The 576,716-nt window shown below is 42.3% G+C and overlaps 1 protein-coding gene and 3 long non-coding RNA genes across 13 annotated transcripts; 1 reads left to right on the top strand and 3 right to left on the bottom strand.

Moving 5' to 3' along the window:
- Window positions 1-201,861: 201,861 nt before the first annotated feature.
- On the bottom strand, window positions 201,862-430,654 carry LOC308475860 (uncharacterized protein). Of its 10 annotated transcripts, none has more exons than XR_013985408.1 (9): window positions 430,548-430,652; window positions 428,603-428,667; window positions 427,408-427,551; window positions 420,118-420,178; window positions 419,049-419,195; window positions 415,209-415,875; window positions 413,824-413,926; window positions 413,425-413,528; window positions 408,330-410,677 (listed from the first exon to the last, which is right to left on the bottom strand). XR_013985408.1 is itself a non-coding variant. In XM_081003340.1 (5 exons), exons 1-5 carry the CDS (start codon window positions 415,698-415,700, stop codon window positions 410,586-410,588), a joined length of 369 nt encoding a protein of 122 aa, XP_080859466.1. In that variant the 5' UTR covers window positions 415,701-415,828; the 3' UTR covers window positions 408,330-410,585. The 10 variants fall into 10 exon arrangements, 1 of the variants encoding a protein (XP_080859466.1); XR_013985409.1 differs by having other exon boundaries at window positions 415,209-415,871; XR_013985410.1 differs by having other exon boundaries at window positions 419,108-419,195.
- Window positions 410,686-415,203, top strand: LOC308475979. Its single transcript, XR_013985605.1, has 3 exons — window positions 410,686-410,810; window positions 413,756-413,960; window positions 414,909-415,203. It is a non-coding gene; the product is annotated as an uncharacterized lncRNA (long non-coding RNA).
- Window positions 430,655-531,067: 100,413 nt separating the features above from the next.
- On the bottom strand, window positions 531,068-534,159 carry LOC308476266. Its single transcript, XR_013985821.1, has 3 exons — window positions 533,844-534,159; window positions 532,092-532,132; window positions 531,068-531,370 (listed from the first exon to the last, which is right to left on the bottom strand). It is a non-coding gene; the product is annotated as an uncharacterized lncRNA (long non-coding RNA).
- A 20,408-nt stretch (window positions 534,160-554,567) lies between these two features.
- On the bottom strand, window positions 554,568-562,796 carry LOC308475675. The gene is made up of 3 exons (XR_013985364.1): window positions 562,731-562,796; window positions 556,688-556,838; window positions 554,568-554,670 (listed from the first exon to the last, which is right to left on the bottom strand). It is a non-coding gene; the product is annotated as an uncharacterized lncRNA (long non-coding RNA).
- Window positions 562,797-576,716: the final 13,920 nt, after the last annotated feature.

Below are 576,716 nucleotides of genomic sequence, written 5' to 3'. Positions count from 1 at the left end.
TGCCCACGGGTGGGGAAAACAAAACAAAGTTTCAAAAACACAGTGAAAAGATATTTAGAGTTAGGCAGTTGGAAACAGTTTATAGAAGGGGGTGTTATCTCCAACCCTATTTTGTGAGGTTCACTAAAAAGGGGGGCAGTGAGGTGATAGATTGCTCTCTTAAGCACCATTAGCAAATTACAATTCCTAGGACTGTTGTTAAGTACCCTTAACAAATTACATTTCCCAGAAGTGCACCAATTTCTGATTTGCCTTCAGGTGCCAAAGTGTCTGGGGCTGGCCGTGATGCTCAGCATAGATATATTACAATTAATGGACCTAAATTGAGTTACATTCATTAATTTCAGTGGGTCTACTCTGAGTAGGACTGTCATCAGCTCCAAGCCTATATTTGTACTATTTCAACTTTACAAGCCACCCCAGGTTTACAAGGAAATATTTTGGAAAGTTAGGCCATTTTTTTATTTTCTTCAAATAAAGTCTTACTGTTTTCCCAAATACCTTTGCCTGGGTCTCTTTTAATCTGGAATTTTCTCTGTGGAGGAGAGACTGCCTGCTAGATGTGTGTACTGAAGTGCAGCCTATTTTTTATTGGTCAGTATTTCTACTTTAATATGTGCAATAAATCTGAGGTAGCCTAAGTATAAAGTCCCAGTACACAGCAGTCTTTTTCTACTGGGGTAGATGCTGGAGTCAGAAGCAGCACAGCCCATCTTCGTAAGGTGGCATCTTCTATTGAATGTATCAAAGAAAAGACAGCCATGGGTTGTGTTTACTGTAACAGAAGCCCCTAAAAGGGCTGAGTCAACATCTGTCTTTCAAAAAGCACCCCATTCAATGGTGGAATTGTCAGAAGCTGAAGAAGCACATCACAAAATACAAAACATAAAGAGAGGAGAGCAGCTGTCTTTAGGAGGACAGTTGCTACATGAGATTAACCATGATTGGAAATCCCCAGAACAATGAGTTTGAAAGACCAGCTAAGAGGTGCTTTAGTTTAGTAATGGTTCTGCAATTCATAAGTATCTCCACCAGTCTTCTTTTTTCTTCTTTGGTGATCACTCATAGCAGAGTATGATCGTCTTCCATAAACACGGTTTTAATAGTGTGTCCGTAAGTGACTGTGGAGGCCAGTTGTCAGTGTTTATACTACTTTTTAAAAATATATAGTAATTTGGGCATCCTGTAATGATTACCTTTATTATGAATAGCAAATTATTTCCCTTAGAGGGGACAAGTTTACATGCATGTGCCATCAGCCACCCAGCAATGGCACTTGCTCTGTAGACATAAGCAATGCTCTCAGAAACGTGTGTGAAATCAATCAAGCAGGCCTTCAATTTAGGAAACAAGCGCATCCTGCAGGGTTGAGCACTTCCCTTAATGGTGGCAGCATGGGGAAGAAGAGTCTGCTTGCTCATGAGTAGCTCAACCAGCAATCAGCCAGCATGTGTTGCTGCTGAATAAGAGTGGGTCTGATGAGAGGCTGCGAGTCTCAAGTCTAGGCACGATGGCTTATAAGCCTCAGACAGAGCCCGAGAAAGAAGCTTGAGTGGGGAAAAAGAGTACATCTAGAATGTGGATATTGTAATGCCTATGGGTTGGTTTATTCCCCCATTCAGTGAGCAAAATCAGTATGTTCACCCCTTCCACACTGCCAAGAAGCACATTTTCTTGTTGCCTCTTATAATATCTAAGAAATAGGTGGGATATTTGAAACTATTTGTTACAGGTGTGTTTGTAAATCATAATGGTGCTAAGAAACAGGGCTACACACACCACACTCAAAGTCATTGAGCCTACCATAGTGCATCAGTAAAGGTAAAGGTAAAGGGACCTCTGACTGTTAGGTCCAATCGCGGATGACTCTGGGGTTGCGGCACTCATCTCGCTTTATTGGCCAAGGGAGCCGGCATACAGCTTCCGGGTCATGTGGCCAGCATGACTAAGCCGCTTCTGGCGAACCAGAGCAGTGCACGGAAACGCCGTTTACCTTCACGCCGGAGTGGTGCCTATTTATCTACTTGCACTTTGACGTGCTTTCGAACTGCTAGGTTGGCAGGAGCAGGGACCGAGCAACGGGAGCTCACCCCGTCGCGGGGATTCGAACTGTCCACCTTCTGATTAGCAAGCCCAAGAGGCTCAGTGGTTTAACCCACAGCGCCACCTGCGTCCCTAGTGCATTGACTCATCAAAGAACTATTATGGTGTCTTTGGTCATTAAGCAGACTAGTGCATCAGAGGAGTCTACTTAATGACCGAATACACCATAATAGTTCTTTGATGAGTCCATTGTTTGCTTGGTACGTCTCCAGTTAAACCTTGGTTATCACACCATCTCCATTTCTTTTTTTAATTTGGAACCACCTCTGCTTCACCATTTTCAATCAGCAAGATGGCAGGGCTAAATTTCACGGTTTGATTTGAAATAAGCCGGCCAAATTTCTGGCTTCAAACAGTTGACAGTAAAAGGAGAAATTGTTTAGAGGGAAGCATCTTTACTCATTGAACACATATTGTACTTGGCATTTTCTTGCCTTTGGCAACATATAAATTCATGATTAAACTAGAAATACTTACTACCAAACATCCCGTTATGGTTTATATTTTTCAAGATGTTTAAATAATAGTATTCATAGAATGCTTTACAGCAATATGAGGAATTCAAACAGCATTATCCCCTCAGTAGCCCTGTTCACTTCAGTGGGGTTTGTCCAGGAGTATTGCTCTGTGGATTGAGCGCATCTATTATACATGCTCAGCATATTATATATTCAAAGGATCTGGAAAAACATGTGATTTAGTGCCAACCTGATCAGCTGCAGAATTAACCCACATATTATAAGCAGATACATAGACCTGGTTTTTACACAGAAACTGCTATGGTCACCCTGTATGATGACCTGTGTCAGGAGAGTGACAGAGGAAATGTGTCCCTGTTCATTCTCCTTGACCTCTCAGCAGCTTTGAATACCATTGACCATGGTATCCTTCTGGGTGCTTTGCTGTGGTTCCAGTCCTACTTGGATGGTGATGCTTGGGGAATGCTCTGGTTCCATGGAGCCTTCAAGGTGGTCTTCTTCAAGGTTTGATTTTATCCCTCCTGCTGCATGAAAGAACTGAGTGGGGTCATCTAGAGCTTTGAAGTATACAAGGAGAAGTTGGAGAAACAGAAAAGGCGCTGTCTTCAGTGTTGTGATAGAAAAGGACAAGCCTGAAAGAGGAGGTGTGAAAAGAGAACATAAAATGAACTATGTAGCTTCAGTTCAGATGAAAGCCCTCTTCATGTATTTGAGTCCATGTGTATGGACTTAAAATGGGAAGGGACATGGCCCCAGTGTCACCATAAGGTCACCTCCTCTTCAGATCTGCCTGTGTTCCATTTTAAAGTCTGAAGAAGGATTCTAAATGCCTTCAGGTGAACATACATGGACCCACCCCTCCAAATGTGTGGTCTTTTTCTATGGTAGGAGAAGTGGGGAACTTTGGAAGCAACTTGGAAGGACATGTTTTAAAGGTCTAACAGCCTTTAACAGTGATGTTAAATCACTGCTGGGGTTCTCATCCAAAGGAGCTGCAGTATGGGTTACTGCTGTGTGAGCCTCATCTCACATGACTTTTGCAGCATAAGAGTGGAGCAACTCCTATTCCAGAATTGGGGGGAGAGGGAGAGAAGGATGCTTCACAAAATGAGTCTCTGGTTTGATCCAGCAGGCTTCTTCTGGAAACCAGTCCTCCTCTCATATCAGACAATGATCTTCCTAACTACAAAGGTATTGGAGAAGCCATTCCAAACTTCAACAAACTTGTGTCCCATTATCAAAGCATTGTCAGACCACCTACTGCCTTGCCTTGAAAGCCAGATGGGGAGCATGTGTATGGGGTAATTTCATCCTGCTCTTCATGCAGAACTCTCTCCTGGCTTTGTGCCCTCTACCAAGCACGCTTCATTGTTCTACCTAGAAAGCACTGGGTCTATTTTACTATTAGAATTTCAACCTTCCAGCTTTTTCTTTTCCCCCACCGGAGATTTTGCTGGTTAACTAATTCAAATGAGATCCTGCCTCTATTATGTAGCCCTGTTCCCAACTGACTAATTAGGCCCAGCAATTTCTCTTCAAACTCCCAACTTGGGTCCTCCCCCTCGCCCACTCACTCTTACACATGCAATAGGCCTCATCCCACCTAGAGGTACTCATCTCCAGTAGAGTGAGTTATTTGACTCAATTGGATAATGCAATGTGCTATAAATGACCTGGCTTGATCTATTATTACAGGCAGTTAACTTTCACTAAAATGTCAAAGGTATTGTTCCTCATGCAATTCTAGGTGAATGCATTCTACTAAGTGAAATACATCTTCTTTCTCACAGAACTAGCTAAGAGCTGGCGGATGCCCTTGGACATTTGCATTCACACGACCGTGAAGAGAACAGCAGTACAAAGGCGAAGCCGGGATGGAAATGTTTTCCACTTCCAGGGCAAATTCATACTCCTTCGTAAATACAGATGGGAAAAGCTCAAACGCAAAGTGTATCTGTACTGCAGTCCCATCGCAGTCAGCTCAGAAAGATGATGGGCATCAGTGTCACTTCACACATTGGATTTTTTTTTTTTTTAATTTATTACATTTATCTACCACCCATATAACTGAGTTCTCTGGGTGGTTCACAGACTACTAAAAATGCAAACTACAGTACAATATTTGATATAAGACCCCTTAAACCTATTACAAATAAATAAAAGACAGGTAAAACCAACACAACAACTTAAAATCAACATAAAACCAGCTAGGGGAATCATTTAGATATATATAAACACTGACACGTATCATTATAATTAAATTTAAAAGGCACATGAGAACAAAAATGTACAGTGGTACCTCGGGTTAAGAACTTAATTCGTTCTGGAAGTCCGTTCCTAACCTGAAACTGTTCTTAACCTGAAGCACCACTTTAGCTAATGGGGCCTCCTGCTGCCACCGCGCTGCCAGAGCACAATTTCTGTTCTCATCCTGAAGCAAAGTTCTTAACCCGGGGTATTATTTCTGGGTTAGCGGAGTCTGTAACCTGAAGCGTCTGTAACCCGAGGTACCACTGTATTTGCCTGGCACCTAAAAGACCATAGTGTGAGGTGCCAGGTGACCCTCTCTGGGAGGGAATTGCATAAAGCAGGACACAACCACTGACAGGTGAACTCATTACATATACTGAGAAAACTGATGCAACAGCATGCAAAATTAGAGTTATACTTTCATCATGGAAGATACTCCTGCTAGATGACGCACATGTGAAGCTTTGTAGCTCAGCCAGGATTTTGAAGGCGAGGAGAGTGGAGTATCTCCATGGGAATATACAACTTCATCCTGGTATCCAGTTATGTTGTCAAATGCAACTGTTGCACTGCTAGCAACAGGGGAAATGGAGAAAGCACGAGAATCTGATGCTGGTGAGGAGGCTTTTGTAGGAATGTTAAGGAGCATAGGACAGGATATGTTGAATAAGTATTATCTTTCCTTCGCTCACGCTAATGAGTGATGCAGCAGAGCAAATTCTTCTCAATATAGCTGGAAGTTAGTTTGCACATTCGTTTGAATCTCTTAGTTAAGATTATTTCCTGGTGTCGCCTTTAATCCCTCTTAAAAGAAGAAAAACCCGAGAGTCTTTCTGAGTAAAGTAACAAAAAGTTTACTCACATTTCAGTTCACAATTTGATCCCTGAAAGGCAAGCTTTACTTGGTTACATAAACCAAGTACATACTTTGTTACATAAACAAAGTGTGAGTTCATCTCATATGGAGACTGAACTCATGTGCTGCTGGCTGAGAGCCAGCAGACAGCAAAATTACATTAAGACAAAATGGCTGCTGAAGAGCAGCATGGAAGCAAGACAACAGCAGTATCAAGATGAACTGAGAAAATGCCTGCATGACTCAGCTCTTTTATGGAGTCATCCAGGGCCATGCCCATCTCCCTGGTCAAATGCAGGGGGAGGAAGCTCCAGACCAGTGAAACAGGAAGTTACACTGACTGGATGTCCCCCTGCATGTGCCCACTCTAGGGAAATAAGGAATGTTGCATTTGACTGCACCAGTGGATTGCATCCCACAGTTTTCATACACATAGACAGAGGTGATTTAGTAATGTGCATGGGACTACCATAACTGCACGAAGGCTGTTGATATAAGATATTGTAAAGCAGATTATTTTTGGGTTTATTCCTAAAAGGGGTGTGCTTGCAAACATATGCATGCAAATATGTGTGCTACCTGTGATTCAGCTCTGAGGCTGGAGCTAATTTGTGCCTGAGATCAGTTTTCTGTGGCAAGTAACAACCTTGGAATAGATCAAGTATCAAGAATAAATGGAGGAACTCCTGAGTAACTGTAGGGGACATTTATTGAGTAACTCCAGAAAGTCCACACATTATCATGTTTTAGGGCATTCAGATCAATGAGTGTTGCTTGTGGGAGTAATTGAGCCTTAGCATTTCTTTGTCTGGAATTTAAGTGGTTGCAGCTTGTTGTTGACTTGTAGAAGTCAGTTGGTAGTTCACCACGCCTCAACCAGTGTGTGTTAAGTATACTTGTTTAACTGTATTGTTAACATTGGGTATTTTCTATGGCTGAGAGCTCTCTGAACTTTACCTGGTTGATACTTAACTGTGATGTTCTCTGCTCTAATACGTGTTTTTAACCTTCAATCATATGAGTAAGGTATTCAGTTGCAAATCACCATCTTGAAGGGAGTTGCCTGCTAGTCTTTCTCTGGACACCACAGAGACAACAAAGAATGTGATAATAGCTGTCCAAGAGCTGCATGGCCCTAGGCAAGATGCGGGCTATTACAGGCTGGAATGGGAAAGACACACAGTTTGGATTACATAGTTTGTAAAAGTAATTTTTTTCTGAGATGCTGAGCCTGTGCTGGACATGCACAATATATTGTATGCAACTATTTTCTATGTATCACTATGGTTTTTGTTCTGTTTTGAAGAAAGTTCTGCAAGCAAAGTTTGGAACAATACTTATGGGTCTAGACAAAGCGTGTTCTCCTTCATGGAGAGCACGTGTTGCGGTGGGGGCCGCCAGGACACTCCAAAGTTGGGGGCGGGCTAATTGTTCGTTGGCCACTGATGCGATTGGGGCTTCCCTTGTTGTTGGGAAGAAGTTAATGTTGCCATTTGTTGATTGACAGCCAGAAATGCTAAAACTCCTTGCATGAGGCTAGGGCTTCCTCTTTTCGACCGTGCATCGGATTGCTCGTCCCCCCCTCCCTAGAATTAGGGTTGTTCGCTTTGACCTTGCTATGCCTGTCATGGGGTCGTCTGCTCTTGGGGCAGGGGCCCGGTAGGAATTTTGTCCATCTGGCTGATTGGCTGGGGCCATTTGGTTTTTGCCTACTGCGTAGCAAATCGTCACAACTTGTAAGGTTGCGGTTAGGCATTGGTTTATGGTTTGGTTGGTTGAGGGGAAGTGGTTGAGTGCCTGCCCTTGGTAGGTTGAGTGCCTGCCCCTCTAATGCTGCTGCTGCAAGGGATTCCGTTAAAGGAATTGGGGGCTAACTATTGCTTGTCCACTCTGTCAAGGGGGCTCGGGCCATAGCAATGAGCTCCTGGTTGCATTTGGGGTGAGGGCAGGTTCCCTGCTCCGCGTAACCCCCAAGTGTATTCCCCTATTCTGACTTTCGCATCGTGCGGAATGTCAGTCTGTCCCCCATGGTGGGGGCAGATAGTCGCAACCAATGCCTAAGCAACCACTCACAAATTTGTATTTCAATAAAGTTGTGGCCAAAATTACGCCAAAAATCTTAAACAAAAAATTCTGTGTGATGTGTGAGTTATTGGGGTGGCCCTGGGGACCTCGACATGCAATGTTTTTTTCCAAAAGGGGTCAGTTTTTAATGCATCCAGTTGCTTCAATATCTGCAATAGTGCGATGCATCTGCAGAGTATCAGGAACCCCAGCAGAGTCTTCAGAGATTTCCTGCTCCCAGCAGAACAGCTTATTCCAGAGTCCTCAGTTAGGGGGGAAATTCTTCTTCTGTACAGTTCAAAGTAACAAAGTGTTTATTGTCTCCAGGCATGAGACAAAGCTAAACACTACTATCTACTATATATACTTCTTTTGGTCTTTGAAATAAAGATTCATATGTATGGAGAGATTCACTAACACTATCTTTCATAATTTATTATGGTCAAAGACCAGCTATCACCATGCTAGCTAATGCTGCTGTGTAAAGCCCACAGCCTCTTCCCTGGTCCTTACAGATTCAGAGTCATTCCCTGACAACAAACGGAACTGGACACAAGACATGTCATAATGAAAGCAATGACCTAGAGACTATTACACACATCTCTACAGGTAGGCATATTTTGTGAACCAATGGGAGGGTGAATAATAATAATAATAATAATAATAATAATAATAATAATAATTTATTATTTGTACCCCGCCCATCTGGCTGGGTTTCCCCAGCCACTCTGGGCGGCTTCCATAGAAACCAAAAATACACTAAAATATCACAGATTAAAAACTTCCCTGAACAGGGCTGCCTTAAGATGTCTTCTGAATGTCAGGTAGTAATTTATCGCTTTGACATCTGATGGGAGGGTGTTCCACAGGGCGGGCGCCACTACCGAGAAGGTCCCTCTGCCTGGTTCCCTGTAGCTTTGCTTCTCACAATAAGGGAACCGCCAGAAGGCCCTCGGCGCTGGACCTCAGCGTCCGGGCAGAACGATGGGGGTGGAGACGCTCCTTCAGGTATACTCAGCAGGTTATACACTCAACCTTGCTGGTGTTGCTACAGTAACCCAGTGCACCTGGTACCCTGATCTCAGATTTTCTAGATGTGGAGGATGTGCTCCTCAGTACATGAGCCCAAGCACTGTGTAATTTAACCCATTATTCACATTGTACTCACACAGCTTTCTCCTGAGCATACTCCATTTTCCTTTGTGCAATGTGTCAAATTGACCTCTGAGCTTTCATTGTCAATTTTGCATTTTGATTCAAAGGTGTGGCATTTCAGAGGCAAATCCCATTGGTGTTTATTACGGTCGTAGACCAGCATAAGAGAACTGGGAGCCAAGTCAGGCTTTGCATTCACAGAGTTTTCTTCTCACGGTATAGGTCAGTAAAGCCCTTTCATGCACTGAGCCATTGGATCATGGCTGTGTTTTGGGAAATGTTGTGTCTGGAGGATAGAGTCTCCTTCTCATGTCAACAGGACTGTAGAGCTTGAGTCTTGTAAAATGCTTTCCAGTTTAACAGGAACTAGATGCAATGGGGGGTGGGGGGCAGCCAACAGAGAAAACGACAGACATCATCTGCTAAGCATCTTATCTTAGTAACACAATCTGACATACTCTCTACAAGCACATGGTGGGATTTTCTATGAGCCCACCCAAATATAAACAGTTTCTGAAATGAGAGCACAACTGGGAAGTTTCCCAAATCAAACTATTTAAATTAATAGGCTATTTGGAGGATTCTTTAAAAAGATTTTAAGAGGGAAGAGGAAAGATAAAATAAATAGTTTACTTTTTCACCCGTCTTTTCCCAGCCTGGTTCTACTTAGGCCTTGGCAAAAAGAAGCTCTTGTCAGATTTATGTCATATAATGCAAAATAAACCCGTTGATGCTTCTGTGTTTGATTTTGTCCTAAGTGGAAATCTTTGTACAAGAAAGGGCAGAATAAAACAGAATAATAATATGATTTAATTTTGTTCTTTTCCTCAAAAGAAGCCAATGCTAGCTCTAGGGAAACCTGCTTTAACAGTTTAAGAGACACAAATTAAAAGGGATAAGTATCAACGGGTGTGTGATGGGGGTGGAGTAGCTTCCAACTTTTCCTGATTCTTGGGGAATTGCTTTGCCAGCTCAACGTATACACAGGGCACTGACACTATGTAAAGATCTATGTTAATGACTGGTGTTCCCATAGCCTTTGACACCAAAAGCAGCAATGATTTGCCCTAAGTGAAATGGAGTATTGCTATAGACGACAAATTTAACTTTCTTTGGAATAAACTTTCAAAAGCAGCAACCCATCATTTGGTTCAGCAATATCCTTATTTTTTTTATAAAAAAATGAATGGGAGGAAGCTTTTAAGGCAATTGACTTTACTGGAATAAAGCACTGAGCACTGCTTCAACAAGGTCAAAGGTAATTTCTTTGTATGGAAGCCAGATGGAGTCCTATTTATTGGCTATGTTTGTAATCCCACCTTCACCCAAGGGACTTGGGGTGGCACGCAAGGTTGGAGAGCACCATATTCTTCTCACAACAATCGAGTGAGGCAGTTTACAGTGAGAGATGAACCCCGCATCTGCAAATAAATAAGGCATCAAGCACGAAAAGTCTTTACCATGCTCATTTCAATGCAGCCAAGGTCATCCAGCCAGCTTTGTACTGGAGTGGGGCTTTTAGCCCTTCCTGTTCTTCATCGTATTGATTCTCCCTCTTAAGCCCTGGTTATTGGGAGCAAAATGATTGTCAGCAAAAAAAAAATTCAGCTGGAACTCACCAGAACTCAGTTTCGGCACCTCTCGGGTGGCCGCCATTGCCATTCTAACAGAATTAAGGAGGCGTTCATGGTGAGTTCTGGCACCTCTTTTTCTAGAAAAAGAGTACTGGATTGCCACTGTCCTGTTTTGGTCCCCACACTGTTCTCAGTGAGGTATGCAGACTGCATGTTAAATTGAAATAATTCTTAAAGCAAAAAACATGTGATAAGAGCAATGCAATGTAAATAAATAAAATAATGTTAAGTCCTGGGACTATAGTTTAGTGTGCCCACAGGGAAATTACACATCTTTTTCAAAGAAAGGATCCTCGCACATCTTATCAAACTGCTTTGAAACATTGTTCAATGGAATGTAGGTATCACCCGTTTAAAGCATTCTTACTGAACACATGAAATGTTGGCAGCTGGGTTGAAGTATTTGGAAGGAACATTTGATAGCAGTTGCCGTCATATGTCAACAACAACAACAACACTTTATTACGGTCATAGACCAGCATAAGGAGGGAGGGGCACAATCTTTTTAAATGATTTAAAATATTTTAAAAAACACACTAAAAAGAGTTAAAGCAGAATATATATATCTATATACCGTATTTTTTGCACCATAACACTCACTTTTTTCCTCCTAGAAAGTAAGGGGAAATGTCTGTGCGTGTTATGGAGGGAATGCCTACGGGTGGCATGCCTACAGATTTTCCTCCTCTAAAAACTACGTGCGTGTTATGGTCGGGTGCGTGTTATAGAGCGAAAAATACGGTAAGTCCATAAGAATCCAAAAGAAGCTAAGAAAGTTTAAAAGAAGGGTTAGGAACATCAAACAAGAGTGAAAGAGTGCAAAAGGCTAGTATATATAAGACCACAGAAATCAGTTTACAGAGCACTCCAATACGAGTGCCCGTTGTACAGTAGTACCTCTAGTTGCGGACACAATCCGTTCCAGGGTGCCATTTGCACCCCGAAAAGTCTGCAACTAGAGCAGCACTTCTGCACAAGCGCGGAGGGCGATAGAGTGCTTCTGTGGATGTGCAAAGCACGCAGAACCCTTCTACACATGCATGTGTGGCGAAACCCGGAAGTATACGCGTTCGCAAGCCGAAAAGACGCAACATGAACCTAACGCAACACGAGGTACAGTGGCGTAGCGTGGGGGTGCAGGGGGGCCCGGCCGCACCGGGCACAACATCTGGGGGTTAGGGTTAGGGGGCGCAAATCCACGGGTTAGGGGGCGTAAATTACTTGCCTTGCCCCGGGTGCTGACAACCCACGCTACGCCACTGACGAGGTATGACTGTATCTGGTTTGTGGCACAGGTTATCGTCCATCGAATCTTGAGCGCTGCTCTGCAGAATCTGGCAACATTGTATGTTATAGCAGGATTGGCATCTGAAAGCAGCAGGGAGGTATAGATTTGTCCTGTGCACCCTGGGTACTTATGCAGTGATGATAAGATGAGGCTAGCATGAATGTCTCTATAATAAAGACACTGGAAAGGCATATGCTCTGATGTTTCTATTTGCCGTCATATGTCTGTTACCACGTCCCTCTCTGCCAAGGGGGTGGGGGGAGTCACCTTGGGGAGCGGAGAACAGGATGGGGTGTTGGAGGGCTCTGACAAAGACTGGAGTGACCTGGTGGGCATCTTGCTTGAGATGTGACATCTGCAGCATATTTTGACAGAAGAGGTAATTGGGTGAACTGTATGCACCATGATCCCTGGGAGGAAATGACAAGTGACCATTAATTATATGGCATGAGAAGGCAGTTAAGTCTCTCTCCAGCTAGGAACATGCTTTCAATTGGTGCTGTGCTGAAATGTCTCCTTCATCCCCCCCCCCCCCCGGAAATGCTCCTCCAATTAGCAAGAAAATAAAGTGCCTCCAGATATTATCAAAGCATGAGGACATTTACGTGAAATCCTCTTGAGCGAGGCAAAGCGTTTTTTCTTTTTGCATTTGTCTTATTTTTTAAGGGGCCGGGGGCTGTTTGTGATGCAATGGCTTATCTCTGATGTTAGCATTGTGGTCCCCCAGCACTAAGATCAGAGATAACCGTCTGCTGCTGCCTTCTCTCCCTCCATCCCGCATTCTGCCTTTTTAAGAGCATGCAGATGCTGAGCTCTTATCTTAGCATCATGATTCCACAGTGCTAAGATCAGAGATAAGAGAAATTCTGCTCTTTGGTAGTCTATCATCAGAGAGCAGGCAAGGCTGATCTTAGTGCTGTGGGACCACAATGCAAAGATCAGAGAGAAGTCATTGCCTGCTCTTTGACATTACCATATTGGCCCATATATAAGCCACTTTTTTTCCCCAAATTCCGATCGTGAAAAGTTAAAGTGCAGCTTAAATTCGTAGCCTTACAAAAATGGGCTTTTATGATATCTGTCACGGGACTGCCAGAGAACACCCTTGAGGAACAGGAACAGTCAGAGGGAAACAGAGAGGAAGTGATGGATGGGGAAGAGGGAGAGAGCCAGGAGGCAGGAAGGCTCTCCAATGCTGAAGCGGAGACCCAGCACCACACAGGAAGTTCAGGAACAGATGGAGAACCTGTGGAGAGGGTTAAAGCGCAGGGATCAGAGACATCCCATGAAACTTCCCCACCTTTTCTGTTCGAGGAGAAGCCGGAGAAGACCACTCTCCGAATCTGAACTGGATGATTCGGATGCATGATTGTAATGTCCTGCTTGTACATATGTAAAATAAAGAACTGTAAATATCTCTCTGAGTGAGCAGAGGGTGTTTATTGCGAAGAGCATACACAAGCCTTCACAATATCGCTGCTGAAACAGATATACGGTAAAACGGAACAGGTGTGAGTCCCTCTCTCTCCCTCTCCCTCTCCCTCTCCCTCTCTCTCTCTCTCTCCCTCCCCCTCCCCCCCCGAATTTTAAAGATGCTGCTTATATTCAGGTGCACCTTACATTTGGGCCAATACGGTACATGGCATAATATGGGGTCAGGGGATTGCCAGGTGGGTGGCCCCAACCAACAGGAAAAATGGTCCATGAAGGTCTTTCCACCTTAAAAGCACTCTACTTCATTAAGAGTACATGGAATGACAACCATTTCTTCAAATTCTCTCATCATAATGTTTGTTGTCTAGTGTTCGCACTCAGAATGTTATAACTTTTATATACAATGTTGTGACGTTGTGTTTTTCTGTGCTTCTACGTATTTATCTCCTGCTGGTAAAGGAAGACCCTAAACGTTGTTCCAGATATTATATCGTGGGAGGGGTGAGTTAAACACCCATCTTTGGTGGCAAGCATGCTTTTAACATACCATTTAGTTTGACCTCAATCCTTTAAACCCAGATATAACTCCATCCATTGACATTGTCCTGATGAACACCCTTCATTATGCTATTAACTTTCCATTTATGTTCCAGAGAACCACAGAGAAGAACTCCTGTTTAATTAAGAAGCTAGCAGTGCAAAAAAATGTACAGCAAGTGTATAAAACAGACACCTCTGATCCGTTTGCCAAGTTATTAATCCTTCAATTAAAAAGAGGGCAAGGTAAGTCTTCATTAGGACTTAAAAGCTAGGAATCTCCTTGAATACCAAAGACACACAATTTTTTAAATGTTATTTTACTAAACTGCTTTTATGTTAAAATATGCTTAAAGTGAAAATTGCTTTGGGGTTCTGGGAAATGAATACAGAACTCTGGTCCATTTGCAAAACTCAGAGTAGTGAATAAAAAAAGACCCAGCAGGACAAGAACGTTGTTAATATGAACTCTCTTGTACAATTTGGGTAGAGAGAAAAGGGAAAAAGTAATAAATCATTTGATGACTAAGGATCTGAACCACAGGGGGTGGCTCCCCTCAGAGCTCTACTAAAAGGAAGGTGGGATTGTATAGCTTTAATGCTGGTAGAGAGCACCAGATTTTTAATATACACTTCTAATCTCTTCTGAATAGCATATTATTTCAGAATATAATGTTCTTATTAATTGCAATGATCTTAAACTACATTTTTTGGTGCTAATGTAATTTTGGAATATAAAGGTTAATTTAAAGAAAAACATTTTTTGGGAAAAACATTTTATTAAGTGGGACAGGACGCGGGTGGCACTGTGGTCTAAACCACAGAGCCTAGGGCTTGCCGATCAGAAGGTCGGTGGTTCGAATCCCCGCGACAGGGTGAGCTCCCGTTGCTCTGTCCCAGCTCCTGCCAACCTAGCAGTTCAAAAGCACGTCAAAATGCAAGTAGATAAATAGGTACCACTTGGCGGGAAGGTAAACGGTGTTTCCGTGCACTGCTCTGGTTTCGCCAGAAGCGGCTTAGTCATGCTGGCCACATAACCCGCAAAACCTGTCTGCAGACAAATGCCAGTTCCCTCGGCCTGTAAAGCGAGATGAGCGCCGCAACCCCAGAGTTGTCTGTGACTGGACCTAACGGCCAGGGGTCCTTTTACCTTTACCACATGGTTGCTTGCAGTGTTCTTCAGCAGCATGAGAAAGAAACAATTGATGTAAACAATAGATTATTGGCAACCTCATAGTTGCCTTTGACTGGACATGACCATCCAGGGGTTCTTTACCTTTACCTTTAAAGCAAATACGTAAGACAGACAGAGAGAAAAGCAATGCAGTATTGCCTGTTTTTTTTAAAAAAGAAAAAGGTAAAGGTAAAGGACACCTGGATGCTTATGTTCAGTCAAAGGCAACTATGAGCTTGCGGTGCTCATCTTACTTTCAGGCCAAGGGAGCCAGCATTTGTCCACAGACAGCTTTCCGGGTCATGTGGCCAGCATGACGAAACCACTTCTGGCGCAACGGAACACCGTGACAAAAGCCAGAGCTCATGGAAATGCCATTTACCTTCCCACCTATTTATCTACTTGCACTCGCGTGCTTTTGACCACAGTACATTGTACCATAGGATCACGGACCGCCAATGTTGTCTCAATGTTGTTGGACAAAAATTCCCACCAGCCTCAGCCAAAATAGAGTTTTGTCAGGGATGATGGGAGTTGTAGACCAACACCTGCACTGGATAGTAATGAATGTTCAAGAGTTTCCTTGTGTGTTTCCTCATCTTCATCATCCCAATACTGCCAATTGATTTATAATAATCTGTACAGAGAATTCCTAGGACCCATTCAGTATCGTAGCAACATCCTTGTTGAAAATGCATTAATCACTTTTTAAAATCAAATTCAAAGTGATGAACAACTTCTTGCAGCATAATCCTATACATGTCTACTTAGTCCCAGGGAAGTGTGTATATGATTGAAGCTGCAGTTCTCAGATTTTAGATTGTTGTTTACTCATTTCCTTGAGCAGAGAGAAATTCCACAGGTAGTTTTTTAACATGGGTTTGGCTTCATTTTAGAGGAAAGATCACTGGAGATTTACATGTTTTCTGTAATATGTGGTTTATTGACAAATCTATCAATAGGGCATAGGTGGAGAGAAACATCATAGCATTCCTAGTAAGGCAGCAGCTCACAATTAGAGATGGGGGAATTCAATTCAGTTCACTTTAAAAGGTAAATATACTGAATTCGTACTTCCCAAAACTGTATGAGAAACAAAACACTGCCAGCCTTCAAAATTTGCAGTTCTCTTAATTTTGCAATGCAGACAATTAATGCATATAAATATGCACAAAATGCATTTTTTTGGTGGGAACGACTTTACAAAAAGTGTATATGAGGCAACTTTTTGTAAAAAAAAAAAAAAGGTCTATTAAGCGTCATTTGTACTAAAATGCTGATTATTTTTAAGAGGATTTTTTAAAATCACACACTGATGTGCACGATTGAACACTAGATGAGGAACTGAAAGGATTAAAAAATGAGGAACTGAGAGGATTGGCAGATTTGCCTATCCCGATCCACAACCCATATCAGATTCGCATTGAGGCTTCCCCAAACATCAATATGGTTCTGTTGCTTGCAGATATCTCACTCTCTCTTTCTATCTCTGTCTAAAAATATATTTCCTCCATAGACCTTATATCTACCATCTGCCCATAGCAGCAAGGTGGAGGTGTGTCAACTTTTTCCGGAATCTGATTTATTGGTTGAATAATAATAATAATAATAATAATAGTTATTTATTTATAACCCACCCATCTGGGGGTTTCCTCAGCCATTCTGGGCAGGTCCAAATAGAATATTAAAAACACGATAACACATCAAACATTAAAAACTTCCCTAAACAAGGCTGCTTTCAAATGTTTTCTAAAAGTCAGGTAGTTGTTTATTTCCTTGTCATCTGACGGGAGGGCGTTCCACAGGGTGGCGCCACTACCAAGAAGGCCCTGTGCCTGGTTCCTTGTAACCTCACAGTGAGGGAACCGCCAGAAGGCCATCAGAGCTGGACCTCATGGGGGTGGAGACTCTCCTTCAGGTATACTGGGCCGAGGCCATTTACCAGACCAGCATTTACCAGACTACCCTTCTTCCAAACAGCTCTCAATGTGCTGTATAATGGACACAAATGCCAGCTACACATACAACAAAACAAAAAAATACCAACTCTCATAATAAAAGAATGTAAGAAATTGGTGAGCTATGTGATAATAGCCCCCAGATTAACTTTAATTAAATCCTGGAAATTATCTAAAATACCCAAGATAGGAGTCAATAGCTAAATGTAGGATATGTAGCTATGGCTAAATAAGGAAAATAATCAGAAATTGGATGCATTTCTGGAAAATCGGGAACCATATGCTATTTTTTGTAGAATTAACTCTTTAGTAACAAGTCCACTTTTATGTTATATAAAATTAATTTGCTCAGCTGGAGCATCCCCCCCCAAAGGAAAGTGTTATATAATTCATATAAGTAAATACAATACACAAATGCAGCAATCTTAATTCCAGTCTAAGGCCAGTTGGCTAGCTGGGTAGAATGGGTGTGGGAATATGGACCCACTGGCAGAACAGTCTACGTTTCCCAGAAGTCTTTTGTGCTGTCTGCAGAAAGTACCATGGACATAGATGTACTGCTAGAGGTATATCTGCAGGCAGTAAAAACCTGATCCGAGGCATTGCAGAAGTGTATCACACTTGAAGCTGACATTGTTAATTTCATTCCCTTTTAAAATAAAATAAAAAATGCTGTTTTGTGGGGGATGGAGAGGACCTCTGCTCTGACCAGAGAGTGGCTTTGTAACTGGTGAATTGTCCATCATTTAACCTCTTCCGCACCTACGGTTGTTCCTAATTATAGGGATAGAACTACCGAAACTGTGTAGAAACTTACTCATGTATGCTACTACAGCGGCAAGAATGTTAGTCGCCCAGAAATGGAAGAAACAGAAGATCCAGCAAAGGAAGAATGGATACAAAAACTTATGGAAAATGCAGAAATGGCGAAACTTACCGGGAGAATAAGAAATCAAGATAACAGACTTTTTTATATAAAAGAATGGAAATGGTATATTGAATATTTACACATAATTTGTAAACAGATTGGCAGGATTATTGTAATAACCTGAGCTTGATAAGAATATATATTTAAAGTAGATGAATAAAAGAGCAAATTAAGTTCATTTAGACATGCAGAAGATATATATAAAAAAAAACTTTAAGGAACCACAGAAAGAGGGGAAAAGAAGTCAAGTTTTGAAATGTTAAAATGATCGTAAAATTAGTGAAATGTATAAACCTGAAAAGCAATATAAGGATTGATTCAAAAGGTATGACAATGAACTATTTTCTCTATAATAGTTTGTGATCCTCGCAAAGGCAGGTGTTAAGAAAGATAAGGATGAAGGTGCTCTCATATGTTCCAAAATGTTAGAAAGTAAAGATAAATGTGACTGAAAGTTATATCAGATCTTACTTGAGTCTGAGGTGGCCATAGAGAACACAGAACAATTCCCTAACTCAAACTGCTTTGTGGATTTTGAAGGCTCTTTTCTCACATTCATTATTGATATGATCAAAGCATCCGGAAGCTGATTCTTCCTAGCTATTTTTTGTACGACGAACGTTTATTTTGAATGCAACCTCAGATACCAAGATCTAGTCACTTTGTGAGGATCTAAAGAACCATGGTTTACACATACAGCCGAATGAGGTGGTAGAATGAAGTGAGTATATCATTTCGGTTTGGAAAACCCTTTTTTGAAATGGCCCTGTATGGGAAGAAAAAAAAATACCCCCAAACACTCCATGTAGCAGAATACTTGCACAGTTGGGGTTCAGCTAAGCTATAATATTTCCTTCTGGATTTGGAAGTGATGAAATCTATCTGAAGACCTGGCATACACCAGATTTTTTTAAAAGTCTTTTCAAAATGTGGGGAAGCATTCAAAATGGCACCCCTGCCGTCCATATCAATTGATACTATTTGTGTTTTCAGGATTCTTCTACCTCATCCTGCTTCAGGCCTGCTTTAATGAACCTAAGACCTATTTACATAATGGAGTTTGACTTGTCTCAAACTACAGCCCTCCTGCCACTACAATATGGTGGTAGTTAGAGTGTTGGACTAGGACTTGGGAGACCAGGGTTCAAATAGCCACTCATCCATGAATCTCACTGGGTGATTTCAAGCCAGTCACTATCACACGTCCATAGGATTGTTGTGAGGGAAAAATTGGGAGAGGAGACCTTGTACACCACTTTGGAGGGAAGGTGGGATATAAATGTAATACAGTCAAAAGAGCTTAAAAAAAAAAATTGGTTGTGTTATCATGGGAGGGGAAAGGGATGAGTGAGGTTGATCGCTCTTGAAAAGTCAAATATTTCACCAGGGTATTGCAGACACCTTACATTAGCACATGTTGTTTTAAAAAAATCTAACTCCCAACTAGATCTCTGCTAGTAGTGAATTTTTGCCACATGATGACATTATGTGGGAATTAGAGAAGATGGGATTAGCATACATCCAGATTGGGCAACAGAGCGGATTTCATGAAACGTGAAGTCCGTTAAAACAGTGATTTTGAGATACCAACCAGGAGGGGGAGGGAAAACCTACCCCAAAAACATACTGTGAGGTGTATTGAAAATGAATCAATTTTTAACACATACTGGGGCTATATCATGGTTCTATTGATTTCTAGACCTCTGATTGGCTGAAGGGAATTGAAGTGGGAAGATCTAAGGCTTTAGTTTCTTGGTTCAATAACTCATCTGTAGTGAGCAATTAATCTTGTTCACTGTGTCTTTTTAGATTGGGAAAACCTCCCTCCACCAACCAAAGGAGCTTCCTGAGGAGAAGAAGTGAGTATAGATTTTTTGTTTTGTTTACCTTTAACTGGGGCATTTGCCTAAATCTAGCTTTTAAAACAGTGGTTATTTTAACAGAAAATAGACTTAGTGAGAATGGAAAATGCAGACCTCAGTTGTGTGCGGTTTACCCAGGAGAGATTTTGTGGGGAGCAAAGCAAGTCATAATAGAGAGAAAGGAGAGAAAGAGCTCCACTGCAGAAGCAGATGAAATCCTCTGTCTAGCTCTACAACAAAATTTGCAAGTTTGGCCCCATTTGCATTATACCTTTAAAAGGTAAAAGGGATGTGGGTAGTGCTGTGATCTAAACCACTGAGCCTCTTTGGCTTGCCGATCAGAGGTTCAAATCCCTGCGATGGAGTGAGCTCCTGTTGCTCTGTCCCAGCTCCTGCCAACCTAGCAGTTCGAAAGCATGCCAGTGCAAATAGATAAATAGGTGCCGCTGTGGCGGGAAGATAAACAGTGTTTCCATGTGCTCTGGTTTCCATCATGGTGTCCCTTTGCACCAGAAGCAGTTTAGTCATGCTGGTCACATGATCCGAAAAGCTACCAGTGGACAAACGCCAGCTCCCTCAGCCTGAAAGCGAGATGAGCACTGCAACCCCATAGTCGCCTTTGACTGGACTTAACCGTTCAGGGGTCTTTTACCTTTAAAGCAGTAAAATGTCACTGTTGTTAGGAGACTCCCATCTCCCACACAAAACTAGAGTTCTCAGAATGGATTCACAGTCACTCTCTCTTTGTGGGGAACTTGTGCAATTGTAGCTGTTTCAAGGAATAGGAATCTCCTAATAACGCTCAGCACCGATGATGATGATTATTATTATTATTATTTTATTATTTATATGCCACCCACCTGACTGGGTTGCCTGAGCCACTCTGGGCGGCTCCCAACAGAAAATTGAATACGCAACTAAACATCAAACATTAAAAACTTCCCTATTCAAGGCTGACTTCAGATGTCTTCTAAAACTCAAATAGTTGTTTATCTGTTTGACATCAGATGGGAGGGCATTCCACAGGGTGGGCGCCCCTACCAAGAAGGCCCTCTGCCTGATTCCCTGTAACCTCACTTCTCCCAGGGAGGAAACCATCAGAAGGCCCTTGGCACTGGACCTCAGTGTACGGGCTGAACAATGGGTGTGGAGACTCTCCTTCAGATATACAGGGGCAAGGCCATAAGGGGTTTAAAATTCAGCATCAACACTTTGAATTGTGCCCAGAAACATTCTGGGAGCCAATGTAGGTCTTTCAAGACCAGCGTTATGTGGTCTTGGCGGCAGCTGCCAGTCACCAATCCAGCTGTCGCATTCTGGATTAGTTGCAGTTTCTGGGTCACCTTCAAAGGTAGCCCCATGTAGAGCCCATTGCAGCAGTCCAAGTGGGAGATAACCAGAGCAAGCACCACTCTAGCAAGACAGTCCGCAGGGAGGTGAGGGAACCACCAGAAGGCCCTCGGAGCTGGACCTCAATGTCCTAGCTGAACAGTGGGGATGGAGACTCTACCTCAGATATATAGGGGCAAGGCTGTTTAGGGGTTTAAAGTTCAGCATCAACACTTTGAATTGTTCCTGGAAATGTATTGGGAACCTTAACTAACTACAGTTCCTAGGATTCTTTGGGGGGAAAGCATGGCTGTTTGAAATGGCATGGTACTGCTTTAAATAATATTGTGCAGATGTGGGCTTTGTCACCTCAAAGCTTGAGCCACAAGGATGGGGCTCAAGGAAATAGTTTTTTTCCTAAGATATTTTAAGCAGTAGATTGTATTTTTTTCCTAGTAGAAACCTGACAATATTGTCTTAGATCTCCAACAATTACCATGGAGTGCCCATCTTAAAATTAAAGGAGTTGTTATAGTGATATGTACTACTTTTAATCACATCCCCCCCTTTTTTCAATACCAGTGAAAACTGCACCATTACAGAAATGTGAAAAGATAAGAATGAGTGTTTTTGTTTGAAGTAAATAAGTACACAAAGGCAGATTTATTGCCTTCATTTTGTTGACCGAAATGGATGTTAAAATACACTGTAGTACTACCACGTGCAAATATTTAAATTCAGTTATTTTGAGTAGAGATGAGAGAAACATGATTCAGCTCACATTTAAAGTCAAATTCACCTAATTTGTACTTTCTGAAACCATCTGCAAATCAAAACACAACTATCTTCTGAAATTTGTAGATCTCCAGATTTTGCAATGCAGTTCTCCTGCTAAGTCATACGTACAAAAAGGTATATGTGTGGTAAAGTAAACTGCTTTGCATTCCCCACCCCCTGCAGTCAATCAGTGTACAGTGGTACCTCCAGTTACAAATTTAATTCATTCCAGAGGTCCGCTCTTAACCCGAAACCATTCTTAACCTGAGGTGCACTTTCACTAATGGGGCCTCCTCCTGCCGCTACACCTCCTCCTGCCGCTACACCATTGGCATGCAACCTCTGCTCGCATCCCCAGGCAAAGTTCGCTACCAGGAGCAACTACTTCCGGGTTAGTGGAGCTTGTTACCCGAAGTGTTCGTAAGGAGGATGGTACGTAACCCGAGGTTGCACCCTATACATTTTATGAAATGAATAAAATAAAATAATGGGGCATATAAATGCATTTATTAGTAAAAATAATATATAAAATATGTTATATTAAGGGAAATGGCTTTGCAAAAATGGGTGTTAGATAAAATTGCAATTAAATAGGTGTACATTAGCATCAAATCCTTTTTTAAAAAAATAAGCCAATCAAATACAGGTTGTGGCTAAATGAAAATACAGTACACGGGAATAAATTATACATAATTATCTGACTAGATAATAGGAAAATTTTACTCTAAAATGCTGGTGAATTTTCATTTGGACTTAAAAAAAACAACAACCCACAAACTGGTGTGGAAATTTGGAGAGCTGGATTTAAAATTGGAAAAATGAGAAACAGAGAAACTGAAATTGGTAGATTCTCCCATCCCTATTTGCAATGCATCAAACAGCTCTTTTAACTGAAGAAGAAAAATGAAGTATTGCAGAAAATCAGATGCTGCTTACTGAGCCATTCATTGACCTATTCCTTTCTCTCGTCTTAAATAAGACTGAGCGCTAGTTATGGATTGTATTGATTGCTCTTTGAAAATGACAGATGACCTAAACATTTAACTTGCAGATGACTGTTTTTTAACAACCCATGTGGTTACTTGTCAATGACAGCTAAAACACTGAATGAGCTATTGATGGGTAAGACCTTCAACTTACCATTGAAAGTGTGAAGATCTCCCTGATTACGCTGGTTTTTTGTGCAGATTGAGGTTTTGAACTGCAATTTGCTTTTACAAGAGATTTTAACACAGAATTCAAAATGCCAAGGAAGTCTAAACCGTTCTTATAAACTGGAACCATTTGCATTCGCTACAATACAACAGTTATAACAGAAAGTCTAACCTAGGAGATAATTCTAGCTATTAAAATAACAATTACATTTAATTATAGTACAACCAATAGGAGCATAGTATTATTTCATTCATCAAAGTAAACATGACCTTCCCCACCTCCATGTTTCTATGGGTGATTTGGGGTAGCTTTTAATGACTGGTATTTTAATGTATTTTTAATCTCTGTTGGAAGCCTCCCAGAGTGGTTGGGGAAACCCAGCCAGAAGGGTGGAGTACAAGTAATAAATCATCATCATCATCATCATCATGTCTGGGTGTAGCTCCTTCCGACCTTGAATGAATTCAATAAGCCTTACTTAAGAGTAGAAATTGTTAAGATTGCACTGTTTATATGTGAAGCTACCTTAGAAAAAACAAAAAGCACCTCTTCTACTGAAGAATAGAAACCAAAGAATGTTAATTCACTAGAAGTCCTGGAAACTGAAATTCAGAGACAAAGAAGATGTATTCATGTTGAAACTTTAGGACTTCGGTATTGAGCATGTTCCAGAATTCAGATCAAACACTATCTAGATTTCTATTGAATATAGCCACGTATTGTTTCTGCATATACCTCAGATCTGGGGTTCATGAGGAATGAGAAGTGAAAAGAGTGCTGTAGTGTTAATGTACCTGTGACAAATGGTTGGCCGCAGTAGGAACACAGACCCTCCAAGTCTTCCTATTTTCCAGTGACAGTCTTGGATTTACAGAAGATGTCCCAGTTTCTAATGTGATCATGGAATGGCCTGTTTTTCCTTAGGACCTCCTTATTTTCATCAGATAAATTTTGGAGGGTGTGGTAGGACATCCTTATTTTCATCAGAGAAATGTTGAATGGTATACGTAAAAAGGTAATGGTAAAGGACCCCTGGATGGTTAAGTCCAGTCAAAGGCGACTATGGGGTTGCGGCACTCATCTTGCTTTCAGACCGAGGGAGCCAGCGTTTGTCCACAGATAGCTTTCCGGGTCATGTGGCCAGCATAACAAAACTGCTTCTGGCACAACAGAACCCCATGATGGAAACCAGAGCACACGGAAACACCGTTAACCTTCCTGCCACAGCGGTACCTATTTATCTACTTGCACTGGTGTGCTTTTGAACTGCTAGGTTGGCAGGAGCTGGGACAGAGCAACGGGAGCTCACTCCATCGAGGGGATTTGAACCACTAACCTTCTGATCAGCAAGTCCAAGAGGCTCAGTGGTTTAGACCACAGCGCCACCCGCATCCCATGTGTCCCATGCGTTATGGGTATGGAGTTATCTGGAACCGCCCGCCCCCCCGCAAGCCATCTAAAGGCAGCTCCTTGTAGGGAAGTTTTTAAATTTGTAATGTTCTGTAATCTTCTGATAAATGCCAGCTCCCTCAGCCTGAAAGCAAGATGAGCGCCGCATCCCCATAGTCGCCTTTGACTGGACTTAACCATCCAAGGTTCCTTTACCTTATCATTTTTACTGCTAGTAAGTATAGACAGTACTGAACTCAATAAACCAATGCTTTGACTTAGTATAAGGGAGCTTCCTGTGGTGTTTTTATGTTCCTTTTTTACCTGTATTGTTTACGTTAAGTTTTCTTAAAACAGTACAATTATGTTTTCCTTATGGAAAACCTATTCAGAACTTGGCAGTTGTTTCAACTTACTTGTGGGATTTTGCTTTAAAATTATGGAAGACAAAATATTTGTAGGGTTGCTGTTTTCTTCCTTATCATCAGTCAGGTGTTGGCCTCAAATGTGATTATTGTATGTTTCTGTTTTATTCTTAAGATAGTTAATGAAAATATTGAACAGTGTTTTACAAAGAAACAACACTGGTGGGCCTTTGTCGAGTACCATGTTCCAAATTGTTCATGGATCAGTAGTAATTATAGCATAATCCATTTTGTTTTTACAGCGATTATTTATATCAATATTATTATTTTTTTCGTGATTTTAAAAAACCCAGAACAACCTCAAACCGGATTTGGAGGTGAGCACACTGTTCAACATCTAAATTTACTTTGATGATTTTGGTTGGTATTGAATTTGTGATGATGTCTGAGGCACAATAAAATTTATCTTGCTTTTCTATATAGTAGCCTAAATCATCTTGGGATATTTAAATTTCTTTAGCTAGTCTGAGTACAAAGCTGTTTCATCTACTAAAGGTAGACTAAGCTGTTTAGCTGTTCCAAAATATGAACTCTTATTTATCAACTTACTCAGTTTGTAAAATCAAAATGATCTTCCTTCACAATGAGGCTACTTGCAGTTATCTCTTGGAAGCCTTTTGATTTAAGATATTGCTCTAGCTGCACATAAAATATGTGGCATGGAATGAAAAGCCAAGCCAGATATCTTTGTGCATTTATGTTCCTTTACTTGCAGATGGTTCTGTTTGGAAAGCTCGTTTCTTGACAATTCCTATTCTTTTGGGTCCCATCTTGCATCTGGAGTTAAATGCCTCATATAGCAAGGGTTGTCAACCTTTTTGGGCCAGTGGAATTTTGAGAAAGTGCTATGGTCACATGACACAGATTGGTTGTCACATCAAACAAGAAGAAAGATACAGGACCACAATATAGTGTATGCATGAACTCCATCAATGGGGAAAATAATGCTATATAATCCATCACCATTCTTGCTCACAGAGATAAGTTCTTTGCCACTCTCTCTGTTCAGAATAGAAAGGAGGATGAATGTGCAGTCCTGGCATCCAATCAAATTTGGCACATTTAAGGGAGTATGCTTAATGTAGAAGACACTGAATCAGTGCAAATAGGAATTGTGCAGGAAGAGCGAAGAGTCTCTTCTGCATTGTGGATTTCTATTGGGATCTTTACCATGACATTTTGCAGGCTCCATCAGAGGTACCAGGAAGCAAACTGGTATGCTCAGGTGCCAAGTTGGTGATTCATGTAGTATGGGAAGGCAGAGCAATATAACACTGGCCTTGAACAGAGGAAACTTGACTTTGAACCCATGCTCAGCCATGAATCTCACTGAGTCACCTTGGGCTAATCACACTGTCAAGCTCATCACTTGCTTCTGCTTAAAGCCTTTTCCCGGAAGAACTATGATAGAGTGCAATGAATGTGCCATTTGGATACATCTCACCTGCACATAAATCCAATGCGCTTGACATCTTCATCTGCCAACGATGCTGTGATACAAAGCAGGAGGTTTGCCGTTCTGGACTGGGTTGTAAGATTCTTGATTATAAGCTAGACCTGTCAGTCCCGAAGAAGCTATCCTGGATCTGCCTTGATCTCGGAGACATAAGCTTTGCTCTAGCACATCTGAACTCTCCCGCAAATCACTGAGATTGGAAAGTGCTGGTAAATAATTCCATCTGATTATAAGCTATGCATGTCAGTCACAAGAGCATTCTTCCCTTCTCCCATCATCTCACCTGGCATTATAGTATTACACTAAGCTCAGATACATCATTTTTGTTTTCAACAGCCACTTGTCCTCAGCATTTTTTTGATAGCTGGACAGTGTAAACCAAAATGTGTACATAATTGCAACTTTAAGCTGTTTTGATCTGATATAATTTAATGCTGTTGAGATCCAAAAATCTATTTTAGATGTACCCAATCGCTTGGGCATGCCTTGTGGGATAGCTGACATTTTTCCTTTCGGTAATCATAGATACTCTTTCTTTATCACAAACTGCTCCTCAAACTTTCCCTCTTTGAGAAACATACACCATGTGTGTATGTTTCATGTTTCTGCATCAGCACTGAATGAAGTTTGTTTAGTTTTCTTTGGGGGGAAAATGAAAATAAAATGTTACTTTCTAAAAAGATCTCTCGCCACAGTCAGGGGTGGGGAACGCAAAACATTTCTATAAAAAAAATACCGTGTCTAATTACCAGCCTTTTGAATAAAATCAAAGAAACATCCTTTGAGGAGCTCTTTTTTGAAATATCGCTCTTCAAAGCAGTGAAATCGTTTTTACTACTTATGTCGCACTTGACATATTGGAAGCATTGAACAAAATTAAGACATTACCAAGCTTCTTGCCATAATGCCTATAATATAATCATATTTTTATATTTTCATTTTAAAATTGTATTTTAATGAACACACACCATTCAGTTGCAAAAAAAGGAGAGGGGTTGGTACATCTTATGTTCAGGGCTGTGGCTAGACTACAAAGCAACTGTGAAATTTCTTTAAAGTGGTTATTCCTTTGCATTTCTGTGTATGGAGATCAATAAGAAGCAAAAAATCCTCCCTCTGCATGGTTGCTTTATAAAAGCATAGTTAAGAGAGTGGCCCAAATTCAGAGTGTCATAATCTCTCTATCTCTCTCTCTTTGCCATATGTGCCAGTCTTAAATGGGATCCTTCTTACCATTATGGTTCCACAACCGGATAATGGATGTGTCTAATTTAAGAGAAACCTACTGAACTGCTTAGGGACGCAGGTGGCGCTGTGGGTTAAAGCCTCAGTGCCTAGGACCTGCCAATCGAAAGGTCGGCGGTTCGAATCCCCGCGGCGGGGTGCGCTCCCGTCATTTGGTCCCAGCGCCTGCCAACCTAGCAGTTCGAAAGCACCTTTGGGTGCAAGTAGATAAATAGGACCGCTTACCAGCAGGAAGGTAAACAGCGTTCCGTGTGCTGCGCTGGCTCGCCAGATGCAGCTTGTCACGCTGGCCATGTGACCTGGAAGTGTCTGCGGACAGCGCTGGCTCCCGGCCTATAGAGTGAGATGAGCGCACAACCCTAGAGTCTGGCAAGACTGGCCCGTACGGGCAGGGGTACCTTTACCTTTACTGAACTGCTTAGAAATAATATCAGAGGGAAATTATATGGGAGAGGGGGAATGTCTGCAAATGGGTGTCCATTGTACATAATGCACATTCCTTGTACATTTTTGAGCATAATCCGGACCAAGTAATATTGTTGTTGACAAGGCAGGCACACTGGCAGGGGCTGTAGGGCAGCAGAAGAGGACAATGTGCTTTGCTTGCAGAATGCCCCAGATTTAAACCTCGGCATATCACTTTAAACTAGGGATGGGGAATTTATTTGTTTGTTTGTTTGTTTGTTTGTTTGTTTGTTTAATACCACCCTTAATCTGTAGATCTCAGGGTGGTTCACAACATAAAAAAAATACAATATAGCAACACAAAATCTGTGGCCTTCCAGATGTTTTTTTTAAATTTATTTAACAGCTTTATATCGCGCTTTTCAATAGACACTCATCAGAAAATGTGTATAAAAATACAACCGATGTAGCATAATTTAAAGCCAAGTTTCTGAGCTCTCCAGTTTCCACCAACTCCCAGCCGAGTGATGGGAGCTGTAGCCAAAGAACATTAGAAGGATCATAAGTTCTCCACACATGAGAGGACAAGATCTAGGCTAAGGAACGCTTCCTGACTGAGACAGGGATGGAAGAATCTGTCCATTTTGATTTTCTCAATTTTCCATTTTTCCAACATATATATATATATATATATATATATAGAAAATGAAAATTCTTCAGCAATACAAATTTCTCCTAAAAACACATTTTTACATACAGTTTTAACAAATGAACACATTTTTGCAAGGCATTTCCCCAGATTTAATGCATTATTGTATTATATTTTTTGTACAAATAAATTAATGTTCACGTCTGCGAACACTGTGTAGTTGGAGAACTGCACTGCAAAATTCGGGGAGGTGTGAATTTCTTGGGTGGCTATGTTTCGGTTTCCATATTGTTTCAGGAAGCGTCAATTTGATAAATAGTCTGAGACTTTGAACAGCATCTTCCAGCAGAAGTAGGCATTGTTTTGTGAGGTGAATGTCTGATTTGATGCAGGATAATGATGCCCATGAAAAGCAAGCAGCACTTGTTGGGTTGAAATCACGACAGACGAGTGGCAGGTGTCATATGAGAGGCGTCTGCCGGGGCGAGCCCCGGGAACTCTCTTTTATTGAATATTACAAACATTGCCACAGGTGTGCTTGTGGCTGATTGGTTGATACAAACACAAAGCAACTTGTTGGTGATTGGTTAACATAAGTACAAGGCGGGAATTACATATGAGCATTTATCACTGATAGATTAAAGGCTGAGAAACGGAGCTGGAACTAGACAGGCATGAAACCTCCTAATTAAATTATAACTAAAGATTAATATTGAGAGAACATAACATGAAGGAATACAACAATCACGTTCCGTAGATGTGGTCAGCAATGCATTAAGAACAGGTCAGGATACACTGTTTCATGAACTCAATGGGAACTGTTCAGAACATTCTCAGACTCATGTGCAGAAGCAGAGAAAAGATTATGAGCGAGACTTCCCAGAATGCAAGAGAAAAGAAGCAATAGTTCTCATAGTAAGACTTCCCACAATGCCACAGTTATGTGCAGTAAGAGAACTGCAGAAAGAGAACTTCCCTTCATCTCATAAACAGATGGAGCCTATATATAGAAAATCACACTCAGGTCAATATAAAATGTCAAAGAGAGTTGATTTTCCATCAACAGAATTTGGGGAGAAATCTACTCACACACTAAATACTAGCTTCCAGGTGTTTTCAAACATTGGAACTTCTAAAAAATGACCTAGGGAACACACTATCCCAAGTTAAGGTCCTGGTAAATGGAATTTAAAACCAGTTATCTTTTGATTGAAGCAAACATATAATGGGGGGGGGGGATCTTGTATTTTATTCTGTGAGCCACCCTGAGATCTTTTGATAAATTTTAACAACAACAACAACTCCATTGACTTCTGGAAGGAGCAGGAAAATTTGTATGTTATTAGGGGGTAACTGAGTTGGATCCACAACTTAATTGAGCAGCCTTTGTGTTGAAATAAAGGAGATTTAATCAGGACCAACTTCTCTCATTGATTTAAATGTGCCTAAATTAAGCTAGGTCACAGTGGAATCCCATACATGCTGACTCAGAAATAAGCCACAGTTATATCAATGTGACTTACTTCCAGGGAAGTTCATATAGTATTGCAGTCTATACCTGAATCTTGTCCATTATGACTATAGAACTGAACTGAACTGAGTTTTTCTGAATATATAATCACCGATGAAATGATCCCACCAAAGTTAAGTATTTTAAGTCTCCCTGCTGCCGTGTAAATGTTGTTGTTTAGTCGTTTAGTCGTGTCCGACTCTTCGTGATCCCATTGACCAGAGCACGCCAGGCACTCCTGTCTTCCACTGCCTCCCGCAGTTTAGTCAAACTCATGCTGGTAGCCTCGAGAACACTATCCAACCATCTCGTCCTCTGTCATCCCCTTCTCCTTGTGCCCTCCATCTTTCCCAACATCAGGGTCTTTTCCAGGGAGTCTTCTCTTCTCATGAGGTGGCCAAAGTATTGGAGCCTCAGCTTCACGATCTGTCCTTCCAGTGAGCACTCAGGGCTGATTTCCTTCAGAATGGAGAGGTTTGATCTTCTTGCAGTCCATGGGACTCTCAAGAGTCTCCTCCAGCACCATAATTCAAAAGCATCAATTCTTCGGCGATCAGCCTTCTTTATGGTCCAGCTCTCACTTCCATACATTACTACTGGGAAAACCATAGCTTTTACTATACGGACCTTTGTTGGCAAGGTGATGTCTCTACTTTTTTGTGTAAATATGTAAATGTATGTAAATATTATAAGCAGTTAAATCTTCCCCAGTTAAATCAATGAGACTCAATGCATGTGGTGGTAGGGTGTGCACATATACCTGTGTGGTTGCCGGCTGTTGACATGCACATGTGAGAGAGGTTGTTAAGTTGGAATCGCCTTTCTTGAAGCCATTGGTTCAAGTCCTACCATCCAGAAGACAGGTGAACTAATATCAGTGTACTGGAAGAAGCAAAGATCACCAGTGCTGAAGCAATGATTCTTCAACAACAACTTCGTTGGACTGGTCATGTCATGCGGATGCCTGATGATTGTCTTCCAAAGCAACTACTGTATTCCGAACTTTAAAATGGAAAGCGTAATGCTGGTGGTCAACAAAAGAGGTTTAAAGACTGTCTCAAGGCAAATCTTTAAAAATGTAGTATAAACACTGACAACTGGGAAACACTGGCCTGCCAGTGCTCCAGTTGGAGAACAGCCTTTACCAAAGGTGTCATGGGCTTTGAAGATACTCAAACTCAAGACACAAGGGAGAAATGTGCTAAGAGGAAGGCACGCTTGGCAAATCCACACCATGATAAACTGTGAGGAGAACCTGAGCTTACAGGGTTAAACAGCTCAGAGTGGACTTCCGGGTTAGCGCCATCGGCGAATGGCGGAGTTCCTCCGACCGGAGGAACTGGCTCCGTGGAAACTGGGTCTTCCCGCCGCGGTGTTTTTTTTTAATTATTTTTTCCCCTGTAATTCTGAAACTATTAATAAATAATATATATTTTTAAAAAATAAACAGCTCAGAGTGTACGCCCTGCCTACTTTGGGGAGGGGGGAGATTCTGCGTCATATCCGAGAGTCTCAACCCTTTGTCTCTCTCTACTTTCGTTTTTGAAGAGAGTGGACGTGTTTTTCACGGTGTCCGCTGTGATAGATAATGGATAGTTTTCTGCTGTAAATAAACTGCTTTTAGCTGCGAAGATCCTGAGTGGACTTTATTTAAGCACACTGAAGAAAGCACTGGAGTTTTCAGCTTTCTCTTACCGCTGCTGAACTCTGCTTTTGCTCAGAGCATTGGAATGCGAGCTTGGAGAATGCCGAGGCCTGGGAGCAGAGCTGCGCAGAGGGAGCGCGCCAGGCTCCAGGATTTATCTGAGCAATAAATCAATCTAAGATAAACTCCCACCTGGAAACCAATGTCCCCACTGTAGAAGGACATGTAGATCCAGAACTAGCCTCCACAGTCACTTACGGACTCATTGTTAAAACCATGTACATGGAAGACAATCTTACTCGTCTACGAGTGATCGCCAAAGAAGAAGAAGACCATCCAGAGCAGGAGAAAACAAGCTTGTTCCTTCTTCTGTTCTTCTTTTCTTTTCTTTTCTTTTCTTTTCTTGAAATATTTTTATTTTATTTTACAAGTATAAAATTATAACAATACAACCATATACATCCACATTTAAAGATTCCTCCGAATCTCTGGAATTCCTACCTTCTGCTCTGTGGGTCCTATTATTAACCTTTCCTATGGAATCTTTTTCAATGATCCATATTTTATATATTTCCATGATCCCTATAGTACTTATTACATTACAAGTGTTATTGCAATCCTGCTAATGTTTTCATCTGCTTACAGTAGTCTCCAAGACAAGTTATAACTTTTAGCCATTCTTTGTTAAATTTTTGGTCGTCTTGGTTCCTGAGGTTTCCTTTCAGTTTTGTCATTTCGGCATAGTCCAACAGTTTAATTTGCCATTCTTCTCTGGTAGGGACTTTATCCTCTTTCCATTTCTGGGCTAATAACATCTGGGCGACTGTCACTGCATACATGAGAAATCTTTTCTGCTCCCTTGGAATATCTGCACCTATAATTCCTAATAAAAATGCCTGTTTTTTTTGGGGGGGGGGCAAAAGTTCATTTAAACATTTTAAAAATCTCATTATATATCCTTTCCCAGAATGCTTTTATTACCTTACAAGACCACCACATATGATAAAAGGTGCCTTCCTTTTCTTTACATTTCCAACAGATATTTGTACCTGTCTTATGCATTTTGGCTAACTTACTGGGAGTCAGAAACCATCAGTAATTGTTCCTTCTTCTGTTCTGAAATGTCAAGCAGTGGCTTGCATATGTGAACAGCCCATCAAAGATTTAAGAAACCAAATTACATCAAGCTTACCAAAATATCTTTTGACTTCCCAAGTCATGTTGCAACTTTTTAGCATCCTTCATTTTCGGAATTTGATAGCTGAAAAATCCAACATGCCCTACTGCCGTAAACCAGAGACCCAGATTTGGGGTCCCTGCCCAATGGATGGTGTTTGCCAAAGCCAGGCTAAATAAAAACTTTTTTTACCATGAGTATGGGCAAGCTCTCAAGGTGAAGCTAAGTTTGCGACTGAAAGATGGGCCAGTAAGCAATTCTATTTCACCTGTTCATTAGCTGCCAGCCTCTCTTCTTCACAATTTAAGCCTTAGTGGCTGAACAGCATTTGAGACTGTTTTTAATAATGGTGGGCCTTTATGTAACTTTGAAGCACACAGAGGTCACAAATCCAATAAGCTATGTTATTCCATCCATGGTAATTAGGAGCACTCAGTGTTTTTTCTTAGATCTGAGAAATTGTGTGGCGCGCTTTAAAATGGCCCAGATAATTGAGTGATTCATAATGAAATAAAATAACAAAGTGGGAAAATAAAAGAGCCTTTGTAACCCACTGAACCATTCATTTGTTGCTAGATCAACAGCAAACTGCTAATGTGGAGCCTTACATTAGGCACAACAGGCTTGATAATAAATAGGGATGCTGTTTTGTTTTTGCAATTCTGAAACTTACAGTGGATTTTTGACCTAAACAGTGCAGCAGCTTGACTTACTTTTCTGGCCTCAGTCATATTGGCTGCAGAAATGGGTGGATGCCTCCAGGAACAATGACATGGCTCTGTGCCATGTGCTTATTATCCATGCAGGACTGGAGGCAAAAATTTGATATGACACACCTACATGACCCCTGTGTCTCCTATAAGCAACTGATGTTCTTTTCTAAAGATGGCAACAACAAATAACAAATTCCTGAGCAAACAAATGTCAAATCTCAGAAAGAAGGGCATTCTACAACAAGGGTGTCACTGATAATTTTCAACTGTGGTACAGCTAAGAGGGCCTCCTTCCAAGCACGGTCTTATCTCATGGGCAGGTAGGTATGAAGCTAACTTCATTATAACTAGGTCCTTCATGTAACTAGGTCCCAAGTTGTTTAGGGCTTAATAAATCAGTACAACCACTTTGAATTTGGCCTGGTGGCATATTGGTCTGTGTAGTGAAAATTTTTGATTGATGCCCACCCAAAGATTGATGAGATCCTTTCACTGAAAAGGTGCAACTATGCAAATTTAGTCACAAGTAATTCTTGTCAGTCCGACCTGTGTCACAAAGAAAGTGTCTCTTGCAAACTTCCATGTGCGTACAATTCCCACCAGTCTCCTGTTTGATCATTTGACAAGGTCAACCAAATAAAACAGACCAAAGCAGAAATGTTCAAATGAATTCTTATCATGGAAGCTTCTGTTCTCAATATGTCAATTAGTGTGGTTTAGGGATTGCACTTTGTCCGGTGTCGAACCTCACATAATGAAAGCATCGGACTCAGGATCAGAGGAAACTGACTTATTCTGAGTCACGTCATTGGTCCAGCTAGCTCTGCTGGGCTTCAGACAGGGGTCTCTACTACCCCTACCTAACGATGCTAGAGATTGAACCTGCATGTAAAGCAGATGTTCTTGGGAATTATAGGGATAGGACTACAGTGGTACCTCGGGTTACATACGCTTCAGATTACATACGCTTCAGGTTACAGACTCCGTTAACCCAGAAATATTGCTTCAGGTTAATAACTTTGCTTCAGAATGAGAACAGAAATTGTGCTCCAGCGGCGCAGCAGCAGCAGGAGGCCCCATTAGCTAAAGTGGTGCTTCAGGTTAAGAACAGTTTCAGGTTAAGTACGGACCTCCAGAACGAATTAAGTACTTAACCTGAGGTACCACTGTACCTAAATGGTATAGAAATTTATTCATGTATGCGACTACAACAGCAATAATGTTACTTGCCCAAAAATGAAAAGCAGAAGTAGTCCCAGCAAAGGAAGAATGGATACAAAAACTTATGGAATATGCAGAAATGGTGAAACTTACCACAAGAATAAGAAATCACGATAACAAACTTTTATAAAAGAATGGAAATGGTTTATTGAATATTTACAGATAAATTGTAAACAGATAAAAACACTGGCAGGATTATTGTAATAACCTGCAGCTACATCAGAGTATATATTTAAAGAAGATAAATAAATGAGTAAGTTTAGTTAATTTGGACATGCAGAAGATATTGAAAATAAATTTAAGGAACCGCAGAAAGATGGGGAAGGAAGTCGAGTTTTAAAATGTCAAAAATGATTGTAAAATCAGTGAAATGTATATATCTGAAAAGTATAAATAAAATTTAAAAAGAGAGAAATGAACGAAGCAGAAAAAATGTGGCAGTGGTGTAATTAATTGCATAAGTTACATGATTTGCCACCGTGTGGGCAGCAAGATGAAAAAAATAGCTATTAACAGAGGGTGAACGGCAAGGAAATGGAAACTGCCACATGTGGCAAATACAAGACACAATGGAAAATGCTGCTGCTTTGCATCTCTACTCAAGGCAGAGTTTTGGAAATCTCTGATCTCATCTCTGCTGCTCTGCTCGGTGGCTGAGCTCACTGTTAATGGAAGTGACATTAGTACACTTATATCTGGGGAAGTTTTCTTCATCCCCATCATTTGTATGGGCAAGGAGAGTTCCACAGGTTGCTAAGCCATCTCCAAACAGTAGTCTAAAGTAATCTTCCATTGCTTCTCCTTGTTGAAAACAATACAGCCTTGCCCCCACCCCCTTTCTCAGGCTATTGGCAGAACCAACACACAAGGACGTGTTTGGCAAATGAAAGAGTCGGTGCTTTTCATTCCACGGCTGAAGCTGCCCGTAGCCAGTGACCTGTTTGAGAGGCTGTGCTGACAAGCTCCACAGGTGTCTGAGCTTAATGTTACTCTGGAGTGCTTTTAATAGATAAGCATACTCTATCTGCTGTGGCGAAGAAAAATAGGACAGGCAATCAGACAACCATCTTCCCTCACCTGAGAAGAATACTTAACATAAGCCAAGGGTAAAGAAAACAACCTTCCTTGCACAATGGCCTGAAATGTCCACTGGAACATTACCTTTTATCTGCCTTCTTCGTGTGTTTTGTTAACTGGACAAAGCAAAATAACCGAGCCAATGCAGAATATAAGATTCTTACCAGGAAAAAGAAGAGAGAGGGGGAGATGTCTTGAAGAGGAATATAGACACACACACACAAAATTGATTGTGGTGCTGTGGTCTAAACCACTGAGCTTTTGGGGCTTGTTCTGTCCCAGCTCCTGCCAATCTAGGAGTTCAAAAGCATCCTGCCCATCTGGCTGGTTTTCCCCAGACACTCTGGGCGGCTCCCAACAGAATATTAAAAACACAATAAAACATCAAACATTAAAAACTTCCCTAAGCTGGCAGCAAGAATATTATTGGCACAAAAATGAAAGCAAGAAGAATTACCAACGAAAAAAATAATGGTGGATGAAATTGATGGGCTATGCAGAACTTGATAAATTAACAGGAAGGATTTGAACCCTGTGGGATCAGAGATTCTTGAAAGAATATTTACTCTTGGAGTAAATATACTATTTGAAAAGTAATTGTAATGAACAGATTACGCTAGTAGGACTGCAAGAAGTTTTGTAAGGAGGATTACTTGAAATATTGCAAGAAAGACTATGAGGAGAATTATTAATTAATGACAATTAAGAAGAAGAGTAGTTTGGATTTGATATCCCGTTTTATCACTACCCGAAGGAGTCTCAAAGCAGCTAACATTCTCCTTTTCCCTTCCTCCCCCACAACAAACACTCTGTGAGGTGAGTGGGGCTGGGAGACTTCAGAGAAGTGTGACTAGCCCAAGGTCATCCAGCAGCTGCATGTGGAGGAGCGGAGACGCGAACCCGGTTCCCCAGATTACGAATCTACTGCTCTTAACCACTACACCACACTGGCTCTCAATTAAGAGTAATAGTGAAATTAAGAAATGCAGAATAAGTGATAAAGAACAAAAAATCATCAGAGGTGTTGATGGACGTCTAAAACATTGTATAAGATAAAAAGTTTTGTTATATGACTGTTGGAAATGAGATGTTAAAAGAAAACTAATAAAAATGTGTGTATGTATGTATATATATGTGTGTGTGTGTATATATATAAACTTCCCTAAGCAGGGTTGCCTTCAGATGTCTTCTAAAAGTCAGATAGTTCTTTATCTCCTTGACATCTGATGGGAGGCCGTTCCACAGGGTGGGTTGAACTACCGAGAAGGCCCTCTCTAGAACTTATCCAGAACCCTCTGGAAAAGCACAGCGGTTCTTCAGTAGTGAGGTTGCTGTGGATAATGTCCCTTGAGGAAAGACGTTTGAAAACCAATTAATCAGGGCTTCTTCTTTTTTCAGCCAGAACTCACGGGAACTCAGTTCCCGCACCTCTCAGGTGGGCACCATTGCCATTATAAGAGAACAAGGGAGGTGTTCATGGTGAGTTCAGGCACCTCTTTTTCTAGGAAAAATAGCACTGCAATTAATTGTCTTGGATAGCACAGTGTGTGTGGATGGAAGTGAAAGGTAGAGCAGGGTAGAATTTCTCCACCATTGCTGACTGGAGTGCTTGTTAATACTCTAAGCAAGCAGGACAAAGGATGTGTGAGCACATTAATTTGGAAAGCTTTATTACAAAGCTCACAGTTGGTAAGAGTGGTAAGTTCATTATACGGAAGGAATCCTACAACTATATTCCAAATAGCCTTAAAACTTAATGAGTAGGTATGTGCTACAAAAGGCTATGCCATTGTTTGTGTGACCTTATTAACAGGGTGTATTTTCTCATGTACTCCTTTTATTTCTTAGAATAATATCCTCTGGATTTTATTTCTATTTTTTTAATGCGGATCTCAATTTAGCAAATGTCAGGTCATAATTTCTTGTGTTCTGTTGTCAGGAAAATGATCCCCTTCTGTGATCACGTTCAAAGGTGCCTAATAATCAAATGGAGCCGTGTTCCTACTAAATTGGATGTGATGAATAATTCATGCAGCCCAATTTATTATTATTATTTCCTCGGGCATTTTGAATGGGGGGGGGCACAATTAGCGTTTTTAAAGATACGGCTTTTAAAAAGTAGTTCCAGGGCAGCCATTGTGAAAGAAGACCACGGGGAGAGAAGCGGAGAGGAAACTTTCACAAATTAATTCCATGCTGTGATGAGCCTCTGATAATCATAGGAATGCCAACTTTTCTTCTTGAAGGAACTTAACAGATGCAGAAATCCAGTGGCCCCAAAGTTGTCCCTCATTGGTGCCCAAAAGGATAAGGCATACCAGTTGAACTGTTAAAGAAATAGAGCCTTTCTGGAAAAGCAATGTATTCATTTGGCAATACGCCATGGAAGAAGACTTGAGAGATTTGATGAATGGTGGAAAGGTCATGTTTGTTCAGAGCTAACAACAGAACTACAAAAAAACAACCCAATTATGCAACTATGGGTTAGGTGGGTTTAAATTGATGGGTATGAGAGAAGCATCCCTCCATTCCTCTGGGCATTTAAACAGCCACATTCCCTGGCTCCCTCAGCCAAGGACTGGGAGAAAATTCTCCTCCCGTGTATTAGAAAATGGAGGCTCTCTGGCTCACAAAATTAGTCTGTTTCTGGGAAATGCAGTGTGACCAACAGTTGCATCTCTCAACACCTTGTTCTAGGCAACAACAGGAAGCTCTCTTAGTCACAGGATGAAGTTGGTGGCTAAGTTAGGTGGGGATGCTTGCAATTGGATGGCACAGGGGCTGTTAGAATCAATGGTGCATGTATTGGGCTGCTTGTGAAGAAATATAAAAGTACGTGTGTAACTTGGAGGTGAGGTGCCCCTTGAAACCATTTACACATATATTTCAATTTCCAAATGTAAGTGTGTGAGTTCATGTCAATACTTTCAAGGTGATCACAGCTTAAAATAATGTCCTGCAATAGTTAACCTGTGGCCCTCTAGGCATTGTTCGATTCCAAGTCCCTTCCAAGGCTGTCTTACGCATATCTGGCGCCGTGGTGCAAATATCTCTCCTGTGCCCCCGCCCCATTTCCCAGAGTTGTCAACCTTTCTTAAGGGGGGGGGGGGGACTTCAGTCCGGCTCATTTACATTGCATGGTCCAACGCACGCTCAGCACTGCATTTAAGTAAGAGGTGCCCAGACGGCCTCCCACGCCCTCCCTGAAGCCTCCCTCTAAGCACCCGGTGCCCCTTACATGCCCCCGTCTGGGGAAGTCCATGTGACAGGAGGGCCAGCAAGCAGATCAGGTGGCTCGCCAGCTGTCCTATCCTCGCTCAGCACCGGGATTGCACAGGACGCTTCCCTGCTCCGTTCGCAGACCCCGCAGGGAAGTGTGCAGGCAGTGACTCAGACAGAAAGGGACGGGAGAGACACCCCTGCCCCGCCCTGTGCCCCCCCAATTGCACCCGCCAGGCACCCAGGCAGCCCTGGTGGGAGGGGACACAAAGGAGCTTCCCTGAGCTGGATGCAGCATGCTCCGATGGGCAGCTGCCCCGAGCAGGGAAGGGAATGCGCCCTGACTCTCCTTCCCGGACACTCAGCTTGTGGCACCCTCCAAAATCTGGCGCCCTGGCGCCCCGCGCCACTAATGTCTATGGGCAAGGTGCCCCTCGTCCCTTCGGCCCCATTTAAGGATGGGTGGAGAAATTAAATTCAAAATTTGCACTTCTCTGAATTTTGCAATTCCGAAATCAGGTCAAGTCATTCGTACATGAGTGCATACAAACAGGGTGAAGTGCGCACTCTGAGGTTTTATTATGATAAAGCATTGCCTGTCTATTGGTCACTGCTAGACAACAAACCTTAACATGGAGAGTTCTACAACATAAGTGAATGTCAGGGAGCCGACAAGGAGAGCAGGTCATTTACAGATCAGAGAAAGAGAGTGAAACACTCGGCTAACTTACAGTTAGTTTCTTTATTATTGAAAGCAGGACAAAGAACACACGGAGACTTCTAAGGGTTGTTCCTGTCCAAATGAAGCACTTGTCCAGACTAGCCTGTTGCTCCCTCTTCACTCCCTAGCTCTCTGTGTCAGGCCCACCCCTCTGTCTACAGTGAGCTCCAAAGGACCCTCTCTATGTCTCTAATTTTGTATGTGTGGCAGCAGGAACTTAAGTTGCATTTCTTCTTCTCATGAAAGGGGTATCATGGACCAGGAGTCGGCTTCACCTGCTGAGCAGCAACCTGAAGGAGCAGAAGGCGAAGTGACTCCGCCTGCTGCTGATCAGCCTTCTTGCTCCTGATGAGAACCAGCTGGCTCCAGCTTTCTTAAGCAGGGTTTCCAGCCTCAGTCGGTTGCTGGAAGCAACATTTGTCGTTTCTGGCCAGGCCTTGCTGCTTCTTGCTTCTTGTGACCCTGGACACTTGGCTTTCTAGACTTTGTTTTTTTTCCATTGAATCCAGGGACCCCCCCCCTTTTTTTAAGCTGAGTAGCAACAGGGAGTCAGTAGTGGAGATAGTGAGGCGAAAGACCCTGGGCCCAAGCACACATGCATATTGTATAAAGGTGCAAAGCCCTTCTTTTGTACCCTGTGAAACATAAATGGAACAGTGGAACAGAGTTTTTTTAAAAACTGGGCAATGGCTGCCCGCCCACAACTCCTGAGCCTCCCCCGATCAGTCAAAACAAAGGAGGAAGGGGGCAGGAGATCTGTACTGCCAGATGTCCCTGGTTCCCCTTCTGCAGTGGTGGCGGCAGTGGCAGTCAGCAGCCGGGAGCCAGCCTGGTAGCGCAGTTGGCTCTGGCTGGCTTCAGGAGCTGCTTGCTGCCATGGTGCCTGCCAGTTTGCCTCCCGGAAGTCCCCATATGATGTGTCTTGTGCGCAACACATCATATGGGTACTTCCGGTGAGGAAAAATGGTGAGCACCACGCAGCGGCGTAGCGTGGGTTATCAGCACCCGGGGCAAGGCAAGTAATTTGCGCCCCCTAACCCGGGGCAAGGCAAATAATTTGCGCCCCCTAACCCGGGGCAAGGCAAGTACAGTAATTTACTCTCCCAAGCAGCAGCAGCAGCGAGGCTTCTCTTTCCCCCGCGCTCTCCTGGAGCTGCCTCTTTTCTTTCCTTTTTTCCCTTTCTCCAAGGCTTTTCGCTTTCTCTCCTTAATTGATTCCTCCTCCACACCGCAGCGTTTCCTAGCTGCTTCCCCCCCCTTCCCCTCTCTCTCCTCCTCGCTCTGCTTGCCTTGCCCTGCACCGGCAGCAGCAGGCGCAGCCAGACCCCCGCCAGCCAGCCCGCCCGCCCGCCCACCCGGCTTCCTCTCCTTTTTTTGCCCGCGGCAGAAGGCTTCGCTCTCCCCCTTCCGCGACCTCCTCGCCAAGCCGAGCGAGCGCGGGCTCCCTAACCCGTGGATTTTAGTAGGGGCAGAGAGCTGCTAGTGCGAGCGCGCCCCCCGCCCATGTTGCGCCCGGTGCGGCCGGCCCCCCTGGCACCCCCCACGCTACGCCACTGGCACCACGGCAGCAAGCAGTTCCTGAAGCCAGCCAGGGCCAACTGCGCTACTAGACTGGCTCCGGGCTGCTGAGGCTGCCACTGCCACATTTCCTGGGGACAGATTTGCAAATCTGGGGACTGGCCCCAGGAAACGGGGACATCTGGTAACCCTATTCTAGACTCCTGGATCATCTGACTACATGAACTGAAATACTCCTGACCTTAGGACTGGACTGAACCTTGCATACGAACTCTGCCTCCAGGCAAGTACCCCCCTGAGACTTGGCTGGTTGGCTGGCTTCTCTCTCCACTGAGCTCTGTCATGGCTGGCAGCACAGGACGATGACAAGGGGAGACACACCCTTGTATGAGCAATAGCTCCCATGTTTCATTGTTCACATAGATTGCTCACACACCAAATCCTATAACCTCTCAGCCACCATATCTTACGCATAGGATCACACTCTGTTGTGTTCGCACAGTAATTGGTTGATACAACTTATGCTGCTTATATCTAAAGAACAGGTTACAGGCATGCTTCTTCTTTAAATCCTATTCTTTCTCCTCATGGAGTAATTCATCACAGTTCATGTGACTAAGTGACGTATTCATTAAATTAATTGAATTTCATTTTATAAGCTTATGTAGTCTGGTGTTTTAAAAGGGTGAAATGACCAAGCGTGTGATCTCACACAGAAACATTCCACAGAGTATCATTTAATGGGTGGCTGCTCAGTTAGGTTGAGCACCACCAACAAATCAAGTCACACCCAAACACATTAAGTTCATCTGGCAACTTCGGAGAGCCAAGTTTGACAATAATCATTGCCTGTTTCCAGATGAGGAATCAGGGTGGAACTAAATGTTCAGGAGGGACCAGTATCTGGGAACCCAAGTCTCTCCCAAGAACTGAAAACTGGATGCAATTTGCCTTAAACTGGAAATAAATTTGAGAATTCAACCTTGGAAGATACATTTTGAGGGAACATAAAATTATTTCTATAAGTCTAACAGGATTTCTCGGGCGATGCCCTACACATCCTGAAAATACATTAATATTAATATTAATAGTAATAATAATGCCATGGCAATAGTTTGTTTTATATAAAAAGAACAATTTCAGTTTGGCTGGATTTCTAGGTGGGGTTCAAAAACATGAACACCTTGATTTTTTTAAAAGCACCCTTTACCATATTTATAATGTATTTCAAAACATGCTTCTTTTTTTGTTATGGGAAAAATGGGTAAAAAAAAGTGAGGGATGATGCCCTCCAAATGATGTGGGACTATAACTCCAAGCATAGCCACTGGTCATGGATAATGTGAGCTGGTCCAACAGCATCTGAAGGGTGACTCGCCCTGGTTTAAGAACTTCTGGTGATGGTCCAAGAAGGTAGAACTTGGACTAAAATGGCTCCATCTTCTGTGGATACTTGAAGCAAGTCATTTGCAGAAAACTATACCCTACTATGAAACATGCCTATTATATCTGCATTCGGTAAATGTTCATGTTATCATCAATAAATATGAGGTCAGTTGCCATCTTAGCAAATGTCCTGGGCAAATTAATTGGGCTGTCTTACAAAGACTTTCCTTTAGCAAGAGGCCAAAATGATGGCCTACTGCTTCCTTAGTTTTCTCCTCTATAAAACATATATTACACATAAACAAAGAGAGCTTAGGAAATACATATGCCACATAAATGAGAAGATCCTGTTCAAGCTCTAGATTTTGGATGACATCCTATTTTGATTTGGCTAGGAAAGCTAGTGTGGTCTCTGGTGCTCATGCTGCTAGAAGAAATTAGGAAATTACAGAGGACTTATATCTGGGCCAGGCATTAAACATATGTTAGAAAGTCTGATTAGCAATCTTTGTCCATTTCATTGTCAATGTAAGGACAGTGGAAAATAGATTCTTATATTCAGTCCTAGCCCAACAGGTTATTTTTCTAAAATTCTTGAATGAAAAATAATGAAAGAAAAAATTACGTGTGCAGTTATATAATTCCCTTAGGTGGAAATACATAGAATTCCATGACTCTGTGTCACATCCAACAACCATGGGTGGAATTCCAGGGTCATCACCATTGTCCTGAAAGCACAGTCCTTTCCCCAAGTCTTGATTAACTGGACAAAAAATAAGAGAAGGATGATGTTGAAGAATATAAATGTCCTTGTATCATAAGGGTGTGGAACTTCAGGCTTACCAACCCACCAGTGGGTCCAAATTAGTTTGTGAGGCTGTTCTCACATCACCATACCTACCTGACAATCAGCTGAAATCACTGAAGGGTGTGTGACTCCATACCCTCCAACATTTCTCTGATGAAAAACAGGACATCCTACCACACCCTTTAATATTTCTCTGATGAAAATAGGGACGCCTTATGGAAAAGCAGCCCATTCTGAGATCAAATCAGAAACCAGGGTGGCTTCTGTAAATCCAGGACAGTCCCACTTGTCAATGTTGATCTGTGGGGTCAAAAATGTTTCCCATCTCTGGTGTAGACAATGGTCAGATTCAGCATGAGATAGTTTATTGTGTTCTTATGTTCCTTGGCACTGATGCATGGCCAACCTAGACAATATGCTGCTTCAGTAGTTGTGCCCTCAAGCACTGTTTGTTTGTTTTAAAAAAACATTAACAGTCAACATAGGGCCCTGATCTAGGTCAGGACCCCAGTATGGACAACGGGCTTTTTAAGCCTTTGCCACCCACCTCACCAGGATTTCAACGTTGCTCTTCCCACACAGCAATGAGGGGAAAGCTCTTATTTAAATGAGTGCAATTGCTGGCACAGGCCCCCAATCTGAATTGGGGCTGGTGTGTGTGTGTGTTGGGAGTTAAAGCCCCAATGCCCTCTGATCCAGATCAGCACTACCACACTGGCAATTTATGCTTACTCTACTCTGAAACACAGACTGTTACTGCCTATTTAGCTCTCTAGGCTTTCTGACTTGTTATCACCCAAGAATGCTCTATATCCAATGCTGGTCTTAAATTTGCCATTGTGTCTTTAGCTCCTTTCCCTGATCTCGATGCAGTTTTCTGACCTAGATTCAGAACCACCATACAGAGATTTGCTAGAATCGTCAACTCTTTCTCAAATACTAACGGAAAGGCTAGACTGTTTGAATACTACAAAGTAAAGAAAGGGAATAAAAGCATTTCAAATTTGCCACGCCTGCACAGTAGATGTGCGTAGCTTTCATTTCCTCCTCTTGTGGAATTAATTAATATTCTTCACAGTAAGTTCCAGCTTGCTGATTGCTTTTCTCCTATGTTCTACGAAGCATTACGGAAGTGATGACTCTGGACTACTTTTAACTCCCGTGCTTGATTATTCCCTTTGCAACCGCAGAAGAAAATCAATCGCATTGTATTGCAAAGTATCCTCCATGATGTCCCCCCGAATGCTCTAAAATGACACATTTCATGTGCAAGGTTTTTTTTTGTATTTTTTTTTAAAAAAAATATGAAAGAAAAACATGTAAAAGCAAAACCAGATACATGAGTTGCTAACTCTGATTTCTTCAAAGCTTGTGAACTGGTAGATGAGATACAGTCATCAGATCCATACATTCAGTGCTTTTTTCTTTTAAAATATGTTTAGAGGTACTCTCATTTTGACTCAATAAAATCACCATTTTATAGTTCAAATTGGGGAAAACACATACAGTAAATGGACATCGGGGGTAGCAACGGAACTGACAATTCACTGTGCTATTCAACGGAACTGAAGATTTACTGTGCTAGAGAAGAAACTAAAAAAATTAACATTTTTAGTTTCTTCTCTTATTAGATTCACAAAATGTTTAGGGTATGCGTAGCCCTGCGTCATCCCAGGAAAAAAATGCACTGCATATATTAATTTCTGGTCCCATTTTGGGATTCTAAAGCAAAGGCCAAAGACATTGCCAGTTGACTGAGCCTTTCAGATGTTGCACAGTATTGGAGAGCCAGCATGGTGTAGTGGTTAAGAGCGTTGGACTCATAATCTGGTGAACGGGGTTCGCTTCCCCGCATGCAGCTGTTGGGTGACCTTGGGCTAGTCACACATCTCTGAAGTCACTCACCTCACAGAGTGTTTGTCGTGGGGGAGGAAGGGAAAGGAAATTGTTAGCCGCTTTGAGACTCCTTAAGGGGAGTGAAAGGCAGGATATCAAGTCCAAACTCCTCCCTCTTTCCTTCCTTCCTTCCTTCCTTCCTTCCTTCCTTCCTTCCTTCCTTCCTTCCTTCCTTTCCACCTACCTGCTCTGCTTTAACAGCAGCTGTACACCAAGAACTGCTGAAATGAAGATTTCCCCCAGCATTTGTGTCAGTGGTAGGGATGTCATCTGCTAGCGTAGGGTTGCAGGCGCATTGTTCGTTTTTAAAAATGCTTATTTGTTACATTACTTAGGTGTACACTGCTCACATGCAACTCCTTACATAGTGGCATTCCATGCAACTAGAACGCCTACACAAGGGCTCCTCCTTTGCAGACTCTAAATACATTAATGCAGAGGGAGGGGGAACAGCTGGACGGTGTTGGGAGCAGGGCTGGGGTTGTGGCACCACAATTCCTGTTCTCCTCCATCCTTTGTGTGCAGAACACACAAAGGCTATATTTTCCCCTCCCCCGCAATTTCTTTTTTTTAAATATTAAGACACAACCATTACAGAATTCTTCTAATGTAAACATGAGATTGGTAGGAGGTCACCTGCTCTTGATGGGGTTACGTTTCCTCTGAAGGAGCAGGTTCGTAGCTTGGGGGTCCTCCTGGACCATTTGCTGTTGTTCGAGGCTCAGGTGGCCTCAGTGGCCTGGAGTGCCCAGGCCCAGCCTAGTGGTGGCCCAGCTATGCCCCTTTCTGGACAGGGATAGCCTAACTACAGTTGTCTATGCTCTGCTAACCTCAAGGTTCGATTACTGCAATGTGTTATATGTAGGGCTGCCTCTGAAGACGGTTTGGAAACTTCAGCTGGTGCAGAACTCAGGCCCAATTTAAAGTGCTGGTTTTGAGGTAGAAAGCCTTAAACGGTTCAGGACCACAATACCTCAAGGACCGCCTCTTTGCATTTGAAACTACCTGGCCCCTGAGATCATTTTCTGAGGCCCTTATTTGTGTTCCTTCTCCTCAAGAGGTCCGGAGGGTGGAAAAACAAGTATGGGCCTTGTCTGCGGTGGCTCCCCATTTGTGGAATGCTCTCCCCAGGGAAGTTCACCTGGTGCCTTCATTATACAGTGGTACCTCGAGTAACAAACGCCTCAGGCTACAAACGCTTCAGGTTACAAACTGGTTCTTTTGGGGGGGGGTTATTATTGGGTTATTGTTTTTATTTTGATTTTATTTATTGTGATCTTTTTTGTGAACTGCCCTGAGACCTCTGGGTATAGGGCGGTATATAAATTCAATAAATAGTAGCAATAATAATAATTTCTGGCAGAAAGTTCATGGTCAGAAAGATGCCACAAACATGTCACAGTGAGATCGTGTCAATCTTTCTGCCTCTTGGCCTCCCTCACCCCACTGTCCTGCTTCACCTTCTGCCTCTGATTCTGAACTTCTCTCTGCCATAGACTCTCCCATCTCACTAAGCCCTGTTACCTTTGTGCTAACTTTCCCAACATTTCCAGCTCATCATATTCTCTTCCTACTGAAATTTGGTCAATTTGCTTTCTGCTTTTTTGTAGCCAAGGATGCTTTTCCTTCTTAGGATTTTTAGACTCGGAAAGACTGCTAACTTCAAACTAAGCCTTTTGCACAGAAGTGTCACTGGAATGAATGGGGCTTACCTCCAGGTAATGTTGCTTACAATTAAGATGGGACACCGGGGGAATCAGAGGTGCTGCTTGCATTTTTCTCAGCACACTGATATCGCAAGAAAAGGCTTGGAAAATCTGAGCAATATAAGAGAAATGTGCAATAAGGTAGGCTTTGGGTATGAAGATCATTAATACACCTGCTTTCCACTATACATAATCTGTGTTTCATAAAAAAGAAAGAAACCACTATTTACAGTTATCCGGTATTTTAAGTCCTTGTATATTTAAATTTTTCCACATGAAATCCTGCACTCAAGTTAGGCTGCTTAAATCCTACTGAAGTAAATGGGATATAGGTAGCTTAATTGTGCACTGGATTCTACCCCCTTTTCTAGTATTCTGCTCAATTTCTGTATATGCAGTATTCCCCTCCCCCATTGTCTACTAAATATGGTTGGTTGCAAGTATTTATTTTCATACTATAAAACATTATTCTCTTAGATAACAGGTTTTATCTCCTTTTTTTCCTGAGGAGTAAAACTCCAAAGAAACGTATATATTAAGCATGCACAGACTGATACTGCTCAAAGCTTTTTCCATTAGTAATTCACAGACTAGTAGTCTTCTCATATACTTCTTGTCAAAAGCAATTAATATCCAGCTATAATGAGTCTGTAGAAGATGGGGGTGGGGGAGAACCTCAAGTGATTCAAAAGAATTAACTAATTTTTGGAATGTGTTCAATTAAACTGTCTAGCTCTGATTTTTGGCCAAGATTATTATCAAGGGGAGGGGGTTAATGCTCACCCAAATTGATGATGGAGGAAACTCCCCACTAGGCTCTGTCAAACTAGTCAGGTTGTTCCCCACTTGATGCATCCCTCCATCTCCCTTCAACATCTAAACCAGAAGAATAGTTTGGCTGTATTCCAGCACCCTTGTTCCACAAAAAAACCCTTGCACTTGCAACTCTCCAGTAGAGTCCTCTTCTCTCCAGTCTATACACTTCCATGCCCAATGCAAACTGAAGCTCAATCCAGATAAGACTGAGGCACTGTTAGTGGGTGGTTCCCTAGACCAGATGGGTGGGAGATCACCTGCTCTGGATGGGGTTACACTTCCTCTGAAGGAGCAGGTTCATAGCTTGGGGGTACTCCTAGATACTTTGCTGTCGTTTGAGGCTCAGGTGGCCTCAGTGGCCTGGAGTGCCTTCCATCAGCTTTGGCTGGTGGCCCAGCTATGACCCTAACTGGACAGGGGTAGCCTAACTACTGTTGTCTATGCTCTGGTAACCTCAAGGTTAGATTACTGCAATGCGTTATACATACGGCTGCCTCTGAAGATGGTTTGGAAACTTCAGCTGATGCAGAATTCAGCAGGCGGGTTGCTCATCAGAGCAAGACGGTTTGAGCATATTACACAGATCCTGGTCTGATTGCTACCAGTTAGTTTCCACGCTCAATTCAAAGTGCTGGTTTTGACCTATAAAGCCTTAAATGGCTCAGGTCCGCCATACCTCAAGGACCGCCTCTTTCCATATGGACCTTCCCGGACCCTGAGATCACCTTCTGAGGCCCTCCTTCATGTGTCTCCTCTGGTCCGGAGGGTGGCGAGACAATAACGGGCCTTCTCTGCAGTGGCTCCCCGTCTGTGGAATGCTCTCCTCAGGAACGTTCAACTGGCACCTTCATTATACACCTTTAGGTGCCAGGCAAAAATGTTCCTTTTAAACCAGGCCTTTGGTTGATTTGATGTGCATCCTATACCCTTTAAAAATGTTTGGGGGAAGGGGTGGGAAGGCTATTGGGTTGTCTTTGTTTTTATTACGTATTTTGTGGTTGATTTTATTCTGTGAACCACCCTGAGACCCCCGGGTATAGGGTGGTATACAAATTCTAATAATAAATAAATTAATAAATAAATCATCATTGTGATGTGCAGAAGGTACAAGCTGGGAGGTGCTAGAAGCAGGAGGTTTGAGTGAACACAGGGGGACAGAAGAAGGAAGCCAGTTTGGACATGTCAGAGTATTCCATAGGAAATGCAAAAGGGAGTAAAAACTGCTGGTGTCTGCTCCTTAATCCTGTGTCTGGAACGGAAATCAGTCCAGTGAATACACCTAATGTTTGCTGTTGTTCTTTTCAGTCTGCAAATGATATGTAATCCCCTCCCCACCTCTGCCCCACTTTGCATTGTTTCCTTTGCACTACAATCAATGATGTGGAATAATGTAATTATAGAATAATTAATTATGCACTTAATTACATAAACTTTTGCCGCAGCAGAGAGTGAGATGAATAATGCTGTTTTTGTCAGAAGCTGAACTGCAGCAGAATGGAAACAGCATGCTGCAATTAAGGGCCCTTCCAGACTTCACACACACACACACACACACACACACACACACGTGTACATAAACACATCCTTGTCTCTTTTTTCAAGTTGTGTTTTCTACAATTCAGTTTCATTTGTTGTGAGACATTAGTGTTACATACAATGTTAGGTTAGGAAGAAAAGAGGGGGAGGGCTAATGTTGAGTGGGGTGGAGTCAGGTGGTTATATTTCTATTCTTCTACTTAGTTCCAGTTACAGATAGGTAGCCGTGTTGGTCTGCCATAGTCAAAACAAAAAAATTCCTTCCAGTAGCACCTTAAAGACCAACTAAGTTAGTTCTTGGTATGAGCTTTCGTGTGCAAGCACGTGTGTATCTGAAGAAGTGTGCTTGCACACGAAAGCTCATACCAAGAACTAACTTAGTTGGTCTTTAAGGTGCTACTGGAAGGAATTTTTTTGTTTCTTCTACTTAGTGTATGTGTGGGATTTTGTGTCAGCGCTACTTGTATGGGTTTTCTTACTATTCACTTGTGTTTTCTTGGTGGTGGCCTAGGGTGTGGTTGGTTGTCTTTGGCTGGCTGTAGTGAGATTTGTTTTTGTGTGTGAGTGGGGTGTGTGTGTATTTTGGAATCAGGTTAGCCAGATTGATTCGTATGCAGTTGGTGGATTCTTGTTGTTGTCTTGTTGGGCTGTGTATGTGATAAAGGGGAACCATACTGGGGTGAAGGCGTCTTCTTCTATTTGTCCCCGTGTCAGTTTCAGTATATTGTTTCCCATACTATTTGATACCATTGGTCTATGCTTACTGCTGACAGCTCTCTCCAGTGTCTGGCTATGATGCATATTTCTTGTATGATTGCTGTCCAGAAAAAAATGGATTTTTGGAACATTCCCACCACATGTGGAGGTGCATCCTCTCCAGCATTTTGGTGAGGTTCCTGGGCGTATTAGCCATTTATACTGCAATACTTCGTTTGTTCCAGTGTCTTCTGAAATAAAATTGTAGCTGACTGTCCACACGGCAGTCACTATCTTTGGAGGCAGTGGTGCAAAGGGAAGGCATGGAAGTGCCAACCCTCAGGAACAGCATTTGGTGGTGAGAGACTTAACTAGGTGGGTGATTGGCAGAAACCATTTGCTTCAGCATGTGCAAGTTGATATGTCTGTGAATGCAAAGTCACCACAGGATACAGCTCCTTGTCTTTAATGCACAAATATCTAATGTTTTGCCTGACCATTTGGTCACAATGCAGTACTGTGACCAATCTATTATTTCACATCACTGCAGCTGCTAAGGTATATTTTGAACTCCAGATAATATAATGTAAGACTGTTTTTCTAGCAAATCTTTTCTCTTAAGAACAAACACCCTATTGGCTTTTGAATCAGCAGACAGCAGGCTATTGCAGGGGAAATGATACAGCAAACAACTGAACACAGTCATCACATGTGTGAAATGGTGAAATATGGGGTGGGGTGTGAGAACAGGCCATGGACTGCAAAGTTTGATATGAGAATATGTGTACTAGAAGTGTGGCCTTATTTTCCCTTGTGAAATGTTGATGGCTATGATAGTCTCACTTTGGAATTACAGACTGTACAATTTTCATTTATGGATCACATATTACAGTATTTATATTTTAATATTTTTTTGAAATAATTTTTATTTGGTTTTACAAGTATAAAATTATAACAATACAAGCTACATATCCATATTGAAAGATTCCTCCGAATCTCTGGACTTCCCACCTTCCCTTCCATGGGTCCTATTGTCAACCTTTTCAGCTGCACATTATTCAGTAATCCATATTTTATGTCACTCCATTTTGTCCATAATATTTGCTACATTACAAGTGTTCTTGCAATCCTGCTAATGTTTTCATCTGCTTACAGTGGTCTCCCAGATAAGTTCTCAATTTTTCCCATTCTTTATTGAAGTTTTGGTCTTCTTGGTTCCTGAGCTTTCCGGTCACTTTTGCTATTCTGGCATAGTCCAACAGCTTAGTTTGTCACTCTTTTCTGGTAGGGACGTAGTCTTCTTTCCATCTCTGGGCTAGTAACATCCTTGTGGCTGTCGTCACGTACATAAAAAGTCTTTTCTGCTCCCTTGGAATATTGGCACCTTTTATCATATGTGGTGGATGTATAAGGTAATAAAATCATTCTGGGAAATGGTATATAATGAACTAATAGATCGCTCACCTCTTCTTTCCTTTGGCAAATGACTTTACTGTTGAAATGGTGACGAGATCGCACTGGCTTATTTATTCTGAATGTTTGTAAGTGATGCCAATAAAGGTTTGATGATGATGGTGGTGATAATGAACTGAAAAAATGTTTAAAATAACTTTTATTTAAAAAAGCACCAAAAGCTTTTTTATTAGGAATTGTAGGTGCCGATATGGATCACATATTAAATTTGGCCAAAGGTTGCTATTCCAATTGTACCCCAAAGCATTTCTTACTAGAAGAAAAGAAGATATCATGTATTCTCCTCCACATTTGCCACATGTTAAACATCAGCAGAATAGTCCTAATGCAATATTTGAAATTGTTGCAACCTGCATTATTTTTGATGCAATAATCAGACTAGCGTAGTAAACAACATATTAGAAATTGGCAATGTCAAACTTGATGTAAAATGGTCTCCCGGCTTCGCCAGAGCAGATGGGTTGACCATTAGGGGCTACTGATCCTCATATGGCCCCGTGTGGTTTCTGAGGCCTCTATACAGGTTATGAAAATTGTAGGGGCCATACTGCAATAAAACAGGAAGTGACCCGCTTTCACTTCCTGTTGAATAAAAGCATAGTGCTTCCCAGAGCTTTTGCAGAGGCTTCCACTGCTACCATTGAGTTTCTGAAAGCCTTACAGTTAGCTGAAGGGCATTGTGTAAGACAGGGAAGCAGTCCAGATAAGTGAATGGTTGGGTAGAAGCAGGAGGGAGAGATAAGGTATGTGTGGGGGTGGGGGAGATTGAGTGATTGGGATAAGAAATTGACTAGATTGTAAGAAAATAAACATTTTAAATCTCAACCTTGTTTTTACTGTGCTAAAAGAGAATTAAGTTTTAGCACTTGTCTAGTTTTCTCTCTTAACTGAAATTGTAAGAGACTTGAGAGCAGCGGGAACAAGAAGGAAGGAATCTGATTGCTTGCAGGCTGATTTGTATCATCTCAAAAGTTCATGGTTATATCTGTGCTAGTAAGAAGTTCAATAGTGACAATAATCAGGCTTCAAAGCGAGCAGAATTTCCCAAGTGGCACTTCAGTGCTTTTCTCTTTTTTTCCAGCAGGAGAAGAAAGTATCATCAGATTATATATAATATTAGAGAAAAGTTTATTACTCTTTCAAGCTAAGTTGTTCAAAGACCAAACGGAAAAGTTTAAAGGCTGGTAATTTCAAACATTTGTTCATTCCTACGCAAATTATTCCTGGGCAGGGAAGTGGAGAAGCTACATTTGGAATCCCATTTTTCCCTGCACTCTCTCAAAAGTCTGGTGTGAAATTCTGTGAAATTAATGGGAAAGTTGCGGCAGTTTATAACTACCCTTGCAATTTCCCACTTTTAGTTGGCCTTGCTCCTGCAGACTCATCTGACAACCTGAAACACAGAAGTGAAGCAGGTGAGGCATTTCCTTTCACATTCACTCCCCCAGAGTTAAAGCATTACTGAGTAACACCTAGAACGTGGTACCTTGGTTCTCAAACACCTTGGTACTCAAACAACTTGGAACCAAAACACTGCAAACCCAGAAGTAAGTGTTCGGGTTTGCGAACTTTTTTCAGAAGCTGAATGTGCTCTGTTTTGAGTGTCACACTTTTGTTTTGAGTGTTACGCTTCCAATTTGAGTGCCACACTTCCATTTTGAGTGTTACGCTGTGGTCTGTCTGTTTTTGCGATATATTTTGTGTTTTTGTGGCTCTTTTTGTTTTGTTTTTGTGACTGTGTGGAACCCAGTTCAGCTACTGATTGATTGATTGTGTGACCGCAGTACATTGTTTATTGCTTTAATTGATTGGATCAGTGGTCTCGTTAGATAGTAAAATTCATGTTAAATTGCTGCTTTAGGGGTTGTTTTTTAAAGTCTGGAATGGATTAATCCATTTTGGTTTTGGAACGCTTTGGTTTTGGAACAGACTTCTGTAACAGATTAAGCGTTTGGATTTGATATCCCGCCTTTCACTCCCTTTAAGGAGTCTCAAAGCGGCTAACATTCTCCTTTCCCTTCCTCCCCCACAACAAACACTCTGTGAGGTGAGTGGGGCTGAGAGACTTCAGAGAAGTGTGACTGGCCCAAGGTCACCCAGCAGCTGCATGTGGAGGAGTGGAGACACGAACCCGGTTCCCCAGCTTACAAGACTACCGCTCTTAACCACTACACCACACTGGCTCCTTAAGATTAAGTTTGAGAATCAAGGTACCACTGTATCTGTGCTGGACCCGGGGGAGGTTAACGAGAGGCGTGGTCAGAGTCCGGTCCTGGGCGAGGGTCTGGAGACTGTCCACCAAGGGCGAAGCGGGGTCCAAAGCAGAAAGCCGGGCGTGGTCAGGAACTCCGGAAGAACAGGTCTGGGTGCTGGCAGAAACAGGTTTCCAACGATGTTGCTCCCACAACCTGGGACCAGGCTGACTGGCCTTTATCTTCTCTGAGGCCAGGGGCAGTCCCGGCCCACAGGTGACCTGCCTCTCCTGGCCTTAAGGCGAGCATTCCTCCTGAGAGAACTTAATTCCCTCCGCCTCTCTGCCCTGAGCCTCCGCAGCTCAGGAGAGTCTGGAGGGTTACTGGACCCAGGGGAAGGCTCACCTTCCCCTGACAGGGCTGGGAGAGGCGCACCTGTAGGCAATGGGTCCTCAATCACCTCCGGAGCCAGAGTGGATTCATCTGGTGTCTGCTCCTGAGGATCCGGCACAGGTTCAGGCGCTTCAGATTCAAGGCCCTGCCCTGGCTCAGCCGGCCCTGGAGGCGGGGACTCCTGTGCAGGCTGGGATTCCTCTGGTTCAGCCTCTGAATCAGACTCCCAGGCCATCACAGTATCCTTTTGCTCCTGGTGACTTGTTTCCAATCATTTTGATGATAAAATCACTTGCATTCACTGAGCTCTTAACTTTGCTGTAACAGCAGATGAATTTCATGGAGTAGGTCCAGAGCGCTGTCCAGTCGTATTGTGTTGGATGAGTTTCAATTGGTAAAGCTTGAGGATGTGGCCAATGAGTTTGGATCATTCAGGGCATAGGAGCCAACTTCTAGGGGCCAAGAGATCTTCAGCCCCCCCAATAAAATATTTCAGGGATCCAGGCCCCCCCCCCAAGTTCATGGGCATTGTCAATAAAATGGTGTTTGTGCACCATGTCATGTGATTGATTATGTAGGACCAGTATTCCTGAAGGAGCGTCTCCACCCCCATCATTCAGCCCAGACACTGAGGTCCAGCTCTGAGGGCCTTCTAGCGGTTTCCTCCCTGCGAGAAGTGAGGTTACAAGGAACCAGGCAGAGGGCCTTCTCGATAGTGGCGCCCTCCCTGTGGAACGCCCTCCCATCAGATGTCAAAGAAATAAATAGCCATCTGATTTTTAGAAGACATCTGAAGGAAATTCTGTTTAGGGAATTTTTTAATGTTTGATGTTTTATCATGTTTTTAATATTCTGTTAGGAGCTGTCCAGAGTAGCTGGGGAAACCCAACCAGATGCGTGGGATATAAATAATAAATTATTATTATACATGCCCCCCCCCCCAATATTTTATTCAAGTTGACATCCCTAGGTCAGGGCAAGCACTTGTGTTATTTGGTAAGGTTCTTGAGCGGGTTGTCACAAAACAGGCCCAGGCACTCTTGGAAAAAACTGATTTTCTAGATCCATTTCATTTAGGGTTCATTTCTCCACCTATCCTATGCACAGTTAACCAGAGGTAATCTTCCTTGGGACTTACTTCTGAGTAAACCTGCATAGGATTGCACAGCTATCCGTGACCTTGGAAAATATATTGATTTAAAATATGAAGATGACAGTACTGCCTACCTTATGAGATAGCTACAAAGATTACTGAAGTAACATATATGAAGGATGTTTATGATGGAAAAGTTTTTAGGAAATTACTATTCATACTAATTTATGAATTAGGATTAGCTTGGTACAATTCTTTCAGTGGTGTTTCCTTGAGCTGTAGCACAGGAAAAAGTGCATTTTCTGCATTCTCATTTTTCAAAATTAAGTTTAAAATGGCTCACTGGAGCACAGCATAATCTATTTTGTGCTGCATCAGCATGTGGGTTAAACTTTTCTTCTTCCGTTAGAGAATGATATTCTGTTAGGTTAAGCATAACTTTTACCAGGAGTTGAAAAATGTGGAAGATTCCAATAGCCTTCAGAATGATATAAACTGCAAAGCTTTTGCTTTTTGGCTTTATTAATCATTAAAAAAAGAGATCACTTATCTGAAAAACTGTAATTAGATATTTTGAAAGAGCATCTTATAAACCATGAATCCCATATTCAAGTTTCAGATATTTGCCTCTCTTTTGCGTGTGCTAGTTTCTTTTCTTTTATTATCTGGAGGCAGGCCATTTTAAAAAAAAAATTCTAAAAGGTAGTAATTATATATCCATCATAAGACTCTTCAATTAAAATAAAGAATTAATATGAGAAGCTTTCAAAAACTGCATATAAAGGCCCTTTTCTCTATGAGTCACGATTGTCAAAGCATTCTGAAGCTTAATTGAATAGACATCTGCATTTTATATGGGGCCTTTGAAATGAATGAAATCTTTATTCTTTGGTTATTTCTCAGCCATCCAGTAAAAGACTCTTTAACACAAGGACATCAAAAATAAAGATCACAGTAACCCCACATCCTTAAAGAAATTTAAGATTGGATACAGATTGGGGCTCAAATCACTCAGACCTATTTCACCCAAACAACAGGTGAGGTGGTGAAACTGTTCCAGAACTGTATCTGTTTAAACTGTGAGTTCACATCATCAAATACCCTTCCATTTAAAAGACCATTTACGGGCCAAACAAGACCATGACATTAATTGCATGGATGCTTTGAACTTAAATTATTTTTTGTTATGTAAGCAATTGCTGCGGGGAAGTCTGAACTTTCTCCCAGCTCTGAGTAATGGAAAGGGGAAGTTAACTTTCTCTCTCCCTGCTATAGCCCTGATAAAATGCATTCCTCATAAGCAACTAACCTGGGTGTCAGGGAATGGTCTGAAACAGAGGAGAAGAGAATGCATTCCCAGGTAGAGCAGTTTCTCTCCGAAGGGGAGCTGGAGGGGGAAGATTCACCCCCTTGCCTGCAGCTGTTTCAGAACCTGAGACAGACACAGAGCAGTTTAGGCAGGAGTTAACTAGCTATGAGATAATGGCAAAGGGAACAGAAGGGAGGGCACAGATAGCAGAGACTCCATTAGAGAGTGTGGGGGACCCTACCTCTCCACGAACTAGACGGTCCGACTGTATTAGAGAGCAAAGGATGCAGAGAGAAGGAGAAACTTCCCGTTGGTGTCTATTATGTTGCAGAAGACGAAAGAGGGAAGCTTTAGAGCAGCCAACTGCTCATCTTGGGGAGGGATGTGGATTTTTGCTTGCAACCTTATGCCTAAATAAAAGAACAAAAGGGCCTTCTGGTGGTCCCCTCACTGTGAGAAGTGAGGTTACAGGGAACCAGGCAGAGGGCCTTCTCGGTAGTGGCGCCTGCCCTGTGGAATGCCCTCCCATCAGATGTCAAGGAAATAAACAACTCTCTGACTTTTAGAAGACATCTGAAGGAAACTCTGTTTAGGGAAGTTTTTTATGTTTAATGCTGTGTTGTGTTTTTAATATTGGATTGGGAGCTGCCCAGAGTGGCTTGGGAAACCCAGCCAGATGGGCGGGGTATAAATAATAAATTATATTATTATATAAGCTGCTAGTTAATTCTTATCTGTGAAGTTACCAGAGGGGGAGGTGGGCTCTCTGTGCATGACATTGTGCTTGGGCAGGGGGGAGGGAAAGAGAGGGGCAGGAAGGTCAACCTGCCTAGCCGAGGCATCCCCTGGTCCATCACACTGCCCCTGCCCCCCGCCACTGCCTCTCCGGGTCACCAAATTTCAAGCATCACCAGCTTTCAAGCCTCCCTACTCTACAGTCACTTAATGTGCTTTCTCTTTCTCCCCCCCCCCACATCTGCCCTGTTAAAATGGGGTACTCCCCACTTTACGCTATTTCTGTTACGTGCGTGGGGGTCCGGGCCGTAACCCCCGTGTCAGTGGGGGGAGCCTATGATAGCTTTGTTGTGGTGGTTTTATTTTCAGGACTGTAGTAAGAAGAGAAAGGGTTAAACAGGTTTACCACCCCATTTGCAATTTGGGTGAATTAAGTAATTCAAATTGCAACATTTAAATTAAATAAGTCTTTTTTCCCAAGGGACAGCAAACAGCTGAATGTATCTCTGGGCACACACAAATATTCTTCCCCTGGGTGTGTGCAATCACCTCTTTGAATAGAAAATTGACTTTTTTAAAAAACAGCACTAAATAACGATTACTGATTCTATAAAATATATATGTATGTTGTTGTTTTTTAGTCGTTTAGTCATGTCTGACTCTTCGTGACCCCATGGACCAGAGCACGCCAGGCACTCATGCTGGTAGCTTCGAGAACACTATCCAGCCATCTCATCCTCTGTCGTCCCCTTCTCCTTGTGCCCTCCATCTTTCCCAACATCAGGGTCTTTTCCAGGGAGTCTTCTCTTCTCATGAGGTGGCCAAAGTATTGGAGCCTCAGCTTCACGAACTGTCCTTCCAAGTGAGCACCCAGGGCTGATTTCCTTCAGAATGGATAGGTTTGATCTTCTTGCAGTCCATGGGACTCGCAAGAGTCTCCTCCAGCACCATAATTCAAAAGCATCAATTTTTCGGCGATCAGCCTTTTTTATGGTCCAGCTCTCACTTCCATACATCACTACTGGGGAAACCATAGCTTTAACTATGTGGACCTTTGTTGGCAAGGTGATGTCTCTGCTTTTTAAGATGCTGTCTAGGTTTGTCATTGCTTTTCTCCCAAGGAGCAGGCGTCTTTTAATTTCATGGCTGCTGTCACCATCTGCAGTGATCATGGAGCCCAAGAAAGTAAAATCTCTCACTGCTTCCATTTCTTCCCCTTCTATTTGCCAGGAGGTGATGGGACCAGTGGCCATGATCTTTGTTTTTTTCATGTTGAGTTTCAGACCATATATATGTATATACAAACAAAAAAATGGCGTAAGTTGCAAAATGGCAATGAATTGTACAGAAACATACTTCACAGAGCTATTAAAAGAAATTTACAGCAGGTTGGTGAAAGATGGCAGACTGGTATGGTCTCTAAAGAGTGCCTGAATTTCTGAAGCAGTTACAGAACAGAATAGGGTCAATCCAATTATCCCTATCTAGCATATGCAATTGCCATTTGAGCAACTGAAAATAATTAAAAAATAATTGAAATTAGGAACACGTTCCTGTAAACATTTGCATATTTATTTAAACTCCTTTTAGTCTCTTCAGGAATATTCGTTTTAAACCCTCCCATTTCAAATTAATTTCTTATTAATTTCTTACCAAGGCTGCAATATTATAACCCGGAGAGGGAGACCCTGGGGTTCTCCAGATGTTTCTGGCCAGAGCTTGTTGGGATTTAAGAGTCCAACAACATCTGGAAGGCCATGGTTTCCTTATCCTTTCCCAAACTGAACTAAATGGGACTTACTTCTGAGTAGACATGTATAGGATTGCGCGGTAAGTAGCTATATATCGGAAGCTATTGTGACTTTTTATTAAAACCAAATGTTGCATAGTTTAGGAAATGAAGTTGCTCCAAGGTTTCAGCCCAAACCTCTGTGTATCCAGATGTTTCTCAGAGATGAGAGTCCTGCTGACTGTAGCATCGTAAGCATATGGCCAGCTGTCAGGATGCATCTGTCTCAACAGAAACTGAATGGCAAAGGATGGTGAGCAGCTGCAATTACAATATCCAGTAATCCAGGTAGAATGCTAACCTAATTCACCTGACACCTTAACAAGTGCTGATGCAGTGCTTGGCTTCTGAATGAGTGGAAAAATAATGAAAAGGGAAACTTGAGAAGGAGGGGAGAAATGAACGTAATTTTTGGATTATGGTTGCTCTACTGTTCTTCACGGTCTCAATGAATCCTTAGTTTCTACATCAACAATCAAACTGGCCACTAGATTGCTCATAGCTGAACACCTGGTGAGGGGGCCTGTAGCAATTAATTCCCCACACTTTAGCCTCTCCTCTTTATATTCTCACCTGTATAGCTCAGTCTATTCCCTTCTGGATCTCCCAGTCTTCTGGTTATTAACTGAGGAGTTGGGGGAACCAGTTAAATGTTATGGAATCCCACCCCTCCTTACCAGATGGTTGACATTTTACACAACTTTACAGGTTTTGAATTACAGGAAGGAGAAAGTATGGTCAATTACAGCAGCTATATTATCCACAATATTATGTTTGGGGTGGGTTCATGCAAGTGGATTTTAAGCAACCACTTGTAATTCCCCCCAAATACATCAAATCTTCTCATTTCACACGCTAATAGATTTGATTAGGAAGCCTTGGGTTCCAAAATGGCTAGTAGGTTAGTTCAATATCCTTCTCAGGATAGATGAAGCCTGAAAGGAATCTTTTAACTCAAGAGGTAAGTTTCATTGCTTGTAATCTTTTGACACTGCAGTTGCAAACATACCTACTTAGAAGTAAGTGTGTGCTTTGCCAGCATGTGAAAATAATTGTTCACCTTTCTCCACTAGGTTAGGTTTTTTTGGCCAAAGTTGTTGGGGCTGGTTTTCCCCCCCAAAATCTCAAAAAATGGAGTTTTTGAGCTTTTTTTAAAGGAAATTTGCCAAAGTCTAGACTTCTGACATGAGTTGCCATACATCCAGATTTCCCCACACATTTCAGCAATTTCCGTCCAGACACTGTTTCTGACTGCCATATTCTGGCTATGTCCAGGAAATTCTGGGCGTGTGACAGCCCTACACTAGGTACTTAGTCTGGTGTAGGGGTGGGGGGGAAATCCAATTCAGTTTGCTTTGCAATACAAATATACCTAATTCACACTTTCTGAGACACTATGCAAACTGAAACATAGCCATGCTTCGAAATCCACACTTCAAAATTTACATTCATGGTTATATAGACACTAAATATTTATTCAGGTGCATTTAGCCTTGAAGGATAGATGGTGTGTTGAAATCTTGGTGACATAGATAGTGGCCAATTCATTTAAACAAAAAAACTAAACATAAAACACCCCACACCATCAATTTCCTCCCTTCATTTCTATATCTGCTGACAATACACTTGGGAGACCTCTTATCTATATCGGCTTCATCATTTAGCTGTTCATCTACCATTAACATATGTATCAAGATTACATTTCCTCAGGTCTTTTGCTAATAACACCATACATCCATATGCTGTAATGGCTGTAGATACCATGCATTCACCTCCTCCATGGGGACGGACTATATCATATACATCTCCCTCAATCTCGGTCTGACAATAATAAGTTCCGCTGATGTGACCTAGGAAAAAGTGGTTGCAGGCTGTTAAATGCGGCAAGCTGGCAAGCGGAGGCCAAAGCAAAATGTGGCCTGCCTGTTTTGAATTAGAGGCTGCAGCAATGGGAGAGATGTGGTCCTCTTGGAATGTAATGCTTTGAACTTCTCTGCCATAGACACAGGTTGTATATACCATATGTGAAAGTAAACCATATATCATAAAGACACCAGAGTCTCTGCTATTCCTGGGTAATTGCACCTGGACCCTTGGAAAGTGGCACAGCTGTGGAGATTGGGGTGGAATGTAGCAATATATATGCTATCAGGGATCCTTGGGTAACTAATCAATACAATATAAGGCAGAATTGGTCCAAGCTATGCTGTGGGTTAAACCACAGAGCCTAGGGCTTGCCGATCAGAAGGTCAGCGGTTCGAATCCCCATGATGGGGTGAGCTCCCGTTGCTCGGTCCCTGCTCCTGCCAACCTAGCAGTTCGAAAGCATGTCAAAGTACAAGTAGATAAATAGGTACCGCTCTGGCTGGAAGGTAAATGGCGTTTCCGTGCACTGCTCTGGTTCAGAAGAAGTGGCTTAGTCATGATCCAGAAGCTGTACGCCGGCTCCCTCGGCCAGTAAAGCGAGATGAGCGCCGCAACCCCAGAGTTGTCCATGACTGGACCTAACGGTCAGGAGTCCCTTTACCTTTACCACATGGTTGCTTGCAGTGTTCTTCAGTGGCATGAGAAAGAAACAATTGATGTAAACAATAGATTATTGGCATATATTAGGCTTCATTGTATGTTAGCTAAAATTAAGATTGGCTAAGATGGTTTGAGAAAACAATGGATAAAATTATTTCAATCATAATTTTGTTTAGCAGCTTAGTGAAAATGCTCCGTGGCTATATCTACTAACCACAACAATTTTTGTGAGTTATGTCAGAATCCTGTATTATTTCCAGTGCTGCCAATAGCTAATTGAAAGATCTAGAAATATAGGATTATTCTGGCTAATAGATTTTTTTTTTTAATCTGGCATAGGTAATACCAGAAAGAATATAGGGATCTGAGGTAAATCATGGCAAGAAAAGAAATTGTTTATACCAGGATAGTCACCCCCACTTTAACTAAGAATGAAATTCCTCTTTATTCTTAATGGGATCAATACCAAAGGACAAAACTAAACTACTTAAAAAGGCTTGCAGAGATGGTGCTTTGAGCCCGAAAAGTGGGATAAACAGAACAAAGTCTCAGGGGTGATTAAGAGAGCATCAGGTTACATTTAAAGGCTTAGAGAAAGACAAATTAGTCTTTACTGCACATGTAGATTAGTCAAAGGTTTGGAAGCTTGAGTGACACATAACAAGCTTTGAATGTGGAGATGCAAAGGATTTTAGAAGAGCTAGGAGGTATCACAAGACGAAATATCTCGAGGCTGTTTTTATAGCTAATAAAAAGTCTGTAAATTGCTGTGTTGAAGCTACCCTCAGGGCTGTTTGTTGAGTTTATTTATTGTAGCCAAAATTACATTTGATTCATAACTGCTCTTGTATTCATCCTTCAGAATGCCCACAGGGATATGTGAGTAAAGCTGTGAAGATTCAATATGGTTTTATTGCATTTTAATAATAAAATGTCATTGTTGTAATACTTCTACAAGCTTGTTAGTCTATAAATATCATCCTCCCTTTTGTGAGCCCAGTGGTGACTGAAGTCCTTACTCATGTCCCATGTGTTTCAAATTCCTTCTCAGGTTCACAGTATCTGACAGGTGGCCACGTTGGTATAAAATGGTGAGGGAAATTGTTCTTTGCCTTTCTAAGACTTAAAAATAAATGAAAATGCACATACCTGTGTCAGTGGCCCATTTGTAGGGATGGTGAATTACCAAGAAAAAGTGATGCAGGCACAGTTGAACTAAATTTAATCACAACTAAGGTCCTCTGAAAGCAACAGACTAACTGAGACCCTTCTGACTTCAATATGATCTAGTCATGAAAAGGAAGGGAGGAGAATCTCACATTTTAAGGTGAACTGACCTGATTTACAGTTGTAATTTGGACTGATATATTAACCATCGCATTGCAGCCTTCTCTGAATTTTGCAATGCAGTTCAAAAATGCCACAATATGCATATTTTAGGGGGAAGCCCTATTAAAATGCATATCATAGGTGAAATAGTGTACAAAAAGAGATAATGTAGTTTTAAAATGCATTTTAATGTGGTTTTAAAAATCTGCAGAAAACACAATGGAATGGATTTAACACATTTGAAACTGACATATAATAGAAATAGGGAGATCTGTCAATCCATGGTTTTGACTAACTTTTGCTAGATTCTGTTCATTATAGCATAATAAGGAATTAAAGCAAACTTCATAGTCCAAGACAGATATGAACATACTATTCTACTGCTCCTCACAAAGTTGCAAATTGTATTTGCATCAAAAGAAGACTTTTGAGACGGGATTACAGGTTATATTGATTAAATATAACAAAATTAGAGCATCTAAAACCAGATTAACCAAATCAAATTCATCTGGGCAGGTGAGCTAAAATAAAACGAGCAGGACTCCATCTCCTGGACTTGTTTACAATGGCACACTGTGGTCACAAAGCAAGGTTTGGAAAGAATTCTCTCTTCCTACTGCATGTACCATGGATGTGGGAGCCTGACATGCACACTGTGGCTCCACCAGCCAGCATTTACCCCAAGTGTGCTTATGAAGTCTAAGGGGCCCCTGGCCCCGCCAAGACATAGCTCATGGAAGGTGACTAAAGTGTGCCCTCAACCCAATAACACCTTGGGTATTTAAGCAACAAATTCTTTTCTTTTCTTTTCTTGTAAATTTATTTATTTGGGTTTTTCAAATTAAAATTTTACAATAACATACAATATAGCAACAATATTCTACAGAATCTCCTGGTCTTCCCTCCTCCCCTTTGTGGGTCCTATTGTTAGTCCTTTCCTCCTGCATCTCTTATAATAATCGAAATCTTTTCCATCTCCATTATGTCCACAGTTCATCATTAAATTACAGCCATACCTCGGGTTAAAGTTGCTTCAGGTTGAGAGTTTTTGGGTTGCGCTCCACGGCGACCCGGAAGTAACAGAAAGCATTACTTCCAGGTTTCGCCCCTCACACATGCACAGATGCTCAAAATGACGTCGTGTGCATGCGCAGAAGCGGCGAATCGTGACCCGCGCATGCGCAGACGCGGGTTGCGTTTTCTTCACGATGCAAACGGGGCTCTGGAATGGATCCCGTTCACATCCAGAGGTACCACTGTACAAGTGTTATTCCAATCCCACTAACGATTTTAACTGTTTACAATGGTTTTTAAGACAGATTATAAATTTTCCCCATCCCTTATTAAAATTTTGGTCTTCCTGATTTCTGATTCTTACGGTCATTTTTGCCATTTTGGCATAGTCCATCAACTTAAGCAACAATTTCTAATTCCCATCACTTACCCAAACTAGATGTCAGTTGAGGCCTGTTGTACAGAACTTGCCCTGATGGGACTCAGTAGGTAAATCCTACCCAAGGAGTCTTGAGAACTGCAAATCCTTGATGAGAACAAGGATTTCTACCCATGTACTCTCTAACCATGTTCGCACATAATGCTAAGCCATGGTTAAAGCCGAGGTGTCTGGCAGATGATCGCTTAAGCCTTGATTGATTATGTCCTTACCCCTTCCTCCATTAACAGAGACAAAAACCAGTATGAGCCACACTTTTGCTCACAGCTCTGTAGCTTTTTGCATGCCCCAAAGAGCTAAAAATGTGCTTCAGAATACAAAAGGGGAAATATTGGCATGTGAACATTTGGCAACGGCACTACCTCGCAGTTCCCATGCGTACAGAGACAAGAAAAGCCAAGAATGCCTCAGACACCATTCACCGATTCACATGGTGAATTGGTGGCACAGAAAATCATTTGTCTTTTCACTCTTGGGCTTAGAGAACTAGATATACTGACAGTGGGAATATGTTTCCCAAGCCTTAAGAAGGCAAAATGAAAGGAGACATTGTGGCTGCTTCTCAGCCTGTGATTTAGGTCACCCAGAGGCAAAGAACCTGTCTGGTGTGAGGCAGCTCTCTGTGACCCAGCAACCATCAGCGTTATTTTAGTCTGTGGCACAAACAGCTCAATCAGGAAAGTAATAGGAAGAAAGGAAACTCCAGGGATACTTCTGCAGCTAGCTATAATAATAATAATAATAATAATAATAATAATAATTTATTATTTGTACCCCGCCCATCTGGCTGGGTTTCCCCAGCCACTCTGGGCGGCTTCCATAGAAACAAAAAATACAGTAAAATATCACAGATTAAAAGCTTCCCTGAACAGGGCTGCCTTAAGATGCCTTCTAAATGTCAGGTAGTTATTTATCGCTTTGACATCTGATGGGAGGGCGTTCCACAGGGCGGGCGCCACTACCGAGAAGGCCCTCTGCCTGGTTCCCTGTAGCTTTGCTTCTCGCAATGAGGGAACCGCCAGAAGGCCCTCGGTGCTGGACCTCAGCGTCCGGGCAGAACGATGGGGGTGGAGACGCTCCTTCAGGTATACTGGGCCGAGGCCGTTTAGGGCTTTAAAGGTCAACACCAACACTTTGAATTGTGCTCGGAAACGTACTGGGAGCCAATCTAGGTCTTTCAAGACCGGTATTATGTGGTCTCGGCGGCCGCTCCCAGTCACCAGTCTAGCTGCCGCATTCTGGATTAATTGTAGTTTCCGGGTCACCTTCAAAGGTAGCCCCACGTAGCTACACCTGAATATGGTCAGTTGAGCACTTTTTGCTCTTACCCACTCAGCATAGGTGTACAGTGGTACATCTGGTTACGAACGCTTCTGGTTACGCACACTTCGGGTTACGAGCTCTGCTAACCCAGAAGTAGTTGCTCCTGGTTGCGAACTTTGCCCCAGGATGCAAGCGGAAGGACAAAGAAAAACATGACCTCTCTCCTTGTTGTTCTTCTCCGAGAGAGAGAGAGAAAACAAAAGCAATACAGAGCGGATGTTCCGCTCACGGGACTCCAGCAATCTGTGCTGGAATGTAAACAGACATGTGACAAGTAACAATCCCACCTATCTGTAAACGACATTTCCATGCGCTCTGGTTTCCATCACGGTGTTCCGTTGCTCCAGAAGTGGTTTAGTCCTGCTGGCCACATGACCCGGAAAACTGTCTGTGGACAAACGCCTGCTCCCTCGGCCTGAAAGCGAGATGAGCTCCGCAACCCCATAGTCACTTTTGACTGGACTTAACTGTCCAGGGGTCCTTTAACTTTGACCTAGCATTGGGTAGCCCATGCTACAGCATCTTGATTAACACCCTTATTGCGTCAGACCAAAGGTCTATATAGCCCAGCATTCTGTTCCCAGCAGTGGCTGTCAAGACGCCTCTGGAAATTTCAAAAACAGGGCCTTATGTTGATGGCCTTTTGTGAATACGAAATGGGCAAAGTGTTGCCTCCACCCTTTTTTATCTTTCCTGCCATCTCTATAGCTCTGTGTGATAAAGATACAGCCTAAAACTTGCTATCTGCTTTATCTGTCACAATCTAATTCCAGATATGACACCTAACTTACCAGTAAAGGTAATACATTATTCAAGTGCTCCATTACAGAACAGTTTCCCCTCGTTGCTGATAATAGTAATCAGAAATTTCTGTCTAGCAATTTGCAACTTATTTTGAGATTATCACAGGAGATAGACATTTCCTGATTGGTTCCTTCTGGAAACTTGCATTGTGAAAGAACAGGGATGCTTGGTGAGCATTGTGTGATAGATACAGGCTTCAAGTTACCATAAAAATCTTTTTGTTTCCACGAAAATTTGCAGAGACACTGCTTAGCCATGGCTCTCTCTTCCAGAGCAAGGAGAGGTCAATTTTGGTGTCATGACAATGGCAATACCCAAAGGGTGCTCATCAATGGTTCCTCTTCATCCTGGAGAAGAGTGACTAGTGGGGTGCCACAGGGTTCTGTCTTGGGCCCGGTCTTATTCAACATCTTTATCAACGACTTGGATGATGGACTCAAGGGCATCCTGATCAAATTTGCAGATGACACCAAACTGGGAGGGGTGGCTAACACCCCAGAGGACAGGATCACACTTCAAAACGACCTTGACAGATTAGAGAACTGGGCCAAAACAAACAAGATGAATTTTAACAGGGAGAAATGTAAAGTATTGCACTTGGGCAAAAAAAATGAGAGGCACAAATACAAGATGGGTGACACCTGGCTTGAGAGCAGTACATGTGAAAAGGATCTAGGAGTCTTGGTTGACCACAAACTTGACATGAGCCAACAGTGTGACGCGGCAGCTAAAAAAGCCAATGCAATTCTGGGCTACATCAATAGGAGTATAGCATCTAGATCAAGGGAAGTAATAGTGCCACTGTATTCTGCCCTGGTCAGACCTCACCTGGAGTACTGTGTCCAGTTCTGGGCACCACAGTTCAAGAAGGACACTGACAAACTGGAACGTGTCCAGAGGAGGGCAACCAAAATGGTCAAAGGCCTGGAAACGATGCCTTATGAGGAACGGCTAAGGGAGCTGGGCATGTTTAGCCTGGAGAAGAGGAGGTTAAGGGGTGATATGGTAGCCATGTTCAAATATATAAAAGGATGTCACATAGAGGAGGGACAAAGGTTGTTTTCTGCTGCTCCAGAGAAGCGGACACGGAGCAATGGATCCAAACTACAAGAAAGAAGATTCCACCTAAACATTAGGAAGAACTTCCTGACAGTAAGAGCTGTTCGACAGTGGAATTTGCTGCCAAGGAGTGTGGTGGAGTCTCCTTCTTTGGAGGTCTTTAAGCAGAGGCTTGACAACCATATGTCAGGAGTGCTCTGATGGTGTTTCCTGCTTGGCAGGGGGTTGGACTCGATGGCCCTTGTGGTCTCTTCCAGCTCTATGATTCTATGATTCTATGAATTAAGCAACAACAATGACAACACTTGGACTCAACACAAATGTCTCATAACAAATGAAACTGATGGGTAGAAAAGACTTTGCAACCTGAAAAAAGAGACAATGCACAAACTTTAGTAAACCAAGAACATATTTAATAAGAATTATATTAAAAATAAATAAATGAAGACTAGATAAAATCCTGCAGATTATTAAATCTAGCCTCCCATTGGATCTAACCCAGGAAACTGTGATTTAATCTTCGACCACAAAACAAAATATTTCACAATATTTCATATATTGAGACAATTATTTCCTTCCCTTCTCAGTACACCAGACTGCCACTGACTTTCCAGACCTACCATAGCCTTTTGCAACTTGGTTCTCTTTAGTTTTCAAACTTTTAATACCCTTCCTCTTAATTGGAAATTCCGGAAGCAGAGAGATAGATACCAGTATATAAAAAATGTTCTGAAAATGCTCCGTTAAAAGCACTTTTAAAAATACAGTCATACCTCATGTTACATTTGCTTCATGTTACGTTCTTTCAGGTTACTTCCCATGGCGACCCAGAAGTACCAGAAAGGGTTACTTCCGGGTTTCGCCACTTGCACATGCACAGAAGCGCTAAATCGCACCGCGCACCTGTGCAGATATGACGCTTTAGGTTGCGCTCTTTTCATGTTGCGATTGGGCCTCCGGAACGGATCCCATTCGCAACCAGAGGTATCACTGTACATTGAATATTCCATAAGTGTCACACTGTATATTGCACTTAAAACACACTTAAAATATTTTATTTTCAGCTGTATTGCTGAGTCTGAGAGATAGAGAGAGAGAGAGAACAATTGGATTAATAATAATAATAATAATTCCCCAGCCACTCTGGGTGGCTCACAGCATATATCAGAACATAAAGGTAAAGGTAAAGAGACCCCTGACCATTAAGTCCAGTCGCGAATGAATCTGGGGTTGCGGCGCTCATCTCGCTTTATTGGCCAGGGAAACCAGCATACAGCTTCCAGGTCATGTGGCCAGCATGACTAAGCCACTTCTGGCGAACCAGAGCAGTGCACGGAAACGCCGTTTACCTTCCCGCCGGAGCAGTACCTATTTATCTACTTGCACTTTGACGTGCTTTCGAACTGCTAGGTTGGCAGGAGCAGGGACCGAGCAACGGGAGCTCACCCCATTGCGGGAATTCGAACTGCCCACCTTCTGATCGGCAAGTCCTAGGCTCTGTGGTTTGACCCACAGCGCCTCCCACGTCCCTACATATCAGAACATACTAAAGCATAAAACATTAAAAACTTCCTGATACAGGGCTGCCTTCAGATGTCTTCTAAAAGTCAGATAGTTGTTTATTTCTTTGACATCTGAAGGGAGGGTGTTCCACAAGGAGTTCATCTGAGGATCAACGAACTGCTCAGCTCTTGCTGCAATGACAGAGAGTGTCTAGATCTACATCAGACAACCAAGTATCTTAGGCCTTTAGAAGCTTTTAGAATCCTCTACCTGTGTTTGTTTTGCTTTCTAAAAACACTCATTCTGACCATTGGTTCGTTTCTTCCCTTCCCTTTATCTAGGCTGCATCTAAAATATTGTATGCATGGAGACAAACCGATCTTGCAACTATAAATAGCAACGAGAGCCTTCCGGGGTCTTGTTTCACTTCTGCTCCAATTGCTTCCACAATACAGGCCAACCCTATGTTTGAAACCTCTCTGTAGGATCCTCTGATATTTCCTGTAAATTTAAGCCCTGCAGGGTGGAGAAGTTAGTCCATTTTCCACTTGGTTGCACACTGTTCACTCCTGCAAGTTGATGGTGACTGGAGATCTTGGCCATTATAATAACATTTATGTGCAACAATGCTGCTAACAAGATATACTTTGGCGGCTCAGTATTAACATACTAGTCATGATGAATTTCTCACAAAGAAAGGTGGGAGTGACACGTCTGGTGGCAAAAACCTTCATTACCAGCCTAACAGTCGCCTTTTTATGGGCAAAATACCAACAGGGTGTAGGGATGAGTGACTGTCAGTTTTGGTTGTTCTTGATTTTTTTCTCTCCCTCCTCACCAGCATATTAAGTTTAGATCTCTGCTTAAGCCCCCATGAAAATGTATTTGGATCTTAGCACAGATTTTTAATATCACATTTTTACTGCAACTGTGTCTAAAATACGCTATCCCCCAATAGAATGTTTCAAATTGTTTTCACTAATATATGCATCTTTTCTGAACACTTTACTGTAGCATATGCATTTTTGTACATGACTTGTTGGTATCTATCATCTATCTATCTATCTATCATCTATCTATCTATCATCTATATCTATCATCTGTCTATCTATCTAATCATCTCTCTCTCTCTCTCTCTCTCTCTCTCTCTCTCTCTCTCTCGTGTTTTCCCTAGAAGAAACGTGCGAGTACTCACCATAATCCTCTCCCCCCTCCTCTGTCCCTCCTCAATTAATTAAAGCCCGACTTTGCACCTCCTCCCCCCTTTTCAACCTCTCCCCTACACCTTCATCCATCTGCTCTTCCCATCTGCCCCCCTCCACCATCTCCTTCTCCTCCCTCCCCCTCCTACCAGCTGCACTCGCCTCTATGGCAAGCTCATTCTGCTCATTATGATTCTCCCATAGCCAGCCATAGTTTCCAGGCTCAATTCAAAGTGCTTGTTTTGACCCAGGTAAAGGTCAAAAGGGACCCCTGATCGTTAGGTTCAGTCACCGATGACTCTGGGGTTGTGGCACTCACCTCGCTTTACTGGCTGAGGGAGCCGGTATACAGCTTCCGGGTCATGTGGCCAGCACGACTAAGCTGCTTCTGGTGAACGGAAATGCCGTTTACTTTCCTGCCGGAGCGGTACCTATTTATCTACTTGCACTTTGACATGCTTTCAAACTGCTAGGTTGGTAGGAGCAGGGACCGCCTCTTTCCATATTAACCTACCTGGACCCTGAGATCATCTTCTGAGGCCCTTCTTTGTTTGCCTCTTCCTCGAGAGGTCCGGAGGGTGGCAACACAAGAACGGGCCTTCTCTGCAGTGGCTCCCCGTCTGTGGAATGCTCTCCCCAGGGAAGTTCGCCTGGCGCCTTCATTATACACCTTTAGGCACCAGGCAAAAATGTACCTTTTTAACCAGGCCTTTGGTTGACCTGATCAACATCCTATACCCTTTTAAAATATGGCTCTTTTTTAGGGGGGAGGTGTTTTGGGGTTATTATTTTTATTTTATATACTGTGATCTTTTTTGTGAACCTCTGGGTATAGGGCGGTATATAAATTCAAACAACAACACCACACATCCACACAGAGTCCAAAAATGCAACCAGATCACACATACCCTCAAAGTGGCAGTACATAGCATAATAAACAATGGATTTGGATCAGCTTAGGATAAGTGAGCTTTCAAGGGGGGGGGGATGTAATAATAGAATCATAGAGTTGGAAGGGACCCCAGCTCTCGTCAAGGCAGGATCCCTGCATACAGCCATCCCTGGGTCGGCTCGAACCAGCAACCTTCTGGTTAACATCCCGTCCCATGGACCCACTGTGCTACCTATAATGTTAGCATACTGGAACTATGCTGGGCACATCTTCCTGGGTTCCTATTCCTGAGCAGCCATGAGGCATGACTGCAGACCTTAGCATAGTTATCTGCTGTTAGGACACTGCCAGCGGCTCCTGGCTGGTTGCTCATGACAGTATAAAGACAAGGAAAAGTTTGTTACTATCCTTTTTTATTTCAATCTTTACAGAGAGAGGCTACAGAACCCAGCTTCTTGGATAATGGTATTGTCCTGCGTGAATCTCCATACCTTCCCATCTCTCCCACCTCCTCATTCGTCATTCTCATCGGCTCGTCTACGGGTGCTGCTACCTGTCCTCTGTCTTTGAGCTCTTTGCTCTCCTACTTTTAAGGCTCGCCAGATTCTGGGAGATGGAGGGTGTGGAATGCTTTCTAATGACAACATGTCAGCTGGGTGTTGCTTCAGCTCTCCCATGATTCCTCAGCTTTTCCCCTCATCTGCCTCTGAGCTGCTTCCTCCCTCAAACCACTGTTGGAAATCTATACTGTCTTCCTCCTCCCTGGAAGGGTCAGGATGGGGAGGCGGTCTCCACCATTCCTCCTCTGCCCAGTCCCTGACACCTACTTGGGTGTAAACTCCATCCAACTCATTGGCGCTTGCTTACTTCTGATTAAAGTAAAGGTAAAAGGACCCCTGACCATTAGGTCCAGTTGTGGCTGGCTCTGGGGTTGCGGCGCTCATCTCGCTTTATTGGCCACGGGAGCCGGCGTACAGCTTCCGGGTCATGTAGCCAGCATGACTAAGCCGCTTCTGGTGAAGCAGAGCAGCGCACAGAAACGCCGTTTACCTTCCCGCCGGAGCGGTACCTATTTATCTACTTGCACTTTGTGCTTTCGAACTGCTAGGTTGGCAGGAGCAGGGACTCAGCAACGGGAGCTCACCCCGTTGCGGGGATTCGAACCGCTGAGCTTCTGATCAGCAAGTCCTAGGCTCTGTGGTTTAACACACAGCGCCACCCGCGTCCCGTACTTCTGATTACATAGCTTTAATTTGTAAAAACCCATTGTGCTTTCGCCAAAGCTCTTCAGGCAGCTGAAATGTAACCTTTAGATTTGCTTTCTTGCAAATAAGCATTAGCACTTAATCTCCTGGAATGAAACGGGAACCCCATCAAAGAAAAGTTATAGGTACTTTCTGCTTTATTATTTCCAGCCCTTATTTTCTACTGGCAGGGACTTATGCAGGTGAGTATTCAAAAATATTATCTCTGTTCTGCAGATTGAAGTGGAACAGTCTGTTCTGTTATCTTGAATCACAGAGTCGTGGAGTTGGATAGGATCCTGGGGATCATTAGTCCAACCCCCTGCAATGCGGGAATTTGCAACTGTCCCGTATGGGGATCGAACCTGCAACCTTGGCGTTATCAGCACCACACTTTAACCAACTAAGCTATCCAACTGATGCCTCAGAAGGTCTCTACCACCTCCTAGTGCTGCATATGTATGTCCTGTCTCTAAAACCATAACAACTACCTTGTAAAACAAAGCAGTGTTATAATTCTCATGATGTTGATGGGAAGTTCATCTAATTAGTGCATAGCTAAGGTGTCATTTGAATGAAGGGCTTCTCGGTTCACAGCCTTTGGCTGCACACGATACTGCCTTTTCGTCGTCCTTATTCACTCAAGTGCTGAGGGGCAGGGAGCAGATAAGAAAACAGCGCTAGTGGAAATGACTAATATTTATAGAACTTGCCAGTGGTACGGATAATTAGAGAATTCAAAACATTCTCTAACGATGATAAAGTACTTTATTTTTGTAAATATTGAAATAAAGTAATTAACACTTGACCAGTATTTATCTGCTTTTCAAATCACAGCAAACACTATGGCATTGGAATTTATTCATTCATTCACATATGCGGGGAGAAGAAAATGCCCCACAGTAATCTCTGTGTACATTCTTAAAGGAGAAATATGAAAAGCATTTTCTAGTATAGCGTTGGGAAGCTTGTTTATTATAAACGATGCTTTTAAAAAGTGCAAGTTAGGGCTGTTTCCACACTAATGGCAAGATCCACTGGAATGAATAGCTTGGGATGCAGTGGATCTCCTGAATAGCTTGGGATCTAGTAGATCTCTTGCTGAACAGGGATGTTCCAGCTCAGCTGGTGTTAACTTGCTCATCCTGGTTCAGTAAGGGATTAACTGGCATACAACACTATTTTAGAGCTTTGTTTCCCTCTGACAGACTTAGGCCGTCCTACGGCTAAATGGGGATTAGATCGGGGGACAGGGGAGTGACCAAAAAAATTGGAGGATTGAGGAAGGTCAGTCGTAGGGATGGTGGCAGAAACACAGACGCCGAAGGGGCAGCTGCGGGGCAGAAGATAGGCAGACATAGAGAGACACAGATACCCATCTGCTCATCACCCGATTCCATCTTGAGAGGGGGCAAGTTTGTGTGGCCAGAAGACGTTCCACTCCCAGAAGTACCTGCTCAGGTAGTGAATGGGATGCATCCCATTGGTGTATTGCTGACACTTGCCCTTCCTCTGGTAGGAAATGCCCTGTGTGGAAGCTAGGGGGGACTGAAAAAGGGAAGCTCCATGTGGGTCAGTTGGAGGGGAATGAGAACTCCTGGGGAGCAGTAGAAACACAGACACCAAAAGAACATGTCAGGGACTGTGCTGAGGAGGACTGCATTGAGGAGGATTGCAGGGAGCCTTCCCCTCCTCCTGATCCGGATCCGCATCCTGAATCTTTCTAGGAGCAGGAGGACAATATAGATTTGGAACAGTGGTTTGCAGAGGGACATTGTTCAGAAGGTAGCAGCTGGGAAATACTGGATGGGGAACAGCTAGTAGAAGAAGCACTGGAAAAGAGAGGGGTAATAGATTCACAGTCTCTGGACAGCATTCCTCTGCTCTCCCCAAGGTCAAGAAGAGCTCAGAAAGTCTCAGAACAGAAACACAGAAGATGCAAGCTCAGATTACAAGAGTGACATAGATTAATAGAGACAGAAGGGGGTGATATCCTTAATTGGGAGCGCTGCCATTTCTAGGAGATGTATTCTTTGTGATTATTAAAGGTTCTAACTGGTAAGAAGACTCCTTTTCCTTTGTTCTCCTTATCTGCTTCCACTGGGGAGGAAGTTGATTCCCTGAAGTCTGGCAGGACAGCATACCCTCCAACATTCCTCAGATAAAAATGTCCCTATTTTCATCTGAGGAATGTTGCAGAGTATATCCTTAGTTCCCCATGTGTCAATTAAAGCCCAAAGGAAGACACCCTCCCTTTTTTTTCAGACCAGAAAGTGCACAGAGGCTGCAGAGCACTGGGTAAATTTTAAAGGAAAGGAAAATATACTCATCACTTAGGACAATGATATGATATGATATGGTAAGCTCAACCTCACACTCGCCAAATTATACAGAAAACGCTTGGCAAATAAGACATAAAAACTGAAGCTTCTTTCTCAGAGGAAGAACACTTTTGAGAAATTGGAGGGTAGGTTCTGGCACAACGTGACTCCTCAGTCCCTCTGTTCTTCAAATACAAATCTTCCTATTAAAACTTCTGTCCCTTGTGCTATTTCTTATCGCTCTGTGCTGTCTCTTCTGGTTCCTTTTTTGTAGTGTCCTGTCTCTTTCCGTCTCTCAATATTCACCTAGCCTCTCCACTTTAAGAACTTACTAGCAGCCTGGTAGCTGGTGTTTTGCTCAGAATTCTAGGAAACTGAAAAGTCAGCCCAGTTACAATTGGTGGTTAAAATCAGTGCAGTTTTGAAAGGTTCCGTCTACCATCTTGATTAAAAATGGCAAAACAAAGAAAAAAGCAGCTCTTTTATGTCAGGAACCATCATGCAAAGCTTAGTTGCAATATTTTAAGAGGTGTCCAAATGCATCCCAAAACAAATAACTTTCCAAAATATATACTAGATTAAATTTAAAGACTTCTGTCTTCCTTGCATTTATCTTTTTTCATTTTGGTTCTTTACTTCACTTAGTTTAATTACTCTATCCAACCACTCTTGTTCTTTTTTACATTTCTCTTTGGGTTAGCAGTTTTCACATTTCCTTCTTTCCATTCTCTAATTGTGTTTTATTTTCTGTATTTTTTGTAATACTTTTATAAGTCACTTGGAGAACTCTGTAACTCTGCAGTCACCAGTAGTGGTTAAAACCAGTCCCCAAGAGGAACTCTCCATTTGCTCATTTTCAATCTATCCTCCAGTCAATTTTTCTAGTTCTGATCCAGATAAAATTATGCACAATGAGCCATTCATGGATTAGGGGAATCTACCCTTGAACTGGGGACGCGGGTGGCGCTGTGGGTTAAACTACAGAGCCTAGGACTTGCCTATCAGAAGGTTGGCGGTTAGAATCCCCACGACGGGGTAAGCTCCCATTGCTCAGTTCCTGCTCCTGCCAACCTAGCAGTTTGAAAGCATGTCAAAGTGCAAGTAGATAAATAGGTACCACTCCGGCGGGAAGGTAAACGGCATTTCCGTGCGCTGCTCTGGTTTGCCAGAAGCGGCTTAGTCATGCTGGCCACATGACCGGGAAGCTGTACGCCGGCTCCCTCGGCCAATAAAGCGAGATGAGCGCCGCAACCCCAAAGTCGGCCATGATTGGACCTAATGGTCAGAGGTCCCCTTTACCTTTACCCTTGAACTGGCTTAGTTCCAGTGATTTCTCTCTCTGAGACCATCCTGCTCTAAATCCAGTTAAACTTGCTATTAAGTCCAGCGGTTTCTGCCCTGAAAACAGGACAGAAACAGTTTGACATTATTTGTGGTTTCCCAACCAAACATTTTAGTGTTGTTCAAAGTATCCAGAGTTTTGCTGTGTTACTTTTACTCTCTCTGTGTTCTTTCTTTTTCACAGGGTGGTCAAGAAAAAGATGTATTGCAGTAAAGGAAAATGATCCCACTAACGGAAAATACATTGAATTCTCACTGGCTGTAGTGGAAGAAATTTAAGTATGTGCATAAACCTTCTACAGAAATCAACAGGACTCTAAAGGGCTTAAGAAGGCTGGATTTTGCCCAATGTTTGATAACAGCAAGACCCATACCGTGCATGACTTTTGGACCATTCTGTATATCAAGAGCATCTTGGTAAGTGTATAAGCAGATGATATTTGCCCTGTGGTTTAGTGCCTAAAAATGCTCTGTCTGTTTCTTTGGCTTATCTTTGCACTGCTGTTATTTTTGACAGCCTCTTTAAACACCAATTCTTTCTGCAGGTGTACTGTATTTATTTGCACTAGACATCCCTTTGAAAGTCTGTTGTCACCTGCTTGCTAGACTTCTAATGAAAGAACGAATAAATATTCTCTCTCTGAAGGAGACAAGCTGATCACTGTAACCTTTCCAAAACACAAGGGTTTCGTTCATTTCCTTTCAAACTACCTTCTCTGCTGCTGCAGCACATCAGAGAATTATCTCATTATATAGAATGCCACTGACTGAATGTTATCCTTGCAGTAGAATTCATTTGGCTGCACAGCCCTCTATGGATATTTGTCAAACTGGATTTCTCGGAAACTCAGTTTGAATTTGCTGTTGTTTCTCCATTGCTACTGCTAGCCCCTTATGTCCAGAAAGAAGGGGGCACACCTGTCTTTGGGCTTCAAGGACCAAGTTGACTCTTGTTAGACATATTCCTCAGTATATCACTCCCCACTGTCTGGCACCAAATGGGCCGATAAAGTGGCCCTAGCTTTACCTAATAATAATAATAATAATAATAATAATAATAATAATGCTTCTTGGGAGAAAAGCAATGACAAACCTAGACAGCATCTTAAACAACAGAGACATCACCTTGCCAACAAAGGTCCGTATAGTTCAAGCTATGGTTTTCCCAGTAGTGATGTATGGAAGTGAGAGCTGGACCATAAAGAAGGCTGATCGCCGAAGAATTGATGCTTTTGAATTATGGTGCTGGAGGAGACTCTTGAGAGTCCCATGGACTGCAAGAAGAACAAACCTCTCCATTCTTAAGGAAATCAGCCTTGAGTGCTCCCTGGAAGGACAGATCCTGAAGCTGAGGCTCCAATACTTTGGCCACCTCAAGAGAAGAGAAGACTCCCTGGAAAAGACCCTGATGTTGGGAAAGATGGAGGGCACAAGGAGAAGGGGACAACAGAGGACGAGATGGTTGGACAGTGTTCTCGAAGCTACCAGCATGAGTTTGACCAAACTGCGGGAGGCAGTGGAAGACAGGAGTGCCTGGCATTCTCTGGTCCATGGGGTCACGAAGAGTCGGACACGACTAAACGACTAAACAAGAACAAAATGTCACCCATCTGCCTGGGTTACCCTAGTTACTCTGGACAGCTTCCAACAAATAAAAACACAGTAAGAAATAAAATAATTAAAACTTCCTTCTAAAATTTAGATAGTAGTTTATTTTCTTGACATCTGCTGAGAGGCCGTTCCACAGGGAGGGCGCTACCTTCAAGAAGGCCCTCTGCCTGGCTTCCTGTAACTTCACGTCTTGCAGTGAGGGAACTTCCAGAAGATCCTCAGAGGTGGACCTCAATGTCTGGGCTGAATGATGGGGGTGGAGACTCCTTCAGGTATACTGGGCCAAGGCTGTTTAAGGCTTTAAAGGTCAGCACTAACACTTTGAATTGTGCTTGGAAATGTACTGGGAAGGTCCTTTAGGACTGGTGTTATATGGTCCTGGGTCCCATTCTTGATTAGCTGTAATTTCTGAATCACCTTCAAAGGTGTCCCCACGTAGAACGTGTTGCAATAGTCCGAGCAGGAAATAACCAGAGTGTGTACCACTCTGGCAAGACAGTGCACAGGCAGGTAAGGTCTCAGCTGGTGTACCCGATAGAGCTGGAAGACAGCCGCCATGGACACAGACTTCACCCACTCCTCCATGGACAGCTGTGAATCCAAAATGACCCCTAGACTGCACACTTTGCCCTTTAGGGGCTCAGCTACCCCATTCAGGACCAGGGAATCCTCCACACCTGCTTGCCCCCTGTCCCCCAGAAACAGTACTTCTGTCTTTTCAGAATTCAATCTCAGTCCTAAACCACCATCCACCACCATCCACCACCATCCATATCTTGAATCATGCCTTTTAATTTCCAATCCCCCAATACAGTATATATTAGTATGTGAGAGTGCACACTAACTGTCCTTAAACATGACATACTCTATCTAACAAAGGGGCAGTCATCCATATAGAAACACAGTCTGTTTCCTTTGGGCCCAGTATACCTGAAGGAGGGTCTCCACCCCCATCGTTCAGCCCAGACACTGAGGTCCAGCGTCGAGGGTCTTCTGGTGGTTCCCTCACTGCAAGAAGTGAGGTTACAGGGAACCAAGCAGAGGGCCTTCTCAGTAGTGGTGACCGCCCTGTGGAACGCCCTCCCATCAGATGTCAAGGAAATAAACAACTATCTGAGTTTTAGAAAACACCTGAAAGCAACCCTGTTTAGGGAAGTTTTTAATGTTTGATGTTTTATCGTGTTTTTAATATTCTGTTGGGAGCTGCCCACAGTGGCTGGGGAAACCCAGCCAGATGGGAGGGGTATGAATAAATAAATAAATTATTATTATTATTATTATTATTATTAGCCAAAATCCTTGCCCTGGCAGATCTGTTTACTTAGATACCGCCCCCATTTTTAAAATTGAACTAGATTCATGCTTTACAAAAATTGCCATTCATGGAAATATGAGCACTTAAACATTATGTAACAAGTTGGGTCATTTCCCCCATCTATGGAATAATGCAATTGCAGTGCTTAGTTACAAAAAATAAATAAATAGGGAACACATACTAGCCTAGTAATCATTACCCAAATAGGCAGTAATCCTAATGGGTGGATGGAAAAGAATGCTATTTTCATTCTATATCAATTTGCACTCAATCATGGGTTCTTTCCATTCTGTTTTTGTGATGTTCTTTTAAACACACACACATATCTCATGTTTAAATTGTATGCATTTTTAATACAATCTTCCTTAAAATACACATTTATTCATATATTTCCCCCTAAATATATTTCCCCCTAAAACAGGCATTCTTCTGCACTTCTTTGAACCACAATTGAATAGTAAAATTCAGAGAAGTGCATGATCAGATTGATAGCTGCATTCTGATGGACAAGTTCAGGACCAGCGATTTAGGTTTGTTCGCTTAAAATTGTGGCTTGAATGAGTTTTTCTTCCACCCTTAAACCTTGCATACACTTACACTGAGCACAATGGGGCTTAATTCTCAGTAGACAAGCATATGATTGCACAATTGGTTCTCTTTCTGCAAAGGGAGAACATATGCTAGGCTCTTTTGTAATTACCTTTTAGGATACAAGGAGGAGGTTTATGGGCTGGGAAATGAACAATTTGTCTTCAGATCAGGGCATTTAATTGTTTAGCACCGCTTCCTTCTTTCTCTTCTTCAAGAACTGAAATCTATTTTTTTAAAAAAATAATATTTATTGAATTTTAAAGAGTTACAAAAATAAAAAAAATAAAAAACAGCATATTTAAGAAATACAAAACATCACATCATAATAATAAGAAAAGAAAGAAAAAAAGAAAAAATACAATGAATCTTCCCATAACTTATCTTTCATTTGCTTATTTCCTTGACCTCCTCACACCTCCCTTTTTTGTATTCTAGTTCAATTAGCTATTTCAGCAAATCCTTTCCATCTTTTCCAGTTTTTGTCCTCTATTTTATCTTAATATAATGTAACTTTACTTTCCCTCCTTCACCATTTAGCAATCTATTTTTTCTTAATCCTTTATAGCATTTCTGCTAAAACCGCATTATTTCATTCCAACATCCTTCTAACATTCCTTAATTTTACAATGTTTCTGTAAATAAACTTTAAATTTCTTCCAATCTTCTTCCACCAACTCTTCTCCCTGGTCTCGGATTCTGCCAGTCATTTCCGCCAGTTCCATGTAGTCCATCACCTTCATCTGCCATTCTTCTCGGGTGGGTAGATCTTGTGTCTTCCAATACTTCGCGATGAGTATTCTTGCTGCTGTTGTGGCATACATAAAAAAAGTTCTATCCTTTTTTGACACCAATTGGCCAACCATGCCCAGGAGAAAGGCCTCTGGTTTCTTCAGAAAGGTATATTTAAATACCCTTTTCATTTCATTGTAAATCATCTCCCAGAATATCTTAATCCTTGGGCACGTCCACCAAAGGTGAAAAAATGTGCCTTCAGTCTCTTTACATTTCCAACATTTATTATCGGGCAAATGATATATTTTTGCAAGCTTGACTGGTGTCATGTACCACCTGTAGATCATTTTCATTATATTCTCTCTTAGGGCATTACATGCTGTAAACTTCATACCTGTGGTCCATAACTGTTCCCAGTCAGCCATCATAATATTATGTCCTACATCTTGTGCCCATTTAATCATAGTTGATTTCACCGTTTCATCCTGAGTATTCCATTTCAACAGCAAGTTATACATTCTTGACAAGTTCTTAGTTTTGGGATCTAACAGTTCTGTTTCCAATTTTGATTTTTCCACCTGGAAGCCAATTTTTTTATCCAAATTGTACGCCTCCATTATTTGGTAATAATGGAGCCAATCTCGCACTCTATTTTTTAGTTTTTCAAAACTCTGCAATTTTAATCTGTCTCCCTCTTGTTCCAAAATTTCCCAATATTTCGGCCAATTGGCCTCCATATTGAGCTTTTTCTGAGCCTTCGCTTCCATTGGTGACAGCCACCTTGGGGTTTTATTTTCAAGCAAATCCTTATATCTTATCCAGACATTAAACAGTGCTTTTCTAACAATATGGTTTTTAAATGCTTTATGTGCTTTAATCTTATCATACCACAAATATGCATGCCACCCAAATACGTTGTTAAAGCCTTCTAGGTCCAACACGTCAGTATTTTCAAGAAGCAACCATTCTCTCAGCCAGCAAAACGCGGCCGATTCATAATAAAGTTTAAGGTCTGGCAGGGCAAATCCACCTCTTTTTTAGTATAGATTAATATCTTAAATTTTATTCGAGGCTTCTTGCCCTGCCAGACAAATCTAGAAATATCTCTCTGCCACTTCTTGAAACAATCCATTTTATCCGAAATTTGCAATGTTTGGAACAGAAACAGCAACCTTGGCAATACAGTGGTGCCTCGCAAGACGAAATTAATTCGTTCCGCGAGTTTTTTCGTCTAGCGAATTTTTCGTCTTGCGAAGCACAAAATCCCATAGGAATGCATTGAAATTCAATTAATGCATTCCTATGGTCAAAAAAAGTCCAAACAAAGCCAAATTTGGTACAACAAGAGTTTCTTAAGTGCTCTTTAAAGTCACACCCACCACACAGAAATTCAAATCCAGAATTTTTTTAAAAAAACAGCAGAGTGGCCCAATGGTCACAGAAAATCATAATAATTAAGGAAAAAACCACACAAGCTTCCAGATTCTTGCAAACCCCTCCTCAACTGTTCCCCCAGCCACCCACCACACAGAAATCAAATCCAGATTTTTTAAAAAACAACAACAGCAGAGTGGCCCAATGGTCACAGAAAATCATAAAAATTCAGAAAAAAACCACACAAGCTTCTAGATTCTTGCAAACCCCTCCTCAACTGTTCCCCCAGCCACCCACCACACAGAAATTCAAATCCAGATTTTTTTAAAAAAAAAACAGCAGAGTGGCCCAATGGTCACAGAAAATCATAAAAATTCAGAAAAAAACCACACAAGCTTCCAGATTCTTGCAAACCCCTCCTCAACTGTTCCCCCAGCCACCCACCACACAGAAATTCAAATCCAGATTTTTTTTTTAAAAAAAACAGCAGAGTGGCCCAATGGTCACAAAAAATCATAAAAATGCAGAAAAAAAACACACAAGCTTCCAGATTCTTGCAAACCCCTCTCCAACACCAAGTCCTTGAATTCCAAACACCCCAACCCAAAATCCAAAAACCCCCAAAAAAGTTTTAAAAGTTTAACTTACCAAATGGCTGCAAAAGAAGTTTTGGAAAAGCTTCAAAAATCACCAAAGTCTTCAAAAACCTCAAAAAAGGCTACCACACCGCGTGCTATGAGTTGCTCCTCGAAGTCAAGTCGCAACTGCACCTCTTCAAGCAATGCACCCTGGGTATTAACGGTTTTACGAAAAAGGAAACAAACTTGCAAGATGTTTTCGTCTTGCGAAGCAAGCCCATAGGGAAATTCGTCTTGCGAAGCAGCTCAAAAAACGGAAAACCCTTTCATCTAGCGAGTTTTTCGTCTTGCGAGGCATTCGTCTTGCGGGGCACCACTGTACATTCATTTTTATTACAGCAATTCGGCCTAGCAATGATAACTTCAGATTTGACCATATTTCTAAATCCTTTTTCACTTCCAACCAGCATTTTTCATAGTTATCCTTAAATTCACATTTTTAGCAGTCATATTGACCCCTAGGTATTTCACTTTCTTGACCAATGTTAATCCTGTCTCCTTCTGAAACCTCTCTCTTTCAATCCCTGTTAGATTTTTCTCTAAAACCTTAGTTTTCATCTTATTCAGCTTAAAACCCGCAACCTGACCAAATTCTTGAATCAATTCCAATACTCTTTTGGTACTAGATTCTGGCTCCTGTAATGTCAGTACCAAATCATCGGCAAATGCTTTCAATTTGTATTGTTTAGCTCCGACTTGTATACCTTTAACCATTTGGTCCCTTCTAATCATTTTTAAGAGAACCTCCAAGACGGATATAAAAAGCAATGGGGAGATTGGGCAACCTTGTCATGTTCCTTTCTCTATCTTAAATTCTTCCATCGCTACATTATTTACAATTAATTTAGCCTTTTGTTCTGAGTAAATTGCACCTATACCATTTCCAAAACCTTGGCCAACCCCCATCCCCTGTAAATTCTTCATCATAAAACTCCAGGAAATATTATCAAAGGCTTTCTCCACGTCCACAAATATCAAAACTGCTTTAGTGTTAATATTCACTTGTAGATTTTCTAAAATATTAATTATATTCCTCGTATTGTCAGACAAGTGTCTGCCCGGGAGAAAGCCCGCTTGATATTTATGAATTTCTTCTACTAGTACCTTTTTTAATCTTTTAGCCAAAATGTCTGCAAAAATTTTATAATCCACATTAAGCAAAGATATAGGGCGGTAATTCTTGAGCTGTGTCTTCTCGGACTCTGTTTTCGGTATAAGTGTGATGTATGCTTCCTTCCACGATTCTGGTGCCCTTTTCCCTTCCAATATTTCATTACAAACTTCTTTTAATGGCTGTACTAACCATTGTTTCAGAGATCTATAATATCTTGAAGTCAAACCGTCCGGTCCTGGAGATTTACCCAATTGCATATTCTGTTTTTTTTTTCTTTCTTTTTCTTTCTTTTTTTTTTAAAGAATATTTATTCCAATTTTAAAGTTACAAAAAAGAAAAAGAAGAAATAACAAACCATACACATGTTACAAAAAAAAACAGACAGTAAGGAAGAAAAAAAAACCTCAACAAAGAATAAACATACATCACAATAAAGAATAACAAAAATCAAATTAGACCTTTACAACCTTTTTCCCTTTTACTTATTTCCATGACTTCCTCTCACCTCCCTGCTTTGTATTCTAATTTAGATCGTATCTCCAGCAAATCCTTCTAACCTTCTTTTCTTTTACTTATTTTAACATTCGATGGTATTTAATCCTCCTCTATCCTCATTTTACACTTCATTTTTACTTATTCCATTATACCATATCTGCCAATACGGCCTAATATTCTTTTCCAACCTTTTTCTAACATTCTTTTATATTACAGTATTTCTGAAGATATATTTTGAATTTTTTCCAGTCTTCTTCCATCAACCCTTCTTCCTGGTCTCGAATTCTGCCGGTCATCTCAGCCAGTTCCATATAGTCCATCACTTTCATCTGCCATTCTTCTCGGGTAGGCAATTCTTGTGTCTTCCAATATTTCCCAATGAGTATTCTTGCTGCTGCTGTCGCATACATAAAAAAATTTCTGTCTTCCCTTCGCACCAATTGGCCGACCATGCCCAAGAGGAAGGCCTCTGGTTTCTTCACAAAAGTGTATTTCAATACCTTTTTTAGTTCATTATATATCATTTCCCAGAAGGCCTTGATCTTTGGGCACGTCCACCAAAGGTGGAAAAAGGTACCTTCATTTTCTTTACATTTCCAACATTTATTATCGGGCAAATGATAGATTTTTGCTAGCTTGACTGGGGTTAAGTACCACCTATAAATCATTTTCATTATATTTTCTCTTAAGGCATTACAAGCCGTAAATTTCATACCTGTAGTCCATAACCATTCCCAGTCAGCAAACATAATGTTATACCCAACAACTTGTGCCCATTTAATCATAGCAGACTTAACCATTTCTTCCTGTGTATTCCATTTCAGCAGCAGGTTATACATTCTTGACAAATTTTTAGTTTTAGGCTCTAACAATTCCGTTTCCAATTTGGATTTTTCCTCCTGGAAACCAATCTTTTTATCTAGGTTAAAAACCTCCCTTATTTGATAATAATGAAGCCAATCTCGAACTTTAGTTTTTAATTTGTCAAAACTCTGCAATTTTAGTTTATCTCCAACTTGTTCTAAAATTTCACAGTATTTTGGCCAATTTGTCTCCATATTAGTTTTTTTCAATGCCTTTGCCTCCATTGGTGACAGCCACCTTGGTGTTTTACTTTCCAACAAATCCTTATATCTCACCCAAACATTAAACAATGCTTTCCTGACAATATGATTCTTAAAGGCCTTATGCGCTTTAACCTTGTCATACCATAAATATGCATGCCATCCAAACACATTATCAAAGCCTTCTAAATCCAAAATGTCCACGTTTTCAAGAAGTAGCCAGTCTTTCAGCCAGCAAAATGCGGCTGATTCATAGTAAAGTTTAAGATCCAATTGCATATTCTGGATGGCCCCTTCTACCTCCTGCACCGTTATTTTGTTGTTCAACATTAGTTTGTTTTCTTGAGAGATTTTTTGTAGTCCCTTTGTTTTCAAAAATCGGTCAATGTCCATTTCTTTCTGTGTCTCCTGTGTATATAATTGTTTAAAGTACCTCTGAAAGCACTTTCTGATCTCCACTGGATTCTGTGTATTTTTCCTTTCCACTTCCAAATTTGTAATAGTATTAAGTTTTTGTCTTTTTTTCATTTGCCAAGCCACCAGTTTCCCACATTTGTTTGCCAATTCAAATGTCTTTTGTCTCATCTGTTTAATTTTCCATTCTATTTCCTGACTCATCATTTTCATATATTGTACTTGATATAACTTTATCTCTTTCAAGATCTCCTGCGACTTTGGTTTCACTCTCAATTTTTTCTCTCCTTCCTTTATTTTCTCCAAAATCTTGTCTTTTTTCTCATTTTGAACTCTCTTCTTAATTGCATTCTGTTGTATCAAAAATCCTCTCATAACTGCTTTACTTGCGTCCCAGATTACTCTTTTTTCGGTAGTGGTATTCATATTAATCTCAAAATAATCTCTCAAAGTTTTTTGGGCCTTCTTAGTCACTTCTTCGTTCCTAAACAAAGTGTCATTCATCCTCCATCTAAAGGAACCAGTTGGTGTTAGTTTCATTTCCATCTTCACAGCATTGTGATCGGAGTAAGTTTTAGGGCAAATTTCCACTTTTCTAATCTTCGGAGCCAACCCTCTAGTTACCCAAATTTGGTCAATTCCTGTCCATGTCATTTTGGCCTCAGAGAAGAAAGTTCCCTCTCTTCCCAAAGGGTTCTTCATTCTCCAGATGTTAACTAAATCCATATTGTTGGTCATATCAAAAAAAGTTTTTGGTAGTCTACCATCCTTGGTAACTACCTGTCTCAATGCCTTGTCCATATTTGTAGACACCACTCCATTCATGTCCCCCATCAAAATCATATTGTAATCCATATAGTCCATCAGAGTCTCATGTAACTTCTTATAGAATTCCGATTTTCCCTCATTTGGTGCGTAAATACCTACTATCAAAAATTTCTCTCCTTGTGATTGAATTTCAATTGCAACAAATCTTCCTTGGTCATCTTTAAATATAAATTTCGGTGATAGGCTCTCCTTTACATAAAGGACTACTCCTCTTTTTTTGACTTTGTCTGATGAAATAAATTCTTGGCCCAATCTTTTGTTACTCAATATCTTCCTGTGTAGCCTTGTCACATGTGTTTCTTGCAAACAAATCAAGTCCAATTGTTCTTTTTTCAATAAATGAAAGACTCTCCGCCTTTTTTCCGGGGAGTTGAGTCCATTCACATTCCAGCTTAATACTTGCAGTGCCATGATGTAATTAGTCTGATTTTCCTCCAACTGCACCTAATGCCTGCTCTTCTTCTGTTGGTAGTGTCGGTGTCGCTAGACGGTCCAGTCCAAAAGGTAGTGTTGCAATGTCCACTATTCCTCTTTTTGGTGGTCTTCTGTCCAATGCTCTTTGCTCTAGTCTTCTGTCTGGTGATCTTCTGTCCTATGCTCTTGACTCTTTTCCAAGTTCCTTCTGCAGATCTTCCTCGTAATTATTCAAAAACTTTGCTTTATCTTCTACTGGTCTTATTTTTATTTTCCTTCCTTTAAAGCTGAAGGATAGGCCTTGGGGAAATTCTCACCTAAAGATAATTTGGTTCCTTCTCAGCAGGGCAGCCAAATCTCCGTAACTGGACCTGAGGTCCAAAAGATGTTTCGGGATATCTTTGAATATTTCCACTCTTGACTGTTGTATTACCAATGTCTTCTGGTAATGCCAACCCAAAATTCAAGAACTGAAATCTAAAGCAGGGCAGAACATTTTTTCCATAATTGATTGATTTAAAATCTGCTTTTGATTTAACTTCCAAGGAATGCAGAGCTGGAATGGCTGGCTGTTGATAGCAGACCTTTGCTTTTAATTTGGGGGTTTCTTTAGCCAAGCTGAAATGGAGGGGTGTTGTGGACATGCAAGACAAGTTTCTGAGTCAGTATCAACTAGGAGAGGAGTACGCCATATACATGGCAGCTCCATTTTTGTTTAAGTTTTTATTAAGTGAGGCATACAATGGGCCAGTGCGAGAAGGAATGAATGGAAAAGGACACCAAGAAAAGGGATGGGGTGGGGTGGACCTGTGACTAACCGCCAGCGAGACTGAAATGAGATGAAATTACATACCCAGTTGCAGGAGGAACGCAACCCAGCCGGGCTGAAGAAGAGGTGAAATAAGACGTGGGGTATGCATATTTGGGTTGCAATAAGCCTTTATTGATTTACAGATGTACCCCATAATCATCACAATTATAACATATAAAGGCATGACATATCTCGCTTTGTATGTCATGAGTCTATTTCATATATTAGTTTCACCTTTTAAGTTGAATTACTGAAATAAATGAACTTTTCCACGATATTCTAATTTTCCGAGTTTCACCTGTACTTAAGTAAGTTTTGGCGAAGGCACTGGGTATGGATCCGGCATCAGCCAACCCACCTGCTGGCGGATTGGAGGGTTGAGTCGATCCTGGATTGAGGGTTGCCCCATAACGTGGGTCAAACCTATAAGGACTGCCATTTGGATGGGTGTTATGGTGCATCAGCCCCTATATGGGCTCCTGGACAGAGGCCTCAGTCCAGGCCATGGCAATGTTGGGACACAGGTCTCCAGGCCATGGCAATGTTGGGACACAGGTCTCCAGGATAGTCCATGTGGTGCTTGCTCATCCTTAGAAAAACACACACACTGGTCAATAGCAAGAATTTCTTCATTAGGATTTTAGCTTATCGAACTCAACAGTTGCTGTCCCCTTTTTTATTCCATTTGCTCTGTGATAGCAAAATGTTACTATTTGCGAAGATCTGCTGTCTCGCCACAACAGACTGAACTTCAAAGCCTAACTAACAGGCATCATATGGAGTATATTTTGAAGGTACAAAAATATGTGCCACTGCTGTGGCTGAAACGGCAGGGGTACTTTGAATAAACACTAGTGACAGCCAAGAATTTGTCAAGGGAGGAATATACTTTTCTCATCCCAAACTATTTCTGGTTTTGCTAAATCTAGTAACAGATAGCTATGTTGAAAGTTGGACACAGCCAAGGCTGTCATTCCAGATCTAGGCAAAGATGCGTAAGCAGATTTTTAGGCACTGCGTTGTAGGCGAGAATCTAACTACAGTACTAAAAGTTCCTGTCAGTTAAGAGTCCTCACTCTCCTAATTCTCTATTGATAAGAGATGCCAGCAGCATCTTTGATCTCTGCCCATATACAGTTAATCCTTAATAATAATAAGAGAGAGAAAGCCACTAATTCAAATTAGCTCATTTGCCTACCTTGGGTTGGAAAAACTTGATTTTAAGAAATGTTTCCCTCCCACCAGTTCCACCTCCATTCTTTTTAACGATTCCTTGGTTTTGCCTTCAAAAGTTGCTAGCAGGTCACTTTTAAGAAATGTATTTTAATTTACTTGCAAATGAACTGAAAACCTGCAGAGGAACTGGGTTGTTTCAAAGCACAGTTCTGTGATCAAAAAGACTCTATTCAACTCCTGGGCAATTTCCATTAAACAACAATGTCATTTCATTCTCATTGTTTCCTGGGCAAATGGAACAGGAGATGCCTCATTTCAAATTTGTAGAATTTACAGGAGAATAGTTAAAAATCAGCCTGCTCCCAGCTTGGTGGCTTTCACATTTTGGGGCTACAATTTCCATCAGTCCCATCCAGCAGGGACAAAGGAAGAGGTGATGCAAATTGAAGCTCCAGATTGGAAAGGCTAGCTTAAGTAAAAGAAATCTGAATTAAAATTTCAATTGTGCATTACTTTAGAACAAGCACATTGCAATTCTATAAAATAGATGTCTTGGTTGACTTCTGTTGGCTGCCTTCCTTCAGGGCATCTGACTCTTGTCAGCAAGTTCATATGTCAACTGCGGTCTTCAAGTGGTGTGCTTCCTTTCCCTCACCATGTGGAAGTGGAGCCTCCATGGAAACTCTGGATCTTGTATAGATCTCCCTGTCCTCCATATATTTTTTTTGAGCAAGAGTGGAGACAAAATCTCCATGAAATCAGAAGCTTGGTTGCTGCAGTCCTGGTTCATGTGCCACAATACATGTGTGGTAGAGGGGTGGAGGCATAATAATAATAGTAATTTATTATTTATACCACACCCATTGGACTGGGTTTCCCCAGCCACTCTGAGTGGCTCCCAACAGAATATTAAAAACATGACAAAACATCAAATATTAAAAACTTCCCCAAACAGGGTTGCCTTCAGATGTCTTCTAAAAGTGAGATAGTTGTTTATTTCCTTGACATCTGATGGGAGGGTGTTCCACAGGGCATATGCCACTACTGAGAAGGCTCTCTGCCTGGTTCCTTATAACCTCACTTCTCACAGTGAGGGAACTGCCAGAAGGCCCTCAGCGCTGGAACTCAGTGTCCGGGCTGAATGATGGGAGTAGAGACGCTCCTTCAGGTATACTGGACCGAGGCCATTTAAGGCTTTAAAGGTCAGCACCAACACTTTGAATTGTGCTCGGAAACGTACTGGGAGCCAATGTAGGTCTTTCAGGACTGGTGTTATATGGTCCCGGCGACCATCCCAGTCACCAGTTTAGCTGCCACATTCTGGAATAATTGTTTCTGGGTCACCTTCAAATGTGTCCCCACGTAGAGCACATTGCAGTAGTCCAAGGGGAGATAACTAGAGCATGCACCACTGGTGAGACAGTCTGTGGGCAGGTAGGTTCTCAACCTGTGTACCAGATGGAGCTGGTAGACAGCTGCCCTGGACACAGAATTGACCTGCGCCTCCATGGACAGTTGTGAGTCCAAAATGACTCTCAGGCTTACATTACATGTACGCCCTGTGAGAAGCATATGAACAAAGCCAATGAGGTCAGACTCTCCAAACCCTCTCAAACCCTTCATTGGTACCGGTCCTCACCAACCTCACATCACCAAAGCCATCTACTCCTTTCTTTATTTGTCACCAAACTCACCCACTCCCCTTGAACTTGCCAAGAACCCTCCCGTTGGATTTCACCAAACCTTCCCTGCTTGCTTTGGCTGCCTGCCCGCTTGCCTGCTTGACTGGGCTGCCCACCTGCCTGCTGCTATCTTTGGTTCCTCCCTCCTCACCCTCCAATGCTGCTTCCTTCACCTTGTGTTAGCTTGAGTGCATACACACATTCCATCACCAGCGTGGACAAGTACAAATAGAGAGAAAAATCCTCTCTGTTTTCAGGAAGATTAAATCATCGCCCTGTGTGGACTGTTCTTTAGTTCCAGCCATTTCACAGTAATGCCCACATTTTATTAACACCCAGTAGTCTTCGGAGGATGCCTCCTATTTGCTGTTGGGATGAAATTGACCGTGGACGATAATACGGCTGCATGTTACATTTCGAAGAAGTGTTGGGTGTTTATGACTGCTAGACAAATTTGTCAAAAGCTATATGCAGACAGGAGGGGAAGCTTGTCAGTGCTCAGATTGCTTTTTCTCTTCACGTTCTTCACATCCGATGTTTCCAAAAGATTCACAGATGGTAGAGTTATATGCCTTGGAAAAATTCTCCACCATTTTTCTGTGCAGAGAAATGGGAGGGGGATTGCTCAGCAGTTTCTCAGGGGTGGGAATCACCATTCACAATGGCAGTAGAATGGCTACCTCTGCCCCCCACAACAGACAAAGTGTGTGTGTGCGCGCCTGCCTGCCTACCTGTCTGCTCACATGCGCGCGCACAATGCTAAAGCAGCTCAGATAATACTGAGAAGTGAGATTCATTTCAATAATAGGCTATCGGAATTCTCATTATCAATAGCTTGTGATGTTTCACAGACTTCAGACTTTCATTTAAGTCAGGTTACCTCTTTTTATCAAGTTTCTATGTTTTGGGGACATTTCCCCCCTCCTTTTGCACTATTCCCCCCCCTCCTTAAGCCCACACTTTTTAAAACAACAATTCGGAAGAAAAGCAATATGACCCCTGTTAGGGCAGCAGCAATTATGTGTCATTCGTCTCTTCGTTCACAGTTCTGCAACTCATGTATGTGCTCTACAAGCTTGTCTGATGACTGATTTTGACTCTTCTACTATAGTATGGATTTTAAAAAAATATTTAGTTGCAAGAGTGTATCTGCAAAATATGTGCATCCCTTTGCACTTTAATGAGTTTTCTCCCAGATGCTTCCAACAGCTTCTGTATTAGCAAGTTGAAGTATACAGAACAATCGGGATGGGAATTGTAGCAGCAGAATGTATGAAATGATGAACAAGTATTGGTATGTCCTATCTAAACAGAGGTGAAGCCTGGAGGCAATTTTTAAATGGAACAGGTCAATAAACCAACTACTGCTACTGAAGTTTTCCAGCCTGAGTGCCATCTTCTGAGTACTATTCCTTCTAGATTACAGAAGGGTTATTCAAACTCACTATGTTAACATACTTGCCCTTTCTTTCAAATTATCACCAACAGAGTATTAGGCTAATACAGGATGCAGGCATGACATCAATTCTGCCTATTTGTGTCATCATACACAAACAGATTACTTATGGAATTTAATGCAGTAAATTGAAATGTGCAGACTTTCCAGAAATGCAAAGGAATTGGCAAATCCACACAGTGAGAAGTTTCACCAGGTATCTCAAGGGCTGGTGGTGATTAGTAACTACAACACTCCCCCCAATTGGCCACATATAGTAAAACTAGGGAAGTGAGAGCTGGACCATAAAGAAGGCTGATCGCCGAAGAATTGATGCTTTTGAATTATGGTGCTGGAGGAGACTCTTGAGAGTCCCATGGACTGCAAGAAGATCAAACCTCTCCATTCTGAAGGAAATCAGCCCTGAGTGCTCACTGGAAGGACAGATCCTGAAGCTGAGGCTCCAATACTTTGGCCAACTCATGAGAAGAGAAGACTCCCCGGAAAAGACCCTGATGTTGGGAAAGATGGAGGGCCCAAGGAGAAGGGGACGACAGAGGGCGAGATGGTTGGATGGTGTTCTCGAAGCTACCAGCATGAGTTTGATCAAACTGCGAGAGGCAGTGGAAGACAGGAGTGCCTGGCGTGCTCTGGTCCATGGGGTCACGAAGAGTCGGACACGACTAAACGACTAAATAACAACAAAGTAAAACTAGACCATAAAATGAGCTAAAGGCCATTAGTCCTCTGGCTATTTTCAAGACACGTCGTCTTTTCTGCCAAAACCACTGTCCACACCCACTCATACCACGTTTCTCGCCACAATCCTCCTGAAACCCCCAGCGCCTAACAATGACAAGTCTCACTGCCACCAAGCGAAACACCAGGAAGACTTTATATGGTTCTCGTTTCAACCCTCAAATACACCCAATAAATCTATTAGAGGTTAAGCTATCACTGCCTACTTCAGTACAGTTGACGTCTCTGACAGGGCTGCCAACCTGAATGAAATATTGTGGGGGCCCAGGTAATTCTCGCCCCATGTGATCAATCACATGATGCAGTGCACTCACACCATTTGAATGGGGATGCCCATAAACTTTGTGGGGGCCCAGCCCCCTCAAATATTTTATTGTGGGGGCTGAAGCCCCCACAGCCCTTAGGAGTTTGCTCCTATGATCTCTGACATTTTGCAGTGTAAGCAACAACCACTCCATGTGAAAATATGACAACTGCACTGTGCACCCACCCCGCTGCAATGGTGACACCCACAATATAAGAAAACCAAAGGGATTTGAGGTGCATATACATAGGGATGTAAGAATATGCCCCAATCCATTCTAACATTCATTCACACTTTCATCCAGTATTTTCCATTACTCTGCACTTGGTTTATTTTGTACCACTCCCCCCCCCCCCAATTTTTCCACTTGCTAATGCAGAAAATACATAGGGTTTTTTGAAAAAAGTACATTGGACTGCACAACAGACATGCATACCGCAGTCATAAATATATGCTTGCAATGTATTCCCTGTGTGCGCTCTTACAAAACTGAAAGCAATCCACGTATCTATTGACATATAATTGTGCACATGTTAAAACAAAAACACAGAGTTTGTTTTGTGATGCCGGCCAAACAGACAAACAGAAGGAAAGCCATTTGATGATGATGATGATGATGATGATGATGATGATAATTATTTTATTATTTATACACCGCCCATCTGTCTGGGTTTCCCCAGCCACTCTGGACGGCTTACAGCACATTAAAAACTGTAAAACATTAGACATTAAAAGTTTCCCGATACAGGGTTGCCTTCAGATGTTTTCAGATAGTCCATTTTCAACAGATTCATCCAACATTCCCACCAACTAATGGAATTTTCCCTTTCTAGGGAGTATGTATTTATCCGTAGCAAGTCTCACGATGTATCAGAGGTCTAGAGACAAGCTTAGCTGAATATTTTAAGGTTTAAAATAGTCTGCCTATTTGAGCTATATTCATGAAGATACAAAAGTTACTCACCCTGGCTTAGTGCCACTTCTTACTGAATTATTCATTTAACAATTAATGATACATATTGCTAGGTGGCTAACCTTTATCACTCACCATATGGAATGTAACCTTTGTGTTTGCGGTACGTTTCACTAAAGGAAAAGATTGGCAACCAATGGCCAGGGGGGCAGGGAATTCATTTTTGACAAGATGGTGTTGGAAGTCAAATAAATTGCCAATTCAAATGGGGAAGGATTAATGAGGGAGTATCAAAGGAGGGCTTAACTATAGGCATAAAAATATTCACTGGTATAATGTGAGATATATCGAACCCAAATTAAGGGGGAGAGCCTAATCCAGAGGAACACAATAACATGGATATGGATGAACAGCCACTGCAGTCCTGTGCATGCCTACTCAAAAGTAATCCCCACTGAGTTCAATGGAATTTACTCCCAGGGAAGAGTGCTGCTGCCTGCATCTACTAAATACCGTATTTTTTGCTCTCTAAGACTCACTTTTTCCCTCATAAAAAGTAAGGGGAAATGTGTGTGCGTCTTATGGAGCGAATGCAGGCTGCACAGCTATCCCAGAAGCCAGAACAGCAAGAGGGATCACTGCTTTTGCTGCGCAGCGATCCCTCTTGCTCTTCTGGCTTCTGGGATTCAGAATTTTTTTCCCTTGTTTTCCTCCTCCAAAAACTAGGTGTGTCTTATGGTCTGGTGTGTCTTACAGAGTGAAAAATACGGTACCATATATGAAAAATATGACATCCAAGTCAGTAAGAGTAAGAAAATATGCAAACAGCACAAATAAGGGGATTGTAAAAGTTGTCAAACTCCTCAGTTGCCAAAAAATAAAAATTCTATTCTATTCTCTGAAAATGCCGTGGGAAAATTCCACAATTTCTAAATTCATTGTCATTATTTCTGCACTACTCCACAACAAGCTACTCCATCAGGTTGTTTCAATATTTCTCCAGATTTTAGCATAGCAGGGAGCCACTGAAGCTTGTTACATCTACCTTATTCTACAGCTATAGCCAAAGTTCTTCTTAATGATGCATGAGATCCTATATACACATTTTACAGCTGCAGCAATAAAGGAGACATTCACAGTCCTCAGAAGCGAAATTCAAACTGTTCACTGAAACATAACAACTAGTGGATTAACATTTCAAAAATAAAGCAATGCAATGGGTTTTACTGCTACGTTTTACTGTTCCAACAACAGAGAGAGATGAAGAGGACCTTTGCGGTCCTCTAATACAGAACTGAAACTGGGGGAAATTCATAAAATCATAGAATTGTGGAGTTGGAAGGGACCCTGAGGATCATCTTGTCCAATCTCCTGCAATGCAAGAATTATGCAGCAGTCCCATATGGGAATCGAACCTGCAGCCTTGGCAATATCAGCACCATGCTTTTACCAGCTGAAGAAAGATGCCACATGTGATCGTCAGTCTTACCGAGAGTAACAATCCTGCAGCTACTTGAATCATTCATCATGGGAAGTCAGAGGGAAAGTTAAACACTGATAAAAAAAAAGAACATTTAAATCAAAGATTCCCAAACTGTTGTCCAGGTACCCATCAGCTCAATTCATGTGTTCCATGGAGTGTCCATAGAAATTCTTCATAGTGTTTTTAAATTGTAGCTTTATTTTTATTTATTTATTATATTGCATTGTGTTCCAATTTGAATTCTATGGAACTGGAATTGTAATACAGTAAATACAACATAGGGACGCGGGTGGCGCTGTGGGTTAAAGCACAGAGCCTAGGACTTGCCGATCAAAAGGTCGGCGGTTCGAATCCCCGGACGGGGTGAGCTCCCGTTGCTCAGTCCCTGCTCCTGCCAACCTAGCAGTTCGAAAGCACGTCAAAGTGCAAGTAGATAAATAGGTACCGCTCCAGCGGGAAGTTAAACGGCATTTCCGTGCGCTGCTCTGGTTTGCCAGAAGCAGCTTAGTCAAGCTGGCCACATGACCCAGAAGCTGTACACCGGCTCCCTCGGCCAATAAAGCGAGATGAGCGCCGCAACCCCAGAGGCGGTCACGACTGGACCTAATGGTCAGGGATCCCTTTACCTTTACCATTAAATACAACATAAGAAATAAAAGAAACAATAACAACCATACGGTGTCTAGCACAGCACATTACAATTACTTTCAACAAGCAGAATAATGATTAAATGGCCTAGCAAGACCAATTTTCAAGTGGTTGGGGGGGGGGTTAGGAACTGCTGATTTAGACCATTGGGGTGAGCTGTTTTAGGGACAATTGAAATGAATGCTATCCTGTCTCCTTTGCCAGCTGATAAGTTGGGGGCTTTTTGGTGATTTTGGAATGGAGGGGTGTGAAGTGGAATGAGTAATCATGGCTTGCTTCTCCTTGCTGCTCCTGACCATGTGTTTATTTTTAAAGATTCATCCATTCTTCTTCCTCCAGCAGACAGAAAGCATTAATTCTACTTCAGTTCTCACTCTAAAGGCATCCATCTTGAAGCCCAGTCATAAGAAGGGCAATGATTCCTGCCTTCTCTCTGATGTCTTCTGTGGAGCAGAAGAAATGTGGCTATGTTCTTTCTCCTCAACATCACCAAATTTTGAGCAAAAAAAAGTTTCCACACACAACAATTAGCAAAAGTGTACAGTTTAAACTGTAAGGCTGAATGCTATGAAAGCTAAATGTCCACATTTATCCTGTCAAACTTGCAGGGACTGGTGTTAAGAGTAGAAGAAGAATCTGAGGTTTGGGACAAAAGGTAAAGGACTCCTAGAGAGTTAAGTCCACTCAAAGGCAACTATGGGGTTGCGACGCTCATCTAGTTTTTCAGGCCGAGGAAGCCGGCGTTTGTCCACAGGCAGCTTTCTGGGCCATGTGGCCAGCATGACTCAATCGCTTCTGGAGCAACAGAACACCGTGATGGAAATCCGAGCACACAGAAACGCCATTTACCTTCCCTCTGCAGTGGTACCTATTTATCTACTTGCACTGGGGTGCTTTTGAACTGCTAGGTTGGCAGGAGCTGAGACAGAGTAACGGGAGCTCACCCTGTTGCGGGGGTTCAAACCGCCAATCTTCTGATCGGCAAGCCCAAGAGGCTCAGCAGTTTAGACCACAGCGCCACCCGCGTCCCAGTTCTCTCCAAGTAACCAACTGGGGCCCACCTGCTGGCCGTTCTGTCCCACCTGACCAACAGCTTCTGGGTTGTGAGTTGCTCTGTTACATGATATTTAAGATTGTGCCTATCAAGGTGAGCTTTCTGTTAGCTATTGCAGAAGATCAACTGAGGGTGCGCATCTGCACACTCTGGCTCAACAGCACACATAAACTGTTTTATGTGCTTCGAGAAACTTTCTAAAGTTAACCATCAACAATGATAATGCCTCCAGGACGTGTGAATAGCTGTTAGTTTCAAATAATAAGGTTAGCAGGTATAGATTGACAGGGAGTATTTAGCCAAATAAATATATTGAATGTACTCATTTCCACTTGGAAGTATTGTAAGTATAACTCTCATTCTAAAAGCTTTCCCTTTTCTCCCTTTCTTTGTTGCTTGTATGAAAGGAAAGCTTTTATGAAGAAGGTTATACTTTCAATATATCCACATTTAAATCCATTGATTTCTCATTAGCAGCGACACATGACTTTTTGGTTTTAAAGCATTTGCTGTTGCTTGGCAGGGAGAGAAAAGGTTCGCTCCCTTAAAATAAAATATAAAAAAAATGCAATAGCACTGCTGAAAGAAAAGAATGAAAGACATACATTTATCCATTCCAGAAGCATCAGTTTCTCTTTATTACTCTTTTATGCAGAATGTGAATGAGTTTCCACTAGAAACATGTTTTAAGTAAGCATCAGTAACCTTGGCCGTCTCAATCTGTTGCTAAATACAGCAGGGGAAAATTCTCACATCTTAAAATTACATTTTCAGGAGATATTTATCAAATTAAATTAGCCCTCTAAAATGTCACATCTGCTGGAGAATTCTGTTGTTAGATTAGTTCTACAATTACATTTCCAGTGCACTGGAAATGTGTGACACTTCACTTCTCCAAATAACAGTTTTGTTCTATAGCCAAGCTGTTAAATTATTCTTTTTGAAAACAAGATTTCTGGTTTTTTTAAAGCACTTCTTTATTAGGATTGAGTGAGTGAATTAATATATACATATATGTATTTGGCCAAATGCCCTCTGTAAATCTGTTTCTTTGCCTTGGTTATGTTTCCAAGAGTTAGGCTAACAAGTTCCTCACACTTTCTGGTGACCCCTAGAGACATCTCAGTTACCTACAAAAAGCAGCTAGTACAGTGGTACCTCGGGTTAAGTACTTAATTCGTTCCAGAGGTCCGTTCTTAACCTGAGGTACTGTTCTTAACCTGAAGCACCACTTTAGCTAATGGGGCCTCCTGTTGCTGCCGTGCCGCCGGAGCATGATTTCTGTTCACATCCTGAAGCAAAGTTCTTAACCCGAGGTACTATTTCTGGGTTAGTGGAGTCTGTAACCTGAAGCATATGTAACCTGAAGCGTATGTAACCCGAGGTACCACTGTACGGTGATCCTTATCTTCCCACTGTAAGAAATATAAAGCCCTGTGCATTCAAATGATTCCTCCTCCTCCTCCGTCTTCTTCTTCTTCTTCTTCTTCTTCTTCTTCTTCCTCTTAACAAAGGTTTAGCCCTATCTGGTGTTCCATTTCCTTACAGCTAAATTCGTATCTGAGGGAGAGCTACCACTTCCACATTCAGATACCTTCAAAGAGCCAAGCCCAGTCCTTTCATCAGCTGATTGATTGCAGCCTATTATCACATGTCGCTCCAGGAGCGCCTCTTGATTTAATGCCAATATTTCAGGTAAAGGAGGGACCAAGCAGGGACACACTCCCAGGTCACACCCATTCTGCCTTTCAAGTTGGCAGTCACGGGCTTGAGCAGCACAACGGATGCAGCAAACACCCCAGACCCCACTGGGGAACATTGCCAGGATTTTTGCCCATTAATCCTGGCTTTCCCTTGCCTGAACCTCTCCCTTCTGCCTGTGGAGGGCAGAGGGGAGTGATTGCCATTCATTTGTGACATGACCAGAAACCTTGACACTTCAGTTTTGACCCATCTACACTAGTCTATAGGTGAAGGTCTGACGCAGGGAGGTTCTGCTAATAGTAGAGTCTCTCTACTCAGTTTAGAACTCTCATTGTCTAAGTTCTAAATCATGGAATGGGTTCTAAATCATGAGAAGGGACCCTCCACCAGAGTGGGGCTCTACACTTCAGACCTTTGCCTTTAACTCATGGAACCAACAGGCCAAAGGTGATGTGTTGAGGATGGGATGGGACTGAGCTTGGCAACACTCTTCTCTTCATGAGAGTTTGCATGAGCAAATGGAACAGCCAAAGATATCTTCTATCATGTTGCTGTTGTTGTTGTTGATGATGATGATGATTTCATAAATCAATCGCTTCTCATTAGGCATCCCAAAGCAATTTACATCATAATTAAAGTCATATACCACACACACACCCCAAGGAATTACATGGTTGCTTCTCATGTAAATGTTGCCAAATACATAGGGAGGGTGAATAATGTAATGTAAAGCAACCATATATTACAATATATGTAGTCTTGGGTTGCTTCCACACAATTACCAATTTTGTGCCTGCATGTCTCCATTTACCCTGACAAAGTACTATTAAGGCTTTGAGATGCTATTGTTTCTTTAATTTAAAGCTTCCTGTTTCAAAGTTCCACACATTTTACACATTCCTGTTCAATGTGGCTATGTAAATATAGAGGGAACCTGGTTGGTTTCATAAAATTTCCCTCCTGCACAAAGTCAGCAAGACCCTGAGGAAATGGAGTCTCTGTTGGGCCTTCCTAACCACCTGGGTTGTATTGATTTTCCAAGTGAGGTCTTCACTAAGGTAAACTCCCAGGAATTTAAAGGAAGAGACTCTCTGCACACAGCCCCCCCCCCGATATACAACGGGGCCAGTTCCCCTCTCTTCCTCCAAAAGTCCAACACCATCTCCTTTGTCTTGCTGATATTTAGGTGCAAGTTGTTCTCTAGGCACAATGTGGAGACTTTTTGAACCTCCTCCCTATACGCTGATTCATCTCCACCTGTAATTAGACCCATTATGGTGGTATCATCTGCAAACTTAATAATTGCAGTGGATGGATCAGATGAAATACAGTCATATGTATACAACGAGTACAAGTAGGGACTCAGCACGCATCCCTGTGGGGTGCCAGTGCTGAGCTTCAGAGAGGTAGATGTAACAAGCCCAATCCTCACTATTTGTGTGTGATCCCTCAGTATACTCTCCCCCCCCCCCCTTCTAGTGCTTGTCTTTGCCTTTGGCACATATCTTATGTAGAGACAATGGGTTCTGAAGGAAAATAGAACACAATAAAATGGAAGGCATTGCTGTTTTATCATATTTGCCCCGTCTTGTCCTTGCCCCTTTCAGATCTGTTTGTCAAGACAAAAACCCCTCTAGAGAGCAGGAATACAGAACAGTTTTTATGGTAGCTTATAAATTATGTAATGTGGGGAGTTAGACTGTGAGAATGAGGTTGGGTAGTTTCAAATTATTGAAACTAGAAATAAATTTTATGTTTCATTTAGACATTTATAATGTTTAATTTGTTGGCTCTGCTATCAAGCAATATATCTATCTATCTGCATATCTATATATAAAATGGCTATGCTATAGCCTTTTGTATTCTCCTGCCTTGGTAGTCTTGAAGCTGACATACATTGTCTCATTTGTAAAACTGTCAACATTTTACCAGGTCACTTATGGGTCTCCCAGGATGTAACCAAAAACATAATTCCATTTAAATAAGACTCTTGCGGAAAACAAAGCTTTAAAATATCTTAATGAGACCTAGGCTCTTGTCTCAATATGTCTTGTGCTTTCAAATGTAACATCTCAATTTACAGTTCTGATCTCTAACTAGTAAAAAAAAACCCTGACAACTAATAAATATGCCTTTTGTTTAAGGGCAGTATGAATTAATTTTTAAAATTCAGAGCAGGCTTTTTTATTATTTATTTTTCAGCATGATGGTTCAGCAGTCCCTCTCTGCTTAGTCCACCTGTAGGTCTGCACCATCTTGGACTTACGGAATTCAGTGAAATGAAGTTGACTCTAGAAGCTGCAGGGCGAGTCAGTGTGATGATCTAATATTTTATTTTTTTATAATTACGTTTATACCCCAGCTTTCCTCCAAGTAGTTCAGGCCAGTTTACACAGTTCTCCCTTCCCCATTTTGCACTCGCACCAACCCTGTGAGGTAGCCTAGGGTGGGAGACTGTGATTGGCCCAAGGTCACTCAGTGAGCTCCATGACTGAGTGGGGATTTGAACCCCGGTCTCCTAGCCCCTACCCCAACACCCTAACCAGTACATCACATTGTCTCTCATGGCCCCATGGTGAGACAGTGAGACACACACATCCCATGCTGGTTTATTGTTTTCTTTTTTAAATAATTGTATGTTGAGTGCCCTAGACATCAGAGGTGGAGTTAAAAGCATGACCTCTCTACAGTCTATACTTGTGTTAGACCTACATCTGAGTATTGCATGCAAAGGTATAATATGTAACTTTCACACATTACACAATTGACTTCAGTTGGTGAGGCAAATTTTGGTCAGTTTTCCTTTCCCTCCACATGTGACAACCTGTTTATGATTTAAGACGTGGTCAATTTAAACCTGACAGAAAAATATATTCCTCTTTTTATCCTTGTTTTTAATAAGCTGCTCGGCAGCCTCAATAGAGAAATATATTCATAATCATTATCATTCCTGACACGAATCTTTTTTGAAACATTTTTTTTATTCAAATGGCTACATGGTAGCACATAAGCCATGAATAATCTCTGCTGAGCAGCAATGTGCTTTACAGTCTTTGGAATTTTTGCAAAAGTGGACTTAAATCTCTCTGGAAATGATAGGAACTGTATGCTATAAATTCCTCTAATGCCGGAGCTATAATTTTTACTTTATGAAGCCTGCTCCTACCTTTGCTTTACAGCTGACTCCAGCTGCACTCATTCTTTACCGTTTTCACATATTACTTGCATTCAGAAGGTGAAAGACTTTGATGCTTTCTTAATATGCACAGCAACTGAAAATCCCTACAAACAGAGGGTTATTAGAAAGGGTTTGAGGAGTCACAGTTCACCTGAAGCTGAAACACTGTCCATTCTAACCATGTGCATGATGAGCAAACATAAGAGAGAATTTGTGAGAAACAATCTTGAACTATGGTACAGTGGTACCTTGGTTCTCAAACATAATCCGTTCTGAAAGTCCATTCCAAAACCAAAGCTTTCCAAAACCACGGTGCGCATTCCCATAGAAAGAAATGCAAAACAGATTAATCCATTCCAGACTTTTTTAAAACAACCCCTAAAGCAGCAATTTAATGTGAATTTTACTATCTAATGAGACCATTGATCCAGAAAATGAAAGCAATAATTAATGTACTGTACTATAAAATGAATTAGACAGTATTGTAAATGATAAAAAATAAAATAATTTTTTTCCTTACCTGCACTGATGATAGTCATTGTTTGGATGGGGGGCTTTTATCCATTTCCACAGTCACACAATCAGTCAATCCATCAGTAGCTGAACTGGTTTCCACACAGTCACAAAAATAAATTAACTGAAAAAGCCTCAAGAACAAAAGCGCAAAATATATAGCAGAAACAAAAGCACCAAACTTAATCTGTTCCGCAAGTCCCTTTGACTTTCAAAATGCTTGAAAACCAAGGCACAGCTTCTGATTGGTCCAGGCACCCCTGAAAAAATAGCCAACAGCTGCATCACGTGTTCAGCTTTCGAAAAACTTTTGAAAACTGGAACACATCCTTCCGGGTTCTCGATGTTTGGGAACCAAGGTGTTTGAGAACCAAGGTGTTTGAGAACCAAGGTGTTTGAGAACCAAGGTACCACTGTATATTAATCTTTCCAAGATTCTGGCAGATTTCCCCCATATTCGGTCATACTCTCACATAACCGCGACACGGTTACAGAGCTGAACAGGAAGGAGCTCACAATGGCTACCCCTACGTTATCTACTAGAGTGGGTGATTCTGTCAGTTTCGGTTTTTCTCAGTTCCTCATTTTCCCAATCTTTCATTTTCCACATTTCCGCATTAGTGTCCATTTTCTTTTAAAGTCCTCCTGAAAATTCATTAGCATTTTAGTGCAAAGTTCTAATACACATTTTGTATGCAAATTTGCCTGATATGCATGTTTAAAAAACAATATCCTCCTATATAATGCATTTTGAATAGTGTTTTCACTAATACATGTATTTTTATGCACACTTGCCCTAGCATACAATTTTTTTGTACATATTAGGTTGGAGAACGGCATTGCAAAATTCAGAGAAGTGTGAATATTGAAGGAGTTCATGCATTGTTTCAGAAAGTGAAAATTAAGGAGGAAACCAAGAAACAGGTCTGCTTAAGATGTAGCAGGTAACAGTAAAGGGCTGCAATAAAATATTTAGAAGTTGCTTATGAAAATTATTTTGAAGGACGATGCATCTAAAATTAAATGGGCATCAGAGCTTGGTATTCTAGTAATGGAGGAAGGTTGGGAAGTGGTTTGTGATTCTGAGAGATAATTTCCCCTGACACTGAACAAGGGAAAAATACAATATAAAATTGTGTATAGATGATTGGTGTCTTACACTGCCAAGATGGAATAGGGTTTATAAAATGACTGAGTTAAAGTACTGAAAATGTCAGCTAATGCATACCGGTTTTATGCATGTGTGTGGCTATTTCCCCTTTGTTGTGAGCAAAAAATAAGTTTGGAGGTTTTATTTTTCTAGTAATTCAAATCAAGCTGAAAAATGAACTTTTGATGATTATCGTTCATTGGGAAAAAAAGTGAGCAAAATGCTCCTGCTGCAGATGTTAAGACTGTGATTACAGTGGTTCTCAAACGTCTCCATTGACAAATGCTTAGGAACCCAAACACTGAAAACCCAGAAGTAAATGCTTCTATTTTCGAACACGCTTCGGAAGTCGAATGGCTGCGTGTTTTTCAATTTTCTCAATTGAATTTGCAGACAGCCCTTTGCGCCTCGGTTTTCAAACATTTTGGAACTCAAACAGTCTTCCGGAATGGATTACGTTCAAGAACCAAGGTACCATTGTAACTAATTCTAACGTCGTATCATTACATTGCTGCACTCTGCCCTTGGGATCTTAGGATGAAGTGCAGGTAAGAAAACTAATAAATGATCGTGTCCCCATTTCTGCTTGCCATGTTCCCTGAAAAACTTGAGCTAAGTCCACTTCCTTATATTTTCTGTAGATTTTATATTTGGGGATCAGAGAGCCCCACAGATTATCTCACTATTGTGTACTGAGTCATTTCTTTCTCTTTTTTAAATTTGGTAAAAAAAGAGGAGGTGCCAGTACTTGTTGTTGTTGTTGTTGTTGTTGTTGTTGTTTAGTCGTTTAGTCGTGTCCGACTCTTTGTGACCTCTTCCACTGCCTCCCGCAGTTTGGTCAAATTCATGCTGGTAGCTTCGAGAACACTGTCCAACCATATCGTCCTCTGTCGTCCCCTTCTCCTTGTGCCCTCCATCTTTCCCAACATCAGGGTCTTTTCCAGGGAGTCTTCTCTTCTCATGAGGTGGCCAAAGTACTGGAGCCTCAGCTTCACGATCTGTCCTTCCAGTGAGCACTCAGGGCTGATTTCCTTCAGAATGGAGAGGTTTATTCTTCTTGCAGTCCATGGGACTCTCAAGAGTCTCCTCCAGCACCAGAATTCAAAAGCATCAATTCTTCGGCGATCAGCCTTCTTTATGGTCCAGCTCTCACTTCCATACATCGCTACTGGGAAAACCATAGCTTTAACTATACGGACCTTTGTTGGCAGGGTGATGTCTCTGCTTTTTAAGATGCTGTCTTACATATTGATAAAATACGCAGTGGGTGCCAACCATGCTTTGGCAAAACAATTTTACTTCGTGTGAAATGTCATGTTAGTGTTTGGGAGAGGGGTGCTACACATGGCACAGAAAAGCAGATAGCAGCAACAAGAAAGAACATTTTCACGGTGTTGTTTGGTATGAGGTGTTCAGTGCAATGCATGCCAGAGACACACAGTGCTTAACTGGAAATGTATTTATCAATTGAATACGGACAGTAATATGAAGGAGGCTTTTACAAAGTAAAAGTATTACACTCACTTAAAAAAGAAATGACTATGTTTAGCTGAAGGTGGAACAAAGCAGGCAAAAATATATATCATTCAATCAACCTTCCATGAACCGGAATTGAATGAAGATGAAATGAACCAAAAAAAGGAACTATAGGTAAAGGAGCCTATAGTTATCACATCCTCCTAGCAGCATATAAAACATATTTGCTTCCCCTAATTGTTTGTTTGTTTTTACATGTTAATGCCATTTATTTCTTTGAGGTCCTTTGCAATAAGCAACATATAAATTTTATGAAATAGAATAAATAAGTACTTTATTTCTTGCTCACTAAGGTTTTATTAAATCTTTCCTCTCTAGTTGTTTGTGTGCATGTGTGACATGGTGGCCCATTCCATTCAACCTGGTTGTCAGACTCGAGGGATTCCTTCCTCCCCCGGCAGCCTCCAGGATGAAAGAAGAAACAAGGAAGTTCATTTTTATGGTTTTATCCAGCAGTTTTGGAGCAGAACAACAAATCTAGTTCTGGGTGCCATTATGACGTTGCTAATTCTGAGCCCCTCCTTTTCCTTCCCCAACAACATCCTGTGTCCTTACGGAAAGTCTCAGGGATCATACGTCTCTGCATTCTTTGCTCTTGAATTCTAATTGACCTACGTGTCCTTGGAGAAGGGGAGGAGGGTTCCCAGGCTCTCTAAGGATGTCTGCTATCTGTTCTCCAACCCCCCTCCTTCTCTCAGTACCTCAAAACTCTGTCCTGTGGTAAATCAGTCCTGTCTCTGTCTCTTCTTGCAGCTACTGAAGAATGGGGGGGGGGAGGGATTTTTCCCGCACCCTCTCCTCCTTTGAAAGAGGCAGGGGAAAAGGAGAGGGCATTTCACAGCCCCCCTCTTCAGACCAGTCCCTGACACTGGTCTGCTAAAACTGCTGATTCTGGCAAGTTGATGTGATCCTCAGTCACATCAACTTGTTACCCAGGTATAGTTCCTGAGCTGGTCTAGGACTTCCCACTTCACTGCCTCAGCTGTCAGTCTCCAGACCACCAGCCCTGACAGTAAGTCATCCTGGACTTTTGGAATTATAATTGGTGCTTTTTAAATGATACGATGATTTGTACCAAATGCCAAACCAAAGCCTCTTTCTTCATAAGAAAGAGCTTCTATAGGTGTCATTATTATTGCTGGCTTTGCGAGGATGTTTGCTCTTTAAAAAATATATATCCTCCTTTGAAGACTAGTGACTTTCCTGAACAATAAAGGATTTGAAAAGAAGATTCTGATATTTTGCAGTACACTAGAAAGTCCAGTGTATTTGGGGAATTCATAGCAACATAGATCCACTTAATTAATACTGAATTACAGTGAAAATCCTATTAAAGTACATATGACATTCACATTAATACCAAATGAGATCATCAAGAATAATGTTATCACAAGAAACACTGGGGGAATTAATAATGGCTACACAATTAAACTGAGCTGTTCAAGCCACCATAGCAGAATTCAGTTCAACTGAACCAGGAAAGTGAACCACAGCAAGTGTTTTGACTTCATTTGAAGGAGGAACAGCATGGATGAATCAAATTTTCATGCATGTCCATGTGAGCTGGGATGCAAACAAATCCTAACATGTGTCTCAACCATCCTTCTGTGGCCGAGTGTGAGAAATGGTCTGTTCTGTCTATAGTTAAGAATGAAGCTTCCGGGATCAAAAGCAGTATGTTTTTCGTTACCAGATAGATCATGGGGGCACATATCAGGGGACAGTGAACAAATTCAGTTTCCTTTTGCCAGGAAGAGTCCCTCACGGAGCATCTAATCCCCAGCCCTGCCTACCTTCTACCCCCCATTTTAAAATGCACACTGATTTCTGGCGATGGCGACAATGGAAGAAAAAGAGAAGAAACATCTTTCCATCTCTCGGATAGAAGAATCCATGCAGCTGTCATCACATACATAAAAAGATGACCAAGTCCCAGTGGAATGGCAGATGAAGACCAAAGGCCTATCTAGTCCAGGATCCTGTTTGCTTTTATATATATTTCATTGTTATTAAATCTCCACAATTTATTACCATATACATTTTTTTAGCACACAAAGTTTGTTCTTGACTTCCCACCCCTCCTTTCCTGATGTTTGCCTTTTACTCCTTTTTATTAGCGGTTTTATCACACACATATTTTTATTATCTAAATCTCACTACCATTAAATCTTTGAGTAATCTGCTGCTTATATTTTAAACCCTGCCCACGACTTCATATATTGGTGATATTTTGATAGGTAATCCATCAGTGGTCTGCATTTCTCCTCAGCATCCTGTTTTCTACAGTGGATGATTAGATGCTTATTAGCTCCCCCTCCCCCCATGTTGGGTTTACAAGAAGTTGAACTGAAGTCTCCTTAATACAAACCCAAGACTACGAAGCAGAGGACCTTCTCAGTAGCCATGCTCACCCTGTGGAACGCCCTCCAATCAGATGTCAAGGAGATAAACAACTGTCTGACTTTTAGAAGACATCTGAAGGCAGCCCTGAATAGGGAAGCTTTTAATGTTTGATGTTTTACTGTGTTCAGTGTTTTAATTTACTGGAAGCCACCCAGGGTGGTTGGGGCAACCTAGTCATTTGTACGGCATATAAATAATAATTTGTTGTTGATGATGTTGCTACTGCCGTGGTGCCCTCTCTCTCAAAAGGAAACTTTGCTCCAGCCCTATATAGTCTACTTGAAATTCATGCATATTAGGGAAGCTGGTGGTGCAGAGTGGGCTAAAAACTGAGAAAGAATTTGCTTTCTTTTTCAAGTACAGAATTGTTTTAAGCACAGCCCTGAAAGTATGACAGCTAGCTGTCTCTGTGGGTAAAGAACATGGATCCTGAAAAGATAGCCAGCAAACGTACACAGATTTAACCTTCAGGAAATTTGTTGTTGTGCAGATAGTGGTTGTCCTTTTCTGCCCTCTCTTTGGTTGCTGCATTTGCTTTATTATTATTATTGGCAATGTGTGAGTGGCCATTCTACCCTTTTGGGCGATTTTTATATGTCCAAATACTGGATATTTGTATAACCAACGGGGATTCGAATGTTCTATTGCTGCACCAAATTGAATGGGCTTTCTCTCAAAATGGCAGTCTCAGAAAAGAGTCAACAACCCTTTTAGCACCTGGAGCAAAAAAAAAAATACAAATAGCATCCAAATGGTCCTTTAAAATATAGTAACATTAAATAATTGACAGTCTGCTCCTTTTTTATGCTACCCCACTATTTGTCACTTGGAGCAAACCTAATGGTAGAAGTGGCTAGTTAAACAGTTCTCTAGTAGGAACCACCCCCTGTGGGGTAATCAGAGAGAGATGGAGGAATATGTCATTACAGTAACTGGTCAGGAAACAGCTGTACAAGTAGGAGTATCTTTACCTTCCCCCTTGATTAGAGATGTGGGAAAAATTCAGTTCTATGCTGTGTTGAGTGTGGATAGTAATGCAGGTCTTTGTGAAAACAGCATACAAACAAAAGGCATTATATTATGGGAAATTGTCTTCCAGAAATTGCATTTGGAGATATTTGATTTAAAACGTTGAATTTTCATGAGGACTTTAAAAACAAAACAAATTGAAAATTGATATACCCTTTATAAGTGGCAGCAATGGTTGGAGGCGGTGACACAGACAGGATGGTCCTCTTCTTTGGTGATCACTCGTAGCCGAGTAAGATTGTCTTCCATAAACATGGTTTTAATAGTGAGTCCATAAGTGACCATGGAGGCCAATTCTGAATCCACACGTTCTTCCACAGTGGGGAAATAGGTTTCTGGCCAGGAGCTGATCACAGTGAGGGTTTGCCAAATGTGCCTTCCTCTTAGCGCATTTCTCCCTTTCATCCTGAGTTCGAGTTTCTTCAAAGCCCATGACACCTTTGGTAAAGGCTGTTCTCCAATTGGAGCGCTCGCAGGCCAGTGTTTCTCAGTTGTCAGTGTTTATACTACTTTTTTTTAGATTTGCCTTGAGAGAGTCTTTAAACCTCTTTTGTTGACCACCTGCATTACACTTTCCATTTTTAAGTTCAGAATAGAGTAGTTGCTTTGGAAGATGATAATCAGGCATCTGAACAACATGACCAGTTTTCAACCAGTTGATGTTGGAGAATCATTGCTTCAACACTGGTGATCTTTGCTTTTTCCAGTACACTGACATTCATTCGCCTGTCTTCCCAAGTGATGTGTAAAATTTTTCAGAGACACCGTTGATGGAATCTTTCCAGTAGTTGGAGATGGCATTTATAAGTGGAGGTGGGTGGGGAACCCGTGCCCCTCAGATAATGTTGGGTTACAGCTCCCATTACTTCACTTCATTATTTTATTTTCCACAACATATTCTAATTAATCCCTATATTTTCAATTTCTCATTTTTTATATCTCCATAGTTATTACTGCTGAATTTACTCTATTACTGTCAACTTTTTAATGCACTTACATATTTCTTAAATATTTTTTCACCTTGCCATTTCTACATATGCAGTTTCATGTGCAATTCTTCCTTTGTTGGTATTATACCCTCTTTCCATCTCTGGGCAATATACCATTCGAGCTGCTGTAGTTGCATACATAAAAAGAGACAGCTCTTTTCCAATACACTTTCATCTATTACCTCAGAGAAAGGCTTCTTGGCTTTTAACAAATGGTTTTTTAAACTTTCCCCCACCATTTCATTATATATCATCTCCCAGTAAGTCTTAACCTTTTTGCATTCCCACCACATATGATAAAATGTACATTCTTTTTCTTTACATTTCCAGCAGATATCTGATTCAGATTTATACATCTTTGCTAATTTACTCTCATGCTTTGACCCTCCCCTTCTCCTTTTGGGTAGCAGCAGCAAAGCTCACTATTTGAAAGCCTGGCACAAAACACTGCCCCGACTGAGCCACCCCCACCTGCATGTCAGGCTTCACGGAATTGGCTTCCTCCCCGCTGGACAGTAGATAAGAGATCAAATGAAAGGAACACCTTACCAGTTAGAATCTTTAATAATCAAAGCGAAAGAACAAGGAACATATCTCCTAGAAATGGTGCTGTTCCCAATTAAGGATCACATTCCTATTAATTCCATCCCTATTAATTTATGTCACTCCTATGTCTTGTAATCTGAGCTTGTACCACCTGTGCTTTCTGTTCTGACATTTTCTGAGCTCTTTGTAACTTTGGAGAAGGGGGGGGTGTTACCCAGAGATTGTGAATCTGTTAAAGCGTGTTCTCCGTAGCAGAGAGCACGTGTTGCGGTTGGGGGATACAAGCCACCCCGTTTGTTGCTGGGCAGATTTTGGATAAACCCAGGCTGGTTAAATTCGGTCGCTGGGGAGTTTTGAATGTTGCCAATTTGGAGGTGGGGTCAGAGTCTTTAAATACGGGACGCCCAACGCTGAGCGTCCTCTTGGCTGTTTTGCACTGGATCACCCGCCCACCCTCCCTTTATGGGGTTTTTTTTTGTCCACTTGACCTTGCTATGCCTGTCATGGGGTCGTCTGCCTTGGTGCAGGGGCCTGGTAGGAATTTTGCCATCTGGCTGATTGGCTGGTGCCATTTGGTTTTGCCTACTGCGTAGGAAATCGTCACAACTTGTAAGGTTGGCGGTTAGGCATTGGTTAAAATTGGTTGGTGGAGGGGTAAGTGCCTACCCCTCCAATGGTGGTGCAGAAAGGGAATTCCGTTAAAGGAATCCAGGGGCTTGCCATTCTTTTCGTCCTTGTCCCTGGCATCGGACTTGGGCCGTGCAACACCCACAGGAACATGAGGGTGAGAAGTGAGGGACTGATGCCCAGCTTCATTTCTCACCCAATACTTGTTTCCCACGCTGGCTTCCACTGGAATCCGGAAGTCAGTTCTGTCCCTGGGGCAAGGACAGATAGTCATAACCAATGCCTAAGCAACCACTCACATTTTTTGTATTTGAATAAAGTTGTGGCCAAAATTATGCCAAAAACCTTAAACAAAAATTGATGTGTGATGTGTGAAATTTTTTTTTTGGGGGGGGGGTGGCATTGGGAGCCTCAACACACAACTCTCTCTCTTCTAGTGTTTTCTTCTCCTAGCTGTTACCCATCCATTATTTCCCAGCTTCTGCCTTCTGAACTATGCCCCTCTGCAAACCACTGTTCCAAATCTATACTGTTCTCCTGCTCCTGGGAAGATTCAGGAGCAGGAGGATGGGGTGGCTCCCACCATTCTTCCTCAGTGCAGCCCTCCTTAGCACCCTGCTAACTGCTTCTGGGCAGCCTACAGCTTCTGCCAGTGCTCTTCAGATTGTTGAGTTTTTGAAAACTCTCATTATATAACGCCTACTTCCCTACATTATTGCACCTGGAGTAAAAGGCATGTGCATGAAACAGGAGATGCCAAGTTAAGGCCTTGGGTCTCCCCAGCTAATGAGGCACTGAAGGTACATGTGAGGTTGCTTTCAGCACAAAATATCTTTTCTTATCTAACAAAGGAGAGGTGCCTTCCATTTCAATCACGCTGACTGACACTCCTCAAAGGCAAGAGATATTGACTTTTTATTAGTCTTTTCTTGCTTTTAGATTTTCCCATCTCAACCTCCTCAAATAAATTGCTTCTATGAAGAAAGGGGGGGGGAGGAAGAGGAGGAGAAAGAACAGGGAGAAAGTGCCAAAGTGTTTTGTCTTAAGGCCTTTATGACAAGAAGCTGCATTGACTGTAGTCATAAAGTGGATTTTTCAGCCGAGGAAGAGTTCACAGCACAGGCCTAATTCCAAAGTGCTCGGAAGAATGAAAACACTCACATGGCAAATAGAGGAGGCAACTAAATGAAAATTGCAGGAGCGGTCAGGCAGCTACCAACAGAAAGGGGGTACATTTTATTAGCAGATCTGTTTTCCCCTAGACATAAAAGGTTTCTGGGAAAGCACAGGTAAGCGGGAAAGCACAGGTAAGCGGCAATTCTAATGTTGTTTTTAGTGACACGTTGGAGCGTTTAACAACACAGGGTTGAATGGGATGGTCGCTTTGTGCTAGCAAGACAAGGCACCCAGGCTTCACTGAATGGATCTCAACCCCTGACATCTGAAGGCAGCCCTGAATAGGGAAGTTTTTAATGTTTGATGTTTTATTGTGTTTTCAATAGTCTGTTGGGAGCCGCCCAGAGTGGCTGGGGAAACCTAGCCAGATGGATGGGGTATAAATAATAAAATTATTATTATTATTATTATTATTATTATTAGGGATGGAACAAACTCCTCTGAGAAATGTTGCTGGTTTTCGTCCTATGTCTTTGGGCTTTTCTCAGATTCCTCACCTGAGGAAGGAACTCCTGAGTTTGAGCATATTACATTTTAATTTAATCTAATTTTTTCCCCCACAATGGTATGGAATAAGGGAGGGGAGCAGGGCCCCATCAATTGCACCTAGACAGTGAACTGAGCTGGCACACACCTTACCTGGTCACAGGTGGAACTATAGTTCTCTTTTAAAATTATAGCAATTGTTTCTAAATTTGTCTCTATATGCATCACTTAGCTCCGTGAAAAGTCATGCAAATCTCTGTCTTCTTATGTCTTCTCTTTAGATGCTGTGATTTCCTTTTGGGTGGGGGAAGTAATGCATACGTGGGCTACCCTACTGCCAGTGGTGGGTGCAAAGAGCTGGTCTCAGAGCAGAGGCATGTGTTGCCCTCACTACAAAAGCATCTCCAAGTGCAATCCTTAATGGCAACTATCTGCGTGGTCTCATCTTGAATATAATGTGATTAGGAAACCAGACAGGTTGTTCTGTTTAAATCAGCATACTTAATAAAACTGTCATTTAACTATACGAAGTACAATTTGGAATCAAATTTTCTTTCCCTCCCATTCCTTCCTCCTGCTGTTCTACACTTTTTAACCTGGAGATGTTTATATTTGCTATCTATCCTCCTTCACGGGAGAGCAATTTTTATGTTTTATTACTAATTTATCTTATAGCATTTCACTCTGCACAACAGGGTTTTAAGTGCTTACCAGATGCTGGTACACATGAATTACAATACACTCTACTTTTAAAATGATTTTGTACTTTAGCAGCAGTGAAACTCTGTAGTTCCTCTGCAATCTCTCTGAAGACTAAGACTTCCAGAATATAGGAGCTACAAAGTATTTCTCCTTGTCTTGCTCTGTGATAAAAAAAGATGTCCCTTATAGAGAAAAGAATGCACTGGGTCTCTATGACACTAAATCCATTTAAGTGCTTTGGGGGATGGAAGCCATAGATATATGATGCAATCCTATGTATATCTACTTGGAAGTAACTAAGTGGGATGTTCTGCTGAGTAAGTGTGAGATGGAATGAACTGTTAGTGGAATTTTCTCCCAATTTGCTGCGAATGATGACATGTCCACTGTATTATCATTGTCATCATCCCCATTAATGACTAATACTATTATAATTGAATAACTTTGGGGTGGATCAAAGCCAACTTGTTCATTTGCAATTTTATTTTTATGTAGAGCAAATGTAAGCCTGGACAGTGGTGGCTGGTTTCATTTGGGACTGATCAGGAGGAAGGCTGTGGCGCCAATATTTGGTGGAACCAATATTGGGCAGATCCAACTAATTCTACGTTTGCTCCCATCGCTCCGCTCCCTGCTGAGTTCTACAAAGACAGTGCTGGAGGTCAAGGAGAAGGAAGCTGATACCATCGATATACAGTGGGACCTCAGGTTACATATGCTTCAGGTTACAGACTCCGCTAACCCAGAAATAGTGCTTCAGGTTAAGAAATTTGCTTCAGGATAAGAACAGAAATTGTGCTCCTGTGGCGCGGTGGCAGCAGGAGGCCCCATTAGCTAAAGTGTGCTTCAGGTTAAGAACAGTTTCGGGTTAAGAACAGACCTGTATAATTTTAATATAATTTTCTCTTAAACTATAACATACTGTAAATTTTATATCCATAACACCGAGTATCTAACACCGAGTAAACTGGCAAAAAATGTTTAAATGTAAATCAAATAAGTGTTCGAAATGTAAAGAGAAAGAAGGTTCTTTTTATCATATATGGTTGTCTTGTAGTAAGGTTAAAGCTTACTGGGAAATGATATAAAATGAAATGAAAAGGATGTTTAAAATAACCTCTGTAAAAAAAACAAAGCCAGAAGCTTTTCTTTTGGGAATTATAGGGACAGAACTACCTAAACTGTATAGAAACTTATTCATGTATACTACTACAGCAACAAGAATGTTACTCGCCCAAAAATGGAAAGCAGAAATCCCAGCAGAGGAAGAATGGATAAAAAACATTAGAGAATACGCAGAAATGGCAAAACTTACCGGAAGAATAAGAAGTCAAGATAACAAACTTTTTATAAAAGAATGGAAATGGTTTATTAAATATTTACGGATAAATTGTAAACAGATAAGATCATTGGCAGGATTATTGCAATAACCTGCAGTTTTATAAGAGTGTATATTTAAAGTAGATGAATAAAGGAGCAAATTAAGTTAATTAGGATATGCAGAGGATATTAAAAATAAATTCAAGGAACTGCGGAAAGAGGGGGAAGGAAGTCAAGTTTTGAAATGTTAAAATGACTGTAAAATTGGTGAAATGTATGAAGCTAGTGAAATGCATAAACTTGAAAAGTATAAATAAAATTTGAAAAACTGAAAAGGAAACAAAAAGGAGGAGGAAGCTGATGACCAGTGGCCTCTAGACTTGATGTAAGTAAGAAGGCAGGCAGGTGGCCGCTGGAGGAGGACAAGCTCATGTTGGTGGGGCAGTGCCCCATTTTCCCTAATGGACCAGGTTCAGCCCCACTGAATTCTGTGGGGCTTAATCCCACAGGAGCATGTGCTGTATGTGCTGTAGAAAAGGCAATTGCTCGGGGCACTTTGCATGTTTAAGTGAGTGCCTGGATTCACGCTTCACAAGACAGTCAAGAGATTCTGCCAGGAAACAAACAGTACTGTGCTAGCTTTGCCAAGGATTTAACTCACTCTGCCCTACAGGTATAAAGCAGCCCCTTATTCAGCATATAAGTAGCAAAGTTCAACTTGGGACGATGCAGTAGCAAAGAAAGCCACTGAAGTTACCGTATTTTTTGCACCATAACACTCACTTTTTTCCTCCTAAAAAGTAAGGGGAAATGTCTGTGCGTGTTATGGAGGGAATGCTTGCGGGTGGCATGCCTACGGATTTTCCTCCTCTAAAAACTACGTGCGTGTTATGGTCGAGTGCGTGTTATAGAGCGAAAAATACGGTATTTGATCTGAGAAGGAATAGTAGCGTGGGTGCCGCTGTGGTCTAAACCACTAAGCCTCTTCGGCTTGCCAATCAGAAGGTTGGCTGTTCGAATCCCTGTGATGGGGTGAGCTCCCATTGCTGTGTCCCAGCTCCTGCCAACCTAGCAGTTTGAAAGCATGCCAGTGCAAGTAGATAAATAGGTACCACTGCAGCAGGAAAGTAAACAGCATTTCTGTGTGCTCTGGTTTCCGCCACGGTGTCCTGTTGCAGTAGAAGTGTTTTAGTCATGCTGGCCACATGACCTAGAAAACTGTGTGTTTACAAATGCTGGCTCCTTCGGCTTGAAAGCGAGATGAGCACCACAACCCCGTAGTTGCCTTTAACTAGACTTAACCATCCAGGGGTCCTTTACCTAGTAGTACCTATTGAGATTTTGGGGGCCAGTGTATGTGCAGCTGTAAAGCAATAATGAAAACCAATAGCGTCATGGCAATCAACCTGCTAACAGGGAAAAAAGATGGACAGTAAGCATCTCCCTGAGCCAAAAGCAGAAATGAAGGACATTTTGTTTTATTTTAAGCAATACTTCATTAAGTAAAATACTCATAAGAGTGGGGGTGGCTTCTTAGTGGCTTGGAGCACTGCCTCACCGACTGCCTGCCCCCATCTGCAGTTTCCTGCTTTGTTTGTAACCAGTCTAGTGTTTCCCTTGTAGAACTCAGCAGGGACGAGGATGGAGGCAAAACCAGAATTAGGTGGCTCTGCCTCTCATTAGCTCTGGCGCCCCCTACTGTTGGCCTCCCGGCCTTCTAACCTACCATTCCCAATGGGTACCAGCCACCACCACTCACAAGAGAAAACAATCAGTGGCTTGTATCTCATGCAGCGTTAAGTAACCATCTCTTCCCCCTTCTCCTCCCCCAATGCACCCCTCAATCTGTTCCGGAATTTCCTCAATACTCCAGAGAAGATGTGGGGAGGGCGTGAGGTGCCAAATCCTCTCTGCATCATGTCTTTGGTATCTCTCCCAAGAAATGATATTCCCCCCCCCCAAAAAAAAACATTTCTCATATGTTTTGGTTGATATTCTTAAAGCTTAAAAGCAGTAGAATCATTCTTCTAACAAATAGAGCACTTCTGGGATCCAAAAGCAACTTATGGTTTGCTGAAGGATGCCTAGTGGCTTTTTTTTTTTACAGTTGAGTCAAATTGTCTCTGAAAAGAATTTCCAGACATTTTATTATTATTATTTTACTTTTTCAAGCTGCTCCTGAACTGTTGGAGAATTCTAGTCCATCCCTGGGGAATATTTAGTGAAATGGCCTCCATGCAATTTCACCACCCATGGATTTTGAGTGCAGCTGTGCATCCAGTATTACTATTCTGTAATATTTTGATATTGGGAATGGGACTTCAAAAAAGTGACATGAAGGCTTAAGACAGATGCCTTTCTAAGAAAGTTGAAAGGGGTTTGGGAAGGGCACACAGACTTTCCTTTTGTCCCACTGTCAAATCTGAGCAAACAAGTCCTTGCAACAATGTGAAACCTACAAAGCCTTTTTACTAGAGATGAATGTAGAATAAGTGTGAATAGCAGCAATTCACCTTTCAAACTTATTTTAGCTTTCTGAAGAAACTGTCAGCTGCTTTTGTGATGATCTTGCCGTAGGGCATGAAGTGTGGGACCAAATAATGACACTGTGGCCATAGTAGTTTATTAGGGGGTGCAGGGGGTGCTGTGGTCTAAACCTCTGAACCTCTTGGGCTTGATGATCAGAAGGTCAGCAGTTCGAATCCACACAACAGGGTGAGCCCCTGTTGCTCTGTCCCGGCTCCTGCCAACCTAGCAGTTTGAAAGCATGCCAGTGCAAGTAGATAAATAGGCACCACTATAGCGGGAAAGTATTGCTGTGGCAGGAAGGTAAATGGCCTTTCTGTGTGCTCTGGTTTCCATCACAGTGTCTTGTTGCGCCAGAAGTGGTTTAGTCATGTTGGCCACATGACCCAGAAAGCTGTCTGTGGACAAACACCGGCTCCCTCGGCCTAAGAGTAAGATGAGCGCCACAACCCCATAGTCTCCTTTGACTGGACTTAAGCATCCAGGGGTCCTTTACCTTTACCTTGTAGTTTGTTAAGGATGCTGGGAATTGTAGATCTGGGGGGGGCGGTATTTCCTAACAATCATCAGCACCCTTAACAATCTACAATTCTCATAATTCTTTTGTGGAAGCCATGACTCATGACTGTTAGAGTGGTATAAGATTGTTTTAAATGTATGGTATGGGTTCAAAATGTTACTAAGCTTCTCATTAAAGAAGAAAGGAGAGATAAGAGGCTACCATCACTGAAGGTTGTTCCCACCTCACCTGAAATTAGAATTTCTCCTACTTTCTCTATCCCAGAAATAGGAGAAAATGTCAGTCCACTTTGAAAGCCCGCAAATGAAACTGAAGTGGGCTGGCATTTTGGTTGTGCTATCTCAAACAGTGTGCCGTTTCCCATAATAGCCACAGTAATCACCGCGACAGAGACAGTAAGGTCACCTTTTTGATTTCACTGACCTTTATATTTTCTTGTTGTTTCTAAATTAATTAGCTCCTGGCTCCTCAAGTACATTCCTGAGAGCTGATTTGAAAAAAAGGGGTTGGCATTATAATAAACTGTGTATTTTACTTTGCTCTTGGGTTGATTTTTGAAGGGAAACAAGGGAATCTCGTGGACATGTACCACAGTTGACATGGCTGACCTCTTTGAGAGTTGTCACAATGACACGTCATCTAAATTTGTCTGTGAGGCACATTTTCCAATTTATAAAAAAGAGGGGTAAAGGGGGATAATGGAAAAAAAATAATTAACATGAGTCCCAAAAACCAAGGTGCTGAAAGAATATACAGTACAAGCAGGATTGCCACAGAATACAAGTAGGAATGTAAAACCAGGAAGAACCACCTTGAACTAGAAAAGCCTCCCACGATATTTTAAGACATCCAAAACACTATTTCAGTTATTCAGAATATAGTACTGAACACAGACCATAATGCTGCACAATCTTCACCACCACTGGGGTGGGCAAAACCAGTTGATAACAATCTCACAACTCGTTGCATTATCAACACAACCATCAGCTGAGATATGAAGAATTAAAAGCTGCCAACAGTAATGGGTGTGGGAACTTCCATTTTGTCCTCTCTACTGCTCATCAGACATATGAAACCTGTCATGAGCCCAGAGTCGGCTTCACCTGCTGAGCAGCAGCCTGAAGGAGCAGAAGGCAAAGTGACTCCACCTGCTGCTGATCAACCTTCTTGCTCCTGATGAGAACTAGCTTTTCTCCAGCTTTCTTGAGCAAGGTTTCCAGCCTCAATCGGTTGCTGGAAACAACATACATCTTTCCTGGCCAGACCTTGCTTCTCCTTGCTTCTTGTGACCTTGGACCCTCGGCTTTTTTGACCCCTGGATCGTCTGACTACGTCAATTGAGATACTTCTGATCTTAGGACAGGACTGGACCTTGTATATGGACTTTGCCTCCAGGCAAGTACCTCCCCTGAGACTTGGCTGGTTGGCTGGCTTCTGCCTCCACTGAGATCTTCCATGACTGGCAGCACAGAACTACATCAAAACCCTTGGGTAAGAATAAATGGAAATACGAGTCCTATTCTAGCGACCCCAAATAGTCATGTGAGGGGAACAGCAGGGCCGTGCTCCTTGCCCCCACCCCCAGTCTCATTATCGCTGTTGGACTCCTTGTCTTCACTTCTGCATGCGTGAGCCTTCTCATGTAGGTTCAGCCAATGATTTGAAACTCTGATCTTGCATGGTTCTAAATCATTCAAGGAGTCTCCACCAACAGACTAGGCTTCCCATTCAGTCTCCAATGTGTGGACGGGGGTGATGCTGTGGAGGGGGAGGAAGCTGGTGTCAGTGATGCAATGGAAAGGGTGGGATTGGGTGCATTTTTCTGCCCTCACACTTCACATGGTGGGGGTCGAATACCTTAAATAGGACTGTCTTGTAGTATTGAGGACATACAGCTGTGCCTTCCAGTAGCATTTGATTTTCCTCCAACAGTCAGGGCAAGTCTGCTTCTGAAAATGTGTCTTCATCACAGGTGGGCAAACTGTGCCCCCTAACCTCATTTTATAAAGCCTCCAATGCCTCTGGATGCTGCCCCATTATTCCACCCCATCAGAGTTCCTTCTTTCCCGTGTGTTTCCTGGCCTTTAAAAGAGCCGCTGGCCTCTTTCTAAGTCACTTCAGAAGAAATGGGAGGAAAAGCATTTTATTTGATAAGAAAATGGTGGGTGGCTGGTGGTGGGGTTTTTACTATTCCCCTTCTTGTATGGCTTAGGGAAAATAAGTTTCCCCTCCAGATGTTTGAGAACAAATTGCTAGGCTTGTACCGCATATGTATGATTGAGAGAAACCATAATCAGCAATTTTGTCTTGGAATGAAAGCTATTTTTACTAGTTGTGAAATTACCAATGTGATTGTGTGTTTCTTCTTTTAATATTGTAGCCGGGGCCTTTCATAAAATCAGGGACTAGGGCTTACATTCCATTAAAATGACAAAGCACATCTACACCTGGATGAATTATAGTACTTATAAATTGTGCAGGTCCAGTATTAAAATACTAAAGGTATGCCCCTTCCCTTTACACAGGCAGCATGGGGGAATCTGCACAGAATTTACCAAAATCCTATTACTACTATGTCCCCTGCAGAAAGCATATCCGATTGCATGAAAAGTACTAGAGAACTCTCTAGAATTCAGTTACCAACCAAATTTAAACACATAGTAATGCATACAAGCATTTACAATTTCAATGAATTCAATGAATACAGTAGTACCTTGGTTCTCAAATGTAATCCGTCCTGGAAGTCCGTTCCAAAACCAAAGCAATCCAAAGCCAAGGCGCATTTTCCCATAGAAAGTAATGCAAAATGGATTAATCCATTCCAGACTCTAAACAACCTCTAAAACAGCCATTTAACATGAATTTTAACATTGATCCATAAAATAAAAGCAATAATTAAGGTACTGTACTATGAAATAAATAAGACAGTATTGTAGATGCTAAAAATTAAAATTACATTTTTTTCTTACCTGCACTGATGATAGTCATTGTTTAGATGGGGGGCTTTTCTCCATTTCCACAGTCACTCAATCAATCAATCAATCAATCAGTAGCTGAACTGGGTTCCACAGTCACAAAAACAAATTAAACGAAAAAGCCTCAAAAACAAAAACACAAAATAAATAGCAAAAACAAAAGCGCCAAACTTAATCCATTCCGGAAGTCTGTTTGATGTCCAAAATGTTCAAAAACCAAGGTGCAGCTTCTGATTGGTGCAGGTGCCCTGGAAACAATAGCCAACAGCCACATTGGACATTAGGCTTCCAAAAGGCTTTCAAAAACCGTAACACTTACTTCCAGGTTTTAGGTGTTTGGGAACCAAGGAGTACCATGGCATTTGAGAACCAAGGTACATAGCAAGGAGGAGCGAAAAGAGGCAAACGTCAGTGGCAAATGTACCATGCTCAGTGACTGTCAGCCACCATTTTATTTTTCCTCCAAGGAGGCAGAACAAGCGCAGGAAGACATCTCTTCAGGAGCAAAGCTCAAAAGAGGATTTGTGAAGCTTCTGCTTTTGGCCAAAAATATTCAACTCAGCTCTAGACAAATCCCCTTCGTATGATAAATCAAGGAACCCATTCTTTCTTCCCACAGCATTGGCCACTGTTTCTCTACTCCTATCGACTGTCCATAAAACATTAGGAGCCCATAAAACATCACAAAACCCTTTCAGTTAGGGCTAGCACTGCAAACTTGGCTAGTTTCATACATGGCTATGCCGTTACAATGTTTTATTCCACTCATACTGTCTGTCCATAAAACACCATAAAACCCTTTGAGTTAGGGCTAATAGTGTGAACTTGGCTATTCCCGTACATGCAACAATGAAGTCCCCCCCCCCCCGAATCATTACATATTTCAGTACTGTTATATGTCATTGTGAATTTGCATTTACCACCCCTCATTCACTTTTACTAAGCAGTAGCATTCATATATTAATCCTGCTAGGATTCAGCCAATGGGAATGCATTCTGAAAAAGCAAAGCGTTTGACATTAAAATTCTGTGTGATGGGATTTGAGGTTCCTTTCATCTCAACAAAGGAGGTCAAGATTTTGTCAGGATATTCTGTCTTAGATAACTTAATTTTGACAAGCTTCAAACTTCTGAAAGCTTCCTAGCCACACTTCTTTAAAAAATTATGTTGGTAAGATAAAAATAAATAAATGCTGAAGATCTTAGACTTTTTAAAAATGATTGCTTTCATCCCTGCATTCCCCGGCTCCAAATTGTTGGCCATTAAATTAAGTATGTGAGTCAAGATTTGCAAGATCTACTTTACTGTATTTGTTACGTAATTCAATTTGCCCACTATTTACATGTTGGTAGCATTCATTCTCCTTCTGCCATATTTTCTAAATGAGAAAAGACCATTAACATATCTTTAGGTGTACAAAGCCAGAGGAGAAGAGGAATGGATCATGAGAGCTCTGAAGCTCATCCAAATTACACTAAGCTATACAAATCAAGTAATTTCCTCTATTCAGACTCAAATGAATAGACACACATTTCAATATGCGGGTTAAAATTCAGCTTTTTTGTGCTGGATTCTTTCAAATTCCTCTGCAGGAGGAAAGTATCACAATTACTAAGATACTGCTGGTGGTATGATAGTGAAGTGTTTTCCTACTGGTTTCTGAACATTGCCCTTATTTTGTCCTGTATGGAAAGCTGAGGGGATTAATTAAAATGCCAGCAGAAACTCTTCTTTATTAATATATATATTATTTCAAAATTTCTTATTCAATCATCCAATATGCCAGATCCACCGTAGCAGCTTTAACAAAAAAAGAAAAGGCATGGGTCATCATAGGGATGACCAAACTGACCAAACAATGGCTATGCTGTAGCTCCATTGCCAGAAGAAGTAATAGTAATAATAATTTATTATTTATACCCTGCCCATCTGGCTGGGTTTCCCCACCCAGTCTGGGTGGCTCCCAACAGAACACTAAAAACAGAATAAAACTTCAAACGTTAAAAGCTTCCCTAAACAGGGCTGCCTTCAGATGTCTTCTAAAAGTCAGGTAGTTGTTTATATCCTTGACATCTAATGGGAGGGCAGTCCACAGGGCAGGCGCCACTACCGAGAAGGCCCTCTGCCTGGTTCCCTGTAACCTCACATCTCACAGTGAGGGAACCATCAGAAGGCCTTCGGAGGTGGACCTCAGTGTCCGGGCTGAACGATGGGGGTGGAGACGCTTCATCAGGTATACTGAGACCAGGCTGTTTAGGGCTTTAAAGGTCAGCACCAACAACTCAATCTCGACTCAAGCATCCATGATGGATGGCCATCCAACCTCTGCTTTAAAACCTCCAAGGAAGGAGAGTCCACAACTTCCCGAGGGAGACCATTCCACTGTTGAACAGCTCTTGCTGTCAGAAAATGTTTCCTAATGTATAGTCATAATTTCCTTTCTTCTAACTTGAAGCTATTGGTCTGACTCTGGTCAGGGTAGGCCCTCTGGAACAGGAGAAAACAAGCTTGCTCCACCTTCCATGTGAAAACCCTTGAGATATTTGAAGGTGGCTATCTTATCTCCTATATGTCTCCTCTTATCCAAGCTAAACATACTCAGCTCCTTTAACTGCTCCTCGTATGGCTTGGTTTCCAGACCTTTAGTTATCTTGCTTGCCCTTCTCTTCACACCTTCCAACAGCCATCTTGGTGTAATGGTTAAGAGTGGTTCACTCGTAATCTGGTGAACCGGGTTCGCTTCCCCACTCCTCCACATGCAGCTGCTGGGTGACCTTGGGCTAGTCACACTTCTCTGAAGTCTCTCAGCCTCACTCACCTCACAGAGTGTTTGTTGTGGGGGAGGAAGGGAAAGGAGATTCTTAGCCACTTTGAGGGGAGTGAATGGCAGGATGTCAAGTCCAAACTCCTCCTCTTCTTCTTCCACACATTATGTTTGCCCTGACTCTGGTATGACTGTTGCTTCCATAACACCTGCAGACTCATAAGATTCCTACTCTGGGAAAATATTTTGAGAAGTATAGGGAGTGGTGAAAAAGAGAAATGTTGGTTGCTTGTGTTGGGATACTGCCAGGGAGACAAAGGCCATCATGCCCCCAAGCCATCTCCGTTGCGATCCATTGACCTCCCGTAGATAACACAGTATCAGTCAATTAGCGACACAAAGCTTAGGAAATAGCTTTCCACATTCCAGAGCTCGTGCACGCTCTATCAGCAGACTTTTGCACAGCAAAAGATGCACTCAGGAGAGCATATTTACAAGTTTATTCAGCGTTGGTCAGAACAAAGAAAAAAACATGACTGCCTGCTTCAGTGTCTCAGACACAGAGAGAAAACAAAAGCATAGACAAAACAGAAACATCCTGTGAACAGGAAATACGCAGGCTGTGACACAAACATCCTGCTCCCTTTTAAGGTGGAACGGAAATATCCTAACATCTTGAGCTTCCTCCTCATGCAACCTAGGATTGCCATACTTCAGGAAAATTCCTGACATGTCCTGGTTTTGGGGTGTAAAAATGTCATCGGGGGGAATGTTGCCTAATCTGCAAAATGTCGGGAACAACCTGGATGAATGGCAACGTGATGGAAAAAGCAGCGGAAACGGCTCCAGACGCTCAACAATTTGGGTGTGTTTTGGGTGTCCCCCAAAAAGCTCAACAATTTTGCAGGTTTCAGGAATTTTACTTTTTGGAATATGGCAACCCTGATGCAACCATTGCTGCAACTCCAAAATTCTAGCATAGTTTTCAAAACACAGAGAGGAAAAAGCAGCGCTATAATGAGGGAGGCACAGGAACAGAGTTCCAACCAACTTTTTTTTCTTGGGGGGGGGAGGGATGCATGCGTGTGACATCATGTGGTGGAAGGAGGCCCAATGGGGCCTGCTGCAGCCCTGGGAAGCCCCAATCGGGCCCACCACACCTGTGGGTCCAGTGGGGCCCATCGTAGCCACAGGGAGGCTCAATGGGCCTGTTGTGGTTATGGGCAGGCCCAGCGGGGCCTGCCACAAGCCACAGAATATTGAGGGGGCCCAGCCCCGTCCATGCAATTTTATGGGGGCCCTCAGACCCTCGGGGTCCCCTAGATGGCACTGCTGGAGGGAGGGCATAGAGCAGTGGTAGAAAATCTGCTTTGCATGAACATTCTCTGGTACAAACAGGTAGTACTGAGAATGACTCCTGCCTAATACTCTTGAAATCTACTGTCAATCAGTGTTGACAATTTGACAATGTTGAGTCTAATGAGCTACTAATACATTTCCTATGTCCCTGTAAATAATGATGCACCTTGCACAGCAACAGCAGATGGTAGCTTTCTTATCAGGACAACCCACAAGTCTTTATAAAACAGAGCATATCCTACACTGGCAATTCCCTAACAATCATGTGATTTTCCTATGCAGAATCTGAAAGGATAACCCAGCAGGGTTTTAACACGCTGATCCTTCCGGCAGCCTTCACATTTCCACTTGCTGCCATCCTTTGGCTCTGGTCTGCCCTCTTATATATTCAGCCAGCAGTCGGGTGATGGATTTAAACATCAGTCTGGATTGCTGCTTGTCTAAATACTACACACTGCCCACTCTGTCTCATAATCTGTTTATCGGCAGACTGTGTGTGTTGGCATTTTGTGGCTTTTGGATAGGGCTAGTGGAAATATTTGCAAATATTAATATATCAATCATACTTGCTTATCCAGCATGAGGGTGAAGTATTTGCATTTATAGGCAAACAGTGGTTTTAACATATAACCTTTCCAGCTTTCCTGTTCTACATATTTATTAAGATCATTAATCATTTGCCAGCATTTTTTTAAAAGGTCACATCCAGTCTTATACTTAAAAGGACATTGGATATATATATATATATATATATATATATATATATATATATATATATATTATATATATATATATTATATATATATATATATATATATATATCACCCCATTCTGTCAAAATCTGAAAGCAACACATCCGATATCTAGAAATCATTGATTGATATTATCTCCACTGAAAAATGCCAAGCAAAGTTTGCTATATGGAGGAATAGTTAGCTTGGCATAGACCTGGGAGCTAGCTATGACTCCGGGACAACAAATTCTTTGGAGGTCTTTAAGCAGAGGCTTGACAACCATATGTCAGGAGTGCTCTGATGGTGTTTCCTGCTTGGCAGGGGGTTGGACTCGATGGCCCTTGTGGTCTCTTCCAACTCTATGATTCTATGAAATTAGTTAATTTAAACATTTATGTCCTCAAAAGTCTCAAAGCAATAACCTTGTGAACAGGATTAAAAGTGGAATCTAAACCGAAAAAGCATTTGAGTAAAACACAAATACCAACACGGAGAGCATACAAAGACATTCACATACAGGTAAAACACCATCATTAAAATGACCACATATCAGAATAAAAGATTATTATCCAACTTAACACTTTTAGCTGGCCTCTGATTGCCCTATCAAATTTCAAGAAACTTGGGGTAAAATGTTTGCATCATAAAGTAAATAAAATTATGATTTAAGTAAGCTAAAGGACTGCCTGATTGCAACCATTATCTTCAGAGATCCCTGGACTTTAGGTGTGTTGATTAGAAGGGAATCTTTTTAGCAGCAATGAAAATTGCTTCTTTGAGCTGCCATTTGTACTGGAAGGAAAACTCTCATTGGCAACAGCAGCTTTGGAGGATTGATTTTTCATCAGGACCACATGATGGGTGGGAAAGGGTTAAGCTCCCCCTCCCTGGCATGTTCATTCTCAATAATGACCAGCCTCCTGGCTGCTATTTGCAATTTTTAAAGAGCATGTTAAAAGCACAGCAGAATTAATGAAGCTTTGTGTGCAAGTGTTTTGATAGAGAGCACAACAGAAGTCCAATGAAAACTGAATGCAAAAATTGACTGTGTTCCAACTGAAATAAAGAGAAATAAATTGCTCTTTTCAATTGGGCCTGCTGATTGAAGAGAATGCTTACCAAGCTAGCAATTTCTCTCAGAAAACAGACACTGCTAGGTTGGGTCAATAGTTTCTGAACTTGCCTAGCAAATCTGATCATTTAAATGCTCCAAATGAACTGTTTATTTTGTGGCAATTGCAAAATGTGCAATATGAATTTAGGCATCTTGCCATACCTAGTGAATCCAAGTTGCTTTGGAAATTCTCAGACTTCTGATATCCTTATAATCTTCTTGAGTGGGTCTCTCATGTATCTTCTCAAATCCTTGCACAATCTTTCTGTGAATCATGCACCACAGAAGACACCAAGAGAAGAGCAAAAAAGTTGCTTTATTAAACAGATGATGACAGGGACAAGGGGTGCGTTCAGACCTGGAGATTACTGCCATCATATTCCTGGTAGGGCTACAAGAGACTCTAGTGTGAAACCCCCGGGAGCTGCTGCCAGTCATTGTACATTGACTGGGCCAATGGTCTACCCTGGTAAATGGCAGGGTTGCATGGCAGAACAGAATTCCAAACAAAGATGTGCTCTCCCAATTCCACATTCCCAGCATGTTCACACTCCTGTCTCAGTGACATCTATTGCGTGGACAAGCGGAGTTCCCCAAACCCTGGGCGCTCCCCCCCATGTGGAATAACGACTCAAGACAACGTGCTATGGGATTAAATTGGCCACAACTTTATTATATTTCAGATGTGGGTAAGCCTTGGCTCAGGCATTGGGCGTTCTCCCTCCCCAGTCCCCAGCCGGGGACCTAGGGAACATCAGGGTTATCCAGTGTGTGGGGGGGGGGGATGGGCTGGCTCTGGAGAACTTATGTTCAAGCAGAGATAGCTGCCCCCGTTATGCCGCCATCGCAGGGGAGAGCAATGACGACCTCTCGGCGTACGGTCAAAGCCTCCCCTCAGAAACCCCTTTAACGGGGAACCCTGGTATCACCGCTGCAAAGAGGAAGGGGTTGTGGGTCACCGCTGCACGCCCCTCCCATTCAGGAAGATAGACTAAAGGATTCCGCCCAAGGCCTGATACCGCCGATTTCCAGGTAAGATCCTCCCTCTATTGTGTGGGCAGGTAGTCCCTCCCCTACCTGGCCTGATCTCCTTGGCAACGCTTCCCCCAGGCAGGATTGGACAACTGACTGAGGTAGGCGGAGACCTCCAGGTATCCCACCTGGGGGAAGGCGAAGCCAAGCCTATGCTGATGGAGCCACACTGGGTCCAGGGGCTGCGCGCGTCCACGCAAAGGGCGCCCCCCATTTAATGTGGGGAGCGGTCATTCTGGTTTGGTCATATCCACAGAATAGAAGATAGCAGGATCGCCAAGGTCATATTCTATGGGGAGCTGGCTTCAAGCACTAGGCCTGCTGGCAGAGCAACTCTGTGTTACAAAGATGTCTGTAAATATGACATGAAGGCTGGCAACATTAACCCTGCTATGTGGGAATTGCTTGTAGATGACTGCAGTGCCTGGAGACAGGTAGTCGAGTCATGTATCCATCTGTGATGCCCCAGGACTCAGGCTCGGACTTGGAACCAGAGGAGACTCAGTCAACACTGGATCCTTTGCCTCAGGCATCTGAACCAAGTCTGGGGCCTGATCCTGAACAGTCCCAGTCTTCACAGGTTCCCCTGCCAGAAACACCAGCTGGGCCAAGTCAGGGGCCTGAGCCTGCCCTGGCTCCCGAAGCGGGGATTACCTTGTTGCCTTCAGCTGGGCCATCACTTACAGCTGCTCCACTACCGGTTGGGTCAGGGGAGGCTGAGGCTGGGTTTAGTAACCCACCAACGTCCCAAGCTGCAAAGACTAATGTCTGAGAGAAGGAGAGACCTGAGTACTCGCAGGAGTGCTCACCTTTGGGTGAAACAGGGAGGTGAGTCACCGGGGGATCAGGACAGGCCGCTACCCCGACAAAGATAAAAGGTCCCTGCCCCAGGTTGTGGGAGTAACATTGCTGTATGCTAGATCCTGCCTGAGATCCTGTACTGTCTTTGCCTGGTTTCCTGCCTTGTGTCCTGCCTTGGCCCTGTCAGACTAATTCCTAGCGGAACCTTCAGATTCTGGACCAGTCCTGGACCACGTTTCACGGGTTACCCCCAGGCCCAGCACACCATCGTAGGGACACGGGTGACACTGTGGTCTAAACCACAGAGTTTCTTGGGCTTGCCGATCAGAAGGTTGGCGGTTTGATTCCCTAAAGCGGGGTGAGCTCCCAATGCTTTGTCCCACCTCCTGCCAACCTAGCCGTTTGAAAGCACACCAGTACAAGTAGATAAATAGGTACAACTGCCGTGGGAAGGTAAACAGCGTTTCCATGCACTCTGGTTTCCGTCACGGTGTTCCATTGCACCAGAAGTGGTTTAGTCTTGCTGGCCACATGACCCGGAAAGCTGTCTGTGGACAAACACTGGCTCCCTCGACCTGAAACCCCATAGTTGCCTTTGACTGGACTTAAGCTTTACCTAGTAGGGATTAGAGGAGACATGACCAGTGGGAGGAGCACAGAGAGAAGATAAACCATGGTGCATCTGCAGCAGCACAACTAGACGCCTTCATCTACCCCAGCTGCAACAAAACATGTCTCTCCTGCATCGGTTTCTACAGCCACAGCAGGCGCTGCGACCTTCCAATAGTTTGACCTCACCCTCAAGGGCACACTCCTTCATTGTTTCCTGAGACAGACAGGTGTCAATCTATCCTTCATGCAGTTCTATGTGTTAGGAACCAATATTGTAATGATAAACAGCACATTTCATTGGGCATGAAGGATTAGGGAAAAGACAACTTGATGAATTAAAATATCTAGAGACCATAACGTATCACAAGAGTAACTCTGGTCTATTTGGCCGATTGGCAAAATCACACACACAGTTGATCCAGATACTGCTCGTTATTATGTAATTGACAATTTCTCTTTAAACTACTTGGCACTCCAAAGGCAATTTATTATGAAAACCTGGCAGACATTACAATCCTAATACCCAGCACTGGAACAGAGTTTGCTTGCACAAGCCAGCCTTGCAGATCCTATTCAATCTTTTCAATGAATGTCTCATCTTTTTTTGTCACTGGTCCTAGCATGCCATATTTCCTTTATTGAACTCCAATTAGTGGATTTTGCCAGCCTGTTGCTTGTTTAAACATTTACACAGCAACAATGAGGTTCATTTGATATCTATAAACTTTATCAATCATAATTTTTGTGCAAAGTTTGTGTGCGTGCACACACACACACACACACACACACAAAATTTAGCCTTTTAAAATGGTAAAACTCCAAAGACATAAGTTGCCTTTGATCTTTAAGGCTTCTTAATAAAAGCAATATATTTAGAGAGATGCTTATATATTCAAAGTTTCTGACTATCTGAATTGAGTCTCAAGGCATTGAGAATTTGCATAAATGGTCTGAATTTCCAAAATCTCTAAGTAAACACCAGCCTCTTGAAGATTAATTAGAACCTGAGTGACACCGGGGAGAAGAAACTCAAAATTTTAATAATTTAAGCATGACTTCTTTTTTTAGCCAATGAGATGACTCATATATAAGAGAAAGTCTTAGAGTAATATGTGGATTTAGAGAGCTGACTCAAGGAATTAAAATAGCTTAAAAGATAGCATTTGCTCTTCAAGAAGAAGCAGAAACTCAGTAATACACCATGACTGACTTACTGGGTCACAAGTCACAAATATTTCTTTTCCTCCACATTCTGAAAAAAAGCAAACATGAAATGCAAAGGGAATGAACCTAAATATGTTATGTGGATTTAGATAAACATGTTTTCTATTTTTATGTTTGTATGGCAAATAATATATTTTGGTGCTTTAGAAATAGCTATCCCAGTCAGCAAGAGATGTCTGAATACAAACCCATGTGTGCATTAGCATCTAAAGCCAGCTTTCCATCTTCTTAAATGTGATGCTTATCTGAGCCTTCCTGGACTGGCTGGATGCATCTTTTGATGTAAACAGGTGATGTGCCCAGGCATTTGTGGCAGCTAGTTGTTAGGCAAGCCCTCTTGATTGCAGCTGGATTAGAACCAGCAGTGACAATGCTGCACGAGAGCATTATCTGGCACATGTAAAGTAACAGAAGTTGCAGCAAGATGGATAGAGAGGCCATCTCCTGTGGTGGTTATTGTGCCTCCTCCTGCCATACATATAAGGCCACCTTAGTATTCATGCTGTCTTGTATGTCACAGTCAGTGACGCTTTCAATTCTCCTTTGAAAACTCCTTCCTCTGTTTGCTATATACTGTATTTTTTGCTCTATAAGACTCACTTTTTTCCTCCTAAAAAGTAAGGGGAAATGTGTGTGCGTCTTATGGAGCGAATGCAGGCTGCGCAGCTATCCCAGAAGCCAGAATAGCAAGAGGGATTGCTGCTTTCACTGCACAGCGATCCCTCTTGCTGTTCTGGCTTCTGAGATTCAGATTTTTTTTTTCTTGTTTCCTCCTCCAAAAGCTAAGTGCGTCTTGTGGTCTGGTGCGTCTTATAGAGCGAAAAATACGGTACGTTCAAAATCTCCTCCAGCATTCTCTTGTTCTATATCTTTGAAAAGATGAAACCGTAAACAGTAATGGACACAACACGGCAATATAAAATACAATATACTGGGGCAGCAATGCTCAGGCCATTTATTCCAGAATAGTCCCATTGACGTTAGTGGGACGGCTGGAGAAACTCTCGTGCATGGATTGCTGGTTCTGCACACCACAAATCAGTCTGGGATTGGATAAATCTATTTACCATTCAGTTGACTCCCTCTTCCGAATGAATGCCCCAGCCCAGAACAAGCTATATATTCCACTATATATTCCTTTATATTCCACTCTGCTTCCAGAGAATGAAAAGTAGTTAGAGTCCAGTTGTCAGGGGAAATGAACTCAGCAATGCTAACAATGAAAGTAGCAAGTGTTTGAGTTTTGTTTTTCCGACATGCTGGCAGCTTAGCAAGGTAATGATTACCAGAACATGTTAATTAACCACAGCGTGTAAAAATGGCTATGTTGATTTTGCCTATGAAAAGGCAAATAGAAAACTCTATAGAAAGAGGGAAGGAAACAGCCCACAGCTTAATAAGCGGTGATCCGGGGAGAATTTGTTTATCGTTTATTTCCAAACTTTCCAGTAACTCACAAAGTGACTTATTTTACAAATATGTAAAATAATCTAATACAATATAGCACCATTAAAAGAGACCAGACCAGACCAAACACCTATCTGACATACTCTTTCCCACCTTCAGAGAGCCCATAAGCAGGGCATAGAATCAAAGAATTGCAGAGTTGGAAAGGTCATTTAAGTCCAACAATGCAATGCAGGAGCCACAATTAAAGAATCCCTGACAGATGGCCATCCAAACTTTGTTTGAAAGGTAAAGGTAAAGGACCCCTGAAAGTTAAGTCCAGTCGCGAACGACTCTGGGGTTGCGGCGCTCATCTCGCTTTACTGGCCAAGGGACCCGACGTTTGTCCACAGACAGTTTTTCCGAGTCATGTGGCTAGCATGACTAAGCTGCTTCTGGTGAAACCAGAGCAGTGCACGGAAATGCTGTTTACCTTCCTGCCAGAGCGGTACCTATTTATCTACTTGCACTTTGACGTGCTTTTGAACTGCTAGGTTGGCGGGAGCAGGGACAGAGCAACGGGAGCTTACCCCGTCGCAGGGATTCAAACCGCCAACCTTCTGATTGGCAAGCCCAAGGCTCAGTGGTTTACACCACAGCGCCACCCGCATCCTTAATTTCATTTGAGATTTAGAAACCTCAAATGAAGGAGCATCGACTACCTTCTAATGTCATCTGCTTCACTGCTGAACAGCTCATACTGTCAGAAAGTTCCTCCTAATGTTTAGTCTAAATCTCCTTTCTAGGAGAAACATGCCTGCTCCACTTTCACATAACAGCCTGTGATAGATCTGAACATGGTTATAAAAATCACGTCTCTATCTTCTCTTCTGCAGTACCCAACTCCCTCAACTGTTTGTCATAAGGTTTGTTGACAGTGCCAAGACTTTATGTGGCTCAGAAATGGAGAAATGTTTCTCCACTGACGCTTAAAGACCGGCTAACTTTGTTTTTGAAAACAGCAGAAATGGCTAAACTTAGGGAATGTGCAAATTTGAGATAGACCCACCATTGTAGCTGTGAGCCCTGGAAGACCTGCTCCCTGCCTTGCTGGCCTTTTCCCACCAGGCCTGGGAGGGCAGGGCTTTGACGGACTCCAGCTACAAAAGCTGAGATTGATGAAGACGCTGGAGACCACCTTGGTTGTGAGTCCTAGAGAACCTCCCCCCCTGCCTTGCTGGCTTTTTCCACCTGGCATGGGAGGGTGGAACCCTGACTGACCGCCCAACCAACTGATTGACTCCAGCTACAAAAGCTGCTGAACAGACTCATGGGCTGTGATGTTGTTTATGGAGTTTCATTGGCATTTTATGTTGCTGTTGATATTAATTTGTATATCTTTATTTTTATATATTATGATTTATGTGGCAATTGTTTCAGTTTGGTTGTGAACTTGTTGATGTATTTTATTTCTTGTGTATAACTTTTGTAATGTTTGCAGGATGTGGGTGACACTGTGGTCTAAACCACCAAACCTCTTGGGCTTGACGATTGTAAGGTTGACAGTTCGAATCCCCGCGACGGGGTGAGCTCCCGTTGCTCTGTCTCAGCTTCTGCCAACCTAGCAGTTTGAAAGCATACCAGCATGAGTAGATAAATAGGTATCGCTGTGGCATGAATGTAAACTGCATTTCTGTGTGCTTTGGCATTCATCACAGTGTCCCGTTGTGCCAGAAGTGGTTTAGTCCTGCTGGCCACATGACCCAGAAAGCTGTCTGTGGACAAACTCCAGAGATGAGGACCACACCCCAGTCAATTTTGACTGGACTTAACCATCCAGGGGTCCTTTACCTTTTACCTGTAATGTTTGCAATTATGTAAATTGTGTTATGTTGTAAGCCACGTTTAGCATTATGGAAAGGTGGGACACAAATAAAAGGATGATGATGAAATAAAAAGTAGAAATTTTTACCAATGACTGGCTTTCATTTATTTCACACACAAAAAAGCAGGTAGAATCTAGACAGTGATAAATAGAAAAGTTTCTCCCTTGCTGTGAGTTACAATTTTATAAAATGGTGAATATAATCTTATTAGGTGATGCATATACACTATGTTACTTTATCTAAATGACAAACCTTTGCTGTTAGTTATGATAGTACAGTTTTAATTATTTTTTGATTCTCCTCCCTCATATGCTAAACTTATAATAAAATCAGAGGCATTTTTTAAAAAGCGGACTTATCAAATAAAGGCTACCATAGGAGAGAGAATTTGCTTGGATGGTTTGAGATAGAAAAGCTCTTCTAGGCCAAGAAAAAAAAAATGTTTTCGAAGACAGGCTGCATTAAAGAGCTATAATTTGCTTGGATGATTTGGGATGAGGAAAGTATTCTAGGCCAAAAGGAGAAATGTGGTCGAGGTCTTGGAAGGTGGAATATGCCCTTCCATATGCAATATGCATGAAAAATGCAATTGATTATTGTCAGTTTACGTATAATCTGAGGAGGCAGGTTTAATTCATATGCTCCTTTAATTTTTAAAATAATTATAAAAGAAATCCACGGATCACAGTAGGATAATCTCAAAAAAAACCCTCTATGAACTTAAAGCTTAATCATTCTGTAGGGGGAAAATGCTAAATATTTGAACCAGTCCAGAGTTTGACATGCATTCAGATGTTCTCATAGGCTCTGTGGGTTTTCCTATTCATGTGGCTAGAAGATGTGTTCTTTGGAGTTCCCACACATTAGAAATTGTTGGGTTGGGTCAAGTGCCAACAAACGTTTGCCAGCCGCACTATTTGCCAACAAGCTAAGTATTTTCCTTGAAACTTACTACACTGGTGGAGGTAAGAACTCCTATGATTCCTCTTTATGTATAAATTATAGGAATCCCGATGTACCTCTGAACATTATAGCCAAATGTGGCCAGATGGATGGTCCTATTACATTGTTTCTAAATAGGAAGGAGTGGTCACTTATTAAATTGCAGTCAATAAAAATGGCACAAGGCAGTTTTTGTCCCAAGCACTGAAAGCTGGCTAAGTTGAAAAGAGGATGGCGATGCATTATGAACTGGCTCCGGATCAATGGCTATTAATTTAAGAGCGGAACACGAAACAGTTTATGTTGTTACGTGGGATAATTACCATTTTCAATTAACTGACATTTCACACAGCTTGGGGACTATAGTGAGACAATAACCCTCAGCACCTAATCTCAAGTCTGCTGTTAGCCGAGCCTTTTGTCAATAGTCCTGTGGTCTTATTTCAATGCCAAACCCAATATCCTGTGAGCAATTACTTCCATTGTCATAAAATACCGAGAGCTATACAGGAACGCGGTTCAAATTAAGTTCACACAAGGATCACTTTGACAAATAGAACTACTCACACTAACTTTTCTTTAAAAGTGAATATCTAGGACCCTGGATGAGGAGCAATGCAATAGCTAATGTGTAGGAGGAGATAATTGAGGCTGAAAGTGGAAAGACCAAGCTCCAAAGTTTGAGCTTCTAGTTTATTGTGTAATATTTATGAACTATGCTTTTCAGTGAAAGTTGGGGTCTCTTTTGGACTACATTTTTAATTTAATACTGAATGGCCTACAGCACCCACACATTTCTGGGGTATACACTTAATATGTTACATGTTGTCCTGCTCTGGGTTAATTTACTGACATTTTACTGGCCAAATATAATTACACATAACAATAAAGAGACCAGATATATATCAGGTCAGATATGGAGAATGTTCGTTTTTCCAAGTAGACTTCAGTGCTTGTCTTTTTAGAAGACATCTGAAGGCAACCTTGTATTGGGAGGTTTTTAATGTTTTATGTTTTATTATGTGTTGGAAGCTGCCTAGAGTGGAGGGAGCAACCCAGCCAGATGGATGGGGTATAAAAAGATATTATTATTATGGTCCCAAACTCCTAAGGTCTCTCTCTCTCTCTCTCTCTCTCTCTCTCTCTCTCTCTCTCACACACACACACACACACACACACACAGTCACGATGCTTCAAAATCATTATCATATTGAAAATATAAAGCTGTACAGCCAAACAATGTTAAACTTAAACTTATGATTTCAATTGGCATGCTTACATTCCTCCTACTGAAACCAGTGAAGGTTTAAGACAGGAATGCTATGCTCACTTACCTGGGACTAAGATCCATAATGAACATAATGGGGATTACTTCTGAGTACATACATATGCTTGTGCTGTAAAATAAGTTAACTTGGATTGGATTCTGCCTGGGTTTTGAAAGCAGGTGTTGTGGCAAATATAAAGGGCTCATCCAGACTTCATTTTGTGTTGCATTTCAAGACACAGTTTTGTGTTTTAAAGCTTTTCCCCTCCCCCAGCAATTTCCCTACAAAAACCCACTCTTTGCGATTTGCTCCAATTCAGTGGTAATCTGCAGAAAACACAAATTTCCATTTGTTTTGATTCAGTGTTTTCACAGGGAAAGCACCAGGAGAGGGAGAGAGAGAGAGAGAGAGAACGAGAGAACTCGGAGATGGTGCTTTAAAGCACAGACCTGTGTCTAAAAAACACCGGGCAAAAGTATGGATGAGCCCTAAGCTACTACTGTGGCAGATCAAATAGCAATGGCATGGAATACAGCAGAGATTGCAAAGTGATGGATGTAGAATCATTTCCATGAAAGATGAGGAAATCCATCTCTTTTCCTAAAGGTTGGTATCTCTCTCTCTCCCTCTCTCTCTCTCTCTCTCTCACACACACACACACAGTAAAACTGTTGTATTTGAAAGTGTCATCTCTGGGGCAGTTCAAATTTGCATTACGCACTTCCGGGGGCGGCGCGAACGGCAATGGCGGTCCTCTTCTGAACGGGAGAGGAGGCTCCGCAGGCAACGGGTCGTCCGCTACGGCGAAGCGGAGACCCACTCTGGAAAACCCCAGGCGGCAAGAGCCTGGGGTCTTGAGGCTCGGTGGGCGCCTAGAGCGACCCTCCAAGTGCAGAAGGAACCCCGTAAGGGGCTCCGGAGCACGGAGGGGGGTTGCGGCGCTGTGAGCTGTTTCACAGCCTGAGGAGCGAAGCCGCGCTGCTACTGTCGGTGAGCGCTGATCCCTTTTCCTGCTAAATTACGGATCCGGACGAAAAAGCAACTAACTCGTGAGTAAAAGACTGAATCACTTGAATTTGAGACTTTAAAAGGGAAACTTAAATTGGCTTGAACTTGGCTGAGAGCGGAGAGACGTGGAAGCAGGAAGTCCGTCTTCCGCAGCCATTGAACTTGAAAAAAAAGCAATCAGCTGGAGGAGTGGAGGCTGAAAGAAAGAGACTCTAAGTTTTACAGATCTAAGCATCTATTTGAACTTGCATCTTAAAGTAAAGACTTTAAGCTAAAGATTTGGGATTTCTATTTGCACTTGACTTTCCTCCTCTTATTGGATTACAAACTAGAAGGTGAAACCCAGAATCAGGAGCTGCCTGAGTACTAAGGGAGCTGTCAGTACTGCAGATTTGGATACTGTATATTGGAACTTGAAACAATCTGAGGGTATTGAGACCTTTTAAATTTGAAACATTCTTTTTGGAGATAAATAAGCACTGTCTGCAACAAAGTGACCATTTATAAACTCTGCTAAACATTTGTATTTGAAGGTTCTTGGACATTAAATTAGACTCTGAAAGACAGATTAAGCTCCCTCTAGAGGATTGGATTATAACAGTGATTTTACATACACTTTTTACTTTCGATTCCCTTGCTGTTTGCTTGCTCTGGACCTTTCCATTCCCATGGGAACAACTCAGTGTGACCTTGACTGACAGATAACGTTGGAATGAGTGGCACAAGAAAAAGAGGGAGAGCTAAACAAACAACTCTAACAACTCTAACCTCAGCCTCACAGACACGCAGATCATCTGTGCCTACTTTGCCCTCAGAAGTGGAGGGAGAGGGCGAAGCAGAGCAGTTACAACTGGAAGATATGGCCTCAGGAGCATCTGTTTCTGTACTAGACAAAATTTTTGAAAAATTGGAAGCTTTGGACAAGAAAGCAGATGCGCAATCAGCAAAGATTGATAAAAACACAGAATGTCTAAATAAATTAACCACACAAGTGGTACAGAATGCACAAGCAATTGGACAGTTAACGGAGGCCTCAGCAGAAAATCGGAAATTGACTGAGGACACCAGACAAAGATTTGAAAATTTAGAGCAAGAGGTAAGACCACTCACTAAACAAGTCGGGGAACACCAGATTTATCTCTCGATGATAGAACTGCGAAACCGTGAGAACAACTTAAGGATTAGATCACTACAAGAGGCAGAAGAAGGACATCTAACTGAGTTTTTGACCAAAGAATTCTCCAAGTTCTGGAACTTGGAAGAAAAGGACTTTAAAATTGTGTCAGCTTTCAGACTTGGAAGATTTATAAAGAAGGAGAGGCCCAGAGACTGTTTGATAACATTGAGATCAAAGGAGGAAAGGGATAAGATTTTGGGACTACACTTTGTAAAATCACTGGAGGTGTTGGATAGAAGAATTGAAATTTATAAAGATATCCCAAGACTACTGCTTGATCTTAGAGCCGCCTATTCTGAACTTGTTAAACTACTAAGGAGCAACGCAATTCCATTCAGGTGGGAATTTCCCCAAGGATTATCTTTTACCTTTAGAGGGAGAAAGGTCAAAGTGAGAACACTTGAAGAGAGAGACAAATTCCTGTCTACATACGGAGAGGACCTTCAAAAAAGAATTGAACTACCTTCTGGGCCTGAGGCAACGCCAGTACCAACATCAGCATCTGCGGAACCTGAAGACCCTGAGAAGATACCACCCCTTGAAAAATAACCAGATAGTTCAGGATGTCTCTGCAACTGTTGAGCTGGAATATTAATGGTTGTAACATTCCGGAAAAAAGGAAGAAAATATTTCATATATTAAAAAAAGAACAATTGGACATTATTTGTTTACAAGAAACACATGTGACGAGGCTCCACAGAAAAGTGTTAATAAATAAAAGATTGGGCCAGGAATTTGTATCTTCGGACAAAGTTAAGAAGAGAGGCGTGGTGATATATGCAAAAGAGAGCCTGTCACCTAAATTCCTGTTTAAAGATGAACATGGAAGAATTTTGGCTATTGAGATACAATATCAAGGAGAGAAACTGCTGATATTAGGAATTTATGCACCTAATGAAGGGAAATCGGAATTTTACAAGAAGCTGCAGGAGACAATGCTGGACTATCTAGACTACAACAACATCATAATGATGGGAGATATGAATGGGGTCGTATCAACTAACATGGACAAGTCACAAAGTCAAAATGTTACAAAAGACGGCAGACTACCTAAAACCTTTTTCGAAATGATTGACAATATGGATTTGATTGACATTTGGAGGACAAAGAACCCACTAGGAAGAGAGGGAACATTCTTTTCTGAAGCCCAACTGACCTGGACAAGAATCGACCAAATATGGATTTCTAGAGGCCTGGCACCTAAGGTCAGAAAAGTGGAAATCTGCCCAAAGACCTGCTCCGACCATAATGCAGTAAAGATGGATATGACACTATTACCAACTGGATCCTTTAGATGGAAGATGAATGACAATTTGTTTAGAGATCAGGAAATTACCAAGAAGGCCCAAAAAGTTTTGAAGGACTATTTTGAGATAAACATGAATAATATGGTGGAAAAAAGAATAATCTGGGACGCAAGCAAAGCTGTAATGAGGGGATTCTTGATACAACAGAATGCAGTGAAGAAAAGAACACAAAATGAGAAAAAAGATAAGATCTTGGATAAAATAAAAGAATTAGAGAAGAAATTAAGAGTGAATCCGAAGTCACAGCCAACTCTGAGAGAAATTAAACTTTATCAAACACAATATTCTAAATTGATAAATCAGGAAATTGAATGGAAGGTTAAATTAATGAAACAAAAAACGTTTGAGTCGGCGAATAAATGTGGAAAACTGCTAGCTTGGCAGTTGAAGAGAAGACAAAGATTAAATACTGTTACAAACTTAGAGGTTGATGGAAAAAACATCCAGAATCCAGTGGACATTAGAAAGTGTTTCCAGAGATACTTCAAAAAACTATACACCCAAGGGCCGCAAGATGAGGTTGAGATTAAACAATTTTTGGCAAAAAACGGACTATCTAAATTGTCACAAGAAAATAGGACAACCCTGAATTCTAAAATAACACGACAGGAGATCGAACAAGCTATCCAGAACATGCAACTTGGCAAATCTCCAGGACCAGATGGGCTGACCTCCAAGTACTATAAGACATTGAAAGACTATTTGATACAACCTTTGATGGAGGTCAGCAATGAAATTATGGAGGGGAGGAGGGCACCGGAGTCGTGGAAGGAAGCGTTTATCACATTAATACCAAAGTCGGAAGCTGAAAAGACACAACTTAAGAACTACCGTCCCATCTCTCTTTTAAATGTGGATTACAAAATATTTGCAGACATTTTGGCAAATAGATTTAAAAAAGTTTTAAATGAAGTAATTCATAAGGACCAGGCTGGCTTTCTCCCAGGAAGACATCTGTTTGCCAATACAAGGAACATTATTGACATTTTGGAACTTTTGCAAACAGACATAAATACAAAAGCAGTTTTAATTTTTATAGATGCGGAGAAGGCCTTTGACAATATCTCCTGGAAATTTATGATGGGAAATTTGAAAGAGATGGGAGTGGGACGGGGTTTTGAGAATGGGATTGAGGCGATATATTCAGAACAGAAAGCAAAACTGATAGTTAATAATGTGGTTACAGAAGAGTTTAAAATTGAAAAAGGGACACGACAAGGTTGCCCTATCTCCCCTTTGTTATTTATTTCGGTTCTGGAAGTGCTATTGAACATGATTAGAAGGGATCGGTTGGTGGAAGGAATTCAGGTCGGTCAGAAACAATATAAATTAAAAGCTTTCGCAGATGACCTGGTTTTGACCTTGCAGAAGCCAGAGCCCAGTACGAAAAGAGTATTACAATTGATTAATGACTTTGGTCGGGTGGCTGGATTTAAATTAAATAAACAGAAAACTAAGGTTTTGGGGAAAAACTTGACTAATACAGAGTCAGAACGGTTTCAGAATGAGACGGAACTTAATGTGGTTAAAAAAGTAAAATACCTAGGGGTAAACATAACAGCAAAAAATCTAAGTCTATTTAAGGACAATTATGAAAAATGTTGGACAGAAATTAAGAGAGACTTAGATAGTTGGTCAAAATTGAAACTTTCTTTGTTAGGCCGAATTGCTGCTATCAAGATGAATGTATTGCCAAGGATGTTGTTCTTATTTCAAACACTTCAGGTTTTGGACAAAACGGAGTGCTTTCAGAAGTGGCAGAGAGACATTTCTAAGTTTGTCTGGCAGGGCAAAAAGCCCAGAATTAAGTTCAAGATATTAACCGATGCAAAACAAAGAGGGGGCTTTGCCCTGCCAGACTTAAAGTTGTATTATGAAGCCGCAGCGTTCTGCTGGCTAAAAGACTGGCTACTTCTTGAAGACACTGATGTGTTAGATTTGGAAGGGTTCAACAATACCTTTGGATGGCATGCATATTTATGGTATGACAAGGTTAAAGCAAATAAGGCCTTTAAGAACCATATTGTCAGAAAATCATTGTTTAATGTCTGGACAAAATATAAAGACTTGCTGGAAAATAAAACACCAAGGTGGCTTTCACCTTTGGAAGCCAAGGCCCGAAAAAGACCCAATATGGAGGCTAAATGGCCAAAATATTGGGAAATACTAGAAAAGGATGGAGACAATTGGAAATTGCAGAGTCTGGAGAAAATGAAAGACAAAGTGCGAGATTGGTTACATTACGCTCAGATTAAAGAAGTTTTTAAAAATGATAAGAAACTAGGGTTCCAGGTGGAGAAATCGAAATTAGAAACAGAATTGTTAGAACCAAAGATTAAGGTACTTTCAAGGATGTATAACTTGCTGTTGAAATGGAATACACAAGACGAAACGGTTAAATCGGCTATGATAAGGTGGGCACAGGATATTGGGCATAATATCATGTTTGAGGACTGGGAGAGGTTGTGGAGTAATGGATTGAAATTTACTGCATGTAACGCCCTGAAAGAAAATGTAATGAAAATGATTTATAGATGGTATATGACCCCAGTCAAACTTGCTAAAATTTACCACCTGTTTGATAATAAGTGTTGGAAATGCAAAGAGTGTGACGGAACGTTCTTCCACCTCTGGTGGACTTGCCCTAAAGTGAAGGCGTTCTGGGAAATGATTTATAATGAACTGAAAAAGGTATTTAAATATACCTTCACTAAGAAACCAGAGGCTTTCCTTTTGGGTATTGTCGGCCAAGGGGTGGCAAAGAAGGACCAGACATTTTTTATGTATGCAACAACAGCAGCAAGGATACTTCTCGCAAAACACTGGAAAACTCAAGATCTACCCACACTGGAAGAATGGCAGATACAACTGATAGACTACATGGAACTGGCTGAAATGACCGGCAGAATCCGTGACCTGGGAGAAGAGAGGATTGAGGAGGACTGGAAGAAATTTAAGAACTATTTACAAAAGTATTGCAATTTGAGTGAATGTTAAATAAGATGCTAGATCAAAATAACTGAGCACCACTAAATTTAGAAGTTTTTAAGAAAATAAGTAAGACTGTGAAATTTAGCTTCTTCTGAGAATTATAAGATTAGGAAATATAGAAGGGATATAAGAATTTAAATAAGAGGATAAATTGCTGACAAAATGTTTTAACGATGAAAATGGGAGCGGGAGATGTGAGGAAGTCCAAAGAAAATGTGAAAATATGTTAAGATCAATGTTACATTGTTTATCATGTTTATTTTTATTGTAAAATTTAATAAATTGCTTTAAAAAAAAAACAAATTTGCATTACGTTTGAACTTGATTTTAGCCTTCATCTTGTTTTTATTGGCTTTTGGGGTTTGTGCAAGCAGAAGCTGCTCATGCAATGAGCTTTCCCCATCCTTCCTCCCCACTGCGGCCTCTTTTGCTTTCTGAAAGCTTTGCTGCTTGAATGGGGGACCTTCCTGAAAGCTTTGGGATGCTGCAGTGGCAGGCTGGAATTAGAAGGGGTGTGTTGAGAAAATTAGCTGGGGCCATTTGCTCAAGATTAATGCTGAACACATACACACACCTATGCCACTGTGCAGAGATCTGTGTTTAGCTCCTTGTGACCCAAGTTGAATTGAGCAATGTTCTTTTCCTTGTCAATGCTTTGCTAGATTGTGCTCCCACCTTTTGAGTTCGTGAAGGCCCTTTCTACACTTTCTGAACTCCTCCTGTTTTCTACCAATTTATGCAGTTCTGGCTCTCTCTGAGGTTAATTGCTGCCTGTTAATTTTCCGGTGTATTTGCAGTGTTCTCGACGGTAGCTTTTCCTCAAAGGATTTCTATGTTTGCATTTGTATTCAAGCATTTCATTTTCTCCTATCTGAGTTCCTATAATTTATTTGCTGCCTATTATTAATTGCTACTCCCCAGACCTGAACACATTATGGCTTTCTATCTGCTACTGTTTTGCTTGTTTTCTTTTTCCACCCCTAGGTATATAAAACTTCAATCTTTCTTCCTTTTACAGTTTTGCCCTCTCTTTCTCCAATAGCAATATTATTATTCTTCCTCATGGACTATTGCATATCTTACATTCTTTTGGGGATTTTTTTACATTACTCATAGAAATTTGTCTGTTTTGGTGTATCTTCTCTCGCAAAGTCTATACATTTTTATTTCCCTATACCTGTCAAACAAACTCTCATTTCCCCAGTGTTCGAATAGTTGCCCTACGTTTTGCCTTTAGCTACAAATGGTAACAAAATTTGGTTGAACAGAACTTGTTAAGTATCTTTTTATTATAATAGATACAAATGGACTGCATAAGAGATCTAAAAAGTATGGCTGTGCACACACACATACATGTCCTGATCCAGTTGTCTAATTAATTAATTAACCCTAATTAAACATGCAGTTAGGAAGGTGAAGGAGAAGGAGATGCTGCCTGAGCAAAGAGGTAAATTCTGCTCAATACTGCTTCACCAGCATCTTCCCTGGTGAAACAGCCCCCACCCTCCCTCACGGCAACTGCCATATGACGGTCCTGCTTTTTAGGAGCCTTGAATTGCTCCAGGTGGGCTGGCTTAATGTGGGACAATTCAGAGCTATCTCATTGCAATCTGGTTCAGTATCTGACCTTTGGCCAGATTGGTTGCAAAGGTGAAAGGCAGTTAAAGGACCGCTGGACGGTTAAGTCCAGTCAAAGGCGACTATGGGGTTGCGGCGCTCATCTCACTTTTTAGGCTGAGGGAGCTGGTGTTTGTCCACAGCTTTCCGGGTCATATGGCCAGCAGGACTAAACCACTACTGGCGTACGGAGGACCATGATGAGTGCTAAAGCACACGGAAATGCCATTTACCTTCCCACTGCAGCGGTACCTATATATCTACTTGCAACGGTGTGCTTTTGAACTACTAGGCTGGCAGAAGCTGGGACAGAGCAACTGGAGCTCACCCTGTCACGGGGATTCGAACTGCCGATCTTCTGATTGGCAAGCCCAAGAGGCTCAGTGGTTTAGACCACTGTGCCACCCGCATTCCTAGATTGGTTGCACTACGCCAATAAATAGACTGCTCTCTTACAAATGCTTTAAGAGAAGTAACATTTCCTTATTTTTTCTTCACCACATTTTTAGTTGGTTTGTTATGGATCACAAATTCCGAATGCACCACGCAACTTTTTAGTGATGATCTGTCATTGATTAGATCCTTTCAAAGTTAACATTTATTTTGTTTCTGTTCAGCAACTCCCATCTGATCATGAGATGAATGTTTGAACGAATAAGTTGATAAGATATCGTCATGCATACACCTTGAGCCAGAATAATGGGTAATTAGTGTTCTTTAATATGCAGCAAAGAACACTAATTACCTATTATTTATCTAGCATTAGAACAAGTCAATATGGATCTGATGCTTTAGGAAGTGTTTGTAGAGGAAGTGCAGTAAACAATGACACTGATATTGTGAAGTGATTCATCACGTTCATAAAATTAATTCTAATTTCCTTTTGATGATGCAAAACAGTCATGTGATTCTTTTTAATAGACAACATATTATGATTCCTACAAATTATTATTAGCTAAATAGCTTTTTCCTTTAATGAAGGGATACCACACTTATAGGTTAAAGGGATGTTTAGGGATGCGGGTGGCGCTGTGGGTTAAACCACAGAGCCTAGGACTTGCCGATCAAAAGGTTGGCGGTTCAATTCCCCGCGCCGGGGGGAGCTCCCGTTGCTCTGTCCCTCCTCCTGCCAACCTAGCAGTTCGAAAGCACATCAAAGTACAAGTAGATAAATAGGTTCCACTCCGGTGGGAAGGTAAATGGCATTTCCGTGCACTGCTCTGGTTCCCCAGAAGTGTTTTAGTCATGCTAGCCACATGACCCGGAAGCTGTACGCCGGCTCCCTCGGCCAATAAAGCGAGATGAGCGCCGCAACTCCAGAGTCAGTCACGACTGGACCTGATGGTCAGGGGTCCCTTTACCTATACTATATTCAGTTTGGACAGCAGTTTGCTGACTACAGATAGCTGATACAACGTAAACTACAAACAGAATCAATGGATTTGCACAGCTTCCTGTGTGGAGGTTTGCAACCTTCTTTAACTAGGACTTCCCCTATTTCCTCATAGTCCTCCACACATCTCCAATCTTAGTGATCTGTATTTCTGTGTTGTATTATAAACCTGCATTATTAACCCCCTAATACAGGTCTCAGCAACCTAAAGCCCATGGGCCAGAAGTGACCCATGGAGGTCGTTTGACCAGCCAGACCTGCCCCCAAACCAAGCTGCCTGCTCACATGCTGCGCTAAACCAGAGCAGCGCGGCGCGGGGACTCACCTCCCATGGTGCCGGAAATCGCAGGTGCAATCCGGCCCACGGAGGGATCTCCACAGGACTGATCCGGCCCAGGCAAGATAAACCTTGCTGACCCCTGCCCTAATACCTCAGTTGGTTAGAGTGTGGTGCTGATAAGGGCAAGGTTGCAAGTTCAATCCCCGTATGAGACAGCTCCATATTCCTGCATTGCAGGGGGTTGGATTAGATGATCCTGGTGGTTCTTTCCAGTGCTACAGTTCTATGATTCAAAAACAGATTGAGTGCTCAGGCTGATAGAATTTTGGCTTGTCTAATGCTGTCTTCTGAAATCTCAGTTTAGCTATGAATTCACCCAGCTGATAGCTCAGTCTTGCAATCATTACAATATATTACACTTCATTATAAGATTGCCGGAAGAAATATCAACAACCTCAGATATGCAGATGACACAACCTTGATGGCAGAAAGTGAAGAGGAATTAAAGAACCTTTTAATGAGGGTGAAAAAGGAGAGTGCAAAAAATGGTCTGAAGCTCAACATCAAAAAAACGAAGATCATGGCAACTGGTCCCATCACCTCCTGGCAAATAGAAGGGGAAGAAATTGAGGCAGTGAGAGATTTTACTTTCTTGGGCTCCATGATCACTGCAGATGGTGACAGCAGCCACGAAATTCTTGGGAGAAAAGCAATGACAAAGGTCCGTATAGTAAAAGCTATGGTTTTCCCAGTAGTGATGTACGGAAGTGAAAGCTGGACCATCAAGAAGGCTGATCGCTGAAGAATTGATGCTTTTGAATTATGGTGCTGTAGGAGACTCTTGAGAGTCCCATGGACTGCAAGAAGATCAAACGTCTCCATTCTGAAGGAAATCAGCCCTGAGTGCTCACTGGAAGGACAGATCGTGAAGCTGAGGCTCCAATACTTTGGCCACCTCATGAGAAGAGAAGACTCCCTGGAAAAGACCCTGATGTTGGGAAAGATTGAGGGCACAAGGAGAAGGGGATGACAGAGGACGAGATGGTTGGACAGTGTTCTCGAAGCTAGCAGCATGAGTTTGGCCAAACTGCGGGAGGCAGTGGAAGACAGGAGTGCCTGGCGTGCTCTGGTCCATGGGGTCACGAAGAGTCGGACATGACTAAACGACTAAACAACAACAATATGCAAACTGGGGAGGAGGAGTTTTCTGAAAATGCTAAGGCATGTTCAATACAATATAATATATGGCATTTGCAAGTGGGGTCTCCCATGTTGGCAACGAGACATGAAGCAAAACATATTCTAAGCCGGGAAGTAGGAGTAGCTGTGCAAATGCAAGGTTCTCAGAATTGGGATCACAATGTTTGCTTTACACCTTATTAAAGCACATCTGATCCAAAGAAGGTCTTGATACAAAATGTTCTGTTGAAATCTCTGCCTGAGGGAGCTGCAGTCTAACAAGCAAAATGCTATGAATTGTTTCCCCACCCTCCCCGCTTGACAATGGGCAGAACTCCCGCTTGCAACAAACAGCCTTTTTATGTTGTTTGATATGTAGCTTAATTGGTAATCATTGCTTTACAGGACAAAGGCATTTTTTATAATGATGTTGATAAATGTTAACACTTCTCTGGTGGCTCGACATACTCGCTTTTTAAAAATGAACAATTAGGAACAGAGGAAACTGCCTTCTACAAGCTGCCCATCTTGCCCTGTGTTGTCTTCTACTCTGCATGGCAGAAGTTCTCCAGGGTCTTTCTCATCATGTGATACACCTGATCCTTTTAAGTGGAGATGTAAGGGATTGAACTTGGAAGCATATGCTTCATTGGAGATGAAAAGGTATAGGAGGCAGCATCACACCCTTCCAGCAGAAGGAAACAGAGGAACAATGTGTGAAAGCTGATAGCAGCATGTAACAGACCTGGCTGCCAGTCCATATCTGGTCCTCTTCTCCTACTTCTTTAAAGTTAGAGTGAACCAAATACAGCACAGCCTCGGTTTTCAAATGTCTCCATTGACAAACATTTCAGTTTTCAAACACCATAAACCCAGAAGTAAATGCTTTGGTTTTCGAACACACCTCAGAAGTCGAACATGCCATGCAGCTTCCACTGAGTGCGAGATCCTGAGGCCTAGCTGTTGGCTATTGAGTTTTTGGTTTTCAAATGTTTCAGAACTTGAATGGTCTTCCAGAACAGATTACGTTTGAAAACTGAGGTACCACTATACGCATCCAGCCCAAAGGTCAACAAGAGCAAGATATTATATATATATATATATGGAATCAAAGTTTAACCTTGGAATTTATGATAGCTTGAGTATCCAAGCAAGGTCTAGAATAAGGTTGGGGAACAGTGGCGCCAAGTATGGGGGGCTCTGGGTGTCTGAACACCCACCAAAATTTTGTTGTGGGTGCTCAGCACCCACACCACAGGGCCCCCACACAACTTCTGAGGTGTCACAAGGCCTCAGACAGCATCTCTGAGGCCTTGGAGACGCTTTCTGAGGCCTTCTGAGATCTAGGAACCTGTGTGCCACCAGAAGTCAGGTTTGGAAGTCCCGGAAGGTCTCGGACACTATCTCTAAGGTCTGAGAACCTGACTTCTGGTACCAGTGGAAGTCAGGTTCCAAGGCTGAGGGGTGTGCGTGATGTCATGGCATCACGCACGCTGGGCACCCATAACCTGGGGTCCAAATTGGCTCTCCTGTTGGGGAATAAGGTTGGGGAATAGCTAGTTAGGCACCAATTTCCATCAGCCTCAGCCGGATTAATCAAGGATGATGGGAGCTGTAGCCCAACATTTCGAAGGACATAGTTCACCACCCTAGGCCTAGAAAACATTTCTTATCCAAAATCAATTGCATTGCCTGAACTGCTTTTTATTTTGGAGCTTCTTCAGTTAATCCAAACACTTAAAAAAATGTACCAAGCAAAATATACGATTGGCACATTATGTTAGTTTTCCTGGTTGTAATGCTTCTGTCCTGTTTTTTTTTTTTTTAACATTCCTTTGGCACTGCATTAACTGTTGCATTATGGGACTGTAGCTTTTTTAATTGCTAAAACTGTTTTGATGTGCTAGATTTTATTCTCACCAGTGGCCATGGTGTAACCCAAAAATGGATGTCATCGGACACCAAGCGTGCCGCCTTGGCCCTGTGACTGAGGGGGTTGGGGCTGTGTGACATGTACACACCATGCACACATGCCACAGGGCATGCTGACATCACACACTGTGGGTTGTGCTGATGTGTCATGCGCATGGTGTGCAGCTTGCGTGCATGATGCGAGCATGCCCCGCAGCTTTGTGCATGGCCGCCATGGAATTTTGAGGGGATCCTGCCCCCCTGGAAAATTTGAGGGGCCCTCAGCCCCCTGCCCCCCCTAGATTAACCCCTTGTTGTACACACTTTATATGCATGCATACTTCTTCCTGTTTCCACATGATTCACCCTGCCCCAAACACTGATCTATCAAAGCAGCAGAAAGTGACTTTTACGATATGTAACATATTCATAAAATGTGAGTTATCAGGTAGGGAAACGTCAGGGAAATGGAACAAAGTGCTGTCTGAATGCAGCCGATCAGCCAATCACAATAAACAACAGCAATATGCCATATACAGAGGTAGTACTTGCTCACCTTTTGTTCTAGGGCACCTCTTCGTTTAGCATTTGAAATGTCTAGCACACCATAGTTTCTGGATCTGGTATTTATGTAGAAAATATTAATTCCTAACTGAACTGATATGATGGCATAACATCTGAGCTTTGGCATTAATGAATGTCAACCCGATAATGTGCTAATTTCAACTCTGGCATCATGAGGTTGGCAAGTCAAAGGGTTAATAGCTGAAATATAAAAAAGAAGCTATTGCAGCGTTAATAGGTAGTATTTAAATAGATGTTTAATCGGGGCAGTTATGTGGTAATGGCACCAATTAATCAAGAAGCGAAAACACATTCACCTTAAAACAAACCCAAACCATTAAGTTCTGAAGAAGATTAATTGTGTTCATCAGAAACAACAGCGGAATCAAATTATTAGCAGGACAATGTCAAACTGTCTCTCTTCATAGATGAGGTCTATCTCCAATTGCATTAAGATTTTCCCTTCACTCAATAACATGGGCTGTGGGCTGGGTGGCACTGTGGTCTAAACCTCTGAGCCTCTTGGGCTTGCTGCTCAGAAGGTCAGCAGTTTGAATCCCCACGGCAGGGTGAGCTCCCGTTGTTCTGTCCCAGCTCCTGCCAACCTAGCAGTTCGAAAGCATGCCAGTGCAAGTAGATAAATAGGTACCGCTGCTGCAGGAAGGTAAACGGCATTTCTGTGTGCTCTGGTTTCCATCTCAGTGTCCTGTTGCGCCAGAAGCAGTTTAGCCATGCTGGCCACATGACCCGGAAAGCTGCCTGTGGACAAACGCCGGCTCCCTCGGCCTGAAAGTGAGATGAGCGCCGCAACCCCATAGTCATCTTTGACTGGACTTAACTGTCCAGGGGTCCTCTACCTCCCCCCACCCCTTTTAAACATATCTTAGCTGTAAGTTGTGACTTACATGCCTCATGTCTTCATTCTGGGGCAAGGTGAGCCCTCAGCTGGTAGTGTCCTTTGGGGACTGTACCATTTAACAATGCTGTGTGTGGTGGAAACTTAACAATACTTCCCCCATTTTGTTTGTCTTTGTTTTAAATCTACCTGTAGGAAACCAGTATATCCCTGAAGTGCTAGTGTTCTGTGTGCCAGAAATTTCTCTCTTTTTGCATTGAGAAGAAGGAATGTCTTCACCTTCACCTGAAACCAGAAAGCCTGTGTGCACATTGGAGCACAGCTGCTGAATGAGACCCAATGTTTCATCCATAAAAAAATAATATTGCAGAACTGGAGCAATGTAAAGACCAGGGCTTTTTCCCCCCAGACAGAACTCACAGGAACTCAGTTCCAGCACCTCTCAGTTGGGCGCCATTGCCATTATAAGAGAATAAGGGAGGCATTCATGTTGAGTTCTGGCACCTCTTTTTCAGAAAAATAGCACTACTAAAGACTCTTGGGACCAATGTTTTGATGTGTGAAAGTATAAAAGCATATTTGGAAGTACATTTTGTGTCAAAGAAATCCTTGTGCATCATTCAGCACAGACTGAAATTAAGCTTTATAATGTGCAACGTGATGGGCACAGATGGAACTTGGGCAAAAATAAGGAGCACAATAGACCTTGCTTAAGACTGGAGAAATTGGTGCCTATATAATTGCAATGGCATTTAGGTTTTGCTGTGAAAATTCTTCTTTAAAAGCACTAGTACAAATTATGCCTCACCAACTGAGGTTTATTGTTTGCGCTGATTCTCTGGAGAACTCACGTTTAACGCTTCCCCCTTCTGCACACATTAAAGAAACATTTTAATATAAGGATATATTGGTTTTGCAATAGTCTTTCATTGCCATGCTAATTTCTATCTGGAGCAATTTAGAATTGTGTTTGGGAACACTAACAACTAGCAGAAATGGGAGCAGAGACAATAGTAATTTTGTAAAGACAATATGAAACGCTGCCTGGTCAGCTGAGTACATATTGTTGCAGACCTGGGGTAACAGATTTTGGGGGTGCAAGGGCACCCCAAACTGCTAGAATTAGTGAATGTTAGAAATTTATAAAGGGGTAAAATTTACCTGATTTTTGGAGTATGAAGGGAAGATGCCAGGCGGTGGATTTAAAATACAGGCTAAACCAGTTCTCCTGTTCAGGAGATTGCTGATAGCAATACCATTATTATTATTATTATTAATTTATTATTTGTACCCTGCCCATCTGGCTGGGTTTCCCCAGCCACTCTGGGCGGCTTCCACAGAGACCAAAAATACACTAAAATGTCACACATTAAAAACTTCCCTGAACAGGGCTGCCTTAAGATGTCTTCTGAATGTCAGGTAGTTGTTTATCGCTTTGACATCTGATGGGAGGGCGTTCCACAGGGCGGGCGCCACTACCGAGAAGGCCCTCTGCCTGGTTCCCTGTAGCTTTGCTTCTCGCAATGAGGGAACTGCCAGAAGGCCCTCGGCGCTGGACCTCAGCATCCGGGCAGAACAAACACAAGATAAAACAAGATAAAAAAAGGTAAAGGCAAAAGACCCCTGGACAGTGAAGTCCAGTCAAAGGCGACTATGGGGTTGTGGCGCTAGGTTGGCAGGAGCTGGGACAGAGCAAAAGGAGCTCACCCCGTCGTGGGGATTCAAAGCGTGACCTTCTGATTGGCAAGCCCAAGAGGCTCAGAGGCCCCGATTTCCCAATGGAAGCACAACCCTGGGTGGACACCTGGAATTTTGCTGCTGCTTGGCAGATATTAGGGGTGGCGTTCAACCTTGGTAGTACTAGTGCATTTTAAGTTAAAGAAATCCTTGTGCAGCATTCAACACAGACTGAAATTAAGCTTTATAAGGTACAATGTGATGGAACTTAGAAGGAACACAATAGACTTTCCTTAAGACTAGAGAAATTAGTGCCCATATTATTGCCATGATGTTTAGGTTTTACTGTGAAAATTCTTCTTTAAAAGCACTACTACAAATTATACCTTCCCAACTGAGGTTTATTTTTGAGTTGATTCTCTAGAGAATTCACATTTAATGCTTTCCCCTTCTGCACAGAATAGAAAAACATTTTAATATTAGAGTATATTGACTTTGCAATAGTCCTTCATTGCCATGCTGAGTTCTATTTGGAACAATTTAGAATTGTGTTTGGGAATGCTAACTAGCAGAAATGGGAGCAGAGACAATTTTGTAAAGACAATATGAAACGCTGGCTAGCCAGCACAGCTTCTGAGCATACAAAGCAAGACATAAGTCACCAGGAATAAACCATATAAACATTTCAATGAGAGAGAGAAATTAACCAATTGATATTAGCCAGGAGATAATGTGAACAAGTGATCATGTGTGGCATAAGCAGTTCATAGTATGCATAGTTCACCCATACCAAAATCTCATGATGTGTAACGAAAGTATCAGAGGGAGGCATTATGCCTCTGAATTCCAGTTGCTGGGAATTGCACGTGGGAAAACTGGTGTAGTGCTCATCTCAAGCTTGTGGTCTTCCCACAGGTCAGCCACTGTGAGAACAGGATGCTAGACTAGATGGGCTATTGGCCTGATCTACCGGGCTCATCTTATGAGAGCCAGCATGGTGTGGTGGTTAAGAGCGGTAGTCTCGTAATCTGGTGAACCGGGTTCGCGTCCCCGCTCCTCCACATGCGGCTGCTGGGTGACCTTGGGCTAGTCACACACTAGTCTCTCAGCCTCACTCACCTCACAGAGTGTTTCTTGTGGGGGAGGAAGGGAAAGGAGAATGTTAGCCGCTTTGAGACTCCTTCGGGTAGTGATAAAGCGGGATATCAAATCCAAACTCTTCTTCTTCTCTTCTAGGAAGAGAGATGGAATGAAAATGCAAAACAGAGTAACATTCCATCAAATTAAATTCCATAGAAATATCACTACCCTTTGCCCAACTGTACCCTGAGTCTCAAAGACCAGCAGAAATAATTGTGAAAGGCACAGCATCCTGCAAACCTGCAGCAGAAGGAGGTTCCATAACTTGAGGGAGGTGGTGGGGAAAGGTCATCTGGAGATATGGTTCATTTGGGCAATGCCCTACAAGCCACAGTTTGCCCTCAGCCAGTCCACACCTACTTACCTATTTACCTCCTTACAATCAGTCCAGTGGGTAAAGGTAAAGGTAAAAGACCCCTGGATGGTTAAGTCCAGTCAAAGCCTGGGGCGCAGCACTCATCTCGCTTTCAGGCCAAGGGAGCCGGCGTTTGTCCACAGACAGCTTTCTGGGTCATGTGGCCAGCATGACTAAACTGCTTCTGGCACAACACTGTGATGGAAACCAGAGTTCATGGAAACACTGTTTACCTTCCTGCTGCAGTGGTACCTATTATCTACTTGCATTGGTATGCTTTCAAACTGCTAGGTTGGCAGGAGCTGAGACGGAGCAACAGGAGCTCACCCCATTGCGGGGATTCAAACCACCGACCTTCCAATCGGCTAGCCCAAGAGTTTCAGTGGTTTAGACCACAGCACCACCTGCATCCAAAAGTCCAGTGGGTAACACTGGCCTTCAGCTCTCTCCTCCTTTGTCTCTGGGTTGCCATTGCAGAGTTCAGCAGGGAGAAGGATGGGGACAAGATTAGAATTAGTTGGGTTTGTCTGTCCTTGCCTCTGGCTGCATTTCTTTTTGGTATAGCTTATTTATGAGTAAATGGGCGTAGGGTTCTACTGTTAATTTGACAAGCTGGATATATATTAATACTGGGAAAGCCCTGGAACAGATAATTAAACTGTTGGTCTGTGAGCACTTAGAAAATGACGCTACGATTACTAAGACCCAGCATGTGTTTTGTAAAAGCTAGTCATGCCAGACGAATCTCATTTCTTTCTTTGATAGAGCTTGGTGGATCGGGGGACTGCTGTGGATATAGTGTATCTTGATTTTGATAAGGCTTTTGGCAAAGTCCCCCATGATATTCTTGAGGAGAAACTGGTAAAATGTGGGCTGGACAAGGTTACTGTTAGGTGGATTTGTAGCTGGTTGACTGACCAAACTCAAATAATGCTAATTAATGATTCCTCGTTATCCTGGGGAAAGTGACAAGTGGGTTGCCGCAGGGTTCTGTCCTGAGCCCATTGTTGAACAAAACATCTTTACAAATGATTTGGATGAAGGAATTGAAGGGATGATCATCAAATTTGCAGATGTCATGAAACTTGGAATGGTAGCTAATTGCACAGTAGACAAAATTGGGATTCAAGATAACCTTAACTGATTGGAGAACTGAGCTAAAACCAGTAAAATGAATTTCAGAAGGGACAAATGTCAGGTTCTGAAAGGCAAGAAGAACCAGCTGCACACAAATAAGATGGGGGACACCTAACTTGCCAGCAGTCCATGTGAAAAGGATATGGGTTCTTAGTAGACCAGAAGCTTAACATGAGTCAACAGTGTGATGCAGCAGCAAAAAAAAAAAAAGCTATCATGATTCGGGGAAGTCAAAGGACCACTATATTCTGCTTTTGTCAGACCATACTTGGAGTACTGTGTCCAGTTCGGGGCACCACAATTTAAAAATGATATTGATAACCTTAAATGTATGCAGAGGAGGCTGGCCAAGATTATCAAGGGTCTGGAAACCAAGCCTTATGAGGAATGGCTAAGGGAGCTGGGTATGTTTAGCCTGAATAAGAGGACAGTGGGAGGAGATATGACAACCATCTTCAAATAGCTCAAGGTCTGTCACATGGAAGATGTTTTCTCCAGCTCTGGAGAGTAGGACCCAAGCCCATGGATTCAAGTTACAAGGAAGGAGATGCTGACTAAATATCAGGAATAACTTTCTGATGTAAGAGCTTTTCAACAGTGGAATGGACTCCCTTGGAAGGTGGTGGACTCTCCTCCATTGGAGGTTTTAAGCAGAAGTTGGATGCCCATCTGTCACAGATGCTTTAGTTGAATTTCCTGCATTGCAGGCAGTTTGACTAGATGATCCTCAGAGTCCCTTCCGATTCTACAATTCTATGATTTTATGAATCATATCTGAGGTCTTCTAGGCAAACACTGCATGGATTTAGTCTAGAGGGGTACCCTTCAGATGTCATTGGGCTCCAACTCCCATCATCCCTGACCATTGGCTATGCTGCCTGGGTTGATGGGAGTTGGATTTCAACATCATCTGGAGGACAAATTTCCTATCCTTCTCCTTCATCTAGCTCAGCCTTTCTCAACCTGTGGGTCCCCAGATGTTGCTGAACTACAACTCCCATCACCCCTAGCTAGCAAGGCCAGAGTTCAGGGATGATGGGAGTTGTAGTCCAACAACATCTGGGGACCCAAATTTTGAGAACCGCTGATCTAGCTGGTCAGGTTTAGCATCCCTTAATCATCTGCTTTGCCAGGAAGCTAAGAAGAAGCTGCCCACAAGAGAGTGACAAACCATTTTTAATCTACTTTTCAGAATGGCAATAAGTATATTTAATTTTTCTTCATGTGCACATTTGGGAACATGATCTGAATGCATACAGGTCTAAAAAAAATCTATCCAGGTGTGGTTGTCCTTAATAACAAAATGGTCACAAGTGAATGTGGAGATATGTGCACCTGTTGAAATATGTGCTAGATTGTGTTTGTTATGTTTTCTAAAATGTCCTTGCAAGTGAACAGATATATCCAATTTACACAGGGCTCCTAACAAAATGAGATGCATATTTCACAATATTATTGGCCAAAAGCCTGCTGAATGTTCCTTGTTTGGTGGGACTGCCACACTTCCAACTTGGTCATCAAAGGCTTTAACAGAACATTATTAGGCATGTTTAGTAATTCACCTTGAAAGGCTTGTATCACTTAACTTTGGTAATCTACATTGTGCTTTGTATGTTCAGAAGCAGTGCTGGCAATCCAACATTTTTGTATTGTCGTGCTCATTAATTTCAATGGGTCTGCTCTGAGCAGGAGTTAGTTGAAGATACCCCTATATGTTAATTCTGGTGCCTAATCAATGAAATGGTACATCACAAATGTGTATGTTAAACAGACATATATATTTTTAAGTGGAATCATTATCTGCTTATAATGATCACGTTCCTTAAACAAGTAATAACTTTCTTAAATTACCCCTAATCCCATTTAAGTATCTTCTCATACGCCAACCATAGTAGCAAAGGGTGTAAAATGTCACGGTGAATGGTCAATGAAAATTGCTTTTTTTATTTATTCTGGAAGATATTTTAGAATTGGCTTGTGTTACTCTAAATTGTTTTTCTCTGCTCAGTATTATCCTTGTTTTTTCAGCTGCTAAATGTTATACTAGGGGTGTGCACTGGCCACAAGATGTCTCTATATATATCATCTGTAAGCAGCCCAATCTGTTTTGCCAATTTGATTTGTTGTTTTGATCCAAATCACATCTGTGAAATCCAAAACTTTGTCCTTTCCCCATACCTACTGCAGTGGAGAGCCAGGCAATGGCTACAACATCCCCCCCCCCCTTTTCACAGAAGTAAATGAAATTTGCAGGTAAAGGAGCCTCTCTAGAGTAAAATAAGCTTGCTAAATTTCAGGCAGATTCATCTAGACAGTTTTATGGAGGAAACTGTTGAAATAAGTTGCTAAGATGAGTCTCTCTCTCTCTCTCTCTTGTCAGAATTGGATTAAATGTTCAGGTCTGAGGGGATGAGACCTGTTGACTTTCAGAAAGGTAGCTGCAGCAGTCCTAACACAAGGGCAGGCATTAACGTTTGGGGGAGGATACAACAGAAATCACTTGAACGTCCCTAGTGTTTTGTGGACAGTCTGAAAACTGGTGACATGAGAGAGACATGCTCCTGGCTACATGGGTAGTAATAGGCTGTCAATGAGAAACACAATTGGGAACTAAGTTTAAGGGACATGCAGTCGTAGATTATTATTATTTTCCTCTTCTCTACTCATGCTTTATTGTCTACATGATTTTCTCCTACTCCTTCCTATTTCTTTTTCTTTTTGCATATCAATGGAGAAGCTAACGATTGCAATCAATGTAGCTTGCCTACCCATGTAACAAAGGAAAACTGACCTGTATAGTACCCCTCTGTGCTTTGATTAAAGGGACAGTTTAAAAAAGTGTGTGTTTGTATATATTCCTTTGGGACTTAGAAGACAGATGTATAAGAAATCTAGTACATCAGAGACAAAGGAAGGGGAAAAAGTACAAACCAAGTCAATAGTGCATGAGCCAGCAAAGTTCTGATATGTTACCTAACAAGGATGAAAGAAATCTTTTATACCTTCTGAGGACTATCCAATTTCTTCCCTCAAGCAGCAAAACACACATATACACTTTTAACCTAAATGACCTGCTTGTCCTCTAATAACTGTATCATTTTACTGTGGAATAATATGGTCCAAATTGTTTCTGAGAAGCTGAACTATAATATTAATGCTGAAAGTATATTGAGAACCCTTCTTATTCCTAAATGGGACTGTTAACGGTGGGGGGGGGGATTAAGTTAGATTTTTGCACTTGTTAGATTTTTGTCCTGCAAACAGTTAATGTTAGAACTTGGTGTCACTAGAACAGTTCAATGTTTCATTTATAACACGGTTTTAACAACTGGTTCATTGCCTCTTTGATGTTGATATTAGAATAGCATGTACTGGAGAGTTGATAGCTGTGAGTCATTTGTATAATTTTTCTAGCTGTAGGTGGCAATGGAATTGTTGAAGTCAACTTGAACTTCCATAGTGTGTTAAAGCACAAAAATAACCCTGTGTTTCCCTGGGCAGCACAATCATTTAGAGGAAGTGAAATACCTAATTGGTTAGCTGTATACAAAGAAACAACCATGAAAAGTTGAGAAGGATGTGGAGAGTTCTGTCAGTTTGCATTTCTTAGTGCAGAAAGTATTGATCTGATCTTTCCTATTCTACTTAATTCAAGAGGGTTCTGGAAGCTTCTGGAAGCTTCTCTGTATGAAAGAAAACAAGCAGAAGGTTCATGATGTTTGGGTTATTCTTCAGAGAAGCTGAGTACAGCTGCCTTAAACTGGTTCTCTTATCTCTTTCTGTCAAGGTCATGCTGACGATAATAAGAGGCCAGAAGGAGCCCGGGTTTCACTTTCTCTTTCTATCTCCCTTCTGGTGTAGGGTTCTGTATATAGTGTTAAGGTTTAGACTTCTTATAAGTTATTGCAAGTTTAAGTTAAGTCTGCTGCAACTGGATTTCTTATGGACAGTGCCAATCCTGAATGTATTGGATTTGTGACTATAATGCTCATTTGCCTTCAGTAGCAGTAAATCTCTGCTGGATGAAATACAATTGCCTCTGTTCAATTTGGGGGTGGGGGGAATCCTGCAACGTGTTTAAGTTGTTACTCTGCTAACTATACATTGGAATCTATTCTGGATCAATATTGAGTAGAATTCCATGACAAGTTCTGCCATTCTTCAACTTATAACACTGCACATTACTTTTCCTCGTGTCAGTTCAAATTCTCCAACTGCAGAACAGCAATGAGACAATACATTAAACAGCTGCCATGATGTAGTTAAGGAACCTAATCAACTGGAGTCATAAGTCAGTTTGGTAGGGATCCCACAAACGAAAGCTAGAACTGCATATTATAATGGCAGCTATGCTTTTAATCCTTCTGTCCACAACTTCAGAGATAACTTACCTGTTTCATGATTTGGCGTTCCATCCCTGCCAGCAAGAATGGGGCAAAGGTAAGGAATTGCTTAACACTATGATATCAGGACTCTGGATACTCAATCCTATGCCATATGAATAAAGAAAAACAGAGGCTGTCACAAAAAGTTAAGGGTCAATGCCCTTGCACCAGCACTTTGTAATCTGAGTTCTCCAGAGACCTTTATGTTATCACAAAAGCTTCTGGAACATCTTGGCACTTTCTGCTGTGTGGTGCTCTTTCTGCCAGGTGTGAAACAAGGTGGAGTCTCTTACAGCAGGGATGTCCAAGAGGTCAATCGCAATCTACTGGTAGATCCCCGCGATATTTTGGTAGCTCATGGTCAATCACTGACTCCCTTTCCTCTGTATCGGTAAATCTGACTCCTGCCCCGCCCACTCATCCCGCCCTCTATTGTTGTTTGAACTTAGGAAGGGAAGACGGAGCACCCTCTGTGTGGCTGTTTCCATCCATAGTGATGTTTTTGTGAGTGACTTAACCCCAACTTCACATGCCTTCCTCCCCCCCCCAAGAACGGAACTCCTCCCCCCCAAAGAAGCCTGCACCTTAACCCCCCCAAAAATGGGGCTCTCCTCTTCCTCAAAAAAGCTCAAGAACTTTGAGCTGAACCCCTTAAAAAGAGGGGTAGATCACTGTCAGATTTTAATTCTGAAAGTAGATCGCAGTCTCTTGGGAGTTGGCCACTTCTGTCTTACAGGATACATTTGGTTTAGAAAGTCCCAATCCTGACCAAGTTAACACTACAGAGGCTAAAATCATCACATTGGTGGAGAACATAAAAAATTAAGGTGTAGAATAGGTTCATTCCATGGACCACAAGCTGACCACTACTAGAGAAGAACGCCCTTCCCAATTTAGCGTCTTCCAGATGTTTTGGATTACAGCTCTCATAATCTATTGGCCATTCAGGCAGGGACTGATGGTGACTCCTAGAGTCCAACAACACCCACAATGCACCAGGTTGGAGAAGTTGATGTAGCAGAGCTTTGGTTTCCAACCAGTGTGCCGTGGCACCCTGGGGTGACTTGAGGAACATTCAGGGGAGCCCCAGGGAGCCGTCCTTTCATAAACCTGCAGTCCATAGCTTTCTGCAGAATGGGAAAATCCCCATATTTGCAGTCTTGTAACAGAACCCCATGTAAGTGGCTTCCACAGGGGAGCAGCAGAAAGAATGTGGTTGGTCAAGGGAGCGATGAACTCAAAGAGGTTGAAGTAGAGAATTCCACTCATAAAAACTGCTTCTTCACTTCACAAGCCTTGAATACTGTAAATGTAATAGGAAAAGTTGTCATAGTGCACAGCTGAGAGTTTTGTTCCTTATCACCTACCACAATTTAACATTTAGACATTCTCTCTCTTTTTATAATATTTTTCTTACCTTTTATAATCTTGAAAACTGCAGTTATGGAACAGATGGTTAAGACATACTTTACCAGTTGATTGTGATAGCTATTCATTCACTGAGGTAGAAAATTATTGTACATCATTCATTTTCATTGCGAGAAGTCATTTTAAGCGCATGGACATAATACATTACTGCAAGAACAGCTGGAGGTTCTGTCAACTAATACCCCATACTATTTCTACACAAGACTTCCATTAAATGGCTTTTGCATAGAAAAATAGCTGGTTTTTAATACTTCCTCTGGGAATGGGAATGGTATGCTTTGGCAGAATAGAATCTAAAACAATGGTAGCTTTATAAATGTTAATATGATATTGTCATTTTTTATGATTGGTGAACTGAATTCTTTTATCTAATATCTTGCACTTCAGAAATATCCTTCTGGCATCTTAAGTGATCTTATTACCAAACTGACACCCAGTGTAGGAGGAAGTAAAGACAGAAGCAGCCTACTGTTTGCAAATGAACAAGACAGCAGTCTCTAAATTTTCCATGCATGTTCCTCACATATGACTGCTACATATAAGGAGGAATTGCTTCTTACCCCGCTGATAAAATTCCCAAGAGAAAGACTGCCCAATGGATGTGCTATTATAGTTGTGGGCAACTACTGGTTAGCATCTGTGAAGATGAAGATATATGTACATGGAAAAAAAAACACGAGGCTTTTTAAAGAGAAGGAGAAACATATATTTCTATTGACACTTTAAGATCGTTGCCCCCTGATTCAAAGCTAGAGGAAACATCTTCTTGGTGTTAAATGCCCCCCCCCCCAACACTATCTCCCATGAAACAAACATAGGTTTCCTTCTCTTTTATGACAGTTGCTTCAATCATCATATGAGCAGTGCTGTTTTTCTAGAAAATAAGGTGCCAGAGCTCACCATGAACTTCTCCCTTGATCTCTTAGAATGGCAATGCTGCCCACCTGAGAGGTGCCAGAGCTCAGCTCCTGCTGAAAAAAAAAGCCTTGCATATGAGAGAAATCACTCTGAAAATGTTGCATATTATGGGACAAGGACCACAGGTCAAGGGGAAGGGCTTTAGGTTGGTGGTACAGCATCGACTTTGCCTGCAGAAGGTCCCAGGTTCATAGCTGTCAACTTACAGATTTGAAAATAAGGGATCAGCAGCCAAAATAAGGGATTTTCCAAGCAAAGGTATGTTCAACTTCTGAGCCCCTCCAAGCCAAAGGCAGAAAGCCCAGCCAGCAGCCAAACGAAGCCTCAAGCGGTGGTTCCCACAGCGCAGCAACCCAGCAAAGGGGATGCAGCAAGGAAAACCACCGTCACCTCTCCGCTGGGAAGCGCTGAGCAAAGGCGAGTCCCCAGGCAATGCAGCCGATTTGATTGGCACAAGGCATGCAAGCTCCACCCCCCCAGTCGTTCTTAGACTCCTTATTGGGTGAGCAACGCAGCCAAGCAACACAGTTGGAGCCTCCCTCCTCCCTGGCCGGCAGGAAGGGAGAGAGAGGAGCTGCTTCCTTTGAAACCTGGGAAATTTAAGGGACATCATCAGTAAGGGACAGCAGCAGGACACAGCATTGGGATAAGGGAATTTCCCGCCAAATAAGGGACGTTTGACAGCTATGCCCAGGTTCAATCCCTAGCATCCTCAGGAAATGCTGGAACAGAACATTTTCTGAAATCTTGGGCAGCTGAGCCACTGTCAATCAGTGTAGAAAATCTTCTTCTTCTTCTGTGATCACTTGTAGCTGAGTAAGATTGTCTTCCATATACATGGTTTTAACAGTGAGGCCATAAGTTACTGTGGAGGCCAATTCTGCATCCACACATCCTTCCACAGTGGGGACATAGGTTTCTGGATGGGAGTTGATCACAGTGAAAGTTTGCCAAGCATGCCTTCCTCTTAGCACTTTTCTCCCTCTCATCCTGAGTTTGAGCATCTTCAAAGCCCATGACACCTTTGGTAAAGACTGTTCTCCAATTGGTGCTCTCGCAGGCCAGTGCTTCCCAGCTGTCAGTGTTTATATTACTTTTAAAAAAAAAGATTTGCCTTGAGGGAGTCTTTAAACCTCTTTTGTTGACCACCAGCATTACTCTTGCCATTTTTAAGTTCGGAATAATGTTGTTGTTTGGAAGACGATAATCAGGCATACACACAACATGACCAGTCTTCAACCAGTTGATGTTGAAGAATCATTGCTTCGACACTGGTGATCTTTGCTTCTTCCAGCACACTGACACATTAGTGATGTGTACATTTTTTCAGAAACACCGTTGTTGAAGAATCATTGCTTTGACACTGGTGATCTTTGCTTCTTCCAGCACACTGACACATTAGTGATGTGTACATTTTTTCAGAAACACCGCTGCTGAAGAATCATTGCTTTGACACTGGTGACCGTTGCTTCTTTCAGTACAGTGGCATTAGATCGCCTGACTTCCCAAGTGATGTGTTAAAATTTTTCAGAGATACCATTGATAAAATCTTTCGACAATATTGTGCTGGATGGACCAATGGTCTAACTCAATACAAGGCAACTTCCTGTGTTCTTGAGCAGTTTCCAACTATACCTTGCTATAGTAATCGTTTTCTGAAAGTTCACTGCTGGCCCCAGTTTAAGAATCACTGAGATTCAGAGAAAGGGTAATTCACGTAGGATGAAAAGAGCATATTGAATGCCAAACGAAAAGAAAAAAAATAGATTGCTAGAGAAGAGCAGGTAGTCTTGTACAAGAGTCAATGTGGCAGCTGATGGGCCTACTGGGATAGTATGGAGGTCCCAACTGTATGAACAATAGACTTCACTTGGTGATGGTGGTGTTCAGACACAATGCTGTCAGCATTTACATATCGCATCCGGCCTTAGTCCCATAGTGGAAGGGCCAATAGGGGAAAGAAAGTAGCCCTGTTGTCTTAAACTGGCAAGACGATGGGCAGGAGGAAGAGGTCGAAGACGATCCTTGTGAGGGGTATAGCTGGTACTGGGACATACTGGGGCAAGCAAGGGGATGGGGAAGGAAGTAATCACAGGGTGATGGAGAATGGCAAGAGGATGGAGGTCAATGCACAGGAACCAGAGCAGCAGTACCCATCACCAGAGCCAGAAGGGTTCCTGTCCCCACAACCATGGCAGGCTTTGAGGCATAGATAGCAGTGGGAATGGTACTCTAGGAGGCTGAGGCAGGCAAGGGCCCAGCTCCCTAGCTGAGCAGGTGGGGCTCGCTAGCTCTAGGAGGAGGTTTGTGATTCCTCAGCTGGAGTAGGCTGGGAACAGGTGAGGTTCACCTGCCTCCTCAAGGCAGGTGCAAAGTACAAAAGGGAAAGCAGAACTGAGGTGCTGGGTCTGCCCACGTTGATGGACATTGGCTTGGATGCTCCTGGACCATTGTGGGACTGTGCTTGGGTTTGACTCTGGACTGTATTCTTATTGCTGGACTTCAGACTTGGCTTCTTAGATTGACCTTGAACTGTGTTTCCTGACCTCGGGACTTTGCTTGTGTGACTTGACCCTCTGGACTTTAGCCTTGACATACTGACTTACTGCCAGGTAATCCAAAGTTTCAGGGCATCAGTGGAAGAGTATCTGCATGCACAGTTTCCAAGTTTCAATCATTGAATCATAGAATTGTAGAGTTGGGACTCTGAGCATCATCTAGTCCAACCACCTGCATCCATCTGTCTGCTCCCTACACGCCCATTCATAAATCAATGTTTCCATATGACCACAGCCAGGTCACGAGCCCATCAACAGCCTGCTAGATGGTCTGCCAGCTGTTAGGAGTCATCTATTGCTTTCGTGCAGATGCCACTATTAATTCAATGAAAAGACTGTGATTTCCATTCCTACTCCCCCGGAAAAAAAAAAAAAAGCTTCTGTGCCATTGCTTTCAGAACACTGGAGATCTTTATGGAAGAAAAACAATCTCGGCTACTGTTCCCTAGTGCTTAAGCAGCAGTTAGAAATTACAATAATAAAGTGCTTGGTAAATATTTGTGCTCACTCCAGTGTGAAACACCCAAGCTGTATGATTTAAGATGAAATGCATTACATATTTTAGAAAAGCTTAACTTGTCAGTGCAGCTGGTTCCCCCTTCCCCCCTACATAGCAAACTGTTAGGCCTTCAGTCTGTGGAACTGCACATCATCCTTCTCTTAAAGGTTTGACATCCCTATCGTTTCTTGTCCACAGACTGAGGCATTTCTACAATACCAGTAGCACTGAAAAGAAATCAAATATCAGACTAAAACTCAATATTACAAGAGACATGAAACTGCTACTGGGATTGCCCCTCCACCCACCCTTCTCACTTCTTTGTTACAGCAATTGCCGGGACAAGTGTATGATGGCCGCGGCCAGTGCACCCCTCCTAGACCACTCTAACAGGGTACCACTGTGACTTAATGAACCAGCTGTGACTTATAAAATAGTTGCAAATGCCTTTTTTAAAAAAATGAAATTGTGGTATACAAGTATTTTAATAAGTAAACAAATGTGCCCACAAGCTCTGGTGGTCAACAACCTATGGGTACAAACTTCAGAGCAAGTCCTACCATTAGGCAAAGTTAGGTGATGGCTTCAGGTGGTAGATCCTTGGGGGAGTGGTGGCAGCTCCTGCCCATTATTTTCTTTGGAAGACATAGCCTGTTCTATACCTCCTAAACTCACCTGCTGCCCTCAGGAGCAAGGGAAGTTGCTATCCCATCACCAGCTTTGCAGGAGTGGTCCATCTATCTAATACAGGCTTCCTCAAACTCGGCCCTCCAGATGTTTTTTGCCTACAGTTCCCATGATCCCTAGCTAGCAGGACCAGTGGTCAGGGATGATGGGAATTGTAGTCTCAAAACATCTGGAGGGCCAAGTTTGAGGAAGCCTGATCTAATACTTAATTTCCTACTACTTTTGAGTGTTCCAAAACATTTCAATTGCAATATTCCCCACAACAAGAGATGGGCCAGTGTTGTGTTCTGGGTTAAGGCCTACTGAGTGTCATGGAAGCTCAATACTGATCCAGAGCAGATTCCAATGTATAGTTAGAAGAGTAAAAACTTAAACACGTTGCGGATTCCCAAAAAATAGACCAGAGGCAATTGTATTTCATTCAGCAGAGCTTTACTGCTACTGAAGGCAAATGAGCATATTGGTCACAGATCCAATACATTCAGGATTGGCACTGTTCATAAGAAATTCTGTTGCAGCAGACTTAACTTGAACTTACAATAACTTATAATAAGTCTAAACCTTAACAGTACACAGTGGTACCTTGGTTCTCAAATGCCAAAACCCCAGAAGTAAGTTTTCCAGTTTTCGAACGTTTTTCAGAAACCGAATATCCAATGTGGTTGTCAGCTATTTTTCTGGGGTGCCTGCACCAATCAGAAGCTGCACCTTGGTTTTCAAACATTTTGGAATGGATTAAGTTGGAGAACCAAGATACCACTGTATACAGAACACCACACCAGAAGGAAGAGAGAGAGAGAGAGAAACTCAGGCTCCTTCTGGCCTCTTATTATAGTCAGCATGATCTTGACAGAAGAGATAACAGAACCGGTTTAAGCCATCTGTACTCAACTTCTCTGAAGGAATAACCGAAACGTCATGAACCTTCACACATAGAAGCTTCCAGAACCCTCTTGAATTAATTAGAATAGGAAAGATCTCTACACATCAGATCAATACTTTCTGCACTAAGAAATGCAAACTGACACTGAGTTCAAGGCTGAGGTGAGACTTAGACCAGAGAGTTCCTGACTCACTGAGCACAATCTGAACAGCGATGCTACCCCAGACTTTGAAAAGCAGATTATGAAAAGTAGCATTTGCCAACAGAAGCAAGGGAAAGGCATCTTGTTGGAAACGTCTGAATATATGTTGCAAGAAGTCACACATTCAAGAGTAAACAAATATTTACGAGGCAAGTGTGACTGTCAAGCAGTACAATTCAGGAGCCTGACTGTGCAGCAAACAGGCTTATGGGCTTTCAGTTTTAGCTGGGAGTGTGTGTTCGTTTTCCTGCTGCATTATTAAAAAAAGAAATGTTTGACATATTTGAGAACAGAGATTTATATGTGTTCCGGGCAATAGAAAGATATATCACTGGAATCAATCTACAGAGTTCTCTCCTGTCAGAATATGGGGACAAGGTGGTTAGAAAATGCAACTTTGAGGCTAGAACGAGACTTTATCGAGTGTGGGGGATGCGCAGGCTGGCACTGAAAATAACGGATGATATTGCTTATGTTTGGAATTGAAAAGTGCATGGTAGAAACATCCCTGTATTGGAACTTACAAGCTGAGCTGACATCTCTCCGAAACTAAGGCTCATCGCGAAATCAGGTTGGCAAGATCATGGCCCATCATTTTCCTGCTGAATGAACCTGGAAGGATACCCACCTGCAGCCTTCAATAGAAAGTCACTTTGTTAGTCCCATATTGCCTCGAATATAAGCTGCACCCAAATATAGTAAAGGTAAAGGGACTCCTGACCATTAGGTCCAGTCGTGGCCGACTCTGGGGGTGCAGCGCTCATCTCACTTTATTGGCCGAGGGAGCCGGCGTACAGCTTCCGGGTCATGTGGCCAGCATGACTAAGCCGCTTCTGGCGAACCAGAGCAGCGCATGGAAACGCCCTTTACCTTCCCGCCGGAGCGGTACCTATTTATCTACTTGCACTGGCATGCTTTCAAACTGCTAGGTTGGCAGGAGCTGGGACCGAGCAACGGGAGCGCACCCCGTCAAGGGGATTCGAACCGCCGACCTTCTGATCGGCAAGTCCTAGGCTCTGTGGTTTAACCCACAGCGCCACCCGCATCCCTTACCCAAATATAAGCCACATCTTTAAAACTGGAGGGGGGAGAAAAAAATATCCGAATATAAGCCGCTCCCTTCCTCGCTGCTCCTGGCTGCATACTGGGGGGGCGGGAGGAGCTGTTCTGCATTGCCGACAGCCTTCCCCCTTCCCCGCTCTCTCCATTCCTGGCTTTGGGGGAGGGGACAGGGGACTATGCACAGGGTGGGCACTGCTTTGCTGCGTTCCTGGCACTGTTTGCCCCCCGCTCCTGGCTGCATATCGTAAGGTCACAAATATAAGCCGCACTTTAACTTTTTATGGTCGGAATTTGGGGAGGGAGGAAATGTGGCTTATATTCGGCCCAATATGGTACATACATTTTCCAGGACTCACGCCCCCATGCATTTGTCATCTTATCATGTTCCTGTTGGAAATGGGGGGGGGTTGAAAGGCCAGCTGGCTCAGCCCCAGTTGGAGCATCTCCCCTCAGCCTTGCCGCTGCGGAGATTCATCGACCTCTGCTCCGACGTACATCAGTGACTCAAGCTTGCCGACTTGAGCACACTTTACTCAGCAGTGAGAACTGTGCAACAGAAGAGGCTTGAGGCTGTAGACACATACTAAACTACGCATTTATTATGCATAAATCAGGACAAAGAAAACATGGCATCTCTCCTTGCCGTCTTCTCAGAGAGAGACTAAAAAGCAAAAGCAATACAGAGTGGAAGTTCCACTCACACCAGCAATCAGTGCTGGAATGTAAACAGACATGTGACACGCAACAATCCCATGTCTGCAGCAAAGGGTGGAATGGGATTCCCAGCAGTTCCTACACAGACTTCCTAACCTATCCTTCAGTCACAACCTGGTTCAAACTTTTTGGTTCACTGCCTCAGCGTTATTTTTCCACCCTTTTTCATCCCTTTGATTTGTCTATCTTGTCTACTGCTGCTCACATATTCATTCCCACTCGTAGGCTAAGCTTAACGCCATCTCTTTTTAAATATTCTCCAAAACAGTCCCACTCGCTTCTTAGCTTCTTTCCATCCCATTTTCTTATTTTGGCCTCCACGCTCGCTAATTCTACAAATTCTATTAATTTATGCAACCACTGATCTTTTGTCAGAGTAATTTTTTTCTTTCCAGCTCCTTGCATAGACTATTCTTGCAGCCAACAGTCACATCATTATAGGCTTTTACAGAAATGTACTTTTCTGGGTCATAAGAGATCTTAGAAGGAGACTGAAGAAATTAAAGCTCCCTTCAGCTGTTATACTCCTAAATGGTGCTTATGCTATCTTCTCCATCTTCTGGTGTAACTTCCCTCACTGCAAGAAGTGAGGTTACAGGGAACCAGGCAGAGGGCCTTCTTGGTAGTGGCCCCACCCAGTGGAATCTCTTCTCATCTGATATCAAGGAAATAAACAACTATCTGACTTTTCGAAGACATGTGAAGGCAGCCCTGTTTAGGGAAGTTTTCAATGTTTGAAGTTTTATTCTGATTTAGTCCTCTGTTGGGAGCCACCCAGAGTGGCTGGGGAAACCCAGCCAGATGGGCGGGGTAATAATAATAATAATAATAATAATAATAATAATAATTAATTCTGTGCTGGGGAGCCTTTTCTACCCCTGAAGGATCCTCTCATGATTAAGAACCTTGATCTTCCAGGTTCTAAACCATACATCATGTCTAGCTGAACCATCATTGGGTCTAAAAAAATTAAAAAGTCAATTTTATAGACATTTATTATTGGCTGTAATAAAGATATATTCAAAGTCAAAAGAAATCCAGCAAGAACATTTTCAATGGCACTGTTAAAAGTCACTGTTTAATTTGTTTCCACAATTTTTGCAAAACTTCAGTTTATTTAAAATAAGTGATAGAACATCACATCTTGGCTGATTTCAGTTTTTCATCTAATCTGCTTCTGATATAGACGGAAGGAGTGGTAGTCCAGGCATGCAAGATGATCCTCCATTTCCCATTTCTCATCCAAAACCTTGTTTCTCATTAAAGAGGTAAACACATTTGAGCATTTGATCTGCACTGACGTCTCATGCTGTGTAATTGCATTTTCTAGCATACAAACAGACTTTTAAAGGATTTGTAAAACAACCACTTACAAAGGCTTCCAAAAATTAATGAAAGGATGGCACAACACGAGCATTCTCTGGATAGATTATTGTATATCACAAAATTAGCTCAGATGATCCCTATGCAGAGCCGATTTTTAGAGTGTATAACTAAATACAAAGAGAGATGGAAGAGACATGGAATGCCATTCCCAGTGGCCAGCAGAAATGCAAACCCTGTAGATGAAGATCAGAAGGAGCAGGTGAAATTTTGGGTGGGGTCGATTATCTAAAAGGAACATTTTGCTCTGTTTTTAAATGCAAGAACATACCCTCCAATATTTCTCCAATGAAAATAGGGATGTCCTATTCCATGACGACGACGACGACGACGATGATGATAGATTTACTATTTACAGTGGTACCTCGGTTACATACGCTTCAGGTTACATATGCTTCAGGTTACAGACTCCTCTAACCCAGAAATGGTGCTTCAGGTTAAGACCTTTGCTTCAGGATGAGAACAGAAATCGTGCACCGGTGGTGCGGCGGCAGCAGGAGGCCCCATTAGCTAAAGTGGTGCTTCAGGTTAAAAACACTTTCAGGTTAAGTACGGACTTCCGGAACAAATTAAGTACTTAACCCGAGGTACCACTGTATATCCCTCCCATCTGAATGGGTTGTCCCAGCCACTCTGGTTAGCTTCCAACATATATAATGTATAGAGCTATGTAGGGCTGCCTTCAAATGTCTTCTAAAGGTTGCATAGGTACTTAGTTATCCAGTGCTTTTTTTTAATCAAAAAATGTTTAGGGGTACTCTCATTTTCCTACTCATATTGAAATACGGCCCCTCAATGAGGCCAAATTCAGATTCGCAAAATGTTTAGGGGTATGTGTACCCCCAGAAAAAAGCACTGTTTATCTCCAACATTTCTCTGATGAAAATAGGGACGTCCTAAGGAAAAGTGGCACATTCTGGGATCATATCAGAAACTGGAATGGCTTCTGTAAATCTGGGACTGTCCCTGGAAAATAAGGGACACTTTGAGGGTCTGCAAGAATACATGTCATCTCTCAGTTCAAAGTAAAAACAGGTGTCTCAGACAATGACAATTTCACATGTGCTCATTTACAAATTCATTAAATACTTTTTCTGCATGGATGAACTTTTTTTTTAAAAAAAAGAAATTTGTATTTTTGATAAAATATGATAGAATACTTCTTGAAATATACATTTTATCTCAAAATACACATTTCTAAACATATTTTATCCTAAAATATCCCTTTCTATATGCTTCAGTGCATTTTTTTGTTCCCATAACTCCACTGTAAGATTTGGAGAAATGAAAATCTGAAAGATTGCATCCTTATTTATGTACTGTATTAGTCAAAGTGGTGCAAATTAGGATGTCTCACTTAAAAGTGCAGACTGAATGAAATTCACCTCCATCCCCAGTTTAAGTCTGTTTCATATTTATACCTTCCCACCTAAGATGGGGGACCTAGCTACCTGCACTTTTATCAAATTAAAAGCATTATGTGTTCCATTATAATTCCTGAAAAGGCCAATATGTTTATTCAAGATAGGATTTCACTTATCTAGCAAAGATAGATTGTGCTCATTTTATCGTGGATACAGATCAGCACGTACAAAGCCAGGGGGCGGTGGGAGAGACAGAGAGAAAAGGCAATTCTTAGTCCCTTTCACTGACAAATATCTAATAGAACAGCAGTAGCTGTAAGTGCCAGTGGCCTTGCCTCTGAATTGAAATGTCAGAAGAAGTCCTGTAATGTAGCGTTTATCTGTTCAGACACTTCAGAGTATGAAACCTTAGTGCTGTCATTATAACATGATGCCTTAACATTTGTCAGCATAGAGAGGGGGAGGGAGCCGAGAAAATGGAATGGCACAAAAATATTAAGAATCATTCCATCGAAGCAGAATGTTTAAGGACTTTTTGTGAGCCAAAAAGTTAGCTATATCAAACGTGCAATCCCAGAGGGCAAGAGTTTAGACATGGACCAAATTTATGCAAATCGGTAAAACTTTTCTTAAGAGGATTGGGGGTTTTTTGCCCTCCCAACATGGAAGGAAGAAGGGGCTGAAAGTAATTACGAGAGGAAATGGGCACACATCTATTTATTGGCATATAAAGTGAAGCACTGCTCTAGGGAAAGCAAAAAGGGGAAGCGTTTCAGCATAATTTTTTTAGTATTGCTTCACCACATACTTGTGTCGAACAGAATCCCTGCTTAGAAAGCAGCCATATGAAAATAGCTACACACTGATGTCCCACATAAACATAGGTAACTGCCAGGCCATAATAAGACAACTTTAAAGCCATTTGTCACGCATGTGCACTTTTTCTCTCTCTGGAGGAAATAGGTACTGCATTCACAAAGGATGACCAGGACACATACACTTAACCACAACGTATTAATACTGCTACCTGTTTGCTTACATTTCACTGGTCAGTTTTTTCATGGGATATACATTTGCTGACTAATCTCACAATCCACCTGCCAGTCATTAGATAAGTGTTCAGCTGGTGCACGTGTATGGAAGAAGCAAAGACCACCAGTGTCAAAGCAATGCTTCTTCAACATCAACTTTGTTAGTCTGGTCATGTTCGGATGCCTGATTATTGTCTTCAAAGTAACTACTGCATTCCGAACTTAAAAATGGAAAGCGTAATGCTGGTGGTCAACAAAAGAGGTTTAAAGACTCCCTCAAGGCAAATCTAAAAAAAATGTAGTATAAATGCCGACAACTGGGAAGCACTGGCCTGCGAGTGCTCCAATTGGAGAACAGCTTTTACCAAAGATGTCATTTACTTTGAAGAAGCACAAACACAGGACAAAAGGGAGAAACTTGCTAAGAGGAAGACACGTTTGGCAAATCCTCACCGTGATTAACTCCTGTCCGGAAACCTATGTCCCCACTGTGGAAGGACATGTGGATCCAGAATTGGCCTCCACAGTCACTTATGGACTCACTGTTAAAACCATGTTGATGGAAGACAATCTTACTCAGCTACAAGTGATCACCAAAGAAGAAAGAAGAAGATGGAAGACATGTTTGCATTGACTCTTTTCAATTAGTTAAGAGAGGGGAGGAGAGCCTCAGATCCAGGCCTCTTCATTTGGCCTCAAGGCTCTCGCTAGGTGATGCTTTTGCTTGGTCAGAATGTGTCCTTGAACTGTAATAAGACTTTTTCATAGGATTGTAGAGTTGGAAGGAACCCCCAAGTGCCATCTAATGGATGGAGAGGTGTGTTTGTGTGACTTTTGCATGGCTGGTCATTTTCAAAGCATAGTGGGTGTCTATCACATCCATCCTCTACTGAGTCCATACAGGAACCAGTGATCATACAGATAGATTGGTATTTCCCAAACTTGGGTCTCCAGCTGCTTTTGGACTACAACTCCCATCATCCCTAGCTAGCAAGACCAGTGGTCAAGGATGTTGAGAATTGTAGTCCCAAAGCAGCTGAAGGCCCAAGTTTGGGAAACACAGATACCGGTCAAAAGCCAGTTCTGATGATACAAAAGTGCCGTGGTGGCCATCCAAAAAGACGTCACCAGTTTGGGAAACCACATCTTGTGGCCAGATCTGTACTTGGAAGACATGTCATTCAGCAGAATCACACAGCGTGTCTCTGAAACATCAGGCAGATGTGGCGGCGGCAGCAGAATTGTTCTTACTCCACTGAAACAGTTTTTTCTACAGTGACAAAAGCACACCGATAGCATGAAAACTGTTTCTGGATTAGGAAATATGCTTGTGACCCAGAAGATTTTGTCACGTATAAAGTCATCCAGGGCGGCACATAAATAAATCTAAGTAATTATCGAAATGCTTCCCTCTCCACCAGTTTCAGCTGTCTGTTAAGACACCTTCCTTTTCCTTACCTGATATAAACTGTTGTTCTCATCAAAACATGCACTTTAAGTGTTTGTTTGCCTTCAGTTTATAGAAAACAATGCCCAGCTGTAATTGAGGTCAAGATACCACTATGAACACAATCAATGCCGACAAAGAGATTTGAATAGCTCATATAAGCTGAAGAGATGTACGCAGTTATGGTAATCTATACTTCAGAGTTAAACTTGGCTACTTTGGAAGTGCCAACAGAGCGTATACCTTTTGTCTGTGCTTTATGCTGTGTACACAATGTACACTCGACAGTTTATTCTAGAATCGACGGAGACTGAGCAACTGTCTTTTCTACATAGTTCCATTGCATACTTTTTGCCCCTGAAAAGCACTTCCCTCTCCTTAATGCCTAAACTGCCTTAATGCCAAAAATAAAAACCCACTGTGGATTGATTCTGAATTACGCCACAGTGCATCCGTTCGAAAACAGATGGAAACAAATGGGAGTGGTGTTCAAACCTGCACAATGAAGTTGTGAATGGGTATAAGTGAAGATTGCAATCCTCACTTCCTTCTTCGCATAGATAGCCTAAACCAAGGGAGGGTTTTCAAATGCATATCAAATAACCACCCCTGCTCTTGTGGGTGGAGAGATATAGAATCACAAATCACACTTTTGGGGTGTGCCACCCTCGGATCCCTTTAACACTGAATCCTTGAACTGGTGTAGGGCTCCTGTCAGAGACCAGAATGAGGATTACAGCTCTGATGAGGAATGGTGGGAATCTCCCCCTCTTCCTGCTCCTGACCAGGATTCTGAAGCTGCCCGGGAACAATGGAGCAGCATGGATTTCAGAAGGCGATCACCCTGATTTGATGTACATCAGTAGGGCAAGTTATTTGCCAGATGATCAGGAAGAATACAGAACAGGGAATTGTCCCTTGATGAGCTCTATAATGGGCTAATCCAGGGCTGATTACAAAGAAAAGTAGAAAACGATTGTTTTGTAAATCTTAACTGCCAGCTCAACTCTTTGCGAGTCAATATTACAGATACAAAATTCGCGCGCGCGCAATTATCTGCATCAGTAAACATCAAGGTTGAGCAAAAGTTGCTTCTGCAGCATCTATTTCCAGCTACTGGTTATTGAATCAGAAAGGACAATTACTTTCACATCCTTGTGCTTTGTACTGATGAAATAAGTTATTACTCTTGCTTTAATCTTCAAAGTATGGCTGGTGTAGCTGCAGTGACATAATTGTTCACACTCAAACACGAACAAAAGACCTAGCAAGAATGATATAGAAAATAAACGTGTAAGAAACTCGCTGCAGCAACACACATTTGTGTGACAGAACTTCAATGTCTGCTGCATCTTTGTTGTGTGCTTGCAAATACTCCTCTCCCTTTTTCTTTTTTTTTATCCCAGGGCAAAGATTAGTATTAAATCTGAAATGTGGTACCAGACTAACCCATTTTCATGACAAAGAACATAATAAAGGACAGAGAAAAGCACAGGCCTTTTCATCCTTAGAGTGACAGGCAGATGAGAAATGCATTCAAAGGGGGAGGTCTGGACTCTGATAAAGATTATGACAAAGAAAAACATGGCAGTATTAACCCAGTTTCAGGAACATCACTGCATCGCAGTCTCACGATACTCTCCTTAGATAAAATGCCAGGCTGCTGCCATCCAAGGCACTAATAATTTATTTTGCTCTTTTATCTGCTTAATGCAGCGGAGTCTTCCCACCGTGGGCTTAGATTGCCTTGGGACATAGAGAATATCTAAGAGGAAGCAGTTTCCGGGGTGGGAGAGGATCCTGGGCAAGTGGATTTTATCTTTTCTTAGTAGTCAGTTAGAGGAGAGTTTAGTGAAAAGTCTTCCATCACATTGGATTTGTGGTGGCGATTTCTCCACTACTTGCCTCATCGGTCCAATGTGATTTCAGAAGTGCTACAGCTTCGTTCTTCTAGTATCTCCCTGGGTATCATATTTTTATAGGGGGGGTTTTGGGGGGTCCCCCTAAACCCTGGGAATGAATAAATGCTAGGGTTGTGATTGATTTGGGTAACATACTTTCAGAGTTGTGTCAGACAGGGAATTCCTGGGCTGGCTTATGCAAAGCTACAGCTATCAAGAGAACATGAGGACTGGGACATTTGCAGGGAAACCAAAATGCTTGTTTACAAAGCTATTGTACTACCAATCTTACTGTATGCTTGTGAAACATGGACCACTTATAAATGCCATCTCCAGCTCCTCGAAAGATTCCATCAATGGTGTCTCCGCAAAATTTTACACATCACTTGGGAAGCCGCCCTGATCCCATGCGGCTCCCAGCAGTATAGCCTAGATATGCCCGCCCCCAGGCTGGACACCTGGAGGTAGCCTCCTACCTCTGCCAGTTACCCAATCCCAGCTGGGGGGACGTTGCCAGGAGAGAGTTGGCTAGGTAAGGGGAGAGAATCAACCAGCCCACACAACAGTGGGTGGAACTTACCTTGGAGTTCTCAGTCAGCTCCAGAACTTCCCCAACCCTGCCCTCCCTTAGTTAAGCCTTCTTTTGCAGGTTAACCTCTTCTTCACAGGTACATGGGCGCTGCTATGTTATGGTTGCTGTTGAAGGGCTGGAAAGGAATTTTCCTGCACTGGCAGGTTTTGCCTTCCCCGTAGCAAAACGTCACAACTTTGGCAGTTTCAGGCCTTGGGCGGAATCCTTTAGTCTATCTTCTCTAAATGGGGGGGGGGGGTGAAGTGGTGACCCACGCCCTCCCTGCGGCAGCAATCCCAGAGTTCCCTGTTTTGAGGGGAGGCATTGGCCATATGCCATTAGATTGTCATTGCTCTCCCCTGCGATGGCGGCAAAATGGGGGGGGGGGGCTCTCTGCTTGAACAGACATTCTCCAGAGCCAGCCCAATCCCCACACATTCTGGATAACCCTGATGTTCCCCAGAGGGGCAACGCCCAATGCCTAAGCCTAGGTCTCCCTACATCTGAAGTTTTAATAAAGTTGTGGCCAAATTTTAATCCCATAACACATTATCTTGAGTCATTATTCCACGCGGGTGTCGCCCAGGTTTGGGGAGTCTCTGCCTGTCTGCACAATGCACCACGGTGACCAAGGGGGCGGGGCAACAGCTAGCAGAGGGGTGTGGCTCTGTGAGGACGATGGGGCCGCAAATCCTGCCCACCGCCGGACCAGGTGAGCAGGCATTTTTGATGTATATTTGATGTTTAAATTCTGCTAGGAATGCAGGTCTGCAAGTAACAGTTTGAATAATATGAGTCTGGACAATGCTTTATTTCCAAAAGGAGTCAGTTCTTATGCTTCCAGTTGCTTCAAACTGTGCCATATTAATATCCGTAATATCGTTGGGGTCGGGGTGTCAGAGACAAATCATCTGCTCTTCTTTCCAATGCCAGTGTTGGATTGCTGTTATTACTGTTGCTATTTTTAATTTATTGTGTGCAAGATACCTTTTATGGTGGACGATGGGTGTGTAGATGCACGAATCTTCAGTGACAGTTTTAGTTACTATCTTACGCTAAGTATTAGCTGATCTTCATTTTATTTGTAGAGCCTGAAGGCCTATCTTCCCAGCCATAAACAGAGTCACCTTACCTGAGCTCAGGACTTTCACAAAGCTATTAGGCATTTCTCTTTTTAACTATAGAGTACCATCATTGCAGAGATGACATGCCTTATTACCATGACATTTTAATTCAAGATCCTTAGGCCGTTGTGTTCCGATTCTTGCCTTTTCTTAAATGTTGAAAAGGAACCCCCTCTTATCTTCAGAAAATCAAGACAGCCTGTGCAAAAACCACAGGAGTACTAGATTTATTTAGGAAAAAGCAGACTATAAAAATGCTGCGAGATTGGTTCTTTCCTATAGCTTGGCTGCAATATACGTGCCTCCCTATGATTTCTGAGCTTTTCATTCTTTATGTTCTCCTATTCCACAGTAACATCAGAGTCTGCTAAGAGTGTGATGTTTTAGGACAGGGCTGAATATTATAAATGTATATTTTTTTTCCTTTACCACAAAAGCATCCTGCATGTGCCTAGATTAATGTTTGCTGTACATAATTCCTATGTAGGGAGCACCTCAGTTCCTAAGCTGAGCATCAATACCATTCTATATATATATAATTTTAAAGCACAGCTTTAGAATAAAGTCACTCAATGTAGCTTGAAATTTACCAACAAAACTCCAAATGAAAACCACCTTTCAGCTCTCCAAAGCATTTACTTCTTCATCTAAAATGGATAATGCTACATTTTAAAATTTACTTTTGGTTAAGTACATGCTTTGAATAAAGAAAGACCCAAATTGGCCATCTCCAGGTAGGAACTGGAAAAAACTCCTGTCTGAAATCCTGGACAGCTCCCGCAAGTTTGTGTATGTACTGAACCAGATGAACTAATAGCCTGAGTCAATAGAAGGCGATTTCCTGTGAACCCAGAAAGTGAAAAACTGCTGTATGTTCTTAAGTATTTCACACATTATATTCAGATGTCAGTCATTAGTAATGGTCGTTAATATAATGAAATCTCAAGCAAAAACATGTTAAAGCTGAACTCTCTTCCAATATTTGCATATTGGATGAGAGATTAATAGATAAATGTAGAGATAACTGGATTGTTTTGAGATTAGGGGCCAGATCCTTGCAACATTGGTCTAGAGACACTCTCCTTAGAGTCCTGAACATTACTGTACATGCCCAAAGAGGGTCCTGCAATCTCTCCAGTGAAATAGGCTTGCAGAAGCCCATGGTAACATTTCTTTTCCTTCCTTCCTTCCTTCCTTCCTCTTTCTGCATACATACATATATACAGTACATGTCTCTGTTTTAAGATCATAAAGACTTTTTTTTACATATCAGTAATATTTGATGTGAGACTTTAATGTATACAGTATAAGGTTGGGGGAGAAGAGAGGGGGGAAGATGAGAGTTTTTTTGTGTAAGCATCATGTGGGTAGGATCTCTTTCTTTTCATTTATTTGTTTTCATTGGCAATGAGAGAAGAATTGGGGGGGGCAGGGCATGGTTGGTTGCCTTCTGTTGACTAGTGAGTTTTGCCCCTTGTAATAAAACAGCACATTCTTACTTTTAATTCCAAAATGGCGACAGCTATTCCATCTTTAGTGATGAGCCAGTTCCACTCTAGAAAAAAGTTCCCTGGGATGCATTTATTTTCCAAATGTCCACTGACCCTTCCTACATCCCGCTTGTAGACTGCTTTGGATTTTAGAGACCGGAATTTTGCCAGCAAATGTCCTGGAAGATGATGTGTTGCAGCAGCACACAGTGCAACAGGAAGTCTTCTGCACTGATGTGGTGGATTGATACTACTATGGCCTATCATTTAAAAAAGGGGGGGGGTAAAGGTAAAGGTCCCCTGGATAGTTAAATCCAGTCATAGGCAACTGGATTGCTTTCTCATCTCGCTTTCAGGTTGAGGGAGCCAGTGGTTGTCCACAGACAGCTTTCTGGATCATGTGGCCAGCAGGAATAACTGTTTCTGGCGCAATGGATCACTGTGACAGAAACCAGAGTGCACAGAAATGCCGTTTACCTTCCCGCTGCAGTGGTTCCTATTTATCTACTTGCACTGGTGTGCCTTCGAACTGCTAGGTTGGCAGGAGCTGGGACAGAGCAACGGGAGCTCACCCCGTTGCGGGGATTTGAACTGCCAACCTTCTGATCAGCATGCCCAAGAGTCTCAGTGGTTTAGACCACAGCACCACCCGCTATCAGTGCACTAGTCTGAATGGCTAACCATTTGGGAAAGGTTGTTGAGGTTCAAGTTTCCTTTCTTTCTTCCACAATATTTTTCTTTTGTGACCCTTCTTAGAGAAGACTTATTTTTTTAAAAAAATTATATTTTATTAATTTTCCATACATTCATACAACATTACAATTTCTATTAAATTTTCCGTTTTTGACTTCCTTCGGCTTCTCTGCCAATCACCCAAATTCTAACTTCTTCAATTACACATTTCCAAATTTTGCTATTGCCTTTATACCTACCCCCCACTTCTATTTTGCCTTTTTACAATATTTCTTATGCTGTTACAGAGCTTCTCTAAATGCCACTAGCGTTATTCCATTATCACTTATACATTCCCAGTATTCAACTAATTTTCCCCAGTCCTCGATGAGAGAAGACTTATTTTTTAAAAAAGAAAAAGAGAGTTGTCCTGAACAGGTGTGAGTACTTAAGTACAATTGGACTCCCCTCCCATACCCTTGAAATTGTTACATCTGGTTACCGGTAGCTGCACTAATGGCTCTGAAGGAGAAATTGCCGTGGCTAGCTTCAGTGTTAAAAACTTTGCAGCAGAAAACATGTTTTCACTCGAACCAAAGCAGTGTGCCACTTCATAGTGAGGGACATTTGTTATGCTAAGTGCACAAATATGCGCAATAATGCCTTGTGTGTCCAAACTTCCACTGAACAATGATATCGGTTCTGACTGATCTTGGAAAAATAATATTAAGATTGGGAAATGGAAGAGCGGTAATAAGATTGATAGGTTTCAAAGAGTAATTTTTAAAAGTTTGCTATAGGCTTTTGAAGAATTAAATAGCAGAAAGTGGGAAGAAAGCTTAAACACGGTTATTTCATTGTCTGCCGCACACACAAAAACCTCTGAAACAGAATACCTTTGGAGCTAAGGGCTTCTCCTGCTGAGGGATTGTCACTCATACGATATAATGAAAAGAATAATCACATTGCATTAGTTTCCTTTCTAACAAAGATAGCAACTTTTACTTATTTTAATTCAATAGCACAAATGCAAAGATTCCAACAGCATGTCCTTGGCTTTAAACAAAGCCATTGATCATGAAAATCAGCATGAACTGGGTCCCAGTTTGAGGTTTGGCTTGATCTAAAAGCAGCTGCAGTCACCGATAGAGTATTGGAGTTGCCACAATTGTCATCCTTGGGTTTAGTATATTGGAGATAAATAAGGAATCCTATGAGAGAGAGGAAGGGGGGGGCGGAGGGGGGGTCCAGTGTTTTTTAAAAAATATGTGGGTTAGGCCTCAAGGCCCACTGCAGCCCACTGTCATCCATGTTTGCAAGTGTGTAGGATACTGAAATACAATGGTACCTTGGTTCTCAAACGCCTTGGTTGTCAAACGCCGAAAACCTGGGAGTAAGTGTATTCAAACGTTTTTCAGAAGCCAATCATCCGATACGGCTGTCAGCTATTGTTTCCACCAATCAGAAGCTGCGCCTTGGTTTTCAAACATTTCGGAAGTCAAACGGACTTCTGGAACAGATTAAGTTTGCTGCTTTTGTTTTTGCTATTTATTTTGTGTTTTTGTTTTTGAGGCCTTTTAGGTTAATTTGTTTTTGTGAGTGTGTGGAACCCAGTTCAGCTACTGATTGATTGATTGATTGATTGATTGCGTGACTGCAGAAATGGATAAAAGCCCCCCATCCAAACAATGACTATCATCAGTGCAGGTAAGGAAAAAATAATAATTTTAATTTTTATCATCTACAATACTGTCTTATTCATTTTATACTACAGTATATTATTGCTTTCATTTCATGGATCAGTGGTCTCGTTAGATAGTAAAATTCATGTTAAATTACTGTTTTGGGGTTGTTTTTAAAAGTCTGGAATGGATTAATCCGTTTTGCATTACTTCCTGTGGGAAAGCGCGCTTTGGTTTTGGAACGGACTTCCGAAACGGATTAAGTTTGAGAACTAAGTTACCCGTGCACTGTTTTGGTTTTGAACATTTTGCAAGGTCAATCCATCTTCAGAGCTTCTTTTAAATAGATATATTCACAAGTGCTGTGCTCACTCCTTGAAAATGAAATTCAGTCATCACCACCTTCTGCTTAGAGACACGGAGTCGGGACCTCTTTGCCATAGTTTTGGATTAGGGTTGGCTAACTGCTTCAGAGAGCTGTCTGACTGGAGAATTGAGAGAAATGAGTGCAGAGCTTCTCTGAGTTCGGCGTGCAGATATAAAACATGTGAGACACAGGAGATCCTGTGTGGCTTTTGAATTTCTGGTTGCAGTTATTTCATGTACAACACCATAACTCCACTTTTTCATGATTTTGTTTTTCAATTTTATTTATGCTTTTTATGCTTTTCAAGTTTATACATTTCATTAATTTTGCAATCATTTTAACATTTCAAAACTTGACTTCCTCCCCCCTCTTTCTGCAGTTCCTTAAATTTATTTTTAATATATTCTGAATATCCAAATTAACACACTCTCTCTCTCTCTCTCTTTCTATATACAGTGGTGCCCCGCAAGACGAATGCCTCGCAAGACGGAAAACCCGCTAGACGAAAGGGTTTTCCGTTTTTGAGTTGCTTCGCAGGACGAATTTCCCTATGGGCTTGCTTCGCAAGACGAAAATGTCTTGCGAGTCTAGAGATTTTTTTTTTCGCTTTTCCCCCCCTTTATCTAATCTGCTAAGCCTTTAATAGCCTTTAATAGCCTTTTAGCAGCTAATCCCCTAAGCCTTTAAGCCTTTAATAGCCGCTAAACCGCTAATGGCGCTAATCCGTTAAGCCGCTAATAGGGTTGCTTCGCAAGACGAAAAAACCGCTAGACGAAGACTCTCGCGGAACGGATTAATTTCGTCTTGCGAGGCACCACTGTATAAACTTTATATATATAAAACTGCGTGTTATTGCAATAATCCTGCCAATGTTCTTATCCATTTACAGTTTGTTTGTAAATATTCAATAAACTATTTCCCTTATTTTATAAAAAGTTTGTGTGAGACACAGGAGATACAGCAGATTCTGTGTGGCTTTTGGATTTTGAGGGGAATTGGGAGGTTATTTCATGTACAGCAGCACAACTCCACTTTTTCATGATTTTCGGTCTTGTTGTTTTTCTTTCCCACCTTGACATGGGTAGAAAGCATGGTTGCTATAGCCAAGTGATTTCATATTATGCAATTTCATTTTAAACTGGCTGCCATTCTATGTATGAACATACATATTGGGCCATAAACCTATCATTCATTTACTACAATTTGCCAATGCTCAACTCAGAACTATCAGACAATTTGATTCTCTTCATTTAGATTTCCAATCAGAACTCAGAGTTTATGTTTCAGTAATCATATTTTTATTCTTTTTTAAGTTTTAAATGCTTTATTGTTCATTTTCCATATATATACAAAACATAATTATCTTCATTTCAGTCAATCCAATAAGAATATCTATGTTCACAAGAAAATGCATTCAAATTCATTTATGCGTTTTCTACACAAACCTATGACTTCTACACAAACCATCCTCTCCATATTTCTTTTATAATAAACATCTTACTTTAATTTATCATTATTTTGTAAAAAATCTCTTTTCTGTTTCGGTATCATTTTCTTTCATACACATTATTTACAGAAATCATTCAAAGGCAACTACTGTGCTTAGATTAGAACTAACTTTTCAAATAAATCTTGAAATTATTCCATTCTAAAACAAACTCTTGTCTGGGCTTGTCTCTGATTCTTTTGGAAAGAGGGGCTAATTCCGCATATTCTGTCAGTTTGAGTAACCATTCAGCTCTGGTAGGAAGTTTGTCATTTTTCCAATATGTTGCAATAAGCACCCTTGCGGCCGCGATAGCGTACCAAAAAATAATAATAATTATACCCTTGGGGGTGTTAGTGCCTGTCATATCCAGAAGAAATGCTTCTGGTTTTTTTAGGGAAATTTACCTTTAACATGGGGACGCGGGTGGTGCTGTGGGTTAAACCACAGAGCCTAGGAATTGCTGATCAGAAGGTCGGCAGTTCGAATCCCTGCAATGGGGTAAGCTCCCATTGCTCAGTCCCTGCTCCTGCCAACCTAGCAGTTCGAAAGCACGTCAAAGTGCAAGTAGATAAATAGGTACCGCTCCGACGGGAAGGTAAACGGCGTTTCCGTGCGCTGCTCTGGTTCGCCAGAAGTGGCTTAGTCATGTTGGCCACATGACCCGGAAGCTGTACGCCGGCTCCCTCGGCCAATAAAGCAAGATGAGCACCGCAATCTCAGAGTCGGTCACGACTAGACCTAATGGTCAGGTGTCTCCTTTACCCTTTACCTTTAACATTATTTTTAGTTCTGCTGGCAATTCAAAGAGTTCTGGAATGACATACATTCAGATCATATTTTTATTCTATTAATTATTAGACCACATGATTCTGGATTTGCTGGTGATTGGAACCATAAGTAAATTGTGTTGTCCGGAATTGTGAATCGGATTTCATGGGCTTTAATTGTGTTTCATTGGTTGCCGAGTTTATTGGTTTCCTCCTCAAACACATTGGATTACATGCATGAGTAAAGTACACAGAGTTTGGCCCACCATCTGTAACTGAAGCCTAAATTGCCATTAAGAGGCTTCTAGGATGAAAAAAGCTGTTGACAAAGAGCTGGATAACTGCCTACATTGATTTCTCTACTCGAGTGAAACATCTACTACTAAATAATACACACACAAATCCAGCAAATATAATATTTTAGATTGGAAATGAACCGATATTGCTATGAGAGAAAGATAACTCTGCAAGAAAAAGAGCTAAGTGCTTTATAGTGGTGTCAATCATATACTGTATTACAAAAAGCACAACTTTAATCTGTCTCGCTTTTCTTAGTCTTGTGGTTTGTGTGCTGTAACAATGAAATCCTATCTCCACAATATTGCTAGCAGTATGTTTTCTTAACTTCCCATGAAATTTAAGGCAAGAAGAGCATGCTACTTGACCGCATTTCATAAAAGGTAAATCTAAACAAATTGCTTTCGTCTTCACGCAGTTCTTCCTCAAGATGTATTTAGAGCTCGGCAAACTCCTTGAGACACAACCAGAAACTGTACTTTGGGCCTTGCTGTCAAATTCAAACCACAAATGTTTGCCAGCTTTCAAGCTTTGTTCTACACAAACCTGAGCCAGGCTGAGGATTTATTTTTTGCATTACAAAAAGTGGAGTATTTGCACATGAGCATAGAACAGTTCAGTAAAGGATAAAATTGAGTTTGTCTAGTGAGTTCTGCTGCTAAAAGCAAACCTGAGAAATATATAAAGAAATAAGCTGGGTGGGAATGTGAATTTGCATCCCAGCTAGAAAAGAACGACTCTCCTAGCAGAACAAAAAGTTTGCATTCAGATAGTAAAGGAAAAAGACTACTTGTCAGCTATCATGAAATGACCTCTTACATAATAATGATGATGATGATGATAGTTATGCCCCGTGTATCTGGCTGGGTTTCCCAAGCCACTCTGGGTGGCTCCCACAGAACACTAAAAGAGAATAAAACTTCAAACATTAAAACTTCCCTAAACAGGGCTGCCTTCAGATGTCTTCTAAAAGTCAGATAGTTGTTTATTTCCTTGACATCAGATGGGAGGGCATTCCACAGGGTGGGCGCCACCACCGAGAAGGCCCTCTGCCTGGTTACTTGTAACCTCACTTCTCGCAGTGAGGGAATCGCCAGAAGGTGCTGGACCTTGGTGTCTGGGCTGAGCAATGGGGGTGGAGACGCTCCTTCAGGTATACTAGGGTGAGGCCGTTTAGGGCTTTAAAGGTCAGCACAAACACTGAATTGTGCTCAGAAATGTACTGGGAGTCAATGTAGGTCTTTCAAGTCCAGTGTTATGTGGTCTTGGTGGCCATTCCCAGTCACCGCATTCTGGATTAGTGACCCTTCAGGTTAGGGGGCCAAGGGCTCTTTTTGTGAGGTGCTGCTGGGGGCATTTTACCAGTGTTTGGGGCCTCTTTGGTTGAATCTGATGTTGTATTTTCAGTGAAACCAGGATGTCTTAGGAGGACAGCCTTTTGTAGTTTCAGTCCCTTGGGAGCAATGAATACCAGAGGCCACAATGCTCTCATGATGACTATTTTTTTACAAGCGTGTAAAAAAATGGGACACCCAGAAACTGCTTGTCTGCCACACAGAATCCCTTCTGTCAAAAGCAAACATATTGTTGGTGACTTCATTTCCTTGCCCATGCCAGCTGTGCCATTTCTCTCTCACTAGGTACATGCCAACTATGCTGAGCCAAAGCTTTGTTTCTGCACATTTTCATTTTTTAGTCTTTCAGAGAGGGAGGCAGACTTTTCTTTAATGCTGATCTTCTTCGTTTGATCACAGGTTCTGACATTCTCCACACTGATTGGCTGCTGCTGGGAGCCTCTTATTTAAACTAAAAACATCTTCCTGGAAATAATGAAGTTGCCATGTAGAGATAGCATTGGTTGACTCTGTGTGTCCCCTGTTAATTAGGAGAATTGGATAAATTTGGGGGAAATGCTCACATTTCTGAACCAGATCATCCCTGAATGCTGAGATGGGTCAGGGAATTTCTGCAAAATGATACCAACTTGATAGAAAAAATGCCCAGAGCTTGACAGAGCAGGGGATGTAGAAGAGAAGGGAATGGATCTCCCCCCCCCCCTTTGAAAATAGTTTTTATTTAATTTTACAAATTCATTCATTCACACTTTGAATCACAAATAATAAAAATTGCACAAGATTCTTCCGAATCTCGAGACTTCCCTCTGTGGGTTCTTGAGGTAACTTTTTAAACTGCATATTATAATTCCGTCTAATTTAGAATCCTCCATTGTATCCAAAATCTATGTATCATTGCAAGATTTACTTAAGACCTGCCAAAGACTTCAGGTGTTTACGGTGGTCTTTCAAATATAATGTAAATTTGTCCCATTCTTTGTTGAAGTTTTGATCTTCCTGGTTTCTGATTTCCCTGGTTAATCTTGCCATCTCTGTGTAATCCAATAGTTTCATCTGCCAAATTGGATCTTCCAATTTGATGGGCATAGCTATCTTTTAACTTCAGTGAATTGATTTCCCAGGGCCTCCCAGAGTATTATTATATTGCATATTAATTGTTTTAATTGGCATACATTTTATCAGATCCATCAGTATGTGTAACTCAGCCATGCCTGATGCAATGCAAATAAAGGACACTTCATAGGAAAGTATACAGTATCAAAAGCACTTCTATTTGCCAAGCATTAAAGGTGGGATGTGCAACAGATTTTAACAAATCTTGAATCAAGAATGAAAGCAGACTGCTTTGGATAGATTTGGGGCTTGTCTGACATGATTTGGGAATTCTCCAAAGAGCCTTGAATCAGAATGAGGACCTCCAAAGAAATTCAGGGGAATTTGGAGATTTGGGTGTTTTTGCAAACATTAAAATATTTCTTCCCAAACCTGCCACCTAGGAAAAATGACAGGGAAAATGGGAAGGGAGATTGACAGGTATAGCTTTGAATCAGAGGCAATAATTTAATCAAGACTTATCAGTCACAGTGCTTGCTCTTTCCTAAAGCGGAAGAAAACATATACAAATTATAATCATTTGGGATCACTGTACTCACTCTCTCATATGAGAAAAATGCTTCTCACCCATGGTGTCTAGAGAATACAAACATTTTGTCAGAAAATGAAACAAAATAAAAATCCAAAAAAATAAGAAATCCTTCAAGCCCCATTCTAACATGTCTTTGTAGCATCTAGCTGGGAAAGGGAGAGCCCCTGTATCTTTTGCCAGTCTAATGCAGTAAACTCATTTCTCTGTAGCAAAAGTAACTTCTATTTGATCCTCTAAACTGTATCACCAATTAGAAATTTGTTACCTTCCTCAGCTCCTGGGAAGAAGAGGCAGACATATTGATCAGAAAGTTAGCAAGGCATCACTTGGCAAGAAGCATTTGATTGGCATTTCAAACTCTCTCTCCTTTCCAACAGACTGGAAAGGTAGCTTTTGGCACAGCTGTCTTGTTATCAGAAAAGAAGCAATTTTTTCCTCCTTGGGTGGGATGTCAGAGAGTTCCATTGGAAATGGAAATAGGAGTGGAAATTGCTGCAATTTGCCTGAGGTCAAGAATGGAAATCACACAAGCAAACACAAGTGGTATTTGCTATCTATCTTTGGGGCTTTATGTCCGGAGAGAGAGAGAGAGAGAGATTATTTTCTGCATTCTTTCTGACATTTGCATCCATTGGAACCAGGCGTGTCAACTCTGCTGGGGTCAAGGTGTCTTTGGCAATAATAGGAAGGCCAGAAGGAGTCTGGGTTTCACTTTCTCTTTCTGTCTCTCTTCCTTTTGGTGTGGTGTTCTGTATATAGTGTTAAGGTTTAGACTTAAGATAAGTTATTCTAAGTTTGAGTTAAGTCTGCTGCAACTGGATTTCTTATGGACAGTGCCAATCCAGAATGTATGGGATTTGTGACCATGATGCTCATTGCCTTCAGTAGCAGTAAAGCTCTACTGGATGAAAGACAATTGCCTCTGGTCTTTTTGGGGGGAATCTTGCAACATTTGTTGTTGTTGTTGTTTAGTCGTGTCCAACTCTTCGTGACCTCATGGACCAGAGCACGCCAGACACTTCTGTCTTCCACTGCCTCCCGCAGTGGAACTCATGCTGGTAGCTTTGAGAACACTATCCAGCCATCTCGCCCTCTGTCGTCCCCTTCTCCTTGTGCCCTCCATCTTTCCCAACATCAGGGTCTTTTCCAGGGAGTCTTCTCTTCTCATGAGGTGGCCAAAGTATTGGAGCCTCAGCTTCAGGATCTGTCCTTCCAGTGAGCACTCAGGGCTGATTTTCTTCAGAATGGAGAGGTTTGTTCTTCTTGCAGTCCATGGGACTCTCAAGAGTCTCCTCCAGCACCATAATTCAAAAGCATCTATTATTCAGCGATCAGCATTCTTTATGGTCCATCTCTCACTTCCATACATCACTACTGGGAAAACCATAGCTTTAACTATATGGACCTTTGTTGGCAAGGTGATGTCTCTGCTTTTTAAGATGCTGTCTAGGTTTGTCATTGCTTTTCTCCCAAGAAGCAGGCGGCTTTTAATTTCGTGGCTGCTGTTACCATCTGCAGTGATCATGGAGCCCAAGAAAGTAGAATCTCTCACTGCCTCCATTTCTTCCCCTTCTATTTGCCAGGAGGTGATGGAACAAGTGGCCATGATCTTCGTTTTTTTGATGTCGAGCTTCAAACCATATTTGAAACTGCAACATGTTTAAGTTATTACTCTGCTAACTATACGCTGGAATCTGCTCTGGATTAATATTGAGTAGAATTTCAATGACACCCTCAACGCCTAAGAGTTGGCTCCTATGCTATTGCACCAAAGTGACCAAAATTTTGATACAAGTTCCAAAGGATTAACCATTCAAAGTACCTGTAAAAGTAAATTAGGCTGCAATGCTACACACATGTGAGATCAAGCCACACTGAACCCAGTGAGACTGTTTTCTAAGTAGACACTGCACAATTCTGAATCATAAATATTGTTTCTCCTGTATGTTACAGTAGTGTAGCAAAATCTTTAAATTGCTATCTTCATTTATTAAGTACCCTTAGGCCCTAATTTGGCACCTGGTGACTCATCTAAAAGTCCTATCAAAGTCAGTAGGATTTATGGCACATAGCAGATGGCTAGATTTCACCCTTCCATTGCATTGTATTTAACAATCCTTAATTTACACAAAACCCTTATGGTGTCAATTGCAAATTCATATGTGGCTGCTTTGCATTTCACCAGAGAACACTGCATAAATACATTCTAAGCAGGAGGTGGATGGAGATCAAACAATCTCTTCTAACAGACAACAGGGTTCAAATTATGAAACTCACTACCACAAGATGTGATGATGTCTGTCAATTAAAAAGAATTAGATAAATTAACACGAGATATAACAGCACCCAAAGCTGTGACTGTATCCAAACCTCCTGTTCCCCTAGTGTCAGAGACTTGCTTTAGCAGAATCATTTTTTCCCCTCCTCTCCCCTGAAACCTCCTTTCACCATTCACCAAGGGGGTCTGGGGACCCTCCAGAGAAGATTTGGAGGGGTGTGGGGAGAGGGGCTTTGGATACAACATAGTATTACCTCTAAGTAGGTAAGGTTAAGGGAAAGGATCCCTGGACAGTTAGGTCCAGTCAAAGGCGACTATGGGGTGCGACACTTATCTCACTTTTCAGGCCGAGGGAGCCAGAGTTTGTCCACAGACAGCTTTCTGGGTCATGTAGCCAGCAGGACTAAACCGCTTCTGGTGCAATGGATCACCATGACGGAAGCCAGAGTGCACAGAAATGCCTTTTACCTTCTCGCCTCAGCGGCCCTATTTATCTACTTGCACTGGTGTGCTTTCGAACTACTAGGTTGGCAGAAGCTGGGACAGAGTGATGGGAGCTCACCACCATCACACAGATTCGAACCATCGGCCTTCCGATCAGCAAACCCAAGAGGTTCAGTGGTTTAGACCACATCGCCACCCACGTCCTCCAACTTATAAGTATCAGATGGGGATAGACAAAAATTGATACAGTGGTACCTCGGGTTACATACACTTCAGGTTACAGACTCCACTAACCCAGAAATAGTGCTTCAGGTTAAGAACTTTGCTTCAGGATGAGAACAGAAATCATGCTCCAGCGGCACGGCAGCAGCAGGAGGCCCCATTAGCTAAAGTGGTGCTTCAGGTTCAGAACAGTTTCAGGTTAAGTACGGATCTCCAGAATGAATTAAGTACTTAACCCAAGGTACCACTGTATTACAAAGTAATATTATACAAAGTAACGCTTTGTATTTGGGGAAATTGTCTTCCAAAATGCCTTATTAGGCAAGATTACAAAACATGCATATATTAGGAGAAAAGTACAGTCATACCTTGGTTCTTGAACATAATCCATTATGGAAGTCTGTTCAACTTCCAAAAATGTTCAGAAACTGAGACACAGCTTATGATTGGCTGCACTGAATTAGAAGCCGCGTCAGGCGTTCAGCTTCCAAAAAACGTTCACAAACCGGAACACTTACTTCCGGGTTTGCGGCCTTCGGGAGCCAAAATGTATGAGTACCAAGGCATTCGAGAACCAAGGTACGACCGTACAGACAAGTGTGTATGATCTTTATGCAGACTTTCTTTAAAAACAAATGCAAACTGATGTAGAAAGGAGGTGAACTCAATTTAAGAAAAGAAAAATGAAAGAAACCCAAAGTGGTAGATTTGCTCATCCCTAATATCAGGTGCTGGGGTTAAGCAACAGGAGGTGACAGCCATTGCCATATGTGGTTGCATGTATCCTAAAGATGCATTTGATTGGTGTCTGTTAGTGCCAAAGCAGTAGTAGACTAGATGGAATAGTCTGATACAGCAAAACACCAATGTTCTTAAAAAGGTACCCCCGACCGTTAGGTCCATTCACGGACGACTCTGGGGTTGCATGCTCATCTCACTCTATAGGCCGAGGGAGCCAGTGTTCGTCTGCAGACAGCTTCCAGTTCATGTGGCCAGTATGAATAAGCCACTTCTGGTGAAACCAGAGCAGGGCACGGAAACGCCATTTAACTTTCTGCCTGAGTGGTACCTACTTATCTACTTGCACTGGTGTGCTTTCGAACTGCTAGGTTGGCAGGAGCAGGGACCAAGCTACAGGAGCTCACCCCGTAGCAGGGTTTCAAACCGTCGACCTTCTGATCACAAGCCCTAGGCTCTGTGGTTTAGATCTTCTCCAATGTTCTTAAGAATGCCCTTTTGACTTCAGTTTACCTCGGAATGATATTTCCCCACTAATACTAAGCTCCTTATAAGATGGTTAATTATCTTATTCCCCACACTGACTGATTTGTCAAATACCTATACTATGATGCAAACTAGGGTTGCCATCTGTCCTGTATAATACAGGATTGTCCTGTATTTCAGTATAAAAAGCTATGTTCTGTATTGATTCAATATGGCAAGCACTTTGGCTCGTAATTCTTTTTGCTGATTCTCTCTCTCTTTCTCCCTTACCCTCCAACATTCTGAAGCCAAAATCTGGGTTACTATCTTGCCAGACGCTGTCTTGCCATTTTGGAGACCATTTTGGTTGCCACAATCACTCACCATTTCTCACCGTGCTTCTCCCCAAAGTGCTTTTCCAAGCACAGCACCCACAAATGCACGTTGGGGGCACTGCACGAAATCGCAACCCCGAAAAAGTGCTTTTTCAGGAGGAAATTGCACTGCAGAATCAAAGGAGATAATGGCAACCAAAATTTGCCATGGGATATGCTGATCCAAGATACTTGTGGATTGTGCACCCCACCACCCAGTCCTGTCCTGTATTTTGCCAGACCAAAGGTGGCAACCCTAATGCAAACCCTTGCTGACTAAGGTTGCAATCCTAAACATGCTTACTTGGGAGTAAGTATCTTGAATACTATAGGACCTACTTCTGAGGAAACTTGCATAGGATTGTGCTGAACTTGGGGTGTAATGTAGTGCATCCCAGAAATGGAATTCAGCCTTCATTAAATCCTTCTAATTGATATGAATAAGTGAGTATTCTTTATTAGGTTGAGAGGGGATTCAGCAGTATGCTTGGAACACATGGCGATGTTTAAAAGATAACGCAGGCAAGAATTTAATTTTTAACAAGTAATATCAATGAATCACACATTACTAGTAGGTAAAAACTGTTCCCATTCTGTTATTTCCTTTTGCAAGCCAGTTCCCTATCAGATGACACTGCTGCAAAGTACACAGTATAGAAATATTATCTCCCCTCATATTATTTTCATGCTTGAAGTCCAAAGATCTATTTGTACCACTTGAAATTCAAAGACAGACATTCCACTTGATTGAAAAGGCAGAAATAATGGTTTAGAAAGATCAATGTACTCCTGTGATTAATTTCACATTTCATACTAAGATTATCATAAAGTTCTTTGAAAAGTAAAGAAGGAACTACTGGTTGAAAAACATCTGCTTCTATAATTGTCCAACAAGATGTGAAACATCATAAATATCAGAGGACAGGCACATTTCCATTTATGCAAGATTGCTCCTCTTCCTTTAAAATGTGATGTGTGTGAAGCTGGTGTAAAGTTACACCAGATCCAAAATTAGTTTGGCAGTGAAGCTAGTCTGGCTGAGCTGGCCCAACCCCTAAAAATATTGTTTGAGCTACACTCCCCTCTTAGCTGCCTGAATTTACACTAGGTTTCCAGGTCACATGACTGAGTTGAATGCACTTAGGACCCAATTTAAGCCCCGTCCCCACCACTTTGCTTCCACCCCTGAGCTCTGTGGGTGCAGCTTTTTCCAGACGGAAGTGCAGAGTGTTTGAGGACCAGGACATTTGCATGGAAACCAAAATGCTTGTTTACAAAGCTATTGTACTACCAACTTGACTGTACACTTGTGAAATATGGACCACTTATAAACTCCATCTCCAACTCCTCGAAAGATTCCATCAACGGTGTCCCCGAAAAAATTTACACATCACTTGGGAAGACAGGCAAACTAATGCCAGTGTACTGGAAGAGGCAAAGTTCACCTCTGTCAAAGCAATGACTCTTCAACTTCAACTTCGTTGGACTGGTCATGTTGTGTGGTCATGCCTAATTATCATCAACAACTACTCTATTCTGAACTTTAAAATGGAAAGCGTAATGCTGGTGGTCAACAAAAAAGGTCCAAAGACTCTCTCAAGGCAAATCTAAAAAAATGTAGTATAAACACGGACAACTGGGAAACACTTGCCTGCGAGCGCTCCAATTGGAGAAGAGCCTTTACCAAAGGTGTCATGGGCTTTGAAGACACTCAAACTCAAGACAAAAGGGAGAAACATGCTAAGAGGAAGGCATGCTTGGCAAACCCTCACTGTGATCAACTCCCACCCAGAAACTTATGTTCCCACTGTGGAAGGATGTGTGAACCCAGAACTGGCCTCCACAGTCACTTACGGACTCACTGTTAAGATCGTATTTGTGGAATACAATCTTAATCGGCTACAAGTGATCACCAAAGAAGAGGAATAAGGTTCCACCCCCCTAGGCCCACAGAACACTCATTTTTTCAGAGATTATGCTGGTTTAAGATTGGAGAAAAATGCTTCTGGGTGTACCTCCAGCTTCAGCCAGAAATACACTAGATGCTATTCCACTCACCCCAGTAGATCTTGCAATAGGATTGATTCCTAACACAGCAATCTGTTCATTCCTGCATTCCTTTTATTTGTATGCCGCTTTTCCTCCAAAAAACACACACCAAAGCAGCTTATGACAAAGAAATATGGATGAATCTCAGACCAACACTACAAAAACAATTTCATAACAACTTCACAAAACAATAGCATAATCACCATTTCATAATAGCGTAACCAAACAAAAATATAATAATGTACAGTGGTACCTCGGGTTATGGGACGCGGGTGGCACTGTGGGTTAAACCACAGAGCCTAGGGCTTGCCAATCAGAAGGTTGACGGTTCGAATCCCTGCGATGGGGTGAGCTCCCATTGCTCAATCCCTGCTCCTGCCAACCTAGCAGTTTGAAAGCACGTCAAAGTGTAAGTAGATAAATAGGTACCGCTCTGGCAGGAAGGTGAACGGTGTTTCCGTGCACTGCTCTGGTTCGCCAGATGCGGCTTAGTCATGCTGGCCACATGACCCAGAAGCTGTACGCCGGCTCCCTCGGCCAATAAAGCGAGATGAGCACCACAACCCCAGAGTCGGCCCCGACTGGACCTAATGGTCAGGGGTCCCCTTTACCTTTTACCTCGGGTTACATACACTTCAGGTTACATACACTTCAGGTTACACACTCCGCTAACCCAGAAATATTACCTCGGGTTAAGAACTTTGCTTCAGGATGAGAACAGAAATTGTGCAGCGGCAGCGGGAGGCCCCATTAGCTAAAGTGGTGCTTCAGGTTAAGAACAGTTTCAGGTTAAGAACGGAGCTCCAGAACGAATTAAGTTCTTAACCTGAGGTACCACTATACCCCAAAAAGCACACATTTCAACTCTATAAATAAACAAGATTACTTAAACAGCTTGAAGCATCCAGTAGCAAAAATTACAAGGGAGCGCCACAGTTTCACCTTAGTCCTTGAAATACCCTTCCCATGAAGTTGCTCACTATCCCTCTTCTGTAGCAGCTTCTTAGAAGGCTTCCAAGGGCAAAGGGTGGGGTCACTGGCAGACCTTGGGGTCTCAGATTTCTGTGGTGCCTTGACACCAAGATTCAGCACCCTCATCTCTAAATAATAATTGCAACGTCCCCTGCAGTGCTCACGAGGCTATGTGCCCACTGCAACCAAACTGGTCACACTACCCTAAATCCGCCTCTGCTGGTGTAGCTGGAAACACCCCTCCCACTGGTAAAGGTAAAAAGGTAAAGGAACCCTAGACAGTTAAGTCCAGTCAAAGGCAACTATGGGGTTGTGCCGCTCATCTGGCTTTCAGGCCGAGGGAGCCAGCCTTTGTCCACAGACAGCTTTCCGGGCCATGTGGCCAGCATGACTCAACAACTTCTGGCACAACGGGACACCGTGACGGAAATCAGAGCTCATGGAGATGCTGTTTACCTTCCTGCTGTAGCAGGTACCTCGGGTTACATACACTTCAGGTTACATACGCTTCAGGTTACAGACTCCGCTAACCCAGAAATAGTACTTTGGGTTAAGAACTTTGCTTCAGGATGAGAACAGAAATCGCTCGGCGGTGGTGCAGCAGCAGTGGGAGGCCCCATTATCTAAAGTGTTGCTTCAGGTTAAGAACAGTTTCAGGTTAAGTACGGACCTCCGGAACGAATTAAGTATGTAACTAGAAGTACCACTGTACCTATTTATCTACTTGCACTGGTAAGCTTTCATACTGGTAGGTTGGCAGGAGCTGGGACAGAGCAACGGGATCTCACCCTGTCGCTGGGATTCAAACTGCTGACCTTCTGATCAGCAAGCTCAAGAGGCTCAGTGGTTTAAACCACAGCACCACCTGCGTCCTTTATGTTGCTCCAAACTATAGTTGTAACTCATGTTCCAAACTACATTCAGGAGTGGAGTTGTTACTGGCTGGGTTGCCCCAAGCCTGATAGAGGGAAAACTAGCCTTGAATGTGACCTTCACCACCCTGTTTGCTGGTGTAACCTGCTGGGTCAGTAGGTCATGTGACAGCGCTGAACAGAGGTATAATTGCCTCTATGACACACCATCATTTCCCTGGAATGGTCCTTTCTTGAGATTTACCCTAGTAAATAATACAGAAAATAGCATTAAATATTTAACTGGTGCTCCATAACTATTTCCACATCAGGGATTCTATTAGGAGATACAAGTTTCCTTTGCATTGTTTTAAGAAGCCTGTTCTGTCATAGAAATGCTTTCGAGACAAATGTGGCCACGGTGCCTAGCGATTGCATTCCCCAAATGTTAGTGAAAATTAAGTGGCCAGCTGCAGTGACAGTTGAGATGGAGGAATGCAGGTGCTTAAAAGGCTAGAACATTGTCAGAATAAATTATGGGGATAACACATCTCATTAGTGCATACTGTAACTCAGCATTTTAGTAGGCTAAAGAATGCCAGGCCGTAGATATTTGATATGAATACTGTATGAGCTTTAAAAGCACAGCATATTTCCAATAACTGTAAGCAGAACGATCCTTCCAAAAACAACTGCTTTCTATAGCTGGAGACTGACTGTGTGAGATTTTTAAGCTATAAAATCACATTACACTGGTAGCATTATGCTTGGGGTAAGATTTTCCATTTTCATGACGAGATAGGGGGTTATGCCCTGCTCTCTTGGCTGCTAGTTATATTTCCTTTTATTGTTTTACATGTCTGCCTATGTGTGTATGTATCCCTATATATCTGGCTGCCTATGAGTTTCTGGGCCCAATTCAAGTGCTGGTATTGAGCTATAAAGCCTTAAATGGCTAGAACCACAATACCCAAAGACCATCTCTCTCCATAAGAATCTACCCGGGCCCTGACATCATGCTCTGAGGCCCTTCTTCATGTGCCTCCCCCACAAGAGGTCCGGAGGGTGGCTTCCCATTTGTGGAATGCTCTTCCTGGGGAGTTTTGGCTGGTGACTTCATGATATTGTTGAATGGACACTGTAAAATGTGAAGGTTCATTATTGTTTCACAAGTTGTGTATGTCTTTGAGGGCCAGGGCAAGTAACAAGACCCAGTCTCACAGCTGTGAAACATAGCAGGTGCTGCTAGATTGTGTTAATTAAGCTGTGTCAGCATTTGGGCATAGTATATAAGGAGCAGCGCCTAGCTCCCTCATTACCCTGGGGGATGGGTTGGTGGTTGGGTCTGGTTTGTTGTTGATGTATTTAGTGTATAAGGAGTTTTTGTTTTTGTTATTAAAACCTTGTTTAAGTTATTTTTTAGTCCCTTTTTAATGCATGGTCTCCCCAGCAAGCTCTCTGCAGCGCTACTAAACTGCAAATAGCCAACATCTTTACCCTCATATAAGAGGTTCCTTTTCAACCAGGCCTTTGACTGATTAACATTTTATACCCCTTTTAATTGTGTTTGTGGGAGGGGGGTATTCTTTTGTGAGAGTTTTGTTTTTCTTCTTGCTTCTTATTATGCATTTTGCATTTTTATCTTGTATTTTTATGCTGTGTTGATCACCCAGAGATCTACAGAGAAAACAGTATATGGGTTGAAGTTACAGGAAAATAGGTTTTAGGGCAGGGATGGTGAACCTGTGACATTCAAGATGTTGTTGGCATCCAATGTCTGAGCAGGCTGGACCTGATGTGAGTTGGAGCACATCATCATCTGGTTCTCAATCCTGTTTTCATAAACATGATGAACTAGAACCTGACAAACTAGCATGTTGTTGTTTAGTTGTTTAGTTGTGTCCACCTCTTCGTGACCCCATGGACCAGAGCACGCCAGGCACTCCTGTCTTCCACTGCCTCCCGCAGTTTGGTCAAACTCATGTTGGTAGCTTCGAGAACACTGTCCAACCATCTCATCCTCTGTTGTCACCTTCTCCTTGTGCCCTCCATCTTTCCCAACATCAGGGTCTTTTCCAGGGAGTCTTCTCTTCTCATGAGGTGGCCAAAGTATTGGAGCTTCAGCCTCAGGATCTGTCCTTCCAGTGAGCGCTCAGGGCTGATTTCCTCAGAATGGATAGGTTTGATCTTCTTGCAGTCCATGGGACTCTCAAGAGTCTCCTCCAGCACCATAATTGAAAAGCATCAATTCTTCGGCAGTCAGCCTTCTTTATGGTCCAGCTTTCACTTCCATACATCACTACTGGGAAAAACATAGCTTTAACTATACAGACCTTTGTCGGCAAGGTGATATCTCTGCTTTTTAAGATGCTGTCTTACTAGCATACAAAAAATAAATGAGAAGCTGGTACTCACCACAAACGATGCTGTTCCTCAAAGGGTTTTTGTAAGCTCTTTCCAAAGCTCAGTCTCCAGTTCCATCCATCCAAGCTTGCCACCACCTACCACACGTTGGAAAGTATGATGGGATGTCCCTATTTTCATTGGGAAAATGTTGAAAGGTATGGAAGAGGACATCCCCATGGCTTTTTTTCAGCTAGAACTCATTGGGACTCAGTTCCAGCATCTCTCAGGTGGGCACCATTGCCATTCTAAGAGAATGAGGGAGGTGTTTGTGGTGAATTCCTGCACCTCTTTTCTAGAGAAATAACACAGAGAAATATTGGAGGGTATGCATTCTCTACAGGTGAGACATGCTTTAGGGTGGCTGGTGTATACTGTTGAATTGTCACTTTAAAATGTGAAGGTTCATTATTGCTTCACAAGTTGTGTATGTCTTTAAGGGCCAGGGCAAATAACGAGACCCAGTCTTACAGCTGTGAAACATAGCAGGTGCTGCTGAGTTGTGTTAACCAAGCTGTGTCAGCAATTGGGTATAGTATATAAGGAGCAGCACCTAGCTCTCTCATTACCCTGGGGGATGGGTTGGTGGTTGGGTCTGGTTTGTTGCTGATGTATTTAGTATATAAGGAGTTTTCATTTTTGTTGTTAAAACCTTGTTTAAGTTATTTTTGAGTCCTTTTTTAATGCATGGTCTCCCCAGCAAGCTCTCTGCAGCACTACTAAACTGCAAATAGCCAAATCTTTAAGAGCCAATGCCATGGATAAGAAGGTCTAAACCAGCCTGAAGGAAACGTATTAAGAATTCACAAGGATGGCGGAAGGACAAGCACAACCTGCTGTATCAAATAAACTATATATGTGTGTGACTTGAACATTCAAGGCCCAATCCCAAGACAGTTTGCAGAGCTTCAACCGGAAATCAGGCCTTTGCAAAGAAGCTTGCCACAAAACAAAAATACAGTCCACGTAAAACTTTGAAGGTATACCCCCAATAATGTGGTAGTCCTACACCCACCAAAAGATGGGTGGGGAATGAAACAAGGTTAGCTAACCATATAAACTGAAGCATTCTGAAGACTAGCTCATGCTGTGTGCAAACAGTTTGCAGTGATACTAACCTAGATGGCTGTTGCTGGCAAACAAACAAACAATGAAACCCTCATCAATGTGACATAAGTCTTGCAGGGCTGACACTTGTCTGTACACAAATATTTCTAACCAACTCCTATGGAAAGGTGATAAAGAAAAATAAGTTGGCCAAGTGAGAACTGATTTGATAAATTGTACAGGGATATAACAATGGTCCATTCATTTCATGAACTGCTTATGTTGCAGTTTCCACAAATTACCTTTGGCTTTTCCTGGTAGTTCTCTAAAGAGCTAAGCCGGTTAGCCCGTCCATTGCCAATATCACTTTCCCAAGTAGTATGAAAGCAGAAAACAAGACTGATGCAAGTTTGCAAAATATTAAGCGAAAGGGCTTAAGGGGTTTATCATCCCATCACATTTGAATCAAACTTTCTCAATCTGAATATTGTCTGAGTGATTGCAAGCTAATTTTTTTAATGTCCTTCACTTGTGAGGCTCTATTGCCTTTAAATGGCAAGTACATATGTATATATTATCTCCAGTAAAGGGAGAGCAGGACGCCCTAAAAGCAATTGTTTAATGCAATTGATTTATAGGCTCGGATCTGATTGGGACATAATAAATTTAGACGTTAGCTATGCAAAGATAGAACTGCACAAGGCAACGCATTTGCCCTGAAGGAGTGTGGACATTCTCTCCTTTTACAAGCAAGGCTCCAATCAAATGACACATAGGGAGGATGCACTATTCTCAGGAGCCTATGATTTCTGGGGAGACAGGTAAAAAATGGCTCTAGAGGATTTTCATTGACACTAAGGGCTTCTGCACAGTTCCTCTTGTTCCACTGCTTTCCCCGGGGGGAAACCACCCTTTAGGACTGAGTAGGAGCAAATGGCAATCAGATTGTTCCAATTTAGAGCTAAGGAGCGACTTTCCCCTGGGAAAGGAGCAAGGCAAGGGGAAAGCCACTTGGACTCGAGCTTTCTAGGCATGGGAGAAACAGAAGTGTGGACGAGCCCTAAGAAAGCAAGAGACTTTAGAGAACTATACCTATCATTTTAAACTCTATTTCACTCTCTGAAGATGAAACCAGTGTAAGATAAGGAACAAAGCTTCTGTCACAATAAGTTTTAAGGCCAGTTTTAAATCATGAATTAAATTGCAGCTGCCCCTGTATTTATTATAGCTACATCTTAAATGCTTTGCTTCATATCGTTAAATGTTACTGTGATTTCTAAAGAGCGGCTATGTGTTTTTTTATGCAGGTAAAGCAAATACAGAAGGTGGGATGCTGTGATGAGCACGCTAGCATGCCCTCCCAATTCTGGCTGCCTTCTCGATCATGGAATGGGACCCTTTACTCAAAGAAACTCCATGCTCCCTTCTGAACCCAGATTTCCAAAATACTAAGACATGAAGTGAGCCTTCATAAGTGTAGGATGCCCCCACTTTGCAAGCTCACACCTCCAAGAGTTGGAACTACTTGGGAGCAAATGTACCATCAGCCGTGGAGTCAAAAAAGATGAAAATATCTGCCCTAAGCTATTGATCTGCTCCTTCTAGGGGAGTGTAACTGCAACCAGTACAGGCTATTTCCCCGAAGAAAGAATTCAGATTACTTAACATTTTCTCAGGATTCAGCTTCAATTTATTGATCCACACCCAGTCCATCATCATCTTCAAGTACTGCTTTAGCCCCCTTCAGATACCTCAGCAGAGCCAATTTAGTGTTCCAGCCAGTGCGCCACACAAACTCACCACTGCTCTGCCTTGTCCTAACCAGGAAAGCTGCAGTAACAAAGGGGACGGGAGACATTTGTCATTACTTGCACTATCTAGTAGCAGTAGGATCCCCACACCACCAAACCAAGCCATTGCACCCCTAAGAAGTCGGAGCCACATGTGTCATCATTCCTTCTGGCCTGCTTGGTGTCAGTGTTCCGTTGCGCCAGAAGTGGCTTTGTCTTGCTGGCCACATGACCCGGAAAAACTGTCTGCAGGCAAACGCTGGCTCCCTTGGCCTGTAAAGCGAGATGAGCGCCGCAATCCCACAGTCGTTCACGACTGGACTTAACTGTCAGGGGTCCTTTACCTTTACCTTTAGGATTTCAGAACTGCCCTGCCTCTGTGGCTATGGATGTAGAATTAGATTCCTCCTACAGGATTGTTCCTTAAGTCAATCCAAAGCCATTGCTTCTCTAAAGCAATTAATACGTATTTCCAAATAGACAAAGTTTGCCTGATAATAGGTCTTTCTGAAACCAATTTCTAAACCGCAGATATGGAAAGCATTTTGAAAGGCTAAACTTTTAACGAGTTCTCCATCCAATGCCTTACTCAAAACTTTACATTACAAATACAGATTGCTGAGCTACATATGTTTCCTGAGGGGAGCGGGGGCAGGAAATCAAATTTAAGGAATAGCTCTTTGTGAAGACGTGGCAAACAAATAATTATCTTCATTCTGTGTGCATGTTTAGGGACCTTGCATGCTGAAAAAAGTAAGAGAAGTGTTAAGTATAGTAATTTAATTCACTGAAATTGTAAATGTTTGTATGCATTACTATGTTTTTAAATTTGATTGGTTGGTAACTGGATTCTAGAGAGTTCTCTAGTAGTTCTCATGTGATTGGCTAACATTGGTCACATGGGAGTTATCTAGTAAAGAAGAGACTCCATTTTATGTGAAGCAAGATGAGTGTGTTTTAGAATCCACTGTGAACACTGCTGAATTGAATAGAGTGTTGGAGGGCTGCTTCTGTGCTTAGAAGAAAGAGAACAAAGCTGCAGAAGAAAGTAAACATGGAAATCTCTCATAGGAGCTGCAAGGCATGGCCTGGTTCAGAGACAGAAGGCTGAGTGCTGTACTCTGGAAAGAAAGGAAAATACAGTTGTTTGGAAGTTAGAAGAAGAAACTGTAAGCCCATGCTTAGAAAACCATGTGACTGTAAATATTATGTTTTAATTCATCTATAACTAAAAGTTTCTGCAAGTAAAGTTTTTGAACGTTAAAGTTTGGACATTGGTTTAATTTCCAAAGAACAGTGTCAGTCATATACAGTGGTACCTTGGTTCCCAAACGGCTTGGCTCCCGAACAAATTGGCTCCCGAACCCAGAAGTCAGTTTTCCAGTTTGCAAACATTTTTTGGAAGCTGAATGTCCGTTTCGGCTGTCATCATTGTTTCCGGGCCCAATCAGCCAACCAGAAGCTGCACTTTGGTTTGTGAACGTTTTGGAAGTTGAACGGACTTCCAGAACAAATTGAGTTTGGGAACCAAGGTACCACTGTATATGATTTGAGCTTCTGAGCTGTGATTTCACTACTCATATGTCAACAAGAAGAGCCATCACGAAGAAGCTACGTAAATCCTCCTTGTACACCAGGAGTAAGAGGAGCTTACACCTGAATTATCTTTGTTGTTGTTTTTACTAGCACACCACTAAGCAGAGGCAGGTACAAAGTAACAAGACAATGAGAAACGGAGAGAAACCAAAACTGACAGATTTGCCCATTCTTAACTCATTAAATATAACATGTGAAGGGGTGCATGAACAATACATGATAAGGGGTGGGCAGAAACACACTGACAGACAGATGGAGAGTTCTGCAGAAGCAAAGGCAACAAGCCCAAAGCACATGGAGGAGCAAAGCACAATCTGTGAATGGAAAGGTAGCTAGAGACATACCAAACAGTAAGATGATGCCAAATCTGCGGATCTAACTGCCTTCTGATATAATTGTTTGGATGGTGGGTAGGGAAATCTGTGGTCTAATTAAAGAAAGAGACCAGGACATGTTTCTGCCTTTATTGCAGGTCAGCATTTATCACAGAATGAAGCTTCCTGCCTCAGTCAAGCTGGAACTTATTAGCAGTCTAAATAAATGGCTTATCGGAGAACAAATCTTTGCCAATTATGGCTAGATTTCAATGGACTCTCCAATAAGCCAGAGCCAAATAAATAAAATTAGAGAGCACCCAAATTACAGCGCTCAATTAACAAGATGAAATTGGTCAGAAGACAACTTCTAAACCAAATTTACCTAGCAGGTGGGAAATGTTTACGCTAGACTCAATGAAACAAAACAGGGAGTTAGTTGCAGAAGCTTGCAGCTAATAAGTCACGAGGCGTTTTCGCTTCTTCTTTTTCCCCAATGCAAATTTTGAAAATGTCGAGATGGCATTCTGCTGAGGAAGAAAGACAGGAACTGGTCTTGCAGAAAGTGACTGGTATCGATTCCTGCCTTCCCTTCTTCCACCACTCAGAGCACCAAACCCATCTCCACTGTGGTTTCTTCATGTTCCCTAGTGCTTTAATAGCACTCTAAGATGGGGGCGGGGAACCTCAGGTCCAGGAGCCAAATACAGCACATCAGTCCTCTCTGTTGGCCCTCAGGATTCTCCCTATGCCACATGCACTCTGCATGCCAAACCTCCTCTCTCCAGGTTATCAGACCCTTCAAATGTCCCTATTTTCCAGGGACAGTTCCATATTTACAGAAGCCACCACGGTTTCTGATTTGATCCTGAAATGTCCCAGGTTTCCTTAGGATGCCCCTATTTTCATTGGAGAAATGTTGGAGGGTCTGGAGTTATGTAAGCTCCTGAGCCAAGGAGATAAGTAACTATATAACCTTTAGAAGACATCCGAAGGCAGCCCTGTTAAGGAAGTTTTTTTAATGTTTAATGTTTTATAATGTTTTTATATATGTTGGAAGCTGCTCAGAGTACCTGGCGCAACCCAGTCAGATGGATAGGGTATTGTTGATCATGATGATGATAATTACAATTGTTGCTCTGATTTGATCCTCTTTGGATGATTTTGCCTCTCTTGGATGTGTCAAGCTCTGGAAATGCCTGTTGGTTGCATGGATGGAGGAGGATAAAGAGGGGGTTGTTTGGGTGGGAAGCTAGCCTACTGTACAAAGGTAGAATTTTCATTTGTTGCACTGTCTATTTTTGTTGGTGGCATGCACTGGTATACAGCCCTGCCTTGGTGGCAAAAGGCTCGTTGTGGTTCGAGGACCCGATCCCCGTGTGGTGGAATGAAAACACGAGGACACGTGATATAAGGTTAATGGGCAAGAAAAGGCCACAACTTTATTGATTACAGCAAGTGAAAAGGTATTGGCTTAGGCATTGGATTACGTCAGCTGACTCCACCCCCTCAGAGAGGCGTGAGTCTAAAACAGGGGGGGTTATTCACCAGTAGGTGGAGCCTGTTGATGCTAATCCAACTATAAGCTCTCCCCTGATGTCACCGAGGGTCGTGCCATGGCCTCCCGCCAAGCAGGCATCGGAGAGAATACACGACCGCCAGATTCCTTTAACGGAATACCCAAAAATTGAAGGCATAGGCGATGGCCACACCTAGCCCTTCGACACACCACAACACATTATTCCAATGCCTAACTGCCACCCGAGCCCAAAAAGGCTCGCCGCCAATACCCTCACAGCTGTAACCAATCCCTGATGCTTCTGCTGATGCTATTTAACCAAATGTCATTCCCTTGGTCTGAAAGATGAACCCCATCATTCTGGTACAAGGCCTGATCGCCAATCCGGATATGGTCGTGAAAAATGACTCGGCCATTCATAAAGCGCACCCAACGGGCTATTGCACGATTTAAGAGTTTCCTGGATTTTTCAATGGCCATACAGTTCTGCGCACCGCGCCAAACAATTCTCTTCAGGAAGGAGGACCAGAACACCGTTGTTCCGGGACACAAGGCAGCAATCTCATCCAAATCTCTTTTTATGTTCCATGACAAGTCCTCATTTCTTCTGTTAACAAGGTCATTTCCCCCTAATTGAAGGATAAGGATGTCGGGAGGGCCAAACATGGCGACTTTGTCCCTCAGCAATGGCACAATGACTCAATGACTCGCGACGGGACGACGAAAAGTGAGGCTGGAAGGCTGGTGCCGCAGCAATTTGGGCTGCTAAACACGCCCCCTCGCAGGCACCTGGTTGGGTGCCTGCCTGTGGGCGTAGGCCAGCCAGGTGAGTGGGAGGCAGGGGGCTAACGCCCCCTGCTTGAGGCGGAGTCCGGCTTCCGACCACAACCACTCCCCTCTCTTGCAGGAGGAGAGTCTTTACCCGAAGCAGACACTGATATGACTCTTTGTTGATCCTGTCAATGACCCAAGAATATTAGAACAATTGGGATTAACTGGAGTGATGGCAATTCCTTCTCTTTTGTATATATAATCCAAGTTCCATTGCTTATCCCACAGCCATGCAATTCCACTGTATTTATCGGAAGTATTTTATATTCATGCTGGCGTAAACACAACTTGACTGATTGTGTCTCTAATATTTAGATACGGAACACCATTACATTTAGCAGATATAGGAGGTGGAATATGAAAGTAATTGTCTCCAAATTAGTTTTCAGCTCTGTGGATCTTTCGGTTTCATTAAAAAAGGGGGGAGATGAAAGAAAGAAGAACCATCTTCTCTTTTAGCGTTCCATGAATGTGCTTAATATTTACATAATGATTCCACTCCAAAGATTAAAAAAAGTATGCCTGAGCAACAAATAAATTTTGACCTCATCACATAAAGACACTACCTCTAGAGACTGATTGCTGGAGATATGCTTGGCTGAATCCAATATATCAATATTTATTAAGCAGGCAGAAAGTCAATTTCACTATAACTTGCTTCGCACCAGGTAAAGAATATGTCTTTTAAAATAAAATGCTGGTCCCCATTTCACTGGGTTCTATCAATGTTATTAGCAGGAACAACTTTTAGAGATTGCAATAAGCAATCAGCATAGCAAAAGCAAGGAACAGCAGAGAGAGAAGACTAGGCTGCTGGACCGCTGTGTAGATCAGGGCTGCAGGATCTGGTGTCCTCTAGATGTTGTTGAACTGCAGTGCCAACATCTCTGACCACTAGCCTTGCTGGCTGGGGTGAATAAGAGTTGAAGTTTGACCACATCTAGAGATCCACAGGTTCCTCCCCACCCCATGCAGATGGAAGACTACCTGAAGTTTAGAATAGGGTGGTTGTCCTTGACATAAAAAAATAGTCCTCTAGTGTCTGTTTGGCACACAGAGATGCTTGCACACTGGCTCTTGCACTATCTTTTTCACAAATGTTTCTCTATTGTCATTGCACTAGTTAATGTTCCATCAGCTACAGGAGAGATTTCAGGGTTTCTTCATCAGCTTAGCTGAGAGTAGTGCATCAATAATAATAATAATAATAATAATAATAATAATACCCCACCCATCTGGCTGCGTTTCCCCAAACACTCTGGGCCACCCGCCATCATTATCATAAAAAGCAATAAAACATCAAACATTAAAAACTTCCCAATACAGGGCTGCCTTCAGATGTCTTCTAAAAGTCAGATAGTTGTTTATTTCTTTGACATCTGGTGGGAGGGCATTCCACAGGATGGGCACCACCACTGAGAAGGCCCTCTGCCTGGTTCCCTGTAACCTCACTTCTTCAAGTGAGAGAGCCACCAGAAAGCCCTCGCAGCTGGACCTCAGAGTCCAGGCTGAACGATGGGGGTGGAGACCCTCCTTCAGGTATACTGGGCTGAGGCCGTTTAGGGCTTTAAAGGTCAGCGTCAACCCTTTGAATTGTGCTCGGAAACCTACTGGAGGACACTCCTCAGTTTAAGGGGCTATCAGGGGACAGTTTTGCATTTGAATGTGTCCTTAGTTTAAAGAGCTACCCAAACCACATCTCGCTAAAGATGAGGAATCAAAGAATGGAGAGCAGGGTCCTTGGATGGACAGTAGATTGAGGCAGCACACATTCCACCTGGTCATGGTCTTCTCCACCATGGGTGAGACATATTTTTATTCTGTTTTAATTCTATCAATTATTTCTAATTAGCATCTATGCATATAAATTAGCTTGTGCACATTTTATGCTGGCTTGTGTATTCTTTTGATTATGTGTAAATGGCCATCCGGTGTGGTGCAATAGTTAGCATGTTGGAGAGCCGGGTTCAAATTCCCATTCAGTATAAAGTTCTCTGGTTGTCCTTGGGCCATTCACTTTCTCCTGACCCAACCTACCTCACAAGTTGGTTGTGAGGATAAATCAGGGAGCGGGTAACACATATACAGTGGTACCTTAGGTTACATATGCTTCAGGTTACAGACTTCGCTAACCCAGAAATAGTGCTTCAGGTTAAGAACTTTGCTTCAGGATGAGAACAGAAATCATGCTCTGGCGGTGCGGCGGCAGCAGGACGCCCCATTAGCTAAAGTGGTGCTTCAGGTAAGTTTCTGGTTAAGTATGGACCTCCGGAACGAATTAAGTACTTAACCTGAGGTACCACTGTACCACCTTTGGATCCTTATATGAAATGGTGGTATATAAACACAATAATGAAATAATAAATCAGAGGCCAGCAACTTTTGGCTGTGCCACCCCTCCATCTAAATCTCCTTTCCCTTTTTAAAACTGTGGGCCCCATGACAGTTTTATTGTCAAGGCCTGTAAAGTGTTCTGGCAGCCCTGGGTAGGAGTGGCAGGGGTGAAAAAATACTTTAAATGCGCACAAAGTAGGCTGCAGCAAAGCCAAAAAGTGCTAAAGCACACCAGTGCAAGTAAATAGGTACCACTGTGGTAGGAAGGCAAACAGAGTTTCTGTGTGCTCTGGTTTCCATCACAGTGTCCCATTGCGCCAGAAGCGGTTTAGTCATGCTGGCCACATGACCCAGAAAGCTGTCTGTGGACAAACGCTGGCTCCCTCAGCCTGAAAGCGAGAGGAGCGCTGCAACCCCATAGTCGCCTTTGACTGGACTTAAGTGTCCAGGGATCCTTTACTTTTACCTTTTTATAGGAGGACACAAATGCACCCTGTTTTTCCAAGGAAGATAGGAAACTGCTGTATGCTGAGTCAGGTCATTCTCCCCGCTAGCTCAGTAAAAAGGGTAAAAAAAGTAAAGGACCTCTGGATGGTTAAGACCAGTCAAATTCAACTATGGAGTGTAGCTCTCATCTCGCTTTCAGGCTGAGGGAGTTGGGACAGCTTTTCCAGGTCATGTGGCCAGCATGACTAAACTGTGGGACACTGTGACGAGTGCCAGAGCACATGGAAACACCATTTACCTTCCTGCTGCAGAGTAGCTATGTATCTACTCATGCTTGTATGATTTCAAACTGCTAGCTTGGCAGAAGTTGGGAGAAAGCAACAGAAGCTCACCCTGTCTCGGAATGAAGTCAGGAAAAGCTGCGCTGGTAAATAGACAGTTGGAAAAATATATATTTACAAATAAAGCTGTATTCGATGGATGAAAGGACATATGATTTTTGACATGACTGAGAATCGCATACCCAGCGACGGAGAAATTTAAAGTGTTAAGATCAGAAGGCGGAAAATATGAAAACAATGAGAAGAGGCAGGAATGAAGGTTTGGAGATATGCTTCAGAGGTCCAGATTACGGGGAGCCCAGAAAAATTAATACTCACAATTTGGATTACAATTTGGTCGTTTTTTAATTTTAGTTTATTGTTTTTAATTAGATTATGATGCGGATATGTTGATTGGCTGTTTTTATTGGAAAATCAATAAAAATTATTTGTTTGTTTGTTTGTTTGTTTGTTTGTTTGTTTGTTTTAAAAAAGAAGCTCACCCTGTCATGCAGATTCAAACTGCCGACATTATGATCATCAAGCCCAAGAGACTCAGTGGTTTAGACCACAGTGCCACCCACATCTCTTCTAGCTCAGAGTTGTCTACTGAACAATGATGGACAAAAGATCTTCAGGGTTTCAGGCAGGGAACATGCCCAGCCCTTCCTGCAAATGCCAAGGATTGAGTTATAGTTCTTTCCTTCCCTTCAAACCCACTAATCCAAAAAGCATTCCCACAGCCCAGTACAAGGGAAGTCACACCGGAGCTAAAAATAATCCATAGAAGAGTGAATGATTTCAGCTGCTGGCAGCATATCAGAAACTTCCATTTTGGAATCAATCAGAAAGGAATAATAAAGACCTTAAAAGCATAACCTTTATAGATATGCACATGGATTACAGTCCACATAAACTTATGCCATAATAAATTGGTTAGACTTTAAAGGTTCCACAAGACACCTTGATTTTTCACTACCAAACAGGCTAACGTGCGGAAATGGAAATGTATTCCTACATTCTTTGCAAAAAAAAGTGCATTCCTGCTTTTTAAACTCTTCAGGGATAACATCTTAAACAACAATAAGGAAAATGCTTTTCAACTGAAAAACAAAGCTAATATTCTCATTGAACAGCCCATCTGAAAATAGATGTGCATAATGGTAAATGTTAATTGTTCTTCAAAGTCACCTTTCTGTGAATTCGTAATGAAACACCAGAGGCCTGCTTTTCAACACAGTGGCTTCTGTCAAGAGATTTTCATTTACTTCAGACCTTGATTAAACTACCCACAAGGCTTACCATGCTAAAATTTGCTTTGATGTGCTGAAGAGGGTGTCCTTTAATAGTGGCTTGTAATAGCAGTGTTTGTAATGGCAAACATCGCTATTACAAACTGTGAAAAAGGGGGTGGGTGGGTAGGAGCAAAGACTATCATCCCCCCATGCACTTTGACCAAAGTTTAACAGTGTGATGTAAATTTCTTTTTTTATATTTTTATAGGCACCGACAGTTATTTGCCTCACAACTCCCCAAAAACCCAAGAGACTGTAGCTCCAAAGTGCTAGCCTTGTATACTTTACCCATAACTCTTGATCACAATGTCTAGAATTAATACATCTTAGAAGTCATACCCACCATCAGTTCTGAGGCAGAAAATGTACATCTTGCACTTACTGATCACTTACAGTCCTTTTTTATTTTATAAAATTCCATCCGTATTGTAACGTCTTTGATAGTCAGGATGCTGTCAGCGGCTCCTGGCTGATTGTCCAGGAATCTATAAAGACAAGGAAAAGTTTCTTACCATCCTTTTTTATTTCAAACTTTACATAGAGAGGCTATAGAGCCCAGCTTATTGGATAATGGCATTGTCCCTAGTGAATCTCCATACATACCACTTCTGTCCCACTTCTCCATTCATCACTTTTACAGGTGTTGCTACATGCCCTCTGTCTCTGAGCTCTTTGCTCTCCTACTTTTAAGGCTCGCCAGGTTCTGGGAGATGGAGGGTCTGAAATGCTTTCTAATGACAACATGTCACCCAGCTGCTTCTCTGGCTCGCTCATTATTTCCCCTCATCAGAGCCAGTGTGGTGTAGTGGTTAAGAGCAGTAGACTCATAATCTGGTGAACCGGGTTTGCGACTCCGCTCCTCCACATGCAGCTGCTGGGTGACCTTGGGCTAATCACATTTCTTTGAAGTCTCTCAGCCCCATCGCCTCACAGAGTGTTTGTTGTGGGGGGGGGGGTAAGGGAAAGGAGAATGTTAGCTGCTTTGAGACTCCTTCGGATAGTGATAAAGCGGGATATCAAATCCAAACTCTTCATCTGCCTCTGAGCTGTAACCTCCAGAAAACCCCTGTTGTAAATCTATACTGTCTTCTTCCTCCTCCTTCCTGGAAGGGTCCGGATGCGGAGGCGGTCTCCACCATTCCTCCTCCTCCTCCTCTGCCCAGTCCTTGACAGCAGGAGAGATCCCAACCCCATTAAAGCTTAGCTTTCATTGGCCTATTTAAAAACAATAGCAGTCATTTCACACTGTGTAGGATTGCTTTTCAATGCTGTAAAGTATGCCCCACCCTCCGATACTGATTTAGGTAAAGCAAACCAAGCTATTCCCCCTTCCATCAGAAAACAGCTTCTTAAAGTCTGAGCCCAATTTGGACCCAATACATGATGCAAAAACAGAGCCCATGGCTCTTTTCTCTGTTTGGAATAGCACGTTCACCAACTTGGCTGTTTCAGATTTCAGATGGGCTCCTGCAATATTAACATCCAGGAAGTTCGAAGTGGGCTCCGATTCAGGATAAAATTGATTAAACTTTTTTCCTGCAGGGACGGGGTATCAGTCGATGAATGCAGTCCTGTTTGGGGATATTTCAGACTGAATTTCCCAGGTGTCAAAAAAGGTTATTTATGTATGCCATTACTGTGACCTGGGAATTTCCCTCTGAATTATCCCCAACGAAAAGGACTACAGGATGTTTCTTTTAACCCGCTCTCATCTGAATGCACAGAAAACATACTCGGATGCACAGAAAGCGTATGAGGTACGAAGAATCTGTCGGATATATAAGTATGAAAACATGAGAGTGAACTTTCTTGCCTAAACAGAACAACTGCCACTGAGGACACGCTGTGAAAATTTAGCATGAGAAGGGTGACTGTGGAGCACAGATTATTGAACTTTAATTTTTAAATGAGCTCAGACATCTGTGAAATTTAAACCCCAGGGCCAACAATTTATGTGACACTGTGTTAAAAAGGGAACAAAGCTTTGACATGCAAATTCCAAGCCTTACATTGCATCAGAACAGGTAACCTTGCAAACAACCTTCACACACATACATACACAGCCCTCTTCTAGTCTGTCTGATGCCTTACATATGGATCTGTTCCTCCTCTCCCTTTTCTAATCAAGTTGACAGCACTTCTCAGTTCATTTTCTACCAGGACTGCTAAAAAGCCAGGCTCGTCCTGTTATTAACCTCTCTTGTACTAGAACTACCCATATTTTCTCCTTTGAGATAAGCTGCTACACTGCATGATCTGATCTTTGAATATGGGACATTATAACGCACACACAAAATAGGTATTGCAAATGTCAGCCCATTACCGGGTCATTAAAGTCAGGGCATGATATTTCTGAATTTGATGTTTTTAACCTTTTCAAGAGTTAACCAACACGCGTTAGACATTTATTCATTCCTGCTCTTAAAGGAGTTTTGTTTATTCTTCGGTATGGGCTCACATACACACTATGCCATAAAATTAGGTCACATTGGATAAACTTTGCACTCAGTATTAACAAGTGCTGCTTGAAGTTTTCTTTAATTCAAACGAAGAGCTTTTAACATAGGTAAATATCCTGATTTTATAAATTACTGGCCAGAGATTAAAACAAAGAGAATCAACCTTATAGCACAATCCAAACTGTGTCTTCTCAGAAGTAAGTCCTACTGAATTTAATGGGCTCCACATAAGTGGAGATGGTTCCTACTACTCAAATGAACATATGTCTTAGCAATTTGTCTTAGCCAAAAGGCTTTTCTTGAAATAATGGTTCTGATTCATCAATTCATAATTTTAATTTAAAATATGGCAAAACCTCAGTGCAAGTACCTTTGGGAAGATCTTGAAAGCAATAGATGATTTTAAGTGGGGGAAAATTATTGTACTTCTCATTTACTAAATAACCAAAGAACATAATTTAAATTGTAATTCCAGGTTCATTAATAGGCTATTATCAGTGTTTCATTAATTAAAATTTACAGCCCATATTACAGTAGAGTATCAACTTTCCATCTACAAATATTTATAAATATACCCATTTTCTTGCAACTTTGTGCCTTCCTAATTTTGGCTGTCTGGTGACCAGAGCTTGATTTCCTCAGGCCAAGCAACCAACAGGACTAGGGGATGAATTTGTTTCCGTTTTTAATACAAATTATCTAATTGGCACTTCCCAAAACAATACACAAACTAAAACAAAGTCATCCATCGAACTTGGCACTTCTCTGAATTTTGCAATGCAGTTCTCAAGCCATGGAATATGTAGGAAAAGTGCATAGGGTAAAATGTTCATAAAAATGTGTATATTTGTGAAAATTAAAGCATTCTGTTAGTCAAGACTGTTTTCAAAAAATGTGATTAGGTAAAATCCCACACAACTATATGTATATTGGTAGAAACTCTCACTAAAATACTAATGAATTTTCATGAGGTTTTTGGGGTTTTTTAGCTGATAAAGTAATACAAAGAACTGTTTAAGGTGATTAGGTGCCACCCGCTTTATATGTTCTGATATGTACGTATCAGAATCAAAGGTATAGAAGGGGCTGGAAAGTTATCAGCTCAACCAGAGCTGAAACCACCAGTAACCCTCAGAAATTTAGGAGCTGGGGGCTGATTATTAATGGACATGATAAAGCACAATGGTAAGGTTCCATGCATGCATCTGATAGCATAATTTTATTTGCAAGGCCCATTGACTATAGCTTTAGACCAGGCTTCCTCAAACTGGGCCCTCCAGATGTTTTTGGCCTACAACTCCTATGATCCCTAGCTAGCAGGACCAGTGGTCAGGGATGATGGGAATTGTAGTCTCAAAACATCTGGAGGGCCCAGTTTGAGGAAGCCTGCTTTAGACTGCCCCTAAAGCACTTTACACAGTTGATTCTAATCCCTGGTTCAGACATCCTCCATAAATGATCCTACAGGGCTCACTGGGGACTTCTTAGAGCCTTACCTAGGAAGAGGCTCTTCCCCACTATACAACCTAAACCCCAATAGCTTAGAATACAAATAGTTCTGACATGTATTCTTTCAGTCTCTGGAATAACTGGTTTGTATTCAGATTAAATTAGTCAAACTGTTCCATTGAAATAAATGGCAATTCACTTAAGACATTACTGATTTCACTGCTAATTTCAATAGGATCTAAGATCAACTATCTGATCAAGCAATATTTACTCTGATCTGCATCTCTGGGGGTGGAGGTAGATTAGGATTTGGTTGAGGTGTCCCTTGGGTTTTTCTGCTGAGGGTGCTGTTCTGGCAGATATGTTCCTGCTGGTGATGTGTGGTATTCTGGAGTTCCTGCTGGCAATAGGCAGTGCAAGGTCCCAAGTGGATGGGATAGAACAGGGTTGGCCAAACTTGGTCTCCAGACCCAAATTTTTGGACTACAATTCCCATCATTCTTGACAACTGGTCTTGCTAGGAAGGGATGATGGGAGTTGTAGTGCAAAAGCAGCTGGAGACATAAATTTGGGAAATACTGTTCTAGATCTTTGAATGGCCCATTTGTTGGAGATGGACCCAGTTGTGGGGGCCTGCTTTGCCAGCCTGGAGCTTGTGTAGCAAAAAGACAAATGATTACTCAATCCTTTCCATCCAGACCAGAAAAAGCCAGCAGGGCTTTGGGTCTGATGGTGTTTCCACTGCACCAAATCACCCCAGGGCAGAGTTAGGCTTGCTCTGCCCAACTGAACCCAGCTCATTCATTTTAAACCAGTTAATCATGTTTATAAATTTAAAGTTAGTCTTTGTTCAGTGTTACGACTGAAGATCATTTCCCATCTTGTGACAACCTTTCATAGGCAACAAAATGCCAAAGGATGAGGAAAAGTTCACAGATCTGTTGAATGAGAAGGCTTTTCTTCGTCTCATAGCCTTTTGTTTTGGTTGTGTCTGACATTCCTTCATTGCTTTTTGGAATGTCATCTTTACAGGCCAAGTTCTGTGCTCCTCTTTTTGACTTTGTTTGTACTTTGCCTTAAAAAAAAAGTGTCAGAAATCTCAGGAGAGCCACCCTCCTTCTGAATTACAAGCCCTTTCGGCTTGTGCAAGGTTTGCAACAAGAAACAGGCTCTTGGGAGCCTGGCGCTTCAGTTGATTTTGGTCCTGGCTGACACATGGAAATGCAGAGCAATGATGAATTAAGCTTCTGTGCCCCGTCCATGTGTCCTGTGCACTCTGAGCTAACAAAGACAGGAGGAAGGGAAGCTCAGGGAGGGAGAGGAGAGGAAGAAAATTCATTAAAAATGTGTCAAAACAGAGAAATGAAAGAGCAACTTTCAATTTGGCAGCATACAAGGGATGTGAATTCAGATCAATGCGCTCATCTTTTGTAAAGGTGCAAATACACAAGGGACATCCTTGAATCTTAACTAATGCCCAGCGGGGAAGGGTGCCAAAGGAAGAACAAAATTCTGCTAAATAATCATGTTTATTATACATTCTGGGTGTGGGAAAGTGACTGTCTCCCCTTTTCCCTCCATGCAAATATGAATGTACAGGGTTGAATGAATTTTCAGTTGCTTGAAACTATAGCTGGAACAGGACCCTCGGCTTCCATGGATTTCATTAAACAGCTTGATCCTATGCAGGCTTAGATGCAGTTAACCCCAATGAAATCAATGGCACGGGACTGCAGCTTTCTATGTATGTAAATTATCGATTTAATTTTGAATTGCATTTCTTGAAAGCTGACCTGGTGTTACAAAGAAGGATAAGAAACTTTTGAAACAATCAATTTATTTTGCAAACTATGAGTTGTCCAGCTCCTGCTTTGCCCAAGCCATTTTGTTCATTGTACAGAGTCTAAGAGGAACACATTTTTCTTAGTAATTGCAATGCTAGTAGATGATTTTGGACACCATAAAGGCAAAATATTTCTCTTCCATCCTATAGCAGAATTAATTATCTTCAGAGAAGGGGAGTTGAAGCAGCAGCTTCTTAGTCAGACGGAGTTTTATCATCACAAACTCATCGGATATTTGTGCTGCAAATAAATTTGCTTGGAAATGTGACCTCACACTTTCTACTGCGTTGTTGTTGTTGTTCAAGTTTGCATAATTTCCAAGAACAAATGGCCATGTTAAATTGTGAGTGCTCCATGATACAGACATGATATAGCTCATTATTATATGGGCCAATTGAAATGAGCTAGTGTAGCTCATTTCAGGGACGCGGGTGGCGCTGTAGGGATACAGGTAGCGCTGTGGGTTAAACCACAGAGCCTAGGACTTGCTGATCGAAAGGTCGGTGGTTTGAATCCCCGTGGCGGGGTGAGCTTCCGTCGTTCGGTCCCAGCTCCTGCCCACCTAGCAGTTCAAAGCACCCCTAAGTGCAAGTAGATAAATAGGGACCGCTTTCTAGCGGGAAGATAAACGGCGTTTCCATGTGCGGCACTGGTGCTGGCTTGCCAGATGCAGCTTCGTCACGCTGGCCACGTGACCCGGAAGTGTCTTCGGACAGCGCCGGCTCCCGGCCTCTTGAGCGAGATGAGCACGCAACCCTAGAATCGGTCACGGCTGGCCCTGACAGGCAGGGGTAACTTTACCTTTAGTGTAGCTTAGTGCATGGGTAAGAACTAAATATGGCCAGTGGACCAGATCCTTACCTCCCCCAAGGGCCAAATCTGATAGGGCCACCAACTTATCCATCACCTGGCATAATTATGGCATCAGGCAATAATTTCAAAGGGACTTGTTCTCATCACCAACCAACTTATTGGCAATGACAATGCACATTCCAACGGCATGCTATAACCTTCAACCAGCTGATTGCCATAACTATGTAAGAATATATCCCAAGGAAAGATCAATTGCAGCTTCAGGAAAGTCCATTTTGCCCCAGTGGCATCTTCCCTCCTCAATACCTACAATATAAGGATAATATTATGCATGAGTGCTTGTAATGATTACTGAGGTCCAAATTATGTAACCATATAACACCGGTCTTGAAAGACCTACATTGGCTCCCAGTATGTTTCTGAGCAAAATTCAAAGTGTTGGCGCTGACCTTTAAACCCCTAAACGGCCTCGGCCCAGTATACCTGAAGGAGCGTCTCCATCCCCATCGTTCAGGCCAGATGCTGAGGTCCACTTCCAAGGGTCTTCTGGCAGTTCTCTCACTGTGAGAAGTGAGGTTACAGGGAAACTGGCAGAGAGCCTTCTTGGTAGTGGCGCCCACCCTGTGGAACTCCCTCCCATCCGATGTCAAGGAAATAAACAACTACCTGACTTTTTGAAGACATCTGAAGGCATCCCTGTATCGGGAAGTTTTTAATGTTTGATATTTTATTGCATTTCTGTTGGGAGCCGCCAAGAGTGGCTGGGGAAACCCAGCCAGATGGATGTATTATAAATAAATTGTTGTTGTTGTTGTTGTTGTTGTTGTTGTTGTTGTTGTTGTTACTGTTTGCCCTGCAATGGAAAAACAGCCCATTCACAACAGGTGAACTGCTCAACACAAGTAGGAAATGCCCTGAAAGGCAAAGTAAAGGTTTATCCCACACCCTGTGTTCATCTATATGAGTAATGGCACTGATTTTCCTGCCTTCTGCCTTGACCTTTTTGACCTTGTCATTTCCATGGAGTCCAAAATTTTGATGGACACAAGAAATGGGGAAGGAGTGGGACTAATGACTTTAAAGCCCTTCCTGTGCCCAGTGCCTTGGTGTAGTTTACAGGACAGAAGATACCCCCCCCAAAAAAAAATATACCTAATTCATGAACCATATACCAGGAGGATCTGAAATAAAATGCTAACCTATAAAGCTGGAATTCAAGCTTGCAAAGAAATTAAGCAGATTACACAAAAGTTAGACTTCACTGTCCCTCGCCACATCTTGCTATCAGAAAACTTGTCTTATCGCAGATTTCAGAACAGGTGCAAAGGTAACTGAAACCCATTATGAATATATTTAGTGATAAAACCTCCCCAATAACAGCTTACTGTGTCTGTCACAGTAAATAAGCATACTTGGCTGAGTTGTCTTCAAGATTCAGCTCCATGTATCATGAGGGATTTCTTCTTTTAATTGTCAACATGGACTTTTTCCAACGATAGACCCAATTAAGTAGCCTCCTGCTTCTCTCACGTCCCCTGACAAACACGGAGATAATCCTGAGCATGCACATTGAATCAACCACAGATAGGAAATGCAAATATTTTATTTGGCAAGGGAAATCGGTTTGAAAACACTCTGAGAAACTCTTAGTATTTCACTCTGTCAGTTTTGATTGCTCGTATAATTCCTTGCATATGCTGAGGGCTCTTTGTTGCAGATGATCTCCAATCTGCTAAGGGTGGGTCCATCGTCTGGAAATGCCAGTCTCTAAATGCTTCGTCAAAATGGAAATTGCAAGGTCTGTGCTGCCTGAAGGACAACTGGAGAGGAAAGAACAGTTGGTACTGCATATGGCATGCGTGTCTGGAAAAAGGGCGGTGACAATAGTTCTGCAATAATAGTGGATAAAATATGAGCAAGTGTGCATAATATTTTATGTGGCTATGTAATTACCAAATTACCCTGTTCCTTAGGGCACAGGGAAGAGGAGAAACTGGCTGAGATATTTTCCTGTTCACAAAGGTGGCAGTTGAGTTGGATATGCATGAGCAAAATTTGGCCTCCCACCGTCTCACGAGACTGGAGAGAGAATCCTTGAGAAATCTTTTGGACCAGGTATAGCCAACAGGGACACGGGTGGCACTGTGGGTTAAACCACAGAGCCTAGGACTTGCCGATCAGAAGGTCGGCGGTTCGAATCCCCGTGACGGGGTGAGCTCCCATTGCTCGGTCCCTGCTCCTGCCAACCTAGCAGTTCGAAAGCATGCCAGTGCAAGTAGATAAATAGGTACCGCTCCGGCGGGAAGGTAAACAGTGTTTCCATGTGCTGCTCTGGTTTGCCAGAAGCGGCGTAGTCATACTGGCCACATGACCTGGAAGCTGTACGCCGGCTCCCTCAGCTAATAAAGCGAGATGAGCACCGCAACCCCAGAGTCGGCCACGACTGGACCTAATGGTCAGGGGTCTCTTTACCTTTACCTTTATAGCCAACATTTGGACTAAACCTCCCATTAGCACCAGCCAATGATCACACATAATGGAAGTTTCCAGTCGATGACATCAAGAAGGCACCATGATGGCTACATTGATTGAGACCAGCTTCCCAATACTATAAAATCCCCACCCCTGAAAACTGTTGCTAATCTTAACAAAATTATTTATTTTGTCAACGTTCTGGCAGGTTACTTGTCTTTGTGGATCTTGGATTTTATTTTGGCTGATTCTCAATGGCAACTTAGAAAGGTGCAAAGCGATCCTAAGATTATTATTATTTTAATCTTACTAAAAACAAGCTGTGTGTGTGGATTGCCTGCAGTTATGCTGAACAACAACAAAAAAATACCAGATAATCTGGTTCATCAGACTTCATCACTGAAAATTGTATGCATATTTAAAAAATAACTGTCAGTGGCAAACAAGCAAAAAACTCTGAGGGCAGCGTTATGCTAGAGTAATGACCGTTAGCTATGCAATGTGACTTTCCTGCCTTCTCCTCTCCCTTCACCCTCCCACTGCATGCCTCTTAAATATCCTCTGGGGTTTCTCCAAACCCTCCAGAGCAGATTAACAGGGCACTCAGGGAGAGGACAGGATGGGAAAGTTATATTGTACAGCTAAAAGGCATTGTGTGCTAGTGTAACTGTTTAGTTGAATATTGCCCTAAACTACTAACTTTCCTTTATTTTCTAGACTACACAAAACTGTGATTTTGCAGCTAGCCAACCTCTTTTCAGACAATTCCCACTGATAAGTACTTGGACCAATTCCGCTACATTAAGATGCAACATTGCAAACTATCCTGGCTGAATTAGGGTTCCAGTCCAGGAAATGGGAGAGATCTCTTGTTGCATCTATGTGAGCGGGTGGAAATAGCAGCATGCGAGAGGAATGACACAGGCAAGGAAAGGGTGTGTGTGTGTGACTAGACCATCCATCAAGAATAATTTGCCGTGCAGTCATAAAGTTTTCTTTAAATATTTGAAAGCCAATTTGCATTGAAAACCACTGTGAGCGCACATCTTGGCAGGCAGGTACGGCTATTGAATGGGATGTCTTCTGCATACATTATTTTCTCCATGCATCATGAAGATGTGGTCCTTCCAATGGCTTGCAACCAAAGAGCTAAACAGCTGGCTGTATTCTGCATTAGTGAAACAATGTTTGACAGAGAGTAGTGATGCAAGAGACGCCCTGACAATGTATTCCAAAAGAAACACGTTTGAATGCAATATGGCAGGATGACACTTTAAACAACTAATTAATATTTAAATCCTGTCATGTTTCTAAATGTGTCAGACCTTTAGTAAAGGTGGAAAAAAATATATGCCAGCTTTTATGAAAGGGCACCTTAGCCCTTACTTCTTCCCTGTTTCCTCAGTGCAGGAAAAGAATATAAAAAATATATAGTTGGGGTGCTCTTGCCTAATATCTATTTGAAAGAATTAATCAGAATCAGTCCATTATTTAACCAACATAGAATCAACTGAGGTCTGATGCATCTGGTTCTACTTACCGTAGAAGAGCTACATCTCAAATATATTCAAACATGTTTACTATCTAGACAGGATTCAGGTGAAAGAGAGCACATCTGTCTTAAATAGTTATTCACAAATTGTTTATATTGCACCACCACAGAATATCTAAGCAGCAAACAATGTCAGTTTCTCATAAAAGCAATATGAATCTGATTGGTTGCTATGCACAATAACATACTCTCCAACTTTTCTCTGATGAAAATAAGGACTTCCTATTCCATAATAATAACAATGTTATTATTTATGTCTATTATTTATACCACACACATCTTACTGGGTTGCCCCATGATAAAACATTAAACAACTTCCCTTCAGAAGTCTTCTAAAGGTTGTAGACTTACTTATCTCCTTGGCTCGGGGTCTCATAACTCCATACCCTCCAACATTTCTCTGATGAAAATAGGGAGGTCCTAAGGAAAAGCAGGAGATTCTAGAATCAAATCAGAAACTGGGACAGCTTCTGTAAATCTAGGACTGTCCCTTGAAAATAGGGACACTTGGGGGGCATTAACAGGGAAAGTTTGTGTGATTTTTTTTTTTTTTAAGTTCAGCAAGCACCTAAAACTTGACAGAGATGGTGCTTGCTTAATATTCACAGGTAAGGAATCCTACAGCATTGGACCCACAGCCCTAATTGACCTGTTCCTAAATGTCATGGACTAGACATCTTGCATCATTGCATGAAGTAGGACTGAGTGTGGCAACCTGATCCAATCTGGGGGCCTATTCAGTGTTTTAGAGCAGCACCAGTCTGACCCAGAATTATTTGGGGACTTTGCACAGTCATTGTCATGAAATTCTACTCAATATTGATCCAGAACAGAACTCCGACATATCGTTAGCAGAGTAACAACTTAAACACTTTGCAGGATTCACCAAAAATAGACCAAAGGGAATGGTATTTTATTCAGCAGAGCTTTGCTGCTACGGAAGGCAAATGAGCAGAATGGTCACAAATCCAATACATTCAGGATTGGCAATGTCCATAAGAAAACTAGTTGCAGTAGACTTCAATTAAACTTACAATAACTTATAATAAGACTAAACCTTAACACTATTTACAGAACACCACACCAGAAGGAAGAGAAAGAGAAAAAGAAAAGTGAGACCCAGGCTCCTTCTGGCCTCTTATTATAGTCAGCATGACTTTGAAGAAGAGATAAGAGAACCAGTTGAAACCAGCTGTACTCAGCTTCTCTGAAGGAATAACCCAAACATCATGAACCTTCTGCTTGTTTCTTTCACACAGAGAAGCTTCCAGAACCCTCTTGAATTAATTAGAATAGGAAAGATCTCTACACATCAGATCAATACTTTCTGCACTAAGAAATGTAAACTGACAGTCATGTGGCTTGTGTGTGTGTGTGTGACCATATGTTTAAGAAGAATATGCACAGAAGAAAGAGATGCACATTGGCTGTGTGTCTCCCCTTTCCACCCCTCTCCTCACTGCCATACCACCACCCTCTTTTTGACAGCCCCAGGTTGCTCCAAATTTGACCCAGGGTGGTCCAGGGCTGATTCAAACTGATTCAGCCAAATCCCAGGTCAATCTGAATTTGGTTTGTCATTCAGCCAGATAAGTGTCTCTTCTGATTATTATAATGATCAGCCAGGAATATAGGGGGCAAGGAGGCCCCTCAAATAAGTTGTTTAGAGCACTATATACTAACAACAAAATGTTGTGTTCATGCACGTATGATAGAATTTTTAAAAGCAGAAAGCATATTGTGTTATACAAACAAAATTGTCAAATAACACAGTGTCATACTTGGGGTCTAATGACACAGGCAACTAAAACGTGTTGCTGTCATTCAGGGTTTTCCATTTCTTTAATAATAAGTACCGGGGAATGCTGACACACCTCAGCAACAGCATTTTTGGAAGAAAAAGTCATTGATTCATTCTTTAGGGGGTAGATATACAGTTAGGAAGCTCCTGGGAACTTCTGGAAGTTCCTAGAAGCAGCTGGAATATTCTGTTTTGTCAAAATCCAGGTTGACTTAATTAGAACTATTCTTCTCTAACTTACTCTTCCTAGACAGTATCTCATTATTTCTGGCAATTAGTTCCAGCACCTGGTATAGATAGTTCCATCTTTGATGACAAATTATGTCTTTCATGAGATAACAGGAAGTATTAAATGTTGAATTCTTTTTTGGCAACCAGACTGATGGGTAACAGTAAATGTATCCTGTAAAGCAGAACCTAAAACTTTGGGCAGGAATCCAGAAAAGATGGATTTATTATCAAAGCACAACCCCACTGCTGAATGATAGAGTTGACGTGGATCTGTCTAGTGTAAGTCCCTGCAAAATGCAAGGAATCCAGGAGAAGACCATCCAGTGAGGGAGAGCTGCTACCACCACCTGGTACATAGGAAGCTGCCTTAAACTAAGTGAAACCATTTGTTCTTCTAGCTCAATACTGTCTACATTAACTGAGAGCAGCTGTCTGGTGTTTCAGACATGGGTCTCTCCGTGCCCTACCTAGAGATGCAAGGAATTGAACTTGGAACCACCAGCATTGCAGAACAGACGTCAAAGAGATAAGTAACTATACAGCTTGCAGACCCTCCAAGTGTCCCTATTTTCCAGGGACAGTTCCAGATTTACAGAAGCTCTCCCAGTTTCTGATTTGATCCTGGAATGTCCTGTTTTTACTTAGGACATCCCTATTTTCATTAGAGAAATGTTGGAGGGCATGGTAGGCTGTCCCTATTGACATCAGAGAAATTATGAAGAAGAGAAGAAGAAGAAGAAGAAGAAGAAGAAGAAGAAGAAGAAGAAGAAGAGGAGGAGGAGGAGGAGGAGGAGTTTGGATTTGATATCCTGCTTTATCACTACCCTAAGGAGTCTCAAAGCGGCTAACAATCTCCTTTCTCTTCCTCCCCCACAACAAACACTCTGTGTGGTGAGTGAGGCTGAGAGACTTCAGAGAAGTGTGACTAGCCCAAGGTCCCCCAGCAGCTGAATGTGGAGGAGCAGGAAAGTGAACCCGGTTCACCAGATTACGAGTCCACTGCTCTTAACCACTACACCACACAGGCGCTCTTATGGAGGGTATGGAGCTATGTGACCCCCAAACCAAAGAGATAAGTAACTATATAAACTTTAGAAGACATCTGAAGGCAGCCCTGTATAGCTTAATGTTTTATTACATTTTTTTGTTTATGCTGGAAGCTGGCCAGAGTAGCTGGAACAATGTACATGCATGTGAACTAGATGGCTCTAGATACAGCCATTTCCCATTTAGAGAATTTAGGGAACACTGTGTACACTTGAACTACCATAACTTTGTACAATGACCCTGGATATCTTTCCCATCCCTACAGCAACTTGCTTCTATCTTGTGACTGGCATTGCTTTATGGATCCTTTACCCAGTGTTCTCAAGATAGCAAACCTATCATCAAACTATAACAAACCATAAAGCTTTTGGTCAGCTCAAACAGCAACATTTCCATCTTATGAAAATGAAGTAATAGTACTCCTTGAGTAGAAAATGTGACATGTGGGACCCATAAAATAAAATGAATTTCCAAAACACATTGTAAGGTGTAGAAAAATTGGCTTTAAAGATCTTTGTAGGTATTTAGCACGTAAATTGTATTAGATAGCATCCTGTTTTCATTTTCATTTTTAAATGTTCTGACGTGATTTGGGGCATAAGAGGAATCTCAGAGGTGCTAAAATGGGAGAGTGAAGGAGGGCTAGTCATGTCTCTTTTCTCCATTTCTTGCCAAAAAAAAAAAAACCTCCTTTCTTCATATACACTTTTTTCTAGCTCCTCTGGCACAATTGGGATATGCATAAGTTCTACAGACAAAGGTTATAATAAGCAGCAACTAACATCCTTTGCATATTCAACTTCCGGCAGAACAAATATTAGCCATATTGCAAGGGAGGTCGTACTTCATGTTGTTATATGTCAAGGGCACAATTTAGTCAAAGTTAAATGCATTTCAGCTCCACGGATTTTAGCAGGACAGAGGCATATCCAGTTCCTGTATATATTCATTTGAAAAGGACCTAGATATGCTCCGAAGGCCACCACCTCACTGAAGCTAAGCAAGTGTGGGTCTGGTCAGGGCCTGTATGGTCACCAGCATGGAATCACATGTGAGCTATCTTGGGTTCCATGACAGATGAAAAGCAGGCTATGAGTATGAGAAAAGTGCACCAAACATTTAGTAGAGAACCCTGGCAACCCCACAGAGGGGCTCAGATGGAGGGTTGAACTCTCTAACAGAATTCTTAGGGTCATCGTTGTCAGGGACTGGGAAGAGGAGAAATGGTGGAGACCAACTCCCCATCCTGACCTTTCCAGGGAGGAAGAAGAGGAAGACAGTATAGATTTACAACAGGTGTTTGAGGGAGGTCACAGCTCAGAGGCAGATGAGGGGGAAAGTTGGGAAATCATGGGAGAGCCAGAGCAACACCTAGTTGACATGTTGTCATTAGAAACCCTTCCAGACTGTCCACCTCCCAGAACCTGGTGAGCCTTAAAAGTAGGAGAGCAAAGAGCTCAAAGACATAGGCACATAGCAGCACTCGTAGAAGAGGTGATGAGAATGAGGAATGAGGAAGTGGAGAGATGGGGTGTGGAGATTCACTTGGGACAATACCATTATCCAAGAGGCTGGGTTCTCTAAAGTCTGAAATAAAAAAGAACTGTAAGAAACTTTTCCTGGGCAACCAGCCAGGAGCCACTGACAACATCCTGACAATCATCAAAATTAGACTCCTAGGATACAAGCTTGCAGGACTAACATTGTCACAGACTATTAGCACTGGCCATGATAAATTTAACAAGAAGAGCAGTCGGGTAATAAAGAAGGAGTAATTGGTAGCAGGAAGAAAAGAAGAAGCTACGGTGAACCCACATTATCAGCCTTCCCCTTCCTGGTGGCCTCCTAATATTGCAGGACTACAGTTCCCCTCACTTCAGACAGTGAGGGTTCAGAAGATGTGGTAGAACCCAACATTGCTCCCTCCCAAGCTTGATACATTTAGAATCCTCCTCTATGGCTGTCTTGTGCTTTCTTCACAGTCCTTAGTTCTTGAATTGCTCCTTGCTGCTGCAGAGGAGAAGTGCCTATTACACTGTGGAAAGGGATAGGGAGTGCTAAATCTGAAAGTTTGTTTTGCTTGTGATGGGGGAAAGTGCTCTCAGAGATCAGAAAGAGAGGATGAGATGGGAGACTGTTGCTTGGATTTCCTGCTTCATTCTTCTTAGGTAAAAAAAGGTAAAGGTAAAGGACCCCTGACAGTTACCGTAAGTCCAGTTGCAGACGACTCTGGGGTTGCGGCGCTCATCTGGCTTTACAGGCCGAGGGAGCCGGTGTTTGTCCGCAGACAGTTTTTCCAGGTCATGTGGTCAGCATGACTAAGACGCTTCTGGCGCAATGGAACACTGAAGCCAGAGCAGCGCACAGAAACGCTCTTTACCTTCCCGCCGGAGCAGTACCTATTTATCTACTTGCACTTTTTGGCGTGCTTTAGAACTGCTAGGTTGGCAGGAGCTGGGACTGAGCAACGGGAGCTCACCCCGTTGCAGGGATTTGAACCACTGACTTTCTGATCGGCAAGCCCAAGAGGTTCAGTGGTTTAGACCACACCACCACCTGTGTCTGGTTCTTCTTAGGTAGGGTGGTATAGATCAAGAAAAGAGAGAGTGGTTGAGGTGAAGACAAAGTCTGTCAAGCCTTGTGTCTACATGTTCACTAACTGGCACCCTCCAGTTGCTTTGGTCTCCAGCTGCTATCACCCCCAGCCAAGCTGGCTAACAGTCAAGAGTGATGGGAGTTACAGTCTGAAACAGCAAAAGGATAGCAGGTTGGTGAGGCCACCTTATAAGGAGACCTACAAGGCTCAGAAGTGCGATTGGTCTTTAGAAGAAGTACTTTCGTGGGTATTTCTAAAGGCCTTGCTTACACGCAACATTATATTGTAGACTTTTTTTATTTTGCACAAAGCATTGCAAAAGCACGCAGCCAAAATTCAACTCGCAATAACTGCTTGGTGAAAATAAGTGGTGAATTAAGAATCATGGAGAAAACATGAATTTCCAGGGGCTTTATTAATCTGATGTAGAATAATTTTATGCAACCTTTGCAAAGGTACACAAAGAGGAAGGTGTTAATCTGAAAGCATAGGAGTATATCAGAAATAAGGCTTGCTCATGATATAAAAATACAATACTTCACACGTTACTCAGCCAAAGGGGCAATGTCCCTTGTAGACACCTTACCGCTGTGGGTGAATAATGTGAGAAGTATTGTATTTTGAAGCCCAATCCCTGAGGATATGGAGTTTCTCCCATTCCCTCAAGCACTGAGGGGCAACATCTGAAGGAAGTCTTTGCTATCCATGCAAGGTGTCTGTGTAATTTAGGACCGTCATCTTCCAGGGTTCTAAATTGCAGAGGGAGGCTAAACAGACCCAATAGGAGGCTACTAAAGATATTTTTCTTTAACATGGCTTTTCCCGAAGTCGTTTTTTATTGAATTTTTCTTGTACAACTGGAGAAATGGGTTTCCCCCTCCACTTTAAAAAAATGTTTTCCAAAGTAATTGACAAAGAAAATATCATAAGGAAGCATAAGGAGAGGAAAATAGTAAAACTGTACACACAGACACACACAGAGAGAGATTCACCTAATGAACCACATTGGCAGAAGGGCTTCTCCTCCCTCTCCTATCATTGTGCTGCCCTGAAATTGGCTCAGTGGGTTCAGGAGGACCCCCACAACGGTGGGGGGGGGTCATTCCATTTGGCAAGCTGATATGTCTGCGCAGACAGAAAGTTTGTAATAGCACAATGTTGAATTCAACCCCAAGTTTATTATTCTGATAAACTGGTTAGGAAAAGGAATAGAATTAGTTGGAGGGGACCCCATAAAGGGATGCAAAATAAAATTTAAAAGCAGGCAATTCTAGCAAAACTGTCATCAGCAAGAATAAGATCCATTATTTGACTATTGACCCAAACCCCTAAAATGTATTTTATATAATTGACTTTTTACCTTTATCCTCTGTATACCACATTTTGATTGTTTTATTGCTATGGCTGGTGGCTGATGCAAATAAAGATTCATTCATTCATTCATTCATTCATACCAAAGATATAGTTGGTTACAGCACTTGCAAAGGTAGAAAGGGGTTAATACTAGCTGTAGTCTCCTCTTCTTTCCTATTCCAGTACAGCCAATCGGAAGCCATGCCTTCATTTCCAAACATTTTGGAATTTGAATGGACTTCCAGAACGGATTCCATTTGACTTCCGAGGTATAACTGTATTCTACAATTGTAGGAAAGGTTTCAGGGTTTTTTCGGAATCTGTATCATCTGTTTTACCTTTTGAGTGTTCAGTGGTTTATTACTGAATAAAGAAATATAATGATAAATTTAAGTCTCCCTTTAAATATGCAGAATTCATAGAATTGTGTGATCCAGTTGACAGCTCTGTTCTGATCTGTATATAAATCTGAGTTGAGGGAATTAGGCTGGTTCACTTTAATATGTGGAGCAAACAAATTCTTCCTCCATCCCTACCTGCCATTACGTTTCAAAAACAACAACAACCTACATTGGATAGCCATCTTTTTAGCTGCCAAAGGTCAGTGCAGAGAAGTAACTGCACCCAAAGTCATCGTACATAAGGCAGAAGCAAACAAACTGGGAAAAATCACAGGATCAGCTCTGTAAAGTTCACAGCCTCTTAAAGGCCTGTCTGAGACAAGATGCTTCAGATGGATAAAATCGTCTGCTTACCAATTCTGTAAGAAAAATGTTTTCCCACTCAAACTATACAGTTTAGGCTCTGAATTACAAGGCCAACCTTTCTTTTGGAAGGAAAAAAACAAGCACCTTTAGCCTCCCAGCTTTAAAAACAAGGTCAACATTGGAATGAAAGCCACTTCCTAAAACCACTTAATTGACAGGTTTCCAGAGCCTAGCATTTTTAGGGCATAGCAAAAACTCATAACTGTTCACAAATAACAGAATTTGCCTCTATCCTATATTTAGATGTTATTTCCTAGGAAATTACTTTCTGTTTACATTGAAACCACAACACACTGAGACCATTTCTACAACATTTTGAGACCTTTTGAAATCTGAGTTTTGCTATTTTAAAAAAGAAATGTTTCAAAGGCTTTGGTAGAGAAGGCACGCCTCTGCTAGACCGCTCAAGTGTGGGAACATTTACGCAGCCATTGTACAGACAGCTTTTTAACAAGTTTGTGGGAAAGAAATGGAGGTCTCCCTAAAGAGTGGGACAGACTGCAAATAAAGAATGCCTATGCAAGAAGAAGAGGCTGGCCAAAGCACCACACCAGCCCAGCTGAGACCCAGTCATGCTGATATTATTTGCATACTCAAGTAGCCTACGTCTTTGACACTGATGCAGAAAGACAGGTATGATGCTTCAGAGAGAGGGAGAGAGAGAGAGAGAGAGAGAGGCATCGCTGAAAATGCATGATTGAATGAAGCTTAACTCTGGTCTTGTTAGCCAACGTTGCCCCTGACGGGGATGCACAATATGTCAGAACAGCAGTGTGCAACATTGCTGCATATCAGGATGGGGAAGGGAATGATCAGGTTTCATCAAGTCTCCAATACAGTTTGCTGTAATGCTGACCTTGTTCTCTGGTGCGTTGTTCAAAGGCCATGGCTTAGTGATCTGTCAACCCAAGTCAAACATGTTTCTGTTCTCTCTATCAGAAGCATCTCACTGTGTCCTTCCTCCTCATTCTGCCTTTGTGAAAGCCCTTTCCCTTCCCTTTTCATTTTTTTTTTAAATTGGGTTTTATAAACAAGAGTCATGTTATACAAATAAGTACTCCAGGTTTTCTCATGTAATTTTATATCACAAAAATAGCATAATAAATGTGGAAAAATTATCTACAACATATGTTTCATTGTTAGTTGTCAAGGTATAAGTTCTTGGTTCATGAATTGGTTTAAACAATTAGGAAGGAGAAGAAGGAGAAGAAAAGAGGGGAAGAGGGGGAGGGGAAATGGCGAGTGGGGTGGGGTGGGGTGGGGTGGTTATGTTTCTATTCTTCTACTTAGTGTGTGAGGGTTTGTGTCAGAGTTACTTGTATGGGTTCTCTTACTATTCACTTGTTGTATTTCCTTGGTGGTGAGAGAGGTTGGGTGTGGCTTAGGGTGTGTTTGTTTGTATGTAGTGAGAATCATTTTTTTGTGAGAGCAGGGTGTGAGTGTGTATTTTTGAATCAGGTTAGCCAGGTTGATTCGTATGCTGTCGGGGGATTCCTGTTGTTGTCTTGTTGGGCTGTGTATGTGATAAAGGGAAACCAAACTTGGATTAAGTTATCTTCTTCTATTTGTCCCCATATCAGTTTCAGTTTATTGGTTAGTTTTTCTAATAAGGCTGTTTCCCATACTATTTGGTACCATTGGTCCATGCTTACTCCTGACAGGTCTCTCCAGTCTCTGGCTATGATGTTTCTGGCTGCTGAGAGTAGGTGGGTTATGAGCTCTTTGTGGTGTGGGTGGGCATTATTATCTTGGAAGATGTTTAGTAGGGCCAGTTCTGGGTTGACTTCTAATACTTGTTTAGTTATTTTGCATATTTCTTGTATGATTGCTGTCCAGAAGAGTTGGATTTGGGGGCATTTCCTTTTCCTTTAAAAAATATTTTTGTTCCTTAAATTTCCCTTTAGACCCCACCACCCAAAAATACATTATGAATAACTGTATTTCTGTACATTTGTAAATTATATTCTTAGTAAGTGATCCAGAAGTTAGTGTAAATCATTGGAACTGGTCATTGGTTTCCTGGAGTATTTGTGAATGAAATAAAGCTCCACCAATCTCCAGTGTTGTTGTGCTTTCTTACTCTTGGCAATCTTAGAATCTTAGAATTATAGGATTGTAGATTTGGAAGAGACTCTGAGGGGCATCTAGTTCAATCCCTTCTATGCAGGAATTTCAACCACAGCATCCATGGCAGATGGCCATCCAACCTCTGCTTAACAACCATCAAGGAAGGACATTCCACCACCTCTCATTGGAATCCGTTCCAATGTTGAACAGCTCTTAATATCAAAACGCTCTTCCTGATCTCCTTTCTTGTAACTTGACTCCATTGAATCATAGAATCATAGAATCATAGAATCATAGAGTTGGAAGAGACCACAAGGGCCATCGAGTCCAACCCCCTGCCAAGCAGGAAACACCATCAGAGCACTCCTGACATATGGTTGTCAAGCCTCTGCTTAAAGACCTCCAAAGAAGGAGACTCCACCACACTCCTTGGCAGCAAATTCCACTGTCGAACAGCTCTTACTGTCAGGAAGTTCTTCCTAATGTTTAGGTGGAATCTTCTTTCTTGTAGTTTGGATCCATTGCTCCATGTCCGCTTCTCTGGAGCAGCAGAAAACAACCTTTCTCCCTCCTCTATATGACATCCTTTTATATATTTGAACATGGCTATCATATCACCCCTTAACCTCCTCTTCTCCAGGCTAAACATGCCCAGCTCCCTTAGCATCGTTTCCAGGCCTTTGACCATTTTGGTTCAAGTCCTAGCTTTCAGAGCATGAGAAAACAAGCTTGCTCCATCTTCCATGTGACAGCCCTTTAGATATTTGAAGATGGCTATCGTATCTCCTCTCTGTCTCCTCTTATGCAGGTAAAACATACCCAACTACCTCAACCATTCTTCATAAGGCTTGGTTTCCAGACCCTTGGACATTTGGTCACCCTCCTCTGCACACGTTCCAGCTTGTCAATATCCTTAAATTGTGGTACCCAGAACTGGACACATTATTCCAGGTGTGGTCTGACCAAGGTAGAATAATTTGTCAGTCAACTTTTTCATAAGGACAATACACTATACTCTCTTGTACCAAGCTTGCACCTTTTAAGTACTTCCAGAACGTGGCTATAGCCATAAGTTCTGCCTCTAAGATAAATCCAATTAGTGGTTTATTCACCCAATCCTGAATCTTATTTAAGTACAGATTCATGAATGCAAGCTCTGGAGACTTTGTGATGTTCTGGTGAGTAATTTTACTTATCTCATTAAGTACTTGTTTCCCCAAATTTGCCATGTCTGGGCATGTCCACCACAGGTGCCTATAGCTGCCTTTGTTCCCACACCCACACCAGCTCATAGATGAAGCATGTTTACGTTTCCAGAGGGTCCTTGCACTGTGACATTTTGCACCAGTGCTAATGCTAACCATGCTTAGAGATAAGCAAGAGCTTGCAACCATGGTTAGAAGCAGGTCCACAAACTCTGATTTCACTTAACTGCATTGAGTATCAACACTAGTGCAGATGGAGCTCCAAAAAGAGAAAGCCATGGGATTTCTTGTGCGAGAGGAATGGAGAAGTGAACAAGACTGTGAGGACTTCTGATTTTCTAACCATTTTTAGGAGGTCAAGAATGTTTCATCTGCACAGGACAATAGACTGTGTCAGAAGGAGGTTTTTCCGCCATGCCTCTCAGAAGCATCTGCCTTGATTGACTGACTAGACTTCTTGTTCCTTTAATTCTGTCAGCTTGCAAAGTTCGCTTTCCATAAAAACAGAGTACAAAAAGCTTTTATCCTTTTTGCTTAAGGCCCAAAAGAATCTATGTAGCTCCCCTCCCCAAAAAACCCCCCAGTTTGTCTTATGCTCAGATCGGATTGGATTGCAGCTCTTTTGGTCTCTTGTCGTAACCGGGGAAGATTCCTCTCCCCGCCCTGAGTATGAGCTCTAACTTCAATAGTTCTTTAGGGGAAATTGCATCCTTTGAAGAATGTAGAGAAATAAGGGACAGAAAAGCAATCCCTTAGAGCAATTTGCTGAGAACAGAGTCTTCTGAGGGCACACTGTGTGCACAAGGACTACTGCCAAGCAGCTGTGAAAAAGCCAGTTATGCTAAGGGCTCCCTCGCCCCCCACCCCACCCCAAAAGAGCTAAAAGAAAATTTCATAACACAGCCATGAAAGTAAGTGAACTATAGGGATAACACTAGTTGTTTGGTCTCTTTTCCCTGTCCTGATTCAGCAGGTAGAAAAGAATATTCCTTGTGGTTCTGCATTCAGAAACGCAAGCAGCATTAAAAGACATTTCTAAACAGCAATGCCAAATCTCATGGGCTGTGTTCAGTGCTTCACCAGCAGGGTTTAGCTGGCACAAGGGGACTTGCCTCAACAAGGAATGGGTGGATATATCCATTTTGGTTCCTCTTAGCTTCTCATTTTTCCCATCTTAATTTCAGTACTTTACATTTGCACAAAAGTCTTACGTACATATCTTCATGACCATTCATTGGCGCTTTAGTAAAAAGTCATCCTAATGGACACCTATTTGTATGCAATTTTGCCTAATATACACACTTTTGCAAAGCTACACCTCCCAACACCATGCATTTCAGTACGATGTTTTCATGAATTTATGCATTTTTATGCACACTCCACCCTAGTATATGCATTTTTGTACATGTTACTTGGTGGGAGAACTGCATTGCAAATTCAGAAAAGTGTAAAATTCAAAAAGAGATGGCTGTGTTTCAACATGTGTATTGTTTTGGGATGTGAGAATTAGGTAGGTTTATCTTTAAGTGCAAACTGAATAAAATTTATCGTGCATCTCTACCTACGACACCTTGGAGTTGATTTTCAGGGCATGCAAGGAGAGGGGAGGAGGGGGCAGGAGTGAAAGAGGAAGTTCTGTGGCATTCACGGAAGTCCCTTGTGGAGCTGCCACAGCAGAGATACAGCCCATAGTATTTCACAGAGAGGCTTATCTCTATTTTTAAGAACATGGAAGAGCTGCCAAACAATGAAAAGAAAAGGTAGAATGAAAAAAAAAATCCTAAACAAACCTAAATACTAATCAGGAAACTAGTAAAGAAAAAAACAAGGTTTGATTATTTCCGCCCTTCTTTCACTGTTCAATTAATGTATGTTAATCATAGAAATTAAGGCTCTATTAATTTGTCCCTTGGGCAAGGAAAGTTTAAAATATGAAACAGCTGCTTCCTTTGAAAAAGTGCTTTACACAGTAAATAACCTGCAGGCAATCCACAGGGCAATGGTGTAAAGAGCCCCAGAAGAGATCGAGAATATCTATCTGCATTTTAAAAAAAGATTGTTCATGCATTATTTTGTAGAAAGGAAAGTGTTCTTCAGTAGTGGAGGAAATGCCTAGCTTTGAGCCATTTATCAGCAGCGTTTTGTTGATTTTAGGAATAATACCTTAGAAAAATAAATGTGGTATTTACTACTTGGTTTACTACACGTACTTTCCTTTATTTCTTTTTCTTATTCCCTGGTACGCAGGCACACATCAGCTGCCCTCTCCACTCAATACATTCTTGTAAAGTTGTGGCAACTTCGGAACTCCCAGTCTTATGAGTAACTGTTGGGGTTATTTAGCACATGACATCACTCCAAATCCATTTCTAGGGCCTATCATTACTCAAGAAGAAACACAGATGAAATTAGCAGTATCTGCTGGAGAATAGCATACGGACTGTCGAGTCTGACTGTTGGGGCTTAGCTAACCCCCTTTCTGATCCCTCTGAAAATGGATTAATGGGAAGCATGAATAATGCCATAAAGTGCATGGCAAAAATTGGTTCCAATTGGTAGAGTTCATCTACCTAAAACATGACGTCTGACTGCATTAGATGGAATCAATGCCAAATCGGACCATTTAATATGGTCATAGCCACAACAATTTCCACTGTTATGTATAGCTGGCATTGATATCAGAAATGTATTTGATACTTCTTTATACTGGGCTTACAACAACCTATAACAGGAAGCAGATACCTAATAAGAAGATTGCTAGGGAGTGATGTCATTAACAGCTAGAGACACAAAAAGGCTGAGACTCAGCTGGAGACACAAAAAGGCCGAGTAAGAGACTAGCAGGGGAGAGAAATCAAAACATCTCAAAGCTGATATTGCAACGGAACATATTCCTGGCATAGGAAGGTCCCTTGTTAATCTTAATTGTCTTGGGCATTGTGTCAGCTACAACTGTGTTAAAGAAAAAGAAGAGACTAAACCAACATATGCATCACTTGATGAGCTGTGGGCCACCCCAGAAGGAATGAAATTATCCCCACAGGTAGTAATGGAAGCTGTCTGGAATATATGATGCTGATGCCAACATTGTTGATAGAAAGGGACTTTCCGCGACACGGTTGGTAGCTGCTTTCAGAATATTGTATGGAGAGCCTTAGAAAAGAGAACAATTGAGACTGCCAAAACCCTCAATAGCGACAAGGAGGAAATGAGCTCTCACAGTTCCTGGCTTATGACTCAAACCATACAAAGATGAGACAAAGAATATTAAGGAGAACAGTTGTGGCAAAAGGTTTGTGATTCCTGCATTAGGCACCGCAGATCCTGCACTGAGCTGGGAGTTAAACTAGTGGGCCTCCAGATCCTCTTCCAACTGTGATTCTATTATTCTTGACAGCACTCATTCTGTTTGACACTACATGGATGTTGCTGGCATCTAAGTTGGAGGAAAATCCAATATGGGCAGGTTGGGATTCTGAGGTTTTCCTGATCTATTTCTCACAGTTCAGTTAGTCTTTAATATTAATAAAAATTGTGTAAAGAGCAATGGAAAGATCCCTCAAAATAGCTGAGGTGTTCCAACAGAAGCACGTTACTGTGAAATGTGACTTGGCCCATTGGCAAGGTTGCAACACAAGCTGACGACAAGCCGAAGCTTGACAAGTTGTTCATAATGCTTGTTGGATTTCACACCTGTCTGGCATATTTTGCACCCCAATACAAGTTAGAAAGCTTTCTAAAGAATGGCTTCATGAAGTGTGCTCACTGCAACACATCCCTCCCTTAGTTGCAACTATGGAAATCTGACATTTCAATAAATTCTGTCCCATTTTGATGTCCCTTCTGAAATAGTTTGTGTGACATGCATTAAGCCTCCAGAAAATAAGAGCTGACTGAGGAACTGTGGAGTTTTCAAGGAAAGGAAAACTGAGTCAGCTAAACATGACACAATAGTAGTTCACTTATTTCAAACTCATTAACCTGTTTCTCAGGTTTCCCCACAGCATATACAACAGCAAGTACTACTTACTTGTATGCTGCTTTTGATCAGATGTCCAGGATGTTCTTTGTCTTCAGACAGACTATGTGAGATTGTTTGTCCGACTGCAAGATAACATGCTGAAAATGAAAGAGACTCACCCTGGCATTACAAAACAACTCAAACACAAACAGAAGCACTCTGTCACCATGTAAGTCTTGTCATCCAAAATAAAAAACTGCAGACAAATTTCATATCTGGAACCAAGCTAAGCTAAAGCTCCTGGGCTGTAAATTGCATGGGAAATGTACATGGAAATAACAGGCTGCCCATTGCAGATGCACATATGCACTTCCAATGCGTAAAGGATGATGGGGCTTAAAATGAGGATGGCAGGGAGGGAGCAGAGCTACATACCACATTTTCACTCTCCCCTTAAATGATTCTAACCATGTGAGAAGAATGCCTGCATAGGTCAAAAGGAAGCCTCTGTTGTTCAAACCAGAGGACCATGAGCAAAATGTTGAAAGTGGTCACCCAAGTTTTCTGATAGGGATCTATCTCTTGAAGTGTTTCCAGTATGCAGATAATGAAACCTCAGCGCATAAAAATGATGAAACGAAGAAACACATTCACCCCAATGACATAAATGACCACATAAATTAAGAAGGAAAATTAATAATTTGTTTAATCGTGTTTATGTTTTCACATATCATTGCCTTACAAAATTATTTTAAAAACTGCAAAATTGTGGCTGAAGTATGATGGGGAGTTGGAGTTGATTTTGTTGTGGGGAGAGGGATTGTATGTTAATTTCTAGTGTTCACATAACTTTTAAGCACATTTATTCAATAGCAAAATAAAAAATAAAAATAAAATTTCCTTTGGCATTATTGCTTAGATGAGTCATGATTTCAGAAGCTCCTCAGTAGACTTGTTGTCTAGTAGGTGATGGCCAAAGAGTGACACCAGGGAAGATCAATTGCAAGGTCAGGAAATGCTGCCTGAATAGCTCTGGCACCAAACAGACTCCATGATGGACACTTTGTTCCTCTCCTGTGTTCAGAATGAAAGGGAATGTAAATTTCCTGTCCTTGCATCAAATGAAATGTGGACATGTTTAAGGAGACATGCTCAGTGTAGGAGAGACTGAACCAATGCAAGCAGGAACTAAGCAGGAGCAGCAAACGGTCTCTTGTTCATTGTGGATTTTTGAGGGAATATTTATTGAGGTAAGGTAAAAAAGGTAAGGGACCCTTGGATGGTTAAGTCTAGTCAAGGTGTCTATGGGGTTGCAGTGCTCATCTCACTTTCAGGCCGAGGGAGCCGGTGTTTGTCCACAGACAGCTTTCCAGGTCATGTGGCCAGCATGACTAAACCGCTTCTGGCGCAACAGAACACTGTGATGGAAACCAGAGCGCACGGAAACACCGTTTACCTTCCCGCAGCAGTAGTATCTATTTATCTACTTGCACTGGTGTGCTTTCGAACGGCTAGGTTGGCAGTGTCGGAAATCAAGCCTTTATCGGGAGAAACTGGCAACTCTCCCAGGCACCCGGCTTGGTCTCCTGTTGACCTCCCTGGCTGCATTCCCCAGCAAGATCCAGGCTAGGTCATGATAGGCGATTCTTCCCAAACGTGGGAAGAACACACCCCCTCTTTCCTGCTCCCCCGCCAGGGGAAAGAGATAGACAGAAATGTATTTACATGCCTTTATTTCTGTCTTTGCAGCATTACAGGAAACATGTCTGTACTCTTCAGACTCCAGCAGTCAAGTGACAAAGACTTCCTGTACATACGCAAGAGGAAGAGCTCATATTACACTCTGAGCTAATTCCAGTGCATTGCCCTGTGAACTGACTGTCCCTCTGTTTCCCACAGACAGTTCCAACATTCCCATCATGTTTTGTTTTCAAGCTAGCAGTTTGCAGCTGCATTGCATCCATATCGTAACAGGCAGGAGCTGGGACAGAGCGACTTGAGCTCACCCCGTCACATGGATTCAAACTGCTGACCTTCCAATCGGCAAGCCAAGAAGCTCAGTGGTTTAGACCACAGTGCCACCGGCATCCCATTGCTGTATTGACTGGTATAGGGATCAGTTGAGGTGGTGTTAAGCTACACAGACAATAATGTATCCAAGGCCATCCCACTCTAATTAGGCACGTAAGAATGATTGTTTTCTCTTGCCCCCTGTATTTTCTCATGCAACACTGTTTCCATTCCACTGCTATTCATCTTCTGCTAAAACTATGTTTGTCTCGCTGTCCGCTGTCCGCTATCATTACATTGTTCCTTCTGATCAGCAAGCCCAAGAGGCTCAGTGGTTTAGACCTATTGGTAGGCACCATAGGAGGTACTGGTGGACACACTGTTGCCCACGGGAGCTGTGTTGCTGATCCCTGAAGTAGCTATCACTGCAAAGATTGCTGCTCTGAGGACAGTCATAGCACTGCCTTGCCTGATTTATCAGCTGGGATCGGATCACAGCACTAGGTGGCGAGTCACTTTTTGTTTGCAAGGAGATAAGACATTCATTTAACTTTCCCTACACTTTGGAGGCTGACAGACCTCTTAAAGGATATAAGGTGGCACTTGCGAACAGCAGGCTTTGTAAGAGGCATTCCCTGGAGGATGCTAATCAAAGTAATGCCCAGAGCAAACCATTTGGTTTCCTTATATTACTGCAATGCCAGATGGTGTGGCATCATGATTGCTGTCTCTCGTCTTAGAATGCATAGGGAGGATGCTGTTCAAGCCATCGCTTCTGTACATAGCACCTTAATAAATAAAACTGTATGTGCTCATTTGCATGGTCAACAAACAACACCAAAGGCATTAGAATCTATTAAGGATCCTTTGGGTGTGCTTCAGTGGCACACAACCAATAACTACAGCTCTCCACATTGAACCTTTTCAAAGGCTCCTTCTAGGTTTTTAGTGACAGGTTTTGAGGTACCATTGAAACATATGTGGCGAACTTTTGGTCCTCCAGATGTTGCTGGACTGCAACACCCATCAGCCCCAGCAAGCATGGCTAGTTGCCAGGGGTGATGGGAGTTGTAATTCAGCAACCTCTGAAGGCCCAAAGGTCCCTCACACCTGCATTAAAGGGTAGCAAATTGCCCACTATTCAGATAATTACATTTTCACTATCACATAGGCACCATTTGGATTTTTGTCCTCAGAGACCAACATGTATTGATTTTTAGCTATCTGGTTTTGAGCAACTGATACAATGTTTGTGAAGAAAGTTGCTTTAGCGCATCAATGTAAGGAGAGATACACAAGCTGTTTCAGGATATCCCCTTCCTTTTCAAATGCTACCCAGCCTGCACAGGAAGCACAACTCACTTGCTTTTTCTCTCCCACCACATCTGTGGAATGTGTAATACTTTCATGAGGTAATGGCTGTAACCTTTTGGAGCAGAGAGCTGCATTCTCTCTCTCTCTCTCTCTCTCTCTCTCTCTCTCTCTCTCTCTCATTTGGTTGCATACAGTGGAGTCTGGATAAGGCAGCTGCTCACATGCCCTTCCTGTTTTTCCAGGTGGTAGCAATGACAGGAGAGGAACTTTATAGGCTTACAATTACCCAAGTTTTATGTAAGACACATGCTTCTGACTCAGCAAAAGCTGAGTTTCTTGTTCCCTCCCCCACTTTTTAGCTGCTAATTTTAACTGTTCCATCTTTTCCAGTATGGAGACAGCTCATTCCACACAACTCCTTTCACTGCTGATAATCTATCAGAAAGAGTTTTAGAAAGAGAGAAAGTGAATGCTATAGTTTATCCTCTGTACCAGTGCTGTTTAACCTGTGGCCCTCTAGAAGTTGCAGATGGACTCTATTCCCAATCAGCTCCAGCCAGCATTACCAATGGTCAGGGATAATGGGAGCTGTAACCCAACATTATCTGAGGGGCACGGGTTCCCCACCCACCTCCACTTATAAAGGCCATCTCCAACTCAAAAGATTCCATCAACAGGGTCTCCAAAAATGTTTACCCATCACTTGGGAAGAAAGGTGAACTAATGTCAGTGTATTGGAATAAGCAAAGATCACCAGTGTCAAAGCAATGGTTCTTGAACATCAGGTTTGTTGGACTGGTCATGTTGTGCAGATGCCTGATTATCATCTTCCAAAGCAACTACTCTATTCCGAACTTCAAAATGGAAAGCGGAATGCTGGTGGACAACAGAAGAGGTTTAAAGACTCTCTCAAGGCAAATCTAAAAAAATGTAGTATAAACACCGACAATTGGGAAACACTGGCCTGCAAGCACTCCAATTGGAGAACATACTTTACCAAAGGTATCATGGACTTTGAAGACACTTGAACTCAGGATGAAAGGGAGAAATGAGCTAAGAGAAAGGCACATTTGGCAAACCCTCACCGTGATCAACTCCTACCCGGAAACCTATGTCCCCACTGTGGAAGGATGTGTGGATCCAGAACTGGCCTCCACAGTCACTTACAGATTCACGGTTAAAACCGTGTTTATGGAAGACAATCTTACTCAGCTATAAGTGATCGCCAAAGAAAGATAGGAATAGCAAAGCCTATATCTGTGTGTGGATTCTGATGCAGCTAAAATCGTACTGTCCACTCACAAGAGTGAGGCATGTATAATATTTAAAAAAAGAGGGGGGAACCCCTAAAGGGAATCCCCCCAAAGAGCACTGAGGTCTGAATATTCTCTGTGATCATGCAATGCTGATTGCTGGTAGGAGGAATGGAATCTACGGGAAATGGATATGGCTAGCTGCCACCTTGAGCAGAAGTACTGCTCTGTGCATCATTTCGCTGCAGATCCCACCATTTTAATCTGCAGCATATTATTCTATGATGTCATGACTCCAGTGATGCAACCCGGTACTTGCCTGTCTCCTCGGAACTTTGGCCCCACTGGTTTTGATAAGTTGTTGTTGGCATCTAATGGGACACGGGTGGCGCTGCGGTCTAAACCACTGAGCCTCTTAGCCTTGCCGATCAGAAGGTCGGCAGTTCGAATCCCCGCAATGGGGTGAGCTCCTGTTGCTCTGTCCCAGTTCCTGCCAACCTAGCAGTTTGAAAGCACGCCAGTGCAAGTAGATAAAGAGGTACCGCTGTGGCAGGAAGGTAAACAGCGTTTCTGTGAGCTCTGGTTTTCGTCACAGTGTTCCATTGCACCAGAAACGGTTTAGTCATGCTGGCCACATGACCCAGAAAGCTGTCTGTGGACAAACGTCAGCTCTCTTAGCCTGAAAGTGCGATGAGCACCACAACCTCATAGTCGCCTTTGACTGGACTTTACCACCCAGGGGTCCTTTGCCTTTTTGCCTTACTCCTCAGTGCATCATTTCACTGCAGATTCCACTATTTTAATCTGCAGCATATTATTCTATAATGTCATGACTCCAGCAATGCAACCCAATACTTTCCTGTCTTCTCAGAACTTTGGCCCGACTGGTTTTGATAAGGTGTTGTTGGCATCTGTCTGTCTCAAGGGACAATATAATGTGCCTCTGGGGGTGAAGTCAAATGTCTGCATTAGCAGCACTGAACTGACCTCCCTGGGGTGCAAGCCTGGGCAGTGTGTATGGAAGTCCTGGGCTGCCCAGACAACAAGACGCTCCTCTTGGCTTTCCTGATGGAAATCAGCCTCCAAAGGAAATCACATTACCAGCTTATCTGCAAGGGTTGCCAGAAGGAGGCAAAGTAGGTTCCATCCAACCATCTTAGGGACTCCATTCTGTATTTGTGTAGCCTTATCTTCTCCCAAATATGTCCCACAAGGCATGGTTTTGAAAAGTATGCTGAAGATAAGTATTCTTGAAGAAGAAATTTTTATTAAGTGGTCCACCAAGACATCTAGCAATTTTCAAACAGTCTGCAGTAGTGGGGGAGAGTTGGGAATCACTCATCTTAGGAATTAATAGGTCATGCTTCAGATGAGAGCTGGGAGGGAAGCATTAAAATTATGCTGTGCTAAATACAGAGAACAATGACTATGAAATCCGCCTCCCTACCTTAACGATGTTTTGATCCTACACATTTCTATCTAAGTGTAGATATTTCTACACTTTCTACATTTCTATCTGAATGTGTTAAAGGAAGTTCCCAGACTTATTTTTTACTTGGGGTGGGGGTTAAATTTGCGTAAACTGTCGAAATGAAATGGTTATCAAAATGGTGTGACCATTTATTATTCATACAGCCAAGGTAAACCTTGTTCTTGAGCTCTTCTCCATAGTTATCTTTATTTTGACGCTAAAGTTGAGTGGCATCAAACCTGCCATTTCTTTCCCCTCCAAAATGACCAGCTGATTACTGTCTGTATATTCCTCCCCCCACTTGCTATTTGTCTGAACCTGCCATAATTCCCTTTTGAGCCTACCATTGTTTAATAGCTCTTCTGCTGTTAGAAATTTGAAAAGGTCTAGTTATGGCTAACTGTCCTCTTTGGTCCAGCAAAAAGATTCAGCCAGAAAATTGCTCAGTTGATAAAAGGGATTTTATATCTACCGGAACACTGACTGATGAACAACTATCAACAAGTCTGCATATTTTTGCCTTTAGTGAGAAGAGCTTTGTAGCGTAGTCATGGCTTGGAAAGACTACTTGTTGTTTCCCAAAACAGTGTAATTAAAGTTGAAACAAAAGCCCTATTCAGGCATTCTAATTCGCCGTGCAATAAGAAAATCAGAAAAGTCCTGATGGATTAGGAAACAGGCCAATGTAATCCAGTGTCTTGCTCTCACAATAGCTAACCAACAAGATGCCTGTGGGATGCTCACAAGCAAGACCTGAGTACAACAGTTCTCTCTTTTAAAACATTTGATGTGTTTGAATTTAAATGTGTGAGATCCAAGAATGGAATTACATTTAGAACAAATGCACTGCACGCAGTTTGTACAGAGAAAAAAGACATTTTCTGTCGTGTTCCACAAAGTTAGGAGTTTGCCAAAATATCACAACCAAATAATTTTGCTTGATGTTTCCTGAGATCAAGGAGGAGGTTTTCATCTGTGCTTGGATACCATTGGAAACCATGTTGAATCAAGATGGCAGACCTAACCTTTCAAAAGTGGATTGATTTTAACCACTGATTTCAAAATTTCACTGATTTTTTAGAATTCTCAAGCAGCATCAGGCATGAGACTGCTAGTATACTGCAAGCCCATAATGAGGCAATAGAGTTTAAACAGTATATTAAAAACTAGTCTACTTCATCAGAACTTCGGTTTTTTAAAATCATAGCAAACAATTAATGATGTGGCAAAGCAATTAATTTTACTATTTTATGTAGTCTTCCAAAATTCTACAAGATGTTGCCACTCAATCATTGGTTTTACTTTCTTCTGTCTCCCATCTCTCAATCTGACAATTTCACTCAGTTTAGCCAACTGCATTGCCTGCCAAACACACTCTCTATAGCAGACCTCTGGAATTTCTCCCATTCTTAGCAATAAGGTAAAAAAAGATAAAGGACCCCTGGACGGTTAAATCCAATCAAAGGTGACTATGGGGTTGCAGTGCTCATCTCGCTTCAGGCAGAGGGAGCCGGCATTTGTCCACAGACAGCTTTCCGGATCGTGTGGCCAGCAGGACTAAATCGCTTCTGGAGCAATGGAATACCGTGACGGAAATGCTATTTACCTTCTCGCCACAGTGGTACCTATTTATTTACTTGCACTGGCGTGCTTTCGAACTGCTAGGTTAGCAGGAGCTGGGACAGAGCAATGGGAACTCACCCTGTTGCGGGGATTTGAAATGCCGAACTTCCGATTGGCAAGTCCAAGATGCTCAGTGGTTTAGACCACAGCACCACCCACTCCTCCCTTCTACCTTTTACCTCTTGGGAATAACAATTTCAGCAGCTGATAATAAATCTGAAATCAATTTGAGAACATATATTTACGTTACTAATTTATAATTTTGGTTCTATTTGTAAAACATTTCTGATCACCCTATGTATGTCTCCTCTATTGTGACCCTGACTCTTTAGAATCCTAAGATTAGACAATCAAATGTGCAAATGATCTATTGCAACTAATCCACATTCCTAACAGGCAGATGTGATTTTTGTCAAACTAACACTCAGTTTTTGAGACACTCACTCTTCCGCCTAGGCGCACTAACATAGTGCCTTTTCCCCATTTCATTAGAAATGTGTGCTTCACTGTAGCACTTCACATATTATATGTGCAATAATTGTGAGGGGTAGTCAGTGACTATTCAATATCCTTGCACTTGATTAGCCATCCTCTCTCATTTCCCCTCATTTACTCCCATATTAATAAATGGGAAAGGACAATGTTCAGCCAGACAAAATTAGAAAGTCAAATGAAAGTTCAGGCCAATAGCTTTCCTGATTATCATTGCTGCCAAATCCACTATCTTACCACGGACTAGCGAAGGCTCTTAAAGCCATCGTATCCAGGAGAGAAAATCCTGCATATCTTAGTAGGAACAGGCTCAAATTTAAACTTGTCAGCTTCTAAGTCAGGGCAGTGGATACATTTCCTCTGATGTTGCTCTGGCTGAGGAAACTACACATAGGAGCTGAACACATATGTTCTCTGCCCTGTTCCACTCCAAACAAAAGGCTTGTTTCAAAATCTAATAGGCAACTAAAGGTATCTTGCTAGTTCAGTGCTCCTAGATCTAGTCTTGCTTCCAACATATTGACTCAAGATTATCAGAGTACAGTTGTACCTTGGGTTAAGTACTTAATTTGTTCCGGAGGTCTGTTCTTAACCTGAAACTGTTCTTAACTTGAAGCACCACTTTAGCTAATGGGGCCTCCTGCTGCTGCCGCGCCGCCGAAGCACGATTTCTGTTCTCATCCTGAAGCAAAGTTCTTAACCCGAGGTAATATTTCTGGGTTAGCGGAGTCTGTAACCTGAAGCGTATGTAAGCTGAAGCTTATGTAACCCGAGGTACCACTGTAGTTTGTTCTTCTAATAATTCCATGGGAGTTATCCTAAGCATGAGACGCCAACATAAACTATGCCAATTTATTTATTTATTTTATTAAATTTATATACTGCCCCATACCCTGGAAGTTTCAGGATGGTTCACAAAAAGATCACAATATATAAAATAAAAATAAAAACAGTAACCCAGTAATACCCCGGCCAAAAAAAGAGCTGCATTTTAAAAGGGTATAGGATGTTGATTAGGTCAGCCTTGTTAAAAAGGAATGTTTTTGCTTGGCGCCTAAAGGTGTATAATGAAGACGCCAGGCGAACTTCCCTGGGGAGAGCATTCCACAGATGGGGAGCCCCTACAGAGAAGGCCCTGTTCTCGTGTTGCCACCCTCCAAACTTCTTGAGGAGGAGGCACATGAAGGAGCGCCTCAGAAAATGGTCTCAGGGTCCGGGTAGGTTCATATGGAAAGAGGCGGTCCTTGAGGTATTGCTGTCCAGAGCCTTTTAAGGCTTTATAGATCAAAACCAGCCCAGAAACTAATCGGTAGCCAGTGCAGTCGGACCAGGATCAGTGTAATATACTCAAACTGTCTTGTTCAGTGAGCAACCCTGCTGCTGAATTCTGTACCAGCTGAAGTTTCCCAACTGTCTTCAGAGGCAGCCCTATGTATAACGCATTGCAGTTACCTCTAACCTTGAGGCTATCAGAGCACAGACAACAGTAGTTAGGCTATCCCTTTCCACATTGGGGCATAGCTGGGCCACCAGCCAAAGCTGATGGAAGACACTCCGGGCCACCGGAGCCTCGAATGACAGCAAAGAATCCAGGAGGACTCCTATGCTACGAACCTGCTCCTTCAGAGGAAACGTAACCCCATCAATTTAAATTAAGCCACCATAAAGCACACCTGATCCAAACTGTGTTCAGGAGTGCAGATACTTCTGGCTAAACCAGTCAAGTTGTCCACTCAGGTGAATGGCGTTTGAATCTAACATAAGTTGCCTCTGCTCAGTCCTGTCCCCATCAGGTACCCAGAGCGCCCATTTTTTTTCAGGGTTTACAGGCAAAAGTTCCACTGGGCTCAGCTCAGGTGGTTGGGGCCTGGCAGAGCCAGGAATGGGGACCTATGCAAGTGTATCGCTGGCTGAGCCAGGAATGGGGACTTAAACCAGCGTGCTGAGCTGGTGATTCACAGCATTTTCTCTCGCTCATACAGCTTGTTTTAGGGTTTGGATTACGATCTATCAGACTGACCCTAAGGCTTCTATCTGGTAGGGGCGTTCTAATAGACCAGCTGGGGGAGTAACCCAAACCCATGAGCCACTGGTGGATCTCCAACTAAGCCTTCAGCCAGCTGTCGGAGATACACTGATGTAAATCTTCCATCATAACTCAGCTGTGGTTTAGCTGGCAGAGCTGAGGCCAGAGTAAATTCTAAAATGGTGGCATTCCAGTGGCAAGGGCAAGATAAGAGGAGACTTACCCCTTTATCAAAAAATTACATGAAGCTTGGTCACATTCAACCTAGCAGAATTTACGCTTGCAAAAAGGTTGGTGTATTTTAAAAAATTTTGTGTTGTATTTTTGTATTGTATTGTATTGTATTGTATTATTGTATTGTTGGTGTATTTTAAAGGCTTGTTTTCCTTCTGCCAGGCTTGGGCCAACAGTATCCCAGAGCGTGTTCTCCTTCATGGAGAGCACGTGTTGCGGTGGGGTCTGCTGAGCTACCCCTCTGTTACCAGGCAGGGTCTCTAAAGATGGCCTGGGGCAGTGATTGGTTCACTGGGTTGCTGGCTCCATAAAAGTTATGTTGCAATTTTGGTGGGAGGGGTAAAATGTTTAAATACTCTGCCCACAGCCTGGAGCTTTCTCTTTGCTGCGTGCAATGGATCACCCGCCCACCCGCCCTTGAGTAAGGGGTTGTTGCATTGACCTTGCTATGCCTGTCATGGGGTCGTCTGCCGTTGGGGCAGGGGCCTGGTAGGAATTTTATCCATCTGGCTGATTGGCTGAGCCATTTGGTTTTTGCCTACTGCATAGCAAATCGTCACAACTTGTAAGGTTGCGGTTAGGCATTGGTTATAAATTGGTGGAGGAGGGGTTAGGATAGGCTGGGCCTGCCCCTCCATGGTTGCTGCGGAAAGGGAATTCCGTTAAAGGAATCCTGGGGCTTGCCATCTTTTCGTCCAATCCCTGGAATGGGACTAGGGCCGGCAAGCCTTCGGGGAGCATGCGGATGAGAATTGAGGGTCTGTGACTCAGCTCCATTTCTCCCCGACTTGCTTTCCCCCGCACTGTCTTTTGGTGGTGCCTGGAAGTCAGTTCTGTCCCCAGGTGGGGGGACAGATAGTCTTAACCAATGCCTAAACAACCACTCACGGTTTTGTATTTAAATAAAGTTGTGGCCAAAATTGTGCCAAAAACCTTAAACAAAAATTAAGTGTGCGTTGTGTCATGAACACAGCTTGGGATAGAGTAACTTACCTTGGTTTTGGATTGTTCTTTGAAACTCTAAATTACATGAATACTCGTCATCTAATCATACAGCTTTAAAATCAAAGGCTTTAAAAAAGCAGCATACATGTACTGATTTATTTATTTTTTATGTGAGATTTAAGCAAGTTGCTCTAGTAGCAGATGATATTACAATAAGCCAGAAAGCCCACTGAAATAAATAAACTTACTGGAAGAATAAGAAACCAAGATACTTTTTATAAAAGAATGGAAATGGTTTATTGAATATTTACAGATAAATTGTAAACAGATAAGAAAATTGGCAGGATTATTGTAACAACCTGCAGTTTCATAAGAGTATATCTGTAAAGTAGATGAATAAATGAGCAAATTAAGTTAATTTGGATATGCAGAAGATATTAAATATAAATTTAAGGAACCACAGAAAGAGGGGAAAGGAAGTCACGCTTTGAAATGTTAAAATGATTGTAAAATCAGTGAAATGTATAAACCTGAGAAGTATAATTTTTTTAAAAAATAAATAAATATAAGTAATTCTAATCTATTGATTTCAGTGGATCCGTTCAAAGCTTGAACTAATATTGAATATTACCCCATGTTTATAAGAAATGTTTGAATGAGAAAACTACATGGTGAGTTCAATATAATAAATATTAAACCATTTTATTCAGTCAAATGTTGAGATCTAATTTTCCACTCCTGTGACAAATGTGCTGGGGGTTTTTTCCAGTTGTGAAACATAGCACTCTGAGAGAGGAACTTGACACAATTTATATGGAGAATACAAATTAAAACAAATCACAATAAAACAAGACAATAATGCAAACCAACAACAACATAATTTAAACATGTCATCTCAGGGCAGAATTACGCATAAGTCACATAGTCACATCTTTTGAAACAGAATGGGTGAGAAGCGGATACCCACGATACCCAGGCCCAAGGCTAATTTGAAATACTTAGGGTCTTCTCTCTTTCTCCAACAATTACTTGACACATTTTTATACATTTTCGAAAGTTTCCATGGTGTTAGGTACCATCGGTGTTGCATTTTTTGGAAGTTCTCTCTAATCGTGTAACAATTTGTGAATTTCTTTTTTTAAAAAAAAAAATAATAATATTTATTACTTTTCCAACAATTTAAACACTACAAACAAAAGAAAATGAACAATACAATACAATACAAAAACACTACATAACACTAACACATTAAACTAACAAAACAAAACAAAAACAGTTTAAAACACATCAAACAATTTCAATATCTTATCTTTTATTCACTTATTTCAATGACCTCCTCACACCTCCCTTTTTGTATTCCACTTCTATTAATTGTTTCAGCAATTCCTTTCCATCTTCCTCTGCTTTCTATCCTATAATTATCTTAACACATTCTAACCTTATTTTTCCCTTTAATACTCTATTAATCTATTTATACTTAATTCCTTATAACATTTCTACTAAAGCCATATAACTTCATTCCAACATTTTTCTAACATTCATTAATTTTACAGTATTTCTGTAAATAGTCTTTAAACTTTTTCCAGTCTTCTTCCACCGACTCTTCTCCCTGGTCTCGGATTCGGCCAGTCATTTCCGCCAATTCCATATAGTCCATCAACTTCATCTGCCATTCTTCCCGGGTGGGTAAATCTTGTGTCTTCCAATACTTCGCGATGAGTATTCTTGTTGCTGTTGTTGCATACATAAAAAAAGTTCTATCCTTCTTTGGCACCAATTGGCCAACCATGCCCAGGAGAAAGGCCTCTGGTTTCTTCAGTAAGGTATATTTAAATATCTTTTTCATTTCGTTGTAAATCATCTCCCAGAATGTCTTAATCCTTGGGCATGTCCACCAAAGGTGAAAGAATGTACCTTCAGTCTCATTACATTTCCAACATTTATTGTCGGGCAAATGGTAAATTTTTGCAAGCTTGACTGGTGTCATGTACCACCTATAAATCATTTTCATTAAATTTTCTCTTAGGGCATTACATGCCGTAAATTTCATACCTGTGGTCCATAACTGTTCCCAGTCAGCCATCATTATGTTATGTCCAACATCTTGTGCCCATTTAATCATAGCTGATTTCACCATTTCATCCTGAGTGTTCCATTTCAACAGCAAGTTATACATTCTTGACAAATTCTTGATTTTTGGATCTAACAATTCTGTTTCCAATTTTGATTTTTCCACCTGGAAACCAATTTTTTTGTCCAGATTGTATGCCTCCATTATTTGATAATAATGGAGCCAATCTCACACTTTGTTTTTCAATTTTTCAGAGCTCTGCAATTTTATTCTGTCTCCATCTTGTTCCAGAATTTCCCAATATTTCGGCCATTTGGCCTCCATATTGAGTTTTTTCTGTGCCTTCGCTTCCATTGGTGATAACCATCTTGGGGTTTTCTTTTATAACAAATCCTTATATCTTATCCAAACATTAAACAATGCTTTTCTAACAATATGATTTTTAAACGCTTTGTGTGCTTTTACCTTATCGTACCACAAATATGCATGCCAGCCAAATGCATTATTGAAGCCTTCTAAATCCAACACGTCAGTGCTTTCAAGAAGCAGCCATTCTCTCAGCCAGCAAAAAGCAGCTGATTCATAATAAAGTTTAAGGTCTGGCAGGGCAAATCCACCTCTTTCTTTGGCATCAGTTAATATCTTAAATTTTATTCGAGGCTTCTTGCCCTGCCAAACAAATCTGGAAATATCTTTCTGACACTTCTTGAAACAGTCCATCTTATCCAAAATTTGCAATGTTTGAAACAAAAACAACATCCTTGGCAACACATTCATTTTTATCACAATTTGTGAATTTCCAATTGATCTTCCATAAGTTTTCCCATTGGGCCATGGTTATTGAATTGCCAAAATCCTGGACCGCCTCACCATTGCCACTGTTACCTCCTCCTCCTTGACTGTTGAGATTCATAGGAATTATAGTTTCATTGCTGTAGGGATTCCCTGCCCCTGCTGTGGATGTGGGTGCCTATGGAGTAAAAAAAAATAGCTAAAGAACCCCTAGAAGGTTAAGTTCAGTCAAAGGTGACTATGGGGTTGCAGCGCTTATCTCGCTTTCAGGCCAAGGGAGCTGGTATATGTCCACAGACAGCTTTCCGGGTCACGTGGCCAGCATGACTATACCACTTGTGGCACAACGGAACACCGTGACGGAAACCAGAGCGCACGGAAATGGCATTTACCTTCCCGCCACAATGGTACCTATTTAACTACTTGCACTGGCGTGCTTTTGAACGGCTAGGTTGACAGGAGCTGGGACAGAGCAACAGGAGCTCATTCCGTTGTGAGGATTTGAACCACTGACCTTCTGATCGTCAAGCCCAAGAGGCTCAGTGGTTTAGACCACAGTGCCACTTGTGTCCCAATGCCTGTGGAGTGGTGCCTACCTGTGTACAAGTGTACATGCATAGGCAATCTGCAATAGATGTCAAGAAATGTGTTGTGGAGGTGGATGCAGACTGCCGTTAACATTTCTTTTTTAAAAAAAATATTAATTGAATTTTCAAAAATGCAGAAATTCAGAGAAGTTCCTCTTGAGTTGAGAAAGCAAAAGGTTAATGCACAAAACAGAAGTAAGCACTCACCACTTCCCCCTTCAAGATATTTATTTATGCAACATAGCTAGAAGTAACTCTGAGATTGTGTCCCAGAATATTTGTGGGTCATAGAAAATTACCAAACCAAGAGATGATACAAATCAGATTTCTGGACCATCTTCAGTACTTAATGCCCTTGTCTGATTGCAATGCTACTGGAGGAGGGGGAAAACCCCCATGCTGTCACCAACATTTAGACACAATGACTAAATGGGCTGCACTTAGTGTGCACTCAGAATCTTGGAAAGACAGACTCCGCAGCCGACTTGGCGACACAAACCCTTTGATCGAGTTATTAAAAGGCAAGCGAGCTACTCTCTTGCCCCTGCCTCCCACAACACACTTTCCCTTTAGGTTTCAATGGTTTGATTTCTTGTTTAGGCACCACATTATCTCCTGGGGCTAACAATTAATTAATAGGGAGCTTGTTCGAAGGATATGCTTTTAGTGAAGCATCTTCCTCTTATTGTATTTCTTTGTGGATAATCAATTTAGGCCTTTTTGGCTGTCAATAAGTCTGTTCAGTCACCTTCTTCGCTCTTCTCCTCTGTCATTAGTAAGTAGTGTTGCCGCCAAGAGGTAAACTATCTGAAGAGCTTAAAAGCACACAGAGAGGGGTGGGGGAAGGGAAGAGAATAGGGAAACAGAATCCCCATGAACAGAAGCTTTTTGGTTCAGTTTTCTATGAGAAGTAATTTTCAGCTGCCCTGACTCTGAAGGGTCTCTAACTGTGGTCATATTGTGGTTCTCAGTTGGGCAAAATTTTCCTTAGGAGGGAAGCAAGATTGACAGAAAGGATCAAAGGCCTGCTCTTTGATATTCCAGGACATTCTGGGATCCAATCAGAAACCAGGATGGCCTGTCCCTGAAAAATAGTGGCACATGGATGGTCTGATATTCTTAAATTGCAAAATTGCACTGTGATTTTGGTCTCTTTAAACCAGTGTTACCTGTTATGTCCAAATTGGTGACCTGTGTGATTAATGTTGGTTACTACTGGCCCAGAGATGGAAAGAAGCTAAAATCCTGACCAGAGACGAATGGCTGATGAAGATGATGGACTATGCCGAAATGGCGAAAATGGCCGGGAAAATCAGAAACCAGGAAAATAGAAACCTTAAGAAGGAATGGAAACTTTTTATAATTTATTTAAGAGAACACTGTAATCAGCTAAAAACTTTGGCAGGATTTGAGTAACGCTTGTAATGTATTAAGAACTAAGGTAAAATGGACTATGGAAAGAAAAATAGAGAAATTATGTGATGCAGCAGGAAAAGTTTGATAATGGTAATCATGGAGGGGAGCTGGGAAGTCTAAGGATTCAGGGGATTCTAAATGAGATCTCTCTATGTGATCTCTTTTCATGTGGGAAGGATGAATGTTAAGTCTGGAATACAGAGTACCTGGCACAGGGGCCTGTTTACCAAGAATTTTTACATCCCGTTGATGCTTCATCAATGCTATTTTTCTACAAAAAGGGGTGCCGGAACTCACCATGAACACCTCCCTCGTTCTCTGAGGATGGCAATGGTAGCCACCTGAGAGTTGCCGGGACTGAGTTCCAGTGAGTTCCAGCAGGGGAAAAAGCCCTGAGCTTCGGGAACCCTTCCCCTGGAAACACCAGACTACACAAAGCATTTGCTAAACTTCATCGAAGTCCATATAAGAAATGTTTACATGTTTGTAAAACTTCTGGTTATCCGGAGCATGGTTTCCAAAAGACAGGTACCCGCAATAGCCTGAGCATGGCTTAGCCAGTCAGATAGCAAGGTGGGTCTGGCTGGATGGCAGCTGAAGGAACATATAAAGAACAACTTGACCCTATAGATTATTCATATCTGATACTACAAAGTACGAATATTTGTAGCATGTCTAAAAACATACTGATTTATATCAGTCCTCCCCAAATTTGTTGGGCTGAAACTCCTATCAGCTCGAATCAGCATGGCTAATGGTTTGTAATGATGAGAGTTGTAGTCCAAAATGCCTGCAGGGTAAAATAAAAAGCAAGGTAAAGGACCCTTGGATGGTTAGGTCCAGTCAAAGGCAACTATGGGGTTGTGGCACTCATCTTGCTTTCAGGCCAAGGGAGCTGGCTTTCCAGGTCATGTGGCCAGCATGACTAAACGGCTTCTGGCCCAACGGAACATCGTGATGGAAGCCAGAGAGCACAGAAATGCCATTTACCTTCCCACAGCAGTACCTATTTATCTACTTGCACTGGTGTGCTTTTGAACTGCTAGGTTGGCAGGAGCTGGGACAGAGCAATGGGAGCTCACTCCATCGCGAGGATTTGAACCACCGACCTTCTGATCGGCAAGCCCAAGAGGCTCCTTGGTTTAGACCACAGCACCACCCGCATCCCTACAGCTGGTCCCTGCAGGGTGTCAGGATTGGGGCACCTAATTTAATTGATCAGTGACAAGGTTATACACAAAGGCTTTTGTGTTTTACTTTTACTCCCTAAGAATTACAATGTAAAAATAAAGAAATTTCATTTTTGGTTTTTGTGTGCTTTTTAAAACATCACAAAACCTCAGCAACCTTTGCTAGAAACTGTAATAGCAGCTCCAATGGCATCCCATCAGCTGCTGCACACAGCCGAACTGAATAACGCAGTTGTCAGTGAGTGCTGCAGTGGCACCTTCTGGCGTAGCAAAGAAATCATTGCCTTTTCTCTGTAAATGATCACTCAAAGCATGTTACGAACCAGTGAGTCGCTGGCAATGCATTGTAAGCAGAACAAAGTGAAAGCAACAATGGACAGTCAAATGTGGACATAAATTCAGAAGGTACACAGAGGCATACGAGATAAGAGCACATGGAGAAAGCATGTCAGTGTATTGAAAGTTCAGTAACACAGCAAGTATTCTGAGTGCAGAAGGTCTCCAGTTTAGTCCCCTGGCCGTCCAGTTAAACTGACCTCTGATGTTGCAATGCTAGAGAAGACTTTGTAAGCCTCTAGGCTGGCAGAGGAAGTAGGACTGGAACAGAGCAGACATAGGGAGCTTCCAGCCAGCTACAGTGGTGCCCCGCAAGACGAATGCCTCGCAAGACAAAAAACCCGCTAGACGAAAGGGTTTTCCGTTTTTCAATGCGCTTCACAGGATGAATTTCCCTATGGGCTTGCTTCGCAAGACAAAAATGTTTTGCGAGTCTTGAGATTTTTTTCGCTCCCCCCCCTTTTTCTAAGCTGCTAAGCCGCTAATAGCCTTTTAGCCGCTAAGCTGCTAAGCCGCTAAGCCTTTAATAGCCGCTAAACTGCTAATAGCGCTAATCTGCTAAGCCGCTAATAGGGTTGCTTCGCAAGACGAAAAAACCGCTAGACGAAGAGACTCGCGGAACGGATTAATTTCGTCTTGCGAGGCACCACTGTATCAGACATTTCATTCACACTCCTCCCCTGCTTTTCATCCCTAGCAGGGTGAACTTTTATTATTTTATTACACATATTTTATTGTGTATTTTGTGGTTTTATATCTTGATTTTATTCTGTGAATTGCCCTCAGACCCCCGGGCATAGGGCGGTATATAAATTATACTACTACTGCTAATAATAATAATAACTGTTCAAGTAAGATAAATAAAGCTGGTACTTCTGATGGGGCTGAGCATGGCAGATTGTGATTTTTTGTATGCTGCTTTTTAACCTACAAGAAACAGGGCGGAACAGACTTAACATTGAAAACATGCAAAACTGACATGGAATGGAATGTCATTTTCTTTTGCAAAAGCAATGATGACAGACAATAGATAAATAGATGATAGATAGAGTCACACACACACACAAAAATACACAGAACAAAAATACAACAAATGGAGGTTTCAAATAGCAATAATGCAGTATAAGAACAGCAGCCAGCAATAAAAAGATACTCAATACAATAAAAAATGGACAAGCTAGCAAGTAAGCAGCCTGCATAAAGCACCTCGACAGTTAACACTAAATAAAATGACCACTCATTAAAAGCATGTACAAGGATAAGAGCCTTAAAAGGGAAGGCAGCAGGTGGACCTCTCTAGGGAGTCATTTTAAAAAGCTTGGCTTCAGCTGCTACTGCTCACACCTGTGGCCCACAAAGCCCAGCAGTTAAATGACATGGGTGCGATCTAGTGAAAGTTAAGCAACTCTGAGCCCCATTGATTTCAGTGTAAACATTAAGCAAATGCTTAGCCTCTCCTAAAAGCCGCTGTGGGTGATCTGTGGCTTGAAGGGATATTTTGACCAGCTGTTAAGAGTTTGTTAACATCTTTTATCTTTGGATATCAGATTGGGCTTCCTTTTGGAGAAGAGATCACTTGAAACATCCTTGGGGAAAAAGAAAACATCACTTGAAAAAAAGAAAAAGAAAAACCCTACAAATATAAGGTGGTATCTTTGGTTACAGATGCTTCAGGTTACAGACGCTTCAGGTTAAAGACTCCACTAACCCAGAAATAGTACCTCAGGTTAAGAACTTTTCTTCAGGATGAGAACAGAAATCGTGTGGCGGCAGTGGGAGGCCCCCATTAAAGTGGTACCTCAGGTTAAGATCAGTTTCATGTTAAGAACGGACCTCCAGAACGAATTGAGTTCTTAACCCGAGGTACCACTGTACATGGTTTAAGTGCACCTAGCACAGCGGGTGGCGCTGTGGGTTAAACCACAAAGCCTAGGACTTGCGGATCAGAAGGTCGGCGGTTCGAATCCCCGCAAAGGGGTGAGCTCCTGTTGCTTGGTCCCTGCTCCTGCCAACCTAGCAGTTTGAAAGCACGTCAAAGTGCAAGTAGATAAATAGGTACCGCTCTGGCGGGAAGGTAAACAGTGTTTCCGTGCGCTGCTCTGGTTCGCCAGAAGCGGCTTAGTCATGCTGGCCACATGACCCTGAAGCTGTCTGCAGACAAACGCCGGCTCCCTCGGCCTATAGAGCGAGATGAGCGCCGCAACCCCAGAGTCGGTCACAACTGGACCTAATGGTCAGGGGTCCCTTTACCTTTACCTAGCACAGACCTTTTGTCACACATCAGAGAGAGGTTCGCATGCCCCCCCAAGTGACTCCAACTCATAGTCCAGATCTTTTTCTGCCTCCAAGCGAAAAATGTTGTCAGCTATTATGATCCTCAAGTCAGAGTGGTATAAGAGTCAGAGCAAAAGAAAACTGGATCTGGAAGGAAGCTTTAATTTGGTGTGTCGTGCATGTTTCCCTCTATAGGTGAAAGACAGTTTGCGAACACAGCAGGTCTGTCTCAAGAGTGTGTGCATGGAGGCAGGTAACTTAGACAATTTTTCCCCTCCTCCAGGGAAGGGACAGTATGTGATTAACAGCTGCAAATGAAACACCATTGATATATTGATGGCTTACGCAACCACTGAAAAATTAATACCACATACGATGCGATGGAAATCAGCCAACGTTTAACTAGCAATAAATACCTTTTAAATCTCAGGCCTTCCAGAAGGTTTCGTGCATGATCGATACTGCTGTCTAGTTTTCAGTTTTTCTGCTAAGAGTTTTTTTCAGCAACGGTTTTCACCTTAATGGCCCACCTCCTTTCTCTGTTAATGGTCTGGATGTTTTTTCTCAGTAAGAGCTTCTGATCAATCTACTAGATGTGAAAAGAACATCTGGCATCATCTTTAATTTTGTTGTTTTTTTATATAAGAAAGAATGAAACACAAAGTTCCATTTTTCGACTAGGTGTCTGGAGGTAATGTGTTTTATGAAGCAAGACATATGAAGAATATTTGATTTTGGCACAGTGTAACAACCCAGCAATTGAAAGGCTTATCCCTTTTTCAACTCCTTAGGATTTTTCTGTGAATTAAAACACTTCATTGTTGCGGATTTTTCTCCGAGGTGATCAGCTATGGGTGGCAGAGTTCTGTAGAAGTGACATTTCCCCCTTTAAGCCCTTCAGCACAGTCTATTTTTGGACACAAAACTGCTTTGAAAGAGAAAGGGTGGGTACAAAATTTAATCTGTAAATGTAGGGTGTGTCCAAAAGCCATTAAAGTGCATAGGAGCCACCTCTTAGCGGTTGAGGGGTCTTCAGCCTCCCCATAAAATATCTGAGAGGGCCAAGCCCCCCCAAAGTTGATAGGGACTGTCATTCAAGTTGTGTGCATGCATGTTATCATGTGATCAATTATGTGTGGCTTACCTGGGGGCCCCACCAATCACAGTGTATGTTCTATCTGACATTGAGCCTAGTTTTGCACTGAAAAGATCGTTCCACGCCCCTTGCTTTCACCAAGTGCTGTATATACACATGGCGGTACGCAGGTGGCACTGTGGGTTAAACCACAGAGCCTAGGACTTGCTGATCAGAAGGTCGGCAGTTCAAATCCCTGTGACGGGGTGAGCTCCCGTTGTTCGGTCCCTGCTCCTGCCAACCTAGCAGTTCGAAAGCATGTCAAAGTGCAAGTAGATAAATAGGTACCGCTCCGACGGGAAGGTAAATGGCGTTTCCGTGTACTGCTCTGGTTTGCCAGAAGCGGCTTCGTCATGCTGGCCACATGACCCGGAAGCTGTACGCCAGCTCCCTCGGCCTATAGAGCGAGATGAGCGTGCAACCCCAGAGTCGGGCACAACTGGACCTAATGGTCAGGGGTCCCTTTACCTTTACCTTTATATACACATGGCAATGAAATTCCTGCTGAATATTTGTCTCCTTTGAAATAAACATGTATAGAACATGTTGATGTGTCTTAAATGCAATATTGGGAGGGAAGGAGAAGTGTTTGTACAAATCAATGACGTCTTCGGTTAGCTTCCCATGCAAACACCAGGTTTTGATGCACTTAGCCCTGCAGAGAAAATTGTTCATCCTACCAGAGCATGGTGAATTTGCTCCCAGGGCTGCTTTGGTGCTCAGATAATGCACATCTGTAGACATCCTTAGGCTGAGTGGAAATGAAAGAAATTGAACACAGTGTGGCTGGTGCAAACTTAGAGAAAAGAAGCACCTGTCTGGCTAATAGCCAGGAGTGAAAGCTTCGACGGCGAAGCGACTTTATCTGTTGCCAGTATTTTCACTTTCATTTAACATTGCATTACAGCTCGAAGGTTTGACACACTCTGTTTCTATAACTCTCCCTTTTTCATTAACCGAATCAGCGGGTTTTAATATTCCACAGGAATCCATTTGCAATCTAAACTGAGCTCTGCTGCAAAGTGAAAAGAGCATTGGGTGGTTGAAGAAAAAAGAATTGACTGGTTAGTTCAAATCAAGTATGCGAAATTCAGCCTTCGGTACCAGCCCAAGGCATTTGAGGTTGGAAACAGAGCTCAAATAATGTCAGCCCACCACCTGAACCAATACTTTAAAAATATATTTTTTAATCCTTGTTGCACCATTCAGTTAGGCACTAACTTGCACACCAGGCCTGCTTTTGGGTTCTTCTTCATCTTTTATGCTTGGCCAGTCAAATGCTGCAGTGATGACAGAAACCATGATTGACAGAATGCCTCTTATATTTGAAGCAGCTATTGTCTAGACTGAGGATGGGAAGCCTGTGGACCACCAGGTGCTGTTGAACCCATCATTCCTGACCAATGGCCATGCTGGCTGGGCCTGATGGGAGCTGTAGTCCACCAACCTGTGGTAGACCACAGGATCTCCATCCCTGCTCTGGAACAAGCAACTGGGTGTTCCCTGGTAGTAATAATAATAATAATAATAATAATAATAATAATAATAATGTCCCACCCATCTGGCAGGGTTGCTCCAGCCACTCTGGGCAGCTTCCAATACATATAAACACATAATAAAACATCAAAGATTAAAAACTGAAGAGTCACCTTCAGAAGTCTTCTAAAAGTTGTGAGGTTCTTTATTTCCTTGACATCTGATGGGTGTTCCACAGAGAGGGCACCACTCTCGAGAAGGTCCTCTGCCTGGTTCCATGTAACCTCACTTCTCGCAGTGAGGGAACCACCAGAAGACCCTCAGAGGTGGACCTCAGTGTCTGGACTGAGCAATGGGGGTAGAGACGCTCCTTCAGATATACAGGGCCGAGGCTGTTTAGGGCTTCAAAGGTCAGCACCAACATTTTGATATTATACTCGGAAACGTCACTCGTCTTGCTGCCACATTCTGGATTAGTTGTAGTTTCTGAGTCACCTTCAAAGGTAGACCTATGTAGCGCACATTTCAGTAGTCCTTTCCCTGCCTCCTATATTCTTCCAATAGTGAACAGTCCCGTTCGTACACTTTTTATGTTCTTTTCACTAATGTGTTCATCTGATGCACACTCCCCCCCCCCAAAAAATGTGCATTTTTTAAGAAAACATTTAGAAGAACTGCACTGCAAAATTCAGATAAGTGCAAATTTTGGAGGATGGCTCTCTTTTGGTCCTCATATTGCCTTGAAAAGTTCATATTTTTTAGCTCCACCTTTACATGTTAATAGAATCTGATTTCTCCCCCATCCCTACTGCCTAGTTAATGTGCTTAGAATTGTAGCCTAATAGATACTCTCTATATAAACTTATCCTCCATTAATCTTTTTTTTTTTAATCCTTCCTTCTGGACCAGTAGTCATCACCATATTTTATGGTAGGCAGTTCCAGAATTAGCTACATGTTGTGCAAAGCATTAGGTGAACCTGAGTTCTATTATTATGAAAGAGGAAGAAAAATGTATCTTATTTCACCCAATTCATAACTTTGTAAATCTCTATTATGTCTATTAATGCATAGATTTGTTTTCTCGTATTGTCACTGAAGGTAACTTTATGAGAGCAAATATTACTTCTTTCAGCAGAGGAACTTGGGTTGTGAAAGGAAGCACAGATGAACTTTGAGACCCTCAAAACATTAGCTTTACATCTCTGAAATATTTGCCGCATTTATTAACAATAAAATAAGGCCGGGAGGTTTTTGTTCTTCTCTAAAGTTCACAGCACGCTCCCTTTGCTGCCATGAGCACTTTTATTAAAAAATACAAAGTCTTAAAGTGGCCTCCATTCTACATGTAATACAAAAAAAGAAAGCCATAAAAGGCACAAGGACTGCAAGGAGAAAAATGAAATTATACACAGGCAGTGAGTCACAGAGCCCCCAAAATAACACAAGACGCTGCCTTCTGTCTAGCTTAGATAGCACTCCCTGTACTTACTGGCCATGGCTCTATAGGGTTTCAGATAGCATGCATTTTCAGACTTACCTGGAGATGCTGAACCAGGTACCACCTGCATGCAGATGAACTGCAGCCGTTCCCCAATATATCAGCTATGAAGAACATGAGAGAGTCACAAGGCTGGAGACAATGTGATATAATCACTTAGTTTAGGAGTCCCTGGTGGAAGTGGAAAGGGCACAGGCTCCCAGACTCCTCTTGCTGGAACTGGCATTAAGCTGCCCTTACCCTCACTTTTATGGGACGTGGGTGGCACTGTGGGTTAAACCACTGTGCAGCTTCAGCTTGTCGATCGAAAAGTTGACGGTTCGAATCCCCATGACGGTCCCAGCTCCTGCCAACCTAGCAGTTCAAAAGCACAGCAAAGTGCAAGTAGATAAATAGGTACCGCTCCAGCTGGAAGGTAAAAGGTGTTTCCATGCACTGCTCTGGTTCGCCAGAAGCAGGTTAGTCATGCTGACCACATGACCCGGAAGCTGTCTGCGGACAAACACTGGCTTCTCGGCCTATAGAGCGAGATGTGTGCCACAACCCCAGAGTCGTCTGCGACTGGACCTAACGGTCAGGGGTCCCTTTACCTTTTTTACCCTCACTTTTGAATGCCTGCCACCTGTCGATCTGTCCTTTACCCCTTGTTTGTCAAATGATCAGGGGGTGGGGCATAGGAGTCAACTCCTAGCAGCTGAGGTCTTGTCACACACCCCCAATAAAATATTTGAGGGAGTTGGGGCCCCAAAGTTGATGGGCATTGCCATTCAAATGGTGCGTGCATGCCATGTCATGTGATCGATTATCCAGGGCAGGGCTCATCTGGGCCCCCCAATATTTTATTCAAGTTGGCACCCCGGGCTTGAGAATCAACAACCATTTCCAGGTTGTTGTTTTTTTTTATTTTTTAAATAATTTTCAGGTTTATACATTTTGTTAATTTTACAATCATTTTAACATTTCAAAACGTGACTTCCTTCCCCCCCTTTCTGCGGTTCCTTAAAGTTATTTTTTAATATCTTCTGCATATCCTAATTCATTTAATTTGCTCATTTATTTATCTACTTTAAATATATACTCTTATGAAACTGCAGGTTATTACAATAATCCTGCCAATGTTTTTATCTGTTTGCTATTTATCTGCAAATATTCAATAAACCATTTCCATTCTTTTAATAAAAAGTTTGTTATCTTGATTTCTTATTCTTCCGGTAAGCTTCACCATTTCTGTATATTCCATAATTTTTTGTATCCATTCTTCCTTTGCTGGGACTTCTCCTTCTTTCCATTTTGGAGCAAGTAGCATTCTTGCTGTTATTGTAGCATACTGTACATAAATAAATTTCTATGTAATTTGGGAATCAACAACCATTTTACAACCCAAGCCCAATTAATTGAACCATCTTCAACTGGCTTAGACTATTTCAGGAACAGTTTGAGACTATAACCATTCACCTCCGGATTGCATATGAAAAACAAAACAGCTCAGGCAAACCTCTGTGGGGACTACTGCCCCCTACCACAGCTTTGTGTACAGAGTTGCAGCATGGGTCACAGGACCCTCATAAGAGAGGTCTCCACATCATGGCACATTTAGTAGCTTGCAGGTCTTATCGTAATGGTTGCTGCTACAGTTAATGACTAGGTGGGCCTCTGGTCGAGTTTCAAGTAGCAGTTCTTATGCTCTCTGCTAAAGAGATAAGACGTACAATGATCTGAACAGCACAATCAAAAAGAGATTAGTCAAGGTTATGGAATTATAATTACTGATAGTGATAGATGCAAATGGAAAAATTAATTGAAGTTTCTAGTTACACAGTACAGGAAACCCTCCTGGAGGTTACGGTACTTGGTTATTTAAAGAACACAGAGACAGCTATGTGAGAGGAAGAAGAAAGCTGGCTTTCAGCATGTAGCATGTTCTTAGCAATTGCTCCACTTTAAAAACTGTTTTGTTTAAATGTGTATCTATAGATTTTATTACTACTGTTCCTGCTGTTTTATCTTCATTTGTATATTCTCTTCCTGGAAATCACGGAGTGGCTTAAAAGATAAAGCATTAACATTCAGTGATAAAGACAAAAATAGTCAACATACCAAGTACAAGATACTCCATGTGCAGCTCATTGTTGTATGGGCAATCTATCTGGAAGATATTTGTTTTTCGAGTAGTTTAGTGATCTAACTCAGTTGCCCTCTTCCTGCCCCCTGTTCTTTCCTTTCCCCCCTTCCTAAGCTCTTTGATGGTTGAAGAACAGCCTTTAATGCCCTAATCTGTTGGAAGGAAGTGATTGTGTTGGGTACCTTCTGACCTTCTTTGATGTTAAACATTGTTTGGAGAACATGAGGCATGGGCAATGTGGCTAATGAATAATCTGTATGTAGTTAGCAGCACGCAGGCAGGCAGGCAAACCACACAGGCTAACAAGTTAGCTATCTATAAATCAGATGGTGTTGGGCCAAGTTCTTTGAAGCTCATGCACGGACTGATGGCTAGAGGGTCATGCAAACTAAGGCTACCTGGGGGTGTCACTTTGCCACGTCTTGAGGGCTTCCAAGTGGCAGATCAAAGTGCTTGCTTGTTGATGTCTATAATGCTTGCTGTTTAGAATGAAATCTATCCAGCCCATCTATCTGCCTGCAGATTAATAGATGTAATCTGTTAGTATTTTATATACAGTGGTACCTCGGGTTAAGTACTTAATTCGTTCCGGAGGTCCACTCTTAACCTGAAACTGTTCTTAACCTGAAGCACCACTTTAGCTAATGGGGCCTCCTGCTGCTGCCGCGCTGCCAGAGCACGATTTCTGTTCTCATCCTGAAGCAAAGTTCTTAACCTGAAGCACTATTTCTGGGTTAGTGGAGTCTGTAACCTGAAGTATATGTAACCTGAAGCGTATGTAACCCGAGGTACCACTGTACAATACAGTCTTTCATTTCTGCCTTCTTTTTCACAGAATAGGCAATGCTAAGTGTCCCTTAAATGTCTCCTGACAAAGACATTTAGCACATATCCCACTTTCCTGCAAATTTTTCAAGACTGCATTTTGCACTGAGCCACAAAGTATATTCCATAGCCTTTTGCACCAGTAACCACTTTTCACATCACAACTTCCCTCCCCATGGGAAATTACCTCACTAATGCTGAAATCAAAATTCACTTTATGAATCTTAAGAATTGTTTTGTTTTTTAAGATGTTCCCATGTTGTATCAAATGATCAGTGCAAAGGGTTTCAAGGCATACTCCTACAATCCATTTAACATATTCAGTGTTTGTTTTATTTAAGAGCCTTGCTCAATTTCTAAAAGTACGGGGAGCACATAGAGAGATGTATGTACCATTAAAGAGTAATGTTCCATAACCACATTCTAAATATTTTAATACCTCAATCATATCACTGTAGCCACAGAAAGGAAGTTTCAAATAAAAACCCCACATGCGTTAAGTTTTATTGAGCTGTAAAGTCCTTTTATTCTTTTCTTTAAAAAAAAAGAAGAAGCAAAAGTCATCTCTCGTCTATAACAAAAACACAATATATGCCAAAATACGTTTTCAAGGTTTTGCCAGCAGTGGAGAAGTTAGAAAAGACAAAAATGGATGACAGGATTCCCCATCATGCAACATGCCACATTGATGTGACAGAGTAGAATGTTTTTTCACAAAGAAATAGGCAAAACTGAAGAATCTTTTGTGACAACTCAGAATCAGTAATGGGGTCACAGTTTCCCAGTAATGGTATCAGGCTGGGTTTCCCAAAATAGTGGGCTATTGTGCAGTTGCATTGAATTTACATACTGGATGCCAATCTTTTCCATGAGGCTGTCAGGCTGTTGAACAGAGATGGGAAACTTCAGACGCAGGGGCTGAACCCAGTCCTCCAGTCCTCTCTAGCTGGTCCTTGAGACTGCCCCCAGGACCTGTCACCAACCCTGCTATATAATCTCCTCATATCTTTTTGTGTGGTTAGAGTTGGTTGAGTACAGGGTAGGGATCAAACTAGCCCAGAAGGAGATACTGCCCCTCTCCGAACACCCCATACATTCTTCTTTGGCCATCACTCATAGCCGAATAATATTGTCTTCCATGAAAACTGTCTTAATGGTGTGTCTGTAGATAACTGTGGAGGCCAGTTCTGGATCCACACGTCCTTCCACAGTGGGGACATAGGTTACCAGTTGGGAGTTGATCATGGTGAGGGTTTGCCAAACATGCCTTCCTCTTAGCTCGTTTTTCCCTTTCGTTCTGAGTTCGAGTGTCTTCAAAGTTCAAGACACCTTTCGTAAAGTCTGTTCTCCAATTGGAGTACTTGCAGGCCAGTGTTTCCCAGTTGTCGGTGTTTATGCTACATTTTTGCCATGAGAGAGTATTTAAACCTCTTTTGCTGACCACCAGCATTACACTTTCCATTTTTAAGTTTGGAATAGAGTAGTTGCTTTGGAAGACGATAATCAGGCATCCGCACAACATGACCAGTCCAATTAAGCTGATGTTGAAGAATCATTGTTTTGATACTGGTGATCTTTGCTTCTTCCAGTACACTGACATTAGTTTGCCTGTCTTCCCAAGTGATATGTAATTATTTTCGGAGACACCGTTGATGAAATCTTTTGAGGAGCTGGAGATGGCGTTTATAAGTGATCCATGTTTTGCAAGTGTGCAGTAAGGTTGGTAGTACAACAGCTTTGTAAACAAGCATTTTTGTTTCCCTGCGAATGTCCCAGTCCTCAAATACTCTTCAATCAGGAGGAAGCCGCACTCGCAGAGCTCAGGCGATGCTGGATTTCGGCATCAACGTCGGCCCTTGTGGAAAGATAACTGCCCAGGTAGGAAAAGTGATTGACATTTTCCAATGTTACACCATTAAGTTGGATTTGTGGCACTGCAGAGGGGTTGTTTTGTGCTTGATGGTGCAACACTTTGGTTTTTTGTCTGTTGAGTGACAGGCCAAGCATTTTATAAGCTTCTACAAATATACAGTGGTACCTCGGGTTACATGCGCTTCAGGTTACAGACTCCACTAACCCAAAAATATTACCTCGGGTTAAGAACTTTGCTTCAGGATGAGAACAGAAATCATGCAGCAGTAGCACAGCGGCAGCAGGAGGCCCCATTAGCTAAAGTGGTGCTTCAGGTTAAGAACAGTTCCAGGTTAAGAACAGACCTCCAGAATGAATTAAGTACTTAACCTGAGGTACCACTGTATGAAAGATGGTTTGGAGGTCATCCTCTGAGTGTGCACACACTACGTTGTCATCAGCATATTGAAGCACTATGACGGAAGTTATGGTAACCTCATACACCCCACAGGGGATCATCTGCCTCGCCAATCTGCTACTCAGTCAGTCCAGCCAAAACATAGATGGGACAGGGAACAGCTGCTATCACCTAGGACTAGAAGACAGCACAGAGACACTGGTTAGGGGGAAAGAGACTGATGTGCTAGAGAAGGAAGGATGGGTGGCATTGTGCCTCTGAACTTGCAGGGAGGTTCAGAGGGCTAAGAAGCTCCCCTTACTATCACAGTCCCCTTCAGATAAGTTTCATAGGGACCAGGTCACTGTGTGTTATCCTAGGGTTTCTGCAGAAGGAGCTACCAAGAGGCCTGCTGAACCTGTTGTTCTCTAAATGGTATAGTTCTGGGGGAAAGAACCACTAGCATACCACAGATCCCACAAGTTGGGGAGATCCTATCATCGACCCACCTTTTTGGGACCCGGTGGAATTCCTGGAATCTACAGCTGATGTCACCAGAGAAGATGCTGGAGAAAGGCAAGGGAAAGCTCCTCAGGAAGGAATTGCTGTTATTCTGTTTTGCCAGTGGAAGGGACTATGAGATTGGAGGCTTGTGTCTATACCAAGGAGCTTAACACAAAAAAGCTGAAGTACCTGCATTCAACATGATCTTGTCCTTAACTGGCACTTCCATATGGCCATGCGGGTGGCACTGTGGTCTAAACCACTGAGCCTCTTGGGCTTGCCAATCAGAAGGTCGGTGGTTTGAATCCCCGCAACGGGATGAGCTCCTGTTGCTCAGTCCCAGCTTCTGCAAACCTAGCAGTTCGAAAGCACACCAGTGCAAATAGATAAATAGGTACCACTGTAGTGGGAAGGTAAACGGCATTTCCTTGTGCTCTGGTTTTTGTCACGGTGTCTCATTGTGTCAGAAGCAGTTTAGTCATGCTGGTCACATGACCCAGAAAGCTGTTTATGGACAAACACCGGCTCCCTCGGCCTGAAAGCGAGATGAGCACCGCAACACCATAGTTGCCTTTGACTGGACTTAACCGTCCAGGGGTCTTTTACCTTTACCTTTACCTCTACCTCTTCATGGAACCTATGTCCCACATGGCCTTCAAGCTGCCAGTCTCTCAGGACAGGCTCACACAAAATTCCTTGAAATATAAAGGACTTCCAGCAATCTTGCCACCCATATCTCAGGGTTGTGCTTTATACCAGTATACAAGACAAAACAAAAAGTGCACTCATTGAAAAATACTGTGGCTTCCTTTTTTTAAGGTTAGTATTCCCTCAAAACTGAGTGTTTCCAATTATAAAGCACTTGTGTTGCCACCAAATTATACTGTCAGGTCAGATAATTAGCTCAACAATAAATAGAGGTTAAACAGCCTTCACTAGGACATTAGTTTACAAACATTTAAAACAAATTCTGTTAATTTCTAGCCTTGGAAACTTTCTTCAGTACATTTCATTCCATTATCCTGAAAAAATAATCCTGCCAAGAAGATTAATTTATATAACAAATGTTAAGATGCAGACACTAAAAACTAACCTTATTTTAAAGGCCTTACATTAACAAATGTTTAATAATCCTACTCTCTGAGCTGAAACGTATTTTGCTTAAATGATGTATCCGAGCAAGATTCATTTATGACATGATGGTGTTACAGTAAGAGGAAGCTATAGTGGCAATATTGGTACAAATTGTTCTCATATTCACCACTAGTAATCCATTAATTTACTGGTTTGTTGCAACACCTAAAAAAAAATTGTACAGCATTCTACTACATAGCTTCATTAAACAGTAATTAAAGACTCCATCCCTCAGACTTATGGTCTGTTTCCAATGCCCACTGAAATGTGGGCAATAAATAAATATTAGAGAACCACATCCACAAATTTGACTAGTTATTTCAAATTGTTATGCCATTAACTTCCTCCTCCTTCAAGCCCTTGCTTTCTCCATCTGTTTGGCTCAGAGTTACATGCAAATGTAGCCAATGTGTTTTGAGGAGCCCTAGAGTACAAAAAGAAAAGAAAAAAAAAGTGGTTACAAACACATTTTGAGATATACCCTTTAGCAAGGGAAATTTGTAAAAAAACATATAAAATCATACATAGGAAGCTGCCTTGCACCAGTTCAATACAGTGGTACCTCGGGTTAAGAACTTAATTCATTCTGGAGGTCCGTTCTTAACCTGAAACTGTTTGTACCACTTTAGCTAATGGGGCCTCCCACTGCTGCCATGATGCTGCCACACGATTTCTGTTCTCATCCTGAAGCAAAGTTCTTAACCCGAGGTACTATTTCTGGCTTAGCGGAGACTGTAACCTGAAGCGTCTGTAACCCGAGGTACCACTGTATTGTCCACACTGATTTGCAGAAGCTTTCTACAGTTTCAAACCAAACTGTCTCAACCCTAACTGGAGATGGCAGAAACTCAACCTGGGATCCCCTACGGGCAAATCAGATAATAATAATAATAATAATAATAATAATAATAATAATAATAATAATATACTATTTATACCCTGCCCAACAGAATATTAAAAACATGATAAAACATCAAATATTAAAAACTTCCCTTCTACAAGTCAGATAGTTGTTTATTTCCTTGACATCTGATGTTTGATGTTTTATCGTGTTTTTAATATTCTGTTCGGAGCCACCCAGAGTGGCTGGGGAAACCCAGCCAGATGGGTGGGATATAAATCATCACCATCATCAATAGTTAATAATAGTTACATTGTACTATCTACCTGAGCAACAGCTCATATTCGACAGGTTCATCTCAATGAAGAAAGGATGAAGCCTTGCAAGAGATACTGATAGGTCATGGTCAGAAAAAGTCTATTCATAATTGAGCATACTCCCTGTTATCTGTTCATATGTAAATATGCACAGCTTCCTAATCAGTAAATTATCTCACACACCAGTTTTCATGAGTAAAACATTTCCCTGTTTTTCCTTCCTATAGATAAATATATCCTTTCTGAACTACTGTATCACTTGGTCTCTCCCAGTCTTTTCCCTTTAATATACCACCCCCACCCACTGCCCTGACAATGTACTGTGTGTATGGAGTTGTAATAAGAACAAATGTCAATGACAGGAAAATAAGTGTTCGGGAATCCTGGGATAAATTGAGATCCCTCCCGGCGCATATAATCTACAACCAGAGCATGCATTTAGAGCTGTGATACTACAGGCCTACTTCATATTAAAATATTCAAACACCATGGTGCCTCAGCTCAATCTTCATGCCACTCAGATCTTTTGCAGCTGCTTTATCGTTAGTGTCAAACCATATCTCAATATATACTAAGGCTGGGAATTAAGCCCCAGCCTTACATGGAAACGGGAACATTCCCTGTCTCTCCAACATCATATGAGCATACTGCTGTCTGTGGTCTTCTGCCTGCTTCTCAAATATTGGAAGTCAGAAAGCAACAGAAGATTAGGCAGCTAATTAAGCAGTGCATTGGTATTTAACGTGCGGGTTTTGTTTTGGGGAGGGTGGGTGGGATTCAGCAGAAGATGATTTTATTAAGAATTGGTTGCTGATTCCAGCTGGCTCTGATGGATGATACTTCAGTCCATTGGTGGAGCTGGCTGGAGCTCACAAGAGGAGGGAGAACTGCATGGTGTACCCTTGCTCTAGTGTAACCTACTCAATTTTTCATTTGATCTTAAATTCGACTTCAGACTCTGTAAGAGAAAACTTAGAGCAGAACCACATGCCCCTAAAAGAGCATTCCCAGGTCAAGTTCTCCTGTGGAGATGTCATATCATGGCATCATTCTGTTGTGTGTTTCCCAACTCCTACCAGCGGCAGCCAGTGCCATGGAAAGGAAAGCATGATGATGTCACTACATAGGAAAGGTGATCCAAGATTATGGAAAGAGGCAGCACAGGCATCTCGTTGACCACTTCAAAAAAACAATGCTGGACCAAGTAGATTTTTAGTCTGATCTGGCAGGTTCTTTTAACATTTGGTTTTTCAACTTAAAATTTTACAGAGATATATCAAACATAAATCACAAAAACAAGATTCCAAAGAATCTCCTGGACTCCCATCCCCTGTGTGGGTCCTATTATTAATCAATCCCTCCTGCATCTTTTATGATAATCCTGTTAGAATTCCTGATCCATGATTGCAGTCATGGGATTTTTGTCCATCACATGACGGTATATGTTTTGACTCCACAGAGTGGGAAGTGATGGAGACAGGATGTTTGTGTTACTGTGTTCTGTGAAGTGGGACTATTGTTCTTTGTTCTTTCTCTTTGCTGTCTGATGCTAGAGAGAGAGGGAGCCATGTTGCAGTGCTCCATGTGTGTTTATATGTAAATAAAGTAGGTTAGTCAAAATGCTAAGTTGCTGAGTTCTGTTACACAAGCTGCAAAGACTCTGCGGATTTCTAAATGTGCCAGTGTCTGTTGGCATCGGTCGCTGTGATGTTCAGGCTGAAGAAAGCTTTTGAAGCTCCCGAATGATCAACCAGGAGGGAGAGAACATGCCAGTTGGGCATGTGTCTCTGCCAGGGTCCTACTTGAGTGTAGGACAAGCTCCTGACAAATCCAAACCCTTGACCTCTTTCATTATGTTCAGAATCAACCTTAAACTACAAGTGTTATTACAATCCTACTAACAATTTATACATTTTCCCCATTCCTTGTTAAAACGTTGGTCTTCCTGATTTCGAATTCTTTCTTCCGGTCATTTTAGCCATTTCAGCATAGCCCATTAACTTCATCTGCCATTCTTCTCTGGTAGGAACTTTATCTTCTTTCCATCTCTGGGCCAGTAACATCCATGCAGCTGTGGTCACATACATAAACAGTCTTTTCTGCTCTTTGGGGATTTCGGCCCCATCAGAGTGGCTGGGGAAACCCAGCCAGATGGGCGGGGTATAAATAAATTATTATTATTATTATATTATGCCTCCCTTGTTGACTTTCTTCTAAATGTGTGAATTGACTAATGAAAGGCAGAGAAAGGTCGAGCTGAGGAGTGTAATGCTCATTCGGGAACCTCAGACACTCATTACAAATCCTCCAACATTTCTCAGATAAAAACAGGGACGTCCCATTCTATTATTATTATTTACCCCACCCATCTGGGTTGCCCCCAAAACTTCCCTATGCAAGGCTGCCTTCAGATGTCTTCTAAAGGTTAAGTACTCGGGTTAAGTACTTAATTCATTCTGGAGGTCCATTCTTAACCTGAAACTGTTCTTAACCTGAAGCACCACTTTAGCTAATGGGGCCTCCCGCTGCTGCCGCGCTGCCGGAGCACGATTTCTGTTCTCATCCTGAAGCAAAGTTCTTAACCCAGGGTACTATTTCTGGGTTAGCGGAGTCTGTAACCTGAAGCATCTGTAACCCGAGGTATCTCCTAGGCTCAGGGGCCAAATAACTCCATACCCTCCAACATTTCACCAATGAAAATGGAGGTGTCCTACCATACCATTCAACATTTATCCGATGAAAATAGAGACTTCCTAAGGAAAAGCGGGACATTCCGGAATCAAATCAGAAACTAGGACAACTTCTGTAAATCCAGGACTGTCCCTGGAAAATAGGGGCACATGGAAGTTCTACTTACAAGAGGTTTCCATCTCAATATAGACCCTCTTTATGCATTTGGCAAAACTGGAAGAAAGTGTTTATGAACATTCGTGGTTAGACTATAGTGACCATTGTTAAAAGGTACCTTAAACCTGCATGTCTGACAACATTGAAACATTAGTCTTGACAACAGATTAACAATTCAGCATTTATTTTATGATATATATATTCCCCCCCTGTTCTGGACAATAGTCCATTTTGTTACCTACCAAAGCCTGATTATCACCAAACTGCTTTGACCTTTTTGATATTCTGTAAAGTTTTACTGACTGAATGCATTGATATCTTTCCTTGTTTACTGCTTCGCTGATCTCGTGGCCAAGGAGCATAACATTGAACCAATCGAAAGCAAGAATTTTTTAAAAGGTCAGCATTTCATATCTTCCTTCCTTTGCAGAATGTATAATGAATTTTCTGGCATGCTAGTCTCCAAGCTAACTGAGTGTATTAAATCTGCACTTTTTTACAAATGAAATCTATTCTCATTATAAAGATAATAAAAGTGGGGAACCAAACTTCTCAGCAGTCCTTGGTTGTTCATCTAGTGTATTAATTCATTTACTGATGAGGCTTGAGGGAAAAGGAACACTGCTAATTCTCTTCCACTAAAAGCAGCCTATAGCAGCCTTGCAAATAGATCAGTGCAAGTTACTAGCCCACAAAGCCTTTTTACCAATGGCATAAAAAGACAGAACATACTCTTTTCTTATCAACAAATGCTGAGCCTGGAAACTGCTTTGCTTGCTACAGGCAACCAAGTGAGCTATTTACATCTGGTCTAAAGATCCTTCACAGTGACATCAGGTTTTAACAATAAGTTTCATGCTAAACTGGATATTCATTCGTTTTCATATTTATATACCACTCACTATAAGAAATGGTCTGCACAAATTACAATCATAAAATTGCAATGAAGAGGTCAATACGCAATATCAAAATGCAATAAAAATTCCAGTAAAACATTGCGTAAAACACTAAAACAGATGCCAGCCTGATAAACAGTGCATAGAAAAGAAAAGATGTGAAATTTTAATTATGAATGGAGTGCCTTGGCTGTGTAGCAGAAAAGTGGGAAGGTTGGGGGAAGAAAATTCACCTTGTGTTTAGTGTTTTAAATGCATTATAAACAGATGGCGCCCTAGAGCAGAAAACTTTCAATGCAATTTTACTTAGAGTTTTTTCTCTCTTGTAATAGCAATTTAATTTATGACTTATTTATACCGTTTTCCCCCCTGTGTGTAGATTCACCCTTGGTTTCTGTAGAGGTGCTCAGTGCTATTTTGCTTTCACTCTGCAGCTGTTACAAACAACAGGCAGTAAAAGCAAAGAACAATATTCCTTTCTAATGTCCAGTCTAATGGAATTGGAGAGGGAATAAAATACACCTAAAACAAATATCAATGGCTTCGCTGCAGCTGACATTGTCTCAAATATACAACATTTGACAGATTTCCCCACTTTTTCCATTTACATACTTGCATACTTACTGTAAAGTTTTGAACTCAAAACTCAGTTGTTCACATCCCTTCGTGTTTTTTATTTTGGCAGGCTTCAAATCTCATAAACTGTCAGCTGTCAAATATTAATTACTGGTACACGTTATCTATCAATTGCTGTCAGATACTAAATACCTTTACACACTATTTATCAAATTTTATAATATGATGCCCATATAAAACCAGTTTTGAAAAATCAGCATAAGACTTGACTCAGTGTGCTGGTTTTAACTTTTAATGCACAATCCTACTACCTTGGGAATAAGCCCACTTAACTGAATGCCCTTTTTTAATTGGCATTCTGCTGACATTGTGAGGCATACCTGTTTACACAGGTACTTCTTAGAGATCTGGAAAGAAGGACCTTTCTTTTAGTTGCTGCATTGTTTTAATGTGATTTTCTTGTGCATTTTAATTGTAGATGTTTATATTTTAATGTTCGAGTAACTAGCTTTTATATATCATAAACCACTTGAAAGCCTATTTTGGCACTTTATTCCTGTGACTGTGATTTGTTTAAACTGTTTTTAATATGGATTTTCTAATTGATGTAACCCACCCTAGGACCCACTGGTGAACAGCAGGCAATAGTACATTTAATAATAAATGATAGCAATTATTGGCAAAAGAGAAGGTGACTTATTTCTGAGTTGCTGTGTATAGGATTGCAGTCTTGGGTCAGAATATCTAAAGGAATACCACTTTCCATATATATTACTGTAAAATATCAGCTGATAGAGATCAAACATTTGAAATCAAATATCATTGTGACAAATTCAGTTAACCGATATTCAGAGAATATTTGAGTATATATTCACCTTGAAAATTTTTAAGGAACATCTTGGGGGTGAGACCTGGAAGACCTTGCATGCATTTTTCCACCTGACTGGGAGGGCAGGACCAGGACTGACTCCAGCTACAAAAGCTGTGGCTGCTGAAGAGCCCAGAAAAAATCTTGGTTGTCTCTTAGTGAACCACCATGAACCACCAATGGCAGGACTGGAAGCAACAGCAGCAGATATGCTCTATGAATAAGATATGTTATCATCATGTTAAATGATGATGTTTAAATGATCATGTTAAATGATGTTTTAAATGTGCATTTTATATTTGATTCCCTTTCGTTTTCTTTTGAAATGTTTAAGATAACTTTATTTTGTTAACTTTACTGTGTTAAAAGTGCATTCTGTGGTTGACTTCCTTTTGCAATATTTTACTCTGCAATCTTTAAGATAATATTTTAGTTTCCTGTTAACTGTGTTGCTTTGAGTGCATCCTTTACATTTGACTTTCTTCAGTAATTGATTGTGTAACTATGATGTCACTCTTTGTGCCCCTTTTATTAAATGTTGTAATGTGCTGGCAAAGAAACGAATGGATTTCCATCAATGTGAGCCCTGCATTCCTAAATTTAGGCCACTAACTGCCTTTCTAAATGCCTTTCCATTGTATGTAGCTGAGGAAATGGATTTATTTCTGTCTATTTGACATTATAATTAAACTTTACATTTATAGTTTTATAAATGGAACAGCGGTGTGCTGAAAAAGACTTAGGGCCTTTTATGTTCAACTGAGGAATAGGAGCAATTTATTTATGTAAGTTATGTCCAAGAGTTATAGGGTAATAAGTTAGTGAAGCATGGAAATGAACCACAAACCTTGGAGACCACAACTGCTAACTTTGGCTACAGTATTGATCATTTATAAACATTCCGGGACATTATTTGAATTTTATTCCCTATCCAAAACTGGGAGCTAAAGTCTGCAAGTATGTTAAAGTAATACTTTTCAAACTGTATTCCTGGAAATCCGTGAGTTTCCTAAGACGCTTCGGAAAAGTTCCTCAATCTGTGGAGGCAGAAGCTTGGGCTGGGGTGTGGTGTACCGTTTTTCTCCTGTAACAGTAAAAATAATAATAATAAAAAATTGTCCAGTAGCACCTTATAGACCAACTAAGTTTGTTCTGGTATAAGCTTTCATGTGCATGCACACTTCTTCAGATGCCCAGTGTGCACACGAAAGCTTATATCAGGCGGCCGCCGAGACCATATAACACTGGTCTTGAAAGACCTACACTGGCTCCCAGTACGTTTCCATGCACAATTCAAAGTGTTGGTGCTGACCTTTAAAGCCCTAAAGGGCCTCGGTCCAGTATATCTGAAGGAGCGTCTCCACCTCCATCGTTCTGCCCAGACACCGAGGTCCAGCGCCGAGGGCCTTCTGGTGGTTCCCTCACTACGAGAAGCCAAGTTACAGAGAACCAGGCAGAGGGCCTTCTCGGTAGTGGCACCCGCCCTGTGGAACACCCTCCCACCAGATGTCAAAGAGAAAAATAACTACCAAACTTTTAGAAGACATCTAAAGGCAGCCCTGTTTAGGGAAGCTTTTAATGTTTAATAGGTTATTGTATTTTAGTTTTTTGTTGGAAGCCACCCAGAGTGGCTGGGGAAACCCAGCCAGATGGGAGGGTATAAATAATAAATTATTATTATTATTATTATTATTATTATTATTATTATTATTATAAACTTAGTTGGTCTATAAGGTACTACTGGACAATTTTTTATTTATTTGTACTTCGACTGCGTCAGACCAACATGGCTACCTACCTGAATCTAGTCTCCTGTAACAGTTACAAGAAAACATTGTGACTAAGGGCAGTGTACACATTAAAACAAAGCTAGGTTGTTCTTTTCTCTCTCTCTCTCTTTTCGAACGGATGATATCTGCATCAAAACATGGTATGTCATTTTTAAAAAATGACAAGAGAGATACGGGAGAGATTTGGATTGTGGATAAGAGTGTGTGTAGAGTGCTTCTCAAAACGTCAGAAGTAGCACACCGGATGCAAATGGGAGTGTGTAAAAAAAGGTAAAGGTAAAGGACCCCTGGACGGTTAAGTCCAGTCAAAGGCAACTATGGGATTGCAGTGCTCACTTTTCAGGCCGAGGGAGTCAGTGTTTGTCCATAGACAGATGTCAGGGGTTCAGGGACAGAGGCACAGGGTAGGCAGGAGATGGAGAGCGATGGGGATGAATCCCAGGACAGCGAGGAAGAGGATGACAATGACTCAAGAGATTCCATGAGTCTTTCCAGCGAATCAGAGGATTCCCAGAAGGGGGCGCCGGTGGTCAAGGCCAGGGGAGCCCCAGGGGGGACGTGTCAGGAACAGGGGGCCAGCGGGGGATCCCAAAGTGGCAGCTGGGCGTCAGGACCAGCCTCCCCGCCAGAGTGCAGCGAAGGGGGTGGAGGTTCCAGTGTATCAGGGGAAGCAGCTCCGGCAGCAGAGAAGGGAGGGAGGTCGGAGCAAGCCACCCTCCCGGAAGGGGAGGGGAGTAGTGAAGGGAGTAGTGTAACTGTCAAAAGGAAGGTTAGAGGTTGGGCGCGCACGCCAAGTTCAAATGTAGAGGCGTGCGGAAGTACAGGGAGCCCGGAGGAAGAGCCAGGTCCCAAAGCCCGCAGGAGGGGGCAAGAGCAGTCTGGGGATTCCGCGTCAGGGGAATCCAGGAGGGGCGAAACCCCAGCGGGCAGGAAGACCCTGCGGAAAAGGAAAGAGAGGAAGAGGTGGAGCAGCGCAAGCCTCTTAAACTGGTGCAGGGGAGGGACTGACTCAGAGGGGACTTCAACGGTCTAAGCGTAACAGACGTGGGGGCTGCGCGCCTCGGATGTGAAGCAAACAATGAACTGCAATAAACACTTTTGTATATAAGAAGAGACTGGCGTTGGTCTTTTGTGAGCTGAGACCTGAGGCAGCCCTGACAACAGCTTTCCGGGTCATGTGGCCAGCATGACTAAACCGTTTCTGGCGCAACAGAACACTGTAACAGAAGTCAGAGTGCACGGAAACGCCGTCGACCTTCTCACCACAGCGGTACCTATTTATCTACTTCCACTGGTGTGCTTTCGAACTGCTAGGTTGACAGGAGGTGGGGCAGAGCAACAGGAGCTCACTCCAATTTCGTGGGGATTTGAACCACTGACCTTCTGATTGGCAAGACCAAGAGGCTCAGTGGTTTAGACCACAGTGCCACCCGCATCCCCAGATGCAGGAAGGAACCACGAGGGTCAACTAGTCCAACTACCTGCAATGGAGGAATCAAGTGAAAGCACAAGCCTGCTTGACATACCGTGGGTGAAAGACATTGCAGTTTATCAACATGCATTTTATGCACTGGAATGTGTTTTCCAATGAGATAATCCTAAAAAGCCCAGCGATGGAGAAGCAAACACAAAAAAACACAAGCAGGTGAAGCTACAATACCGAGTGCTGAAATTGTGAAGATGCAAAGGGTAATTTCATTCATTTGTTTTGCAATTAATACAGATTTTATGGCCAATTTTATGCCTCCTCCAACTTCTGCAGCAATGGGCTTTGAATCACTTTGCAGACTGTTATGAGAATAACTGAACTCTGAAGCACTTGAGTCAGCAATCTGAAGTTTTTATGAGTCAAATTCTTTCTCAAATGAATTTCAGATGAGCTATGTTCATTTCATATAATTATCATATATGTATTGCTTGCTGTTGCATTTCAGAAAATTTCTGGAAATGCTCATTAAATTCATCTATGCATCTTTTTAATGGAAATTTGTGGTTGATTGTGTGCTTTTTTTTTTAAACTATAAATGGTATTTGGAGAGAAAAAAGAAAGAAAAGAAAATCAAGAAAACAAAGCCAAAAATAAGCCGTTCACATTATGCTGTGTTTTCCCATTCATCATAATCCAATTACACATGTGCAAAATCCTAGCTACTGAGGGGATAATACATAATAAATCCAGTTATATTTCTATTAGGGTCTGAAACAGAATCCGCTTTGCCTTCAATTTGACTGAGATGCCATTATTGCATGGAATGTATTTTAGCAGGAATTTCTTTCAGCAAATTGTATTTTCGCAACATAACCTAAGCACTGTATTTGACAGGAGAAGTCTTAAATGACAGCTGCCCAAGTTGATAACCTGCATTTCAGCTTCAAATCTTTAGCCTCTCAACTTTCCCGTTACATCTTCTGCAGGTGACATGTTCAAGGAATCGTGTTTTAGTAAAGAGGACACCAAGGAGAAGAATCACTTGGGAAACAAAAGCGGAGCACTTTGGAATTTCAGCAGGCCAGTTAGGGATGTGCTTAAACCACTCAGCCCATCACTTGTGCCTCTTTATCCCTGACTCCAACTGCAACTAAGAGATAGCAGTTTAAACAGACAATGCAGAGCTAAAATTGTAACAGGGATGCTATCTCACAGATAATGAAGCATTTGGGATCAATTTACTTGGTAAAAACATGCATTGTTCATCTCTATAATCAGTAATCAGCCAGGGGAAGCAGACCCCCCAAAAAGCGCCAATAGCTTTGCCATTAACAGCTAGTTATCTCCAGTTTTATCTGACATAAGTCTAGCAAATCCTATCAGATGGGTCAAAAGTTAAGTGTAGAGCCACTGAGTTACATTTTTTCTTGCATATTAGCATGACATATGGGTGAAGAACCTGTGTGTTCTTCCAGATGTGGTGTGACTAAGAAAAGGTAAAGAACCCCTGGACAGTTAAGTCCAGTCAAAGGTGACTATGGGGTTGCGGCACTCAGTGGCGAAGCTGCATGCTCTGCTACTGGGGGCGGAGACCAGGCGTGGGCGTGGCTTGCACGCTCGGGGGGCATGACGCATGCCCCAGTAGGTGTGGCACGCATCCTGAGGGTGTGGCACACTGCCCGCAAGGGTGTGGCACACGTTCTCGGGGCATGACACACTGTCTTGGGGGGGCGTGGAGCACGTGGGGGTGTGTGCAGCGCATGTCTGAGAGGGCCGCCGCGATGGCACCCTACCAGAATAGTGGTGCCGGGGGCGGTCCGCTCCCTCCGCACTCCTGTTCCTCCACCAGTGGCGGCACTCATCTCGCTTTCAGGCCAAGGGAGCCGGCGTTTGTCCACAGACAGCTTTCTGGGTCATGTGGCCAGCATGACTAAACTGCTTCTGGCACAACGGAACACCGTGACGGAAACCAAAACGCACGGAAACACCGTTTACCTTCCTGCTGCAGTGGTACCTATTTATCTACTTGCACTGGCATGCTTTCGAACTGCAAGGTTGGCAGGAGCTGGGGCAGAGCAATGGGAGCTCACCCCATTGCAGGGATTTGAACCGCCGACCTTCTGATCAGCAAGCTCAAGAGGCTCAGTGGTTTAGACCACAGCACCACCCGCGTCCTGTTGTGTGACTACAACTCTCATCATCCCTAATCAATGGCCTTGTCAGCTGGGGCTGATGGGAGATGGAGTCTGACCATATTCCTGGATATTTCCATCCTGGATGTTACAGTTCTCAAAACTGTGGCGCATTCCACTTGATGCTGTTTCCCCAATTCCCTGAATCAATAGCCCCTTACTGGAATTTTTGCTCCTCCCTGCCCCAGCACACACATTCTATGCCTCTAGCCATTATTTGCCATCACTTATTCTGCTTCTGCATCATCATTTCTTTTTAAGAACAATTTAACTGAGCAACATAAAATAAAACGTGGAAAAAGAAAGCAAATGTATACTACAGTGGTACCTCGGTTGTCGAACTTAATCCATTCCGGAATACCGTTAGACTTCCGAAACTTTCGAAAATCAAGGAGCAATGGGTGGTCGGCAAACTCAATTGAGAAAATTTAGAAATATGCCTTGGAAGCCATTTGAGTAAACAATTACTTCAAGGTTTTCAGTGTTTGGGTTCTGAAATGTTCGGCTTTCGAGACGCTCGAAAACCGAGGTTCCACTCTATATTGTTATAAGCATTAACAATTAAGGTAGATAAAGAACTACAAACATTTAGAAGACATCTGAAGACAGCCCTGTATCAGAAAGGTTGTTAATGTTTGATGTTTTACTATGTTTTTGTATGTGCTCTAAGTTGCCCAGTGGGGCAGGTTATAAATATTATTGTTGTTGTTGTTGTTGTTATTCCTTATATACTTATCTAATATATGGGTATTATTATCCAAATACATATAAGTTTATTTTAAACCCACTATATTTTGTATAAATGAATTCCAAATGTCATTCTACTTGTCTATGTCTATAAGCAATCCGTTCGTAAATTACAGGTGTTGTCATCTCTTCGATCCATTGATTAAATGGAGCCGTACACTAATCTTTCCAGTGCATCAGTCTTTTGGACATAGTATTGGCACGAAGAACCCATTTACGTTGTCCAGTTGTCAAATCCCACAGAGTAGGGATATAGTTCAAAAGAATATTTTCCTCTGGAAATTTTAAACATGTGTTTTAAAGAAGCATTGTGCATAATTCTGAATATGTGTGGTATTTATACCAAACGCATGGATAGCTTCCACGAATTCGGCCAAACTTTACTGCAATTGTGCATCCTGCAGCAACAAATTCCTTGTGCTCTCTTCTAAAAAACATCTCTCTCTCTCTCTCTCTCTCTCTCTCCTTTTTCATTTTTCATTTTTCAATTGAATACAGTTATTGTGAGGCACTCCCATAGCATATGTTCCCTCTGTCCTCTAAGATACCTAGCTGTCAAGTTTTTATACACTTCTGATTCCCCCCTCCACACTATTCAATGAAGGCCTGGTGTATAATTTTCCTTTGGTGTAAAGCCATACTGTAGTTCAAGAGGTTTTTTCCAGTTCCTTTCCTCTTTTATCTCCCTGCTGTTTTGCTTCCTCCTTCCCAAAGGCATTCAAATTGCATGCTATTTGGTACAGTTCATTAGCCTGATATAAACGAGGGCTACCATGTGGCCAATTTAGAGTCCAATAAATAATGGAGGGTGGTGTTTGTGTGTTTTTGGTTTAGTTTTTTTAATCATTCTCGAGAGCCATTATTCTAATTGAACTGCAAGTGCGTAGTCACACTATGCAAATGGAAACGTCAAAACATAAATATTGGCTGTGGTGACATTAACTGCATGCATAATACGAAAGTTAACGTATTTGGAAATTCTGAATAAATGAGCTATGTTCTGTTTTTAATTTTAGAATCTTCGTATTGTTGATGTTGTTAGGTTGTTATTATTAGTCTCTTTTTCATAATCAGCTTTTTAAATTCAGCTCTGTTTATGGTAAATTTGCTTCACTATGTCATTTCATATATATATATTTTAGAAAGCTTCTTATTCATATAGATTCAGCTAGCAGAATCTATAGCGTAATAAAAATAAGAACAAAAAGAAACCAATATTTCCTCATCCCACAACACATTTAACAAGGCATCAGATGTCAATCAAACAAAGGCCAAATGAAGAGGAACATTTTCATCTGGTGCCTAAAGGTGTATAATGAAGGTGCCTGCCAAACCTCCTTCTGGAGAACTTTCCAGAAGGAGGGAGCCACTGCAGAAAAGGCCTATTCTCATATTGCCACCTTCCAGAAATTTCATGGAGGATGCACATAAAGAAGGGCCTCAGAAGATGATCTCAGGGTTTCGAGTAGGTTCTCTTTTCTTGTAAATCTATTTATTTAATTTTCCAAATTAATATTTACATTCACATAATAATATATAAAAGGAAGATTCCAAAGAATCTCCTGGTCTTCCCTCCTCCCCTTCGTGGGTCTTATTGTTACTCCTTTCCTTCTGCGTCTTTTATATTAAACCAATTTTTTGTATCTCCATTATGTCCATCGTTCATCATTACAAGTGTTATTCCAATCCCAGTAACAATTTTAACTGGTTAAAATGGTTTTAAAGATAAATTGTAAATTTCCCCCATTCCTTTTTAAAGTCTTGGTCTTCCTGATTTCTGATTCTTCTGGTCATTTTTGCCATTTAGGCATAGTCCATCAACTTAATCTGCCATTCTTCTCTCGTAGGGACGATTTCCAGTAGGTTCATATGGAAAGAGGCGGTCCTTGAGGTATTGCGGTCGTGAGCCATTTAAGGCTTTATAAGTCAAAGCCAGCACTTTGGATTGGCCCTGGAAACTAATTGGCAGCCAATGCAGTCGGGCTGGGATTGGTGTAATATGCTCAAACCTGGGCATCAAATTCTGCACTAGCTAAAATGTCTGAATCATCCTCAAAGGCATCCTTACAGTTCAAGGACACAGTCCAGCCAGGGAAAGCATGCAGGGATGGCATGGAACAGAGCCATAGCTGTCAACGTTTCCCTTTCTTAAGGGAAATTCCCTTATTCCAAATAGGATTCCTCACAAGAAAAGGGAAAAGTTGACAGCTATGAACAGAGCTGGAATGGGGGAATGGTCTCGAGAGAGTCCCAAGGACAAAATTAGAACGACCTGCAAGGCCAGTCTGCGGGCTGGAGGTTTTGTGATGGATTTAGATTTTTAGTATTTATAAAATACAAATGGACTGTTAAGAGTAGAAAAGTTGTGTGGGATTAAAGGTAAAACCCAGAGATATTGCAAAAATATATTCATAGCATCCTGCATTTAGAAACCATCAGGCCACTCATGATAAATTCTTTTCAAAATATGAATATCTATGATGCTGAAGTCTTGCAGCATCAGAAGACATCCCAGAGCAATAGACAACTTGAAAAGGTATAATTTCATCTACTTACCATAGAGACTCAGAGCTCATTTCATGATTTTAATTATTCTGTTTAGCTATTACAGCTTTAAAGTGTTTTGCAGTAATCAGCAGTTATTAGGCATAAAACTATAAGATATTCATTTTCAAAACACTTAATCTTAATTACATTGTAAATGCCGACATTAACAGATTACACAGCAGTTTGTTTGGCTGCCTCATTAAAGATTGTTGGGAAGTGTTTTAAATGCCGTAATAATAAATGCATACTAATACCCTAGGAATTTAAAGCAAGTATATTTATGCTGCAGAAAGATTGTGGAATTAAACACGGCCACTTTAAAGCATAAGAGGTTTCTGTATAGTAAAAATATTAAATTAGAGTAAAATGGACAGGAGGGTCCAAATCGCATTTTATCTGGACCACAAAATGTCCAGAGAATCCTAAAAATTCATAGGTAGTTCTATGCATACAGACTGATTAACCATTACCCACCAAATTCTACCCTTATTGTAACATCATTGATTGTCAGGATGCTGTCAGCGGCTCCCAGCTGGTTGCCCAGGAACGTATAAAGAAAAGAAAAAGTTTCTTAGCATCCTTTTTTATTTCAATCCTTACAGAGGTTATAGAGCCCAGACTCTTGGATAATGGCGTTGTCCCAGGGGAAGGTCTACTCCCCATTTCTCCCACTTCCTCATTCTCACCATCTCTTCTACGGATGCTGCTACATGCCCTCTGTCTTTGAGCTCTTTGCTCTCCTACTTTTAAGGCTCGCTGGCTTCTGGGAGATGGAGGGTCTGGAATGCTTTCTAATGACGATGTGTCAGCTGGGTGTTGCTCTGGCTCTCCCATGACTTCCCAGCTTTTCCCCTCATCTGCCTCTGAGACGCTTCCTCCCTCAAACCACTGTTGTAAATCTATACTGTCTTTCTCTTCCTCCTCCCTGGAAGGGTCAGGTTGGGGAGGTGGTCTCCAAAATTCCTCCTCTGCCCAGTCCCTGACATTGATAGAGGCACATTTTTTTTTTTTTTCCTCAGCAACTAAATCTCTCAAAGATGACTAAAAGACTTTTGGTTTAAATCTGGGTTAAGGAAACTGGACCACACTGGGAGTTACATCTCCAACTTCCCAATCATCATGGTCAATGGCCTAGAGGTCATGAGAGTTGTAGTCTAAAGATTCCTCACCCCTGATCTACCTTATTAAAGCAGCACAAGAAGAAAAATAATGGAAGGGTAGGTTAGGCATGCACAATGATTATTTCTGCAACAGCAATGAACAGCAGTGACCTGCGCTAAAATGGGATAAAAATGTCACGCCGTCCAAGTATCATTGGCAGAAGGGGGGGAAAGAAAGTACTTTTCGGTTAGGTAGGTCTCTGTACTCACATTAGTCCAGGGCACTCGTTTCTCTGTCACCTAGGAAATCCATGCTTTATTAGCCACACCAGATTCCTGGAATGAAAACAACCCAATTTCATTTTACCACATTTACACAGACCTCTGAAGGGCCCCCTAAAAGAGGTGAAGGGCATTTAGTCACAGACATAAAGTGTAAGATCCTCTCTAGCATTCAGAATTTATTTCAGACTTTCTGGTCTAAACAGAACCATAAACTTGTCAAATGCCCAGCTGCTTGCCATCCACATAGTGTTACAGTCTATTATGTTCCCAGAAACATTAAGGCTACACAGATCAATCCTCAGAATAGCTCTCATCCACACACCCTCCTCCCAGGAACTTCTTGGCTCCTGCCAGCAAAACATCTTGCTTGCCGGTCTCCGAGGTGGAACCCAATCTCTCTAACATCTTTAAGGAAACACATGACTAGGATCAAATGTTCCTAATCAGCAACCAGCTGGCGCTGCCTCCGCCTAGGTAACTTTGAAGTCCAATTGGTAATTAAATTGGGGGAGAGAACAAACCATCAGGACTTTCCACAAAATGGCATTGTGTAGGGAGGGAAACATACAATTTTTCTCTGACAATGAGAGGAAATTATTCCATTTAAGGAATAACTTAATACTATATGATCTTTTCTTTGTTTGGTTTGTGATGCCATATCATTTAATGCAGTTCCCATTCCACTCCAGGAGCATGTCAATGCAGTGTTGTTGTTCTTTAGTCATTTAGTCGTGTCCGACTCTTCGTGACCCCATGGACCAGAGCACGCCAGGCATTCCTGTCTTCCACTGTCTTTCAATGCAGTACTGATGGTCAGTTTCCCAAAACAGAATTGTACTTCGGTAAAGGCTGTTCTCCAAATGGAGCGCTCGCAGGCCAGTGTTTCCCAGTTGTCAGTGTTTATGCTACTTTTTTTTTTTTATTACCCAGTATTCAACAAAATAGTTGCATATGTACAAGAATAACTGCTCTTTCCCCCATGTGTATCTCCATGCTATCCCCAAATATGCTTTGAAGGGTTAAGGGGAACCCTGGAACAGATCTGGGTGGGGAAAAGGGGAGAATCATAGAATCTTAGAGATGGAAGAGACTCAAGGGTCCTTGAATCCAGGCCCCTTCAGTGCAGTAATCTTAGCTAAAGCATCCATGACAGATGTCCATCCAACTTCTGCTTGTTCCATTTCACAAGGAGAAATTCTTAATCTTAACTTTAGACTTAGCGCTATAGCAAATACAACCCCTATTATTCACTGGTCACCCCCTGATTTCACTGGCATCTTTTTAGCACAGGATATAAATGCAATTATTTGTTACATTTATATCCTGCCCTTCCTCTAAGCCACTTGAGGCAATATATGATTCTCTCCCTCATCCACGTTTAATGCTGCCAAGTAGCTTACTCCAAGAGAGAGTAACTGGCCCTCACTCAGCCAGTGTGTTTTGTGGCTGAGCAAGGGCTTTGTACACAGGTCTCCCTGGTCATAATCCAACACTCTAACCACTGCACCATACTGGTCTTACAAACTCAGCTCAGACCTGAACATCTATACCGTTTTCGGATGAACTTACTTCTCTGTGCTGAGATTACAGGCACAAACTGCTCTGTCTTAGCTAGCTTTCTAGGTCACACCAGTAGGTCCCATTTCTCAAAGTGCTTGAACTGAATAAGTTTCTAGCCGTGAATAAATAGCTTTAGACCCCCTACTGCTGCAGGACTTCTCAATATAGACAAGGACAAATAAACCCAGAGTTCACGTGTGCTACTCATTCCGACAATTTATGAGTAGAGAGAACTCTGGGGAGCTGGAACAGTTGGTGAGTTACCTGAACATCACAGCACACAATGTTTCCCTCCTCTTTGCTTGAAATATTCTAGGTAGGAAAATAAGAAAGAAACAGTACAACATGAAAGGGATGTGCTTCGGTCTGCCATGTTTACTCAGACAAGCATCCCTCTGCCCCCCCCCCCTGCCCTGGAGGCAGAGGTTGCCTCCAGGCTATCAATATTTTGTGGTAGGGATTCAGTCACATACCAGAAATACAGGTTTGCAACAATCAGAGTGGGTTAAAGGGCTCTGGGGCAAGCAATCCACTTTTCATTTTTTATTTTCATGGATTTTTTTATACTTGGGGAAAATCTGAATGTGGTCCATTTATTTAATGCTGACATATAAAATTACTCTAAACCCTGGCCCATTGTCTCATTGCTCATTCACTTCTTAGAAAACCCAGGGTTTGCCATGGCACATTTTATATTCTTTGAACGTACATTTGTAAACAAGAACACATGGAAGCATTCCTCAAACTCTGATCCTTTGCTCATGTTGTTATAACATGACAAGCCAGCCACAGTTTTTCTAGATTTTCAGCATAAGGGTTTGATCTGAGGGCAACTTCATACATGAGCAATTTTTTTTAAAAAAATCAGAAGCTGATTCCAAGCACAAATAGACTAATATGGTAGTGTGGGGGTGAATGGGAGGGTATGGATCTGTAAATGACAGCTGTTGCTTGTGAGGAAGCTCTGATTTGTAAATTGGAGCCAGTAGAAACTGGTCCACTGGGGCTACTGGGTCACAGCCCTCCCATGAAAAATGTCAAAATGTTAGTGTTATTTAGCTCAATCCCTGATCTGGACCTTGTGGAGCAACAAACGAGCCTTCCAGCACAAAATGAGTTTCTTTTTTTCTTTTTTAATTTTATTTCAAAACCAAAAAGAAACAAAATACACACATCAAATTCAAAATCCATATTCGTTTCCTAACATAAATTACCTAAATTAAAATATACATGATTACTCTAGGCTTCCCTTTGCTGTATGTAAATACATCGCAGTTACGAAATTTATATTATAAATAATATTATAGATTCCCACATACCCCCACTCCCCTTCACCCATGTGTGATCTCAATATTTTATTTATTCCATCTTGTTGTGTTGTTATAATTTAATAATTATTCAATTGTTTCTATTGTTATTTTCTTGCTTACCCCTGCACGTTTTACGCATTATCTACTAATTTTTCAATTCCGGAACAATCTTTTTTCATGTATTCCTTCACTCCATCCCACTCACAAGATGAGTTTCAAAGCTTTACTTCAGAACAGTCCTAAATGCTAGTTACAAAAGAGAAATGTTTCAAGGAAAAAATACAAAGTAACACATTGCACTGAAGTAGCAGGCAACGTGGTTCAGCCCTTTGCCCTTTATGAAGTTCAGTAAACTTTCCTCTCTCTGCTCCCAGAGAGAGTTCCTAAGCTTGTTCAATATTGTGGAGCTTAGCATCATCTGCCACTTCCTACTGCTAGCCATCCCTGACTTCTCAAATTTCCTCTCCCACTGTAAGAGATCTGCAGCTTCTCTTTCCGGCTATGGCTCATTGGATAGCCAATGGAAAAGAACCAGCCTCTGAATCATGGGACTCCTACCTCGCTCGGTTCGACTGCCACCTCCAAGCCAACGAGCTGACAGAAGTATCAAAGGAGCGGAAGCGGGGCCTATTCCTCAGCCTCTTGGGCCTGAGGTGTTTGAGATGGCCCGAGCATTGGTTGCGCCTGAAGCAATCCAGGCAACACCATGGGACACGATCCAAGAGAAGATCCGCAACCACTACACGCCAAAGCCGTCGAAGATTGCTGCCCACCATGCGTTTTACCACTGGAACCAGGCAGAGGGGGAGTCAATCAACAACTACACCACCGCCCTGCGACAGGCTGCAATACACTGCAAATTCCGAGACTTAGACAATGCCCTGATGGATTAAATCGTCTGCAGGGTCTGGGACATCCATCTGCAATGGCGTCTCCTCGCCAAGCCAGACCTCACGCTGCAGAAAGCCATTGAGGAGGCTGTGGCCTCGGAAGCTGCTGAACGCTCCGCCCAGGAGATCCGCAAGGCCAGCAGCCCGCATCTTGCTAGGGAGCCAGTTCCAGTGCATCACGAAGAGGCCAGCAGTGATGAGGCATCCTCCAGTGAAGATGATGATGTGCACCAGACAAAGCGGGAGCACAGGAAGTTCCAACAGAAGTCCAAGGGCCAACAGGAATGCGCCGACTGTGGAGGCAACCATTCCCATGCCAAGTGTTGATTCAGAGACGCCATCTGTCGCACGTGTTCCAGAAGGGGCTACATCGCTAAGGTCTGCCAATCGGCTCCATCTGACACCCCCCCTTCACCGACTCGCAAGTCCAAGTCTTCACTCCAGTCTGCCAAGGAAAGCTGTTTCACTCTCCCAACTGCCGCTGCCCGTCTGGAACCACGATTGGCCAAACCGACTCGCCTACACAACGGAAGCTGAACGTCACAGTGCTCATTGAAGGAGCTCCATGTGACATGGAGATCGACACCGGGTCTGCCCTGTCCATCGTGTCTTGGAGCACCATCAAAAGACTGGTACCCAGAGTGTCCAAAAAGCAACTCGACTCTCACCGCGTACACCTGAGAGACTACCAGGGAAACGACATTCCCGTGGTAGGCGTTGGCCGGTTCCGGATCGCCTTCAAGGATTTTTCGGGCCTGCTCCGACTGGTGGTGGTCGAAGGTCAGCGGCCAAGCCTCCTAGGGCTAGACTGGTTTGATGCCCTCGGCCTGGAAGTCACCGGCATCAACTGCATCTCTAACGAAGAGACTGAGGGTCTGGTCAAAGACTTTGCCGAGGTGTTTGACGGCACTTTGGGGCAATATACAGGTACGCCCATCTCCTTTAGCCTTGATCCACAAGTCGCCCCCATCAAGCTAAAGCCACGCCGGGTTTCCTTTGCTCTCAAGGCTAAGGTGGACGAACAACTGGACAAGCTGATCGCCCAAGGAGTTTTGGAGCCGGTTGACCACGCCAAGTGGGAAACCCCCATCGTCACGCCTGTCAAGCCAGACGGGTTGGTGAGAATCTGCGCTGACTACAAGTGCACGATCAACAAGGCACTTCAGCAGCACGCTTATCCGGTTCATGTTGTCCAACACCTGCTGCATTCCCTGGGTGAGGGTAAGGTCTTCGCTAAGCTGGACCTTGCCCAAGTATCAACAACTGCCCGCCGATGATGCCACTGCTGAAGCCCAGACGATCGTCACCCACCGAAGGGCATTCCGTTGCCGCCGGTTGCAGTTCGGGGTGAGTGTGGCTCCTGGCATCTTCCAAAACCTTATGGAGCGTCTCCTGCAAGGGCTTCCGGGCGTGGTACCATATTTTGATGACGTCTTGGTGTCCGCAGACTCACACCAGCAGCTGTTCGAGCGCCTCCGTGCCGTGCTGACCAGGTTCCAAGAGGCCGGGCTCAAGGTAAAGAGGGAGAAGTGCCAGATCGCTGTTCCACAGGTGGAGTTCCTGGGCTATCTTATCGACGCCTCCGGCCTTCACCTGACCACATCCAAGATCCACGCTATCCAGCAGGCTCCCATCCCAAAGAACAAGACAGAGTTGCAGGCGTTCCTGGGGCTGCTGAACTTTTATAACATGTTCCTGCCCCACAAAGCCACGGTGGCTGAGCCTCTTCACCGACTCCTCAGCATAAAGACGCCTTGGTCCTGGGGTCATCGGGAGACGGTGGCCTTCAACGCGGTCAAGGCTCTCCTTTCATCGGACAGTGTGCTGGTACAGTAGAGTGAAGCCAGGCCGTTGGTCCTTGCCTGCGACGCCTCACCTTTTGGCATCGGCACTGTCCTTAGTCACCGTTTTCCAGACGGACGAGAAGCACCACTCACCTACTTTTCCAGGACGCTATCTCTGACTGAACGGAATTACAGCCAGCTCGACAAGGAGGCACTGGCACTTGTGGCTGGAGTGAAGAGGTTCCATGAATACCTCTATGGCAGGACTTTTGACCTCATCACTGACCACAAGCCGCTCCTGGGCCTCCTCGCCAGTGATCGTCCAACTCCACTGGTCCTCTCGCCGCACATGCTGCGATGGACTGTTTTCCTGGCTGCCTACCACTACCGGCTCGTCCATCGCCCAGGGAAATCGATGGGCCATGCCAACGCCCTCAGCCGTTGCCCTCTTCCAGCGTTTGTGGAAGACCCGGCTCCAGCGTCATCGCTCCTCCTGGTTGAGGATCTTCCGGCAGCGCCTGTATCGGCTGCCACTGTGGCCTCTGCATCTGCCCAGGATCGCGCCATCAGCCGTGTGCTCAACTGGGTGTGGAGGGGGTGGCCACAAGGGCCTTTTGCATCGGAGTTCCAACCGTTCGCAACCAGACAACATGAACTCTCGGCTCATCACGGCTGTCTGCTGTGGAGAGACCGCATCATGATTCCCCAAAGACTCTGTCAACGCATCCTGGAGGCTCTGCACATTGGCCACCCGGGAATCGTCAAAATGAAGGCGTTGGCTCGGTGTTATGTCTGGTGGCCTAACATGGACGATGCCATCACTGCCTGGGTGTCCGCCTGTCAAGCGTGCCAAGAATCGAGGCCTGCACCACCGGCAGCTAAGGGACACACCTGGGAGACACCAAAGACACCCTGGTCGAGGGTGCACATCAATCTGGCCAGCCCCTTTCACGGCCGGACCTTTATGGTAGTGGTGGATGCCTATTCCAAATGGCTGGAGGTGGCCCTGATGCCCTCCACCACTACCGAGGCTGTCATCCGGGTGCTGCGAGGCCTGTTGGCGATGCATGGGTGTCCTGATGTCCTTGTCTCCGACAACGGACCGCAGTTCACGTCAGGCACTTTTGAGCGGTATCTTTTGGGACTGGGCATCCGCCATGCCCTAACGGCACCATTTCACCCATCCAGCAACGGGCAAGCGGAGAGAATGGTGCGCTCGGAAAAAGAGGCACTGGCGCGCCTGGACCGGGGAGACTGGCACGAGCGGGTCACCGAATACTTGTTCGTGCAACACATCACCCCTTGTGCGGCCACAGGGCAGAGTCCTGCTGAACTGCTTATGGGCCACCGCCTCAGGTCACCGCTCGACCGGCTGCACCCGGACTTTGCCGTGGCCGAACCCCCAGGCTGTGCCAATGCGCCACGGTCATTTGTTCCAGGAGACCAGGTCTTTGCCCGGAACTATGTGGGGGGCATTCCTTGGGTGCCAGCCACAGTAGTGGGAGTCACTGGACCTCGCTCGTACCAGGTGGCACTTGAAGACGGACGCTTGTGGCGCCGGCACATAGACCAGCTGAGGTGCAGGGTTGGGGACTTGGACACTACCGTGGTGCACCCAACTGCGCTCGTGGCTCTGGAAGAGACACTTACAGATGGCGAGGCTCCACCTACACCTCCCTCGCAAACTGCCAGTGTGGAGCCGAACCAAGCCACTTCAGAGGGTCTGCCAGACTTACCACAGGCTCAGACCACTCCACTTGCGGAGGCTCCACCCCCAGCAGCGGATCCAGGGGATTTGGTTTCAACGCCACCTAGGGTCGCACCACAGCCTCAGCAAGAATTGTGTGGCCCCCCGGACTTGGCTACCAGTTCCCGGCGGTCTGACAGAGTTTCCAAGCGCCCAACTTATTTAAAGGACTATGTTGTTGGACATGTATCACTGTTGGTCTAAGTATGTGAAAGGTAACCGATATGCTTTTGTGCCTAATTGAACCATTACGTGTAGTACTGTATATAAGGAAACCATTACGATTGTAACTAACGCCTTATCTCGGTGGGGAGGGGTGTTATGTACTGAAGTTCTCACCCTGGGCCAGCAGAAGGATACTGTAGATAGTTATGCAAATGAAGGATCAAAAAGTGACGTTCAGTGATTGGATAGTTTTAGAAAATGACAACAGTTGCGTTGTTCTGGAGCTCTATATAAGCAGGCTGACTGAGCTCCTCAGCTAGTTCTGTTCTGGCATCTGAATAAAGAAAAGCTGTTTAAAGAATCGCTGTGTCGTCTGACATGTTCACCCACAACTTAACATACTGGTTCTGAACATGGTCAGAGCTGTTTCCCTGAAGGGCAGAGAAGAAGCAGGGAATGTTACTTTGAGCAGCTTCTTCGTTTCATTTTGTCTTGTATTTGCTTTGTGACCTTGCTAAAGGGTGAGACGCGGGTGAGAGCTGGGACGCGGGTGGCGCTGTGGGTTAAACCACAGAGCCTAGGACTTGCCAATCAGAAGGTTGGTGGTTCGAATACCCCCAATGGGGTGAGCTCCCGTTGCTAAATCTCTGCTCCTGCCAACCTAGCAGTTCGAAAGCACGTCAAAGTGCAAGTAGATAAATAGGTACCGCTCCGGCGGGAAGGTAAACGGCGTTTCCGTGCGCTGCTCTGGTTCGCCAGAAGTGGCTTAGTCATGCTAGCCACATGACCCGGAAGCTGTACACCAGCTCCCTCGGCCAATAAAGCGAGATGAGCACCGCAACCCCAGAGTTGGTCACGACTGGACCTAATGGTCAGGGGTCCCTTTACCTTTACCTAAAGGGTGAGCTAGCTTTAAAAAAAAAAAAAAACCTTAATCATTTACCCTTCATTTTTTTGAATTGGGGATCTTGGATGGTAAATAGTGGTGGTTTGCATTGCGTAAGTGTTAACAAAACATGAATTCAAGAAAGTATATCAAATGGTATGGCTTAATTTATAAATAAGAGGTATGGAGTCAATCTCATTTGAAAATTACATTTGGAGCCTCTTACATCAATGTCCATAGATGTGCAGAGAATGAATGATATTTTTTAAAGAGAGGAGGAGACCATGGCACTCTGCACAAGCGTAATGGCACACTTTCCTACGTTAGTTCTGCACAAGTCCTAATGTAACGAAAAGAGCAAGGTGAAAAATTGCAGCCCTACCAAGTGAAAATGTTACCAGCTGCCCCTGACATGCATGTATAGTTTTCTGCCTGGGTGTCATTTCTGAAAATGCAGCCTGTTTTTAATTTGACCTTAGCATTTCAATTCGTTTTGTCCTGGCATTTGTTTAGCAGCGATAATTCAGGAGTCTATCACAATGCCAAATTCATCTCCTCTTAAGGTTGCAGAGAACCCTCACAATTAAATCATTAATTGGCACACAAAGTACCCTCTGATCGCACATTGTTCCCTGGGGGATCGCCAAGTTTTACTGCATGCTATTCAACCGTGGTTTTAATAATGGTGTAATCCTACCCTGATCACAGCTAGTATGTCTAAGATCTTAAGCACACTAAAACGATTCATTAAACAATCCCATAACTTCTCCTGCACCCATAACCATAAGCAGGTTATTTATTTTACTGCCAGAAACTTCAAAGACATGGAAGAGTAGGTCATGCTTGCTAGTTCAATTGGTACAGAAAACTGCCTTGTGCAACAGGAAGAACTCCTGTGAATCTTAATTCATTTAGGCTGTTCGAGTATCTGGAGGCTTAACATGATTGCCATGCTATTTGGAAGGACAAATCAGTCAATCAATATTGGTGAGAGATATGTTTTTCTTTCTTCCCTGGTAAAGGCGCTGCCCTTCTGAATTGCAGAAGGCTCCCTGTCATTTTGCTTGAACATTCAGAACAGGGTAAACTGTAAATTTAACACAAGCAGCAGCAGCTGCTGCTGCTGCCGCTGTTGCAAAAGCAAGTTCAAGAGACATTTCCCTTACTTGCCGCTTGCTCCTTTGAGCAATGTAATCAGTCTTAGCATTATCACATTCACTTTACATTTACCCTTTAGGCTGATTTTTTTTCCCTTTAGAAAAAAAAAGAAGAAATCAAATCACAGCCACACAAGGGCGCCAGGCAGAATTACGATGACTTTCTTGCTAGTGCCTGCATTACATTTATATTAGAGTGCTCAGTCTAATCTTTCTCTCTTTACTACTTACATACTTACTGTCAGGAAGGAAAGGAAGGTTGGAAGGCGAATTGGAGGTAATTCAATCCAGTGCCCTGAACTGTGGGATACCTTCTCACCCGAGCATCCTTACCGATCTGCTCTTGTAATAGAATTCCATCCTCTCTGTATCTCCTATTTTCACCATAATCCTGTGATACAGGACACGTTCAAATAAGGAACAGGAACAAAAAGTGGCAAGCCGCAGAAATAATGTGCTTCCTCCTCCCCCCCGCCCCACCATGCTCAAGAGGCAGATTAGAAACTTCCGCTTCTCATAATTTGAATTTTTGTCCAAAGGCAGCCAGCTAATCATTTGGCCTCAAGATAGAAACCCATCTTGGGATATTTGGAAATGATGCTCTTCTTGCAATTTTTAAACTTTGTTATTCATTACCTCCAATTATTCATTTGTATTGTTATAAATTGGGAGGGAGGGGGCTAAAACACTAGAAATTAATAAATGACAGGATTTTAATTATTTGGGATGTGAAGGGAGAACTACAAGCTGCAGAGGAATTCCTGGGCCAACCTATGCAAAAAGTTACCTGGCCATTAAGAAACAAAACCAAGACATTGAGGGCTATTGGAAATGCAAGAGAACTTGCCCTGAGGGGTGAACAGAGACTGAGGGGTTTGGAAGGTTGCCAGGGTAACTGGGTGTGAGGTGACAGGGTTTTTTAGCAGGGTGTTTGGGAAGAAGAAGGAAGAAGAAAAACTGGGATCCATCTTGGGCAGGCTGGCTGAAGGCTGGCTGGGAGAGATGCCTTGGATTCCTGGGCCACACTGCTATGGGGTACAAACCCCACTTGAAATGACCATGCTGTAAGATCTGGAATCCCTCAATGTAGACTGAAGGTGTAACTAGGTGAATAAACCACATTTCTTAAAGCTAGGACAGTCCTAGACGGAAGACAATCACTGCATGCTCACAGCATGGTGGCTCTCTGTTTGCTGCATTCATAGGTAAAGTTCATTGGCCCTTAAAGTTTCACATGGGGATTATTTGTGGTCATTAACATCCATTGATTTGTGCCTATCCCATACCCCTACTTCTCTCCTTTTCCTTTGTTTATTTTCAAGACTTGTTTCTCAAATCCCCCAATTTTGTCGCTGGCTTTATGCAGAAGCAATGTTTTTAATAACACAGCATAGAGGATTTTGCCTGACATTTTGAAAATTGATTTACTGCACTTTCTGCAATATATTCAGATTAGTACTAATCTTGAACCTGCAATAGGTCTATGCTGCATTGATGGTGATGATTATGCAGCCTATAGGTATGTTGCAGTCTCTTTTTGCTTTCTATAATTGTGATTTATTGCCCATTTCTTGGAGAAATAACATCCCTGAGGAAATCAGGGCATGCCATTTTCACTTCTTCAGAGCCGTGTGTGCCATCTAGGCTCCACTAGATAAGTTGGAAGTAAACACCTTATAAAAATTCACCCAGGCCCAAAATGCTCAAGCTGTACATAGCAAAAAGCAGATAAGTCCTTTATGTGTTCTTCAAACAGCAGGCACAGCAAATGGGCTGGAATTTAATCACAATTAGCCTGCAAATGCATTACTAGCAACACCTATACATAACTGGTGTATTCAAAATACACGCAGAGTTTCTATAGCCTTCTTCACACTGCCGCAGAGCTACTGTCTGAAACAAAAAGTATATTATACATCAGTGACTGAAAAGCCATTAGCTCAAAAACTAACGGTTTCTCCTTTTCCTTCCTCTACTCACAACACAATTGCCACCGTGTTTCTGTGTGGAAAAGGGCACAGCTTTCTCAAACAAGATGTAAAGCATGCTTTTAGTTCAATTAAATAGAAATCTGTTCTTCTAGAACAGCTTTGACTCTGCTTCAGAAACAAATTGCTGATTTCAATAAGAATGCTTAGCATTTAAGAGACCCCCCCCCATACTGTTTTGGTTTGTTTGTGTTTTTTAAAAAATGGCCCCATTTTAATGCTCTTTGCCACATGCACGATTACTTGGGACCCTTTTAAAGGCAAAAGGGTCCAGGCATCTGAAGGGCCACAGATTCCCCACATTTGCATCAAATCAATACAGTGGTACCTCTGGTTACGAACTTAATTCGTTCCGGAGGTTCGTTCTTAACTTGGAACCGTTCTTAACCTGAGGTCCCACTTTAGCTAATGGGGCCTCCCTCTGCCACCGCGCCACCACCGCACAATTTCTGTTCTCATCCTGAAGCAAAGTTCTTAACCTGAGGTACTACTTCCAGGTTAGTGGAGTCTGTAACCTGAAGTGTTTGTAACCCAAGGTGTTTGTTGTTAAGTTGTGGGTGAACATATCAGGCGACACAGCGATTCTTCAAACAGCTCTTGTTTATTCACAGGCCAGGACAGAACTGAACTGAAGGGCTCAGTCAGCCTGCTTATATAGAGTTCCAGTACCACGTTACTGTAACAACTTTCTAAAACTATCCAATCACTGAACGTCACTTTCGATCCTTCATTTGCATAACAGTATCCCCCTGCTGGCCCAGGGTGAGAACTTCAGTACATAACAATTGTAACCCAAGGTACCACTGTATGTGGTTAAAGGCAGAACTACACATTGCAATGAAATAGATCCCAGGCCTACATGTTTTCCTTGGGAAGCAAACAAGTGAGGAGAGTGAAGATTTGCTTGGTATGGAGAATGAAGGTGGCAATCCCTAACTCACTGAATCCTCCTATAAATAATCCTCTGCCCTAAACCCCATGGAACAGATTCAGAGATGTTGTGGGGCACACCGGGAGTGAGGACAAAGGGTGGTGGTGGGGGTCCCATTGTGCAATCAGAAATCCTTGCACTGTTACTTGAATACTGTTTCATAATCACATAGGTAATTTATAGTTCTGCCTTTAGAGATCCTTCATCTGGCTGGATCCTGGCTGTTATAGCTCATTTGGAAAACATTCCCATAGATTTCAGTGGTATTTATTTCTAAGTAAGTGGGCCGAGGATTGCAGCCCGTACAATTTCTATTCAAGATGCACACTCACAGTTGTAACTGGTTGGTAGATCAAAGTTCTGTGAAAATAAGAAAACATCTAACTCTGTAGAAAAAGGTAGTCCCTTGATCTTTAATGTATGTTGCCCTTTTGCTAAAATTATTTGGTGACTACGTGCCACAAAGAAAATGAAATAAAAGATATAAGGTTGTGTTTTCTTCTGTTGAATTTGGAAACTTGAAAAGGTACAAGAAGGTTTTATAATTTTGAATTGACAATACAAGCCTATACATGTCTACTCAGAAGTAAATCTCCTTATGTTTCCTCTGGAGTTCACTGATCCTCTTGTATATGTATATAGATCTGCAGCCTTGTGTATTTAAAATCATATACATGTGTTGTATATTTATTATTTCTGTTACTGGAAGCAACTTTCCAGGTCCTCAATATTATTAGTGACAATGTCAAGGGAAGAATAGCATTTGCAGAGGCAGATGTTCCCAGCTGTAGCCAAGGAAGGCACATGACCATAACCAATTTTTTACTGAGGTGGACCATTTACTAGCCTGGACCATCTCAGACTACAGGTGAAGGTTCACAGGTTGTGAAACGCACCAGAAATGCTTCCATAGGGGGAGTTTAATACAGCAGGACAAAATGTGTATTGGGCTCACGCATATGGGATGGAACTGCATTTTTCTGGAGGCACTTAGTCCTGGTGTGAAGATGCTCTACATCGACTGTTTCACATTTAGGGATACAGTTCTGCTCTCCATTGCTGTTGCTAGGCAATTTGCTGGAATGGCTCAACCCACCCAACTCTCCCCCCCCCAACCCTCTCTCTGTCTCTCTTTCTCCCTCCCTCTCTCTGCAGAACTGAAAGGGATGATCAGTTGGTGCTTTGGAACAAATATCAGTGCCAGCACCTGATTGGTCCTTATATTTGCCAGTCAGTCTTGCTAGCCAGTTGGAGAGGAGAGGTTGGGATGGTCTACATCACCCTTCTCTGGAGTGTAGCATAAGTTATTCTTCGTGCTGCCCACCATTCTGACCCTCAAACATCGCCTTATGGGCTTCAGCTACTCACTGCTTTCTTGTATAACAGTAAATGAGTTTTTGCTGCCATTTATCGTTGACTTATAGGGACGCGGGTGGCGCTGTGGGTAAAACCTCAGTGCCTAGGGCTTGCCGATCACATGGTTGGCGGTTCGAATCCCCGCGGCGGGGTGAGCTCCCGTCGTTCGGTCCCAGCTCCTGCCCACCTAGCAGTTCGAAAGCACCCTTAAGTGCAATTAGATAAATAGGTACCGCTTTATAGCGGGAAGGTAAACGGCGTTTCCGTGTGCTGCGCTGATGCAGGCTCGCCAGAGCAGCTTTGACACGCTGGCCACGTGACCCGGAAGTGTCTCCGGACAGCGCTGGCCCCCGGCCTCTTAAGTGAGATGGGCGCACAACCCTAGAGTTGGACACGACTAGCCCGTACGGGCAGGGGTACCTTTACCTTTTATCGTTGACTTATCACAGTGATGTTGCGCTGTTTTGCATTAATCACCAAGTCTTTCCCACAGCCTCTTCCATCATATCACATGCATGGAGAGATTCAGGTTTTTCCCCTCACAGAGGTTTGCTGTGCTGGTTTGATTACAAGGTTGGTTTGTGGTTTGTCCCAGCTTGGGCCTAAGTAACAGGACAGGATGGGTTTATACGCTTTTATCAAGCTGATACAAGAGCTTCGAGGGAAATTTTATGCTTCAGATTTCTTCACATATCAGTTACCACAGTTCTGGTGTGAACATGAATACTTTCTTGTATCTGCATTTCTCTCCTAAGGTCTCTCCCACTTTGTTATGTGATAGCTGAGGGGGCAAGTTGTCTTAGCAGAATCTCAAATCTCTTTATCAAGAGCATAATTTGTGAGGGTCATGTCTTCCTCTCAAACGCATCCTCCCTTCTATCTTGATCCTATTTTTCTCATCCTCCCTTAAGCTTTTCCTTAAAAAAGAATGTGACACGAGCTATCTGCTGCTTGAAGAAGAATACATAAATACAGTTGTAATAGACCTCTTATGCACTTGATGTGGGAACAAAAATGACATTAACAGGAATGAAGATTTATTAAAAGCGGAAAAACTGAATGGAATAATAAGCCTTTGGATCTGCAGATAAGGCAGGAATCAGCAGGCCTATGCTTAGGCTATGAAGGATTTCCATGGTTGTCATTTCTGTGTATTTACTTTAGATAATGTTGTTTTGTGCTCTGTTAAGCTTGCAGAAGAGAGGGTAGTGATCAGATCATGCATTTATTCATTTGAAGGAAAGAAGGGGGGAAGCAAAGTCAGGCACTAGTTCTTAGCTGCAAAGTTTTTTCATACTGAATGGAATGCGATGGAAGCAGTTCAAGGAGAGCAAGAGACAAAGGGAGCTGGTATCTCAGGAGAGATGATGGAGTGGCCCTGCTTTCTTGCTCTGACTCTGCTATAGCCTTAGGAAATAGCTGCTCTTAGGTACCAGTTGTAGGATGGAAGACCCATATAGTGGTCTTCCTGGAGAGCTGATGTTGGCCCTGCTTCTCTTCTGTTACACAAGAATTTGGTTTGGTCTATTGCACCTAGATTCTTGGTTTTCCATCTGTTTCACATGAACTCCGATGTGTGTTTCTAGACCTCATAATTATGGAGAAAAACATGAAGAATACTCATGTCGCCAGCTCCATTATCAAACCACTCAGCCAACCAAGTGTTCAATCAGTTTACCAACAGCAGTTCCCTTTGCAATGTTTGGTCTCAAAAACAAACAACAACAAAAAACTTATCCAAAAGCATTTTATAATATTCAATTGCAATCTTAATCTTCATGAACGCTGCAACTTTTGTCAAACAATCACCCAGTCAGAACTTGGTAAGAGACGAGAAGGTGCAAATGCTATTATGCAGTGAGAAAACAGATGCACAGCTAATGGAAGAAGAATCATTTCACCCCAAACAATGGTAAAGGTAGAGGTAAAGGGACCCCTGACCATTAGGTCCAGTCGTGACCGACTCTGGGGTTGTGGCGCTCATCTTGCTTTATTGGCCGAGGGAGCTGGCGTACAGCTTCCAGGTCATGTGGCCAGCATGACTAAGCCGCTTCTGGCGAACCAGAGCAGCACACGGAAATGCCGTTTACCTTCACGCCAGAGCAGTACCTATTTATCTACTTGCACTTTGACGTGCTTTCGAACTGCTAGGTTGGCAGGAGCAGTGACTGAGCAACGGGAGCTCACCCCGTTGTGGGGATTTGAACCGCTGACCTTCTGATCGGCAAGTCCTAGATTCTGTGGTTTAACCCACAGCGCCACCCGTGTCCCAATGGTACAATGGTAGTGAGTAGCAAAAATGTCTTGGAAATCAACAAAAAAAATGAAACATCAGTGACCTTAAATGGAGTTAATTTTAGGAATTACCTAGATTCTTGGTTTTCCACCTGCTTCATATTAATTTCGATGTGTGTTTCTAGGTCTCATAATTATGGAGAAAAACATAACTAATACTCATCCTTGTGTGGGAATTACAAATAACCTTGCCAAGCTGCTCCCAATACTATTGTTTCCACCCAGTCATAGGTCCTCCTATGTCTACCCTAGTCCCATGGGAATACCTCCTTTAAGCCATGGTGGCTAAATGCAATGTCCATGTTCAGAATCATTGTACCTCTGGACACCAGGTGATATCAATAAGCAACAAGGAAAGGGGACTTGAACGCTTTGCTTGCAAACTTTATTGGAATACCTGACTGGGTGTATGGGCAAGATTGACCTTTGGTCTGATGTAGCAAGATAGCGCTTACTGTTTTGCGCCTCAGCTACACCAAAATACCCCACATGCACTGCTCATCGCTTTGCAGATTCATTTCTCTCTTGATTCCCTTTTGCAAATAATCCATTTTGCACCAGAACACTCAGTCAAAACAAATCTCCGACTAGACACCTTCTACCTGCACCCATAATTTGTTCTCAGTTTTCTCTTTCTATGCACTCTCTTTCTATAGGCTTTTGCTTTGCAGCTAAGCCTGTTTTCCCAGCATAGGCAAAGGGGTTGTAAAGAGCATTGCTCATAGCAAGATCCACCATTCATCAATATATACAATAAATATAGCTTATGAGACATGATTTATCTGTCTTCTTTCCTCTAGCCCTCCAGAGCTTTGGGACTTGATAGAGCTTTCATGGGTTTTAAACTTTGCACAGATTTTCCTATAAACTCTTTCATCCCCCCCCCACCCCCGCCGCAAGTTACTGCAGACTTCTTAGTGATACTGGCCCAATGCACTTAGAAGCTACCGAAAAGATGTGCATAATAATAATAAAAATAAAACAGGCCAGATAGGCTTCGACTAAATTGGGTGCTGTGAGCCATTCTTCTATAAAGTCCGTCCTAATAAAAATGTGACGGCTTGAAAATGAACACCATTGCTTCAAACAGATTACAAGAAACTATATAGACGTGGGACTTTTTGCTCAATAAAATGTAACAGGGCATATTTTTTACAGAGCCATTTTTATACTCATTGGTTGCCCTATGAAACACAAGGCCAAAGCCCTACAGTCTCCAGCCTACCAAAATATGCATTAATGTGGACATAAAGCACACTTTGGAGCATGTTATTGAGACTGCACAGTAATAGGCTCCTGAAATGTTCATTTAGGAGGCTAAATAGTTTTCTGAAACTTCTCACTGAATATGGCTACCATCTCTTAGCTTCCGTGATCTCCTGATAGCATTGTCTTACAAAACTACAGTGGTACCTCGCAAGACGAATGCCTCGCAAGACAAAAAACTCGCTAGACGAAAGGGTTTTTCGTTTTTTGAGCTGCTTCGCCAGACGATTTTCCCTATGGGCTTGCTTTGCAAGACGGAAACGTCTTGCAAGTTTGTTTCCTTTTTCTTAACACCGTTAATGCAGTTGCGACTTGACTTCGAGGAGCAACTCATAGAACGCGGTGTGGTAGCCTTTTTTGAGGTTTTTAAAGACTTTGGTGATTTTTGAAGCTTTTCCAAAACTTTCCCGACACCGTGCTTCGCAAGACGAAAAAAATTGCAAGACGACAAAACTCGCGGAATGAATTAATTTCGTCTTGCGAGGCACCACTGTAGCACCTGAGAACGAGACTCACAAAGTAGCTCAATTAGTCCTTTTATCAGGAGGATTGGAAGAAATTTAAGAACTATTTACAAAAACATTGCAATTTGAGTGAATGCTAAACAGGATGCTAGATCAATATAACTGAGCACCACTAAACTTAGATGACTTTAAGAAAATAAGTGAGATTGAGAAAATATAACTCTTTTTGAGAACTAGAAGATTATGAAGCATAGAAGGGATATAAGAATGCAAATAAGATAATAAATTGCTGACAAAATGCTATAACGATGAAAGTGGGAGCGGGAGATGTGAGGAAGTCCAAAGAAAATGTGAAATTATGTTAAGATATATGTTACATTGTTTATTATGTTTATTTCTATTGTAAAACCCAATAAATTTCTATAAAAAAAAAAAACCAATTAGTCCTTTTATCTATCCTGTAACTTTCTTTTACTCAAGCAGAGAACTTTGTTCATGCTCACAGTGTAACTCTTTTAAGCAGGATCGAATGAAGATTTATTAATGTGAATAGTCCTACATTTTCATTTGATTGACCACTGCCAATTAACTTGTGAAAGGTATTGGCCATGCTGGCTGGAGCTAGTGAGAGCTTTAATCTCAAACATCTGGAGGACACAAGGTTGGGGGCAGCTGGCCTAACCCAAATGAGTTTGATACCCTGTTTAAAGCTGATCCAGGAGAAAGGATTATGTGACCTAGTTTGCATTAGTAAAGGTAGAGCATGACATTAGGAACGTTGCAAATTATCTCAGTTTGCCAGCTCCATTATCAAACCATTCAGCCAACCAAGTGAGTTCTGTTGTGTTTAATTACAGTTTACCAACAGCAGTTCACTTTGCAATGTTCGGTCTCAAAAAACAAAAACAAAAATTATCCAAATCATTTTACAATATTCATAGGTTTCGATCACCGTCTTAATCCTTGTGAATGCTGTGACTTTTGTTAAACAATCACCCAACCAGAACTTGGCAAGGGACAAGAAGCTGCAAATGTTATTATGCAGTGATAAAACAGATGCGCAGCTAATGACAGAAGAAATATTGAGTATCAATCAATCAATCAATCAATCAATCAATCAGCCTTTATTGGCATACAGAGAAGACAGGAATATATTAATCGAAACATAGAATTGACATCTGTTCACAAGAGAATATGATAACAATGAGTAGTAAAAATGTCTTGGAAGTCAACAAAAACGATTAACACATCAGAGACCTTAAATCAGGTTAATTTTAGGAAATGTATGTTTTAAAAATTATCTGCTTTTATTATCATCTGACCACTTGCTCTCTGTCACCTTATGCTTTTACTATCTGAATAAGAATATAAGGGAAATACTATTATATTAATGATATTTAGGGATATGCATTGTTATGAATGAAGGCAATGTAATTGAAATTATCTGAACTTTTTGTCATATTAAATACTATATTACCTTTGACTCATATTCTTTCTCCTTATTCAGTGCCTAGTCACAGTACCCAAATTGAAGTCGGAGACACACACGAAAAGCATTGCACTGATCCATAGAGTAATTGCACTTAAATGCTTGCACTTGTTAGAAAATTGAATTCCTTTTGTAGATGGGAAAGAAATAAAAATGCTGTGAAATCATTTTAACACTATTGCATTTCATTAGGTAACAGCAGACCTCATTAGTGACTATTACCTATCACTTTGACATAAAATGCAACACTCATTATATTTTTATTAACCAAACGGTACAGTAAGCAGATGTCTCGCGAAACCAATTCCTCTCCTACGATTACTTATACACTTCAATTGCCTCTGATAAACATAAAAGGTTGAAACGTCAGCAGTGGACTTTGGTTCCTTTACAGCAGGTAAGATAACCAACCCCATATGCCACACACAGTGACATGAACTCACATTTAGTCTTATATTTGCACTGTGATATGTGAGCATGTAAAACACTTAAACACTGTTGCCTTTGGGTCAAGCTGATCTCCTGACATGTTTTGTTTTGTTTTGTTTTGTTTTGTTTTGTTTTGTTTTGTTTTGTTTTTTACTTTAAAGCACAGGGAACGTTAAATTTGTTTAGAACTGCGGCATTGTGGGAAGAGGGGGTTGTGTATTCAGCACTGCACAAGTAAGAGATCTTCTCAAGTTGTGGGACCTCCCCTTCTCCTTTCACCACACAGCCCAAAAATCTTCTCTAGAGGAGCACTGAACCCCCTGGAACAGATTTTGAAAGTGTAGGAGAGCTGTGGGAGAGAGGACAGAAGTAGGAATTTCTTTTAAGCAAGCAGAAATTTGTTGCACAATCAGAAGTCTGTTCCGCAAAGATAGCAGTGGAATATTAAATGTCCATTTCCTATCAATGCAACTGCTCGGTTTTCTTACGACTTTTCTCATTTAAGGTTATTGCTTTAAAACTAAAGAAAGCCTGATCTCTGCTAGTCCTGTGTATATTTTGCCCACATATCCACTTTTTCAGTTGCTTAAATATCTTGTTTGCAAAACAGAGCCTAAAGGAGGCCAATCTTTATTTTTTTATATATAATAAAAAGGTACATCTGTTTTCAGCTAATTCAAGCCAGCTAACTCAGGGGGTAAAAACTGAGGAAGGAAGATATATTCTCCCAATGGGCAAAAGTGACAAATTGTGGTTTGGCTACCCTTCTGAAGACATATCGACAAAGCAGGCAGGCACACGTGTCTAATTCAGCTTCAGATCCCTTTTCTATTAGTGTTTTGCAGGTAGAACGCATTCCATTGGGGAGGCTTTTAATTGAGGACTGGCTGTGCAGTATAGCAATGCAAAAGCAGAACGCCTTCCGACTTCCACTTACAAATTAAATACAATCCTATGGGATCTTAAACTGGAAGGCATTTGAAGAAAATTAAATGCTAATATGTGCGGTTATACATTTTTACACCCACAGACATCAAATATATAAAGGCATTAACTTTTCCTTCCTTGCAGTTTTTGTGTGATGCATGTGATGGTGTGGAAGGTTAAATCTTATTGGTAAAGGGGAAGTTCAATATCAGATCACGCATTGGCAGGATAATGTGTGCACACAGAATTTGAGCCTTAGAGTATTCAAATGGCTTGCAAGCATTTTCCTCCTTTATTTCCCTCCATCCTGAAAATTCAGCATTGCTGCAGAATTCAGCAAGAACATGGGATGGCTACTAGAATGCAAATTCTATCTGCAAGAAAGCAAAACTGAATTACTTGAATGATACATATGGAATGAAGTGTAAAATATAAGGTAAAAAGTAAAAGACCCCTGAACAGTTAAGTCCAGTCAAAGGCGACAATGGGGTTGCGACGCTCATCTCACTTTCAGACCAAGGGGGCTGGCGCTTGTCCACAGACAGCTTTCCAGGTCATGTGTCCAGCATGACTAAACCACTACTGGCACACAGAGGACCGTGATGAGTGCCAGAGCACATGGAAATGTCGTTTACCTTCCCATAGCAGCAGTACCTATTTATCTACTTGCACTGGTGTGCTTTCAAACTGCTAGGTTGGCAGGAGCTGGGACAGAGCAACGGGAGCTCACCCCGTCATGGGGATTCGAACCGCCAACCTTCCGATCAGCAAGCCCAAGCAGCTCATTGGTTTAGACCACAGCACCACCCACATTGGGATGGCTACTAGAATGCACATTCTATCTGCAAGAAAGCATAACTGGATTATATGAATGATACATATGGAATGAAGTGTAGGTGGGTTCCCACGAGGCAAGACGCAGCGATAACAGCAAGAGCCTTTACTGAACTACATAACTGGGAAACAGGAGCAAAGCAACTGCTTATATACATTTCTGAAAGACTGGGCCACTCCCACTCCCAATGTGATTGGCTATCTAAACTTCCAAACTGAGAATCATGATTCAGAGTTCAAGGGGCAATGGTAGAGGTCCAAATCCTGAAATGTTCTGTGACTGGACAACATGTATTGAATCAGAACACAGGAGCTCAGAATCCTTAGTCCAGATTCAAGCTCAGGCAAACACAGACCACTGACTACATAACATGGAAGAAAAATATTTAACATGTTTCTACTCTGGGGGAACTTCAGAAATTATTCCTAGAGCCAAAGTGAGAAAAGGCTACCCACAATGGCAAGGATTCTGTGTCTGTTGTGGCTCCCATCAGATCTGGTGTTTGTTTTGTTGGTTTTTAATTTGAATTTCCACATGGCGTGTTAATGCAATGGCTTGTGTCTATGCCATTCCTCTCCCCACATTCCTCACAAACATTTACATTGTGGCTCCTTTTTAAAGGAAACCTTAAAGAAAACTGCAGACAGCAGACTGGAAGGAAGCTCCATTCTATCTTACAGTTTATAATATAGGTCCTAACAGATACTGCAAAAGATGCCAGAAATGAGCTTTGCCCATTGTCACTACCTACAGTTGCTTCAGATTTTAGAGACGGGGTGGTCTTGTAATAAGGTTAAAGCTTACTGAGAAATGATATATAATGAATTGAAAAGGGTGTTTAAAATAATGTTTGTAAAAAACAACAACAGAAGCTTTTGTTTTGGGAATTATAAGGACAGAACTACCAAAACTATAGAAGCTTATTCATGTATGCTACTACAGAGGCAAGGATGTTACTCAACCAAAAATGGAAAGAAGCAGAAGTCCCAGCAAAGGAAGAATGGATACAAATCTTATGGAGTATGCAGAAATGGCAAAACTTGCTGGAAGAATAAGAAATCGAGATAACAAACCTTTTATAAACAAATGGAAATGGTTTATTGAATATTTACAGATAAATTGTAAACAGATAAAAACACTGGCAGGATTATTGTAATAACCTGAAATTTTATAAGAGCATATATTTAAAACAGATGAATAAATGAGCAAATTAAGTTAATTTGGATATGCAGAAGATCTTAAAAATAAATTTAAGGAACCGCAGAAAGTTTAAGGAACCACAGAAAGAGGGGGAAGGAAGTCAAGTTTTGAAATATTAAAATGAGTGTAAAATTAGTGAATTGTATAAACTTGAAAAGCATAAATAAATAAATAAAGATTTTAGGGACAGAATACACTGGCATTCTGTGGTACTCAACATATTCCTGACTGATGTTGAGCACTTCCTCAGCTCTGGTCCCCAGACATCTCACTGCTACCTGAGAGTGTTGGGAATCAAGCCTTTATCAGGAGAAACTGTGAATTGACTGTCCCTCTGTTTCCCACGGAACAGTCCCAACATTCCCATTATGTTTTGTTTTCAAGCTAGCAGCAGCTCGCGGCTGCATTGATTCAATATCGTAACATACTCCCCCATATGAATCAATGTGCGCTGCGAGCAAAGCATGATCCAGAGAAGAAAACAAACAGTTGTTATACATATAACACTCCCCTGTTGTTTCAGTTCCACCCTTGGAACTACCCCCACTGGTTTCCCCAGTGTACCTCTCTGGTTGTCTGACTTCCAAGGAATGAGTGCATCTGCATTTCCTTGGCTAGGAAATGTAGTGTTACGCTTAGCAACTCACTGTTGTGTCTTTGTCTCTGACTTAGACACAGCTTTAACCTGTCTTGAGTTGTCAACAATAGTAACACATGCTACAGCTGAGTTAGCAAACTCTTTTGAATACCTCTTGGGTGGTACACCCTTTGTAACTCTCTCGGACCTGTGTATAAGGTGCTGATCCTCTCTGCTCACTGGTTCAGTCTCAGGACTCTTTGGAGAACCAGTTCCAATAGTAAACAGTGGTTCATCCTTCACCTGTGAAGGTCTTTCCATTGTGTAATATTTCCTCTCAATGACTGTGTCAACTGAGCTCTTTGAGCTATCACTGTCACTCTCAGTACCACTGTAATCAGTAAAATCATCATCATCATCTTAATTGTCCTCAGTGGGAAATGTGTGAACAATTACTCTCTCCTGTTCAGGAGCACTCTCTAGAAATTTTGTGAGAATCACTTGACCAGATTCAGACAAAATTACTCTGTAGAGACCCTTTTCATAACCCACAAAAATGCCTCTAGCATTCTTTACTCCACCTGGAGCTTCAGTCTTCACATGAGACCCAAAAACCTTAAAATGGGCAACAGAAGGTTTTCTGTGGAATAGCTTTTCAAAAGGAGAACTTCCCAAACCTTTTGAAACCTTTCTCACCCAACTGTAACAATAACACAATATCGATTCCGCCCAATACTCATGTGGCAAATGTGAACTCAGCAATTGCGCCTTCATCCCATTTTGCAATTCTTTGTTCACTTGCACACAGTCACTTCTGTTCCATGCTTCTGCAGAAACAGCAGTCTTGTGCCTTATGCCTCGCTTATCCAGGAAATCCTGAAAATCCTGCAAAAGAAAAACTGGCTTTTCACCTGTGAAAAGACAATCAGTGTTAGCATCGTGAACATTTTTAACCTTGTCACAAAACTCTTTAAATCTTTCTAGGGCTTCTTGTGGTTTCTGCAATATATATACCCACACATAATGAGAGAAATAATCCACACACACAAGATAATATCTTGCATTGCCTCTAGATGGTGCTAGAGGACCAATCACATCAGCATACACTCGCTGAAAAGCTTTGGTTACTTTCGTCGTCTTCTGGACGTTTTTCGACACACCTGCGAGAGAAATCATGTTAGAATCAGATGCATTACAATTTATGCAATCACTTTGATCAAAAGTCAACAAATACAGTCCATCTTTCTCTCTGGCAGAAAGATACAGCTCTCCATCTTTGAAGATTTTGCAGCTTTCTCTATCATAGGACAAAGTCAGTCCTTTCTTTGTGATCTGCGAAACACTCAGCAGATTGAACTTTAAATCAGGAACCAAATACACATTGTTAATAGTCAAGTTCAGACTTTCAAGATACACAGTTCCAAACCCGGTCGCTTCCAGCTCCTGACTGTTGGCCTGTTTCACAGCGAAGCTTTGCTTCTTAAACGTTGAAAACAGTTCTGGGCGCGACGTCATATGTTGCGTGCATCCCGTGTCAAGAACAAAAGCGTTCTCCGTTGAAAATGCGGCTTTTGTTGACAGCAATGCCTTTGCAGGTTTCACCTGGGACTTGGTACGACTTTTGCCTGACGCCTCAGGCTTTGCAGAGCTCCCCTTAGCTCCTTTCTGTTGACGTGGCTTCTTACAATTCCGCTGAAGATGCCCAGTCTGTCCACAATTGAAACAACGGACAACGTTCAAAGCAACAGCCTGTTCTTCACTAGCAATAGCAGTGGGGGTGTCAGAACTCCGAGCTTCTCTCCCCCTGTCTTTGACATCTATTGCAGCTAGGCGATCTTTCTCATTGAGAATCACGGCACAAATTCTCTCCGTCGAAAGATCTGCGGCAGGTAGAGAACCAAGCTGACTTGCAACCATTTTATAAGTCCGATTAAGGCTGTTAATAATCATGAAGCAGAATATCTCTTCCTGTAGAGGGAAATTGCGTTCCGCCATCTGCTGGCGTAAGAATTTCATCTCTGTCAGATGTGCTTGTACATCTCCATCAGGCGCTAGCCTCAGATTGGTCAGTTTTTCAAAATGCAGCAACGCTGAAGAACCAGCATCTCTTTGATGTATTCTACGCAGCGTTTGCCAAATCTCACGCGCGTATTCCAAATCCTGAATATGCACGAGTTGATCATTTGAGATACACAGAATTATGGCCGTCCTGGCTCTCACATTCTGTGAATTCCAACCTGGCGTTGGTGCTGCAGGGATGGGGTTATCAATCACCCCAAAAATCCTCTAATTCTGAAGCAGAGCTTTCATCTTTACAGACCATGAGGAATAATTGTCATTAGTCAGTGGAGGTGGGTAAGGTAAGCCTCCCCCCTTCCTGGCATCCATTTTGAATCCAAGCCTCAGCTCTCACTCTCGAGCCTGTAAACTCCAAAAGTCTATTGGCTGTTTACTGCCTCACTTGGCAGCTAAACGCAGGCTGTTTCGAAAGTCCCTCCAAGAGCAGTGAGATAATAGACAAAACAAACGTGGTTTACCAGCCTCTCACAGTCCCAGCCCCTCTTCCGTTGTTGGCTAGTAACTTTCCACTTTACTGACGTTTCGTTGCTTAGCAACTGGACATTCCAGGCTTATCAAGACTCAGGAATGCGAAATATGTGGCTCTCTTTAAGTGCTGGTTTCATCCAAAAGCAGACACTCAGTGAACCGAAGAATGCTTCAATTCGCGTTCACTCTCACAGCCATGAAATCACCATACCTTGAGGGAATCCGTTGCTCAGCAAAAACACCTCCTCCAGTGCTCAGCCGTCCTTGTAGCTTCCATCCACCCACTACCACATTCTTTCTTTATCTCCTTGCAGAGGATGAAGTACGATCCATCAACCTCTCTTGCTGCTTTCATGGATCAAAACCATCCTCTGCTACCAGATGTTGGGAATCAAGCCTTTATCAGGAGAAACTGGCCACTCTCCAGGCACCCGGCTTGATCTCCTGTTGACCTCCCTGTCTGCATTCCCCAGCAGGATCCAGGCAGAGGTCGCGATAGGCGATCCTTCTCAGAGTGAGAAGAACACACACCCTCTTTCCTGCCCCCCAGGCAGGGGAAAGAGATAGAAACGTATTTACATGCCTTTATTTCTGTCTTTGCAGCGTTACAGAAAACATGACTGCTCTCTTAAAGCTCCAGCAGTCGAGAGACAAACTCCTCCTGTACTTCCTGTACAGCTCATATTACACTCTGAGCTAATTCCAGTGCCCTCTGCACTGTGAATTGACTGTCCCTCTGTTTCCCACGGAACAGTCCCAACATTCCCATTATGTTTTGTTTTCAAGCTACCAGCAGCTCGCGGCTGCATTGATTCAATATCGTAACAGAGAGATGTCAGTAACATCTGCATTATCCAGACCTGTAGGTAGGAGTGGAAAGATGATGGGAGTTATAGTGCAACATCTGGAGAGCACCAGAGCTGGTACAGAGAGACAGACAACATATCCCTATGTTGAGTAGTCACTGCTGCATTACAACTTACACTTCCACCACAAGATTACAAAGAATTTCTCATATTTTTTTTTAAAAAATACATTCTCAAAATCAGCCTTTCCCAATGTGGTACCCTCTAGAAATTTTAGACAACTCCCATCAGTTCCAGTGAGCACATGCTGACTGGGCCTGATGGGAATTGTAAGCTAAAACATCTGCAGGTTCATATTTTGAAGCCTTTCTGAAAAAGTGTGTGAAAATATAATGTCTAAAATTGGTACACATGATCTCTGAATTTTATATCTATGGGGGAGATTGTGGTGAGTTTTTATATGGAACCTATGACAAGGAAATTTGAATTTGGTAAGGAAATTGTGGCATTAAACATTATTTGCAACTGATGCCTTTAATGTCTGTTCTGATCTGGTGAAGCTTTTTCATGTATTAAAGTAGTACGAATTGCTTCAATCTCACATAAAATGTCATGATTTCATAGATGTGTTTTTATAAGCATACGCAAAGGAATTCAATAAAGTTACCAGAAAGGTGCTATGATAGAAAGGGTAGTAAAAGAAAAGTATTATGTTTCAATACATCACTGAAGAGCACTATATCTCATAAATGACTTAAAAGAAGAATACAAATCTTTCATTTTTCACACTGTTTAGATTGCTATAAACTGATAGGCAGAAAACACGTATCTTGAGATACAACACAGGACCTCTAATTTGTGGGTGGGAAGCCAATGACCTCCAGATATGGTTGGACTGCAGCTCCCATCATCCCTGACCAATGGCCATGCTGGTTGGAATATATGGGAACAGAGTCCAACAACATCTGGAGAACCTTACTTTCCTCTCCCCTGCTGTTATTCAAAATGAACAAAGAAGAATGGAACAGGAACAGGAACAGAAGATGGAAAATGAGTGTCTTAGCCTCCTGGGGTGAGGTCTGTTATAGTTGCTACAAATGGAATTATTATTATTATTATTATTATTATTATTATTATTATGCTGCCTATCTGGCTGGGTTTCCCCAGCACTCTGGGCAGCTTACAGCATATCTAAAAACATAAAACATCAAATGTTAAAAACATCCCTAATTTGGACCTTGCGCAGGATAGAAATGAATGAGTTTTCCAACAAGAAAAGGGTTTCAAATCTTTACTTGAAACATTCTTAAAATAATTACAAATAAATGTTACAAAATGCAAAGCTCTTAAACATTGACTGGCAAAGATGCTGAGTTCTCAGGTTTCACCTTCCTGCTGTTAGGGATCTCTTGAGTTTCCAGTGATGAGTCATCAAGTAGCTTAAACTCTCAAATAGAAAAACAGCCAGCCTTACCCTGCCGCATTTGCCAGAGTGAAACCTCCTGCCTAATGCAAACTTCTCTGTTTTGCAAATTCATTTCAAATACACAAGTTTTTCAAACATCAGTGCAGACAGACGTTATATTATATGTATATTAAACTTTATGTCTTTAACAAGGTCTACCTTACTGCTTTCCCATAAGCATAAGGAAAGTGTAAAGGACAGCAGGGTGGAATGACAGGTCTTCACAAGAGACAAAGCAAGCACATGCAAAATGAAAAAGGTATAGGTGAGAACAGCTAGGTAAGATGTATGCCAGCTGGACCATAATTCAGTGGCAGAGCTAAGAAGGATTCCTGCCCCAAACCCTGGAGAACAGGTAAGCTCCTTGACCTCTGATGGCCAAGATACTTGGTTTCCCCCCCTGTTCAGTTCACCCTGAAGGAATTGCATACTCCTGGAAGCCTTTTAAAAAGAACAGCAAACCTAGTAGCTCCTTCAAGCAGCTGTCAAATGTTTTTAAAAGGAAGAAAGCAGCGCTGGGATCACCAACAGCGCTGTTGCCAGTCCCACACACAGCTCAGTTCAAAAATGTTCTGTATGGTCACTTAGACATCTTGGAAACTTCTACTTGGGGTATAGAAGGGTTGTGATTAAAAAATGAGTCCTTCCCTCTGCCATGTATTAAGCAGCAACCATCAGTTGCTTCCGGCATCTTATAAAGATATACCTTTTCCCCTAGGCCTTCCCTGACCCATAAAACCCATTATTTATTTGAATTCCCCAACTTCCTGTTTTTATTTGCTTTTATATGATTTTGTATGGCTTAGGTTATTGGTTTTATATTCTGTTTTGTTTTAATAGCACTGTTTATTTTTTATGCTGTACACCACTTAGATTTTAATTTTAATTTTTAAGAGTGGTTTAAATGTTTTAAAATAATTATATATATAATATACATCATGGGTAGGCAAACTAAGGCCCTGGGGCCAGATCTGGCCCAATCACCTTCTAAATCTGGCCCGCGGATGGCCCGGGATTCAGCGTGTTTTTACATGAGTAGAATGTGTCCTTTTATTTAAAATGCATCTCTGGGTTAATTGTGGGGCATAGGAATTCGTTCATTTCCCCCCCAAAAAATATAGTCTGGCCCCCCACAAGGTCTGAGGGACAGTGGACCAGCCCCCTGCTGAAAAGTTTGCTGATTCCCTGATATACAGTGGTAGCTCAGGTTACAGAGGCTTCAGGTTACAGACTCCGCTAACCCAGAAATAGTACCTTGGGTTAAGAACTTTGCTTCAGGATGAGAACAGAAATCGCATGCCGGTGGCTCGGCGGCAGCAGGAGGCCCCATTAGCTAAAGTGGTATCTCAGGTTAAGAACAGTTTCAGGTTAAGAACGGACCTCCAGAACGAATTAAGTTCTTAACCTGAGGTACCACTGTAGATGGATCCAAGAAAGGGGCTAAAACGGGCCAGTTCACTCCAAAATGCAAAGTGAACTGAATTTGTTCACTATCCCTATTCCCAGATTGTAGCCAAAAGCATCTAACCAGAAATAATAAGTACTCACATGCAGACAGTTTCAGATATGTAGCAGCTGATCGCTTCTCCTAGCTATAACATTTTATTAAATAGGCTATCTTTTTGTAAACATTTACCTCAAGTTTCATAAATGTTCATTACTTTTTTTTTTTTGTAGGCCACGTCATTCTTTTCTACATGAGTGCTATCTAGATGTGACTTTACGATCATAGCAATTATATTTAGTTCCATTTTATGGGTCATAATTAATTCTTATATAATGTCATTGGCTATTGGGGATTTATGTCAAGGGCGTTACAGTACAGGTTGGAATCATCTTTGCACTGGAAGGAAAGGGAAGATTCTGAAGACACAGTGTTTTATAAGGCCAAAACCAATAGCACCAAACCAAGTGATAAAACAAAATTTGAATTTGAATTTAAGTTATCTTAAGCATCAAATTAATTTGGAGTTAATTATACCTTAAATCCATTTAATACCTTGTAATAAAAGATATATTGCTAATGGATGTGTTTGGTTCATTAAAACAATAACTTTTTATTGCTATGATGAGACCAATTTAAAGTGAAATTAATTTCGGGATGCAAGATAGAATTCCAATAAGCTAGATTGCTGTAGATTGACTCTATGATTGCCAAGGGCACTTCTATCAGTATGCAACATCTGGTATAACAAAGGCTGTATCCATCTCTCCTTTTTTTTTCTTTCAAAATGCACAGAGCTATCATAACTACATCCAAACACAGAGGAAGCTGCATAGAGTCACTTCCTCTTCTGCAAAAAAATATATATATATATTTCCTTCAAAATGGGGAAAAAATAGTTCTGGAATACCCACTGTACAAAACTCCTGTAAGGTCATATTGGATGCATCACTGCAAAGCTCTTGAAAATGGTCATCTGAATGCCAGTACCTTTTGGAACCTGAAACAAACCCACAACCAGAAGAGACGGCAAAGTAGCTGAAGTTCTCTTTTAGCCTGTGCAGTTCTTCTAACATAGTAAAGCTGGAGACCTAGAGTTGCACATCCTCATGACCAAATGTTAGAAATTAACACTCCAAAAAAGCATGTCCATTCCTTGTCCTCTCTGTTCATTGCTTGTGAGATTTATGAATATGCTGGGGTGTGTGTGTGTGTGATGTAGATCAATAGCCTCATGATGCTACAAATCAAGAATAGATTGTGCAAGAGTTTAAAGTAGGACAGAGGCAGGTAGAGATGAAATATTTGTAGGGTAACCAGCCTCATATAACAAGCCTGTTTGAGTCTAATTAGTACATTAAAGGGTTAAAACCATAGAGTAAGCTGTCCTGCCAGGCTTAGCCTATGTCTATGTCTTCATCTCCTTGAGAGGAAATAGGTCACCAAGGCTTCCACTATTGCTTTCTCCATGAGGATATCAACACACTGATGATAGTCAAGTTACAAATGCTTCAGGTTACAGACACTTCAGGTTACAGACGCTTCAGGTTACAGACTCCGCTAACCCAGAAATAGTACCTCAGGTTAAGAACTTTGCTTCAGGATGAGAACAGAAATCGTGCAGTGGCAGCGGGAGGCCCCATTAGCTAAAGTGGTACCTCAAGTTAAGAACAGTTTCAGGTTAAGAATGGACCTCCAGAATGAATTAAGTTCTTAACCCGAGGTACCACTGTATTTCAATAGGTTATTTTTTTCTGAGGATGACTTCATTGGATAGGAAAAAACTGAGATGGATCTATGCGTTGATCCTTCAAATCTGAATGTCAGCACCCTTTAGAAATCTGAACATTTAATGGCCAAGCTAACACACACACACACATACACTTTTATTTGGACCACTTTCTACTTGGGGATATACAAGATTCTGGTTTTAAAATAAAATAAAAATCTTTCAGTGCAAAAACACGTACACACTGACCATAATCGATCCAAACATAAAGTAATGCATATGTTAAGGTTTTCCCCCCTTCTCTTGCTTTTAACAAATTAGCCAATTAAAATAAATATCACCATATCTCACCTGGAAGTCAATGATAATGCAAGCATATTTAATTAAAGTAAGGGTTTGTTGTTGTTTTGCTCCCGGCTGCATAACAGTTGTTTATTGCTGAATATCTTTGGTCATTACCTAAACCCAGAAGGCAAGTGGCATGGTGTGCCCATCCAAAGGAGAAACTCCAAATAAAATTTGTGTGTTTGTGTGTACACACAGACATTTTGTGATTCTATATCCCCTGTTTACCAGAACGTTTTCCCTCCCCTGTTACTGCTGGTGACTATTGGAATTGTTGGGGTATGGTAGTCCTAGCTGCAGCCAAAGGAGTTGTGGTACCACAGCTCAGAAATCCTTTTCCATTTAATTTCTGGCAGTGGATCCAGAGAAGGTTCACCACTAATCAGCCATTCTAGCACCTAGAGAGGTTTTTGCATAATGAAGTGAGCCTTCAGATATGGAAGTCCCAACCATTAGGGAATTAACAGTTTAAAGGGATTGTTGTTTTTGTTTGTTACTATGTCATGCATTTTTCTGTTTTTATATTGTAAACTGCCCTGTGATTCCTGGATGAAGGGCAGTATAATTTAATAAATAGAATCATAGATCACTCACCCACACACACACACAAACACACGGGGGGGGTTTAAAATTAAAGTTTTACAATCAGATATCCAACATGCATCACAAAAACAAGATTCGGAAGAATTTCCTGGAATTCCCTCCTCCCCTTTGTGGGTCATATTGTTAATCATTTCCTCCTGCACTCCTATTCGTCGAAATTTGTTGTTTCCATCGGTGCTGTCGGTGTGTGACGGAACCCATCCAGATATATTTCCTCCATTGCTGCTTGCATTCCCCATTGTTCTGCCCTAGTACCCCACGTGGGGCAGTGCTGGAAGTTTGCGCTGACAGCGGAAAAGTCAACAAAGGAACCTGCAGCTCGGCGCATGCAACAGGATGTGTTGCGCAGCACCCACAATGTTACATGGAGCTCAGGGCGCGGCGCCGAAACAGTTAGCCACCGTGCAGCTGGGGCAAGAGCCAACAGCCGAGTGGAGCAGACCCCATTGGAGCACCGCAGGCTCTTTGCTGCGGGAGTTTTGCTCAGCGCAAGTTCAGGAGCGAGCGTTGGAGTCTGGGGAAGAGCTGCTCACAGCAGAAAAGCCCACGACGCTCTGGCAGACTCTGCTCAGCTCTTCCCCAGACTCCAACGCTTGGCCCCAGACTCTCGGCTTGGTGCCCCTGAGAGCCCGGTGCCTGGGTGCCGTGCACCCCTAGTGCCAATGGTTAAGACGGCCTTGACTAGCATGTCTAACCTTTTTTTAAAGCCATCTGTCAGTGCTTGTCGCTACAACCTCCTACCTTGCGGCACAAATAGAAAATAGAGGTGGTGCCACTAAAGCACTGAGCCTCTTGGACTTGCCAATCAGAAGGTCAGTGGTTTGAATCCCCATGACGGAATGAGCTCCTGTTGCTCTGTCTCAGCTCCTACCAACCTAGCAGTTTGAAAGCATGCCCAAAAGTGCAAGTAGATAAATAGGTACCGCTTCGGCAGGAAGGTAAATGGTGAATATTGCGCCAGAAGCAGTTTAGTCATGCTGGCCACAGAATCTCCTGGGCTTCCCTCCTCCCCTTTGTGAATCCTATTGTTAATCATTTCCTCCTGCATCTTTTATAATAATCCAAATCTTTTACATCTCCATTGTGTCCAAAATTCACCATTAAACTACAAGTGTTATTCCAACCCTACTAACAGTTTTAACTGTTTACAATGGTTTTTAAGATAAATTATTATTTCCCCCATTCCTTATTAAAATTTTGGTCTTCCTGATTTCTTATTCTTCTGGTCATTTTTGCCATTTCAACACATTCAATCCGTTGCTGTTATGGACTTGAAATCCAGTTTTGTGAAATTCCCATCCTTAGTGCCCATCCCTATAGTGGGATGGGACATATTTTTCTGCCCACCCCTGATTGGCCAAATATGACAGCTGGTAGACTTTATAGGATGTTCTGCGAGAGAGCAGAGAAGTCCCTATACTCTTTCTTGTGTAGCAGACAGCGCCTCATGCCTGCTGGTGTGAGAAGCTGCTTCAATGTAATGGCACATATGTAAAAGTAAAGGGACCCCTGACCATTAGGTCCAGTCGTGGCCGACTCTGGGGTTGCGGTGCTCATCTCACTTTATTGGCCAAGGGAGCCGGCGTACAGCTTCTGGGTCATGTGGCCAGCATGACTAAGCCGCTTCTGGCGAACCAAAGCAGCGCACAGAAACGCCGTTTACCTTCCTGCTGGAGCGGTACCTATTTCTCTACTTGCACTTTGACGTGCTTTCGAACTGCTAGGTTGGCAGGAGCAGGGACCGAGCAACGGGAGCTCACCCCGTCACGGGGATTCGAACCACCGACCTTCTGATAGGCAAGTCCTAGGCTCTGTGGTTTAACCCACAGCGCCACCCGCGTCCTTAGTCTAAAAGTTAAATAGCTGAAAAGTGACCCTGCAATTCTCTTTCTGGTTTTTTTTTATTTACCATGGGGAATTTCGATAATTGTTTGAGGCAAATGTTAAATCTTAACATTCATAATACAAGGTGGTACCTTTATAGCATTGAAATGAAAAAGATTTGAAATATAAATTTACCATAGAGTATTCCAGGAGGAATATTCCAGCAAGTGAAAGGAGGGAACATAACAAATCTTTCTGTTCACATTTGGTTTGTTTCTATCAACTATGGAAGGTGTTTTGATTACCCCAACTAATATATTGCAAACTAGTGGGATTTGATTATTACATTTGCCCTGAAAATTATCCTAGTTGTGGTTATAGCTATCTGAAATGGTTGTGGATATTTTAATTCTCATAGACACTTTGCTCCTTGTAGCTGAGCAGAGAGATGTTCCATGGGACTTTCCCCTGTCATCTTCAGTGTGGTTTTTTGATCTGATCAAATTGAATCTTTCATGCTTGGCAAGTAAACAGGTGGTGTTTTGTTACACTGTCTACCACTTGTATTTTCCCATCGTTGTTGCTGTGTTTTATGTTTTCGCATTAACTAATGCCTGCAGGGGAAAACATACTTTTTCAAAAATCTATATATTTGTGTCAACCTTAATTTGCCATTTTAAAGGCTGAAATGATGCATTTATTGAGCATTTTCAACTCCCCCGCACTTAAAAAAATTAGCCCATAACTGTGGCTTTAAAAGCTTGCAAAGATTGGAAGGGAAGATAGATGGATTCTTGAAGGTCACTCACTCCCTTGCTGACCAATTAGTTTCTAGCGGAAAAGCTTTTCCATTTTTACACATGTGGAGGATAAATTCCATGCGGGTTTTCTGAACTGGTATCGCAAATGAAAGCGAATGCCGTCACAGAGTCAGAGCTGAAAAGGGCCAAATGGTGGCAGAATTATTGAGCCACCTGGACCGGCATAGCAGCCTTTGTAATCCAGGCAACAGAAGATCCCTAGCAGAATGCACCTGGTCCCATATGACCCAAGTAGATGTATCTACAATGAGCTGCTGTGAAAAGCCTGCTCTGCTGTCTTCCACCCTCATGAGGTGCAAAATATTGTGCTAGATGATGAGCAATGCCCCAAGTCTAGGTGCATAGTGCCCAAGATTAGCCAAGTAATTCTGGAACCTGAGGCAGAGAATCCCACAAGCAACAGCCCTCCTGCCTTGCATTTATTATTGTTATTACACTGGGGAACAATTTTTTTTTCATTTTCTGTTGCATGAGATTTTTCAACTGTTCTCATATGTTCTTTCAATGCTGATTTCAAATCTGAAATCGATTTTCATGTACATGCTATAGTTATCTTTCAATTTCTGACTTTTGCCGATATGTCATATTTACACTGCGGATAAGTGGACACTGACAAATTGATCTACCCTAACCACATGGTAATTATTGTTTTGCAAACTTATTTTTTCTTTATTTTTATAGTTTTGTAACCTAAATATTTGCATTTTTCAGATCAGACCATGGCTTCTTCAATGAAAAAAAAACCTGTGTATCCCAAGGGAAAACTTTTTTTTGCATACCTCCAATTGTACATAGATATACATGTCATTTTCAATGCTATATAAGTCACTTACATTTATACTCATATTGTACTACTTTGGCTATGTGTTTAATAAAATATTGAATTCTTGCATTGTGAAATACAAAGGTTATGGTGAAAAGTGAAAAACATGAATTGCAAAAAATCTAGAGCTTACAGAACAAAACCAACTTCAGATATGAAATCAGCACGTCAAAATTAGGTTAGAACAACTGCAGGTGTCAATGCAACAAAAAAATTGTTCCCCAGCGTAAAATAACTAATAATTTGCTACCCTTTCATGACACCTGAAACAGTTCCTTCCCTCTGCCCAATGAGATAGCCAGTTTTGCATCCACCTTTGCCCACTCGCATAATGACTAGTGCCAACAATCTGTGCAGTATAGACTTTACAGTACAGGCGTCATATACTGTCTTACACGTGGGGTTGTCATTTTTCTCTGTTTTTGCTCTTTTTAACCTGACATGAACTAATGAGCACAGGAAGATTTTGCTGGCACATATATGATACTGATGTTTGTTTGTTTTTTTAAAAAAGCTCTGCTCTGAGATCTTCATTGTATCAGCTTCCGTGAAAGACACCAGAGAAACGAGGGGGGGACCCTAGTTTATGGTGTACAGTCATATTCATTTAATGTCTACAAATTCATCTTTATGTGATGGGCCCAAATAAAAAAGAAAGAAAAAAGGGAGGTGGGCACCCAGGAAATATAAATAAATAATCCCACCCGCCATTGCACTTACCTTGGGAAAGCATTCGGAAGTGAGTTTTGACTGTGCCCAATTTTGACTTTACATGCTATCTCTGGAACAGAACCCCTGTGTAAGTTGAGAGTGGGCTGTATTCACATCTTACCACAATCTTGAAATGATGCAGTCCGCAAACACCTAGAATACCTCAGAAGGTTCCCTCACTGCGAGAAGTGAAGCTACAGGGAACCAGGCCCTGTGGAACACCCTCCCATCAGATGTCAAAGAGATAAACAGTTCTCTGACTTTTAGAAGACACCTGAAGGCAGTCCTGTTTAGGGAAGTTTTTAATGTCTGATGTTTGATCGCTTGTTTATTATTATTATTAATATTCTGTTGGGAGCCACCCAGAGTAGCCAGGGAAACCCAGCCAGATGGGCAGGGTATAAATAATATATTATTATTATTATTATTATTATTATTATTATTATTATTATTGATAGTAATAATAATAATGGGGCTCTGTGTATTGCAGAGTAATCAATACAATTGGGCTAAGTCACATCCACATCGAAACATGCCCCACATGTTTGTATGCTGCTGATGGTTATGTGATCCTTACGATGTGCATCAATAAACAGACCGGCTGCTACCAATTACTGTTTCTGAATACTCTTCAAAAGCAGCCACATATAGAGTTTACAACAGTAACAGAGTCTTGGGATTTGATACCTCTCTTGTTCACACCCATACATCTCATTAACTGCCTTACATTCAGTTCACATTCACACCCGTTGAACTTTCTGGGGAGAAGTGCAGTAGGGGAAAAGTTCATGGTTTCGCCCCTTTCTTTTTCTTCTTCCAGTTCTCGGCAGTTCCTGCAATAACCTGCCCTTGTTATCTCCCGCTCTTCTTGTTTTTGAAAATTCATGGAGATCTTTATAGCTCATATCATCTGTGCATCTCTCAAAGGGGCAAGCTTTTCTATGTTGTGTTGGGAGAGAGGGAGAGCAGGGGAGTTCTGTGCAAGACAAGAGGAGAGGGGGAATACAATTTCAGAACACAAAGCTGTGCTTTATAATTTTGTGTTCAATGCCTTTCCATGTCTTTGCATTAAGCTTGGTGTGAGTATCTGAAAGCATGCTCCCCTGTGGCATTCTGCTTATAAATAACTGGTTGCAACCCGTCATCTCGATTTCTAAGACTGTCAATATGAACAACTTTCCATAGACTCTTCTCCTTCTTCTTCTCCTTTCGCAGCATAGATATCAATTTGTTGAACCGCTTGAGCCTTTGACGACTTACACAACCGCTCGGCTAATGGTCCGTGCATTAATACATCTTATCAGCTGCAAACATCTGCCTAACACGGCTGTACTTCCCTGTCAAGCTCCCGGGAAAATGTGAATTTAGATGTTACTTTGTTGATTGGGTTTGAAACAACAACCAGAGAAAATGGAAGAAAAGCCCAACGGCGGCTCAGTGTAAATAATTTATGGGATACAAATTATGCTCTAGTCAAGCTTCCATGGAAAAAGTTGCCTAAATGGCTGTTTTATAACCCTCACTTTAGTATAATTCTGATTAAGATTCAAAGATCACTGCGTTTCTCTGTACAAATGAGTGGCGGATTAATATTGCATAAGCTGTCTTTCTCTCTTCTGCCTAGGTAAGGCACAACATGCTGTCAACGGTATTGACAGGCAAATATATACACACAAGAACCGAATTGAAGCCTTTCGCTGTTCGGGAAGCAATTTACTTGTTCAGCTCGTACCATTATGGTAATTCTCTGTCTTGTTCCCTCAAAGGGAAAATGTCATAATTTTTATCTTTTAGTCCAGTGCTAAGTTTTTAATAGCTCATTCGGGTCACATACAGAAAGCTACCAAGGACAAGGAAGCAAATGGGAGGGGAGAGATCTTCTGCTACGGCTCTGGCATATTATAAAGCACTGCTGTCATCTCAAAGGTTTGAACTTGCACGAAAATTGTAACTCCTTTGCTAGGTGGGTTTTATAAAGAAATACAGGCATGCAAGAAGCAGAGCTTGGAAGGATGCTGTGACAGTTGTTAGCCCCTTTTATCCAGAGGTAATATGAGTAGGTTTGGCGTACTTTTGAGTCGCCGTGCTCCTTAACTTTATTTTTAAGGCCAACTTAACCCGGGGTAGTTGAGTAGCTTTTTCATTATTCCACTTCAGGTCTAAGAAAGTGTCCCCTGCTTAATTTCTTTGTGTGAGGCAGCACAGAGGGCAATAAAAAGTAGGTGGAAACCCTAGCCAGGAAACACACTTCTCCTGGAAAATTATTTCATTTTTATAAGAAATTCTAGTGATGAAATAAAATGCCTAGACAGTGTGATGAGTACATAGTGGCCACTCACCCTTCTCAAATGGGGGGGGGGTGGACCTTTGCCCCATCCACCACCCCCAGCAGCAGAAGCAGCATGTTGGCCAACCATTATGGGAATACCTTGGCTGGAAGAAGTACTGAGCGGAATTTCCCCACCTATAAATTAAGATAAAATGGGCCAATAAGAGGCAATTCCTTGCTGTCTGGATGGTCATTGACTGTGGGCCATGCCCAGGCAGGCGACAATACTTAAAAATTGGTTGTGCATTCCTCTGCAATACTAATTAGTACAAAAAACAGTATTAACGCAAGTAATTTTAAAAAAGGGTAAAGGACCCCTGGACAGTTAAGTCCAGTCGAAGGTGACTATGGGGTTGTGGTGCTCATCTCACTTTCAGGCCAAGGGAGCTGGCGTTTGTCCACAGACAGCTTTCTGGGTCATGTGGCCAGCATGACTAAACCACTTCTGGCGCAACATTCACCATGACGGAAGCCAGAGCGCATGGAAATGCCATTTACCTTCCCACCACAGCGGTACCTATTTATCTACTTGCACTGGTGTGCTTTCGAACTGCTAGGTTGGCAGGAGCTGGGACAGAACAACGGGAGCTCACCCTGCCGTGGGGATTCAAACCGCCAATCTTCTGATCGGCAAGCCCAAGAGGCTCGGTGGTTTAGACCACAGCGCCACCAGCGTCCCATGCAAACCTTTAACGCATGTAGGGAGCAAGGAGAGTACATGTATTGGATCGCACATGCTCCACCTCCTGTCATTCCCATGTTGAACAAGGAGATCTGAAGGGTACTTCTTTGTGCATTTGACTGAACCTGCTTAAAAGCCTCCTTAATACATTTGTATTCAGTATGGGAAGGTTGGTGGAGGAGGGAGGGAGGGCATCATATGCAGGGCATTGGGGTGGGGATGGAGTGTTCCCCCACATCATGTCCCTTGCCCATGTTTACATTCTCTGTTCACATTTAATATCACTTGTTGATTTGACTGTAACTAACCAAGGGTTGCATTTCATAATGAGTGTATCACAAAAACAAATTGGCTATTCTAAGGCAGCTCAGAAACAACAACAAGCACAATAGCAAAATAAGTGTAACAATATGGCGTGCCGAATGAAACTTCATAACTACCTAGTGATTATTTTGACAAGTTCAGCTGTTCAATATCATGCCTGACTGCTCCTTTATGCTTGATAATTTTCCTTTGTAAGGTATGACAGGCCTAAATGAGTTTGAACCTTAGTGAATTAAAACCTAGTGATTTATTTACTTTGGCTAAAATCCCTGATGTTCATATCAAGTACATGGTGTTTTGTTTGTTTGTTTTGCTTCTACTCATTTTGTAGATGAAATATATGGTTGCATTTAAATATTTCCAGTTGTCAGTTTCTGTTCCCTAATTATGAAGAAACCCTACGGAGTAAGGAACAACAGAGCCATGCAGCAAGATGTTGTCTTGCACCAGGGAATAGGCTCATTTAATAAAAGTCATTTGAACACCAAATCTAATGCAGATTCACATTTGTATTAAATACTGGAAGTTAAATTAAATGAAAATGATGTACATAGTACTGCCTGTGCTCCCAAACCTGGTGAATGTATTTTAATTGAAGTAATCGTCACCCTGATGACCAAGAACAGAACCACAGAAACCCTCAGAAACAAAATGGTTCAGTTCCTCAAACTGAGCAAATGTTGCATGCCCTACACCCAACTGCCAGAATTGCTAGATCTACCTTACCCATCATACAAAGTGTGACTGGAAATTTCGGTGAATGGTCACAGAAATCAGTCAGCGAGAAATATTCGAACATACATACCTTACAGGTCTTCAAAGTAGGCCCCCTCTGATACAATGCACCATTGACAACATTTGTAGAACAGTTGGAAACTTCTGGAAAAATCCTCTTTTTGTACTGCTTTCAGTTCCTTCGTCACAGCAGCTTGGACGTGTGAAATCGTGGAAAATTTGTGCCCTTTCAGTGTAGATTTCAGTTTTGGAAAAAGAAAGAAATCTGGTGGAGCCAGATCCGGAGAATATGGAGGGTGGAACAACTCAGTAATGTCAGTAATGATTTCACATGGAATATGCAATTCTTCTGTCATTATTCGGACGGACAAACGCTGATCCTGCATCAATAACTCACAAACTCTGTCAACATTTGCTGCCGTTCTGCTCATCGACGGTCTGCCAGACTGAGGGTCATCTTTGATGGTTTGCCACTCTTCATGGAAATGCTTAAACCACTCATACACTGTCTTTCAAGTTACAGCTTCATCTCTGTACACAATTGTGAGCATTTTGTGAGTTTCCAATGCCAACTGTATGCTCAAATATTTCCCGCTGTCCGATTTCTGTGACCATTCACCCTACTTTCTGGTCACACCTTGTATATGGTGGCTGGGTATGAGGGATAAATTAGATTCATTTTGCCTTAAAGACAAATCTACCAGATTTGCATGTTCCACCCAAACCGAAACGCCTTCCAAATTCTCACTTCTCTGAATTTTGGAATACAGTACCCTAACCAAGTGATGCGCACAAAAATGCATATGTTAGGATAAAGTGTGCATGAAATGCATATATCGTTGAAAACAACATTTTAAAAAAAATGCTTTATATAATGCGAAAAAAGTGCACATTGGACAAAATTGTATACAAAACCATGGGTATTCACTCTAAAATGTCGACTTTTAAAAGAATGTGCAAATATGGAAAACCGAACTTACAACTAGGAAAAGGGGGAAATAAGAGAAACCAAAACTGAGAGATTCTCTCTTTCACACACAGCCTCATTTAAAGGGGCGATGTGTGAACTGAGCCCTGATTTCTACATTTTCTCTAATTTTAATTTTTTGCAAAGCACAATGAGAGCACTTCCAGGCTGCCGCTACACTGCCATATAATCCTCTCTCACACACAAACACTTAGAATATCCTACAGAACTTATTTCCTTTGGGGAAAATCAGTGGAGGCTAGTCATTTAGAGTGGATGGGGCTCTGTCCCACTAACTTCAGTCTGCCCTCAGCCAGACTCACCCTCCTGCCTAATTACAACCAGTCAAGGAGTGGTTCTGCCTCTCATTGACTCTGGCATCACAAACTGCTGGCCTCTGCTTTCCACACTAGTCCCACTAGGCTTCAGCCACCATTGGTGGAAATAGGAAAGGAGTAGTTCTGCTGAGTTGCTAGGGTCCATGCCACTTCCCATATTAGTTTTTATATAATGCTTTCTAATATGATGGTTGGTTAAACCAGGTGAGGGTAGCTGATGGGTCTTAAAGCCTTGCTGAGTTATTGACTTCCCCTGCATGCAAAGACAGACTCTGGCAGACTGAGTGGATGAGAGCAATAGCGAGTCCAACAGTCAAAAAGGCGGCTTCTGCACGTGAAGAAGAGAAGAAGAAGAGTTTGGATTTGATATTCCGCTTTATCACTACCCAAAGGAGTCTCAAAGCGGCCAACAATCTCCTTTCCCTTCCTCCCCCACAACAAACACTCTGTGAGGTGAGTGGGGCTGAGAGACTTCAAAGAAGTGTGACTAGCCCAAGGTCACCCAGCAGCTGCATGTGGAGGAGCGGGGAAGCGAACCCAGTTCACCAGATTATGAGTCTACCGCTCTTAACCACTACACCACACTGGCTCTCTGTAGAGTGTCAAGGCTTCAGGAATTCTATTCCCCCTCCAGTGGTAGCCAGAAGCAGAGAAAACAAGGTAGAGTCCTTTTTATGAGTTTTATTCATTCATAATAGCAAGAGACAAAAGAACGTGATATGCCCTGACAATGTCATTACCATAGCTGTCAACGTTTCCCTTTTTTAAAGGGAAATTCCCTTATTCCAAATAGGATTTCCCTTAAAAAAAGGGGGAAAGTTGACAGCTATGGTCATTGCTCCAACTGAGCTCCTCCTTCCTCCTTCCTAGCAACAGCATTTCCCCTCATGGCGGCCACCCATGGCCAATTGTCTCTGATTCCTTTGTTTCTGCACTCATAACGAACGCCGAGTTCTAGGAGAAGGGGGGTCAGAAATATTCTCCAGTGATAACGTGTCAGCTGGCTGGTCTGTCTCTGTCTCCCTAGGCTCTATCTCCCCCCACCCTTCTCCTAACACTTCCCAACTCTCCTGTTTGCCTGACTCTGAGCTGTGACCTTCCTCAAACCCCTGCTGTGATTCAAAGCTGTGTTCCTCTTCTCCTGCAGCGTCAGGAGAACGGAGGGCATGTGTGTGTTTATCTCCACCATTCCTCTTGAGTCCAATCCCTAACATAAAGGGAAGAGAGGGGCAGATGGGGCTTGTCAACCTGGGAAAGTAGCTCATCTAGGAGAAGGAGGGAAAACGATCCTAAACCTCCACTGCCTTGTAGGATATCTTTGAGAGAAGATGTCTTAAGAGAAGGTATCTTAGGGGTCCCTAAGAAAGTTGGATGTGCCTTGTATGCCTCCTTCCTGCAACTCCTGCAGCCAAGCTGGTGCCAAATGTATTGCTCTGCTTTCCTTTGGACCACAGAAGTGGAGCCAAGAGGGGGGCCTTGTTGGCTGGGCAGGGCTGCCCTACAGAACTGCTCAGACTTGAACTTTGGGGAGGTCATATTGGTGCAGCTAACACTGGTTTGACTTCACCTCTGGAGACACAGTCCATTGTCTCTCAAGACAGACAGATGCCAACAACAAATGCAGCTTTATTATGTTTTATGCATTATATTTATTCTACTAAACCTCACTCTGGGATTGACTTGAATGAAGTGCTTTGAATAAATAAATATATAAAAATATTCATTGGAATCAATTTTCTTTAGAGCCTTCCACAGTTGATACACAAACCTGCTTCTCTTATCATAGATAATAGAAATTTGGGTGAAATCACCAATATAATATCTTCAAAAAAAGTGCTTAGGACCATGAACCGATGGAAGTCATGTATAGTGTATTTTTTATAGATATAAATTCTAGATGACCACAGGCAGAATCATGAATATATTATATGTTTCTGGGGAATTTGCAAGCCCTTTAGGCAGAAAGGATTATTTTCTTTTTAAAAAGAAGATGAGTTCATGCTCTTATAGTGTGTTCCTATGCAGAAGTTGCTGGCGCTTTTAGTGTGGGAGAAATCACAGAGCAGAACTTGCTACTGAAGACTGCAGTGAGCCATCCAGTTACATTTACCGAACTTGCTAGACAGAGCACTGAGTGTACCTTGAACCATCTTCCTTATAGAATTAAAGTTTGTAAAAATATTCTAGGTTATGGGGCGGCAAGACCCCTTGGGAAGCCATGGGTCATAAACTAAGCTGCTTCTCGACAGACACAGAAAAGAAAGCACAGAACTAATAATGTTCTTGTTTCTGAAAGAAATGGAAGGGTTGGAAAAAAATAGGAAGAAGCTGAAGATTGCAAAACAGTTGAATACAAGCAGGGTCAACAAACAAGATTCTGCCGACTACAAAGCTTTTTGATAAATTTCTAGCTCAAGTAAATGGGAATTTTTATTTTGGTAATATATTGCATCTTAAAAATGAACTCAGTTTTTATTGATTTTGAAGGCAACACTTGCAAGTATGAAAGTAATAGCTTTTTGATTGATTCAGTCAGTATGAGTTAGGCTTTGTGAATAAAAAGGGAATTAATCAGTTAGGACTGATTTAGGGCCACTTTCACAATATGGATTTCCATTGTTGTGTCATTGTTCTGTTGTTAAAGATGTGATGAAGTATTTGCACAGAAAGAAATGATTAAATGGCCCTAAGTGAAAGGCTAAAAAGTGAAGACCTCTTTCAAGTAATAAGACCTTCCTGAAGTTAAACCATCTGTTGTCTCAATTTAACCTAAATATAAGCTTGGAGTCACCCAAGAAGTCTATAAGGATTTCAGCTGTGATTGATGGTTACATGCATTGTTGAAAGAATTTTCAAAAGCAAATTGCAAGGATTTGTCAAAAGATATGACTCAGCTATTTGGATTGCAGCTGCAAGTGGTTCAGCAATATATAAAAGCTGTTCTTTTGTGTGCTTTAGCAAATAAAGCCCAAGTAGGATTTGGCAACTATAGGCTGGAATCTACGCTTAGTTATGGCTGTCTTTGGTAGCCTTGGGCAAGTCAACACATTCCCCTTTCACTCTGAATCATAGTGATCTACTTTAAAAGTACTATTAGATCCATCCTTCTCAGAAGTGAATTCTGTTAAGTTCAGTGGGTCTTTGAGCAAGATAAGTGAGTCTATGATCGCCGCCTTACTTGGAGCCCTAAAACCTATTTTCAGTTCCTCAGACCTGGGAAACTGAAGCAGTTCATGAATGTATTTGCTTCCTTTTGCTAAAGAATATCAATCTTCCAGTCCCAGCACTCTCAGAAATCACTAGGAATATAGCATAAAATATGCTAGCCACTCCAATCCCATCTTGGTTTATGTGATTGCATGAGGATTGTTAGCTTAACTCAAATATGCCTCACTTTTCAGCTACAGCATCAGCCAACAAGCAGTTGCCGATCTAACACCACAAATAGATAACTGCAGTTGTTACCAGGAAATTTAGAAGAATCTGGATTCAGTTCACCTTTGAGGGGTTTTGACAGCATTCATTCTTAAATCCTCTGCTAAGTGAGAGCCATTTCTGAATGTGGAAAGAAAGGTATGCATGGATCCCTATTAGTGCTGAAAGTGCAACAACAGAGATCACCCTGTGTGCAATTTAAGGGTTAATTGTGTTAGTTCTAAAGTCATCTAGCCAAGAGAGAGATAGGTGGAGGTGTTGCTTAGCAACCAGGCAAAACAATATGTTCTTTGCTGAGGAAGCATGTGCCCTGACTGGCTGTGTAGCTAGAAGGAGTTTTCCTCTGTTTAATTGAAGGTCTTCCACTTCTGTACAAGGCCTGGGCTTGGAAAATCATGGTTTCTCTGTACCTTTCTCCTAAAATGTTCTGGTGTTGTTTTTTTCCAGTTTCCTCAGTAAGGTGTTACCAAGATTTCTTTCCTCTCTGGACTCAGCCTGAATTACTTAAGTGAATTTGCTAACAATTAGCTCATTTCTAATATGGGAACTCCAGGAATCAATACTCAGCAAGATAATAAAAGTGTGGTGTGTTGGTACTCAGTATTGAATCATATTGTTCCTGTTAGCTAAAAAGAGATACCAGAGCAGTTATGAGAATGGCAAATACAACTGTGTTTTCCACAATTTTGAAATTGTGCAGGCATGCTTCAGCAATTTCTTTGCGGCCTCTTAAATGTGATTACATTTAGTGGTCACACTCTTTAGGGGAAACCAAAGCATTATTTTTCCAGAGCTGTGATGAATCAGCATGTGGAGGAAGGCACGAGTCATATGACAACATTCCTCAATCTCATTAAACACCTTCTGGGAAAGAAACCATAGATCAATATGAAATCATCTTAGCTGACATCATAGAGCTACTTATAGAATAAGTAGCTGGTCCAGGAAGCAGATTACTCTCCAGGAAAGACTCCGTGAGTTCTTAACTTTCTCAAGAGCCAGCAGAAGAAGCTGGGAAAACTACCCCTAGAGAGAAGAGACTCCAGGGGCAGGATAATTTAAAGGGAAATATTGCCATACTATGGAGGAGCAAGCTGAAATCCTGACCTTGCAACCATTTGAGAGCTCCAGATTGCAAACCCAAGCTGTGTGTTCAATCACAGGGCCAGTTCACCATCACTACATGAGATACACACAACCGTGCATTTAGCTAAACCCTAAAAACTCATTGAATTTCAGCCTAGATGAAATCCGGTGGCAACTCTACCCAGGGTTCTCTCCTTCATACTGAGTTATTTTGGCTTAACTGACTGATAATAGTCCTCATCTTAACTGACAGTGCAGCAAGCCTTGGGCTCAGATTATAGGCTGGGTCTTGTTTTCAATGACCTCTGCATGAGATCGAATCTGATGAACCATTTTGTTCCCGCTGCTTAATTTGCTCGGATCACTTTCTCCTTCAGACATTCTGTAGTGACCTCCATGACTCCCAGAGGTTAATGTTTCTAAAAACACTATCAAGATGAAAAATGCTATATGTGTTATTGTTGTTGTCAGCAATAAAAATAAGTAATGGCTGTTCCAAATTTTGCTTAGCTCAGGAAATCTTGCATAATCATAGCTCAAGGTTGTATAGCTGTGGGCAAGCTTTTGTTTCCAAGTCCATGGCACTCATCACGAATGGCTTCATAGAGTGGTTAACTATCGGAAAGGGAGTGGAATAACTTCTGTTGCAGGTAATTCATTGTCTTTCTGTCACAGGAAACGGGACACTGCATTCCCTTTCCCCAGATGCGGAGACAAAATGCCTTATGGCTAAATAACTTTTTGCCAAACAGTTCAGAAAGTACAGTTACCCAAACCTTGCTTAAATGCTTTTTTTAAAGCATTGTTTTAGAAGCAAAATACCATTACACCAATGCTCTGATTTTTTAAGAATTCTATTTTTGGCAATCTTTTAAATCTATATCTTTTTGTCATAGGCAGTGTGTCCTTTTTTTCTAGCTATAAAGGACTTGCTCTTTTTTCTTTCTGTTTTTTGGTAACAAATGTTTATTCTGATTGGCTTTTGGGCAGTCTCCCCCCCCCCCCCATGTAACATCGTACAAGTGAGTTATTATTTTCAATATACTTAGCTGAGTTAAAAGCCTAATATAAATTAACAGTTTATTCCACCTTGCCATTAACGGCTTTGTTGAACTAATGTTGTGGAATCCTTGTTTTCTAACAAGGATTGTCTATTTCTCTTTTAAAACTGGGGCTCTTTATCAGAAATTTGAGGGGAACAATATCTTAATGTAAACTTCTGATAGCTAAAACGGTCTGATTTCTATCTTACATTTTAAACATTTGTCATACACAGTCATATATTCAAACTAATCAATGATTGTTATTGTTTCAAGACTTTGTTTACTCGTACAAAAGATTATTTCAAAAAGGACTAAACTGAGAATAGTGCACTGTCTTTTGTCAGTTTTACTTACTATGCTTTCAAGGAGAAGTCAGGAACTGCAGACAGTATTTTTAGCTTTGTGACATTTGTCTATGTGTAAAAAAATAAATGCATCGTATGTAAGTATTGATACTTAACCTTTATTTTTGTGTTTTTAAAAATTGTATTTTTATATTGTGAGCCACCCTGAGATATACGGATGAAGGGCAGTATACAAATTTAATAAACAACAACAACAACAGAGCAATCCAAACCTAAGTTTGACATGCCAGAGGGGCTTTGAAGGAGGCTCCACCATCAAAGGACAAATCCTGCTGGTGAAAAGTGCCTAGATGTTTATTGTGAACTGCCCTGAGACCTCCTGGTAAAGGGCAGTATATCAATTCAAGAAATGAAATGAAATGTCCCATCCAAATGGCAGGCAGAAACTCGCTGCAGCTGATGCTACCCAGTGAAAGGTCCAGAGTGGGGCATTTTAGGAGTGTGGAATAACAAGGGCTGAGCTACTATGGAGCTACTGTGAGGGCAACAGACTATTCTGGGTCATTTTCTAGTACAGTGGTACCTGGGGTTACATACGCTTCAGGTTACAGTCTCTGCTAACCCAGAAATAGTACCTCGGGTTAAGAACTTTGCTTCAGGATGACAACAGAAATCGTGCTCTGGTGGTGCGGTGGCAGCAGGAGGCCCCATTAGCGAAAGTGGTACAGTGGTGCCTCGCAAGACGAAATTAATTCATTCTGCGAGTTTTTTCGTCTTGCGAATTTTTCGTCTTGTGAAGCACGGTTTCCCATAGGAATGCATTGAAAATCATTGCAATCAAAACAAACTTGCAAGACGTTTTCGTTTTCCGTCTTGCAAAGCAAGCCCATAGGGAAATTCGTCTTGCGAAGCAACTCAAAAAACGAAAAACTCTTTCGTCTTGCGAGTTTTTCGTCTTGCGAGGCATTCGTCTTGCGAGGTACCACTGTACCTCAGGTTAAGAACAGTTTCAGGTTAAGAACGGACCTCCAGAACGACTTAAGTACTTAACCCGAGGTACCACTGTATTAGTCTTGGAGCTGGAACCTCAGTTTGTGAATCAAACCCTACCATCAGAAGTCACGGGTTAGGACTTCACAAACATTTTGAGCCTGATCAATATACTGTATGATTTATTTTATTTCATTTTTAGGAGGCAGTGGTGTATGGCTAACATCTAAGAATATCAATTTATTTAAAGACAATTATATAAATACCTAGAAATAAATAAAGAGGATTTTAGAGATTTGGAGTAGGATGAATTTATCTTTTGGGGGAAGAATACCAGTGATAAAAATGAATGTATTGCCAAGAATGCTATTTTTATTTCAGTCAATACTGGTGATAGGCAGTGCAGGACACTTCAAGAAATGGCAAAAATATATTTCAAGATTTATCTGACAGGGGGAAAAACCCAGAATCAAATATAAATATTTATTTTAAAACTGATCTGTGAAATTTCTTGCTAATATTCTCCTTCTGGGATCTTGGAGAAATATTATAACCTTAATTCTTAAATAGATGAAGGTGTTCTTTTTCTTAAAATCCTGAAACAGAAAAGGCCATTTTAAATCAACTTACAGCATCCTGATGGTTCACATATTGGTTGTTGCACATAATAGCCAAACCTCAATTCTGTATAACCATCCAGCAAGTGGCCAAAGTTATTCATCATTTATATCAACTCAGTGATGGTTGTGGCTGCTGAATTTGACATCTCTGCTTCAGATGAGGGGCTATTTATGTGAAATGGCATATACAGTGGTACCTTGAGTTACATACACTTCAGGTTACATACGCTTCAGGTTACAGACTCTGCTAACCCAGAAATAGTACCTCGGGTTAAGAACTTTGCTTCAGGATAAAAACAGAAATCGTGCTCCAGCAGCATGGCGGCAGCAGGAGGCCCCTTTAGCTAAAGTGGTGCTTCAGGTTAAGAACAGTTTCAGGTTAAGAATGGACCTCCAGAACAAATTAAGTACTTAACCCGAGGTACCCTGTATGAATATATGCGCACACACACACACATACATATATATGTGATATAACCCAGCAGGGACTACCACTATTAAGTCTGATTTGTTTGAATAAGAGAGTTATTGTGCATCCCCTTAAATCTCTTCCACTGAAATGGAACTTTTGTTCACTTCTGGCTGTGATTTTTACCACATTAGAGAAAATCAGAGAGGATTTCAAGGAGCAATCATGCAGATGTCAGATGCAAAATGTTAGCTGGTGCAAAATGCGGTGACCAGCCTGTTCACTAGGTAATGCATCATGCAACACATGATTGTGGTACTGAGTTGAACTGGGGTCTGATAGAATTCAATTCTGATTTTAAGACTGTATATTTGTATTCAGTACACGCTACAGGTTTGAGATAAGCACAGTACAGCAACGTCAACCATTGACACTAGAGAGTTAAACTATATCAAGTAGCATAGTAAGAATTGTGGGATATTGTTTTATTCATTTGTGGGCAGTCCCAAGGGAGTGAGCGGGGCTTTAAGGTTTATAGATTTCACTAATAAAGCCAGGATCGTTATTGATTCTGGCAACGCATTACCCTTTGCAATTAAATTACCAATGGCATCTTGGTTAAAATTGCTTGGAGGGATGCATTACAATCATTTTAAAAATAGTTATCATTGATTTTAATTCTCACCCAGCTAATTATTATCTTGTTGATTTTCACCAAGCACCACTTAAAAAATGTCAGCCTTTACTTTGATATTTACCAAAAGTTGTGTTGTTGGTTTGCTTTAAAAAAAAAACACAAAACACCTATTTTAAGCACTTTCCCCAATGCACTATTTTAAAAATATATTTTAAAAACATTGCTTGATGCGTAATAGACCAGCCTCCATTTATGCCCACCATATGACAAAAACATTGAAATATTGTGAGGTGAAGTTGCTTTCGTCTTCAGTTCTAGTTTGCAGAGTTGGAGTCTGAACTTTAAGTTATAGTGAGAAAATGAACTTTCGCAAGATAGTACAATAAATGTGGCTTCTAGACTTCCTGAGGTTCGCCATCAACTTAAATATCACATTTTAACCTGAGCATTCTCTACCTGCTGTTGCTACAGCTAACACCTAAGATTACTGAAACTGAAAGAGGTCAATAAAAGAAATGTACTTCATTTCCTTCACTTTGTACATAAGGCAACACTTTTTCTATAGACCGTTCCATACATAGACATTTACCCTTTTGGATTTGCTATCTTTCACACAATAACAGGTGAAAGAAAAATATAAAAAGATAAACCATTATCAAAGATAGCCAGAAGAGGCTAGGGTATCTGAAATTGCTTTCATCTGTTCAGATGAAACTGAACAAATGTTCATTCCGTAGCGTCAATTTAGTAATCTACTAGAAAGCGAGGGCTGTGAATGGGATCCGTTTCTCCAAATATAATTTTGGTAACCAGCCCTGAGCCTTTGAAAAATGATGACGCATACTCCCTCCCCCATCCCCGCTTTTCCTTTCTTTTTACAATCCAAAGTGCTGTGATCATGTTAATGGTTGGTTTCAGTATCTGGGAGGCCCTTTGGCAAGACATCCACTTGGGAAGACAGGCAAACTAATGTCAGTGTACTGGAAGTAGCAAAGATCACCAGTGTTGGACTGGTCATGTTGTGCAGATGCCTGATTGTTGTCTTCCAAAGCAACTACAGTCATACCTCTTGTTACGTTCGGTTCAGGTTACGTCTTTTCAGGTTGCGTCCCGTGGCGACCGGAAGTAACAGAAGCAGAAGCAGTGAATCGCAACCTGCGCAGACGAGGGTTGCTTTCTGCTCATGATGTGAATGGGGCTCCGGAACAGATCTCGTTCGCAACCAGAGGTACCACTGTACTCTATTCCAAACTTAAAAATGGAAAGCGTAGTGGTGGTGGTCAACAAAAGAGGTTTAAAAACTGTCTCAAGGCAAATCTTTTTTAAAATTGTAGTATAAACACCAACAATTGGGAAACACTTGCCTGCGAGCACTCCAATTGAAGAACAACCTTCACCAAAGGTGTCATGGGCTTTGAAGACACTCGAACTCAGGACAAAATGGAGAAACGTGCTAAGAGGAAGGCACGCTTGGCAAACCCTGACCGTGATCAACTCCCGCCTGGAAACCTATGTTCCCACTGTGAAGGATGTGTGGAACCAGAATTGGCCTCCACAGTCACTTATGGACTCATTGTTGAAACCGTGCTTATGGGACACAATCTGACTCAGCTACAAGTGATCGCCAAAGAAGAAGGTATCTTCACTCCCAGTGGACCCTCATATTCTGCTGTTACTTCCTCTTTCTTGCCCATAGAATGAGAAAGCAAATGGGCTTCAGAAGCAATGAGAAGCAACAGATCCAGAAGAATTTCAGCAGTAGGGGTCCTGCTAGGGCATAGCTTTGACCAGTACTATTTTTCTATATTATTATTATTATTACTATTATAATTTTTATACCGCTCTATTCCCTGGGGGTCTCAGGGAGGATCACAGAATAAAATCAAGATATAAAGCCACAAAAGACATAATAAAAATAAAAACAACAACCCAATAGTTCCCCCCCCACACACAAAAAGCCACATTTTAAAAGGGTATAGGATGTTGATTAGGTCAGCCTCGTTAAAAAGGAATGTTTTGCCTGGTGCCTAAAGGTGTATAATGAAGGCGCCAGGCGAACTTCTCTGGGGAGAGCATTCCACAGACGGGGAGCTATTGCAGAGAAGCCCCTGCTCCTGTGTTGCCACCCTCCAAACCTCTTGAGGTGGAAGCACATGAAGGAAGGCCTCAGAAGATTATCTCAGGGTCCTGGTAGGTTCATATGGAAAGAGGCAGTCCTTGAGGTACTGGGGTCCTGAGCCGTTTAAGGCTTTATAGGTCAAAACCAGCACTTTGAATTGGGCCTGGAAACTAATTGGTAGCCAGGGCAGTCGGAACAGGATCGGTGTAATATATTCAGACCATCAGTGAGCAACCTGGCTGCTGAATTCTGCACCAGCTGCAGTTTCCGAATGGTCTTCAGAGGCAGCCCTACGTATAACACATTGCAATAATCTAACCCTGGAGTTACCAGAGCATAGACAACAGTAGTTAGGCTATCCCTGTCCACTTAGGAGCGTAGTTGGGCCACCAGCCAAAGCTGATGGAAGGCACTCCGGGCCACTGAGGCCACCTGAACCTCAAGCGAGAGCAAAGGATCCAGAAGGACCCCCAAGCTACAAATTGCTCTTTCATCAGGGGAAGTGTAACCCCATCAAGAGCAGGCAAACTAGCCATCCAGTCTAGGAAACCCCCCACTCAGACTTATCTGGATTGAGCTTCAGTTTGTTGGTTCTCACCCAGTCCATTACCGAGATAAGACACCAGCAAATTCCGGCTGAAAAAAAGCCCTGGCCTTGACCATACTATCAGTCGGATACCATCAGTATTTGCTCACATCATTGTTGTTCTTGTTTTTAAATCCTTAGGTGAGACAGCAACTTTTTAACATTGATTTTTTAAAATTATATTTTATTAAGTTGGAACATTTTTAGCATATAAAATCAAAACACAATTTTGCCTTTTCTCTTATTTTTGTCAACTTCCCACCCCATTTTCCATGGAGTTCCTGTTTCTCTCCTCCTGCAGCACCCTATTTTCTATCTATCAAATCACAACCACAATATTATACTCTAATTCCTTCTGTTTGGCCATGGATTAAATCCTGCTCGTGAGTTCATCATACTGTAATATTTCTTTAAATAGTCCGAAAAAGGCATCCGTACTTCCATAAAATACTCACCATTAGATTCTCTTCATTTTGCTGTTAATTTTTCCATTTCTGCATCATATACTATCTTACTTATCCATTCTTCTTTCATTGGAACTTCTTCTTCCATTTCTGCGCATATAGAATCCTAGCTGCTGCTGTTACATAAATAAACAACTTTGACCTTTTGGGGGAATTTCTATCTCTATAATCCCTAACAGAAACACTTCAGGCTTTTCTGATATACTCATTTTAAACTTTTTGATGTTTCCTTTCCATTAAAATGATTGCAAGTTATGCACATAGCTACGTAAGTTGCATAACTTCTGTTAAGTAGTGGACAGCGAGACAAATAGTGTAGTATTTGGCAGAATAGAATAGAAACAGCACTGATCGTGGCGAATACAGAGTGGAATGGGAGTTCCATTATACCACTTTTATAATTTATATACAAATTATTAGGAGAGTAAGTTAAAAATATACTGTAGTTTATTCACTTATAGGCTAGTTACATATTTTATTCCTTCTTATACTTCTATCTCCACAGAGCATACACACTTCAGCCTCCACCTTCTCCATTTTATCCTGACAGCAATATTGTGAGCTAGGGCCATAGCTCAGTGATAGAACAACTGCTTAGCAGGCAGAAGGCATCAGGTTCAGTCCCCAGCATCTCCTGGTGGGACTGGGAGCGCTCCCTCTGCGCTTCGGAGGCTTCGCATTGCTATCGCTGAAGCCAAGGAGCCTGCATTCGCTCCATAGGACACACACACATTTCCCCTTAATTTTGGAGGGGGGAAAGTGTGTCCTATAGAGCGAAAAATACAGTAAACTTCTTAACCTAAGGTACTATTTCTTGGTTAGTGGAGTCTGTAACCTGAAGCGTCTGTAACCTGAAGCGTCTGTAAACTGGGGTACCACTGTATTTGAATTTATATACCACCCTATACCTGCGGGTCTCAGGGAGGGTCACAAAATAAAATCAAAATATAAAACCACAAAAGACATAATAAAAATAAAAACAACAACCCAATATCCCCCACCCCCCAAAAAAAATTTTTTTTAAGAGCATAGGATGTAAATCAGATCAACCAAAGGCCTGGTTAAAAAGGAATGTTTTTGCCTAGTGCCTAGGTAAAGGTACCCCTGACCGTTAGGTCCAGTCACGGACAACTCATCTCGCTCTATAGGCCGAGGGAGCCGGCGTTTGTCTGCAGACAGCTTCCCAGTCATGTGGCCAGCATGACTAAGCCGCTTCTGGCAAAACCAGAGCAGCGCACAGAAATGCCGTTTACCTTCCCACCTATTTAGCTACTTGCACTTTGACGTGCTTTCAAACTGCTAGGTTGGCAGGAACTGGGACAGAGCAACTGGAGATCACTCCGTCGTGGGGATTTGAACTGCCAACCTTCTATTGGCAAGCCCAAGAGGCTCAGTGGTTTAGACCACAGCACCACCCACGTCCCTTTTGCCTGGTGCCTAAAGGTGTACAATGAAGGCACCTTCTTTATAATGACCATTCCAGTGTTATCTCACTGTAATTTGTAGTGCATAAAAGGAGCATGTTTACATATTTTTTAAAAAAATAGAAACATATCTTCATGGCAATGTCAAGTTCAAAATAAAATACACTGATTAGGATATTTCAAAGTATCATTGTACTTTTTTTGTAAGATTATATTATGACCAAGAGCAGTAATGTGTTCTCTTAGGCGGGGTTTGAATAATGTGAGCTGACAGCAGCATCCTATGAACTTTCTCACTTTTATTCCCCTTTTATGCTTATGTTTGCAATTTGAACATTTTGGATCATCTTCTTTTCTCTTGCCACAACAGCGCAAAGTTTTGTCCTATAAAACAAGCATATTGCTTCCCTTTCTTGCCTGGATACACAAAGGATCATTATGGGGCAAATTGCTATCAAGGAACACTCTCCTTTATAGTTCTTCATAAAAAACATATATGCCAGTAGACTGATGATCTTACACAGATATTTTCACAAGAGCAATTTCCTTTGCTTTTTGTTTTATAAAAAAAATTACATTGCTAGCATGGGCATGAGTTTGTTTGTTTGTTTTTGCAACCCTAAAATGATGGTTGTATTGTTCATTTTTACACTGCTTCTTTTTACAAAGATCTAGTTGTTTATCCCTATGTTGGCTTATTTTTGAGTGGAATAAAAAAGCGTGATTTGAGGGAGGAGACCTTAATTCTTTGCAACATTTCTTCTTTTGTGGTTCTGCCATGTGATTCTTCTTAGCAGAAATGACATATCTCTCTAGCCCTTTCTCAGCTATCATACACACACACACACACACACAGAGAGAGAGAGAGAGAGAGAGAGAGAGAGAGAGACTCACAGTCTCCACTGTCCATCATGCAGTTCCATTAGGATTCTGCTTTCTCAGTCACATTGTGAACAGCTTCCCCCCCCCCCCATATATGTTTTCAGTTATCAAAATTGCCCATGAAACAGCACAAGGCAAACTGAAAGACTGATTAAGCAGTACATTCTGGGGGCTGTTCTCTGTGCCCTCTCCCCGCGGAAAAAGATAAGGCTATATTCTTTTGTGAATAATAATTTTGACTATGCATAATCAAGTGTAATTCTAGAAAAGAATTCATATCCAAAATACATTCTCTTTCACTGTGTCATGTCTTTGTCTGACTTATTTTTTAAAACGTAATTGGGCTGAATCCCAAGAAAGCTTCCATCACAATTGATGTGTTGGTTCTTAAGGTGCCACAAGACTCTTCTTGTGTCTGTTGTAAGAAAATAACCTGGGTACGCTATTTGGAATAGTTATTTCCACTGTAAAATAGTCGCTGCATCTTTTTTTTGAGCCATTCTTAATGTCACTCCCATATGGTCAGGGTGGGGTACGTTTGCTTTGCACCATATGGAAGAAACAAAAGAGGTTTCCCCCTGAGATCTTTTTTCTTTGTGGAGGGGAGTCTTTACCCAGCTGCAATGCGGTCAATCTCTGCACAACCCCATCTTTAGCCTCTTTCAGCCAGCACAGCATGCATGTTGTTGTTGTTTAGTCGTTTAGTTGTGTCCGTCTCTTCGTGACCCCATGGACCAGAGCATGCCGGGCACTCCTGTCTTCCACTGCCTCCCGCAGTTTGGTCAAAGTCATGCTGGTAGCTTCGAGAACACTGTCCAACCATCTCGTCCTCTGTCGTCCCCTTCTCCTTGTGCCCTCCATCTTCCCCAACATCAGGGTCTTTTCCAGGGAGTCTTCTCTTCCCATGAGGTGGCCAAAGTATCGGAGCCTCAGCTTCACGATCTGTCCTTCCAGTGAGCACTCAGGGCTGATTTTCTTAAGAATGGATAGGTTTGATCTTCTTGCAGTCCATGGGACTCTCAAGAGTCTCCTCCAGCACCATAATTCAAAAGCATCAATTCTTCGGCGATCAGCCTTCTTTATGGTCCAGCTCTCACTTCCATACATCACTACTGGGAAAACCATAGCCTTAACTATACGGACCTTTGTTGGCAAGGTGATGTCTCTGCTTTTTAAGATGCTGTCTAGGTTTGTCATTGCTTTTCACAGCATGCATACCACTCTTCTTTTAACAGCACGGGATTAGCCAGTCACTTATATGGAGACTGAGTACAATTTGGAGAGGGGGTGTTGCTAGCGTGGGGAAGGCCAGGGGGGCCATAGCTCTGGGCACATGATTTTTAGGGGATGCCCACATGGAGGGATCCCTACCCTGCCCCACCTGTTGCCGGGGGTCTCTAGGCCCCAGAGCCCAACCTGGCCTCACTGCCGTGTCCCTGCCCCTTTGCTGAATGGCTGCCTGGCCAGCATTGGGGGGGGCATTTCCTGCCAAGGGCAGCATCGTCTGGCTGGGCTCCTCCCCACATCAGAGGGCAAGGGCACAGCGGAACCCTGCTTGGCTCCAGTGTTCAGGGCTGAACTGGCACAGGCTCCATGAACCCTCCACTCCTTGTGCATGCATGCCTGGCGGCATTGGCAGCGAGAGCTGGCCTAGCACGGTGGGTTCTGTTGACCCTCCATGCCCTACCCCCAGCCTGGCACATACACATGGGTCCACATGCCCTGGGTGCCAGAAAAGGATGCAACGCCACTAGGTGTTGCTCAAATAGATCATCAAGGCACCTTTGACTAAGATACTGTTATTCTTGTTTAAATTTTTGGGCTATGGTGCTGATTTTGCTGATTGGTTTCTGATTGTCACAGTTGATTTTATCAATCGGAATGTATTGAATGTATTAGGGAGTGGGTGGCGCTGTGGTCTAAACCACTGAGCATATTGGATTTGCTGGTAAGAAGATTGGCGGTTCGAATCTGCACGACGGGGTGAGCTCCCATTGCTCCCAAATTTAATACTGTATAAATGATAAACTAATAGAAACCCAAAGTATCAGATTTCTACAGTCCTATCCCTAAAGGTAAAGGTAAAGGAACCCCTGACCATTAGGTCCAGTCACGGACGACTCTGGGGTTGTGGCGCTCATCTCGCTTGCACTTTGATATACTTTTGAACTGCTAGGTTGGCAAGAACTGGGACTGAGCAATGGGAGCTCACCCCATCGCGGGGATTCGAACCGCCGGCTTTCTGATTGGAAAGCCCTAGGCTCTGTGGTTTAACCCACAGCGCCATCTGCAAGTCCTATCCCTAGGCACCCTAAACAACACGGGTGGAGTGTTATTTGTGTCAGCTGCTTTAATGAATGTTTGTGGGCACCAGCCTCATTTTATCCTTACAATTTTTTCACACTTGGCTAGACACTGGTGTCAATTCCTTCCCTCCCTCCCTCCCTCCCTCCCTCCCTCCCTCCCTCCCTTCCTTGCTCTCTACCTTTCTCTCTCCTTGCCTTTCTCTCCCCACAAAGTGACAGAATGACAGTTTTTAATAGACTTGTCTCTGTGGTAATCAAACAGGCAGCATTAAGCAATATCAGCTAAAAAACAAAAAAGTAGCATATCATAATTGCATCACTTGTACAAAATGATTTACTACAAATAGAACTGTTACAGTCCTGGAAAAATAATTAAAATTGTTCCTAAATATTACTCGGCTATGTGACAGGGAAGCAACTTTATTTTCTTAACTGTCTTCAGTAACAAACTAATACAGGCTGTTATCATACTAGTTTGGTGGTTAAATAAATAGGGCTAATTCATGAAACATATTCTTGACTGAACAAGCACAGCCATCTTTGGCGATCACTCGTAGCCGGGTCAGATTGTCTTCCATAAACACGGTTTTAACAATGAGTCTGTAAGTGACCGTGGAGGCCAATTCTGGATCCACACATCCTTCCACAGTGGAGACATTGGTTTCTGAGCGGGAGTTGATCACGGTGTGGATTTGCCAAGCGTGCCTTCCTCTTAGTAAGTTTCTCCCTTGTGTCCTGCGTTCAAGTGTCTTCAAAGCCCATGACACCTTTGGTAAAGGCTGTCCTCCAATTGGAGCACTCGCAGGCCAGTGTTTCCCAGTTGTCAGTGTTTATACTGCATTTTTTTAAGATTTGCCTTGAGATAGTCTTTAAACCTCTTTTGTGGACCACCAGCATTACACTTTCCATTTTTAAGTTCGGAATAAAGTAGTTGCTTTGGAAGACGATCATCAGGCATCCGCACAACATGACCAGTCCAATAAAGTTGATGTTGAAGAAGTATATAGGGGATGATTTAATCTGTAAAATTATATTTTGCAAACTAGGAAGACTCTGGTTCTTAACCATTTCAATCCAGCAAAAGAAACCCAGCACCAAAGGATGTATTGGAGCTACAATCTAAACATAATTACTTTTGTTTAAGAACCCTCCAGTTCTCTTTTTTATTGTCCATTCATGCTCGAGATGGTATCTGGATGGTTATATGCAATCCCCTTTTTTCAATACTCTTTGGCTTGCAAAATTGTATGGATGGGCTTACCATTTCACTTCCAATCAGTGCATCTCTCTTGGCCGCCTTTTGAAATCTTGTAGCTGTTTCTACCTCAAATGTTCTGGTGCATTTATTATTTGGTTATAATTTATTAAATTGGTATCCTACCCTTCTCCCCAAAGGAGCCCACTTTTTTTGTAAATAATTTTTATTAATTTTCCATTAAAAGCATTCCAACTGATCAGAAATCAAATCAAATTTTGTTGTGCAAATGTGCCCCTTCAAACAGCAATAATGAAATAACATTTGGGAATATCGTAGAACTGCTAATAAATAGAATGATGTGTGATAATAAACATACTATTATTGTGGGGGCTATTGGGTTGTTGTTTTTATTTTTATTATGAATTTTGTAGTTTTATATCTTGATTTTATTCTAAGATACACACACACACACCGGGTATAGGATGATATATAAATTCATTTATTAATAATAAACGCATCATTTACATTATTATTATTAGTGTTGCTGAAGATATCCACACAAAAAATCACCAGTATTAGTCATCTCTATTATTAAAGACGGAGCTGAGAAACTGGCACTTCCTGTTTTGGCAACCAAAATAATATTCTACATCACATTTCTACAAAATAGCTTTCAGATTCCTATGATTTTGGAAATCATACTTATTATCTTGCTCTCTGCTGCCTCCAAAAGTATTTTTTTCTACATGTACTGAAGGCAGACCTGGTATAAATTGGTTCAATATGTTTCCAGAACAAACTCCATCAATCATAAGTTTATACTTGTTAAGTGGGGTCCAAAAATATGAATAGCATATGAAAATTATGAACAGGTGCCAGCCCCGAGGCCACAACACAGACCGGGGGCCTAACAGATGCTTTGGGCTCATGCAGTGACATTTTTACCTCAGCTGCCTCCTTTGTGAAAGTCTCTCTCAAGCATCTCACCCGCAACTCATATCCGCAGTCCCATCCATGTCCTGCAATTCCCAACAAGGCGAGCAAGGCAAAGGAAAGAGTTAGTGCTCCTTGGATTCTCCCATTTGCCATTATTTTTTCTCCACAAACCTTTAGCAAAACATCCTTTATTTAATGCTCTACCTAAGAGATTAGAACTATTCCCTTGTCCTGCTGGCAAGCTTCTACATTGTAGGGCTGTTGTTGTTGCTGCTTCTGCTGCTTTTTGCATGTTCAGACCCAGAGACCTCCCCCCTAAATAAAGACACATTTGACTCAAATTTTAGTTTTGGTTTTTGGCAGAATTTAGGCCACAACTTTATTGATTACAGAAAAGTGAGTGGTTGCATAGGCTCTGGTTCAATTAGCTCCCTACACCCTTGCAGGTAGCGCTGACCCACAGCTCTATCATAGGTCAGCCAAGGGTGAACACCTGAGGCAGGTGAAAAGCCTGGGAACAGACTCTGTTCACTCCCCAGATGCTCCCCTGGACTTAGGCACCCCCTCTCGGGGGTTGCCCAAACCAAGTTGAATCCCTAGATTCCTTTAACGGAATACCCTTCACATAGGGATGGCGAGACCGTTCTCCCATCCCTATCACCTGAACCAGAGCCTATCCGCAACCTTACAAGTTGTGACGATTTGCTACACGGCAGGCGAAACCCAAATGGCAACAGCCAATCAGCCAAGTGGGGGAAATTCCTGCCCCTGTCCCAATGACAGACGACACACAACGGCATAGCAAGGTCAATCGCAAAAATACCCTAAATATAGGGAGAGGTGGGCAGGTGTTCCAATGCACGAACCGAAAGAGAAAGCTCTGGAATACGTGTAGGGGAATATATAGGTCCCTCGATCCATTTAAACTGCACCCATTGGCCAGCAACAAGGGACCTACCAATCAGGTGTTGTGGCTATCCAATAGATCCACCCACAACCAGGAGGCCAGTCTCCAGGTCTCACCACAACACATGTCCTCTTTTAGGGAGGACACAATTTTCAAAAAAATAGCTGCAAGGAGCCTCTGCACTAGTATACAACAGACCCTCCAAGTGCCCCTATTTTCCAGGGACTGTCCTGGATTTATAGAAGCCGTCCCAGTTTCTGATTTGATCCTAGAATGTCCAACATTTCCTTAGGACGTCCCTATTTTCATCGGAGAAATGTTGGAGGATATGAAGTTATCCAACCCCTGAGAGAGCCCCAGGAGAGAACCCAGGAGAGAACCCCAGGAGAGCCAGTGTGGTGTAGTGGTTAAGAGTCTCATAATCTGGGGAACCGGATTCGCGTCTCTGCTCCTCCACATGCAGCTGCTGAGTGACCTTGGGCCAGTCACACTTCTTTGAAGTCTCTCAGCCCCACTCACCTCACAGAGTGTTTGTTGTGGGGGAGGAAGGGAAAGGAGAATGTTAGCCGCTTTGAGACTCCTGAAGGGGAGTGAAAGGCGAGATATCAAATCCAAACTCTTCTTCTTCTTCTTCTTCTGAGCCATCTGAAGGCAGACCTGTATAGGGAAGTTTAAAATAAATGTTTCAATATGTGTTTATATATGTTTGAAGCCACCCAGTGTGGCTGGGGCAGCCCAGTCAGATGGGCAGGGTATAAATAGTAAAATTATTATTCTGGAATAGGACATCCCTAGTTTCATTGGGAAAACATTGTAGGGTATAACAACAACAACAACAATTTATTTATACCCCGCCCTGGGCCGGGCTCAGGGCAGCTAACACCAAACATGATTTACAATAAAACATAATGGGGGGGGGGGGACAGACAACAACAAACAAACAGTTAATTAAAATACGGCTTAAAATATGGCTTAAAATACATTTAAAATGCAGCCTCCTTTTAGTAGTAGCCCATAAATCAAGACCATAAAGGGAGGAAACATCTGATATTCACCTGAGCAAGCTACGTATGCTGGTCCTACATGGACCAGCGAAAAAGCCAAGGGAAGATTTATACACCAAATCCCATATAAGGGGTCAGAGTGACTGAAGGCCAGGCGGAACAGCTCTGTCTTGCAAGCCCTGCAGAAAGATGTCAAATCCCACAGGACCCTGGTCTCTTGTGACAGAGCGTTCCACCAAGTCGGGGCCAGGGCTGAAAAGGCCCTGGCCCTAGTTGAAACCAATCTAACCTCCTTGAGGCTCGGGACCTCCAAAGTGTTGTTATTTATGGACCTTAAGATCCTCCGCGGGGCATACCAGGAGAGGCGGTCCCGTATGTACGAGGGTCCTGTATGGGATACAATGCTTAGTGGCACCAGTGCTTTAAACAGACAGAAAATGTTATCATGTTTCCTGTGGCACAATTATCTGATAAAATGGGGCAAGATTTTTTAAAGCGGCCCAGGAGTATTGATTTGTGCAGTTTTCCAAACTGGGCATGGATTTATGAGGCATAAGCAAAAAGGGGAAAAGGAAGGAAATTCAAGTTAAAGTATGCAGTGGTGTTATTTATAGTTACTAAATTGAAGCTGGTTGGTTAAAATAAACTATTTAGCAAATAAGGTTAGTATAGTGTAGATTGGCTAGCAAAGAAATTTGAAACTGTCCAAGGCAAATAGCCCTTGCTAGTGTTCATAGTTGCAAAGCAGAATGTATAAAGCATTTACACTGCCGTTGTTTTAACTGTTGTGGGTGAAGCTCGTAAAGTGAGCAAGCATATGCCTGACTTGCCTCACTTTGGATCTGACCTGGTTTCCAACTAGAAAATTATCTCCATTTAAGTTCAGGCTTCCTGGTGCAGATTCTCAGTCCTCAGCCCCCATTCTGTTTTAAAGATGATTTATTCCACCCAAATACATTATGAGCCAGAAAACAAATAGTGCATAGTATAATTGATTTGTGCTGGGAATAAGAGGCGAACTGTTTGTTTTTTCTTGAAATTTCCTTTTGAAGGTATCTGCTGAGAGACAGGCATGTACTTCCACTAAATCGTCAGCTAGTTTGATGCAAATGTCAGCAACTAATGTGGCAGGACATTTTGCCTAGTGAACTGTAAACTGCCTAAGATATCTCAATAAGATACTTTGATGCACCAGACAGTGGGAAGCGCTTTCAAATGTAAGCCATGGAATCTGTGCATGGGGTAGTAAGTAAAAGAGTATGTGAGAACTGGCCAATACTGGCCATGCGTGCATGAAGAAATGGTAAAATCGCAATGCATCCGCACAAAATGTGCAACTGAACTTAAACAAATTAGAGAAGCCAGTTACATTTGTTGTGACGTGGGGTTTGTGATTTCAGCTCTCCGGATATAACATGCTGGAGACAGTTCTCTAGTAACACTTCTTTATTAAAGCAACAAGACTAAAGACTGGGGAGAGGAAGGCTACATTTATAGGGACAGGGAACTAGCAAGAAAGGATACATTTTGGAGGGAACAATATCAGGCAATCACAGTCCTGCCTTTTGGAGGGAACCAATAAGACAGAGGATCCAAATACAGCAGCTTAAATGAACCAATAGTAGCTGTACCCTCTGGAACCAAAAGGCTGTTACTTTACCCTAATGCAAATACAGACAATAATAATACAGATATAAAATCCTTTGACTCAATACACAACAACATTATTAATATCGGTCCAAAATGTAGATTAAGGTAAAGATAAAGGGACCCCTGACCATTAGGTCCAGTCATGACCGACTCTGCAGTTGCGGCGCTCATCTCGCTTTACTGGCTGAGGGAGCCGGCGTACAGCTTCTGGATCATGACTAAGCCGCTTCTGGCGAACCAGAGCAGCGCACGGAAACGCTGTTTACCTTCCCGCCTGAGCAGTACCTATTTATCTACTTGCACTTTGACGTGCTTTCGAACTGCTAGGTTGGCAGGAGCAGGGACTGAGCAACGGGAGCTCACGCCATCGAGGGGATTCGAACCGTTGACCTTCTGATCGGCAAGTCCTAGGCTCAGTGGTTTAACCTACAGCGCCACCCACGTCCCAAAATGTATATTACAGTATGGTAAATGCGCAGGAAATAAAATGCATATTTCCCGCAGACACTCAGTACAGACGTACCTTAGAAGTCAAATGGAATGCATTCTGGAAGTCTGTTTGACTTCCAAAACATTCAGGAAACTCCTGCAGCCAATCGAAAGCTGTGGAAGCCCCGGATGTTCAGCTTCCAAACGAAGGTTTGAGAACCGGAACATACACTTCCAGTTTTTGATCATTGGAAGTGAGGTGCTATTTTGAATCAAGATGGTGTACTAAAATATGACTTCGATATGATTTCGCCTGATTTTTTAAAATCACATTTTGTTGTTTCCAAAAATTCCTGAGCACTCATCACTACTATTAGACAGTTGGCAAATATCAACAATGACAACACAGAAATACACTGGAATGCTTTTAATATACTGTATTTTTTGCTCTATAAGACTCACTTTTTCCCTCCTAAAAAGTAAGGGGAAATGTGTGTGCGTCTTATGGAGCGAATGCAGGCTGCGCAGCTATCCCAGAAGCCAGAACAGCAAGAGGGATTGCTGCTTTCACTGCACAGCGATCCCTCTTGCTGTTCTGGCTTCTGAGATTCAGATTCCCCCCCCCCCCTTGTTTTCCTCCTCCAAAAACTAGGTGCGTCTTGTGGTCTGGTGCATCTTATAGAGCGAAAAATACGGTACTTCAAGGACCGCCTCTTTCCATATGAACCTACCCGGACCCTGAGATAATCTTCTGTGAACCTCCTTCATGTGCCTCCTCCTCGAGAGGTCTGGAGGGTGGCAGCATAAGAATGGGCCTTCTCTGCAGTGGCTCCCCACCTGTGGAATGCTCTCCCCAGGGAAGTTCACCTGGCGCCTTCATTACACACATTTAGACATCAAGTAAAAGCATTCCTTTTTAAGCAGACCTTTGGTTGATCTGATTGACATCATATACCCTTTTAAAATGTGGTTCTTGTTTTTTTGGGGGGGTGTTATTGGGTCATTGTTTTTATTTTGATTGTATATATTGTGGTTTTTATGTTGATCTTTTTGTGAACTGACCTGAGACCTCTGGGTAGAGGGCGTAATAATAATAATAATAATAATAATAATAATAATAATATAGGGAAACATCAGGTGCTTCTTCCTCAGTGATCCAGTTCACTATGTGGAGAGGAAAAGTGTCCTAGCACGCCTGCCCTGCCTCTAACATCCCTTTGGTGTTAGAATACCCAGCTACAGCACATTTTGATATGGGTATAAAATCTAACACACACGAGCCCAAATCTTACTTTGATATGAAACTGCATGTGGTAAATGAGATGGATGGAGATAGCTGTATAGTGTCAGCATTGTGTGTTCTACAGGGTGAACATCAATCATTCTGTGCTTTAACTTGCTCAAAAAATACAGAGGGCAAATTCCATGGGCTACCCTCCAGATTTTGGGGGCACATGGTGGAGGTTATGGTGGGACAGGAAAGAAAAGTCCCACTGCAGACTCCTGCTCATCCTATGCTGAATCTCATCCCATAGCTTAATTACATACATAAATTTTGCTTTGCTTGTTTTAGTTCCGCCCACTATTGTGTGGGCAGGTCGATCCCTCCCCTTACCTGGCGGTCATTGTGCAAATATTTATTCTCATTAAAAATATTTAATTAATTTGTCTGTTGAAACTTCTGCATGGTATACAATGTTTCCTCTTATTGGCTATCAGTTTCATCCAAAATATGAATACAATGTCTTAAACAATGTCTGGATTTCACTACCTATACAGGAGGCGGGGACTTCAGATTCCATGGAGGTATCTCTTAGCTTGAAAAAATACTGCTTAGATTTCACACCTAGGAAGGAAAAAAAGAGACAAATTTCCTCCTAAAGGAGGAGCAGATTCGCCATCTGTGTTCATTACCTCTGCTCAAGCAAGGTGATGTATCACATCATTTTAATAGCCTGTTTGGTCCCAAAGTACTATCCATTTTCATCAGCAATGGAGAAAAAATGGCAAGCATGGATATTCTATTTTTAAAAATGTTTTAAATTGATGATTAACCCATTTCTGGTTAAATACATGGAGATTTATTTCTATACAGCTGTTTGCATTGCATCATATTGTAGTTATAAAAGGCATTACTTAACTTTACTAATTAGAAATGTGAAACCCTATTAGCTGTCACTAGGGAAATATTCCAATAAGCTTTCCCCCAACTTTAAGGCAAGGTGTGGAAGAGGCCTATAGGTCTCTTTACACAGGTATTCCCTTGATATCCCTACCTGTTTTAGTTGCTGTGGCATTGTAATGGGATTATTTTATTGCACATTTCAATTATGAATGTTTATATTGTAATGTTGTGCAATTGGTTTTTATAAAATGACATTGATCGCTAGATTGCTGATATTAATTTTACTGTTTACTATTATATTCTAATGGATTATTGAATATTGCTTTACGTGATTTGTTTATTTTAAAGTTATTGTGACTTTTTGTATTGGATCAGATCATCATTATTACAGTGGTACCTCAGTTTATGAACTTAATCCATTCCAGAAGTCCGTTCTTAAACCAAAACTGTTCTTAAACCGAGGCGCACTTTCCCTAATGAGGCCTCCCGCCACCAGTGCCTTTCCACCATTCGGATTCCGTTCTTAGATCGAGGTAAAGTTCTCAAAAAACACTATTTCTGGTTTTGCAGAGTTTGTAAACCAAATCATTCTTAAACTGGACTGTTCTTAAACAGAGGTACCACTGTATATTGCTTGATGTTTTATAGTGTCTTTACATGGTTTGGAAGCCACCCAGAGTGGTTTGGGCAACCCAACTGTTGTAAAGGGTGGTTATAAAGATATTGCTTTGGGTGATTATGTTCTGTTCATCCAGCCACATCACCGTAGAAATGGACTTGTGCATCTAGAATGGGAATCAGTGGCACCATGTTTTGAAGTTTTGAGATGTTTGTCTGCATGCAATTGCAGTTCTAGTGGGAAGATTCCAGAAAATGGTGCCCTTCTCTGTAGCATTTATGCTATGTCGTGTTGCAAGAGTCTTTCTGTCATGCTGTATAATGCTTATGCAAAATAACTGGGTGAGATCATTTGGAGATATGGGAAGAGGTGCTTGTTGCATGCTGACACCTCTATTTCCTTTTCCTTTTCATCTAATCTAGGTGTGGTGATGTATGACCAACACAGGTGCCGAGACACAATGATGGGCAGAATGAGGGTTCTTTAACTAAACTCAATACATGAAACACAAAGTGATGGTATGTGGTTTACTTCCCCAGGTGGTGTTGCTTGAGGAATTTGATTTCTGTCCAATCTAATGCAAATGGACCTGTTCCTCTACTCCCAGAATAATGTGTGACATAGAATATAGTCATCATTCAGACTTCAAAAGTCTCTGAATTTTGTGATACAGTTCTCGGCTATAAAAATGTATCAAAATGCATTTAAAATATGTATTTTAGGATACAGTTGGAAATGTGTCCGTTGAGGTGAAATCGTACTTAAATATATATATTTTATGATAAAATGAGTCAAGAAACATAAATATGGATTTCTGCGTGAATTTTCACAGCTAAATGTAGAAATGGACCAGAATGAATTTATGAAGACATGCAAAATTGATACAGACTAGAAATAAGCTGCTCTACCTATCCCTCAGAGCATTCAGTCTCTTCTTGATGTGGCTGGGTCCTCCCAGAGAAATCACCATCTGTAGCTTGGGAATTCTATTAGATCTAGCCCTGCATATGAAAGCAGCTCAGGAAACCATGAATGCATAGAATATAAATATGTAAATACATAAAGGAACATACAAATGCATTTACTAATGATCACCATCTCTGCCATATCCATCAGCAGACAACATTTACAAATGGGTCACAAACCTAGTATTGTTGGAACCACCCAGAGCTTTAATATATACATTCAAGTTGTTGTTGTCTTAAAAAGGAAATCACGACAAGCGATATGTATATAATATAACCTTTATAGATTTTTTTCAGCAGAACTGTGGCAAAGCATCAGAGTACAATAAAATTAAAATATCTACAGAAACTGAGTTGCACTTGTTAAGGGACCACAGGCATGCAACTCTTTAACCTTGTTCAACTGCATCAACAGGTAGATTAAAGATGACATATGAGACTCTCTGGGTCTAAAATAAAAAATCTCTTTGTTTCTATGTGAACATGATAAAGGGAAGCAAAATGCCTGTGAACTGAATGTATTTAGCTACTCCTCTTAAAAAGGCCACAATGATGGGTTAATGTTTCTGACTAGTCTATATGGCAGACTAGCTATGGGCTGTGAAACCTGCCTCAGGTTTCCACTAGTGACCATCTCTATGGGGGATTGCCACAACAGGAAGCATAGCCGTATCATTTAAAAAAAAAAGACTTGAATAATAGTTTGAGGAAAAATAGCTTGGTGCTGAAAATTAATTCTTTGTGGTTCTGTGACTAAATTATAAATATAAAGTACATTTGCTGCCATCCAATGGTGGCATTTATCTAACACTAGTTTGGATGAATTTCATAATTTGGCAATTGAAGGACTGGTATCAGTAATTGTATTATAATTTGGTATTGTTATAATGAGGCTATCATTGTGTTGTAATTGAAAATTAATTTTTTAAAAATATTGAATTTCATTAGTCCATCTTAAAATGTGTATATATTTTTGTAAAATGCATAGGAAGAAATATATACATCTTCCATTGCAAATGTGACAAAGCTCATGAATTCAGAAAGGTGCTTAAAAGGCTTTTCACACTTCCGTTGACGTGTGAAAAACTTTCTCTCACACACAGCAAGTTTAAACACAAGAGTGGCTTCAGATTCCGGCAAACATTACAAGCTTGAGCCTAAACACAAGATGAGAACTAAAGTATGGACTCAGTTGAACCCTCTGGACTTGTAAACAGGATTGATATGAAGTGACAGTACAAGATAATACAGAGTCAGGGTCAAGGCAAACTTTCTGAAGGAGAGAAAAAAGATCAGATGATGCGCTGAGCCCACCAACAAACACAAACAAGTGTGTGTCCAGTTCATCACACTGCACATCGATTTTTTACTGTGTTTTTGCTCTCAAGGTGGTCATTCAGCGTACTTTGTTAAAATGTGTGCCCTGTTAAAGGAACTGGAAATGACAATGTCCCTCTCTAAGCCGGCCAAGGATAAAACCAAGCACATATATTCTATTTCTTTATCTAACCAGCCATTGGCAGGCCTCGGTCTTGTGGTGGCGGCTGCAGAGGAGATGCAGGCCTTGCCACCATCACCACAGAAGTGGGGCATCCAGGGTTTAAAATAGAAGCTCAATCCAGATAAGGCTTATTGGCTTAGTGGGTGGTTCCCTATAAATGGATGGGAAGTTACCTGCTCTCGATGGGGTTACACTAGGGTTAACAGAAGTCCCTGTTTCCCGGGGACACCCCCACCTCAGCATAAGACACGCCACAGCGTGTCTAGCCGCCATGCCCACTCTCTGACCTTTGCCCCCCTCATAGAAAGCTTTGCTTAGGTTCCACTTGGCTGGAGCATGACGAAAGGTGCAGACTTTTGAGTATCAGGGGAACATTTGGGGGGAAATACCCGTCTGACACATGTATTGCTAACGTTGAAAATGTGCCTTGCTGGAAATACGTTAAGTTCAGGGTGGTTTCACTACTGTTTCCAATTGTTGACTTCTGCTAATAAAAGGAGCCTCGGCAGAGCTAGCCGGCAGCTTGCTTGGAGCTTGCTAGCTTGCTTGCTCCTGCACAGCTCACATGCATTCAACTCCTGTGCTGTCCTCCGTTACTTCTACATTTCTTAGAGTCTGTTATATGATACTTGGCTCTGCCTACTCTCCTCCCATTATGCCTTTGGTCTTGCAACAGGAGAGCTGCTGACCATTGATCAAGTTTGGGTCATACCTAAGCCTTGCACTGAACCCTACACAACATGAGCCTGTGATGCAGCAGGTTGTATCTATAAATAAAAGCTATTAATAAAAACAAATGTGAACAAGTGAGTATATGATGGTGGGATCCATGGGGGATGGGAGTTTTGATGTACCCTCCTGCACTGGGCACAGAAGACCAGTTCAGTGGTATTTCTTTTGGTGAGTGATTTCCTTCTTGAGGACCCATACAATTAAAACACATCGCTTCCCCCAAAAATTTCCAGAAATTGTATTTTGTTAAGGATGCTCAGCATTGTAGTTCTGTGGGAATAGACAACAGTTCCCAGGATTCTTTGGGGGGGCAGCCATGTGCTTGAAATATGTGGTATCAATGTGAACTGCAGACAAACGACACGTTGATTTGGGTGCTGGTCTGGCTACGGTAATTTATTTTTAGGTCATTGGCCACCTTTGGTTGGCTGGCTAATGGGATTACCAAGAACTTGATGTCATTGTAGGATTCCCCCCCCCCCCCAAAACTACTGATTGCTATTCATATCTGGCCAACGTTTGGAAAAATAAAACAGTAAGGTTTCCATGCAGCAACCAGAAAACTGTATGAGCCATTCATTCTTAGTCATCCAAGTTATCTCATGTCTATGAAGCTGCCTGTGAATTTTTTTCTTTTTCAGCACCCTGTGAGTTTTGAAGGTGAAGCTCTGAAGCAGGAAGCCTCCTCTGTTCACGAGGGCTCCCTGTGTAACTTATTATGCAAGCTTCTAAATGGTGCAGGGAGCCTCCATGAGCTTCAGAACTTGGCCCTCAAACTCCTGGAGGGCTGGATCAAGGAAGGCGATGCGCTGCTGGGCTCCCACCCTCCATCTTGCAACTGTTACTCTGCATGGAAAGTGAAACACCTGAGTAGGGGGGAAAGCATTTCGCTTCTTGGCTGAAGCCAAAAGAAATATAAGGAAAGCATCAGAATAAAAGGGAGCCTATATCACAGCTGAAAGAGACTGAGAATGAACAAAAACAACTGCCTGAATGCTTTAAAATTTCTAAACGGAAAAGAACATTTTGTACAAGTGCTGCATGGGTGGTTGGAATGATGAAAGAATGGAATACATATCAGAAACTGGAGAGATTGCTGAGAGAGAGAGAACATCCTGGTAATTCACTTACATCTGGAATAAAATGCATACCATCCCCAGCTCCCTGGAACTTCTGGGATTTTATTTTATTTTTTAAGATATTGAAAACTAGGCTCAAAGGACTAGTAAGCATTAAGCCCACCCTGGCTAACCTGTGGTCTTTCTTATATTGCTGCGCTCCCATTATTGCTGGCTACCGAATATGCTGGCTGGGACTGATGGGATTTGAAGTCCAACAACCTCTTGAGGACCATAAATTTCCCACCACTGCATTAAACAGTACATTTAAGATTGTCATATAAAAGGCACTATCCGGCATTGAATGTGTTGGCCTAGTGTGGGGCTCTGAGGTGAGCTTGGCTGTCTGGCTGGTCTACCGGCCACCTAGCGCACCAGCAGCCACCCTGTCAGGCCTGCTGGAGGCGGTGGCCGGCTGGGCCTTGGAGTTCCCTAACCTATTGGTATTGGGGGACTTCAACATCCATGCTGATGCCACTCCCTCCTCACAGGCTCTGGACCTGGTGTCTTCCATGGCAACACTAGGGCTCTCCCAGTTTGTTTCAGGCCCCACACATCAAGCAGGCCACACGCTGGATTTGATCTTTGGCGTAGGTATAGATGTGATCATGTCTCCTTCAATTAAGGTGCCATGGTCTGATCACTACGCTCTGAAAGCCAGGATTGACTTTCCACCCCCACCCTGCTTAGGTGGCGAGCCGATTTGGGCTCGCCCGCAGAGGCTGATAGACCCTGATAGATTCCGTCAAGCCTTGCGGGATCTTGCTCCCCCTGGCGACTCATTGACTGAGCTTGTTGAGGGCTGGAATTCCCAGCTCCTGGCAGCCATAGATGAGATCGCACCTAAGCACCCTCTGCGACTCCGCAGAAACCGGTGGCTCCCTGGTTTACCGAGGAGCTTCGGAAAATGAAGCGGGACCTCAGACGGCTAGAGCGAGTATGGCGGGGTGCCCGTGACGGAGCCTGAAGAACATCTTATAGGGTTTTTATGAAAACCTATGAGATGGCGGTGAAGGCCGCTAAGAAGTCTTACTTCTCGGCCTCCATTGCATCCGCTAGCTCTCGCCCGGCGCAATTATTTAGTATAATTAGGTCTTTAACGTCCCTTGAAGGACAGCCAAATTTAAATAACAATCTGACAGCTGTGAGGCATTTGCGAGCTTTTTTGCGGAGAAGGTCCTGTTGCTCCGCCATGACCTCCCTGCCAATTTGGATACAATAAAGGAACTGGAGGCCCCTCGACTGTCCTCGGGTCCAGTATTGGACCACTTTGATCGGATATCCCCAGCCGATGTGGACAGACTCCTCCGAGCTGGAAAGCCCACCACCTGTCCTCTTGACCCGTGCCCGTCTTGGCTGATTAGAGCGTGTCCAGACGAGGTGCGGGCCCCCCTGGGGGATATCATCAATTTGTCCCTTGGCACCGGGATATTTCCAGGGGAATTGAAGGAGGCAGTGGTGCGCCCGCTCTTAAAGAAAACATCATTAGATCCCTTAGATCTATCCAATTACCGCCCGGTTTCGAATCTTCCATTCCTGGGTAAGGTGATTGAGAGAGCGGTTGCTGAACAGCTTGGTAGGTTTCTGGATGAAACATCGGCTCTGGATCCATTCCAGTCTGGCTTCCGCGCTGGTCATGGGACCGAGACGGCTCTGGTCGCCCTAACAGATGATCTCCGCAGGCAGCTGGATCGAGGCGGGTCGGGGCTGCTGATTCTTCTAGACCTGTCAGCAGCCTTCGACATGGTTGATCACGAACTCCTGGACCACCGCCTTGCCGACGTGGGGATCCAGGGCACAGTCCTTCAATGGCTGCTGTCAGAGTTGCTTCCAGATCCTAGCTCACAGAGGATCACGCTAGCCAGCGATCATTAAATAAAAGTCTTTATTGAGTTACAGTTTCCATTCTCAAACTGCTGCGTGCAACCCTACGTCTAATGGTTAGATCGGCGAAGCCCCATCTGAGTCTCCGCCCCTTGTACACCAACTTAATATCCTAGCCTTGCTCCACCTTTTCCGCCTGACTGTTCTTCTCTGGGTCCCTCTGCCCCCCGGGGTCTCTTCCTTCCGGGATTCCTCTGACGCTGACGCTGACCCCCCTGACTCTTCTCCCTCCTTTCGGCGGGCTTTAGGACCTGGCTCCCTTTCCGGGCTGCCTACTGCGCCACCTTCCTGTGCATTTGAACTTGTCGCGCGCGCCCAACCTTCCACCTTCCGTCTGACCGTTTCTTCGCTCCCCGATGGAGGTGTGGCCACTCCTGACTCGTGCCCTCCCCCCTGTTGTGAGCTGCCAGCGCTTGATCCCTGGCGCCCTTCCTCTTCCCTGCTCTCTGGCGGTGACGCTGGTCCCGATTTCCAACTGCTCCCCTCTGAGTCCCCTCTGGCTCTATCTTCCTGGGGTGTCCCCCTAGGCTCCCCCCTTGCCCTGGCCACTGGTGCTCCTTTCTGTGAATCTTCTGATTCACTGGAAAGACTCGGAGATCTCGGGTCGTCGTCATCACTCATCTTTTCTTCTGCCTCCTCCCCCTCGCTCTCTGTTTCCTCCCTTGCCCTTGCCTCTGCTCCTGAACCCCTGACAGCTGCGCTCGTTTCTCTCCGGTCGGGGACAGAGGGTGGCGCTTGGGGGGGAATTGTCATCCCGCCACTCCTTGGTGTGTGGAGTGCCTCAGGGTGCAATACTCTCCCCGATGCTTTTTAACATCTTTATGCGCCCCCTCGCCCAGCTTGTCCGGAGTTTTGGGCTGGGTTGCCATCAGTATGCCGATGACACCCAACTCTATCTGTTGATGGATGGCCATCCTGACTCGGCCCCAGACACACTGACCAGATGTTTGGAAGCTGTGGCTGGATGGTTACGTGGAAGCCGGTTGAAGTTAAATCCTTCGAAGACAGAGGTCCTCTGGCTGGGACGGGACGATATGGGATTGGGGGGGCAACTCCCATCTCTTGCGGGGGTGCAATTAGTGCCAGCACCGTCCGTTAAGAGTTTGGGTGTAATCTTCGATACCTCCCTCTCTATGGAGGCGCAGATTACAGCTATAACAAAGGCGGCATTTTTTCATCTCCGCCAAGCTAAGCAGTTGGCCCCTTATCTCTCTCGCCCTGACCTAGCCACTGTGATCCACGCGACGGTCACCTCCAGACTGGATTATTGTAACTCGCTCTACGTGGGGCCGCCCTTGAGACTGACCCAGAAACTCCAGCGGGTGCAGAATGCCGCGGCGAGACTCCTTATGGGGTCTTCGCTGCGAGATCACATTCATCCGGTACTATACCAGCTGCACTGGCTCCCGGTGGAGTACAGGATCAGGTTTAAGGTGCTGGTTTTAACCTTTAAAGCCCTATACGGCCTAGGACCCTCGTACCTACGGGACCGCCTCTCCTGGTATGCCCCACAGAGGAACCTACGGTCTGCAAATAAAAACATCCTGAAGGTCCCAGGCCTCAGAGAGGTTAGGCTGGCCTCAACTAGAGCCAGGGCTTTCTCGGCTGCGGCTCCAATCTGGTGGAACGCTCTGTCACAAGAGACTAGGGCCCTGCGGGACCTGACATCTTTCTGCAGGGCCTGCAAGACAGAGCTGTTCCACCAGGCCTTTGGTCAGGGCCCAGCCTGACTCCCTTCTCTGGCAACCTGCACAGAACTTTGCTTAACGGTTGCCATTAATTTGATTTTAATTAATTTTTATAATGAAATGTTTTAGAATGTTGGATTATTTGATTGTTTGATTATTTGTTTGTTGTTAGCCGCCCTGAGCCTGGCTTTGGCTGGGGAGGGCGGGATATAAATAAAATTTTTTATTATTATTATTATTATTATTATTATTATTATTATTATTATTATTTTTCAGCATTCTTGTGAATGCCTGTCCTGTCCCACTAATTCCTCAGCCTCCTAAAGGATCAATTAGATTTCCTAGAGCCAAGGAGATGAGTGAAATGCCTTGATTTTTTAAAAAAGTAAAGTATATTACATATACCACCTTCTATTAAACGATACCACTGCAGACAGTGTACAATAAAACAATTCAGTACAAGAGAACAATTAAAAAGCAATTGGATGTGGAATAAAAAGAACCCAATAAAAACATTTCACAGTGTTTTTATAACTAGGAATCGTGCAACTAGTATCAAAGGCCAGGGGAATTTTGAGTAAATAGATATATATTTCTTTTGTTGGCATCTGTCTGTCTTGATGAACAATGGAAGAGTGTGCCGTCAGGGGCAAAGCTAAACAATTGGAGAGTTACAGTGCTGGTGTGACTGCAGAGACCAATAAAGGAGAGACTTGTTTTATTGCAGCTGGAGCAGATGAAGGCATCTGTTTTTGGTGTTGCAGATGCACCATGGCATTTCTTCCCTCTGCACTCCTCCCGGTGCTCATTCTTCCTCTGGTCACTGCTGTGGATACACGTCGTGACCGTCTGTCTCCAGGCATTCTGGTTGTCTGCAAGGGATTCCCACAAGGGAATCCCTTGCAGATGTTGATGTTGCCAGATGTTGATGTTGCCAGCCTTCGTGTCACATTTGCAGACATCATTGTGACACAGAATTAGTCTGCCAATGGACCTGATGCCCGAAACCAGCTCCCCATAGAGCACATCCTTGGGGATCCAGCCATCTTCCATTCTGTGTACACGACCAAGCCAGCATTGACATCATTGAGACAGGAATGGGAACATGCTGGGAATTTAAGGTTGGCCAAAGCTCAACAGGAGGAACACAGGTGGTGCTGTGGGTTAAACCACAGAGCTTAGGACTTGCCGATCAGAAGGTCGGCAGTTCGAATCCCAGCGACGGGGTGAGCTCCCGTTGCTCGGTCCCAGCTCCTGCCAACCTAGCAGTTCAAAAGCACGTCAAAGTGCAAGTAGATAAATAGGTACTACTCCGGCGGGAAGGTAAACGGCGTTTCCGTGCACTGCTCTGGTTTGCCAGAAGCAGCTTAGTCATGCTGGACACATGACCCGGAAGTTGTATGCCAGCTCCCTCGGCCAATAAAGCAAGATGAACACCGCAACCCCAGAGTCAGTCACAACTGGACTTAATGGTCAGGGGTCCCCTTTACCTTTACCTTTAAAGCTCAACAGATCATGGGTGGGGTATCTTTATGAGCCTGACAGCTACATTCTCTGATGGGTAACATTTCAGGTGTCACATGCCAGCAGTGGGCAAGGCAAATGCAACTCTTATGTTGTGCCAGGCTTGGGGAATTCTCTCCTCCCCCAGTAGCATCAAGGAAGAAACAAGAAATTATTATTTATGGTTTTATTCAGTCATTGTGTTGCAAGATAAAGAATCCAGTCCTTAACTCCATAGTAACGTTGCTCACTCTGAGCTCCTCCTCTTCTTTTCCGAGCAACAGCCCTTGGCTCTAAGGGGGGGTCACAGGAGACAAATGTTGTTGAGCCCTTTGCTCTTGAATTCTAATTGAGCAGTGAGTCCATGGGAATGGTGGCACTTCAATGCTCTCCAAGACATCTCTGTTGGCAATTCTCCCCCTCCAACTCCTTCTCCTAATACCTCATAATTTGGCAGCTCTGGGTTCTGCTGTAATTCAATCCTGTCTCTCTCTTCTCTTGAAACTGCTGGAGAAGGAGGGGGTAATCCCCAGGTCTCCTCTTCAGTACAGTCCCTGACATGTTGGTAAAGTAGTTGGCAAGCAAAAGCTGTCGGGGTTTTTTAAAATAATAATAATAATAATAATAATAATAATAATAATAATAATAATTAGATTTCCATTTTAACAATCCAATCAAACCATATTATATATTCCAAATTATACAAATTATTCAATAATAAAACAATCCAAATATTATGCCTAACTATAAATTTTTAACTGACTTCCCATGCTTCGAGAGCTGTAGGTTTTTAACTTGTGTATAAAGGTAAAGGGACCCCTGACAATTAAATCCAGTCGTGAACGACTCTTGGGTTGCGGCTCTCATCTCACTTTACAAGCCAAGGGAGCCGGCATTTGTCCGCTTCCACAGACAAATTTTCTGGGTCATGTGGTCAGCATGACTAAGCCGCTTCTGGCGAAACCAGAGCAGCACCCGGAAATGCTGTTTACCTTCCTTCCAGAGCGGTACATATTTATCTACTTGCACTATGATGTACTTTCGAACTGCTAGGTTGGCAGGAGCTGGGACCAAACAACGGGAGCTCCCCCATCGCAGGGATTCGAACTGCCGACCTTTCGATCGGCAAGCCCAAGTGGCACAGTGGTTTAACCCGCAGCGCCACCCGCGTCCCTCTCAATTACACCCTTTCAATCTCTCAGTTCTCCACTGGACATATTCCATCCAAGCCAAGTCCTTAAGGAGGATATAAAGGAGGTCTGGTGTGGCCTAGGGAGGGCATGTGTCATGGAGAGAACCCCAATGGCCTGAGGTTTCTTTATCCTCGGTATCTTCTTGGAAGCTCATTCCATAGGTTGGGGACCACTGAGGAGAGGATTTTCAAGAGATGAATCTCTGCAGGCTACAGGATAATGAACGGAGCTTCCTTTGATGATCAGAGTGGGCAGGTCTGGATATGAGAAAAGGCTTTTTAAAATCTCCAGTCCAAAGTTGTCCAGGAATGAGATGAAAACGGTTCAGGTCCTCCAGCTGCCAAGATCCAAAAGAGAAAGAACAGTATGGTTGACATATGAGTCCCATACACTGCCACATTTAATTTTTCTTTCATAAAATGACAGTGAAGAGGATAACACTCAGGGGCTGTGCTGGGTGGATGAGCACAAGATGGAAAAGTACCGGTTTCAGCAAAAAAAAACAACCCACAAAAATGTTATTGTTTTCTATTGAAATAGCTTAGAGAGGCAGAGTGACAGGGTTTAGTCAAAGGGGAACTGTGAATCTGTCTCGAAAGATTTAGTTCAAATCCATGGTCGTAAACAATGTAGCTGATGAAAAGGAAGCAAGCCTTCCTTTGTCCCTAATCAGGCTCACGGTATAGTATTTACTGAAATATTTATGAAGATTATAATGGACTTCAGCAAACCAAAGCCCTTAATAATAAAAGAAAGCTTTGGACTATAGCCTATGGGAACACAAGAGAAGGGGGGGATCCATTGCCTCTTGTAATAGTGCCTTGAGTGGAGCTCTTTGTGAATGCTTAGTAAAAAAAAAAAATAGAATCTATCCGTAGGTACTATCCTTATAGTTTTCATTTGAACTCCCTTTGTAATATTATCCCTTATAATAGAGGAAGGGTTTTTTTCCCCTCCAAGAAAGTCCCTCAGCATTAAAACCTTAGAAGGAAAGGTTACTTATCATGAGGTTTCCTAGGGGTCGCATCAATACCCTACATCCTGGGAATAATAATAATAATAATAATAATAATAATAATAATAATAATAATTGTACCCTACCCATCTGACTGGGTTGCCCCAGCTACTCTGGGCAGCTTCCAACATATATAAAAACATAATAAAACATTACACATTAAACACTTCAGATGTCTTCTAAAGGTTATATGGTTATTCATCTGCCTGACATCTGCTGAGGGGCCTTCCACAGGGCAGGTGGCACTACCGAGAAGGCTTTCTGCCTGGTTCCCTGTAGCTTCACTTCTACCAGTGAGGGAACTGCCAGAAGGCTCCCAGCCCCTGGCCCTGAATGGGCATTGCCTGCCCACCCCTGGTTGTCTGATGTGGCCGGAAGTGGGTGGCTCCAGGTGACCGGCTCCAGATGACCACCCCCTCCCACAACCACACTGAAGATGGCAGCCTCCCCAGACCCACTACAGTCACACCCTGTGGCAAAGGCCACCCACTCGGAGCCCCAGGTGAGCAGATATTTTTCACAGCTGATGCACACTGGGCTGTCATCTTTGCGACCCCAAGGTCTCCTTCCTTATCAGTCACTTCCAGTTCTGACCCCATGATCATATATGTGGAATTTAGATTACTTGCTTTTGCCCCAATGTGCCTCATTTTACACTTGCTTACATGGAATTGCATTTGCCATTTTAGTGCCCATTCACTTAGTTTTGGGATAACATTTTGCGGGGCTTTCCCTTTTTGTTTTAACCACTCTGAACATTTTTGTATCTTCAGCCCACCTGACTATCTCACAAGTCACTCCTAATTCAAGTTTATCTGTGAGCAAGCTAAAAGCAAAGGTATTGATACTTTGAGACAACCCTGTTCCACAGAATTAGGGTTGATTCTTTCAATTAATTAATTTTGATAGCGTATGGGGCAAATAGATCGGTAAAACGGGCTGACCTTGTTGCACAACAATACTTTGATGGGTTCCACTTTAAATATCTAAGCATCAATAAAGTGAAATGTCAAATTGTTATGGCTCTCAAAATGCACATATAAAAACCATAGAAGCTAACTGATGACAGTCTCTCTCTCTCTCCTCTGTTTTTATTACAACATTCCGAAGCAAGTAAATCGATGTCTTGAAATCCACTAAACTAAGCATAACCTCTAATGAAGACTTTTGGCTTAAAAGGTAATTCACTAAAACAGTTATGCAGGTATCATATTCCTTAGAACTGTCAAGATTTTGCGTTGGTTTGGATTTACACCATTTTTTTATGATGAAAAGGATGGATCTGGATTGGGTCTGTCTCTCTAGTGTAATTCCACTGAAGCGGATGCGTCTACTCCAGTGCAAACAGTCAGTGAATGGTACCCACACCAGCTGGAGGCATCAGGAATGCTCAGCACCATATTATCCTTCATAAATGCTAACATGTCTCTCATTAATAGCCATTTAACGAAACATGAAATTGATGAAGTAACAAGCAGCAAGCTTGTTTCTAATTTTAATAATTCATTATATGAATTAATTTACATAATATTGTCTACATAAACAGTTAGCCAGTTATTTGTTATTTCAAGGAGAGTCTATTAACTACCACTTCTCTCATCATGACTAAATATTAAGGTGGTGGAATGTATAGAGTCACAGAGAGAGAGAGAGAGAGAGAGAGAGAGAGAGAGAGAGAGAGAGCTATTCCTGAGTTCCTAAGAATTCACACCCTGCAAAGTGTTTAGATGGAGAAGACGCACTCAACAATATGCTCAAAACATTTTATGGTTTGTTTTAGTTTTAGAGGGGTGGGTGGGTGGCGCTGTGGGTTAAACCACAGAGCTTAGGACTTGCTGATCAGAAGGTCGGCGGTTTGAATCCCCACGACGGGGTGAGCTCCCGTTGCTCGGTCCCTGCTCCTGCCAACCTAGCAGTTCGAAAGCATGTCAAAGTGCAAGTAGATAAATAGGTACCGCTCGCGGGAAGGTAAACGGCGTTTCCGTGCGCTGCTCTGGTTCGCCAGAAGCGGCTTAGTCATGCTGACCACATGACCCAGAAGCTGTACACCAGCTCCCTCGGCGAATAAAGCGAGATGAGCGCCGCAACCCCAGAGTCGGTCACGACTGGACCTAATGGTCAGGGATCCCTTTACCTTTATAGTTTTAGAGTTCTACGCTTGATGTGGCCAAGTCACAGAATCGTAGAATCGTAGAGTTTGATGGGACCCCAAGGGTTATCAAGTCAAACCTGCTGCAATTCAGGAATCTGAGCTAAAGCACCTGTTACCAATGGCTATCCAATCTCTACTTAAAAACCTCCAAGGAAGGAGAGCCCACCATCTCTCAAGGGAGTCCGTTCCACTGCTGAGCAACTCTTACTGTCAGAAAGTTCTTCCTTTCTTTTTTTTAAATCGTTTTTATTGATTTTCCAATAAAAAACATCCAATTAATATATCCAATCATAATACTCCAATTAAAATAAAAAAGACCAAATTATAGTCCAAATTATTATTATTAATTTTTCGGAGCTCCCCACAGTCTAGATCTCTGAAGCATATCTCCACATCTCAGTCCTGCCTCTCCTTGTTATTTCCATATTTTCCACATCTTGATTTTGACGCTTTATAATTCTCTGTCCCCGAGTCCACAATTCTCAATCATGTCAAACATCATATACTTTCATCCGTCGAATACAGCTTTGTTAGTATATATATATATATATATATATATATATATATATATACACACACACATACAGTGGTACCTTGGGTTACATACGCTTCAGGTTACAGACTCCGCTAACCCAGAAATATTACCTCGGGTTAAGAACTTTGCATCAGGATAAGAACAGAAATCGTGCTCCGGCAGCGGGGCAGCAGCGGCAGCAGGAGGCCCCATTAGATAAAGTGGTGCTTCAGGTTAAGAACAGACCTCCAGAACGAATTAAGTTCTTAACCCGAGGTACCACTGTATAGTTCTTCCCGATGTTCAGTCAGAATCTCCTTCTTGTAACTTGAAGCCACTGGTTTGAGTCCTACCCTCCAGTGCAGGAGAAAATGATCTTGCTCCCTCCTCCATGTGACAGCCCTTGAGATAGTTGAAGGTGGCTATCATAGCTCCCCTCAATCTCCTCTTTTCCTGGCTAAGTCACGCCATATACCAACCCCAACAAACATGGTATGAAGCTTGGTCTAGAAACTGGGAAGCAACAATCTGTGGGCTTCAGCACCTGTATGGAAAACACACCTCACAAAGCAATGGGAGGGAGTGATATGTAACTTAGCCTTAATACGATGAAAAGAGATAGATTAGCAATTCAAGGCAACTTTGAAGAAGGTGTAGTTAAATTGTGGTGGTCCAGAAATTGCTCTTATCATTCCTGACCTGGCCATGATGATTAGGTCTGATGGCAAGGGTATTGTGAGATAATGTAAAATATTCAAGCGACAGTTCCATGACACAAATTTGCATGACATTTACATATGCTAATTTTTCTGTTTAGATGCAAATTTAAGCTGACCTCCTGAATGGGGGAAAATCTGGCTGTCAGGAATTCCTCTTGAATTATGGGGCACCAACAGGAATTTCTGGACTGCACTGTAGGTCGATTAAAATTGTATACTGCAATTTCATTTTAAAAATTCAAAGCATTGTACATCAATTATATCTAAAATAAAAAGCAAGCAAAAATGAAAATCACAGATCACCTGCTAACTGGAAAAGACCCCCATTTCATTATCTGCATAAACCTGCATAAGCAAACATTTAAAAATTAATACTGAGGAAGCCTGCTGAAAGCTGAAAGTTTAAAATAATCACATCATGTCAGCAAATTTAATGGGGAAATAAAAGGGAGGCAGCTAAATCACAACAAGAGAAATTATTCTAATTAGATTCAGGATGGAAAAGAATTAAAATAAGATCCTTGAATTTCTCAGATTGTTTTTCATTCAAATCTCTTTCTGACACCCTCCAGTTTAGGTCTCCTGAGATTCCTGGATATTGGTGGTAAAAGATTCTAGATCTGCTAGCCTGTGCCTGAAAGGTCTAAACAGTGGAGGAAGACAGAAGAGAGAGAGAGAGAGCTGTCATTTAATTTCTGTTATTTATTTATTCCCCAAGAAATGCTAATTCCTTTTAACAGATTCATATAATTAAAACTACATTTTCAATCTGTTCACATTCTGTAAAATATATTTTATACTTGATTTTGAAGATGAAAGCCATGCCTGTTAAATGCTTACCTTTTTTTCTGAATGACTACTTCCATGTACCTAGAAAATGGATTGTTTTTAATTGTACTTTGATTTATGGATGGAATCTAGAATTCATTCCATTCCCCCCCAAAAATTTTTTAAGGAATTCTGCATTCTACATGTAGGTTGTGAAGTATGAGATTTATAGTGATCAGAATACCCAAATCACATGTATTTTGAAACAAATCAGCATTTCAAATCACTACAGCGCCAATTCTGGATCTTTCAAAGTGAAATAAAAATAATAATATTGGGCATAGTGTGGTCTGTAGGCAAATTATGCAGTAGCTTTGCTGAACAAAGCAGATCTGAGTCAGTCAGTGTCTGGATTGGAGATCAGAGGGAGGTCCTCATTCTTGGTCAACATCTCCTTATCCCCATGAAATTGAGAACTTAAAACATTACTGAAGAAGTAATGTGGGGACTTTACATATCCAAAACTCCACCAGGCCTATGACCCTAGAATTAAGACTCTCATTATCACAAATGTGACATGAAGTGAAGAAATCTGATTCAGTTGTTTGATAAGAACTTGGTCTTGCAAAAATAGCCTGATATTATGGGGAGGATGTGAATTTTAGCAGAATAGGACAAATCAGAAGACAGGGAGGCAAACTCATTACCATGGTTTCTTCTTTAAAAAGTGTTGTAAGTGTTGTACAGATAGCACAAATAAATGTCATTCTTCAGCCATTTCCTCCCCAGAAAAATAAATCATGATAGTGAAATTGGAAGACTTAAGGAAGGCTGTTTAAGTTTCGCAAGGGAATACAAATCAATAAAAGTTCATGGCTGAAAGGTTCTCATTGATTGGAACATACTAGTAGCACAGTAATTTCAGAAACCAATGTAGGGTTTTCTGGCCACACCACCTTTCCTGATTGCACACAATAAAATGTTATGACCTAGAAACAGCTCTCTACAGTGGAAGCCTTTTGAATGTCTTTATGTGTTTGACTCTACCATGACTATGCAGAATATCAACTCTTGGGGAAATATAATTGCAAAGAATGATATGAGCCAAAGGTTAAAGACTTAAAGACCTATAAGTACAGAAGTATCTTTTTTGCAAAGAGGGAAATGCCAACATTTTATACATTTATACATTTATTTACATTTTATACATTCTTTTTTTAAAAAAAATGACAAAGCAATAATCATAAATAATCATAATAATCATAAATAAAAAAGAATAAAAATGTGCACCCCACCACCATCACCATTCCATTGTAACTATCCAACCTCCCAAAATTTCAACACCTCTTGCGATGGTTTGACTTCTTTCAATTTTAACAGTACAAATTCTACAACCACCCTCCATATCTCCTCAGAATCATTTCTCCTGCTTATTCCCCATCTTTCCTTAATGACACATGTTAATTTATCATTAATAGCTATATCCCACACTTCTTTATACCATTCTTCCATTTTATGTTCTGCTTGCCCCTTCCACTTCCCCAAGTGGCACTTTCGAAGTAAAATGTGTATAGGCCACACGATTTGATTAGACCAATGGGAGAAATTGTGGAAATATGATATCAAATTCACAGTCTGCATCACAATCAGAGGAAAATATAACGAAAATGATATATCAATGGTATTTAACCCCGGTCAAATTGGTGAAAATTTATAAATCAAAATCTAATTTGTGCTGGAGATGCAAAACAGAGATTGGAACCATGTATCATATGTGGTGGGAGTGTGTGTATATTAAACAATTTTGGAGTGACATTCAAGAGGAACTTTTAAAAATGCTTAAAATATCATGTAAAAACAAAACAAACACCAGAGGCGTACCTCTTGGGGATTATATTGACTGACATTCCTGCCACTAGGAAAAATGTTTTCTTACATGCAACCACTGCGGCCAGAATGATGATAGCAAAAAAAATTGGAAGGGAGAAAAAACTCCCTCAATAAGAGAATGGCAAATAAGATTTTGTGAATATATAGAATCAGCAAGACTTACAGCAGTGGTATGAGGTCAATCAGACCAAAAACTGATAGAGGAGTGGACTTGCACGAAGGAATACATCAAAAAACATTGTTCTGGTATTAATATATCAATATGCAATGAATGAAACTTATAGAGTAAAAAATTAAGAAGAAATGGGTATAAGATGAGATAGTCAAAAATAATATTGATAACACAGCAAAAAGAAGAAAAGAAACAAAGGAAGCCACATATAGGTGGAGGGAAGTCAAGATTTATGTCTGTATGTTTAGTTTATATGTTTGTTTTCTTTTTTTGTAATCTAAATTGAGAGGCGTATGTATCTATGTATAATAAGTTGGTTTAGTGTTCTAGTTTGTGTTTGCATTTATCAATAAAATGGTTTTTTTATATAAAAACAAGTAAAATGTTTTTGCCTTTGTTCATGTAAATATTCTGCCCATTGGGTGAGTCCAAGAAAGCCATTGTGTTCATGGAATGACTTCCATCTGCACAGTGGAGCTGTCCATCCCTGTCCTCACCCTAGGACCTTCTTCCACATCTGGTCCAAATCCTCAGCAGATGGGGGTTCTTGGGGCATGTGGAGAGCAGGGGTGCAATCGGGGGGGGGGCAGGGCCTCCTTTATTTTCAAGTGTGGGAATGTTCAGGAAAGAAAAAAGGTAAAGGGACCCGTGACTGTTAGGTTCAGTTGCGGACGACTCTGGGGTTGCGGCGCTCATCTCGCTTTACTGGCCGAGGGAGCTGGCATACAGCTTCCGGGTCATGTGGCCAGAATGATTAAGCCGCTTCTGGAAAACCAGAGCAGCACACGGAAACGCTGTTTACCTTCCCACTGGAGAGGGACCTATTTATCTACTTGCACTTTGACGTGCTTTCAAACTGCTAGGTTGGCAGGAGCAGGGACTGAGCAACGGGAGCTCACCCCGTCGCGGGGATTCGAATCGCCAACCTTCTGATCAGCAAGCCCTAGGCTCAGTGGTTTAGACCACAGTGCCACCCGCGTCCCTTTGAGGAAAGTAGGAGAGGAGATATTGATTAAATATTATCCCTCCTCACTCATGCTAGTTAGTGCACATTGCTGGAAGCAAGTTGACAGATTCATTAGAATCATTTAAGTTGAGCAATCCAGTCTGGCTTGTTCGATCCGGATTGTTCCTGGTAAGTTTCCCCTTTTACTTCCCTCTTAAAAATAATAACACGGCAATATTCTTTAAAAGTAAGAGTAAAGTTTGCTTACATTCAGTTCACAGCAGTAATCTGAAGGCAGGCTTTCTTATGGTTGCAGTTACATTTGTAGAGAAAAGAGCTAGGCTTCAACCTTTCTACCTTGTGGCTTCCATCCTCTGTTGAGCCATGTGCTGGCTAAGAGCCAGAAGAGAGAGAAGTCCAAAAAGAGAAAATGGGCAAAGGGAAGATGGCTACGTGGCGAGCCCTTTTACAGGGTCTGCTAGAGTCACGCCCATCTACCTGGTCACACACAGGGGGAGAAGGCTCCAGAGCAGGTATGACAGGAAGTCCTCCGTGTCTGGAGCAACATTCCTCTGTGTGTCCACTCTAGGCAACATGAAATGTTGTGTTTGACTGCTTCAGTGATGATACATCCCACATCAAGGAGGAGGCTGGACCCCCTCAAAATTCTGTGACGGCCATGCACGCACACTGCACGGCCTGCTTGCATCACTCACACAAGCTGCATGGTGTGTGCACAACATGTCAGGACATCATATGGCATGCATGAGTGACGTGTGTCCATCATGTGGCCTCGGCCCCAGCCCCCTCAATCACGGGGTAAGCCAGTGTGCTTGGTGGAGAGGAATTGGGAGAGGTGATTTCATTGCACAAACATAACATTCCACTTGTACAATGACTTTGTCAGCTGCAACCCAATATTCCTCTTCACTGTAATTAAAAAAAAAAGCACACAAAAATGTTATCCTGTATAAATAGCTACTTCTTATTGGCATATGATTGTGATGTAATAAACCTGAATTCTAGCCAACTTCCAGATAAGCTAGAAAGGGAAAACATGACACAATGGGGCACAAAGTGATGTTACAGCAGAGGGATTACTCTGAGGCTTGTATGCGATCTTGGTGATGTGACAAGGCCTTAGCTATAATTAGATATAAAACTCTGCTTCCATTTAAAATCTTGTCATGTACAAACTTCATACATATTAGATAAAATCAAAAGGAACGGTTACTCCAGCGCATAGCAGATATTGTGATAATCTTCTTTTCATCACCTAAGGATCCCGCATGGAGGCATTTCAGAAAAGCAGTAGCATTTTTAAAAAGCTACTTTTCTAAAAAAAAAAAAAGTTTTTAAGGGGGTTGCAATTTTTTAAAAAAATTATGAACAATGAAAGAAATGTATCCTCATTCAACTTACTAGTTTTGTGCCAAATATTTCTTTTGCATTTTCAAATCATTCGCCATCAGTTAATGGGGAAAGAAATTGCATTTGAAAATTAGTGAACGGCATTTTTTTACTGAAATTCTCATGTTATTGTTGTTGTTGCATTTATCTTACTTTTGACATGACCAAGAGGTGTTGGTGTCCTTTATTTTATTTTGCAAATTGTCTTTCTGGGGGCTTTCCTGGTGGGTTCAGTTTCCTGAAAACCTCATAGCATTTTCAGTTGGGCATTTCTGTAAGCATGGGAAAGGGGGGAGGTTGCCTACCTCACATGTCGGCAGGTTTTTGTTCTTGTCGTTAATTCTAAAGAAAACAGTGCAAAAATTGTTTAAAATCTAAAACAAATCCAGCAAGAAGAAGAAGAAGAAGAAGAAGAGTTTGGATTTGATATCCCGCCTTTCACTCCCTTTAAGGAGTCTCAAAGCGGCTAACATTCTCCTTTCCCTTCCTCCCCCACAACAAACACTCTGTGAGGTGAGTGAGGCTGAGAGACTTCAAAGAAGTGTGACTAGCCCAAGGTCACCCAGCAGCTGCATGTGGAGGAGCGGAGACGCGAACCCGGTTCCCCAGATTACAAGACTACCGCTCTTAACCACTACACCACACTGGCTCTAGCACTAGCAAGTGCACTGATCACACATAACTACCCCCAATTAAAGCGCAGAGAACGACATAAAGATATGGTAACTTAGGAAGCAGTCTTTTGCTGAGTTAGATCCACCTAGCTCAGTCCTGTCTACACTGACTGTCGGTAGCTCTCTAGGATTTCAGACAGGAAGTCTCTCTCAGCCCTACCCAAAAATGCTGGAGATTTGAAACTCCTCTTATGGTCCTTTTTCAGCACAGGGAGTCTTCAGAATCATAGAATCTCATACTTTAGAGATGGAAGGGACCCCCCCAAGGATCATATGGTCCAACCCCATGAGATGCAGGAAACTCAATTAAATCATAAATGACATATGGTCATCCAACCACTGCTTAAAAACCTCCAAGGATCCATCACCCCTTGTGGAAGTTTGTTTCACTGTTGAACAGCTCCTACTGTCAGAAAGTCTAGTCAAAATCTCCTTTCTTGAAACTTGAATCCATTCATTCAGGTCCTAGCTTATGGAGCAGGAGAAAACAAGCTTGCTCTATCTTCCATGTGACAGCCCTTTGGATATTTGAAGATGTTTATATCCTCTCAGTCTCCTCTTTACCAGGCTAAACATACCCAACTTCCTTATAAGGTTTCCAGAGCCTTGATCATTTTGGTTGTCCTCCTCTAAACAAATTCAGCTTGTCAATATCCTTCTTAAATTGTGGCACCCAGAACTAGACTCAGGACTCCAGGTGTGGACCTCCAGGTGTGGCAGATAGAGTAGGGTGATGACTTCCTTTGATCAGGATGCTATGCTTCTGTTGATGCAGCCTCAAATAGCATTAACCCATGACCCTCAGTCACCTCACAAGTAAGCTGCTGGATAAGTGTCATTCAGAAAAGAGAAAATTAAATAATTAACCCAGCCAAATAATTCCTCACATTTAAAAAAAAAAAAGCTTTTGTGTTAAAAGTTGTGATATCTGTATCTACATATAGTTTACCTATGAAACAGAAGAGGAGGCAGTCAGGGAAGAGGCCCATGACCACTTAGAATCATAGAATCATAGAGTTGGAAGGGACCCCACGGGTCATCTAGTCTAACCCCCTGCAATGCAGGAATTTCAGCTAAAGCATCCATGACAGATGGCCATCCAACCTCTGCTTAAAAACCTCCAAGGAAGGATAGTCCATCACCTCTTCTAGGAGTCTGCTCCACTGGCGAACAGCTCTTACTGTCAGAAAGGTTTCCTGATGTTTAGTCGGAATCTCCTTTCTTGTAACTTGAAGCCATTGCCCCGAGTCCTGCCCTCCAGAGCAGGAGAAAACAAGCAAGCTCCCTCTTCCATGTGACAGACCTTAAGATATTTGAAGATGGCTATCATATTTCCTCTCAATCTCCTCTTTTCCAGGCTAAACATATCCAGCTCCTTCAAGTGTTCTTTATAAGGCTTAGTTTCTAGACCCTTGATCATCTTGGTTGCTCTTCTCAGCACACATTCCAGCTTGTCAACATCCTTCTTAAATTGTGGTGCCCAGAATTGGACACAGTATTCCAGGTGTGGTCTGACCAAGGCAGAATAGAGTGGGACTATAACTTCCCTTGGTCTGGACACTCTACTTCTGTTGATTTAAGTCTGTTGCCTTTGTTCCATCTTCTAACTGCATGTTTCAAGTGGAGATGGTCCTGAGATTTCCAACCTCTATACACGGAAGCCTGTGCTTTGCATTCAAGCTGCAAAAGAGAGATCTGGTTCAAGGAAGGGGGAAAGTAATAGGTTTTAGATTAGAAAGAAGTGGCTGTTGCCTTGACACTCCAAATGTGCAACCCCTCTAGGAATAACTGTAAAGAGAAGGCTCTTTACAGGATGTTGTCACATCAGCAGGCAGCAGACTAATCATTTCATTCTGCCCTTTTCCAATCAGGGCTTCACGTTCTAAGCACTAAATGGCAAACTGGGCTGTGTTGCGTATTTCAAACATTCCCCTTTATTTGGCGGGCATCTCAGCTATACTGTTGCAGGAGGCGGGGAATGCACAAATTCATCAAAGAGAAGCCCTTTTAGGAATATTCATTGTAGCCATATGTCCAATGGTGTTTTAATAATAATAATAATAATAATAATAATAATAATAATAATAATTTACTATTTGTACCCCGCCCATCTGGCTGGGTTTCCACAGCCACTCTGGGCGGCTTCCACAAAGACCAAAAATACACTAAGATGTCACACATTAAAATCTTCCCTGAACAGGGCTGCCTTAAGATGTCTTCTGAATGTCAGGTAGTTGTTTATCTCTTTGACATCTGATAAGAGGGCGTTCCACAGGGAGGCGCCACTACCAAGAAGGCCCTCTGCCTGGTTCCCTGTAGTTTTGCTTCTCACAATGAGGGAACCGCCAGAAGGCCCTCGGCGCTGGACCTCAGCATCCGGGCAGAACAATGGGGGTGGAGACGCTCCTTCAGGTTCTTTTAGATGCATTCAAGGGTAAGGATCTCTTTCCTGATGTAAACCAGGGCTGTGTCAAATTAAATTAGAAATGATATGGAGACAGGCTAAAGCAGCCATAATTCTTTGTGAACAAGTTGTCATTTCTGAGCACCCCTTACATATGGTGGTGGTTTTATGCTTTCCACTGCACTTCTGATTCCCTGTTTGGCTTTCAGATCCTCTTCTTAGTTGCTAATCAGTTGGAGCCAGCACTCAGGAAGTAAATCTCCCACTGCCTAGGGTTTTTTATTATCTCTCCTGCTGTTGTACTTCCTCCTGCAGATGCTTCCCCCTTCTGTTTTCTTATCAAACAAAGGTGATGGCCTGAATATTGCAGATTCATTGGCTGGTGAATTTTCCTCTCCTTAAAAAGTAGGAGACAATCGCGCCTCGCGTCTTAATTCTTTGCAAATTAATTTCTCATTTTCTTAGTAGCTACCAACTTGATAGCCAATAGTATAGGTATATAACACTCCATGCTGTCACATTTCTGGAAGTTAATATCGCAGTATAAAACTGGAGTCCTGTTTGTATGAACTGTTGCCTCCGTGTGGGCCTTGTTCTAATAAGTTTTTATTTATTATAACATTTATATCCCACTTTTCTTCCAAGGAGTTCAAGGTGGCATATATAGTTAAACTGAAAGACTGTGACTGGCCCAAGGTCACCCATGGATATATGGAGAGTGCTCAATGAAATGAGGTTGAATTCTGAAAAGGCAGAAGTACTGTTTCTGGGGAACAGGAGGTGGGCAGATGTGGGGGACTCCCTCAATAGCGTAACTGTGCCCCTGAAGGACCAGGTGCACAGCCTGGAAGTCATTTGGGACTCACAGCTGTCCATGGAGGCACAGGTCAATTCTGTGTCCAGGGGAGCTGTTTACCATCTCCATCTGATATATCAGCTGAAACCCTACCTGCCTGCATACTGTTTCACCAGAATGGTACATGCTCTGGTTATCTCCCACTTGGACTACTGCAATGCGCTCTACGTGGGGCTACTTTTGAAGGTGACTTGGAAACTGCAACCAATCCAGAATGTGGCAGATAGACTGGTGACTGGGGGCAGCCACCAGGACCATATACCACTAAAAGGTTATATGGCTCCCAAAATATTTTCGAGTGTTGGTGCTGACCCTTAAAGCCCTAAATGGCCTCAGCCCCATATACCTGAAGGAGCATCTCCACCCCCATCATTCAGCCTGGACACTGAGGTCCAGCTCCAAGGGCCTTCTGGCAGTTCCCTCACTGCAAGAACTGAGGTTACAGGCAACCAGGCAGAGGGCCTTCTTGGCAGTCCAGCCCTCCCTGTGGAACGCCCTCCCACCAGATGCCAAGGAGATAAGCAACTATATGACTTTTAGAAGACATCTGAAGGCAGCCCTTCTTAGGGAAGTTTTAAATGTTTGATGACTTCCTATGTTTTTATATTTTGTTGGAAGCTGCTCAGAGTGGCTGGGGCGACCCAGTCAGATGGGCGTGGTACAAATAATAAAATTATGATGATGGTGAAGTGGGGAATAGAAATCTAGTCTCCTAGTCTGACACTCCAACCACTACACCACATTGGCTTACTCAACAAAAACTTCTAAGTGGTTTACACTATAGATAGGGCTGTGCACAATACAGAAGTGTTTTATTTGGGCAAATATGTATTTTATTTGATTGGGGATATCCCCGTCTGGGATCTCCAAACAGGGACTGCAGCAAATTTGACTGGCTGCCATTGCCAAGAGCTGACAGGCAAACTATTCCTAGAAGCTTCTACTCAATATTTCCTCTAACTTCTTATTGAGCATCTCGGTGGCCGGAGCTGATCTAGGCTTTCTATGGCGATACATAGCAATGGAGAGTACAAGCAGAGATTCCTTCAATTATTAAATATACAAAGAATCTCTAGAGAAAGCTGAGCAGCATGGCTATATCATAACTTGCTTGTACTTGGCTAAATCTGTCTATATAGATTAGCCTTTCTGAATAGATTGCAGTGTACTAGAAACTGACATAACATGCCTGGGCTCTTTCCCAGTCTGTTCTGGGCCATCATTCAGCTGGGACACTTCACCTGTATATGGTTAGTCCCTGAGAAACCCTCACAATTCCTCCTTGCCCATCAGCCTTCCATATTGTCCGGCCTCATTCCCAGCAGAAGCTGTTAGGTGTAAGCTCAAAAGAGATCTTTATTCAGAAGGGAAATGGTACAGGCTTGGCATTGGACTCTGAGTTCAGGAGTTCAGGAATCAGGAAAGATGTTCAGGACTGGACAGAGGCAATGAAGATGTCCCAGAAGCTTCCACACCCCACCTGCCAAACTTTTAAAGATATTTGCCATTCACCCCATTCATTATAGCTACAACTTTATTTACTCAAGTTTTCACTTTTACAGTGCTCAGTTAAGTGAACCACTGGACCATGTGTGTTTAGATAATAATGGTATCTCACTGGTGAGTTTTCATTTGCATTTTTTGCTTCTTTGATAACTTTCCAAACCTCACAATATGTTCCATCGACCCTACAATGTTTGAAGTTAATGTAGGTAAAACCAAATTGAGAGGAAAATATTTATAAATGGGGAAATGGCATCCTATCCCATGTCTATTTCCCCCGCTTCATTTAGCTTGTGCACAGCATTCCCTAAGGCATCAGAGAACATTTCAGCCAGGGAACTGAAATTTGGTTCAGTTCATGAACCTACCTAATTTTCACTTTGCAGAACAATACACAAAGCAAAACACAACCAGCTTTTGAAATTCACACTTCTCTGAATTTTGCAATGCAGTTAATCGGTCACGTGTACAAAAATGCATGTAGCAGGGCGAAGTGAGCATAAAATTGCATATATTAGTGAAAATAACATTTGTTATTTTGAAGAAAACTGATTGCAAAATTGGGTATTATAGGAAAAATACACATGAAAATGATGGTGAAATATTCATGAAGACCCATTTGGGCCGGGATATGTAAAAATGACAGACTGATGTGGAGATGTATATAACTAAAGACTGGGAAATTGAGAAAGTAAGAAAAACTGAAATGGGTGGATTATCCCATCCCTAGTTCCAAATTGGGCATGGCAATATTTGCTTACATTTCTGAAATATTTACTAAAATAGTTGGTTAAAGAGGTACAGTGGTACCTCAGGTTAAGTACTTAATTCGTTCCAGAGGTCCGTACTTAACCTGAAACTGTTCCTAACCTGAAGCACCACTTTAGCTAATGGGGCCTCCTGCTGCTGCCGTGCCACAGGAGTACAATTTCTGTTCTCATCCTGAGGTAAAGTTCTTAACCTGAAGCACTATTTCTGGGTTAGCGGAGTCTGTAACCTGAAATGTATGTAACCCAAGGTACCACTGTGTAGCATTATATAGGTGCCATCTATCATTTAAACAAAATAAATTTATTTATTTAGTTTTTCAGATTAAAATTTTACAGTCACATGTCCAATATACAACATCAAAATGAGATTCCAAGGACTTCCCTCCTCCCCTTAAGGACTTCCCTCCTCCCCTTTGTGGGTCCTATTGTTAATCATTTCCACTTGCATCTTTTATAATAATCCAAATCTTTTACCTCTCCATTGTGTCCAAAATTCACCATTAAACTACAAGTGATATTCCAGTCCTACTAACGATTTTAACTGTTTTCAATTATCTTTAGGATAAGTTATAAATTTCTACCATTCCTTATTAATATTTTGGTCTTCCTGATTTCTGATTCTTCCGGTCATTTCAGCCCTTTCGGCATAATCCATCAACTTGATCCGCCGTTCTTCTCCAGTAGGGACTTTATCTTCTTTCCATCTCTGGGCCAATAACATCCGCTCAGCTGTGGTCACATACATAAATAGTCTTATCAGCTTTCTTGGGATTTTGGCACCTAGGTGCCATCTATCCTAACTTGACTTATGCACAACTTCCTAGAATTGTAAAGCTGGAAGAGACCCTGAGGATCATCTAGTCAAACTCCCTGCAACGCAGGAATGTGCAGCTGTCCCATACAGGGATTGAACCTGCAACCCTGGTGTTATCAGCACCACGCTATAACCAGCTGAGCTATTTATCGTACAAAGTTTCACAAAACATCTTTAAACAGCTGGAAAACAGCAGGGAAAGAGGGAAGGGTGTGACCTTTCCAGCCACCACATGTTTGCCCTAAATCAATACTCACCCAGGCAGCTATCCATTCTCATGCCTGCTTCACCATCTAAACCATGTGCTTGTGGCAGCCACTTCTGGAAACAGTGGCGTCGCAACAGGGAGTGGGGGGGGGGGTTCGCCCCGGGTGCCATGTCTGGGGGGTGAAGAAGGCACCCTGTGGGGGCTCACAGCAGCTCAAGCAGCCATCACGCAGCCGTAGCCACATGCGGAGGATCCTTTGTTTGTGGCTACAGCCGCGAGCAGAGGATCCTGGCACTGGCAGCAAACCGCTATGTACATCGCATGTGTGGCGCTGCATATGCGCTGTACATAGCGGTTTGCCGCCAGCACCACTCCAGCGCCGTACGGACGGTGCTGGGATCCCTCTGTCGCCACTACAGCCGCGAACGGAGGATCCGCTACATGCAGCTGTAGTGGCGATGGAGGGAGCGCTGGCAGCGGCAAACTGCTATGTACATCGCATGTGTGGCGTTGCTACATACGGCCCATGCGTCATACGTAGCGAGTCTGCACATGCGCCCTACGTAGCGACGACCCGCCCCAGGTGTCACAACGCCTTCGTTCGCCTCTGCCTGGAAATGCCAGTGAGGGGAAAGTAGCTGAGTGTGCATGACTTGAAATGGTGAAATGGCAGGTGCGGAAAGGGAAAACCATTCTTTTTCTGCCGCTCCTCCACTTTAGACCATTTTCGCAAAGCCCTTGGCTGTTTCCAAGTGTTTGCGTGTAATGTGAGTAAAAAAAAAAATTACAAAAGGAAAACATCCAGAGGTAAAGAAAAGTAAGTTCTTCCCCTCCTCCCCAGAACATTGAGTTTAAAATTCCTGCATTCATATACGATTGCCCTTTCGCTTTCAAACTTAAAAAAAATAGTCTACATTACTTTCAACTGAAGGATTGTAACATGACTGTCTTGACACCTCTCTGTTGATTTCGACAGGGTTTGGACCTTCTCCCACAATTATCAGGCATTAAGGCATTTTAGCATCAGCAGATGTGCACTTCACTGTCATGATGTTCCCAACTGCGCCACATCTCCTCTTGCCAAACTTGTTAATTTGTTTGTACTTTTAACTGCATCTGCATCATAATATAAAGCACATTGCTGTTTCCCAAGTATTGCCTTGCTTACACTTCTGGTTTGTATCTGAGAAATAAAAGGGAAATTTGTCATAAGCTCTCTTTGCTCCTAGAATATTTTTTATTCTACTACTCTTGGACTTTTTTTGGTTTTCTTGATCTAAAAAAAATAGTATCTGTGGTCACATACATACCACTTTAAATAGCCATGAATTTCCCCAGAAAATCCTGGGAACTGTAGCTTGTCAAGGGTGTTGAACATTCTTAGGAATTGCCTATTACCTTTAGAGAGCTACAATCCCCAGAGTGGTCTAACAATCGAACCCTCTTTTGGGGGAACTCTGGGAATTGTAACTCTGTAACAGGAATAAGGGCCTCCTAACAACTCTCAGGACCCTAAACAAAAGCCAGTTTCAGGGATTCTTTAGAACAGAGGTTTTTCAACCTTTTTTTTAGTCAACAGCTCTCTTAACCATGGGTAGGCAAACTAAGGCCCGGGGGCCAGATCCGGCCCAATCGCCTTCTTAATCTGGCCCACAGACGGTCTGGGAATCAGCATGTTTTTACATGAGTAGAATGTGTCCTTTTATTTAAAATGCATCTCTGGGTTATTTGTGGGGCATAGGAATTCGTTCATTTCCCCCTCCCCAACAAAAAATATAGTCCAGCCCCCCACAAGGTCTGAGGGACAGTGGACTGGCCCCCTGCTGAAAAAGTTTGCTGACCCCTGCTCTTAATCAACTACATTCTTTCTGTGGCCCCCCCTGTGGGGCTCAGAAGCCCAGTTATATCACCGCTTGCCTGCAGAGCTGGCAGCCTCTCACCTTTTCTCGAACACCATCCCCTTCTAGAGTGTTCCCTCAACCTTTTCTCCTCTCCTCTGGGAGTCCTCTGGGCAGCCGCTGCTGCCACCCCTCATCTCTGAGATGTCCCCCTCCCCAAAGAGAGGTGCCTGGGACTTATCTGTCCATTCCCAACAGCAAGAACTGGTGGACTAGCTGGCTGGGCTCCCTCACCCCCTTGCTTGCTTACTCTGAGGCCATCTCAGCTCCTGGCAACCAGCACCCCCTGAAAACCCCAGAGGTACCATTCGCCTACGGAGCTTGTAGCCAGGGCTGCTGCAACAAACAGCAGTGCAAGCTTTTGGGGGGCAGGGATGCAACAGGGCATCAGGAAGGAGGGAAGGAAAGAGGGGCAGAGGCCAGTGTTGCCCATGGCTCCCCTGACCATCATTCAAGGCACCCCAGGGTGCCATGGCACACTGGTTTAAAACCACTGCTTTAGAGGTAGACTCTTTAAAGTGGCATGATAGTGCTTCAGATATATAATGCACATAGGAATTTGTTTCCACTTCATATTCAGCTGGATATTTTAGTTTTGCTTCCTATTCTCATTCTGATGATTTATCAGAGACCAGGAACTTCATTGAGACTTTAAAAAAAATCCAGCTGTGCAACAGAAATTAGTTTTGTTTCTGGTTTTACAAAAGCATGTAGTGATGACAGCTAAACATCCTAATTTGTTTTTCTGTTTGAAGAATCCTACCTATAGGTCCTTTATCAAATCAGGAGTGCTTGTTTTGCATATATTATCAAGGATGAAGAATGTAGCTTTTGCAATGTGCTAAAAATAAACAATATTTTTTGCAGTTCTACTGATGTGGGTGCTAAGTTCAAAAGACCGTATTAAGATTTTTATTATAATTGTGTTTACATTGTGCAATATGAGAGAAATTGTGATGCACTCTTCTTTTTGACAGACTTATCTTTCTAAATCCTTTTTCTACCCAGGCAAGCACAAAATAAAAGCACAAGAATCTTTGCTATATGCTGTCTGAGGGAACAAATTGCTAATGGGGGAGATGGAGTTCATTTTTCTTTTCTCGACACAGAAATAAAAGATCAGATAGAGTTGGGCTAGCTTCTGCTTCTGTTGATTTTGAACGTACAAGTCCAGCCAAGTGACAGAGGTTTCCATAATGCTGTCTCAGGTGTTTATAAGGAACAGCAGGAATAGAGAGCTATACAATGCAGAGGTGCCAACTTCTCTAAAAGATTGCGGGGGCCCAACATGGCGTCCTTACGTCGCATGAGCAACGTCGCCAGGAGCCAAGAGGAAGAGCTGAACATGGCAGCTGGTGGTCCCTGTCTTCCCCTCCCCCAGCCATGCAAGGGAAGGGTGGGGAGGGGGATCTGCCGACCACTGAGCTGTGCTGCTTCCAGCTCCACATTCACCTTCCTCTACCCTCTGAACAAAGGGTGGTGGTCCCTCAAATAAAACATTGGGGGGAGCAAAGTGCCTTGGCCCCTAGGAGTTGGCCCCAATGATACGTTTCAGACCATTGTCACCCATTCACATCCCAAAAATTCAGAATAATAAGTGGTATGTTGGAAAGTGTGTGCAATTATTCTAGCCTGAGAAGGCATGGATGAGCACCATTCAGAATGCCTTTACATGTTTTATAAGTACTCTTAAAGCAATCTGGCAAAAACCAAATTTCCAGCCAATTCACTCCTGCAAGCAATAACCAGCAGTCCCTTCTGTCTACCTCGTCCCACTTCCCCAAATGTGCGTCTAAAGCATATAAGGACTGACTTGCATTCTGCCCAATGTTGGAGCTGTCCAAGGTCTTGTAATCTGTTTCTGATTCTGCTCTCTGCATGCACTCTGCTCTGCTTGCTGCCTCATATCTGCTGCCTGTTGGGTTCCTATGGCACGGGTGGCTAACCTGTGAGCCCTGTTGAAAACTCACTAGGGGAAACGCATGTAGCCAAAAAAGGGCAAAATAGCTATCCTCATACTCTTGCGTATGCACACACACAAACACAATCAAGATTCAAAGAGGTACGTATCTCCCTTATTTGCTTCTCAGTGGGGGCATGCTCCTACCCATCACGGCACTAGAGTTTGTAGGAATGATCGCTGGGTTGTGGAGCACACTCCCACCCGTGGGCAGCCTCAGCTGCCTGCACGCATGACCTTGGGGTGTGGAGCACACCCCTCCTCACAGATAAAGCCACAGCTTTACACATCTTGCCCTCTGTCTAACCTTTTGCAGTCTCAGTAGTCTGCCGTGTCCTGTCTGTGACCTTTGTCTCTTTTGTCATACATTATGCAAGGGGGAAATGACGCGGTGGAAACAGGTGCCAAAATAACTTTGTACCACCCCACGATCTCAGGACTGGAAGATGTGTAAAGGTCACAGCCCCAAATGTATCTGCCTGGGTTTGCATATTGTGTCAATAAAAGGAGCCTCCACAGAGCTGGCCGGCAGCTTGCTTGCAGCTCACCTGTGCGCAGCTCACCTGCATTATCAACTCCTGCCTCATGTCCTTCACTTCAGAGTTGGCACTTCTGCAGTTGGCAGGGAAATAAATATTGTGACCCCCAAATTAAAATAATACATGCATGTGACATTTGCACACAGCTCAATAGCCTGCTTGCCTTCCTCCTCACAACATTTTGGACCAGATTTGGGGTGTGGGGGCTGCAATGTGAGAAGTGGAAGTCTCATTTGTGTGTGTGGATGCCCACAAGTGAACAAGCATCCTGACACCATTGAATGTTGCCCATTAAGATGACAATTTCAGCTAGCACCATCCTTGAAAGCGGCAACACGGAATACTAAAGATATATGCAGAATATGCAGCAATTCGTCATGTGATTTTCTCAGTCAGATCCCATAAAAACTGTGGGCTTGGACTCACCTATACCGCTAATAGTATACTAAAAAAACCTACTACTGGTAAATAAATATTTCTGACTTCAAAGTCAAATTAGTAGTTTTATAGTTAAAAACAGTGTGATGGCCAGAATTTAAGAGGACTCTAAATAGGTTTCTTGAAATGATGCCTGGTTCAGCGTTAATTAGCCACCAGCAAAATTACCAAGCATTAGCTCAAGAAATAATTTATGTGCTGCTGGCAAAACACCACAAATAAAGTGTACATTGTATCTACCTACTAGTTTGCGACAGTGTTGCTTTGTATAATATTGTTGTATGTCTTGTAGCTTTTCAGATCAGAACTTAAATCTTATTAAATATCTGAGTTGAAGGGAAATGGTCATGCTCACACCTTCCTAGAGGAAACACTTTAAATCATCTACAAGGTGTTACATCTGACTCCAAGTGAACAATTTTGAAATGCCTGGTCTTTTCCTCAGTGAATACATTTGTGTTATTATGGCATGCAATCAGCAATTAGTAAGATGAATTCCCCATGTCTTGTCAGCTGCCTGGCCCACTGAGATAACATTTCTGGTGGATTTATAAACCAGAAGGTATCATTAGCAATGTTTGTATTGAACTCAAAATCATTTTTTAAATAAAACAACAACAACACAAACACTTACATTGGTTTAGTAGGTTATAGGTTTGAAAATTCAAACAGCAGCAGGGATTTTACAGCAGGAACCTGGAATTACTATAAATATTTTATACCAATAACCAGTAATGTCTGGATGCTGTACTAACAAAATTATGAAACCAAAAATATTGAACGAATGCAATTGATATAATGTAAATTAAGATATATCGGCAAATGCTAGCCATGGACCAGTTAAAGTTAACCACTTTATGTTCCTATTCATTCCAACAGAACCATGAGATACGCATTTCAATCTCTCCCCATTAGAATCAATAAGACCTAAAGGTGCACAGCTTTCCATAGAAAATGTCCACTGTATTTTGACGGGTCCCAAGTGGGCTTAGAGAATATGGTAACAACAATGAGGCACGGGTGAGCTAAAGAAATGGGAATATGCTGGAGACTGTTAACTGGGGGAAAGCAAAATTACTTATTCTAAATCTAATCTGGATGGTTTTATTATGTTTTAAGATTGTGGTTAGCGGGCTCTCTTGGGTGGAAAGAAAGCATATGTGCAATGAATTAATGAATAAACTAATAGTAAACTGACTGAGCCACCAGTGAGCTGGGTTAAAAGTGATTAATGGGTCGCCATGGTGTTGCAACTTTCAGGGGTGACCACCAAATCTAAGCATTCATCACCAGTTTATTAGCACAACTTTAGGAGCATGTTGGCTAAATTGTTTGGGCAGTTTAGTCAGCAGCATTGCGTCCTTTGTTGGCACCTGGGGGCCCCATGGCATGTGCACTCAGGTATTCACCAGGTGGGACCAAGGGCTGAGTGCAGAGGGTAAACAAACAAAAAAGGGTAAAAAGTAAAGGACCCCTGGACAGTTAAGTCCAGTCAAAGGTGACTATGGGGTTGCAGTGCTCATCTCGCTCTCAGGCCAACAGAGCCGGCATTTGTCCACAGACAGCTTTCTGGGTCATGTGGCCAGCATGACTAAACCGCTTCTGGCACAACAGGACACTATGACAGAACCAGAGCGCACTGAAACGCCGTTTACCATCCCGCCACAATGGTACCTATATATCTACTTGCACTGGTGTGCTTTCAAACTGCTAGGCAGGAGCTGGGATAGAGCAACAGGAGCTCACTCCATCACAGGGATTCAAACCACCGACCTTCTGATTGGCAAGCACAAGAGGCTCGGTGGTTTAGACCACAGTGCCGCCCACGTCCCTTTACCTTTACCCCCATGTGGGAGTTACCTGTATGCACCTCATGACGTTGCTTGATAGGTCAGCGCTTGATGACTTGCAGATATAAATTGCCTACAGTGGTGATGTTAGGTGATATGAGAAAATGGCCTTTGGCAAAGTTGTACAACTTGTGGCCCACCAGTTCTTGTCAGGGAATGGGCAAAGGAGGAATGGTGGAGAGAACTATGGGGTTGCAGTGCTCATCTTGCTCTCAGGCCAAGGGAGCTGGCATTTGTCCACAGTTTTCTGGGTCATGTGGCCAGCATGACTAAACCGCTTCTGGCGCAACAGGACACCATGACGGAAACCAGAGCTCACGGAAATTCTGTTTACCATCCCGCCACAGTGGTACCTATATATCTACTTGCACTGGAGTGCTTTCGAACTGCTAGGTTGGCAGGAGCTGGGACAGAGCAATGGGAACTAACCCCTTTGGGGGGATTTGAACCACCGACCATCTGATCAGCAAGCCCAAGAGGCTCAGTGGTTTAGACCACAGTGCCACTCACTGTGGCAGCCTAACCCTCACCGGTGTGGGAAATGGAGGGCTCATGTGGCCGTACTGCACCACCTGCCCACCTCTTTGGGCAGATGGGGCCCCAGCTGGCTGATGTGGCCCTTGGCATTCCCTCTGCAGCAGACAACGTGCGGATCTCTCCATGGGGGTGCCTGGCTCACGGCCCCTCAAAATCATGTACCCGGAGGGTCATGGGGGGCCCTGAATTCAGATGCTTATACTTTCTGTTAAGGCTTCTTTGAAGAACTTTTGGAAGAGCAAAGGTGGATTTAAATTAGCATTAATGTCATTTACATGGAGCTAAATTGAAGAGCTTTCCATGTCTCTTATTCAATTTATATTGTAATGAATGATTTATACACAGCTGAGACATTAATGTCAGATGAAATTTCTTTTTCAAACTCCTATCTAAACTCTTGGTATAGATTCATTTTTTCCCAGGTTGATAGTTAGCCTTTGATTTCCTGATGTACTATAACCTTTGTCATCACTGAATCTGTAGTTTGAATATGTTCAATTAAATTAAGAAGCTTCTTGATGTCAGCCTGATGTTCGGAGGAAGCATATCTCCCTGACAGAAATATCTCTGGATGATCATTTTCAAATGTAATGAAACACAGTAGCATTCATTAGCCTCTATCATTAATGGGAAGCAGCAAGGGGAATGAGTAAGACTTTTAAAAAGTAAAGAAGAAGTAAAGAATGAATGGGTTGTTTAGTATGTAAATTTTGTAGCAGATTTTTGTAACTTTCTATTACTACTATTATTGTTTTAAAAATTATTCAAACTTTTTAAAAAGCACACTTGAACGGGCCACATTTATTCTGAAGAGTAAACAGCTGTGTGGTCCCAGTTAGGAAGTTGCTCAGCTTGGATCGCTGAAAAGTGATTTCCTACCCAAAGTGTTGTTTTCCTGCTATTTGTTCCCCAAAGGTTCTGTTTCTAATAAGTAGCACCTTGAAGAGCAAATGGCAACCAGAGAGAGGGAGATTTTCAGCAGAGAAGAAGAAGAGGAGGAGGAGTTTGGATTTGATATCCCGCTTTATCACTACCCTGAGGAGTCTCAAAGCGGCTCACAATCTCCTTTTCCCTTCCTCCCCCACAACAAACACTCGGTGAGGTAAGTGGGGCTGAGAGACTTCAGAGAAGTGTCACTAGTCCAAGGTCACCCAGCATGTGGAGGAGCAGGGAATCAAAGTCGGTTCACCAGATTGCGAGTCTACCGCTCTTAACCACTTTAGGGCCCCAATCCAGAGAGTTACACAACACGAAGCCCTCCAACACATTGCAGATTCAGCTGTCAAAACAATGTGCTAATGGTGATAGAGATAACATTGCCACATTTCTTGAAGCCTAAGAAAGATGGCATTTTACTACTCTGCAAATATATACATTTAGAATTCAGCCTTGAAAATGCTTTGGAACTATCTCATAGTTGAGCCTCAAACTGCCCACTATGGAAGCTCTATTCAATCAAAAGGTAGGCAGAGATATAGTGATGAGTCACTAGGTTATTTATGCAAGGGGAAGCATATTTGTCATTTCTTTTGCTTACCCATTAGGACCCAGAAACCCATGTTGTTAGGTATTTTTGCTCGCACACCCAATCTCCACAGCCGTGCAAGATTCCAGGGGTTCCAGGCGCTCAATGTGGGGCCATGTTTCCTTTTGGGACTGAAGCACAGAGGAGACTGTGGTGTCTTTATGATATATGGACTTATTTACATGTATATACAACCTGAGCCTACAACAGAGGAGTTCACAGCATTAACAATCCAAGATGATCTTGCTTCCTCTATAGGTGCAGCCTAGGTCCCATGCAGAGATCCAAAATCACACTCTGCCTGCTACTTTGCACCTCAGTCACACAAGTCCTCTGGTTTTATCTGTTGAGGGAAAGGCCCTAATCATCTGCCATCTCACACTGAGTCTCTTTTGAAGCTCTGTTATCTTAATGGCCCATCAACTGGGCTATCACTCATGTTTTAGGATATGCTGTAAACCGCCCAGAGTAGCTTGGGAAATCAAGCTTGGCTTGGTTAGCTTTTGACACTTGCTAATTCCAGGGGATTAGAAGTTCTGATACACAACTTAATACACAGGGGTCTTGCCCCACTTTTGGAACCCCGAGCCTAATTAAATTCTAACACTTACTGGTTCCAGGAATTTAGAAGTGTCTAGGCCCTACAAACTCAGAACATTATTAAATTTGCTATTGAAATTTTACTGCCTGAGATGGGGGAGATGTGCCAGAAAAACATGGCTCGCCTTTGGTGCTCTGTACCATTACAAGAGTTTGGGAGCGCCATCTACACTCCTCAAACTCTTGAGTCAACACTTTGTGGATCAACGGTCTGACACAATAGCACTCATGGGAGAGAACATTGTGACCATGCACATTCAGGGTGAATTCCTGAAAAGACTAGCTTAAGACAACTTCAAAAGTTCATAAGGGTCAACATAAATTTATTGTGGATAGGGAATGTGTGTCTAAATGTACACAGACACACATCAGGTTGTATATAGATTAAAATGGCTGAATGCACCTACTTTCACAAACCACTTTAACAAACACTAAGCACCGTCACTTGCAAGCGGCTGAAACAAATCCCAAATTTAGAACACAACGATGTTCTCATCCTATTGTCTAATACCTTATGTATTCACACTGGAGCGCAGAATAAAGTCATTTACCTTTTGCAGATAGGTCAGTAGGGAGTTGCTTGTTTGTTTCTACAAAGACTGCTGCAACCTTGGTGTCAAAATTGCTTGCTACAAATTTATATGGCACAGCTGGTGTTTGGTATCATTCACCGGGGATTTAAGTTCACTGCACTGAGTCCGCAGTTCTCAGGAGTGAGTAGCATTGCACTTACTTTCAAAAAAAAAAAATAACTGGGGGGGGGGGAGTGTAAGACACATCTATTCAATCAGTAAATGACCACTATTAAGAATTAATTTTCTGTCTTGTGTGCCCTTGCCAGAATATAGTCATTTTTCTTAACTGGCAGGTAAGGGAACAACCAGATTAGATTAAAGCTGACCTAATAATTCAGATGTCTTAAGAGTATAAAATATTTCTAGTTTTTAAAAGCTACCTAACAGCACAAATTGGAAATTCTTCCACCAGGCTATACCGATCAACAGCAAGAGGTAGAAAGCAAAATAATTCATCCCAGGTAAGACCAAATAACTGACAGTTTAATACGTGAAAAGATGAGAATTGTGCAGATATGTTGTCTTCAGAGCCAGTAGCTAAACTTCAATTGCCTTCAAACAGCCTTGGTGCCAAGATTCTTTTCGGAGGAGATGGAAGATTTTCTTCCCAAAAAGTTTTTCTGAAGTAAAAATTTAAGTGCATTCCGTAATACGTAACATTAAATCTTATGTCCAAAAGAGCTAAGTCAAGGTTACTGCAGTGAAGTCACGGGTCGTAGTAGGAGATGCGAAGAGAACATTTCTCTGCAGTTCGTCTTAAGACATTCAGATGGTCTATCTAAAGCAGCTTCACATAGCCAGAATGAGGGCCATCACCTGATCACTGAGAAAGGGTGAGAAAATGGCCGGGAGAATTTCTGTGTCGCCACAATGGTTTGCTTAAACAAAAATGTATTTAACTGAGAATTATTTAACACAAAAGCTATGTTTTATAGGCTTTCCTGGTGTCTGCTGTTAACTGAAACCAGTGACAGTGTCAGATTTTTTTGTGCCCTAGGCAGGTCTAATGACTTGCACATACCCCACAAAAAATAAATAAATTGCCAACTTCAATTATCCTACCTGGGTTTTCACCATTCAAGCTAACAGTCATTGACTGACTAACCTTAACCATTATACTGCATAGATCTCGAAAAGTACTTCTTCTAGTTTCATGTGAACTGAACTTGGGGGGGGGGGGGTTAAGTGGAGTTGCATTTGGGAGTGCAAGGAACTGGAAGTCTAAGTCAACACGAAATGGATAATGGCATGGAGCAAATTATAAAATTGCAGCACAGCTAGTATTTATTTGGGAAGCAACGGAATTAATGTGGGTTTATGGCAAAGACACAGTCCTGGTCTTTAAAATCATGATGTGTAAAAAGTCACAGGACCAATGTGAGAGAGCTGACAATAGCTGCCCGGAATAGCAACTAATTAAATTTTATCTCTATCGAGCCGCTAATATGAGCACATATCAGTTCACATTTAATATTGGAAAAATGTACTCCATTCCATTTTTGCAGAGGCAGCTGTTTAATGATTTGATACATCAAAGTGGTGGTTGGGCAAAATGAGAGAAGTGGGAATTTTCATAAACTGAGAGGAAAGCAATTCTTAGAATCAGATTGGATGGTTCAAAGCTGTAGGATGGACTGTTCTTACATATGCATGGATTCCAACAAACAGGTTTCTTTCAAAGGAAAAGATTTCACAGATCATCATTAGTATCTTTATATTTGATTGCTAAAAGCCTGCAGGATAAGGATTACATAATGCAGCAATTTACTGTATAACAATTAGTATGAATGTAGAAATGCTCAAAACATTGGTGCATGCATGCAGTTAAAAGCTTTTATAGTCATATCATTTACCATAAATGGCCACTATTAAAATCACAGTCTATACTATCTATTTAAAAATTGGAGAATTTAATATTACAGGCCCTGTTCCAATGGCAAATTTCCACGTTTGCTTTTGCCACTAAGAATGTAAAAGGTAAAGGTACCCCTGCCCATACGGGCCAGTCGTGACCGACTCTAGGGTTGCGCACTCATCTCGCTCAAGAGGCCGGGAGCCGGCACTGTCCGAAGACACTTCCGGGTCACGTGGCCAGCGTGACGAAGCTGCAACTGGCGAGCCAGCACCAGTGCAGCACACGGAAACGCCGTTTACCTTCCCGCTATAAAGCGGTACCTATTTATCTACTTGCACTTAGGGGTGCTTTCGAACTGCTAGGTGGGCAGGAGCTGGGACCGAACGATGGGAGCTCACCTCACCGTGGGGATTCGAACCGCCGACCTTACGATCAGCAAGTCCTAGGCACTGAGGTTTTACCCACAGCACCACCCGCGTCCCTACTAAGAATGTAAGAAGGTATAAATTTCCATCCATCCCCATATTTGTCACATACAGGGCTGTTTCCGTTCTGCTGCAATTCGGCCTCAGACAAAATTTACATAATTCATCTCGCTGTCCACTTGGGTGAATTTTACATAAATAATTGCACAATTAATTATGTGATCATTACATTATTCCAAACCATTCATTTCGATGCAAGCAAAATGCAATGCAAATGAAGCAGTGGAGTCATCAATTTTGTCATTTGCAGGCTGAAAACAACAACAGTGAATACTGATCATATCTGCTGGTGGGATTTCCATTCTGGGCATTGGACAAATAAGTCAGCATCAGCAATTTCTACTCCTGTTTCCGTGATCCTTATTCACTACGGTTATCATAGCGCCCAATGCTTCTCTCAACCTTGAAGCTGAAGAGATGGTGGGGATTGCCCGGGTGTTATGCAGCAATCCCCAATTCCTCCCCAGCTCCAGGTTTGAGAGGAGGGGAGCTGTGGATTGTTTGGCAGTCACATGACAAATCTAGAATAGTCCCTGAGCATCCTTTTTGCTTGAGAGCAGGGAAGGCTGGCAGAACTTCATTGGTTGCTCTGTGGTGACACTTCAAGCACTGCTAATTTATTATTACTTCACAACACTGGCGAAGCTGCCAGGCTCTCCCTGCCTGTCTTTCCTGCAAGATAATTTGGGCTCCTGATGGGCAGATCTTGACTCTGCCAAGCTATCAGGGAACATGGGGGACAGAGGCTGGAACCTAGCACCCATAATGCAAAAGGTTAAGGCCCCTATCCAGAGGGTGTCTGGTGACCTCAGCGACCAAGGCTTTCAGGTCTCATCCACCAAGTGCCTCCTGTTCTATTTAAAAAGAGGCACCCCAAATTCAGGGAGATATCAGAGCTGCTTCCAGCACAGAACTGGGCTAGTAACAGCTAACATCTGTCTCGTGCTTGCTTAAAACAGCTTCTGTGAATCACACAAAGTGCCTGATATAAACTGGAGTACAAGTTGACTGGTCTTATTTTTGTTGATTTCAGAACTCACGTAGATCCAACATTAAGTTCACTTGTGGTGTCTCAGCCGTGGGTCCGGAATGGGTTACAGCCTCCCCTTTCTCTAGGGCTGGCCTGAGACATTTTGCTACCTGGGCCAGAGCAGAAAATGCCCTCCGGTTAAGACCCTACCTGCCTGCTCATTGTCTCATCAGGGTACTATAAGCTGGGGTTATCTCCCTCTTGGACTACTGCAATACATTCTATGTGGGGCTACCTTTGAAGGCAACTTGGAAACTACATGTGGCAGCTAAACTGGTGACTGGTAGTGGCCGTGAAACCATATAACACTGGTCCTGAAAGATCTACATTGGCTCCCAGTACATTTCCAAGCACAGTTCAAAGTGCTGGTGCTGACCTTTAAAGCCCTAAGTGGCTTTGGCTCAGTATACTTAGTATCTCCACCCCATCATTCAGCCTGGACACTGAGGTCCAGCTCTGAGGACTTTCTGATGGTTCCCTCACTGCAAGGTTACAAGGAACCAGGCAGGGGGCCTTCTCAGTAGTGTCAGCCGCTCTATGGAACACCCTCCCATCAGATGTCAAGGAAATAAGTAACTATGCAACCTTTAGAAGACATCTGAAGGAAGCCCTGTGTAGAGAAGTTTTTAATGCTTAATGTTCTATTATGTTCTTGTATATGTTGGAAGCCGCCCAGAGTGACTGGGGCAACCCAGTCAGATGGGTGCGGTATAATAATAATAATAATAATAATAATAATAATAATAAATTTTATTTATATCCCGCCCTCCCCAGCCAAAGCCAGGCTCAGGGCGGCTAACAACAAACAAATAATCAAACAATCAAATAATCCAACATTCTAAAACATTTCATTATAAAAATTAATTAAAATCAAATTAATGGCAACCGTTAAGCAAAGTTGTGTGCAGGTTGCCAGAGGAGGGAGTCAGGCTGGGCCCTGACCAAAGGCCTGGTGGAACAACTCTGTCTTGCAGGCCTTGCGGAAAGATGTCAGGTCCCGCAGGGCCCTAGTCTCTTGTGACAAAGCGTTCCACCAGATTGGAGCCGCAGCCGAGAAAGCCCTGGCTCTAGTTGAGGCCAGCCTAACCTCTCTGAGGCCTGAGACCTTCAGGATGTTTTTATTTGCAGACCGTAGGATAATAAGAGTAATAATAATAATAATAATTGCAATTGTACAATTCAAGATGTGTGATTTGTGTCTGAGCGGCTGTTTGCTTTACTTGCTGACAGTTTTGTAGCCACATCCTATCCACTGGCCATTCCTGATTTGCAAAGTGCAATAAGCGGCGTTAAATGCTGGGAATGTTTAACCTGAAGCAAGCCAGAGCCTAGCAGCGGAAAGGAGGGCTCTTTGAACAGCAGTTTGCTTCAAGTAAATAAGGCTCTTGTTTGCCAACCTAAAGGTTGCTTGTGAATAATTAATGTGCTGAGAAACCAAGGTTTGTAAATAGAAGCTTGCAAGGTGGAAAGGTTTTGCTGAAATACGAAACTGAGCAACTGAACTATTCCCTTAAATGCTATTATTAAAGATATTTCTCGGCCTTTGAGCTGTCCCATTGTTTTCTCAGGTTAGCTGGAAATCTGTTTGTTTGTTTGTCTGTCTGTCTGACAGTTGTTGAGTGTGCTTTCTCCCCCCAGTTAGGCTGCAATCCTCCAAGGCACAGTTTCTTGCAAGTAAGCCCCTCTGAACTCATTGAGACTCCTATGCAAACATGGTTTAGGACTGCACTGCCACACACAGACAGACACACAAATATTTTGGTTCTTTCTGCTTTGCAACAGTTTCACAGAAACACATCACATGCAGATAGATTGAGGCTCGAGTCCTAGCTTTTCTTTTGTGAAAGTTGCTAACAAGTTAAAACATAATGGAGCTTCTACTATCTCCTTGCTTCCCTGTACAACCCCCAACCCCCACTGAAAATCTGCTTTTGGGGGATGGGGGATCCTTGGGAATCAGTTTGCATTTAAAAATGAAACTAGCCAATTTGGAGTCTCCAAACTATGTAAAGTGCAGCGGCGTAGCGTGGGTTGTCAGCACCCGGGGCAAGGCAAGTAATTTGCGCCCCCTAACCCCTAACCTGCCGCCGCTGCCAGCTTCTTCTTGCTGCTGCCTGGTCTGGTCTGGTGTGGTTCTCTCACGCGCTCAGCACTGCGCTGGGCGGCCGCTGCACTGTCCCTCCCCCAGATAGTCCCTCACTCTCTCTCCGCACCGCACGCCTGGCACCCACCCCCTCCACAGTGGGCGGCGACCCAGCGGCTCGGATCGGATTCGCACAGCCAGCACTGCAGTGAGAGAGAGTGAGCCAGGTAGGGGCAGAGAGCTGCGAGTGCGAGCACGCCTCCCCCCAGATGTTGCGCCCGGTGCGGCCGGCCCCCCCTGCACCCCCGCTACGCCACTGGTAAAGTGTGTATAGAAATTAGGGCTGTACACAGGCCCACCCTCCATGGACCTAATTTGTGGACCCTGGATCTCAAATCCCACAAGTGTGCAGGGGGAAAAAGACATCCTGTTTTTTTCACTCAAGAGCAGGGTGGCCATTTTGGGTGCCACAATTTTGTGCCAAGATTTTACCCCCCAAAAGCACTTTTTCAGAACCCCAAATGCACCATTCTTGTGCAAGAGCACCCCCCCCGGAAAAACACATCTATTGGGCTCCGTGATATCACACTGGTCACATGATTCGCACAGGAGCATGACTGGGAAGACACACACCCCAGTTTTTGGAGTCAAGATGTTGGAAGGTATGGGTTCTGCACAGTACCGATTCAGGGGTGGTTCACCCCAATTTGGTAAGTGGAGCTAGGGGTTTTTAAACCCCTATCTTCAGATACAAACTCATGACCCCAGACAAAAAAGCATGCACACACACACGTTCTCAAACCTCTTTCTGCTCTGCACAGGCAGTTTCCATAGCTGTAGCTGCAAATCTTTATCCAGCATTTAGGAAATCAAAGTGCATAGAGAATATACCATAGTAAACAAATATACATAATCAATAGGTTGTTAAAACTCCCCTCTCTTTGCATAGTGCTGGATGAAAACTGCTGATATGACTGATAAGGAATAGGTTGCAGTTTATTTCAAAAGAGAGAAAAAAGATATACAAGCAGTATTTCCTTTCTCATGATGACCTGCTGTCCTGTTTCAGAAAACTGATACCAAAGATGGGGAAGCAGATTCTTAATACACAGGATTGATTATTAAAGGAAGTAAATCTTACCAGCATAACTAATCGCCCTCTCCTCATGTACGGAACACTGATGCCATCTACAGATAGCATAAAAGCATTTTTAAAGCATAGATTAAATGTTATGTATTCTTACCGTGTGGTCCCACCAACTGTGTTTGTGCTTTAAAAGGAAAGAATTAGATGCAAATAACATTTTACAGTACTTGCAAATGGCCCATTTTGAATGTATACTGAGGAGCTGATCCAATCCTTAGTGAAATTAGTAGACAGGGATTAATGTTGGGTGTATTTATGCAAATCTTGTAGTCCACTTAGTTGATTGTGTGCTTTTGGATTAAGCTTTACTAATAGATTAGTGGATGACTAAAATACATATTAAACATTTGCAATACAAACAGTCACATCCAATACAGCAAAAAGCTTCATCTTCCCATGAGATTTCAACAAACAAGGAATAAATGCATGCAACTTATGAGAAATGCTTTTGTAACCAAAGTAATATGTATCATACTAGTGGTTAAAATCTTTTGGTTAATCAAAAAACTGAACTGAACATAATAGCAAGGTTTCCACACCCCATTTTTTTCAAGACTGTGTCCAAATTTCAGACATGCCACTCAGCCCTGGTTTGAGACATTAGCTGGCCTAGATTTTCAGCTATCCTTGGACAAAAAGAAGTCTGAGGTCCTTGCAGAATCAGTTTTTGTTTAGCTTCCAGTAGCTTGACAACGTATTTACTGAGAAAGAAGCCTAATCTTCCACTATTCTAGCCCGTGTTTATTACCAAAAAAAAAAGTGGGGTATTTGATCAAAGATTTCTTGTTATTATGCCTTGTTTAGCCCTAAGGCACACTGCAGAGATACATTTTGAACTCTGCCTAACATATTGTTATGAGCTTGTGGGTACCGGACTCCCCTAAATTTCTGGGTCCAGAAAATGTTGATTTCTCTCACCTTCGATTCCATATCATAATTGCAGAGCCCCTCTAAGAAGCTCAAATCCTATATATGACTGACAACCTTCTTTGGAAATTAAACCCATGTTCAGACATTTACCTGCAGAAACTTATAGATGAATTAAAATATAATATTTACAGTCACTTTCTTCTCCAAGCATGGGTTTGCAGTCTCTGCTTCTAACTTCCAAACAACTGTATTTTCCTTTCTTTCCAGAGCTCGGCACTCAGCCTTCTGTATCTCAGTTAGGCTATGCATTGCAGCTCCTATGGGAGATTTCCACTTTTACCTTCTCATGCATCCTTGCTGTCTTTCAAGCAGAGAAGAAGACCTCCAACACTCTATTCACTGTGTTCACAGCGGATTCTAAAACACAGCCATCTTGCTTCACACAAAATGGAATCTCTCCTTCACCTCCCATGTGACCAGTGGTAGCCGATTACATGAGAACAACTAGAAAACTCTTTAGAATTCAGATCCCAACCAATCATATTTAAACACATAGCAATGCATACAATCAATTACAATTTCAGTGAATTAAAGTACTATACCTAACAAGGCCAGCATAGCCAATGGTCAGGAATGATGGGAGTTGTACTCCAGCTACATCTGTAGGACAACAGGTTCTCTACCCTGGTCTATAGATTCACAACTTGACATGCTGGCCAATATGGAGTTATGCTTTTATGTCATCATGCATGCTTCTGATACTCTAATATAAAAAACATTTCCCAACAAATGAGACCTTGCATTTAAGGTGTGCATAAATGTGGGATGTAGTTTTATATTTTAAAAATTTCAAGCATTTACTATGCATTATTATTTTCAAAACTCATCTGTAATTTACATTCTTTCCTCCACCGAGATGCTGCAAATGATAATAATTTAGCAGTTGATTTGAGATTTTATACATATATGCATGCAGGAAAGTACACTCATTTTTAATCAGCTTTGTACTTAACGACACACTTCACTCCAAGGACATTTGTTAAGTCTATTTAGCATGGGTGACAACATACAGGCTGCAGGTACCATCTGCAGCTTTCACGGCTGCAAAGAAAATCTTGCAAACCTTATTAATGAACATTTGACAGAAGAAGCATGCACTGAAACAGACACACCATTTCTCTGCAGCCTTATGGTTCTTCCAGGTGGCACATGAGCATCATCTTACCTGTGGGAACTTAGCATGCATCTGTGTTGCCCACACTACAAGTGATATGAAGGTTTACAATCAGGATGGTGCAGGTTTAAGGCCTTCCAGAAGGTGAGTAACAAGATTAGACAAGATCCGGTTTCCTTCTTCTTAGTAAATGATATTTAAGTTTGGAAAAGAGGGAGGGAGAGTCTTGAGACTCTTTGAAAACCATCTTATTCCCCTTAAGATACTAACTTTCCTAATATAAGATGAGCACGGCTTTGGGCTAGACCTGCAGTCCTTTTCAGCTTCTGCCATTGTGTCCCTAACCAGAGGTTCAAACACAGAAATTGAGCACATTGAGCTTTTCTCATCACTTTCTCATTTGTAGGAAAAGCTTCAGATTTTAATTTTTTTAATTTCTGCGTGTCGGGTTGTTGGGAAAGGCAGGATTCTTCTCTGTGAAAATATGAGATATTGGTCCCCATTTTAAGTACTAGCCCTTTTCAGGTGTTCAGTGAAGATAATGGAAGCTTCTAGGACATAACAGATGACTTGTATCTTAAAGTTTAAAGTGTTTATACACTTATCACATGTATAAATTTTAAATTTACTGTTGTACATTGTTTGAAATGTTTGTTTTCCTTTTGGGATTGTACCCCCAAGTGTGTTTTATAAGCTGTCTCTGACCATAATAAATTATCTATCTAGATGACTTGTAGCCTTTTTATCCTCTTATAACTGTATTTAAATTTAACAATTCTCCTCCCCCCCCCAAAAAAAAAATTAACTTCCCAGAGAGAAATCTTGAGGATGTTTGTTCAGCTGTAAATAACACTGAATTCAATAGAACTTACATGCAGGCAAGTATACATGAAATCGCAGCTTCAGTCTTACATTGGTCCTGCACTTGAGACAGATCATGTTATCCCACTGAAGTCAGAGTAGATAAAGAAATGATTCAAGTAAATGGGATACAAGTTATACAGATTCCAGCTGAGTGGCTCCCTGCAAGGATTAATGAGAAGCTTTTAAAAAGTACTTTATAGTATACCATCAAAAAGCTAGGAATTGTGGAGGAAAAACTGGGTAGGAAAAAAATGTATAAATTCCAGGTGGTATTCAACTTACTCATCGGCATGATTTCTGTTTGTACCATGGAATTTTCCCCTCTCCTCCCCGTGTGCACCCCTTAAATCAGTTCTGGGGGTTCCCCTCAACCATACAGAACAGATCTGAAGAGGGCAAGGTAACTGTAGTTTGTTAAGGGTCCTGAGAGTTATTGGAAAACCAGACCCTCCAAGTGCCCCTATTTTCCAGGGACAGTTTTGGATTTACAGAAGCCATCCCAGTTTCTGATTTGATCCCGGAATGTCCCATGTTTTCTTAGTCCCTATTTTCATCGGAGAAATGTTGGCGGGTATGGGAGACCCTACTGTATTCCCCTCACAGAGCTTCAGTTCTCAGAGTGTTTAAACAGTCAATCTCCTCTTCCCAGTTCCCTGGATACTTCGGAGGAAGCCAAGACTGTTTAAAGTACTATGATTCAGCTTTAAATGTATAGTACAGGCGAGACCAAAAATGCACAGATAACATGTTTTATTATTAGCACCAGGAGATATTCTGCTTTCAGTCTTCAACCATAGGGCAATGTGCAGCGCTGTCACTTCTGTATGGCTACAGCGGCAAAGTCCCTGGCGCCCTGACGAAAGCTAATGAAAATTTCAAGCTACAAAGCTCTTCTTTAGGCCTTGTGGAAAGTGATGGGCCTGTCAGAAACAGGATCATAAACAGGTGTAGCTAAGTAAACCCAGAGAGGGGGAATGAAAGATGCTCCCTCTGCAGCTGAAATAAACTAGCTTAAAAGCCAAGCTTTAGAAAATAAAAGAAAACCTCTCTTTATTTAAAATGAAGCCATCTTCTCCCGCACTCAGAACGTGTCTTCCCTGTGAAAGAAACGGCGAACGGCAGCAAAGTGAAAAACTTTCTGAAGGTCGGAAGGAAAGCCTTTCACATTAAACATTTAAAAGTCTGTCAGGCTTGAAGAGAAAACATACAAATATAGATGGCATTCTGTGTCATGCAGCATAAATGCCTCCAAACCGGAGACATTTAGTTATACCAATTGAACTCAAAAAGAAAAGGAAAAAGAAACCAGAGGTATAAGGAAGGAGAAGGGTTTAATTTTCATTCTGCTGATATGAAAGGGTTTAAATCTGAAATCCACATTAACAAGAAGAGTTAGGAATTTGAATTCCTAAGGCAGTGCTTTGAAATACTATCACACACACAAAATGTCAGGGACTCCGGTAGCTCCAGTAATTGATTTCGACTATTGGGGCTCATGTCTTTAATATATCACACTCAAAGGCCTAGTCTTGGTTTTGCTTGAGAAAAAGAAAAACAATCACTGTGTTATATAGTACAGGACAGTTGCAGTTTTCAGCAGGGAATAGCTCACAGAAGTTATACATCCTCATATTTTTAGAACTGTTACTTATGTGTCCATCAGAGAGGGAGCAACGAGTCATGCCCAGAGCAAGGAAGGTTTATCACTACACAAATTAAATCATGGATTATTGCACTACAAAACATTACTCTGCATACTCTGGATGTACAATGAAGATATAACAGTAGTGATAATGCCAGCCAAAGGAAGCGAAGGTGTTTGCTTCTCTTGCCTCCTTAAGAGATTAAAACAGAGGATAAGTTGTTTCCAAACCTCATGTGGCATCATATGCAATAGGAAAGCAACATTTATTTATAAATGTTTATTTAAAATTGGAAATGTTCATTGAAGAAGAAAAAAATTACACAATTTAAAAGGGTCTTCCAAAATATATCTAGAATGTCCACTCAGTATCATACTTCAAATTAGTTCTCACTGAAACAAAGGAATAATAAACTTGAAAAATATGTATCTATGGGTTTGATACACCAATTGCAATATGAATCAGCTCCCAACATCTTCAAATTCTAGCATCCTTTCAAATATACAAGTTGAGAAATTTGGAGAGCAAACAGGCACATGAAGAATTTATGCTTTTGCAGCAGTAATTCCCAAAAGAAACAACACACCCCAGTCCCTCCTAAAGACAAATTTCTTGCTAGCCAGCTGCAAAAATAAAATGGTTTATGTTGTTGTGCAGAACGTTCACCTCCACCCTTCATTCGGATCAAGTCCAAAGCTCTTTCGGCTTTTTTCCTTCCATCCAGGCAGGCAGGTGGGTATGCCATCCCCAACTAGCCTTGATTGTAACTGATTATTGACTGTTTGTGAACATATGAAATTCAAGTGCTTCATCACTTAAATGCTGGCGCTTTCCATAAATAAGAGCCGTGTGTCACAAAATATGGATTAGCATAGCCACGCCAAATTAAGGAGAGAGGCTAAACGACAGAAATCTGGGATTAGGTGAAACTAGAAACACTGTTGTCCTTGACTGTGATTTTAAGTAAATGTTGCCCTTTGGTCATTCATCAAAGATGATTAACTTCAGAGTCACTGGCCCATGAAAATACAGGCAATTTAATAGTTTAAATTGATAGTTTAAGAACAAGATTTTTCCCCCTTCCAACCTTCTTTGTTGTTTGCTCATCAGTGGCAGTCACTGGTTCCATGGTGGAAAGGGATGCTAATCTTTTCTCTATTCTGCACAGCCTTCAACAACAACAACAACAACAACAACAACAATTTATTATTTATACCCCACCTATCTGGCTGGGTTTCCCCAGTCACTCTGGGCGGCTCCCAACAGAATATTAAAAACATGATAAAACATCAAACATTTAAAACATCCCTAAACAGGGTTGCCTTCAGGTGTCTTCTAAAAGCCAGATAGTTGTTTATTTCCTTGACATTTGATGGGAGGGCATTTCACAGGGCGGGTACCACTACCGAGAAGGCCCTCTACCTGGTTAAATAAATCAGATCCCTTGTAACCAGAATGTTCTAATATACATTTTGTATCAGTCTTCATGACCTGGTAATCATTCCTAATTCTCTTTTATTGGATTCTTAATATGTACAGCCCTTCCAAAGAGCTCGATACACCATACAGATTCCCTCCACATATTGTTTTATCTTACAATGAACCCTGTGAGGTAGGTTGGGTTGACAGATGATGGTGGTCAAATCATCTTCATAAGTGTGTATGGATATTAACCTAGCCAGGCTAAAGATCATTCAGGACTTATGTGTGTACTCGCTTTGGTATTTTAATCTTGCCATGTCCTGAGAAGACTCTTAACTTGAAAATTTAAAAGGGTAAACACAAGATAGTTTAAGCGTAATGCAGATATAGATAGTCCACTTTGCAGAATAGATAGTCCATCTATGGCTATAGATAGTCCACTTTGCAGAAATAACGCTCAAAAACCAGCTGAAAGATTGCTGAGAATGTGTGTCTCATTTAGCAACAGCCCCACTGTGTGGCCTATGTGAGGAAATGCTTCAGAAAATATAATAAATAAGGTATGATCCAACAGCCTGTAATGTTTTCAGACCCAGCTTTTAACCTCAACCCCAATCTAAGGCCCATTTTCACTATTTTACTCTGTAAAATTTTCACTATTTCATTTTCACTATTTCACTTTCTCCATTGCTGTCTAGAATGATCAGATGCAAAGACAAATAGGCCTCCTCCTGTATCTTTAGCAGTTGAGTTAAAAAAGGGATTTTGGCAGGTCCTTATACCTGAAATTTCTATTGAAAGTAACAGAACTTTGTCTATTGAAAGTAACAGAACTCTGTATATCATTTGCATCTATTTACCATTTTTATTTGTCTCTCTCTTTCTAAAAAGTATCTTTTGGCAGGGGCAGTTCTCCAGCATATCTATGTGTACTAAAATATATGTGCAAGGTAGAGTGTGCATTAAAATGCATATTTTTGAGAAAACAAGATACAGAATTGTATTGCATTAAGGAAAATATAAATACTGAGGAAAATATGCTTTTAAAAATGCGTAAGGCAAAATTTCATCCACAGATACATGTCTCAGGAGAAATTCACACTAAAATGACTATGAATTTTCATGATGGTTCGGAAATGTGGAGAACAGAATTTAAGATTGGAAAACTGGGAAGCTGAAATTGACAGTCACCCATCTTCACATCTTACACCATGTATTTTACACTGAGTTCCTGTTCTTTTCACACATCTGCAAACCTATTTATAAGCCTGTTGCTTCAAGGGAAGCAGTAGTGTTATTAGCATTAGTTTATTCATTAACATGGAGACAGACATGTTTTTATTTGCACGTCTCTCTGAAAGCAGCAGTACATCACGTCCATTTGCTCTCAGTGAACATTGCTGTGTTGTTTTTCAACATGTACCACTAGCCAGCCACTCACCTATGGTGGCTGTAATTACTTGGGGGGGGGGGCAGCCTTAACACCACCTCGTAAATAGTTAATTAATAATAATCCATTCCACCCCATTTGTTCCTGTGTGGATTTTTCAACAACGACAAAAATCCACACAGAAAATGGAAGAGAGTAAGCTTCACTTCAGTCCCATCCAAAACAGGGAGAGAACGGATTATTATGTGCTCATCCCTAGCTGAGGGTAAGAGAAAATACTGTAGTCTGCATGTGGCCACCCAGTGAACTGATGGGGACATTAAATGAGCTCTCATTACATATGTAATGTGTAGCACAAGTGACCTCTAGCAACCTGTAGAGTTGAGAATGCAATGAACATATGAAGCAATAGTTTAAATCCAGGACAGGGAAAAAAGGTGCCCAGGGCACATAACCCTTGAATATGTGCAAATATAATTCACCTGCTAGCATGACAAAATTGGACCTAGAAGGTCAATAATAATACTTTGTGTTTTGGAATCTCGCCAAGGAGCCTTTGATGCTGTTTGCTAAAAGTAACAACAAAACATAACACTAGCAATGGGGGGAGGGGGGGAAGTGGCGTGCCAAGTTTAAATACAGAAATGTCCCAGCTTCAACTATAGCAGGTCACAAAAATAAGTTGCGATGTTCCCGTGTGAAAAACAGCAGTGTCGGGAATCTAGACAGGAGCAAGCATATCAACAAGAGAGCTTGTTTCTCCTTCTCTCCTTTCTCAAGAAGCAGAAATCAACCAAGGGTTGAAACAACAAATAATCTGGAGCCACTTCACACTTATATTACAACTGACAGTGCAATTAAATCTGTGCAATTAACTGCACAATTGAAAAGCCAATTAAAGCTGATTTTCTTTATATAAAAAAAATCCAAACCACAAACATCCTGTTCTGTTAAGAGACAAATCACTTAAAATTCCTTTGTTAGTATCCTGTAAAAGAGGATCTCTTTTTACTATGCAATCAACTTGAGTGCCAGTCCAGAAATCAGAGCAATAAGGTGAAGGCTTTGTGATTTCAGCAATAGCATCCATTTCTCCACACAGTTCACCAAAATCATGTGTAGGCCCAGTATACCTGAAGGAGCGTCTCCACCCCCATCACTGTACCCAGACACTGAGGTCCAGCGCCAAGGGCCTTCTGGTGGTTCCCTCACTGCGAGAACCCAAGTTACAGGGAACCAGGCACAGGGCCTTCTCGGTAGTGGCACCCACCCTGTGGAATGCTCTCCAACCAGATGTCAAAGAGAACAACAACTACCAGACTTTTAGAAGACATCTGAAGGCAGCCCTGTTTAGGAAAGCTTTTAATATTTCATGAATTAGTGTATTTTAATGTTTTGTTGGAAGCTGCCCAGAATGCCTGGGGAAGCCCAGCCAGATGGGTGGGGTATAAATATATTATTATTATTATTATTATTATTATTATTATTATTAGCAGCAGCAGCAGCAGCAGCAGCAGCAGCAACAGTGGTGGCTGGTCCCCATTCTGACAGGTAGGGTGGGGGCAGGGAGTCCAAACAGTAGGTGGAATCAGGGGCAATGACAGGGAGAGCCAACTAATTCTACCCTCCTCCGTGCTGAGCTCTACAAGGGCAACACTGATACTAAAGAATAAACTGTCCCAGACTCTGCATTCATCATCTGAGATTCTTCTCCACATGCCACCTCCATGTGAGGTCTGGAGGGTGGCAACACGAGAATGTGCCTTTTCTGTAGTGGCTCCCTGTTTGTGGGATGCTCCCCCCAGGGAGGTTCACCAGGCACCTTCATTATATATTTTTAGCCGCCAGGCAAAAATGTTCCTCTTCAACCAGGCCTTGGGCTGATTAATATTCTACAGCCTTTTAAATGTATCTGTGGGAAGGGGGTAATTATTGTTTCAGTGTAATTATTTGCTTGTGTTTTATCTTGTTTATTTTATTCTGTGAAACACCCTGGGATCTCTTGATGAAGGATGGTATATAAATTTAACAGATAAATAAAGGAAGGAAGGAAGGAGGCAGGCAGGCAAGGTCTGTCTGAGGACCGACGGAGGCTAGGGCAACAGTGTCCCATTTCACTGAAGGACCATTCACCACTGGTAAATAACTTCCCATGGTAAATAGTGGGATTGTAGAATTGACACACTATGCATTCTGTCAAAGTGCATTCTTGAAATGTTTGTTAAGCAAGAGAGATCAAGTGTCACTACCCGCAATAATTGGATAGGATATCACTCAAGGCCTCAGGGAACTGTAGAGTTGGAAGGGGCCCTAGAGGGTCATCTCAACTGGAGCATCCATGGCGTAAGATAAATTCAAAAGATCCTCAAAAGACTGAGTTAAAGCACTGGCACATATCATTCAGGAAGAAGCCTTTTTATGCTGTGCTGTACAACAAAGTGTGTTGCCTAGGTTCTTTTAACAACTGCCTATACCGAGTAGTGAATTGTTTTGCTTTCTAGTTCCTTCCCAGGTGTTTTACAACGGGATATTTTCACAATGGTTTAGTCTAAACCAGGAATGGGGAACCTCAGGTTGGTGTGTGTGCAGGGCTGTCTTAAGCATATGCAGTGCCGGGGTGCAAAGATCTGCCCAGTGCCCCCCCCCCCCGGTTGCCCAGTCCCAGGCACGCAGGAGGGCAGAGCTAGCTAGTTGCCTCAGCATCTCGCTGGTTCGGTCACCCCTGAACTCGCGGTGCAGAGCTGCTTGCAGAAGAAGAGCCCACCTCAGCGCTCTGACTGAAAGACGGGCTCTTCTCCGGACTCAACTCTCAGGCCCCGGACTCTCGGCCTGGCGCCCCTGAGAGCCCAGCGCCTGGGTGCCCCGCACCCCTAGTGCCTATGGGTAAGAAGGCCCTGTGTGTGTGTGTGTGTGTGAGAATTTGGACCTCAAAATCCATCCTCCTGAGTCACACCCCTCACCACCAGCCCTGTTCGTCACCCTCCCTGAGGGGCTTTTGTCTGACTGGAATGTGCCCTTGAACTCTTTCCCTCAATGGAGGTAGAACAGGTACAAAAGTGCAAAGAAACTAGACTATTGCTCTTCTTACTTTGCCTCTGGCCTCGGCCCCACTGACCCATGGCCCTCAAAAGGTTGTCCATACTATGACCACTGGACTGAAAACTTTTCCCCGCCCCTGGCCTAAACCTCTAATCAGGGCGGAACTAGTGGAAACTTTCCCAGAATGCCTTGCTCTGAGGAAGGACCCCCACCCATTTTAAACCAAGGAGGGCTGAGAGGATGAAGTGTGAGAACTGTGGTGGGACCTATGCAGTGTGCACTCTGGGGAGTTCTGCAGTAAGGTATGCAGATGAGTGGCCAGGGAGTGCAATTGACCCCAGGCCCTGCATTGCCATGCTAATCCCCTGCACACAGATATGCAACGTAAGTGCTCCGACTTAAATCTAAACCAATTCCTTCCACTCAAAATACAGTGGTGCCCCGCAAGACGAATGCCTCACAAGACGAAAAACTCGCTAGACGAAAGGGTTTTGCGTTTTTTGAGTCGTTCCGCAAGACGAATTTCCCTATGGGCTTGCTTCGCAAGACGAAACGTCTTGCGAGTTCTTGCGAGTTTGTTTCCTTTTTCTTAAAGCCACTAAGCCGTTAATAGCCGCTAAGCCGCTAATAGCCGTGCTTCGCAAGACGAAAAGACTCGCGGAACGGATTAATTTCGTCTTGCGAGGCACCACTGTATATTGCATTTCACAAGATGACTGCGCTTTTCATTTTCAAGGGGCAGCATTGCAAAGCCAAAGAATTACAGTTAGCAGTGATCCTCTTTAAACAAACAAACAAACAAACAAACCGATCTGGTTTCCCCACTATCACTAGCAAAAAAAACAGCTTTGTTTTCAATGCACAAGTCAAAAGCACATCGGTGAGTCATTTGCGTGGGCGGGGTTCACACATTCCCCGTGTTTCAGGAACTAAACCTCTAAAGGAGAAATGCATCTTTGGGTCTTGAGCCAAGAGTCGTAAGGTCTCTGCATAAACAGCCAGACCTTGCTAGCATGGGGAATTAGCAGCAAGATGAGTAGTAATCAAATAACTCGCTTGTGACAGAAATAGAAAAATCAATTGATTGCACAGAGTATGCTCTGATTGGGCTTACAACAATTTGGTTGAATCTATAGAGGGGATCAGGACAGATAGGACAAGAAGGATTAGCATGCCGGTACTATGATGAGGATGGAGAGGTGGTGGCAGTGTCTTGTGGGAACAGATTTTTGTCTCCACCTTAGCAGTGTTCAGAGTGAAGTGAATCACAGCAATGACAAGAAAATGCCTACTAGGGGTGGTGAAGGTTGCAAGATCTGCTTCCAGTTCCTAACACTTAACAGACCATTAACAGTCATTAAAAATATACCTTATATATCCACATTTTATGGGGCTAAACCCAGGGCAGCTTCCAACAATCAACTTAGGGTAGACATTACCAATGCACAACATGGTCCGCTATCTAGCCAAACCCAATAAATGCACACCTGACTATGAGACATGACATTAACTCAGTATGTGTGAAACAAGACAAACTAGTTCGAAACTAGTTGCAAAGTGTTGGTGCTGACCTTTAAAGCCCTAAACAGCCTTGGCCCAGTATACCTGAAGGAGTGTTTTCCACCCTCCATTGTTCAGCCCAGACACTGAGGTCCTCCTCAGAGGGTCTTCTGCTGATTCCCTCACTGCGAGAAGCTAAGTTACAGGGCACCAGACAGAGAACCTTCTCGGCAGTGGCCCACTCCCTATGGAACACCCTCCTTTCAAATGTCAATGATATAAAAAACTATACAACTTTTAGAAGACATCTGAAGGCAGCCCTGTTTCAGGAAGTTTTTAAGGTTTTATGTTTTTATATACAGTATGCTGTAAGCTGCCCAGAGTGCCTAGGGAAACCCCGCCAGATGGGCAAGGCAAGGAGAAGGAGAAGGAGAAGGAGAAGGAGAAGGAGAAGGAGAAGGAGAAGGAGAAGTCAGTCATGAGCTTGGCTTGGCAAAGTTGACAAACTGGACTGTAGAATGGATAAACATTTAAATTCCACTTAATCATCTGAAAGGATCTGAATAAACAAATGCCAACGTTGTCCATTAGGTGGCAGCCTAATTCCATTTTCAGGCACCTCTAAATCAGCCGGGTACAGCTTTAGGTTTGTTCCAATCTGCTTTTATAGCACCTGTTCCTTAGCAAATACTCAGCCGATGACGACCGCACAGTCCAGTAAAAAACATTGCATGAGCCTCCAGCCTTCAAGTGGTGCTTCAAAGAATGAACTGTTTCAGGGGAACTGCATGTTTTCAGCTGCTTTGTTACACAAGGGAGTTACGCTTTGCTCTATCAATGGGTGGCCAGATACAAAGTAAAAAACAAAGCATAACAAAACAAAACAAAACAAAACAAAGCACCTTACAGGGCTCCTGCACATTTAACAGTTGTGTAAAAGGAGGGGACTTCAGCCTGTGTAGCCAAAATGCTGCTGCAATTTCATGGCTACATAATGGTGGTCACTACCAATGAAATTTCAAAATAATAATCATTTGTTCTATTCTTATTATTCTTGAGGCATTAATCACCTTACAAGCCACAATCTCAAGGTGATTTATGAGGAAGCTGACTACAGGCAGGCTCAATTTTCTGGTCATCAGAGGTGAATGAAAGCTTTGCAATTGGCTGATCATTCAGCAAACCAGATTTTCAACACCATCCTGGGACGGTGGCCGCAGAGCTCTGGGACATCCTAAAGTGTACAGTGGTACCTCTAGATGCAAACGGGATCCGTTCCGGAGCCCCGTTTACATCTAAAAGCAAATGTAACCTGTGTCCACGAGTCTGCACATGTGCAGGTCACGTTTCAGCGCTTCTGCACATGCGCGATGTCATTTTGAGCATCTGCACATGCGCAAGCGGCGAAACCCGGAAGTAACGCACTCCATTACTTCCGGGCTGCCATGGAGTGCAACTCGAACGCGCTCATCCCAAAGCACATTCAACCCGAAGTATGACTGTACATGAACTTGGACAAAGATACCAAAATGGGAACATGTGGTGACAGTGGACTCCAGTGTAAGCCACAGCACTATCACTGAAAATTGGCTTTATTATACTATAATATTAAATATATACATTTTTTAAAAAAACCTACAGAAGACAACTGAAGGCAGTTCTGAATAGTGAAATTTTTAATGTTTAGTGTTTTATTATGTTTTTATGTATGCTGGAAGTTGCCCAGAGTTGCTGGTGCAACACAGTCAGCCAGGTGGGGTATTATTATTATTATATCAAATTTAATCTAATACAGTCTCCACAGTTTGTGAAATTGGTGGGAGAAATTTGCTACTTCACTTACGTAACAAAAGAAGGGGACTGGGTATCTCTCTTTATAACACCTTTCGATACCCTAAATAGAAGCCTTTTTCATAGGGGAAAGGGGGGACTTTTGATATATTGGATGCAAGATTTTGGCACAGCCCTAACTACTAATTGCAACTACGGCTTGTGCTGGAACAAAGCTGTGTTAAACAGCATTACCTTGTTAGAGCATGGCTAGAACTAGAAAACTATTAGTTGTGTAATCATCTGATTACTTTGTCCAGATGAGCCTCTAATCATTGGCATAATGAGGTTTTCAGTATGCAGGTTTCTAATGGGCTCTGTGTCATATTTTATGACTCAAAGAAGGTGGAATTTGCATACCCCAAGCCAAGTTTGGAAAGAGAAAAAAGAAACTTGGAGGTAAGAGTGTTGCAGTGATTCCAATATGCCCAGCTAAGGAGAAATGTTAGTAACAACTCACATGAGATGGGCCGGTTACAATTTCTGAATTGACTGCATTTGAAAGTGTAGTTTATCTCAAGTCTAGCTATAATTGTTATCATCAGATATGAGAAAGTAAGCATTTTAAGTAGAGCTATGAAATTATACTTCCGCTCCTAACCGTGTCTAGCGAACAATTTGTATCAAAGATCCTGCATTCGATTGTGCATAATCAATATGCAATGTTTTATCGTCAAGGTTTTAACAATTCTAGAAAGGAAGGATCTGTCACTTCCAAACCCCTACCAGTGCAAAAGGTAAGACTGCCTCTCTCTCACACACACACACATACCCAACGGGGTGCCAACTTTAATAAAATATTGGCGGGCCCAAGTAAACCCCACTCTACATAATCAACCACACAATGTGTTGCACACACACCATTTCAATGGCAATGATAAGCAACTTGGGGGGGGGGGGCTCAAATATTTTATTGGGGGAGCAAAGGGACCTAAGGAGCTGGCTCCTATGCACCCCATTTTGGTTATTTTTTGCAAAAAGACCAAAAACCCTCAATTTTTTCCAATGGAAATTAGTTGTGCCAGCTCCAGACTGGTATGAATGACACCCCCGCCCCCCAATTCTTGGTCCGCCAAGAGCTGAATCTGGTGTGTATCCTTCACTTGTCATGCTGCACTACCACTTGACAGGGATAGCCTAGCTTCCGTTGTTTATGCTCTGGTTGTTGGCATCAGTCCATCTGGAGAGACGATGGAGTGTGCCTCCAGGGGAGAAGTCAAACTGCGTAGTGACCTCCCCGAGACACAAGCCTGGGCAGTGTGTATGGAGGTCTGAAGCTCTCACAAAAACCAACAGGACAGGAATAGCTAGCATTTCTACCTTAGCAGTCCTGTTGCTTTTAGTATCTGTGTAGGAGATGGAAATTCACCAAGTGCAGATTGTCATGCCAGAGGTTCAGTGGTTTGAGAAACTGCACATACCAAAATTCTCACTGCTACACAATGTTAAAAGTTGAGTGCATGTTGGAAAGGTGTCAATTCTGCCAGAGAGAATACGTTTAAATCAAGACTTGCGATAGGAGAAAAATATGATATCAAAAGAAGCCAGCTGGCTGAAAAATGGCAGCAAAAAAAATGCATACATGTTTTATCTCTGCTAAAGTGACTCCAGTAATTTTCCAGTAATTCTTATTTTCATATATACAGTATCATAGCTATATAGATATGCACAGTATTCATTTTGTCCCTTATGTCATTTAGTCATTCTTTCCAACTTTATTCTGCGTAAATTCTTCAACCCAAGCACACCCAAACATAGGAAATTTTTTAAGTCCCATTAATCTCACTGGAAGGGATTTGAGTGCATGCTTGACACACCCACTAAAATCAATGGAACCCAAAAGTCCTTAACTTGGGTTGTCTCAAGGTAGCCAAAACAGTTTGCTTATATGTTCATCCTCAACACTGATTAACTTCTTCACTGGAATTCGGGCCTGAATGGCGGAGGAAAAGTGCAGGTGCCTGGAAGGTTTCTTTTAATCAAGCACAATTTGTAACAATCACCACAACTTCACAGAGCACATCTGTTAAAGCATCATCCTTCAGATTCCACTTTCCTGGGATTGAGGAGCCAACATGAGACAGCCTCATCTTTGATCTTAAAATGACAGGATGAATTTGAAGTTTGGCCTGAAGCCTAATAATAATGTTCATATTAAACTATTAGCCATAGTGGCATCTCATTGCTGGCAGTAAAGAGAGAGAGGGAGAGACTTTAAATCCCATGCTTTGGTCAAGATCTGGGAGCCACCTCCAAAACCTAGGAGCTAGGACCAATAACTGACAAGAGGTATATTGCCCCCAATATAATCCATTCTCTCTCTCTGAATAGGTTAAAAAATCAAGATCTCATACCTCTATTTTACACACACACACACACACACACACACACACACACCACTTTCTTTGGCACCATTACTATATTACACTTTTCACAACTTTCCCTTACCACCCCTTTTTTTCCCATCCAAGCAAACAATACAGTATCAGAGAAAATGATAATCTGATCTCATCCACCATTTAAGATTGTCACCAATGTGCCCCCCACCATGGAGTTTCCTGAAGTCCTTAACAATCCCTGATGCCATCAGGACACTTATGCTCAGCAGAAGGAGGTTCGCAGCAGAAGGAGGTCCGAAGGCCCCAGAGCAGGCAGTGGAAATGTTCATGTTAGTGACACCCATTTCAGTTCATGTTAGTGACACCCATTTTAAAACCAGCAGCTCCACAGAGTGCAACGAGGAAAGATATTTTGAGTCATAGGTAAAATTCTTGGAAGTGTGTGAATAATAATAATAATAATTTATTATTTATACCCTGCCCATCTGGCTGGGTTTCCCCAGCCACTCTGGGCGGCTTCCAACACAGTATTAAAATGAAGTAATGCATCAAACATTAAAAGCTTACCTAAACAATAGAAGAATAAAGAAAGAGCCATGTAAAGAGAAGTTAAGGCTAACAACACATGTCCTTATCCTCATTTTCTTCCAGGACTGCCAGAAAAGTTGTATGGACGATCATGCCGCAAAAGTCTGAGCCAAATTCTGGCTTCACGAAGCTGAAGAGGACAATGTTAGACTCTGCCTCCTCTGAGTCTTCCTTGTCCCATTATCCCTCCTGCTTGCAATTCCCCACACTGAGCTTATCCCGGAGTTCTTCCCCCAACACCACAACCCCATCCGTTAAAAAGACACAATTCACCTCAACTGCAGAAGGGCTTCCAGGGCCAAGACAAGGATCATGGGGTACTCTCCAAATTGGCCCAGTTTCCCCAGGAGAACAGAGGAGAAATGTTCTCTAGGACAGAAAATGGGAATGCAGGGAGTGTGGAGAAACTGAGCTCTTCAGGAGTGAAATGACTTGCCAAGATGATTTCAAGGGAGCCAAGGCTGTGAAGGAGACCCTCACCCCAGGAGACAAAGAGAAGGGGAAGAAATCCTACTGACACTCTGAACATGCTGTCCAGAGAAGTCCCCCCTCCTATCTATACTACCTAACTAGCTAAAATGCCCACCCATGCCTAACTTCAATCCCAGCCCTAAGCCTACACCTAACCCTAACTATCCCTCTATATGCATAATATATACACAATGAATATATACAAAGTATATAAAAGATGCACAATTATGCACAAAAATAAAAACGTAAAAATAAAAATATTAAAGAATAAAAAATTACAATATTAAAGTAAAGAGCAACAGATATTAAAACAAAATAAAGAATATTTAAAAATAAAAATAAAAAAAATCAAATAAAAGTCAAAGTAATCAAAAAGCAAAAAAGCAAATAATAATCAATAGCATCTCCTGAACCTCCTTTCATGAACTCCAACCATCCCTCTGCTCACTAACCCACAATGGACCCCTGCTTTTAAGAGAGAAGCAAGAGATGTCACAAAGGAGGGCAAATCATTCCTACCATGGCAACCCACCCACCTTGACCCTGGGCCTACCTTGCTCCTCCTGAGCTGTGATGCTTCTTCAGAACTTTGAGGCACCTTCTGTTCTATCTGCAGGTTTGCTGAAACTTCTCTTACCTCCATTCCCCAACTCTAACCACGCCTCTCTCCTCTGACCTCTCCTGACTAACCCACAATGGTCTCCTGCAGTTGGTGGCTTTTAAGGGGGAAGCAAGAGATGTCACAAAGGAGGGCAAGTCTTTGCTACCATAGTAACCCACCCACTTTGATTTTAGGCCTACCTTGCCCCTCCAGAGCTGCGATGTTTCTTCAGAACTTGGGGGCACCTGCTGTTCCATCTGCAGGTTTGCTGAATCTTCTCAAACCTCCTTTCACCAACTCTAACCACTCCTCTCTCCTCTGACCTCTCCTCCCTAACCCACAGTGGGCCCCTGCACTTGGTGGCTTTTAAGAGAGAAGCGAGAGATGTCACAAAGGAGGGCAAATCTTTGCTACCGTGGCAACCCACCCACTTTGACCCTGGGCCAACCTTGCCCCTCCTGAGTTGTGATGTTTCTTCAGAACTTGGAGGCACATTGCTGTTCCATCTTCAGGTTTGCTGAATCTTCTCTCTTCAGGTTCCCGTCTTCTTTTCAGCTCATTCTTCATTCAGCCACTTTTCTAAAGGGAAACCATTCTCATGTCCTTTGAAATATAGCAGAAGACTCCCAGGTCTAGGGGTGTTCATAGCACAGGATTCGACAAGCTGCTATGCATGCAGGTGTTCAAGCTTGGACAGCAACTCCAGGTGGCACTGGTGATGTCCACTCCCCCATCTGAAAATGCACAGGAAAACTATTTATGTATGTGACTTCTTCAATTAAAGTATTATATGCCCCAATATGGTGTGAGGAGGCAGTACCCACGAAGGAGGAGTGGCAGTTGAAATTGATGGAAAATGCAGAATTAGTAAGTTTAACTAGTAAAATCGGAGAACAAAATGAAACAGTTTTCAAGGAGGAATGGAAAATGTTTCTGGACTATTTAAAAAATGATTGTAAATCTGTAAGCACGCTCAGATGTTTGGACTAAGTTCAGAAGTAAAAGTTATTGTGAGAATAAAATTGAGATAAGAAGGTATAGATTCGTTATAATATGCAGCAGTAAAAGATAATCATGAGAAAACCATGGAAGGGTGTCAGGGAAGTCAACTTTTTAAATGAATATGTACTGGGAAATGTTGGATCAATTGTATTTTATTTGTGAAAATTTATGAATATTTTTTTAAAAAAAGGAAGGAGAGCTACTGCCGGTCATTTTAGATGGTGCTGAGATAGATGGGTCAATGGTCTGACTCTGTCCAAGGCAGCTTCCTATGAATATTCCCCTTAAGTAATTTAGTTGAAGACGAGGAAGTTAACCACAAGACTGACAGTTCCTTTTTTTTAAGAGACAATATGAAAAAATTTCTGTTTTATATACAACAATGCAAGTACAAAAATCCTGAATAGGAGGCGGCGGCAAAATTCCTGCCTCTGTAATAAAGCCATATAGGCAAAGTGACCTGTCCCGATGGACTAGATGACACTTGAGGTCCCTTCCAACTGTACAGTTCTATGATGTCAACTGCTCCAAAATTACAAAGGGGGAAATTTGAGTATCTGAAATTTGAGCATCTGAATGCAGCTGCACCTTATTCTGAGTTCCTGCACAAGCCTCTGTAGCCCCTGCCAGTCAGTGTCGACAACACACACAGCAAGGGGTATTCAGAGGTACCCCCGCACACACACACACACACCAAATATGGAAGCTCCCCATTTTATTTATTTATTTATTTATTTATTTATATTACATGTATATATCACCTTTATCTTTCAAGGATCTCAAGGTGGTTGACATAGTTCTCCCCCTCCCCATTTCATCATCGCAACAGCACTGTGAGGGAGGTTAGGTTAAGAGATGGCGACTGGCTAGCAGCATAGCTAGGAAGAAGTGGAGGGAGTGGGCCATTTCAGGTGGCACTTTTTTGTGTGTGGCATCACCTCCACAGCAGATTTGGAAGTGAGCAAAAAGCACCCATTGCATTCAAAAGAAACGGGTGAGCCCTGAACATCACCACAGGAAAGGAGATCCCATCCCCACCCTCCACAGCTTCCTCTTTCCGCCCCATTTCAGAGGCAAAACAGTGGGCCGGTGCAGTGGATGTGCACCTAGGAAGGAGGGAGGGAGGGAGGGAGAGGGAGAGAGAGAGGGAGAGAGAAAGAGAGAATCTGTGAGCGCACACTTGGCCACGAGGGCTTGAGGGCGGGAACTCACAGAGGGGCGACTGTTCTCCCAGAAAGTGGGGTTGTGGGTGCTGTTATGGAAAGGCAGACTAGCAGGGGTGCCAACTTGGGCCCCAGACTGTAAGATATTGTATTTCCCTTTATGTTATGAATGGATAAGCATTAGCAAAAAAGTGTCTGGCTGGTTTCAGATCTTGTGTCTGTCATTCACCACAGCCAAGACAGATTCTGTGTAAAAGGTGTGAAATTCAGCTTTCAGGGTTTAAAATATAGTTTATTACTTTACGGTATTGTTGCTGAGTGGGCAGATTTAAGTTGTATGTCTTTCTAGTGCCTTACTCCATTATTGTTAAATGGGCAATCCCATAGAATACAGTAAATCACTATTGTTTCTCTTCAGCGCCATGTAGTGGTAATAATTCAGTGACCTGTAGTTGCAAGTCATAGACCTCGCCCCTTCCCAAAAACCTATTCCTGTGGACTGTCACAGTCTAGGAGAGCAACAGTGGACTGTGCTGGTGGAGCTATAGTAAAGGAGGAAATAAATCTCTTTCACAGGGACAGAGAACCTGTGACCCTTTTTATGCTTTAAGCATAAACCCTTTAAGCAACTTCTAACTGCTTTGTTCCCAATCAGTAGATAACCCACAAACTTCTGCTGGAATCCCACAACTTTTTACACCACAAATGTTCTGGTTTATGTTTGTCCCACCTCTGTTGCGCTATAATCCCTCCAGAGAGCAATATAGTGTCATAGCATTGGGGAAGCTTTGCGGAACAAACTACAGCAATTCACCACTCACAAATGATGATTGTGTCCAGAGCATATTGCAAAATACACCTGCAAAAAACACAGCAGTCTATAGTGCCCTTTCTATCAGTTCGGGTATGACTGCTATGTAAAGCCATCTGTCCAACTCATGCACCCTTTGCAAGAAGACTGGATTGAAAATATGGGTGAAATAATTTTTCAGAAGTTAATCCCTTTGAATTCAGTGAGGCTTGCTCCTAGATAAATGGGTCAGGATTGCTGCCTTTACCTCTTCACTGCACTACAGCAATGTTCCTCCAAGGCATACAAACTTCTCCCACAACAACCCTGTGAGGTTGGTTAGGCTAAGTAAGAGACAGTAACTGGCCCAAGGTCACCCAGTGACCATCTTGGTGGAGATTTTAATCCTGGTCTCTCAGACCCAAGGGCAACGCTCTAACAGCTACACCACACTGGCTACTAAAACTCCATGCCCTCACCCCACCCCCAACATCCAGTTAGGAAAAGGGCAAGCAGAAGAACTTACTCAGTTTTAATGACCTGGAAAAAGACAGAGCAGATTCTTGGCCAGGATGGTTCAGTCCATGGAGGGCATCTGGCATGGGTATTTTTCTCAATGGACTGCATGACCTGCAATGCAGAGAAGAGTTCAGAACAGGTCATTCCTCCAAAAAAAGGGGGGAGGGGGAAAATAGTATCCTGGTCCAACTGTATAAAGGAGGATTGGCTCCTAGAACTTCCGTGCACTTTTGCAATAGACTACTTGTTCATTTTCCATTAAATAAGCATTAAATAAGGCTGACTGAAAAATAATAATTAAAAAAGGCTGAAGCAACATCAAGAGTTTTGCTCTCCAGACTGAGCCCTGCAGAAGGGAGCTTGGCATTGCTTAGTCAGAACAAGACACAGCCTTAGGAGCACATACCTTCTGGAAGATCTCCAGGCTGCAGTTCGGGGCATGTTTCTTGATAACTTTGATCAGCTGGTGGAGATGGAGCCATTTCAAGAACTTCTCCAGGATACATCATCTAGCAAGGAAACATAGACATATGGCATTTAGGGGTAGGTGAATCTCTGAAGTGTTGGTTTCTCTCGGTTCCTCATTTTTCTAAGAATTGTCAGCTGGCTACTCTGGGCGGCTAATGCTAAAGCAGCACCTGAAGCTGCCTGGGCAGCTTATCAACTGGCCAATGAACAGGGCTAGATAATAATTTGAGACTAGTTTACCTACAAAACCATCTTACCCCATATCTGCCCGCTCCACTGCTTTGATCGATGAAACTGGCACTGTTATAAGTGCTACATAATACTTGTTTGGCACATACACACCATGTGCATTTACGTGTGCACACACACAGGTTGGCACCCATCTGAAGACTTCACTCAGAGCAAAAAAAGTGGCTAGCCCCCACGCCACCTTGTAGCTATGGCTCTGCTCTAAACCTCTTGTTGACTAGCTGAACATGCATGGATCTGTGTATATTAAAATAAATCACTTCATTTAGGATGGGGGGGGGAGTTCCCCTCCTTTATCCCAGGCCTCTGTTCTGTGCCATTAGTAAGTGTGTAACAAGCAGAAACTCAGTCGATCGGGTGTAGCCAAAGAAGTGCTCACCCCCCATGCTTTGGACTAAAATGCTCATCTTCCCTGATTATTTACCATGCTACTTAAGGCCGATGGGAGTTGTAGTACACAACACCTGGACGGCACCACCTCTGTGGTGGAGCTCGGTTGGTATTGTTGTTGTTGTTTACTAAATTTATATACTGCCCTACATCAAAAAATCACAGGGCAGTTCACAGATTAAGAACATGAGACTCTTAATCTCAGGTAGTGGGTTCGAGCCACAGGTTGGGCCAAAGATTCCTGTATTGCAGGCGGTTGGACTAGATGACCCTGGCCCCTTGTGAGGCTTTCAAGGCATAGGAGCTGCGGAAAGAGGGTGGTTCGGGAAGGGCTCTGCATCTCACGTTTCAATGGCAGCTTCGCAACGCCCCTTCCCTTTGCAGGGTCTCCACCAGACGGCAGCGTTTTCCCCACCAACTCCTCCTCCCTGTAAACCGGAGATCACCCGGCAGCAGCTGCAGTTGAGGAGAGAGCTGCAGTTGCCTCAGAGGATACTTCCATCTCCTTGCTGGAACTGAGCAACGCAGAGGGTGGAGAGGAAACAATGAAACAGGGCAGCAGAAGGAAGCCACAGCGAGCGCTGCCGGGGAAACAGCTGCGCCTCTGCTCATGCAGGAGGAAAGGAAACCAAGTGCACGCAAAGCTTAAAGGAAACGAACAATGGACAGGACGTGGCAACCTACCCTTCTCCAACGACAGCCAGCAGAATTCCTGGCGCTTTACGCTGCAACCCTCATAAACACCTTTCTCTGGGAGTGAATCCTGCTGAACCAGTCAGGCTTTACTGCTAAGCAGACTTGTGGAGGATTGCGCTGCAAATACCAACAAAAAAAGTGCACGCGCCGCTGTAGGTACCTTGCAGCTCCAATGCAAAGTGAAGTTTGCTTTCCTTAAGAGTTTCTTTTGCTTTCTCCACCCCGATTCCGATAACAGGGAAGGAGCCCAGGCAGGGCAAAGACAAATAGTGAGATGCAGATGGAGCAGAGGGATGCTTTTGCTTTTTGTCCTTAAGGAAGCTAGATCAAAGGAAGGCTGGTGCTGCATTTTTCAGTGCCTCAAGGAAGGCTTCTCTGAAAAGACTCAGAAATGACTTTGCTTTCTTGGGCTGAAAGCAGTGACTCTGCAGGGGAGTTCCATAAAAAAACTTTCTCCTGTCTGCTCACCAAAGTATCCATAGCAGTCTCTCCGCACGGCCGGTGTATTGCTGTTCAAAAACTTTCTGAACTTTTTCTCAGCTTTGCAGGGCGTTTCCTATCTTTCAGTGTTTTCATTGCTATTCCCAACAGGCGCCCGTTTTTCAAACTGTCTTGACTGCTTGTTCCAGATTTCTCACTCTCTTCTTCTCGCTGTCTGCAAGGAGAAAGATTAGCTCACCATTTGAATCTCCGCACCTCTATGTTCGTTGCTGCCAAGGGAGAGCTGATTCTAACAAGACAAGCAGCTTAGCTGTGGCTGCTCTTGGAGTTTTGTTTTCTGCAAGCTATGCTTAATGCTCCTTATTACCTCCAGCACCCTTTCCAAAGGGATCATCAGCTGCAAGAACCGGGAGAAATATTCATACCTGAACACCACATCCAGACCTGCCTCCATAGCGTCTGAACACTTCACTTTCTAACCCCCCTCTGCAAAACTCCTCCCTCCAAACAAAGTAACTTTAGAGTGACTCAAACACCATGCTTTTAAGTGGAAGTTTTACACCCATTTCCAAATAAAAGTAGCCTCACACATTTTGAATATCTACATAGCCTCTGCCTTTCTTTCTTTCTTTCTTTCATTTATTTATCTGAAAGTTTTAAGCAGCCTTTCAAGACAAAACAGTCCTCTTGAGACAGATGGCATAAAATGAATTATATATATTATATATATATAATTTAGTGAAAGGTTTTCACAGGAGCTTGAAAAGAACTGATTATCTTTTCATGGTAAAAACTGAAGTTCTGCACTAAATATTAAATAGCCTCAACCCCACACTTAAAAAAACAACACCTTAAGATATAATTCTGGAGAAATAGCTGTTGGGTTGTCCTTGGGTATGCATCATTAACTATAATTGGATTGTAGAAATATACTCTGGTTTTCAACTAAGGCTGAACCATGGGCATAGCTAAGATTTATTTTAGGGGGGCGGGCTTTAAGTTGGGGAGGGCAGAACTGAGTTATCTGCAATATAATTGGTCAGTTAGTTAAGCTCAGCAACTTTTTGCGGCAATCTCCCCTAAAAACAACTTTTTGCGCCCCGCTGATAGCACTACAATGTCAAAACTGGCAAAAGAGGTTTCTTGCTATTGAGCATGTCTTTATTTTTAATAAACAAATAAATAATAAAAACAAATGTTGCCAATGTGTCATAGTGAGAATAGACTTATTGAAGTCTGTTTATTTCAGTGGGTCTACACCTAGTATGACTAACAATGAATATCACCCATACTGGCTATTTATGTTATCAGTGTCTCTCTACATATTGCCCAGATCATGAGGCCAGCCTTTTAGGAAGGTGAAATCCCTTTAAAAAGGTTGACTATTCTAACAGTTACAGTATCAATATGTTATCATGCTTTCTCAAGATATGTTCCTCTAAATATGGCTAGTAACAATTTCTCTGTGTTCAAGAACTAAGCCGTTCTGTAACATGTTTGGGGAAATTTAACACAAATGGGATGATAGGAGAAAACTGCAACCCTGACCCTAAACCACCAGAGGACACCCTGGTATCACTATGGTGAAGTCTTGACTTTCTAGTACTGTATATGAACCAAAACACCTAGTGTGGATAGGCATTGTTTCATATAGGTATGACCTTACTCAGGGAGCAATGGAGGTAAGTCAGGGTCTTTCTAGAATGGCACTCCCTGAAATAGGATAGCAAGTAACTGTTCAGTGAGGAGGCTTTTCTAGAACAGTCACTAGCTTTTTAATTCCTAATCTGAAAAAGCCTATACCTACCTTTCATCCCAATCTTTTTTTTATCCTACGAGTCTTACATCCAAGTATGTCTTGCATCGGATTATTATGAATACACATGACCTATGCACAAGACTTATGCCAAAATATGCAGCAGTTCTCGTGTCTTAAAACAAATCTTGGGAATCTATTTCAATTTAACATTCGGATTTAAATATAGATTTTGCAAAATTGCCATGAAAATAAGTAGTTTTCACCAAGTCATATTTCACATCATAATTAATCTTTAGACCTTCAGCTTTTGCAGCCTTCAAATCAATTTAAGTAAATCTGTACTTGCAGCAAATTCATTAATTTTCAATCCTGTGCAAGTTTCATTTCCGCACTACTTAGACTGACAAATTCAGATATAATGCCAAAGTGGAAGTGTTATATTAAATCTGTATCGCTGACTGAATAATAATCATGTTTAGCAAAGAAAAGCAACATCTGTGAAACTCTGGAGCCACCAACTGTTCATATTCTGCAACAGCTAGTCTGCTTTCCCACTCAATAGTAGTAGATACAGCAAACGTTTAGATGTTAAGGCTGATGCCTTAACAGAGGTGCCTTGCGATCAGCAACAATGTCACAAACTGCTTTCTTAGAACTTATCCACTACAGTGGTACCTCAGGTTAAGTACTTAATTCGTTCTGGAGATCTGTACTTAACCTGAAACGGTTCTTAACCTGAAGCACCACTTTAGCTAATGGGGCCTCCTGCTGCCGCCGCGCCGCCGGAGCACAATTTCTGTTCTTATCCTGAAGCAAAGTTCTTAACCTGAAGCACTATTTCTGGGTTAGCGGAGTCTGTAACCTGAAGCGTATGTAACCCGAGGTACCACTGTATGTGCCCACACTTTTCCTTGATCTTTCAGGTCAGGCCCAAATCCAGATGGAGAAGATTGGTATGTGGCCAGAGAGGATGTCCTATATTGCCCTGGTTCCCTGTTGCCTCTGACACATCTGGGTCTTTCCAAAGAAATCCTCTTGACCCATGCTTGTTTGTTGCTTACATCGGTAGCTGGAAGAATAGATCAAGGAGTGGAAGAGTCCTTTTCTATTACTCACTATCCTTATGCAGAGCCAAAGCTACGGGGGGGGGGGGCTAGCCGAACTTTTTGCCCCAGATGAAGCATCTAGAGGGGTACCATTGAGGCTCCCAGCCTGTGTGTGTATGCAAATGTGCATGGGGGGGCAAACTGGGTCTTTGACGCAGGTGAAATAAAGCCTAGTTTCACCCCTGCCTAATGCCGCTTAACCACAGAGGTGGCTTCTGTGTGGGCACTATAGTAAGACTGAATCACATCATCACTTCATCTGTAAGCCGCCTTTCCATAGTTCAAATCATGGTCAAAGTGGCTTACAACACTGAAAAGATAATAAGTGATAAATAAAACACATCAAAAAGTACATAGCTATAATTGATCTATTTGCACATAAATCATTATAAGATACAAAAATAAAGATACAAATATCAATAACAGCAACAAAAAAATTCCCAGCAAACCACCCTAAAAACCCCAGCCCACATGTTTTTCAGCAGTGTCAGCTTTTGCAGCCGGATTCACTTAGGGACCCACCCTTTCAGGACGGGTGGGAGAAAGTCAGCAAAGCAGGGAACAGGTATTCCAGAACTCACAGCCAAATGGTCTCTGACTTCTTTAGCAACCTCTGCTTTTGTAGCTAGAGTGAGTTCAAATGTCTTATTCTAGACTTAGAACTGCTACCTGAAAACAAGAGAAAAATAATCGTTCACTACCATGTTGAATTTTCCACTGATTGGCATCTACAAAACATCTAGGGTTGTTTTGTAAACTCAGGTGACATAAGGGAATGTGCCCACTGTCACCTACTTTTTCATTTGTTTGGTGGTCTGGAGGAAGGCTTCAAGTTGATAGGCATTATACTATTATCCAGTCCTGGAGTTTATATTAAGACAGCCCTAACCCTTTAAGAGCCACCACCAGATGGCCAAGGAAATGGAAATGTATTATCAATGGGGATTCAAAAGGACCCAGTCACATGTGTCACAAAGGCTTGTGTATTCACTTAGTGAGGCACAATTGTCTTGTTAGAGGCATGTGATTTTTCAGATTGCAATTTATTTGGCTGAGGCTTCCAACATAACAATTGCAGGTGACTTCTGGACCAGCACAAACAAGAGATCACACAGTATATTCTCATTTTTAGAGATAGAACTGTGGGATTGGAGCTCAGCCACTCTTCCCTTTAGATCCTGACACCTTCTCCTGCTGCAGGAGCAGAGGTAGGGGAATATTTATCAAGTAAGTAAGGCCCTAAGTATATTCACAGCTCTAACAGTCCCCCACTCCCCTGTAAGACTAAATTATCTGTAACAGTTGAAGTGGATCGTAAGAGAATACTGGGAAGACACAAATTATTCTCATTACTGTCTGTATGTTGCATTTCTACAGTGAAAATGTAGTTAGCTTGAGATTTAGACATGCCTTGATGCCAACAGTTCATGCACACATTGAATCCCAAACGAAGTATTCTTCTATGGTACCAATCACTATGTGACACACACAGAGTGAGGAAAAGAGGGGGTACAGCAAAAATTCAGCCTTCCTGTGCATCATTTACTAGAGCAGCAATTTGTAAACACTCTGTGACATCAAGGCCACTCACCCAATGGCTAGGGAGGATTCAGATTTCACCACTTTCTTCAGGTTTTGTCCTCTCCGGTTTACTGCATTTATTGGCAAAAAAAGAAAAAATATATGAAAAGGTGTATTTTAAATTTTGTACTTCATGCATATACCAGCTTTCTGAATCACACCAACTGAATCCAGAAATAGAGGTAATCCAATACCATGTCTTGTACTCAGTTTTCAGTTTGCAAATAAAGTGGTACCTCAGATAAAAAACTTAATTCGTTCTGGAGGTCCGTTCTTAACCTGAAACTGTTCTTAACCTGAGGTACCACTTTAGCTAATGGGGCCTCCGGCTGCTTCCGCATCTGTTCTCATCCTGAAGCAAAGTTCTTAACCCAACGTACTATTTCCAGGTTAGCCGAGTCTGTAACCTGGAGCGTCTGTAACCTGAGGTACCACTGTACAGCTATTCACATAATGGTATTCCAATCTGTGGCTGTGTTCAGTTTGTGAAGTTACTGCCACAGCCCAATTTTCTAAGATCAGTTTGCCCTTGCTGCTTTCTGTGCATGTGTGACTACAGGTAGAGATTAAAGGGCCCTAATAAAAAAATCTAGCTGCTAATGACGACTGTATTACAAGTTGTTTTGCTTATTATGCAAGTGCTTAAACTCTGTTTATTCTCTGCCAGGACACAACACACCATTAGCATGGAGGAGGATTTGCTTTCCATGGAAGTTGGTTCGCATTGGGCAGAAGGCAAGGAGCCCAACAGTAGGTGGCACCAGAACCAATGACAGGCAGAGCCAAGTGAGGGTAGTTTTTGCCCCCTCCTCCTTCCTCCTGAGTTCTAAGAAGACAAAACTGACACTGAGGAGTAGGAAACTGAATGTCAATGCCATGCCCAAACTTAAATAAGGAGGCAGTCAGGTGGGAGCTGGCCGAGGGAATCTGGCGATACTGGAGCAGCACCCTATTTCCCCTCATGGACCACCTTCATTGTTTGCTTATGTATGTTAATGAAACCAATTTCAGCATCTTTATCAAGACAATATTGCATGTCTTTTTTAAATGCAGCCTACTATTTACATATGTAAAGCCTTCAATAAAATTGCTTTAAATCACAAGCCTAAGGTTGGCGATTATTCTGCTTAGTCACTGAACTGAGGTAGAACGTACTGATTTGACTTGCAGGGCGGGACTAGAACGCTTGCTAATGGTACTTCCCTATTCTCAGATAAATAGCCGAAGCTCTGAAAGACCTTCTGGCTTTGGAACAATTTAGCAAAACCAACCGGAGGAGGGGGCGCAATGGCAGTATCTGGTTAATTCCTTTGAGAAGGGTACATTTCCCAACCAGCTTCCCTTGCAAGGAAGATAACTTAAGTGTCTTTTTTTGTTACAGCTCTTGCACGAGATAATTTTTCAGCTGCACTTTCTCTTCTCTCCACACCCCAACAAGGTAAGTTTGATTTTGTGGTTAAGAACTACAGGTTGGAATCTAAACTAAAAGCAATCTTCCTTGTTTTTATGTGTATTGTCACAAGTAGGTTTTATGTAATTAGACCATTTAGAAATGTGGCACTATCCAAAAAAGTCACTAGCTCCACACATTCAATGGGATACTGGCACAGAATTCTTACTTAAGAGGAAGAATTGAATTTGGAATGCTTTGTTGTAAACTTCTTGTATGCTTGTACAGTATAGCAAGTCTTAGGAGCGCAGATTCCCTCTGAGTGTGCTAACAGACTGGTCTGCAAAATCTATGTGCCCATTTCAGAGAATAGTATTTGCAGAATGCCCTTCAGCTCCAGGCAGTTATACTATGGAGTGTTGCAAGGCACAATTTTATCTCCATTGTTGTTGTTTTTTTTACATGCTGCTGCTAGCAGCATTAATTAGATTTAGGGCAGGGTGTCAACAGCATTCTCAGCTCTTTTTCCCCACATCTGAATCTGGAGAAACCCTTGAACGTAATGGCGAGATGGATGAGGGAAAATAAGCTGAACTAAAGTCCTTGGAAGACAGGTGTTGTAGGTTTCCATGTCTGGCATTTTGGCACATTGCCGGCCATGGATATCAAAATTCCCCTAAAGGAGCAGGCTTATAGACTGTGGTGGGCCACTCGTGTTTTGTTTTGCGACTGGAAGACTAGGTCGCCTTGCTGGTTATGAGCGCCTTTTACCAGCTTTGGCTGGTACAGCAGCTGTAGCCATTTCTGGACTGGGAGAACTTGGATCATAGTAGCCCAGGAAATAATTGCAAGAGCGGATTACTGAGGTGCACTCTACTAGTTAGTGTAGAATGCTGCAGCATGACTGCTGACAGAGTAAGACCGTCAGCATCTTAACACCCCTGCTCAGAGATGTGCACTGGCTGCCAGTTTGTCACTGGGCCAAATTCAACAGCTTGAGACCATTTACCTGGCAAGACTATCTGGGGTTCTGTGTGGAAGATACATGATTAAAGACTGCAATTGAAATGTGATTCCACTGTTTCAGTAGGTGGTACTAAAAGGGCCTTTCCTTACCCAAATGATCCACTCAAACACTTGAATCTGCAGAACTAAGTGTTTTTCAAGTGCCACATTTCTGTATTGCTTTTGGAAGGAACTGAGCTTGACAGCACCTAGTCTGGAATTCCTTGCCTATTAACACGAAGGTTTTTGCTACCTACTTAAAAAAAAAATCTTATACAAGCCCTACTCAATATACAAAGTGGGCATGCATTTTATTATGTAATTTTAAAATATATTTTTATTTTTTAGGCTTTTTTTCTATTCACTTAATTGATTAGTAGCAGCAGCAAACATTTACCACACTTGACTGGCCACCAGAAAGCACCTGTTAGGCCATGGCATAATTGGCTGGATTATAACCTGCTAGAAGGCGAAGTCAGTTAACTCTAAATTTCTCTAAGAGTGGTCATTTTTTGCCACTTCCTCAGTGTATCAAAATCTGCTCTGGACAGGATCCAGCACCCTCCAGAACAATGCAGGAATAAGGTTGGAGAGCCTAATCAGCAGCAATTGCCTTGTTTTCTCCACTGTATGCGGCTATTATTTTTGCATTGCAAAGTGTGGGTACAACCAATTAAATATTACCTACCATTGTTGTTTTGATGAATTAGGGAAGAAGTTTATTTCTAACATGTCTGATTAGTTGATTTACTTTTAACCTATAGCTTCCTTACTAAGAGATGTGTGCTTTCGGAGTCTTGCTACAAAGATCACAATGAGCCTGAGCTATTCAATGTACATTAAGCCTGAACAATATTCAGCTACATTGGCACATCTTTCTTAAATAAGTCTTTCCTATTTAACATAAGATTTGCAAGCATTCAACCCAAGTTGCCACAACAGAAGCAATGCTGTAGCTTGAACAGAAGGAACCAAAGCAATTGCCGCGATTTCAAGCCAATGGTTGGAGCCCCAGGTAAAGCTCACATCCCATCACAAATGGCCTCACCTAAGGGCTTGCTGAATGGGGTGGCTGTTGCAGAATTCCCTAAAATTGTGCAGAGCATTCCTGCTTTCCCCATCCAGCAGGTTCCCATTGACGATCAGAAAATGGCTTTTCCCCAACCGTATACCTGTATCTCTCTTAACTGGTGTACTATAATAGTGTTTGGTCTAAAGCACAGCACACATCTTCTTAGGATGCTGGACACTGATGTGGTGTCAAAATACTTATAGCTGGGTATAAATTTAACTATTTTATTAAATGTTTTTTCTTCAGTAAAAACCTTTGACTTGAGTGTACTGCATAAATTGTAGCAATAATTTGATGGCAACAGAACCATTTGCAAATTTGTCTTTTCTTTAGTAGCATGTTTTCCAGCAGCAAAATGGCATGGCAGTGAGATTGTCAAAATACAAGTGGCATAGCAGATGCTGAATCTGAGCATAGCCTGAGAAAAAGCTTTATGTGCATGAGGTTCCAGATTTAATTCCCGTTATCTCCCATTTAAGAAGCATCTTAGAGCTGGAGAACACTCCTCTGCTTGAGACTAGAGCGCTGCTACAGTGGAGTAAAAAGTATGGTTAGGTGAACCAATTGTCTTAATGTAACACAACTGTTTACAGTGGTACCTCAGGTTAAGAACCTAATTCGTTCTGGAGGTCTTTTCTTAACCTGAAACTCTTCTTAACCTGAGGTACCACTTTAGCTAATGGGGCCTCCAGCTGCTGCCGCCGCACGATTTCTGTTCTCATCTGAAGAAAAGTTCTTAACCAAGTTCTTAACCAGAAGTACTATTTCTGGGTTAGCAGAGTCTGTAACCTGAAGCATCTGTAACCCGAAGTATCACTGTAGTTTAAAAATACCTACCTACAAATCCCTTAAACTGTACCCATTACTATCATACATGACATTATGCTTTTTTTTTTTTTTACACAACACTAATAGGGATGGAGGAAATGCAACTCAAAGACATATATATATTAAGTTTCTATTGAATAAGCATTATTTTGTTAGCAAATATAGCCCTGAACTGAATTTTTATTTGGACATTTAGCGTTCAATAAAGTGAACTTGCATAGTTCCTTTGCCTGACTGAAAGTAGCATGAAGGCTATTTATCTGCAACTAGAGTGCCTGGTTGGTTACTTGTAGCAACCAGTTAGAATGCCCACTTGTTCAAGTTGATTTAGAATCAACATCTTATTAATTAACAACTTCCCTTTGACTTTTTTGAGGGGGATATGCTAGCAGTTAAAAGTACAGTGGTACCTAGGTTTAAGAACAGCTTATTTTATGAACAACTTGGATTAAGAACACTGCAAACCCGGAAGTAGGTGTTATGGTTTGCAAACTTTGCCTTGGAAGCAGAACATGTTCTGCTTCCTGTTGAGTGTGCTCCATTTGTAAACTGAGTAGCCCGCTGCTATGGGAATGCATGCCTCGGTTTAAGAACGCTTTGGTTTAAGAATGGACTTCCGGAATGGATTAAGTTCATAAACCAAGGTACCACTGTATTCTGTTTCACTGGTCATAGCATTGCCAAGATAATCTAACAGACATGCGGACAATAAGGGACAAAGCAGTGTCATACTGTTGCAATGCCACTTTCTCTATTTTGCCAGAACCTTAAGCAAATACCAGAGTTACCAGAGTACAGTGCTGCCTTAAACTAAAAATCTAGGATTGCTCATACATAAACCCATTAGGTAAAAACATAAAATGTTTATTTTTGAATCTTCTATAACTTAAGCATGCAATCACAACAGATTTTCTATTAAAGTTTATTTCCCCTCAATTTAAATACCATATAATAACTATTAGAATGTTATAACGCTAACAAATGCAGTTGTTTCAATTAAATTCAACAAAGATACTTTGCTTAAGTATGTTACGTACAGCAAGAGGTGATAGTATTTCATATTTTCATACCGAGAAGGAATTACTTTATGTATTCTGTATTAAGAGAATACCCTTAATCCAGTGTTAGGTTAACTACCACCAAGCTAGTAATACATTGCATCTGCTTCACTTGCTCCCAGATTGAACAGCAAAGAAAAGCACCTATCCAAGTACTGTAAATTTTTCGTCCTTAAGTTTACCAACTACCTTAAATAATTAGTGATCTACACTTTCAAAGTATGCTGCCATTTAATTAATCCTAAACCTAGTATACTCAAAATGATTTATGGTTTATTTCATACAGAGCGATTTATTCACATCACTACTTATCCAACATCCCATTTAACACTCTTTACCTTTGCCACACACGCGGCATTTTTTCCTTGAAAAAGCAAAGCTCCAAACCACAAATGACCTTAAGTCAAGTTGCAGTTAAGGGTGCGTAATATAAATTTGAGTATTAGCAGCAAGGTCAAATTATAGTTGGGACTGTTTTAGTAATGCTTCCAAACCTATCAAAGAACTTGCGGTCAATACATGCACACATTCCACATGGCTAGAAAACTGTAAGCAGCAATCCAATCCTAAATAATTACGGAAGAATCATGTGTTGTATTACAAGATCAGGGGGATAATCCTGATTCAATATTTGGTGGGATGATTTTAGGATGAAGTGGATTTCAAGAGCTGGAATGCTTCTCGCTCAACTAGCATCAAGTCTCCAACCCTGGATTAGTGGAGGATACATGGGTGTAACTTGCTTGATCTGGCACAGCAGAGGCTAGTGTAAGCCCCTAAAAGGGGACATTCCAGGGGAGAAAGGCTGGATCCTAGATTTGTTCAACTCTGTTAACGTGACACTGCAACTCAGCATTAAACACTATGCTAAAAGCTAGTTCTCCTTCTGCAAGGTTTAGGTGGAGCTGCTGCAAGCAACCTCACTGCCCAGCAGGGTTTTGATGTGGTGCAAGTTTAAGTAGCTTTACACAAGCTCGCTTTATGCCAGTTTCTTGTGCGTTAGTTTGCACTCACAGTAGTTTAGTATCTAAGCATACTTTATTTCAGTGTTTTTCATTGCAAAGGAAAATGTACTTTTAGTAATTAAGGAAAGTCTTAATTAAGAGGAATTTAAAAATTCATTGTAGCATTTAAAACTACTTTGGACATGGCTCCATCTTTTAGTGTAGTTATAAAATTAAGCTTACGTACATGGTAAATTTTATTATTTGAGGTACTCTCCATAGTCTAAATTGTGACTTCAACAATTTAAATTTTGGCTGATGGTAACTATGGTTTTGAGTTAAATTTACAAAGTTCCACAAAAGTACAGTGGTACCTCGGGTTAAGTGCCGTATTTTTCGCTCTATAACACGCACCCAACCATAACACGCACATAGTTTTTAGAGGAGGAAAATCCGTAGGCATGCCACCCATAGGCATTCCCTCCATAACACGCACAGACATTTCCACTTACTTTCTAGGAGGAAAAAAGTGAGTGTTATGGTGCAAAAAATACGGTACTTAATTCGTTCCGGAGGTCCATTCTTAACCTGAAACTGTTCTTAACCTGAAACACCACTTTAGCTAATGGGGCCTCCCGCTGCCGCCAGAGCACAATTTCTGTTCTCATCCTGAAGCAAACTTCTTAACCCAAGGTACTATTTCTGGGTTAGCAGAGTCTGTAACCTGAAGCGTATGTAACCCAAGGTAACACTGTAAAGGCCTCTAACAGTTTATGACAATACAGTATCAGATACAAAAAAAGATATAAAGGATGACCAGTATTTGCAAGTTACTATTTTTTCTTGAAGCTTGTAACAGCACTTTTTCTGCATATATTATGGAATTTAATTATATCCATGCAAATATCACACAGCATGTAATTATTGACTAAATCTTATGAACCCATGTGCTGAGGCAGTGGCTTCTAACAGCCATATCAAAGAACGAGAGGATATTTCATACCCCCATCCTGACATTCTCTCCTCACTCTTGACATAGGAAGGCTGCCAAGCATGTGCCACTGCTCCCATGTAATGTGTTTTGGTAGGTGCTTTGAAAAACTGGACTGGAAAACGTCCGATTGTTTCAGCTGCTGTGGCACAGTATCTATGGTAGATAATACATCAATTAAATTTCAGTAACAAATAAAAACACCTGTTTTGATTTTGGAGTACAAAGTTGGTGATTTATTTAACACTATCATTTACAGGTTATGCAAGTTGCTTTGTGTGGCAAAACTTTACTGATTTTACAAGGAGAATTTTGAAAACAGTAATTGATATACCACAAACATGGAACAGTACAACCATGTTACTCCACTCAAACACAGCAAGCAATGGGAAACTATTCCATTGCTAACTGTTCTGTGTTGCTCCAGGACCATCAGCTGAGAAGGAAAGTTGTTCCAGGCTCTAGCCCCACCAACCTCAACAGGCCGGGACAAGTGCAATACCACTGACACACACAGCATTGCAACTTATCCCAACCTGTGTAGAAAGGGGTACAACCTATCGCTTATTCATTGATTTTTCACTGCCACAGTCAGTTTTGCATGGATTTGCACAGCAGAGTATCATACAGCTGGATGCAAACCTGCAAAACTAACCAGAGTACAGTGTTCAACAGACACATAGAAAAGCAGAACACAGGAAAAATCTGGGTGAAACTGAGGTTCTACAGCTTGTAGAACTTCAAGTGCTCCTAATGCAGTAGATTATGAATCACTACCTGCACTATAAGCACTTTAGCGCTACAGAAGCTGTTTTGACTGCTCTTCTGGAGACCTATGTTAACTTAAAAGTGAAATCATTAAAATGTTGATATGTAGACAATAACAGGCCACAATCAGTTTTGCATAGATTTGCACAACTACATTCTTCTTGTAGTGCAACTATGCAAAACTAACAGAGGACTGCAAAACATTACTAGATTTTTTATTCAGTGTGAATGACTAGGTGAAAATACAACTTCTTATGCCAGAAGGAGCACTTAGGGCAGTAGATGCTAATCTACTTCACTATCTGCACTAGATGCACCTTAGAACAAAAAGCAGTCACCATGTGGCGGCCATTACAGAGTAACTTTCCAAAACCTTTGCTGCAGTTGCCAGCATAATGCTACAAGTGCCTTCACTGCAGTAGGTTCTATATATCACTACCTGCACTGTAAGCACTTTGACATTACTCTGGCATGAAGAGGATGTTCTCATTTCCAAAGCTTCACCTGGCAAAAAAAGAAAAAAAGTTCTATTAATATCCAGTATTAGCAGGTTTTTCAATAGTAACAATGGTAACAAATCTGCACCAGATGAGGCCTACCTCTGTTGGTTTTTCATCTACCACTCTCTAAACTACTAAATGATCATGAAGAACAATAATTCAGTTACCAAGATTAGAACTATGGCCAGCATAATGTGTAAGTAAAGTGGAAGGCAATTTTATCATAGTGGGATGCTGTTGATTTGTTTTAGAAAACAGGAGATTAAATAACCATGCATGAGCATGTTCTTACCAATGTGTATCAAGGCATTATTAAATAGCAATTGTTGTGAAACAAAGTGCTTAAAGACTTCAAAATCCCATAGCTAAAAAAGTGACTATCGACTTCCTGCTCCAATTGATATGAAATTGTTTACACCTTACCATTTGAATTAAGCTGAAGCTTTTTTAAAGCAGTTGGGAGTCTGTAAGCTATAGTTTTCTCTGAGGATCAGCACATCTCTGTCTTTCGATAGCACAATGAAACCAATTCCCTCTTTCTTGGACATGTGCATGTTCCATTTCTCCAAGTACCCAGAAAGATGCAGCGAGTCGAAAGTTACCCCCTTAGACAAAGGGAAACTTTCCTCTTGGGGGGTGGGAAATAAAATAAAATGAAAACCTACGTCCCAAACTCCTCCACGGGCCCGCTACCGCGAAGAGAGCGCAAACAAAGCAGCCTTGAGCACCCAAAGAAAACAAAACCAAGGCTCACTTTCCCCGTCGCGTGTTTCCCCTCCCCCGCCCCACCGAGCCACAATGCGCACACGGGAGAGCCCGGGTCCTTTCTCGGAGAACTACCTGTTGGTAAAAAGGCGCGGGAGCCGCCTAAGGAGCGCGGCGGCGGCAGCAGCCGCGCGGGGTCCGCGAGGGTAAAGGTGGCGGGAAGCAGATGGGGAGCACAATGGCGCCCCCGAGCCGGGCCTGCGGCTTCTCCGGAGCTTGCACGTGCTGAGCCCGCGAGGTGCCTGGGCCCAGCAGGGGCGCCAGGGGGCGCTGTGGCGGCGGGTCAGGGCTCGGCTACTGGAGCGGCGTATTTTCCCTTTTCTCGCGCGCCCCCTCCTCCTCCCCCCCTCCCGCGAGCCGGCCAGGCCCGCCGTCCCTTTACTTCCTTTATGCCCCAGGCCTGGGCCGCCCTCGCGCTGCTCTCCTCCGCCCCCTGTTCCCGAAGGGGAAACCCCCTTACCGCGCTTCTTCCCCCCCCCTCTCCCGCCTCTTGGTCTCTCCCTCTTTCCCCTCGCGGGTGGTGGCGGCGGCAACGGCGGCTCCCACATGGCCGCGGCCTAACTGGGAACAATCGGCCTCAGCACGCGCAGCCGCCGCCATGTCCCGACCCCGCCCCCCTCGGCAACATGGCGCCGCCGCCGCGGCCCCGCAACAACCGCCACCACCGCAGGGCGACTTCGCGGCGGGGGAGGGAAGCTGTCCGCTCCCTACATCCCCCGCCGCGACCCTTACCTCAAACACGCGCTCCTTCTCCGCCCCCCCCCCCGTTTTCGGCGGGAACCGAAGGGAGAAAAGAAATAGCGCGAGAGGGAAAGCGGGCGAGGAGGGGGATTAAGCCGCCTCGCACGCAGCCCCGGCCAGGGCCCCGCTGAGGCAACGGCGCCGCCCCCGCCCCTCCCACAGAACAAAAGCCCACGCGGGGAAGCGCCCCCCACCCCACCCCCAAACTTTTGAACCGCGCTTGAGGCGGCTAACGGCCGCGTGGTGAGCTCGGCCGCTCCCCCTCCTCTCTCCCCCATGTGCCCGCTTTTGTTCCGAGGAGTTGCTCGGCCCGAGCCGGCCGGGCCGCCGCCTCCTCCTCCTCCTCCTCCCCTCACCAGCCACTACCTCCATACGCACCTTCCCCGCTCGAAGTCCTTCCTTGCTCGCCGGACGCCCTGAGCGAGCGGCGAGGAAGAGCGGCGGCGGCGGCAGTTGCGAGCGGCCGCCGCGCGGCCTTTTCAAATCTCCCTCATTCCGGCCCCGCCCGCCCCCGTGCGCGCGAGCGAGGAGCCGTCGCGCGGGAGGCGCCGCCGTTACGCACGCAGAGAGAGAGAGAGGGGGGCGCGCGCGCGCCGCCTCGCCATGCGCTGCTGCTTCTCCCATCTCCGTCGCCGCCCCCGCCCCCCCCCTCGCGTTCGTTCGTTCCCTCACGGCCGCTTCTCCGGGCCGAACCCACCTCTTTCCAGTCACGGCCAATGAGGCAGAGAGCGCGCTTTCTCTCTCTCTCTTTCCCCTCACGAAGCCGAAGAAGCGGCCGCCGCAGTAGCCGCCGCGCGGGCTGTGGCGCGTGAGGGGGCTCTCGCGTAAAAGGTGGTGGTGGGTGGAGTGGGGAGGGGGAGGAACACCTCACGGCCAACCGACCAACCAACCGCCGCTCCCGTTTTCCCCGCCCCACCCCCTCTCCCCTCATAGAAGTGGCGGGAAGGAGGAGGAGGGCGGCGGCATCAGGCGAGCTGGGGAAGGGGGGGGGGAGAGAGAGAGAGAGGAGAGAACCATGTGGATAAAAGCGGAGGGGGGGTGGAGAAATGAAGGGCGGCGGCTCCCGCCTCAACGTAAATATCCACAAGCCTCCGCTCCGCCCTCATTAGCATAGAAAACAAAGTGCTTCCGAGCGCCGCGGCGGCCAATCGGGAGAGGCCGCCCCGCCCACGCCCGGCGAGGCCACGCCCCTCCCCTCCCTCCCTCCCGTTACTACTTGCTACTATTATCGCCGCTGCGCCCGCCCTTCCCACGCTAAGGCGGGAGAGGCGATTCAGTGGCAGAAGGCTATTGACTGCGCTCAAATAGCAGCAGCATCTTTTTTTTTTTTCTTTTTTGCTCCAGTGCAACATTCCCCAAGAAACGTGCCGGTTCCATGAATGAACGCAGATGCGAAAAAGGAAATAAAAAATAAAGCCCAGGCACATTCCGATCAAGAGTTGGAATCTGGAAATCGCAAGCCCCTCCAGTTTTGTTTCCGCCCTCGGTTTCGAAGGTTTTATTTAATAATAAAGATGCTCGTGCTCCCAACTGCCAGCGATGCTCGAGCTTGGAAGCGTGGGAAACGCTTGCGAGGGGAAGGGCGAACTCCTGGCTTCGCTGCAGCATCTTTGCAAGAATTAAGTGCCTTGGGTTGAGGTGCTGCTGCTGCTGCATCTCTTGCCCCGAAGCAGGCCCTCCTGGGTTAACTTCGCGATGGCTTCAGAAAGGCTTGCCGGTGGCCCCGCAAAACTTGCGAAGGCTGCTGTGCAGTTGCTTTCGTAAAAAGGTCCTTCGGCGCACAACGGCCTTGCAAGCACGATCCTAACTATGAGGTGCCAAACGCTACCTTAAACTCCCCGGAAAGTGCCTGAGGTTAGAGAAAGGGGTAGAGGTGGCTAAACCCATTTATCCCAATGGCGCTGGGAATCAGCCTGCACGGCATGGCTTCCTTTTTAGAATACGCTTTGTGTCCCAAGTTTCTTTTAAAACACACACCCATCGAAGTCACCAAAGGCCCATTTTGCAAAAGCGTGGGTGGCTACAGCGCGTAACAACGCAGCGCCTGGAGGAGAAACCAGGTTACTCCGGAGTAAGCTCCCTCCTGGGGTGGAGTGGGGGGAAGAAGAGGCGGGTGGTGGTTCTTTATTTGGTGAATGGGGGGGGGGGGGTAGGCGGAGGGGCTTGCTAAGCTCCTGCAAGAGGAAGGCAGAGAAGCGGGGGGAGGGGATGCTTAGCGGTGGTGGCTCTTTAGCATCGAGCTCCCACCCCCTTCCTGTTGTGTTTGCTCACTCCCGTTAGTGGCCCATTCACTCTTTCACGGTTGTTTTTGTTGGATTGGCCAGGGCGAGGAGGAGCCTGGTTTGGGGAAGGGGGGGAGCTCGGCCCTCCCCCCACCTCGCTACGAACTCACACCCTCTCTCTCTCCTCGGCTGCTTACACGCACGGTTAGCGTTTCATTGTAAGGCATTGCTTACCTCCCCTGACTGCAGCAATTCGGTTGCCTTCATTAGATCACGCAGAAAGTGACTCTGCGCGAGCGTTACAAAGAGGAGCCGGAGCGCACAAACAGATGCGAGCGCGGGGGGCTCGCTCGCTCTCCCCCATCCCCCACCCCTCTCCAAAACAAAGTGATTGTTTTCCCGATCGCATCGGCTTCCCATTCTCACTTTAAAACACCCCCCCCGAAAGGTTTCATAGTTTGCAGCTTGCAGGAAACTCGAGTCAACTGTTAACCTTACATTAACACTTAATCCAGGGAAATCCTCCTTCTGTGGACGCGCATTTCCAACTTCCAATGTCATGCCGGAGAGCTGGAAAGAATTACGCCAGTCTCGTGTTTTGTACTATTAAAGAGTCTTAAAACATCCCGCTGGCTTGAAACGGTCCATTTTGATTGTTCGTGTACAAATTTCAAAGCCCACCGAAGTTTTACCATTTAACAACAAGTCTGATGGGGTTTGTTTTTTTACGGAGCATTTACATCTCTTTTAATATTATAAACTGCTAGAAACGTGGGTCCAAACTAAAGCGGATTCTTAAAAGTTAACACGATGTTGTAGTTGCTTTTGACTTTTGAATGGTTACCAAAATAATCACTAGCCACGCATTTTTCATTGTACTTTTAGCACTGACTCCAAAGCAGGGAGGAAGATGGCCACCAACATTATACACACTAAAGCAAACTGTTGATCGGGGCTCAAGTGCCAGGATTACCTTTGAGTCTGTATAGAAAACGTCTAAAAAAAAATACCAAGAGGAAATAATGGTAGCTAGCAAAAGTTGCCAATTTTTGTTGAGAAAAATGGAGAAAATGTTAGCATTCCAGACATTGCTAAGATATTTTTGCTTAACATTCTTTTTTGTGCTGATGTCATCTCAGTCACTTAAACTCGATGAATAAATAAGATGACTTAATTTATTTTGTGCCATTTTATACAAAGCAAAAAGTTTATGTGCAAAGTAAGTGTAAATGTTGCCTTGTATCTTGATGAGCATTTCTGCTTTCTGTATCCTAAATATCTTAACGTGACTTCATGCAGTTCAAAGAAATTCCTGAGGAATATTGTTTCTAAAAATAGTTTCCATAACTTTAAATGGTACTTTTAATTTGTCTGGTAGGAAAGATATGTAAAGCAGTGTGTGTTTAAGATGCAACCATGATAAACTTTCCTGGGAAGACACAAACTTACTTCCAAGTCATCATGCATCAAATTACACTGCACCGTAATATTACTAGCCTGGAACTTTTTCTTCTAACTAAGTGGAAAAGAAAGTTGAGGAATAATTTTAAACTGCTTCGCATGGTGTCCAAGTATAACATATTTTTTTTACATGTGAGCTTTGAACCAGGTTTTAGAAGAGGGCAAGAAGGTGTGCAGCTTTAGAATTTAATAAATAGCATCCATTAGCAAGAGAAAATCAAGATATGTGTGTGTGTGTGTGTGTGTGTGTGTGTGATGATGATGAAACCAATCTAAGTGTCCACAACTCATGTCACTCTAACTTTAAAATGAAAGTAAAAAAATAGGTTGACCACCAGAATATTTGCTCACTTTCAAAATAATCATTGGTCCAAAAACACATCTACTCAAGGCTGAGATCTTCCAGGCAGTAAGTCCCATTGAAACCTGAAATGATGCAGCTGTTAGTTTTTGCTCCTAAGTATATATATGGACCAAAGCTAGCCATATTTACTCATAAGTAAATCCAACTGATTTTAACAGATCCTACTCTCAAGTAAGGCTACAATTCAATACACATTTATCTGAGAGTTATCTCAGGATACTTTCCTATAAGTGCCACAACTTGGTGGGGCTCACCTCAAAGTAAACATAGGAATAATTAGATTGTAAAACTTGTGGATGCAGAGTTGAGTAAGTGGTGATTGCAAACTCACAGGTAGACCTGTGGTTGGCAACTGAATTTTAAGAGAGGACCTCTTTTCAGTGGAGCAACAAGTGACATAAGATCAGTAAAATTGGCTCTTCCACACGTGTTTGGTCATAGTCAAAGGGCTCTTTAATACCTTCTTTTAAAAAGACTTTGGCAAACCTCTCTCTTCACTTGCTGTTCAGTATTATTTCCCCATTTCCTGGCCCAAACCAGTGTCTGAACAGTATATATCTGACTGCATGAATTCTTTTCCATTCAAAAAATACAAGTCCTGGTACATGCAGCTAGCCTAGCCTAGACAGCCCAATTCTCTTCAAGTGTATTTTAAAAAAAATTAAAAATGATATGGAGAATCCATGTGAATCGAGATCGGAACCAGTCTGAAGTAGTTCAGTAAATCCATTTTTGCCACCTCAGCTGTTGTTTGTACAAAAAGGTGTTCTTTACGTGGGCTTTTCTTTGTAGAAATCTGAGGGGTGTTCTAACTCTAGAGTAATTATATTTACTTGTTTATTCTTGAAGAAAGCTACCCAAAGTACCAGAAACACTGGAATTAAATACATTTAAGTTTGTGAATCCAAGCGCACATGATGGTAAGGTTCTTCTGCTGGAACCATTATGATGTGTCATCAATATATTTAAATGCTCCTTAAATTCTTATTTCTATATTTTCCATGGGCAATGCCTTCCAAAATAATGTTAGAGTACAATAAAGACTATATGGGTGACAGTTATTTTGTATATGTGTCAGAGTTGCTTACCTCCAAGGAAGTCGGAGTGAGGTGTATGGGATCGGATCCTCACACATCTTAAACTGAAATAGTGATTTGCCTAGTACATCCAAGCACCTTTGCTGCTGAGTGAGTGTTTGATCCAAACATTTCTCATTTTAAATCGAACACAAGCCCACTATGCAGCACATGCAGGCAAAGAGAAGAATCATTGAGAAGAGTTGTGTGGACATTGAAAGCTTATTTCTTTTTCAAGTATCCTCTGAAAAGTATTCTTTGTGTGTATATATATATATATATATATAGGGGGGCGTGTCAACAATTCTTTCAGCTATAAACATACTCTTGAGCTGGGCTTGGTAATCTCTGTCCCTCCAGATGTTATTCTAGAAGCTGTTTAACTACAACGCCCAACATCCCTCACCACAAAGCCATGTTGGCTAGGACAATGGAAGGTAGGAGTCCAAGAACACTGGAGGGACACACGTTGCCTCCTGCTGCGAGAAAACTCACAATTAGTCAAACTTACCACAGTGCTTCTTATTAGTAAACAAAATTAATACCATTTCAAAAATTAACGACCATGGCCAACAGTGGTACACAGGATACATACCCTCCAACATTTCACCAATGAAAATAGGGATGTCCTATTCCATAATAATAGTAATCATTTTATTATTTATACCCCAACCATCTGACTGGGTTGTCCCAGCTACTCTGCATGGCTTTCAACATATATAAAAACATAATGAAACATTAAACATTAAAAAACAACCCCACTCTGCCTTCACATGTCTTCTAAACATTGTATCTCCTTGGATCAGGGGTCACATAACTCCATACCCCTCAACATTTCTCCGATGAAAATAAGGACGTCCTAAGGAAAAGGTTCAAATTAGAAACCAGGACAGCTTTTGTAAATCTGGGGCTGTCCCTGGAAAATTCCGACACCAAGAGGGTCTGAGGTTATCCCATATTTTAAAAAGATGTGATATTCTCCGTTTCCTTGGAAAAACAATCAGTTCCAAGAGTTCTCTGAGGGGCAATTTCTACCCACAACGCTGGAGGGCTGAGGCAGCCTGAAAAAGGACGCTGAGTGAAGGCTGCAAAGCCAGAGACCACCACCATGATGGAAATAGTCTCTCTGCTCTAATACAATCTCATGAGCTTCTATAAAGCAACTTGAAGAATGATTTGGGCAATAGGAGGAAAGTTGTAAGCTGTAGAAACCCTCTTTCCATCTCATCTTCATCCGGTCATTGAAGGGAGTTCCTTCCTGCCTTCCTTCCTCACACTTGCCCCTTTGACCCTCTGCTAGTTCCCCTCCATTTTCTTGTTCCAACTCTACCTTCAAACGAGGGCATGATGCTGTTTAGAAATCACCGTCTTCTTCAGCTAGTTGCATGACACAGCATTCTTTATCTTTCAGCTGCAGAAGAAAATCCCGCTTCTCTTATCTTCACCGCCTTTTGACAGGGCGGACAAATATGGGCAAATGAAGTCAACAGCTTCTGACAATCTAACCACCTTTTTCCTTGCCTCTTCTCACATGTTAGGAATAAAGGAGAAATGAAGGGATGCAGCCAGATTCTTTTTTTGTTTTATTTATTTTGCTTGTTTAAGATGACCAGAAATAATAATAATAATAATAATAATAATAATAATAATAATAATAAAGATTGAAGAATCTTTAAAAAGAAGAATTGTCCCTGCAGAACAGAGTAATACCTTGAAGACCACTGCAGTTCTTCAGGGAGTCTTGTCCAGAAATGCAAGAGGTAAATGAGTTCACAGTCTTGTTGCCACAGTCAAGTGTCAATATTTTTGAATGTAATTAACACATTTAACCTTGTAGATTGTTTTGCCATTTGCTGCATCAATTCAGCAAAATGCATAAAACATCAAGGGGCTTACTGTGGTCACATTTTAATCCCGGGTATCTAGTGACATAGTTGTAATGACTAAATACTGTATTGCAGAAAAGGTCAGGAATAGCACTTTCGTTTTTAGAGCGGGATGATAAAATCACACTGCGTATTGTGTTTCTGCAAAACAACCTGCCCCTTTTAGAAGGGCTCGAAATCCATGTATAAATTTATAGCCTCAATGCTGCGAATTCTACATGTATCCAGGAGTAATCCGATTGAAATGATGTAAACAGTTAGTCCACAATCCTCAACACACTTGTCTGGGAATAAGACCCATTGAACTATTGCTGAGTAGATATAAGAGGATTCTACCTTTGCTCAATTGGATTTCTTGAGTAAAAACATCATTTATTGACAAAAAAGATGCTGCTAATCAGGCAGAATACTTAATTTAAATATCAGTTTTCATACAAATACTTGGGTAGCACAATTCTCAAGAATGCCAGGGTTTTTATTTGTGTAAAGACAATATCAATAGTGAAATTCTATTCGTGTCTTCTCAGAAGTTAACTTCATTGAGTACAATAGTACTTGAACTCAATGAAAACGTAAGTTTAATTAAATTGCCTCTTTTGCAACTAGCCTGTGGGAAGATATTGTGGCAAGAAATTACGAGACCTGACAGCAATTTTCTTCTGTATGATTAAAGGTTGGCAGTATAGATTTTAAATATCTAAAATGATTAGTTTAACACTATTCTTTCACATTGGAAATCAAGTCATAGTTTGCACTTATAAATACCGGTACTACTTTTTTAACTCCATTACTGCAATCAGATCTAAAATTACCTGCAGCAGAGGGTCTCCTGGTGAAGTCATACAGGAAACACCAATGTAATATCACGGTGAGAAAAAACTGTACCGTATTAATGCAATAGGCAATATGCTCCATCCTAAGCATATATTCACTGGAGAGAAAAAGCTCATAGCCAAACTACTGATCAAAGCATTCAAAAAGTTTGTTCCTTAAGTGGGCAATACAGTCACAACTACATTGGTTTAAGTTGGTGAATTGGTTAGCAGTAAAGCACGTGGTCATATGTGGTGGACTTGTAGTAAGGTTAAAGTTTACTGGGAAATGATATAGAATGAATTGAAAAGGATGTTTAAAATAAACTTTGTAAAAAACAACAACACCTAGAAGCTTTTCGTTTGGGAATTATAGGGACAGAACTGCCTAAATTGTGTAGAAATTTATTTACCGGTATGTATGCTACTACAGCAGCAAGAAGGCTACTCGTCCCAAAATGGAAAGAAGCAGAAGTCCCAGCAAAGGAAGAATGGATACAAAAACGTATGGAATACGCAGAAATGGCGAAACTTACTGGAAGAATTAGAAATCAAGATAACATTTTTTTTTATAAAAGACTGGAAATGGTTTATTGAATATTTACAGATAAATTGCAAACAGATAAAAACATTGGCAGGATTATTGTAGCGACCTGCAGTTTCATAAGAGTATAGATTTAAAGAAGATGAATAAATGAGTAAATTAAGTGAATTTGGATATGCAGAAGATATTAAAATAACTTTAAGGAACTGCAGAAAGAGGGGGAAGGAAGTCAAGTTTTGAAACGTTAAAATGATTGTAAAATTAATGTAACCTATAAACCTGAATAGTATAAATATACAGTGGTGCCTCGCAAGACGAAATTAATTCGTTCTGCGAGTTTTTTCGTCTTGCGAATTTTTCGTCTTGCGAAGCATGGTTTCCCATAGGAACCCTGGGTATTAACGGTTTTAAGAAAAAAGGAAACAAACTTGCAAGACATTTTCGTCTTGCGAAGCAAGCCCATAGGGAAATTCGTCTTGCGAAGCAACTCAAAAAACGAAAAACTCTTTCATCTTGCGAGTTTTTCGTCTTGCGAGGCATTCGTCTTGCGAGGCACCACTGTATACAGGGTGAGTCCTTTAAAATAGGCCCCGTGGATACAGAGTATCCATGTTCCATGGGGCCTCTTTTAAAAGACTCACCGTGTGTGTGTGTGTGTGTGTGTGTATGTGTATGTGTGTGTGTGTGTATGTGTATGGATGTAGTTCTTATGCTGATATATTCTACTATTTCAGAGTGAAGGATGTAACTTTTGTCATTATTCTACTTTTTTGCACTGAATCTCTCCTCTGCCACATCTGCCATGTGGGAGATTCATTCCATTAGCGCTGAATAAAGTTGTATTATTGAAGTGGGCAAGGCCACAGATGGAACAATACAGGATTTGGTGCAAGTGTCCTTCTCCCCTATTCGTACTGAATACTCTGCTAGACTTCTGCCATGTGTGGAGGCACATCTATTTTGATTTTTTTATCGCATTCATCTCCCACCTTTTTCTCCGACGCACTCAAGGTGGCATAACAAGTTTTCTCTCCCCCCCCCCCCCATTTCATCCTCGCAACAACCCTGTGAGGTAGGTTAGGCTGAGAGGCAGTGACTGGCCCAAGGTCACCCAGCAAGCTTCATGGCTGAGTGGGGATCCTAGTCTGACACTCTAACCATTACACCACACTGCCTCATTAAACTGCATCTGGTAGCTGGGCGTAGCTGCTGCAGCTGGGCTACAAAAATCCTATCTCCCCACAAAATCCTTTATCCCAACAGCCACAAGCTGCATTTTATCCTTGGCAGAATATATTCCGTGCGTGGATAAAGCAATGGTACAGTCATGCTACTGGCTGCTAGTCAGTCAATGGGAGCCAGCTGTGGCTATTTTTGCTAGCCTAGCAGCTCATAGGATCTACATGTAACAGTGCAACTAAGGAAACTAAAACTGTCTGATGCAAAGCAATTTTGAACGCCGCTGTTTTTGCATTTCCCGCATCTGCAGTTTTAATGAAATCTATCCACGTTGCTTATAAATCAGCAGTGCTCAATTTACAAATAAACAAACAAACAGCTTCTTCTCCTTTCTATCCCCCATTTACAGCATTCACAAGTAAAGTGATCTGTACTTAAAAAAACACCCACACACCCGAACCAAAATAAAGAAATAAATCCTAGTAAATTCCTTTCAAGTGTTGAATTACGCATTTAAATCCCACGGAAAGCAGGCATGGGCTAGGGATTCAGCTCTGTGAATGTTGGTTTCTCTCAGTTTCTCATTTTTCTAGTCTTCCGTTTGGTTCTCCACTTTTCCACATCAGTTACAGCGGAACCTCGGTTGTCGGACATCTCCGTTGACGCATGTTTCGGCCTTCGAACGTCGAAAACCCAGAAGTAACTGCTTCGGTTTTCGAACAATTTTCAGAAGCCGAACGTGCCATACGGCTTCCGTACTGAGTTTCTTTATTGTATTGAGGTTTCCGCTTTCAGTTTTCGAACGTTTCAAAAGTAAAACTGTCTTCTGGAAAGGATTACGTTCGAAAACCGAGGTTCCACTGTGTTTATTTTTAAAAGTCTGCATGGACTGCATTTAATGGATTGGGCTGATTAACTTTTTGCATACTGAAGGAACAAAACAGACGTTGATCACTGATACTCCTTTGCTCCCATCCATTATCTATAGTAAAACCAGTAATGCAAATGGAGTTATTTTAAAGCTACCTTGGTTGATTTATTAATTCAGAAATAAGCCATGCTGTTTTTGTGTTTATGTACATCACTACAGAATGAAAGACTCCCCAAAAGGACTTGGTAAAATGCACTCTGAAGTTGTTATGGATTTGTTCTGAATTTGGTGTGGGACTAGGACAAATTTAAAAAGTTAAGCTTCCATGTTGGGTTAAGCGTCGTTACACCTTTATGCTTATGTATTGTGATGAGAGAGACAAGAAGGTGATGTGAGCAGCAGTGTTTATCTTTCCCTCTGCTGGTTTTCTAAAAAAAACTTTTGCTGCTTCTCTATTATAACTGGAAAAGATGCCTTTTTCAGTTAAAGAAAACTCCAAAAGAAATTCCAGAATACACTTATGACTTTAAACTACTGTCAGTTTTTTAAAAAAACTCTCAGTGAAATTGAAAGAATATATTGAATGCCCAACTATAGTCTAAGAATTTCTTTTTAATGTATGAATATTTAGGTATATCTCTTATCTAAATTATGTTTCTGTTTATTGGACATTACATTAAAGAACAAGAAATGGAAAGAAAAAAAAGTCTGCATGAAAATTCTTCAATATTTTACTATGCTAATGTACACAGTTCTGTAGACAATTTTGCTCAATCAATCAATCAATCAATCAGTTTATTGTATATAGCCAAAGGCCTTTACAATCCATAGCAGGGGATAAGAAAAAGGCTGAAATCACACAACACAACCAGGTTTTTAGAGGAGCAAGTGGCATTCAGCCACCCAAGTTTTAGCAATAACAGGTCTGTGATGCCCTTAGATGTCTGGGGCTGCATGCATGTTACACTGACTGGTTCAGTGTGTGTTTATTGAACCCCATTCATGAGGGGGATCGGGGATTGCAATTTTGCTCAATATGCACATTTTAAAGAGCAATGCTCCCAAATATAAGGAATTTTTGCATATTATTTTTATGCTCATCTTCACCGTGCATTTTCTTTTCTCTTTTTATTAGGAGGGGCTGCTTCACAAAATTCAGAGATGCACGAACTTCAAAGGATAGCTGTGTTTTGATTTGCTCGTTGCTTCAGAAAGCACAAAGTAATGCGGTTCATTTTTAAATGCGAACTTCATAGAGAATTTCCCTCCCCTCCCTTGCCTGAACAACTCTCGAAGTCTTCCAGTCCAATCCCGCTTCCCTGAAGATCGCTTCTTGCTGCGTACTCAAGTACAAAATACATTTGCAATGTGTCAGTTTTGACAGGTGCACGCGGGGAGAAATCTCCCACTTTCCCTTTTAAAATATAGTGATCAGGGAATCATGTTGCCACCAGCAGCTATTTCGACATGATGACACCTTTCATCTGTTGAACTGCCCAAGGTGTATTTTGTATTTAGGTATCTGAAAGCACAAAATGTAAACCTAAGAACGGGCGCTTATGGAACTGATGGAATGACTCTCTTGAAACAAAATTGGATGGTTAAAGCACACATGCCTGCCATGTATTAAACGGGAGTTAGAACAACCTATTAGTTTGATTGGGATGGGGAAAGGTTTCATGACCAACCCCAACATGGCGATTGGGACATGGAAACAAAACCTATCAAGCTAGTTTTTTCTTCAAAGTTTATTTTCATATGGTGTCAGTGTACAGAAGTGTGTTGTGGAGGGAACAAAATATACAATCTTCCTTCCTCTACAACACACTACTGTGCTTTTTTTAAATCATATATTTTGATTAAAGATTTCTTGGTTTGCAAAAGTATGTGCAATGTCTCTTTTTTCAAGCTACATTTTCTACAGATCAGTTTCATTTGTTGGGACATCAGTGTTACATTATGAAGAAAAAGGAGAAAGAGGTGATGGGTTGAAATTGATGGCTGTTAAGCATGTGTACTGTGCAAGGGCTTACAGAACTGCACCCTTAAAATGCATCTTTAAAATTATATTTTGTTTGTACACCAAGAAGAGGAGCACAAAATGAAGTTTGCGACGTGATTCGCATTCTGCTCCTCCCCACCCGTGACCCTATTTGCACAACCAAATTGTGTATAACCAGTGTCGATTATAACTGATAACACAGATTACTCAACCTTCTTAAATGGAGGCATGTGATATTCCATCTTTCCCTTTCTCCCCAAATCGATAATTTCTGTCTTCCTCACACATTTGATTCCTTTCTGGTGATGCATTGCAGGAAATGGAAGCCAGGTGCATGATGGGATGGAACCCCATATATGGGCAGGAGAACAATGCTATCATTTGTCTCCAGAAAGGTGATGGATGTTGGAGTGATTTCTGGGTGATATGGGCAACTTCAGTGTGCGCAGACAGTGACAAATGGCACACATTAGATAATAAATGCCACCTGCTTATTCTCTCAACTTGCACACTCTGAATGCCGTAATTAGAGCCGGTGGTGATATAATGAAAAGTAAATTATTATCAGTAGACTATTAAACTTAATTGCAGAACATTTTAAGGTGAGCATATTCTCAGCTTTAGTGCAAATTTAAGAGCCTGAGAACGCTTATTAGAAATGTTTTACTACATAGCACCGCTTCCTCTCCCCAAACCGTCAGTTATCCATTAGCACTACAGTACTTATAATTTTTCATCTTACAGTCATGTCTAAAAGTATGTGACGTTATAAGGAATTTAAGCATTGAAGGATAACAGTAGTTCATGAAAAGGTTGTGCTGTGCGGGAGATATTGTTTGGTTTGTTACTGTGGTATGTATTTTGGTGTTTTATATTGTAAACCGCTCAGATTAAGGGCAGTACAGAAAGTTAATAAATTAACAGGAGACTTTGCAGGTTTTTTAAGTCATAACTAGGAAAAATTGTAATAATATATAAAAGAAACAATATACAAGAAGTAAATAAGGAGGCCCTTTACAGGATAAAGGAAGTCTTTTATGTTTATGTTATGTTTTCTTTATGTAAGGGGATAGGAGTTTAATTTTGAAAATTAAATTGTCAATGGTGGTGAGTTTGTTTGTATGTATGAGTTGTTGTGGACTATGTTGTAAATAAATTATTAATAATTTTTTTTAAAAAAAATTAACTTAATTAATAAATAGCAAAAAATGGTCTGGAGTCTTTTCTTCCCCAGCTGCATTAAAGTCCATTTCCAAACCCTTGTGAATGTTTTCTCAGAAGTAGGTCTCAATAGTGTTCACGGGTCAGTGTTCGTAGGATCACACCTCAAAGCTCATAACTTTGATGTTACAACCGAATAATTAGTTTGGGGAGATGCCAATGAGAAGAAATGAAATGAAAAGAAAGTGAGCTGTTTTTGGTTTAATGCACTAAAGGAGGTACAAACTGAAAAGTGAGAATTTTAATATATGAAATTACTTGATCAATATAGATTATGTAATCCTTCAATGCTAGCTCTGTACAATCTCTCTCTAGCACAGATGTTGGTGGGGAAAACAGTGTTCAGTTTTGGAAAATAATATTTGAGCTAAGATGTCTTGACTATTCTGGAGGGCTTGGGTTTTTGTCTACTGTAATAGAATTCAGACTGATACTGATCAGTCTCTTTGAGCTGAGTTAATTTATGTTTGGCAAGCTGATGTGTGCTAGAAAAGTTTAAGGTTTACACAACATTTGTTTTCTGCAGTTATTACCCCATCCCACAATAATTTACTTGGACCTTATCTCAGAAATTGAAACTAAAACCAATTGTGTATGGTAAGTTAGAAACAGGTTTTTTCAAAATGTAAATATCCAGATGTCTCTGTTTAGAAGCTACAACACCTGTACAACTGCACACTATATAAATCACCTAAAAAGTGGTATTTATCAATCGAACCACTCTTGAAATCTTGAAATCACTTTTAGTATTAAAAGTATAATAAAATATTTAATAATATAAACTATAAAGGCTTATTTTCATACTGTGCCAGAGATACTAATTTCCTTGTTATGATGTTGATCTGGTGTGTGTCAAATTTCACTCACACATGTATTCTTGAAATACATGTGCAGTCCTGGGTGCACATATAAAAAAGAATTATTTATTATTATTTATGAGATGCATATTTACACTTAATTTACAATCTCTGTGAACTGATGATGTGTCCTATAGCAGCTGAAAGCAACTACTTTTTCAATTTTATTTATTGCTACTTTTTAAGTTTATACATTTCACAATTTTTATACATCACAAATTTTACATTCATTTTGACATTTCAAAACTTGACTTCCATCTCCTTCTTTCTACTGTTCCTTAAATTTGTTTTTAACATTTTCTGCATATCCGAATTAACTTAATTTATTCATTTATTCATCTTCTTTGAATCTATACTCTTCTAGAACTGTGGGTTGTTACAATAATCCTGCCAATGTTTTTATCTGTTTACAATTTATCTGTAAATATTCAACAAATCATTTCCATTATTTTATTTTTTTAAAAAATTGTTATCTTGATTTCTTATTCTTCGGGTAAGTTTTGCCATTTCTGCATATTCCATAAGTTTTTGTATCCATTCTTCCTTTACTGGAACTGTGGGAATGTTCAGGGAGGCAGGAGAGGATACATTGTTTAATTATATCCTTCCCAACTTGTGTTAATAAGTTCTATAATTTAGCAGAGTAACATTCCCCTTTTTAAAATTCTACAGCGGATAATGTTTTTGCTAGGCTTGTTTAAGCCTCTAAAATAGGTTTCCTGGTAATTCCCCTTTTATTCCCTCCTAAAATGATAGACACAACACAGTCTTGTATAAAAGGTATAAAATGGTTTACTCACAGGTTCATTCAGTTCACAAAAGGATCCCTGAAGGCAGACTTGAGTTACAAAGTATATACATGTGGAATCTATCCCATAAGGAGATAGTTCCTTTGTCCTCTCTTGGCTGGAAGAGATGTGGTGGCCAGTCCTGTGCTTTTATTACCTGCACAGGTAAAGTCACGCCCACCTCTGGTCACATGTAGAGGAAGTTTGTCCCAGCACAGGAGGAAACAGGAAGTTTATCTACTGGCTGGACAAACATCCCTCTTCATGTCTAAACATGTCCACTCTAGGAATGTTGTATTTGACTGCTCTGTGTTTCGCACCCCACAGGGACTTCTTATTTCCATTTTGGGTCAAGTAACATTCTTGCCGTGGCTGAAAGCAACTACTAATGTAGATGTGGCACATTCCCCCTTTCTGTAAGGCAGCCTTGAAACAGGTAGAAAAGACCTTGTGAACAAAGATTTTGGTAGAAGCCTATTTTCTATTGCTGTTAACCCAGACCTCCACTGTGCCGCTAGAACTAGGGGGAAAAAAGATCGGTAAAAAGAGTAAACATGAGGAAATCATGGGTTGAATTGAAGACAATATGCAAATGAACACAAAGAGTTCCATTGCACTGTATGTTCTTATTGCCAAATTATTCTGCAGTACTCTGTATATCAGTTGATCTTTTTAAAAGCATATTGGTTCTCCTTCCTCAGAGGTTTTTGAGCAGAGGTTAGTTGGCCATCTGTCATGGATGCTTTAGTTGAGATTCCTGCATTGCAGGGGCTTGGACTAAATGATTCTCAGGGTCCCTTCCAACTCTGAATAGTCACTGAATATTCTTTGTATCATTACTGCACATTGTTGCTAAAGTTCAAATGTCAATAAGTGCCTACCATTTATGGGGATGCCTTTAAACCTAATCCACTATAAAATTCAAACGAATTTCAAGGAAAACTATTATTTATTTAAAAAAATACGTTATGTCTTTTATCACAGTACATTCCATCTTGAGGCTGTTTGGGAAGCTGTAGGGTATCTGATGTTATTTTTGGTGATAAAATGTAAAGTGGAAAGCCAGTTTCCCCAAATATGCAACCGGTTACATATTTGTCCTCTTGTTTTAGAAGCTGAAATTACTCAGTTTTGTTTTAGGATACAAAAAGATGAGAGTTGCAAAAGATGTCTTTTTTTAAAAAAGCTGAGAATCCACTCTGACTAACAAGACTTCATGAATGCTGTTAAACATTAGGCAAGATGTTAAATTGTTTTTATATGCAACAACTGCGGCAAGAGTATTATTAGCCCAGAAATGGAAACAAGAAGAAATTCCGACGAAAGAAGAATGGCAGACGAAATTTATGAACTATGCAGAATTCGACAAAATGACAGGAAGGATTCGAAACCTGCAGGACCAGAGATTTACAGAAGATTGGAAGAAGTATATGAATTATTTGAAGAGCAACTGTAATCAACAAATTATGCTAGTAGGATTACAAGAAGTTTTGTAAGGAGAAATATACGAAGTGTTACAAAGTATGAAAAGATATTGGTTATGAGTTTGAAATGTAATAGGGAGGATAAGAAATACATACAGAGATTAGACTGGAAAATTTTCAGACAGGATTGATGGAAGTCAAAAAATTGAATAAGATGTAAAAGTATGTTTAATTATTGTTGAAAATGATACGTTAAAAAAACTACGGTAATAAAAAATTATATTAAAAAAAAAGACTTCTTGAATGCTACAAAAAATGTTTCTGTAGCCATTCCAGCAGGTTGCAATATAGATGGAGAAAAGTATTGGAACTGCTAGGATACCAGGTCCATTTGGCACTTCCTCTCTCTTAACTGCTTCAATTTATGGTGGTGGTGATAAACCCTAAGTATCATCTAGTCCAGGGGTCATCTAGTAGGGACCCTAAGTATCATCTAGTCCAGGGGTCAGCAACCTTTTTCAGCCATGGGCTGGTCCACCATCCCTCAGACCATGTGGTGGGCTGGAATATATTTTGGAGGGGGAAATGAACGAATTCCTATGCCCCACAAATAACTCAGAGATGCATTTTAAATAAAAGGACACATTCTACTCATGTAAAAACACGCTGATTCCCGGACCATCCGTGGGCCGGATTGAGAAGGCAATTGGGCCAGATCTGGCCCCCGGGCCTTAGGTTGCTACCCCTGATCTAGTCCAACCCCCTGTAGTTCCCTCTGCATGATCCCATGGCCCATGATCCCACCATTATGATTATTATGACAGAAACTACGTTTGCTTCCCAGTGACCTGTTTACTGGACATTCACCTCGATTTGCAGGGAAATTTGATGGTATTATTTATTGAGTATTCCTTCCAATCTGTTGTGAGGAGTTTAGACAATGCTGTGCTGTGTTATCCTGCCCCATTCCGGTGCATTCTTCTGTCATTTTCCTGATCACAAAAGACTGATGGGGTTGGACAAGTTTGTTGTGCAAGAGTTCCAAATTAATTCTGCAGTCTGACTTTTCCAATATGTGACTGAGTCCCCTTCCCCGTCTCCCGCCCACAAAAATCAAAAAGTTTAAAAGCACCAGTAAAAAGAAAATGTTATCATTTATGACCTGTTTAGGTACATACATGTTCCACATACACCTTAAGTGCAATCAGCACAATCATTTGATATTCAATAATAGCAATAGTCAAAATTCGGATCCACAAAAGTACACTTTTTGTTGAGAATCTGTGTCCTCTGTTTTGGACATAATTTGAGTGTGTGAAGTGCTAGACAGGCTTTTTGTGGATTTAGAAGAGAGCCAAAAGTTTGATATCTTTCAAAATCAAGATGAAAAATATTACAACTTGAAAGCCAAATTCCAGCTTTAGAGGGTATTTTGTACGCATAATACATTTCAATTTCTCTTTCTCTAAAATGAACATTTTTGTTGTTGGAACTTGGTGTTTTAGTCTGATATCTTGGACTAAATTGAAAATTGAAAATCCATTGACACTAAACTAAGATCATCAGTCAGTGCAAGAACAGGACTTGCATTGACTGCTGCTCTTTGTGTTTATTCAGAAGCAAGTCCTGTTGAGTCAAATAAGGATTATTCCCCTAGCTAGCCTAAATGTGTGTGTGTATATATATATATATATATATATATATATATATATCTTGCCTATTTCTTCCAGCATGAAAGTTGCATGTGGTTGTGGTTCCTAGGTGGTGTAACCAGGAATACTATGTTCTGTTAATTTTAAATATCAGTAGCAACTTGTACTATCTAAACCTCAGCCCTATAATGGAAGCATTGGAGGGAAAGCAATATTCACATTTTGTGACTCAAACATATACCCTTGGGTTAACATTGATACATTTCTGGAGTTGCCCACTTTAAAATAATTTCTAACAACCACAGCAATACACACCCTCTAACACCTCACAGATGAAAACAGGGAGACAGTTGTGTGTACTTGTGTAACACACCCCTAGCCAAATCTAAAAAAATGTAGTATAAACTCAGACACCTGGGAAACACTGGCCTGCGAGTGCTCCAATTGGAGAACAGCCTTTACCAAAGGAATCATGGGCTTTGAAGATGCTTGAATTCAGGACAAAAGGGAGAAACGTGCTAAGAGGAAGGCATGCTTGGCAAACCCTCACTGTCATCAACTCCCACCTGGAAACCTATATCCCCACTGTGGAAGGACGTATGGATCCAGAATTGGCTTCCACAGTCACTTACGGACTCATTGTTAAAACCGTGTTCATGGAAGACAATCTTATTTGGCTACAAGTGATTCCCAAAAAAGGAGATGCTCATACCATGGATTATTGCTCAGATCTTCTACTATGGATCTCCTTGAACCACACATTTCTCATCTACTGCATGTTGTATTCATGTTTATGGAAGACAGTCTTACTCGGCTACGAGGTATCACCAAAGAAAGAACAAAGGTGAGTCTCTACACAAAGGTTGAGATCTAAAGTTTCTTGTGTGGCAGCAATTCTTCACATGCTCCTCTCCTGCTCTCCCCCCCCCCCCCCCGCCAGCATCAGGAAAAACTCAAAGGAGGAATAACAAAATCTAACACATACCCTAATTCGCATACAACTCTGTCAATGTCCAGAAGGAAAACTTTAATGTGGGACAGGAGTAGACTTGACCTACAAAGGAGGAACGGCAGATGAAATTAATGGAATATGCAGAATTAGCAGGTCTAAACAAGTAAAATGAGAGAACAGGACGAGACATTTTAAAGAGGATTGGAAACTATTTGTAGATTATTTAAAGTGTCATTGTAAGTATGTTAAGATGCTAAAACGGTTTGGAGTAAGCCCAGCAGTTAAAAATGTTACGAGAAAGATTTGGATAGAAGAATGATTAGAGAAATTAGAATATGCACCAATAGTAGATAATTTGAGGAAACCATGGAAGGATGCAAGGGAAGTCAGCTAAAATTGGTTGATTAAGTGTACTGTATTTTTTTTCCTTTTCTTTCTTTCCGTTTGTGTGTATTTGAAAATCTATAAATTAAGCTATAAAAAGTCGACTTAACAGAGCTTCCCATCATAAGATAGCACAGTTTTGGTGCACTATAAAGTTTCCTGCTTTTTTATATGTATATTTTTACGACAGCGATTCTCTAGAGTGAGCCAGCGCCTTGTTCCTGTTCCTGGAAGAGGATTGTGGTTTTCCTGTTTCTGGAAGAGGAGCCACAATCTTGCACAAATTCCTTCCTTCTGCATTTATTTATTACATTTGTATCCCATACCCCCTCCAAGGAGCAATGCACTTTGGGCTCCACGCAATAATCCTATGAGTTGGATTAGACTGGGGTGCGGTGCAGGATGCAAGGGATTCGTAACTATTAAGAGCAGCTCTCAGAACGGAAGTGCAATTGTCACTGAGGAACTGAAATGGGGGGGAATTCTTTCCCTCCTCCCTTCACAGCTGCAATCCAAATCGCTCACTGCACACTGCCATTGCAGGAAAAGCAAAACGTCAGACGCTTTCTCAAACAAATTAAAAAATAAATTGGCACATGACATACTGATGCAATAGTTAATTCCAGCTATCACAGTGCACCATATCTCATGAATGTCTTCATAGAACCATGGAATTGCAGAGTTGGAAGGGACCCCAAGAGTCATCTAATCTAGCCCCTTGCAATTCAGGAATCCTGCCCGCAGCTGTCCCTGGGTGGGCTTCTTTCTTCTGGTTAACAGCCAGACCCACTGATACATATAATTTTATTATTTCAAAAAGAGTTCTTCATAAAAAAATACCATGCATGTAAATATAAACACCTATGACTACACAGAAACATTTAATCTGATTTATTAATTATGTGAGATCACCAGTCCCAAAGAAATCAGTTCGCAAAGGTCAATTTGTAACTAACCAGAAACATAGTTTTTGCTTTGCTAAATAGTTAAGATCCCAGAAAACCGTACTCCAAAAATCTTACTATGAGAAATAGTTATAAAGAAGTTTTCTTTGATACTTTGAAACGAGGCTAAGACTTTTCAGATTGTTTTGAAAGGAGAGGAGGGGGTGACAATTTTTATTAGAATTACCCCAAACGTAACACTCACAAACTAGATAAAAGAACCAAAAACTACATCTTTGGAATGGGTGCAATAAATAGCAAGCCCTTCTTACTGGGTTGCATATAAACACCTTAAAAAAAGAAAATAATATCATAGAAATGAATTTAGACAATGAACTATTATTTCAGCAGGATTTCCTCACCTAGGATGGAAAAGATAACCACCAAAAATATTCTTAGGAAATATTTCTTGGGATTTTCTCTGGGATTTTTGATAGACACCTGGAGGACACTATCAACCTAAGGAAAAATAATGTCAGGAGATCCCACAGTTTCTCTCACTTCACTTGTTGTTTGGGAGGAGAGAGAGAGAGAGAGAGAGAGAGAGAGAGAGAGAGAGAGAGAAAGCCATCACTTTGTGGCCAAGCAGTGATTTAAAACGCAAGTCTTCCTGACCCAAACTTGCCGCTCTCTTGACTTTTCCATTGTGGCTCTTAGCTCATGTTACACAGATCACATGAGGAGATGGCTTCGGGCTCTGATAAAATGCTCTTTCTCACCCAGTTACTCTGCTAGGCCTTTTTCTGTTCAGTCTTCAAGTTGCTTTGGGGCTTCTGCTGTGACTTCAGCTGTGACAAACATGATACTCAGTCAGGATTTTGATTCACAGCTCCACCACTTGTGAGGATCGAGCCTGCCCTTGATACTTCATGACTTTATTCAGAGATCGTGGCACAGTTTTCCTTTTTCCTCTCTAGCCTTCTGTTTCCTTTAACAATTGCTCCCCTTTCCATCTTTCTTCAATCCCACGAAATCTTCATTCTCACTGCATGTAGCTCACTCGCAACCACACGTCCCAGTAGGACTTTAAATGAATGGATTCAGGGTCCCTGTGCTGTCTTATACAGTGGTACCTCGGGTTACATACGCTTCAGGTTACATACGCTTCAGGTTACAGACTCCGCTAACCCAGAAATAGTGCTTCAGGTTAAGAACTTTGCTTCAGGATAAGAACAGAAATTGTGCTCCGGCAGCGCGGCAGCGGCAGGAGGCCCCATTAGCTAAAGTGGTGCTTCAGGTTAAGAACAGTTTCAGGTTAAGTACGGACCTCCAGAACGAATTAAGTACTTAACCTGAGGTACCACTGTAATTTCTCTGAGGTCTGCAGGGATGGGCGTTTACCCCAGTTCCGGTCCTACACTAACATTGCCATCAAATTTTGGCCAAAATAATAATTAAAAAATAAAGAATGAGGAAACCCCAACAAAAGAACAGTGGCAAGAGAAATTGATGAACTATGCAGAACTGGCCAAATTGACATACAAATTGTGTGTCTTCACAACTGTGACTTCAAGGAGGAATGGGAACTTTGCACAAATTATTTAAAAACACAACAAAATGAACTGGACTCCTTGGCAGGTTTTGAATAAACATACACAAATTTATTGTTGATAACATGATGGACAGATATGCAAGGATATATACACTTTTATAATATGCAGAGAAAATATGTGCAGCGAAATCAGGGAGAGGAACTGAGGGAAGTCCTTGGGGGGCAGAAGGGGGGAAATTATGTAGGTGATTATATGGTTTGATAATTTGTTATGTGGAAATTGAGCAATAAAAAATATTTTAAAAAACAAAACAAAATAATAATTAAAAAAACATTCATGATAACGGAGAATTGACGACGTAGCAATGTTTGCCAGGCTGCATGGAGAGGAATTTTTGAAACACAGAAGACCCCAATTCAGAAAAATTCAGTCCGAAATTGCACATTTGAAACCAGAACTTTACAGAGTTGAGCTAAAACTACCTGTGAGGCTCCTGGAAAACAGCAGGATTAAACAGTCTGCAGTTGATAAAATCAGAGCGTGTAACATCATGAGCGCTTCCAAGAAACTGCAGCTCTGTTAACTTATACTCCTCATGCAATGCTGTTATATTGATGCTGCCCTCTAGTGACTATTTGAAGCTGTTAGTCAAACGGAATGGCATTTATATGCTGGAGTTAGCCACATGAAGTCCTTAATGCTGCTCTTCCCAATATTTCACAGAAGAAAATACAGGCATTCTTGAAATACCAGCACAGCCAATCACTGCTTGAGCATCACCGACTGTTACACATTGCTAAAGTCTCTTCTGTGTCTACTGTATTCATTAATGCGGCAATAATCTATTTTGCAATGATTTAGAAGCACAGATGGGAGTTAAACATACATGCATGTGCAATGGCGTTTGGCAGTTGGTAACGTTTTGGTTTGGGTAGGGCTGCAATTTGCTGTTTTAATCACAATAGGACTTGTACGGCACTTATTTAATAAAGCGTGTCGTTGCCCATGTGCAGAGTGCCTCTGAAACAAAACAAAACAACCCTCCATCAATGATCCTCTGCACATTTATGCACAGGGAAAGAGCTTCCACAAAAGAGGCTCCAATTATGGTTTTCAGACAAGATTGACTCCACACCTCTTATTTAGAAATGAAGCCATATCAAATGATGCTGTAATAATAATATTAATAGTAGTTTTATTATTTATACCCTGCCCATCTGGCTGAGTTTCCCCAGCCACTCTGGGTGGCTTAGAGCATATGTAAAAAAAAACATGTTAGATTTTGGCTACACCTATTGTTAAAACCTACACATTTGTTGCCAGAAAACTAAACACACACAAACTTTTAAAATGTGAGGAAAATGTGTGTCCAGTTGCATGCAGTTTTCCTCCCCACCAAAAAAAAGCAAGTTTAACTCTTCAGTATCCGAAAAAACCACCACATTTTTCTCTACATTAAAAGAATAAAGTATTCCAATCAGTAGACACACAAAGAAAAGTTTCGTTTGAGCCAGGGCACATCAGAACATATTTGCAATTGATGGTTGAGTCCTGAAAATGTGAAGTAATAATCTCTGCTCATGCATAGAGTTCATAATACAGTGGTATCCTGGGTTACAAACACTTCGGGATACAAACGCTTCAGGTTACAGATGCCGCTAACCCGGAAGTAGTACCTCGGGTTAAGAACTTTGCTTCAGGATGAGAACAGAAATCACGTGGCGGCGGTGCAACGGCAGCAGGAGGCCCCATTAGCTAAAGTGGTTCCTAAGGTTAAGAACGGACCTCCGGAACAAATTAAGTTCTTAACCAGAGGTACCACTGTACCAGGGAAATCACAATCAACCTCTCTTATGTCTAGGATCTAGGATAATGTCTTCCAGGCTTGTTGGAGGCATGGAGTCATATCCAGACAGACATAGAACCCAAACTCTTATTTTTAGAAATTATCTAACAAACCAACAATGAGCAATGTAGAAATTACAGTGACAACTTTTCCTCCATTGTTGCGCATTCTTGTGCTAACAGAGGGGCTTGCTGGAAGCAGATCCACACATCTTTTTCTGGAAAATATGCTCTGGAAATGTCCATGATCCCAGATCTGCTTGATCTGCCCTTTCCCGTCCAGCTGCTGCTGCAGTTTTTAATGACCAATTGGAGGGAAATATCCTCATTCAGAAATTAAATGCAAAAGAAGAATATATATTTATTGTAGAAAGCGACTTCTGTTGCTTGCTAGCTCTCTCCATAGCAAAGTCACAAAACAAATACTAAACGAAACAAGCAAGCAGGCAAACAAACAAACAAACAAACAAAGCTCCTCAAAATAAGAATCATTTCCTGCTGCTTCTTTGGCCTTCAGGGAAACAACTCGGTTGGTCCTCAGTACCCAGGTCAATGGGGCTTACTCCCAGGTAAGTATGTACAGAATAACAACCTGGGAAGAACACAGTCTTTTTCACAACTTTTGTGACACTTTACAGATCAACAAATGGTTTTGAAATGGTATTGTATATGTTTATTCAGCTACTCAGGGCTCACACTGGGACAATCTGTTGAGGGTAGGAGGCACCTAACTGATGCAACAACAACAACAACAACAACAACAACATTCTAAACTATTTAAAAACTCACTTAATATTTGTCTGCATTATTTACATTGTTTATGCATTGAATTTTCTTGGGGGAGTATATGGGGATTATTTGTTATATGTATTTTTAGAAACTGAAAAATAAAGTGAAGGGGGAAAATGAATTTTTGCAAAAGCATGTATATATGCAGGAAATCCCTACAACATGCATCCCTTGCTGAACATCGTTAGCCCCCTGAATTCATTCCATTTTTACATGCATATGTACATCATGTGATATAAAAACTTGATTGTTTGGCAAGACCAGAAAAAAAGAGAGTTATTCTTCAACGCTCTGCATTCATCTGTGCCATTTGATTCTGTTTGATTACAGAATGCAGTTTCTGAAACTTCACAGCCAACATTCTCCAGCTCTGGTTTCAAGAAATTAGCTGCTTCCACAGTAATGAGGATGTCATGGAACACTCAGGAGTATTCTAAGTGCTCAAGTCGGCAGCACATAGGCTTAGGAAAAGATGGAGCTGTGATATGTCATTGGGCAGGGCAAAGCTGTAGCACATGCTACCAGCGCCTGGGGCAAGGCAAGGACTGCACCCCCCTAACCTCATTGTTTTTAAATTTTATTTATCGTTTTCAGGTTTATATATTTCACTAATTTAACAATCATTTTGACATTTCAAAACTTGACTCCCTTCCCCCTCTTTCTGCCGTTCCTTAAAGTTATTTTTTATATCTTCTGCATATCCAAATTAACTTAATTTGCTCCTTTATTCATCTACTTTAAATATATACTCTTATGAAGCTACAGGTTATTACAATCATCCTACCAATGTTCTTATCTGTTTAAAATGTATCTGTAAATATTTAATAAACCATTTCCAATTGTTTATAAAAAGTTTGTTATCTTGATTTCTTATTCTTCTGGCAACTTTTGCCATTTCTGCATATTCCATAAGTTTTTGTATCCATTCTTCCTTTGCTGGGACTTCTGTTTCTTTCCATTTTTGGGCGAGTAACATTCTTGTTGCTGTAGTAGCGTACATGAATAAGTTTCTATAAAGTTTCAGTAGTTCTGTCCCTATAATTCCCCAAAGAAAAGCTTCTGGGTTTGTTTTTTTACAAAGGTTATTTTAAACATCCTTTTCAATTCATTTTGTATCATTTCCCAGTAAGTTTTAACCTTACTACAAGACCACCACATATGATAAAAACATTCTTTCTCTTGTCATTTCCAACACTTATTTGATTTAGATTTATAAATTTTTGCCAATTTACTTGCTGTTAGATACCACCGATATACCATTTTCATATCATTTCTCTTAAACCATAACATGCTGTAAATTTTATATCCATATTCCACAATCGTTCCCATGCTTCCATGTCTATATTATCACCAATATCTATTGCCCAATGTATCATTGAGGATTTTACTTGCTCATCCTTTGTCTCCCATTCCAATAATATTTTATACATTTTAGCAGCACTTTTACATTACATTCCAACAGGTCTCTCTCCAGTTGTGATATTTGTTCCCCAAACCCTCGTATCCTATCTTTCTTACATACTTCATTCAAATGATGATATTGTATCCATGTTTTGCTGCTGGCACTCCTTGGCAGGCTTGGTAGCATCCTAGCAGTGAATCCGAAGCTGGTTGAAGGTTTATCAACCACCATCCATTCTTCCTTCATCTCAGGCGGGCATCCCTGTGCTGGCTGCAAGGAGGAGGAGGCACTGCCACAGCCCCTAAAGCCCAGACCAGCTGCGGCTCACCTCCCCATGGGTCTAACAGGCAGCCATGCGGCCTTGGTGAGGGAGCCTGTTGTTGGGGCGCCGGGGTGCACCCCCTCAGAATTCTGTGCCCCGGGCCATGGCCCTCCACGCTATGCCACTGGGGATGGGATGAAGAGGGCCAAGGAGGCATCACTTTTGCAGCAGGAAAGGGATTCCTTTTCTACCCGTGTGACTGATTTTCCTCCTAGCAACCTGAAATATACTCAGAGTCGCATAGTGATTTCATGCTCTTTATTGCAGCTTGTAAAACAGTGAATGAATTTCCCCCCAAACTTCAGACTTTATATAAATTATTTACACAATGGGTCCCGTCTGATTGGCTGATTCTTCTTCCCTCCTGGAGCCTGATTGGGCTGCTCCTGCAGGCCAATCAGGTTGTTGCATTCTAGAATCCTACCTGCCTATTGTTCTAGGATCCAAGCTTAGTACATAACAGAACCAAAGAGCAAGTTTGGCTGCCTAAATTGCATCTTGTCCTCCCTAAATCCTGCTCTGAGATGAAGGAATAATGGATGGTGGTTGATAAACCTTCAACTGGCTCTGGATTCAAAAGGATTTTATTTATTTCTCTTAGTTTATGTACCACTTAGCATAAGCAGTTTCTAAGCAATGTATAAAGGAAACAACCCCCCATCCACAAACATTCTCATAAAAGTACCACGTTATTTTTTTCTAAGGAATGAAAATTTCAAAGTAAAATGCTAAAACTGTATAATATGAAGCAAAAACTGAGCAGTGATGTGAACTAAGTAAGCCATTAAGTTTCCCAATTTCATACTTGAAAAGCAACATAGATGGCTACCTCTAGATGGCATTGTATTACAAGAAAAATTGCTAATATTTTGGGATAGTCTTAAAAATCTGGATTGTGATGCTTTGTGAAATAGTTTTTACCCCTCCATTTGTGCACAATAAATGTAGAAAAATTAACTGGCCCTCAGAACGTTCTGTCAAAAATGTTTGATCAAGGCTAGATATCAGAAGTGTAGTTATATGAATACTTCAGTACACATCAGGACATTCACAGGGAAACCAAAATGCTTGTTTACAAAGCTTGCTGTATGTTTGTGAAACATGGACCACTTATCAATGCCATCTTCAACTCCTTGAAAGATTCCATCAATGGTGACTTCCGAAAAATGTTACACATCACTTGGGAAGACAGGCGAACTAATGCCAGTGTACTGGAAGAAGCAAAGATCGCCAGTGTCAAAGCAATGATTCTTCAACATTCACTTCGTTGGACTGGTCATGTTGTTCGGATACCTGATTATCATCTTCCAAAGCAAGTATTCTATTCACAACTTAAGAATGGTAAGCATAATGCTGGTGGTCAACAAAAGAAGGTTAAAGACTCTCTCAAGGGAAATCTTTAAAAATGCAGTATAAACACCGACAACTGGGAAACACTGGCCTGCAAGTGCTCCAGCTGGAGAACAGCATTTACCAAAGGTGTCTTGGACTTTGAAGACACTTGAACTCAGGACAAAATGGAGAAACGTGCTAAGAGGAAGGCACACTTGGCAAACCCTCTCTGTGATCAACTCCTACCTGGAAACCTATGTCCCCACTTGTGGAAGGACATGTGGATCCAGAATTGGCCTCCACAGTCACTTACGGACTCACATAATGCATAGTTTGGTCCTTAATGTGGAGGCTCCCATAAAGTCAAGGCATGTAGCGAGTCTGGTTTTTATGCTGTACAAGTTAAAGATAGCAGACAGAGGATCGGGAACAGGCAGGAGGTCAAATAACACAGGAGACCAACAGAATCTGAAAATGTTACTCAGCAAGATGCACCATGGATCTGACAATGGATCTACAGAACAAGGTAACAGCAAGGGAATGGCATTCCATATGACAGGGACTTTGAAATGAACAGTTTCTTAATGCTTTGATGCTAAAATGCTCAAAATCCTTTTAACTATTCTCTGCCTTTGATAATTGGCATAAACTAATTCTCTCACAGCAATTCAAAAAACACTTCACCTTAAAAGATACAACAGAATTAATTGGGGTTGTAATGAGGGGTCTCATAAATACACTTGTTCACATCTCTTTTGTTTTTTGTTTTTTTATATATATAGTTTTTGTAATTAAATTTTCTGTTTTAAAATTTAGAATATTCATTTGAACAACCTTAAAATATCAAAAACTTCCCTTTTTATCTTTCCATGGTCCATTTTGCACAACATAAATCCCTGCATATTTTATATAAACTAAACCACTCAGAATTCCATTATTACATCCATCAAAACATTTACACTGTTGAATTTATCTTAACGCTGCCAACATTTTCAAGTGTACACAATCTTCTAAAACGTATGTTCTTGTTCTCTTATTCTGTGTGTTAGGTCCGCAAGCTGCGCATATTCTATCAGCTTAAATTTCCATTCTTCTTTAGTTACGACCTCACTCGTTTGCCATTTTTGGGCTAACAAAACACAGGCCGCAGTAGTGGCATACATAAATAACCTTTTTTGACACCTGGGAATTTCAGTCTGAATTATCCCCAACAAAAAGGACTCTGAGTTTTTTGGAAAAGTACTTTTAAACATTTTTTTTTCAGTTCATTATTAATTCATCTCTTTTGTGCCAACAATTGCCAGGATAAGTGGTGACAGACTTTGGGGCTACCACCACATACCTTGAGTTGGGTTTCTTGAGAATGCAGGTCACTGGAGACAGTTGTGTCTTTGTGATACAGATGTTTTTGCTTTACACATATATACAAGCTGAGCATAAGATGGAAGGGCTCACAACATCAACGCTTGGGCAGAGCTTGGTCCCTGCTTTGTGCTCAGCACAATGAGCAAGTCAAGTCTCTGTCATTTTCCAGACCAGTTCACGACATATTGTCCTATATTGTTCTCCTATGCTCACCACTGACGTCGCCTGCACCCAGGGGAGGGAGAAAGGCCTGCTGCCTTAAGAAGACCCTTTATCTAGCAACTTCTGTGGCAGCCAGTCACCTGTGCACTTTAGCAATGCAAAGTAATATTGAACAGAGCGAGCCAGAACCATTAACAAAGGGACTGATCTGATAGCCCCCTTTTCTACAAAATCCCATTTTACAGATATAAAACCACAGCTTTGGAGGGGATCACAAAGACAACATCCAGACTAATCCTAGCAATACAGTGGTACCTCTCGTTATGTACTTAATTCATTCCAGAGGTCCGTTCTTAACCTGAAACTGTTCTTAACCTGAGGTACCACTTTAGCTAATGGGGCCTCCTGCTGCCGCCATCACACGATTTCTGTTCTCATCCTGAAGCAAAGTTCTTAACCTGAGGTACTATTTCTGGTTTAGTGGAGTCTGTAACCTGAAGCCTCTGTAACCTGATGCGTCTGTAACCCGAGGTACCACTGTATCTAAAAAGTCCAGCTTCTGACTTTTTTTTTTTTGCAGAGAACTCAGAGATGAGAGGGGCCTCTTACTTCCTGCTGGCCGGGAGGGACAGAGCTTGCTTCCTTTCACAAGGTGTCCGTCATGAAGGGGTGAGTCACGTCATGCCAGGCATCTGAGCAGTGAGAAGGGCAGGAAGAGGTATTTCCACTGCATTAGAGTGTCTCCATGTGCCCTGAATAAAGTTGCACACATACAAACACATACTCTACGACATTCCTCCGATGAAAATAGGGACATCCTATTCAACAACAACAACGTTTATACCCCACCCATCTGAGTGGGTTGCCCCACCCACTCGGGGCCACTTCCAACATATATAAAAACATAATAGAACAATAAACATTAAAAAACTTCCTTACACAGGGCTGTCATCAGATGGGTCAGGAGTTGGGTAGCTCCATACCCTCCAACATTTCTCCAGTGAAAATAGGGACATCCTAAGGAAAAGCGGGACATTCTGGGATCAAATCAGAAATCGGGATGGCTTCTGTAAATCTGGGGCTGTCCCTGGAAAATAGGGACACCTGGAGGGTCTGCGCACACCTCTCCTGAGTTGTCTCCCCACGCCTAAAGTCTCAGGGGAGCTGAGGCGGCAGATAATGGCTGGTCACCAAGGTCAAACGAGATTTATGGGGTCTTGCTTCAAATGACGAGGTGTACCAATTTGGTGACCAGGCTGGTCTGTGCCTCAGATTTCTTAGGCCCCAGAGACAGTACCCAAATCTCCATTTACTCAAGCACGCATAAAGGAACAATGCATCTTCTGTGTCCTTCTCAGCATGTCTTCACATTTTCTACAGCAATCATGGCTTTTCTTCTTCTTCCGAGCACACAACTTACTCGCACCTGCTTCAGTATTTCCAGTGGCCTTTCTTCACCCCAAGTATCCCAAAGTCCTTTTGAGTGAAATTATATTGCCAGTGCCCCATCCCAATGTTCTTCTCAGCGGACTCCTGAGGAGAGCCTCCTTGCTTTTTTGAGTTCTCAAGTATTTAATGGTCCTCTTAACTAACTGAAAGTGCGAGGCTGATGAAAGCAAAGTCTTAACTGTACTCAGCAGTGTTTGGCTAATTGACTGGGTTTCATGCGGCTTCCACAGTGGTAAAAACTGAGCTTTTCTTTGACTCTGGGCAGCTCCCAAAGTTGCATTTCACCAACTGCACTTTTAAAATGTCAAAGGGTACTCAGAAGGGCCATTTTTTGACCTCTGTATAGCCATTTCCTTACAAAGGAGTAGAAAGATGTTTTATTTTCACAAAATTATTAAATTATTACAAGCAGGGCTTTCCCCCCCAGCCGGAACTCAGTTCCAGCACCTCTCAGGATGGCACCATTGCCATTCTAAGAGAATGAGGGTGGTGTTCTTGGTGAATTCTGGCACCTCTTTTTCTAGGAAAATAGCCCTGGTTCTAAGTCATATTATCATCACATTTTTATTTACTTATATAATCTAGGCACATGTGAGGGTTGGCATTTGGATAAGCTAAAAAGGCTAATGAAAATCTAACCCAAGGAATATAGTGTCACAAGAAGTAATGATCCCATTCTATTCTACTTTTGTCAGATCTGGGGTAGTAAACACACCAATTTAAGGCTGTTGTGTACAGGAGAGTAACATAAATTGTGAGGGCCTGGAAACCAAGACTGCACACAAACACTATACATTTAAAGCACGTAACTACTTCCTGAAAGAGTTGTGGGAACTATAATGTGTTAAGGGTGCTGGGAATTGTAGCTCTGTGAGGAATAAACTAAAATTCCTTGGATTCTTTGGAGGCAGTAGAGGCTATTCCACTAGGACTCTGCTGAATCACAAACACCCCAATGAGAATGTCAAGCAATTTTTAACAGAAATTTTCATTGGTGAAACAGGTGCACTCTGCGCATGCTCGTGCCGTTTATTTGTGAAGCTCATAATTCCTAATCAGGACTGCACATTTTCCTTCTCAGGGAGGCAATTGGCAAGAATCTTGCCTTCACACTTTCCCCCTTTCTTTTAAAAAGCCAATCCACCAGAACATCTAGAGACCTAATGTAAAATTCCTTCACTCTGCCACAGAAGAAGAAGAAGAGTTTGGATTTGATATCCTGCCTTTCGCTCCCCTTCAGGAGTCTCAAAGCGGCTAACATTCTCCTTTCCCTTCCTCCCCCACAACAAACACTCTGTGAGGTGAGTGAGGCTGAGAGACTTCACGGAAGTGTGACTGGCCCAAGGTCACCCAGCAGCTGCAGGTGGAGGAGCGGGGAATCGAACCCAGTTCACCAGATTAGGAGACTACCGCTCTTAACCACTACACCACACTGGCTCCCACCACACAGCCTCCTTGGATGAGACTGAGTACAGTCAAACCTCTTCTTACGTCCGCCTCCACTCGCATCCATTTTGTCCAATGTCCGCGGCAAACCCGGAAGTAACCAGCAGGTTTGCCGCCGTTCGTGCATGCGCAGGAGCGACGATCGCTGTTCGTGTATGCACAGAAGTGGGCAATTGCGCCTGTGCACAACAGAGCCTCTCCTCTCCCAGCTTCCCGTTTCGACTTCTGGACAGGCCTCCAGAATGGATTGTGGTCGTAAGTAAAGGTTCCACCATATATTAGCCTGCTACACTAATAATAATAATAATAATAATAATAATAATAATAATTTATTATTTATACCCTGCCCATCTGGCTGGGCTTTCCCAGCCACTCTGAGTGGCTTCCAACAAAATATTAAAATACAGTAATGCATCAAACATTGAAAGCTTCCCTAAACAGGGCTGCCTTCAGATGTCTTCTAAAAGTCTGGTAGTTGTTGTTCTCTTTGACATCTGGTGGGAGGGTGTTCCACAGGGTGGGTGCCACTACCGAGAAGGCCCTCTGCTTGGTTCCCTGTAACTTGGCTTCTCACAGTGAGGGAACCGCCAGAAGGCCCTCGGCGCTGGACCTCAGTGTCCAGGTAGAATGATGGGGGTGGAGACTCTCCTTCAGATATACTGGACTGAGGCCATTTAGGGCTTTAAAGGTCAGCACCAACATTTTGAATTGTGCTCAGAAACGTACTGGGAGCTAACATACTGCATTCAACCAAATGCAGAGCAGAAACCAAACAATAGTCTAGTAGTACTTTGAAGGCTAGCGCATGTATTCTTACATGAATTTTAATAGAACAAATGGGAAATGGATGGCTCTTATTTCTACACGAGACCAGACCATTTACAATAAGTACAAGTAGTTCCTCTTAATATATTTTACTGTGACTGCTAGAAAAGAGAACACCTCACTGACATGAGGTTCACATAGAACAAACACAAACTGGCAACATAGGCTAGGAGCAGCAGTTCAGTTTCATTCCAGTTTATTGTGAGCTAGTATTGCTCCTTTGGAGCAATAAAAGGATCTCTGGTTCTGGTGCGTGTCCTGTTCTCATGCATAATATCCATATTCTGAGCCTCTCTGATACAGTAGATCTTTTCTTACACTCTTGTTCTTTAGAAATCAGCAGGTGAAATATTTCACTTGTACAGTGCTAAACATAGTCACCTCCTGATCCCTGCAGAGTAAGCTGCTCTTTAAGCACAGCTGCAGAAGCCAGACTGAAAAGATGACAACCCTCACCGGAAGGAAAATGGGAAAATTGGGAAGGGATGTGGGGAGGGAGAGATGAGGTGCAAAGTCTCAACTCTAGCACGACAGACAGTACATTTAACAAATTGCGATTAATGTATACATTCTTAAACCCAGATCTCTTTGTATTGCTTGATACACTGGGGCCTGGAAGGAAACATTGTAGGCGGCTTGTTAAAGTCCAATTTCAGGATCAGCTCCACAAACTGCAGTCCTGCCCAAAGACGGGTGAAAGGCGGAACTCTCAAACCCAACAAGTTTTAAAACCTGAAAGCATGAAGAGGATGTGGTAACTGGATGCAAGCCAAACAGAGCCATAGCAAGACCGCCAGGACCACTACATCCGAATACTAGCAGCCGTTATCATAAGTGAGACAGATGGTCACAGACCGGTGAGATAGCACATCAGTGGCATATAGTCAGGGGGAAATGCGAAGCATTCCTGGATTTAAAAAATAATAAGAAAACTGCAACGTTTTCTGGTCTCTTGAAGTATTAGCAATACCACCAATGCTGCAGACAGTCATTAACATGATTTTTGCATGTAACAGTATTTGGTGCAATGAAAAACACTGTACAGTAGTACCTTGGGTTAAGTACTTAATTCGTTCCGGAGGTCCATACTTAACCTGAAACTGTTCTTAAGTGGTTCTGAAGCACCACTTTAGCTAATGGGGCCTCCTGCTGCCACCGCACCGCCAGAGCACAATTTCTGTTCTCATCTTGAAGCAAAGTTCTTAACCTGAAGCACTATTTCTGGGTTAGCGGAGTCTGTAACCTGAAGCGTATGTAACCCGAGATACCACTGTATTTTGTTAAGCCACAGGGAACCTGTGTCCCTCCAGATGTTCCTGGATATTGGACGTGGGTGGCGCTGTGGGTCTTAAACCACCGAGCATCTTGGGCTTGCCGATCAGAAGGTCGGCGGTTTGAATCCCCATGATGGGGGGGGGGAGGACCCCCGCAACCCATTGCTCTGTCCCAGCTCCTGCCAACCTAGCAGTTTGAAAGCACACCAGTGCAAGTAGATAGATAGGTACCACTGCAGCAGGAAGGTAAATGGTGTTCCCATGCGCTCTGGCATTCGTCACAGTGTCCCGTTGCTCCAGAAGCAGTTTGATCATGCTGGCCACATGACCCGGAAAGCTGTATGCGGACAAACGCCAGCTCCCTCGGCCTGAAAGCGAGATGAGTGCTGCAACCCCATAGTTGCCTTTGACTGGACTTAACCATCCAGGGGTCCTTTACCTTTTTACCTCTTACCAAGTCTAGCCATGTACTTAGAAGCAAGTCCTATTTTCCACCCAATTTACCCCGGAGCCTGTAGGGAGAAGAGGAAGGAGAAGTTCATTTGCATGAACTGCACATGTGCAACTCATGGTCTTCCAAGTTTCACCATGACCTGCAGGAGCGCTGTCACAGGTAGGGCCAGGGCATGTGCAAAGTTCCAGGTTGGTATCAGCTTGGCCACCTCTGTTCTTATAACAAGTAGTTTCGATGGCACCATGGAAAGAAGGAACCAAGAGAAAAGGAGCAGAGGCAAGTGTATTTCCAACAAGAACAGGCCCAATATACTTTGGCAGCTATTTTTATCGGTGGAATCTAATTATATCAAGCCCGCACATCTTCTGAGCCATCAAGATGAACACAGTACAACAGCCATGTCTGGTGATGCACGAGGGAGCCATTTTAAATTTCAATAGTGTGGCACTGTGAGATTCACAACAAGACTCAGAGGCCCACTGCTGGATATAGTGGAGATTAAATTACAAAACAGCAGTGCTCTTTAAGAACATTTGTTGTATGCATGCTGTTTTTAATAACTCAAAATAACGATGGAACATAAGATGAGTCCTGGTGGATCAGACCAAGTGTGCATGTATTATTCTGCTTCTCACGGTGATAGGTAAGATGTTTATGAGGCCCACAAAGATGGTGCTGTGTACAGAAATGCAATCTTTTTCTGTGGGGAGGGGGCAGAATTTCATTGAGCGACTCTGAGTTCTTGTATTATGGGAGATGAAGAAAAAACCCTGTATTTGCTTCCATCAATCTATGCATCATTTTACAACCCACCGTCATGCCTCTTAAATAGTTCTTATTTCTAAATTTTAGAAAGACCCAAATCTTTCCATTTTCTGTAATGGTATTTCTTAACAGTTTTTTCAACCTTTTCCAACTGTGCAATAACCTTTTAAAGGATAAATGAGGTCCTGTCTTCAGAGGAGGGTGCAGTTAAAATGATGGAGGCTATACTTTGGATGCAGGGGGTCTTAGTTCCAGTTCCCATCACCTCCTTGTTGAGCCGGGAAAAGTCCTTGATTGTGTGGAAGTAATCTAATGTGTTTTGGATCTACCCCATGTCATGCCAATTCAATTTGTTATCCGGGTCCAAGTTGGTTCTCTTAAATATGAAGCTGTGTTGCCCCCACTGGCTATAACAAGGAATGTAAAAACAGATATTACTTTCCCCCCTTTTTACATAAGTAGATGAAATTTGCAGGGAAAAAGGCCCCTTCAGAGTGGATTAGGACTTCCAGTCAGGGGTCTGTTCTGGGGTTTTCCTTTAAACTTTAAAAGTATTTTTTTCTGCAATAACTGGATGCAAATTATAGACATAATTATAGATCTAATTATAATTATAGATCAATTGCTTACTCTATCTGATGGGCTGAAGCTTGCCAAATTTCAGAATGACAGGTTCATCTGCAAGGACAGACGTTACCAATTTTTTGAGGTGGGGGAGAAGAGAAGAATAGAATTTATGTTTCTTCTTCTATTTTTTCCCCCCTGGGGGGAATTAGTTTGAAAACTGGGGGCATGGTTATTAGCCCAGAGTTGGAAGACGAAATCCCTACCAGAGAAGAATGGCAAATTAAGCTGTTGGAATGTGCCAAAATGGCAAAATTGACTGGAACGCTCAGGAACCAAGAAGACAAAAACTTTAATAAAGAATAGGGAAAATTTGTAACTTGTCTGGGAGACCACTATAAGCAGATGAAAACATTAGCAGGATTGCATGAACACTTGTAATGTAGCAGATATTATGGACAAAATGGAGTCATTCAAAATGTGGATTACTGAATAATATGCAGTTGAAATGGTTGACAGTGGGACCCATGGAGGGGAAGGTGGGAAGTCCAGATATTCAGAGAAATCTCTAAATATGGGTATGTATTTTGTATAGTTACAATTCTATATTTGTAAAACCAAATCAAAATTATTTTTTAAAAAAAAAGAAAGAAAGAAAACTGGTGGCATGAGGGAGGTGCAACCTGCCAAAGTTCAGGCCAAGGGGTTATTGTACTAGATGATTTTATCTTCAGTATATAAAAAAAGTTAACTCTTGGGCAGGGATGGATAATGTGCGACCTTCAGATGCTGTTGGACTTCACCAGGCTGGTGAAAGTTGTTCTAATTGTCTGGGAAGGACTGTGATTCTTTGGTACCCAGGTTCTCTGGGTAGGGCTGGGAGTGATCCCTCCTTGATACCTCAGAGAGCTGCTGCCTGTTGCTCTAGACCAGGGTTTCCAAACTTGGGTCTGAAGCTGTTTTGGGGCTAAAATTCCTATCATCCCTGGCTACTGGTCCTGCTACCTTGGGATGATGGGAGATGTAGTCCAAAAATAGCTGGAGACCGGGGCTTCCGGGGTGGCGCCATCGGCAATGGCGGACTCCCTCTGATCTGGCGGGACTAGCTCCACGCGAAACGGGTCTTTTCCGCTACGGTGAAGCGGGGACCCTTTTAAAAATCACAGGCGGATGAAGCCTGTGACCATGGGACTCGGCGGGCGCCCTTAGCGCCCCCCCAACCCGCAAAAGAACCCATTAACGGGCTCCGGAGCGAAGAGGGGGAAGTGGCGTGGTGCTGAGAGTCAACTGCTTCTTCCGTGGAGCGAAGCCGCACAGCCGTTGCCGGAGAGCGCTGCCTTTTTCCTGGGACAATTTGGCTTCTAAAATAATCACCCGTGAGTACCTAAACTCGGACAATTGGACTTTAAATAAGGACTTGTGAGCAGAAAGGAAAATTGGACTTAAACGTTTACCTTAATTTGGCAGTGAAACAGGAAGGTCTGAACAGGAAGTCAGCCTTCCGTTTCTTTGTAGATAGATTAAAGCAAAGACATGGCAAACTAGAGCTCAGAAAATCGCCTGTAAAAGATTAACTTTCATCATTTTCATCATTTCATCAACCCCCTTCAGAAGCAGGAGAAGAGGGAGGATTTTTTCAGACTGTTTAAACCTGCAGAAGTGAGGGTAAAGTAAAGTAACTTTCCACCGTCCTGATCCTGGAGCGGGGTGTTAGGACTGATGTTTTTTGAAGCTCATTGACCAGAGACAATGTTTTTGACAGATAGCTATAAGAAGAGAAACATTGATTCCATTGTTCCCCTTCGCTTTTTAAAGGAACAAATATTGACAAAATATCTGAAAAAGGAAACTTTGTTGCTAGACTTGTCTTTAAAAAAAAGAACAAATAGAAGTTTTCCCCCTAGAGGGAGACTGTGAAACTGTAACCAACTCCGGGGAGCTTGCAGCTGTTACAGATTACAATCGTGGGAATAGACTTCTGACCTTGCAGGACAATGTATTCAGAAGCTCTGTTGTGTGCTTTCTATAAAACAAATGCCCTACTGGAACAGTTACATGAGAAGACGGATTTGATGACTGATTCGATCAGAAATTTTGAACAGGCAGTGGGAAAATATATGGAGCCCACCCAGGAATTAAATCAGGAGTGTGCCCTGACAGAACAGATGAGGGAAGAGGATGTTGCTGAATCTTGGGCGCCAGAGATGGAGGGAGCTGTGGCCCAACAGGAACATGAGCTTTTGGATTTGACAAATGAACTTGGAAAAAACCAGATTTGGAAAGAAAAAGTTTGGTTTGGTTTGGAAATGGGGGGCTGGATAGACCCCCCTATGCAGGGATGTTTGGACTTTTCAAGTCTGGCAATGGGCCGTGAGATGTTTGGGGTTGTGGGGGCTCCTAATTTTGGAAGGATTTTGAAACATGTTCTTAAATACCACATGGAGTTTAGTGTGGATTATGGAAAAGGGGCTGATCTGTCGAGAAGGGTCAAAAACATTGTTAAGCTGGAGTTCCCATGAGTGAAACGAGCAGGAGACAAGGGAAAATACAGTTATAAATATGAAGAAGAGCTGCGGAAGGGACATGGAAGAGACTTAAGGGCCTCAGATACAAGGTTACCAGGTTAATGCGCTAGATCGATGGGATAATAAGGACTGACAAAACCCGGGACCAGGAGGAAGGGACGCTGGATGAAGATTGGATTGTCTTTATTTCTTTTTTTTACTACTAGGATTGTTTTATAAAATTGATGAATGTTAGAAAAATGTTGGAATGAAATTACTTGGCTTTAGTAAAAATGTTTAAAGAATTATGTAAGAATATTATGGTTATGAGAAGTTGGTAAAAATAAGATTTAAGTTTTAAGTTTCAAGGTTTTTTATAGTAAGATAAGATTAAAATAGTTTAAGGTAATGTAATGACAGAATATTATGAAATATGGAAAGGATTTGCTGCGACAATTAACAACTAGGATACAAAAAAAGGGAGGAGGAGGAGGTCAAAGAAAGAAGGTAATGACAGTTGAGGATTTGAGAATAATGGATTTGTTTTTAAATGTTTGTGGTGTATTTTTGTTTTTTTGAATTTGTATTGTTTGATGTGGTTTGTTTTTTCTTTGCTCTTTCTTTTTCTTTTTCTACTTTGTTCTCTTTTGTAATTTAAAAAAAAAATTCCAATAAATATCATTTTAAAAAAACAAAAACAAAAATAGCTGGAGACCCAAGTTTGGGCAAGCCTGCTCTAGACAGTACTGAGCGAGATGAACTAGTGGTCTGACTCAGCCATGTTTGTTTGTCATACTAAGCCAAGCCAAACCATGGCATCGCACAACCATGCAAACTTGCTGGCGCCCAAGGAGGATATCACAGCTGCCTTGCACCTCTCTGTCTATTTAGGTTGGTGTGGCACAGCAGCTAAGCCAAGGTTTGGTTTAGCAGCTTCTGTGAACCCAGTATAATAGTTCAGGTCTCTCTTCCTTAACTGTAATTTATAGTCAGTGTGATGGCCTGGGATTTGGACTCGGATGCTGAACCTGAGGAATCCCAGCCTGCACAGGGTTCCCTGCCTCCAGAACCAGCTGAGCCAGGGCTGGGACTTGAGCCTGAAGGGTCCATACTCTGGCTTACTATGTGTTGCGAACCAGGTCAGTAAAAGGCAGCTTCCTCTGTTCCTATGTTCTGGGCTAATTAAAACAACTTGTTTCAAGAATGAATGAGGAAAAAGACAGAACCCTGACTGCAGGCAGAAAACAGAGCTCTGAGCTTCCTTTCAAAACAATTAGCGCCACTTGGCCAGAGTTGTTGTGTTTTCTGTTAGCCACCACTGAGATAAGTGCTTTCAATAATGTTTTTGTTTCTTTTAACTGAACTTAGGAATAGGGGCAGGCAGGAATGCTAGAGATCATGGTAGCAGCTCCCATTGTCAATAAAGGAAATTCAAACACTCTCCTAAAAGCCAGTTTATCAGATAATAGTTCCACGAACAGTCACACAGTGAGAAAGCATATACTAAATGAGAACTCCTAGAATTTCTTTTAGAGGAAAATTTCATGAATGCTTCTTTGTTTTGTGCTTAAATTATTTCCTTTCAATTAGTCTTTAAATTGCAGCCTATTTTAGGCATGGAGCAAATCACTGTGGGCAGAGGAGAGCATCTAGTTTTCCTGTAGAGTAAATATGAACATGAGGACTTTGTTGAGATAATTATAAAGCACATATTCATAGAAGACAATTGGACAACATTTTTCTGTTGAATACCATCCTGTGTTTTTATGTTGTACATTGTCCCATACAACATAAAATTGTTGACAAATTGTCTTCGCTGAAAGTCTACTCATAGTAGACTCACTGAAATTAATGGATGTAACTTAGGGAGTGATACTATAGCAAGATTTACTGGGATGAGCAGTGTTAGGATGTGGGGGGTCTCTGGCTGAGCTTGGAAGATCCTGGTGCAACTGGTTATGCCAAGCCAGAAAGATGCCAGCAGAATTCATCCATCTATCCAAGCCTCTGATCTGGCTCAATTTATGCCAGGCTGGCTTTATGCCAACCTCCTGTGTATAGGATTGCTCCCTTGGTCATGTTCATTAATTTAAATGGGCCTACTCAGTGTCAACTCAGTTGACTACCACCCACGATGCTACAATATAACAGGGGGGATCAATAATGTATCAATGAAAACTGATTAGTTAAAAAAACCCCATCTACTCCACTTTCCAAAAGCTTGTCTGAGCAATACAGTTTTAGAAAGATGTCTGAAAGAACACAAGGATGACTCCTGCCCAACTTCAGTTGGCAAGGAGTTCCACAGGGCATGCCAAAACCCAGCGCCTCAAAATGGATGACCTCAGGGGCCTGGGGCACTGTCAAAAGTGTCCCACTGGAAGATCTCAGTGATCAAGGTGAAGCATAAGAAATTAGGCAGTCCTTAAGCTCTGTCGGATACAAGTTGTTTAGGGCTTTGTGAATTAATTCGGGTATCTTGAAGCTGTCCCAGTAGCAAACTGGCAACCAGTGCAGCTCTCTCAACAAAGGAGCAAAAGGCTGCCTGTAGCCTGCTTGTGTGAGCAATTTGGTTGCTGCATTCTGCACCAGTTCCAGCTTCGAGGTCAGTTATAGGGGCAACTTCGCATAAAGCATATTCCATACCCTCCAACATTTCTCCGATGAAAATAGGGACGCCCCATTCCATAATGATAATTTTACTATTTATATGCCACAAATCTTACTGGGTTGCTCCAGCCACTCTGGGCAGCTTCCAACATAAATAAAAACATAATAAAACATTAAACATTTTAGAAGAAACCTCCCTATACAGGATTGCCTTCAGACGGCTTGGGGGTTGGATGACTCCATACCCTCCAACATTTATCCAATGAAAATAGGGACATCCTAAGGAAAAGTGGGACATTCAGGGATCAAATCAGATACTGGGGTGGATTCTCTAAATCAGGGACATCTCTGGAAAATAGGGACACTTGGAGAGTCTGATATTCAAGTAATCATGTCCTAAGGTTGCCAGTGCATGGACCAGTGTGGTCAGGCTATCCTTCAGGTGTTGCAGAATTCCAATCCCCATCAGCCGCAGCCAGCATCTCCATTAGACAGTGATAGTGGGAGTGATATCATAACCTCCAACACTTATCTGATGAAAATAGGCGTGTCCAATTCAATAATAAAAATAATAGTAGTAATAATAATAATACGTTGGAAACCGCCCCAGCCACTTTGGGTGGTTCCCAATATTTATAAAAACATAATAAAACATTAAACATTAAAAAACCTGCACCTCCCCAAATCAAGTAAATAAATAAAAATACTTAACTGACCAATCAAGTTGCAGTTAGCTCGGTTCTGCCCCCCCAAAGTGCTGCCCCCCCCCACTAACATTAATCCTAGCTATGCCCATGGAAGCTTCCAACATATATGAAAACATAATAATAATAATAATAATAATAATAATAATAATAATAAATTTTATTTATATCCCGCCCTCCCCAGCCGAAGCCGGGCTCAGGGCGGCTAACAACACTAAAATAGTGCAACATTATAAAAACATCAAAGAATTAATTAAAATCAAAATTGATGGCAACCATAAACTAAAGTATTGTAAAGATTGCCAAAGGAGGGAGTCAGGCTGCGCCCTGACCAAAGGCCTGGTGGAACAGCTCTGTCTTGCAGGCCCTGCGGAAAGATGTCAAGTCCTGGAGGGCCCTTGTCTCTTGTGACAGAGCGTTCCACCAGGATGGAGCCGCAGCCGAAAAAGCCCTGGCTCTAGTTGAGGCCAGCCTAACCTCTCTGAGGCCTGGGACCTTCAAGATGTTTTTATTTGAAGACCGTAAGTTCCTCTGTGGGGCATACCAGGAGAGGCGGTCCCGTAGATACGAGGGTCCTAGGCCGTATAGGGCTTTGAAGGTTAAAACCAGCACCTTAAACCTGATCCTGTACTCCACCGGGAGCCAGTGCAGCTGGTATAGCACCGGATGAATGTGATCCCGCAGCGAAGACCCCGTAAGGAGTCTCGCTGCGGCATTCTGCACCCGCTGGAGTTTCTGGGTCAGTCTCAGGGGCAGCCCCACGTAGAGCGAGTTACAATAATCCATTAAAAAAAAGCTTCCCTATACAGGGCTGCCTTCAGATGTCTTCTAAAGGTTTTATTGATACTTATCTCCTCAGCTTGGGGGGGGGTGTCACATAACTCCATACCCTCCAACATTTCTCCAATGAAAATAAGGACGTCCTAAGGAATAGCCGGACATTTCCAGGATCAATCAGAAACTAGGACGGCTTCTGTAAATCTGGGGCTGTCCCCATCCTACCATACCTGATCCAGTTCAACGAGTGTCCGAAACACTTTAAAACTGTTTTCCTTCATGGTTTACTAAAGAAACGGAAAAAAAGAAACTCAGGAAGGCAGTGCCTTTTACTCCTAATTCACTTTCGTGGGGTCAGTGTGTATAGTTTTATTAAGTACATCCCTGCAGCTAGGGATGGGAGTTTGCTTTCTTGCTCGCTGCAGAAATACTTTGGGCTTTGCAGTACTCCAGCTGAATATTCAGAAAAGCCTCCAGCGGCTTTCAGATAGTGTGTGTGTGTGTGTTGTTTTTTTTTTTTGTGGTGACCCCCTCCAAACATTGACATAATATGTGTGGGAGAGATGTAGGGCCACACACACTTGTGCTGCCCCCTGCTGCCCAGGGTTCACATCCTCTGCCAGCCACATGTTCAATATGCATTAGAAATGCTAGGTGCACATCAAGATTATTCTGATGCACTCCAAATGTGTGTGTTTATGTGGAGTGGCAACCTCGTATACTTGGGGCAGAGCTAGGTCCTTGTGGTCCTTGAAGGCTGATCAGTTGCAGGTGCAGTGATCCCACATTCTCCCCCTTTAGGTTGATGTTCAACAGGCAACGCCAGAGGTTAGCAACCTAAGGCCCATGGGCCGGAAGCAGCCCATGAGGGTCGCTTAACTGGCCCATGGGCCAACCCCAGAACCGAGCTGCCCGCTCACAGTGCGGCGCGGGGACGCTCTTCCGTGGCTCTGGAAATCACTTCTGCGCATGCCCAGATGACGGAAATTGCTTCTGTACGATTTTCGGCCTCTGGGCATGCGCAGAAGCGATTTCCGGTACCGCGGACATGTGCAGACGCGATTTCCGGTGTCGCGCTGCACTGGCCCGGCCCACGGAGCACCTCTGCGGGAGTGATCCAGCCCATGCCCGGTAAGCCTTGCCGACCCCTGGGCAAAGCTGACTCCTGGCCCATGACACTTGGTCAGGCGGCCCAGTGGGTGACCTTCGGTGGCCAGTCACTCACTCTTGGCCTGGCCACAGGGTTGTTGAAGGGATTAAATGAGGAGAGAGAAATGGACATTCCCGTACACATACAGTGTCGTTTGAAACGAGGGAATCAGCATTGGTCAGGGATGCTTTAGCTGAGATCCCTGCAGTGCAAGCGGTTGGACGAGATGTTTCTTTTTGATAATAATTTTTATTAGTTTTCCAATTACAGTGGACCCTCGGTTTGCGAACGTGATCCGTGTGGGAGCCACATTCACAACCCACAGCATTCGCAACCCGCAGTGCCGCATCTGCGCACACGTGGGGCATGATTTGGCGCTTCTGCACATTTACAAAGCACGGTTTAGCACTTCTGTGCATGCACGAATGACGAAACCCAGAAGTAGCCAATTCTGGTACTTCTGGGTTTGGCGTGGTGCGCAACCCGAAAATGCTCAACCTGAAGCGTCTGTAACCCGAGGTGTGACTGTACAATAATCCAACAATGGCCGCATTATAATGTTGCCATATTGTAATACAATTCCTAATGCAAATGCCAAATTATATAATTTAGGTGCCCCCCCGCATGCTAGAATTGATAGTTTGACGGTTTACTTTGTTTCTGCATTCCAAAATCACTTACATTCCAATCATAATAGTAATCCCTTATACAACAGCTGAAGTATTTATAACTTCTATTCATGTTAACACATTAAATACATTAATGTGTTGATTAATGAGTATCTTCCAACTCTTCAACTATGATTTTGTGATTCTATGATTCAGTGATTTCTACTGGACTATTAAAGGTACCGATCAAAGACCAAGTTAGTAGCTGGGGGCTGCTTCTCGAACTGGCAGTGATGAAAGAGAAACTTCTCAGTGATGGTTCCCCATATGCAGGACGCTATTCCACAAGAAGTAGACTAGACAACAGCTCAGTTATTCAGAAGACAAGTTCAAAGTCTGGTGCTACTGCTTGAAATTTCCTTACTATTTTCCCTCAATTACCGTATTTTTTGCTCTATAAGACTCACTTTTTCCCTCCTAAAAAGTAAGGGGAAATGTGTGTGCGTCTTATGGAGTGAATGCAGGCTGCGCAGCTATCCCAGAAGCCAGAACAGCAGGAGGAATCGCTGCTTTCGCTGCACAGCGATCCCTCTTGTTGTTCTGGCTCCTGAGATTCAGAATATTTTTTTTCTTGTTTTCCTCCTCCAAAAACTAGGTGCGTCTTATGATCTGGTGCGTCTTATAGAGCGAAAAATACGGTATTTACAATTTCATTAGGGTTCTCTTCTGTCACACACTGCTTTGAATATATATATATATATGTAATTTAATGAATTAATTAAAAACATTTGGTTGCAGATTGGGATGGTCGCTACCTAACTCACACTCAGAACAGAACCATTGAAATCAGTCGGTTAATGTTGAATAACACCCCTTATTACAGCCAATACCCCGGCATATAAAAGCTCTGTTTTTCAAATGGTGGAGACTAGGATAGAAAAATGACCATATCATTTCCGAAATTAAATGTGCCATCACTTCTCTGCCTTATAGACACAGTACATTACAGTGAAACATCTTCTACTGTTGATGCAAACAGTTTGTTATCTCGCCAGAATTCTAGCTCTCTCTTCCGGAGAGAATTATACAGTGTTTGACTTTGGAAATGTGTTTTTTCTTCCAAAATTCTCAATGGCAAATATTATTACAGAACTGTGATGCATATGTCACACTTTATAGCTATATCGCGTAGTCAAGAGCACTGTGCATGAACAAATGGGGTAGGAATGTTGAAATTCGAAGAATCACTTTTGTTCTGATCAGATACCTTTACGTGGCAAGGCAGGGTGTGTTATTAGGTTAAATGTATTGTAGCAGAAACACTTTGCTACAGACAGTATTCGCAAAGCAATGCCTACAGCTATTCACTGTCCTTGAGTTATTGCTGAATGGGCATCACTGTAAATGGATTCAAGAAAATGTGTCCTCCCCATTCGCAGAAGACAAAACGGGAGATGCTAAGCACCTGGTTATAACCGGAGGGCAGGGGAAGCACATTCTCTTTACGTGCTAGGAAATGGATGTAATCACCCTGGTTTCTGGTGGTAGCTCTTTATAGGAAATCCACTGGCCTTACGCAAGTGTTGAACTTCCAAAATACATACATACTGTTGCACGCCACCCCAATCTTCAAGCTGTGCAAGTTTTCAGGGGTCCCACAGCTCATGTTTCCTTCTGGAAATAAGGCACAACAGAGACTGTGGTGCCTTTATGATATGGTTTATTTATACCTAAATACAACCTGAGTCTATGATGGAGGGGTTTACGGCACCCCAAAAGGGTCTTGTTTCTTCCATAGCTGCAGCCTTGGATTCAAACAGACATTAAACACTGTGCTCTGCTTCTCTGGCTTTTCAGCCTGTTGCATTTACCAGCCTACAACCTTCCGCCTCCCTCTAGGTCACATCTCAGCCAACAATCAACTCTGGCTTTTGTTCTTCCAACTATCTTAGAGAACGAGGAGGGGTCCCTCCAATTTGCTATCTGACACAAAGCCTTTGCTCTTAATGGCCCATTACCTTTCTTTTTTCTTTTAATGGCCCATCTCCAAGGTGATCTCCTGAACACAGGAAGCTCCATTTTAATTCCTCATGCCTTGATTAAACACCTACTGGATCCAGGAATTTAGGGGAGTCTGGCAGCCACAAACTCTTCACAACACATATTGTCCCTCCCTCCCTCCCTCCTGAGGCCAAACAGTTTGCAATGATTGGTTCATATTTTATAAATCCTGTGTTAGTGCTCATTCATTCACTAAAGCAGGGAAGGTCAGTCACAGCCAATCCAGCCCTCACCAGGTCCAGACTTCTGTCTTTGATAAATGGATGCTAATCATGTATCCCCATTGCTGAATCCTCCCCCATCCCCTCTGAAGGATGCTGAAATGCAGCTATTACAGGAAATAAAATGTACACGGGTATCTTTGCTTCTTTGAGTGATTGTAAAGCTCTCTAAAGATGACCTGTCTAATTCCTGTTACTTCCAGGTACACTGCCAGCTGAGGTTATGGATTATTTAGCTGTGGCCTTGATATATTTATTTTTATTTAAAGACTGTATATAATGACGAATCAATCTTGAGTGTTTTTGCAGAAAAGTGATTTGGAAGGCTCATGAATGAATGCATTTTGTAACAAAGATATATGTGGGCAAATCTCAGTTTCATGGTAAAAGAAAACAAGATTTCCCCAGATCCCGACAAAACCGATCTACATTTGCTATATTTTGAATTCCCCCTTTAAGCAGAAGGTGGCAGCATTAATCAAGGCATCAAGGTTGTGTTCTCTTTCAGCTCCCTTACAAAGCTAAAGTTATCTGGAATCTTTTGCGAATGCTTAGCAATGCACTGAAGACTGCACAGGTTAAGATACACTGGACAGTTCTCCCACCTCAACTTCTTTTGCTTTTGAACTTGTGTCATGAATTTTTATTCTTTGAATTGTAAAGTTGGACGGGACTGAGAATCATCTAGTTCACCCCCTGCAGTGCAGGAATATGCAGCTGTTTCATACGGGGATCAAACTTGCAACCTTGGTGTTATCAACACCATGCTCTGAGCCAGGGGTAGGCAACCTAAGGCCCGTGGGCCAGATGCCGCCCAATTGCCTTCTCAATCTGTCCCACAGGTGGTCGGGGAATCAGCGTGTTTTTACATGAGTAGAATGTGCCCTTTTATTTAAAAGGCATCTCTGGGTTATTTGTGGAGCCTGCCTGGTGTTTTTACATGAGTAGAATGTGTGCTTATATTTAAAATGCATCTCTGGGCTATTTGTGGGGCATAGGAATTTGTTCATTCCCCCCCCCCCAAAAAAAATATAGTCCGGCTCAGCATATGGTCTGAGGGACAGTGGACCGGCCCACGGCTGAAAAAGGTTGCTATCCAGCTGACTGACACTCCAAGCATATCTATATTATTTTGATTAGGTCTAGAGTCTCCTCCAGCACCATGATGCTTTTGAATTATGGTGCTGGAGGAGACTCTTGAGAGTCCCATGGACTGCAAGAAGATCAAACCTATCCATTCTTAAGGAAATCAGCCCTGAGTGCTCACTAGAAGGACAGATCCTGAAGCTGAGGCTCCAATACTTTGGCCACCTCATGAGAAGAGAAGACTCCCTGGAAAAGACCCTGATGTTGGGGAAAATGGAGGGCACAAGGAGAAGGGGACAGAGGAGGAGATGGTTGGATAGTGTTCTCGAAGCTACCAGCATGAGTTTGACCAAACTGCGGGAGGCAGTGGAAGACAGAAGTGCCTGGCGTGCTCTGGTCCATGGGGTCACGAAGAGTTGGAGACGACTAAACGACTAAACAACAACAACAGAATTTCCAAAACTATGTAGATTGAGCAGATCGGTCTCTTTGTTGTTGTTATTGTTTGGCTAAAATTGATATTGGTGGGACCTATGTAACCCAAGCCTTTCAAATATCAAATGACCACCAATGGGTGGGGTAGGAGGGGAATGCACTCAGACCTATCTTTTGGAAACAGTAAATTCAGAACTTTCCCCAACTAATTAGTTAGCTAAATTCAGATCTTCTCTGCATCAACTGTAAGCAAGAAAGACGCACCAAATAAGATCTCTAGCACATGTTTCATAATTGAAATTAAAAAAAGCAAGATGGTCTGAAAACGGAGATTGATTAAGGTTACCCCACTCCCTGATCTTGCGTAATTGTTTCTAGGATTAGCAACACAGGTGCTGGCAAGGAACTGACGAAAGTAGGGAAGAGGTGATACAGAGCTACGTTAGTCTATTCCGACATTCACTGGTTTCTTTTTGTGGTTATTTTCATCCTGGTGTATTAAGCAGAAATCCTTTGGATTCCTGCTCCTCAGCCCTGTCAAAATTACCTTATGTCTGTTATATGGACTAGATTGTGTGCTCCTATTCTGTTTATCATTTTATCTCTTGTTTATGTACAGATCTTGTTGGGTCATTTTGCACAATATGGTTATTTTCATTTGGGTTTTCTTCCTGCATATATGCACCATGTTGCTTTCAGTTGTTTGCTGTCATATTTTTTGGGGATTGTGGTTGATGAGGTGTGTGCTTTGCTGTGTCCCTTGTTCTTCAAACTGTCCATGGATGTTCTGCATCCCCCACCAAATGCTTTCTTTGTTATAAATTTACCTGTTCTGTAACAAAAGGAGAGGTGTTTTCTGTTCTGCTGCAAGCACAGACCATAGCAGCAAGGAAGGCATAGCTTAACTGCCTTGTACAGGTCTCAAGATGAATGTTATGTGAGAACAGAGCTCACATTGAGACCTATATAGGATCAGAAATTCTGGTCCCAATTGCAAGTATCATCTACATCAGGCTTCCTCAACCTCAGTCCTCCAGATGTTTTTGGCCTACAACTTCCATGATCCAAAGCTAGCAGGACCAGTGGTCAGGGATGATGGGCATTGTAGTCTCAAAACATCTGGAGGGCTGAGGCTGAGGAAGCCTGATCTACATGAAAATGTTCATCTTCAGTTAACTCCATGAATAGGGGAGACTCTGTATTGTGGCTTCTGCAATGGAGTCCTCTGAATCAGAGGGTAGCAAGGCAACATTCTTGGGTTGCAGGTGTATTGGCACCTTGTAGAAGTGCAAGGATCTCACATTGCCATCCTTTGCCATCATCTGACTCAGAAGACCCCACTGCAGAAGATCATGATCATTTCTTGCAAATACTGGAATCTGCTTCCCATGCTCCGGATCATGGATCGTCATCATTGCAGAAGATCACAGTCGTGTCCAATTCTGGCACCACAGTTTAAGAAGGATGTTGACAAGTTGGAAGGTGTGCAAAGGAGGGCAACCAAGATGACCAAGGGTCTGGAAACTGAACCTTACGAGGAGAGCTTGAAGGAGCTTTGTATGTTTAGCCAGCAAAAGAGAGACTGAGAGGAGATATGATAGCCACCTTCAAATTTCTAAAAAGGCTGTCACATAGAAGAGGGAACAAGCTTGTTCTTGGCTGCTCTGGAGAGTAGGACTCGAACCAGTGGCTTCCAGTTACAAGAAAGGAGATTCCGACTAAACATCAGGAAACCTTTCTGACTGTAAGAGCTGTTCGCCAGTGGAACAGACTCCTACAAGAGGTGATGGACTCTCCTTCCTTGGAGGTTTTTCAGCAGAGGTTGGATGACCATCTGTCATGGATGCTTTAGCTGAGATTCCTGCATTGCAGGGGGTTGGACTAGATGACCCGTGGATCCCTCCAACTCTAAGATTCTATTATTCTAATATCTGCCCACCCCAATGCAGAAGATCACAATCTAATTTCTGCCCACCCCTGCACTAAAGTATCTAGTATATTCCAGGCACAGCAGCACCAGATGTGATCCCACCCCCTTACCAAACTTCTGCTGGAATATGCACAAAGGGATCTGTGTGGGCAGGATCAACAAGCTCCATCGATGGAAACTTTTTGCATGAGGATCAACTCCATCATTTTCTTTTCATACATGACACTAGAAGAACACCAAAAAGAAGTACAGTTTCCTTACGCTTCCCTCTCCCATCCTCGTTGCAACATGTGAAGCTACCGTACATTCCCTGTGTGCTTATGGCTCCCTGAAAAATGATGTGCAGCTTGATCCTATACAGACTAGTTGTGCTGGTCCTGTGGGTTAACCGAGAGGCGAGGTCCGAGTCCAGTCCGAGGTAGAAGGTGCAATATGGAGGCAGCCCATAGAAGCTGAAGCTAGGCGCAGGACAGGGAGTCAGGAGAGGTCAGGAACGCAGGACAGGGTTCAGGCAGGAACTGGCAACCTACAAAGTTGCTCCCGCAACCTGGGACTGGGGCTGACTGGCTTTTATTTGCCCCGAGGCATAGGGTGGCCCTGATCCTCAGGTGACTCGCCTCTCCTGGCCTGGAGGTGAGCACTCCTCCTGCGGGAACTTAGTTCCCTCCGCCTCTCTGCCCTGAGTCTCTGCAGCCCAAGAGAGGCTGGAGGGTTACTGGACCCAGAGGTAACCTCAGCTTCCTCTAACGGGGCTGAGAGTGGAGCACCTGCAGGCAATGGGTCCTCCCTCACCTCAGGAGCCAGAGCAGACTCAGCTGGTGCCTGCACCTGAGGATCCAGCACAGGTGAGGACCCTTCAGGCTCATGCCCCAGCCCCGGCTCAGCTGGTTCTGGAGGCAAGGGAATCCTGTGCAGGCTGGGATTCCTCAGGTTCAGCATCTGAGTCTGAATCCCAGGCCATCACACTAGTGATCTTCAGCTTTGTGTCCACCAGATGTTTTTGACTACAACTCCCATCATTACTGACCATTGATTGGCTAAGCTGGCTGTGCATGATGGGAGTTGTAGTCCAACAAGTTTGAAGAACACTGCTATGGACCAGCTTTTACTGCACCGACATAAAACTTTGCCTAATCTGGCAAATCTGGCTGTGTCCTATTTGCCTAGCCAATCAATGCCTGGGGGGAAAACACTTGCCCCTCCCACTGCCTGTCTACTGCCAATCACCCCATCTTAAAACACATTTGTGTATAACATGCAGTTGGCCCATAATTGCTGGTTATCAATTTGTTTTGCATGCTTTTCAAACCATTTAATATTACACTATGTTTAACTTTCTCTGCTTGCCTACCCTATTTCCCTTCGCCTTTGCTTATAAATGTAACTCTTAATCAGCATTTTTATGGTTTATTTTTTATGGATTATTTATTTTTTGCTTTTATGGTGCAGCAGGGGAAAATCTGTTTGTTTATTTATTTATTTGCGTCTGTGGAGTGAAGCCATATGAAAAGCCGTGCTTTATTTAAGGAAATGAAATGAGAAAGAAATTATTTATTGAAATGTAGTTTATGATTAAAGCGATATTTCATTTGTCAATGTGTGAACACTGGCATTAATGGAAGTCATAACAGCAGAGATGGCCTTCATAATTTTCAGGCATCTTCTTGCTAAATCATTATGAAACTTACATGCTGCACATTTTATAAAACGTATTGTCTGCTGATTCTAGGCCATTCTGCAGGTGGCACTGTTCCCATGGGTTTAAGAACATCAAATACTTCTGTACATTATTTGACACTGGATTTTATATATTACAGATTTTCATGCTTCCAATATTATGGGTATTTCCCTCCCTAATCTTAACCATCCTGAATTTCTTTACATCATCAAATGTGGGACAATTTCATCAAATCCTATAACATTGTGGTTGAAATTATTATTATTATTATTATTATTATTATTATTATTATTTGGTGTGACTTTTTTGTGCGACAGGGGAACACTATTATTATCATTAAAGATCTCTTTTCTAATAACCCTTTATTTTTATGCAATAAAAAGCCAGAGAGTAATATGAAGTTCTACCGGTAAATGCATACCTTGACATTGTAATGAGCTGCGAAGCAAAGGCACATTAAGATATGATCCAATTTTCCTTAATACAATAATATAAGCACTGTAAAAACAGAGGGGCCATTATAATACTTTGCCATTAAAAGACTGAATTTTATCTATTTCAATGAGTTTAATAACTTGGTTGTGGTCTATTTTTCCTTTTCTTTCCCAGCTTGTCAGCATCTTTCATATATCTTTGACACAACTTTCAGTGGTGATTTCAAATAAAACAATTATTTCAGGAACAGTTATAGAAATTATAGTGCATTTTATTTCTCCCTATTTGCTCTCTGGCCACTCATCATCATTCAACCACCACAGGTTCTGAGCCTTCCTCTTTTGGTGGTCCCCCAGCTGGTTCCGCTCACCATTCCTCTGCATTTTCTTCTTTGACGATCACTCATAGCCGAGTAAGTGGGTCTTCCATAAACACAGTTTTAACAGTGAGTCCGTAAGTGACTGTGGAGGCCAATTCTGCATCCACATGTCCTTCCACAGTGGGCTCATAGGTTTCTGGGCGGGCGTTGTTCATGGTGAGGGTTAGCCAAGTGTGCCTTTCTCTTAGCACGTTTCTCCCTTGCATCCTGAGTTCGAGCGTCTTCAAAGCCCATGACAACTTTGGTAAAGGCTGTTCTCCAATTGAAGCACTCGCAAGCCAGTGTTTCCCAGTTGTCGGTGTTTATACTACATTTTTTTAGATTTGCCTTGAGAGAGCCTATAAACCTCTTTGGTGGACCACTGGCATTATGCTTCCCCTTTTTAAGTTGGGAATAGAGTAGTTGCTTTGGAAGACGACAATCAGACATCCGCACAACATGACCAGTCCAACAAAGTTGATGTTGAAGAATCATTGCTTCCCCAGCAGGTTCCTCCCACTATTCCTCTGTGTCTAACCAACCCACGATACACACACATATCTAAACAATATCCCTATGAATGCAAAGCTCCTCTCCTTAGTGAGATACATAGCAAAGTATATTGTTAAGAGCCAAAGCATGCGTCTTTTTTATATTTATACAAAGGTTATTTTAAACATTGTTTTCATTTCATTCTATATCATTTCCCAGTAGGCTTCAACCTTACTACAAGCCCACCACATGTGATAAAATCTTCTTTCTCTTTACATTTCCAACACTTGTTTGATTTAGATTTATACATTTTTGCCAATTTACTCAGTGTTAGATACCACTGATGTATCATTTCCCTATAATTTTCTTATAGACCATAAGATTTTAACCATTTTTTAAAAAAAATCTGCCTGGATGCTACTTTCGAAGGGCGAATCTTGGATATGTCCTGGAAATTCCAGATGTACGGCATCCCTATAATGTTGTCGAACTTTACCAGCTGAGATTCAGCAGGCATCCTTACTATTGATTTCCAGGCATCTCTTGGAAACCTTTTTATTCTGACAGGCCTAGGTAGCTGTTTACATTCTTTTAATTAATCAGTCATTTTAATTTGATTGTTTTGTACTGTTTTGAAAGGTCTCCATCTTTTATTGTAACTTTTTATTTTATTTTATTAGCAAAAACATGTAAAAATACATAGTTAACAAATACATACCTTAAGATCTTGTATGAAAAGTAAAGAACAGAAAAGAACACCTACATGTCAATGTACATAAAAAGAAAAAAGGATAATATAGTAATTAAGAAAACTATAACAGTATAATAACTTAAACTCTATACCTATCACCTAAAAGATTTTATTTAAAATGATTCTACCCTGTGGTAGCTTTTCTTATATATTGTATATTGTAACCTTCGGTATTGGTTGAATCTCTTTACGTTTTTATTATTATTGTAACTTCCTTCTGCCTCGTTACGGTTTCAGTTCACATTAACCTACCATTTCCCCCTGTATTCATTGTTTTATCCTCATCTTGGTATGAGGAAGCGATATATCTCTGTTTGCGGAATTATTCAAAACACAACCAAGTTTTAATATTGGAACCTTGTTCCATTAAGTAATTATTAAAACATTCCCATTCTTTTTTGACTTTGTCTGCTGATGTATTTCTTATTGATTCCGTCATTTTCGCAAGTTCCAAGTACTCACATACTTTTAACTGCCCTTCCTCTCTTGATGGAGTAAGTTCACTTTTCCAGTACTTAGCTACTAGAACTCTAGCTGTAAGTTGGCGGTATAGAAATAGATTATACATCAATAAAATAAGGAGCATGTGCTATCTGTTGTTTCCATAAAACCATGCCAATCTACATCAACCAAATGGCACTTTGAAGATAATTTTAGGGAGGCATTTTTGGTATTGCCTACCAAATTTGCTAGCTATTTTCAGAAATGTAGTTCTAATGTCTCCCATGTTTGCCTTTGCAAGCCAGATGTGTCTCCCTCACTGCTGTACCCATCTGTGACATCAGAGCAACTAAGGCAACAAGGACAAGGGAGGCGATAATAATACTGATTGTGACATCAGAGCAGATCACAGCCATTCCCTTTGATACTTCCATTGCAGCCTGAGGGCTGTAAACATGATAAATATGCAGTTTGTTCATCCTTTTCAAGCCTACAGCAAATCATATGTGTTTTAAAATTATGATTTCGTTTTTCCCTATTTGGCTGAAATTGCATCACTGTGTGAGAGCATAGATTTGGATAGAATCCACACTAAATGAATCTCGATCAGCACTTCAAACCACTTGTCAGGCATTTCAAGAATGTGAGGACATGCAGGGCACATGGAAATAATCACTGAAGAGTCTCTGAATGGAAATGGTAGAATATATATGCTGATTCTAGGGACCCCATTCAGATCTGAACAATCAGAAAGGCTTTGAAGAGGAGGAGCAGGCAAAATGTGCCTGCAACTTTGCATGCCACAACTCCAATTCACTTGGGCTCTTTGAAAATATTCCTGATAAGGTTCTTTTGATTTTCACGTGCTTCCAGGAGTCAGGAAGATGCAGTTTGAAATATGTACTTTGGAGGAAGGTTCTTCTACTACTTATCATAGCTACAGTCCTTTAATTGATTTCAGTGGCATGTGAGACTTACTTTCTGAATAACCGTGCATAGGATAGGACGGGGAGAATCCATCCATTTTGGTTTCTCTTGGTTTCTCATTTTGTGTGTTCAGACCCAGAAACCTCCCCCCTAAATAAATTCACACTTGACTCAAATTTTGGTTTTGGTTTAGGCCACAACTTTATTGATTACAGAAAGTGACGGGTTGCATAGGCTCTGGTTCGACTAGCTCCCTGCCATGCAGGTAGCGCTGACCCAGGGTTCCAGCATAGGTCAGCCAAGGGTGAACACCTGGATAAGTGGAAAGCCGGGAATGGGCTAACTCTGCCACCCAAATGTCCCCCTGGACTCAGGCACGGGCACAATCCGCTCTCAGGGGTTGACCAAACCATCGAGTCCCTGGATTCCTTTAACGGAATACCCTTCACATAGGCATGGCGAGAGCATTCTCCCATCCCTATCACCTGAACCAGAGCCTATCTGCAGCCTTACCAGTTGTGACGATTTGCTATGCGGCAGGCGAAACCCAAATGGCAACAGCCAATCAGCCAAGTGGGAAAAATTCCTGCCGTGCTCTTGTCCCAACGACAGACGACACACAACGGCATAGCAAGGTCAAGCGCAAAGCCCTAAAAGTAGGGAGAGGTGGGCGGGTGTTCCGAATGCACGCGCTGAAAGAGGAAGCTCTGGGTCACGTGCATGGGCATATATAGGTCCCTCAAACCATTTAGACTGCGTCCCATTGGCCAGATTGCACCCAGCTTCGAGGGACCTACCAATCGGGTGTTGCAGCTGACCAATGTACCCACCCACAACACAGGGTGTTGGTTGTCCTGGTCTCACTGCAATACGTGCCCGCTTTAAGGGAGGACCCGATTTCCCAATCTTAACTTGAGATCCCCACATTTCCATATCAGTTTGTGATGCTTCTTTTTTAAATGTTTGCATATTGTTTTTGAACATGTGAGTTAGGCAGGCTCACTTTCCGATGTGGATCAAATCAAATTTCTTCTCCATCCCTGACACAGAATTACAGCAAAGATGGGGAACCTGTGGCCCTCTCAATGTTGCTGAACTACAACTCAGTCATCCTGCTAGCTTGAGATGATAATGATGATGATTATTTACTTATTGAATTTATACACCGCCCTATACCCAGAGGTCTTAGGGCAGTTCACAGAAAAGATCACAATATTTAAAATAAAAACAATAACAATAACCACCACTCCCCCCCAAAGAACCACATTTTAAAAGGGGATAGGATATTGATCAGGTCAACCAAAGGCTTGGTTAAAAAGGAACGTTTTCACCTGGTGCCTAAAGGTGTATAATGAAGGTGTCCGCAAACTTCTCTGGGGAGAGCATTCCACAGATGGGGAGCCACTGCAGAGAAGGCCCATTCTCGTATTGCCACCCTCCAAACCTCTCCAGGAGGAGGCACACGAAAGAGGACTTCAGAAGATGATCTCAGGGTCCGGGTAGGTTCATATGGAAAGAGGCGGTCCTTGAGGTATTGCGGTCCTGAGCTGTGGTCCTGATGGGAGTTGGAGGACCACAGCTTCCCCATTTGTGGGTCCAAATTGTTGCTGTCGACTCCCTTGGAATTAAAAGAAATAATCGAGTCAAGGAATATCTGCAACAAGACCTTGCTGTTGCGATTGCATACGTTTCATTTTGACTCTTGTTGACCAGATGCTATCATTAGCTGCTTTGCTAGTTTCTTGGACATGTACATTTCATTTTTCCATGACTGGACAATTGTCTTCTGTTAGGGTTACCTAAAAAGGTTACAGAAAGTTATCTGTGCGAGGGGGCATTCCTACGGCATGATCCACAAGGATGAGCAGCTTGGGATGCAGCAGATCTCTGGCTTACCTGGCTGATTCCTGTTTCTGTCAGGGTCAATCAACTTTAAGTCACCAACCCTGGCTCAGCCGAAGATACGCCGGTATAACTTGCTCTTTCCAGCTCTTTCCAGGTCTCAGTCAACTGAGCCAAATCTCGCTGAGCCAAGGCCAATGTAAGTCTACCAGCTCCACCTGGTACACAGGCTGAGACCCTGCCTGCCACAGACTGTCTCGCCAGAGTGGTGCATGCTCTAGTTATATCTCACTTGGATTACTGTAATGCGCTCTACGTGGGGCTTCCTTTGAAGGTGACCTGGAAATTACAACTAATCCAGAATGCGGCATCTAGAATGGTGTCTAGGAGTGGGCGCCAAGACAAGTGCTTTTTTCTGAGGGGACACAGAAACATTTTGTAAATCTAAGTTTGGCCTCATTGAGGGGCAGTATTCAATATGAGTAGTAAAATGAGAGTACCCCTAAACTTTTTTTTTAGAAAAAAAAACCCTACCGGCCAAGACCATATAACACTGGTCCTGAAAGACCTACATTGGCTCCTGGTACTTTTCCGAGCACAATTCAAAGTGTTGGTGCTGACCTTTAAAGTCCTAAACCAGGCTTCCTCAGCCCTCCAGATGTTTTTGGTCTACAACTCCCATGATCCCTAGCTACCAGGACCAGTGGTCAGGGATGATGGGAATTGTAGTCTCAAAACATCTGGAGGGCTGAGGTGGAGAAAGCCTGTCCTAAACAAAAGAGAGTTTCCACCCCCATCGTTCAGCCCAGACACTAAGGTCCAAGGGCCTTCTGGCGGTTCCCTCATTGTGAGAAGTGAGGTTACATGGCAAACCAGGCACAGGGCCTTCTTGGTAGTGGCGCCTGCCCTGTGGAATGCCCTCCCATCAGATGTCAAGGCAATAAACAACTACCTGACTTTTAGAAGACATCTGAAGGCAGCCCTGATTAGGGAAGTTTTTAATGTTTGATGTTTTCTTGTGTTTTTAATATTCTGTTGGGAGACACCCAGAGTGGCTGTGGAAACCCAGCCACATGGGTGGGGTATAAATAAATAAATAAATATTCCTAAGAAGATATGTGCTGGGAGCATGGTAGGGAAGGGGTACCAGAGAAGGGGGATTTAGGCTGGATCCTAAGCTTATTCCGCTCAGTTACATGACCTGGCAACCTGGCATAGAATGCTATTTTGATGGCTTGTTTTTCCTCTGCCAGGCTTAGACAGGGCAGCATTTCAGTTGGTGAATGGGGTTTGGATCTGGCATAAATTTCCACCCGCTTAAACTTGAAGTGTAGAGTGGAAGAGCAGTACTCTACTGAATCTTTCCTCCATCTTCCACCTTTTTCCTCAAGTTGTCCAGCCCACTTTCCCCCTACAAGCCTGGATTCCAAAATACAGGGTTAGATATAAAGGAAAATCAGTGGGGAGAAGAAGGAAGGACCTCTTCCCTGTGTTATCTCTCCTGAAAATGCTTCCCTGTTTGGTATTTTGGATCCCATATGCTACCTATCTGCAATCCAACCCTTACTGATCTTGAGTCCTCAAAGTCACAAATCATCAATCCTGTGTAAGTAAAACTTGGCAAAAACAGTGACTCACAAAAGACTGTTGTGAGAACAAACAAGCTAAAGTTTGTGAAAGAAGTTATGCTCATTAAAAAGGACTATAAAAACTTTTCATCCAATTGTGAGGCAGACTCCAATTACAGCGAAACAGGAGCTGAGAAAATATAACCAAGCCTGGATAATGTAGAGTTCTGAGCAGATGGATGAATGTGAATCACAGCAGGGAAAAGTTGTTTGACATTTTCCAAATTTTACCGTATTTCTCAGCTACCAGAGTTTAATGCCTTAAGAAGCCAGATGAAATTAAACAGTGGACTGCCAAGTAAATTACAGTTATCAATCATGTATACTTTTTTTTATTTCACAGAGCTGATATTAAAAATGGAAATGAAAAGTATGTTCAATGTGGTGCAAAGTACATGTGTCACTAGACAGTGTTACCACATCATTTACTGGAATTATGGCATTTGCCATAGTTACCAGTACATGCTCCAGTATTTCTTGTTCATCATACAAAAAGCCTATTTCCTGCTTTCCATTTCTTGTCAATCACTCTCCCCATGTTGCTTTTTTTCGGGGGGGGGGGGGGAGAGAATTAGAATAGCTTACCTTTTTTTACTGCTTACTGCTTTTGAATTATGGTGCTGGAGGAGACTCTTGAGAGTCCCATGGACTGCAAAAAGATCAAGCCTATCCATTCTTAAGGAAATCAGCCCTGAGTGCTCACTGGAAGGACAGATCGTGAAGCTGAGACTCCAATACTTTGGCCACCTCATGAGAAGAGAAGACTCCCTGGAAAAGACCCTGATGTTGGGGAAAATGGAGGGCACAAGGAGAAGGGGACGACAGTGGACGAGATGATTGGATAGTGTTCGCGAAGCTACCAGCATGAGTTTGACCAAACTGCGGGAGGCAGTGGAAGACAGAAGTGCCTGGCGTGCTCTGGTCCATGGGGTCATGAAGAGTCGGACACGACTAAACGACTAAGCAACACATTAGGATTGCAATCTCCATCACCAATGGTGACTGGAATGTATCATGAGAATTAAAAAACAAAGCAAAAAGGGATTAGGACAGAATTAGCTGCTCCAAATTCTTCCAAGATGGCTTTACCAGTTCTAGGAAACCATTTTGAAATACTGTCCTTCTTGTTTCCAACAACCTTACTGTTGTGTGGGTGAATTGTGCCACCTGCCATTGACACAACCATCGTTCCTTAGATTTATACCAGACTGCCCACACATCATTCAACTTTATTAGTTTTTCTGGGATGCTTCCCTGATGTTCTTACATTTTTGCCCTCTGGAGGAGCACTCCTGATCAACAAACGTAAGACATAAAAGGAACATTTGTGGAATAATTACAGGTAGGTAGCCGTGTTGGTCTGCCGCAGTTGAAACAAAACAAAATTCCTTCCAGTAGCACCTTAGAGACCAACTAAGTTTGTTATTAGTATGAGCTTTTGTGTGCATGCACACTTCTTCAGATACACACTTCAGATATTTGAAGAAGTGTGCATGCACACGAAAGCTCATACCAATAACAAACTTAGTTGGTCTCTAAGGTGCTACTGGAAGGAATTTTTTTAAAATTTGTAGAATAAAACATTAAACAATTTCAGCAGGAAATCACGAGGCATGGACTTATTGGCAATAAAGATGTATGTTCACCCTGAAACTTCTGCAAGCTCCAACAGTATTGTGAGCAGGATCATGTACAATTGTCCCAATTCTGTCATGATCATGAATGCACAATAAAAAAGACATCTGGTTGGACCTATAATCTGAGAGTGCTGTACCTGGAATTCTTATGTGTTTTGGAAGCACTCACATCACAATATGTTTTTGGTTATGAGGCATCACCAATAAGCATAGCATCCTAATGCTAATCTGCAGGGCCATTTCTATTATAGCCCAACTTTTATATAATTCTCATGCCACGGAAGACTGTCTAATACTGATTTATGTTCTGAAAGCACAGAAAAACTTGTCATCTTGCTTTTATAATTATGATTGCTGAATTTGTTCAGTTTTAAACCTTCTGTCAACTTGTTTAAATTGTATATATTATAGTACTGTTTACTGGGGATATGTTCATGCGTCTTAAACCATTTTGAATAAACATTTTAAGGAAAGCAATATTCAGAAATGTGAGTCCAAAGTTCTTTCATGTAAAAGCTCATGCCTCAAACAAACCATTTCCCCTCTCTGAATGGACTTAAGCGCATTTTTATTTCATTTCTTTCTAATCTAAATATGGGGGGAATTCTGTCATTTTGGATGCACGGATCCCAGAAATCTCCTTCTACCTTGTTGTCCCCTTTCCCAACATTTTGGATTCATTTTACTGATGCACAAATAGGTTATAGCAGAGTACTTTTTGCAGCGACGAGAGTAAATTAACTCCTTTCCCACAGCAATTATGGAGCAAATCCCATCTCTTTGGGGTCGGTTGGAAGCTGAATGAATATTTAAACAAGAAAGGTCACCTTATGTCAAAGGTCACCAACAGGGCACAGCTTAGATCTACCCTACAGCTGGATCACCCTGAGATCAGCTTCTAAACCTCTTTTCATTGGAATGTGTGTGTTCTCTTTCAGATTTCTGCATACATTTTCTCAGAGGTCTTAAGGGAAGGTTTTTCATTTTTACAACTGTGGAATATCAGTGTGCAAATGTTACTTGTCTGAAGATGCAGAGTTAGACTAGACATCTTTGCAAGGGATATCAAATAGGCATGCACTCGACCACTCCAATAAAATGCAGGAAAGCCCTGCCGAAAGAGTGAACTGCCTGAGCTTTAATGGAAATGCTGACCTTTCACCTCTTAAATAATCTGACTCAGCAGCACAGAATGCCAAGGGAGGCAAAGTACTATTGATTGTTCTAAAAAAATACTAGCAATTTCTCATGCCTGGATCCTTGTGTAACCAAAATGGCGCAATCCATACCAAAAAGAGGCTTGAGGGAAACACCAGGATTTGCAGAAGTACAATAAAACAAAAACAAAACATTTAGGGGAAGGAACGTCATGTATGTATATGTCATACCCTCCAACTTTTTTCTGATGAAAATAGGAACGTCCTAGTCTAATAATAATAATAATAATAATAATAATAATAATAATAATAATATCTTGCCCATATGATTTGGTTACCCCAGCCACTCTGGGAGGCTTCCAACATAAAAAATAATAAAACATTTAAAAAACTTCCCTGTACAGGGCTACATTCAGATGTCTTCTAAGGGCTGGATAGTTACTTACCTCCTTGGCTTGGGTGGTCATATAATTCCATACTTGCAACATTTCTCCAATGAAAATAGGGACATACTAAGTTAAAGCAGGACATTCCAGGATGAAATCAGAAACCAGGACGGCTTCTGTAAATCCAGGAGTGCCCCTGGAAAACAGGGACACTTGGAGGGTCTGCTATTTGTGTGTGTATCCTTTTTCATATAAGATACTCAAGGTAGTTTGTTAGTTGAGGCTGATTATCTGGACCCATTGCAGGCCTGCTTTGGGTAGAAACTGTTATGGTCACCCTGCTGGATGACCTATGCTGAGAGAGATCTAGGGTCGTTGCAACCTTCTTATACTTCCCTGGACCCCTTGGCAGGTTTCACTGACCATTACAGTGGTACCTCAGGTTACATATGCTTCAGGTTACAGACTCCGTTAACCCAGAAATAGTGCTTCAGGTTAAGAACTTTGCTTCAGGATGAGAACAGAAATTGTGCTCCAGTGGCGCGGCAGCAGCAGGAGGCCCCATTAGCTAAAGTGGTGCTTCAGGTTAAGAACAGTTTCAGGTTAAGTACGGACCTCCAGAACAAATTAAGTACTTAACTGGAGGTACCACTGTACATTCCTGTGGATAGTCTATTAGACTGGAAAATGGAGAATGGCTGTTTTGGCAGGTCTATACCTGCTTAGAGGACAGATTCCAGATGGTGTTGTTGTACTTCTGTACCTCCCAGCATTTGTGTTAGGTTGTATAACACTGGCTTCAATCTTGTTCCCCCCATGCTCTACAAAACCTACTATGAAATCTGTGAGGGAGGCCATCTAGGGTTTTGGAGTGCAGTGCTGATGATACACAACTCTTTCTCTTTTACATCTGATTCAAGTGCTAAATTGGTGCTTAGAATCAGTAGTGGAGTGGATGAAAGGCTGTAAACTGAAGTGTATTCTTAATACTTCAGGTAGGTGGCTTGTCTTATCATTGATGTTAAGTCTATTCTGGCTGGTGTTGCAGCTCCCTAAAACGGATCAGCTTCACAGTTTCAATGTGCTTATGAAGCCAATTATGTCATTAGAGGCCAGGTCATATTCTGTGTCTGGCGTGCGAACTGCACAGACATAGCCCGACCATGGTTATCCATCCTGCAACATGTTCTATGTGCAGCTGGTTTTGGGAAAAGCCCAGTAATTGTACCTACCATAAAACTAACCAGGTCTGGACACTGAGAACATACCTTAGATGTGTTTAAAGAGCTCCATGGGCTACTGATAGAATCATAGAATTGTAGAGCTTGAAGATACCCTGAGCGTCATTTAGTCCAACCTGCTGCAATGCAGGAATCTCAACTAAACCATGCATGACAGATGTCCAACCAACCTCTGCTTGGAAACCTCCAATTAAGATGACTCCACCACCTTTCAAGGGAGTCCATTCCACTGTTGAACAGCTCTTATTGTCAGAAAGTTCTTCCGGATGTTTAGTTGGAATCTCGTTTCATGTAACTTGAATCCATTATTTTGGGTCCTATCCTCCAGAGCAGTAGAAAACAAACTTGTTCCCTCTTCCATGTGACATCCTTTGAGATATTTGAAGATGGCTATCATATCTCCTCTCAGTCTCCTCTTTTCCAGGCTAAATATACCCAGCTCCTTCAACCTTTCCTCATAAGGCTCGGTTTCAAGACCCTTGATCATCTTGGTTGCCCTCCTCTGTACACGTTCCAGCTTGTCAACATCCTTCTTAAATTGTGGTGCCCAGAAATGGACACAGTACTCCAGGCTAAACAGACCCAACTCCCTCAACAGTTCCTCATAAGGCTTTGTTTCCAAACCCTTAGTTTCCAGACCCTTGATCAGCTTTGTTGCCAAGAATGTAAGAACATAAGAAGTGCTCTGCTGGATCATGCCAAAAAGCCATCTAGCCAATCAGATGTCCATGGGAAGATCCCAAACAGAATAAGAGGGCTTCTTAATTTAGGGGGGGAAAGGTACCATAGATAAATGAATATGATAGAGCTGTAAAAGGATTATCATCATCATCATCATCATCATCATTCTTTGGGAGCCACCCAGAGTGGCTGGGGAATGAATGAATGAATGAATGAATGAATAATAAGGCTATCAATTCCTAGGAATCAATTATTAGTGGAGAGTGCCTTGCTTACAGGCTTGCCAGAGGCATCTTGTTGGCCAGTATGAGAACAGGATGCTGGCTAGATTGGCCACTGGTCTGATTGAGCAGATCTCTTCTTATGTGCATATATATATATATATATATATATATATATGATATTTATTAAGGTTTCCAATAAAAAGAACACATCAATTAAAAAAATTAAAATTAAAAAAGAAAAATACACAATTCAAAAATACACAATACATAATCCAAAAAAAAAACAAAAAGCAAAAGACAAAAAAGAAAACAGTTAAAAACAATACCACCTTTTCATCACCATTTTTAAATTTACTTATTTTCTGGACCTCCTCATACCTCCCTCTTTTGTATTCCAGTTCAATTTGTTTGTCCAGCAGTTTCTTTCCCTCTTTTTTAATCCCAATCCTTAATCTTAATATAATATAACATTAAATTTTTACCTCTTAAGAACCAAATTTCCATTTCCTTTAACTTTTTTAATCCTAATCCTTAATCTTGATCTATATATAACTTTAAAGCCTGTATAGCAAGAAGCCACTTATTTTCAATCCAACATCACTCTAACATTCTTTAATTTTACAATAGTTCTGTAGATAGTCTTTGAATTTCTTCCAATCTTCCTCCACCGACTCTTCTCCTGGTCACGGATTCTGCCAGTCATTTCCGCCAGTTCCATATAGTCCATCAGTTTCATCTGCCATTCCTCCAGTGTGGGGAGCTCTTGTGTCTTCCAATACTTTGCGATGAGTATTCTTATGTGCTTATAACAATAACTTCTCCTACAGTTGTTCTCCAGCAGCTATCATGCTACCTCTGATCCTGGACATAGCATTCACTATTATAAGCAGCAGAAGTTGATAGATGGATGAATATGTCTTAACTGCTTGGAGAAGTAAGTCATCAAAGCCATCACCACCTTTTGTGGTAGAGAATTTCATAGTTTGACTATGTTCCATGTGAAGAAGTTTTTCCTCCATCCACTTGCTAATTGACCCTCTGAAGAACCCTAAAAGATGAGTCGGTGAAGCCACCTGATTTGCAGAATACATTCTAACTGGACTTCCATTACTGTGGGTTTGAAAAAAAAACCCAAGCATTCTGTAGAGATTTGAACCTGTTTCGCTCAAACGAATGTCTTGTACCTGGGCCCAGGGGCCACTTAGGATTAAGTCTGTTTAGGATTAGGTCCTTTGGGGTCAAGTTACCTGAAGGAAAGGCTACTTCAACAGCAACTTCCCTGAGCACTGACATTATCTCTGGAGCATCTTCTCTGAGTGGTCCTGTCATCTAAATTGAGGCCAATGGCAACCAAGGAAAGGGCCTTCTCTGTTGTGGCACCCCATTTATTGTCCTATCTCTTCAGGGAGGGTTATCTGTTAGTTTAATGCAGGGGTCAGCAAACTTTGTCAGCAGGAGGCCAGCCCACTGTTCCTCAGACCATGTGGTGAGCCGGACTATATTTTGAAGGGGGAAAAAAGAATGAATTCCTATGCCCCACAAATAATCCAGAGATGCATTTAAAATTAAAGGACACATTCTACTCATGTAAAAACACCAGGCAGCCCCCACAAAGAACCCAGAGATGCATTTAAAATTAAAGGACAAATTCTACTCATGTAAAAACACGTGGGCTGGATTTAGAAGGCGATTGGGCCTTAGTTTGCCTAAAGGTAAAGGTAAAGGGACCCCTGACCATTAGGTCCAGTTGTGACCGACTCTGGGGTTGTGGTGCTCATCTCGCTTTATTGGCCAAGGGAGCCGGCGTACAGCTTCCGGGTCATGTGGCCAGCATGACTAAGCCGCTTCTGGTGAACCAGAGCAGCGCACGGAAACGCCGTTTACCTTCCCGCTGGAGCGGTACCTATTTGACGTGCTTTCGAACTGCTAGGTTGGCAGGAGCAGGGACCAAGCAACGGGAGCTCACCCCGTCACGGGGATTCGAACCGCCGACCTTCTGATCAACAAGTCCTAGGCTCTGTGGTTTAACCCACAGCGCCACCCGTGTCCCTTTTCCTTAGTTTGCCTACCCATGGTTTAATGTTTTTACAGCTCCAAGCAAAGAACTTTCCTCGGGTTTTTGCCACTTGATGATTTTCAAACATTTCATCTTCTTCCTGCTGCTTTTTCTTGGCTGTTTTTCTGCATTTGATTCCATTGTTAACACCATGCTGCTTATTCTTTAATCAGACTTGGTAATTCATATGCTGAATGACAGACTAGATATCTGATTTCTTTCCCCCCTCCAAAAAGAAAAACAACAACTGTTAAATTAATTAAATAAGTAACCTGTGGGGTCCTAAGTATTAGAAAGTGGTTTTCTGTCATTTAATCTTCAGAAGACTCCTTTAATATATCTGCATATACAGGCAGGAGATGTGAAATTCTAAGTACAAAACCTAAAAATAAAAAAAAATGCAAAGGCATACTTTTCAACTCCATTGGTTCCTAACCTTTCATGAACACTTAATTCCTCAGACAGAAAGGAATAGTCACGCTGTAGAATCCTGTGGACCATGAAGGGTAATTGGATAACATCTTTTGAAAGATTTACAAGCTTGCCAAGGATTTCGCCAGCTTTAGAACTGACTGATTCAGTATGAAAAGATCTGAACAACCTGACCTATAAGTTTAAAGAGAGACCTTTTTTTTCTTTTCTTTTTTTGAGAAAGTCTAATTTAGAGCTTGGAATAACAATGTCTGGTGGTGGGGAAACACATGGAAAACAAGGATAAATCTGACAACGTAGCATTGCATTAAAAGCACGGAATCCCCTACCTACCCTTCTTCATACAAACCTTTCTTCTTATTTGGCTATCACTTGTAGCCAAGTAAGATTGTCTTCCATGAATATGGTCTTAACAGTGTGTCCATAAGTGACTGTGGAGGCCAATTCTGGATCCGCACATCCTTTTACAGTGGGGACATAGGTTTCTGGGTGGGAGTTGATCACGGTGAGGATTTGCCAAATGTGCCTTCCTCTTAGCTCATTTCTCCCTTTCATCCCAAGTTCGTGCTTTTTCAAAGTCGATGACACCTTTGGTAGAGGCTATTCTCCAATTGGAGCACTCATAGGCCAGTGATTCCCAGTTGTTGGTGTTTATACTACATTTTTAAGGATTTGCCTTGAGAGCATCTTTAAACCTCTTTTGTTGTCCACCAGCATTATGCTTACTTTTCTTAAACTGGGAATAGAGTAGTTGCTTTGGAAGATGATAATCAGGCATCTGAACAACATGACCAGTCCAATGAAGTGGATGTTGAAGAATCATTGCTTTGACACTGGTGATCTTTGCTTCTTCCAGGAGACTGACAATTGTTTGCCTATCCCAAGTGATATGTAAATTTTTTCGAAGACACTGTTGATGTAATCTTTCAAGGATTTATACACAAACGTTGGCCAGATACTCTTAGAACACTTTTCCATTTTTGCAATCAGTAATGGATTGCATGAGAGATACATGATGCTGCAGGAGTGATTCTCTTTGACTAGCACATGGAAGCATTTTGAGCATCAGGTGGGAGCATGGAGATTCAATCTGGACATCTAGGCTGTTGTTCCTTCTGCTCTGGAACAGGCTTTTGCTGATTTTAATATGCTGTTATGTTGCTGCTTTATTGTTATGGTATGTTACTGGATTCAGTTGTTAGACATGCTAAATATTGACATGCTATAGAAAAGTTTTTTATTTATCAGCTGAAATGTATTTTTTTGCAACAATTCTTCATTCTTTTCATTTATAAATTAAGAAAACACACCCACCCACCCACCCTTTATTGTTCTAAAGAAACACCCAAGGCTGCTCATTCTGTAAGATAAAGTCAAATGTTAATAAGCATTTACACTAATTTAAAAGAGAGGTGGCTTTTGTTTGTGAAAATGGTAAAAAGGAGCTTAGAGAGCTGACGAATATCCAGCCTTCTTTGCTTTAGAGGTTTGTTAGTTAGTTTGCATTGGGAAGGGCTGGAGAAAAGGAGCAGAAAATAGATAACAACAGAGGCTGTGGAGCCCTTCTCATGCACATGAAGGTGGGATTTTCTCCATATCCAAAAGAAGAGGCAGAAGGTGTCAGATGAGGATTCAGCTAAGCAGAAAGTGTGGAGTAGGGCAGCAGGGCTACCCACCCAAAGGGATATGGGTGGCCCTAAACTTAACAGGTGGCTTTTTTTGCTTTTGTTTTGATGCTGAGCTGAAATGTAATTGAATTACATTAGTGCGTGTGTAACATTCTTCCAGCTTGGAAGGGACGCGGGTGGCGCTGTGGTCTAAATCACTGCGCCTCTTGGGCTTGCCAATCAGAAGGTCGGCAGTACGAATCCCCACGACGGGGTGAGCTCCCATCACTCAGTCCCAGCTCCTGCCAACCTAGCAGTTTGAAAGCGCGCCAGTGCAAGTAGATAAACAGGTACCTCCCCAGTGGGAAGGTAAACATTGTTTCCGTGCGCTGCTCTGGTTTCGGTGTTTTGTTGCACCAGAAGCAGCTTAGTCAAGCTGGCCACATGACCCAGAAAAACTGTCTGCAGACAAATGCTGGCTCCCTCGGCCTGTAAAGCGAAATGAGCACCACAAATCCAGAGTCATCTGCGACTGGACTTAACTGTCAGAGGTCCTTTCACTTTACCTTTTTAACATTCTTCCATTTCTTACATATCCTACATATGTGTTCAGTCCATATTCTGGGACCTCACAGAAAAAGATGCAGAATTATTTGTTCTTTTTTTTAATAAGTTTTTATTGTTAAAATAGTTCATCATTAATACACATATACAAGCATACAAACATACATTTCATACAATCCTTAAAAGTGTTCAAACATACTTACACTCAATCCCACAAATAATTCCTTTCCCCATCACCATCCACCACCCCTCACCCCACCTTTGTGTTTGACTTCCAATCTACTCAATTACAATTTCTTTCCACTTCTATTACCTTCTTTCACACACCTTTAGCCTAATTTCATACTTCTTTTTCTATTACACATTGTTATCCATATTATTTGATATTTCAGTATTTGAAACGGAACTTGTTTATTCTAATAGGAGTTCTGATTTTTTGATATGATTTTGCAAGTATCTTTTAAACACCTTCCAGTCCCTATCTATCTTTTCTTTTGAAATCCTTCCAATTTCTTCCATTGTTTTGGATATATTGTAATACTCCAATAATTTGGCAAGCCACTCTGTTTTTGTCGGTATTATACCACTTTTCCAGTTTTTCGCAATCAATAGCCTTGCTGCTACTGTTGCGTATAAATATAAGGTCTTATCTTCTTCCTTTAGGCTTCCTGGTACTATTCCCAATAGAAAACCTTCTGGTGTTTTCCTAAATGAGTATCTAAACATTTTTTTCATTTCATTATATATTATTTCCCAAAATTGTTTGATGTTTAAACAATTCCACCATATCATAGTACCTTTTCCCGTGTTACATCGCCAGCAGACATCGCTACAATTTTTATTCATTTTTGCTATTCTTTCAGGTGTTAAATACCATCTATGTTGCATTTTAAGGTAATTTTCTTTCAGTATATAACACATAGTGAATTTCATATCTTCTTTCCACAATTTTTCCCATTGTTCAAACATAATATTTTTCCTAATATCTTGCGCCCATTTAATCATTGATGCTTTAACCAATTCATCCTTTGTTTCCCACTCTAAAATCAGATTATACAATTTAGATATATTTTTTTGATTTTTCTTGTATTAAGTATTTATCGAATTTTGATATTTCTTTTTCAAATCCTAACTTTTTGTCTTTCGCTAATCTATACTTAATTTGAATATATTGGAACCAATCACTAATATGAGCTTTAATTTCTGTGTAATCCTTTAATTCCAATTCTCCGTTTTCTTCCTTTAATACAGTTTTATAGGTAGCCCAATTTTCTTTCATATTTAATTTTTTCACTGCGACAATTTCTGCTGGCGATGCCCACCAGGGAGTTTTCGGTTCTAGGAGTCTTTTATATTTCTCCCATATTTTATATATAGATTTTCTGATTATATGCCCTAGGAAGCCTTTATGTACTCTCACTTTTTCATCTATTAGATAGGCATGCCATCCAAATCTCGTCTCTACTCCCTCTAAATCCAATACATCCGAGTCATCTAATTTGATCCATTCCTTTAGCCAGGTCAGACCCACCGCATCGTGATATAACTCCATATCTGGGAGACCAAATCCTCATCTCTCCTTCTTATCTATCATTATTTTGTGTTTTATTCTTGGCTTTTTCCCTGACCATACAAATTTAGCCAAATCTCTTTTCCAGTTATTAAAACATTTATCTCCTCCTAGTATTGGGATACTTTGAAATAAAAACATCATCCTTGGTAATATGTTCATCTTTATTACCGATATTTTCCCTAGTAAGGAAAGATTTAATTTCCCCCATACTTGCAAGTCATTTTTTATTTCATTCCATGTTTTCCCATAGTTCTCATTACTTAAATCTATAGTGTTTGTTGTTAAATTTATTCCAAGATACCTTATTTTCTTTTTAATTTCCAATCCTGTAATTTCTTGTAATTTCACTTTATCTTTTTCTTCCATATTTTTCACTAGTATTTTGGTTTTCCCATAGTTTAATTTGAATCCTGCTAATCTGCCATATTCGTTTATGCATTCCAATATTCTAGGTGTACATTGTAGGGGATTTTCTGTTGTGATCATAATATCATCTGCAACGGCTCTTAACTTGTATCTTTTTTCACCAACTGCTATTCCTCTTATTTGGTTGTCCTGCCTTATTTTCTTTAATAGAACCTCTAATACTATTATAAATAACATTGGGGATAGGGGGCATCCTTGTCTTGTACCTTTAAAGATGTTGATTTCTTCTCCAAACTCTCCATTAATAATAATTTTTGCTTTCTGTTGGTTATATATTGCATTTATACCTTTTTGGAATTTTTCACCTAGACACAATTCTTTTAATAGTTTTTTCATAAATTCCCATGAGATTTTGTCAAAAGCCTTCTCCGCATCGATTGAAATCGGGGCTGCTTGTTTGTCTCTTCTTATTTGTAGATATTCCATTATGTCTATTATATTTCTGATATTATCCTTTATTTGTCTACCTTCCACAAATCCAGCCTGATTTTTATGTACTGTTTTTCCTATAATTTTTTTCAACCTGTTAGCCAATAATCCTGCATAAATTTTATAATCGGAATTTAACAATGAAATGGGTCTATAATTTGAGACATATTCCAAATCCGTACCTTGTTTTGGCAGGAGCGTTATATACCCTTGTTTTGGCAGGAGCGTTATATACCCTTGAGCCCAAGAGTCTGGAATATTCCCCTTCTCTATTACTTCTTTTAGTGGGTCGATTAATTCATTTAACATTTCTTTGTAGTATTCTGCTGGTATGCCATCTGGACCTGGGGATTTCCCTATTTTTAATTTTTGAATTGATTCCTTAATTTCTACGGTTGATATTGGTTCATTTAATAATTTATGGTCTTCTTCTGCTATCTCTATTAATTTATTTTTCTTTATATATTCCTCTATTTCTTCTATTGGCACTTCATCTTTTTGATATAATTTTTTGTAATATTTTTCAAATTCTTTTTTAATTTCTGTCATATCCCTTATTGTCCTCTCTTCTACTTTTATTTTATTTATTAGTTTTTCATTTCTTTGTTTCTTTAGTTGCCAGGCGAGGATCTTGCCTGGCTTATTTGCCCATTCAAAATTTTTATATTTCCAAAATTTGATTTGTTGTTCTACCTCCTGTTCTATAATTTTATTATATTCTACTCTCGGTAATTTAATTTCTTGATTTAATCTCTCTTTATTTTTGCTTGCATAGGCCAATTTTTCCTTCCTTTTAATTTCTTCTAAAAGCTCCCTTTTCTTTTTTTCTTTATTCTTATATGCTATTGAGTTTTGTTGTATGAAATATCCCCTAACAACTGCCTTCCCAGCATCCCACACTGTTTTAACATCTGTCCCTTTCCTCCAATTGTTTTCAAAATATTCCTTCATCAACTTTCTGGCTCCTTGTATTACTTTTTCGTTTTTTAATAAGAAAACATTCATTCTCCACCTTTCCCCCCCTTTCTCCTCTTTTCCTTTAAGAGTTAATGATACTGGATTGTGATCTGTAAGTGTTTTTGGCAATATTTCGGCATTCTCTGCTTCAATTGTCATATCCTTAGTAATCCATATACTGTCGATTCGACTATACAAATTTTTTGGTTCTGAGAAATATGTGAAATCCTTTTCGACAGGATGTTTATATCTCCATATATCCACTAAATCAAAAATCTTTACCATTTCCATAAAGCTTTTTGGCCACTTCCCTTCATTTCCCCCCTCTTCTTCTGCGATCTGTCCAATTCTGGTTCCATTACTCCATTTAAATCCCCTAACACAATAATTCTCAAATCTATATATTCCATTAATAATGATCTTACTTTAACATAGAATTCTGATTTTCTTTTATTTGATCCATAGATTCCTGCTACTACAATTGGTTCCCCCTCTAGTGATATTTTGACTATTACAATCCTCCCCTCTTTGTCTTCATATAACAATTCTGGTTCATATTTGCTTTTAACATACATTACAACCCCCCTCTTTTTTCTTACATTAGATGCGATGAATTCTTCCCCTAACTTTGGTTTTACCAATAGTCTTTTATGCTTAGTATTGATGGGGGTTTCTTGTAAACAAGCAAGGTCCCACTTCTGCCTCTCTAAGATACGTTCTATTTTCTGCCTCTTCCTCCTATTATTTAAACCATTTACATTCCATGATAACGATTTAGATTTCATTCTTTATTAGTTAAAAAAGTATAAAGTTAATGGAAAGAGTTTAAGTTATCTGCCGTGGTAAAGGAGAAGGGTTTTGTAATAGTTATTGGTCTGATTATTTACCACTGGCGTAGTTCTTTATCCTTCCACCCTTTGCTGAGCTTTTTCTTCTCCTTCCGCCTCATCCGATAGCTCTCCCTTTCTTCCTTCCTCATTTCTTACTTCACTTTTCCCGCCTCCTAATTCTCCTCAATACTTCCTCCAAAACATATCTGCTTCCTCAAATGTCTCAAATCGTCTTCTTTTTCCTTTGAAGTTGAAGGAAATCCCCACTGGGTATTCCCATCTGAAAGATATTGATTTGGCCTTTAGTGCTTTTGTTAGAAATTGGAATTGCTGTCTCTTTTTTATCAGCCTAGGTGGAACTTCTCGTAAAATTATTATTTCCTTTCCATCTATGGTTAATTTGTTCTTACTCTTTACTTGGAGGATCTTATCTTTCATTATTTGTTCTATTGGTGTTAATGTCAACCATTTGTACTAGCTAGCTGCTGTTTCCCTTTTCTCAGCTTCTTTAGGCTTATTTTTCAAAAGAAAACACAGGAAGTATGAAATGGGGTCTCTTAGGCATTGAATGGGGATGCTGCTGCTGATGGTGTCCTTCTTTGCTCTATTCCTCCCCAGCTACCCTCTCTTTCCTGATGTGGGCAAAGTTAGTGCCTTGCCAACGGCAGCCAGGAGGAAGGGAATGGAAGAGGTGATTCTTATTGGCACTGCCAGCATGAGAATTCAACCAAGTAGTCTCAGTAGCCTGTCACTGCAACACAAATAGAGAAAGACAATCCATTACTGCTTTGTTCACCTTCAGACAGCAAGCAAAAGATTCAGTGTTCTCACACTCACAAAATCTGTGGCCATGAAAAATCTAGCAAGCCTAGCTTCTCCCCAAGTGCTGGTTTTGAATGAATACACACATGCACTTAGGAAGGAGCATGCAATCATTCAGTCCCTAGCAAATTAAAGCAGTGCTATCCAGCAATATGGAGTCATAGACTCAAATTATAGAGTTGGAAGGGCCAACCCCCTACAGTACAAAAAGTCCAGCCCCCTGCAATGCAAAAATATTCAGCTGTCCCATACAGGGATTGAACCTGCAACCTTGGCATTATCAGCAACACACTCTAATCAACTGAGCTATACAATATGGGGCTGCTGGTCATACATTTTGCATCTCAGATATCAAAATGTGTGGTAATGTTCAGGGATGCAGGAGAGGATATATTGTTTGATTATATCCTTTCCAATTCCGTTAACAAGTTCTACAATTTAGCAGAGTAACATCCTCCTTTTTAAACTTGCACAGCAGATGCGTTTGCTCAGGCTCGCTAAAGCCTCTAAAATAAGTTACTTGGTAATTTCCTCTTTAGTCCCTCATAAAAGAAATAGACACAACACAGTCTTCTATAAAAGTATAAAAAGAGTTTACTCACTCACTCATTCCGTTCACAGATGGATCCCAGAAGGCAGACTTAAGTTACAAAAGTAATATACCTGGAATCTATCCCATAAAGAGATAGTCCCTTTGTCCTCTCTTGGCTGGAAGCCAAGAGAGCATCTTAGGCTAAGCAGATGTTGCTTCTTTGACGAATGTAGTCAGAGAGAGAGAGAAATGGCGGCCAGTCCTATGCTTTTGTTACCTGCACAGGTGAGGCCACCCCCCACCTCTGGTCACATGTAGAGGAAGTCTGTCCCAGCCTAGGAGGAAACAGGAAGTTCCGACTGGCTGGTCCAGACACCCCCTTTTTATGTTCATTCTAGGGATGTTGTACTTGACTGCTCTGTGTTTCACATCCCACAAAATGACTCGTAAGTAATTCCTAAAATAGGAAGAGCATTTTCCCAGGCATCCCAAAATCATGTTGATCCTACAGGAAAGGAGAGATGCACCTTCAGATTTGCTGCAGCTGGGAAAGTTGCCAGGTCGGCATCAGATACAGAAGGAGATTGATACAGTGAGTGTCAACCTTCTGCAAACATAGGAAACATTGTCTTTTTAGAGGTCTCCAATGCAAAGGCAACGTAAAACAAAAAGTACAGGTAATGTACTGTGTAATCGTAAAAACATTTTATATACTCTGTTTCATTATGTGTTTCCTTTGGGCTACGTTGATAAAAGTGAGGGGGAGAGAAGGGATTGCCAGAGCTAAACCTTGACAGCAGCGCCTATGATCCTGCAAGGCAACTGGGATCCTGAAAGCAAGCAGTGTTTATCCGTTGCTAAAACTACAGAATGAGCAACAGTCCTGTATGCTCAAAGAACGTCGCGTGTGCACCTAAGCTGTTCTACTCATGGCCATTCTAATAGTAGCCACTAAGGAGTGTTTAAGTGAGCAAAAGTGTGGCGCTCAGCTTGCTTTTCAGGCTGAGGGGGCTGGCATTTGTCCGCAAACAGTTTTTACAAGTCATGTGGGCAGCATGATTAAACCGCTTCTGGCACAACAGAACACTGTGATGGAAGCCAGAGCGCACAGAAACATCATTTACCTTCCCGCCGCAGCGGTACCCATTTTTCTACTCACGCTGGAATGCTTTTGAACTGCTACATTGGCAGGAGCTGGGACAGCAAGGGGAGCTCACCCTGTCCCGGGGATTCAAACCGGGGACCTTATGATCAGCACGCTCAAGAGGCTGGTGGTTTACCTTTTTTCAACTTAACCTACACACACACACACACACACACACACACACAACTTTTCAGTGGGCACCACAAGTCTGTATATCCATGAATTCAGGCTCTGATTCAGAGTATTAACCATGAATGAGTTGTGTAGATGAGCTATTTCAACAGAGGTTTACACTTAAGCAGGCAAATCACAGATGGAAAATACTATATTGGCAATGATTTTCAGACACTGTCTGACTAAAGCATGACCAGCATTTGACTGCAGCTTCTACATTGTGGAATTGCAGCTATATACAAAGCCTGTGAATAACCATTTCCATAAAACCAAGACTTCTCCAAAGATTGCGTTTCTGATGAGTTTTTTTGTTTGTTTGTTTTTACAATGCATCATTTTATCTACCTTTAGGGAGTCTTTAATCTAAATGCAGTTTTGGCAGTAATAGGCAAGGCAAGAGTTATTGTCACACTAAATCCAAGCGATTGTGTTCTCTAATTTCTGTTGCATGTAGACACGTTTTCGTCATATTTAAAGGGATGCATCATTACGACTCTGTGTGACGTTATGTGAAGCAAATGATTGGGGTTCTGTCTTTTATTGCTGAAAGAAAGATAGCTTATGCAAATCAAAGTAATATGTAAACAAGGGCAACGAGCTGTAGGTTCATTATTGCTTGATAAGAGGATGCAAATGTCACTGTAAAGCGGATACACAAATTCTTGACAATTAGGCTTGCTAAGTTTTTCTATCAACTTTTGTTGGTTTGAAGAGATAGATGGAAGTCTATTTTGTTAAAGTCTAGATCAGAAGTCTCCAACATGGTGCCCTCTAGGTGATGTTGGATTGCAACCTTCATTTCCCCTGACCATTTGTCATGCTGGCTGGGACTGATGGTTGTTGGGAGTCCAAGATTACATGGAACTACCTTTGAAGGTGATCAGAAAACTACAATTAATCCAGAATGCAGAAACTAGGCTGGTGACTAGGAGTGGCCGCCAAGACCATATAACACTGGTCCTGAAAGACCTACATTGGCTCCCAGTACATTTCCGAGCAAAAGTGTTGGTGCTGACCTTTAAAGCCCTAAATGGCCTCGGCCAAGTGTACCTGAAGGAGCGTCTCCACCCCCATCGTTCAGCCTGGGCACTGAGGTCCAGCTCTGAGGGCCTTCTGGTGGTTCCCTCCCTGCGAGATGTGAGGTTACAAGGAACCAGGCAGAGGGCCTTCTCGGTAGTGGCGCCTGCCCTGTGGAACACCCTCCCATCAGATGTCAAGGAGATAAACAACTACCTGACTTTTAGAAGACATCTGAAGCAGCCCTGTTTAGGGAAGTTTTTAATGTTTGATGTTTTATCGTGTTTTTAATATTCTGTTGGGAGCTGTCCAGAGTGGCTGGGGAAACCCAGCCAGATGGGTGGGGTATAAAATAATAATAATAATAATAATAATAATAATAATAATAATAATACAGAAGGATGTGCAAATATCTCCCAAGGTGACAAATTGTTTCAAATGCTATGCAGGGAGTCCTCAAGGGTTAGAGAGGATTCAAGCCTGCATGGAGGAAAGAGAGAAGAAGGAGGAGCCAAGCACTGAACTGAACTCGAAGCCAGGAGCTGACAAGTCGTCTCCTTTTGGACAGATACAACTTGAAAGGTGCTGCGCTTTGTGCTGGCGACTGTGGGTGGCACTGTTGCATCTGATAAAGTGTGAGGAAAGCTTAAATGAAATGAAAAATCTAAAAAGAAACTGGACTTTAAATAAATCATTGTGATGAGTCAGGCCACTTGTCTTTGCAAAGAAGAGCAAGAAGGAACCAAACTCATTCTCTCTGCTGGTGGAGTGAAATTTCACAGCAGCTTTGGGGATTGAACCCCACTCTCCACACTTCCTTTGTAAAGGCTTAGGTCTGCGACCAGAAGAAGCAAGCTATGAAAGACACAAGTAGTAACTTGATCATTCCAAGGGATGAATTGGTGGCACTTGATACCCCACACAACACAACAAAGCTGATATAGTATATTACAGGAGTTGGAAGCTATGGTCCACAGTAAATGTAAAAAGGACCCCTGGATGGTTAAGTCCAGTCAAAGGCGTCTATAGGGTTGTGGCGCTCATCTCTCTTTCAGGCCGAGGGAGCCGGCGTTTGTCCACAGACAGCTTTCCGGGTCATGTGACCAGCATGACTAAATCGCTTCTGGTGCAATGAAACACTGTGACGGAACCCAGAGTGCACGGAAATGCCGTTTACCTTCCGCCACAGTGGTACCTATTGATCTACTTGCACTGGCGTGCTTTCGAACTGCTAGGTTGGCAGGAGCTGGGACAGAGCAATGGGAGCTCATCCCATTACCAGGGGTGCCCAAACTTTTTTTCAAAGAGGGCCAGATTTGATGAAGTGAACATGCGTGAGGGCCAACTGAAGTTGTTGAACTTTTTTTAAAGGATTTAACCCCAAAGTTGTTGAGCTTTTTTTACAATTTTACCCCAATTTTTTTTAGGATTGAAGTTGCTGAGCTTGGGGAATTTTACCCCAGGACATATACTGCCACATGGGCCAGATTTAATTGACTGGTGGGCCAAATTAGGCCCCTGAATGGACTTTGGACATGCCTGCGTTATGTGGATTCGAACCGCCAACCTTCCGATCATCAAGCCCAAAAGGCTCAGTGGTTCAGACCACAGCACCACCCGCTCCCCTTGTGGTCACAGTATTGGTCACAGACTGCGATTAGGCAGTAGGTGGTATCAGTTTTAATTGTGGTAGATTGAGAAAATTGACCCTGCGGTTCAAGCTATAGATGCTTCTTTACAATTGGTGAGAGATGCACTCAGCATAAGGGAAGTTCTGGATGAAGGCAAAGCAACACTGGAGCCAAGGCTTAAACAATTCCAGGACATCCTCTGAAGGGTCACAAAGACTATCCTGGGAGGGGCAGTGGTCCATCAGGTGGCGTCGCCACGGCATTTCCAAGAGGAGGCTTTTCAACAAGCTCATGGCTGGCATAAAAACAAAAGAGAAAATCTGAAGAGGGACTGAACTTCAAATAAGCTGCTGAGATGAGTTGGACTTCTTGTCTCTGCAAAGAAGAGTAAGATGGAGCCCAAATCCACTCTTTCTGCTTAGAAGAGAATTGGAGTGAGCTCTGAAGGAACACACACCATTGTAATTTATGGATACGCTCAGAAGATTACCTTCCTGCCGCAGTGGTGTACCTATTTATCTACTTGCACTAGTGTGCTTTCGAACTGCTAGGTTGGCAGAAGTTGGGACACAGCAACTGGAGCTCACCCTGTCGTGCGGATTGGAACTGAAAAACCTCCTATCAGCAAGCCCAAATTAGCAAGAAGATGTATAACCACCACAAAAGCAAATCAGGATGAATGTTCATTGTCATAAAACCTGCCTGCACACCAATGAGAATGAATGCTCAGTAAGGAATAGGCAAAGGAAGTCTAACCTTCACACTGATTTTGTGCAAGCACATCCAGATGAATGTTCAATAAGCAGGCTATCTAGAGTAACCCATAGTCTCTGCATTTCTTATTCTTTCAACTTTAGTTAGTTGCTGCTGAGTGTGGTTCGGAAACCATGCTGTTGGAAGCACCTGGAGCCAGCCTGGTGGTATTATGGGATTTCCCTGCCCATACAGAATGGAACCAATGGTGGGTAGGCAAACAGTAGCAATGTTAATAACTGGGGCTCAAATTACATATGAAATGAATAGTACCCGGATATAAGGAGAAATCAAAATGACATATGAACCTTGTGGTAAGAGAAATTTAATGATGATTGTAGGTAGAGTTTCGATTGGAGAAAGAAAATGCAATTGCTCTCAGCTTAAAGCTTCTGTAGAATGCTGTTTCTATGGATTTCTAGATTCAAGTAAGTATTTACTTTCTTGTATATTTTTGAAGCACGGTATTCATTGTGGACTTTTACACTAAAAAAGAAAGAGAAAACACTAAACAAATGTTTTCGGCTGTTTTGCTTAGTTTTGCCACTGCTGTTATTGTTGATCCTCTCTGATTTGTCTCAGTTCAGTGCACAAAGTTCTGAGAATAAGCCGGTTTTAGAATTGTGCTTTTCAAGCAGAAATACTGAGTTTGTTAATGCCTGAATTTTTCAGTTAAACAATTCCTGACCTGAGCTTAGATGCTATTCATAAAGACTTGTGTGTGTGCATGCAACCATACATCTAATTTCTATAGAAAAAAAACAAATATGATTTTTGGAACCCATACAACTGTGAAAAGGATCCCTTGGTGAAAAACTGGTAGATCTGGCTTTTCAAACAAAAGCATTATATCCATTACAAGCGTATAAAAAGACATATGTAACATCTAAAAGAACCCATGTCACAAAATTGTCATTTTCTGTGAAAGCCAAGTAAACCAACATATAACAACAACAACAACTTATTTATACCCCAGCCACTCTGGGCGGCTTCCAACAAAATATTAAAATACAATAGTCTGTTAAACATTAAAGCTTCCCTAAACAGGGCTGCCTTCAGATGTCTTCTAAAAGTCTGGTAGTTGTTTTTCTCTTTGACATCTGATGGGAGGGTGTTCCACAGGGCGGGTGCCACTACTGAGAAGGCCCTCTGCCTGGTTCCCTGTAACTTGGCTTCTCGCGGTGAGGGAACTGCCAGAAGCCCCTCAGCGCTGGACCTCAGTGTCTGGGCAGAATGATGGGGGTGGAGACACTCCTTCAGGTATACTGGACCAAGGCCATTTAGGGCTTTAAAGGTCAGCACCAACACTTTGAATTGTGCTTGGAAACATACTTGGAGCCAATGTAGATCTTTCAAGACCAGTGTTATGTGGTCTCGGCGGCTGCTCCCAGTCACCAGTTTAGCTACCGCATTCTGGATTAGTTGTAGTTTCCAGGTCACCTTCAAAGGTAAACCCACATAGAGCGCATTGCAGTAGTCCAAGCGAGAGATAACTAGAGCATGCACCACTCTGGCGAGACATATAGCTTTAGGTGCAAGATTTCTTCGATTACATAAGGCTAGCAATTATGACCAGTGAAAAATACAGGAACACACAAATGAAACATGTCAGTGAGAGCTGGGTCACACAACATCTGGGGATAGCAATGTCCCCAAATGTACTGTTCTTGCTTGTCCTTTTATGCATAGTAGCAAATCAGAACAATTTACTTACTTGGGTTGGCATTGGTGTCCCCTGGGGTGAGATATCTAGTGCCCATCAGATTTGTCTGGACAGCAACCTCCATCATCCTTGGCCATTGGCCATGCTAGCTGGGGCTGATGGGAAATTTAGTATAATAATAATAATAATAATAATAATAATAATAATAATTTACATGGGGCTGGTTGCCCCAGCCACTCTGGATGGCTTCCAACAAATTAAAACACAGTAAGACATCAAACATCAAAAACTTCCCTAAGCAGGGCTGTCTTCAGATGTCTTCTAAGAGTCAAATAGTTTCCTTGACATCTGATGGAAGTGTGTTCTGCAGGGCGGGCGCCACTACCATGAAGGCCCTCTGGCTGGCTCCTTGTAACCTCACCTCTCACAGTGAGGGAACCACCAGGAGGCCCTTGGAGCTGGACCTCAGTGTCCGTGCTGAATGATGGGAGTGGAGACGTTCCTATAGTTATGTAGGGCCAAAGGTGTTTAGGGCTTTAAAGGTCAGCACCAACACTTTGAACTGTGCATGGAAACTTACTGGGAGCCAATGTAGATCCTTGAGGAGCAATGTTATATGGTCTTGGCGGCCACTCCCAGTCACCAGTCTGGCATCTGCATTCTGGATTAGTTGCAGTTTCTGAGTCAGCTTCAAAGGTAGCTCCACATAGAGAGCATTGCAGTAGTCCAAGGAGGAGCTAACCAGGGCATGTACCAATCTTGCTAGACAGGACGCAAGACCGATGTCTCAGATGGAGCTGGTAGACAGCTGCCCTATCTAACAACATCTTAAGGGCCATGTTTCTTCTATCTGTAGTGTATAATCAGGGATGCACTTGGAATCAGAGACTGAACCTGCTGTCTACCCCTGTTGATTTCAGCCACAGTGCATCCAGTCTGTTCCTATGCATTTAGTACTGCCCTTCTTCTGTGTAAGGTAAAGGTAAAGGACCCCTGGACGGTTAAGTCCAGTCAAAGGGGACTATGTGGTTGCAGCACTCATTTCGCTTTCAAGCTAAGGGAGCCAGCATTTGTACCCAGCTTTCTGGGTCATGTGGCCAGCATGACTAAACCACTTCTGGCACAACAGAGCACCGTGACGGAAACCAGAGTACATGGAAATGCCATTTACCTTCCCACTGCAGCGGTACCTATTTATCTATTTGCACTGGCGTGCTTTCGAACTGCTAGGTTGGCAGGAGCAGGGACTGAGCAACGGCAGCTCACCCCGTTATGTGGATGATTCTTATCTTAAGAATGATAAGAATCTCTCTCACACACTGTTTATATAGAAGTGGTTGGTTTACTAAGTCTCGCTTGGCACTGATTCATCCAGGAGTCCTTTCCCCAGAATTCATTAAAAGGGAAAAAAAGAACATAACACAGAGTTTATGCCTCAATGTGAGGAAGCCATATCAATAATCCATGTTATGTCAATAAAACAGGACACTGTGTTATGACCTTGGATGCTGTTGCTTTGGCTGGGATTCTGAGGGCGCACATTTGTGAGCGAGCGGACTTGAATTCCAAAACACAACATGAATAATTCGTGTGTGGAATAGTATAGAAGCTGTTGGGTTCCCCCTCCTTTAGCTATTCTTTGTAGACGATTGAAGGACAGCAACAGTTGAGGTCTTTTCTGCTCTTATTCATGCTGGCATGTGGCTCAGAGATTCCTTTCTTGTCAACCAGGACTTGACCCTTAGAGACCCTTTGAGGACAGAGTATTCTTACCTCTGGAAAGAAGAGCTGCTTTTAAATTTATTTATTTTAAAAACCACCCTTATTCCAATCTCAGTGCAGAGAGTGAAGTCCAAACGTTACCTCAAGATACAGGCACTCAAATAATCTATGAAAGGTTACACCTTCACAGGTGGAGATTTTCCTCCAGGGAAGTTGTTTCACTTCTGATATTTTTCTGCCATGAGTACTGCCTAGAGGAGGTCGCAGACATATAATCCAGGAACTCAAAAACTGGGCATTTAAAAGAAAATTCTGTGAAAAGGGGGGAGGGGAGCAAAAGGTGAAATTAAAAGCATTGCAGCAACATCTCATTTATCTAAAACCACAGTCCCATTTATTCAAGTCACCAGAAAGAATTTTCAAAACAGCAACATTTGGAGAGTAAGATAAACTTGCTCCTTTTCTATGCTTGCCATTGTAGTCTGTGAGCCTGATGGAGTGGCCTCTGTCTTTTTAATTGAGGTGTGCTGCTTTGGAGAACAATCATTGTCTAATAAGTGGGATAGAAATATAGTAAGGGATCCTGAATAAATACATAGTGGCGCTTATTATTATTTATTTCTTAATGGCCTTTCATATACGTGCCTCAAGGTGAGGTCCAGGATATAATAAGAAACCGTTTCAAAAAAGTTAAAAACAGCACAGGAAATAACAGCAAATGAACTGAAAACAATAAAAGGAGACATTCATGGCAGAGATTTGCTCACCCAACTGGGAAAGCTTGTCAGAACAAAAGTGTCTTCAACTGTTTCTGGAAACTGCATATAGTTGGCAACTGTCAAAGCCTGACAGGAATGGTGTTCCACAGAGGGCCAATGCTATCATTAGGCCAGAGGGGCTCAGTACTGACCTTTGAGGGACACAGTTTTATACAGAATAGTTTTTGTTACATGTGATAATATTCTACTTTTATATTTTGAAGCATTTGACCATTTTTGAAGTAACTCATACATTAGAATTGTTTTTTTATGTATATATGAAATAGACCATAGAGTTGACTGGATGTTATGTTACACCTACAAACACACACACAGAGAGAGAGAGAGAGAGAGAGAGAGAGAACGCAGTTAATTTTAAATATTACAATCACATCTTAATCCATCAATGGTTGATATATTCAACCTCAAAAGGTGTGGGGGGGGGGGACTGTGTGTGGGTTTGCTGTAGCTGTTCAGCAAAGAACCCTACAAGAAACAGGTTCAAAAGACTGGAAGAAAACTGGAATGATTCTATCTTTACATGAGAGAAATACTGACCATTTAGAAAACTTTCAGACCTGGAGAGAACTTGAATTGTGAAAAACAATTAGTGATATTAACCCAAAGAAAATTAGGGAAGAGGAACAATATTGGTGCCAAATTTCTTTTGTCAGAGCTCTATGCAGCATTAGCTAAATAAAGTTATCACTTTAGAAGAACTGCTGTTAGTTGTTGATAAATCTATCAGATCATTAATCCCATAATCACATTAATGTGGAAAGAGATTATTTTCTATGCACTTTGCATGTACTACAGGTCTGCTAATTACCACATAGCTTCCCTTTCCCAGAGTCTTTTATGGGCCATCAGCAACATATTTTAGAGAATGCAAACAGAGTTTCTTTGTAAACATAGAAATCAATGCAAAGGAACAGCTGTGATTTCCCTCTGTCAACTCCTATAGCTACAGCAATCATGACTTTAATAGCTGAACACCTGTCTCTTATTATATTTGATAGAAAATTACTAATTCTATTTCCTTCCCAATGCCTTTGTCAAGTTTCAGCAATGTTTTATTTCTCTCATGCACACATATGCATGGTCCATTAGCACAATCCTTTTATTTAATCTTGAGCACTCTAAAAATGTTTCACAACTAATTGTGTAGAGACTGAATGTTTTTCCCAGATATAGCTTAATGAAAGTGTTTGCTCTTACTGATCCGTGAGAAAATTAATGGGGTCCATTTTGATTTATTGGAATCTGCTCTGGCAATGTTACTCAAGCAGCATTAAGCACCAGGAAAAATGTATGTTCCCAATCTATTGTCCCAGCACAGAAAGTCACATAAAAGAAAAAGAAAAGAGGCTTTTAGCTGCCTAAAAATGAGGACAACAGAAATCAAAGGAAGACATCTGATAGGTGCAGCCCATGGAGACTGGCTTATCTGGGCTAATGGAGCACTGCCCCAGCAACCTCTGCCTGCTGTCAACTGGCTGATACCTGCCAGTCTTTTTACTTACTCCCAGTCAAGAGAAGAAGAGGAGGAGGAGTTTGGACTTGATACCTTTCACTCCCCTTAAGGAGTCTCAAAGTCTCAAAGTTTCACTCCCCTTAAGGAGTCTCAAAGGAGTCTCAAAGCGGCTAACAATCTCCTTTCCCTTCCTCCCCCACAACAAACACTCTGTGAGGTGAGTGAGGCTGAGATACTTCAGAGAAGTGTGACTAGCCCAAGGTCACCCAGCAGCTGCATGTGGAGGAGCAAGGACACGAACCCGGTTCACCAGATTACGAGTCCACCGCTCTTAACACTACACCACGCTGGCAACGCCTCTTAGCTTCCTCCTCTTTAGTGTCAGTGTTGCCCCTTACAGAATTCAGAAGGGTAAAAAGGTAAAGGTAAAGGACCCCTGGATGGATAAGTCCAGTGAAAGGCAACTATGGAGTTGCAGAGTTCATCTCGCTTTCAGGCCAAGGGAGCCAGTGTTTGTCCACAAACAGCTTTCCGGGTCATGTGACCAGCATGACTAAACTGCTTCTGGCACAACAGGACACCATGACAGAAACCAGAGCACACGGAAACGCTGTTTACCTTCCTGCTGCAGCAGTACCTATTTATCTACTTGCACTGGTGTGCTTTCGAACTGCTAGGTTGGCAGGAGCTGGGACAGAGCAATGGGAGCTCACCCCGTCACGGGGATTCGATCCGCCAACCTTCTGATTGGCAAGCCCAAAAGGCTCTGTGGGTTAGACCACAGCGCCTCCCTTCTCAGAAGGGAGGATAGGACAAACTTAGAATTCGTCAGTTCTTCCTGTCATTGTCTCTGTCTCCCTATACTTTTCTGTCTCCGTGTTTCACCCTACCTGATCCAATGGTCATCAGCCACTACTGGGTGCAGCTTGGCATTCAGGGGCAAGAAAAGCTAGAGGTACTGAAATTCCTTCTTTTGTTAGCATCCATTTGTCTCAAGAGATAGCCTCCAGGGGTGAAGTCAAACAGCTGGAGAATCACAGCGCCTGCTGTGGCTGCAGAAACTGGTAACTTATAGCTGCTGCCTCCCACATTGTTTTCGCTGTGTTAGAAGCACAAAAGTGACCTTTCTGGGATGCAAGTCTGGGCAGTGTATGTGGAGGTCCTGGACTGCCAAGAGAATAAGACACCCTTCTTGGCCTTGTTGATGTGGTCCAAAGGAAAGCAGAGAAATACATTGGGCACCAGCTTGGCTGCAGGAGTTGCTGGAAGGAGGCATGCATGACACCATCCGTCAGGGAAATGCCATCGGTTGAGGAGGGAGAGAGGAAAAGCCACATGGATTATAGAGAGCCTCCAGGGATCGTGGGAAGCAGCTCCTCTTCAACGGAGGAGAGTAAACACACCTACAGTGGAGAGGAGCTGCAGGAGTCGGAAGAAGCGAGGCGGTCCCAGGACTCCTTGCCTGGGCAAAGTGGGGAGGAGAGGGGTCCTTCGTTACCCACGCCCTCCTTGCGCAGAAAGCATCCGCGCAGAGAGGGGAGGCGCAGACTGGGCATCAAGAAGCTGCTTTGCTGGGGAAAGTTTAGGAACTGCCCACTCATGGATTCTGCCAGCGACTGAGCCAGCCACGGGAGAGTGGGGCTCCGGACAGATAAGGTTTATTTTGGCAGCAAAAGCAAGGCTTCACAGCCAAGCAGGGAGATATTTGCCTGCTTGCTCTTGAGCAACCCCTTGGAAATATAACACCATCCAAACATCTTAGGAACTCCACTCCGGATTTGTGTAGGGTTTACTCCTTAGCATTTCTCTCTCTCGATGATATCCTGCAAGGCAGCAGAGGTTTAGGATCAGTGTTTTCCTTCTCCTGTCTTCTCTGTTTGGGGAGTCCCATCTTCCCCTTACTTCCCTCTACAGTATGTGCAGAAACCGCCTTCTTGACCATTGGACCCACTACTGGTCTTGCCCACTCAGTCTGTTAGAGCCTGTCTTTGCATGCAGAGGAAATCCTTAACTCACCAATGGTTTGAGACCCATCAGCTACTCTCACCTGGTTTAGTCAGCCAGTCGAAGCCATCTCGGGGTGTGGCTGCTGTCACATGCTGTAGCTTCTCGGAGCCACAGGTGAGAGCTGAGTGCAGAGTGGGGACCAAAGGTGGACAAACTACCCCAGAATGAGAACAATGTTCTCCGGACCAGAGGTACCACCCCTCCCCTAACGCCTGATGTGACTCATGTACCCTTAACAGTTGTGTAGTTCCTTCTACAAAGCTATTAAAAGTACATGAGCCACATCCCCATTTGCACCTCTTTGCCCTAGTGAGATCACTATCATAATAGGGACCCATGGAAGAAATGATTCCAAACCAAGCTTATTATGTCCATGCCACCAATGAAACAGAACCAACACTGTCTTGATCTCAGGTGCGATTGGCACCTGCCCTACAGGGCAGGATAATCTGGATCTGGTGGGAATACTAAGGCTGCAACACGGCATTTCATTCTAGAATCAATGGAGGCTACTTGTATTTTCCATGTAGTCTACACACAATCTAGATCTTCTTCTTTTGTCCTCCTTGAGAAACATGTCTCATTTCAAAAAGAAAGCTCATTACAGTGGTACCTCGGGTTAAGTACTTAATTCGTTCCGGAGGTCTGTACTTAACCTGAAACAGTACTTAACCTGAAGCACCACTTTAGCTAATGGGGCCTCCTGCTGCTGCCGTGCCGCCAGAGCACGATTTCTGTTCTCTTCCTGAAACAAAGTTCTTAACCTGAAGCACAATTTCTGGGTTAGCGGAGTCTGTAACCTGAAGCATATGTAACCTGAAGCGTATGTAACCCAAGGTATCACTGTACAGATTGAGTCTTCGTTGCTCCACTATGTGTTCATTTGAAAACTGATGTTGATGGTCCTAGCACTGCATGTGTGTGCATTCACACTTGTCCAATAATATTATGGGTGGGCATGACCAATATCGCAATCCCCACTTCCTTCTTCATTCACTGGGGCATGTACAGGGAGGAAAAAACATAGATAACCTAATCAAGGTGAGGCGTTTTCAGACAAATATAAAGTAACCAATCCCACCTGTATGGGTGGCAGGACCAAGAATAAAACTAGATTGAATGTTGAGGATGAGCATGAATGATTCTGGATTGAGAAAAACTACATTTTTATGCTCCAAATGGGTTAGTGCATACACAGCTTAGGAGATGGACCCTTGCAGAATCTGAAATTTATTGACTTTTTACATTCCACTGGTGGTTACCTGACAACAGAGCTTTACTGGTCAGACCAGAACAACACTGGAGGTCTTTTGGCGACCTATGATCCATTCGCAGAGAAGCAAAAGGTGCCAGAGCTCACGACGCTGCTCACAAGCAGTTGTACATGCATTGAAGAGCCAGCTAATTTGTTCTCCTCCTAGGCTGTCTCCCACTTCCTTAAGCTATAAGCTGAGTGAAATATGCTGGGTGTAATGGAAGATGCCACACACCCTCTCTCTCTCACACACAATTTCCTGTTATAGCTGATTGTTTCATTAATGTAATTAACTTCACATCTATCATTTTGTTAGCCTAGAAAAATTTGGTCCTTGCAGCCAATTGCTTTCTTTCCTTCTCTGATTAGACTATAAAGAACAACATGGTACAGAGGATAAAATAAATGCAAATTGTTGTCAAGACACTTATTGATGTTCTATTTTCCCCTGACTTCCAATTTCACTTATGTTGTGTTCCCTTTTTGCTACTGGCAGCATGTTCCCTTGGTTTGCTACTTTGTCTTCATTATCGCAAGCTTTCTGTTCACTTACAAACTTTATTAGTCAAGCTAATAACCATGAATTGTAGTTCATTAATTGAAACTTCAGTCTCAGTGGTTTTAATAAGAAGGTTTGCATGCACTCCTTTAATCATCTTTGGAAGTGGTTAATTTGAAACCAAAGGTGTATTGGTTCCTCTTTTGCTACTCCTTTCTCTGTAAGATATTAATGGCAGTTTCATTAAACAACCAGGAAATTTCTGTAGGCTTAATGGAGTTAAGGCTGAGTTTACATCACAGCCAACAGCAGATAGTGCAAACTCTTAATGCCAAATAGCATTATAATAGGAGAGTCTGTGCAAAAGTTGCCTTACGGTGTTCTTGTCTTTTCTCATCCTCTCTGGACTCATTTTTGATCGCCCTACTAATGATAGCAGCAGCTGTCTTCATGCCACTTACAGTGGAAGAGTCTTCTTAAACCAGTGTGACTCTTTTTGACTTCTGCAGATGAGAACTTTGATTGTGTAAACGAAATCTGAACTCAATATAATTTCAGCACATATTTTATGTAGCTAGAAAAGGCCACAACAGAGGCTGTTTTAGGGTGGGCGCCATGCTGCAGGACAAGGGCATAGCGTGGGGAGGGCTGTGGGGGCTGTGGCCCTGGGCACAGGTTTTTGAAAGGACATGAGGGGGCACAACCAGGCGCCCCCACAATTGGCACCTTCACATGCCAAGCTGCGCCTGGGCTAAGTCTTCAAGGCTGCAACAGTGGTGGCAAATCCTTCCCCTCATGGCTGTCAAAGGGATGCCCAGTATAGCTGAAGGAGCATCTCCACCCCCATCATTCAGCCTGGCCACTGAGGTCCTCTTCTGAGGGCCTTCTGGTGGTTCCCTCGCTGTGAGATGTGAAGCTGATGGAACGCCCTCCCATCATATGTCAAAGAGATAAACAACTACCTGACATTCAGAAGACATCTTAAGACAGCCCTGTTCAGGGAAGTTTTTAATGTATGACATATTAGTGTATTTTTGGTCTTTGTGGAAGCAGCCCAGAGTGGCTGGGGAAACCCTGCCAGATGGGTGGGGTAGAAATAAATTATTATTATTATTATTAACCAGGCAGAGGTCTTATTGGTAGTGGCGCCTGCCTTGTAGAACACCCTCCCATCAGATGTGAAACAGATAAATAACTATTTGACTTTTAGAAGATATCTGAAATCAGTCCTGTTTAGGAACGTGTTTAATCGTTGATGTTTTATTCTGTTTTTAATATTTTGTTGGGAGCTACCCAGAGTGGCTGGGGCAACCCAGTCGGGTGGGTTACATATAAATAATAAAAATCATTGTCATTGTTATCATCCTATTTTTGGCACCTGCTTGGAACTGTACAAGCAAGCAGTATGCAACAACAGCAGCAAGAATACTCATCGCAAAGTATTGGAAGACACAAGAACTTCCCACGCTGGAGGAATGGCAGATGAAACTTATGGACTATATGGAATTGGCGGAAATGACTGGTAGAATTCGTGACCAGGGAGAAGAGTCGATGGAGGAAGACTGGAAGAAATTCAAAGACTATCTTCAGAAACACTGCAAAATTAAGGAATGTTAGAGTGATGTTGGACTGAAAACAAGTGGTTTCCAGCTGTACAGGTTAAAGTTAGGATAGATTAAGATTAAAGATCAAGATTAAAGATGTTTAAAGAAATGGAAATTTGATAATAAAAGGGAAAAATTTAAAGCTATATGACATTAAGATCAAGGATTAGGTTTAAAAAAAAGTTGAAGTTATATATCTTAACGTTTTATTAAATTAAAGATTGAGATTAAAAAAGTGGAAAAGAAACTGCTGGACAAATAATGTGGATTGGAATACAAAAGAGGGAGGTATGAGGAAGTCCAGAAAATAAGTAATTTAAAATTGGAAATGGAAAAGAGAGATTGTTTTTAATTGTTATGTTTTGTGTTTTTATTGTTAAGTTAGGTATTGTTTTTTGTGTGTGTTGCTTTTCTTTTTTGTTTGTTTAAAACCTTAATAAAAAATTATTAAAAAAAAAAAAAAGGAACTGTACAAGCAAGCCATGAAGTATGGGTGGTAGGATGTTTTTGGTATTGCTGGTACAGGCCTGTCCTCTGGATAGCTAGGGAGTATGTGAACAAAAGAAAGCTTGAATGAGGAATGTTATAGCTTACAGATAACACTCTTAAATGGTTTACTAAACCAGCCCTAAAGCCCTGCTCGCATTGTTTGTACAGACATGAGAAAAGACAACACTTTTTGGAAGCAACATATGATATGGATAAACCAATTCTGCTTCCATTCATTAAGGAAGGACTTTGTTGGCAGGAACACTGCTAAATGAATACTCCTAAATACCAAATAGAACCACAGAGCCTAGGGCTTGCCAATTGGAAGGTCGGCAGTTCGAATCCCCATGACAGGGTGAGCTCCCGTTGTTTGGTCCCAGCTCCTGCCCACCTAGCAGTTCAAAAGCATGTCAAGTGCAAATAGACAAATAGGTACTGCTCCGGCAGGAAGGTAAACAGTGTTTCCGTGCACTGCTCTAGTTCACCAGAAGTGGCTTGGTCCTGCTGGCCACATGACATGGAAGCTGTCTGCGGACAAACGCTGGCTCCCTCAGCCTATTGAGTGAGATGAGCACGCAACCCCAGAGTCGTCCGCGACTGGACCTAACGGTCAGGGGTACTTTTACCTTTAAATACCAAATAGATGGTCCTAATAAAATAAATAAAAACATAAAATGAATATAACATATGATAATTTCACATACACACAAAACAAGCAGTGCCCATACAGACTAACCTGGCAAAGCTTAGGTGTAAATTAAAGAAGTGTTTATAGCATGGAACACAATCACTGTTGTATCCCATCTTTCCAGTGAAAGAGTGTTTCAAATAGCATGAAACAAAATAAAAAAAATCCTTCCAGTAGCACCTTAGACACACGTGCATGCACACAAAAGCTCACACCAATAACAAACTTAGTTGGTCTCTAAGGTGCTACTGGAAGGAATTTTTTTTATTTTGTTTCGACTACAGCAGACCAACACGGCTACCTACCTGTAACTCAAATAGCATGGGAATAGTCATTTGTATTTAGTACAACCATGTATTTTTAAAGGAAAAGAAAAGAAAGACACACCATTGGCAAGGAAAAAGTCACTGAATTTCTCTCCAGCCCCCTAAGAAATACATTTAAATAAGTTTTGAGAAACTACCATACTTCACAACTTTTCTTCTGAAGTCAGCCCCTGGGCATGCTGCTAATTTTGTGTCTCAAAATAATGTCTGACAAAGTATTGGTTCTATTAAAGGCAACGTATGAAATTGCAACCATTGCCAGTTTGAATTATTCTTTAGAGACTCTGTAAAACGGGTGTATGCTTAGAAGAGAACTATGGAGCAAGTCCCAAGAAAGGCAATTCAGAGAATTGAAAGCACTTGTGTAAGATGGAGAGTTAAAGTTATTAAGATAAAGACATAGTTAGGATACACTGGAGAGCTCAAGTCTGTAGAAATGAACTGAAGTGACAGCTGAATTTTGAAACACAAAGAAAGTTTACACTTTGGATCAAGTGCGTATGTTACAGACTTTTGGGACGAGTAAAACAGACTGACAGAGTCTCTCAACAAATTATGAAGAAGCTGTTGATCTCTCTCAGTTCGACTGGCTATCAACAGCTCCCCAGTCCCTATTTGATGAATCCTTATTACCCAGATCTACTTCGTGCACCTTCTTGAGGGAATGCAAATTTTTATTAAGAGCAAGACAGTGTGACAAAAGACAAAAGTAATAAGCGCAGGAGTGCGGTTTCTGCTCTGAAGGGGTGAAATGTCAATTCTTCTGCTGCTCATGCAAGTTCTAATGAATTGATTTAGTGCCAGATATTCTCTTCCAAACCTGTCACAATCTATTTTTGAAGAAATGTGGCTTATTAGTTGTTCAAGAGCTTTGTGACATGATTGATATCCAAGTGTAATCACGGTGTAACTCACTTCGGACTCTGATTTGTTTATGCATTCAAGGATTAAATTTGATAGGGGCTTTGCTCTGAGCGTAAACTGGCTGCCCATGCAGTATTGATACGTCAGTTCTCTAGAAGATTGCCTAGCTAGGCTGGATCTAGACATGTCAAAGAAGCTTTTCCATTCAAAGCATTGTAAATTTAAACCTTTCCAACAACGGTCCGTATAGTAAAAGCTATGGTTTTCCCAGTAGTATGTATGGAAGTGAGAGCTGGACCATAAAGAAGGCTGATCGCTGAAGAATTGATGCTTTTGAATTATGTTGCTGGAGGAGACTCTTGAGAGTCCCATGGACTGCAAGAAGATCAAACCTATCCATTCTGAAGGAAATCAGCCCTGAGTGCTCACTGGAAGGACAGATTCTGAAGCTGAGGCTCCAATACTTTGGCCACCTCATGAGAAGAGAAGACTCCCTGGAAAAGACCCTGATGTTGGGAAAGATGGAGGGCACAAGGAGAAGGGGACGACAGAGGACAAGATGGTTGGATAGTGTTCTCGAAGCTACCAGCATGAGTTTGACCAAACTGCGGGAGGCAGTGGAAGACAGAAGTGCTTGGCGTGCTCTGGTCCATGGGGTCACGAAGAGTCGGACACGACTAAACAAAAAAAATAAATAAACAGGGAAAACAGGTAGAAAAAAGGGGCTCCACATCACCATCTGGTGGCACAAAGTTATATCGCACATACAACACATATAAATTCCTGGAGAACAACAAGAATTGACAAAAGATAGACATAATATATTACAAGGACAGGAAGAAATATTACTGACACACAGGAAAGAGAGAGTTTGAATGCTTCATCTGTAGGCACAGAAATTATTCAATGTGTCACTACAAATGGAAGCCGTTAAAATTGCAGCTGCGATAAAAGGGATTGGTATCTGGACTGGAGCGTAACTGAAATTTATAAGACTTTGGAATGCTGAAACAAAGGAAAGCATCAAACTGTTAATTCTAGCATGCGGGAGGCCACTTAAATTGTATAATCTGGCATCTCAATGATTGGTAGTATTAATTGTATTATAATTTGGCATTGCTATAATGAGGCTGTTATTGGATTGGATTGTTGTAACTGAAAACTAGTAAAAATAATTATCAAAAAATAAAAATAATAAATGAATCACCTTTTCTTTTCCAGTCTAGCTGAGTCCCTAGTTTCTGCAAGATGCTTCAGTAGGTGGAGCTAGAGTCAATGACACACAGAGCCATCCCGTGACACATGTAGACCTGCACCTTTCTTAAGATCCCCAGAGAAGGTTCTCGTGTCTGTACTAATTTTAGTGGAGGCTGGCTGTACGTAATGGTCTGGCAGAGCCTTCTGGGTGGTGGCACCACAGTTTTGGAAGTCCCTTCCCCCTATGACACTGCTGGCACCTATTCTTTTAAGGTTGAGATGCCTGTTCATTATTCACCCAGAAGCTGGTGTCTGTGTTGACTGAGTGTGACTTACCTGCCTTGTTTTTAGTAACTGTATTGTGAACGTGAAGCTGTGTTTAATTGCTCCACAATGAAGGGCAGCAAAGAAAAGTTATAAATAACCACTCACTTTTATAGTCAGTGCAATTTCTGTGTTATCTTGTTAACATGAATGCTTCTATCTCATGGGTAGGCAAACTAAGGCCTGGGGGCTGGATCTGGCCCAATCACCTTCTAAATCTGGCCCGCGGATGGTCTGGGAATCAGTGTGTTTTTACATGAGTAGAATGTGTGCTTTTATTCAAGATGCATCTCTGGGTTATTTGTGGGTCATAGGAATTCATTCATCCCCCCTCCCGCCAATATAATCCGGCCCCCCCACAAGGTCTGAGGGACAGTGGACCGGCCCCTGCTGAAAAAGTTTGCTGACCTCTGTATCTATCTCATGCCTTCAAGTCTTCTCTCTAGGTGAGGCCAAGTCAGTTATGACCAAAATCAAAAGCAAGCTCTCCAGCATAGTTCCTAAACAGAGAGCTGCACTGATTCATTAGTTATTCATTATTAATCTGCACTTTTTATTTTGTCATCATTCTTACTTATATTTACAACATTGTCTGGTGATGCCTCTTTTGTAACTAAACAGCCCCCCTATAACAGCTCATCAAACACAACAGTTTTATTAACCTTCTAGGAAACCTTCTTTCAGTTTAGTCATGGTCTTTGTCGAGTGAAAATCTGATTCTGGGCAAAAAAGGGAAAAAGGGTGCTTTTCCTTATACATCCAATCTCCTTATGCCTCTGGGCATAATTTCTTTTCTTGACTATTAGAAAATGGACTCTCGGTAAATCAAGAAAAATTCATTTCACAGCATGGGGAGGATATGGATTAAGGCACAACGTACTTAAATACTGAAAGAAAAATGTGGGGGAAACATGTCAATGGCTGTGTACAGCATTCTAGAGACTTGGGGAGAGTGTTGTACATTTATCCTTCCTTGCATCTTGCAAACATTCTTTTTTTATTCATAATTTTTGTGTCTATCCCCCCCCCCCTGCCCAGCCCCCATTTTACAATAATATTGTTTGGTCTCTCCCTCCTTATCCACCGTCTCCAGGACTCAGATCTCTTAACCTCTGTGGAAATTTTAGTTGACATTTAATCCATTAAGTCAGGCATAGCCAAAAGAAGTTCATTCCAGATGTTTCTGGATTACAACTCCCGCCATCTTTGATTTTTGGCCATGCTGGCTGGGACTGAGGCAGGTTGAAGTCCATCGGGAGTTGAAGTCCATCACCACTCACCCAACCAGCTCCCCAAGGCTTGCCGGCCCTGGTCCCATTTCAGGGATTGGACGAAGTCGTGGCAAGCCCCAGGATTCCTTTAACGGAATTCCCTTCCAGCACCATTGGAGGGGCAGGTACAGCCTATCCTGACCCCTCCACCACCAGTTTTTATAACCAATGCCTAACCGCAACCTTGCAAGTTGTGACGAATTGCTAAGTAGCAGTAGGCAAAAACCAAATGGCACCAGCCAATCAGCCAAATGGATAAAATTCCTACTAGGCCCCTGCCCCAATGGCAGACGACCCCATGACAGGCATAGCAAGGTCAACCGGATCACAGGGCGGGCGGGCGGGTGATCCGAAGCAGTCTGCAAAAGAGAAAGCAAAAGCAGAGTGCCCTCAATATTTAAAGCCTTCGGTCCCACCCACCCAATTTGCTACATGCAATTTGCCCCAGCACCCGGTCAGCCAATCATTGCTCCAGGCAATAAGCATTAACCTGCCTGGCAACAGAGGGTTGGCCTGGCAGACCCCCCCCCCCCCGCAACACGTGCTCTCATTTTAGGAAGAACACACTTTCCTGGGCCACTGAGATCTACTTCTGATTAAAGCATTCACACAGTTGGCCGGAGTGTCTGTCTTTTCTTAGTTCCTTCTCATTTTTCTGGTTGTATTTCTCCCAGTAACCAGCTGGGAGCATACTGTAGGTAGTTGCCAAGCAGACAGTAGCTAACTCATGGAAGCTTTTTATCAGATTGGCAGAACATCAAGAAGCATAGATGAAGTTGTGCTAAGGTTCTGTGTCCCAAATACATAAAATGAATGCTTTTTGAAGTGGTGAAATGGCCTCAGGTCTCTCTCTGCCTGGAGGTATCACTTGGTGGTGAGGAAGGCACAGATGGGAATCAAAGGCAGAACTATAAATGCCTGATTTGAACCTTTCTTAAACTTTATTTTCTACAAGCTCCCTCTCCAATTTAACAGTTCGTCATTTTTTAATTCATTCTCCTAAACCTAGTAATATCTCTTTTAGCATACGGTATATTGCTATGAAAATGCTGTTCATTTATCTGCCCAAGAGCATGCATATATATAAAGGTACAAATTTAGGGGCTCTAAGAGGGGGGAAATGTAATCCAATTTTTCCAAAGGCAAACACTCTTCAATATTTCATGATGAGGCTTCATACCAATATTCCACTTATCATACATGAAGAAAGACTGCCATAATGTGAACAGTAGGAATTCTTCACATCTCAGCATTCCACTTTCCTTCTTTATTTTCTTTTAATGACAGTGGATCTAATGTGTTATTATATCAACTTTTTTTATTCATTTAATTTTATATATTGATATACCACTTAATACAGACTCTAAGCAGCTTACAGAAATAACAAATAAATCTCTATGTGGGACAAGAAGCTACAGTTAGAACTGGATATGGAACAACTGACTGGTTCAAAATTGGGAAAGGAGCACAACAAGGCTGAATATTGTCTCCCTCCTTATTTAACTTATATGCAGAATTCATCATGTGAAAGGCTGGGCTGGATGAATCCCAAGCCAGAATTAAAATCGCAGGAAGAAATATCAACAACCTCAGATATGCAGATGACACAACCTTGATGGCAGAAAGTGAGGAGGAATTAAAGAACCTTTTAACCCATCACCTCCTGGCAAATAGAAGGGGAAGAAATGGAGGCAGTGAGAGATTTTACTTTCTTGGGCTCCATGATCACTGCAGATGGTGACAGCAGCCACAAAATTAAAAGATGCCTGCTTCTTGGGAGAAAAGCAATGACAAACCTAGACAGCATCTTAAAAAGCAGAGACATCACCTTGCCAACAAAGGTCTGTATAGTTAAAGCTATGGTTTTCCCAGTAGTGATGTATGGAAGTGAGAGCTGGACCATAAAGAAGGCTGATCACCGAAGAATTGATGCTTTTGAATTATGGTGCTGGAGGAGACTCTTGAGAGTCCCATGGACTGCAAGAAGATCAAACCTATCCATTCTTAAGGAAATCAGCCCTGAGTGCTCACTGGAAGGACAGATCATGAAGTTGAGGCTCCAGTACTTTGGCCACCTCATGAGAAGAGGAGACTCTCTGGAAAAGACCCTGATGTTGGGAAAGATTGAGGGCACAAGGAGAAGGGGATGACAGAGGACGAGATGGTTGGACAGTGTTCTTGAAGCTACAAATATGAGTTTGACCAAACTGCGGGAGGCAGTGGAAGACAGGAGGGCCTGGCGTGCTCTGGTCCATGGGGTCATGAAGAGTCGGACAAGACTAAACGACTAAAGAACAGCAGCAGCAGCAGCAGCAGCAGCAGCAGCAGCAGCAGCAGCAGTATATCAATCAAAAGCCACAGTTGCACAATCTAAAAGGAATTGTTAGAAAGTAGGACAGAGGCACTAACATTATAACTAATGAAACGAACACAATAAACCCCACATCTGAATGTGCTGCTCCTTATGATACTCTGTCTCTTTGCAAGTGCCCCAGTATTTGCAGATTACTATGTTCGTTTGCAAGTGGTAGACTGTGGCACATGCACTCCTAACATATTGCTGTGTGTATTCACATGTAGCATGTTACTGTGCATTCTGGTTTGTCTTCGCATGCGCTTTTCAGCGTTAATCCTCTTCATCTACAAACTGGGCACATGCCAATTTAACAAAGCCATCAGTGTTATGTCAAAAGTTAATAATATGTAATCTTTTTCAATGCTAAATTCTTAATTACTAACTTCTTTCATGTCTTATCTTAAGCTGCAGAATGCAACCTTGTGAATGTTTGAGGAAAAGTAAAACTAACAGCTAACGAATGAAAGGCTGAACTATTCAAACTTGAGGAGAGATGGGGAGGAATTTGTTTGGCGTGCTTTTTCGCTGTGGGACTGATCTGATCTGATACTTTCAAGGTTGCGTGTGGATTGGAACACAACTCCCAGTCTGATTACACACTTCTCCCGACTTTGCAGTGCAGTTTTTGTGTGGGAAAAGTTCACACAAAGATACATATTGTATCTCAAAAGATGCACACAAAATGCATATTTTTATGGATGAGTACATTGAAAAGGGCACATTTTGCATCAAAAGTGTGCTATTTACATAAAACACGTGGGCAAAATACATGCAATTCAACTGCATGCTTTTTGTTCATTCAGTGAAAAAATCCACACAAAAGAGAGCAGAATAGACCTATGGCTGAGCAATAGGATGCAACAAACTGCTCAGCCCATCCCTACTATGAGATCATCAGACCTGCAAATTTGCTCTGTCAATTCTAAAGATTTAATTAATTCCTTACAAAGTGTTCTAACCCTGTTCTAGGCATACCGACTCATAAACGCAAGACTCACCTTCTCCTTTCTCTTGCGGCAGAGTAATATAGAAAGCCTCAATAATGCCTGTTTAGGCCTGTTATTGGGTCCACGTCTGCATCCTCTATCAATCAACCTCATCCTTGTCACTACAAACATATACCATTCCGTGTTAACCACAATGAAGGCATAAAGGGACAGTAGAGGGCAAGTATGTTGCTAAATGGCCATTGCTGTCATAGCGTCCTGAGTTTCAGTGTCTCTCCAGCTGCAGTGGAAGATGTTTCGGACCAGAAGAAAAAAGAACAGGGAGTGCCAGGGTTCACAAGGGCTAAAAGTAAGCACAATATGTGAGGATGTTGATCATGTATGCTTCTTACGTGGTGTGGAAGTTAAGCCTGTGTGCCTTAATTTCCTTGCTTTTTCACACAAGCCATTAAACAACAACAGCACACACTCTACACATTAGTGGAACTCCATCCCTGTAATTGCCAAAGACTGTTGTGGGATGTATTCTTGCTTTAGGCCCCGCACGCAACCCAGGTATTATTTCAAGTGCTGAAAGGTTCTCATTGAAGTTTACTGACATTTGTGCCTCTAGAAATGGAGAGCTTGACAGACTGCGGTATTGCCAATTGGGCCCATCAAGTAACAAATGATTGCTCTTCTTCAAGACGTCACCCTCATTCCTATCTCTCTCCCCCCTCCACATTGGGGAAAGTCTGTCAGGCCTTGACATCCCTCAGGCAAGACCCCCAACCCCTTCTTATATGGCCATGGGGAAAGAAAATACAGGGAGCCCCTCAGGCTGCCTTGCCTTCTGTTGGCTTCTGTCAGTTCTGTCTGTTGTCAAAACCTTTTGTTGTAGACAGATTGGCTCTGCACCCCCTGTCTCAATGACCTTTAAATGACTGCTTTAAAAGCTTTTGTGTAGTTATGTTGAATCACCAACTCTTCTGTCCCAATGCTGCCTCCTGCTTCTTTGCCCATCTAGCAGCTGTCAACAAGACTCCATTGCTCTCCCCTCTGCAAAACATTCTTATAACGATGTTCCCTCTAAAAAGCAGCCTCTGTATGTGTGTTTCATCAGGGCCACAGTGAAGGGGGAGCCAAGATCTCACACTCCCCCAGATTTACGTATAAGCTAAACAAGCTATAGCTTAGGGCCCCTGTCTCTTGGGAGCCCCCCAAAAATTTAAAGGGGGAAAAACCTGGGTGTACATTTCCAAAATATAAGATAAAAAACCAAATAAAATAAAACCTATGTACATCAACAGTGTTTTGTGTTGGGTATGGACCTATTAGGTCCATAAATTACCATATAGCATATATTCAACACAAAAAACAGTGACAATTTGTTGTTGACAAAGGACAGCTGGACATTACCTTCAGTAGCTTAGGGCCTCATCAAACCTAAATCTGGCCCTGCCCACCTGCCACAGATGCAGCTGCTTTTGGAAGAAGAAAGTTAAGCCAGAAGACTCAACCCAATCACAGATCTTGCACATCTAATGATTCCCATTACGTAAACTCTCCAGCACAGTTTTCACTTTCTGACTCTCCATTTCTGGAAAGATAAATCAGGCATAACATTGGCTGGGCAGAAACAGGACCTAGCACCTGTTGCATTTATACTGGCCTAGCTCAGACTGAGTGTCTACGTAGGATCTGGAGACCTGTCCCATTCTTAGTTCTCACAAAGTCTTGTTGCAAAGTGTTCACAGGGATGTTCACGCCTTACATTCAAGGAGTGTACAACTTGCATAACGTGTGCACAAGTAGCCGGACACTGCACATGTAGTATTCAATGAATGTACAGTCTCCACTACATACAGATTTGCTGCTATCAAAAGCAAACGGCTTCACTAGCAACTACTGAATGCATTGCTGAAGAAATTCCCTTTTACTGGCAAGAAGGTAAAGCATACTGGGTACCTTATGTTTCCTGAACCTGTTTCTTAACAGGGGTTACAGTCAATAGGAAGAATTGTGGCAGAAAGTGGAATGCAACTTTTAAGGGCCTTCTCAGCAGTGGCTTGTGGAATGTCCTCCCATCAGATGTCAAGGAGATAAAGAACCACACGACTTTTAGAAGATATCTGAAGGCAGCCCTGTATCAGGAAGTTTTTAATGTTTGATGTTTTATTATGTTTTTATATGTGTTGGAATTTGCACACAGTGGCTGAGGCAACCCAGTCAGATGGGCAGATAATAATAATAATAATAATAATAATAATAATAATGGACTAAAACACCAACTTTAAAAGTAAAAGACTCTATTTTTGAAACTATCATAGACATAGCTATCAAAATATTGTAAATACATACTTCTTGTTAGAGTTGTTCAGTAGAATCCCTGATTTGGACCTTGTTAAGAGTAGAAATGAATCTCTCCACCACAAGAATGAGTTTCAAAACTTTACTGCAGAATAATCTTAAATATTAGTTACAGTAAGATAAAGGTTACAACATAATAAAGTAACAAGTTGCTCTCAAGTACCAGCCAATATAGTTCAGTCCTTTATACAGTTTAGTAAACTTTCCTCTCTCTGGTCCCAGAGAGAGATCCTAGGTTTTTTCATCACTGTGGAGCTTAGCTGCAGCTGCAGCTGCTATAGCTAGCCATCACTGACTTCTTAAATTTCCTCTCCAGCTGTGAGAGAGCTGCAGCTCAGGTTTCTGTCTATGAGTCATCAGGTAGCCTAACCCTGTGAAATGGAACAACATCAGTCTTCTGCTTTCATCTAGACTGCAACCTCTTGCGTAATGTAAATTTCTCTATTATGCAAATGCAAACTTTTACATAAGTCTTAACTTCTGTGCATACAAACATTACATTTTCTGCATATTAGACAGTTTTACTGTCTTTGAGAAAGTATGCTTTTCTTTGACATAGGAATTCATATGCTTTTCTACTCAGAATTTGCAAGATCTTAACAGGGATTCCTGATGGTTTTAATATGCATTCTTAAATATTCACCTACAGTTAAGGTTGGGGGAGAACTTAGATTCAGTTGGGACCTATCAAATCTGCACTTTCTGAAACAGTATGCAAAATGAAACAGCCATCTTTTGATATTTGCACTGTTTTTGCATTTTACAATGCAGTTCTTCATCTAAGCAATATATACCGTAAATGCATATACAGTGGTACCTCGATTCCTGATCGCCTCCGTTGTCGAATATTTTGGTTTTCGAACGCTGAAAACCCAGAAGTAAATGCTTCCATTTTCAAATGTTTTCCGAAACTTGAACGTGTTATGTGGCTACCGCTGAGTGCAAGAAGCTCTTGCAACTAATGGGAAGCTGCGCCTTGGGTTTTGAATGTTTCGGAAGCCGAACTGTCTTCCGGAATGAATTATGTTCAAGAACCGAGGTACCACTGTATAAGTAAAAAATTCCCATTAAATGCTTAGCTTTTGCCCTTACTTTTAACCAATTGATGTTTCTTTTGATTCCACTTGGGTGTCCTGGTGAGAGAAAAGATAGGGTTGAATTTGTTTTTTTAAAAAATAAACTAATTTCATAAACTAAACTTCATACAATGTGGCTCTGGTAACCTTTGGAGGAGGCGTAGTTTAGAGAGCTTCATGAACTTTGTAAATGGGGAACACGTAGCCATGTTGTTGGACCACCATCAATGACCACTAAGGATAATGAGAGTTGTTATCCAACCTCTGAAAGGTGATAAGTTCCCCATTGTTGTTCTAAAGGCACATCCAGGGAGAGAGATGAAGAGAGAGATGCTTCTGACAACACAATTCCCCTCTGACTATGGTGGCCTCCCCTGAGTCAGAACCACATCTAGCAGCGAAATTAATTAGCACTTTTAAGCAGGGGGTCATATGAACATCTACCCAGGTATTTTCATGCCTGCTAAAGCATAGCAGTTTGGTGTGACTGCTAGAATTGTGAAATCAGAATCGTTTTGTTGCTGTTACCAACCTCTGTGCATAAATGAAAAATAACATTAATTTCATTGGGGAGAAATAAGTGCAGAGTAGTTTAAATGCTCTGTGGCCAGGACTCTTCTGCTATGGCGTCTTTGACATTTGAATTGCAAACAACCTTTCTTTGGGGGAAGGGTGGGGGTTGGAGAGAGAGAAAAACGAATTCCCTTGTATAGAAACCTTGGATAACTGCCTCATATGTAGTTATACAGGTCGCTGCCTTCTGCATTTTTACAGTGGCACTGGCAAATATTTCAGAAACCCTGCTGCGCTTGCTTTCTTGCTAAGAGAGCATACTGCTAGTCCCCCGGAGGCAACTGTCAATATTCAGAGTAGCTTCACTAGCTACAAAATGGGATTGAAAATTAACAGGATGGACACAAGCGACACTGGCTGAAGTGTTCAGATTAATCTTGAAGAGGTTTGGGACACCTCTCCTTGACACAGCCTTCTCCTGACATCAGGAAGAAACACTGTACAGGCAAGGATTTGGCTATATATTTCAGTACCACCATCTTAAGTAGCTGTATCAGTAATTCTGGGTCTTGCACCTATTTGCAATGGTAGCCAGAAAGATTATGCTTCTCACTTTTCTGTGTTGTTTTCTGTCCTGTCCTTCATTCAAGGAGGGGAATGGCTCCAGCGGCAATTATTAAAGAAGATTATAGAAAGGAAAGGGAAGAAGCTGTGTGAGGCAAACTTCTATTGGCACCATCTATTACAATATTGAACATAGCGTCAGGAAAAATTAGAATCTGAGGAGGGCTTGTTCTTTAATGTCACTTAATTGTCGTCAGGTGAATTGAAATAGGCGATGAACATGTCAGTGTGTGCTATCAGTTTGGGCAGATGTCACATTGCTTTTTTAAACACACACACACACACACAAGCCCAGCACAAATGTCCTTTCCTGCAACAGAACAGCACAGCTAAAGTTTAGCCCCAAATCAATTTGATATCAACACATTAGTGGGGGTTGATTTCATTGCCGTGTGCATTCACTGCCGAAATGGCAGAGTTGTTGAGATGGCAAGCTGAGGGGTTTGGTTGTAAATCGATGGTATCAAAACAACAGCAACAACAACAACAACAACAACAACAGGCCACTACTGCTCCCATAGATCCTTCAATGGAAATTGACTGATCTTTTAAAAAAATTCCAAAGAAATCGCAACCATTCTTTAAAATGCCCCCAAATAGTAAAAACAAATAAATAGCCATGCTTAGTTACCAGATGAGCTGTTTCCTCCTACTGCTTCAGCAAGGAGCTATTGTGAAAACTTCCAGCTTTTCAATCTTTCCTTCTGTCAAAGCTTCATGCCACTTTATATGGGGGCAGGGGCAATGAGGCCAGTTGCCATGGTCCCCACACAGGAAGAAGGCCACTTCAACAAGGTCAGATCTATTTTCTTCCGAGGCAGTATTGCTGGTGGAACGCCAGGACCAGGAATAATTTCAGTGTGTTGGGTCTGCCAGCTGTTGTTAATGGGCCATTAACTTCGGCAGAATGGTGTGTTTTTATTGCCCTGATCTTTGGTCTGCAAATTTTAACAATGGACCCTTTAACTCCTCCCTCCCCCCCCCCCACACCCACAGTCTGACCAATAGCTTGGATGTCAGGGTGATGAAGTGATCGTTCGTCCCAAGAATGTCAAGAAATATTTACTGGCTCAACTTGCATTCTTAGAATCTTGAACGTGTCCTTTTCCCATGAATTACTGTAATTTCAGCACACTTTAGAAACACACATTATAGTCACTGGCTGGGCCATTGCCAATTTGACCTTGTATTTTGGAAGTACCATAAGCTGTTCCCACATCTTCACTGCTATAGTAGTAATTGGTGGTCCCTTGACACTCACTCTTTCCTGGGACGAGTCAGGCGGCTAGGTCAGAACAGCCAACTTGCGGGGACTTATACTAGTGAATGGTGAAACCCCCCAAATTCAGCTTGGATTGTCAAATATTCACCAAGGTGCAGACATTCAGGCATGTATAAATCGGCAAGTGTATTTTGGATTGTAGCCTTTAAAAAGTGGAAGAATGGAACCACAGACTTATCTACAGTTAAAAGCAGCTTTGTTCTCCAGAGATGCACAAAATAAGTACCTCTTGCAAGATTTCTCCATAATTGACAGTAAATAATATAGCACAGTTGAAATATATTTCTACCAGCAGATGGCACACTTAGATTACATATTTCATAGCCACTAAAATATTTCATTATTCCAGATTACCCCCCCCCTTTTTTTTGAGGGAAGGGGAGAGAACCTTGTTTAATGGTGTTGCTTGTTTAAAAACATCTTATTCTATTTGACACACTCCTTGTCTAAGAAGTATTTTACAGAATAATAGAAACACAATCTCCACGATGGCTGAATAGGCCTATGTGCAGAATTAACCTTGACATCAAATCTATTTAATGCTTATGTTTTCATCTTTCTGACATAAAGATCAAACACTTTCCAGGCAAGAATGTTTCGTTGGCATCTGCAGGAGAAATAGCGTGCTGCTTCTTTAATGGATCAGGATTTCACCCTGCCTTTTTCTTCACTTGCTGGACTCAGTTTAAGCTATTCAGCTGAAGATAAATTTTGTTTCAAATCAAGCGATTAGGTTACAAATAGTCCAAGTAGATTTCTGGTCATCAGCTAGGGAAAGACAAGATTGGGACCTGAAATGTTTGTTGCTGTGTATTCCTATAGGATGGATTATGAATAATGCATAACATTTATATAGCACTTTAGAAGGTTCAAAGCATTGCATGCACATTGCTGAAAGCTGGAGTCCTGAGCATCAGCAAGCCTCATAATTAACCCTCTTGAGGATATGGAGTTATAAATGACCCCGAAAGAACATTCAGGTGTGAAACGTACCACTAAGCAGTATCACGTCACACTTCAACAGCAAGGGATCAATTGACTCACCAAGGAACAACCCCTTTTTTAAAAAAAACAAACAAAGCAACACAAAATAACAGAAGGTTTTGCTGAAATGGCACTGGGGTCATTTAGAGCCCAATTAAAATGTATGTACGAGGAAAATAAAGAAATAATGCAGGTTTAATATTGTGGAAAGTCACATTTAACTACCCTAAAGATACTTTAGGGTTTTATATACAATATTTTTATATTATTCACACCTCTAGGCCCTAGAGGTCTTGGGGGGTTTTGAACCGAAGGGGCAAATTCAGGAGTATAACAAACTTGTGAGATCTCCTAAGAATTAATACTGGAGAGTCATTACAGAGGTCAAATACCATCGTTGTATACTTGCTACTATTTTAAGTCATGGATGGAAAACCTGTGGTTGCGGACTTCAATAGACTCATCAACAGTCAGGGATGGTGGGAGTTGTAGCTCAAAAGCGCCTGGAGAGCAATAGGTTTCCATCCCCCTTTTAAATATTTCTAAACTGTGTTCCCTTAGTGGACTATGAGGCAGGGTGGAGTCAACCTCCTCACCCCAGTATTGCTGCAGCCGCTTACCTGGATAAGAATGGGGCAGGCCACACCTGTGCAAAGCAATGAATTCAGGTTGGTACACAGGTGCGCTAGAATTCCATAGCTCAACCAGGTGCCCTCGATGGTCCACATTTCCAAAAGAGGGAGATGGAGCAAGGTATTTTATATTAAACAGCGGTCATTTCTAAGCACCTCTTGTTTCTCTGAAACTATATAATTGAGGATTATTGACCTCAATTCCAGATTTGTAGACTGTATAGAAACTTACTCATGTACGCTACTACAGCAGCAATGTTACTCACCCCAAAATGGAAAGAAGCAGAAGTCCCAGCAAAGGAAGAATGGATACAAAAACTTGTGGAATATACAGAAATAGCAAAACTTACCGGAAGAATAAGAAATCAAGATAACAAACTTTTTATAGACAAATGGAAATCGTTTATGGAATATTTACAGATAAATTGTAAAGAGATAAAAACATTTGCAGGATAATTGTAATAACCTGTGGTTTTATAAGAGTATATATTTAAGCAGATGAATAAATGAGCAAATTAAGTTAATTTGGATATGCAGAAGATATTAAAAATAAATTTAAGGAACTGCAGAAAGAGGGGGAAGGAAGTCAAGTTGTGAAATGCTAAAATGATTGTAAAATTAGTGAAATGTATAAATCTGAAAAGCATAAATAAAATATTTTTTAAAATCACACCAATACATAAATTAAAACATCAATCCAAAGTAAACACAGCACAAAGTAAATCCCTCTTCCATAAAATAGCAGTGGATACTCTATAAAACTGACCTCCAAAAGCCTGGCAAAAGAGAGATATCTTCACCTTCCTCCTAAAATCATGTTGAGTTGAGAAGTATATCAGTGGTGAGATGTATGTCATGTAAAAGTACCACTAGGGTACACATGGCTGATTTCAACCCTTACAGAGGGATTTTATGCCTTACAGCTGGGGTCCTCGCTTGCTGATCTTAAAAACGGGACAGGTTGTCATGAGAATCATAGAATTGTAGCGTTGGAAGGGACCTTGTGGATGTCCAACTCCCTGCAACGCTGTCCCACATAGGGATCGAACCTACAAGCTTGGCGTTATCAGCATCATGCTCTAAGCAACTGAGCTAAGACAAAGACAAGGTATTGTCCCAGATAGCTGGGTCCCATGTCATTCAAGGCTTGAAATATCAGCATATGCACCTTGAATTGTGCTTGGAAGACAATTAGCAACCATTGTAGCTGCTTCATAATGGGAATGACATGCTACCACAAGCACGCAGGCCCCTGAATTTTGCAGTAATTGCAGCTTCTGAACCGTGTTTGAAGGCAGCCTCGTGTCCAACAGTAGTCCAACATGGAGGACATCTTAAAATCAGGTTTTCTGATTCCGAACATATGATCACCATCATTTCCCTGCATAGCCACGTCATTTCTCAGCATGGTTAACTCTTGCTAACCATTGCTCCAGCAAAGGTGGCAGCTGGTGCACCAGCTGAAGTTGGTCAGAGCAACTCGTAACTTCTGAGACTATCTGCACCGCCAGTGACAACGATGGCTCTAGAAATACCCCCTCCATGTACTCACTCAAAGGGTTTGCAACGTCACCCATAGAAGGCTGCTCTGTCCACCCATTGAACCAGGAATGGACCATCCACAGCTGTCAGGTACTGAACTGAAGGGGACAAGATTGAGGAGGAATAGTGGAGATCGGCCCCCCCTTCTCCTGAAGCTTCCAAGAGGAAGGCAGTATTGATTTACAGGAGGAGTTTGAGGAAGGTCACAGTTCAGAGACAGGCGAACAGAAGAGTTGGGAGGTGTTGGGAGTAGGGAGTGGGGAGACAGAGCCAGAGCAGCCAGCTGACACGTTATCACTGGAAAATATTTCTGACCCCCCCTTCTCCCAGAACTCGGTGTTCATTGAGAGTGCAAGAGCAAAAGACTCAGAGACAATTAGCCCCTGGAGACCACCATATGGGGAAGTGCTGTTGCTAGGAAGGGAGGGGGGAGCTCAGTGGGAGCAACGCCATTTATGGGAGACAGACTGCATTCCTTTGTCTCTCGCTGTGATGATTGAATAAACTCATTAGTAAGAACTCTTCTTTGTTTTTCTCTGCTTCCTGCTGCCTCCAGTGGAGGGAGAGAATTCCCCGAAGCCTGACAACAGCATACCGTATTTTTCGCTCTATAGGACACACACTTTTTACCCTCCAAAAATTGAGGGGAAATGTGTGTGCGTCCTATGGAGCAAATGCAGGCTCCTTGGCTTCAGCTATAGCAACGCTAAGCCTCCGAAGCGCAGAGGGAGTGCTCCCTCTGCGCTCCAGAGGCTTCACGTTTCTTTCACTGAAGCCTGGAGAGCGAGAGGCGTCGGTGCGCACCGACCCCTCTCGCTCTCCAGGCTTCAGGGATAGCCGCCTGAAGGCTTTCGGAGCGCAGCGCAAGTTCCCGCTGTGTTCTGGAGGCTTCAGGTTCCTTTCGCTGAAGCCGGGAGAGTCCCGGAAGGCTTCAGGGATAGCCACGCGCAGCCCCTCCGGCAGGGAGAGGCTGCACACGGCTATGGCTTCTTTAGCGGGGCTAAAGAGGAAGCCAAAACAGTGAGCGGGATCCATCCCGCTCGCTGTCTTGGTTTGTGCCATAGCCGCGCACAACCCCTCCGGCAGGGAGAGGTTGCGCGCAGCCTGTACGCTGCTCTTTGGGGCTGGGGGGGAAATAAGATTTTTTTTATTGATTTCCCCCTCTAAATACTAGGTGCACTCTATGGTCCGGTGCGCCCTATGGAGCGAAAAATACGGTACATACAAAATATGGACATTCCTCTAGATGGCTTCTGTCTCCTGCATTATGATATTTTCCCTGAATAGGTGAATAACGAGTGCCCAGTAGTGTCTTGTGATGAGGTGGAGCTTCCCTCTTGACACTTACCTCACTGAGCAAAGCTGGAGCAGGACAAGGAGGCACCAAGGCTGAGACTGAGTGGGCCCATCCAAGCCCCATCCAGGTAAACTACAGTGATGATGGCGTCAGGAGGTTGGTCTCACACAAGGGGTGCCACTGCAATGGCTAGTTCATCTGTCTATGTTCACTCTCATTACATTGCAGTTAATTTATTTAATAACTGGACACATCTGGGACAGCAGCAGATATGGATATTTATGGACTTCACTTCCCATCAGCTCCAGTCACAAGGCAACTGGTCCAGGATGATGGAAGTTGCAGACCAAAACAATTGGTTGAACAATCAACCCTCTTCCCAGGGAACTTTGGGAACTGTGTGTTTGGGAGGGGGAATAGAGGTCTCCTAGCATCTCTACGGGATGCGGGTGGCACTGTTGGTTTAAGCCACAGAGCCTAGGACTTGCCGATCAGAAGGTCAGCGGTTCGAATCCCCGCGACGGGGTGAGCTCCCATTGCTCGGTCCCTGCTCCTGCTAACCTAGCAGTTTCGAAAGCACATCAAAGTGCAAGTAGATAAATAGGTACCGCTCCGGCGGGAAGGTAAACGGCGTTTTCGTGCGCTGCTCTGGTTCGCCAGAAGTGGCTTAGTCATGCTAGCCACATGAGCCGGAAGCTGTACGCCAGCTCCCTCGGCCAATAAAGCGAGATGAGCGCCGCAACCCCAGAGTTGGTCACGACTGGACCTAAAGGTCAGGGTTCCCTTTACCTTACCTAGCATCACTACAGCACCCTTAAACTACAGTTCTTTGAAGAGAAGCCATGCCTGTTTAAAGTGGTATAATAGTGCTTTAAATGTATAGTAGATGATTATATAATGGTACAGATAAAGAGAACTGCCTCTTTTCTGAGGAAGGGTGCCAAGCTGAGAGAATCTATTTGATAGAATTATCTCACAAGTTCCTGTAAAATGGAGGACTGGACGACAATGAAAACCAAAGATAATACAGTGGTACCTCGGGATGCGAACGGGATCCGTTCCGGAGCCCCGTTCGCATCCTGAAGTGAATGTAACCCGTGTCTGCACATCTGCGTGTGTGCGGGTCACATTTCGGCGCTTCTGCGCATGCACGTGACATCATTTTGATGGTCTGTGCATCGTGCATGGCGAAACCTGGAAACAACACACTCCGTTACTTCTGGGTTGCTGCAGAGTGCAACCTGAATTTGCCTAACCCGAAGCGTATTCATCCCGAGGTATGACTGTAATAAATAATAATAATAATAATAATAATAATAATAATAATAATAATAAACAACTATCCTTGTTTTAAGCTATGGAACTAGAATATAACTATCTGGGAGTGGGGACTCAAGATTTCAAAGTACATCCCATAGAGGGGCTGAGGAAATCGTGGGAAACTTTTGGCCCATATGCCTAATTAAATTCACGAGGCCTTGAAGGTTGGTTCAAAATATTTTTTGCTTACCATGCTATCAAGACCATTTTGGAAAAATCTAAGTCTGGGTCCCAATTTATAAAATTGGGTATAAAATTGCAGTTTTGGAGAACACCATTGCTACTGGAAGGCATCAAAATCTGGTTTTGCTAACTGTAATTTCCAGAAGCATGCCCAGGCTTACAAGCATAGCAAGCCCAGCCAACATGACAGGATCACAGCATGAAGATGCTGCTTCAAATATTGACATATTTGTGGTTTGCCTGATGTTTGTGTTTCGGTTTGTGACAGTCACGTTCCACATACAGAGCTTCACATCTATTGTGTGCACTGTTGTGCCATTATATCTTTGCTGCAACGGCGTTAACATCTTGATAATGTGGTCAGCGGAGCTGAGCAACAGGGCATTAGATGAAGCTCCCACTGATATTGTGGCCTGAGCAGTCTGCATTCCACTGATGTGCTATGATTTTGCTGTTTTTCAAGCGGGGAAGAATGCTGTCGAGCATTTTGCAGCACATGTTGCCTTGAAAGTTCAGTCCCTTTCCTTGACCATTCCCTCATGTCCTTGCTAATCAGATTGTCATACTGGCTGCACTAGCCAAGGGCATTGCGTTTCTGCAAAATTGTTATTGCTGAGAATCAAAGATACGCAGTGACATTTGTATGCGCAATGCGTTCCACTTGTTTAGCTAGCAGCCAGATCATTTAACATGACAATTATCAATGTGAATGGAATAGATGAGGACTCTTCTCTTGCAGCTCACAAATGGGACAAGGGGAGATCAGTTAAAGCAATAACGATGCACAAATCAGAAGCAGTTCTTCCACATTTTTCAAGCAGCTGAAGACAAAAAGGTGTTTTTAATGGCTAGAATTCTAGGAACTGCTGAGCTTGCAAGCAAAATGTTTTAGGATAGGAGCATAAAGACAATTGTGCCCCTCCATCATGGCATTGCAGTAGCACTGTGAGCGAACCCCAGTTGCCATTTTGATATAGAACCTGTTCTCATACGGGAAAAACCAGTCGTCGCCACGTGTGATGTAGCAGTACTGTACAAAGAGAGCTGTTAAAAAAGAATAGTGGGTGGGTGGCATGTGAACAGACAGGACATGTGTTCAGTAAAATCAAACTCTGCTTTTATGACCCTGTTTAATACCTCTGGGGAGATACTGTGCTGTTCTGTGCATTCTGTCTAGAACAGGGGGTCAACTTGAATAAAATAAGCCCCACCCCACATAATTGCTCACAAGACATGGAACACCCCCCCCCCCACTTAAATGTCAGTGCCCATTAACTTTGAAGGGGCCTTTGGATGGGGGCCTAAGGGACCTCAGCCTGCAGGAGTGAGCTCCTATGGACTAGAACAGGGATGGCCAACTCCCAAGAGACTCCCAAGGAAAGCCCTGTTTTGTGGGGTTCAGGTCAAGGTTGTTGAGCTTTCTTTAGGGGAGCCAAACTTTTTAAGCTTTTTTGGGGGGAGCCAGTGATCTACCAGTGATCTACCACAGACGTCCAGTGATCTACTGATAAATCCCGATCTACCTGTTGGACATGCCTAGACTAGAAAATCTATTGTTCTTATCATGAAGACTAGCATCCCTGTAGCAAGTGTCCCAATCTACTGGTACCATGAAGTAGAATTCATTCTGTCAGTTGTGGACATCCTGTAAGGAGTTCCTTGCTCATAATCTGTTTTTAAGTATCTCAGTTAGAACCACTAAATCAAATACACAGGGAAGCAATTGTGTTAGCTTTAAGGAAGGAAGAAGTCATTATAAAGGGTACAGCAGCAGGGGACAGAAACTGAGCAGTTAAAGGGCTAATTCAGAAATGCTACAGCCATGAATGAACAGGAAGCAACTGATTATAGGGTCACTTGCTGAAAAGCAGAAGCTACTTTAAAAGAAAGCAGTAAGGAGAAAATACAACACTAAAGTTTGGAGAACCCTTTTCCAGCCACCACTAAACAAGATGGTGCTGTAGTTGTATTGTTTGTTTGTTTTAAAGATCCCACAAATCACATCTAAGGGAAAAGTAAGTGAAGAACAGCAAGAAAAAGCTCTGGAATGCAGTAGTTTGGTAGCAACAATGTATTATCTATAGAAACCGAGTGAAACAGGAATGATGTTTCTTTAAAAGCAACTACAGTGGTACCTCGGGTTACATACGCTTCAGGTTACAGACTCCGCTAACCCAGAAATACTGCTTCAGGTTAAGAACTTTGCTTCAGGATGATTACAGAAATTGTGCTCCGGCGGCGCGGTGGCAGCAGGAGGCCCCATTAGCTAAAGTGCTGCTTCAGGTTAAGAACAGTTTCAGGTTAAGTACGGACCTCCGGAACGAATTAAGTACTTAACCCGAGGTACCACTGTAATGTGGCAAAGAAGTTTGGCTTCTTCCTCATTCTGTTATGCCCCAGTCCTGGATCTGCAACATAGAAATAACAGATGAGACTTGCAACAAACATATTGGAGTATGTTCCCACCCACTGAGACAAGTGTGGGCCACTTGCAGCCCCAGATCCGTAAGTGGACTTCAGTCTAATTTAATGCAAATGACAGTGTGTGGTGTGTGTGTGTGTGTGTGTGTGTGTGTCACATCCTCACCACCTGAAATATACTCGGAGTCAAGTGTGGATTTTATGCTCTTTATTCAGCTCACAGTAGTGAGGAATGGAAGTTCCCCTGAAATGTCTGCTTTATATACATTATTTACACAATGGGCCCCGTGTGATTGGCTAATTCTGGGATTCTCCTGTAGGCCAATCAGGTTGCGGATTCGCTTCCACCCGGAGTTGGATTGGGTGGCTCCTGCGGACCAATCAGACTGACTGCTGCATTCTGGATCCTATTGTTCTAGGACCAATCAGACTGCTGCATTCTGAATCCTACTGTTCTAGGACCAATCAGACTGCTGCATTCTGAATCCTATTGCTCTAGGACCAATCAGACTGCTGCATTTTGGATCCTATTCAACTCAGTACATAACACCATCCAACACTGCCCATTCTCACAAATTGAGAGAGCGAGAGAGGATGAAGTGAGATGGGGGAGGAAAGAAGAAAGAAAGGAGATTCTAACACCATTCTTTGTGTTGGTGTATGGATCTCAAAATATTGTTGTATTTTTCTGTGTATAAGACAATGCTTGTTTCCTATATTTTTTCAGTCAAAAATGGGGGTCGTTTTATACATGGATGTTGAATGCACAGGGGTTCGGGCTCTGCTGTGGGCGGCCTGAGTTTGGGCTCTTGAAATATGGTGACCCAAACTTTGGGCAACCTCCCCGCCCCCAAGCTCAAAATGAAGGAGCATGGCCTTAGATGAAAAAGGCTGTCATTCTGCCTGTAACAAGTGTCTTGTAGGCTCTCAGAGTTCAGACTCTTTTGCTATGGCAAGTCAGTTTCACGGGTGGGATAAATTATACTCCTGAAATCCTTTCTCCTTCTGTGGTATATAATGCAGGCTGGGACACACAGTTCTGGAGAAAGAAGAGGCACCACACAACCCTAAACCTTTTCCAGGATACATACTATACGATAGCAAGGCCTTGAACAGGTCAGTTTCTTGTCATTTATCTTCTCTCTGCATGCATTTCCTCACGGTTCCTTTATGTGGTAAGTATGGACCAAATGGCTCAGAGTGAGGTGCAAATAAGCAGAGCCAAAGCAAGCTACTTACACCGGCAAGCCCAGTTTGAGTATTTATTCAAAGATAACTCATATTGATTTTCTGCCCTCCTGCAGAGTTTTCAGAGATAATCCCTTCCATTTGTTCAGGCACTGCTTTCCACCACCTCAACATCTGCTCTGCTATTTTCCTCGCTTGTTCACAACGTCAGCTTCATGGGAGGCAGACCTGTGGGCCAGTGCATAACAAATAAGTTATCCTATTGAACTGCCTTGTTTTGAGATGCTCTTTTAACTCGAGCCAATGCAAAATGGCCTGATGGCACATTATATTCACATTCAAGACAGCTTCTTTCCTAGGGAAGCAAAATGTATTCTGGAGGGGAACCATTTGGAGTAGAGAAGCCATTGGAAGAGAGGAGCAGAGTAGTTCTTAACCTCTCCTCTGCCACTGCTCTATCCGGCCACCACTTCTTCCTTATATGTGATAGCAAAACTACTCAAATAACACAAAGTCCAGAGAGAAAAGTCCTCCTGATAACAAAAATGAACAAAAATAGTGTGTAATTTGAGGAGAAACAAACAGAAGTTTTGTCTTTCTTAGTTCAGGTCTTCTAAATGACAGGGAAGCAATAAACCAAACATACAAAGGAAAACTCCCTCAGAACTACCTAGTCAATCCAAGAGTCTGCCACCTCAGTGGAAAACATGTCCCTCTGCTTGATTGCTATGCAACACTTCCACAAACAAATGTATATCTACTCTGAAGCAAGTCTTAGAAGTTCAGTGAGATTTGCTCCCAGGTACTGTGTATTACTCCAGATAATGTGCATTGAATTGAAGCTACAATTCACGAAAACTGCAATCCTTTACCCTCTTACCTGGGTGTTAGTGCCATGGAACTCAGTGGCACTTATTTCTGAGTGGACATGCACAGAATTGCACTGAAAACAACTATAGGGAGTTTTGGTTCCATTGATCACAACATAACATTCTGCCTTCGAAATGTGCTCAGGACTGGGGGTAACATTCAAGTTTTTAATAAATTAATCCTCAAAAGATTTTAATTCTCAAAAGTCTTTTTAGTTTCTCAGCAGCTTCATTAGTAATCTCAGCACTCTTTAGAGAAGATCAATGACAAAATGTGACTTCATAATGGCCGGGACTAAAACAGTTTTGATACTAAGCTTTGAAGCCTGTGTGGAAGTTTCATTCCATTTCACAAATTTCTTCATGGCTTTATAAACCTTCTGAAGACCTTAGCAATGACATTAATTTTAATAGCACAGAACCTACCCTGTAGGTAAAAGCAGAATGCTAAGAACTCTTATAACTGAGATAATATTACTTTATTCTCTTTACAAACAGAAACACACACATCAAGGGATCATAAAATATGAAATCCAGTGAATGTGATTCTTTGCCCCCCTTGAGACATTTCCATGAAGTGTTATCATTTTGACATTAAACACCAAGATTAATGTAATCACTTTTTCTGAAGTAAGTTGATAGTATTTGTGCTAATATTAATATAGGGGAAAAATGAAGGCCAGCTAGGTTTATTGCTGCAAAGCAAGTGTGTAGATTTAAGATATCCTTGCAATCTCCTATATTTAGCAAACCAATTTGAGTTATGTTCTGTACACAAGGTAGGATTCTTACCATAAATCACTCTGCGCAAGCTCAGGTCAATGATAGGCAAATGACTTTCCTTCACCCCTGGCAAGAGTGAAGAGCCATCCACTGAACCCAAGATGTCTAGTATACTAAACTAGTGCTGTCCCAGAGCTTCACTTACTTCCTTACTCCATAGAGTCTTGAGAGAAAGACTGAAGGCAACACCCTCCAAAATGGTGATTTGCAACTCAATACCTTTGTCACCTGATCTAAGGTTACAACACTCACATGTTAGCTAGCAGAAAACAAAAACTGGTTAATTATCTACTCAGCAAGAGCTCAGATGGAATCTCCCCATGTTAGACCTTCATTAATACACAGACATTTTCCATTTCTGTGTCAATTAAACCAATTATACTTAAACATAAAATACATAGCTTTCACTTGCAGTTTGTAGTTCAATAGAAAATGGTTGAATAAACAGTGTTAAACATTAAGTATACTTGTTTAATTCATGCAGAAATGGTAAATGGCTATGTGTATTAATGAAAGTTTAACACCGGGGAATTCCATTGCAGCATACTGTGGGACTTTCAGCTCCTGAATGGGTTAATGATAAACTGTTAATTGTTCTCTATTCTAAACTGAATGTAATCTTTGATAATGTGATGAGGCTATTAAATAAGTGAGGATGTAAATGAAGCTCTCTAGGTAAACAGCTTCAGGCTGATGTAGATGATGCACTGGTTTTCCTTTTGAAGAAAGCTCTGCAAGTCATTATTTGGATTAAACATATGGACCTTGACAACGTTGCTATTCCAAAAGATCTTGTTTTTTATGCATCCAGTAACTTCAAACTGTGCAATATTAATATCTGCAATTTTAAATTGTTTAAATTCCAGTGGTCCAGGTACTTCATGTAGTGTGTGTGTGTGTGTGTGTGTGTGTGTGTGTGTGTGTGAATATTGACTCCATAAGTCAAGGGTTAGCAAGCCATTGTCCTCCAGTAGATACTCTAACTACAGTTATTGTGCACTGCTTTAAATTGTGCTCAGTCTTACTTTTATCACAAGGTTTCCCCTTTATTTTAATCACCATGTAGTAATAGGGATCTCTTGATTACACAGAAGAAAAACTTCAAAATAAATTTCTCTGACTTTTGCCCCGTAGTGCTGTTTTCCAGCATGAATGGCAGCATATATAGACACTTCACACAAAATGTTTCTTGCTTTGTACAATATTTCATCTGCAGTAAAAGTCCATTTCTTTCCCCTTTCTAGCTTAAAAACAAACAAACCAAAAACTGCACAAATTGATGGGACAGACTGCTTTACCAAAACAAATCACCTGGGATGCCCACTTTAATTGTTTTCCTTCCCCCTGCCTTAGAAAGCTTTGCATTTCCCTTCTTGAAAAATGTGGGCCATATTGTTCAAAAGCATCATTGTCAGATTATCTCACGGAGCTGCCTGAACAATCCATCTCACTGACCACAATGACTTACCTGCAGCTTCTCCTCTACAGCCATCTGAAATCTTGCTTACTGATGTTCTCAGACCCTCCAAGTGTCCCTATTTTTCAGGGACAGTCCCAGTTTTATGAAAGCTGTCCTGGTTTCTGATTTGATCCCAGAAAGTCCCCATTTTCCTTAAGATGTCCCTATTTTCATCAGAGAAATGTTGGCAGGTATGCAGTTATGCGACCCCCTGAGCCAAGGCAATAAATAACTACACAAACTTTAGAAGACATCTGAAGGCAGCCCTGTTTAGGGAAGTTTTATTTTTTTAATAACTGGACACATCTGGGACAGCGGCAGATTTAGATATTTATGGACTTCACTTCCCATCAGCTCCAGTCACAAGGCAACTGGTCCAGGATGATGGAAGTTGCAGACCAAAACAATTGGTTGAACAATCAACCCTCTTCCCCGGAAACTCTGGGAACTGTGTCTTTCGGAGGGGGAATAGAGGTCTCCTAGCATCACCCAGAGTGGTTGTGGCAAATCATCACCATCATCAGGCCCTCTCTCCCAGCTATAAAGGGACTCCTGCTGCGGGGAAGCCTCGGACCATCGGCTGGGTGAGGACTGCAGGGCCTGCTCCCTTCCAGGGCCTTTTCCAACTGGCCCAGGGGGCGTGGCCCAGGCCCTTATTTGGAACAAACTTTTGGGGAAGTGTGGGAAGTGTTCTGCCATTGCTTCCCTGTTCCAGGTGGTTAATGTGCTTTAAAATGTCCTCAAGCAGTCAGTGGCAATTTAAATTTTTATTCCTTCCCCCCCCCCTTTTTTCCTTTGTTGGGGGTGGGTGGGTGGGATGGATAGTTGGTTGGGGATTAATTTTAGTATAATTGTTCTGTTCCTTTTTGTTGTTGTTGTTTTATTGGTGTTTTGTTTGTGTTTTGTTTTTAAGGGGCGGGATCAGGGCTGCCTGGGAGTGGCTCCCCAGCCAACACGATGGCTGGGACAAGTTCCACAGGGGGGGAAGCACTTGGACATCCGATCTCGGTGATCATGGGCAGGAGGCGGAGTTACGCTAAGACCAGACCATGTCTTTACCGAGGAGGCAGGTTTAGTCATTGTTTGAAGACTATCCCTGCCTCCGGGTCTGGCCTTGACCAGATGGATACTGGAATCAACAGGGGAAACCCACATGACCTGAAAGTGTTGCTGTGCAATGCCAGGTCAATGATGAATAAAACCACTGCCATCCACGACTTGATTGTGGATGGAGGATTTGACCTGGCATGTGTGATGGAGACCTGGTTGGAGGAAGCAGATGGGCCTGTCCTTGCCGCTGCTTGCCCACCAGGTTTCTCTTACGCACAGCAACCCAGGTCATGTGGGCGGGGAGGGGGGGTTGCAGTGATTTTTAGGAAGTCACTAGCTTGCACCAGGCGTCCTACTGGGAAGTTCCAGTTCTCTGAGTGCATGTTCTGGAAGTTGGGCAATAGGGGCAGTACAGGATTCCTTTTGGTGTACCGACCTCCCCGCTGCACCAAGGATTCCCTGTCCGAGCTGCTTCAGGTCGTGGCGGATTTTCTCCTGGAGACACCTAGTTTGGTTGTCCTAGGGGATTTTAACATCCATGCCGACACGACCTTGCAAGGGGCCGCTCAGGACTTCGTGGAAAGCATGGCCTCCATGGGGCTGTCCCTGAATAAGTTTGGCCCAATTCATAGTCATGGACACGCCTTAGACCTGGTGTTCACCTCTAGTGACGTGGGTGATCTGACACTAAGTAAAAGTGGAACAAAAGAAGTGCCATGGTCAGATCACTTCCTGGTGCAACTGGACTTCTCCGCGACCCTTCCCCTCTGCAGGGAGGTGGGACCAATTCGGATGGTCCGCCCCCGCCACTTAATGGATCCAAATGGTTTCCAGAGAGTGGTAGGGGATGCTTTAGCCCATGTTGATGGCCTTTCAGCTGATTCCCTGGTGGCCCGCTGGAATGCGGAGTTAACCAGGGCTATCGACTGTCTGGCTCCAAAGCGCCCTCTCCGATTGCATGGAGCCCGGACAGCCCCGTGGTTTTCTTCGGAGCTGAGGGCGATGAAACAATCGCTGAGACAGCTAGAGGGTCGTTGGCAGAAAACTCACTCCGAATCTGACCGGACACAGGTTAGAGCTCAACGTCGAGCCTACCAAGTGGCGATAGCGACGGCGAAGAAGACTTTCTTCACCACCTCTATTGCATCTGCAGAAAATAGTAGCAGGAGACTCTTTCAGGTGGTTCGCAATTTAACGGAACCACCTTTACTACCGGGGCCTTGTAAAGACCCCAAGATCTCCTGCAACGATTTTGCAAAGTTTTTTGCAGATAAAATCACTCATATTCGGAAGGAGCTAGACACCACCGTGGGAGCAGGGCCGGGGCGGGAGAGTGCTAGAGCTCTGTCTGGTCAAGTTGCATGGAATCAATTTCAATCCGTTACCCCCAAGGATGTGGACAGGCTGCTTGGACGCGTGAAACCAACCACCTGTCTCCTTGATCCTTGCCCATCCTGGCTAATCAAAGCAAGCCGGGAAGGGCTGGGCGATGGGCTCTGCGGGGTGGTGAATGCTTCCCTCTGTGAGGGAACATTCCCAGATCCGCTGAAAGAGGTGGTCATTAAACCGCTTCTTAAAAAACCATCTTTAGACCTGGCCAGTATGGCCAACTATCGCCCAGTCTCAAATCTTCCATTCTTGGGCAAGGTGATTGAGCGCGTGGTTGCTGAACAACTCCAGGCACGCCTGGAGGATGCGGACCATTTGGATCCCTTCCAATTGGGATTCAGGCCTCACCATGGGACTGAAACTGCCTTGGTCGTGCTGGTTGATGATCTCTGGCGAGCTAGGGACAAAGGTGAGAGTTGTTTCCTGGTTCTGCTGGATCTCTCAGCGGCCTTTGATACAATCGACCATAACATCCTTCTGGACCGTCTAGAGGGGCTGGGAGCTGGGGGCACTGTGATACAGTGGTTTCGCTCCTTCTTCCTGGGCCGTGTTCAGAAAGTGGTGGTGGGGGATGAGTGTTCAGACCCCTGGGCCCTCACTTGTGGGGTGCCTCAGGGTTCCGTCCTCTCCCCCATGCTTTTTAACATCTATATGAAGCTGCTGGGAGAGATCATCAGGGGATTTGGACTGGGTGTCCATCAATATGCAGATGATACCCAGCTCTACCTCTCTTTCAAATCAGAACCAGTGAAGGCGGTGAAGGTCCTGTGTGAGTGCCTGGAGGCGGTTGGAGGATGGATGGCGGCTAATGGATTGAAGTTGAATCCTGACAAGACAGAAGTATTGTTTTTGGGGGACAGGGGGCGGGCTGGTGTGGAGGACTCCCTGGTCCTGAATAGGGTAACTGTGCCCCTGAAGGACCAGGTGCGCAGCCTGGGAGTCATTTTGGACTCACAGCTGTCCATGGAGGCGCAGGTCAATTCTGTATCCAGGGCAGCTGTCTACCAACTCCACCTGGTACGCAGACTGAGACCCTACCTGCCCACGGACTGTCTCGCCAGAGTGGTGCATGCTCTAGTTATCTCCCGCTTGGACTACTGCAATGCCCTCTACGTGGGGCTACCTTTGAAGGTGACTCGGAAGCTACAACTAATCCAGAATGCGGCAGCTAGACTGCTGACTGGGGGTGGCCGCTGAGACCACATAACACCGGTCTTGAAAGACCTACATTGGCTCCCAGTACGTTTCCGAGCACAATTCAAAGTGCTGATGTTGACCTTTAAAGCCCTAAACGGCCTCGGCCCAGTATACCTGAAGGAACGTCTCCACCCCCATCGTTCTGCCCAGACGCTGAGGTCCAGCGCCGAGGGCCTTCTGGCGGTTCCCTCATTGCGAGAAGCAAAGCTACAGGGAACCAGGCAGAGGGCCTTCTCAGTTGTGGCGCCTGCCCTGTGGAACGCCCTCCCATCAGATGTCAAAGCGATAAATAACTACCTGATATTTAGAAGACATCTTAAGGCAGCCCTGTTCAGGGAAGTTTTTAATCTGTGATATTTTACTGTATTTTTGGTTTCTATGGAAGCCGCCCAGAGTGGCTGGGGAAACCCAGCCAGATGGGCGGGGTACAAATAATAAATTATTATTATTATCATCATCATCATCATCATTATGGAATAGGACATCCCTATTTTCATCAGAGAAATGTTGGCAGGTATGTGTTCTTTCACTTTCTTGTGCTAAGTGATGAAGTAGAAGTTCAGCAGAAAACTTGCACCCTGGTCATGACTGAACAGTTAAGAACATAAGAATAATTGCTAAACCAGACAAATGATCTAACTAGTCCAGCATCCTCTTTTCTACAGTGGCCAACCAGATGTTCATAGGAAGCCGACAAGCAGGACCTGAGGACAACGGTCCTTGTTCCCCTGCTACTGTTATTCAGAGACACACGCTTCCTCTAATCCTGTAGGTAGTAGATAACCATCAAGGTTAGTAGTAGACATTGAAAAGCTTAATCCATTTCTGAAGCCATCTACATTATAATATTTTAAATTAAATTTTCAGTTTTTACAAATACAAAATCTCTTAAAATACAATAAGAACAAATAATCTCATATCCTTTGACTTCCCATCCACCCATGGTGTACTTTTATTCCCTTATAAAGCTGCTGTGTTACTTATATTTTAACCTTATGTTTTATATATCAGTTCTAAATTATTGAACTACAAATTCTCATCTGTTGCTATACTTCAAATCCTGCATATGTTTTAACAGAATCATGATATTTTTTAAAAGATTCCACAAAAGATTTTCATTCTTCAAGAATACCCCCCCCCCCCATTTTGTTCTCTAATTCTCACAATTACCATCTAAATGGGTGACACAAGAAGTGGGGAAGTGGTCCTTCTTTCTTCTCCTGGCCACCACTTTCCCCCTTCAACCCTTGTCCCCAGCCAATCCCTGCCCCCTGGGATTCTCAGATAGGTGAAAAATCTCCCTCTCAGCACACTTCTTTTGTGCCAAATATACATTTGCCACAACATTCATCACCACAGCTATTCAGGTATGACCCATGTTTCCAGACCCAGATTTGTCAGTGTAGGACATATTCTTCTGTCTTTACTGAGAAACATAGAAAAAGTTGTCAGTGTTCAAATCCTTTATTGAGTGACTGACACAACTTAGACTAAGGCTCTCACAGGAGAAGCACAGCATTCACTCCGCATTTTCAGAATGAGGCCTTTGGGACAGATAGCTGTGTACAGACATCAGCACAAACCTTCACTTAAGGCTGAGCTGTGAAAAGACTAAGGGACGTTCGAAATGAGAGAAGAATATCTTCTTCTTTCCAGATCTTTACCCTGTGACTTATTGCTGAAGTAAAGATTTCAGAGAGATCAAGAAGGGCTTTATCTGCGAGCTAAGTTGCTCTGAACATTTGTTCCTAAGTGAACTATTCCCCTAGGCTAAGCTACATGTTGCCTCCCCAAACACACACACACAATCGTGATAGTGATATATTACCTGCATGATTTTTTTGTACTTATACTCATCCTCATCCTGTTTCACAATTGCGGGTAGTTGTGAAATTAATGAATGGTAAAAGGTAATACCTTTACTAGAAGCAATTAATACCTTTATTAGGACCAATCTTTTATTAGGATCAATCTTTATTAGGGTACACTCTCAACTTTAGCTCAACTTCCCAAGTGCAATAGGGGTCCCATACCTCTGTAGGCTAAAAGGTAAAGGACCCCTGGATGGTTAAATCCAGTCAAAGTTGACTGTGGGGTTGCGGCGCTCATCTCACTTCAGCCCAAGGGAGCCAGAGTTTGTCTGCATACAGCTTTTCAGGTCATGTGGCCAGCATGACTAAACCGCTTCTGGAGCAATGGAACACCATGACAGAAACCAGAGCGCACAGAAAAGCCTTCCCACCACAGTGGTACCTGTTTATCTACTTGCACTGGTGTGCTTTCAAATTGCTAGGTTGGCAGGAGCTGGGACAGAGCAATGGGAGCTCACCCTGTTATGGAGATATGAACTGTTGACTTCTGATCGGTGACCCCAAGAGGCTCAGTGGTTTAGACCACAGCACCACTCTTTAATACCTCTGTGCAAACAGTCTGCCATGGTGCTGGCAGGCACAGAATGTCCAGAGAGAGGAATTAACTCTTTTTTTGGTCAAAGGTAGACTTGTAAGTTAGGAAAAGGCTTGTCCATCAGTCCTATGTGTCTCAGCTACTCCTAGGTTGGCACCTGATGAGTCAGGTTCTGCAAGAGAGAGGGCCTGCCCCTGACCTCATCTTATGTATCTCCCCTATGGTGTGTAACCTGTTTCTGTTCTTCCCACTTCACTCATCTTCTGGTCCTGGGAGACAGTGGAGCAGGAGAGGTGAAGACAGCACGAGAAGCTTCCTCAACTCTTCTTCACTCTCCAGTTTTGCAGCTTCTCCTGCCTCTGCCTCTCGTCTCCCAGCTGCTACAGGCTCCCCCAGATCACCAATCCCTTATTCCAAGTCACTCTCCCACCCCGCCGACTCCTCAGTATCCAGCCATTTCCTGACAGAGTCTGATCTGTAGTATTCGGTGTGAACCACACACTATTTCTCTCCAGTGTGGTGTAGTGGTTAAGAGCAGTGGACTCGTAATCTGGTGAACTGGGTTTGATTCCCTGCTCCTCCACATGCAGCTGCTGGGTGACCTTGGGCTAGTCACACTTCTCTGAAGTCTCTCAGCCCCACTCACCTCACAGAGTGTTTGTTGTAGGGGAGGAAGGGAAAGGAGATTGTTAGCCGCTTTGAGACTCCTTAGGGTAGTGATAAAGCGGGATATCAAATCCAAACTCTTCTTCTTCTCTTCTTCTCTCCTCCAATCTGCATATGGTGACTGTCAACAGCAGTTGCTTTGGAATTTTTATCAGCGAAGTTTTCCTTTTGCTTCACGCTGAATGGAATTTGAAAGAGCAGGGAAACTGAATCGGAAATGCATAAATCCCATAGATCAGAGTGGTGCTGCGCTGCATTTCCTAGTCACAGACTCGTAAACACATCTTGATGGATGCAATAACGGAATACTGAATGGTATAGTTTTTGTAAAATATGCAGGGATTTATGATATGTAAAATGAACCATGGAAAGAGAAGAAGGGAAGTCATTGGTATCTTAAGGATGTAAAATGAGTACTTTAAATTGTAAAACAGAAAATCTAATAATATATATATATATATATATATATATATATAAGGAAATAAGAAATGTAGAGTTTCAAGGTACCACGAGGGTCATCTAGTCCAACCTCCTGCAATGCAGGAATGTTGTTGGACTTCAACTCCCATCGGCCTCAGTTGGCAGGTGCAATGGTCAGGAATGATGTGCATTGATGTGCAAGTTTACATACCTCTGTTTTAGGCTGACGATGAACACACTGAAGCAGTTTTATAATTTTATCTTGTTTCCTTTTTCCCCTCAAGCCTGTATAATTTAAATATATGTGGCCTGAAGCCTATAAGAGGAGGGCGTTGATTTCTCCTTCTTCTGGAAACCCAATACCCAGTTCCTAAAAGAATGAAGCGTGAGTTGATGAATTGCCCCACGGAGTAATATGACTGCGCTTAAATCTGACAAACCATGCAGGTAAAGTATTCATTACAAATTTGCGCTGACAGATCCGAAGGACAGAAACCTTAACAACGTGCTGTTTAAAATAGCTATCCGGTTACCTAGCTGCCTGATTTATTTGTGAAGTGTACTTTGCAGGAACTGTAAAGTCTGTGGGATATCAAACAGAGAAGCGATTTAGTTGGACAGCCAGGAAACATCAGGATACTTTAAAACTTCCCTGATGAGGGAGGCACAGTAATGGAGCTGAACTGTAGACTCCTTCTGGCAACATGTTTAGCCTTTTACAGGTTTTAAAAGGGGAGAGAAACATCCCCCCCCTCCTCTTAGCAACATTACTCTCCCACAGACTCCTGTAGCCAAGGCAGGCGCTCAAGGTAATGAGGCTCAAAGACAGATCATCCTTAAAGTGGGTCTCTCTTTCAGGCATTTTCTCCACTTATTCCCTCATGAAGCAAGACAGTCGGTGGAAGCAAAATCCTCATTTTATCAGAGCTCCTGCTGTTTATTATACGTGCAAAGAGGTACTTTTAGCAGAAGGCTTTTGGCTATCGAGGGGCACGGGGGACACTGTTACTCCTCTTTCAGCTGTGAAAAAGACAAATTCCATGTTAGGGATCGTTGGGAAAGAGATTACAAAACAGAAACAAAAACCTACCAATATCGTAACGCCATTACAGAAGTCAACAGTGCAACCACATGTGGAATACTGCGTACAGCTCTAGTCACTGTAGCTTGAGAAGGATAATGCAGAGCTGGAATTTTGATTTATGTGGAAGTGGTTCAGTTTGAAGTTTTATTTATTGTTGTTGAGTAATTTTGTTCTGCTTGTAATTATGTTTTTTTCCCCTTGATGCAAGGCAGCCTGATCATTATTTTGGCTATGGATAGGTAGCATACAGATAGCGTGATTTCAGAATCATAGAGTTGGAAGGGACCCTGAGCGTCATCCAGTCCGACCCCTGCAATGCAGAAATATGCAGCTGTCTCCTATGGGCTCAAATCTGCAACCTTGATTGCGCTGAGGTAGGAAGGCGCTGCCAGCTTTTATGCTTTGCTGGCTGCCCGGGCAGGCATGCAGCCATTGCCCCTTTCAGCCACCAAGGCACACACCTCAGATAAGGCCATACATTGGCCAATTTGGACTGCAGCAGCTGAGCCAGGAAGCCAAAGGGAATTCTCTCAATGGCAGCCTGGCCATGTACATTGTGTTCTTACTGCCCTGGGATGGCAACCAGGTGCCCACCTAGTGAAAGGGGTAAGCAACCATTATTGTGAGGCTTCAGGGAATCAGCTTCCTCCCCCAGGGCAGTGAACAAAGGATCAAACAAAAGGAACGCCTTACCAGTTAGAATCTTCACAGTGAGAGAACAAAGAACATGTCTCCTAGAAATGGTGGTGCTCCCAGTTAAGGATTTCACCTCCTTCAGTCCCTGTTAATCTATGTCACTCCTACGTCTTGTAATCTGAGCTTGTACCCTCTGTGCTTTCTGTTCTGACACTTTCTGAGCTCTCCTTGACTTTGGAGAAGGGGAGGTGAATGCTGTCCAGAGACTGTGAATCTGTTAGCCCTCTCTCTCCCAGTGTTTTTTCTCCTAGCTATTCCCCATCCAGTATTTCCCAGCTTCTGCCTTCTGAACTATGCGCTTCTGCAAACCACTGTTCCAAATCTATACTGTCCTCGTGCTCCTGGGAAGATTCAGGATCAGGGGGAGGGGGTGGCTCCCACCATTCTTCCTCAGTGCAGCCCTCCTCAGCACGGTCCCTGACAATTATTGGCACCATGCTATAACCAAGTGAGCTACCCAGCTGCAGTATGTATTTATATATGCATGTATGCATATTGCTCTGGTGCCCCAAAGAAAATAATATGGATCCTTCTCTGGGGATAGAACTCCATAAACAGGCTGCTACCACCAAGGCAGCTCTGCATCTTGTTGCAATTAGGCTCTTACCTTTGATGGGGTGGTGACCTAGAGAAGAGTTTGAAAATGATTTACAGATGAATTTAACTCCGAGTAGGCTTGCTAAGATGTATAAGATTGAATGAGATAAGTACTGGAGCTGCAATGAGGTCGAGGGTACGTTCTTTTATATGTGGTGGACCTGTGAAAGGGTAAAAGAGTATTGGGAAATAATTTATGATGAATTGAAAAAATGTTTAAAAGCACTTTTCAATAATAATAATAATAATAATAATAATAATAATAATACCCCACACAAAAATCCGAGTCCTTTTTGTTGGGGATAATTCAGATGGAAATTCCCAGGTGTCAAAAAAAGGTTATTTATGTATGCCACTACAGCAGCCCATGTTTTGTTAGCCCCCAAATGGAAAACGAGCAAGGTCCCAACTAAAGAAGAATGGCAACTTAAGCTGATGCACAGCTTGAAGACTGAACACATAGAATAAGAGAACAAGAAGAACATTCATTTAAAGAAGATTGGAAAATGTCTATTGAATATATGGGGGGGAACTTTGTACACTTGAAAACCTTGGCAGTATTAAGATAAATTCAACAGTGTAAATAAGTTTCGATGGAAGTAATAATGGAATATTGAATGGTTTAGTTCAGGCTTCCTCAACCTTGGCCCTCCAGACGTTTTTGGCCTACAACTCCCACGATCCCTAGCTAGCAGGACCAGTGGTCAGGGATGATGGGAATTGTAGTCTCAAAACATCTGGAGGGCCAAGGTTGAGGAAGCCTGGTTAAGTTTATATAAAATTAACCATGGAAAGAGAAGAAGGGAAGTCAGTAATATTTTAAGGTTGTTTAAATGAATATTCTAAATTGAGAGAGAGAGAGAGAGAGAGAGAGAGAGAGAGAGAGAGAGAGAGAAGAGCCTGAAGATGCCCTCTGGATGGGCAGGCTGGTTATGGGAGCAACCATTCCTTCAAGTACTTTGCTTCATTTAGGTTTTTAAAAGGCAAGCACCTACACTTTGAATTGTGCTTGGAGACAGGCAGGAAGCCAGAGAACTTCTCTTAATATCAGCAACATACCTTCCTACCAAACCGCAACTAACCAATGACCTAAAACAACTTGTTTAACACTCACTTGTCGGCTGCACTTGGTACTGTTCTTTTTACTTTGCACTCAAAATACCCTCCAACATCCCTCAGATGAAAATAGGGACCTTCTGATCTGCATCACTGCCTGAGCATTTCTTCCTGGTCAAGTACAAAAGCTATTAGAGGAAACACTTGAAACTGCCGTATTTTAAGCACAGAAATCTTTGAATTTATGCATTGCATTTAGGGAAGCCCGAGGGGAAAAGAAAACCCCAAATCAATAAATACAACTGTGTGTGTGTGTGTGTGTGTGTGTGCGCGCGCGCGTGTGTGTGTGTGTGCGCGCGCGCGCGTGTGTGTGTGTGCGCGTCTGTGTGGAGACTATGTGAAGTCATCATGCATTTAGGATTATTTTGGAAGTATGATAACTTTGAACAACATTATTGCTGTGATTGTGCAGGTATATGATGATATGATATGATATGATATGATATGATATGATATGATATGATATGATATGATATGATATGTATATATCCAGGGACATATAAACTTGTGAGCCTTGGGGATACATAAACATCTCCTTTTTATCGTCTCAAACTTCTGAGCAAATTAGGAATATGCAAGCATCTGCAGCTTCCTAGTGTTGTGGTGAATCTTGGATGGATCAGCTGCACAGACCCCCCCCCAGGACCTCCTCCCCCAGTTGCCCTGGGACTCCACCCCAATGCACAAAATGGGGAGAACCATCAGATTTCAGAAGGCACCACTGATTCATTTCAAGGGAGAGATCAATGTCTTTTCCCGATCCATGGGAGAAGCCAGGCAGGTAGGTACTTTGGAGGGAGGCCTTTTTGCTCCAGAGGACCCCCCTCCCTCATCTCCCTAAATTCTCTACCTCTCTAGGACTCTAAAGGTAAAGGGTAAAGGGACCCCTGACCATTAGGTCCAGTCATGGCCGACTTTGGGGTTGCGAAGCTCATCTCACTTTATTGGCTGAGGGAGCCGGTGTACAGCTTCCGGGTCATGTGGCCAGCATGACTAAGCCACTTCTGGTGAACCAGAGCAGCGCACGGAAACGCCGTTTACCTTCCTGGCAGAGCAGTACCTATTTATCTACTTGCACTTCAACGTGCTTTCAAACTGCTAGGTTGGCAGGAGCAGGGACCGAGGAATGGGAGCTCACCCCATCGCGGGGATTTGAACCGTCGGCCTTCTGATCGGCAAGTCCTAGGCTCTGTGGTTTAACCCACAGTGCCACCCACGTCCCTAGGAATCTATTCTGGTTCATTTTAAGCCAGAGAGAGAGAGCCAAACTGCAGGGTTAGATCTCTCTGCATCTCTCTCAAAGCAGGAGCCAATGAAGAAATACCTGTGACACACACAGGTGGCGACGGCCCAGAGACGGCTCCCAAACGAAACTGGCAATGAAAGGTGAGACAGCAATGCAAAGAAGGTGGATTTGGATGCAGTGCAGACCCTCCCCATTGTGTGTGATGTTGCTGAGCATCTCCTAAGAGCTTGCAAAATGAGAACCCCAAGTAGGTTGGTGCTTCTCTCTTTGCCTGACCAGGAGATGGAAGGAGCAATGAATGAAAAGTTGGAGAAAGATTTGAGTTTTTTGAGTGGGGAGGAGGAGAAGGAAAGACTTGCATTGGGAATCTGGGACCCTGCATGACAAAGTGAGAAGCCACCATGGCTCAAGGGTTTTCATGAAGGTCTTGGCATTTTCGTGGCAATTGGAGACTATGATTCAGAACCGTATTATTTATTATTAGCTGCCCTGGACTCTTGTGGCAAGAAGAGTGGTTTATAATAAATGTGATCAGCATTGTAGGTGAATGAGTTGTTTGGGATACACAAATTCCCTGTCTTCCTCTTATTAATGTCTTCCATTTGTCTATGGAATCCAAATTTGAAACTACCATAAATTGATTTCATTACAGATGTGATTATCATCTAGGATTTTTTTTTAAAGGTTGACATTAGAATCTCTAAAGACTGCTCCATATCTTCTCATCAGTGAGTGCCCTAATTAATCATCCATTCATTTCAGTAACAGTAATGTATCTTGCTCAGTCTCTCTTCCTATCCCTCCATGGCGCGCTCTCTCTCTCTCTCTCTCTCTCTCTCTCTCTCTCTCTCTCTCCCCCCCCCTCCCTGGGTTTATAACCAGTATATTATCAAGAAAGTGTTCCCCAGTCCTCAAGACAGACTCTTACCCTCTTATTTTGTATAATAATACTTAGCTTCAATTAAGGATAATGAGCATAAAATGTTCTTTTTAGACAATCCTCAATTATTTACACAACCAGAAGTTCTAATTATTTATGCTGTCTAATTGCTTCTAAAGCGAACCACCAGGAGAACTCACTTTGCAAAAGAATGCTTGTTTGGTTTTTGTTGGCTAGCTGACAAAAGAGTTCATCCTCCTGGTATTTCAACATTTAGCAATTTTCTGGACAGGCACACAGACAAAATGAATACAATTGTGTTTTAATTTGATTAAGTGATATCAGTGTAAGCAGAGGCAGAATCAAGATTCTGTTTAATAGCTGCAGTACAATTCACGACCCATTATCCATCTCAAGCCCCTCTGATTTCTTCATAAAACTGCAGGTTTTTGTGGTAGAGTGTTGGTGTATTCTTGCTTGGACAAGCTTCCAGGATTTACCGTATTTTTCGTCCCATAGGACGCACCTAGTTTTTTTTGGGGGGGGGAAATAAAGGAATCCCCCCCTTTATTTCCCCCCCCAAAACCAGGTCGGGGAAACCGAAGCAGGTCAAGGAACAGCGGGATGGCGGCGTTGCGCCTCCCTGCTGTCCCCCGAGCTTGTGGGGCTGGCCGATGTCTGCCCAGCGCGCGGGGCGCTCTGCTTCAGCGTGCCCCGCCCGCCAGGCGGCAGGCTGCTATCCGCAGCGTGGGGAGCCCTGCGGGGAACTCCTGCAGGGCTCCCCACGCTGCGGATGTCTGTCCGGCGTGAGGGGCGCTCTGCTTCAGGGTGCCCCTCACGCCAGGCGGCAGGCTGCTATCCGCAGCCTAGACATCCCTGCGGGACCTCCCACAGGGCTGCCTAGGCTGCGGGTGTGTACCCGAAGCGCTGGGCGCTCTGCTTTCAGGGCGCCCGACGCTCCAGGAAGCAGGCTGCTATCCGCAGCCTAGACAGCCCTGTGGGGCTGCCTAGACTGCGGATGTGTTCCCGAAACGCCGGGCGCTCTGCTTTCAGGGCGCCCGACGCTCCGGGAAGCAGGCTGCTATCCACAGCCTAGACAGCCCTGCGGGACCTCCCACAGGGCTGCCTAGGCTGCGGATGTCTTCCTGAAGCCTGGAGAGCGAGAGGGGTCGGTGCGCACCAACCCCTCTCACTCCCCAAGCTTCAGCGAAAGCCTGCATTCGCCCCATAGGACGCACCCAGATTTCCTCTTCATTTTTGGAGGGGAAAAAGTGCGTCCTATAGGGCAAAAAATACGGTAATTTGTGGCAATGATCACCAAAGCTTGGCCCTCAAATATATTCACAGTTCCAGTGATTAATGTGAGTTTCCAGCTGACCAGGAAAAGAAAATGTTCTGGTCTGTCCTTATGCCTTAAATGGGAGCTCAACCTAAAGATGATCAGCAGGTGATAATAATGATGGCAGGAAGATAAACACCTCCACACATCATAGCCACAGGAATAAGGACCAGCTAAAAAGCTGGCAGCTGTAAGAACAATAGAATATATTTGTCTGGACTGTCCAAATACCTAGTTTGTATGCCACTGTGTACATGAAATAGCTGTTTTGCACATGCAACGCTAATGGAATGCTGCAGGAAAATGATAAAAAAGTAGATTCACAGATGGGTCTTCCAGACATGCAATAGATTCAGGATCGGACAGTATATTAAAAATGAGATTATTTTCTATGAATGGGGATGACTGATCTTCTATTCTGTCTCTGAATGGATATCTGTTGCTTTGATGCAGTAACCATAGTTCTATTAAGTGTGTTCTCCTTCATGGAGAGCCTGTGTTGCGGTGGGGGCCACCAGGACACTCCAAAGTTGGGGGCGGGCTAATTGATGGTTGGCCACTGATGCGATTGGGGCTTCACCTTGTTGTTGGGAAGAAGTTAATGTTGCCATTTGTTGATTGACAGCCATAAATGCTAAAACTCCTTGCACGAGGCTAGGGCTTCCTTTTTTCGCCCGTGCATCGGATTGCCCGTCCCCCCCCTCCCTAGAATTAGGGTTGTTCGCTTTGACCTTGCTATGCCTGTCATGGGGTCGTCTGCTCTTGGGGCAGGGGCCCGGTAGGAATTTTGTCCATCTGGCTGATTGGCTGGGGCCATTTGGTTTTTGCCTACTGCGTAGCAAATTGTCACAACTTGTAAGGTTGCGGTTAGGCATTGGTTTATGGTTTGGTTGGTTGAGGGGCATGGATTGGCTGTGCCTGCCCCTCTAATACTGCTGCTGCAAGGGATTCCGTTAAAGGAATCAGGGGCTAACTATTGCTCGTCCACTCTGTCAAGGGGGCTCGGGCCATAGCAATGAGCTCCTGGTTGCATTTGGGGAGGGCTGAGGGCAGGTTCCCTGCTCCGTCGCTACCCCCAAAATGTATTCCCCTTTTCTGACTTTCGCATCGTGTGGAATGTCAGTCTGTCCCCTATGGGGGGGCAGATAGTCGCAACCAATGCCTAAGCAACCACTCACATTTTTGTATTTTAATAAAGTTGTGGCCAAAATTATGCCAAAAACCTTAAACAAAAATTCTGCGTGATATGTGAGTTATTGGGGTGGCCCTGGGGACATCGACATGCAACTCTTGAATAGCTTGCCTAAAATAGCCTTCTGAAGCTGAGCTACTAAATCAGAAGTTATTTGCACTTCTTTGCCTCCTGTGAAAGATAATTAAAATAAACTTTGCTAAAAACAAGCCGCTAGATCTATTATGTTCAAAATTTTGCAAGTAATATAAATAATGACACACACACACACAAAACACACCTCTTTGTAACTTTGCTTTCATCACGGCTAGGCCACAGCACTGGATTTAGGGACAAGAAATTAAAATTGCATTTATCCTCGTGCTTTTACTGGAAGTACTGTTGAAATTAGCAGGCTTGCACTTCTTAAGTAAACTTGCTTGGAAATGAGGCTGCAGATCTCCCTCTTTGCTGTAAGCTGGGCTCCAACATCTGATATCAGGCAGTTCTGGAATCGGCAGCAGCACAGTAATGCATCGCAGCAGCACAGGATTTCCTGACGAAACACGGAACTAGTCAAGTCAAGACACGGACCAGAGTGTGATTTTCTGTATTATGTTTTCCGTTCGTTTTCACAGCTTGATATAAAGGTTCACAGCAATCCATTCTGCCCACAGCCGCTCTAGGCAGCCATCCCATTTGAAAGAATAGAAGTGGCGCACTCAGATCTATAGATTGTGGTTCCTTATATAGTAGGATAACGGCAGGGGGGAGAGTAAGAACAGAAGTTTCACACAATCTCATGCTGGAGACTTGATGGCATAGATGTTAGCTGATTTCTCTCCTCACCTTCCAATACCTATAGTTTAGGAAATGAAGCCAGGGAAACCAGTTGTTTAATGTCAACAGAACAGAGATGGTTGCTTTATCTGCCATGGATGCTTTAGCTGCGATTCCTGCATTGCAGAGGATTCGACTAGATGGGGCTCGAGGTCCCTTCCAACTCTGTGATATTATATACAGTGGTACCTCAGGTTACAGACGCTTCAGGTTACAGATGCTTCAGGTTACAGACTCTGCTAACCCAGAAATAGTACCTCGGGTTAAGAACTTTGCTTCAGGATGAGAACAGAAATCGTGCAGTGGCAGAGCGGCAGCAGCAGGAGGCCCCATTAGCTAAAGTGGTACCTCAGTTTAAGAACAGCTTCAGGTTAAGAATGGACCTCCAGAACGAATTGAGTTCTTAACCCGAGGTACCACTGTATGTCTCTGTCTCTCTTTCTCTCTGTATACACACACACACACACACCTTGGGTTAAGAACTTAATGCGTTCCTGAGGGTAGAAGATTAAAGAGGTGCTGCCCGGGTGTGAATCATCCCTGAGAATTTTTCTCGCTCTCCTAAGGCAACGATCCCCTGCAATGTCATCTAGCGGGCTCAGGGGACAGCCCAATTTACAGGAAGTAATGTAGGGTTGCCATATTTCAAAAAGTGAAAATCCGTACACAAAAGTTGTTGAGCTATTTTTAAGGAAATTTGCCAAAATCTAGACTTCCAACAGAATGCACCTGGATTTTCCCAGACATGTGAGCGATTTTCGGCTGGACACTGTTTCTGACGGCCGAATCCAGGGTATGCCTGGCAAATTCTGGATGTATGGCAGCCCTATTGCTTTAGCATTAACTGGAAGTGTATACTCAATTCTGACCAAACTAAGCCTCCTAGAGCAAAATATACAGCAGGAGGCTTAGTTTAGTTAGAATCAAGCATACATTTCCAGAGTTAACACCAAATACATACCTCTGGTAAATGAGCTACCATAGCCACTGGAAGGTCATGGAAATTTGTGTCCTGGGCTTTTTAGACTCATCTACCCAAGTACTATAAGGGATGTGGGTGGTGCTGTGGGTTAAACCACAGAGCCTAGGGCTTGCCGATCAGAAGGTCGGCAGTTTGAATCCCCACAACGGGGTGAGCTCCCGTTGCTCAGTCCCTGCTCCTGTCAACCTAGCAGTTCGAAAGCACGCAGTGCAAGTACAAAAATAGGTACCGCTCCGGTGGGAAGGTAAACGGCGCTGCTCTGGTTCGCCAGAAGCGGCTTAGTCACGCTGGTCACATGACCCAGAAGCTGTGCGCCGGCTCCCTCGGCCAGTAAAGTGAAATGAGCGCTGCAACGCCAGAGTCATCCGCAACTGGACCTAATGGTCAGGGGTCCTTTTACCTTTACCTTTAGCTAAGTACTATTCGAAACCCAAGGGATGTATTGGTTGCCAGATGCGAAATATATTGGAATTATTTTCAGCTCTCTTACCCCACTATAAGGCTCTTTGAGGGACTGTTAAACTCAATGTTAAAATGTGCATCCTGCACACAGAAGCTCTTGAGTATCCTCACCCAACTGGGCCCTGGGCAGCAAGGCTGGGAAATCCCAACACCCAAAGCCTCTTGCTAGCCAGACTAGGCACCACTGGGCTATACAGACCAATCAGTCTGCCCATCCCCATATGCTCCACAAAGTTAGGAAGAGGGGAGAAATTAACTGTTCCTGTAATTAAAATAGTTATGAAAGGGGTTATAAAGTTTGAAGAATCCTCGTATTTATAGTTTGCTGCTTTATAGGCAACCAGCCACTTTTCTCCTCTTGTTGATGCCTAATAAAACGTCAACATGGTTAGCTTAGCGCTAGATCTGAGGGCTAAATGTATGCTGCATTTGAAATCAGATGATAAATCTTTTTCAGAAGCCGAAAAATAAATGACAACCTCGGGTTTACAACAGCTGCTGTGGTTGAATAAACCATGAACTTTATATTGTCAGGCAAGTATCTCAGGCAAAGCTCTAGGCACATCTCAAAGATGTAGGATATTAAAAAAATAATTCGGTTTTTATTAGCCATGGCTTACTGCTGAATAAATTAAAAGAAACTTTTGATGGATAGTGTTATTGGTGTTTTGCTGTAGTTTAAAAATGCACCCTGTGCTGCCATGTGATTGATAGATTTGGTTGCTACAAGGTTTCCTTCTATTTCAAAGTGTTGGCAAAAGTCCTCTTTGTCCTGTTTAAAATGATTAAGCCAAGTCTAGTTTCTCAGCATCTTGTTAGATACCCAGCATCCCTTACTCCCAGGTAGGGGACTGGGTGGCGCTGTGGTCTAAACCACTGAGCCTCTTGGACTTGCCGATCGGAAGGTCAGCGGTTCGAATCCCTGTGATTCCTGTTTCTCTGTCCCAGCTCCTACCAACTTAGCAGTTTGAAAGCACGCCAGTGCAAGTAGATAAATAGGTACTACTGTAAATGGCATTTCCTTGCACTCTGGTTTCCGTCATGGTGTTCCGTTGCACCAGAAGCGGTTTAGTCCTGCTGGCCACATGACACAGAAAGCTGTCTGCAGACAAACGCCGGCTTCCTCGGCCTGAAAGTGAAATGAATGCCACAACCCCATAGTCGCCTTTGACTGGACTTAACTGTCCAGGGATCCTTTACCTTTACCTTTTTCTACTCCCAGGTAATTGTGCATAGTACTGCAGCCTTATTTTATTGAGGGTATAATAAAGTAAACCCCATCTCCTAAAGTTTAGGAGTGAGGGTTTCAAAACCATTTCTGGCCCTCTTTCTCATACTAGACCATCATGAAGCCTGATGGCACTAAGACTGAGAAGCTGGTGAAATTTGTGGTGAGTATTGGGGTCTTCTATATTTAGTGCTTGGCAACGTTGTGAAGGTGTCACTTCTATAAACAGGCCTCCCTGGACACTTGCCGCAGCACGTTTGCCCCAAAGGTCCCTGACTTAACTCTCTTTGTGATCAAATACCTTGTGAGCATAATTTCAGGCATCACCAGCAGATTCTGGACCACTCAGTCTTCAGGGCACTATTACCATGGACTCCACAGTGGAAGCAGAAGGACTGCCAAACTTTGCTGTTTCCCAATGCTGCCATTGCATCTTAAGGAGAAGACATCGTTAGGAGGAAAAGGGGCTGGGAGAAATGGATGTTCATACAATCTCTGCCCTTTCTTCTTACTGAGAGATAAAATTTAGATGCAAATAATGTTGTGATTTGGTTTTCCTTGCTAACCAAGTTGAAGAGTGCACAACAGTCCTTCTTAAGGAGAGTATGTTCCTTACACTGGGAGAATTTCCTTTCCTTTAAGAATCATAGAATCATAGAACCATAGAGTTGGAAGAGACCACAAGGGCCATCGAGTCCAATCCCCTGCCAAGCAGGAAACACCATCAGAGCACTCCTGACATATGGTTGTCAAGCCTCTGCTTAAAGACCTCCAAAGAAGGAGACTCCACCACACTCCTTGGCAGCAAATTCCACTGTCGAACAGCTCTTACTGTCAGGAAGTTCTTCCTAATGTTTAGGTGGAATCTTCTTTCTTGTAGTTTGGATCCATTACGCCGTGTCCGCTTCTCTGGAGCAGCAGAAAACAACCTTTCTCCCTCCTCTATGTGACATCCTTTTATATATTTGAACATGGCTATCATATCACCCCTTAACCTCCTCTTCTCCAGGCTAAACATGCCCAGCTCCCTTAGCCGTTCCTCATAAGGCATCGTTTCCAGGCCTTTGACCATTTTGGTTGCCCTCCTCTGGACACGTTCCAGTTTGTCAGTGTCCTTCTTGAACTGTGGTGCCCAGAAGTACTGCAACATCTCTTCAAAAGGAAGTGTTGGAATATAATCTACTTCATTGTAGAACCAATCTTTCACACATGCTACTGACTATCACTAGTAGTATCCTGAAGTTCACATATAAGATTTCCGGGAGTTGGTTGTATTAACTATTGTTTATCTGCAGAAGATAGAAGTCATGCTTATGGTACAGTCTAATACTAACACCAAGCAGATTGGTCTCAAGAGGAGATGGAAGCTCTTACAGAAATGGCAACTGAGCATTCTCAGTACAACTTTCAGAGTACAACTCAAAGTACAGTTTATCAAAGGCAACAGTTCTGCACAGTTGTGATAGAAATAGTGAGGAAGGACAGCATCATTTCACTCATCATAGACAATGTTACAAAGTAGCATGCATATGACCTAAAGCAGGGGTGGCTAACCTGTGGTCTCCAGATGTCGTGGGACTCCATCTTCCATCATCCCTGACCATTGGTCATGCTGGATGGCAATGATGGAAATTGGAGCCTTCACTATTGTCCAGTCGGTGGAGCATGAGACTCTTAATCTCAGGATTGTGGGCTTGAGCCCCACATTGGGCAAATAGATTGCTGAATTGCAGGGGCTTTCATGGTTCCTCCCAACTTTACAATTCTATTATTCTAACATCTGGAGGGCTACAGGTTAGCCATCTCTTGCCTAAAAGTTGGAATTTACAAAATAATTGCTGAAGTACCATATTGTTGTTGTTCTTTAGTTGTTTAGTTGTGTCCAACTCTTCATGACCCCATGGACCAGAGCACGCCAGGCACTCCTGTCTTCCACTGCCTCCCGCAGTTTGGTCAAACTCATGTTTGTAGCTTCGAGAACACTGTCCAACCATCTCGTCCTCTGTCATCCCCTTCTCCTTGTGCCCTCCATCTTTCCCAACATCAGGGTCTTTTCCAGGGAGTCTTCTCTTCTCATGAGGTGGCCAAAGTATTGGAGCCTCAGCTTCAGGATCTGTCCTTCCAGTGAGCACTCAGGGCTGATTTCCTTAAGAATGGATAGGTTTGATCTTCTTGCAGTCCATGGGACTCTCAAGAGTCTCCTCCAGACCATAATTCAAAAGCATTTACTGAATATTAGCTTGACCCATATTTGTGTGTATGTGTGTGTTTTAGGAAAAAACTTGGGTCACAGAGCACATATTAGTTTACTGATCTTTTTTGTAGCACGCTTGACCTGAAATCCTATCTTGACCTGGCATTCCCAGCGTATTTTTAAATTTGAGTGTGTTCTGTACCATGTAGACTTGGTAATGTGGATCAATTGGAACTGATCTGTATGAATGCTAACTTTGCCAGCTGGCCTTGTCTTCATATGGCATTCTCCTATGACTTTCCTTGGCTTTTTGCTTGAATTTTGATGAAGATTAATATAATGCTTCTAATTTATTTTTAATGTATCCAATGGTGAATCAATTATGCATGGGAGCCATCATAGAATTGGTAAGCAATATTAGCTGCATAACAAGACTATTTCCAATTCAAAAAAGCACAATTTAATTAATAAGAAAAAAAAAGTCATGTTACACATTGATCAGACAAGATTTTTGATTAACAGAAGAGCTACATGTCGTCAGGATGCAGCCAGGAAACCTCATGGGCTCTATCCTCACTTTCCAGAAAAATAATTAGTTTTCAAGCTAAAATTTTCCCTGGTTGGTTTAATTAAAAATAGAAACAGGCAAATACTCAACAGCAGTAAATGGATGCCAATGAGTTATCTGCAGATCTAGAGATCCTTCAACTCGAGGAATATTAAAACAAATTTGCAGTGTTCAGACTTATTTCTTTTCCTTGCTAACTTAATTTTGCATGCATGTGGTTGTGAGATACAGGGCGCTTCCATTAATCCTGATTTGTTTGCTGGGAGATTTGGCAATGTTGGCTATTTAATGAACATACATTCTGATTTGTTTGCAGGGCATTGAAGAACAAAAGATGAGCCCTGCTGTACTGGGCCAATGGCACATCTTCTCCAGCATCCTGTTCTCACAGTGACCAATAGAGGCCTCTGGAAAGCCCACAAGGTAAGGTAAAGGATGCCTAGATGGTTAAGTCAAGTCAAAGGCAACTATGGGGTTGCGGCACTCATCTTGCTTTCAGGCTGAGAGAGCTGGTGTTTGTCCGCAGACAGCTTTCCATGTCATGTGGCCAGAAGGACTGGCTGGGGTAGGGAGGGAGCACTGAGAATAGATATATAGTTCAGAAACCTCATGAAAATACCACCCTGCCTGTAATGATGATTTTAGAACCAGGTGATGGAAGTCGCACACTAAAATATTTGGAGGGCACCAGGTTGGGGAAGAGTGGCTTATAACAATGCAAAAGACGACTAAGGGAGAGGATGCCAAGGAGTGACAAACACTTCAGGGAAAGAAGAACTAGAAAGAACAAAGGTATCAAGGGTACTATGTGAACAAATGCAATAACTCATGCATAAGTTATTTACTAATATCCTTTTTTTGTACTTTGAGTTAGCTTTGAGGACAGAGATAACATGCATCACCCAAAAGAAGAAGGATTCTGTTAACTACTACGTCAATCTGTCTAATTGGTAGCATAATTAACCATATTCTGTAACAGCTCCATATTGTAGGCATAATTTAATGGAATTTAAAAGTCATGTTTATTTTGCAAACCCAGATATAACAAACTGCACAACTCAGATCTACTTTGCTTATTAAATGAATTTAATTAAAATCAAACTTTCATCAACAGCTCAGAGGAAAATATTTAATCTTCGGCACTCTTGCAGTGAAACAAGGATCTCCAGAAGAACTCAAATAGCAGCAGTATTTGAAAAGGAGATTATATATGTAGTAAATATGTTCAAACCGTGTAAGTGTCTTCTATTTGGAGTTGTGTCAAAGAGGGAGAAAAAAACCAGGTGCTGATTATACAAATAAGATAGTATATCATATTGGCAGATTCCCCAAAGGTTTGCCCTTGGAACACTCCAAATGAGGAAATGATAGATGTATTATCTTTCAGGATGTCTGGAATTGGATATCTGAAGGGTCTCAGACAGGGACAATCTTGCTCTGGCTAAAGCAGGGCACTCCAAGGACATTAACCAATAATGAGCATTCACACTTTACATTGTGGGTGCCCTTTGTGGGATCGCGTTTCGTGCTACAGTTCCCAGGGATCTTACTAGCAAACAGGGACTGGCTTGCCTCTCAGGGTTAATTTTTGGAGGGTCACACCCAGCCTCAGTAATCAAGTTTCTTGCTGGGAGGTGGGGCCAGCCCCATTTATAAATAGGGGGTGGAGCCGACAATAGCCATGGAGTCGGCTCTGGAAATTCACCCTCCCTACCCCCCCTCTGGTTAATGTTTTCTTGTTTGCAAGTTAACTTTTTATTCCTGTTTAGTGGGCGCTGCTACGGTCTTTTACTGGTTGCGATTGAAGGACCAGGAAGAAATTTTTCTGCATTGGCAGGTTTTGTCTTCCCCGTAGCAATTCGTTACAACTTTGGTGGTTATGGCCTTGGACGGAACCCTTTAGTCTTTTCTTCCCTATATGGGGAGGGGGGGCGTGAAGTGGTGACTCACCCCCCTGCGGTGGCGATTCCAGGGTCCCCTCTTAAAAGGGGTTATATATAATGGGTGTCACTGGCTGTGACGATTAACATATGAGAGAGTGCTGGAGGTGAAATTGTTAAACAGGTTGCCCAGTTAGGACCCAGGGGGGTGGAGTCAGAGGGACTATAAAATCAGCTCTGGGGGAGTTCGTTGAGGAGTTTGTTGGGAGTTGGGCGGTTGGTTGGAGTGGGAGTGAATTGGGCTAGAGTTGTGGGTAGGTTGAGATAGTGAAACGAAATAGGCTGAGTCAGGAACAGTTAGGGACTAGGCAGACAAGTAAATATCTGAGAGGTGGTTTAGTGAGTGACAGCAGGTAGCGGGAGTTATAGGTCTGGATAGGCACCCCATGAATGTAATTGACTGATACTGTTTATGAAACCACACGCTTGTTAAACTGCAATAAATAAACAAAAGTTTATGTTTCAATTTAACCCTGGCTGGACTCAGTATTGTCCCAGGTAGGGCCTGGGTGGTGGCAGCGAGAAATAAAGTGGTGGCACAGGGATCAATAGATGGTGAAATGTCCAGGGACCCTGTGTGATAGCCACACTAGCCATACACTAAAAGGTTGTCAGTGAGGGGGCTAGGGCTTTCTCCGCCTGGTCATGCAAGGCCTCCTTATGCTACTTGAGGGATATTTACAGTGCAGCCAAATCAACAGTGCATGTTTGCTAGATAGGCACATAGTAGGAGCTGAAGCTCGCAGAGTTTTCCTGAACAAAGCTGCCGACAGGAGTGCCATCTCGCCCCAGGATTGTGGGCGCCCCCTGCTGCAATGTGGATGTACGGCACACCCTTTTTCGTGGGGAGGGGCGTGGGCTTGGAGGCAGAGATACTCTGCTTCTGTCTTATCCCCCCCCCCCCCAAAAAAGGGTGCGTTGCTGGCTGGCTGTGGAGGACAGAGCTGAACTGCCTCTCTCACTGTGGCTGCAACAGTTCAGCTCTGTTCCCCACAGACAGAGAGACACTCTTTTCTGTGGGGAGGGGCTCAGACTCAGAGGCAGAGAGACTCTGTCTCCGTGTCCAAGTCCCCCCTGCCCAGAAAGGGTGCCTCGCCAACTTCAATCATATGTGGTGGAAGTGTAAGGTAGTAAAAGAATTTTGGGAAATGATATATAATGAGGTGAAAAAAATGTTTAAAATAACCTTTTCTAACCCCGCCCCCCAGCCTTCCTTTTAGGAATTCTAGGTGCCCAAGAGTAGAAAAGACTATTTATGTAAGCGACCACGGCTGTGCGGATGTTATTGGCCAGGGATGGAAAGAAGATAAGTCCCTACCAGAGAGGAACGGCAGATCAAGTTGATGGATTATGCTGAAATGGCTAAAATGGCCAGAAGAATCAGAAATCAGGAAGACCAAAATTTTAACAAGGAACAGAGGAAATTTATAATTTATCTTAAAAACCATTGTAAGCTGTTGAAATCATTAGTAGGATTGGAATTACACTTGAAGTTTAATGGTGAATTGTGGACACAATGGAGAGGTAAAAGATTTGGATGCAGGAGGAAATGATTAACAATAGGACCCACAAAGGGGAGGAGGGAAGAGGGAATCTTGTTTCTATGTTGTATGTTGGATATGTGACTGTAAAATTTTAATCTGAAAAACCGAATAAATCATTTTTTAAAAAAGTGTGCCTCGCTGGCTGGCTGTGGAGGTCGGAGCTGAACATCTTCTCTCTTGGAGGCAGCGCCACTGCCACCTGCCGGCTTTTCTCATTGACTTTGTGGGTGCCCATCCCCCATAATTATATTATTGTGGGTGCCCAAGCACCCATGGCCCCCTAGTCTTGATTCCTATGGCTGCTGTATCTGTTATTCCGCAACAGATTCTCCGAGTGAGTAAATGTTATTTTTGCCTTTTACAAGACTCTTTGTGTGGTTATCGTTTTAAGGGGAAGGAAAGGGGGGAATACCAGGAGAACCCAGTCTTCCTTAAAGCATCCTGGATTACTAAACCAAAACTAAAACCAGCATACCTAAGCTTCCTTTTAAGCTGCAAAGGGACAGCACTCTGCTGAACTCACAAATGTGAGGAAGGAAGGAAGGAAGGAAGGAAAGATAATACAGTGGTATCTTGGTTCCCGAACTCAATCTGTTCTGGAAGTCTGCTCAAATTCCAAAACATTCGCAAACCAAGGTGCGGCTTCTGATTGGCTGATTGGCCCCAGAAACAATGCCGACAGCCGAAATGGCCGTTTGGCTTCCAAAAAACGTTAACAAACCAGAACACTTACGGTACTTCTGGTTTTGCGGCATTCAGGAGCCAATTTTTTGGGGAGCCAAACCGTTCGGGAACCAAGGTACTACTGTATCTAATAAATATATCCCAGCCTAGCATCTATACACAACCCAACACTACTGAAAGGACAAAGCAGGTCAGATGATACTTCCTATAAAGACTTTCACATAAGGCTCATACTCTGGCTCTAAGCAACAAGAGATCAGCTCTTGCTGGCTACCAATTTCCTCGACCTCCAGTTGCATGGGAGCTGGTGATCACTAGATGACTAGTATACCAGGAACCAAATGCATTGCATGTCCAAACCCTACTTGCTGCCCCAAGGATTTCCCTTAACATCCCACTTCAGTTGATAAAGCATCCCGGCTTGGCATTATGACCATCCACTCTCACGTCTGTTAGGTTGTCAGGAAATGGGCCGCAATTTGGATGGTTCAGAAGGAGCAGGGTCCACGAAAAGGGAATGTGGGGCTTTCCTTTAAGTTGATGAGGGTTTTCTTCTCTCTGCCCTGACAAAGAGGGCCTTAAAAGTGCTTTCCCACTAGCAGAAGACAGCATCACCCCAGCACGAATCCTGGCCATGGTAGCTCATGAACAGATCAACGTCTCCAAGAAAGGTTCTCCACCTCCATCGTTCTGCCCGGACACTGAGGTCCAACGCCGAGGGCCTTCTGGCGGTTCCCTCGCTGCGAGAAGCCAAGTTACAGGGAACCAGGCAGAGGGCCTTCTCGGTAGTGGCACCCACCCTGTGGAACGCCCTCCCACCAGATGTCAAAGAGAAAAATAACTACCAAACTTTTAGAAGACATCTGAAGGCAGCCCTATTTCGGGAAGCTTTTAATGTTTAATAGGTTATTGTATTTTAGTGTTTTGTTGGAAGCCGCCCAGAGTGGCTGGGGAAACCTAGCCAGATGGGAGGGGTGTAAATAATAAATTATTATTATTATTATTATTATTATTATTAATCACTGCACACCTCTTTTCTCCACACTGCTCTGCAATGTCTTTCTAAGACTCAGCTGAATATCCCCATCTAAAAATATCTGGCTCAAATGGAGCAGCGGGCTCTTGTTTTGGAGGAGGGCAACTGCAACATCAATTTTGCTGGTTTATACTGATAATTTGGACTGCTTACCTTGTGGTGATTCTCCCTGTGTCCTTCAGAAAGATTTATGCCACATCCCTAACTTAAGGCATACTTTTCCTACGGTTCCTAGAACGTTTAGATGTACATAATCAAAATAAAAAAAATCCTTCCAGTAGCACCTTTAAGACCAACTAAGTTAGTTCTTGGTATGAGCTTTCGTGTGCAAGCACACTTCTTCAGATACACAGTGTGTATCTGAAGAAGTGTGCTTGCACACGAAAGCTCATACCAAGAACTAACTTAGTTGGTCTTAAAGGTGCTACTGGAAGGATTTTTTTTATTTTGACTATGGCAGACCAACACGGCTACCTATCTGTAACTAGATGTACATAATTTAGATAAAAATGGGGTATTATATTCCACCCATGCCTTGTATGATCGTTATGAATTGCTGTTTTGATTATTATAGCCACAGGCTGTCTTCCTCTTCTGTTTATATTTAAGTAAGTCACACGTCTTTATACATTGGTATTTCACAATGCATCTGTTAGATTTTAATAATTTTCGTATTGATAAACCTGGAAAATCCAATTAAGGAATGGGTATACAAAGGAGCTTTCCCTTCTATACCACACGTAAGCATGTAGCAATACACAGAAACATTAGATGTATCACACACAACATACTTTATCTTCCTTATAGACATTGTTGCAAAGTTGTCGTACAGAAGGTTCATAATGACCTTCCTTTTCGTCCTGATAAAAGCCTCCTTTCAAGGCTCATTTTACTCATTAACTTTTCTATATGCTATTGACCCTGATATCATTTTACAAAACCATTAGACTGTTACAGGCCTCTAATGCTGGTATTTCTGGGCTCACAGTTTTGTACTTGACGAAACTATATTGCTTTGGGTATTCTACATCTACCATTATGTCTAATGACAAAGATCTCATTGATTTTGATGGATTCACTCCTTGTAAATTGCTGCATTTTACCTTGAAAATCCTCTCTCTGGATGCTTCAAGAATTGAAATGTATCAGGATGCATTGTTGTATTCTAGAATCCCTTAACACATAGAAGGGCCACAGTATCATTTAGATTTAGGGGAAATATTCTGGTGTGAATGTTGTTCAAGATATCTAGGCCTTTCAGTTTATTTTCATATTGCAAAATAACGTCAGTTCATCACATCTGCAAATCAAATCTGTCATGTTCAAAGCATAATTGACCCCAGAGTAATCAATGTCATTAAGTAAATTCAAAATTGCCTTTAAAATAAAATTAATATTTTAAGTATTCAGATTTGTTATTTTCTAATCATCTTAATTAGTGATATTAGTTCAATATCACATATTGGTTAATGTTCCTAAATATGTAATGAATAAACACATTATCTACTGTCATGCCAACAGAAGACCTGCATGTTCTATGAATTGATCTTTAATATCCCCTTCAGTCTTGGGGACAACTTAATGCCTCTGGTACTGGGTCCAGTCAACCCAACCTTCAATGTCAAATTGCACATTTAAGCAGTCCATCTGGATTATGATACAGTGGTACCTTGGGTTGCAGACGCTTCAGGTTGCAGACTCCACTAACCCAGAAATAGTACCTCAGGTTAAGAACTTTACTTCAGGATGAGAACAGAAATTGTGCGGCTGTGGCGTGGCGACAGCGGGAGGCTCCATTAGCTAAAGTGCTACCTCAGGTTAAGAACTGTTTCAGGTTAAGAACGGACCTCCAGAATGAATTAAGTTCTTAACCCGAGGCACCACTGTAGTTTTGCTGCCCAAGCAGTATGCAAAAACGTTGCTTCTAGTACATGTTTGGGGTGATCTTTGGTGCACCAACCACAATACTTGATCTCAGTGATGAATTCTAATGGGGCGCAGTCTTCAGTTGATTCAATACTAAAATCCAAGTCCAAGTTTTAAAAGGGCATCCTAGTCAGTTATTTGTGTGGTCTCAATTTTCATGTTCCCCCTTCTATATCTATATATGTAGCTTCCCTCCCCTTCCCTTAAACTACAGATAGGTAGCCGTGTTGGTCTGCCATAGTCAAAAGAAAAAAAATCCTTCCAGTAGCACCTTTAAGACCAACTAAGTTAGTTCTTGGTATGAGCTTTCGTGTGCAAGCATTGGAAATATTGGGTGTATCTGAAGAAGTGTGCTTGCACACGAAAGCTCATACCAAGAACTAACTTAGTTGGTCTTAAAGGTGCTACTGGAAGGATTTTTTTTCTTCCCTTAAACTGTATGCTTTAGAGGAGCTGCCTTTCAGATCCTTCGCCTTCACTCAGATCTGACAAAAAAACACAAAATCAGCCTTCCACAGAAGGAAGATAGGGCACAGAAGGAGAAAGCTATCTCTTTGTCCATAAACCAGTGCTCACATGTCCCTTTGGGGCTCAAGCAGCAGCAAGAGCCACAACATTTGAAGTTGATTCACAGAATCTGTTTCTACAGACTGCATCTCAAAGTGAGAAGTGGTCTGATGGCATGGATGTAACTATTGTGCCCTTTCTGGTTATGTAAAAACAGCGAAGACCACGTACCCTCAGGACCAGGGGAGAGAATTTAACTATCTCTCCCGCTGCCAAAGAGAAAACCGCATCTCTGAAGGGCCTCCTTTTCCCCTCCATAATTCCCTCTGACCAGCTCCTCTTTGGTCAATGGAGGCATAGAAGACACTGAACAATA

This window comes from Podarcis pityusensis, assembly GCF_964106645.2.
Source record: "Podarcis pityusensis genome assembly, chromosome: 4".
Taxonomy (NCBI): Eukaryota; Metazoa; Chordata; class Lepidosauria; order Squamata; family Lacertidae; genus Podarcis; species Podarcis pityusensis.
The sequence above is the reverse complement of the archived record's forward strand: the minus strand, read 5'-3'. Positions and strand labels throughout refer to the sequence as shown.

Bases quoted from the DNA above. Each gene is read 5' to 3' on its own strand.
- LOC308475860 (XM_081003340.1), bottom strand. The intron at 412,052-413,424 runs GTAAGTTCTTCT...CCTCCTTCCTAG, and splicing joins TTCCAGGTCATTAAAACTGA to GTGCACATCCACTGCACCGG. The intron at 410,678-411,374 runs GCAGGAATTTTG...GTGCATTTTCAG, and splicing joins TATATGGCTTTATTACAGAG to ATGGGGGAGTGGACATCACC.